Source organism: Dendrobates tinctorius, unplaced genomic scaffold, assembly GCF_039654945.1.
Source record: "Dendrobates tinctorius isolate UK_male_01 unplaced genomic scaffold, ASM3965494v1 ptg000254l, whole genome shotgun sequence".
Lineage (NCBI taxonomy): Eukaryota > Metazoa > Chordata > Amphibia > Anura > Dendrobatidae > Dendrobates > Dendrobates tinctorius.
The window spans coordinates 24422237-24981960 of NW_027361921.1; the positions used below are offsets into that span (position 1 = coordinate 24422237).

Below are 559724 nucleotides of genomic sequence, written 5' to 3' on the forward strand. Positions count from 1 at the left end.
CACCACCAGAATGCAGCTCTCCTCCTGAATCGCTGCCACCAAGCTCTGTCAGAGCTACAAGGAAATCCCCTATGACTCCTTCCACACCAGGGCTAAGACAGTGCTGCAATGAACGCTCTCCAGCTCCTTCCTCCACCAAGGATGGTTGAAATGAACACTAATATCACCAACCCTGATTGCAACACCTGTGACTCTTTTATAGCAGAGCCAGCAATCACACCAGCATTATAATTATGTGCACTTAACTAAAGAAACAAGCGTGCAATGACACTCACCACCACCGGGGCAAACTTGAACAGACGACACCACAGTGCAATAATCCTAATGGCCACCGGGGGCAAAAATCAAACTTAGGCTGGTTTCAGACTAGCGTATTTTACATGCAGCGCACGGCGCCGCTAAGCCCCGCCCCTGCCCGCCCCGTCCGGTCATTTCCTCCTACTATCGCACACGGCTGCATGCGATCTGCACACCCTATCTTTAGCATAGGGTACGCAGACCGTGCGCTGGACGTGCGCTAGTAGGATTTTTGCATGCGCTGCGCACTTTTGAAGGTGCGCCGGTGTGCCCCGAACGCACCATGTTGCATTTTTGTGCGCTCGGCGCACCATCAAAAGTGCGTAGTGAACGCAAAAATCCTACTAGCGCACGGCCAGTGCATGGTCTGCGCACCCTATGCTAAAGATAGGGTGTGCAGATCGCATGCAGCCGTGTGCGATAGTAGGAGGAAATGACCGGACGGGGCAGGGCTTAGCGGCGCCGTGCGCTGCATGTAAAATGCGCTAGTCTGAAACTAGCCTTATGCACAGCTTAAGAAAAAAAAGGTTACCTGTGTTTTTTATCAGTCCTGATCCAGCATGGATCATGACAATGTGTTGCCACATGTATCTCCAATCCTGTTATGATATGTTGCCCCTTGTGTCTTTCATCCTGCCCCCATATGTTGCCCCATGTTTATCCCACCCTGACTACATATTTTGCCCCATTTATCTCCTATCCAGCCCCTGTACGTTGCCTCATGTGTCTACCATCTTACCATCTGTCTCTCCCCATGTGTCTCCCTTCCTGGCATCATAAGTTGCCCAATGTGTCTCCCACCCTGACATAATATGTTGCCCAATGTGTCTCCCATAAAGCCCCATATGTTGTCACATGTGTATCCAATCCTGCCCGTATATCTTGCCCCATGTGTCTCCCATCTTGCCATATGTTGCCCCATGTGTGTCCTATCCTTTCCCATATGTTTCCCCATGTGTCTCTTATTCTGCCCCCCCGCATATGACCCCATGTGTCTCCCATCCTGGCCCACATGTTGCCCCATGTGTCTCCCATCCTGTCATATGTTGCCCTTTGTGTATCACATCCTGCCATAGGTTGCCCCATGTGTCTCCCATCATTCTTTCATATGTTGCTCCATGTGTCTCCAATCCTTCCCCATATGTTGACCCATTTGTCTCCAATTCTGCCCCATATGTTGCCCCATTTGTCTCCCATCCTGCCTCCATAGGTTGTCCTATATACGTATATCCCATCCAGCGCCATATGTTGCCCCTTGTGTGTCTTATCCTGCCCCATAGGTTGCCCTTTGTATTTCCCATATGTTGACTCATTTGTCTCCCACCTTGTACCCATATGTTGCCCCATGTTTCTTCCATCCTGCCCCCATATGTTGCCCTATGTAGCTCACGTTTTGCTCATATATGTTGCCCCACGTATTTCTCATTCTGCCCCCACATGTTACCCCATGTGTCTTCCATCCTGCCATCATATGTTGCCCCATGTGTCTCCCACTTTGCCCAAATTGTTGTCCCATGTATCTCCCATCCTGCCCCCATATGTTTACCAATGTGTCTCCCATCTTGCCCCATGTGTTTCTCCATGTGTATCTGATTTCTGGTGAGGGAGCTGGTTGTGCTGACAGAGGAGTTGTGAGTTCTCTTTCCGGGCTCCCTCTGGTGGTGGCAGGAGGTAGTGAAGCTGATCTAATTAACAGAGACCTGCCACCTGATAATGTGGAAGAGGATTGGACATCTGGAGTCTCAGAATGGATTTAAGACAACCGACTGCCTATTTCCATGCTGGTAATTTTTTCCTGCCTCCTGAGGTCTTAGTTTCCAGCTCAGTTCCTGACTTCTCAAGCTAAGTTGTTCTCTGCTTATGTTCTCATTTGATTTGGTTTGGTCTATTCAGTTTTTTGTGCGGTCAGCCAGCCTTGGCTGGGGCTGTGCTGAATTTCCACTCTTATGTCATTGTATGCTTTTGCTTTTTGTCCCTTATTAGATTGGCCTCTTTTTGCTCTGTTCTCAGAATATGCCAGAGTGCTGCTATAGTGGGAGAAGTCTAGTGACTTCAGGGTATTTTTTGCTATCACAAGTGTTGGACATTTTTGCAGTGTTTTTTGGCATGACTGCAGACAGTATCTTTCCTTTCCTGTCCTTTCTAGTTAGTGTGGGCCCCATCGGTTGCTCAGCCTATTTTCCTACCTGTGTTTGTGCTTTCATCTTGTCTCACTGTCAATACATGTGTGGGGGCTGCCTATTCCTTTGAGGTCTGCTCTGGGGCAGTTTAGATTTCCCCTTTTCTTGCTTTAGGCTTATTTAGTCCTCCGGCTGTGACGAGGCATCTTGAATCATCGTAGCTATGCTCCACGGCTGCTGTTAGTTGTGTGGTTAGGATCAGGGGTCTGCAATCCACATAGTTACCAACCTCTTTGGTTTTCTGTGACTTAGCTTTGTCTTGTTTTCCTCCTCGGTGACCCATTCATAACAGAATCACCAGCCATACCGCAGATTCTAGGGTACTCAAAAGCAGGAAAGAATTGTTAAAAAAAAAAAGAAAAAAAAGTGTCAGAATTTTTTTTTTTTATATGTGTTTTTTCCTCTTTTTCTCTGGGGCCGTAGGAGGATTTTTTCTCTAATGGAGATTAAGCAATCGTCTAATCGTGTGGAGCAGCTCGCTGCTGAAGTGCAGGGAATTTCCGCCTATCTCGCTCAATCACATGCTGTTGAACCAAAGATCCCTACTCCTGATGTGTTTTCTGGGGATCGGTCTAAATTTTTGAATTCTAAGAATAACTGTAAATTATTTCTTGCCTTGAAGCCTAACTTATCGGGGAGCTCTGTTCAGCAGGTTAAAATTTCCATCTCCTTGCTGTGTGGCGATCCCCACGATTGGGCATTTTCTCTGACACCTGAAAATCCTATTCTGACTAATGTGGACACATTTTTTCAAGCCTTGGGGTTTTTGTATGATGTACCTAATGCTGTTGATCAAGCTGAGAAAACCTTATTGGCATTGAACCAGGGTCAGGATTCTGCAGAGTTATACTGTCAAAAATTCTGAAAGTGGGCGGTCCTTACTACATGGAATGATGGTGCATTGGCAGCTTTCTTTCAGAAGGGTTTATCAGAGACCATAAAAGATGTTATGGTGGGATTTGCTGTTCCCTCTCGTCTTGATGATTCTATGTTATTAGCCATTCAAGTTGATCGGTGTTTATGTGAACGCAAAACTACACGAGAGGCTTTGCCACCTTTTGCACAAACGTCTGAACCTATGCAATGTGATAGGGTTTTGTCTAGGGTGCAACGTCAGGAGTTTAGAAGGCATAATAAGCTGTGTTTTTTTGTGGAGATGCCTCTCATACTATTTCTGTCTGCCCTAAATGAGAGAAATGATTTGCACAAAAATTTGCTGTGGGCAGTGTACAACCTAAGTTTGTTTTGGCAATTACTCTGATCTGCTCCTTATCCACATTTTCCGCTAAGGCTTTTGTAGATTCAGGAGCAGCTTTGAATCTGATGGATTTGGACTTTGCTAAACATTGTGGTTTTCCTATGATACCTCTGCGGATGCCTATTCCTTTGAGGGGTATTGATGCTACTCCTTTGGCGGAGAATAAACCTCAGTTTTGGAGCCAGGCGATAATGTGAGTTTCCCCAGACCACCAAGAAAATTGTACATTTTTGGTGCTGCACATTTTGCATGATACTATTGTTCTGGGTTTTCCCTGGTTGCAAACTCATAATCCAGTTTTGGATTGGAAATCTGTGTCTGTGGTGAGTTGGGGTTGTCAGTGTGTTCTTAGGGACACTCCTGTTTTCTCCACCTCTCCTCAGTCTCATGATATTCCTGATTATTTGGCTGATTTTTCTGATGTATTTAGTGAGAGTAAGTCTGCGTCTTTGTCTCCTCATAGGAGTTATGACTGTGCAATTGAGTTGATGCCTGGGTGTAAATTTCCCAAGGGTCGGCTTTTCAACTTATCACTACCCGAACAAGATGCTATGCGATCTTATATTAAAGAGTTGTTGGAAAAGGGTCATATTAGACCATCCTCTTCAACCTTAGGTGCTGTTTTTTTTGTGGCCAAGAAAGATGGTTCATTATGACCTTGTATTGACTATCGTTCCCTTAACAAGATGGCAGTTAAATATCAGTACCTGTTACCCCTGATGTCTGATTTATTCTCCAGAGTTGCTGGTTTACTAAGCTTGACCTCAGGGGGGCATATAATCTTATTCGCATCAAGCATGGGGATGAATGGAAGACAGCGTTTAATACTCAGGAGGGACATTTTGAGTACCTGGTGATGCCTTTTGGGCTCACTAATGCCCCTTCTGTCTTCCAATCCTCTATGAATGATATTTTCCAAGACTAAGTGGATAAGTTTTTGATCATCTATCTGCATGATATTTTGATCTTTTCCAGTGATTGGGATTCTCATGTGGAACATGTCCGGACTGTGTTCCGGATTTTGAGGGAGAATTCCCTGTTTGTTAAGGGATCGAAATGCCTCTTTGGTGTACAGAGGATTTCATTTTTGGGATTTATTTTGTCTCCGTCGACTATTGAAATGGACCTGGCCAAGGTACAGGCCATTTATGATTGGGTTCAGCCCACTTCTTTGAAGGCTTTCCAGAAGTTTTTGGGTTTTGCTAATTTCTATCGCAAATTTATAGGTAATTTTTCTAGTATTGTCAAACCACTGACTGATCTGACCAAGAAGGGCGCTGATGTGCTGAATTGGTCTCCAGAGGCTGTCTCGGCATTTCAGGAGCTTAAGCGGAGATTCAATTCTGCTCCGGTTTTACGGCAACCTGATGTCTCACTTCCATTTCAGGTGGAGGTAGATGCTTCTGAGATTGGTGCGGGAGCTGTTTTGTCCCAAAAAGATTCTGTGACTTCTAAAATGAATCCCTGTGCCTTCTCTACTCGAAAGTTCTCCCTATCTGAACGCAACTATGACGTGGGTAATCGGGAATTGTTGGCCATGAAATGGGCATTTGAAGAGTGGAGACATTGGTTGGAGGGAGCTAGACATCAAGTTGTGGTCCTCACCGACCACAAGAATTTGATTTATCTGGAGTTGGCCAAACGCTTGAATCCTAGACAGGTTAGGTTGGCCTTGTTTTTCACATGTTTTAATTTTGTGGTCTCTTTTCTTCCTGGTACTAAGAATGCTAAGGCAGACGCCCTTTCTAGGAGTTTCTTTGCTGATTCTTTTATTGTGACCGAGCCTACTACCATCCTAGGTGAGGGGGTAGTTCTTTCTGCCATTTCGCCCGATTTGAGATGTGCCCTGGAGGAATTTCAGGAGGATAAACCTTAGCGTTGTCCTATGGGAAAATTGTATGTTCCTGACCAGTGGAGGAAGAGAGTAATGTCTGAAGTTCATTGCTCCGCATTGGCTGGTTATACAGGTATTTTTGGTAGATTCAGAACACATGAAACATGCACAAAAACTGAACGGGTCAATAAGACGCGGCGGAGTGGCTTAGCGTACATTTTTTTGCAGAAAAACGTATCAACAAAATACCCTGGTTTTGTTAACATCTTTTACTAGCACTTGCTACTTACAGTTACATATATTTTACAGCAGAGTATTTATGCACGTTTGTCATACTGTGTTCTGTTTCTGTGTCTTAGTTCTTGGGTGGTGTGAACAGGGTCTTATTGACCCGTTCAGTTTTTGTGCATGTTTCATGTGTTCTGAATCTATTGATTTCTTGCTTATGCAAGCTTTGGGAGATCCCCGCCTCTCTCTTTTGGGACATGCATAAAAAGCCATTTCGCCCAGCGAGCCCATACCGGGCAGCGCCTTTCTGAACCCTGCTCATGAAGGTATATTCACATGTTCAGGTTTTTAAATATATTAGATAGGACTGCTCCGAGAAGGGTATGCCTTGACGCGGCGGAGTGGCTTAGCGTACATTTTTTTGCAGAAAAAAAACGTATCAACAAAATACCCTGGTTTTGTTAACATCTTTTACTAGCACTTGCTACTTACAGTTACATATATTTTACAGCAGAGTATTTATGCACGTTTGTCATACTGTGTTCTGTTTCTGTGTCTTAGTTCTTGGGTGGTGTGAACAGGGTCTTATTGACCCGTTCAGTTTTTGTGCATGTTTCATGTGTTCTGAATCTATTGATTTCTTGCTTATGCAAGCTTTGGGAGATCCCCGCCTCTCTCTTTTGGGACATGCATAAAAAGCCATTTCGCCCAGCGAGCCCATACCGGGCAGCGCCTTTCTGAACCCTGCTCATGAAGGTATATTCACATGTTCAGGTTTTTAAATATATTAGATAGGACTGTTCCGAGAAGGGTATGCCTTGACGCGGCGGAGTGGCTTAGCGTACATTTTTTTGCAGAAAAACGTATCAACAAAATACCCTGGTTTTGTTAACATCTTTTACTAGCACTTGCTACTTACAGTTACATATATTTTACAGCAGAGTATTTATGCACGTTTGTCATACTGTGTTCTGTTTCTGTGTCTTAGGTATTTTTGGTAGCAGAGATTTGGTGAGTCGGTCTTTTTGGTGGCCTGTCTTATCTAGTGATGTCAGGAATTTTGTGCAGTCCTGTGGGACTTGTTCTCGGTCTAAACCCTGTTCTCATTCTAGTGGGTTGTTGATGCCCCTGCCGGTGCCCAAGAGGCCATGGACCCATATCTCAATGGATTTTATTTCTGATCTTCCTGTCTCTCAGAGAATGACTGTTATCTGGGTGATTTGTGATAGATTTTCTAAGATGGTCTATCTTGTACCACTCCCAAAGTTGCCATCTTCCTCAGAGTTGGTGCCCTTGTTTTTACAACAGGTGGTTCGATTGCATGGGATTCCTGAGAACATTGTGTCGGACAGAGGAGTCCAGTTTGTTTCCAGATTATGGAAAGCCTTTTGTTCCAGTCTGGGAATTCAGCTATCTTTCTCCTCTGCGTTTCACCCTCAGACCAATGGGCAGACTGAGAAAACAAACCAGACTTTGGAGTCCTATTTGAGATGTTTTATATCTGCTGATCAGGATGATTGGGTTTCATTTTTGCCCTTGGCCGAATTTGCTTTAAATAATAGAGCTAGTTCTGCCACTTTGATGTCACCTTTTTATTGTAACTTTGGGTTTCATCCTCGATTCTCTTCAGGGCAGGTGGAGTCTTCTGCCTGCCCAGGTGTTGACACTGTGGTGGAGAGAATGCACCAGATCTGGGACCAAATGGTGGATAAGTTGTCACTCTCTCAGGAAAAGGCCCAGCGGTTTTCCAACCGGCATAGGACCATTGGTCCCCGGTTTAAAGTGGGTGATATGGTTTGGTTGTCATCAAATAATATCTCTATGAAGGTTGCGTCTCCAAAGTTCAAGCCAAAATTTATTGGATCTTATAAGATCTTGGAGATTCTTAATCCTGTTTCTTTTCGATTTGCTCTTCCAGTTACGTTTAAGATCCATAACGTATTTCACAAATTTCTGTTGAAGAGTGAATGTCTGGCTGTCATGCTTCAATAAAGATTACATTTTTTATGGCTATGCTTTTTTGTCTTTTTGGATATTTTTTGGATGTTTCTAAGTGCCATTTTTGGTAGACTTGATATTTTGGATATTGTTTGACTTTTTTCCTGTACTTTGTTGCAGAGGTCTATAGTCACTATGGTTGTAAGGGCCATGGATTCAAGCTGGCTCACTAGTATTGATACTGTTTTTAATGGAGATACCGGGTCCTCTAATGTTGTGGATGGTGGGCAAAAAGCTGGTCTTAAACAGAGTATGAGGACACTCATTAAAAAGAGAACAAGGTTGTGGTGGACAAAGGCCTCTTTGGAGAACTATTTAGCAAAAAGCCTCATTCCTAGAGGCCTTAGAATCAGAATCATGCCCTCATATCCAGTAGAGGACTCCAACTTTAGAACCAGATGGGAGGAGGCCTGTAACATTTGTTCGAGGTCTCTAATTGAACTCCTAATTGGAAATATTAAAAGAAATTTAGATAAATTGGAATCTGATATTGAATCAACAAGGACAAAAATTTTGGAGAATATGTCAGGATCTGAGGCGGATTCCTTCAATAAAGAGATGGAGGCCCAGATCAACATATGGGAAAAGGAGGTGAAGGATACTAAATCAAAAAAGTTTCAAAGAGACCTAAATGATTACAAGATCGGCTCGGTATATAAGTGGCAATCGGAGAGAAGGGATCAGCACAATATGGGTTGATCTTCCTCTGTGTCCTCTATGTCATCTAGAGAAGATGATAGCACTCCGGGTTATAGAGTATACAATCTCAGGAGAGATTTCAATAGGAGGAGAAATGACTATTATAAGAACAAGGATAAGAGGATTGATACCCCTACAACATCTAAATTGCAGGTAATAAACCTTTCAGATGTGGATTTGACACAGCCCCAGTTGGAGGTACTCAGCCTTGGGCTCTCGTTCTCACCCACTGCTTCATTCGACTCTTTTTCAGCGATAAGATTTACATCTGTTCGCATGAAAACTTGTTCTTAAAAAATTGCCTGACAAACATGAGAATGGAGATGAATGGAGCAAAAAGGAGCTAGAAGCCATGCCGATTTTGGAGGAATTGAGTGGGGAAAATGATGTGCCTAGCAACAGGGGTAAGTTCATGCCACCAGTGCCAAAAAAGTTCCCCCCACTAAATCTCTTTCCAAATGTGGAGCTCTTTGTTAATTTGGTCACTAAGGAATTTGAGAACATTACGGGACATGTGGAGCACGGCAACCTCACCTTTGTCCAAAGGAAGGCACTCAGGGAACTAAAAAACCTCAAAGAGGTAGTCATTAAACCTGCAGACAAAGGTTGAAATGTCATTCTATGGCCCACTGTGCTATATGAGAGGGAAGCACTCCGGCAACTGAGGGATGCTGTATGTTACGAGAAAATGACATTCAACCCAACATCTAAATTCTAGAAGGAAATTATGACCATATTGGATCAGGCATTTGAAGGTGGGGTGATAACAAAGGGTTTGAGGGACAATCTTGTTCCAATTTACCCGAGGGTAGCATCTATCTACCTCACACCTAAGATACATAAAAACCGACAGGTTCCGCCTGGACGACCCATAGTGTCGGGGAAGGGCAGTCTATGTGAGACTGTCTCGCAATATTTAGATTTCTATCTAAAACCGTTGGTCTATGACCTGCCATCTTATGTGAGGGACACAGGGGATGTCCTCAAAAAGATAGAAGGGATCCCCATGGGCACAGATATGTGGCTGGTAAGTTTTGATGTTGAGTCACTCTACGCATCAATCCAGCACAAATATGGTATACAAGCGGCTGAAATGTATCTTAGGATGACGGATTTAGATAACGAACTGGTGGACCTTTTAGTGGTTTTGCTACGTTTTACACTGGAACACAATTATTTTGTGTTCAAGGAGAACATTTACCTTCAGAAACAAGGTACGGCTCTGGGGGCGGCTTTCGCCCCTTCATATGCCAACCTTTACTTAGGTATGTGGGAGCATGCCATTTTTGCCATTTGGACAATGCAACTGTTAGGTGGATTCATAACTGGCTTAGTGATCGGACCCAAAGAGTGGTCGTAAATGGCTGCACATCCAGTTGGAAGAATGTCTCAAGTGGGGTACCACAGGGTTCTGTCCTGGGCCCTGTATTGTTCAACATCTTTATCAACGATTTAGATGAAGGAATTGACGGTAAACTGATTAAATTTGCTGATGACTCATAGCTAGGAGGGATAGCTAATACTAGAGAAGAGAGAGAGAGGATTCAAAAAGATATAAATAAACTGGAGCAGTGGGCAGCAACTAACAGAATGGTTTTTAACAGGGAAAAATGCAAAGTACTACATCTGGGCAATAAAAATGAAAAAAGCATATACAGAATGGGAGGAATAGGGCAAAGCAACAGCACATGTGAAAAAGACTTGGGTATACTAATAGATCACAGACTGAATATGAGTCAACAGTGTGATGCAGCAGCAAAAAAGGCAAATGCAATTCTAGGATGTATTAACAGAAGCATACAGTCTAGATCACGTGAAGTCATTATTGCCCTCTACTCCTCTTTGGTCAGACCTCATCTGGAATATTGTGTCCAGTTTTGGGCACCACATTTTAAAAAAGACATCAACAAATTGGAGCAAGTTCAGAAAAGAGCGACCAGAATGGTGACCGGTCTGCAAACCCTGTCTTATGAGGAAAGGTTGCAGGATTTGGGATTGTTTAGTTTGCAAAAGAGAAGACTGAGAGGAGACTTAAAAGCTGTCTACAAATATCTAAAGGGCTGTCACATTGTAGAAGGATCATCTTTATTCTCATTTGCACAAGGAAAGACTAGAAGCAATGGGATGAAACTGAATGGGAGGAGACACAGATTAGATATTAGAAAAAACTTTTTGACAGAGTGATCCATGAGTGGAACAGGCTGCCATGAGAAGTGGTGAGTTCTCCTTCAATGGAAGTCTTCAAACAGAGGCTGGACAGACATCTGACTGGGATGATTTAGCAAATCCTGCTTTGAGCAGGGGGTTGGACCAGATGGCCCAGGAGGTCCCTTCCAACTCTACGATTCTATGATTCTCACCAACCCCGTGGCTTACATTGAGGGGGTCCTGCTCTGGGTTCGATACATTGATGATGTATTCATGATCTGGCAGGGAACGGAGCAGGACCTCCTCAACTGTCGGGATATGCTGAACGATAACCATTTGAATATTAGGCTCACATGTAGATATAGCCAAACAAATTTAGACTTTCTGGACATTATGAAAGCTAAGGACACGGAAGGATTTCTGAAGACGACTGTATACCGTAAGGAGACAGCTGTCAATTCGGTATTACATGCTAGTTCATCGCATCCGGAATCTCTCATCAGGAGTATACCACTGGGTCAGTTTTTGAGAGCAAGAAGGATTTGCTCCACTGAGACAGCTTTCTCAGAACAAGCTGAGGATTTATCTCATAGATTTAAAGCTAGGGGCTATTCAAATCAGAGCATCAGAAAGGGTTTACAAAAGGCTAGGCAGGTGGAGAGAAGGGCCCTTCTTACACCCAAAAAGAAGCATCCAAATGGTGACTGTCAACAGGTTAGATTTATTGCTACATGCAATGATAGGTGGTCTGAGGTAAGATCAGCTTTAAGAAAATTTTGGCCTATACTCCTGGCGGACAGATGTCTGGAAAGACATGTGTCTAAGTGGCCATCTATTAGAAAAATAGGAGGTCAGGGAACCTTAGAAATCGACTTGTACGTAGCTATTATGGCGTCCCAGGACCTGCCAAAGCCTTTGGCTCTAAGGGCCAAAAGTGGGGCTTCTTTCAATGCAGTGACTGCATCGCATGTCCTAACATGAGGAAAGCTTCAACTTTTTCCTCGAGCGATGGCAAGAAAACCTTTCAGATTACCCAACACATAACCTGCAATACAATAGGGGAGGTATACTATGCCACGTGCCCGTGCAGTAAGATCTACATTGGGATGACCTCTAAACCCCTTAAGGTGCGAGTTAGGGAGCACTATAGAGATATCAGAAATGCCTCTGGGACTGATGAAATCACTAGTCTAAAACCTATACCCAAGCGCTTCAAATTTCATCACGAGTGCAACCCAGAATTATTTAAAGTAATAGGTATAGATAGGGTCTATATGGATCTGAGAGGCGGAAATCTGAGAAAGAGACTGGCTCAGGTTGAAGCCCAATGGATATACAAAATTGGGTCAATTCAACCTAATGGTTTGAATGAGGTCCTCAGCTTTGCCCCCTTCCTCTAATGTGGTTTTAGGCGTTTTTAAGATTTTCTTAGAGTTTTAATATGTTTCTTTGTTTGCAGTGTCGCTCATCTCTAAGTGTGATTCACTTTGGCTGACTTTTCTTTGGGATATGTGATTGGTCTTTGGGAGGACACATCAACAAGATGGTCGACATCTGACACTACAAGCAAGATGATCTGGAACTTCTGAGGATCTGGAACTTATTCTTATAGCTAAGGACTACATGCTGTTGTTCAACTAATATATTGCTCTCGAGTAGAGCGTTGTACTATATCCTGTATATAATGTATTGCGGTCCTTACGTACCTATATGGTAACCACAATATTTGTGGCTCCACTCTATTATCCCAATTGTAATGACAGGGTTTATGATGGTTATGAATATATAGAATATAATGAATATATGTAAATACTAGCTGAAGAGCCCGGCACTGCCCGGGCATAGTAACTAACTGTGGTTAGTTATAGCAAATTATAATTATCCTCCATCCCATAGTCCCGTGCCCATATACCCATCATACATATCCACGATCCCATAGGCCCGTGCCCATATACCCATCATACATATTCTCCATCCCATAGTCGAGTGCCCATATACCCATCACACATCCTCCATCCCATAGTCCCATGCCCATATACCCATCATACATATTCTCCATCCCATAGTCCCATGCCCATATACCCATCATACATATTCTCCATTCCATAGTCCCATGCCCATATACCCATCATACATATCCTCCATCCCATAGTCGCGTGCCCATATACCCATCACACATCCTCCATCCCATAGTCCCGTGCCTATATACATATCAGCCATCCTATAGTCCTGTGCCAATATACCCGTCAAACATATCCTCCATCCCATAGTCAAGTGCCCATATACCCATCACACATCCTCCATCCCATAGTCCTGTGCCCATATACATATCTGCCATCCCATAGTCCAGTGCCCATATACCCATCACACATCCTCCATCCCATGGTCAACCGTTATGACATCATAATGAGCGGCGGCAGGTCTTGCAACCTCTGATGACATCAGTGTCGCCATGGCAACCATTGTGACATGATAATGAGGGGCGGGGCTTGACGCGCACACACTTTTCCCCCAGTATGTAGATAGGGGCAAAATTGTTTGGTGAATTGGAACGTGCGGGGTTAAAATTTCACCTCACAACATAGCTTAGGACGCTCTCGGGGTCCAGACGTGTGACTGTGCCAAATTTTGTGGCTGTAGCTGCGACGGTGCAGATGCCTATCCTGGACATACACACATACACACACACACACATACATACATACATACACACATACATACACACTTTGAGCTTTATATATTAGACTAGCTTAAGAGCCCGGCGCTGCCCGGGCATAGTAACTAACTGTGGTTAGTTATAGCAAATTATAATTATCCTCCATCCCATAGTCCCGTGCCTATATACCCATCATACATATCCATGATCCCATAGGCCTGTGCCCATATACCCATCATACATATCATCCATCCCATAGTCAAGTGCCCATATACCCATCATACATCCTTCATCTCATAGTCCCGTGCCCATATACCCATCATACATATCCACGATCCCATAGGCCTGTGCCCATATACCCATCATACATATCCTCATCCCATAGTCCCGTGCCTATATACCCATCATGCATATCATCCATCCCATAGTCCCATGCCCATATACCCATCATACATATCCACCATCCCATAGTCCCGTGCCCATATACCCGTCATGCATATCCTCCATCCCATAGTCGAGTGTCCATATACCCATCATACATCCTTCATCTCATAGTCCCATGCCCATTTACCCATCATACATATCCTCCATCCCATAGTCCCGTGCCTATATACACATCATACATATTCTCTATCCCATAGTCCCGTGCCCATATACCCATCATACATATCCTCCATCCCATAGTCCCGTGCCCATATACCCATCATACATATCCTCCATCTCATAGTCCCGTGCCCATATACCCATCATACATATCCACCATCCCATAGTCCCGTGCCCATATACCCGTCATACATATCCCCCATCCCATAGCCCCTTGCCCATATACCCATCATAAATATCCGCCATCCCATAGTCGAGTGTCCATATACCCATCACACATCTTCCATCCCATAGTCCCATGCCCATATACCCATCACACATCTTCCATCCCATAGTCCCGTGCCCATATACCCATCATACATATCCTCCATCCCATAGTCCAGTGCCCATATACCCATCACACATCCTCCATCCCATAGTCCCCTGCACATATACCCGTCATACATATCCTCCATCCCATAGTCCAGTGCCCATATACCCATCACACATCCTCCATCCCATGGTCAACCATTATAACATCATAATGAGCGGCGGCAGGGCTTGCAACCTATGATGACATCAGCATCGCCATGGCAACCATTGTGACATCATAATGAGGAGCGGGGCTTGATATGCACACACTGTTTCCCCAGTATGCAAATAGGGGCATTATGACATCATAATGAGGGGCGGGGCTTGACGTGCACACACTTTTTCCCCCAGTATGTAGATAGGGGCAAAATTGTTTGGTGAATTGGAACGCGCGGGGTTAAAATTTCGCCTCACAACATAGCTTAGGAAGCTCTCGGGGTCCAGACGTGTGACTGTGCCAAATTTTGTGGCTGTAGCTGCGACGGTGCGGATGCCTATCCCGGACATACACACATACATACACACATACATACTGTACATACACACTTTGAGCTTTATACTGTATATTAGATTCCAATATTGCTGCAGTACCCCAGTTGATTTCATATTGGGGGTTCTTATGGCTATACAATTATGTATGTCCCTTTGATTGATATATTCCTATATATGTGATTTAGAAATTGATGTTTATACTGGTACATCTTTTTATAAGGTCTACAACAATGTTCAACAATGCTAATATACATGTATGTAAATATATATTTCAGTGTCCCTCTATGACCAATTTTTGTATTCACACTTTTTCATGCTTAGTATTTATGGTGTTTTTTATATATGCTCTTTAGGGTTGTGGTGTCTGTGTCCTCTCCTGGCCCTCCCACTTGTGTCCCATTTTGGTAATGCTGCTCATACTAGTGCACACTGATGTCCGCACAGCGTTTACTGTCCGCCTGTTAGCATGTGCGGCTCCCCTGCTCTGACACGCCGAGTGGGGGTGTGGCCTTGTGACGGGCGGCATGCTTTCACTGTGCGGCTGTAGGTAATGTGGCCATGTTATATTGGGTGTCCCCGGCCACTCCCCCTGCCCTGACGTGTCGGGCGGTGGAGTGATGGAGCAGGGTGGGCGTTCCAGGACATGATGTTACACGCCGCTTCCATACCGCTATTACTGTCAAGACGATTTCAGCTTTCTAAGCGGCGTTCTTGTCCCGGTTCACACCCCGTGCAATCTACTGTGCTATTTATATGGATTGATCTGGGCTATCTTTAGCATCATATGGCAGCACTCTGGATAATTTTCAGTACACAGGTGAGGCTTATGATTAGAAGGTGTGTGGCTATTTAAGGATACAGACACATGCTAACCACATATCTCACCCCCTTGGATGAAGCTGTGGCGAAACGCGCATCGGGGATAGTGGCCAACAAGGTTGTATACTTCCTATATGCACTTTGCACTTTACTCTGCATTCTGCTTCTCTTTGCCTGCCATTTATGGCACCACTATAATGTACCGGGCATGCATAGCAGTATGGGCTTGCACCTGCATTCTGTTTAATGTGCATTTAAACCTAACCCACTTATAGGTGATTTAAGCACATTTTCAGTACTCAGTGACCCTGTTAAATGTGCAACTTAGTCTCACAGGATAATCCTACAACATATTCCCTATAGGTGCCTTTCATGTGCATTATTTTGCACATTGATTATACATTCTTGTACATTTATAGGGGCGGTGGACACTGCGCATGGGATATAGCACTGTGCACACACCTAACAGATGTAGGTGCAGCAGCAATGCATTTGCAACATTTTTCATATTAATGCATGTCGGTGCAGAGAGGAGAGTGTGCATTATGATGGGAGATTTTCCTATAGCAATGTTTATAAGATATATGGGAAAAGAATTGTGATTTATCTCCCATTGATATACTTGTTTTCATACGTATATTTACCTATGTTTGGTCATGTCGACCGATATCTCTTTTTAGGTGTTTTTATGGTCTGGCTATCATGCTTCAATAAAGATGACATTTTTTATGGATATGCTTTTTTGTCTTTTTGGATATTTTTTTTTTCTGTTGAAGAGGTTTGTTGAGCCAGTAGTTCCTGTGGCGGCGCCTCCTGACCCTGTATTGGTTGAAGGCAATGTGGAATATGAGGTAGAGAAAATATTGGATTCTCGTTTGGCTAGACGGAGACTCCAGTATTTGGTCAAATGGAAGGGTTATGGCCAGGAGGATAATTCTTGGGTCTCTGCCTCTGACATTCATGCCAATAGATTGGTTCGTGCTTTTCACCGGGCCCATCCTGGTCGGCCTGATGGCGTGGATGAGGGTTCGGTGACCCCTCCTCATGGGGGGGTACTGTTGTGAACTCATTTTCTGGTCTGCCTCTGGTTTCTGGTGAGGGAGCTTGTTGTGCTGACAGAGGAGTTTTGAGTTCTCTTTCCGGGCTCCCTCTGGTGGTGGAAAGAGGTAGTGAAGCTGATCTAATTAACAAAGACCTGCCACCTGATATTGAGGAAGAGGAGTGGATATCTGGAGTCTCAGAATGGATTTAAGACAGACAACTCCCTATTCCCATGCTGGTGATTTTTTCCTGCCTCCTGAGGTCTTAGTTTCCATTTCAGTTCCTGATTTCTCAAGCTAAGTTGTTCTCTGCTTATGTTCTCATTTGATTTGGTTTGGTCTATTCAGTTTTTTGTGCGGTCAACCAGCCCTGGCTGGGGCTGTGCTGAATTTCCACTCTTATATCATTGTATGTGCTAATTTGCTTTTTGGTCTTTATTAGATTGGCCTCTATTTGCTCTGTTCTCAGAATATGCCAGAGTGCTGATATAGTGGGAGAAGTCTAGTGACTTCAGGGTATTTTTTGCTATCACAAGTGTTGGACATTTTTGCAGGGTTTTTTGGCATGATTGCAGACAGTATCTTTCCTTTCCTGTCCTTTCTAGTTAGTGTGGGCCCCATCGGTTGCTCAGCCTATTTTCCTACCTGTGTTTGTGCTTTCATCTTGTCTCACCGTCAATGCATGTGTGGGGGCGGTCTGTTCCTTTGGGGTCTGCTCTGGGGCAGTTTAGATTTCCCCTTTTCTTGCTTTAGGCTTATTTAGTCCTCCGGCTGTGACGAGGCATCTAGAATCATCGTAGCTATGCTGCACGGCTGCTGTTAGTTGTGTGGTTAGGATCAGGGGTCTGCAATCCGGTAGTTACCAACCTCTCTGGTTTTCTGTGACTTAGCTTGGTCTTGTTTTCCTCCTTGGTGACCCATTCATAACAGAATCACCAGCCATACCACAGATTCTAGGGTACTCAAAAGCAGGAAAGAATTGTAAAAAAAAAAGTGTCAGAATTTTTTTTTTATATGTAATTTTTCCTCTTTTTCTCTGGGTCCATAGGAGGATTTTTTCTCTAATGGAGATTAAGCAATTGTCTGATCGTGTGGAGCAGCTCGCTGCTGAAGTGCGGGGAATTTCCGCCTATCTCGCTCAGTCACATGCTGTTGAACCAAAGATCCCTAATCCTAATGTGTTTTCTGGGGATCGGTCTAAATTTTTGAATTTTAAAAATAATTGTAAATTATTTCTTGTCTTGAAGCCTAACTCATCGGGGAGCTCTGTGCAGCAGGTTAAAATTGTCATCTCCTTGCTGCGTGGTGATCCCCAGGATTGGGCTTTTTTCTCTGGCAGCTTAGTCTTGTTTTCCTCCTCGGTAACCCATTCATAAAAGTCTCCCATCCCACCCCATATATTTCCCCATGTGTCTCCTGTTGTGAGTTCATTCTCTGGTTCACCAGTTGAGAGTTCTCCTTCCAGACTCCCTCTGGTGGTGACAGGAGGTAGTGAGGCTGATTTGATTGGTGGAGATCTGCCACCTGAGAATGAGGATGACGATTGGACCTCAGGAATCTCAGATTGGATTTAAGACAGCCGACGCCCTATTCAGTTGCTGGTGATTCCTTCTGGCTTGTCAGCTCTTGGTTTTCAGCTCTGTTCCAGTCATCTAAAGCTAAGTTTTTCTGCTAATGTTCACACTTGATTTTGGTGGTCTATTCAGTTTTTTGTTGTGGTCAGCCAGCCCCGGCTGGGGGCTGTGCTGAATTTCCACTCTTATTTATCAGTATTTTGCCAATTTGCATTTTGTCCCTTACTAGTTTGGTCTCTTTTTGCTCTGTCTCAGAATATTTCAGAGTGCTGCTATAGTGGGAGAAGTCTAGTGACTTCAGGGTTAATTTTGCTATCAGAGGTGTGGGACATTATTTTTGTAGGGTTTTTTGCAGGTTGCAGACAGTGTCTTTCCTTTCCTCTCTAGTTAGTTTGGGCCCCATCGTTTGCTCAGCCTATTTTCCTGCCTGTGTTTGTGCCTTCATCTTGTTTCACCGTCAATACATGTGTGGGGGCTATCTATTCCTTTGGGGTCTGATCTGAGGCAGTTAGCTTTCCCTTTTCATGCGTAAGGCTTATTTAGTCCTCCGGCCGTGACGAGGCATCTAGGATCATCATAGGTACGCTCCACGGCTGCTGCTAGTTGTGTGGTAGGATCAGGGATCTGCAATCTGCATAGTTACCAACCTCTCTGGTTTTCTGTGACTTAGCTTGTTTTACTTTTTTCTCCTTGGTGACCCATTCATAACAGTCTCCCATTCTGCCATCATTTGTTGCCTTATGTTTTTCCCATCCTGCCATAGGCTTCCCTGTTATGGACGGGTAGCCGTGGAGGAAATAAAAAACAACACAAGCTAAGTCTCAGAAAACCAAAGAGGTTGGTAACTATGCAGACTGCAGACCCCTGATCCAAACATGCAACTAGCAGCAGTCGTGGTGTGTACCTACAGTGGTCCTAGATGCCTCGTCACAACCAGAGAACTAAATAGGCCTAAAGCAGGAAAAGAGGAAAACTAAATGCCCCAGAGCAGACCCCAAAGGAGAGACAGCCCCTCACATGTATTGACAGTGAAAAAAGATGAAAACACAAACAAAGGCAGGAAAATAGGCTGAGCAAACGATGGGGCCAAACTAACTAGCAAGGACAGGAAAGGAAAGACACTGTCTGTAGTCTGCCAAAAAACCCTACAAAATGTCCAACACAACTGATAGCAAAATTAACCCTGAAGTCACTAGACTTCTCCCACTATATCAGTACTCTGAAATATTCTGAGACAGAGCAAAAAGAGGCCAAACTAATAAGGGACAAAAAAAGGCAATTTGGCAAATAAGAGTGGAAATTCAGCACTGCCCAGCCGGGCTGGCTGACCACACAAAAAACTGAAAAGACCAACAAGAGCAAGTGTGAACATTAGCAAAAAACAAACTTATCTTGAGAAGACTGGAACAGAGCTGAGTCCTAGACCTGAGAAGCAGACTGAATCACCAGCACCAGGATAGGGCGTCGGCTGTCTTATATCCAGTCTGATACTCCAGAGATCCAATCGTTATCTTCCTCACCAGGTGGCAGATCACTACCACTTAAACCAACCTCACTACCTCCTGTCACCACCAGAGGGAGAACGGAAGGGGAACTATCAACTGGTGGAGCAGAAAATGAGCTCATAACACTTCCCCATGTGTCTCCCATCCTGCAATCATATGTTGCCCCATGTGTCTCCCATTTTGCCCCCATACGTTGGCCTATGTATCTCCCATCCTGTCCCATATGTTGTCCCATGTGTCTCCCATACTGCCACATATTTTGCCCCATGTGTATCACATCTTGCCCCCATATGTTCCCTTATGTATCTCCCATCCCATCCTATCTTGCCCCATGTGTCTCCCATCCTGCCCCCATATGTATCCCCATGTATTTCCCATTCTGCCATCATATATTGCCCCATGTGTCTCCCATCCTGCCTTAAATGTTGCCCCATGTGTCTCTCTTCCTGCCCCATATTTTGCCCCATGTGTCTCCCATTCTACCCATCAGTATTTCCTATATAACCAATCCTGTCCCATATGTTGACACATGCGTCTCCCATCTTGCCCAATGTGTTTCCCATACTGCCCCATTTGTTGCTCCATGTGTCTCCCATTCAGCCCCACAGGATTCCCTGTTATGAGTTCATTTTCCCCTTCACCATTGAGGTCTGATGAACTCCCTCTTCTGGTGAAGGAAGGTAGTGAGGCTGATTACCAAGCACCTGAGCTGGGAGAGGATGACTGGGCGACGGGGATCTCTGACTGGATATAAGGCAGCCGACGCCCTTCTGCCTCGCTGGTGATTTCTCTGTGGAATTCTAGGAGACCAGTCTGATTCCTGCTCCTCAAAAGCTAAGTTTTCTGCTTTGCCTTTTTGCATTTGTGTTATGGTTATAGTTTGCCTTGCTTTTCTGGATTCTGCCATTCCCTGCTGGGGTGAGCTGAATTCCTTTTTTGTCGGTTTGCTCTGTCTTCAGAAAATACCTGAGTACTGACATAGTCTTTTTGAAGCCTAGCGTCTTCAGGGCCTTTTTCCCTGTCAGTCTGTTGGCTCTTATGTTGATAGGGTTTTTTGCGGATTGCAGACAGCAGCTTTCCTATCCTGTCCTATCTAGTTTGCTTGGGCCCCATCATTTGCTCAGCCTATCTTTCTATCTGTGTTAGTGTTTTTTCTTCTTGCTTCACCGTCATTATATGTTGGGGGCTGCCTGTTGCTTTGGGGTCTGCTCTGGGGCAGTTTAGATTTCCTTTTCTGTCTTTAGGCTAGGCAGTTCTCCGGCTGTGATCGAGGGGTCTAGGGCATCGTAGGAACCCCCCACGGCTACTGCTAGTTGTTGTTGATAGGTTCAGGGGTCTGTAATCCGACAGCTGCCAACTTCTCTGGTTTTCTGGACTTAGATAGCATTTCTGTTTTTGCCTCCTATGGTGACGCATTCATAACAGAATCACCAGCCATACCGCAGATCCTAGGGTACTCAATAGCAGGAAAGAATTGGAAAAAAAAAGTGTGTATATTTTTTCCTCTATATCTCTGAGGCCGTAGGGGGAATTTTTTTTTCTCTCAATGGAGTTAAAGCAATTGTCTGATCGTGTGGAGCAGCTCGCTGTGGAAGTGCAGGGAATTTCCGCCTACCTTGCTCATTCACATGCTGCTGAACCAAAGATCCCTACTCCTGATGTGTTTTTTGGGGATCGGTCTAAATTTTTGAATTTCAAAAATAATTGTAAATTATTTTTTGCCTTGAAGCCTAACTCGTCAGGGAGCTCCGCGCAGCAGGTTAAAATTGTCATCTCTTTGCTGCGTGGCGATCCCCAGGATTGGGCGCTTTCTTTGAAACCTGATGATCCTAGTCTGACTAATGTGAACGCATTTTTTCAAGCCTTGGGGTTGTTGTATAACGAACCTAATGCTATTGATCAGGCTGAAAAGACCCTGTTGGCATTGAGCCAGGGTCGAGATTCTGCAGAATTGTACTGTCAAAAATTCCAAAAGTGGGCGGTCCTTACTGCCTGGAATGATAATGCCTTGGCAGCTCTCTTTCGGAAGGGTTTGTCAGAAGCCGTAAAAGATACTATGGTGGGATTTCCTGTTCCCCCTGGTCTGGACGATTCTATGTCATTAGCCATTCAGGTTGATCGGCGTTAACGTGAACGCAGGACTGCACGAGAGGTGTTGCCACCTGTTGAACAAGTGTCTGAACCTATGCAATGTGATAGAGTTTTGTCCAGGGAGCAACGTCAGGAGTTCAGAAAGCGTAATAAGCTGTGTTTTTTTTGTGGAGATGCCTCGCATATTATTTCTGTCTGTCCTAAAAGAGAGAAACGTTTTGCACACTCGTTTTCTGTGGGTGGTGTTCAACCTAAGTTTCTTCTGGCAATTACTCTGATCTGCTCCCTGTCCACATTTTCCGCCAAGGCTTTTGTGGATTCGGGAGCAGCCCTGAACCTAATGGACTTGGATTTTGCTAAATGTTGTGGATTTCCTATGACACCTCTGCGGACGCCTATCCCTTTGAGGGGTATTGATGCTACTCCTTTGGCGAAGAATAAACCTCAGTTTTGGACCCAGATGGTAATGCGGGTCGCCCCAGACCATCAAGAGAATTGCAGATTTTTGGTGTTGCATAATTTGCATGATACCATTGTTCTGGGGTTTCCCTGGTTGTAAATCCATAATCCAGTTTTGGATTGGAAATCTGTGTCTGTGGTGTGTTGGGGTTGTCGGTGTGCCCTTAGTGATGCTCCTGTTTTCTCCACCTCTCCCCAGTCGCATGATGTTCCTGACTATTTGGCTGATTTTTATGATGTATTTAGTGAGAATGAGTCTGCATCTTTGCCTCCTCATAGGAGTTATGACTGTGCAATTGAGCTGAGCCCTGGGTGTAAATTTCCCAAGGGTCGACTTTTCAATTTATCTGTACCCGAGCATGAGGCTATGCATTCCTATATTAAGGAGTCGTTGGAGAAGGGTCATATTAGACCATCCTCTTCACCCTTAGGTGCTGTTTTTTTTTTCGTGGCTAAGAAAGATGGGTCATTAAGGCCTTGTATTGACTATCGTTCCCTCAACAAAATTACTTGTAAATATCAGTATCCGTTACCCCTGTTTTCTGATCTATTCTCCAGAGTTAAAGGTGCTTGCTGGTTTACAAAGCTTGACCTCAGGGGGGCGTATAATCTTATTCGCATTAAGCATGGGGATGAATGGAAGACGGCGTTTAATACTCCGGAAGGACATTTTGAGTACCTGGTGATGCCTTTTGGGCTCACTAATGCCCCTTCTGTCTTCCAGTGCTTCATGAATGATATTTTCCGAGACTTGGTGAATAAATTTTTGATCATCTATCTGGATGATATTTTGATCTTTTCCAGGGATTGGGACTCTCATGTGGAACATGTTCGGACTGTGTTCCGGATTTTGAGGGATAATTCCCTGTATGTCAAGGGATCGAAATGTCTTTTTGGTGTACAGAGGATTTCATTTATGGGATTTATTTTGTCTCCGTCAACTATTGAAATGGACCCGGTCAAGGTACAGGCCATTTATGATTGGGTTCAGCCACTTCTTTGAAGGCCCTCCAGAAGTTTTTGGGTTTTGCTAATTTTTATCGTAAATTTATAGCTAATTTTTCTGGTATTGCCAAACCATTGACTGATTTGACTAAGAAGGGTGCTGATGTGCTGAATTGGTCTCCGGAGGCTGCTTCTTCCTTTCAGGAGCTGAAGCGAAGGTTCACTTCTGCTCCGGTTTTGCGGCAACCTGATTTCTCACTCCCGTTTCAGGTAGAGGTGGACGCTTCTGAGATTGGTGCAGGAGCTGTTTTGTCCCAAAAGGATCAAGTAACATCTAAAATGAATCCCTATGCTTTCTTTTCCCGAAAGTTCTCCCCATCCGAACGTAACTATGATATGGGGAATCGGGAGCTGTTAGCCATGAAATGGGTATTTGAGGAGTGGAGACATTGGTTGGAGGGAGCTAAACATCAAGTCGTGGTCCTTACTGACAACAAGAATTTGATTTACCTGGAGTCGGCCAAACGCTTGAATCCTAGACAGGCTAGGTGGGCCTTGTTTTTCACACGTTTTGATTTTGTGGTCTCTTTTCTTCTGGGCACTAAGAATGTCAAGGCAGACGCCCTCTCTAGGAGTTTCTTTGCTGATTCTCCTGTTGTGACCAAGCCTGCTACCATCTTAGGTGAGGGGGTAGTTCTTTCTGCCATCTCGCCTGATTTGAGACGTGCTCTGGAAGAGTTTCAGGAGGGCAAACGTGAGCGTTGTCCTATTGGAAAATTGTATGTTCCTGACCAGTGGAGGAAGAGACTGATGTTTGAAGTTCATTGCTCTGCATTGTCTGGTCATCCAGGTATTTTTGGTACTAGAGATTTGGTGAGTCTGTCTTTTTGGTGGCCCGCCTTGTCTCGTGATGTCAGGAATTTTGTGCAGTCCTGTGGGACTTGCTCTCGGTCTAAACCTTTTTCTCGCTCTAGTGGGTTGTTGATGCCTTTGCCGGTGCCCAGGAGGCCATGGACCCATATTTCAATGGATTTTATCTCTGATATGCCTGTCTCTCAGAGAATGACTGTTATTTGGGTGATTTGTGATAGATTCTCTAAGATGGTCCATCTTGTACCACTTCCTAAGTTGCCATCATCCTCAGAGTTGGTGCCCTTGTTTTTGCAACAGGTGGTTCACTTGCACGGGATTCCTGAGAACATTGTATCTGACAGAGGAGTTCAGTTTCTGCCTAGATTTTGGAGGACTTTCTGTTCCAAGCTGAGAATTCAGTTGTCCTTCTCCTCTGCGTTTCACCCTCAGACCAATGGGCAGACGGAGAGAACAAACCAGACTTTGGAGTCGTATTTGAGATGTTTTATTTCTGCTGATCAGGATGATTGGGTTTCATTTTTGCCCTTGACCGAATTTGCTTTAAATAATAGAGCTAGTTCTGCCACTTTGATGTCACCTTTTTTTTGTAACTTTGGGTTTCATCCTCGATTCTCTTCAGGGCAGGTGGAGCCTTCTGCCTGCCCAGGTGTTGACACTGTAGTGGAGAGAATGCACCAGATCTGGGACCAAGTGGTGGATAAGTTGTCTCTCTCCCAGGAAAAGGCCCAGCGGTATTCCAACCGGCATAGGACCATTGGTCCCCAGTTTAAGGTGGGTGATGTGGTTTGGTTGTCATCAAAGAATATCGCTATAAAGGTGGCTTCTCCAAAGTTTAAACCTAGATTTATTGGACCTTACAAGATTTTGGAGATTCTTAATCCAGTCTCTTTTCGATTGGCTCTTCCTGTTACATTTAAGATCCATAACGTGTTTCATAAGTCTCTGTTAAATAGGATTGTTGAGCCAGTAGTTCCTGTGGTGGCACCTCCTGACCCGGTATTGGTTGAAGGTAATGTGGAATATGAGGTTGAGAAGATACTGGATTCTCGCCTGGCTAGACGGAGACTCCAGTATTTGGTTAAATGGAAGTGTTATGGCCAGGAGGATAATTCTTGGGTCCCTGCATCTGATATTCATGCCGAAAGATTGGTTCGTGCCTTTCATCGGGTCCATCCTGATCGCCCTGGTGGCGTGGATGAGGGTTCGGTGACCCCTCCTCAAGGGGGAGGTACTGTTGTGAGTTCATTTTCCCCTTCACCGTCGATGTCTGATGAACTCCCTCTTCTGGTGAAGGAAGGTAGTGAGGCTGATTACCAAACACCTGATCTGGTAGATGATGACTGGGTTACAGGAACTGCTGACTGGATATAAGGCAGCCGACGCCCTTCTGAGTCGCTGGTGATTTCTCTGCTGGATTCTTGGAGACCAGTCTGATTCCTGCTTCCCAAAGATACGATTTTGCTCTGCTATTGAACTTATTAGTTTTGTTATGCTTACCTTGTTTTTTGGAGTTCAGCCATCCCCGGTCGGGGGAGTGCTGAGTTCTATTTTTGTCTCTGATCAGTTTGTCTCTTTGCTCTGTCTTCAGAATTTACCTGAGTGCTGATATAGTCATTTTTGAAGTCCTAGCGACTTCAGGGCCTGTTTTTCCTATCAGACGGCTGGCACATTTTTTGGTAGGGTTTTTTGCGGATTGCAGACAGCAGCTTTTCTATCCTGTCCTTTGTAGTTAGCTTGGGCCCCATCGTTTGCTCAACCTATCTTTCTATCTGTGTTAGTGTTTTCATCTTGCTTCACCGTCATTATATGTTGGGGGCTGCCTATTGCTTTGGGGTCTGCTCTGGGGCAGTTTAGATTTCCCCTTTCTTTCTTTAGGCCTATTTAGTTCTCCGGCTGTGATCGAGGGGTCTAGGGCATCGTAGGAACCCCCCACGGCTACTGTTAGTTGTTGTTGGATAGGATCAGGGGTCTGCAATCCGATAGCTACCAACCTCTCCGGTTTTCTGGACTTCGCTTGTATTTTTGTTTTTTCCTCCTTCGGTGACTCATTCATAACAGCTGACCAAAAATATGGCTGCACTTACCAAAACTGTGCAGTCCATGCAAGTGTCCTCAAAAGAGAAGATCCAGCTGGCCTCCAGTCCAGAGGACGTCTCGTGGCTACGGAAGAAGAGGATCCCACCATTCTGAGGGTGAGACAGCGATCGCTATGACCAGAATGGATGTCCCATCTGTCGCCGCTGCAGCAAGGCAGGCCATATTGCAAGATTCTGTTATTTAAATGAGTAACTCCTGGGGAACTGGCGAGCCAAGTCAGTTGGAGGGCGATTGGTCCTCCCAGTGGTGATTGACGGTGTAGGGTCGGTGGGCCGGACTGGGGGGGTGGTCCCTCTGGTACCGCGCAGCAATGTAAAGACACAAGATGAGGCAGGTTTCGGGTTCAACAGGTCCAAGTTTATTCTCTCACCGTTCGACTGACGGCCCTCACAGTACACCACAATATTTCCTTCGCGGCCTTCTATTTCTATAGCCGCTCTCTCAGTACCGTGTAACGGCTGTTATCACGGCCACAGTGAAGCTATCTGTGTGTCGCTCTGTAAGGATAAGTCGAGGACATGTTCCGTTCTTACAGACCTGCATCTTCTAGTTTTGTCTAGTTTTCAAACAGTTAAATATATTTGCTATTTGATCACATTCAAAACTATAGAGAGACAGCGTGTGTCAGTCTGTATACTTAAAAAACACGGAGCTTGACAATTTTACGTACACCGGACAGCCGTGTACGTGCACACTCCTCTCTCAGTACCGTGTAACGGCTGTTTTCACGGCCACAGTGAAGCTATCTGTGTGTCGCTCTGTAAGGATAAGTCGAGGACTTGTTCTGTTCTTACAGACCTACACTCTAGGGAGATATCTATTCTTCCCAATTCTATATACACCTTGTAGTTTGTCATACACTAGCCAATTTCTGCCTGTGACATAGCACTGTGATATTCACTGGGCCTCACACAATCTAAAAGTGTCCAGTGTCCACAAGTGTGTGCTGAAATTCAAAATCTCCATTATCCTCTAGTCACATTTTTCACACCTGCAACATTAAGCCTGTGACATAACGCTGTGATATTCAGTGGGCCTCACACAATCCAAAAGTGTCCAGTGTCCACAAGTGTGTGCAGAAATTCAAAATCTCCGTTATCCTCTAGTGACATTTTTCACACCTGCGACATCGAGCCTGTGACATAGAGCTGTGATATTCAGTGGGCCTCGCACAATCCAAAAGTGTCCAGTGTCCACAAGTGTGTGCAGAAATTCAAAATCTCCGTTATCCTCTAGTGACATTTTTCACACCTGCGACATCGAGCCTGTGACATAGCGCTGTGATATTCAGTGGGCCTCACACAATCCAAAAGTGTCCAGTGTCCACAAGTGTGTGCAGAAATTCAAAATCTCCGTTATCCTCTAGTGACATTTTTCACACCTGCGACATCGAGCCTGTGACATAGCGCTGTGATATTCAGTGGGCCTCACACAATCCAAAAATGTCCAGTGTCCACAAGTGTGTGCAGAAATTCAAAATCTCCCCTGTCCTATAGACACCTTGTACCTTGTTTTACATTACTATATAGTTTGTTGGATTTTGTCTACATTTCTACCAAAAATGAGGAAGGCTGGTGGAAGAGGCCGTGGAATTGGGTGGGGGTTGGCAGCTGGTAATGATGGTGTTGGTGGTGGATCTGATGGTAGTGGCAAAAGCAAAATAGGACCGAATGCTGGAGGTGTTGAGCCTGCGTCATCGTCTGGCTCCACATGGCCTCGAAGGCTTAGTTTTCTAGGAGTTGGCAAACCTCTTTTAAAGCCAGAGCTTCAGGAAAAAGTTTTGTCTTACATTGCTGACTCAGCCTCCAGCTCTATCACTTCCTCTTCTGAAGTTGTAAAAAATAAAAGCACTGAGTCATCATTGGAGGCTCATGTTCATGAACCACACCTTTCCTTGTGTCCTTCACCCCAACCAAGATTGAAGGATGACTCAGGCCATACTACTGATTACTCCATGGAGCAGTTTTCACATACCATGCCTGGATTATCAAGTGAAATGGTGAATTACCCAGGCCAAGATGAATCTGACATGGAGTGCACTGATGCACAGCCACTGATAGATGATTCTGCTGGTACATTCACTCAGAGCACTATATTGTCCTCGCAGTGTACAGAGCCAGATTCTGACCCTGATGAGACTCAGGTGCCCCTTCCCGCACACTATACCACCATACACAGTGACACAGAGGAAGGTGCACATGACATTGAAGAGGAGGTGATGGATGACCCAGTTGTTGACCCAGATTGGCATCCATTGGGGGAAGAGGGTGCTGCTTCCAATAGCTCAGATGAGGAGGAGGAGCATCCACAGCAGACATCGACATCGCAACAGCTGTTATCTGGCAGGCCTGGAGCACTCCAAAGACAGGTTCCAAAAATCAAAAGAGTTGCTGGACAGCTTGTCCAGACGGTCAAAATAGCACAGCGTGCTAGGCTGCAAAATGTCTTCCAAAGTAGGAAGAGTGCAGTGTGGCACTTTTTTGAACAAAATCTTCATGATCAGGCCAAGGTTATCTGTAAGAAGTGCGCAAAGACCTTTAGCCGAGGTAAAAATCAGAAAAACTTGAATACCAGTTGCATGCTTATACATTTAACCAGCATGCACTTGCAAGCGTGGACACAACACCAAACCTCAAGTACCACATGTGCAACTGATCACAAAGAAGGTAGTCAGCAACGCTACATTGTTTCCCCCACTGTAAGCCCACCGGTTAGCACAGCAGTAAATGTTGAGGTGTCGTTGCAAGGCCACAGCAGTCAGGGAATCCCACTGTTATATCAACGAAAGACTGAATCTAGGCCATCAGAAAGAACACCAACTCCATCACCATCATCAACCCTCTCTCAGTCCGCCCTGTCCACCGCTACTTCCACCATATGCAGCTCTCAAGTCCAGCTCACCCTCCCAGACACTATGAGTAGGTCAAGAAAGTACTCAGTCTCTCATCTGCGTACACTGGGTTTGAACGCCCACATTGCCAAACTAATCTCATTAGAGATGATGCCCTATCGGTTGGGGGAAAGCACACCTTTCCGCAAACTCATGGCCTATGCAGTACCACGCTATGACCTACCCAGTCGCCACTTCTTATTTCGCAAAGCCATCCCAGCCCTCCACCATCATGTGAAAGACCGCATTGTCCATGCACTCAAGCAGTCAGTGAGTGGAAAGGTGCACCTCACAACTGATGCATGGTCCAGTCGGCATGGCCAGGGCCATTACGTGTCCATCACTGCGCACTGGGTTAATGTGGTGGATGCAGGGTCCACAGGGGACAGCAGTGGTGGGACAGTGCTGCCTAGCCCACGGTATAGGAAACAGTTGGCTGTAGGCGTTCGACCCTCCTCCTCCTCCAGAAGCGAAATCTCGTCCACAGAGCACAGTCATACGAGCACTCCATCTGCAGCTGCCACTGTTGCACACGAGGTGTCCCCCTATCGAGCAGCTAGTGGAAAGCGTCAGCAGGCTGTGTTGCAGATGATGTGTTTGGGCGACAGACACACCGCCGAGGTGCTGGTCTAGTACTTTCAGCGACAAACTGAGTCATGGCTGAGCAGTGTACATCTTGAGGCAGGCAAGGTAGTTAGTGATAACTGCCGTAATATTGTGGCAGCCATAGCCCTTTCAAAACTCAGCCACATACCTTGCTTGGCTCAAACCTTAAACCTGGTGGTGCAGTGCTTCCTCAATAATTATCCGGAGTTAACAGCCCTGCTCCAGAAGGTGCGAAGACTGTGCGCGCACATCCGCCGGTCGCCTGTACACTCCATTCGTATGCAGAAGCTGCAGCGATTGCTCCACCTTCCCAACCACCGCCTCATTATCGACATTTCAACAAGGTGGAACTCCACCCTGCACATCGTTGAGCGGCTGTGCGAGCAGAGGCAGGCCATAATGCATTTGTGGGAGGAAACACGGCCAGGCACTTTGAGAGCAGGCATGGAGTTGACAGCTGTGCAGTGGTCGAAGCTGAAAGACCTCTGTAAAGTCCTTCAGTGTTTTGAGGAATGCACACGGCTGATAAGCGCAGATGACGCCATCCTAAGCATGAGCATCCCACTTATGCGTCTGCTCATGCAAACTTTGACGCACCTTAAGGAGCAGGCGTCTGCAGCCAATGTTGACGAGGAGGAAGAGGTTGAGGGAATCCTTGATGACATTCAGCCATTGCCTGCTCAGGGACCTCTCCTGGACGAGGTGGAGGAAGAAGAGGAGGAGGAGGATGATGATGGGGATGATTACTTAGGGGAGGAGGATGCATCTCATGGGGCAAGTGAAAATGTTGGCGTGGCAAGGTCTGGTACAGGGTTTGTGCGTGACTGGAGGGATGTGGATTTGCCAGAAAGTGCTCCTCCTGTCATGGTCACGTGTGTCTGGACGCAGATGTTTCCGCAAGGCGAACCCATAACACACGTGACCCTGGAAACACCGCCTCCAGTGGGGCGCATTTAAATAATAAAACGTGCAGGTGGATACGCCGCCTCCACCTGGCGAATTTGGGAATTACACGTTATACATAAAATCTGGAAACCCCGCCTCCAGTATGGCGAATTTAAATAATAAGGGGGACCTGGGAAACATTAACAGTGGTGGGCCCTGCAATAGGGAAAAGGGAATTGGAGACCTCCTGAGCTCCCCTGAGCCAGTGTCCCTGCACTCCTAACGTTCCCTATGCCGGTTTCGCACAGGGCGCCGCACGCGTACCTCAACGCCCTAGCTCGCCCTGAACCTAAACCCTCACTAGGGAATAGGTCGGTGCGGAAACTAATCCCACCACTGCACTAATAACACACATGAGGGAAAGAGACAATACAGGGGAAACACCACTTAGCTTTATGCCCTGTGCTTATGCTCCTGCAACAGAGCCCTCCACCTGCGTGCGTCTTCTCCTCCACCCTGATCCATCACCATAACAGGATCCTGCACCATAGTGCTGCCTAGGAGCAGAGTCCACCACCAGTTGCTGCAGCTTAATAACAGAGTCCCCAGGATAAGTTCAGCTTCTGCCACGAAGTCAAGCATGCTTGAGTCCAGCTCAGCAGCCAAGTCCCACATGGTGAGTGCCACTCTCCATAGCAGCCACTCCACCAGACCATGCAGACACTTCCCGCTGACACCATCACTGCGACTCCACCACGCCATGCCAGCCCTTCGTCCAGACACCATCGCTGACACACGTCCCCCCTGGCTAAGCTGCGCAGGACTCCTCCTCAGCTCCATCCTTTCACCAGGCTCTCACAAACTCAGAATAAATGAATCAGTGAATGTCACCAGCAGTGAGTGAACACCCTGAGACCCATTTATAGAGTCCAACACCTGAATTATAATTAAGTGCACATTAACCTAAAACTAAAGCTAAGGTGCGATACCACTCACCACCACCGGGGACAGTCAAAACACCTTTGAACTTAACCAAAGTAAAAAAAGTTCACTTTGTGCTTTTAATACTGCCAGATCCAACACTGGATCATGACAGTACCCCCTCCTTAATGAGGGACCTCTGGACCCTCAAGACCACCCCTCATTAGGGAAACACCTACAGCGGGGATGCCCAGATCCTGAGTTCACCCCACCATTCCCTGACACTTCAGGTTTATGACAAACACCGCTGGTATTGGCAATACATGTTCATTTTGGAGGCACCACTCATCTCCACAGCGCCGACCTGGGGAACGAGTTTATGTATGTGTATGTATGCTAAGAGCTGATCAGACTCCACAAGACATTTCCACAAGATGTTTTTTGGTGGCACCCATACATGCTCGTTCACACACAGGTCCGGACCTGAACGTTTATTGCATACATTCGTTTGTCTTAATTGGTGAACTCACTCTGAACTAGACAGCAGAGGCGTCCCCCTGCATCACCACACTCACACCCCCGCAAATCACCAAGGGGTCACCACCCTCCAACCCTCTTCACCATGAGGTCTGCACCTCCCAGGGTTGGTTAATGGCGAGGGTTGAGATTTGTCCCTACTCCCCCGCAGCACACCTGCTGCTCACACCAGGAGGAGAGGGACCGGATATGGAGGAAATATACACTCAGTGGTCGCCTCCACACGACCAGGAGGGGCGGCTTCTTCGGTGGTATTTGAAGATTTGGCGAAAACTCTGCGGACTCAACACCAGTCTGCTCATCACCGGGACGTACCCCTTCTCCTCGGGGAATACCAAGCAGCTCCATGGGGCACCATCCTCCCACCTGCCTAGGTACGCCCGCGTGCATGAGCAAGTCCCGCTCCCCAGCAGCGACTCTAGGGGCTTTTGCCAGACTGCAGCCGCCATTTTTTTTTTTTATTTATTTTTTTTTTATTTTCTGGTTAGCTGAGCAGAGGCCCCAGACCCTGATAACTGCTGCTGCAGCGGCTCTAACACACCATGCCGCTCCCCACTCACCTCAGTGAGGCCCGGCAGCAATTACTAACAGGTCTCCACATGGCCAAGGCTCACCAGAAAAAAAAAACTGTAAGGCTGGTGATAATGTCATGGTCACGTGTGTCAGGACGCAGATGTTTCCGCAAGGCGAACCCATAACACACGTGACCCTGGATACAGCGCCTCCAGCGGGGTGAATTTAAATAATAATACGTGCAGGTGGATACGCCGCCTCCACCTGGCGAATTTGGGAATTACACGTTATACATAAAATCTGGAAACCCCGCCTCCAGTATGGCGAATTTAAATAATAAGGGGGACCTGGGAAACATTAACAGTGGTGGGCCCTGCAATAGGGAAAAGGGAAGTGGAGACCTCCTGAGCTCCCCTGAGCCAGTGTCCCTGCACTCCTAACGTTCCCTATGCCGGTTTCGCACAGGGCGCCGCACGCGTACCTCAACGCCCTAGCTCGCCCTGAACCTAAACCCTCACTAGGGAATAGGTCGGTGCGGAAACTAATCCCACCACTGCACTAATAACACACATGAGGGAAAGAGACAATACAGGGGAAACACCACTTAGCTATATGCCCTGTGCTTATGCTCCTGCAACAGAGCCCTCCACCTGCGTGCGTCTTCTCCTCCACCCTGATCCATCACCATAACAGGATCCTGCACCATAGTGCTGCCTAGGAGCAGAGTCCACCACCAGTTGCTGCAGCTTAATAACAGAGTCCCAAGGATAAGTTCAGCTTCTGCCACGAAGTCAAGCATGCTTGAGTCCAGCTCAGCAGCCAAGTCCCACATGGTGAGTGCCACTCTCCATAGTAGCCACTCCACCAGACCATGCAGACACTTCCCGCTGACACCATCACTGCGACTCCACCACGCCATGCCAGCCCTTCGTCCAGACACCATCGCTGACACACGTCCCCCCTGGCTAAGCTGCGCAGGACTCCTCCTCAGCTCCATCCTTTCACCAGGCTCTCACAAACTCAGAATAAATGAATCAGTGAATGTCACCAGCAGTGAGTGAACACCCTGAGACCCATTTATAGAGTCCAACACCTGAATTATAATTAAGTGCACATTAACCTAAAACTAAAGCTAATGTGCGATACCACTCACCACCACCGGGGACAGTCAAAACACCTTTGAACTTAACCAAAGTAAAAAAAGTTCACTTTGTGCTTTTAATACTGCCAGATCCAACACTGGATCATGACACCTCCACCCAGCACTCGCAGTGCATCATTGACACCGGGAACATTGGCCCACATGTCAGATTATGCCTTGCAGATCCTAAAAAGGGACCCCCGCATTGCCAAAATGATGAACGATGACGATTACTGGTTGGCCAGCATCCTGGATCCACGCTTTAAAGGCAAATTACAAAACATCATGCCACAGGAGAACCTTGACCTAATATTGGCTACTAAACAAGCAACTCTGGTTAGCCGGTTGGTTGAGGCATTCCCAGCACACAGCAGCGGTGATGGTTCTCACACGAGACGTACGGGCCGGGGGCAGCATGGCAGAGGTGTTCGTGGTGCACACAGCAGAAGTGGCGTTGGAGACAGGGGTTTCATGACAATGTTGTGGACTGATTTTTCACGGACCGCTCATACAACTGGTAATACCGCATCGATGGAAAGTGACAGGAGACAGCAGTTGTCAACAACAGTTGTCAACAACAGTTGTCAACAACTGTTGTTAACAACTACTTTTCCTCCCATATCGATGTTCTCCCGCACAGGACATTCCCCTTTGACTATTGGGCCGCTAAACTGGACACCTGGCCTGAATTGGCACAATATGCCTTACAGGAGCTCGCTTGCCCAGCTGCAAGTGTGCTATCGGAAAGAGTCTTCAGTGCAGCTGGATCAATCCTGACAGAAAAAAGGACCCGTCTGTCAACCCAAAATGTGGATGATCTAACCTTCTTTAAAATGAACCATGCATGGGTTTCCAAGGATTTTGTCCCACCTTCCCTTGATGACACATAGGTTGCCAGAAAAATGGCTTGCTTTGGTCCTCCTCCTATTCCGCGAACTTGACCTATTTCGCCTTTTGCAGCAGCTGAATGACCCACATCTACATATGCCACTTTGTAAACCTCCCTAAGTGGGCGACCCCCCCCATGGCCGGGGTCACCACCTAGCGCACAAAACCGTGCGAGTGCCGTTGCCCTGGACAGGTGGGTAGGCCGACTCTTGGGCGCGGGCACTGGCATAGGGTCCCTCATAGTGCAATCAAGTGTCTCTGACAGTGGTGGTGCACACCCGCCGTCAGACACACCGCCGTACTATGAGGGGCCCAGTGCCAGTACCGACGCCCACGAGTGTGCCCCCCTTCCTTGGGCAGGGCCCCAGCATTTGCAATGTTTACCTCTCCCTGCTCCTACGCTGTGTAGTCTGGGCTGTCAAATCCTTCACTGGGACTGCCACTACAAATTGATTGAACTGAAAGATGATGGTTAAGATGTAGCTATGCCCTGTCCTGCTGGCCGGGCTCTAGCTCCAGATGATCAGTGGCTTCCATTTCTTATGGACGTCAACACACAATTACATGCAGTGGTGGTTTATCATCAGCTTTTACAGTTTTCCTACTCACAAACGTGTGACATTCCGGCGCACATTTCAAAATGTGCCCTCTCATGCCAATCAAATAGAATCGCCTACGGCCTGTGGCTTCTGTCTTTTGCACTCCAAAGTTACGTGACAGATCATGATAGCCAGTGAGCACCATTTTTACATCGCTCCCTGTGATAAAAATTGGATTGAGATGAGTAACAGTGATGGAATCAACGGAAGTGCGATACAGCAAGACTTTATTCACAAAAAAATGTTTTCACTGTCTCAACACACAAATTAATTGAGGGTCAGCATCGCCTATAAGAATTGTGACAGAAGTTTTTCCCGTGAATAATAATTCCTAGATTTCTGCAATCAATAGCCTTTATGTCACTAATTGTATGCATCTCATTTCCTATTGCGGAGAGGCTGGACTGTATTACTGAGACAGAAATATATATGAAGATTTAAAAATAGCACCAAAAGTATATAGTTGTGTGCGCCTCAAATGCATTTCCTTTTTTCCACTTTTTAGATTGCTGTGTAATCCATACTGAGAACACGGAGATTGTACATGTTTAAATTATGCTATATATACAGTGGGGAAAAAAAGTATTTAGTCAGTCAGCAATAGTGCAAGTTCCACCACTTAAAAAGATGAGAGGCGTCTGTAATTTACATCATAGGTAGACCTCAACTATGGGAGACAAACTGAGAAAAAAAAATCCAGAAAATCACATTGTCTGTTTTTTTTTCATTTTATTTGCATATTATGGTGGAAAATAAGTATTTGGTCAGAAACAAGCAATCAAGATTTCTGGCTCTCACAGACCTGTAACTTCTTCTTTAAGAGTCTCCTCTTTCCTCCACTCATTACCTGTAGTAATGGCACCTGTTTAAACTTGTTATCAGTATAAAAAGACACCTGTGCACACCCTCAAACAGTCTGACTCCAAACTCCACTATGGTGAAGACCAAAGAGCTGTCAAAGAACACCAGAAACAAAATTGTAGCCCTGCACCAGGCTGGGAAGACTGAATCTGCAATAGCCAACCAGCTTGGAGTGAAGAAATCAACTGTGGGAGCAATAATTAGAAAATGGAAGACATACAAGACCACTGATAATCTCCCTCGATCTGGTGCCCCACGCAAAATCCCACCCCGTGGGGTCAGAATGATCACAAGAACAGTGAGCAAAAGTCCCAGAACCACGCGGGGGGACCTAGTGAATGAACTGCAGAGAGCTGGGACCAATGTAACAAGGCCTACCATAAGTAACACACTACGCCACCATGGACTCAGATCCTGCAGTGCCAGACGTGTCCCACTGCTTAAGCCTGTACATGTCCGGGCCCGTCTGAAGTTTGCTAGAGAGCATTTGGATGATCCAGAGGAGTTTTGGGAGAATGTCCTATGGTCTGATGAAACCAAACTGGAACTGTTTGGTAGAAACACAACTTGTCGTGTTTGGAGGAAAAAGAATACTGAGTTGCATCCATCAAACACCATACCTACTGTAAAGCATGGTGGTGGAAACATCATGCTTTGGGGCTGTTTCTCTGCAAAGGGGCCAGGACGACTGATCCGGGTACATGAAAGAATGAATGGGGCCATGTATCGTGAGATTTTGAGTGCAAACCTCCTTCCATCAGCAAGGGCATTGAAGATGAAACGTGGCTGGGTCTTTCAACATGACAATGATCCAAAGCACACCGCCAGGGCAACGAAGGAGTGGCTTCGTAAGAAGCATTTCAAGGTCCTGGAGTGGCCTAGCCAGTCTCCAGATCTCAACCCTATAGGAAACCTTTGGAGGGAGTTGAAAGTCCGTGTTGCCAAGCGAAAAGCCAAAAACATCACTGCTCTAGAGGAGATCTGCATGGAGGAATGGGCCAGCATACCAACAACAGTGTGTGGCAACCTTGTGAAGACTTACAGAAAACGTTTGACCTCTGTCATTGCCAACAAAGGATATATCACAAAGTATTGAGATGAAATTTTGTTTCTGACCAAATACTTATTTTCCACCATAATATGCAAATAAAATGAAAAAAAAACAGACAATGTAATTTTCTGGATTTTTTTTTCTCAGTTTGTCTCCCATAGTTGAGGTCTACCTATGATGTAAATTACAGACGCCTCTCATCTTTTTAAGTGGTGGAACTTGCACTATTGCTGACTGACTAAATACTTTTTTTCCCCACTGTACCTGCTATCCAGTGATAAAGTACCCTTTCTCAACTTTGTACAATCTGGTCAAATCCATACTGGGCCTGAGAACATCTGAGTCTGCCTCCTGATCTATAGACAAATATTTTTAATGCTTAAACTAGGCTACATATATACGTGTTTTCCGGTGAAACTGTACCCTTTATCAACTTTCTACAATGTTGTTGAATCCATACTGGGCCTGAGAACGGCTGCCGAGCTGTTAAGCAAGCTACAGAACCTGTGGTTTGGACACGTAATTTTTTCAGGAATGACGGTTAGGCCTAACTCCGGAATTGCGGTTGACCTGAACTTACTGGGAAATCATCGTTCGCGGGGAATAATCTGAATCCCAGATCCCCATCACTAACGGAGTTCAGCAGGTTATCTGCACCTGTAAGCGACAAAAGCTGGTCCTTTCAGTGTAGCGTGCATGCAGCCGCGGACATGTACTGGAATGCTAGACCTGTTATTGCTCGATCTCACGTGCCACAGCCTCGCGTATCCCTCTAGTAAGCTTGACGCGTACCGCGGGGCCATGCCGGAGTCTCGGTCGTTAACGGAATAAAGCTGAGAAATCGCTAGCACAACTACAAACGGACATACCACACCACACACAGAATCGACAAAGCTTGCAATCTGTCCATCTTTTCTGTAGCTTGTATGGTAGTGGTTTCCCGGGTGCAGTCCAATTAAGCCACAGGCTCCACTCCTGGTGGTGCCCTTTTGGACATTCCTTTAAGGTTCAGCTTTGCAATCATACTGCCCCCGGAAACCAAAAACTTTGCCTTCAGGGACCCTGTTTGGAGGTTCGTGGGAATAACACCACCCGATCAGCAGTCGGCATATGGGTCGCCCTCCCAGGGCTCTGGGGTACTCGGTACCGGGCCGGTGTCAGTGGGATGTGTCACAGCAGCGGTGACCCGGACGGTGGCCCTGGGCGCCCATGTAAATGGCGTGGTATAATGGTAAAGAGTTTATATAGATAGTTTGACGCCACCTGTGGTGTTCGGCAACATAGATGTTAGGCCGACGCTGCATGCAGATCCTCTGGGACTGATAGTGTTGTGCAGCAAAGATGGTGAAGCTCCCCACAGGTGGAGCTGGAGTCCCAGGGAAGTGTAGATGTAGTGATGGGGGTGTAGGTGCTGGTACCCAGATGTAGCGGTGCTGGAATAACTGTAGGACACCAGAGTGTGCAGTTCCAAAGCTTTACTCACAGTCTGCAGGTTACACAGATGCCTGCCTCCGTGCTGTGTCCTCCGGGTCAGGACCTCTGCCAACCTCCGGGACCAGAATGGAAAGCTCCCTTCCAACACTCCGCCAACATGTACCTTCCTGAACGTCTCCTTTCTAGCGCTTGTGGGGGAAGCACTCACAGGACCGTGGTTCACTGAAACGCCCTCTGTCTAACAGATGATCCTCAGACTTTACTTGTATGGCAGACAGCTGTAGCCTTTTCCTTCTGCCTCGCACACGTCGATGCTGGGGCCTCCGAGCCTTAGTTGGGTACAGAGCATTTATAGCTGCTACTTCCCCCGGTTTCTGCTGCAGGAACGTCAGTGTCCCTACAAACTCGGAGACCGGAATCCGGACCATGCACTCCAGATAGGAGTGAGCCTTAACTCTGCTCATCCTCCAGCTCCCCTTCTCACGTCCACATTGCAGCTTCTGAATTCTCACAACAAATGCACTGTACACTTAGGATTCTCCCATACCGGTGGTAAGATGGCAAGAGTACATGGTCATGTCAGCACAAGCATGTGATTTATACACTTCTGGCCACATTCCAACTAGACGTGCCCGGCCTCGCTCTGTTCATTTTCACTGAGTGAGGCCACAGATGTCTAGTCAGCATGTGACCGCATGTATGTAAATTACCGGCATGAGAGAATCCTAACCGTGTTCAGTGAGCTCTGTGAGAATTCAGAAGTCTGCAGTCACATAGAATGACTGCAGACTCAGCACAAACCTGGACAACCCCTGTAATGCTCCTGACATAAATAAAAATATAAGAATTAGTCAGTATCACAAATAATATTTACATCCAGGTACCTTATAGATGACGTCGTCTCTGGAGTCGTTCTCCTTTTCTTCTTGTCCAGACCCCTTGATGAGTTTTCTCATCCACAGCCGTCTCTGCAGACTTCCGTATTCTCCGGTCTTCTGCAGCAAATCTCCACACGATTCCCTTAAAGATAGAAGTGTCATTATAATGCTCCTAAATAAAAATATCTGCAATACAGTGTATACTGTTTCATCACACTATTCCCCTCCCTCCTCATACTGTCTCCTCTAACATCCCACTGTTCACCATATTGTCTCCTCATATTATTACCCCCTCACTCTCTATACTGCCTGCTCATGCATACCCCCTGACTCCCCATACTGTGTCTGCACACATCCCATCACCCTCACTCCCCATATTGTGTCCACATAGATTTTTTCCATCGCTACTCATACTGTGTTCACATACATTTACCCGTTTGGCTCCCCATACTGTCTGCACCCATCCCCCACTCACCATACTGTGCCTGCACCCATCCCTCATACTGTTTCCTCATACATGCCCTCATACATACACTCTTCATTTGTGTCCTCAAATCTCCCCACACACATAAGTATCCCCCATCCCCATTCCAAATCCTCCCACACATTAAATATCCCTACTCCAAATCCCCCCACACATTATGTTCCCCCATCACCACTCAAAATCCCCCCACACATTATGTTCCTTTATCCCCACTTATCCCTATAATGTCCTCAGGTTTCTCCCATAATGTCCTCAGGTTCCCCCCCATAATATCCTCAGGTTTCCCCAATAATGTCCTCAGGGTCCCCCATAATATCCTCAGGTTTCCCCCATAATGTCCTCAGGTTTCCCCCATAATATCCTCAGGTTCCCCCATAATGTCCTCAGGTTTCCCCCATAATGTCCTCAGGTTTCCCCCCATAATATCCTCAGGTTTCCCCATAATGTCCTCAGGTTCCCCCATAATATCCTCAGGTTTCCCCCATAATATCCTTAGGTTTCCCCCATAATGTCCTCAGGTTTCCCCCCATATTGTCCTCAGGTTTCCCCCCATAATGTCCTCAGGTTTCCCCCCCTAATGTCCTCAGGTTTCCCCCCATAATGTCCTCAGGTTTCCCCCATAATGTCCTCAGGTTTCCCCCCATAAAATCCTCAGGTTTCCCCCATAATGTCCTCAGGTTCCCCCATAACATCATCAGGTTTCCCCCATAATATCCTCAGGTTCCCCCATTATATCCTCAGGTTTCCCTCATAATGTCCTCAGGTTCCCCCATAATATCCTCAGGTTTCCCCCATAATGTCCTCAGGTTCCCCCATAATGTCCTCAGGTTTCCCCCATAATGCCCTCAGGTTCCCCCATAATGTCCTCAGGTTCCCCCATAATGTCCTCAGGTTTCCCCCCATAATGTCCTCAGGTTTCCACCATAATGTCCTCAGGTTCCCCCCCATAAAATCCTCAGGTTTCCCCCATAATGTCCTCAGGTTCCCCCATAATATCATCAGGTTTCCCCCCTAATGTCCTCAGGTTCCCCCATAATATCCTCAGGTTTCCCCCATAATGTCCTCAGGTTCCCCCATAATATCCTCAGGTTTCCCCCATAATGTCCTCAGGTTCCCCCATAATGTCCTCAGGTTTCCCCCATAATGTCCTCAGGTTCCCCCATAATATCCTCAGGTTTCCCCTCATAATGTCCTCAGGTTCCCCGATAATGTCCTCAAGTTTCCTCAATAATATCCTCAGGTTTCCCCCATAATATCCTCAGGTTTCCCCCATAATGTCCTCAGGTTTCCCCCCATAATGTCCTCAGGTTTCCCCCCATAATGTCCTCAGGTTTCCCCCCATAATGTCCTCAAGTTTCCCCCATAATGTCCTCAGGATTCCCCCTCCACCCCATATATGTTCCTCAATCTTTCTCCACCAAATCACATTAATATGTCTGCACCCTGGGCCTGGCCTTGCTCCGAGTCCTCCTCACACACTGTCCTCAGTAAATTGACTCCCCCTGCTCCCTCCCTATCCATTCCATGGGACTCTGCAGGCAGGCATCCCCCTATCTTCCCTTGCACAGTCGTCGGTGGTGTCTTCAGCTCCATTACCCGTCTGGAGCACTTACCGCACCAACCGCAACGCTGCCTCAGCTCGCCTCTGAAGAGCCGGAGTGTGACGTCGCAGCGTGATCATGTGACCTGATCACGCCGCTGGCAGTGGCGGTGCACAGGCGCAGCGGCGCTTACACCTTCACAACAAGTGAGTCAGAGACAGAGTCTGTCAGACAGTGTGTATGTGTACTAGCGTCTGAAGATGCTAGTACACAAACGCGCAGCACTTTTTCTGCGCCAGCTGTCAGTTTGACAGCCGGCTCAGAGAACGGGAGAGTCTGAGTGTGGGGGAGGCAGAATGCCGCCGACGGGGAGTCTCCTCCTTGGACCACCGCATCAGGCTGCTCGATGGCGCCCCCTGTCGGCTACGCCCGGGGCAAATGCCCCGGTAGCCCCCCTGGATACTCCCCTGGGGCCATGGATCGGGTCACTGCCACTGTGACACATCCCTTTAAGACACCGGCCCACACCTGCCCTGGGGGTGATCCACCTGCACCCTGACTGTCAGTATCTTTTTATTTTACTCATGAAGGTAAACAATATTGTTGGATAGTCCTCCCACAAGGGGGAAGTGATGGCAGGGATCCTTGAGTAGTGGCAACCACCTCATCCGCAGATGTACTATTACAGCACGTGGATGACCTCTTGCTCTTCTGCCCGGACCAGTTGTCCTGCAAGGAAGATGCAGGTTTCTTGCTATTCTTTTTAGCAGGAAAGGGTTGCAAGGTCTCACGCGACAAATTACAGTATGGCAAACAAAATGTGACATTGTTGGGACATTGTATTGCCGAAGGTATAAGACACCTGACTGAAGACAGAAAACAGGCAATTCAAAATCTCCCTTTACACAGGTCACAGCAACATCTTCGCGCTTTCCTAGGCTTGGTGACCTACTGTAGGCCTTGGATAAGGTCTGCTTCACAAATGATGCATCCACTCTATGACTGCTTGTCATCAGACCCCTACGATCTCACTCAAGAAGCAATTGATTCCTTCCATTCTCTCAAACTGCTCATTGTGTCAGCCACGGCCTTAAGCATTCCAAGCTATGACCAGCCATTTTTCTTGTTTTGCACAGACCAGGGAGGACATGTTACCGCAGTACTGACACAACAACATGGAGGGAAACAGAGACCAATAGCTTACTACTCAGCACAATTCGACCCAGTGATCAGAGGGTCACCTACTGTCCGTGTGTCCGTGCAGTAGGAGCAGCTGCACTACTACTAGGAAAAGCATGGGGAGATCACGCTGACTTTTCCTTTGACAATTTATTCCCCACATGACATCCATTCCATACTCGTACAAGTTCAACCAAAACATCTGTCTATGGAGAGAGAGAGAGAGAGAGAATTTTTTTTTTTTCTCCGGCACCCAGAAAGAATTTCTGCACCAAAGACTGGTCTGTACTTCCCACAGGTGCTACAAATGCAACACGGTGCTCTGACAACTTATGTCCAGGCCTTGCAGAAAAGACTTATTGTGGTGCATAAGCATGTGTTCATCCCTTCCAGATCCTAATGTCAGTGCAGACCGTGCACCAGCTGAATCCATGTGTTTGGGTGGTCATACGCAGACATGTAAGAAGGAGTATAGACCCATGATTTGACGGCCCCTTCCAAGTCCAGCTGACCACATCCACCTAGGGCTGGATTTAAGAGGTGGGTGGCCCGGGGACCATTTTGGAGGGAGGCACATTTTTCAAGGTGTTGCAATATGTAATGCAAAAACACAAAATGAAACGAACGCCAGTTTATTTACAAAAATCATTTGCGCAGAGTAATTAAGGTAAAATCATTCATTTTTTACAATCCAGGCACTTTCCTTGATTTTTGTGCTGCAAAATCACTAATGATGTCACTAAAGTCCAATTCACCCAGTATATCTGACTCGATGCTCATGATAGCCAAATTTACAAGTCGTTCCTGCTTCATGGATGTACTTAATCGGTTTTCAACTAATTTGAGTTTTGAGAAGGAGCGCTCACCACTGCAGTTTGTTACCATCAAAATTAGATATATCCTTAGAGCTATCTCAACATTTGTGAAAGTGTCCTGCACACCCTTTTCTATGATAAGCTTGTACATGAAAAGTTCAGTGCTATCTTTTGGCTCCTCGTCTGTGAATAAATTGGCAAATGTTACAAACTGACACAGTTCATCGATAAATGTAATGTCCAAGTCATCTGAATAAGACCTGACTAGTTGCTCTGCTGTGGCCTTAAGCTCGTCTGAAGACACTTCTTTCAGATGGCTAAAAAAGCTAAAGTTGCTTGATATATCTTTATATGCTTGAAGACGTTGGTCAAGAGTAGCGATAAACTGATCAATGATAGGCAAGAAATTTTCTGCTCTGTATTTTTCAGATTGGCTGAGTTGTACTTCTTCCATATGGCCATATTCCAATGGATTAAGACACACGTTTCGATGCCTGTGTTGCGCCCCTGAGGTTCAGTCGCCACAGAGGTACTGCACCTTCTCCTTAGGTGTAGTGCCCCACCAACTAGGTAAGTTGGGAACTCCTTTCCACACTCCAACACCTGCATCCCACATACAGGATAGTTCAGTAGGTCCACCTAGCAGCTTCAGGCTGGGGGTAGCAGAGCACCCTTCGTGGAACCCTGCTTCGTAACACGAGATGTGCTGGGAGGTGGGTGGAGTTAGTATAAAAGAGGGGTAAAGTGAAGAATTGTAGGTCAGTCTGACGGGAGGTCAGGCGAGAGAAGAAGTTCAGTTCTGAAGTTAGTTTTAAGTTCAGTTTGAGTTTAGTTTAGAAAGAGTGCTGCAGCTGCCTCAGTGATCTGAGCCAGCTGGCACAGTAAAGAGAAGAGAAAGAGAAGAACCTAGACCTGCAACCTCAGCTTCCATAAGAGAGAGAAGGAACAGCACGGAACGAAGGAGTGGAGAACAGAGAGGAGTTGTGGGTTGGAAGAGGAACCCTGCCTATAGGTTCTCAGCGCAAGGCCGGGGCCCGGTCCCCGAGGTTGTATGGACACTTATGGTTCTGCAGCAGACACCGGTGGAGTAGTTGGCTGTAAATGCACTACTCCCATGAAAGACTTGGGACACAACAGCAACCGATTCGCCAGGACTGTTATGAACGAGTACTGTTATGAACGGGTAGCCGAGGAGGAAGTAAAAAACAACACAAGCTAAGTCTCAGAAAACCAAAGAGGTTGGTAACTATGCAGACTGCAGACCCCTGATCCTAACACGCAACTAGCAGCAGTCGTGGAGTGTTCCTACGGTGGTCCTAGACGCCTTGTCACAACCGGAGAAACTAAATAAGCCTAAAGCAGGAAAAGGGGAAAACTAACTGCCCCAGAGCAGACCCCAAAGGAGAGACAACCCCCCACATGTATTGACGGTGAAAAAAGATGAAAACACAAGCAAAGGCAGGAAAATAGGCAGAGCAAATGATGGGGCCAGGCTTACTAGAAAGGACAGGAAAGAAAAGACACTGTCTGCAGTCTGCCAAAAAACCCTATAAAATGTCCAACACAACTGATAGCAAAATTAACCCTGAAGTCTCTAGACTTCTCCCACTATATCAGCACTCTGAAATATTCTGAGACAGAGCAAAAAGAGGCCAATCTAATAAGGGATAAAAAAAGGCAATTTGGCAAATAAGAGTGGAAATTCAGCACAGTCCAGCCGGGCTGGCTGACCACACAAAAAACTGAAAAGACCAACAAGAGCAAGTGTGAACATAAGCAAAAAACCAACTTATCTTTAGAAGACTGGAGGCGTGCAGCAAATGTTCTTTTACAATGATGCAACTACTAATAGACTTAAATTCTAACTCTATTGTTTCCTTGGATTCTCTGATTGATTCATCCTTAGCAGAATTAAAGATTCAATGTCCCTCTGAAATATTTAAAAATTTTGAAGGTCAATTGGAAAAAGCATTAGATATAGTTGTCAAAAAGATTAATGAGACCCAAACATCAAAATTTAATCGTGACATAAGAGACTATCAGACCAATAATGTATTTTTCTGGAAAAAATCTACGTCCATGTTGGGATATCCTAAGCGTATTCCTTCTGTTACATCAGCTTCATCCATCAGTGATTTATCTGATTCAACTTCTATATCTATGACAACAAGGTCTGGTGTTAATTATAGACGGAAACGGGAAAGGAATTTTCATCCGTATAGGAGATATGGACGTAGGTCACCTGAGAATGTTAAAAATGATAAAAAGGTAACTATAAAAGATAATAACATCATTAATTTGAGTGACCATATTTTCTCTGATACAGATTTTACTCTATTAAGTAAGGGTTTATCTTTTTCACCGTCTACCAAGTTCGACACATTTTCTGTCATAAAAGACTTGCATATTTTTGCTCGTTCCCTATTATTTAAAACATTCTTTCATGATGGTAATGCGCATGCTCTATTTCCAACAGAGGAGGAACAATCCGCTCTGAGAATTCTGGAAGAACTATCCATTGAACATCAAAGACCAATTGAGGGTAATATACCCCCATCGATTCGACCACGCTCCAAGAGATTCCCCCCTCTGTCAACCTGTGCGAATATTGAGCTATTTGTTCAGGTCGTTACCAATGACCTGATGCAAATACCAAGAATGATTCCACATGATAATTTGACGAGTGGAGAACGGGAGCGCCTTAAAGCTCTTCAAAAGCTAAATGATGTCGTGCTGAAGCCGGCCGACAAGGGGGGGAATATTATTATCTGGCCTAAAAGCATGTATGAAAAAGAAGCTTTTCGTCAACTTAATGATAAAACATGCTACAAAAGGCTTTCTTTCAACCCCTTGTCGGCCTATACTTCACAACTTAATGCTATTATTGATAGGGCATTGAGTGAGGGCATCAATGAAAAAGAGCTTGCAGCAGCACTTAATGTTGTGGAACCTACGATCTCCACACTATATCTATTACCCAAATTACATAAAAATAAGGAATGTCCGCCGGGACGACCTATCATTTCAGGAGCGGGGAATTTCTTGGAGCATGTCAATCGGTGGATGGATTCTATTTTGCAACCTTTTGTTGAGAGTCTCCCTTCATTTTTGAAGGACACAGGGGCATTTCTTAGACTTACTGATGATTTACATATTGATCAAGACACCATCTTGGTTGTGGCGGATGTGGAATCCTTATATACCAGCATTAGGCATTCTGACGGCCTCAAAGCTGTTAAATATTATCTCAGTATGTCTAATTTCCCTTGTGCCTTCCAGAATTTTGTATTGGAGATTTTGGATTTTACTTTGACTCATAACTTTTATTTTTTATTTTTATAATTTTTTATTTTTAAGGGGTCCTTCTACCTGCAGCTCCAGGGAACAGCTATGGGGGCCTCCTTTGCGCCTGCATATGCCAATCTGTTCCTGGGGCTGTGGGAGAGGGGCCTCTCCCTGTCAGATCGTGGTTTGTCGATGGACCGCGTCCTTCTCTGGGTGCGGTACATCGACGACATTTTCATGATCTGGCAGGGGCCGGCGAATCTCCTCCAGGATTTCATGCAATCATTGAATATCAATGATATGAACATCCGCATTACTTATTATCATGACAGCGATAAGGTCAAATTTTTCGATGTCACTCTTAGACGTGGTGATGGGGATGTCCTACAAACGGATATATTTAGAAAACCAACCTCAACCAACTCTTTGTTGCACGCCTCCTCTGCACATCCGAGGCATGTGATTCAATCCGTACCCACAGGGCAATTTCTCCGTAGAATTTGTTCCACTGATATTGATTTTGAACTTCAAGCAGATGATCTTAAAAGAAGATTTTACGAGCGTGGTTATAGCCGCCGTATGGTGAAACGCGCCTATAATCGTGCTAAACACTCTCGGCGGCATGATTTGTTATATAAATCTGAGGTGCGACAAACCGATGACAAAGTAAGATTTGTCACGGATTACCACGCCCAATCAGCTCGGGTGAGGGATGCTCTGTTAAAATCATGGCCAATACTTAGAGCAGATCCTATTCTTATAAAATACATCTCTGAAAAACCAGCCATTTCTACCAGACGCGCAAAAAATTTGCGCGATCTTCTGGTTAGAAGCCACTATGTGAGTGATCCCAAACCAACATTTTTAGATAGTGGTGCAGGCTGTAGGGGAGGGTGTACTCCTTGTGGTCGATGTGTTGCATGTCCCAAGATAGAAAGATGTTACACCTTTCACAATGCTGATAGATCCAGGACATATGACATTAGGAAGAGGATTACGTGTAGTCCTCGTAATGTCATATATTTTGCAACGTGTCCCTGTGGATTGATCTATGTTTGTTTGACCATGCGTCCCTTCAAGGTTCGCGTGAGAGAACATGTTTTAGGTATCTTGGCTGCTGTCGACCACAAGGATGCATCCTCCTTGAAAACTATACTGAGGCACTTCTGGCTGTGTCATTCCTGTGATGCCTCCCTTCTCCGTGTTAGAGGCATTGATTGCATTGATGCCTCTCCACGGGGTGGCAGGACGTCGCAGAAGTTGGCCCAGCTAGAATACCGCTGGATCTGGACTCTTAATACACTTCACCCTCATGGGCTTAATGAACATAATAGTTTTGTTCCATTTTTGTGATTCTGTTTGTCGACTTTTGAGTCACATTCTTTTTGTGAATATTAGCTGTGTTTTTATTCTTTTCGTTCTTAATTCCCCTTTTTATTTTTAGGTGTGTTGTTCCTTATGATTCCTTATGTGTTTACCATGCGTTCTATGGAGGTCTAACATTCTGCATCATGACATTTGCGCTGACCACAATATCCTGCACGGACAATCTGGAAGATTGGCTTCAATCAAATCGTGAAATCGGAAAAATTTTTTATTTTCCTTGATTATAGGATTTGTTCAATTCATGGTTATTTTGTAGATCTCTGAAGAGCAATGGATGTCTGGGGTAGCTGGATATTTTTCTTAATAAATTTTGTAACTTATAATGCGTAGGTATTTTTGGCCATTTGATATATTTTGTGATTCTGCTATGCATATACTTTTTGTATATTTAAATAATCATTTTCTGATACAATTTATTTCAGTTTATGTAGTGTGGTAGGTTGCTGTTATTTGTCCCTTTGACATAAGAGAGGGATATATATGGTATTTACATTATATGGGTAATTGACCACTAAGATTGTTAATCAACTTATTGGTGTTAAATTAGATGTTTTCATCCACCGTTGTCTTTTTATGTAATTCTATGCCTACATATATAAAAATTCTTTGGCCATGTAGTTTTGTATCTAATATATGCCTATGTTTTGTATCTCTATAAGTACGTCACTTTCCTTATTCCTCCCCGTAATTGTTTCCCTCACCTTTGCCCTTTTTTAATATGGCCGATTATGCATCCTTTGTTCTGCGCACGCGTGCTGTCAGTCGCCTTGACGGTGCTCTCTGTCTCTTTATGACGCCGAATCACGTGAGGCCCGCGTGTTTCCGGCGTTCATTGGAGCAGTGGCGCGGTCCTGGTTAGACTGATTATAGACGCGTCTGTGGGACTTCCGGTTGGCGCGCTATATAAACTCACACAATGCGCCCTATAACCCCGCCCCCTGAGGAAGGAGCATAGCGCTCCGAAACGCGCGTCAGGGTGACGCTGGCACATTGACTGCTCTCATTTCTTCTCCCCTGCTGCCACTCTGCTAAATAGGTATGTTTACTTCAGTAACTACCCATGTATTGAGAGAAATTGAATGCCCAATTATGTTGGTGCTTACATATTACTAATGGGTTTTGTTTGTAGAATTTCACCTGATATCATGATCTATATAAAAAAGGGCATGGGGATGTTTATCTAAATGCAATATGATCCTGCTGTAATTTATTTTATATTTGAGATGTCTTGAGCATGTGTCAGCGCCTTGGCTTTTTAGCTAATTTCACATTGTGGTGTTTTGCTTTCCTCATCTGTATGCTTTTTTATAATAAAGAATTTTTGCATGGATTTTTCATAATAACTTTGGACTTGTGATCGCTTTTTCTGTTCCGTGTTTATAAAATGTCCAACACAACTGATAGCAAAATTAACCTTGAAGTCACTAGACTTCTCCCACTATATCAGCACTCTGAAATATTCTGAGACAGAGCAAAAAGAGGCCAATCTAATAAGGGACAAAAAAAAGGCAATTTGGCAAATAAGAGTGGAAATTCAGCACAGCCCAGCCGGGCTGGCTGACCACACAAAAAACTGAAAAGACCAACAAGAGCAAGTGTGAACATTAGCAAAAAACAAACTTATCTTTAGAAGACTAGAACAGAGCTGAGTCCTAGACCTGAGAAACAGACTGAATCACCAGCAACAGGATAGGGCATTGGCTGTCTTATATCCAGTCTGATACTCCAGAGATCCAATCTCTATCTTCCTCACCAGGTGGCAGATCACTACCACTCAAACCAACCTCACCACCTCCCGTCACCACCAGAGGGAGAACGGAAGGGGAACTCTCAACTGGTGTAGCAGAAAATGAGCTCATAACACAGGACTCTGAGAGGCGTCCCCGATAGAGGCTACAGCTATCTGTCATACAAGTCAGGTTCTAGGAACATCTGACAGGAGGAACTCCAGAGAACTACGGTACTGGAGTTCTTCACACTAAAAGGCGCAATAGAGGAGTCGCTCAGGAAAGGCACATGTTGGCGGAGTGTTGAAGAGGAGAACCTTGACTTGCCCGGGAGGTTGATTGAGTCTCTACTCCGGAGGACACGGCACGGAGGCAGGCACCAGTGGGTACCACGAACTGTGAGTAAAGCTTTGAAACTGCAAGCCCTGGTTTCCTCCATTCATTCGCCACTAACACCTTCAGCACCGCTACATCTGGGTACCAGCATCTATACCACTCTGCGCCTCTCCTCATCAATTGCACCTACACTGCCCTGGGACTACAGCTCCACCTGTGGGGAGCTACACCATCTTTGCTGCACTACACCATCAGTCCCAGTGGATCTGCATGCAGCGTTGGCTCAACATCTTATTTGCCAAACACCACGGGTGGCGTCACGAACTATCCATATAAACTATACTATTAACATCACTGCCATTGATATTGGGCGCCCAGGGCCACGGACCGGGTCACTGCTGCTGTAACACATCCCCCTGACACCGGCCCGGTACCGAGTACCCCGCTGCCCTGGGTGTGATGGGCGACCCAATTTTGGCGTCACGAACAGGATGACGAGACCCGATACCATCGGGTTCTGTGCGCCTGAAATTTGTGAGACTTTTTGCTTTTGAAAATGTGCAGAAGACTAAATTTAATAGACTGTGACATGAATCTCAAAAATGGCCGCTGGCACAGAGAAGAAGGGCATGAAGAGATGGGAGGTCCTAAGAAAAGACCGCGAAGAGTATTGGGCCTTCCCTGCCTGAATTACTATGTGACAGATACATGGTCCACTCCCCGAGGGGTACACATACTGGCTTGGTATGGAGGCGCTGAAAGAAGACGCCGTCCCCGGAAGGAGGGGCATAAGAAGCCAGTGGCGGGAAGGGGGCCAAGGCAGGAAGAAGAACGCCAGAACACCATTTTGGAGAGTGAGGGAAGGAGGCCTGGAGAGCGCGCGGAGGTTGAGATGGATGTCCCCGGCGCCATGGCTGAAGGCTCCGACCCGATCTCAGTGATGAACCGCCAGCAGCTGAAGGATGAGATCGCCCAGCTGACGTGCCATCTGCGACTGAGGCAGGAGGCCTTATGGAGGCTGAGCAGGCTGCACACCCAGGAGGGGCCTACACCACCGGCAGCATCCGAAGCCCCCTTGCTGCCGCCACAGGAAGACCTGTATGAGGCCCCGGAAGCCGGAGAAGAGGAAGAAGAGCTCCTGCCTGGACTGACGCGGATGCGCAGGTCCCTCCAGAGGCCCCCGCGGACCCGGAGCCACCACCCACTGCCACCGGCCTGCTTCCACCGGCACGGAGCAGAGATCACACCGCCAGGAGGCCCCAGATACGTCCGATGCCCCGACGCCTGGGAAGGCCCTGGGGTGTACCACGGTCGCAGTGGCTGGCCAGGTCTTGCTAGATCTGGTCTGGGGCCGGGATACCAGCCCCTGGAGGGGAACAGCACTAGAAACCTAAAGTAACTCTCGTTACCCAGGAGGGTTTTGTTTGCACCAGTTGTGCCTTGTTTTGCTATCATGTTTTTCCTGTAGCACTTTTGTTGCCCTGCTTTTGATTGGCAGCGTTTCTACATTTGGAACTGAGGAGATCATGAACGCTGTATGATCCAAAACTTTTATTGTAAATAGTTTGCACCTCTTTAGGTGCCCTTTCTTGGTTTTACATATAGAGACACTTTGCGAAGATAATGTTTCTGCATGGACACTTTTCGAAGATGATGTCTACCTCAAAGGACACTGCAAGAGATCCCGGCTGGGAGCGGTGTCCAGCACTTACAAGAATAATTGTTGAAAGTTTTACTGTGAAGTATTTGATAATGTGTTTTATAAGAGTATTAGTAACTGAGAAATGGCTTTTATAGAAGAATTAGGAATGTCTGATCTAGAGATGAGTGATGTGATTAAAGAATTGAAAGTAGACAGGTGACAGACCAGGTATTTGCGGTCAGCGTCTTGCGTCTAGAAGAGACAGTGAAAGTAGAAAGATAAATGTGTACTAGAGAAGGAAAATGAGAGAAAATGTGTTACAGAGAATAGCGCTTTGAATTGAGAATTGCACTTAGAATTAAAAATTTTAGATAGGATTTAAGATAGAATTGTTTGTAACGTTCAAGATGAGTACCTCCTATACTAGGAAGATTAGTATAAGAAAAGTTTGTTATGCATTACAAAATTTTTGTATGTTTCTTTGCTGTTTACTTTGCTATCTTGCAGCCCGCGGACGTGCTGTGTTTAGCGGGGGGTATGTGGCGCCCCTGAGGCTCAGTCGCCACAGAGGTACTGCACCTTCTCCTAAGGTGTAGTGCCCCACCAACTAGGTAAGTTGGGAACTCCTTTCCACACTCCAACACCTGCATCCCACACACAGGATAGTTCAGTAGGTCCGCCTAGCAGCTTCAGGCTGGGGGTAGCAGAGCACCCTTCGTGGAACCCTGCTTCGTAACCTGAGATGTGCTGGTAGGTGGGTGGAGTTAGTATAAAAGAGGGGTAAAGTGAAGAATTGTAGGTCAGTCTGACGGGAGGTCAGGCGAGAGAAGAAGTTCAGTTCTAAAGTTAGTTTTAAGTTCAGTTTGAGTTTAGTTTAGAAAGAGTGCTGCAGCTGACTCAGTGATCTGTGACAGCTGGCACGGGAAAGAGAAGAGAAAGAGAAGGACGTAGACCTGCAACCTCAGCTTCCATAAGAGAGAGAAGGAACAGCGCGGAACGAAGGAGTAGGAGAATAGAGAGGAGTTGTGGGTTGGAAGAGGAACCCTGCCAATAGGTTCTCAGCGCAAGGCCGGGGCACAGTCACCGAGGTTGTATTGACACATACGGTTCTGCAGCAGACACCGGTGGAGTAGTTGGCTGTAAATGCACTACTCCCATCAAACATTTGGGACACAACAGCAACCGATTCGCGAGCCAGGACTCTGAGAGGAGTCCCCGATAGAGGCTACAGCTGTCTGTCATACAAGTAAGGTTCTAGGAACACCTGGCAGGAGGAACTCCAGAGAACTATGGTACTGGAGTTCTTCACACTAAAAGGCGCAATAGAGGAGTCGTTCAGGAAAGGCACATGTTGGCGGAGTGTTGGAGAGGAGAACCCTGACTTGCCCGGGAGGTTGATTGAGTCTCTACCCCGGAGGACACGGCATGGAGGCAGGCACCAGTGGGTACAACACGAACTGTGAGTAAAGCTTTGAAACTGCAAGCCCTGGTGTCCTCCATTCATTCGCTGCTAACACCTTCAGCACCGCTACATCTGGGTACCAGCATCTATACCATTCTGCGCCTCTCCTCACCCATTGCACCTACACTGCCCTGGGACTACAGCTCCACCTGTGGGGAGCTACACCATCTTTGCTGCACTACACCATCAGTCCCAGTGGATCTGCATGCAGCGTTGGCTCAACATCTTATTTGCCAAACACCACGGGTGGCGTCACGAACTATACATATAAACTATACTATTAACATCACCGCCATTGATATTGGGCGCCCAGGGCCACGGACCGGGTCACCGCTGCTGTGACACATCCCCCTGACACCGGCCCGGTACCGAGTACCCCGCTGCCCTGAGTGTGAGGGGCGACCCACCTGTGTCGAGTTATCGTCTGAGCATACTCAGATGAACCAGACAGCTCTTCGTTTTGCTTCTCATACATTTTTAAGGAGTCATGCTTTGATGCAACATAGCTTTTTAAGCTAGTCAGTGACGCCACAGAGTGTTTAGATCTAGTTTTGCATGCTGTAGATTTTTACTAGTAGCATCTGTTCTTTGCAGGATATCATTCCAGAAGATGGTGTTAATACCAATTTCAAGCTGATTCATTTGTCTTAACAGTCCTTCTGCTTCACACCGTACACAGCTTTTTTCTTCAAAGTCATCAGCAATCTGTTTAAGTACATCTTTTACCTACTGATAGTCATGCTTGAGGGCCTTAGTAGTGTAAGCTCTGCAGAAGCAACGCGTTGTTGTGACACATTTGAGAGTCAATGCTGTTGCTGAGTCAATATTTTCAAAGCCTCAGTCAGGAGCTGATGCCAATGCGTTGAAACTGTGAAGAAGAGGAACAACTTTTCAAGGAAGTCAAAAATGTACAGCACTCGAGCAACTGTCTACAGCATTTTTAGCAACCAGATTTAAAGAGTGTGCCGTACATGGAATCCAGGATGCAAGATTGTTCTTCTCTCTCACTTTGGCTTGCAGGCCGTTGTATTTGCCACTCATTGCAGATGCATTGTCATAACTTTGGCCGCGGCAATTTCCCAGGTCTAGGTCATGTCTCTTCAAAAATTCCAACAAGGTGTGGTGGTGAAAGTTTATAAGTGATTCGTGACGCCACCTGTGGTGTTTGGCAATGTGGATGTAAGCTGGCGCTGCAGACAAATCCTCTGGGACAGATGGTGTGGTGCAGCAATGATGTTATAGCCCTCCACAGGCAGGGCTGTAGTCCCAGCGCAGTGTAGGTGAAGTGACACGTAGATGGTGTAGTGTCAGGCGCAGAGGATGCAGCAGTGCTGGGCAGGCTGGCGCAGGAATGAGTGGAGGACACCAGGGCATGTAGTTCCAAAGCTTTACTCACAGTCTCTTGTACAAACAGGTGCCTGCCTCCGTGCCGTGTGCTCCGGGTCAGGGACTCAGTCAACCTCCAGGCCAGATGAAGTACTCCTTTCCAACATTCCGCCAACATGTGTCTTTCTGAACGTCTCCTCTTATAGCACCTTTTAAGTGAAGTACTCCTAGTACTGAGTTACACTGGAGTGCCTCCTGTCCGATGTTCTTATGAACTCTACTTGTACGGCAGACACCTGTAGCCTGCTTCGGGGACTCCTTGCTACTAAGTCTCGGCTAACTATCCAGTTGCTGTTGTGTCCCCAAGTCTTGTGTGGGAATAAAGTGGTCACTACTTCTATTCCTCCGGGGTCTGCTGCAGGACCATTAGTATCCATACAACCTCGGGGATCGGGCCCCGGCCTTGTGCTTGGAACATCTAGGAAGGGTTCTCTCCTAACCCACGTCCTCTGTCCCCTTTTATTCCTCACGTTTCGTACTAATCTTTCCTTCTATGGAGAATCAGGCTTTCAGGCTACGTTGCTCTCTTTCTTCCTTTCCCGTGCCAGCAGACCCAGGTCACTGGGATCTGCTGCAGCACTTCCATTAATCTATCCCTCTCTCCAGGGATCTTCCTCTCTCCGACTCACTAACCAACTGACCCCTAATCCTAAACTCTTCCCGGTCCTTGTAATGTAAACTAACTCCACCCACCTCCCAGCACGTTTCGTGTTCCAAGCAGGGAGCCACCAATGGGTGCTTTGCTATACTCCAAGCAGGAAGCCGCCGAAGGTGCTTTGCTACACTACTTTGTGGTGTGGGGTGCAGGTGTTGGAGTGTAGTCAGGAGTCTCCACCTTACCTAGATGGTGGGATACCACACCTCAGGAGGAGATGCAGTACCTCTGTGGTGACTGAGCCTCAGGGGCGCCACATATGTATGTTTATATATGTATATTGTAGAAATTTGGGCTGTCTATATCAAAGACTGCCGCTGGGCTCTATATGTCAGAGGCTGCTGCTAGGCTGCATATGTATGAAAGGCTTCTGCTGGACTGTATACATATGAGGGGCTGCTGCTGGGCTGTATACATATATATATATATAAATCAAGAAAAAAGGGCAGCACTACCAAAATAATATAGTAGGTGCAAAACCTATTCAGCAGTGTCCAAACAGCCAAATTAACAAAAGGACAAAAAATAGGCAGCACTCAAATTAAATGTGAAAACAGTGGATACTTTATTGATCCTCAGGTGGCAACATTTCAACGGTGACCCGTCTTTGTCAAGCTTGACAAAGATGGGTCACCGTTGAAACGTTGCCACCTGAGGATCAGTAAAGTATCCACTGTTTTCACATTTTATTTGAGTGCTTCCTATTTTTTTTTCATTTTTTTTCCCCTTTTATATATATATATATATATATATATATATATATATATATATATATATATATATATACAGCTGTGGCCAAAAATATTGACACCCCTGAAATTCTGTCAGATAGTACTCAGTTTCTTCCTGAAAATGATTGCAAACACAAATTCTTTGGTATTATTATCTTCATTTAATTTGTCTTAAATGGAAAAACACAAAAAGAATTGTCCTAAAGCCAAATTGGATATAATTCCACACCAAACATAAAGACTGTGGACAAAAGTATTCGCACTGTTCGAAAAATCATGTGATGCTTCTCTAATTTGTGTAATTAACAGCACCTGTAACTTACCTGTGGCACCTAACAGGTGTTGGCAATAACTAAATCACATTAGCAGCCAGTTGACATGGATTAAAGTTGACTCAACCTCTGTCCTGTGTCCTTGTGTGTACCACATTGAGCATGGAGAAAAGAAAGAAGTCCAAAGAACTGTCTGAGGACTTGAGAAACCAAATTGTGAGGAAGCATGAGCAATCTCAAGGCTACAAGTCCATCTCCAAAGACCAGAATGTTCCTGTGTCTACCGTGCGCAGTGTCATCAAGAAGTTTAAAGCCCATGGTACTGTGGCTAACCTCCCTAGATGTGGACGGAAAAGAAAAATTGACAAGAGATTTCAACGCAAGATTGTGCAGATGTTGGAAAAAGAACCTCGACTAACATCCAAGCAAGTTCAAGCTGCCCTGCACTCCGAGGGTACAACAGTGTCAACCCATACTATCTGGGTACTATGTCTGAATGAAAAGGGACTGTATGGTAGGAGACCCAGGAAGACCCCACTTCTTACACCGAGACATAAAAAAGCCAGGCAGGAGTTTGCCAAAACTTACCTGAAAAAGCCTAAAACGTTTTGGAAGAATGTTCTCTGGTCAGATGAGACAAAAGTAGAGCTTTTTGGGCAAAGGCATCAACATAGAGTTTACAGGAGAAAAAAAGAGGCATTCAAAGAAAAAAACACGGTCCCTACAGTCAAACATGGCGGAGGTTCCCTGATGTTTTGGGGTTGCTTTGCTGCCTCTGGCACTGGACTGCTTGACCGTGTGCATGGCATTATGAAGTCTGAAGACTACCAACAAATTTTGCAGCATAATGTAGGGCCCAGTGTGAGAAAGCTGGGTCTCCCTCAAAGGTCATGGGTCTTCCAGCAGGACAATGACCCAAAACACACTTCAAAAAGCACTAGAAAATGGTTTGAGAGAAAGCACTGGAGACTTCTAAGGTGGCCAGCAATGTGTCCAGACCTGAATCCCATAGAATACCTGTGGTGAGATCTAAAAATGGCAGTTTGGAGAAGGCACCCTTCAAATATCCAGGACCTGGAGCAGTTTGCCAAAGAAGAATGGTCTAAAATTCCAGCAGAGCATTGTAAGAAACGCATTGATGGTTACCGGAAGCGGTTGGTCGCAGTTATTTTGGCTAAAGGTAGTGCAACCAAGTATTAGGCTGAGGGTGCCAATACTTTTGTCTGGCCCATTTTTGGAGTTTTGTGTGAAATGATCAATGTTTTGCTTTTTGCTTCATTCTCTTTTGTGTTTTTTCATTTAGCATAAATTAAATGAAGATAATAATACCAAAGAATTTGTGTTTGCAATCATTTTCAGGAAGAAACTGAGAATTATCTGACAGAATTGCAGGGGTGTCAATACTTTTGGCCACAACTGTATATGAGGGGCTGCTGCTGGGCTGTATATATTAGAAGCTGCTGCTGGGCTGTATATATATGAGGGGCTGCTGCCTGGCTGTATATATCAGAGGCTGTTTACCTGGCTGTATATATCAGAGGCTGTTGCTGTGCTGGCTGTATATAGAATAGAGGCTGAGGGGCTGTATAAAGTGTATACACAGCACTATACTGTAAGCAGGTTCACACTATATACATACAGTATACACAGACACACTGTAATGTAGGATATAGTGTGGACCTGTATATACAGTATGGTACTGTGTAGGACAGGAGCTGCAAGAAAGATACACAGATAGACACACACACACAGACAGAGATCATACTCACCCACTGTGACACTGTGAAGACTGAACCACTTCACTCTGGATATTCCGTGACTGAAGATCCAGAGTGATGTCCTGCCGCGCTCCGCGGTGGAAAAACCTCTTCTCGCGCCGATATCGTGGCTCCGCCTCCTTCCTCGAAGATAACTGAACAAACTCTCATCTGATACAATCTGAGGGAGCAATACAGTTGAATAGTAGCGCGGCGCGCCTAGAAGCTTCTGTTGGGATCAGAGAAGGCTGCCGCATGCCATAAGCTAAGCATTAGCTACAGGTACTAAGGAAGTCTGGCTAGCCAGGTCAGTGGATGCTGACGCAGGTGCCATGACTCTGCCGCTCTGCACCAGCCGCTGAGATGTACGACCGTAGCCAGGTCCCTACACTTTCAATAGTTTCTCTTTTGTTAAATGTTCCTTATCATTAGAAATGGTTCACAGCAAAGAGAGCCATGTATTTTACATGTTTTGAGATATTTATCCCTCTATTGGTGGGAGACCAGAGCTTGGTGGGTGGCCCAGGGCCCGGGCCCCTTGGGCCCCCCCTAAATCCGGGCCTGCATCCACCTTAGTAAAATTTGAGGGAAAGCCCACCTGGATCCACGCCAGTCACTGCTAGAAGGTGCTTTCACCAGCAGAATGACTGTTCTACTAATCACCTTGCTTGCAGTGACAGGATTAATGCACTCTACAGAGACACAGGATAAACTCTTAAATGTTGACTGGGACAACAAACTTATTTGACATCATGCTCTTCTTATAAGGGACTTGGAAGGACAGAAACCGAAAGACTGTTGGATCTGTGCACACAGCCCAGTATCTGCAAGGACTATGCCATACTTAGCCTTACCTCTGGAGCCATGGAAGGTATTAACCCCACACTGCATACACATTGAGACCTGGACTCAATTTAGGTTTTAGGGAAAAGATGTGCCCCGTGATATATCTGCCTCATTGGCTATAATCAGATGGGCCGCTAATCCCTGGTTTCAGTTTAATATAACGCGGCCTAAGGTACAAATGTGGTGGCAGGAGTATGTAGGTAAATGTACATTTGGTATAAACAGAAAACAAATGAATACTTGGTGTGCCCATAAGTCTATGTTGAGACTTTTGAATTCATACCAATGTATACAGACCCCTGGTCACATTTGTGTTCTCCCCGAAGGAGTATTCTTGGTTTGTGGACATCGTGCTTACAGGTGGGTGAGCCCAGTCATAAGAGGGGTCTGCACTCTTGCCAAACTGACACCAGCCACTTTCATAGTTCCTCATAGTAAAATAGACACAGCAGCAGTCCCAATTCACACCTTGTATAGAAGGGCTGCAGACAATAAGCCCCATCCAAATGGTAGGCTGCATCTAGTAGAAATGGGGATAACAAATAAAATATTCAGTAGTATGCTAATATACACAAATGTGGGATAAATTAGTGGAAGCTACCGACTACCTGGATGATGAGATTTTCCAGATTCTTGAAGTTCTTAATGAAACTAATACAATACAGAGATTATTAATCATAGTTACTAACCAACATATTATAGTACTAGATTACCTGACAGCAAAAGAAGGAGGAATGTGTCAAATAATTGGTCCCACCTGTTGCAACTATATCGACCCTGCTGGTAATCCCCAGATCAGGGCCGGTATAGACAAAATAGATGAACTTAGAGACCAATGGTTAAAACAACACAGTGCAAACAGAGACTCCTGGTGGGGTAACACATTCTCTTTTATTAAATCCAGCAAATTGGGTTAATGGCCTAGCAGGATGGATTTTTTTGGCATTGTACAGACTTGTATGCAAATTTTATTGTTTTGCTTATTGTTTTATGTAGCCGTACAAGTGCTAATATATGTATTACCTAAGCTATTGAATAATTTATGTATTGAAAAAGAGTCTAAGGCTGAACCTTCTGTAGTGTATCATAGACCCCAGATGGCCATTGCTGATGGGGAAAGTGAGTGTCTACACTGAGGGTGGATGGACGAAGCAGGTAGGAAGCCCCCTTATGGATACTAGATCCATGAGATAGTAGCTCCTTTGTGGACATCAGCTGATCCCGTGGCAAAGGTTATACCATTTACAAAAGGGGGAAATTGATATAGAAGGGTTAATGGATTGCCTTTAATTGCCTTTTGCCTCTCATTGCTACAATTTTTTTCATGACACAGCAGTCCTCAAGGAGACTATACTTCTTATCATATATGTTCTCAATAGTTAGCCACAACATGTTCTGGGTACATGGTAAATAAAGTATGACCCCAGGTAACGGTGGGGGCTACACGAGCTACATAGAGTTAAATTTGTTGTAAATGGTATAAAATATTGCCTTGTGTTTCTTTATGTCAGATAAAGTGATTTGCCTATGACCTGTGTGCAGTCTCCTTTGTCTCCAAGCGCGCTTGTAAATTAAGGGCGTAAACTCCCAATTTGGCCTCACTGGTGATCTGGCATGCCTGACTTTGGGTCAGAATGAAAACAGCTACAACACCACATACAGTACCTGCATGCCTTGTACTGATATGTATATAGCCACATATACTCCCCTGCCCACTTGGAACTGCAATCTATATACCCCGTAATTAGTTTTTAGAAGGACTGTTGGTTTAGCTGGATTTGTGGATTCTATGATGGTATACCCTCACTAACTTATAAACCCCCAAATCTGACCCTATCTCGGCAGCAACTCTCCCTACACTATCTGATTCCGGACGTGACTGTGACGAGCAGGTCAGCAGCAGGTCTCTTATAGACCTGATACTACAAGCGGATAGAATCAAGCTCAACCACTGTTAGGTGCTCAGGGGTAAAAACAATGAGACAATACAAAAGATCAAACCCTGGCATACTCCAGGAGTGTGGTGGGGTTTGATCTTATAGACCTGATGAGGCTGTGTTGCCAGCCAATCACTGTAATACCACAACAAAGATGGCTGCGGCATTACAGTGCAAGGCACACAATCCTTGCATGTTGATTGGCCCTCTAAAGAGCGCTAAACTTGCAGGGCAGAGACCCGAGCTCCCGCTGAATAATCCTGGAAATGCTCGTTGCTCGCCCAGTGCCACAAGTACAACGGTGCTCGGGCGATTAACGAGCATTACCGAGCCTCTTCGCTCATCACTAGCGTCTATATAAGGCCTAACTCTGATAATTTTATTTATTTATGTGACTACAAGTATACTGTTAATACCTAAACTGTTATGATTGGGTCACCGAGGAGGAAAGCAAGACCAAGCCAAGCCACAGAAAACCAGAGAGGTTGGTAACTAAGCGGATTGCAGACCCCTGATCCTATCCACACAACTAGCAGTAGCCATGGAGCGTACCTACGATGATCCTAGATGCCTCGACACAGCCGGAGAATTAAATAAGCCTAAAGCAAGAAAGGGGAAATCTAAACTGCCCCAGAGCAGACCCCAAAGGAATAGATAGCCCCCAAATATATATTGTCGGTGAGACAATATGAAAACACAAATGCAGGTAGGAAAATAGACAGAGCAAGCGATGGGGCCCACACTAACTAGACAGGACAGGAAAGGAAAGACTCTGTCTGCAATCACGCAAAAAACACTGCAAAAAATGCCCAACACGTCTGATAGAAAAATACTGAAGTCCCTAGACTTCGCCCACTATATCAGCACTCTGGCATATTCTGAAAGCAGAGCAAAAAGAGGCCAATCTAATAAGGGACAAAAACAACCTGGCACAAACAGTAACATAAGGATGGAAATTCAGCACAGCCCCAGCCGCGGCTAGCTGACCACACAAAACTGAAATAGACAAAACCAAATCAAATGTGAACAATAGCAAAAGAACACTTAGCTTGAACGTGCAGTGACTGAGCTGGAAACTAAGACCTCAGGAGGCAGGAAAAAATCACTAGCAGGGATAGAGGGAGTCAGCTGTCTTAAATCCAGTCAGAAACTCCAGGTCTCCAGTCATCCTCCTCATCATCAGGTGGCAGGCCTCTGTTAATTAGATCAGCTACATTACCTCCAATAACCACCAGAGGGAGCCGGAAAGAGAACCAGCTCCACTACCTTCACTAGTAACCAGAGGTAGGCCAGAAAGCGAATTCACAACACTAAACCTGTTGTTTATTTGAGGTATTAATGGATCCCTCTAAGCTGAAGAATCTGGAAATACCAAAGGGAAAACATACAAATTAGGTCAACTAGCCTAATTCCAAATATGCCTGTCTCCTGGGTGTGGTAACACTATCATTTCAAGGGCCTGTGGCTAAGTACACATTTATATGTTCAGTATTTGGTCACTACTGCACATCAGTGAATACAGTGATACCATAATTTCCCTTGGGATCTATAAAGTGTATCGTATCATATTTTATCGTATCGTATTTGTAAGTGAAAACTAGGAGAGGGTAAAAAATGCGGAAGTGGTTGTAAGAATCTGTTCAGTTTGTGACTATCCGCCATTTCCTTGTAGTGTTCTGGCTGCTGGTCTTTTTCCCCTGGTGCTGGGTTTGTCTTGGGTCTGGTGATTGTGTAGGGTTCAGACAGGTTCTCAGGATGCAGTGACGAGACACGAGACTGAGTGTGATTTGTAAAGTAAACATTTATAAATTGGTGCCGCTGGGGCTTTGCTGAACAAACCAAACAGGCAAAAACAAACTGTCCTCGCAGGGACTCAATAACATTTACAACACTTTTTCTTATATTAAATACGAATAATCCGGCTAGTCCGGGTGTTGCAGGCCACTTTTGACCGAACTAAGGGTGCTTATTTCCTACGGACAACTTATCCTTCCAGGCATCGTTCAGGATCGCAGATGCGGCCGCTTAGAGATCGTTGATGCGGCTGTCTTGACGCCTCGGTATCACGGGAAGATTTGGGCTCGACAGGCCCTGAAGAAACGATGCCGGTGGGGCGCAACAGGCCCTGAAGAAACGGTGCCGATGGGGCGCAACAGGCCCTGAAGAAACTGTGATGATGGGGCGCAACAGGCCCTGAAGAAACTGTGCTGGTGGGGTGCAACAGGCCCTGAAGAAACTGTGCCGGTGGGGCGAAACAGGCCCTGAAGAAACGGTGCCGATGGGGCGCAAAAGGCCCTGAAGAAACTGTGCCGATGGGTGCAACAGGCGTCTCCTTGCGACTCTCGTCTCACAGCGGAGTCATGACGCAGTGGGTCACCCCTCACACCCAGGGCAGCGGGGTACTCGGTACTGGGCCTGTGTCAGGGGGATGTGTCACAGCAGCAGTGACCCGGTCCGTGGCCCTGGGCGCCCAATATCAATGGCGGTGATGTTAATAGTGTTAGAATAGTTCGTGACGCCACCCGTGGTGTTTGGCAAATAAGATGTTGAGCCAACGCTGCATGCAGATCCACTGGGACTGATGGTGTAGTGCAGCAAAGATGGTGTAGCTCCCCACAGATGGAGCTGTAGTCCCAGGGCAGTGTAGGTTCAATGGATGAGGAGAGGTGCAGAGTGGTATAGATGCTGGTACCCAGATGTAGCGGTGCTGAAGGTGTTAGCAGTAGTGTTGAGCGATACCGTTCGATACCCAAAAATATCGTATCGGATGGTATCGCCCGATACGAAAAAAATATCGGGTATCGCCGATTCCGATACCGTAAGTCCCATTCAAGTCAATGGGACTTCCGGTATCGGAATTAAAAAAAGGCCTTTATTTCCTTGTTGGCTAATTCTACATAATTGAAAACAAATAAGAATCATGTAGAATGTATTGTGGGAGGTGGAGGAGACATTAAAAGCATAGTGGTTTATTCAAATCACATGGCATAGCATTAATTCCAATTTTTTTTTTCCAAGACGTTCGGAGTTAAAAAGATATTGACTATGTTAACTTTTTTATATTTAGTCAGATATGTATGTTTCACAACTTCCATGCTCTTCACCTTCTTTTGTACTTCTCCCACACTTTCTCCTTCATGATCCGCAGCAGTAGCATTTTTTTCATCAACTTTTTCTTCACCTTATTCATCTTCTTCTTCTTCACCTTCTTCCCATTAATTTTTTTTTTCCATTCTTCATATTCTTCTTATTCAGCTATTATTAATATTATTAATTTTCATATGCTATTTCTTCATCCTCTTCCTATTCTTCTTTTTCTTCATTTTCTTATGGTGACAGGCATTCCTGTAGTACTTATCTATAAAAGTTATAAGATTACACCTTACGTTCTGCCTGTCACAAAAGATTTACAACAGGATTTGTCCGCGTTCAGTTTGGCCTGCAGCAGCTGGCATTTTCCAGGGGCACCACGAGGAGGAACGGACTCACCCCCATTTACTGCTTAGTCTTCTTCTGCTTATAATTTTGATTTCTTCTATGCTGATTTTTTGTCTTATGCTTAATGTTCTTCTGCTTTCTGTTCTTCTGCTTTTGCTTCTTCTGCATCTTGTTCTTATGTCTTTTGTTCTGTATCTTGGTGGTTGTCTTCATGCGAGAACCAGCTGACAGTACTGGAACCCGTAGTGGCAGCAGAAGGAACAATAGCCAATGGCACTACTGAGGAACAGCTGACGGTGCTGGACCCCGGTTACTATGCAGGAGGTACCTGTGCTAGAAACCACTACCAAGGACCAGCTGACGGTGCTGGACCTCGGATACCGAGATGGAGGCACCTAGGCCAAAGGCTGTGGCGAGAACCAGCAGACAGTGCTGGCACCCGGATGGGTAGCAGAAGGAACAAGAGCCAATGGCACTACCGAGGACCAACTGACGGTGCTGGACAACGGTTACTAAGCAGAAGGTACCTGTGCTAAAAAGCACTACCAAGGACCAGCTGACGGTGCTGGACCTCGGATACCGAGATGGAGGCACCTAGGCCAAAGGCTGTGGCGAGAACCAGCAGACAGTGCTGGCACCCGGATGGGTAGCAGAAGGAACAAGAGCCAATGGCACTACCGAGGACCAACTGACGGTGCTGGACCACGGTTACTAAGCAGAAGGTACCTGTGCTAAAAAGCACTACCAAGGACCAGCTGACGGTGCTGGACCTCGGATACCGAGATGGAGGCACCTAGGCCAAAGACACTGCCGAGAACCAGCTGACGGTGCTGGAACCCAGATGAGTATCAAAAGCTACAAGAGCCAATGGCACTACCGAGGAACAGCTGACGGTGCTGGACCACGGTTACTAGGCAGGAGGTACCTGTGCTAGAAAGCACTACCAAGGACCAGCTGACGGTGCTGGACCTCGGATACCGAGATGGAGGCACCTAGGCCAAAGGTTCTGGCGAGAACCAGCAGACAGTGCTGGAACCCGGGTGGGTAGCAGAAGGTACCCATTGAAAGCAAAGTAGCCAGGCCGCAAGCCGGCCGCAGTTACCAAAACCCACAGTCCTACAGGGGGTCCATGTCCCATTGGCACGACGGATCCAGCCTTCAGTGCCAGTTCCCGCAGCCCACATAGGAGTCACCTAAACTGCAGGCACCGTAGAGTCGGCTAACCCGGCCGCAAGAAGACAGGACAACGGATTGGTGGCATAGTGACCTTGACACTACCCGGAAACAGCAGGCGTGCTGGAACCAGGCTGGGCAACAGGGAGTCCCCGTGCCAAAGACACTGCCGAGCACCAACTGGCGTTGTTGGAGCCCAGGGACAATCATGGTGTAGGCCGAGGCCTACTTGGTGGTAGTTTTAGATTGTTTGTAGGCTACAACAGACTGTCAACGTGCTCCAATTAGGCATCTGTCTCCACTCTGTTTCCAGGATTTCACGTGACCACCAACACCGCCAGTTTATGCGTACAGCAGCCGTCTGCCCAATCCACACGTGTTGCTGTGTTACTGGGATTCTGTAACGTCAGCAGATCCCCTGATGTGTGTCTGCCACTGTCTCCTGCTCTGTCCACCTTCCCACCGCTTGCAGTGGGAAGGTGGACAGCGCAGGAGACAGTGGCGGACACATATTGGGGGATCTGCTGATGTTACAGAACCCCAGTAACACAGGAACACGTGTGGAATGCGTGGACGGCAACTGTGAGCAGGAACTGGCGGTGTTGGAGGTCAGGGGAAATACTAGAGACGGAGTGGAGACAAAGGCCAAATCAGAGAATGTTTAAATCTGAAGTAGTTACAATTTGGAGGCAGCAGCAGTTTGCCCTCCACACAGCAGGGGATCAGCTGACGTTACTGAACCCCACTTTCACATGAACGAGTGTGTTTTTCTGTGTGGACAGCACTTCAGAGCACCAACTAGCGTTGTTGGAACCCAGGGACAATCATGGTGCAGGCCGAGGCCTACTAGGAGCGAGGTGTAAAGCAGAGGTATTTTGACTTTGGAGGGAGCAGGACACTTTGCCCTCCACACAGCAGGGGATCAGCAGACGTTACTGACCCCCACTTTCACATGAACGAGTGTGTTTTTCTGTGTGGACAGCAATTCCGAGCACCAACTAGCATTGTTGGAACCCAGGGACAATCATGGTGCAGGCCAAGGCCTACTAGGAGCGAGGTGTAAAGCAGAGGTATTTTGACTTTGGAGGGAGCAGGACACTTTGCCCTCCACACAGCAGGGGATCAGCTGACGTTACTGACCCCCACTTTCACATGAACGAGTGTGTTTTTCTGTGTGGACAGCACTTCTGAGCACCAACTAGCGTTGTTGGAGCCCAGGGAGAACCAGGGTGCAGGCCGAGGCCTACTTGGTGGCAGTTTTAGATTGTTTGTAGGCTACAACAGACTGTCAACGTGCTCCAATTAGGCATCTGTCTCCACTCTGTTTCCAGGATTTCACGTGACTACCAACACCGCCAGTTTATGCATACAGTAGCCGTCTGCCCAATCCACACGTGTTCCTGTGTTACTGGTGTTCTGTAATGTCAGCAGATCCCCTGATGTTTGTCTGCCAATGTCTCCTGCTCTGTCCACATTTCCACCACTTGCAGTGGGAAGGTGGACAGCGCAGGAGACAGTGGCGGACACACATTGGGGGATCTGCTGACGTAACAGAACTCCAGTAACACAGGAACACGTGTGGAATGCGTGGACGGCAACTGTGAGCAGGAACTGGCGGTGTTGGAGGTCAGGGGAAATACTAGAGACAGAGTGGAGACAGAGGCCAAATCAGAGAATGTTTAAATCTGAAGTAGTTACAATTTGGAGGCAGCAGCAGTTTGCCCTCCACACAGCAGGGGATCAGCTGACGTTACTGAACCCCACTTTCACATGAACGAGTGTGTTTTTCTGTGTGGACAGCACTTCAGAGCACCAACTAGTGTTGTTGGAACCCAGGGACAATCATGGTGCAGGCCGAGGCCTACTAGGAGCGAGGTGTAAAGCAGAGGTATTTTGACTTTGGAGGGAGCAGGACACTTTGCCCTCCACACAGCAGGGGATCAGCTGACCTTACTGACCCCCACTTTCACATGAACGAGTGTGTTTTTCTGTGTGGACAGCACTTCCGAGCACCAACTAGCGTTGTTGGAACCCAGGGACAATCATGGTGTAGGCCGAGGCCTACTAGGAGCGAGGTGTAAAGCAGAGGTATTTTGACTTTGGAGGGAGCAGGACACTTTGCCCTCCACACAGCAGGGGATCAACTGACGTTACTGTACCCCACTTTCACATGAACGAGTGTGTTTTTCTGTGTGGACAGCACTTCTGAGCACCAACTAGCGTTGTTGGAGCCCAGGGAGAACCAGGGTGCAGGCCGAGGCCTACTTGGTGGCAGTTTTAGATTGTTTGTAGGCTACAACAGACTGTCAACGTGCTCCAATTAGGCATCTGTCTCCACTCTGTTTCCAGGATTTTACGTGACTACCAACACCGCCAGTTTATGCGTACAGTAGCCGTCTGCCCAATCCACACGTGTTCCTGTGTTACTGGGATTCTGTAATGTCAGCAGATCCCCTGATGTGTGTCTGCCACTGTCTCCTGCTCTGTCCACATTCCCACCACTTGCAGTGGGAAGGTGGACAGCGCAGGAGACAGTGGCGGACACACATTGGGGGATCTGCTGACGTAACAGAACCCCAGTAACACAGGAACACGTGTGGAATGCGTGGACGGCAACTGTGAGCAGGAACTGGCGGTGTTGGAGGTCAGGGGAAATACTAGAGACAGAGTGGAGACAGAGGCCAAATCAGAGAATGTTTAAATCTGAAGTAGTTACAATTTGGAGGCAGCAGCAGTTTGCCCTCCACACAGCAGGGGATCAGCTGACGTTACTGAACCCCACTTTCACATGAACGAGTGTGTTTTTCTGTGTGGACAGCACTTCCGAGCACCAACTAGCATTGCTGGAGCCCAGGGAGAACCAGGGTGCAGACCGAGGCCTACTAGGAGCGAGGTGTAAAGCAGAGGTATTTTGACTTTGGAGGGAGCAGGACACTTTGCCCTCAACACAGCAGGGGATCAGCTGACGTTACTGACCCCCACTTTCACATGAACGAGTGTGTTTTTCTGTATGGACGGCACTTCCGAGCAACAACTGACGATGTTGGAGCCCAGGGATAGTCATTTTGTAGGCTGAGGCCTACTTGGAGGCAGTTTAAGATAAGACGTTGTTTGAATTTGGAGGCAGTAGCAGTTTGCCCTCCACACAGCAGGGGATCAGCTGACGTTACTGACCCCCACTTTCACATGAACGAGTGTGTTTTTCTGTGTGGACAGCACTTCTGAGCACCAACTGGCGGTGTCGGAGCCCAGGGAAAATCAGGTAGTAGGCCGAGGCCTACTTGGTGGCTGTTTGCGATTGTTTCTAGACTACTACTAACTGTCAACGTACTCCAATTAGGCCTCTGTCTTCACTCTGTTTCGAGTATTTCCGCTGGCTTCCAACCACGCCAGTTGCTGCTCTGAAATGCCGTCTGCACAACCCACACTTGTTCCTGTGCTACTGGGGTTCTGTAACAGCAGCTTCTCCCTAGAGGTGAGTCAGGCAATGTCTCCTGCTCTGTCCACATTTCCACTACAAGTAGTGGGAATGTAGACAAAGCAGGAGACATTGCCGTGCTCAACTCTGGAGATGAGCAGATGTTACAGGACCCAGGTACCACAGGAACAAGTGTGGATTGTGCAGACGGCACTTGAGAGCAGAAACAGGCGGTGTTGTAGGCCGGAGGAAATACTCAAAACAGAGTGGAGACAGAGGGCAAATCAGAGAACATATTAAATCAGAGGTAGTCAGAAGTTGTAGGCAGCAGGAGAGTTTGACGTACACACAGCAGGGGATCAGCTGACGTTACCGAACCCCACTTACACATGAGCGAGTGTTTTGTCTGTGCGGACAGCACTTCCGAGCACCAACTGGCGTTGTCGGAGCCCAGGGAAAATGAGGTAGTAGGCCGAGGCCTACTTGGAGCCAGGTGTAAATCTGAGGTTGTTTGACTGTGTAGGGAGCAGGACACTTTGCCATACACACAGCAGGGGATCAGCTGACGTTACCGAACCCCACTTACACATGAGCGAGTGTTTTGTCTGTGCGGACAGCACTTCTGAGCACCAACTGGCGGTGTCGGAGCCCAGGGAAAATCAGGTAGTAGGCCGAGGCCTACTTGGTGGCAGTTTGCGATTGTTTCTAGACTACTACTAACTGTCAACGTACTCCAATTAGGCCTCTGTCTTCACTCTGTTTCGAGTATTTCCGCTGGCTTCCAACCACGCCAGTTGCTGCTCTGAAATGCCGTCTGCACAACCCACACTTGTTCCTGTGTTACTGGGGTTCTGTAACAGCAGCTTCTCCCTAGAGGTGAGTCAGGCAATGTCTCCTGCTCTGTCCACATTTCCACTACAAGTAGTGGGAATGTAGACAAAGCAGGAGACATTGCCGTGCTCAACTCTGGAGATGAGCAGATGTTACAGGACCCAGGTACCACAGGAACAAGTGTGGATTGTGCAGACGGCACTTGAGAGCAGAAACAGGCGGTGTTGTAGGCCGGAGGAAATACTCAAAACAGAGTGGAGACAGAGGGCAAATCAGAGAACATATTAAATCAGAGGTAGTCAGAAGTTGTAGGCAGCAGGAGAGTTTGCCGTACACACAGCAGGGGATCAGCTGACGTTACCGAACCCCACTTACACATGAGCGAGTGTTTTGTCTGTGCGGACAGCACTTCTGAGCAACAACGGGCGTTGCTGTAGCCCAGGAAATAAAGTTCAGGTCATAGAAACATGAACACAACAGGAGACCTGGATCCTGTTGCCAGCCAATTATTTATTCTGGAAGAGGACTGGCAAATTCAGGTGAGATCCAGGCCTTGTTCATTTTCACAAAAGTAAGCCGGTCAACATTATCGGCGGATAGTCACGTGCGACGGTCTGTTACCACACCACCTGCAGCACTAAAGACACATTCCGATAATACACTGGCAGCAGGGCAAGCCAGCACCTCCAATGCATACTGGCTAAGCTCTGGCCATGTATCCAGCTTAGAGACCCAATACTTGAATGGGGAAGAGCCGTCTGGGAGAACACTAACAGGGCACGACAAGTAGTCTGTCACCATCTGACGGAAACGTTGCCTCCTGCTGACTGGAGCCATCTGTGATGGTGTAGCCGTTTGTGGCGGTCCCACAAAACTTTTCCACATTTGGGCCATACTGGCCTTGCCTTGTCCTGAGGCACTGCCTCTGCTACCTCTTTGTGCAGAGCTTCCTCCACTGCCTCTACCCACATGGGTGCTTTGAAAAGCACTACCAGCAACACTTGTGGGGGGAATGGAGAACATGATGGCCTGCACAAGTGTTTCTTGGTACTCCTGCATTTTTCGCTCCCGGTTCAACTGTGGTATGAGGCTTTGTAAGTTGTCCCGGTAGCGAGGATCTAGGAGGGTGTACACCCAATAATCAGCCGTGTGAAGAATGTTGGCGATGCGGCGGTCATTTAACAAGCACTGCAGCATGTAATCAACCATGTGCTGCAGACTGCCAACTGGACCGGAAACGCTGTCCCCAGCTTGAGGCAGCATCTCTGCCTGCTCAGCATCACCCCACCCTCGCTGTACACACTGACTACTAGAGCCTTGTGTACCTCCCTCCTCTGGAGAGATGTGTTCCTCCTCCTCCATTGACTCCTCGTCATCCTCCTCACTAAGTGTCCCCTGCCTGGGCCTTTGTGTGGAAGCACGTTGCGCAGACTTGCCAGAAGCAGATGGCATTTCTGACTGCTCATCCTCGACCTCTTCAAAAACCTCCTCACTTAGTGCTTGTAAGGTTTTTTGAAGCAGACAGATGAGGGGGACAGTCATGCTGATTAGTGCATCATCTGCACTGGCCATCCGCGTGGAGTCATCGAAGGCACGCAAAACTTGGCAGATGTCCCTCATAGTGGCCCACTCAGTGGTGGTGAAGTGTGTCCAGCGCACAGTGCGACTTGTTTGCGCCTGATGCAGCTGGTACTCCATTACTGCTGCCTGCTGCTCACACAACCGCTCCAACATATGTAACGTTGAATTCCACCTGGTGGGGAGGTCACATATGATGCGATGTTCTGGCAGGCGGAATCGGCGTTGCAGAGATGCAATGCGCGATCTTGCCATGCTGGAACGCCGCAAGTGAGCACACTCTAGGCGAACCTTGTGCAGCAGTGCATCAAGATCCGGATAGTCCCTCAGAAAGCTCTGCACGACCAAATTGAGCACGTGTGCCAGACATGGTATGTGAGTGAGGTTGCCTAGGCCCAGAGCTGCCACTAGATTTCGGCCATTGTCACTCACTACCAAACCTGGCTGGAGATTCGCTGGCACAAACCACACATCGCTCTCCTGCTTGATGGCATTCCAGAGCTCCTGTGCTGTGTGGCTCCGATTTCCCAAAGAAATTAATTTAAGGACGGCCTGTTGACGTTTGGCCACACCTGTGCTCATATCTGGCCTAACAGGCTCACGCAGTGCTGATTCCGAGGAACTAGAGTAGGAGGAGGACTCAATATGTACAGACTGCATTCCTGCAATCCTTGGAGTTGGCAGAATACGTACAGAGCCACTCTCCAGATCTGTACCCGGCTCCACAACATTGACCCAATGGGCAGTGAGGGAAAGGTATCGTCCCTGTCCATGGCTACTGGTCCACGCATCGGTGGTCAGGTGGACCTTGCTACTGACGGCATTTAGTAGCGCATTTTTAATTTTTCCCTCCACATGCTTTTGCAGGGCAGGGACAGCTTGCCTGCTGAAATAAAAGCGGCTGGGCACATTGTATTGTGGAACTGCCAATGACATAAAGTTCCGGAATGTGTCAGTCTCCACCAGCCTGAATGACAGCATCTCAAGGGCCAGTAGTTTGGCAATGCCGGCATTCAGAGCCAGTGCTCAGGGATGGTTTGCCGAGTATGGCCGCTTTTTCTCCCATGCCTGTGCTACCGATTGCTGGTGAGTGGCCTGGGAGGGTGCTGATGACTGCGAACGTGGTTCAGTGGGTGGAATTTCACTGGGTCTCTGGACAACAGTGGCAGTGGTTCTTCCATGGCGTTCCAGTGAGGAAGCCGAACCAGCTGTGTGTGAGCTGGAGGAAGAGGCCCCAACATGAGCTGAAGAGGTGGTAGGTGCTGCTGAAGGTTGGCCTACATCTTCAGTGTGTCTGTGTAACTCCACCTCGTGCTTGGTACGCACATGTTTCCACATATTTGTGGTATTGAGGTTGCTCACATTTTTCCCTCGTTTCACTTTCTGATGACACAGCTTGCATTTGACAAAGCAAATGTCATCTGCAACTGTGTCAAAAAAAGACCACGCACTGCAAGTCCTGGGAGCGCTCGTTTTGTGTTTTGGAAGAGGATTGCTCTTCACGGGTGCCAAAGTGGAGGCTACAGGCAACCAAGTCTGACCCCGCCCTCTCCCTCCTCTTTTGGCCGTTCGGGGAATCTCTTCCTCAGAGCTGCTCCCACCACCTTCCTGTGGCTGACGCCATGATGGGTCAAGGACCTCATCATCTCCACTCCCCTCTTCAAGCACCGGCTGGTCCTGGGTTGTCTCGCCAGCACCGTACGCACCAGAAATTGGCAATTGAGTCTCATCATCATCTGATGCATACTGAGTTGTGCTGACCATAGGCACTGGCCCACCCGCCTCTTCAGATTCAGAGGGACAAAGCAGTTGCGCATCACTGCATACTCCCTCTTCTTCACGCTCTAGAATGCTGCTTGGCTGGCCACCTCTTTCCAAGCCAACAGATTCTGAGAACAGAAGTAAAGATTGAGATGGCTCCTGTCCAGGGCTCTCAGACTGCCTGGGCAATTTGGCAGGTGGTGAAGAGACAGATGGTTGTTCTTCAGTGCTCTGGCCTTGGGAGGATGCGGAAGTCATTGAAGTGGATGCGTTAGCGGCCATCCATCTGACAACGGCTTCAATTTGTTCGTCACGCAGCAGTGGGGTACGACGAGGTCCTACAAAGCTGCGCATGAAGGACTGTTGCCTGGTAAAAGTGGGGGATGCCGGGTCACTGGTGGCCGCAGCAGATACCGAATCCCCACGTCCTCTCCCTGCTGAATCCCCCCGTCCTCTCCCTGCTGAAACTCCACGGCCACGACCACGTGCCTTACTCCCTGCCTTCTTCATCTTGGTAGATTGATAAAGATAGGCAGAAAAGTAAAAAAGGGGTGGCTTAGTGTTCTTATTCCTGAACACCTGCTAACCAGTATAAGAAACACTAATTTGGCTAAGAGTGTGTGTACTACACTTTAATATGATCTAATGTGGCCTAGACAACTGTAAAGTGGAGTGTTTGGTGAACTTTATTTCCTTTTTATTTTTTGGGTGGGGGGAAAGGAAAGGAAAGGATGTGACCAAAGTTTGAAAGCTACAGTATCACAAACTTTTTGGAGCGATTACAATGCAGGAAGCTAACCTACAATGCAATTGATGAGGCTCCAAAAAATAGGGTGATACTAGCCTGGCTGGCCCTGAAGGGCACAAGCCAGCAAAAAGGCTCCTCTATCTAATCCTATATAGTGTTTGCAACCAACCAATGACAATGGATGCAGTTGGAAGCACACTAATATAGGAGCAAAAATCTGGCTAAATTTGCTGCAAAAAAAGGACTATGTATGAGGCAGTGACGCACGCTGAGCGGACTACAGCTAGCGGTGGCTGTAGAACACACTGCAACGTGAGCTGCACTCACACACAGAGAGAACTATCAGACAGCCAAAAACAGTGCAGAGAAATGGGCTATAGCACTGAAAGGCTGCTGAAAGGCTCCGCTGTCCACTCCTTTAGTGTTTGCAACCAACGTATATGGATACGTATGGAAGCACACTATACAGGAGCTAAAAAAAGCAGCAATAAAAGAAAAATGTGTATGAGGCAGAGACACACGCTGGCCGGCCTACAAGCAGACGTGCCTGCAGGACACACTGCACAGCGTGGGTCTGCACTCACACAGCCCTTGCAGACAGCTGTGAAAACAGCGCTGCTAGGGAAAAGCAAGCTACAGTGGTGGTTTATGTAGCCTGGGTTAAGCACTATATGTTTTGTGGAATCGCTATTTCTAACTGTCCCTCACAGTCTTCAACAGCAGCCTGTCCCTAACTGAATTCACAGCAGAGTGACCAGAAATGGCGGCTGCAGCGCTTTTTATAGTGCATCATGACATCATTTCAGCAGCCAATCACAGCCATGCCAGTAGTTAACATGCCTACATGCCTAACAGGATATGCCCACACTTCTGAGGATCCCCATTGGCTGAATCAAATCGAGCGGGCTCCTAGCATTATGGGAACTTCCGATTCCGGTATTCGATATGAAAAAAGTATCGGAACTAAGTATCGGAATTCCGATACAGCTAATATCGGCCGATACCCGATACTTGCGGTATTGGAATGCTCAACACTAGTTAGCAGCGAATGAATGGAGGACACCTGGGCTTGCAGTTTCAAAGCTTTACTCACAGTTTGTGGTACCCACTGGTGCCTGCCTCCGTGCCGTGTCCTCCGGGGTAGAGACTCAATCAACCTCCCGGGTAAGTCAGGGTTCTCCTCTCCAACACTCCGCCAACATGTGCCTTTCCTGAACGACTCCTCTATTGCGCCTTTTAGTGTGAAGAACTCCAGTACCGTAGTTCTCTGGAATTCCTCCTGTCAGATGTTCCTAGAACCTTACTTGTATGACAGACAGCAGTAGCCTCTATCGGGGACTCCTCTCAGAGTCCTGGCTTGCGAATCGGTTGCTGTTGTGTCCCAAGTGTTTGATGGGAGTAGTGGATTTACAGCCAACTACTCCACCGGTGTCTGCTGCAGAACCATAAGTGTCCATACAACCTCGGTGACTGGGCCCCGGTCTTGCGCTGAGAACCTATAGGCAGGGTTCCTCTTCCAACCCACAACTCCTCTCTATTCTCCTACTCCTTCGTTCCGCGCTGTTCCTTCTCTCTCTTATGGAAGCTGAGGTTGCAGGTCTACGTCCTTCTCTTTCTCTTCTCTTTCCCGTGCCAGCTGTCACAGATCACTGAGTCAGCTGCAGCACTCTTTCTAAACTAAACTCAAACTGAACTTAAAACTAACTTCAGAACTGAACTTCTTCTCTCGCCTGACCTCCCGTCAGACTGACCTACAATTCTTCACTTTCCCCCTCTTTTATACTAACTCCACCCACCTCTCTGCACATCTCGTGTTATGAAGCAGGGTTCCACTAAGCGTGCTCTGCTACCCCCAGCCTGAAGCTGCTAGGCGGACCTACTGAACTATCCTGTGTGTGGGATGCAGGTGTTGGAGTGTGGAAAGGAGTTCCCAACTTACCTACTGTAGTTGGTGGGGCACTACACCTTAGGAGAAGGTGCAGTACCTCTGTGGCAACTGAGCCTCAGGGGCGCCACAGCAGTCTCTAAATATAACCGTTCACCAAGCTCTGCTCAGAGCCCCTCAGCAAACCGGACGGGGGCCTCTACGGCCGCCTGTAGTGAGGTGGCACCCCCTGGGGCTGGTGATGACAGGGCCGCAGCTGTGGGAGGAGGCAGGGGGGCAGTGTCCTGACCGCTGTAACCGAATGATCTGCAGTCGCAGAGGTCACTTGAGGTAGCAGACTTGTTACAACAGGGCGGGAAACAGCGGGAGTGGCTGTATGCGACCGTCTGCAGGGAGCGGCCGCCGGTGAAAGTCTCTCACGTGTCACTTGTCGGTGAGTGCGTAGCTTTCCCCTCACAGACCCCTGCCGGCCTCTCCAAAACACACCGTCCGCTCCCTCGGTCCTCTCTATCTCACACGGCTTCCTGTCTGTTGTCAGGCTCTCTGTCAACTGCCTCTTCAGCGCGCCCCCTGCTCCTTTTATCCCCGCCCCCTGTTTCCCTGACAACTTCAGTCAAGTCTCTCCCTTTACTGTCCTTCCAGTATCCGTTCCCTCAGGAACCCTGATGGCGGTCCCCTGGGTACCTGCCCGGTCACTGCCTCGAAGTCCTCCTCCCCACAATTGTATCACCCTTTATTAATCTGCCCTGACTCCCATTCCTTGCTGGACAACAGTGTTAATCTGCTTGAAGTCTGGCTTGGAGCCTTGCTTTGCCTTCTGTGTGTTTAATTAGTGCAGTGCTGGGACCTCCGGTTCTGCAAGTCTTAGTTTCTGTTTTCAGTTTCTTTCTGCAGCCCTCTGTGTTTTCTTTTAGGAGGTGACCCGTTTTTGTACCCATTCCTTATATCTTTCATGGACCCCCTTCCCCCTATCTATAGGTCTTCGCTTGAGATTAGCCTAGGATCGTCGGTGGGTCTATTCACAAGGAATGGGTCACCCACTCCATCGTAGGGCATCAGCCTAGTCGCAGTGCAGGGTCAGTTTTCCCCCTCCTACCCTAGTCCTGTGCTGCAGAACCGTAACAGTGGTGACACGTTTCTATTATACTTTCTCTCTGATTGTTCCACTCCTGGTTTTGTCTTACAAATACTGACAGCTTTAGAGTTAGCAATGGATGGGACTTGGGGTTTTGAGGTTATTTGGTGCTGTCAGGAAATGATGTTTATAGAAACAATTACTTTTTTTGCAATTATATTTAATTTAAAGAATAGAATAGTTTGTAAGTAAAAATAAAACCATTTCAGAAATCTATGCATAATTTTTAACATTAGAAAATCATTTAACTATAAACAGACAAAAAGTAAAATGTCACTGGAAAATTAGGCAAAGCTATAACTGATCGTTGAGGAGCATCTGGGTACTAAACAATGAAGATTTATATATATATTTTTTACAGAATCGTGGACTCTCTTTAGCTATTTAGCATTTACCATAACAGACAGATCACACAAAAAAGAAAATGAAAACTATATAATTAAAGAGGGATAGCATAGACTAGGCAGATAGAAATTGCTAGGAATATGTTTAGCCACAGTGGACCAACAGCAACTGCACTGTCAAGTGGCTCCAGATATTTCTCATCCATGTATTCAAACAAGGTCATCATAGCGGTCAATGTTTCTTCACAAGTAGGTTTTATCTCATCTTCTGGTAGTTCAAATCCAAATTCACCATCATCTCTTAATTCAAAGGTGTACGCAAATGAAATGTTATTGTCAGCTGCCCAGTCGGCAGAAGACCCTGAATTATAATCTGGAAGGAAGGAGGAAATAGAAATAAGAAATTTAGGAGACACAACGAAGGTCAAGGATAAGATGACAGCACTAATTCTTGTCTGTAGCTTTCTGATTATCAACAGTTAGGCTATGTGCCCACGTTAGCGTTTTTAAACGCTCAGGAAACGGGTCTCCTTTCAAAAAAAACGCGCGTTTTTTGCTGCAATTTTTGCGCAAAAGCCACTCGTTTTTGATGCGTTTTTTCCGCGCGCCTTTTGGACTATAGGAAATAGCCAAAAACGTGGCCCTAAGCGGAAATTAATGAACATGCTGCGTTTTTTACCGCTAAGCGTTTTCTTAGCAGTAAAAAACGCATCCATTGGCACAAAATGGCCAAAATACATTAAAATGAATTGGATGCTTCTGTTAAGCATTTTTGATGCGGTTTGACCCCGAAAAATGTATCAAAAACGCTTAAAAAAATGCAACGTGGGCACACAGCCTTAGGAACCATAGAATCTGTATCTTCGTCCCTTGTAAATCTCTATTTTAACATAGTGAATTAGCTACCAATTGCAGGTTATTTCCATTTAAAGGTATCTGTCACCAGGTGGCTTTCCTAATATAAAGTTAGACCACCACATTTAAGGTCTCTTTTACAGTAAGTTGTATGTAAGACCCCCAATCCCCTGTGCAAAGCACAAAAAATAGCTTTATAATGCCCTTCCTTATGGTGTAGTCCAGTTGGCATTATTTTGTCTGTTTTGCAAATTTTGAGATACGGTATCCTTTTTCCTGTGTTTTAGAGACTGTGAACAGTGAACACCACTGAGAAGAAACACAAATGTGATTGGCCCAATAAAGACATCTAAGGCTATGTTCACACTTGCGTATCGGGGCTCTGCGGATGGCAGCGTAGTTACTCCCTGAAGCTCCACTCACTTTCACACTTCCGTTTAGGTCCGCCTACTTCTACATGCATCCTGCATACCTATCTTTAACATTGGGTACGCCGTGTGCATGAGGAAATTCCTGGCCTAACCAACCCTTAAGGTCATGTGCACACATTAAGTATTTGGTGAGTTTTTTACCCCAGTATTTATAAGCCAAAACCAGGAGAGGAACGGTCAGAGGAAAAGCATAATAGAAACATTTGCACCACTTCTGCATTTTTCATCCACTCCTGGTTTTGGCTTACAAAATCCTGGGGAAAAAACTCACCAAATACTCAATGTGTGCATGTGGCCTTATAACGTTATTAAGTGAAATCAAGATGTAAAAAAGGATTTATAATGTCCCCATTTGCTATGCTAAGAAAGGCTTTGAATAGCCCATGGGGCGTTAGTTGCCCCAGACTAGTCATCCCTCTTTCTATGTTATCACAGACCCACTGTTCACTCTTGGAAAAACCAGACCATTGGAAATCGCACCGATCCGAACAATGGGGTTTTTTATCCTCTTTTTAAAATGCAGTGGCAGGTAGAATGTCTGTCTGCAGCTCCATTCATGCTCTTTGGGGCTTCCAGAAAAAGCCAAGTGTAGCCACTGAGGGAATGAATGGATCAGTGGTTGAGTCGCACATGAGCTCCATTCTAATGAGGATAAGCATCAAGCTTTTGATGCAGTGCTCAGGTTCCAAATGTAACTGCCTAGTGATACCAATGCCCTGGGGTACGGTGAGCAGAAGCAAAGTGGGGCGGCCTGGATAGGTGAGAAACACTGCTAGCATCTCACCCAGACCGGGCCCCTCCTCTTTACTTCTCCTCACCAGGACCCATACACCAGTAAGGGTAGTAATGCCCTGATGGCAGCCCTAAACATGCCCACAGGGGATCTTTTTAGTGATTTGTTGGTGTCTCAGGACTCAATCCCTCACCAACTGCGAACAATTACAGTGGCTGCAAAATATTAAAAAACTGTTGAAAGATTAGTTAAGGCTCATTCAGACATTAGTTTTTCTTGTACAGGTTCTATTCGTGATTTTCACAGATAATTAAAAATTGTATGATTATCTATGTGGCTATTCACGTGTCCGTCTATTTTTGTGGACAAAATGGTCCTGATGAGATCCATGTACCATGTGTGTGTGGTCTGTTTTTCACAAACTGTTTGATAGGTGAAGCTTAAGAACCTCAGGTTTATTTTTCATAACAGAAAAACTGGTGAAAGTGTCATGGTAAAAATCTGACACTGACCAACTTCTAATGAAAATTAGATAAAAAATACTGATGAAAATCTATTCTATTATTTCTAAATACTGTTTTTCGGTGATTTCTTTGTATCCCCATTCATACTGCACCCACAGACAAATGATACACCATTTCAAAGGTAAACTTGCTCCCTTCAGCAAGAAAATAGCCAAACAAACCACACATCCACGATTTGATCACAAAATACAGTTTAACCTCTTCCTGACATCAGACGTACTATCCCGTCCATGGGACCCGAGCCCCTATGCCCATGGACGGAATAGTACGTCTCAGCGATCAGCGGCGCCCACGTGGTGAACGCCGCTGATCGCGGCCGGGTGTCAGCTAATTATCACGGACTGCCCCGACACGTTAACCCCTTGCACACCGCGATCAAACATGATCACGGTGTACCGGGGGTTAAAGGGAAGCATCGGCAGGGAGGGGGCTCCCTCCGTGCTTCCCTGAGCCCCCCACGGCAGCGCAATGTGCAGCGCTGCTACGGGGTGTTCCTTCCCTGCAGGCCCCCGAATCCAAGATGGCGACGGGGGCCTTCGGGGGCCTGCAGGGAGCTGGCCTCCTCAGTGCCTGCAAAGCGCAGGCATGAGGAAGTCTGCAGCAGTGCCTGTGAGAAATCGCTGATCTGTCACAGTGATCTGTGATGTGACAGATCAGCGATCTGTCACAGGACAGTGATGTCCCACCTGGGACAATGTAATAAAGTTAAAAAAAAAAAAAAGTGTTAAAATAATTTAAAAAAAAAATCGCCAAATAAATTAGAAAAAAAAAAATTCCCCCAATAAATCCATTTTTTGGAAATCAAAAAAACAAAACAATAAAAGTACACATATTAGGTATCGCCGCATCCGTAACGACCTGCCCTATAAAACTGTCCCATTAGTTAACTCCTTTAGAGAACCCCTTAAAAAATAAAAATAAAAACGAAGCAAAAAATAATTATTTATTATCATACCACCAAACAAAAAGTGCAATAACGCGCGATCAAAAAGACGCATATAAATATCCATGGTACCACTGAAAACGTCATCTTGTCCCGCAAAAAACGAGCCACAGTTATAGCTCGCAGAATAAAGCGATGCAAAAATAATTATTTTTTATATAAAATAGTTTTCATTGCATAAAACCGACAAAACATAAAAAAACGACCTAAATGAGGTATCGCTGTAATCGTACTGACGTGAAGAATAAAGCCGCTTTATCAATTTTACCACACGCGGAATGGTGTAAACGCACCCCCCCAAAAGAAATTCATGAAAAGCTGGTTTTTGTTCACTCTGCGTCTCAAAAATCGTAATAAAAAGTGATCAAAAAATGTCACGTGCCCGAAAATGGTACCAATTAAAACGTCAACTCGTCCCGCAAAAAAATAAGACCTCACATGACTTGGTGGGTCAAAATGCGGAAAAATTATAGCTCTCAATATGTGGTGATGCAAAAACTATTTTTACAATAAAAAGCGTCTTTTAGCGTTTGACAGCTGCCAAATATAAAACCCGCCATAAATAGTAAATCAAACCCCCCGTTATCACCCCCTTAGTAAGGGAAAAATAATAAAATTAAAAGAAAATGCATTTATTTCCATTTTCCCATTAGGGTTAGGGTTAGGGTTAGGGCTAGGGTTAGGGCTAAGATTAGAGTTAGGGGTGTGTTGGGGTTAGGGTTGGAGTTAGAATTGGGGGTTTCCACTGTTTGGGCACATCAGGTGCTCTCCAAATGCTACATGGCATCTGATCTCAATTCCAGCCAATTCTGAGTTGAAAAAGTCAAATGGTGCTCCTTCCCTTCCAAGCTCTGCCATGCGCCCAAACGGTGTTTTACCCCCACATGTAGGGTATCAGCCTACTCAGAACAAATTGCAAAACAACTTTTGGGGTCCAATTTATCTTGTTACCGTTAGGAAAATAAAAAATTGGGGGCAAAAATATCATTTTTGTGGAAAAAAATGATTTTTTTTATTTTCACGCCCGGGCGTTATAAACTTCTGTGAAGCACTTGGGGGTTCAAAGTGCTCACCACACATCTAGATAAGTTCCGTGGGGGGTCTAGTGTCCAAAATGGGGTCACTTGTGGGGAGTTTCAATAGTTTAGGTAGATCAGGGGCTCTCCAAACGCACATGACACGCCAGACCATTCCATCAAAGTCTGCATTCCAAAACGTCACTACTTCCCTTCCGAGCCCCGATGTGTGCCCATACAATAGTTTTCTCCCACGTATGGGGTATCAGCGTACTCAGGACAAATTGGACAACAACTTTTGGGTCCAATTTCTCCTGTTACCCTTGGGAAAATAAAAAAATTGGAGACTAGTTGATCATGTTTGTGGAAAAAATACGATTTTTTTATTTTCATGCCCGGGCATTATAAACTTCTGTGAAGCCCTTGGGGGTTTAAAGTGCTCACCACACATCTAGATAAGTTCCTTAGGGGGTCTAGTTTCCAAAATGGGGTCATTTGTGGAGGGTTTCCACTGTTTAGGTACATTAGGGGCTCTCCAAAGGCAACATGACACCCGCAGACCATTCCAAAATGTCACTACTTCCCTTCCGAGCCCCGACGTGTGCCCATACAGTAGTTTTCTCCCACATATGGGGTATCAGCGTACTCAGGACAAATTGGACAACAACTTTTGGGGTCCAATTTATCCTGGTACCCTTGGGAAAATAAAAAAAATGGTGACTAAATGATCATGTTTGTGGAAAAAATACGAATTTTTTATTTTCACGCCCTGGAGGGGTCAAAGTGCTCACCACACATCTAGATAAGTTCCTTGGAGGGTCTAGTTTCCAAAATGGGGTAATTTGTGTGGGGTTTCCACTGTTTTGGTACATCAGAGGTTTTCCAATCGCAACATGGTGTCCGATCTCAATTCCAGCGAAAAACGTCAAATGGCGCTGCTTCCCTTCCGAGCTCTGCCATGTGCCAAAATAGTGGTTTACCCCCACATGTATCAGCGTACTCAGGACAATTTGCACAATAACTTTTAGAGTCCTGTTACCCTTGGGAAAATAAAAATTGGGGGTGAAAAGATCATTTTTGTGGAAAAAATATGATTTTTTAATTGTACCGCTGTACGTTATAAACTTCTGTGGAGCCCTTGTGGGTTCAAAGTTCCTTGGGGGGTCTAGTTTCCAAAATGGGGTCACTTGTGGGGGGTTTCCAGTGTTTAGGTTCATCAGGGGCTCTCCAAATGTGACATGGCGTCCGATCTGAATTCCAGCCAATTTTGCATTGAAAAAGTCAAACGGCGCTCCTTCCCCTTCTGAGCTCTGCCATGCGTCGAAACAGTGGTTCCCCCCACATATCAGGTATCAGCGTACTCAGGACAAATTGCACAATAACATTTGCAGTCAAATTTCTCCTGTTACCCTTGGTAAAATAAAAAAAATTGAACCTGAAGTATTTTTTTTGTGAAAAAAAGTTAGATGTTCATTTTTTTTTTAAATATTCAAAAAATTCCTGTGACGCACCTAAAGGGTTAATAAACTTCTTGAATGTGGTTTTGAGCACCTTAAGGGGTGCAGTTTTTAGAATGGTGTCACTTTTGGGTATTTTATATCATATAGACCCCTCAAAGTGGCTTCAAATGTGATGTGGTCCGTAAAAATAAAATGGTGTTGCAAAAATGAGAAATCGCTGGTCAATTTTTAACCCTTATAACTTCCTAACAAAAAAATTTTGGTTCCAAAATTATGCTGATGTAAACATGTGGGAAATGTTACTTATCAAGTTTTTGTGTGCGTATCTCTGTGATTTAAGGGCATAACAATTCTAAGTTGGAAAATTGCGAAATTTTCAAAATTTTCGCCAAATTTCCGTTTTTTTCACAAATAAGCGCAAGTTATTTGAATGAAATTTTACCACTATCATGAAGTACAATATGTCAGGAGAAAACAGTGTCAGAATCACCGGGATCCATGGAAGCATTTCAGAGTTATTTCCTCATAAAGGGACAGTGGTCAGAATTGTAAAAATTGGCCTGGTCATGAACGTGCAAACCACCCTTGGGGGTGAAGGGGTTAAACATTAATTTTCATAAACCTGCAGTAAGGAAAATTTTCCTGCAGGTGGCACCGCAGTACCCCAAAGCACACTGCCAACGCATTCGTAAACATTCACTGCTTTTTTGCTGATTACTTCCCCCCCCCCACACACATGATACACCATTTGAAAGGTAAACTTGCTCCCTTCAGCAAGAAAACAGCCAAACAAACCACACATTCACGATTTTATCACTGAATACAGTTTAAACATTTATTTTCATAAACCTACAGAAAAACACAATGACCTGCAGGTGGTACCTCAACCAGAAAACATTTTTTGGCCTCTAATTATCAAAGCAATTTATTGTATTACCAACCAACATATATAAAAACCTGTCTGTGTTCATCAGCTCATGAAATACATTTACATTTGACCAGTTTCCTTTTTCTGAAATTGCTTGCGCCCCCGACGACCAATGTGTGAAAATTTCGCACGGGCCAAGCTAGTAGGTAATTATCTTGTGTGTGAGAAATATCACTGAGGTCTGCATGAGTCGTCACTCTATTAAAAAAATATTCAAATTACCGACAATCTGAAACTTGATTACAAGACTGAATTGTACTTACATAAAATCACAGATGATGATCCCACTATGTAACCCTCACCATGTTTTTCTGCCATTTTGTCAGCAGCTAGATTGGCAGCGATCATCTGGTATTAAAAAATATAAACGGTTAAAGTTTTTTAGCATAACGAAAAAAAAACGTTTTAAGTACATTTCTAAGAACTAAATGTATCCAAAATGTAATGCTTAAGGCCAGAGTCACACTAGAGAGAAATACGGACGAGTGCTATGCAAAAAAAAATTGCATAGCACTTTGACCAATGTTAATCTATGGGGCATCTCCCATCATCCGTGTTTTTTCTGCCCCTATTATATGTGTGAGAGAAATCGCAGCATGCTGCGATTTGCACCGTATTAAGCCCAAGAATCGCCAATGCAAGTCTATGGGTGCGAGAAAAAAACGGATACCACATGGACCATCAGTGTGACTTGCAAGAAATATGCACCAGTGTCCTTTCGAAAAGTCAGCAATTCAGTGCGCTATACTGTAAAATCACACTGACAGGTTAAAAGAGAATAGATAGAATACATGTATACACATCGTATAGGTACATATATATACACTGTGTCATTGACACACACACACACACACACATATATGTATATATATTTCATAGAGATTTAGATAGCAGAATAGGTGATAATTCAATTGTCGGCTTGTGTAAAATCATTACAAAACCGGACAAGATATGACACATGGTTTACATACAGTAAACCATTGCATATCCGTTAGATTTATATATGTCCCTCACTAATAACGTTGGCAGTGTGTGTGTGTAAAATTTTGGAGCTGTAGGTTTTAAATTAAAGAATTGAATCACGGAAAAAACTGGCGTGGACTCCCGCACAATTTTCTCTGCCAGAGAGGGAAAGCCAGTGACTGAGGGCAGATATTAATAGCCTAGAGAGGGACCATGGTTATTTGACCCCCCTGGCTAAAAACATTTGCCCTCAGCCACCCTATAAAAGGCGCTGTGCTGACTCCCCGCCTGACCCGCGGTGAACTCGAGCATAGGAGCCCGCGCCAGTTTTTTTCCGTGATTTAATTCTTCAATTTAACATCTACAGCTCCAAAATTTTTCACACACACACACTACTAACATTATTAGTGAGGGATATGTAAATCTAAAGGATATGCAATGGTTTACTGTATGTAGACCATGTCTCATATCCTGTCGCATTATGCAATGATTTTACAGAAGCCGACAATTGAATTATCGGCTATTCTGCTATCTAGCTCTATATGAAATATAAAGATATATATACCGTATTTTTCGCTTTATAAGACGCTCCGGATTATAAGACGCACCCCAAATTTTGAGGAGAAAAATAGGAAAAAACCTTTTTTGTAATAAAATGGTGGTGCATCTTATAATGCAGGCGTCTTATTGCTTACTAGGGGTGGTGATGGAGGAGGCCGGAGTGGAACATTGCTGCTGGGATGAGGGGGTGTTTTGATGTGCAGTGTGTCGCTGCCAGTGTCTGATACTGCCGCCGCCCACTGCCCCCTGATGCTTGCCACCACCGGCACGCTCTGTCCCCCGGTGCCTGCTTGCCACCACCGCCGCACTCTGTCTCCCAGTGCTTGTCACCACTTCCGCGCTTTGTCCCCCGGTTCTTACCGCTATCGCCACGCTCTGTCCCCCGGTTCTTACCGCCACCGCTGCGCTCCTGTCCCCCGGTGTTTGCCGCCATCGCCCCGCTCTGTCCCGTTCTGAGGGTACTTGCCGTGGCACTCTGTGCCCTGATGCTGCCGCTGCGCTGTCCGCCGGTTCTTACCGCCACCGCCACGCTCCTGTTCCCCGGTGGTTTCTGCCGCCGCCGCGCTCTGTCAGCACTGAAATCTCATCTCCCGAGATTTCAGTGCCGAGATGTCCATCTGCGCATGCGCGGCGGCCATTTTCCAGGAAGAAAGCCGCAGGAAAGCAGGTATGGAGAGGCAGAGACCCCCCACGCTGAACGGGACAGAGCGCGGCGGCAGAAACCACCGGGGGACAGGAGCGTGGCGGTGGCGGTAAGAACCGGCGGACAGCGCAGCGGCAGCATTAGGGCACAGAGTGCCGCGGCAAGTACCCTCAGCGGCAGTGCAAAGGTGTATCCTCTTTGTAAGATGCACCCCCTTTTTCCCCTCAATTTTGGGGGAAAAAAAGGGCGTCTTACAAGGCGGAAAATACGGTATATATATATATATATATATATATATATATATATATATATATATATGTGTGTATGTGTGTCTCACTGATGTATATATATGTGTATATGCAGCACTATATGTATATGCAGCACTATATGTATATATATATATATATATATATATATATATATATATATATATATATATATATACACACATACACACTGCTCAAAAAAATAAAGGGAACACTAAAATACCACATCCTAGATATCTCTGAATGAAATATTCCAGTTGCAAATTTTTATTAATTTATTCATTGCATACTGGAATGTATTCAGAACTATAAAATTTTCAATGTAAATCAAAATGAATATCCTATGGAGGTCAAGATTTGGAATGATACTCAAAATCAAAGTGGAAAATCAAATTACAGGCTGATCCAACTTCAGTGGAAATGCCTCATGACAAGGAAAAGATGCTTAGTATTGTGTGTGGCCTCCACGTGCCTGTATGACCTCTCTACTGTACAACGCCTGGACATGCTCCTGATGAGGCGGCGGATGGTCTCCTGAGGGATCTCCTCCCAGACCTGGATAAAACATCCGCCAACTCCTGGACAATCTGTGGTGCAGCGTGATGTTGGCGGATGGAGCGAGACATTTATATCCCAGATGTGCTCAATCGGATTCAGGTCTGGGGAACATGCAGGCCAGTCCATAGCTTCAATGCCTTCATCTTGCAGGAACTGCTGACACACTCCAGCCACATGGGGTCTGGCATTGTCCTGCATTAGAAGGAACATAGGGATAACCGCACCAGCATATGTCTCACAAGGGGTCTGAGGATCTCATCTTGGTACCTAATGGCAGTAAGGCTACCTCTGGCGAGCAAATAGAGGGCTGTGCGGCCCTCCAAAGAAATGCCACCCTGCACCATTAATGAGTCACTGCCAAACCGGTCATGCTGAAGGATGTTGCAGGCAGCAGATCGCTCTTCACGGCGTCTCCAGACTCTGTCACGTCTGTCACATGTGCTCAGTGTCAACCTGCTTTGATTTGTGAAGAGCACAGGGTGCCAGTGGTGAATTTGCCAATCCTGGTGTTTTGTGGCAAATGCTAAGCATCCTAAACAGTGTTGGGCTGTAAGCACAATCCCAATCTGTGGATGTCAGGCCCTCAGACCATCCTCATGGAGTCGGTTTCTAACCATTTGTGCAGACACATGCACATTTGTAGCCTGCTGGACTTCATTTTACAGGGCTCTGGCAGTGCTCCTCCTGTTCCTCCTTGCACAAAGGTGGAGGTAGCGGTCCTGCTGCTGGGTTGTTGTTCTCCTACGGCCCCCTCCACATCTCCTGGTGTACTGGCTTGTCTCCTGGTAGCACCTCCAGCCTCTGGACACTAGCCTGACAGATACAGCAAACCTTCTTGCCTCAGCTCACTTTGATGTGCCATCCTGGATGAGCTGCACTACCTGAGCCACTTGTGTGGGTTGTAGAGTCTGTCTCATGCTACCACGAGTGTGAAAGCACAATCAACATTCAAAAGTGACCAAAACATCAGCCTGAAAGCATTGGTACTGAGATGTGGTCTGTGGTCCCCACCTGCAGAACCACTCCTTTATTGAGGGTGTCTTGATAATCTCTATATATAAAAGTGAATGTATGTCACTTTGACATACATTCAAACGTGACAGTCAAGGTTTTTAACTGACGTATATATACAGGAAGGAAACAGCTACAAATTCTTTGCTACATGCGCAGTCAACCCATCCTACACAGGTCATTAAATCAGTACCGACTGGACAATTTCTGAGAGTTAGACGCATCTGCTCTTCACATGAGGATTTCTGTAGAAGAGCGGCTGATTTAAAACAGAGGTTTATGGCAAGGGGTTATAGCAGGAGACAGATTAAAAAGGCACAGGATCGAGCCATGAGTCAGAGGAGACACGATTTGATCTATGCTCCAGGTGGCAATGCTAAGAATAATGATATTAACAAGGTTCGAATGATTACCACCTATCATTCTCAAAGGGAGCTAATGAGGAAAATTATGGCCAAGTATTGGCCTGTACTCCTCGCTGATAAAACACTTGGCATGTATTTATCGCCTGCTCCGAACATTACTGCACGGCGTAGTAAGAATTTGAGGGACATATTGGTTCATAGTCACTATGAGAAGAATGATCAACAACAACTTCCATTTGTCCAAACATCTAAACCTAAATGGGGATGTGCCCCATGTGGTAAATGTGTAGCATGTTCGAATATAGAACGTGCCACTACCTTTTCCTCCTCTGACAATAGTAAGCATTATAAAATAACACAATCGATCATATGCTCCACCAAGGCAGTAGTTTACTACGCTCGTTGCCCCTGCAACATGATTTATATAGGCCTCACTATGAGAGCTTTAAAAATACGGGTAAGAGAACACGTGCGTGATATTATTGCTGCCAGGGAGGAGACGTGTGGACCATCTACGCACGATACCCAGACACTTCAAATTATTTAATCAAAGTGATCCCAAGGGATTAAAGGTTAGGGGTATAGATAGAATTCTTCATGATGTTAGGGGGGGTGAAGTAAGCCGACCTCTGGCGAGACTTGAAACAAAATGGATTTGGACTCTGAGAACCATACATCCACACGGTTTGAATGAGTCTTGCAGCTTCGTTCCATTCCTCTAAACCATTCTGGTCAATTTTTATTTCACCTTGTTTGTTGTTTTTTATTGATTTTAATTCCTTTTGTCTATTTGTAGAGCGTATCTTTGTGTTCTGAGTGGACCCTTCGCTGAACTTGCTTCAGCGTAGAGCTAAACATCAAGCAACATCATGCATTTGAGATATATTGTCAATTTGCTCTAACATAGACCTGAACATCAAGCAACATTACGTATTGGGGTTACATATGTTTGGATTTGATAAGAGGGACTTCATTTCCGTAATTAATGTGTGTATTGCTATGATGTGTACATGGCGACTATCCAGTAATACCATATACTACGGCTACATAGGACTGGATTATTTGAGAAGAATTTCACTTTAGACATCAATGTTTGTATTTTTTGTGATATATATATGGTGATTATTACATTTTATTCCTTGATTTTTGTGGAATTTTGTATTTTTTTTTATATAGTACATGTTATTTATGTCATCATATATTATTGCTATTCATATATGTCATCGTGTTAATCTCTTCAGCAGGCATAATTTGCCTTTTCTGGAACTAATATACTATATTTTCAGAATGTCGTTATGCAGGATTGGGTTGCTCTTATATACATATATTATTTTCTTTGGTGATCCCTATATATATAATGTAATTCTGAGGGTCTTTTTGACTAATATCTTATAATTTTCCACCTTGTTTTTAGATCGGTGGTTTTGAGGTAGCTACGGGTGATCTTTCTCATATTTCCTTATAAGATCTCGGACTATTATTGTCGGTGCTCGTGATCACTTCCTTTATATCTAATTATACTACTAGGCTTTCATAAATATGTGCCCTCCTATATGTAGATTTATATACTTTTTTGCCTCAGGTTTTAGATGTCCCTTTAGTTGGATAGAGGTCTTTAGATTTACGTTTCTTTGATGTAAGCAGCGTATTACATGATCACTCCCTAAGCATAATTTCTAGACTGACCGGAGTGCACCCACTGCACGTGCGCCCGCCAGGTGTCTCGGGTGCATCGCTCGATGTGGCGTCTGACGCCGTGTCCCGGTCACGTGGGCCTGGTCCTCCTACGTCAGACATGGGAGGGGCCTGGCTCACGTCCCCGGGGCTCGGCGTCTTGCCGCGTCGGGCGGTTCGCCCGGGTCGCTTGTCGGTGTGACATGCGCCATTTTGGGATGGCGCTGCCGGGACACTCTAGTGATATAGGATTCTCCATTTTGGTGTAGTAGATGGGCTATCTTAGTTACATGGTGGGATGGCTTATGAGGGATGCTTTAAGCGGATTGGTGGAATTACTAAAATATGCCACCCATTCTTGTAGAATAGACATTCCCCCATTGATACCTATTGGTCCCCACATATCTGGGATTTAATATGCCCTACCCCTACTATCAGATGGCCTATGATATTTTGTGTAGGAAGATGGTGACTTGTGAGGGGATTTATGATTGGACAGGAATCAGATGGCCTATAGCATCCAGCGTGAGAAAATGGATTTTTGTGAAGGGATTCATGATTGGACAGGTTTTCACATAAAGATACACTCCTGCAGGTGTGATGTCAACCCCCGGAAGAAGGCTGAGTGCCGAAACGTACGTAGGGGCTGATATCACCACCCACAGGAGGTAAGCTTTATATCTGCACTCAGACACTGTATCTAACTTTTAGTGTGATTTAGTGCTCACCTTAATCTTGTGATCTGTGTGCTTGCCTATTAGTGCAATGTTTTGTGGCTAGATATACAGTAGCGATGTGCCTTGAATTTTTGCTTGCTTCCTAATAGAGGGTATGTGGGTGGTGGTATCTCCATTTGGGTTTGCCACCTTTTAATGTTTATGTGATGTATGTAATTTACTAAATAAAGATTTTTGTACTTTTGATTTTTTTGGGTTCATATGTGTGCTTTGTCGGTTTCTCCGTATGTTCTTGAACTCAATGATGGGTCCAATATTTAGTAAGGGGCTTAATAGTAGTATTTAATTTATGATGGGTTCGTATATGCTCCATTTTGTGACTTCAACACTTTTGTTAAAAGTGAATTTATGTATGTATGTATGTATATGTGTGTGTATCACACACACATATGGTTAATCAAGAAGATGCAGAGTGGGACACCAACCAATCACGAAGCATCAGAGTGGGACACGGATGGAGAGCGGGGCTGAGGACGGATACAGCAGCACGGTGCATGGAGAGCGAGGCTGTGGTGGAGGAAGACAGTCTTCAGGACAGGGGCCTCTTGACCAGAGAGTAAGATAGGAGAATAGTGCTGGCACCCTCCCAGCCCTGTCCCGGCTCAGTCTGTGCTCCCCGTCGCCAATCGCGCTATCCCCCCTCTCCCCTGCAGCTTCCTGGCCTAAATTTAGTCCCCGGCTTCTACTGCGGCCTACTACAGTGCTAGGCCACGCCCCCCACAGGCTGCCCAATCACGCGCGCTCTAGCTTCGCCCACTCCAGCCGAACAATCTGCGCTGCTCTCTCTTCTGGTCCCGGCATCACCGCGCTTGATGCATGGAGAGCGGGGCTGTGGAGGAAGACAGCGGGGCTGTGGAGGGAGAGAGCAGGAGAGCAGGGCTGTGAAGGAAGAGAGCGGGGCTGTGAAGGGAGAGAGCGGGAGAGCAGGCCTGTGAAGGAAGAGAGCAGGGCTGTGGAGGGAGAGAGCGGGAGAGTGGGCCTGTGGAGGAAAACAGCGGGGCTGTGGAGGGAGAGAGTGGGACAGCAAGGCAGTGGAGGAAGGCAGCGGGGCTGTGGAGGGAGAGAGCGGGAGAGCGAGGCTGTAAAGGAAGAGAGCGGGTCTGTGAAGGGAGAAAGCGGGAGAGCGGGGCTGTGAAGCAAGAGAGTGGGGCTGTGGAGGGAGAGAGTGGGAGAGCAGGGCTATGAAGGAACAGGGCGGGGCTGTGGAGGGAGAGAGCGGGACAGCAGGGCTGTGGAGGAAGACAGCGGGGCTGTGGAGGGAGAGAGCGGGGCTGTAAAGAAAGAGCGGGGCTGTTGAGGGAGAGAGCGGGAGAGCAGGGCTGTGGAGGAAGAGAGCCAGGCTGTGGAGGGAAAGCGGGACATGGATGTAGAGCACGGCTGCGGAGGGATAGAACGGGACAGCGGGTGGACAGTGGAGCTGCGGAAGGACAGAGCGTGATGGCGGGTGGAGAGCAGGGCTGTTAAGGAAGACAGCGGGACCCACAGTTAGGTACTATGCCTGGGCAACGCCGGGCTCTCCAGCTAGTTGCCAATAATTTCCATCTGTTATCTATTCCATTTGCACAACAGCATGTGAAATTGATTGTCAATCAGTGTTGCTTCCTAAATGGACAGTTTGATTTCACAGAAGTCTGATTTACTTGGAGCTATATTCTATTGTTAGGTGTTCCCTTTATTTTTTTGAGCAGTGTATATATATATATATATATATATATATATTCATATAGACTGTGTATATGTTTTCACTAATATTTGAGGCTATGGATCCATTATATGTCCATTTTGCAAGCCATACACATGTCATACGGATGTCACAGATGCATAGATGTGAGAAAATTGCATCCTCGCATTGCACACGGATGACATATGGATCACTGTTCAGGGAACATTTCAGCAATTCTCGGCCGTGTAAAACAGACCATTTTTTGCATGTTGTGTGTGACGCCGGCCTTATGATTAAGCCCTATTGTGCAAATCTGATGTACCACTTTATGAGGTAATAACTCCGGATTGCTTCTGCATATTTCAGTGATTCTGAGAATTTTTTTGTGACACATTGTACTTTATGTTACTGGTAAATTTTGGCTGATAAGTTTAGTGTTTTTTTCTGAATATATCTGAAATTTGATATCATTTTAGAAAAGTAGCAAGTTTTAGACTTTGAATACTTACATATTACCCTTGCTACAATAGAGCATACATTTATGTCCTATTGCAGCTCCCTGCTTTGATGCAGGATTACAAGCTGAACCTGCATCTTTCTTGGCTTATGATGGCTGTGATATTCGGCTATCACCTTCGTTTAACAGATGCTGGTGGAGCCATCCCACCCACAGTTGTTAACCTGTGAAATGCCACTGTTGTCATACTCTGACTGCATTTACAGAGCATTGGCAGGGAGGGCGCGCTGTTCTAATAGCATGACGCTGATGAGTTGCTATTTGTGATGAGCGATCGTGCTCGGATGTCTTATCCGAGGACACTTGGGTGTTATCCGAGCATATTGGAGTGCTCTTATATTAAGTACGAGTCCTTGCGGCTGCATGGTTTGCGGCTGTTAGACAGCCTCAACACATGTGAGAATGTCCTAAAAAACAGACAATCCCCGCATGTGTTCAGGCTGTCTAACAGCTGCAAATAATGTAGCCGGCAGGGTCTCAAACATAATATGCGAGCACTCCAATATGCTCGGCTAAGACGTTATCTGAGCATATCCGAGCATGTTCGCTCATTATGTGGCGCCCCTGAGGCTCAGTCACCACAGAGGTACTGCACCTTCTCCTAAGGTGTAGTGCCCCACCAACCAGGTAAGGTGGGAACTCCTTTCCACGCTCCAAAACTCGCACCCCACACAACAGGGGAGTTCTGCACAACCACATTGCAGCTCAGTGCTTAGAGAGTAGCAGAGCACCTCTGGTGGTTCCCTGCTTGGAACACTGGATGTGCTGGGAGGTGGGTGGAGTTGAGATATATAAAAGAGTGGGAAAGTGTAGGATTACAGGTTCAGTCTGGAAGAAGGTCAGGCGGGTAAGAAGTCACTCAGACAGGAGTGAGGATCCCTGGAAGAAGGGATGGAGGAAGGAGTGCTGCAGCTGCCTCAGTGATCTGAGCCAGCTGGCACGGGAAAGGGAAAGAAGGAGAAAGACGTAGAACTGCAACCTAAGCTTCCATAAGAGAGAGAAGGATGAGAAGGATCAGTACAGAATGAAGGAGTAGAGAGAACAGAGAGGAGACGTGGGTTGGAAGAGGAACCCTGCCGATAGATTCTCAGTGCAAGGCCGGGGCCGGTCCCCGAGGTTGAATGAACACTTTTGGTTCTGCAGCAGACACCAGTGGAGTAGTTGACTGTAAATGCACTACTCCCATCTAAGACTTGGGTCACAACAGCAACTGATTTAGAGAGCCGGGACTCAGGAGAAGGAACTCCCTGAAGCAGGCTACAGCTGTCTGCCATACGAGTAGAGTTCTTCGGAACATCTGACAGGAGGAACTCCAGAGTACTACGGTACTGGAGCTCTTCACACTTCAAGACGCAATAGAGGAGTTGTTCAGGAAAGGTACATGATGGCGGAGTGTTGGAGAGGAGCTTTCCATCTGTCCTGGAGGTTGGCTGAGTCTCAGACCCGGAGGACACGGCCCGGAGGCAGCCACCATTGTGTACCGCAGACTGGGAGTAAAGCTTTGGAACTGCAAGTCTCGGTGCCCTCCATTCATTCTTGCGCCAACCCGCTCAGCACTGCTACATCTGGGTACCATCCTTTATGCAGCCTGTGCCTTTCCACAACCATTACAACTACACTGCCCTAGGACATCAGCCCTGCCTGTCGAGGGCTATACCATCACTGCTGCACAATACCATCTGTCCCAGAGGATCTATCTGCAGCGTCGGCTTAACACCTCCCTTGCCGAGCACCACAGGTGGCGTCACAAACTATTCTATTCCACTTAAACTATAATACATTTCCCCCCATTACTTGGGCGCCCAGGGCCACGGACCGGGTCACCGCCGCTGTGACACATTCCCCTGACACCGGGCTGGTACCGAGTACCCCACGGCCCTGGGAGGGCCACCCACAACCCTTTTAATTATGCCTTTAAGGGAACCTGTCACCTCGTTTTTCAGCTATAAGCTGCGGCCACTACCTTTCTGGGCTTATCTACAGCATTCTAGACCCTGGGCCTCTCTAACCTTTCCTGGTGCCTACGCACTGCAGTACTTGGCTCTGCCCTCAACTGGGCAAATCAGTACGCCTGCGCAGGAGCCACGACATGTAGCAAGGAAGATGACAACATTGCATAAAGATGGAAGGTGCCTGACCCAGACCTGCGACGCCCATTGGATCGGACCGGCCCCAGGTGAGTATAATAAAACTTGTTTTGCTTATCTTTCAGATTAGATAAACCCCGAAAGGCAGTGGAGCTGAAAAACGAGGACAAAGGTTCCCTTTAAATAGGTCATAATAGCAAATAATACACTTCACAGTATCCAACCTGTGTGTAGATACACAGGAGGAATTTATCATATACCAGTCTTGAACCTTAATCCCACTTGAGCAAAATGTGCCAAATTTTTAAGAGTGTTTACTCTTAATAGATTTGACGAGACAATGGATTGGACTCTGTCTGTCAGAAAAGGAAATCTATGTCAGATATGATCTGGAGTACATTTCAGCAACATTGTACAGTATGTCAGTATTCTGGTGTACACTGTAGTAAGTCTAATGCATTATGGTTGGCCATGATGATTGCCCATTTTGAAAAGCCCCATCCATAAAAGTAAAAAAATAAATTTTTTTGTGTAGACGCTAGCTGTACCATACTTTGCTACTGTTTTATCCAAGAAAACTGGTGTAAAGAAAATTATAAATTTCTCTAAAGCTTTAAGAATTGTGAACTTAGATCTACTTTAACTGTTAACGGGGTGGTCCAGTACTGACAATATCCTTTCTAACCATCTATCTTTATACCCTAGCCACTTTCGTAATTGGCTTTATTATAAAATGTCCTACACTTCTCCCTATCAAATTCCTAAATATGTTTTTTCTTTTACCTCACTTACTGTTATGCTTTCTTTGAAAAGAGTCACAAACCGGCCATTACAGGAGGACAGGGTAGCACTCACTACTCTGCAGAATCTATCAACTCTCCTAGAACAGAATGTCATCAGGACTCATTTACTACAGTTTCTTGTATCACACCTCTCTGAAGATGTTCTGGTTTCACGGTGCTGATAGAAGCTGTGGGAGAGGTGAGTGGAGGAGTGGAGTGCCCGCACTCTGCTTCGATCTCTGCTTCTGTGGTTTCTAACTGTGAAAAAAGACATAGTGAGGGAGCGATGATAGAAGCAGTGAGTGACAGCAGCGTTGCCCGAAAGAAGCAGAGTGCTGGTGCTCCAGTCACCTCTCTTGCAGCTTGAAACACCATGGTTTCAAGATATCTTGAGGGAAGTGATGCAAAAACTCTAGTAAATAAATGCAGCGCTGATGATTTCCTACTCCAGGAGGGGAGATAGACAATGCAAGGAAGTGAGTACAGCCTAGCTTCCTGTGACTTCCCATTTTAGACTCCTCTCAAAGATAATTACAAAAGTGCTAAGGGTGTAAAGATAGATATTTAGAAAGGACTTTTGAAGTAATGGACCAAACTCTTTAATTTGTCTTTAAATTCATCTTGCTTTAAAGATACTTACCATTTCATTATGATTTGCAGATTGATTCTGCTGATATCCATAAGGAAGAAGAATAAGTCTTCCATAGTTGTGAACTGTAAGGTACATGAGCATGTTGGATTTCACTTTCTCAAAAAGTTTGACCACACCTTTGGTTTCAAGTTCTGAAGCAGCACTTGGACCACAAAAGACATAACTATCACAGAATTTGTCTGCTCCAACACCTAAAGATAAAAAAACAACAGCAAAAAGAATGAGGCAAAGTTGTAATAGTTTATAAACAGTAAAATCTGCAGTCTTAAAATATAATAAATGAAAATGCTAGAATCTCATAGATTTAGAAGCACATTACTCTGGATGTCAGTCCCTATCAGACCTAATCAGAAGCTAATATTTAATTCTAGATGATTATTACAGAACTAATGCAAACTACTATTAATACTTTGTTAAAAATAAGGTACAATAGATGATAACTAGAGATGAGTGGATGATTTAAAATTCAAATTTGCCTGCTTCGGAGAATATTCTGAGAGAAAAACACTTTTCAATATGATATGTACACTGAACAAAAATAGAAACGCAGCACTTTTGTTTTTGATCAAATTTTTCATGAGCTGAACTCAAAGATATAAGACTTATTCTATGTACACAAAATGCCTTTTTTTCTCCAATATTGTTCACATATTTGTCTAAATTTGTGTTAGTGAGCACTTCTCCTTTGTCGAGATAATCCATCCCCCTGACAGGTATGGCATATAAAGATGCTGATTAGACAGCATGATCATTGCACAGGTGTGCCTTAGGCTGGTGTCATGGGTGTCTCAGGTATGACAGACAGTCAACCTCGATCTGACTGTAGCAGGTCATTGCAATTAGCTTTACAAGCACCTTCTTGATTTTTGCATCTTTGTTATGGAGTGATATCCTTCTCCCTATAGGACCCAACAGTTACCTTCACATCTACTGCTAATTAACACACCTTTGCTGAAGGTTTAAATACATTCAGTGTCTTCAGCAGGATGCTGGTGTTAGCTCAATTTCCCTCTGTCTTGTTGGAAGTACTAGCAGTCGGCTAGTGTCTGCTCGGTGGTCTTCTCAAGCTAAGTGTATCCTCTCGTTTGCCCACCCTGTCTGTCTTTAGTTGTAGTGGGGGCTGACTAGTGCATACCCCATCCCCTCCTTATCCAGGGTCTATAGCTAAGGTCAGGCAGGAATTAGGTTTCTGTTCGGCGATAGGTGCGGAACCTATTTAGGGACGTGTAGGGCTGACAGGGTGTTGTTAGATCTGCCTAGGGTTCTCCACTCCTCCTGTTCCCCAGTGTTTGGGCTTCCCCCTCCCTCTCCCCATTGTTGTGCACCTTACTTCTCTCTCACCCAGTGTGACATTAACACCAGCCGTACACTTTTAAAAAATAAAAAAAAACCTGACATGTGTTTTTTGGGTGTGTGCTTTTTTTTCAGTGTGGGTTTTATTTTTCCTTTTCTGGGTTCATGGATCCCATTTGTGTGCTGGTAGAGCAGCTACAGGGTGGTCACTGGAGGTGACTGACCTTCGATCTGAGGTTTAGCAGCAACCACTGCTGCTGCAGACTCCTACTGTGGGAGACTCTGTGGGTAGGAAAGTCTAGCTAGAACCCAAAATTGCCCTCTTGGACAAGTTTTCAGGAGGTAGAGACAAGTTTTTTTGCATTTAACCCCTTCACTCCCAAGGGTGGTTTGCACGTTAATTCCCGGGCCAATTTTTACAATTCTGACCACTGTCCCTTTATGAGGTAATAACTCTGGAACGCTTCAACAGATCTAGGCGATTCTGACAAGGTTTTCTCGAAACATATTGTACTTCACTATAGTGATAAATAAACGCAAGTTATAGCGAAGAAATTTTATGAAAAAAGCTGAAATATGGCAAAAATTTAGAAAATTTTGCGATTTTCAAACTTTGAATTTTTATGCCCTTAAACCAGAGAGTTACGTGACACAAAATAGTTAATAAATAACATTTCCCACATGTCTACTTTACATCAGCACAATTTTGTAAACAAAATTTTTTTTCGTTAGGACATTATAAGGGTTAAAAGTTGACCAGCGATTTCTCATTTTTACAACAAAATTTACAAAACTGTTATGAGCTCATTTTCTCGTTCACCTTTGATGTCCGATGAACTCCCTCTGCTGGTGAAAGGAGGTGGTAAAACTGATTTGGATGGGAGAGACCTGTCACCTGAACAGGTGGATTGCGATTGGACATCCGGAATCTGAGTGGATATAAGGCAGCCGACGCCCTGTAGGGTTGCTGGTGATCTCACTGCTCTGAGCTCTGGCCTCCAGTTCAGTTCCTGTCTTCTAAAGCTAAGTTTTTGCTCTGTTATTGTTCCATGAGATTTTGTCTGATTTGCTTCGTTTTGTGTTCAGCCAGCCCCGGCTGGGGCTTTACTGAATTTCCATTTTTGTCCCTGATCGGTTAATTCTCTTTTGCTCTATCTTCAGATTATATCGGAGTGCTGATATAGGGATTTTGAAGTCTAGTGACTTCAGGGCCGTTTTTCCTATCAGACGTGTTGGGACATTTTTGGTAGGGTTTTTGCGGATTGCAGTCAGCATCTTTTCTGTCCTTTCCTATCTAGTTAGTTGGGCCCCATCATTTGCTCTGGCTGTCTTTCTGTCTGTGTTTGTGTTTTCAACTGTTTTCACCGTCAATACATGTTGGGGGCTGTCTATTGCTTTGGGGTCTGCTCTGGGGCAGTTTAGATTTCCCCTTTCTTTCTTTAGGCTTATTTAGTTCTCCGGCTGTGAAGAGGCGTCTAGGACCACCGTAGGAACGCTCCAAGGCTACTGTTAGTTGTTGTGAATAGGATCAGGGGTCTGCAATCTGCTAGCTACCAACCTCTCCGGTTTTCTGGACTTAGCTTGTATTTTTGTTTTTTCCTCCTCCGGTGACTCATTCATAATACGAAACCATTTTTTTTAGGGACCATCTCACATTTGAAGCCACTTTGAGGGGTCTATATGGCAGAAAATACCCAAAAGTGACACCATTCTAAAAACTGCACCCCTCAAGGTACTCAAAACTACATTCAAGAAGATTATTAACCATTCAGGCGCTTCACAGGAGCAGAAGCAACATGGAAGGAAAAAATTAATATTTAACTTTTTAGTCATAAAAATGATCTGTTAGCAACAATTTTTTAATTTTCCCAATGGTAACAGGAGAAATTGGACCACAAAAGTTGTTGTCAAATTTGTCCTGAGTAAGCTGATACCCTATATGTGGGGGGGACCACTGTTTGGGCACACGGCATGGCTCGGAAGGGAAGCAACGCCGTTTGACTTTTTCAACCTAATATTGGCTGGAATTGAGATTGGACGCCATGTTGCGATTGACGAGCCCCCGATGTACCCAAACAGTGGAAACCCCCCACAAGTGACCCCATTTTGGAAACTAGACCCCCTAAGGAACTTATCTAGATGTGTGATGAGCACCTTGAACCCTTTAGGGCTTCACAGGAGTTTATAACGCCCGGGCGTGAAAATAAAAAATCATATTTTTTCCACAAACATGATCGTTTAGTCCCCAATTTTTTATTCTCCCAAAGGTACCAGCAGAAATTGGACTCCAAATGTTGTTGTCCAATTTGTCCTGAGTACGCTGGTACCCCATATGTGGGAGATAACTACTGTTTGGGCACACGTCGGGGCTCAGAAGGGAAGAAGTGACGCTTTGGAATGCAGACTTTGATGGAATGGTCTGCGGGCGTCATGTTCCGTTTGCAGAGCCCCTGATGTGGTTAAACAGTAGAAACCTCCCACAAGTGACCCCATTTTGGAAACTAGACCCCCTAAGGAACTTATCTAGATATGTGGTGAGAACTTTGAACCCCCAAGTGTTTCACTAAAGTTTATACTGCCCAGGCGTGAAAATAAAAAATTCTATTTGGTGCCCACAAAAATGATCATTTAGTCCACAATTTTTAATTTTCCCAAGGGTAACAGGAGAAATTGGACTCCAAAAGTTGTTGTCCAATTTGTCCTGAGTACGCGCTGGTCCACATATGTGGGAAAAAACTGTTTAGGCACACGTCGGGGATCGGAAGGGAGTGACGTTTTGGAATGCAGACTTAGATGGAATGGTCTGCGGGCGTCATTTTCCATTTACAGAGCCCCTGATGTGCCTAAACATTTAAAAAAGCCACAAGTGACATTGTTTTGGAAACTAGACCCCCAAGGAACTTCTCTAGATGTGCCCCAACTAATCTAATGTTTACGGTAAAGTAATTTAGTAGTGCATTGAGGTGTTGTACAATTTGAAGCAATCCTTCATACATGCGTATTCCATTTTTGGAACACACTCGGCACCTTTTTTGCGATTTACCTTTTTTTCCAGTTTGCGGGACCTCCCCTGGGAAATGCTGACCTGGTACAATACGAGCACCTTCAGTTCCGGAAGTTCTGGGGCCCGCTCTTTCCAGAGTGCCAAACATCAGGGCCTTAACCACTACCTCCTGGAACTCAAGGTATGACGTATCGGTGTGGTGTGCACATTGTGACAGCAGGAATGCGTTGAGCATTGCCAATTGGACGATGTGCACGGCCAGCTTTTTGTACCACACCTTGACCTTTCTCAAAGCATTATACGGTTGGAGGAGTTGATCGCAGCGATCAACGCTCTCCATGTTTTATTGTACCCCAGCACACATTCAGGTTTGCTGACCTGTGCAGAGGTACCCCGTACAGTGCTGAGGGCGCTGCCATCACTGTGTATGGTGGTCAAGAGAAGGACATCCCTCTTGTCCTTGTACTTGACCACCAGCAGGTGGTCGCTACATTGGGCCCTGCTCTCACCTTTTTGGAGCATCTGCCCAAGTAGCGTCTTTGGGAGGCCTCTCTGATTTTTGTGGACAGTACCGAGGTGATAACCTTTATCCAGCAGCTGTGTGCATCAAATCCCACACAATTTTCCCACTCACTCCCAGGTCAGGAGGACACTCAGGGGGTTCAATCCTGGTGTCCTTTCCTTCATACACTCTAAACCTGTGGGTGTACCCTGAGGTACTCTCACACAGCTTATAGAGTTTGATTCCGTACCTGGCCCTCTTACTGGGCAGGTATTGACGGAATCCGAACCTGCCCTTAAAATGGACCAAGGACTCATCCACGCAGATGTTCCTTTGGGGCACGTACAGTTATGCAAACTTTTTGTTGAAGTGTTCGATGACCGGCCGAACTTTGAACAGACGGTCAAAGTTGTGGTCATCTCATACGGGACACTGTGCATTATCGTTATAATGCAGAAACTTGTGGATGGCCTGAAAACGTGTCTGGACCATGACCATTCGGAACACTGGAGTGTTGTATAAAATATCAACACTCCAATATTGCCAAATTTCAGGATTCTTCAGGATACCCATGTGGAGGACCAGGCCCCAAAACTGCGTCATTTCAACTGCGTCCACAGGAGACCAGTTAGTATAGGATGAACGCGGGTTTTGCTCCAAAAATTGCCGAGCGTACAAATTAGTTTGCTCCGCAATGAGATTAACAAAATCCTCAGAGAAAAAGACTTTGAAAAAGTCAATTTCTGTGAGGCCGGTAGTGTCAAACTTTATTCCTGATTCTGCCACAAAATCAGGAATCAGTGGCTCGTAATTTTCGGGGGGCGAGGTCCACACAGGGTCTGCTGAATCAGCTGCGGGCATGATGGGCGCTGCCTCATCTTCTGTCCTGGAGCGTCTGTGTGGCAGTTCCGCAGGACCCGAGGAGGAAGATGAGGAGGGGGAAGAGGAAGAGGATGAAGAATCTGAAAAATAAAGAAAAGTCGGATCGTCATCCTCGCTATCAGTGTCGGAGGCAAGTAAAGCATATGCCTCCTCCATTGAATAGCGCTGTTGGGAGGAACGTGATGGGCGGGACATTTTTTTGTGTAAATATGGTGCTTGGGTGTACTTTACCTATAACTGTGTATGTGGTGGGGGGGCTAGTGATTTGTACACACTATCCTGTACGAAAAAGCTAAAAGGAAATGGGGAGCAAAATACCTGTGAAAAAAAGTCTAAAACAGCAGGTCCTAGATATGATAAGTGACCGGCGTCACTTATCAAAATTTAGTGGCTGCTGGATGTGTGCACAGGGGTGGCTCAAGGGGGGGGTGAAAAAGAAAAATGGAAAACAGTCGGCACAAACTTTGATAAGTGAATTGCGTCACTTATCAAAATTCGGCGGTTGCTAAATGTGCACATGGAAATGGCGCAAAGGGGGGTAAAAAGAGGGGGCTGAGGGATTTGGGGTGGATGAATAGAGATCGCGCAGGGATCAACAGTTAGGGTTGTAGTTAGGTGGCACAAAAAGGGGTGAAAAAAATGAAAAACGGCAGGCACAAGCTCTGATAAGTGATGCGCGTCACTTATCAAAGTTTTGCGGCTGTGGGATGTGTAGGAGGAGGTGGCGCAAAGGGGGCTGAGTGAAAAAAAGCGAGCACGAGTGTTGATCGGTGAACTGCATCACCGATCAAGGCTCGGTGGCTGCGCACGGAGGCGGCGCAAAAGGGGGGGTGGAGGGGGGTAAAAGGGGGGTGAAGGAGGGTAAAAGGGGGGGTGGAGGGGGGATGGGGGGATGAGGATAGATTGGGGGGTGAAGATAGATTGGGCAGGGGATCAGGGATCAAGTAACACTTACAGTTGTAGTGTTCTTTCTTCTTTCTTCTGCAGGGATTGTGATGCTACAAGCTGTGGCACCACAATACCCAGCACAGGAGCTCTTGCTGCGTCCGACCTCTCTGCAGGAATCCTCAGCTAGAGTGAAGACCCCTGCAAACAGGTCAGAGGCAGGTCAGGGGCAGGTCACAGAGAGTTCACATCACTGCTGTGAACTGTCATTGGTGGGATTGAATGATTACATCGATCCCACCAATCCCTGCTCTGCCTGGTGACAATGGCAACTGCCTAGGATCGGAGCTCACAGCTCCGATTCCTAAGCAGGTCATGGCCAGGTCATCAGCAGGACACAGAGCGGTCACAGCGTGATTGCAGCTGAGCCCTGTGGCTGACGCGATCGCCGATCTAATCGATCGCGCCAACCACTTCCTGCAGGCCCTGCTGTACCTGTCCTAGGCTCCGGCCTAGGATCGGTGCTATTACAGCACCGATCCGGGCTGGTACCGGTGGACCCAGGCAACTATAGGCCGGTGAGTCTGACTTCTATACCAGGAAAGATCTTTGAACAAATTATTAAACAACATGTATGTCAGTACCTGGGTAAGAATGAAGTGATTAAACAGAGTCAGCATGGGTTTGTAACTAATAAGTCATGTCAGACTAACTTAATTTCCTTCTATGACGGAATCACTGATTGGGTGGATCAAGGAAATGCTGTAGATATAGTATATCTTGACTTCAGCAAAGCATTTGACAAAGTATCTCATACAATCCTTATTGAAAAAATGACTAAGTATGGAATGGGCAAGGCAACTGTTAGGTGGATTCATAACTGGCTTAGTGATCGGACCCAAAGAGAGGTCGTAAATGGCTGCACATCCAGTTGGAAGAATGTCTCAAGTGGGGCACCACAGGGCTCTGTCCTGGGCCATGTATTGTTCAACATCTTTATCAATGATTTAGATGAAGGAATTGCGGGTAAACTGATTAAATTTGCTGATGACACAAAGCTAGGAGGGATAGCTAATACTAGAGAAGAGAGAGAGGATTCAAAAAGATATAAATAAACTGGAGAAGTGGGCAGCAACTAACAGAATGGTTTTTAACAGGGAAAAATGCAAAGTACTACATCTGGGCAATAAAAATGAAAAAAGCATATACAGAATGGGAGGAATAGGGCTAAGCAACAGCACATGTGAAAAATACTTGGGTATACTAATAGATCACAGACTGAATATGAGTCAACAGTGTGATGCAGCAGCAAAAAAGGCAAATGCAATTCTAGGATGTATTAACAGAAGCATACAGTCTAGATCACGTGAAGTCATTATTTCCCTCTACTCCTCTTTGGTCAGACCTCATCTGGAATATTGTGTCCAGTTTTGGGCACCACATTTTAAAAAAGACATCAACAAACTGGAGCAAGTTCAGAAAAGAGCGACCAGAATGGTGACCGGTCTGCAAACCGTGTCTTATGAGGAAAGGTTGCAGGATTTGGGAATGTTTAGTTTGCAAAAGAGAAGACTGAGAGGAGACTTAATAGCTGTCTACAAATATCTAAAGGGCTGTCACATTGTAGAAGGATCAACTTTATTCTCATTTGCACAAGGAAAGACTAGAAGCAATGGGATGAAACTGAAGGGGAGGAGACACAGATTAGATATTAGAAAAAACTTTTTGACCGTTAGAGTGATCAATGAGTGGAACAAGCTGCCACGAGAAGTGGTGAGTTCTCCTTCAATGGAAGTCTTCAAACAGAGGCTGGACAGACATCTGACTGGGATGATTTAGCGAATCCTGCTTTGAGCAGGGGGTTGGACCAGATGGCCCAGGAGGTCCCTTCCAACTCTACGATTCTATGATATTGCGCCACTGTGCGCTGGGATTGGCCCGATCGATTAGATCATCGATCGCGCCAATCTGGGGGCTTTTCTCCGGTGCCTGGCGTTGCCAGGCACTGGTCCTAGGATCGAGTACATCGGTACTCGATCCTAGCCTAGGATCCTGTTGTTTCAGCCAATCTGATTGGCTGAAACAAAGAAGCGCTGTGATTGGCTGTTCTGAATTGAACAGCCAATTACAGCTCACAGAGGGGCGGGCCAGGGCGGAGACTGCCCGGGATGCCGATGCCAACTATCCTGAGGTAAGATGGCGTCGACATTTTAATGCGATCACCGCGACTTAAGTCGCGATGTCGCATTAAAGGGCATGATGTAATATTCCGTCCATGGGACTTAGGTCCCAGGTCGCATAGACGGAATATTACATCCATTGTAGGAAAGGGGTTAAAGAAGCATGAATATTGTATTTCAAACTTTGCCCTTACTCCTATGGAGATGAGGAGCAACGAGTGGAAATTGTGATTTCACTATTGAAAGGCAATCCTCAATCCTGGGCTTTTTCTTTGTCACAAGGTTCTATCTGTCTCCAGACGGTTGAGGGGTTTTTCGGGGCTTTAGCCCTTATCTGTGATGATCCTGATCACATTTCCTTGGCTGAATTCAGGCTGTGTCACCTTCAGCAGGGAATCGTTCAGTGGAGACTTATAGCTCTGAATTCCGCAGGTGGGCAACCGATACCAAATGGAATGACCCGGCTCTTAGAAGACAATATTGTTAAGACTACAGAAGGGTTAAAAGATGCTTTGGCAGTGTATGAAACCCCAGAGTCATTAGAGGCTGCCATGTCATTGGCTATACAGGTGGATAGATGCCTGAAGGATTGATGGGTAAGACCACCTTCCCTTGAGCCCTCTTTCTTAGACAATACCGCAGTGCCGCGGGAAGGTCCAGGGGTGAACTAACACTTGTGGAGATAGAGGAACCCATACAGTTAGGAAGAACTTCTGCATCATATGTCTCCGCTGATAGTTGCAATTTTTTGTGGGAATAAGGGACATTTTATTGGGGCCTGTCCTTTGATTCCTAAACAAAAATCTATTATCACTTGGGAGTCTGGAATTTGATAATGAAGGTATATATTCTGCTTCAACCTGTCATTCTCAGTTTGTCCTGACAGCAGAGGTGGTGCTAGAGAGCAGAACTGAGAGAATTTCTGTGTTTGTAGACAGTGGATCTGGAGTCAGCATGGTTGATGCTGAATTTGCTAGAACTCATGAGCTTGCTTGCTCTACCTTAGCTAAGCCCATTCCTATTTACGCCATCGACTCAGCAGCACTTGCACAGAAAGTTTTGATGCAGATTGTACATAACATAAGACTGAAGGTTGGGTCTTTGCATTATGAGGTAATTCCTTGTTACTGTATGTCCAGGAGGGTCTCCCCCCTCCAAATGTACTGGGTTTACCACAGTTGGTGAAACATAACTGATTGTGGATTGGCAATCTAGAGAAATTGTGGAGTGGGGAGATTACTGTCTTAATAACTGCCTAAATCCCTTTCTGCAGTATCTATGGGTACGTTACCTGTATTTTTGTCTGGTTTTGAGGACATATTTTCTAAGAAGTGGTGTCAGGAGATGCCCCCCCCATAGTGCATATGACAGTCCTATTAATCGGAGTCCTGGAGTTAAACTTCCCAAATCCAGACTATACAATCTGTCTGGTCCTGAGAGACAAGCCATTAATTATTTTATTGCTGAGAGTATTAAGAAGAGGCATATCAGACCTTCATCTTCGCCCGTGTTGGCAAGGTTCTTTTTTGTGAAAAAGAAAGATGACGGTCTCCGGCACTGTTTAGATTTCCGGGAATTGAATCTAATTACTATCCGAGATCAATATCCTCTTCCTCTGATTCCAGATTTACTCAACCAGGTTATGGAAGCTAAGGTTTTCTCCAAGTTGGATTTAAGGGGGCCTATAATCTGGTTAGAATCAAGGAAGGGGATGAATGGAAACCGGCATTCAATACCCCGGAGAGACATTTTGGGAGTCTGGTTATGCCTTTCGATCTGACCAAAGCACCAGCGGACCAGCGGTGTTTCAACATTCATAAATGATATTTTCCATAATTTGGTGTGCAGGTTTGTGATGGTCTATCTGGATGATATTTTGGTTTATTCACCTGATTTGGAGACACATCGGGGGCATGTTAAACAGGTGCTTCAGATATTAAGGGATAGCAAGTTTTACTCCAAACTAAAAAAATGTGTTTTTGCCATCCAGGAGGTGCAGTTTTTGGGGTACCTGTTGTCATCTTCGGGTTTTCAGATGGATCTGGAGAAGGTTTGTGCAGTACTTGATTGGGACCATCCCAAGAACCTGAAGGCACTACAGTGTTTTCTGGGTTTTACTAATTTCTCCAAAAAGTATCGCATACCCGTCCGCCTGGTCTTCTTCTTCCACTACGCATTCCTAGTAGACCGTGGCCACACCTGTCCATGAATTTTATTACTGACATACTGGTATTGGCAGGCAAGACAGTGGTTCTGGTGGTCGTAGATAGGTTTACTAAAATGGTGCATTTCATCGCTTTACCGGGACTTCCAAATGCCAGTACTCCTGCTTAGGTTTTTGTTAATGAGATTGTGAAGCTTCCTGGGGTTTCCTCCGATGTGGTGTCAGATTGGGGGACCCAATTTGTTTCTAAGTTCTAGAAAGCGTTCCATACTCAACTGGAGGTACAGCTGTCCTTTTCCTCTGCTTTCCATCCTCAGTCAAATGGACAGACCAAGCACACTAATCAGAATTTGGAGACTTACCTCAGGAATTTTGTCTCTTAAAACCAGGAGGATTGGGCATCTTTCTTACCGTTGGCTGAATTTCCTATTAATAATCATCACCATGAATCTACCGGCAGGTTACCATTCCATCCACAGTTTGGTACTTTTAGTGGGGGAGGGGCTTCAGGAGTCCCTGAGGAGGAACGTTTTGCTTCATCGTTCTCTTCAATATGGCGGGGGGGGGGGTTCAGAGTAATTTGAAGATCATGGGAGACATGTACAAACGTATGGCTGACAAAAAACGTTCGCCAGGTCCGGACCTAAGTGTGACTTTGTATGGTTGTCTATTAGAAATATCAAGTTGAAGATCCCTTCCTGAAGCTGGGACCTAGGTTAATTGGCCCTTATAAAACAACCACCGTCATTAACCCTGCATCTTTTCATCTCAATTTACCCCAGGCTCTTAAAATTTACAATGTGTTCCACTGGTCTCTGCTCAAGAAGTATGTTGAACCTCTTGAGTCTTCTCCCTTGCTTCCACCCCCAATAATTGTTGATTTGATTTTAGTCCCCCCAAATTGATGATTTGGAGTTCCAGATTTCCAGGATTGTTGATTCTCGTCTTAAGCGTCGTTCCATGCAATACTTGGTGCACTGGAAAGGTTATGGTAAGTAAGAGAGGATTTGGGTTTCAGCATCAGAGGTGAATGCCCCTAGACTGGTTCGTTAGTTCCATGCCACTCATCCTAGGAAACCCAGTCCTTGTAGAAGAGGGGTGCTGTCACGAGTGTGTCAGGTGTAATAAACAGTAATCCTGGATCTGGCTGTAGAAGGTATTTGCGATTAGCTCTACAAGAACCTTTTTTGCATCTGTTATGGAGTGATAACTTTCTCCCTGTAGGACCCGACAGTTACCTCCACTTCTACGGCTAATTAAAACACCATTGCTGAAGGTTTAAATACAGTGGGTATGGAAAGTATTCAGAACCCTTTAATTTTTTCACTCTTTGTTTCATTGTAGTCATTTGGTTAATTCAAAAAAGTTCATTTTTGTTCTCATTAATGTAAACTCTGCACCCCATCTTGACTGAAAAAAAACAAAAATGTAGAAATTTTTGCAAATGTATTAAAGAAGAAAAACTGAAATATCACATGGTCATAAGTATTCAGACCCGTTGCTCAGTATTGAGTAGAAGCACCCTTTTGAGCTAGTACAGCCATAAGCCTTCTTGGGAATCATGACACAAGTTTTTCACACCTGATTTGGGGATCCTCTGCCATTCTTCCTTGCAGATCCTCTCCAGTTTTGTCAGGTTGGATGGTGATCGTTGGTGGACAGCCATTTTCAGGTCTCTCCAGAGATGCTCAATTGGGTTTAGGTCAGGGCTCTGGCTGGGCCTGTCAAAAATGGTCACAGAGTTGTTCTGAAGCCACTGTCTTATTGGAAGGTGAACCTTTGGCAAAGTCTGTGGTCCAGAAGAGGTTTTCGTACAGGTTCTCTCTGTATTTGGCCACATTCATGTTTCCTTCAATGGCAGCCAGTTGCCTTGTCCCTGCAGGTGAAAAACACCCGCATAGCATGATGCTGCCACCACCATGTTTCACTGTTGGGATTGTATTGGGTAGGTGATGAGCCGTGCCTGGTTTTCTCCACATATACCGCTTAGAATTATCACAAAAAGGTCTATCTTCATCTCATCAGACCAGAGAATCTTATTTCTCATAGTCTGGGAGTCCTTCATGTGTTTTTTTAGAAAACTGTACGCTGGCTTTCATATGTCTTGCACTGAGGAGAGACTTCCGTCGGGCCCCTTTGCCATAAGTTTTTTATTTTGGATCTTTTTATTGCACTTTTTATCATTTTTTGCAGGATGCAGCTGGGCTCCTTTTTGATGGCTGCGTTTTCTGTGTGATGCACATATAGTGCTGAACAGCCCGCTTTCCATTATAGGCATTTTTAAATAGGTTGTCATCCAGACACTGTGCATCGCACTTTCCTGTATGACTTACAGTATGTCCTAAGCAAGTTACATCTGTGTGCTTTTTTCCACTAGGCAGCTAACACCTTCATCATCACTGTTATAGTGATAGGGTGGCTGTTTTCATCAGTGGAGGGCACCTGTGCTGCTCCAGCCTTTATCTTTGGGAGCCTGCAGCGTCCTGCTAGTGCATTAGTCATTGGACAAGGTTTGGTGAGGCAATTTTTCATGATGTGTTTTTGCTAAAATTTTACAGGATTTTTAAGTCCTTTTTTCCCTGTCTGTGAGCTCTGCCATAAAGGCCCGAATGGCGGGGGCCTGCAGTGATACATGGCTTTGTGGAACTTTCTCCCATCTCCCTACTGCATCTCTGAAGCTCAGACACAGTGATCTTTGGGATCTTCTTTACCTCTCTCACCATGGCTCTTCTTCCATGATTGCTCAGTTTGGCAGGATGGTCAGATCTAGGAAGACTTCTGGTGGTCCAAACTTCTTCCATTTACCGTATATACTCATGTATAAGCCGACCACCCTAATTTTGCCACAAAAAACTGGGAAAACTTATTGACTCGTGTATAAGCCTAGGGTGGAAAATGCAGCAGCTACTGGTAAATTTCAAAAAATAAATGCCCCCATAAAATGCTACATAGATTATGCCCCCATAAAATGCCCCATAGAATATGCCCCCGTATGCTGCTCCATAGAATAAGCCCCCATATGCTGCTCCATAGATTATGCCCCCATATGCTCCATATGCTGACCCATAGACTAAGCCCCCATATGCTGCCCCATAGACTATGCCCCCATATGCTGCCCCATAGACTATGCCCCCATATGCTGCCCCATAGACTATGCCCCCATATGCTGCCCCATAGAATATGCCCACATATGCTGCTCCATAGAATATGCCCCCATATGCTGCTCCATAGATTATGCCCCCATATGCTGTCCCATAGAATATGCCCTCATATGCTGTCCCATAGAATATGCCTCCATATGCTGCTCCATGGAATATGCCCCCATATGCTGCTCCATAGAATATGCCCCCATATGCTGCTCCATAGAATATGCCCCCATATACTGCTCCATAGAATATGCCCCCATTTGCTGCTCCATAGAATATGCCCCCATATGCTGCTCCATACAATATGCCCCCATATGCTGTTCCATAGATTATGCCCCCATATGCTTCTCCATAGACTATGCCCCCATATGCTGCTCCATAGAATATGCCCCCATATGCTGCTCCATAGAATATGCCCCCATATGCTGCTCCATAGAATATGCCCCCATATGCTGCTCCATAGAATATGCCCCCATATGCTGCTCCATAGAATATGCCCCCATATGCTGCTCCATAGTTTATGTCCCCATATGCTGCCCAATATATTATGCCCCCATATGCTGCTGCTGCAAAAAAAATGCCATACTCACCTCTCCTGCTCAGGACTCGGCACCTGTGATATTCACCTGTCCGGGATCCATCGCTGCTAACCACTGTCTGCGCGTCTTCTGTCAGTGACTGTTCAGCCAGCAGAGGGCGCGGTGCGCACTAACCACGTCACCGCGCCCCCTGCTGGCTAAACATCACGGACACAGGAAGCAGCAGATGGCGGTGAGCAGCGTGGGAATGAGGACAGGTGAATATCGCTATACTCACCGGTCCTGGAACGTCTCTGCAGCCTCGCTTCTCCACTGTCTCCCTTCCTGCCTTCAGCGGTCACGTGATACCGTTTATTACCACTCATAAATATGTGCATATTCATGAGTTTAATGAGCGGTACCATGTGACTTCTGAAGGCAGGAAGGGAGACAGTGGAGAAGCGAGGGGGCTGCAGAAAGTGCCAGGATGGGTGAGTATGATCTGTGACACCCCTGCCCCGCGCTGACCCCCAGGTATATGACTCATGTATAAGCCGAGAGGGGGACTTTCAGCCCAAAAAAATGGGCTGAAAATCTCAGCTTATACATGAGTATAGGTAATAATTATGGAGGCCACTGTGCTCTTAGGAACCTTGAGTAGTGCAGAAATTCTTTTGTAACCTTGGCCAGATCTGTGCCTTGCCACAATTCTGTCTCTGAGCTCGTTGGCTAGTTCCTTTGACCTCATGATTTTCATTTGTTCTGACATGCACTGTGAGCTGTGAGGTCTTATATAGACAGGTGTGTGCCTGTCCAAATCAAGTCCTATCAGTTTATTTAAACACAGCTGGACTCCAATCAAATGAAGGAGTAGAACCATCTCAAGGAGGATCACAAGGAAATGGACAGCATGTGACTTAAATATGAGTGTCTGAGCAAAGGGTCTGAATTAATGATGGGTGAGCACTAAAATGCTCGGGTGCTCGTTGCTCGGGTCAAGCAAATTGAAATGCTCAGGTGCTCGACCCGAGCAACGAGCCCAACGTAAATCTATCGGAAACTCGAGCACTTTTCTGGCGGCCTCCCCCGGCGGTCTGCAGAGAGACGAGAAATTGCATAAATCGATGGGAACAGTGCCCAAAGGACATGGGAACAGCATGTGGAAGACCCCTTTAAGCATTTCTGATTCCCAGGTCACTGCTGTGAACAATGCTGTCAGAGTGTTATGGCACTTTTACAGACTCACAATAAAACATACAAAAACAAAACCATCTCAAGGAGGATCACAAGGAAATGGAAAGCATGTGACTTAAATATGAGTGTCTGAGCAAAGGGTCTGAATTAATGATGGGCGGGCACTGAAATGCTCGGGTGCTCGTTGCTCAGGTCAAGCAAATTGGAATGCTCGGGTGCTCGACCCGAGCAACGAGCCCAATGTAAATCTATCGGAAACTCAAGCACTTTTATAGCGGCCTCTCCCAGCGGTCTGCAGAGAGACTAGAAATTGTGTAAATCGATGTGAACAGTGCTCAAATGACATGGGAACAGCATGTGGAAGACCCCTGGAAGCATTTCACTTTACAGACTCACAATAAAACATACAAAACCAAAATGGATTTTCCTGGGAAATATGTTAAGGCACATCCTTTCCTGGGTAATGACTTGTACACTGCTCAAAAGAATAAAGGGAACACTTAAACAACACAATATAACTCCAAGTAAATCAAACTTCTGTGAAGTCAAACTGTCCATTTAGGAAGCAACACTGACTGACAATCAATTTCACATGCTGTTGTGCAAATGGAATAGACAACAGATATAAATTATTGGCAATTATCAAGACACCCTCAATAAAGGAATGGTTCTGAAGGTGGGGATCACAGACCACATCTCAGTACAAATGCTTTCTGGCTGATGTTTTGGTCACTTTTGAATGTCGGTTGTGCTTTCACACTCGTGGTAGCATGAGATGGACTCTACAACCTACACAAGTGGCTAAGGTAGTGCAGCTCATCCAGGATGGCACATCAATGCGAGCTGTGGCAAGGTTTGCTGTGCCTGTCAGCGTAGTGTCCAGAAGCTGGAGGCGCTACCAGGAGACAGGCCAGTACACCAGGAGACGTGTAAGAGGCCGTAGGAGGGCAACAACCCAGCAGCATGACCGCTACCAATGTCTTTGTGCAAGGAGGAACAGGAGGAGCACTGCCAGAGCCCTGCAAAATGACCTCCAGCAGGCCACAAATGTGCATGTGTCTGCACAAATGGTTAGAAACCGATTCCATGAGGATGGTATGAGTGCCCGACGTCCACAGATGGGAGTTATGCTCACAGCCCAACACCGTGCGGCTCTCCAAAGAAATGCCACCCCACACCATTACTGACCCACTGCCAAACTGGTCATGCTGAAGGATGTTGCAGGCAGCAGATCGCTCTCCACGGCGTCTCTAGACTCTGTCACGTCTGTCACATGTGCTCAGTGTGAACCTGCTTTCATCTGTGAAGAGCACACTGCGCCAGTGGCGAATTTGCCAATCCTGGTGTTCTGTGGCAAATGCCAAGCATCCTTCACGGTGTTGGGGAAAGGTTTTTTACAAAGGGGCTACAGTAAAAGATGTATTAGAGGGGGCTTTCTGAGAGCTCAAAAAGCCTCTAGAGATAACTTGCTGGGGAGCAGATGTAGTGAATCAACAAGAAAAAAAGATGTGGATTTAAGATATATCTCAACTTACAATCATAGATGGGATAAGATTAGAACTATACTAAATCACCATTGGCCTATTTTGAAAACAGACCCTGTTCTGTGAAGGGCCTTCCACAATGTCCCCTTATGATGGCGCAGAGAACTAACAAACAATCTAAAAGACAAATTGGTCAAAATCCATTATGAGATTAAAACCCCGGACCCTTTTAAAGCCGGGAAACCAAAAGTAGGCTTCTATCCATGTGGTGATTGTCTGGCTTGCAAAAAATTTGCGGCGTGCCACGTCCTTCACGTCGTCGGATGGCCACAGGGAATATAAGATCAGAGATTACATCTCCTGCAGCACCACATATGTGGTTTACTATGCTGTTTGTCCCTGTGGTTTAATTTATATAGGTTTAACATCACGTGAGTTATGAATTTGTATACGTGAACATTTGAGGGACATTATGGCCACCCATGACGTGTAGGATGTGAGTACCCTTAAGCCAATTCCAAAGCATTTTCGGCTTAAACTTAATTGCAATCCAGGCAATCTACGGGCATTTGGAATTGACAGAATACGCGCTGGTTTGAGGGGAGGTGACACAAAGCGTGCATTGGCTCAAAGAGAGTGCCGTTGGATTGCGGTACTTGATACCATAGCCCCGGCAGGGCTCAATGAGCAGCTGAGTTTTGTTTCATTTCTCTGAAATTGTCTCCAGACCTAGGATCCTATGTTTTTAATGTACTGTGTTTCGTTTTTTGTTTTATGTTTACTAATTTTTTATTCTTTATTTTTACATTATCTTTAGTTTTTCTCGAATGGGAACATGTACTTGACTACCAACTTGACGGAGTGAACTGTGAAAGATCTTTGGGCCAATTTATTTAGGTTTGATAACGTCCTTTATATATGATACTTGGATCCATTTTTGATGCGAGTGAAATTATATACATTATATTTATTTTTCTTTTTGTATTGTATGTTGTATTGTCATTTTTGTTATATATTTAGAGGCACTTTCATGGGGTGGTAATTTTATGTGCTGATTGATTGTTGCAGGAAAGATGTATATCTTTGTACTGTGTTAGCCAGTAGATAGAAAAATATTCAGAATTGAGAGTCCTCAGTGGTTGATACCTTTTAATGGCTAACTGAAAAGATGGTAACGCATTGCAAGCTTTCGAGACTATTTAGGTCTCTTCATCAGGCTGAGACTAATACAAAATCTGAAGAGTCACATATTTATGCACAATACAGCACAGAAAAAATGCACTAGATGAGACAAGTGACGTGAAGCAGAAATGATTATGGGAGATTGGATCTCTGGAGTATTCGACTGGTTATAAGACAGCCGACGCTCTATCTGTTGCTGGTGATTCAGTCTTCTTCTCAGGTCTAGAACTCAGCTCTGTTCCAGTCTTCTCAAGATAAGTTTGTTTTTTGCTAATGTTCACACTTGCTCTTGTTGGTCTTTTCAGTTTTTTGTGTGGTAAGCCAGCCCGGCTGGGTTGTGCTGAATTTCCACTCTTATTTGCCAAATTGCCTTTTTTTTGTCCCTTATTAGATTGGTCTCTTTTTGCTCTGTCTCAGAATATTTCAGAGTGCTGATATAGTGGGAGAAGTCTAGTGACTTCAGGGTTAATTTTGCCATCAGTTGTGTTGGACATTTTGTAGGGTTTTTTGGCAGACTGCAGACAGTGTCTTTCCTTTCCTGTCCTTTCTAGTTAGTTTGGCCCCATCATTTGCTCAGCCTATTTTCCTGCCTTTGTTTGTGTTTTCATCTTGCTTCACCGTCAATACATGTGGGCGGCTGTCTATCCTTTGGGGTCTGCTCTGGGGCAGTTAGTTTTCCTCTTTTCCTGCTTTAGGCTTATTTAGTTCTCCTGTTGTGACAAGGCGTCTAGGGCCACCGTAGGAACGCTCCATGACTGCTGCTAGTTGCGTGTTAGGATCAGGGGTCTGCAGTCTGCATAGTTACCAACCTCTTTGGTTTTCTGAGACTTAGCTTGTTGTTTTTTATTTCCTCCTCTGCTACCCTTTCATAACAGTCCCCTCAATCCCCTTTGGGGTATGCATGGTCCCCTCACTACCCTTTAGTGGTATGCATGGTCCCCTTACCCTCCTTTTGTGGTATTCATGGTCCCCTCACCCTCCTTTTGTGATATGCATGGTCCCCTCACCCTCCTTTCGTGGTATGCATGGTCCCTTCACTCCCCTTTTGTGGTATGCATGGTCCCCTCACCCCCCTTTCGTGGTATGCATGGTCCCCTCACCCCTCTTTCATGGTATGCATGGTCCACTCACTCCCTTTTTGTGGTATGCATGGTCCCCTCACCCCCCAATACTGGTATGCATGGTCCCCTCTCCCCCCTTTCCTGGTATGTATGGTCCCCCTCACCCCTATAAAACTACACACATACAAAAAAAACATTTATACTCACCCTTCTTTCCTGTGCTCCAGCGCTGTCAAGTTCTGCTGGAGGCCGGGGGAGGAGTCTGGCTCCAGAGTACGAGCATGCCCATAGCGCTGTCCGGCGGCATATTGCTGAAGACATACTGCAAATGTGTCTTCAGTAAAATGGTGCCGGATCGCGCTATGCGCATGCGCGATTCCGGCCGCACTCCTGCCCCGGTCTCCGGCTGAAGAGAAGCGCTGCAGCAACGCTCTTCCCGGTCAGGTAAGTATGTAAGTATGGCGCCCGAGATCGCGGTATGTACGCATACCGCCATCTCCGGGCGCCACACACACTCCTCACCGCTGGATGCCTCATTCTGTCTGGAGCCAGGCTCCACTGGCGCATCGCGCTTGCACAGTCTATAAAGGCTTCAGACAGAGTGGCGCTTAGCCTGTTATATTATAGACTAGATGGTGGCCCGATTCTATCACATCAGGTATTCTAGAGTCTGTTAAAATAAAAAATAGTTATATACTCACCTTCCGATGGCCCCCGGACTCATTCTCTCCTCTCCATGCTCCTGGCATCTTCCGGTCCCAGTAATGCTTTGCGCGAAACACCGTTGATGACGTCGCGCTCACATGAGAGTGACGTCATCTCCGGCCCTTCTCGCTAAGCATTACTGGGACTGGAAGATGCCGGGAGCGTGGTGAGAGGCGGGACAGAGTCCGGGGGCCGTCGGAAGGTGAGTATATAACTATTTTTTATTTTAACAGACTCTAGAATACCCGATGCGATAGAATCGGGCCATCATTTAGTGTATTATACTCCTGTTACACCCGGAGCTGCTGTCACTGTTCTGCTGTTACCTAATGTATTGTACTCCAGTTACTCCCAGAGTTGCAGTTACTGTTCTGCTCATACCTAATGTATTGTAGTCCAGTTATACCCAGAGCTGCAGTCACCATTCTGCTCTTATCTAATGTATTATACTCCTGTTACAGCCAGAGCTGCAGTCACTGTTCAAATCTTATCAAATGTATTGTACTCAAGTTACACCCAGAGCTGCAGTCACTGTTCTGCTCTTACCTAATGTATTGTACACAAGTTACACCCAGAGCTGCAGTCACTGTTCTGCGGTTACCTAATGTACTCCTTGTCATGATCCCAGTGCAGGTTTTTGAGCTGCACATCTGGGGTTAATGTCTGGCGCTCGGTGCAGGTTTTGACCTGCACACCTGGGGTTAATAATTGTGGCCTCTTTCTGGTTCTGGGAGAGCTTCTTAAACCCCTGGGAAGCTTCAATCCCTGCCAGTTATGCTTTTGCCTTTGGCCTAGTGTGCTGACCCCTGTGTGCCTGTTTGTTGCTATAGCTTGTTTATATGGTTCTGACCCGGTTCTGTTTCCCGTTGTGAGTCTGTCTGTTGATTTTGTACTGTGTTATTATCTGTGTATGACTCATTGCCTGTGACCTGACTACTCTCTGCTCGCCCCTCTTGTACCTTTGCAGCTATCTCTGTGTGTGACTCATTGGCTACGTCTTGACTATTCTCCCTGTCTATGCCCCCTGGTAACTTTGTCTAGCTAACTAATAGCTAACTGCAGACTAAGTTCATGAAAATCTAATAGCTAACTAATAACTAATAGCTAACTGCAGACTAACTTGAGTCCGCTACTTTGTCTCGCAGTTACCCTGCTAGGAGTTATCTTGCAGCTCCTAGCTCTGTGGAGTTTAGGCCACGCCCCTAGCAGTCACGTGCTTCAGGTCCTGTGGCTCTGAAGTACGCATCTACTCGGCTGCTGCCCGCTCCACAGGTATCTTTGAGCACTGTTCGCTTTACTCAGGACACGCGCACTGGCTCAGTGAGCAAGTTCAGTGCTGTGTTCCTGACATTATAACTGGCCTACAATTTTTTTTTTTCTCTCCTCACTTCTGCAGCATGGACCCAATGTGTGCTTTATCTGAGCAGGTGAAATGCTTGACTCAGTCACTGCAGAAGCTTAGTTTGGAACACCAAGCTCTGGCCCAGTCCCAACGGCGAGTGGAGAACTCAGTTCAGGGGGTGCTTTCCGCAGGCTTCCAGCAGGTGGGGGAATAGAGATGTCATTTTAGTCCCACCCGAATCCCCGGTTAAATTGCCAGATACATTTTCTGGTAACAAGGATGATTTCAGGGCATTTAAGGAGAGCTCTCTTTGAGACCCCGCTCCTCTGGGGATGGGAAACAGAGGGTGGGGGTGCTGATGTCCCTGGTTAGGGGGTCCCCACAAGCCTGGGTATTTTCGCTTTCCTCCTCTGCCCCGGAGAGAATGTCTGTGGATGCATTTTTTGAAGCCTTAGGGCTTATTTATGATGAGCCTGATAGAGTGTGGTTGGCTGAGGACAAGGTGATGAGTGTCTGACAGGGGGAGCACTCGGCCGAATGGTTCTGTACTGAATTCAGACATTGGGCAGCTGAGATTTCCTGGAGTGATGCCGCCCTTCGGGGGCTGTTCCACAGAGGCCTGTGTGAACGTCTGAAGGATGCTTTGGCACTTCATCCTCCGCCTGACTCCCTGGAGGATGCCATGATCCAAGCGGTTCGCATGGATCGCAGGCTGTGGGCTAGAGGCATTATTCAACGGGAAACACCATTATTCTTCAGTGGAGATGAGACCCGGACTCTTCCTATGGCTATGGAGGTGAGCGCTGTCACCTGTGAGGGAAAGGAAAGAAAACGCCGCCGGGAAAAGCAGTTGTGCTTCTATTGTGGGAAATCTGGACATTGGAAGAAGGACTGCCCCTCCTGTCTGTCATCCTCCAAGATGGCGGGAAGCGACAAGGTCTGGGTAGTAGTCGAGGAGGCTACCCAGACCTTCAGGTACCATTTTCCTCATGTGGAAAAATGGTGCTGCAGGTGGAACTGGAACTTGGTTATGGTTCTGTTCAGACTACTGCTTTTATTGACTGCGGTTCTGCTGTGAACCTGATTGATACCAAGGTTATGACTCTTAATAAGATAGGGACAGTCAGGCTTCACGATCCTGCTAAACTTGTGGCAATTGACTCGTCACCTCTTACCCAAAACGGTAACTGTTGCAGGTCTGAACTCTTTTCTCTAAAAGTAGGTTCCACTCATTCAGAAAAACTAAGTTGTCTTGTGCTAGATAACTTGCCTGCAGGACTGGTACTGGGGATGCCTTGGCTTCAACGCCATAATCCTACCATTGATTGGGTTACAGGGGAAATCACTCAATGGGGATGCAATAATAAATGTGGTATCCTGGGACATCTTGTTAACGCTGTTAAATCCGTGTCTGTGTCGTCTGTCGGTCTGGAAGGTATTCCGGAGTACCTTAAGGATTTCTAAGACGTTTTTTCCGAAAGTGAGGCTGAGGCGCTGCCACCACATAGACCCTCTGATTGTGCCATTGATTTAGTACCTGGAGCCAAGTTACCTAAGGCTCGATTGTTCAATTTGTCTGGGCCTGAACGCCAAGCCATGAAGTAGTACATAGCTGAGAGTCTCTGCAAAGGGCATATCAGGCCTTCTGTGTCACCTGTGGCAGCAGGGTTCTTCTTTGTGAAGAAAAAAGATGGTGGTTTGCGGCCGTGCCTTGACTTTCGGGAACTGAACAAGATAACAGTTAGGAACTCTTACCCACTTCCCCTCATCCCAGACTTATGTAACCAGTTAGCTGGGGCCCAATGGTTCTCCAAGTTAGATCTGCGGGGGGCCTACAATCTGATAAGGGTTTGGGAAGGGGATGAGTGGAAAACTGCATTCCTCACATCAGAAGGACTCTTTGAGGACCTGATAATGCCGTTTGGGTTAACTAATGCACCCGCTATTTTCCAAAATTTCAGCAATGTTGTGTTTTCTGATCTGATAGGCCGTTTTTTTATTATTTATTTGGATGACATTTTGGTGTATTCCCCGGACAGTCAATCTCACTTGCAACATCTAAAGACAGTTCTCCATAGACTCAGGGAGAACCAGTTGTTCGCTAAATTGAAAAAATGTTCGTTTTTTGTACAGGAGCTGTCTTTTTTGGGGTTGATTGTGTCCTGTGAGGGGTTTCGTATGGATGCTAAGAAGGTTCTGGTGATCGCTGACTGGGTTCAGCCTCGAGATCTCAAGGGGCTCCAGCGCTTCTTATGATTTGCGAACTATTACCGGAGGTTCATTAATGGTTTCTCACAAGTGGTTAAACCACTCCCGGATCTTACCCAGAAGGGGGATGATGTAAAAAATTGGTCTGTACTCGCTAAGGAATCCTTCTCAGCAATTAAGAAATGTTTCATGTCTGCCCCGGTGTTGATACAACCTGACCAGTCCAAACCATTCATTGTGGAGGTGGATGCTTCTGAAGTGGGGGTGGGGGCTGTGCTGTCCCAGGGTCCGGCCACCCTTACCAATCTCAAACCCTGTGCCTTCTTCTCCTAGAAGTTCTCTTCAGCTGAGAAAAACTATGATGTAAGCAATAGGGAACTTCTTGCGGTCAAGCTGGCGTTTGAGGAATGGAGGCACTTTTTGGAAGGAGCGGCTCACCCTATCACGGTTGTCACGGATCACAAAAATTTGGCATACCTTGAATCTGCTAAGAGGCTTACTCCTAGACAAGCCTGTTGGTCACTTTTTTTTTTTTTCACGATTTCAGTTCTCCATTGCTTTTCGACCAGGGTCCAAAAATGTTAAAGCGGATGCCTTGTCCAGAAGTTTTGATCCAGTGTCTCCCCCTGAGCCGCCGTCCTCCATTCTTCCCTCAGGGGTGATAGTGGCGGGGGTCTCAACTGAGTTGGAACAAGAAATTCTAAGGGCTCCGGCCCTAGCTCCGGCAACCAGGCCAGGGGATAAACTTTTGTTCCAGATTCAATGCGGCCTAGACTTCTGCAGGAGTTTCATGAGTCTAGGCCGAGTGCTCATCCAGGTATCACGGCCACTAGAGAGGCAGTAGCCAGGGGTTTTTGGTGGCCTTCATTAAGGTCCGATGTCAAGGAACTTGTTTCTGCTTGTGACATGTGTGCCCGTTCCAATAGCTCGCATAACCGACCGGCTGGGGAACTCATACCTTTACCGGTTCCTGATAGGCCATGGACTCATCTTTCCATGGATTTTATTACTGGCCTTCCACCTTCCAGGGGCAATACCGTGATCTGGGTGGTGGTGGATAGGTTTTCTAAACAGGCCCATTTCATTCCCTTGGCAGCATTACCCTCAGCAGAACCATTGTCAAGTTTGTTTGTGCAGCATGTGGTCCGATTGCATGGGGTACCCCTGAATGTTGTGTCTGACAGAGGTGTGCAGTTTGTGGCCAAATTTTGGAGGGCGTTCTGTATGAAATTGCTCATCTCACTCTCCTTCTCGTCGGTATATCACCCGGAGAGTAATGGTCAGACAGAACGCACCAATCAATCCCTGGAACAAATTCTCAGGTGTCTGACCTCCGGCAGACAGGAGGATTGGTGTGATGCGTTACCATTGGCTGAATTCGCTTTTAACAACCGGGTGAGTCAGTCCACCAACATGTCCCCATTCCTGATTAACTATGGGTTCAATCCGCATTTTGGGGAGTTTTCTCGGGTGGATTCCGGTTGTCCAGGGGCAGAGGGGTCCGTTCAACGGTTAAAAAAACCTCTGGGCTGAAGTCCGGCATAATATCTCTCGGGCCAAGGGAGATACAAATATTTTGCTGACAAAAAGAGAGCCTCGGGAGACATGTTTCAGGTGGGAGAGAAGGTTTGGCTCTCCACACGTAGCATCAACTTAAAGGTACCATCAGCTAAGTTGGGACCAAAGTTCATTGGTACATACGAGATTATGGAGATAGTCAACCCGCCTCCTTAAAAATATCCAATGTGTTCCATAAATCTCTGTTGAAACCCGCAGGATCTGTCAAAGAGAACCCTGAGTCTGTTGTTCCTCCAGTGCTGGTGGAGGGTAAATTGGAGTATGAGGTCGGACATATTGTGGACTCTCGGCGGATGTGCCGCTCTTTGCAGTACCTGGTCCACTGGAAGGGATATGGACCAGAGGAGCGCTCATGGGTCCCTGCTCGCTCGGTACATGCAGATCGCTTGGTTCGGGCTTTCCATGCCAAGTACCCAGGGAAGCCTGGGGGTCCAGAGGCCCCCCGTTGAGAGGGGGTTACTGTCATGATCCCAGTGCAGGTTTTTGAGCTGCACACCTGGGGTTAATGTCTGGAGCTCGGTGCAGGTTTTGACCTGCACACCTGGGGTTAATGATTGTGGCCTCTTTCTGGTTCTGGGAGAGCTTCTTAAACCCCTGGGAAGCTTCAATCCATGCCAGTTATACTTTTGCCTTTGGCCAAGTGTGCTGACCCCTGTGTGCCTGTTTGTTGCTATAGCTTGTTTAAATGGTTCTGACCCGGTTCTATTTCCCGTTGTGAGTTTGCCTGTTGATTTTGTACTGCGTTATTATCTGTGTATGACTCATTGCCTGTGACCTGACTACTCTCTGCTCGCCCCTCTTGTACCTTTGCAGCTCTCTGTGTGTGACTCATTGCCTTCGTCTTGACTATTCTCCCTGTCTATGCCCCCTGGTAACTTTGTCTCGCAGTTACCCTGCTAGGAGTTATCTTGCAGCTCCTAGCTCTGTGGAGTTTAGGCCACGCCCCTAGCAGTCACGTGCTTCAGGTCCTGCGGCTCTGAAGTACGCATCTACTCGGCTGCTGCCCGCTCCACAGGTATCTTTGAGCACTGTTCGCTTTACTCAGGACACGCGCACTGGCTCAGTGAGCAAGTTCAGTGCGGTGTTCCTGACACTCCTATTACACCCAGAGCTGCAGTCACTGTTCTGCTGTTACCTTATGTATTGTACTCCAGTTACACCCAGAGCTGCTGTCACTTTTCTGCTGTTATCTAATGTATTGTACTCCTATTACACCCAGAGCTGCAGTCACTGTTCTGCTCTTACCTAATGTATTGTATGCAAGTTACACCCAGAGCTGCAGTCACTGTTCTGCTGTTACCTAATGTATTGTACTCCAGTTACACCCAGAGCTGCAGTCACTGTTCTGCTGTTACCTAATGTATTGTACTCCAGTTACTCCCAGAGCTGCAGTCACTGTTCTGCTTTTACCTAATGTATTGTAGTCCAGTTACACCCAGAGCTGCAGTCACCGTTCTGCTCTTACCAAATGTATTATACTCCAGGTACAGCCAGAGCTGCAGTCACTGTTCAGATCTTATCAAATGTATTGTACTCAAGTTAAACCCAGAGCTGCTGTCACTGTTCTGCTCTTACCTAATGTATTGTATGCAAGTTACACCCAGAGCTGCAGTCACTGTTCTGCTGTTACCTAATGTATTGTACTCCAGTTACACCCAGAGCTGCTGTCATCTAATGTATTGTACTCCAGTTACACCCAGAGCTGCAGTCACTGTTCAGATCTTACCTAATGTATTGTACGCAAGTTACACCCAGAGCTGCAGTCACTGTTCTGCTATTACCTAATGTATTGTACTCCAGAATATGTACAGGACTGTGCCTGTGTAATGAGCGACGCAGCAGTGATGCCTTTAATGGCTGTAATGTGCCTGTACAATAAGCAATGCAGCCTTGTTGCCGCGACGACTAAGCAACTGTCGCTGATTGGTCGCGGCCTAACTGCCGCGACCAATCAGCATGGCGGGATTTCCATTACGGAAAGACAGACAGACAGACAGAATTAGACAATTATATAGTAGACCAGATGGTGGCCCGATTCTATCGCATCGGGTATTCTAGAGTCTCTATTAAAATAAAAAATAGTGATATACTCACCTCCCGACGGCCCCCGGACTCTTTCTCTCCTCTCACCACGCTCCCGGCATCTTCCGGTCCCAGTAATGCTTTGCGCGAAACTCCGCTGATGACGTCACTCTCATGTGAGCTTGACGTCATCTCCGGCCCTTCTCGCTAAGCATTACTGGGACCGAAAGATGCCGGGAGCGTGGTAAGAGGCGGGACAGAGTCCAGGGGCCGTCGGAAGGTGAGAAAATAACTATTTTTTTTTTTTAGCAGAGACTCTAGAATACCCAATGCGATAGAATTGGGCCACCATCTAGTGTATTATACTCCTGTTACACCCGGAGCTGTTGTCGCTGTTTTGCTGTTACCTAATGTATTGTACTCCCGTTACACCCAGAGCTGCTGTCACTGTTCTGCTGTTATCTAATGTACTGTACTCCCGTTACACCCAGAGTTGCTGTCACTGTTCTGTTATCTGATATATTGTACTCCAGTTACACCCAGAGCTGCAGTCACTATTCAGATCTTACCTAGTGTATTGTACTCCAGTTACACCCAGAGCTGCAGTCACTTTTCTGCTGTTACCTAAAGTATTGTACGCAAGTCACACCCAGAGCTGCAGTCACAGTTCTGCTGTTACCTAATGTATTGTACTCCAGTTACACCCAGAGCTGCAGTCACTGTTCTGCTGTTGTCTAATGTGTTCCAGTTACACCCAGAGCTGCTTTCACTGTTCTGCTGTTATCTAATGTACAGTACTCTAGTTACTCCCACAGTTGCAGTCACTGTTCTGCTGTTACCTAATGTATTGTACTCCAGTTACACCCAGAGCTGCTGTCACTGTTCTGCTGTTATCTAATGTATTGTACTCCCGTTACACCCAGAGTTGCTGTCACTGTTCTGTTATCTGACATATTGTACTCCAGTTACACCCAGAGCTGCAGTCACTGTTCAGATCTTACCTAGTGTATTGTACTCCAGTTACACCCAGAGCTGCAGTCACTTTTCTGCTGTTACCTAATGTATTGTACGCAAGTTACACCCAGAGCTGCTGTCACAGTTCTGCTGTTACCTAATGTATTGTACTCCAGTTACACCCAGAGCTGCAGTCACTGTTCTGCTGTTGTCTAATGTGTTCCAGTTACACCCAGAGCTGCTGTCACTGTTCTGCTGTTATCTAATGTACTGTACTCTAGTTACTCCCACAGTTGCAGTCACTGTTCTGCTGTTACCTAATGTATTGTACTCCAGTTACACCCAGAGCTGCAGTCACTGATCTGCTGTTACCTAATGTATTCTACTCCAGTTACACCCAGAGCTGTTGTCACTGTTCTGCTCTTACCTAATATAGTGTACTCCAGTTACACCCAGATCTGCAGTCACTGTTCAGATGTTACCTAATGTATTCTACTCCAGTTACACCCAGAGCTTCTGTCACTGTTCTGCTGTTATCTAATGTATTGTACTCTATTACTCCCAGAGCTGCAGTCACTGTGCTGCTGTTACCTAATGTATTGTACTCCCGTTACACCCAGAGCTGCAGTCACGGTTCTGCTTTTACCTAATGTATTGTAGTCCAGTTACACCGAGAGTTGCAGTCACCGTTCTGCTCTTACCTAATGTATTATACTCCTGTTATAGCCAGAACTGCAGTCACTGTTCTGCTCTTACCTAATGTATTGTACGCACGTTACACCCAGAGCTGCAGTCAGGCTATGTGCCCACGTTAGCTTTTTTAAACGCTCAAGAAACTGGTCTCCTTCCCAGAAAATGCGCGTTTTCAGCCACGCGTCTTTTGGACTATAGGAAATAGCCAAAACCACGGACCTAAGCGGAAATTAATGAACAAGCTGCGTTTTTTTACCACTAAGCGTTTCCTTAGCGGTAAAAAGCGCATCCATTGGCACGAAAAGGCCAAAATGCATTAAAATCAATGGGATGCTTATTTTAAGTGTTTTGATTCGGTTTGACCCCGAAAAACGCACAAAAAATGCTTAAAAAAACGCAACGTGGGCACACAGCCTCACTGTTCTGCTGTTACCTAAAGTACTCCTGTTACACCCAGAGCTGGTCACTGTTCTGCTGTTCCCTAATGTATTGTACTCCAGTTACACCCAGAGCTGCTGTCACTGTTCTGTTATCTAATGTATTGTACTCCAGTTACTCTTAGAGCTGCAGTCACTGTTCTGCTTTTACCTAATGTATTGCAGTCCAGTTACACCCAGAGCTGCAGTCACCGTTCTGCTGTTACCTAATGTATTGTACTCCAGTTACACCTAGAGCTGCAGTCACTGTTCTGCTGTTACCTAATGTAGTGTACTCCAGTTACACCCAGATCTGCAGTCACTGTTCTGCTGTTACCTAATGTACTCCAGTTACACCCAGAGCTGCTGTCACTGTTTTGCTGTTATCTAATGTATTGTACTCTAGTTACTCCCAGAGCTGCAGTCACTGTTCTGCTGTTACATAATGTATTGTACTCCAGTTACACCCAGAGCTGCAGTCACTCTTCTGCTTTTACCTAATGTATTCTACTCCAGTTACACCCAGAGCTGCTGTCACTGTTCTGCTGTTATCTAATGTATTGTACTCCAGTTACTCGCAGAGCTGCAGTCACTGTTCTGCTGTTACCTAATATAGTGTACTCCAGTTACTCCCAGAGCTGCAGTCACTCTTCTGCTTTTACCTAATGTATTCTACTCCAGTTACACCCAGAGCTGCAGTCACTGTTCTGCTCTTACCTAATGTATTGTACTCCAGAATATGTACAGAACTGTGCCTGTGTAATGAGCGACGCAGCAGTGATGCCTTTAACAGCTGTAATGTGCCTGTACAATAAGCGATGCAGCTGTGTTGCCGCGATGACTAAGCAACTGTCGCTGATTGGTCGCGGCAGTTAGACTGCGACCAATCAGCAAGGCGGGATTTGCATTACAGATAGCCAGACAGACAGAATTAGACAATTATATAGTAGACTAGATGGTGGCCCGATTCTATTGCATCGGGTATTCTAGAGTCTCAGTTAAAATAAAAAATAGTGATATACTCACCTCCCGACGGCCCCCGGACTCTTTCCCTCCTCTCACCACGCTCCCGGCATCTTCCGGTCCCAGTAATGCTTAGTGCGAAAAACCGCTGATGACGTTGCGCTCTCGCGAGAGTGACGTCATCTCTGGCCCTTCTCATCAAGCATTACTGGGGCCGGAAGATGCCGGCAGTGTGGTGAGAGGCGGGACAGAGTCCGGGGGTCGTTGGAAGGTGAGTATATAACTATTTTTTATTTTAATAGAGACTCTAGAATACCTGATGCGATAGAATCGGGCCACCATCTAGTGTATTATACTCCTGTTACATCCGGAGCTGCAGTCACTGTTCTGCTGTTACCTAATGTATTCTACTCCAGTTACAGCCAGAGCTGCAGTCACTGTTCTGCTGTTACCTAATGTATTGTACTCCAGCTATACCCAGAGCTGCTGTCACTGTTCTGCTGTTACCTAATTTAGTGTACTCCTTTAACACCCAGAGCTGCAGTCACTGTTCTGCTCTTACTTAATGCATTATACTCCTGTTACAGCCAGAGCTGCAGTCACTGTTCAGATCTTACCAAATGTATTGTACTCAAGTTACACCCAGAGCTGCAGTTACTGTTCAGATCTTACCTAATGTATTGTACTCCAGTTACACCCAGAGCTGCATTCACTTTTCTGCTGTCACCTAATGTATTGTACGCAAGTTACACCCAGAGCTGGAGTCACTGTTCTACTGTTATCTAATTACCTAATGTATTGTACTCCAGAATATGTACAGGACTGTGCCTATGTAATGAGCAACGCAGCAGTGATGCCTTTAACAGCTGTAATGTGCCTGTGCAATAAGCAATGCGGCCGTGTTGCCTCGACGACTAAGCAACGGTCGCTGTTTGGTCGCGGCCTAACTGCCGCGACCAATCAGCGAGGTGGGATTTCCATTACAGACAGTCAGACAGAATTAGACAATTATATAGTAGACTAGATTATGGCCCGATGCTATCGCATCGGGAGGATGCGAAAGCATCACACCTCTTGCCATGTTAACCCTCAACACACACACACACTCCTCTCACCTTTCACTCCACATACGACCCCTTCTCTCACTCCGTCTCTCATACTCACGCCGTCATCGCCGCTGCTCCACGATCCCCGACATCTTCTTCCGCCGGCGCCATCCTGGATCCAGACGTCCACGCCGGCGACATGTTCTTGCGGCGACGCCATCTTGAGTATCGAGAAATCCCGCGATAGTCAAGATGGCGTCGTCGGAAGAACATGTCGCCGGTGTGGACGACGTCGGGATCCAAAATGGCGTCGGCGAAATCTTGCGAGTTTTCGCTGACGCCATTTTGGATCCCGACGTTGTCCTCGCCGGCGACATGTTCTTGCGGCGACGCCATCTTGAGTATCGCGGGATTTCGCCGATCCAAAATAGCGTCGCCGCAGGAACATGTCGCCGGCGTGGACGCCGTCGGGATCCAAAATGGCGTCGGCGAAATCTCGCGACATCTTGACTATCGCGGGATTTCGCCGATCCAAAATCGCGTCGCCGCAAGAACATGTCGCCGGCGTGGAGGACGTCTGGATCCAGGATGGCACCGGCGGAAGATGTCGGGGATCGTGGATCAGCGGCGATGACGGGTCGTATGTGGAGTGAAAGAGTGAGTGGAGATGGTGAAAGGTGAGAGGAGTGTGTGTTGAGGATTAACATGGAAAGAGGTGTGCGGTGACGTCACCGGTTACAACTGGACGGAAGTTGTTACAACCGGAAGCTGCTTAGGGCATTTATTATTATAGATAGTAATGATTTATTCTCACCTCTTTATACAGTTTATCACTTTATTTAGGTTGGATGGCTTGCCGCTATCCTTATTATATTGTTTGTGTCACATCTAGTATGTTGTTTTCTGCTATGGGTCCTTTGTGTGCATGTCCCTGGTTTACTGCGTTCTGGGGCATTGCCGATGGCACTGGTGGATGACGTATGCATGTCAGTGATGTCCAGTCTGGGTGTCCCTGGCATGCATCGCTGTTATACCTTGCTGGAAGTGATGCAAGTCCCAGGGAGTACTTCCGGATACATGCGCCATGATCATGGACATCCGTAGTTAATGGTATTTATGCTTCGGCTTGATACACAGAGCATTACCGCACCTTGATAAAGCATATACGAAATGCGTGTCGGTGCGGCACATTTATTATTTATTTTTTTTTATTTAGCGCTAACATATTCCGCAGCGCTTTACAGTTTGCACACATCATCATCACTGTCCCCGATGGGGCTCACAATCTAAATTCCCTATCAATATGTCTTTGGAATGTGGGAGGAAACCGGAGTACCCGGAGGAAACCCACGCAAACATGGGGAGAACATACAAACTCCTTGCAGATGTTGTCCTTTGTGGGATACGAACCCAGGACCCCAGCGCTGCAAGGCTGCAGCGCTAACCACTGAGCCACCGTGCCGCCCAGGCACATGTCCTGTTTGGCACTAATCATGGGTAAAAACTTATAAAAATTTTTTTATGAGTATGGGGGTTTGAGGGGATAGGAATCTTTATGTGCACATGGGCAGGGGCGTACATAAAAATTGTGGGGCCCCACAGCAAAAGTCTGAATGGGCCCCCCCCCCCCCAAAAAAAAAAAAAAAAAAAAATCAACAGGTGCTCTTAACTCCAGGCATGCATGTTATAGGTCAAACAATTAATTTTATAGCTAGTCTTTGATATTTTTCTCATTTGAGTAAAAGAAAAAGTAAAACACTTACATTCAGTTTGATATATTCCTTTTAAAAGTCAAAATGGAAGATTAAGCAGGACAACCTCGTTAAGCTGTCTACAATAAGACCAGCGATTATGGAATCTGTTGGCACAATATGACTGCTCATACCAAATATGTCCTCAGTGCACCCTTGGCAGAGCTAGATAGAAAGCAGACAGAAGGTGCCCTAGACTGGCCTCACCAAGGGTGCACTGAGCACCTGTACTTTCAGTCATTTTGTGTTCAGACTCCCTTTAAGTTTCCCCCCCCCCAGAATCAGATTGAATGACAATAGGTCACTATGTTGAGTGATACATAAAGGAATTTTAAATGGCAAGAACTACACATTGTGTCTTCCCATCACCTCCCAGGGGAGTTCTAAACAGACAAAAGGCATGATCATCATATGTAGGATGCAAGTATACGTTTTGTCAGGGAGAAGGGGTTAAAGCATTCTTGCCCACACATTAATCCTCTATATGCCTTAGTTTCTTGCAAACATCTGTAATCCTGCCCCAGGGTCATAGCGCAGCACAGTGCTTTCTCCTCTCCGGCAGCATCGCTCGTCCTCCATCCAATTAGTGTTTAATTGCCGTTGCGTTCTGCTGATTACAGCTCTTCGCTCATTACTCAGGAAAATCAGCTCATTTTCAAATTTTTTTTTCCCTTCCTGATGTTTATTTTTTCACATTTGGTCCCATATCTTGTACAGCTGGACGTACTGTAGCATTTAATGCTTAATTGCCTTCTTTATCTATGTTAGCATGTAATCTGGATCAGGATGCATCAGGATTGCTACGCATCAACGCACCGTACCAAAACACTAGTGTGAACGCAGCCCCACTCGTATAGCCCCTAACCAGGTGCCCCCATGTCATATACATGCTCCCAATACATTTTATTATCATTACCACACTGTAACACAGGGCTCAAGCTCTTCTAGTGAGGCAGGAAAGATCACTGTATGACAGAGCAGCACACAGACATAGTCTACATTATGTCTGCAGTCTGTTCCCATACAGTTTCATCACTTTCCCATAAAGCACATCCCTCGCTTCCGAGCATGCTCAGTGCCGCAAAACGGATCCGTGTTCTCCTGGATCCGTGCACCATAGAGCTCCATGTTAATTCCAGACGTGTAGCCACGGATCCGTGCGTCACCCTGTGCCTGCGTGTTTTTCAGATGACACAAAACTGTAACAAGTTGCGTTTTTGTGCATCTGAAAAAATATGCAGACACACGGATCTGTCGGAAAACTGTGACAACTGGATGACGAAAACAGATCCGTGTGCAGCCAGCTGATCTCTATATATTGACTGGAGCTGGACCTAGATCTCTTCACAGGTTTTGCCTAAAATCACTTTACATTATTTACCCTACCCTAAGGGCTCATACTCACTTGCGAGAGAGACGCGTGATTCTCGTGCGAGTCTCTCGCATGGAAACCTGGCACTGCCGCCGGCACTCGGACCGGAGGGGGCGGCTGCATAGAAGTACATGTAATCACACACTTCAGTCCCAGTTCTGGCGGCAGTGACAGGTTTCCATGCGAGAGACTCAGACGAGAAACATGCGACTCTCTCGCAAGTGAGTGTAAGCCGTTAGCAGCAACAACTGACGTCGTCTATCCTCCTCCCTGTAGTGTTGTTCTGAATCCTCCTGGCCCTGCGTTCAACGGGATCTGTTACATAGCGGCACTAATGCACCCTTTGGTCACAGTGATACTAATGCATCCAAAATCGGCATGATGCGTTACTTCATGACGCACCCTGGAACACGGTCTGCAGCATTTGGGGGTGCGCCAAGAAGTAACGCATCATGCGTTTGGATGCGTTAGTATCATTGCGGCCAATGGGTGCATTAGTGCTGCTATGTAACGATCCCGTTGAACGCAGGGCCATTAACGCAATGTGAACCTGACCTAACACTATGAGAAGATGATATACCAAACAATGTGCTGAGCCTCTCCTCCTGCACATACCATATACTGTATGTATATGCCATGGATGAGGGGACAGTGAAGTGTATCTTTATTTGGGCCTAAAGGTAACGCACAGGTCATTGCAGATGATGATGATGACAGACAATGTGCCGAGTCCCTCCTCCTACTACACATAGTCACATACCATATATGCCATGGAGGAACTGGCAGGATATATTTGGGACTGAAGGGTTAACTCACGTGCATTTATTTACAGCCCACAACTCCACATCTCCTCCTCTCCTGACCGCTCCTCCACCCAGATGAGTCAGTCAGGCTTCACTGAAGCTGTCAGGCGCCAGAAAAAAAACAAAAAACTCTGCTCTCCCTGCAGAGCCGGCTCATTTCATTCACAGCAGGGAGCCGGCTCTTTGAATAGGATCGTTCACCAACGACACATCACTACTGAAGAAGCAATGTTATGTCACAATTCACAGGGAGGAAGCCAAAGTCCTTCACACACCTCATCCACCTCCTGACAGACGGCTGGGTCTCCTCCCTCCTCCCAAGGAGCAACATCTTAACTCCTTGTGAGCTCATGTTCTGCAGGGGGAACACATAGCGATCTGCTACATCCTGACCAAGCACAGTCCACGTGCAGACAGGACCCTTCATTTTAACACATCACCTTGTACATGTAGCCCATCAGCACCAGAGACCCTTCTTCTTCCTGCAATGCAGGTGTACTGCTCCCTCTCTGGCTGCTAGTAGGCGTGGCGTTCTTATGCAAATCCAGCCAGAGACCAGCCAACTGCTGACCAGGAAACAAGGAAAGGGGTGCTTCAAGGGGCCCGGGGGCCGTCCCTTACATTTAATTAAAGGAGATAGAACTGTGTCAGCACAGCACAGCTGCCAAACCGCAGTGGCTGTCGCAGGCCCCCTCACCCATCCGGGCCCCCTCACCTCTCCGGGCCCCATAGCAGCTGCGTGGTCTGCTACTATTTACGGTACGCCACTGCACATGGGCATTTACATGGTTTATGGACTGTACTTCCCCCATTTACCCTTACCTAACAATGTCACTTTGGCACTTTATTATGAAAATGTTGTTATTTGTCAGGACACTGCAGCCTTTCTCTATCTGATCTCTAAGCTTTTTTTCTGTACTGTTACTGTACTTTGATTTACTATTCATTTTGTTTCTTATTACATTCAATAAATTTGTATTTTTATAATAATTTTATTGTTGTGAACTCTATACTCCATTTATTTTTTGTTTATTGATGTTTCAGGAGTGTCCTATGTAATGTTGCGCTATAGACCCTACCACAGGGGATTGGGTCTATTTGGCTTTTCTCCACATTTGTTCCTTGTATGGTCAATATTTGTCTCAAATAGAATGGGAACAGCATGGGGAAGACACATGTACACATCTCTGACTCCTGTTTCACTGCTAGGAACTAAATAAATTAATAATTAAAAAAAATATGTGTGGTTTCCCTTATTTTGGGCAACCAGCCAAGGTAAAGCAGACAGCTGGGGACTGATGTTATGCACAAAGGTGGTGCATGTGGTTCGTGGAGCCACTGTGCCACAGACCAGACCTGCATAGATCCAGTCAACCCCACCACTCAACATAAGAGACGCTCTCACAAATCACTTAACCATCTGCTCACTCTTTCTATCCTCCTTCTCCTAGTCACAGGAGACATTGCTCCCAACCCTGGTCCCCCATGTTATAGAAAGTCAAACCCCCCAACTGCTACACTCAGAAACCCCTCTAATCTTATTAATATTCCCTGCATGCCATCTGTCTCTCAATTGTGCACTTTGGAATTCTCGCTCAGTGTGTAACAAACTCTCCTTCACTCATCACTTTTTCCTTTCTAATTCTCTTAACCTCCTGGTTCTTACTGAAACCTGGATCCAGCAGTCAGACACTACCGCTGCTGCTGCTCTTTCATACGGGGGACTACACTTCTCTCATACCCTAGGATCAGACAATAGAGTAGGTGGAGGCGTTGGTCTGCTCCTATCACCAAAATGTACCTTTCAGGTTATCCCTCAACTACCCTCACTAGTCTTCCCTTCTTTTGAGGTCCATGCCGTCAGACTCTACACCCCCTTCTCCATGCAAGTGGCAGTGGTGTATCATCCTCCCGGCCCCTCCCATCAGTTCCTGGATCATTTTGCCACTTGGCTTCCACATTTTCTCTCCTGTGACATCCCTACCCTCATCATGGGAGATTTCAACATCCCCATAGCTCTTCCCCTCTCCCCATCTGCTACTCACCTTTTATCTCTAACCTCCTCATTTGGCCTTTCACAGCTTACTAATTCTCCAACGCATGAAGACGGAAACTCCCTCGACTTGGTCTTCTCTCGGCTTTGTACAGTGGATGATTTTGCAAACTCCCCTCTCCCGCTCTCTGACCACAATCTTCTTTCATTCTCTATCAAGAACTGCCAGGCTGCTCAGGTCACCCCCACTGTCCATATTTATAGAAACATACAGGCCATTAACACCCAGAAACTTATGAAGAACTTGCAGTCTTCATTGGCCCTATCTCCTCCCTCTCATGTCCTGATTCTGCATTGAAGCATTACAATGAAACACTTCAAAGTGCCCTGGATGAATTTGCACTCCCTATAAATAGAACACCACAACACAGACGGCGACAACCCTGGCACACCCTGCAAACACGTTTCCTGCAGCGGTGCTCCTGGTGCGCCGAACATCTGTGGAGAAAATCCAATCTACACGAAGATTTCATCCATTATAAGTTTATGCTTCGAACATATAACACTGCCCTTCACCTCTCCAAACAAACCTATTTCAACACCCTCATCATCTCACTGTCCAATAACCCGAAACGTCTCTTTGACACTTTTCATTCTCTACTCAACCCAAGAGTACAGGCTAGAGTTGAGCGAAACGGGTCGAAAAATTTCAAAAGTCGCCGACTTTTGGCAAAGTCGGGTTTCATGAAACGAAACCCGACCCTAGGATGAGGTCGGCCACGAGGTCGGCGACTTACGCACCAAAGTCGCGTTTCAAAAGTTTGTTTTGCGCCCTTTTTCAGCCAATCAGGATCCACGGACACTGTGGGCAACGTGATGACATAGACAGGGGTCACCACCATCTTTCAGAAGGGCTTGCTTTGGTGGGCGTCACAGGGGTTATAAAAGGGCGTGCACGCCGACCGCCATCTTACTTCTGCCGATCTTAGCATAGGGAGAGGTTGCTGATTCTGTAGGGAGAGCTTTAGGCAGGGAAGAAGAAAAAAAAACTGCTTCTGCTGCTAGCGATTTTGCCTGTACAACACACCAGTCACTGTGTGTGCAGTGCAAGGGGAGGCTATATTGTGGTGGATCAGCGGTGTTGGTTGTTAGGCTGCCTTCTAAGGCTTCCTGACAGCTGCATTGCTGTTTACCCACTGCTCTGCAAACTGCTTTTTTAAAAGCAATCCCAATTTTTTTTTTTTCCTGCTGAGGTACTGAGCGTGCATTTTTTCACACCATACAGCGTCAGTGGGCCTCACACAATCCAAAAGTGTCCAGTGTCCACTAGTGTCTGCAGAAATTCAAAATCTCCCTTATCCTGTAGTCACTTTTTTCACACCTGTGCCATCGAGCCTGTGACATAGCGCTCTGATATTCAGTGGGCCTCACACAATCCAAAAGTGTCCAGTGTCCACAAGTGTCTGCAGAAATTCAAAATCTCCCTTATCCTGTAGTCACTTTTTTCACACCTGTGCCATCGAGCCTGTGACATAGCGCTCTGATATACAGTGGGCCTCACACAATCCAAAAGTGTCCAGTGTCCACTAGTGTCTGCAGAAATTCAAAATCTCCCTTATCCTGTAGTCACTTTTTTCACACCTGTGCCATCGAGCCTGTGACATAGCGCTCTGATATTCAGTGGGCCTCACACAATCCAAAAGTGTCCAGTGTCCACAAGTGTCTGCAGAAGTTCAAAATCTCCCTTATTCTGTAGTCACTTTTTTCACACCTGTGCCATCGAGCCTGTGACATAGCGCTCTGATATTCAGTGGGCCTCACACAATCCAAAAGTGTCCAGTGTCCACAAGTGTCTGCAGAAATTCAAAATCTCCCTTATCCTGTAGTCACTTTTTTCACACCTGTGCCATCGAGCCTGTGACATAGCGCTCTGATATTCAGTGGGCCTCACACAATCCAAAGGTGTCCAGTGTCCACTAGTGTCTGCAGAAATTCAAAATCTACCCTGTCCGTAGGACCGAATGCAGGAGGTGTTGAGCCTGCGTCATCGTCTGGCTCCATAAGGCTTCGAAGGCTTAGTTTTCTAGGAGTTGGCAAACCGCTTTTAAAGCCAGAGCATCAGGAAAAGGTTTTGTCTTACATTGCTGACTCAGCCTCCAGCTCTATCGCCTCCTCTTCTGAAGTTGTAAAAAGTAAAAGCACTGAGTCGTCATTGGAGGCTCATGTTCATGAACCACACCTTTCCTTGTGTCCTTCACCCCAACCAAGATTGAAGGATGACGCAGGCCATACTACTGATTACTCCATGGAGCTGTTTTCACATACCATGCCTGGATTATCAAGTGAAATGGTGAATTACCCAGGCCAAGATGACTCTGACATGGAGTGCACTGATGCACAGCCGCTGATAGATGATTCTGCTGGTACATTCACTCAGAGCACTACATTGTCCTCGCAGTGTACAGAGCCAGATTCTGACCCTGATGAGACTCAGGTGCCCCTTCCCGCACACTATACCACCATACACGGTGACACAGAGGAAGGTGCACATGACATTGAAGAGGAGGTGATGGATGACCCAGTTGTTGACCCAGATTGGCATCCATTGGGGTAAGAGGGTGCTGCTTCCAATAGCTCAGATGAGGAGGAGCATCCACAGCAGACATCGACATCGCAACAGCTGTTATCTGGCAGGCCCGGAGCACTCCAAAGACAGGTTCCAAAAATCAAAAGAGTTGCTGGACAGCTTGTCCAGACGGTCAAAAGATCACAGCGTGCTAGGCCGCAAAATGTCTGCCAAAGTAGGAAGAGTGCAGTGTGGCACTTTTTTGAACAAAATCCTCATGATCAGGCCAAGGTTATCTGTAAGAAGTGCGCAAAGACCTTTAGCCGAGGGAAAAATCTGAAAAATTTGAATACCAGTTGCATGCTTAGACATTTAACCAGCATGCACTTGCAAGCGTGGACACAACACCAAACCTCAAGTGCCACATGTGCAACTGATCACAAAGAAGGTAGTCAACAATGCTACATTGTTTCCCCCACTGTAAGCCCACCGGTTAGCACAGCAGCAAATGTTGAGGTGTCGTTGCAAGGCCACAGCAGTCAGGGAATCCCACTGTTATATCAACGAAATACTGAATCTAGGCCATCAGAAAGAACACCAACTCCATCACCATCATCAACCCTCTCTCAGTCCGCCCTGTCCACTGCTACTTCCACCATATGCAGCTCTCAAGTCCAGCTCACCCTCCCAGACACTATGAGTAGGTCAAGAAAGTACTCAGTCTCTCATCCGCGTACACTGGGTTTGAACGCCCACATTGCCAAACTAATCTCGTTTGAGATGATGCCCTATCGGTTGGTGGAAAGCGCAGCTTTCCGCGAACTCATGGCCTATGCAGTACCACGCTATGACCTACCCAGTCGCCACTTCTTCTCTCGCAAAGCCATCCCAGCCCTCCACCATCATGTAAAAGACCGCATTGTCCATGCACTCAAGCAGTCAGTGAGTGGAAAGGTGCACCTCACAACTGATGCATGGTCCAGTCGGCATGGCCAGGGCCGTTACGTGTCCATCACTGCGCACTGGGTTAATGTGGTGGATGCAGGGTCCACAGGGGACAGCGGTGGTGGGATAGTGCTGCCTAGCCCACGGTATAGGAAACAGTTGGCTGTAGGCGTTCGACCCTCCTCCTCCTCCTCCAGAAGCGAAAGCTCGTCCACAGAGCGCAGTCGTACGAGCACTCCATCTGCAGCTGCCACTGTTGCACACGAGGTGTCCCCCTATCGAGCAGCTAGTGGAAAGCGTCAGCAGGCTGTGTTGCAGATGATGTGTTTGGGCAACAGACACACCGCCGAGGTGCTGGCCGAGTACTTGAAGCGACAAACTGAGTCATGGCTGGGCAGTGTACATCTTGAGGCAGGCAAGGTAGTTAGTGATAACGGCCGTAATTTTGTGGCAGCCATAGCCCTTTCAAAACTCAGCCACATACCTTGCTTGGCTCACACCTTGAACCTGGTGGTGCAGTGCTTCCTCAAAAATTATCCGGAGTTAACAGCCCTGCTCCAGAAGGTGCGAAGACTAGTACAGGGATTCCCTAGCGAGGAGACTTATTTGATTGTTTTCAATGTTGGGACAGCAATTTTTGGGGAGCACTATACTCTGGAGAATGATAGATGGGGCCCACCATACACTGGAACATTCCAAAGGTGGACATCAGACACTGGAGCAGCATTTACAGGGCCCATTATACACTAGAGCATTAGAAATGGGGCCCATTATGTTTGGAGCATTATTTGGGCCCATAAGACAGTGGAGCTTCATCCATGGGGACCAACATATACTGTAGCATTATGTGGAGCTCATCATATACTGTTTCAAACATTATATGGGACCAATGATTCTGTATGGAGAAATAGATGGGCCTCGTCATTAGATGTAAAAAGTGAAGTATTTTTCATTGTACTATACCGCTATTTCTCTGCCGTATCGGAGCATGATGAGATGTGGTATGTGTTAAAGGGGCGCTCTTTTGCCCAGGGCACATGAAAACCTGGAGCCAGCCCTACCCCCCACAACTTTAGCCAAATAACCCCCATTTTTCAGTGCGTAACTTGTATTATGAAGTTAATTAAGGTTGACAAGCTTAAGTAAGAAGAATTGATGCTTTTGGCATTCAAATGGGCACTGTAGGTGTGTTTCCTGTCCTCCTCTCACTGCCGACTTTTATTCCCCAGTGACTTACATTGGGTTTCGTGTTTCGTGACGACCCCGACTTTTCCCTATAATCGGCCGATCTTGCTCGACCCGACTTTTGGAAAAGTCGGGTTTCACGAAACGAAACTCGACCCTAAAAACCAAAAGTCGCTCAACTCTAGTACAGGCCCAACCACGGAGCTCCGAGCAGATGATCTGGGCAATTACTTCAAAGAAAAAATTGACCAGATTTGACAGAAAATTATCTCCCAAACACCTCATATCATGCACTGTCCTCCTTCCCCCACTGCATCTAGCTCACTCTCTGATTTTGAACCAGTCACAGAAGAAGAAGTAAGCAGGCTCCTTGCATCTTCTCGCCCAACCACTTGCACCAGTGACCCATTTCCATCACATCTCCTCCAGTCCCTTTCCCCTGCTGTCACCCCTCACCTAACTAAAATATTTAACCTCTCTCTCTCTTCTGGTATTTTTCCCTCCTCATTTAAGCATGCCATCATACATCCACTACTTAAAAACCATCCCTCGAGCAAAACTGTGCCGCTAACTATAGACCTGTCTCTAATCTTCCCTTCATCTCTAAACTCCTGGAACGCCTGGTCCACTCCCGTCTTATCCGCTATCTCTTTGATAACTCTCTTCTTGACCCTCTCCAATCCGGTTTCCACTCTTTACACTCTACTGACTCTGCCCTCACTAAAGTCTCTAATGATCTACTAACAGCTAAATCAAATTGTCATTACTCCATGCTAATTCTCTTGGATCTCTCTGCAGCATTCGACACTGTGGATCATCAGCTCCTCCTCACTATGCTCCATTCCATTGGCCTCAAGGACACCGTTCTCTCCTGGTTCTCCTCCTATCTCTCTGACCGCACCTTTACTGTATCTTTTGCTGGCTCCTCCTCCTCTCACCTTCCCCTTACTGTTGGGGTTCCTCAAGGATTGGTTCTAGGCCCCATCCTCTTCTCCTTGTACACTGCCCCTATTGGTCAAACAATCAGTAGATTTGGTTTCCAGTACCATCTCTATGCTGATGACACCCAATTATACGCTTCTTCTCCTGACATCATGCCAGCCTTTCTAGAAAACACCGGCGATTGTCTAAACGCTGTGTCTAACATCATTTCCTCACTATATCTGAAACTGAACCTGTCAAAGACTGAACTCCTTGTGTTTCCTCCCTCTACAAATGTACCTATACCCGACATAGCCATTTCTGTGTGTGGTTCCACTATTACTCCCCAGCAACATGCCTGCTGTCTTGGGGTCATACTTGACTCTGAGCTTTCCTTCACCCCCACATTCGATCACTGGCTCGCTCTTGTCATCTGCACCTCAAAAACATTTCTAGAATTCGACCTTTTCTTACTTTTGACTCTACAAAAACTCTTACTGTTTCTCTTATTCATTCTCGTCTCGACTATTGTAACTCTCTTCTAATCAGTCTCCCTCTTACCAAACTCTCCCCTCTCCAATCTGTCTTGAATGCTGCAGCCAGGATCATATTTCTCACCAATCGTTACACCGATGCCTCTACCTTGTGCCAGTCATTACACTGGCTACCCATCCACTCCAGAATTCAGTATAAACTTATTACCCTCACCCACAAAGCCCTCCATGGCTCAGCACCACCCTACATCTCCTCCCTTGTTTCAGTATACCACCCTACCTGTGCCCTCCGCTCTGTTGGTGACCTGAGGTTAGCATCCTCAATAATCAGAACCTCCCACTCCCGTCTCCAAGACTTTACACGTGCTGTGCCAATTCTTTGGAATGCACTTCCCAGGTCAATACGATTAGTCCCCAATCCTCACAATTTTAAGTGTGCCCTGGAAATGCATTTATTCAGACTGGCCTATCGCCTCAACACATTAACCTAATCTATCCCTGTGTGGCACAGCCAAAAGTTTTACCATAACCAGGTTCCCCGCATCATGTTCCTACATGCTTTATGCATCCATTAGCCCTCTGTGTCTGTACTGTTACACACTTAACATTATGGCTGGTCCATACAATCAGGGCAACTGTTACCACCCACCTTTCGTGTCTACCTCTTTCCTAATAGACTGTAAGGCCCTCATTCCTCTTGGTATTTGTTGTAATCTATGTGATTATTATCCTGTAATGTCTATTGTCTATACAAATCCCCTCTGAAATGTAAAGTACTGCGGAATATGTTGGCGATATAGAAATAAAATTCATTATTATTACCCTGGTTGCCACCACACCAGGGCAATCTGGAAGAGCACGGCAAAATGCTGGAATTGGTGCATCTATTGTGATGCACCAATTCAGGGGTGGCTGCGGGCTTGTATTTTTAGGATGGGAAGAGCACAATAACCAGGTACGTTCGCAGCCTGATAATATAAGTCCACAGCTGTCTTCTTAACCTTGGCTGGGGCCCCCACGTCATTTATTTTAATTATTTATTACAGTTAAACCTACACTCTCCCAACAGCAGCGGTATACATGTACTGCAAAAGCAATTAAACACTTCCTATATGCATGCTCTAATCTAACCTCTCCCTCCTAGAACAACTCTCCATGGACTGCTTCCAGAGAGCAGTGTGCCAAGCATCACAATACCGGGTCTCATATAAAACCTGATGAAGCAATGCCAATTAGAGTAATGCCAGTACCCAACATGACTACGTCATTAGCGTGTATTACAAGTAATCCCTGCATGTTAATTGTCTAACAGCCGCAAAACATGAAGGTTAGGAACTTGAGCATTTTTTTATATTGGTGCAAATGCTGCTGTTCCCCTTGAATATGGTAATGTCTTTTCTTTTTGCTGTATCTGAGACAGGGCACTCTCATCCCGCATGGCAACTGTTAACTGCCGCCAGCCAATCACAGGATGGCAGCTGACATCAGCGCTCAAGTTGCCGGTGTATGACATTGTTATGGTGTGGGAAAAGATGGAGGAACCTGGAAGTGGACCCTCTGGGTCATGGCTCCAGAGCCCCCGGGGGCGTGCTGACCAGGTGGAACCACCCCCTATACAGGGAGCGTTAGGAGCAGGCCCACGAGGGATGGAACCATAACAGCCGGAGCCAAAAGGACGACCAGGGCTAGGAATAAGAGAGTCAGTGGCGAGGAGATACAGAGCCAGATGTACGGAGGGACAGTAGGAACTAAGGAAAATAGAGGCTAGCAGGACCGGGGGCACTAGAGGCAGACAGAGGCTGGTGACTGCGAGCGAGAGAAGAAGGTGAGCATGGTACGGACAACACACAGAGCGGTCGGACAGATAGCAGAGGGTAATGGACCAGAGAGGCACAAAAGACAAGGCAGAGACGCCGGGCAAGGCAGGAGGACACCGAGCAGAGGAGCTACCGGAGGCAGCGCAGACAGGGCGGAAGGATAGCACAGAGGATATAGGGACCTGAGGGTGGCGGAAACGCTAGAGCAGGAACAGCGTCACCGCAGAAGATAATCAGGCGTCTTACCTGATAAGACAACTTGCTGAAGTAGCCGGTGGGTGCCGCCATGTTGGGGGAGGAGCCACTGCGTTACTGCTCCCAGAGGTCCAAGCGCCAAGGGGGTAGACAGGCGCAGGCGTGCAGGAACGACGACGGGGAGCCCGGACGTCTGGAGTAGGAGCGCGCCGGGAGGCGCGCAGAAGAGCAGCGGGACCGTGCTGGTAGGTATGGCAGGCAGGGGGCATGACAGTACCACCCTCTTTCTAATGCTGGAGAGAAATCTTTTCATAATACGAGGAGCATCAATATTCTCTCGGGGTTCCCAAGATCTCTCCTAGGGGACCAAAACCCCTCCAATTGACCAAAAACAAAGTTCTTCCCCTAACCGTCTTCATAGCAAGTATATCCTTCACCTCAAAAGTGTTGTCAGCACTACTTGGTAGGGGGGTGAGGGAAGGAGCTGAGTGAAAACAATTAAACACTGCTGGTTTGAGGAGTGATACAAGAAAGACGTCAGGGATACGCAGTGAGACGGGTAATTTTAATTTGTAGGCTACATTGTTGATGCGTTTTACGATTTCCAAAGGGCCAATGTAACGTGGACCTATCTTATAGGATGGGATTTTTAGCCTGATGTATCGTGAGGACAGCCAAACCTTATCTCCTGGGCGGTACGGAGGAGCGTCCAAACGTTTTTTTTCGGCATACCACTTCATTTTGCCACTGGCAGTTTCAAGAGCCTCCTTGGTCTCTCTCCAAATCTGAGAGAAGTCCGCGGACACGGAGTCCGCCGCCAGCACGCCAGAGGTGGGGGAAACTGGAAGGGGAATGCTGGGATGCTGTCCAAAGACTACGAAAAAAGGAGACTTGGAGGAGGCTTCACTGGGATGATTATTGTAGGCGAATTCGGCCCAGGGCAGCAGAGAAACCCAGTTGTCCTGGTGGGCGTTGGAAAAATGCCGGAGATAGGAAGTTAGAGTTTGGTTGACTCGTTCAACTTGCCCATTCGACTGCGAATGATAAGCCGAGGAGAAATCTAGAGTGATCATTAATCCGCAGAGAGCTCGCCAAAAGCGGGAGGTAAACTGGACTCCTCGGTCCGAGACAATATGCAGAGGAAAACCATGGAGGCGGAAGATGTGGAGCAAGAAAATCTTCGCCAACTCAGGGGCCGTAGGCAGACCAGGTAAGGGAATGAAATGGGTCATTTTGGAAAACCGATCTACGACCACCAGGATCACCGAGCACTTAGAGGAAGGAGGTAAATCGGTAATAAAGTCCATAGCAATGTGGGTCCATGGGACAGAAGGCACAGGCAACGGGTGTAGGAGACCAGAAGGACGTTGTCTAGGGACTTTGTTTCTGGAGCAGGAGGGACAGGAGGCGATGAACTCCACTATGTCTTGGTGAAGCGAGGGCCACCAATAGTGGCGGGAGATGAGTGAGAGGGTCTTCCTGGTTCCAGCATGCCCGGAAAACTTCGAGGAATGGCTCCATCATAGGACCTTCAGCCTGTCCCCACTTGGCACAAAGGTTTTACCCGGTGGTGGAGTGACTGGGCTTAGTGGGGCCACGGTAAGAATCTTGGCCGGGTTAATAATATGTGTAGGTTCATCCTCGCTGTCCATAGGCAAAAATGACCGGGATAAGGCATCAGCCTTGATGTTCTTGTCTCCCGGTCGGAAGTAGAGTTCAAAATCGAATCGCCCGAAGAACAAAGACCACCTGGCCTGCTGTAGGTTGAGTCTTTGGGCGGACTGAACATACTCCAAATTCTTGTGAGCCATGAAGATGATGAACGGATGGACTGCCCCTTTGAGGAGATGGCGCCACTCCTCGAGGGCTAGCTTAATGGCTAACAGCTCTCTATCCCCAATGGAGTAATTTCGTTCCGGAGCGGAAAAGGCTTTAGAGAAGAATCCGAAGGTGACTAAGTGGCCAGAGGAGGTTTTCTGCAGAAGAACTGCTCCTGCTCAAACTGAAGATGCGTCCACCTCGAGGACGAATGGCCTATTGGCATTAGGGCAGTGGAGCACAGGAGATTTTGCGAATTCTTGTTTCAGAGCCTCGAAGGCGACCTCAGCGTCCGCGGGCCAGTGGTTATGATTGGCCCCCTTGCGGACAAGAGCAGAAATGGGCTTAGTCAGGGTCGAGAAATGAGGGATAAATTGCCTATAATTGGCAAATCCCAAAAAACGCTGGATCGCCTTCACCCCAAGTGGACGTGGCCAATCGAGGACCGCAGAAACCTTCTCAGGATCCATCTCCAACCCGGAGCTCGAGACGATGTACCCAAGAAAGGGCAGCGAAGATTGCTCAAAAATGCATTTCTCCAATTTGGCAAAAAGGAGATTTTCCCTGAGGCGTTGGAGAACCTGGCAGACATCTCGGCGATGAGTGGACAGGTCTGGGGAGAAGATCAAGATGTCGTCTAGGTAGACTACGACACAGGAGTATAGGAGGTCTCGGAAGATATCGTTAACGAGCTCCTGGAAGACCGCTGGCGCGTTGCAGAGGCCAAAAGGCATGACTAAATATTCGTAGTGGCTGTCTCGTGTGTTGAATGCGGTCTTCCACTCATCTCCTGAACGTATGCTAACAAGGTTGTAGCCTCCTCGCAGGTCAAGCTTGGTAAAAACTCTTGCTCCCCTCAAGCGGTCAAAAAGCTCCAAGATAAGCGGCAGTTGATATTTGTTCTTCACCGTGATGCGGTTTAGGCCACGATAATCAATACACGGACGAAGAGACCAATCCTTCTTTTTCACAAAGAAGAAGCCTGCTCCAGCAGGGGACGAAGATTTCCGAATGAAGTCTCAGGCTAGGTTGTCTTGAACATATTCGGACATGGCCTGAGACTCCGCTGGAGAGAGAGAGGGTAAATCCTTCCACGAGGAGGCATGGTACCAGGAATGAGCTCAATGGGGCAATCGTAGGAACGGTGTGAAGGAAGGACTTCAGCTTCTTTCTTGTTTAAGATGTCCGAGAAGGAACTGTACGCGGACAACAGCCCGGCGAGGACAGGGAGGGGATGGGGAATACCCACTGGACGAACCAGCAGCAGGCACCGAGCCCGACAGGACTCCCCCCAGTGCAGAACATTGCCATTACGCCAATCCAAGGTGGGCTCGTGGAGCTGCAGCCAAGGAAGGCCGAAAAGGACGGGATGAGAAATACCAGCCAGAAGATAGAACGTAATTCTCTCCTTGTGCAAGGCCCCTACCTGTAACTCTACTTCCTGTGTTACCACCGTAACGGTCTCTAGCAAAGGTCTGCCATCCACAGAGGTGAGGACCTGAGGCCTCTCGAGGGTCCTAACGGGGATAGACAATTTGGTGACCTCATCGAGCCTGATAAAATTTCCAGCAGCACCCGAATCCACATAGGCCACCAAAGAAACCTGCTTACTACTGACATGCAGTAGGACAGACAAAGTAAGGGGTTGAGAGGTATCACGCCCACCTAGGGATGCCTCCCTTACCTGACCTAGGCAGAGAAGTTCTGGACGTTCCGGACAGGAGCGGAGCAAATGTGAGCCACTGCCGCAATAGAAACAGAGGCCTTGGGTACCTCTCTCCCTACGGCGCTGTTCAGAGAGCTTCACACGGACCACTTGCATCGGCTCCGGTGCGGAATTGGAGGTAGAAGCCCTGGGTCGAGAACTGGGTGGTCTGCGAGCGGTTGGCGTTGGGCGAGAAAGTCATCTCTCGCGGGACCGCTCTTGGAACCGGAGGTCAATCCGAGTGGCTAGAGAAATTAGATCCTCCAGAGCGGTAGGGTTATCGCGACCAGCGAGCTCGTCCTTTATACGACCCGAAAGTCCCCGCCAAAAGGCTCCTACCAATGCCTCATTGTTCCACCCCAAGTCGGACGACAGGGTCCGAAACTGGATGGCATACTGACCCACGGTTTGTGAACCCTGACAAAGACTGAACAGGGACTCCGTAGTGGAGGCTAGACGACCTGGTTCGTCGAACACCCGCCGAAAAGTGTCCAGAAAAAGGGCCAGCTGGGAAACTACGGGATCATCACGCTCCCAAAGGGGATTCACCCACGCCAAAGCGTCCTCCTCTAAATGAGAAATAATGAAGGCCACCTTGGCAGTGGGGTACTGTTGGGGCAACAGTTCAAAATGGAGACGACATTGGTTCAGGAAACCCCAGCATAGTTTAGCATCACCATTGTACCGGGGCGGTTTGGCCAAGCGTGGTGGAGGGTGAGAAAGCGCAACGGGAGGAGACGCTGAGGCAGCCGACTGCAAGGAGAGCAATCGAGTGTCCACAGAGGCCATGTAGCTAAGAATATCCGTTTGGGTGTCTTGCTGCTGGGCCAGCTCCTGTTGTAAACCCACCAGCTGAGAAGCATTCCCTGGATCAGCGGATTGGAGGGCAGAAAAGCGCGAGTCCATAGATTTCATTAAGGACATTATGCGTGTTTGATTCTCCTGTAAAGACACTAACTCCGTCTGAGCAGCCGCGGCTCCAGTGGGATCCATGGCCTGATTATGCTGATACGGTGTGGGAAAAGATGGAGGAACCTGGAAGTGGACCCTCTGGGTCACAGCTCCAGAGCCCCTGGGGGCGAGCTGACCAGGTGGAACCACACCCTATACAGGGAGCGTTAGGAGCAGGCCCACGAGGGATGGAACCGTAACAGCCGGAGCCAAAGGGACGACCAGGGCTAGGAATAAGAGAGTCAGTGGAGAGGAGATACAGAGCCAGATGTACGGAGGGACAGTAGGAACTAAGGAAAATAGAGGCTAGCAGGACCGGGGCACTAGAGGCAGACGGAGGCTGGTGACTGCGGGCGAGAGAGGAAGGTGAGCATGGTACGGACAACACACAGAGCGGTCGGACAGATAGCAGAGGGTAACGGACCAGAGAGGCACAAAGGACAAGGCAGGAGGACACTGAGCAGAGGAGCTACCGGAGGCAGCGCAGACAGGGCGGAAGGATAGCACAGAGAATACAGGGACCTGAGGGTGGCGGAAACGCTAGAGCAGGAACAGCGTCACCGCAGAAGATAATCAGGCGTCTTACCTGACAAGACGCCTTGCTGAAATAGCTGGTGGGCGCCGCCATGTTGGGGGCGGAGCCACTGCGTCACTGCTCCCAGAGGTCCGAGCGCCAAGGGGGTAGACAGGTGCAGGCGCGCAGGAACGACGATGGGGAGCCCGGATGTCTGGAGCGGGGACGCGACGTGGAGTAGGAGCGCGTCGGGAGGCGCGCAGAAGAGCAGCAGGACCGCGCTGGTAGGTATGGCAGGCAGGGGGCATGACAGACGTCACTATGTCTAACGTGAATCTAGCAGAGGACACATCTGGACCTCGGCCAAATACGGAGAAACATTTTTTTTGTAAAGCCTAACTATGGCATGCATTATACTACTATGGGGTGCATTATACTATGGGGGTGTATTATACTACTATGGGGTGCAACATACTGCTATGGGGGGTGCATTATACAACTATGGGGGTGCATTACACTATGGGGGTGTATTATACTACTATGGGGTGCAACATACTGCTATGGGGGTGCAATCTACTACTATGGGGGTGCATTATACTACTATGAGGGTGCATTATACTACTATGGAGGTGAAATATACTGCTATGTGGGTGCAATCTATTACTATGGTGGTGCATTATACTACTATGGGGTGCATTATACTACTATGAGGGTGCATTATACTACTATGGGGGTACATTATACTACTATGGGGGTACATTATACTATGGAGGTGCAATATACTACTATGGGGGTGTATTATACTACTATGTGGGTGCATTATACTGCTATGGGGGTGCATCATACTACTATGGGGGTGCATTATACTGCTATGGGGGTGCATCATACTGCTATGGGGGTGCATTATACTGCTATGGGGGTGCATTATACTGCTATATGAGGTGCATTATACTACTATGGGGCTGCATTATGTTGCTATGGGGGTGCATTATACTACCATGGGGATGCTTTATACTGCTATGGGGGTGCATTCTACTGCTATAGGGATGCATTACACTACTATGTGGGTGCAATATACTGCTACGGGGGTGCATTTAATACTATGGGGGTGCATTATACTACTATGGGGGTGCATTATACTACTATGGGGGTGCATTATACTACCATGGGGCTGCATTATACTACCATGGGGATGCTTTATACTGCTATGGGGGTGCAGCATACTACCATGGGGATGCATTCTACTGCTATAGGGATGCATTACACTACTATGGGGGTGCATTAAACTACTATGGGGGTGCATTATACTCCTATTGGAGTGCATTATACTGATATGGTAGTGCATTACACTGCTATGGGAGTGCATTATACTACTATGGGGGTGCATTATACTACTATGAGGGTGCAATATATTACTATGGGGTGCATTATTCTGCTATATGGTTGCATTATACTGCTATGGGAGTGCATTATACTACTATGGGAGTGCATTATACTACTATGGGAGTGCATTAGACTGCTATGGGGGTGCATTATACAACTATAGGGGGGCATTTTACTGCTATGAGAGTGCATTATACCGCTATAGGGGTGCATTATACTACTATGAGGGTGCATTACACTCCTATGGGGGTGCATTATACTGCTATATATATGACTATGGGATGCATTATACTCATTTGGGAGTATAATATATGCATCTATATATGACTATCTTTGTACCTCATATACCAGACCATACCATCAATTATGGGTGTCAGGTCCAAGCATTCCTACATGAACAGTTTCCTGGAAAGTGGATTGGTCATCGTGGGCCAGTTAAATGGCCACCAAGGTCTCCCGATTCCTGATCTGACCCCCTTAGACTTTTATCTTTGGGGTCATCTGAAGGCAATTGTCTATGCTGTGAAGATACGAGATGTGCAGCATCTGAACCAACAGATATTGGAAGCCTGTGCTAGCATTTCTTCTGCGGTGTTGCTATCAGTGTGTCAAGAGTGGGAGAGGAGGGTTGCATTGACAATCCAACACAATGGGAAGCACTTTGAATACATTTTATTAGTGGTCATAAACTTGTAAATAACTCATGAAAGAATAAAGTTATGTTAAAACCAAGCACATCATTGTTTTTCTTGTGGAATTCTCAATAAGAATGATGTGTCACATGACCCTCTCCCCATTGAAAAAAAAATAATGTTGGATCCAAAATGGCAGACTTCAAAATGGCCACCATGGTGACCACCTATCTGGAAAAGTTTCCCCTCTCCCATATACTAATGTGCCGCAAGCAGGAAGTTGATATCACCAACTATTCCAATTTTATTTAGGTGTATCCATATAAATGGCCCACCATGTACTGCTATGGGAGTGCATTACACTACTATGGGGGGTGCAATGTATGGGGTGCAATATACTGCTATGGGAGTGCATTGTACTACTATGGGGTGCATTATACAACTATGAGGGTGCATTATACTACTATGGGAGTGCACTATACTCTTATGGTGGTGCATTATACTACTATTGTGGTGCATTATACTGCTATAGGGTTTGTGATAAAACACTCCGGGATTGCCTTTGCTGGGGTCAAAGGTCACGTGCGTTCAGCATGAAACTCAGGCGCAGAGCTGGGATTCGGGTATAACTGACACTGGGTCAGGTTTATTAACGGTGAAAGCAATGCATAAAGGAAATAAAACATAAAACAAATCCTTGCCTGTCCGGCACTAACTAAACAAGGTACAACCTAACTACCAACTGGCGGGCTTCTCCCGTCCAGCCAAACCACAGTTGCAGTGGGCACTGCTTCCACTCACGTGTGTCTCTCACACAGACAGGCCCTCTGTGTCCCCAGGCTGAGACCCTCACACAACCACCTGACATCCTTTTATATCCGCCTCTCATTACACAGGTCAACGAAAAAAAATTTTTTTTCTGGTGTCCAAAATATTTTAATGAATTTGGGGTATTTTTGGGGTGCTGATTCTGAATATGTCATCAGTTTTGCCAGATTGGCTCAAGTTTTTGAGATTTTTGGTATCTTATTTATAGCACTTGTTGGTAAATGCGACGCATCATCTCATTAATTTCTTTGGATTAGTACTTGAACTGAGCAGTTCTCAATATAGTTTTGTGTTAATTAGTGTTCTAAAAGTTTGTTCATAGCTTGATTTTTGCACTAACTTTATGTTGTTGTCTGTTTTCCAGTGAAAAGCATGAACTCATCATGAAGAAGTTGTCTTAACGATCCAGACTCATTCTGTTACATTTGTGGTGAATATACACTGCCAAAACATAGAAGAAACATAACACACTTCGTAAAAAAAGTGTATTTTGCCTATTTTGGGGTTATGCTTGGGGACCAAGACAAGTTTTGGGCACCACACATAGTGTGCAAAGCATGTATCGAATTATTACGAAAATGGAGCAAAGGACAAAGAAAAAGCTTCAAATTTGGTGTTCCAATGGTGTGGAGAGAGCCAAAAAATCATCATGATGACTGTTATTTATGGTAAACACAGGTACAGGCACATCTTCACAATGAGGGACAGGCCTTCTTGCAGATTCCATGTTACTCCCATTTTCGTTTCTTATGCTTATTGAATCCTTGCACTTGCACTGCACAGAAATAACAGTCATCATGATGATTTTTTGGCTCTCTCCACACCATTGGAACACCAAATTTGAAGCTTTTTCTTTGTCCTTTGCTCCATTTTCGTAATAATTCGATACATGCTTTGCACACTATGTGTGGTGCCCAAAACTTGTCTTGGTCCCCAAGCATAACCCCAAAATAGGCAAAATACACTTTTTTTACGAAGTGTGTTATGTTTCTTCTATGTTTTGGCAGTGTATATTCACCACAAATGTAACAGAATGAGTCTGGATCGTTAAGACAACTTCTTCATGATGAGTTCATGCTTTTCACTGGAAAACAGACAACAACATAAAGTTAGTGCAAAAATCAAGCTATGAACAAACTTTTAGAACACTAATTAACACAAAACTATATTGAGAACTGCTCAGTTCAAGTACTAATCCAAAGAAATTAATGAGATGATGCGTCGCATTTACCAACAAGTGCTATAAATAAGATACCAAAAATCTCAAAAACTTGAGCCAATCTGGCAAAACTGATGACATATTCAGAATCAGCACCCCAAAAATACCCTAAATTCGATGAAATATCTTTGGCACCAAAAATGCTGTTGACCAGTGTTATTTATTAGTACCCAGGTGCGATACTGACCAGACTAGGCCACATAGGAAAGGTATCTGGGCGAGATATACCTGCCCTCATCCACTATTCCCACATGATTCTCACAGTTTACATTATACTGCTTTGGGTGTGCATTATACTATTATTGGGGTGCATTATACTGCTATGAGGGTGCATTATACTGCTATGAGGGTGCATTATGCTACCATGAGGGTGCATTATACTACTTTGAGGGTGCATTATACTACTATGGCTGTTCATTATACTGCTAAGAGGGTGCATTACACTCCTATGGGGGTGCATTATACTGCTATACATGACTATGAGATGCCTCTGGGCACTTGATAAATGGACTGCAAATGCAGGGGGCCCCCTTTGTAGGTGGGGGCCCCAGGCATCTGCTTGGTCTGCCTGGTCCAAACGCCGGCTCTGATGAAGCTACATTATACTACTATGTGAGTGCATTATACTACTATAGAGCTGCATTATACTTCTGTGTGCGTGCATTATACTACTATGGGGGTGCATTATATTGCTAAGGGGGTGCATTATACTCCTATAGGGGTGCATTATACTTCTATATATGACTATTGGGTGCATTATATTACTATGGGGGTGCATTTTACCATATATGACAATGGGTAGCTTTCTGCTACTATGAGGTTGCTTTACACTGCTATATATGACTATGGGGTGCCTTTTACTAATATATATGACTATGGGGGTGCATTATAGTTTATGTATGACTATGTGAGTGCATTATACTACTATGACTATGAGGTGCATTAATACTCCTATATACTACTATGGTGGTTGCATTATGCTAGTATGGGGGTGCTTTATACTACTATGGAGGTGCATTATACTGCTATATACAACTATGGCGTGCATTATACTACTATCAATCTGTGTTATACTGCTTTATATGACTATGGGGTGTTTTTTACTATTATATATGACTATGGGGGTGCATTATAATATTATATATAACTATAAGGGTGCATTATACTTTATATATGACTATGGGGTGCATTATACTACTATGGATGACTATAGGGTGTATTATACTGTTATATATGATAATGGGGGTGCATTATACTACTATGCATGACTATGGGATGTATTATACTATGATGCATAGGTATGCTGTGCGTTATACTACTATGGATAACTATGGGGTGCATTACGGTGTGTGCAGACACTGCGGAATCCGCTGCGGATTAATCCGCACGGATTTTGCAAAAACCGCAGATAAAACCGCAGGTCAAAAGACCTGCGGATTATCTGCGGTTTAGCCTGCGGTTTGGTCCTGCGGTTTCACCATCTCCACAATGGTGGAGATAGGAACCCGCTGCGGATTCCGCAGAAAGAATTGACATGTCAATTCTTGCTGCGGTTTCAAAACCGCAGGAAATCCGGCCGGATTATTCCGCACCGTCTACACAGCGGTTTTTGTTTACCATTCATTTGAATGGTACTGTACACCGCAGCTAAAACTGCAGCGTGTGCACATACCCTTATATTACTATGAATGACTATGGTTCCAGAATGGGAGGACACGTGGGGTCCACAATGGGAGGACACATGGGGTCCACAATGGGAGGACACGGGGGATCCAGAATTAGGGATATTATTACTGTAGGTGCTAATTAAATGATATTATTTTTGAGGATACTGTTTTCAGTGTGGGAGAAGATAGGTCCTGCGCAGGGTGACACAATTGCTTTTTTTTTTTATTCATCTGGCGTAGTGTAGAGGTTGGGGAAAAATTGGTGAATGCACTCTATATAACTGTCAGTGTTGAAATATCTATGGAAACTGTAACAAAGTTAGGATCTTATCTGAGTAAAATAGTGAGCTTTACACTCAGATTAAAGTCACCCGTTTAATCCGTAAAAACAGCATATAGTGCAAAATCAGCTGCAGCAGATCCACGGTTCAGCCAGTGACCATCAGATATCAATAGGATAGAAGGAGTTTGTGGATAGTCTTCACGCTGCTGACAGGATTTAAGACATACATCCCAGTGTATTAAAATAAGATGATGGTTTATGCTGATGCGTTTCGAAGTACAAAGTTACTTTTTCTTCAGGAAAAAACACATGTATCATGTGGTTTTTCCTGAAGAAGAAGTAACTTTGTATTTCGAAACGCGTTGAAATGAACCATCATCTTATTTTGCTAGACTGAGATATATGTTTTAAATCCTGTCGGCAGCGCGGAGACTGTCCACAAACTACGGCTGGAAGAAGTGTTGGCGGAGTGCTCTGGATGAAGATGAAAGACTTCAACTATAGACGTCACAGGTGAGTCAGAGTGTTACCTGCACACTGACACTATGCACTGTATACTATATGCAGAGGTCCTGTATATAATGTCACTGGTGATTAATGTATTATTTATACAGTCACACTATGTACAGAGCTCCTGTGTATAATGTCATTGGTGAACATTGAATTACTTGAACACTATATGCTATATACTGTATTTCTCTGGCAATTCAGATAAAACAGGTTGTCAAGCTGGCTGGGAACTATAGGGAGAGATCTGACTAGTTTGGTGTTGCCCATGGATGTTTTTTCTCCACCCCACTCCTGTTGACTAACAGGTCTCTCCCTATGTACACAGAGAAGGAAAAAAAGGGGAGAAACCAACCATGGGCTGCATGGTGTAGTCAAGGCTCTCTTTATGGTTCCCAGTCAGATTTCCAAGTGTTTTCACTTAACAGTCGCAACTTGTAGCACTGGCATCACTGCATGTGTCCCTCCTCTGGCAGGGACTCCGACGCACTCACCGTTGTGGCCCTCATCCTGCACTTCCTCCTCCTCCTGCTGCTGTCTGGGGTCTGCACACAGCTTGCAGATTCCTGGGCACTGTGCTTAGGGCACGCATGCTCCCTCTCTCTTAAAGGGACAGTGGGCACCAACCTAAAGTGTCCCCAACCAATGGCTGGGAGACACTTATGATTTAAGGCACCTCCACCTCTTAGGAGGTGCCTGAGCAATGTGTTCACTCTGCCTTGTTGCATTCTTGTGTAAGGCAGCCAGGGTGTTAGCCATGGCAATGTGCTGTACAGTTCCTTCACCCTGGCACTCCACAGAAAAATCACAAAGTCCCTTCTGCTGCACGTGCAGCATGCGCAGCAGGACACTTACGATTACTGTCAGAGTTCCTTCCAGTTCTGTCACTCCTGCTCTGTGTTTCCAAGTTCCACAAAATACTTTAGAGTCACAGTTCTTTTCCAACAGTTGAACTTTACTTATCAATGGGGCTTTTATTACATTGACAGCACAATTCACAAAAGAGCCATGTATCCTGCGCTTTCCCTGCCTTCCAGGCAGACTCTATTCTTTCTGTAATCTCTATCTCTTTCCTCCCGGCAATCTCTGCCATTTCCCTGTCAACCCCTCGTCCAGTTCCAATTGGGAAAGGTTCTGGGAAAGCCATCTCCACTGTTCCCACCCCAGTCATAGACCCCATATCCTTTCTGAGGATGATCCTATTGAGCTGGTGCCTTGCTGCACTGTTTTCCACCTGGGGCCCCTTACTCCCGTAACAGCTTTATCCCCTCGGCCGGCTGTCTGCTTCATCTGCTGCTTACTCCTTATTCTGGGCAAGCCTGCCTAGGCTCTGCTGCCTAATCAGGAAGTCTCTTCTCTAGAATCTATTGCTCTGCTCTGCACTGCTCTGACTCCTCCCCACTGAAAATCCCCTATGCTTCCTAAACTAACACTTCTATTCCCTATCTCTAATATGCCCCCTCTTTTCTAACCCCACTATTGTCCTATACTATTGCAAGTTCCTATTCTATCCCTAACCCTATACACAACGCAGAGTACATTTGCATTACAATACATAACATACATCTAATACATTCACATTAATGAACATTAGGGAACCGCACTCAATTAGTAGACCAAAGAGGGGAAAAAGCATAGGAGGGTCCCCGTGTTCTTCTTACAGTTGCATGCTTGCTAGTTTTTAGGTCTCCCATACTTGCCTGTACCTGCTAATACCTGCAAGTATCTGCCTTTTCCTTTCTGTACCTACCTCCGTTTAACTGTTGTGTGTTGCTGTATTCCCGCCATGCTTGCCAGCACCAGCCTGCCTGCATATTAGCTATGCCTGCCAGCACCTGTCTGAACTTGCCATGCCAGACTGTATACCAGCTGTACCTGCCTGTACCTGCCATGCCAGCCTATATACCAGCCGTACCTGCCATGCATGCCTATGTACCAGCCATACCTGCCTGTACCTGATGTGCCAATCTGTGTACTAGCCATACCTGTCTGCACTTGCCAAGCCTGTCTGTATACCAGCTGTACCTGACTGCACATGCCATACTGCCTGCACCTGCAGTGCCAGTCTATATTCCAGCTGCACCTGATAGTACCAGCCAAGTCTTCCCATTCCTGGCTGGTCCAACTACTTGTCCCTTTGTGGGTCAGCTGCCATGTGTCCGAGGTCTGTCCTGGAGTAGCACCTGGCATCAATCTGGAGCTAAGCCTAACCCCACCATCTGATGCTCTAGCAAAGAGTCAGGGGTTCACCTAGTCACTCCCCTCCAGGCTCTCCTTGGTCCACGGCACAGTGGTTACATCACTTCCATTACACAACTTTTCAGAGAAAAACATACTTTTTTGCAATCATGCCTAGCCCCATCTGAGGCCATAGCTTTGGGTAAATAGGTCTAATAAAGTACTTGTGACAGGAAGGAGGGCAAAATAAGGGGTGTGAACCGAATGATGGGTGGTAGAACAGGGAAGAGGTTAGATACGGTATATATTTTTTTAACCTTTTGCCTGACCCTCTGTTGTTCTTCAAAATAGTGGCCTCAGCTGATTGAATTTTACTAAAATTTGCATTCTGAAGAATACAGTTTTTTTTGCAATTTTTGCAAAGAGAATTCAATTACACTCAAATTTACTCATCACTAACTATTATCGTTTGTTTTTACCATGATATAAATAAGTTACATTTTAATATTGTTACAATTACCCTAGTCTATACTCACATTTTCAGTTAATTGCATTTGCCAGAGTGGGATTCACATCCTTTTCCTACAGTTTCAGTGGGAAGTGTGGTTTGCACTTTGAGATTGTGCATTTACACAACACACTGAGCTGAAAGCTAAATTTAAAGCTCACAAAGCCTTGAGTTGTCAAAGATGTCAAACATAATTTAATGGTTCATGCCTGTTATATTACATTTTATATATTTCTAAAAAAGAATATCAGAAAATAAAGTTTTGAAATTGAACTTACTACACCATTGTGCATCAAAATTGCGATTAAGGTCCACGCCAAAACAATCATCTGTTTGGGGTGATCTATTCTTTCTCCACAGACGTTCCTGGTTTGAAGAAGAAAAATTACTAAAAACTTCAACTTAATAACATATTTGATCCTACTCTAAAATATTACCACCCTCATATCAATTTACAAGAGATTACTCCTGCAACGTATTTTCAATATAGCAATACATACTGGATATCCTTACACTACTTACGAGATATTTTCAAATGTCAAATTTTATGTTTGGGTTAGGTAAAACCACGTCACAGTATAACACCAGGGAACAGCACTTGGTCCTCCAGTATTACATCGATGGACATCTCCAGACCTCTCATGGAGGCTGAGTCAGGTGATAAAAGTTTCCAAACCAGACTATATTCCAATTTTTCAATAGTTTGGGTGATTTTTTTTTTAGTATGCACCATACCAAACAATCATATGAAATATTTTGGGTTATTGCTGGAAAGTCATATTTCAAGCCATATTTGGATGATGTAGAACTGGGTCTTGTGGCGATAACACTACAATATAAGGATACATGGTAGTAACACAAGTGAATTTGCTCATATACTGTATCATATTATATTATATATTATTTTAGCCATGTGATGTCCAAGGTCACTCTGTGTAACTGCAAGATTGTGCGCCGGCACCAAGAATCCTCCCAGCGCACTGCACACAATGTGAGGATTCACAAGTAAGCAGTCACATAAAGTGACTGCATACTTGTACAGCAGCTTAGGACCAAACAACCTTTTGAAGCATATTCACCCCTTAGTGACCATCAATATGTGTTTTTAGTGACTTGCGTTATAACGGCTAGCATCATCCCCCAACAGGTGACAATCCTATAGCCGTCAGCTGTACAATATAGCTGACAACTTCCTGCATCATTGATGATTAATGTCATTACCGACTATAGTCTAAGGGGTAAGGTTTCTCCTTGTGGAGAGTGACATGCCAGCTCTGGCTTGTCAAGATAAGGAGGCTTATTCGCCGTGCAATGCTCCTCTTAGGCTTTTATCCTAAGTCATATTACAAGACTCGTTAAAGGGTTGATTGTGACTTTTAGGATCGCTACTACCAACAGGTGGCGCTATAGAGTTCAAGTCCTCTTTTTCTCTGAAGAGGCAATTTGCATATTACGATACCGACTGTAGTCATTTAACCCCTTAAATGCTGTTGTCAATAATGACTACAGCATCCAGATGGTTGACAGAGTGTGGGTGCTTCCTCTTTAACCCCATCGGCACACTGAAATTTGATAGTTTGATCCTGATGTTTGCCATCCCAATTCATGGACAAATAATGTCTGCCGGCTATAGTGGACTGTTCAGAAGTTATCAATATTTTGATGGTAAAAATATATTTCTTCATTCATGTCATGCCACTTTGCATTTATTCCTGGAAAACATGTGAAGGGTTAATAAACTACCTGAAAACAATTTTGAATACATTGAGGGGCGCTGTTTTTAAAATGGTATAACTTTGTGATTTTCCAGTAAATAGGACTTCTAAAGTCACTTCAAAACTTACAAGGTCCCTAGCAAAATAGGCTTTGCAAATTTCCTTGGATAAAATAAAAAAAAATTGCTACATTTTTAAACATTCTAAAATGCGAACAAAATAAAAACATTTTACAAATGGTGCTGATGTAAAGCAGACATGGGGGAAATGTTATGTATTAGTGTTTCTGTGTGGTGTGACTGTCTGGATTAAGGGGATAATCATTCAAAGTTTGAAAATTGCTATTTTATTGACAATTTTGTAAAATTTCTCATCGTTTTATAAATAAATGCAGAAAATATCAGCATAAAATAATCACATATCTGAGTTGCCCCATAGGTTAACATTTGGCTGAGTGCAATCCGATTTATCAGAGTGCACTTGTTCGATTACATCGCAAGTAGGTGCAAGCCCAAACTCTGTTTTTCAACTGTTTTTTATACACTCAGTAGCTGTCATCATTTACCATAAATCAGAATCTTACCGTTGTCCAGGTGTAAATATATCCATCAACATTTAACACAGGTATAATATAAAAATCCACTTGTTTGAGAAGTTTATTTATAAACCGGTCACTCTCTCGCTTCATTAGAATCTAAAGAAGAAAGTGAAAAAATAATGCCTTCAATGTCTGGAGCCAACATTGTTTGGTTTTACCAATGTCCTCAAAGGCTACATTCATACATCCCTCTGACTTGTCTGTGTGCTATTTTTTAAACAGACATCACACTGACCCATAATTTCATTAATCCATACACATTCATTTTAAAACTGGATGGATGTGTCTGTAAAACTCTGAGTTTGTCCTTTTCTCAATTGTTTTGCAGATCAGAAGCAATCTCTGGGGATGTGTTTGTAGAGGATGATAAATTTTACATGTAATTTTTACTTTAGTGTTCGATCTGGGTTTCAACCAATTTTCATTGATTAATTGTTAAGGATGAATGTTAATAGATAAAATTCAGACAGCTTACCTCCTTCAGTTTTAAGGGTATGTGCACATGGTGTCTTTTTTTAAGCACTTTCCGTCTGGAATGTGCCTGAAAAAGCAATCAATTAATGTAAAAATAAGGAATATATGCACAACAATGTCATAACGAATTGTTGAGCATATGTTCCATTTTTTTAACTTTTTTTTAACACTTCAGGCTTTGAAAGCTGTAAAGCAACTGAAAAAAAGGGATCCGATAAATCTTCATGTGGCTTCCATTTGGAAACAGTCACTACTTTATATGGAAAATGTACAGTATAAACAAAAAAGACATCTGCAGCAAAACCACCACAAAAACATCAAAATGGACTTCAGAGAAGACCGTATAAAACTGTGGCGCCCCTGAGGCTCAGTCGCCACAGAGGTACTGCACCTTCTCCTAAGGTGTAGTGCCCCACCATCCAGGTAAGATGGGAACTACTTAACACACTCCAACACTCGCACCCCACACAACAGGGTAGTTCTGCACAACCACATTGCGGCTCAGTGCTTAGAGAGTAGCAGAGCACCGTTGGTGGTTTCCTGCTTGGAACACTGGATGTGCTGGGAGGTGGGTGGAGTTAAGATACATAAAAGAGTGGGAAAGTGTAGGATGACAGGTCAGTCTGACAGAAGGTCAGTCGGGTAGGAAGTCACTCAGACAGGAGTGAGGATCCCTGGAAGAAGGGATGGAGGAAGGAGTGCTGCAGCTGCCTCAGTGATCTGAGCTAGCTGACACGGGAAAGGAAAAGAAGGAGAAAGACGTAGAACTGAAACCTAAGCTTCCATAAGAGAGAGAAAGACAAGTACGGAATGAAGGAGTAAGGAGAACAGAGAGGACGTGGGTTAGAAGAGGAACCCTGCCTATAGGTTCTCAGCGCAAGGCCGGGGCCCGGTCCCTGAGGTTGTATGGACACCTATGGTTCTGCAGCAGACACCAGTGGAGTAGCTGGCTGTAAATGCACTACTCCCATCTTGGGGCACAACAGCAACTGGATAGAGAGCCGGGACTCAGGAGAAGGGAATCCCCGAAGCAGGCTACAGCTGTCTGCTGTACAAGTAGAGTTCTTGGGAACATCAGTCAGGAGGAACTCCAGTGTAGCTCAGTACTAGGAGATCTTCACACTTAAAGGCGCTATAGAGGAGTCGTTCAGAAAGGTACATGTTGGCGGAGTGTTGGAGGGAAGCGTTTCATCTTGCCTGGAGGTTGACTGAGTCTCTGACCCGGAGGACACAGTCCGGAGGCAGGCACCCTTGTGTACCGCAGACTGTGAGTAAAGTTTTGGAACTACAAGCCCCGGTGTCCTCCATTCATTCTTGCGCCAACCCACTCAACACCACTACATCTGGGTGCCATCCTTTACACTGCCTGCGCCTCTCCTCATCCATTGCAACTATGTAGGGAAGGTGACAGTGTAGGGAAGGTGACCTGACGGACAGACGGACTTGTCAGAATAGAGAAAGGAAGGTTTGCACAGTTTAGACAGGTGTCATTATTACAGTGTGGGAAACAGCTAGGAAAGTGTAGTGGACTTGCAGTACCTTGGGTTGACCATTAGAGGGCAGGGAGGAGTGTGAGCATAGGACTTGATATCAGCTTAGGGCTTAAGAAACTGTTGGTCATGTGGGGTGGAGTTAGAGGGAACCGGGAACGATATAAAGACAGGAGGGTTCCAGAAAGTTCCAGTCCCCAGGGGGAGCTCAAGTGAGGAGGAGACTGTGACAGTTGTGGCACTGTGAGGAAAACCCAACCAGGGGGACTGAGGAGAGAGAAAGTCAGGGAGGTGGTCCTGACACGAAGTACCGCAGTATAGACGAGGCTCCGGGTGTAGGACACCATGTTTGGAACGACGTGCGACCAGTAACATTACTGTTGGTGTACAGGCCTACGGCAGCCACAGTGACGGAGCTGTCAGGAGCGTCACAGAGTGAAGAGGGGGACGGTACGTATATAGACGTCCCTGGAGAAAGCACGGTGTCCCCTGGTGTATTGTAACCGGAGTGCTGTGAAGGAAGTGAGGTGTACTGTGAGGCTGTCTGGCGGATGGCGAGAGAGAATAAACTTGGACCTGTTGCACCCGAAACTTGCCTCTAGCTTGTGTCTGTACATCACTGCGCGGTATACAGAGGGACCACCCCCCAGCCTGGCCCACCAACCCTACAACTACACGGCCCTGGGGCTACAGCTTCACCTGTGGGGAGCTACACCATCTATGCTGCAACACACCACCAGCCCCAGAGGATCCGCATGCAGTGTCGGCCTAACATCTCGCTTGCCGAACACCACAGGAGGCGTCACAAACTATTCCATTCCACTTAAACCACACTACAAACTCCCTTTGATTACTTGGGCGCCCAGGGCCACGGATCGGGTCACCGCTGCTGTGACACATCCTCCTGACACCGGCCCGGTACCGAGTACCCCGCAGCCCTGGGAGGGTGACCCAAAACCACCATTTTTTTTAAGTACCTTCTGTTTAAAAAATGAAGCAGGTTGGCTGGAATCCCAATGGCACATACCCTAAAAACGAATGAAAAAAATATGCATGCACAGAGACAACATGGTCGATACATGAGACAAAAATGGTCTATTTTATGGGAATGTAAAAATAGAGATGGAAGTGTAAATGTAGTCAAAGAGTGACATAAGAATCTCATGTGACTATAGTACAACATAGCAACTACATCACAGTAATGGTGCAGGTCTGGGAGGTAAGTATATATTTTTACATACAATAGCAAATTTAGCTGATGAGAAGGGGTGGTCCAAAAGCATAATACTCCTGAACAGTTGACAGGCCTTAAAGGAATATGGAGCACAGTGCAAATATAGGTTCTTAGCTCATGGCTTTTGCCTAAGCATAAAGTGCCTATCTATGGTTCTAAGCGATGTTACACTTAAAACAGAATAGGATGCAGCAAACCCATGTAGTAAAGATGGCGGCAACACAGGTGTAAAATATTGATAATAAAACTACTCACAGCCTACCAATTCTAGGATGGGGTGATTGCTTAGTATATGATTGCACATAGAGGGAGGACATAACATTATAGAAAGCGGAAAAACAGTCACTGCTATTTTGTAGTAATGCAGTGGTGATATCTGGAGACAATGTGTATAATTGGGAGTCATCAGCATAAAGATGGTACTGAAAACCAAATCTACAGATGGTTTGTCTAATAGTGACAGTATATAAGGAGAAGAGGAGGGGACCTAGAACTGAACCCTGTGTAAAGACAACAGTAAGGGTAAGAGGAGAGGAAGATGAGCCGGTCAAAGATACAGTGAAGGACTGGTCAGAGGAGTAGGAGGAAAACCAGGAGAAAGCGGTATCTTTAAGGCCAATAGAATTGATCTTAGTGTGGAAGAGTTTGCGATCCACAGTGTAGAATGCTGCAGAGAGATCCAGGAGAAACAAAAGAGAGTAGTTACCATTATATTAAGCTGTTAGTAGATCATTAGAGACATTAGTAAGGGCAGTTTCAGGCGTGTAAGGAACAGAAATCAGTTTGTAAGAAACCAAGAAGAGAGTTTTCTGAGGGACAGCTGTGGCGCCCACAGGAGGGTCGCCACAGTGGCATTGCCTTCCTCCAGGGAGGGTGATGTCAGGCTTGGAGGCAATGAAGGGTCTCTCTAACAGTTAACCATGTCATGCAACACAGTTCCCACTCCAGGCCAGCAGAGGGAGCTCTGAACCCGAATTGGGGGAGGAGTGCTCTCTGAGGGCCAGGAAGGGAAATTAGGAGTTAGTGTGAGGAGGGCAACGTGTGTAGACGTGTGGAGAGAAGCTGGAGGTTGAGCTGAGGATAGAGAGCTCCCTCCCAGTGAGAGCGAATGATCTGGAGCCTGGTCTCCACGGTTGTATGGATACTGAAGGTCCTGCAACAGAAACCAGAGGACTAGGAAGCTGTAAATACTCTATTCCCACCTAAGACTAGGAGGCACAACAGCGATGGGTGAGCCAAGAGAGATAGAAGGCTACAGCTGTCTGCCATACGAGGTAGTTCTAAGAGAAGATAAGAAGGAGGAACTTCAGTGTAACACAGCACTGGATGTACCTCGAGCCAGTGCTAGGAAGGAGACTACACAACCCATCTGATAGATCCCTGAGTTGCTTCCAGGCTAGCCTGCTCCTATGCCATTTGTAACCAGGACCCTGGACTGCGTTTGCCAAGTAAAGGTAAAGAAACTGCACTGTTATGAGCTCATTTTCTGCTCCACCAGTTGAGAGTTCCCCTTCCGTTCTCACTCTGGTGGTGACGGGAGGTGGTGAGGTTGGTTTGAGTGGTAGTGATCTGCCACCTGGTGAGGAAGATAGAGATTGGATCTCTGGAGTATCAGACAGGATATAAGACAGCCGACGCCCTATCCTGTTGCTGGTGATTCAGTCTGTTTCTCAGGTCTAGGACTCAGCTCTGTTCCAGTCTTCTAAAGATAAGTTTGTTTTTTGCTAATGTTCACACTTGCTCTTGTTGGTCTTTTCAGTTTTTTGTGTGGTCAGCCAGCCCGGCTGGGCTGTGCTGAATTTCCACTCTTATTTGCCAAATTGCCTTTTTTTGTCCCTTATTAGATTGGCCTCTTTTTGCTCTGTCTCAGAATATTTCAGAATGCTGATATAGTGGGAGAAGTCTAGTGACTTCAGGGTTAATTTTGCTATCAGTTGTTGGACATTTTGTAGGGTTTTTTGGCAGACTGCAGAAAGTGTCTTTCCTTTCCTGTCCTTTCTAGTTAGTCTGGCCCCATCGTTTGCTCAGCCTATTTTCCTGCCTTTGTTTGTGTTTTCATCTTTTTTTCACCATCAATTACATGTGGGGGGCTGTCTCTCCTTTGGGGTCTGCTCTGGGGCAGTTAGTTTTCCCCTTTTCCTGCTTTAGGCTTATTTAGTTTCTCCGGTTGTGGCGAGGCATCTAGGACCACCATAGGAACGCTCCACGACTGCTGCTAGTTGCGTGTTAGGATCAGGGGTCTGCAGTCTGCATAGTTACCAACCTCTTTGGTTTTCTGAGACTTAACTTGTGTTGTTTTTTATTTCCTCCTCGGTTACCCGTTCATAACACTGCACCCTGTTGTGTCCTTGCCTCTTTCCTGCAACATCCTCAGCACTGTTACATCTCTGTGCCAAACACTGCACCCTCTCCCTAAACATTCAGCTACACTGCCCTGGGACCAGCAGCCCTACCTGTGGAGGGCTACAACATCATTGCTGCACTACACCATCTGTCCCAGAGGATCTGTCTGCAGTGTCGGCTTAATACCTTCATTGCCGAACACCACAGGTGGCGTCACGAATCACTTATAAACTTTATTCCCAACTCAACCCCTTTTACATGGGCGCCCAGGGCCACGGACCGGGTCACCGCTGCTGTGACAATCCCCTCAGAGACCGACCCGGTACCGAGTACCCCACAGCCCTGTGAGGGCGACCCATTTTGGAGTCACGAACAGGATTACGGAGCCCGGTATCCCCGGGTCCTGTGTGCCAGAGACTGTGTTTGGTGCTGTAGACTGCGTGCGAAATTGGCACCATTGCCTCCATTATCCCATTATCCCGCTGATTGGCGCACGTGGGAAGAAAAGGGGGCAGGCCTTCATGGGCGGAGCCAGCCGAGAAGCGTGAAAGGAGAAGAGCGCGCGGGAACTGAAAAGCTGAGGCCTGCAGTTCTGCCGACCCCTGATCCCGCCAAGGAGCAGCATCCGGTAAGCCAGCGCAACCCCGCGGCCTGGTCCACGTTAACTAGGGGGGAGAGAAAATGTCTGAGGACAATGCCAATGCAGCGCCGGACGCTCCCGCTAACCTCCCAGCGCTGCCAGATGCAGGGTCCAGCGTAGCTGCGGCTCCAACCGCGCCACTGAATCCTGCAGCCAGCGCTGCCTCCAGGGCACCACAAGAAACAGCGCCCACCGCAGCAGTCCCCATAATGCCGCTGTCTATGCCTTACATACCGGGAGCAGCCTGGCTACCGCAGTACTCGGGTGAGTCACATACCCTGAGTGAATTTAAAGAGAGACTGTGCAGTTTGTTTGAGGTGTATCCTCTATCTGAAAGCCAGAAGGTCAACATCCTGATTGGGGAGCTAACAGGTGCAGCACAGAGAGAAGTAAAAGCCTGGCAGGACACTGACAAAGAAACTGTTAAAAAGATTTTGGCCAAGCTAAGAAGCACCTTTGACACCCGCACCACAGCTGAAATCAAGATGAGATTGTTTGGATGTAAGCAGAGAGCGCAGGACAGTATATGCTCTTAACCTGCAGGAGGCGCTGCGAGCCATCAAGCAGATTGACCCTGACAGTGTGAAAGATGGAGCCGGACTGTTAAAAGAGCAATTCATTGAGGGACTCCTCTCCAGTACCCACAGAGCACAGCTGCGCATTATAGCCCTGCAGAACCCTGACCTGGATTTTGCAGACTTCAAGGACAGGGCTATCTGGCCCAGATTCCTTTCCTGTGTGGCCTAGTCTGGTCAGTATCGCACCTGCTTGCTAATGAATAATGGGAGGTGGATATAAAAGGATGCCAGGTGGTTGTGTGAGTGTCTCAGCCTGGGAACACAGAGAGCCTGTCTGTGTGAGAGACACACGTGAGTGAGAGCAGTGCCCACTGCAACTGTGGTTTGGCTGGACGGGAGAAGCCCGCCAGTTGGTAGTTAGGTTATACTTTGTTTAGTTAGTGCCGGACAGGCAAGGATTTGTTTTATGTTTTATTTCTTTATGCATTGCTTTCACCATTAATAAACCTGACCCAGTGTCAGTTATACCCGAATCCCAGCTCTGCGCCTGAGTTTCATGCTGAACGCACGTGACCTTTGACCCCAGCAAAGGCGATCCCGGAGTGTTTTATCACATTGTGGTGGAGAATGCGGGCATCACGTTGCAAGCATGAGCATGGAGGACGTGGTGAAAGCGCTGGTACAGTCCACCGCCGTCCAGCAAGAAGCTAATCGGGTGATGATGGCCCAGCTGAAGGAGTTGGTGGACATGACAGCTACCGATCGTTCGCTTCTCCAGCAGGTGGCGCAGCGCCTGGCAAGCCTACATGAGGTTAACCTGGAAGTCGAGTCGAGAGTGATTCACGTGAGTCGGTACTGGCAGAAGATGATGACCGAAGATGACGTCGAGGCATACCTGACCACGTTTGAACGGACGGCGGTACGAGAAAAATGGCCGAAGGCACGATGGGCCGGCCTGATTGCCCGGTTTCTTTCCGGTGAGGCCCAAAAGGCTTATTATGACTTAGAGCCTGAAGCTGCTCAGGACTTTGACAAACTGAAAGCCGAGATCTTGGCCCGGCTGGGAGTGACGACCGCTGTCCGTGCACATAGAGTGCATCAATGGACTTATCAACCGGATAAACCACCGCGGTCACAGATGTTCGACCTGATCCACGTAACGAAGAAGTGGCTACAACCCGAGGTGCTGACAGCGCCAGAGATAATCCAGAGAGTCATCATGGACAAGTACCTGAGAGCTCTACCGCCAGCCCTGAGGAAGTGGGTAAGCCATGGAAATCCTACGACGGCAGATCAACTGGTGGATCTGGTTGAACGTTACTCCGTGGCGGAAGGACTCCGAGACGACGTTACCCCACCTCGTTCTTCATCATCTCCACGTGGAACCGGTAAGACTGTTCCAGGGAGTAGGGGAGTTGGAAAAATCCCTAAGACAGTGGGGGAGGAAAATGGGACTGCCCGCACTGCGAGGCCGAGAGTAATGAACTATGGTCTAAGCAAGGGGCCCGTTAGGTGTTTCCGCTGCCAAGAGATGGGACATAATGCTGCGAACTGTCCGGTCACTACTGAACCCATGCAGTGCGACGTCACAGACTCTAAAAACCGCATGTCTATGGTTGCACGGGTAGTGAGTGTGAATGCCGGTCAAAGGGATGTGGAAAAACACTTGTGTGATTTAACTGTTGATGGCAAAAATGTGGTGGCATTGTTAGACTCGGGAAGTGTGGTGACTCTGGTGAAGGCCAGTCTGGTGTCAGCCCCGACTGGACCATCAGACAAATTTTCTGTAACGTGTGTGCATGGAGACACCTGTTCGTACCTTACCACGGTCATATGCATTACTACTTCCTATGGGTCTGTGCAACATAAAGTGGGACTCGTCTCGGCGTTATTGCATGATGTTATCCTGGGCCGGGATTTTCCCCACTTCTGGCAATTGTGGGAGAATCAGTTGATGCCCTTGGGTAATCGTGTACATGATTCTTCTCCCAGGGCGCGTGGGGGTCCCAAACCCCTGGAAGAGGTCTCCCCGGAAGACTCGGGGGAAGAGTCTGCGGGGAATGACCTGCAGTTCCCATTTTCAGTCATGGCGGGTGATACGGAGGAGACCGGGGAAGAGGAGGAGGCCGACAGCCGTCCACCTCCCCGTTTGCCGGATTTAGAAGTTCAGAAAGATGACTTCCAAAGCGAGCAAATAAAGGATCCTACCCTTTCTCAGGCTAGGACAAATGTAAAAGTGATAAACGGGGTACCCGTAGAACCTGGCTCTAGGCTGGCATATCCTTATATGGTTCTGGAGAATGATTTACTCTATCAGATAGAGAAAAAGGGGGAAGGTACGGTGCAACTATTAGTCGTGCCAAAACCCTACCGGCGGCAGGTGCTGGACCTGGCCCACGGACATGTGATGGGAGGTCACCTGGGAGTCCAGAAAACCACCGAAAGGATATTACACTGTTTTGTTTGGCCAGGCATGCATCACGATATTCGTGTATATTGTGAGTCTTGTCCTGACTGCCAAGCCTCTGCACCTAAGCCCCGGTTCTGTAGCCCTTTGGTACCCCTACCTATTATTGAAGTCCCGTTTGAGAGGATTGGGATGGATTTAGTTGGACCCCTTCCACGGTCTGCACGTGGACACCAACATATCCTGGTCATCTTGGATTATGCCACTCATTACCCGGAGACCATCCCTTTGCGTAACACGGCCACCAAGACGATTGCCAAGGAACTGGTGCATGTGTTTAGTCGGGTCGGTATACCAAAACAGATACTCACCGACCAGGGGACCCCCTTTATGTCCAGGGTAATGAAGGAGCTCTGCCGATTGTTACAAATCGAACCGTTACGCACATCCGTGTATCATCCTCAAACAGACGGGTTGGTCGAACGGTTCAATAAAACTCTGAAGCAGATGCTGAGAAAGGTGATAGACAAGGATGGGAAGAACTGGGACTATTTACTTCCATATTTGCTTTTTGCCATCAGGGAAGTACCCCAGTCTTCCACGGGATTCTCGCCTTTCGAGTTATTGTACGCCCGACGTCCTCGCGGACTGTTAGACGTTGCAAAAGAAACCTGGGAGGGTCAGGTCACTCCGTTTAAAACGGTGATAGATCACGTCACACAAATGCAGGACCGTATTGCGGCTGTTATGCCTATAGTCAAAGAACACATGATGCAGGCTCAAGGAGCCCAAAAAAGAATCTATGATAGGGGCGCCAAGATCCGTACGTTTGCACCCGGAGATAGGGTGTTGATCCTGGTCCCCACGGTGGACAGTAAGTTCCTGGCAAAGTGGCAGGGCCCCTTTGAGATTAAGGAAAGAGTTGGTGAAGTAAACTACAAAGTATACCAGGCAGGTAAGCGGAAACCTGAACAGATTTATCATGTAAATCTGATAAAACCCTGGAAAGATCGGTCTGCCTTGTCAGCGGAGCTGGCCCGTCCCGTCTGCTCGCATACCGTACCGGCCACAACCTGTCAACAAGAAGCAGGTGCAAGCCTTCCTGGGGATCGCCGGCTATTATCGCCGGTTCATACCCAATTTTGCAGCCATCGCTACCCCCCTGACAGATCTTACAAAACGGAAAGACTCCGTCATGATTAAATGGGGTTTAGTGGCTGAAGAAGCCTTCCATAGCCTAAAACGGGCACTTTGCTCTCAGCCCGTACTGGTGACTCCGGACTTCCGCAGCGAGTTTTTGGTACAAACGGATGCCTCTGATACCGGTATCGGGGCAGTACTCTCACAAGTGAGGGACGGAGTGGAACACCCAGTCCTCTATCTCAGCAGGAAGCTGAATAAACACGAGCAAAGGTATGCAGTCGTAGAAAAAGAGTGCCTCGCCATTAAGTGGGCTATAGAGGCCCTCAAATATTACCTGGTGGGCCGAAAGTTCAGGCTGATCACGGACCATGCCCCTCTCAAGTGGATGCACTTGAACAAGGAACGGAATAGCCGGGTGACCCGGTGGTTCCTTGCCCTGCAGGCCTACACTTTTACGGTGGAGCACCGCCCAGGGGTACAGATGGGAAATGCAGATGCCCTGTCCCGAGTGCACTGTTTGGCGGGTGTCATTGCTCGACCGGAGAGGTCTGAGCAGAGGGGGGGGATATGTGAGAATCATGTGGGAATAGTGGATGAGGGCAGGTATATCTCGCCCAGATTCCTTTCCTATGTGGCCTAGTCTGGTCAGTATCACACCTGCTTGCTAATGAATAATGGGAGGTGGATATAAAAGGATGCCAGGTGGTTGTGTGAGTGTCTCAGCCTGGGAACACAGAGAGCCTGTCTGTGTGAGAGACACACGTGAGTGAGAGCAGTGCCCACTGCAACTGTGGTTTGGCTGGACGGGAGAAGCCCGCCAGTTGGTAGTTAGGTTGTACTTTGCTTAGTTAGTGCCGGACAGGCAAGGATTTGTTTTATGTTTTATTTCTTTATGCATTGCTTTCACCATTAATAAACCTGACCCAGTGTCAGTTATACCCGAATCCCAGCTCTGCGCCTGAGTTTCATGCTGAACGCACGTGACCTTTGACCCCAGCAAAGGCGATCCCGGAGTGTTTTATCACACTGCACTTACTAAAACCGTGCAGTCCCTGCTGGTGTCCTCCAAGGAGAAGATCCAGCTTGCTTCCAGTCCAGAGGATGTCCCGTGGCTCCGGAAGAGGAGAACCCCGCCACTCCGAGGGAGGAACAACGATCGCTATGACCAGAACGGACGTCCCATCTGACGTCACTGCCACAAAGCAGGCCACCTCGCAAGATTCTGTCCTTTAAATGAGTAACCCCTGGGGCAGAGGGCCAGCCCCCAGGAGTGGGACCACAAGGCCCAAGGAACTGGTGAGCCAAGTATGTTGGTGGGAGACCGATCCTTCCAGTGGTGATTGACGGCATCCCCATGAACGCTTTGCTGGACACTGGCTCCCAGGTGACCACTATGCCCTATATCCTCTACAAGCGGTATTGGGCTGACTCTGAACTCACCCGTGGCCCAAGTGATGAACTAACAGTAGTTGCCAGTAATTGTCAGTCTTTACCACAAGTGGGATGTAAAGAAATTACTGTTAAAGTGGGGAGGGTGGAGTTAAAATCTCAAGGTCTGATAGTTGTGGATATTGATCGACAAGAATGAAATCCCATGATGACTCTTGGTACAAATGTAATTGAAAATTGTCTTTCCGAGGTTATTATCTTGTTGCAACAGGTGGCTGAGACTGCTGGTTCCAGTGAACAACGAGTCCTGCAGAAGGAGATCAAGGCCCTGATGCAAAGACAGCAGGTAGAACTCTCTGGCGGAGAAATTGGCAGCGTCAGAGTGAGTGATGCTTTCCCCATTGCAATACCCCCCAGATGTGAAATGTTAATTTGGTGTCGGGCAGCCATAGGTCTCAGAGGAAAAGATTACCAGGCAATGGTAGAACCAGTATACTTTGATAGCAGGCCCACTGTCCTGACAGCCAGAGGGATAGTTGATGTACGTAAAGGGAGAGTACCTGTACGCCTTTTGAATTGTGGAGAGGAAGAGGCCACAATACCTCGGTATGCCACAGTTGCTAAGCTGCTCACTGTCAGTAATAATGCAATGCAGGCAGCAGAGCCCTTGGTCTCATCTGACCAGGTGGAGGACGATGGCTCTGCCAAGCAGCTGGAGGAGTGGTGCCAGCAACTGCAGGTGGGGACTGACTCTACACCTTCGTACCAAAAGAATGGGGTTTACAGAGTGACCCAGGAGTATGAGCGGGTATTCATCAAACACCCTCTAGATTTTGGGAAGGCAAAAGGGGTTTAACATCATATCCCCACTGGAGATCATCCACCCATAAAAGAAAGGTACCGACCTATACCCCCAACACAATACCAATGTGCTAAAGGTATGTTGAGAGAGATGAAGGAAGCTGGGGTTATCGGAGACAGTTGTAGCCCCTGGGCAGCTCCAATAGTTTTTGTAAAGAAAAAGGATGGTACCATGAGAATGTGTGTTGATTACAGGAAAATTAACAGCATTACACATAAAGATGCCTACCCATTACCCAGAATTGAGGAATCATTAGCTGCACTTAAAACTGCTAACTATTTTTCCATCTTAGATCTCACTAGTGGGTATTGGCAGGTTCCCGTGGCAGAGGCAGACAAGGAGAAAACAGCATTTACCACCCCAATGGGTCTCTGTGAGTTCAACTATATGCCATTCGGGCTCTGCACCGCCCCAGGAACATTTCAACGGCTGATTTCAACGACTGATGGAGTGCTGCCTGGGACACAAGAACTTCGAGACGGTCCTGTTGTACCTTGATGATGTCATCGTTTTCTCCAAGACTTATGAAGACCATCTGAAGCACCTGGCTGAGGTGTTTAAAGCCTTGTCCAACTTTGGCCTGAAGGTGAAGCCTTCCAAATGCCACCTCCTGAAGCCCAAGGTACAGTACATCGGTCATGTAGTGAGTGCAGAAGGTGTGGCACCAGATCTTGACAAAGTCACGGTCATCCGGGACTGGCCGAAGTCCAGCAACCTCCATGAGGTACGCCAATTCCTCGGGTTGATAGGCTACTACCGAAGGTTCATCAAGGGCTTCACTGAAATAGTCACTCCTATGCAAAATCTTCTGGTGGGGCAGTCCAAGAAAGCAAAACAGAAAAGTTCCTCATTTGAATGGACTGAGGAGTTGGAGAGGTCCTTCACCCGACTGAAGATGACTCTCACAGGAGATGAAGTTCTGGCCTACCCAGATTATGACCAACCCTTTGTGTTGTATACTGATGCCAGCAACGTGGGACTTGGAGCAGTACTGTCACAGGTACAGAATGGCAAAGAAAGAGTGATCTCCTACGCCAGCAGGAAGCTTCGTCCCACTGAAAGGAACTCTGACAACTACAGTTCCTTCAAGCTGGAGTTCCTAGCCATAGTCTGGGCTGTGACTGAAAGATTCAAGCATTACCTAGCTTCAGCCAAGTTTACCATCTTCACGGACAACAACCCGTTGAACTAGGTGCACTGGAACAGCGACGGATGGCTCGGCTGTCTAACTATGAGTTTACCATCAAGTACCGAGTAGGGCATAAGAATGCCAATGCTGATGCGCTGTCCAGAATGCCTAATCTGCCAGGTGCAGGAGAAGACCCTGAGGCTCTTGAAGAAATATAGTTACTTCCCTTCCACCGGCCAATTGTGGCCCAACGTGCTCAAGGAGTGAGAAACAGGCAGTCTGGCTTGACAGAGGTTACCCTAAATCCATTGCCCCATCACGATTTGGCAGAAACGCAGGATAGTGACCCCGCAGTCCGCATGGTGAAGGAGCTACTGTCACAAGCTGATTCACGCCCAAAGTGGGATACTCCTGAAGAAACCCAGCAGTTGTGGAAGGAGAGAGGCCGGCTATTCGTTTCTGAAGGAAAGCTGTGTCGGAGGAGTATCAATGCCCGCACTCACGAGCTGGTCTGGCAGGTGGTAGTCCCAAAGAGAGAGGCATCAATGGTCCTGGAAGCATACCACAATGGAGCTGGCCACTTAGGATGGAAGAAGTTGGAAGCCTTGCTCTGGGAGAGATTCTAGTGGGCTGGTATGAGGAAAGCCATTGAAAAGTGGTGGCGAGAGTGTGGACAATGTAACCTGCGCAGAAAGGATCGAAACAGCCAGAGAGCTCCTCTACAGCCAATAATAACCAAACAGCCACTTGAGTTGGTCGCCCTAGACCATGTGAAGTTGGTCCCAAGCCGCTCAGGCTACATCTATGCTCTTACCATCGTGGACCACTACTTAAGATTCCTGGTAGTTGTGCCTGTCAAAGATCAAACAGCCAGGACAGCAGCCAAAGCCTTTCAACAGCACTTCTGTAGGCCACACGGTTACCCTGAGAGAGTGCTTACAGATCAAGGTCCAGCTTTCGAGGCAGAAGTGTTCCAGGAATTCTGTAACTTGTACAGTTGCAAGAAGATCAGGACAACCCCGTACCATCCACAGACCAATGGCATGTATGAAAAGATGAACCAGGTAGTGATTGACCTACTGAAGACCTTGCCCCTGGAAGAGAGGAATCTGTGGCCAGAAAAGTTGCCAGATCTGGTAGACCTCTACAGCCACATTCCTGTGAATTCCACCAACTGCACTCCAGCCTACCTAATGAGAGCGAGGCCTGGTAAATTGCCTATTGATTTGGACATGGGAGTCCTGACACCTGAAGTGACATCACCAGATGCTGACTGGGATACAGAGAGGCAGCAACAGTACAGAAGAGTACAAGAGTGTGTGGAAAAGAGTCTAGCTCAGGCAAGACAAATACAAGAGAGGAACTATAATCAGCATGCACCTGCAGTCCCCTTGTCACCAGGAGAACAAGTCCTCAAGAGGAAAAGAAGACTGCATAAATTGGATGACCAATGGGAAGCTGAACCCTACACCATTCTACCCTCAAATTTTGACAATACCAAGGTGTGCCTTATTAGTAAAGATGGAGGAGAAACCTCAACAGCAATATCAAGAGATCATTTGAAATTGTGCTCTGACCAGTTAAGAAAAAGAATGGAAGAACAAAGTAACATCCAACCCATAGAAGACGAAAAGGTCAACACTATACTTGGAGAATTCCCTGCCAATTGGACTAAAGTAAATGATGCCATAGTGGTGCCAGTTTTGACATTTCCCCAACTGGTAGTACAAGAAGAAGTGACTCATGAGAACTCTGAAAATCAGGAAGTTCAGGTAGCAGATGCCATACCAGCAGTGGAGCCAGAGAACCCTCGCCCTGCCAGTGGTGAATCTGTCATACCCCTGGTGGGACTAAGAGTCCATAGGAGAATACTACCCAGTTTACCCACACCAGAGTTACGCAGGTCTACCCATACTACACAAGGTATACCTCCCATCAGATATCGTGTATAGACAAGTTTATGTGAATGTTGAAATTGTGTATATGTAACTGTTATCAAGCTTTGTGCCTACAGATAACCTGTAAGAAGCCTTTTTGAAGTACTTGTTTCATGTTTTGATGGACATTGGACCACAGGACTTGTGTGGTCAAAACCAACTTGTAAATAGTTCACCATTTGCCCAGGTATTGACCATGGACATTGATGCTTGGACTTATCATCATAGCACTATTTTTGGAGCCTTTGGTTTTTGTAAATTTTTCATTTTTCTTAAATCTTGTAACCTTCCTATTGTTTATATGTTTTTCATGCTTTTCTTTTATCAGTCCAGGAGTACTGACTTGCACTAGGGGGGAATGTGGCGCCCCCAGGAGTATGGTCACCACAGTGGCATTGCCTTCCTCCAGGGAGGGTGATGTCAGGCTTGGAGGCAATGAAGGGTCTCTCTAACAGTTAACCATGTCATGCAACACAGTTCCCACTCCAGGCCAGCAGAGGGAGCTCTGAACCAGAATTGGGGGAGAAGTGCTCTCTGAGGGCCAGGAAGGGAAATTAGGAGTTAGTGTGAGGAGGGCAACATGTGTAGACGTGTGGAGAGAAGCTGGGGGTTGAGCTGAGGATAGAGAGCTCATCCCAGTGATAGCGCATGATCTGGAGCCTGGTCTCCACGGGTGTATGGATGCTGAAGGTCCTGCAACAGAAACCAGAGGACTAGGAAGCTGTAAATGCTCTATTCTCACCTAAGACTCGGAGGCACAACAGCGACCGGTGAGCCAAGAGAGATAGAAGGCTACAGCTGTCTGCCATACGAGGTAGTTCTAAAAAGAAGATAAGAAGGAGGAACTTCAGTGTAACACAGTACTGGATGTACCTCGAGCCAGCACTAGGAAGGAGACTACACAACCCATCTGATAGAGAGATCCCCGAGTTGCTTCCAGGCTAGCCTGCTCCTGTGCCATCTGTAACCAGGACCCTGGACTGCGTTTGCCAAGTAAAGGTAAAGAAACTGCACCCTATTGTTTCCTTGCCTCCTTCCTGCAACATCCTCAGCACTGCTACATCTCTGTGCCAAACACTGCACCCTCTCCCTAAACTTTCCGCTATACTGCCCTGGGACCAAAAGCCCTACCAGTGGAGGGCTACAACATCATTGCTGCACTACACCATTTGTCCCAGAGGATCTGTCTGCAGCGTCGGCTTAACACCTTCATTGCCGAACACCACAGGTGGCGTCACGAATCACTTATAAACTTTATTCCCAACTCAACCCCTTTTACATGGGTGCCCAGGGCCACGGACCAGGTCACTGCTGCTGTGACAATCCCCTCTGAGAGACCGGCCCAGTACCGAGTACCTCACAGCCCTGGGAGGGCGACCCACAGAGGATTAGACGGGAGCTGACCAAGCATTAACTATCATCTAATCGACCAGAGCTGTGCTTTTAACTACAGACCAAGGAAGACTAGAGACTGGTCTGTAGTTAGCAGCACAGCTCTGGTCGAGGGATGTTTAGTAATAGATGTATGCTGGTGTGTTTAAATATTTTTGTCAGGTGAGTATCAAAGAAATCGTGAAGGATTGTTGTATACTGCGGTGAAAAGGATGTTGAAGTTGGTTTGTTTGGACAGGTGAAGGGCAGAGTTGAATGTTTTAACCCCTTTCCAATCTTAGATGTATCCTTATGTCCTGGTTGGGAAAGACTTCCGACCTGGGACTTATGGATACGTCCTGGCGATAATGTAAGGGTTAATCACAGTTTTCTGTATTGTTGGATATTTGTGATGTGATATTTGATCTGGCCAGTAGAGGGCAGCGGCGAGAGTTTGGACTTGGAGTGTGGGTTTTTTTTTCGGCTGTTGGTGGGTGGTTGAGAGGAGTCAAAGGAAAGTCCATGTGGAAGTGACGCTGCGTTCTTTAGAGAAAGTGTTGATAGAGTGTTGTGACTGGATATGATGTTAGTGACTCTGGGACACATTGTTTGGCTTGACATGAGCTCACCCAGTGAAGGAAACCTCGCACACAGCATCTTGGGCTATGTCACAAGAGGCCTTATCTCTAAGGACTTAGAGAAGCCCTGCGTTGGAGAGATCGGTATTCCCCAAGAGCTTCAAGATGGTGTTTCTGTCTATTCGGGACTCAGCCCAACAAGGACCCTTCTTCAGTTCAGGATATACCAGTACCTTCTTATATCTGAATATATTGTGCATACATAAATAGCCTCATAGAGAGCAAGTTAGGAGTAAAGGCCTCTTCTGTAAGAGACATTTTGAAAACTGCCACAATTAGACGATTACTAGAGTACTGGCATAATATTGTTTTATTGATTTATGCATAGAAAGAGTTAATAGTGTTGTATTGTGCTTGCATATAACTGATAATTCTGTTTAATTGTACCTGCATATTCTCTTAGTTGGTACTATTGAGAGTAACTGCTGTTATTGTATTTGTTACTTATAAACTGTTTACCTACCATGCTTTCTTTTGTTTTATAAACTAGTTAGGGCGGCACGGTGGCTCAGTGGTTAGCGCTGGCTGGGGTCCTGGGTTCGAATCCCACCAAGGACAACATCTGCAAGGAGTTTGTATGTTCTCCCCGTGTTTGCGTGGGTTTCCTCCGGGTACTCCGGTTTCCTCCCACATTCTAAAGACATACTGATAGGGAATTTAGATTGTGAGCCCCATCGGGGACAGTGATGATAATATGTGCAAATTGTAAAGCGCTGCGGAATATGTTAGCGCTATATAAAAATAAAGATTATTAAGATTATTATTATTATTATTATTAGTTAGTAAATATTATCTAATCTTCGTGCTTGTCTGCTGATTGTTGTACCCCTCGTCCTGTGGCCGTCCCTCATTAATTTGGCGCTGCAAGCAGAGTATAGCATAACAATGCAGAACACAACCAGGGTTTGTGGCAGCACCTGTTCCAGTCACTCTGCCGCCAACTCTAAATACTCTGAGCCAGAGCTTGTCAGCAGAGTCCACACTGAGAAAACTTGCAAAATTTGACGGCAAAAAGATGTCAATCGAACAATGGGCAGATTGTATGCGAAAGAACATACAAACTGTAGAGTCTAGCTGATGAGGTTCACTTTGACATCACGCTGCATGCTAGAAATAGGAGGAAACCACTATGGTAAATAGAGCTGTAAGGGGCGCAATAAGTGACAAAAAGAAAGCATCTAGAGAATTAAAGCAAGTAGGTATTGATGAGGCATTAAATAAATACAGAAGATTAACTAAATTCTGTAAAAAGCAAAGCAAGACAGCAAAGATTGAGGCAGAGAGACTCATTGCCAGAGAAAGTAAAAATAATCCCAAAATATTCTTTAACTACATAAATAGTAAGAAACAAAAAATGATAGTGTTGGTCCCCTTAAAAATAGTCTGGGTGAAATGGTGGATGAGGATTAGGAAAAAGCCAATATGCTAAAAGACTTTTTTCAACAGTATTTGCATAAGAAAATTACATGACGGATAACATGATCTGGGATAACAAAATTTCTCCATTAAATGTCACCTGCTTAACCCAGCAGGAAGCACAGTGGCGTCTAAAAATTGCTAAAATTGACAAATCCCCGGGCCCAGATGGGATACACCCCCGAGTATTGCAGGAATTAAGTACAGGCAAAGATAGACCATTATTTTTAATCTATAAAGATTCCTTAATAACAGGGTCTGTACCACAGGACTAGCGTATAGCAAATGTGATGCCAATATTCAAAAGGGGACAAAAACTGAACTTGGAAATTATAGGACAGTAAGCTCAACCTCAACTGTGGGTAAAATCCTGGAGGGTTTTCTAAGAGATACTATAGTGGAGTATCTGCAGAAGAATAACCTCATGACTAGTGTTGAGCGACTTTTGTTTTTTTAGGGTCGAGTTTTGTTTCATGAAACCCGACTTTTCCAAAAGTCGAGTAGAGCAAAATCGGCCGACTGTAGGGAAAAGTTGGGGTCGCCCGAAACCCAATGTAAGTCAATGGAGAATTAAAGTCGGCAGTGAGAGGACAGGAAACACACCAACAGTGCCCATTTGAATGCCAAAAGCATAAATTCTTGTTACTGAAGCTTGTCAACCTTAATTAACTTCATAATACTAGTTACGCACTGAAAAATGGGGGTTATTTGGCTACAGTTGTGGGGGGGGAGGGCTGGCTCCAGGTTTTCGTGGGCCCAGGGCCAAAGAGCACCCCTTTAACACATACCACAACTCATGATGCTCCGATACGGCAGAGAAATAGCAGTATAGTACAATGAAAAATACTTCACTTCTTACATCTCATGACTGATATCCATTTTAAATTCTCCAATACCTCCAAAAACGGACAGTATATAACTCCATACAATATTATGGCCAGCGCTTAGTGCGCTATACAGAGTAATGAGGCCAATATATTTCTCAATACGGAATCATTATTCCCATATAATGTTTCAAACCGTATATGATGAGCTCCACATAATGCTACAGTATATGTTGGTCCCAATGGTTGAAGCTCCACTGTCTTATGGGCCCAAATAATGCTCCATATATAATGGGCCCCATTTCTACTGCTCTAGTGTATAATGGGCCCTGTAAATGCTGCTCCAGTGTCTGATGTCCACCTTTGGAATGCTCCAGTGTATGGTGGGCCCCATATATCATTCAACAGAGTATAGTGCTCCCCAAAAATTGCTGTCCCAACATTGAAAACAATTACATAAGTCTCCTTGCTAGGGAATCCCTGCACTACTCTGAACTCCTTGTCGTCCCCATCTTCCATCTCACTGCTATTGGCTGTTTAGGCCCTCCCACCGGCAGAGAAACTTTTGCGTACTATGCGGTGCCCTGTGCCAGTGCCATCGCCCATGAGGATGCCCCCCCACCTGCTCAAGGAACCTGCACTTTCATCTGCACCTTCCTCTTTGTCACCGTGTAAGGTGGTATAGTATGCGGGAAGGGGAACCTGAGTTTCCTCTGGGTCAGATTCTGGCTGTGTAGAGTGCGAGGGGAATGTAGTGGTCTGGGTCAATGTACCAGCAGCATCATCCAGCAGTGGCTGGGCCTCAGTGCACTTGTGGCGACCCCAAGAGTACGGTCGCCACTGTGGCATTGTCTTCCTCCTAGGGAGTGTGTTGTCAAGCTTGGGAGCAACGAAGGATCTCTCTAGCAGTGAAACCAACACACAACACATTTCCCACTCCAGGCCAGCAGGGAGACCTCTGAACCTAACTGCTGAGGAGCTGCTCTCTGTGGTCGGGAGGAGGTAAGTTAGGGCACTCTGTGCAGGGAAGGGGAAGTGTGTGGACATGAGAAGGGGAGCTGGAGGATGAGCAGAGTTAAGGCTCACTCCTAGCTGGAGCGCATGGTCTGGATTCTGGTCTCCGAGTTTGTAGGGACACTGACGTTCCTGCAGCTATAAATGCTCTGTACCCAACTAAGGCTCGGAGGCCCCAGCATCGACGTGTGCGAGGCAGAAGGAAAAGGCTACAGCTATCTGCCATACAAGTAAAGTCTGAGGAACATCTGTTAGACAGGAGGCGTTTCAGTGAACCACGGTCCTGTGAGTGCTTCCCCCACAAGCGCTAGAAAGGAGACGTTCAGGAAGGTACATGTTGGCGGAGTATTGGAAGGGAGCTTTCCATTCTGGTCCCGGAGGTTGGCGGAGGTCCTGACCCGGAGGACACAGCACGGAGGCAGGCATCTGTGTAACCTGCAGATTGTGAGTAAAGCTTTGGAACTGCACGCTCTGGTGTCCTACAGTTATTCCAGCACCGCTACATCTGGGTACCAGCACCTACACCACCTGTGCCTTTCCCCCATCACTACATCTACACTTCCCTGGGACTCCAGCTCCACCTGTGGGGAGCTTCACCATCTTTGCTGCACAACACCATCAGTCCCAGAGGATCTGCATGCAGCGTCGGCCTAACATCTATGTTGCCGAACACCACAGGTGGCGTCAAACTATCTATATAAACTCTTTACCATTATACCACGCCATTTACATGGGCGCCCAGGGCCACCGTCCGGGTCACCGCTGCTGTGACACATCCCACTGACACCGGCCTGGTACCGAGTACCCCACAGCCCTGGGAGGGCGACCCATATGCCGACTGCTGATCGGGTGGCGTTATTCCCACGATCCTCCAAACAGCGTCCCTGAAGGCAAAGTTTTGGTTTCCGGGGGCAGTATGATTGCAAAGCTGAACCTTAAAGGAATGTCCAAAAGGGCACCACCAGGAGTGGAGCCTGTGGCTTAATTGGACTGCACCCGGGAAACCACTACCATACAAGCTACAGAAAAGATGGACAGATTGCAAGCTTTGTCGATTCTGTGTGTGGTGTGGTATGTCCGTTTGTAGTTGTGCTAGCGATTTCTCAGCTTTATTCCGTTAACGACCGAGACTCCGGCATGGCCCCGTGGTACGCGTCAAGCTTACTAGAGGGATACGCGAGGCTGTGGCACGTGAGATCGAGCAATAACAGGTCTAGCATTCCAGTACATGTCCGGGGCTGCATGCACGCTACACTGAAAGGACCAGCTTTTGTCGCTTACACGTGCAGATAACCTGCTGAACTCCGTTAGTGATGGGGATCTGGGATTCAGATTATTCCCCGCGAACGATGATTTCCCAGTAAGTTCAGGTCAACCGCAATTCCGGAGTTAGGCCTAACCGTCATTCCTGAAAAAATTACGTGTCCAAACCACAGGTTCTGTAGCTTGCTTAACAGCTCGGCAGCCGTTCTCAGGCCCAGTATGGATTCAACAACATTGTAGAAAGTTGATAAAGGGTACAGTTTCACCGGATAACACGTATATATGTAGCCTAGTTTACACATTAAAAATATATGTCTATAAATCAGGAGGCAGACTCAGATGTTCTCAGGCCCAGTATGGATTTGACCAGAGTGTACAAAGTTGAGAAAGGGTACTTTATCACTGGATAGCAGGTATATATAGCATAGTTTAAACATGTAAAATCTCCGTGTTCTCAGTATGGATTACACAGCAATCTAAAAAGTGGAAAAAAGGAAATGCATTTGAGGCGTACACAACTATATACTTTTGGTGCTATTTTTAAATCTTCATATATATTTCTGTCTCAGTAATACAGTCCAGCCTCTCCGCAATAGGAAATGAGATGCATACAATTAGTGACATAAAGGCTATTGATTGCAGAAATCTAGGAATTATTATTCACAGGAAAAACTTCCGAAACAATTCTCATAGGCGATGCTGACCCTCAATTCATTTGTGTGTTGAGACAGTGAAAACATTTTTTTGTGAATAAAGTCTTGCTGTATCGCACTTCCGTTGATTCCATCACTGTTACTCATCTCAATCCAATTTTTATCACAGGGAGCGATGTAAACATGGTGCTCACTGGCTATCATGATCTGTCACGTAACTTTGGAGTGCAAAAGACAGAAGCCACAGGCCGTAGGCGATTCTATTTGATTGGCATGAGAGGGCACATTTTGAAATGTGCGCCGGAATGTCACTCGTTTGTGAGTAGGAAAACTGTGAAAGCTGATGATAAACCACCACTGCATGTAATTGTGAGTCGACGTCCATAAGAAATGGAAGCCACTGATCATGTGGAGCTAGAGCCCGGCCAGCAGGACAGGGCATAGCTACATCTTAACCATCATCTTTCAGTTCAATCAATTTGTAGTGGCAGTCCCAGTGAAGGATTTGACAGCCCAGACTACACAGCGGAGGAGCAGGGAGAGGTAAACATTGCAAATGCTATGGCCCTGCCCAAGGAAGGGGGGCACACTCGTGGGCGTCGGTACTGGCACTGGGCCCCTCATAGTACGGTGGTGTGTCTGACGGCGGGTGTGCACCACCACTGTCAGAGACACTTGATTGCACTATGAGGGACCCTATGCCAGTGCCGCGCCCAAGAGCCGGCCTACCCACCTGTCCAGGGCAACGGCACTCGCACGGTTTTGTGCGCTAGGTGGTGACCCCGGCCATGGGGGGGGCCGCCCACTTAGGGAGGTTTACAAAGTGGCATATGTAGATGTGGGTCATTCAGCTGCTTCAAAAGGCGAAATAGGTCAAGTTCGTGGAATAGGAGGAGGACCAAAGCAAGCCATTTTTCTGGCAACCTATGTGTCATCAAGGGAAGGTGGGACAAAATCCTTGGAAACCCATGCATGGTTCATTTTAATGAAGGTTAGATCATCCACATTTTGGGTTGACAGACGGGTCCTTTTTTCTGTCAGGATTGATCCAGCTGCACTGAAGACTCTTTCCGATAGCACACTTGCAGCTGAGCAAGCGAGCTCCTGTAAGGCATATTGTGCCAATTCAGGCCAGGTGTCCAGTTTAGCGGCCCAATAGTCAAAGGGGAATGACCTGTGCGGGAGAACATCGATATGGGAGGAAAAGTAGTTGTTAACCATAGTTGACAACTGCTGTCTCCTGTCACTTTCCATTGATGCAGTATTACCAGTTGTGTGAGCGGTCCGTGAAAAATCAGTCCACAACATTGTCATGAAACCCCTGTCTCCAACGCCACTTCTGCTGTGTGCACCACGAACACCTCTGCCAAGCTGCCCCTGGCCCGTACGGCTCGTGTGAGAACCACCACCGCTGCTGTGTGCTGTGAATGCCTCAACCAACCGGTTAACCAGAGTTGCTTGTTTAGTAGCCAATATTAGGTCAAGGTTCTCCTGTGGCATGATGTTTTGTAATTTGCCTTTATAGCGTGGATCCAGGATGCTGGCCAACCAGTAATCGTCATCGTTCATCATTTTGGCAATGCGGGGGTCCCTTTTTAGGATTTGCAAGGCATAATATGACATGTGGGCCAATGTTCCCGGTGTCAATGATGCACTGCGAGTGCTGGGTGGAGGAGCACTTTCTGGCAAATCCACATCCCTCCAGTCACACACAAACCCTGAACCAGACCTTGCAACGCCAACATTTTCACTTGCCCCACGAGATACATCCTCCTCCCCTAAGTAATCATCCCCATCATCATCCTCCTCCTCCTCTTCTTCCTCCACCTCGTCCAGGAGAGGTCCCTGAGCAGACGATGGCTGAATGTCATCAAGGATTTCCTCCACCTCTTCCTCCTCGTCAACATTGGCTGCAGACGCCTGCTCCTTAAGGTGCGTCAAAGTTTGCATGAGCAGACGCATAAGTGGGATGTTCATGCTTAGGATGGCGTCGTCTGCGCTTACCAGCCGTGTGCATTCCTCAAAACACTGAAGGACTTTACAGAGGTCTTTCAGCTTCGACCACTGCACACCTGTCAACTCCATGTCTGCTCTCAAAGTGCCTGGCCGTGTATCCTCCCACAAATGCATTATGGCCTGCCTCTGCTCGCACAGCCGCTCAACCATGTGCAGGGTGGAGTTCCACCTTGTTGAAATGTCGATAATGAGGCGGTGGTTGGGAAGGTGGAGCAATCGCTGCAGCTTCTGCATACGAATGGAGTGTACAGGCGACCGGCGGATGTGCGCGCACAGTCTTCGCACCTTCTGGAGCAGGGCTGTTAACTCCGGATAATTATTGAGGAAGCACTGCACCACCAGGTTCAAGGTGTGAGCCAAGCAAGGTATGTGGCTGAGTTTTGAAAGGGCTATGGCTGCCACAAAATTATGGCCGTTATCACTAACTACCTTGCCTGCCTCAAGATGTACACTGCCCAGCCATGACTCAGTTTGTCACTGAAAGTACTCGGCCAGCACCTTGGCGGTGTGTCTGTCGCCCAAACACATCATCTGCAACACAGCCTGCTGACGCTTTCCACTAGCTGCTCGATAGGGGGACACCTCGTGTGCAACAGTGGCAGCTGCAGATGGAGTGCTCGTACGACTGCGCTCTGTGGACGAGCTTTCGCTTCTGGAGGAGGAGGAGGGTCGAACGCCTACAGCCAACTGTTTCCTATACCGTGGGCTAGGCAGCACTGTCCCACCACCGCTGTCCCCTGTGGACCCTGCATCCACCATATTAACCCAGTGCGCAGTGATGGACACGTAATGGCCCTGGCCATGCCGACTGGACCATGCATCAGTTGTGAGGTGCACCTTTCCACTCACTGACTGCTTGAGTGCATGGACAATGCTGTCTTTCACATGATGGTGGAGGGCTGGGATGGCTTTGCGAGAGAAGAAGTGGCGACTGGGTAGGTCATAGCGTGGTACTGCATAGGCCATGAGTTCGCAGAAAGCTGCGCTTTCCACCAACCGATAGGGCATCATCTCTAACGAGATTAGTTTGGCAATGTGGGCGTTCAAACCCAGTGTACGCGGATGAGAGACTGAGTACTTTCTTGACCTATTCATAGTGTCTGGGAGGGTGAGCTGGACTTGAGAGCTGCATATGGTGGAAGTAGCGGTGGACAGGGCGGACTGAGAGAGGGTTGATGAGATTGATGGAGTTGGTGTTCTTTCTGATGGCCTAGATTCAGTCTTTCGTTGAAATAACAGTGGGATTCCCTGACTGCTGTGGCCTTGCAACGACACCTCAACATTTGCTGCTGTGCTAAGCGGTGGGCTTACAGTGGGGGAAACAATGTAGCGTTGCTGACTACCTTCTTTGTGATCAGTTGCACATGTGGTACTTGAGGTTTGGTGTTGTGTCCACGCTTGCAAGTGCATGCTGGTTAAATGTGTAAGCATGCAACTGGTATTCAAATTTTTCTGATTTTTCCCTCGGCTAAAGGTCTTTGCGCACTTCTTACAGATAACCTTGGCCTGATCATGAGGATTTTGTTCAAAAAAGTGCCACACTGCACTCTTCCTACTTTGGCAGACATTTTGCGGCCTAGCACGCTGTGATATTTTGACCCTCTGGACAAGCTGTCCAGCAACTCTTTTGATTTTTGGAACCTGTCTTTGGAGTGCTCCGGGCCTGCCAGATAACAGCTGTTGCGATGTCGATGTCTGCTGTGGATGCTCCTCCTCCTCATCTGAGCTATTGGAAGCAGCACCCTCTTCCCACAATGGATGCCAATCTGGGTCAACAACTGGGTCATCCATCACCTCCTCTTCAATGTCATGTGCACCTTCCTCTGTGTCACCGTGTATGGTGGTATAGTGTGCGGGAAGGGGCACCTGAGTCTCATCAGGGTCAGAATCTGGCTCTGTACACTGCGAGGACAATGTAGTGCACTGAGTGAATGTACCAGCAGAATCATCTATCAGTGGCTGTGCATCAGTGCACTCCATGTCAGATTCATCTTGGCCTGGGTAATTCACCATTTCACTTGATAATCCAGGCATGGTATGTGAAAACAGCTCCATGGAGTAATCAGTAGTATGGCCTGCATCATCCTTCAATCTTGGTTGGGGTGAAGGACACAAGGAAAGGTGTGGTTCATGAACATGAGCCTCCAATGACGACTCAGTGCTTTTATTTTTTACAACTTCAGAAGAGGAGGCGATAGAGCTGGAGACTGAGTCAGCAATGTAAGACAAAATTTTTTTCTGAAGCTCTGGCTTTAAAAGCGGTTTGCCAACTCCTAGAAAACTAAGCCTTCGAGGCCTTGTGGAGCCAGACGATGACGCAGGCTCAACACCTCCTGCATTCGGTCCTATTTTGCTTTTGCCACTACCATCAGATCCACCACCAACACCATCATTACCAGCTGCCAACCCCCGCCCAATTCCACGGCCTCTTCCACCAGTCTTCCTCATTTTTTGTAGAAATGTAGACAAAATCCAACAAACTATATAGTAATGTAAAACAAGGTACAAGGTGTCTATAGGACAGGGGAGATTTTGAATTTCTGCACACACTTGTGGACACTGGACACTTTTGGATTGTGTGAGGCCCACTGAATATCACAGCGCTATGTCACAGGCTCGATGTCGCAGGTGTGAAAAATGTCACTAGAGGATAACAGAGATTTTGAATTTCTGCACACACTTGTGGACACTGGACACTTTTGGATTGTGTGAGGCCCACTGAATATCACAGCGCTATGTCACAGGCTCGATGTCGCAGGTGTGAAAAATGTCACTAGAGGATAACAGAGATTTTGAATATCTGCACACACTTGTGGACACTGGACACTTTTGGATTGTGTGAGGCCCACTGAATATCACAGCGCTATGTCACAGGCTCGATGTCGCAGGTGTGAAAAATGTCACTAGAGGATAACGGAGATTTTGAATTTCTGAACACACTTGTGAACACTGGACACTTTTGGATTGTGTGAGGCCCACTGAATAGCACAGCGCTATGTCACAGGCTCGATGTCGCAGGTGTGAAAAATGTCACTAGAGGATAGCGGAGATTTTGAATTTCTGCACAGAATTGTGGAAACTGGACACTTTTGGATTGTGTGAGGCCCAGTGAATATCACAGCGCTATGTCACAGGCAGAAATTGGCTAGTGTATGACAAACTACAAGGTGTATATTAGAATTGGGCAGAATAGGAATCTCCCTAGAGTGTAGGTCTGTAAGAACGGAACAAGTCCTCGACTTATCCTTACAGAGCGACACACAGATAGCTTCACTGTGGCCGTGATAACAGCCCTTACACGGTACTGAGAGAGGAGCGTGCACGTACACGGCTGTCCGGTGTACGTAAAATTGTCAAGCTCTGTGTTTTTTAAGTGTACGGACTGACACACGCTGTCTCTCTATAGTTTTGAATGTGATCAAACAGCAAATATATTCAACTGTTTGAAAACTAGACAAAACTAGAAGGTGCAGGTCTGTAAGAACGGAACATGTCCTCGACTTATCCTTACCGAGCGACACACAGATAGCTTCACTGTCGCCGTGATAACAGCCGTTACATGGTACTGAGAGAGGAGCGTGCACGTACACAGCTGTCCGGTGTACGTAAAATTGTCAAGCTCCGTGTTTTTTAAGTATACGGACTGACACACGCTGTCTCTCTATAGTTTTGAATGTGATCATACAGCAAATATATTTAACCGTTTGAAAGCTAGACAAAACTAGAAGGTGCAGTTCTGTAAGAACGGAACATGTCCTCGACTTATCCTTACAGAGTGACACAGAGATAGCTTCACTGTGGCTGTGATAACAGCTGTTACACGGTACTGTGTGAGGAGTGTGCACCGCTGTATGGTGTGAAAAAATGCACGCTCAGTACCTCACCAGGACAAAAAAAAAAATTGGGATTGCTTTTAAAAAAGCAGTTTGCAGAGCAGTGGGTAAACAGCAATGCAGCCGTCAGGAAGCCTTAGAAGGCAGCCTAACAACCGACACCGCTGATCCAGCAAAATATAGCCTCCACTTGCACTGCACACACAGTGACTGGTGTGTTGTACAGGCAAAATCGCTAGCAGCAGAAGCAGTTTTTGGTGTCTTCTTCCCTGCCTAACGCTCTCCCTACAAAATCAGCAGCAGCAGCAGCTCTCCCTATTCTGAGATCAGCGTGAGTAACATGGCGGTCGGCGTGCACGCCCTTTTATACCCCCTGTGACGCCCACCAAAGCAAGCAAATCACTTGCATGCCCTTCTGAAAGATGGTGGTGACCCCTGCCTATGTCATCACGTTGCCCACAGTGTCCGTGGATCCTGATTGGCTGAAAAAGAGCGCAAAACAAACTTTTGAAACGCGACTTTGGCGCTTAAGTCGCCGACCTCGTGGCCGACGTCATCCTAGGGTCGGGTTTCGTTTCATGAAACCCGACTTTGCCAAAAGTCGGCGACTTTTGAAATTTTTCGACCTGTTTCGCTCAACTCTACTCATGACCCAATATCAACATGGGTTTACAATGGACCGTTCCTGTCAGACTAATCTGATAAGCTTTTATGAAGAGGTAAGTTCCGGACTGGACCAAGGAAATGCAGTGGATGTGGTGTACATGGACTTTTCAAAAGCTTTTGATACAGTGCCACACAAAAGGTTGATACATAAAATGAGAACAATGGGGATAGGGGAAAATATGTGTAAGTGGGTTAAGAGCTGGCTCAGGGATAGGAAACAAAGGGTGGTTATTAATGGAGTACACTCGGACTGGGTCACAGTTAATAGTGGGGCAGAGGCGTATCCAGGGGGGGCGCCGGGGCAGTTGCCCCAGGCGCATCCAGCAGGGGGGCGCAGTCGGGCCGCCTAAAGCAGCGGTCCGCAGTGTCTCCCCCCAGCGGCTGCGTTCTGCCGCTCCCTGTCTTTTGAGTCAGCTGTTCTCTCTGACAGCAGAGAAGGAGGCCGCACCGGCTCCCAGGCAGCAATTGTTCTGGCGTCTACACAGACGTCATTACATTTGAAGCTCTGACCGCCGGGTCAGAGTGACGTCAGCAGCGTGATCAGGTCATGTGATCACGCTGCTGACGTCACTCCCCGGCGCCCAGAGCAAACGCTGGTGGAGGTGGTAAGCATGCTCCACTGTGGAGCTGAAGAACCACCGAAGATGGGAGATGGGGAGGGAGTTAATGAGTGGAGATGGGGGTTATTGTGGGGATGGGGGTTAATGTGTGGGGGTTAATGAGTGGAGATGGGGTTAATGAGTGGAGGGGTTAATGAGTGGAGATGGGGGTTAATGTGTGGGGGGTTAATGAGTGGGGATGGGGGTTAATGTGTGGGGGTTAATGAGTGGAGATTGGGGTTAATGTGTTGGGGTTAATGAGTGGAGATGGGGGTTAATGAGTGGAGGGGTTAATGAGTGGAAATGGGGGTTAATGTGTGGGGGTTAATGAGTGGAGATGGGGGTTAATGTGTGGGGGGTTAATGAGTGGGGATGGGGGTTAATGTGTGGGGGTTAATGAGTGGGGATGGGGTTTAATTTGTGGGGTTAATGAGTGGGGATGGGGGTTAATGTGTGGGGGGTTAATGAGTGGGGATGGGGTTTAATTTGTGGGGGTTAATGAGTGGGGATGGGGGTTAATGAGTGGGGGGGTTAATGAGTGGAGATGGGGGTTAATGTTTGGGGGGTTAATGAGTGGAGATGGGGGTTAATGTGGGGATGGGGGTTAATGAGTGGAGGGGTTAATCAGTGGAGATGAGGGTTAATGTGTGGGGGTTAATGAGTGGAGATGGGGGTTAATGTGTGGAGGTTAATGAGTGGAGATGGGGGTTAATGTGTGGGGGTTAATGAGTGGAGATGGGGGTTAATGAGTACTTTCTTTGTATCAGCATATATGTATTGAAATAACTTTATCAGAATTGCTTTAGTCTTATGAAGTTGAGCATTATATTTAATAAATTTTGTGTGCCGAGGCATGTATGAGGAAATAGTTTGTGGGATGGGTGCAGACAGTAAGGGATGCGAACGGGTAAATGTATGTGGCCACAGTATGAGTAGCGATGGGAAAAATGTATGTGGACACAGTATGGGGAGAGAGGGTGATGGGATGTGTGCAGACACATTATGGGGAGTCAGGCGAATGTGTGAGCAGGCAGTATAGAGAGTGAGGGGGTAAATATATGAGGAGACAGTATGGTGAACAAGTGGGATGTTAGAGGAGACAGTATAAGGAGGGAGGGGAATAGTGTGAGGTGACAGTATATTGCAGATATTTTTATTTAGGAGCATTATAATGACATTTCTGTCTTTAAGGCATCGTGTGGAGAATTGGTGCAGAAGACTGTAGAAGATGGAAGTCTACAGAGACGAGATGTGGTTGAGAAAACTCATCATGGGGTCTGGACAAGAAGAAGTAAAGAAGGAGAATGACTCCAGAGACGACGTCATCTATAAGGTACCTGGATGTAAATAATATTTGTGATACTGACTTATTCTCATGTTTTTATTTATGTTAGGAACATTAAAGGGGTTGTCCAGGTTTGTGCGGAGTCTGCTGTCATTCTATGTGACTGCAGACTTCTGAATTCCCACAGTGCTCACTGAACGCTGTAGGATTCTCTCGTGGCGGTAATTTACATACATGCAGTTACATGCTGACTAGACATGCGTGGCCTCACTCAATGAAAATGAACGGAGCGAGGCCGGGCACGTCTAGTCAGAATGTGGCCAGAAGTATATAAATCACATGCTTGTGCTGTGCTGACTGTACATCGGCAAGGGAGAATCCTAAAAGTGTGCAGTGCATTCGTTGCGAGAATTCAGTCATCACATGAACACATCACTCATATGCGATTTTCACAGTTATGGTCTTGTGACAGCAAGCCTCTCATCCTGCTTTCAGTTTTTTACTGAACATTGAGAGGATTAGGGAAAGCAGCTTGTGGGTACTTGCAAGTCGCATATGTACTTGGGGGTGGGGGTCGCCGAACCAAATTCTTGCCCCGGGTGCCAGAAAGCCTAGATACACCTCTGCAGTGGGGTACCACAGGGGTCGGTGTTGGGCCCGCTTCGTTTTAACATATTTATTAATGACCTTGTAGGGGGCATAGAGAGTAGAATTTCAATATTTGCAGATGACACTAAACTCTGCAGGGTAATCAATACAGAGGAGGACAATTTTATATTACAGGAGGATTTATGTAAATTAGAAGCTTGGGCTGATAAATGGCAAATGAGCTTTAATGGGGATAAATGTAAGGTCATGCACTTGGGTAGGACAAAAAAGATGTATAATTACGTGCTTAATTGTAAAACACTGGGCAAAACTGTCACTGAAAAAGACCTGGGTGTATGGGTGGACGACAAACTCACATTTAGTGGACAGTGTCAGACAGCTGCTGCAAAGGCAAATAAAATAATGGGATACATTAAAAGAGGCATAGATGCTCATGAGGAGAACATAATTTTACCTCTATATAAGTCACTAGTGCGACCACACTTAGAATACTGTGTACAGTTCTGGTCTCTGGTGTATAAGAAAGACATAACTGAACTGGAGCGGGTTCAGAGAAGAGCGACCAAGGTTATTAGAGAAGTGGGGGGTCTGCAATACCAAGACAGGTTATTACACTTGGGGTTATTTAGTTTGGAAAAACGAAGGCTTAGGGATGATCTCATTACAATGTATAAATATATGCGGGGACAGTACAAAGACCTTTCTAATGATATTTTTACTCTTAGACCTGTGACGGGGACAAGGGGGCATCCTCTACGTCTGGAGGAAAGAAGGTTTAAGCATACTCACAGACGCGGATTCTTTACTGTAAGAGCAGTGGGACTATGGAACTCTCTGCCATATGATGTTGTAATGAGTGATTCCCTACTAAAATTTAAGAAGGGACTGGATGCCTTTCTTGAAAAGTATAATATTACAGGGTATATACACTAGTTTCCTTGATATTGCGTTGATCTAGAAAGCTAGTCTGTTTGCCGTATGTTGAGTCGGGAATGAATTTTTTTCCCCAATGTGAAGCCTACTGTTTGCCACATGGTTTTTTTTGCCTTCCTCTGGATCAACATGTTAGGGCAAGTTAGGATAGGATATGGGTTGCACTAGATGGACTTAAAGTTTTCCTTCAACCTTAATAACTATGTTACTATGTGTGACGTCTGCCTGCGGGTCTGGGCTGCAGCCAGGCAACACCCCGAGAAACACTGATACCCTTTACCCCTATACAGGGATCTGGATTTATAGCAGAGCCCAGGAGGCGCTGTCTGAATAGGAGCAGTGACCAGAGCAGGACGGTCGCCAGAAAGGTGTTCCAATACAGGACACAAACGTGGAGATATGCAAGTCTAAACCAGTCGGACAGCAATGGTACAAAAACGGTAGACAGAAGCAGAGTCAGATTCAGGCCGAGAGTCATAAACCAGGAGAGTAGCAGAGGTACAGAATCGTTAGGCAGAGGCAGAGTCAGATTCAGGCCGAAAGTCATAAACCAGAAGAGTAGCAGAGGTACAGAATCGTTAGGCAGAAGGAGAGTCAGAAGTCCAGGTCAAAGTCAGAGTCAGTCAGAAAGTAATTCACACAGTAACACACGGGGGGAACCAAGAATATATCCGGCGGCTTGCAAGTCCAGTCCCAAGGTATTTCAGGGATCAGGTCACCCCTCATAGGTTCCTGAACTGATGATGTCATCAGTACCGCCCCCAGGACCAGGCCAGATGGAGATGCAGTAACCTCTTGATGACTGACAGAGTGGCGGAGCCTGCGTCCACCAGATGCCTGCGCAGGTGCCCTTACTCTGTCAGCACCATAACTCCCGGGCGAGCCATAGCGCCTCCTAGTGACCACGACAGGAGCAGCAGACCCAGAATTTAACGGCGATGTGACAGACCGGCGCCTCCTAGAGGCTAAAGGCGGGACAGTAGGCTCTGAGCCTGACGTGACAGAACCACGGCCCCTTCCAGTGGCCGAGGCAGGAACAGCCGTCCCTGAGTCTGACGATAAAGTGGCGGTACGGCGCCTCCTAGTGGCCGCGACCGGAACAGCAGGCCCTAAGTCTGGCGGAAACGTGACACTATGTTACTATGTTACATGGAGTTCCACGTCAACACAAAATACTCCAGAAGACATTTTGCCATATTTGAGGAGGTTTATGGAGAGAGAGGCTCAGCAGCTAGTTTCCGGACACGCTTCTTTAATCGCTGTCAGCAAGAAAGCATCTCCCAATATATAAATGCTTTACAGCGAATGTTATAAACCTGTCAAAGAAAATGCAAGGCTGGAGCCTCTATTTTCACTCCTGACACCATCTTGAAAGAATAGTTTATTCAGGGATTGATGGATTCATCGCTGAGACGGACATTACAGGATCAGATTCTGTTGAATGAGACAATTCAGTTTGCCCAGGTTGCTGAAGAAGCTTTAGCTGGCTAAGGTGAGGATACAGCACTGTGCAGATGTATGGCCCCAGAGGGCAGAGAGTCCAGGCTGAAAATCAGCAGTTCCATTCCTTGGCTGAGATGAGGGCTGCAATCCAGGAACTGACCCGTCAAGTGGATCAGCTAAGAAGAAAAACGCCTCATCGCCCTGTCAGGTGGGGTGGGGGAAGCTGGTAAATTCAACATATTACCCGCCGCCACGACAGATGCAGTGAGAAAAATTGAGACATCCGACAAATGTTCATTTGTATAGGTCAGCAGAAGAAACCTGGACCCAGACAGCCACAGTGCGACCAGAACCACCCCTTTGGACAACCTCGTGCAAACGAGGACCAATCCCAAGAACACTTTCTTGGCACCCAATATGCTAAAAAAGAGGGCATGTGTCCTGTGACTGCCCCTCGCTCAGACAACGGATGGTAAAAGTCCAAGCCAGAACATTTAAACAAGGATCGACTCCAGTGGAAGGGCAAAATGAAGGAAATGCCCAATGTAAGCAAGGCCTGAAATGCCCTAAGAACCTGGTGTCCCGAAATCTAGTGATGGACGTACTGACTCAAGAAAAGACCATGCGCGGCCTAGTAGATACAGGAGCCAAAGTCTCCACAATGGTGCTGGAGTACTTTCACACCCTTTTTGGTCACTTTATTAAAGCCGAGCAAGGAAAACTGATTAAGCTTACAGCCATATCCAAACGAAGATTCCATTCTATAGGATAGTGTGGATGAATGTGAAAATTGTAGACTTGAATGAGTCAAAAAGGGGTCACGCTGGTGGATGGACATTCACGGCCAGGAACCTCGTTTATATTAGGAATTAATATCATGCGTGATCTAGACCGGTTGATGTTCTACAAAGATGGCCTGGGATACTGGCAGTGAGTCCTCAAACATCGGCCTACACAGGAGGTATTCCGGAGACTGAGCCAGGTATGTGGAATTTGCTACAGTTTTCAAAGAGATGAAGTGGTGGGGATTGCAAACGGCCCACCAGAGCATCAAAATAATCTCTCGCCTCATTAGTAGATCGTACATATGCATGTGGAAAGCCACCAAAGACTCAACGGAGTAGAGGTGACTATTGAGACCCAGAAACCAACAGGAACAGGACAAGGCCTGATGATCGCACATACTATGGCGACAGTGGTGGCCATCCGGTGTGCCAATGTACAATTATTCTACTGTTGGGCTTCGTGCAGGTGAAAAAGTTTTGGATTTGTATATGTATGGAGGAGAGACAGACCCCAAAGTCCAACTGGCCCTGATTGCTGAGGAACAGGAACCAGGAATTGTAGCTGGATGGAGATAATTTGCATATTACTGGTGTAATCTGGGATGACTGAACAGTCGCCGCGAGTCTGAGGATCTTTGGGTGTCGCTGGATAGAGCTGCTTGGAGGAAATCATCAAATTAGGAAATGAAGCTTGAGGAAGATAATTTGCATATTCCTGGAGCATTCTGGGAAGGGTCAAGAATCGCCGCGAGTCTCAGGATCTTTGGGCGAATATTTACTTTAATTCCATAGAAATTTGTTTTGTTCAACATGGAGGAGATTACCCATATGGTGTGCTGCTGTGTGTGCTATATATTTACAGACTTCCTAGAGGAAAAGACAAAGTTTACGCATAGCTCCCAAGTGTCCCGATTCCCGCGGGACAGTCCCGTTTTTGACACCCCCCTCCCGCGTCCAGCCCAGCACGGTATTTTTCCCGCATTGCACTGAGCCGCCACGCCACGCCCCCCTATCCACCGATGCCATGCTCCCCCCATCCACCGACGCCATGCTCGCCGTCCCAGATAGACGCACCGCAGCCTGCAATGATGTGGCTGGGCTGTGTGTGTTCAGTCTGTGCGCAGAGGACCTGTGAGAGGGGAGGAGTCAGGGGTCACATGATCAGGGCCCTCCTGTCTATGTGGCTGGGCTGTGTGTGTTCTGTGCGCACAGGACCTGTGAGAGGGGAGGAGTCAGGGGTCAAATGATCAGGGGCTGTGTCTGCCTCCATGTCTGTCTGCACTCTGCAGGAGTCTGGTGTGCTGTGCTGGTTGCTATGCTGTATGAGGTAAAGTTCCTGTGTGGGGTCAGGAGAGGCTTACAGTGTGGCTGTAGCAGAGCCATGTGTGTACGAGGTGTACGGAGCAGAGCCACGTGTATGAGGTGTAGGAGCAGAGCCACACGTGTACAAGGTGTACGGAGTGGAGCCGAGAGTGTACGAGGTGTACGGAGCGGAGCCCCGTGTGTATGTGGTGTACAGAGCGGAGACGCGGGTGTACAAGGTGTACGGAGCACGTGTGTACAAGGTGTGGGGAGTGGCGCCGCATATGTACGAGGTGTACGGAGCAGAGCCGCATGTGTACGAGGTGTACAGAATGGAGCCTCATGTGTACAAGGTGTACAGAGCGGAACAGCGCATGTATGGGGCGTATGGAGCGGAGCCGCGTGTGTACAGGGCGTACGGAGCAGAGTTGCGTGTGTATGGAGCGGAGCCGCGCATGTACGAGGTGTATGGAGCAGAGCCAAGTGTTCAAGTGTGTACGAGGCATGCAAAGTGGGTGTTTCCCCACGGACACAGGAGTACGCGGCGGAGCCCCAAGGAGCACTTTAAAACTCACACATGACGTTCCACCGGAAGTGATGTGCTGGAAGCTGACCGGAAATGAGGTAATTTCATGAGGAGATTGTGACGGAACCAGGAATGCTTCAGATCCATCACCGTGTCCTCCTCTGACAGCGCGGACAGCAGGATCACCTTGGAATCAGGGATGCTGGCCATGTGAGCGGATCATGATATGTCCTGCACCGGGAGGCTCAGGTGGGCACTTCAATGGGAGTCGGGCTGCTATAGTATCTTTATAGAATCTTTCTTTCTTTCTTTCTCCCTGTTTCTTTATTTCTCTGTTTCTTTCTCATTCTCTGTTCTGTCTTTCCCTCTTTTTTCTTTCTCTCTCTCTGTTCTTTCTTTCTCTCTCTGATCTTTCTTTTTTTCTTCCTCTCTCTTTTCTTTTTTTCTTTCTTTCTTTCTTTCTTTCTTTCTGTCTTTCCTCTCTTTCTTTCTCTCTGTACTTTCTTTCTTTACTTCTTTCTTTCTCTCCCTCTGTTCTTTCTCACAATCTGTCAGTGTTCTTTCTTTCCCATCTTTCTTTCTTTCTTTCTTTCTCTCTGTTCATTCTTTAATTTTTTTCTGTTTCTTTCTTTCTATTTCTTTCTCTCTCTCTCTGTTCTTTGTTCTCCTCTTTCTTTCTCTACATCGCTCTGTTCTTTCTTTCCCCCTCTTTCTTTCTCTCTATTCTTTCTTTCCCCTCTTTCTTTCGCTCTCCCTCTGTTCTTTTTTTTCTGTGCCCTCTTTCTCTGTTCTTTCTTTCCCCTCTTTCTTTCTGTCTATCTGTTCTCTCTCTGTACTTTCTTTTTTTCTTTCCCCTCTTTCTTTCTCTCTGTTCTTTCTTTCTCTCTCTCTGTTCTTTTTTCTGTCCCCGCTTTTTTTTCTCTCTGCGTTCTTTCTTTGTCTCTCTTTTTCTCTGTTCTTTCTTTCTTTCTCCTTTCTTTCTCTCTCTCTGTTCTTTCTTTTGCTCTCTGTTCTTTCTTTCTCTCTGTTCTTTCTTTCCCCTCTTTCTTTCACTCTGTTCTTTCTTCTTTCTCTCTCTGTTCTTTAGTACTCTCTCGCTCTCCTTTCTTTCTCTCTATTGTCTTTTTTTTCTGTTTTCTTTCTTTCTTTTCCTTAGTACCAGTGTGCCCACAGTACCAAGCACTGTGCCCATAATGCCAGCCACTATGCCCCTAATAGCAGTCAGTGTGATCAGCAGTGCTAAATGGGTGCAACTGGGAGTCGACATGGGTGTGACTAGTCGTGAAATGGGTGTGTGGCGCCCCTGAGACTTCAGTCGCCACAGAGGTACTGTATCTTCTCCTAAGGTGTAGTGCCCCACCATCCAGGTAGGGTGGGAACTCCCTTCCACGTTCCAACACCTGCACCCCACACACAGGATAGTTCAGCAGGGACCCATCCATGCTTTAGGCTGGAAAGGTCATAGGGTGCCTTTTGTGGTCCCTGGCTTCGTAACACGAGAGGTGCTGGGGAGGCGGGTGGAGTTAGATATAAAAGATAGGGAAGGTGTAGGATTTCAAGTCAGTCCGCAGAAGAGGGCAGGCGGAGTAGGAGAGGACAGCCATTCGGTGAGGAGTGGGGATCCCTAGAAGAAGGGATGAAGGAAGGAGTGCTGCAGCTGCCCCAGTGAACTGGGCCAGCTGGCACGGGAAGGAAGAGAAGGAGAAAGAGACATAGACTTGAGACTACAGATTCTATAAGAGAGATAGAACAGATCGGAACGAAGGAGAATAGAAGGACGGTGGGAAGCAGGTTGAGAAAGAGAGAGAACCCTTCCAGTCCAGAGTGCAAAGGCCGGGGCCCGGTCCCCGAGGTTGATTGGATCTTTATGTCCGGCAACAGACACCGGAGGAGTAGTGAACCACTAACGCCTTACTCCCATCATAGACTTTGGACAGAACAGCAACTGGATAGTGAGCCGGGACGCAGAGAGGAGTCCCCGAAGCAGGCTACAGCTGTCTGTCATACAAGTAGAGACTAGGAACACCTAGAGAGAGGCATTCCAGGGTAACTAAGTACTGGAGTGCTTCGCACCTAAAGGCGCATTGGAGGAGTCGTTCAGTAAGGTACATATTGGCGTAGTGTGGAGGGGAGAATCCTATCCTGCCTGGAGGTTGGCTGGGGCCCTGACCTGAAGAACACAGTGCGGAGGCAGGTAGTTGTGTGAACCGCAAACAGTGAGTAAAGCTTTGGAACCGCATACTCTGGTGTCCTCCAGTTATTCCAGCACCGCTAAACCTGGGTACCTGCACCTACACCAACTGCGCCTCCCTGCCATTACTTCATCTACACTGCCCTGGGACTACAGCTCCGCCTGTGGGGAGCTTTACCATCTAAGCTGCGCATACCATCAGTCCCAGAGGATCTGCCCGCAGCGTCGGCCTAACCACACTTGCCGAGCACCACAGGTGGCGTCACGAACTATTCCAATAAACTTTAACACCATTAACATCACCGCCATTGATATTGGGCGCCCAGGGCCACGGACCGGGTCACCGCTGCTGTGACACATTCCCCCTGACACCGGCCCGATACAGAGTATCCCGCTGCCCTGGGTGTGAGGGCGACCCAGGTGTGGTCAGGGCATGGCCTAACATTTGCATGGGTGTGCTGCACGCGCCGTGACCTTTGTCCCTCTTTCCCTTCTTCAAAAGTTGGGAGGTATGGTTTACACGCCAGAAATGTCAACTTGTGACTTTGTTAGAGGAAAAGGTGCAAATTCTTCAGGTGAGAATATGTGGCACCCCAGAGTCCAGTGACCACTGTGACAATGCCTCCCTCTGGGGGGGGTGATGTCATGCCTGGAGGCAGGGGGGTCCCCATGTCAGGTAACAGTGTACATGACAATTCATGCTGTAGGCCAAAAAGGGGAGCTTTCTTATCAATTCTGGCCAGCAGGTGGGGTTAGTGAGTCAGTAAGAACACAGCTGAGAGAGTAAACAAAAGAGTTGTCATGGAAATGGAAGCAGTTGGAACTCATGACAAGACAGTTAGAGTTGGTCTGTGGAGAGGGAAGGGACATGAGCAGAGACAAGGGCTCTGGAGAACTGACCCCAGAGCGAAGCGCTGGTAAAAAAGGGATGCCAGAGTTCTTGGTTGGGTATGAGCTGTACGCCCTGACAGCCGAATCTGGAGTGCAGGGGACTGCAAGCTCCTTAGCCTCACTGAACACCTGAAGACACGGCAGTAGACTAAGAGCCCGGGGCTGACCATGAACAAGACAGTGCCCATGATATAGGCTCACGCTGTCAGCCATACAGGTTAGCAATCATCATGCAGTAGAGGGCCACAGCTTAGCTACAAGCAGCAGGGACCCAAAAAGAGAGTGCAGAAGGAAGGTCCCCAACCTCACCTGGCAGGGTGGATCCCCTGAATGCCTACAGGCGAGCCGGACTCAATCCATCATCTGTTTGTGGTACCCCAGATTGCATTTACTTTCAAATAAAAGGTAAAGAAAACTGCACCTCTCAGTGTCCTTGACTTACTTTATTCTCTGCACCCCAATGTTCACCACCATCTGAACAACCAAATATATTTGCCCTTGGGCCCCGCTCTACCTGTGGGGAGCTGAACCATCTTTGCTGCATCACCATCAGCCCCAGTGGAACAAAACCGCAGCGTCGGCCACCCATTGCCGAACACCACGTGTGGCATCACAATTAAACTCCACATAACTCTTCTCTATTTTTCTTACTGGCCGCCCAGAGCCACAGACCGGGTCACTGCCACCATGACACATCCCCCTTTAAAGAACCTGACCGGCCCGGTACCGAGTAACCTAAGGCCCTGTGGGGGCGCTTCAACTGGAGTCATGAACAGGATTATCGAGCCTAGTAAAGCTGGATACTAGTTCGGAGCTCGGCAAAGCTGGGTACTAGGAGCCCGGCAAAGCTGGGTACTGTGTGCCAGAGATTTTATTAAATTGTGTGCTAGAGACTTTAATGAGCATTCAAATCACCGCCATAACTGCGTCACACAGTGCGTGCGAGCAGAGAGGGGCGTGCCATCATGGGCGGAGCCAGAAAGAGAGCACGACGTGAAGCCCTGCCCTCGCTCTGACTTCAGTGGGTGAAGTGAAGCTGGAGCTGCGCTCTATTGTGAGCGATTGAAAAGCAGGAAGATCCGATTTGGAGACCAGGAGGAGCTCAATCAAGCCCGTCAGAGAGCAACTGTTGACAACGATAAAGGTAAATGGAGCTTGGCTGAGGTTCACTGAGGGAGGAAGAAAGTACCCAACTCGGGGGGAGATTCAGCGGCAGTCGCAGCCGCAGCCTCCATAATGCCGCTATCAATGCCATACATACCAGGAGCAGCCTGGTTACCGCAGTACTCAGGGGAGTCGCACACCCTGAGCGATTTTAAGGAAAGACTATGTAGTTTGTTCAAAGTGTACCCACTGTCTGAAAGTCAAAAAGTCAGTATCCTCATTGGCCAGTTAACTGGTGCGGCCCAGAGGGAAGTAAAGTCCTGGCCGGACAATGATAAAGGAACTGTCAAACAAATCTTGGCCAGACTGAAGGACACTTTTGACACCTGCACTTCAGCAGAGATAAAAATGAGATTCTTTGGGTGCAAACAAAGGGTGCAGGACAGTACACGGGACTATGCTCTTAATCTTCAGGAGGCGCTACGTGCCATAAAGCAGGTTGACCCTGAGAGCGTGCAAGATGAAGATAGATTACTTACAGAGCAGTTTATAGAGGGACTCCAGTCTAATAATCAAAGGACACAGCTGCGCATAATGGCCCTACAAAATCCTGAATTGGACTTTGCACAATTAAGGATAGAACCCTCCGGGTGCTGCGTGAACCAAGTCCTAGCGGCACAGAGCCCTCTAGGCTTCCAGCATTTACATACCAGCAGGAGGCAGCATCTTTTCCCCAGACTCCTATTGAGACCGACACGCCAGCCCAAGATGATGACTCTGCTGCCGACCTACGTCTCCAGGTCAAGGAATGGACTAAAAGTGTGGCTGCACTCACAAAAACTGTGCAGTCCATACAAATGGCTCAAAAGAAGAAAATCCAGAGGAGAATCCCACCGACCAGAGGGAGAGATAGCGATCGTTACGACGAGGAAGGACGGACCATCTGCCGCCGCTGCAACAAGGCACATAGCAAGATTCTGTTATTTAAAAAGCAACCCCTGGGGCAAAGGGCCAACCCCCAGGAGTAAAACAACCAGGCCCACCAAGTTGGAGAGACAAGTACATAGGAGGATGGCCGTTCCTGTCCGTCGTGATTGATGGCTTCCCGATGAACGCTTTACTGGACACCGGCTCCCAGGTGAAAACGATGCCATACTCTTTAAGCAGTACTGAGCTGATTCAGACATTACTCACAGCCCGGATAAAGACCTTGCCATCCTTGCCAGCAATGGTCAGCCCTTGCCTCAGATGAGATATAAAAAGGTGACCATCAAAATTGGCCGAGTAGAATTGCAGTCACAAGGTTTGATTATAGTTGATATTGACAAACGAGAATGCCATCCTATGATCACTTTAGCCACTAATATAATTGAAAATTGTATACAGGTAGCCAAGATCACCAGCTCCAGTCAGCAACGGGTCCTGCAAAAGGAGATCAGAGCCCTGACGCAGAGACAACAAGTAGAGGTGTCTGGTGGAGAAGTCGGCAGTGTCAGAGTAAGTGATCCTTTCCCCATTACAGTACCTCCCAGAAGGGAAATGTTATTTTGGTGCCGGGCAGCAATAGGCCACAGGGGTCAAGATTACCAAGCCCTGGTAGAACCCATGTACTCTGATAGTAGGCCCACTATTCTGACAGCCAGAGGGGTAGTTGATGTCCTCAAGGGGAGAGTACCAATACACATCTTAAACTGTGGGAAGAGAGAGGTCCATTTACACCGGTATGCAACCCTTGCTAAGCCGTTCACTGTTAGTAACAATGCAATAGAGGCAGCAGAACCCTTGCTTCCATCCCACAGGGTGGAAGACAATGGCTCTGAAGGGCAGCAGGAGGATTGGTGTCAGCAGCTACACGTAGGCACTGACTCCACCCCTTCGCACCTAAAGCATGGGGCTTACCAGGTGGCTCGAGAATTTGAACGGGTCTTCAGCAAACATCCTCTAGACTTTGGGCAGGCAAAAGGGGTCCAACACCATATCCCCACTGGAGATCATCCACCCATTAAAGAGAGGCACTGGCCTGTACCCCCAGCACACTATCAATGTGCCAAGGGTATGTTACGGGAGATGAAGGAGGCTGGGGTAATCAGAGATAGTTGTAGTCCTTGGGCAGCTCCATTAGTCCTTGTAAAAAGAAAGATGGTACTATGGGAATGTGTGTAGATTACAGGCGGATTAACAGCATTACACATAAGGATGCTTATCCATTACCTAGAACTGAGGAGTCACTAGCTGCACTGAGAACCGCTAACTATTTCTCTACCATAGATCTCACCAGTGGGTATTGGCAGGTTCCCGTGGCAGAGGCAGACAAAGAAAAGACAGCATTTACAACACCAATGGGCCTCTGCGAGTTTAACTACATGCCGTTCAGGCTCAGTAATGCGCCAGGAACATTTCAGCGGTTAATGGAATGCTGCCTTGGACATAAAAACTTTGAAACCGTTCTTCGGAACCTGGATGACATCATCGTCTTCTCCAAAACCTACGAAGACCATTTGAAGCACCTAGCCAAGATATTCAAAGCCCTGTCCAACTTTGGCTTGAAAGTAAAGCCATCGAAATGTCACCTTTTGAAGCCCAAGGTGCAGTACCTAGGCCACATGGTAAGTCACCTTTATCCGGGACTGGCAAAGACCCAACACTATTCATGAAGTAAGGCAGTTTCTTGGCTTAGTAGGCTACTACCAAAGATTTATAAAGGAATTAGCCAAAATAGCTGCACCCCTTCAAGATCTTCTAGTGGGTCAATCCAAGAAGGCCAAGAACAAGAGTCTTCCGTTTGAGCGAAAAAAAAGGATAGAAGAGTCCTTCATCATGTTGAAATTGGCCCTCACGGGAGATGAGATCCTTCCCTACCCTGACTATGACCAACCATTTGTACTTTACACTGATGCCAGCAACGTGGGATTGGGAGCAGTGCTGTCACAAGTGCAGAAAGGCAGAGAAAGAGTGATTGCCTACGCCAGCAGAAAACTTCGTCCCAATGAGAGGAACCCAACAACTACAATTCCTTTAAATTGGAGTTCCTCGCCATAGTCTGGGCTGTAACGGAGCGCTTCAAGCACTACTTGCCTTCAGCAAAGTTCACCATCTACATGGACAAAAATCCGCTAACCCACCTTGAAATGGCAAAGCTAGGGGCACTTGAGCAGCGATGGATGGCCCGGCTGTCCAACTATGAGTTTACCATCAAGTACCGAGTGGGACATAAGAACGCTAATGCTGATGTGCTGTCCAGGATGCCCAATTCACCTGACGGGCGAGAAGATCCAGAAGAACTTGAAGAAATCGAGTTACCAGCCTTCCACCATCCAATTGCAGCCCAACGCTCCCAAGGGGTGAGGAATAAGCACTATATTGTATGAGAAGCAACGTTGAACCCAAAACCCCATCATGAGTGGGCAGAGATAATGACCCAGCTGTTCACCAAGTAAAGGAGTTGCTGAAACAAGCTGATTCACACCCTGGTCCAGATGACCCACAGGAAGCACAGCAGTTATGGAAGGAGAAAGGCAAGCTGTTCATGTACGAGGGTAAGCTCTGTAGGAGGAACATCTACTCGCGCACTCATGAACTCGTCTGGCAGGTGGTAGTCCTGAAGCGGGATGCACCAATGGTCTTGTAGGCGTATCACGATGGAGCAGGACACTTCGGGTGGAAGAAGTTGGAGATTCTACTTCATGAAAGATTCTACTGGGTTGGCATAAGGAAAGCCATTGAGAAGTGGTGCCGAGAATGTGGCCCATGCAACCTGCACAGGAAAGACCGTAACAACCAGCGAGCCCCATTACAGCCAATCATCACGAAGCAGCCACTTGAACTGGTAGCCTTGGATCACGTGAAGTTAACTCCGAGTAGGAATGGCTACACCTACGCTCTGACCATTGTTGACCATTACTCAAGGTTCTTGGTAGTCGTGCCTGTCAAAGACCAAACAGCATTTCAGCAACACTTTTGTCGACCGCACGGATACCCTGAACAAATGCTCACCGACCAAGTTCCAGCCTTCGAGGCAGAAGTGTTCCAGGAGTTCTGTAACATGTACGGTTGCAAGAAAATGAGGATGACGCCGTACCATCCACAGACAAATGGCATGTATGAGAAGATGAACCAGGTGGTAATTAACTTATTGAAGACCTTACCTCTGGAAGAACGAAACCAGTGGCCAGAGAAGTTGCCAGATCTGGTAGATGTATATAATTATATACCGGTAAATTCCACCAATTGCACTCCGGCCTACCTGATGAGGGCAAGACCTGGTAAGTTACCCATTAATTTGGATATAGGAGTCTTACCACCTGACACGACATCACCAGATGCAGACTGGGATACAGAGTGGCAGCAACAATACGCAAAGTGCAAGAATGTGTGTAGAAAAGTTTGTCCCATGCAAGACAGAGACAAGAAAGGAATTACAATCAACAGGCCCCAGCAATTCCCTTGACACCAGGAGAATAAAGGTACTGTCACACTTAGCGATGCACCAGCGATCCCGACCAGCGATATGACACGGTCAGGATCGCTGGTGCATCGCTAAGTGGTCGCTAGTGAGCTGCCACACAGGCAGATCTCACCAGCGACATCGCTGGGGACGGGGGTCGCTACTTACCTGTCACACTAGGCGATCCTGCGTCCTCCCGCCCGGCTCCACGCTCGTCGCTCGTCTCTCCACAGGAAGCGCCGATGGAAGCTGACGACGAGAAACGGTCCTGCCTGATCTCGCGCGATCAGCGATAACTAGCGGGGGAGCGGGTCGTAGGTAAGTATCACACACAGCGATATCGCTAGCAATATCGCTATAACGTCACAAGTTATAGCGATATTGCTAGAGATATCGCTTAGTGTGACAGGTCCTTTAGTGCTCAAAAGAAAGAGACGAGTTCACAAACTAGATGACCAGTGGCAGGCACAGCCATAAACCATTGTACCTTCAGACTTTAATAACACCAAGGTATGCCTCATCAGCAAGGATGGAGGAGAAACCTCAGAGGCAGTCTCAAGAGATCATATGAAAGTGTGCCCCGATCAACTGATCAACTGAAAAACAAAGAGAAAGTCCAAAACACCCCACGGTACACAGTAGAAGTGGAAGAGAAGATCCATACAATCCTTGGAGAATTTCCTCGGTCGTGGACACAAGTAAATCAGGCTATCGTAGCACCAGTCCTAACTTTTCAACAGTCTACGGCACCGGATGAAGCAGAGACTCTTAATGAAACGACTCCAGTAACAGATGCCACATCTGCAGTGGAATGCAGAAATCTGTTCCCTGCTAGCAGTGAATCTGTCAGTCTCATGGTGAGTCTAAGAGGCAGGAGAAGGTAGTCTAGAATACCAATACTACACAGGTCCACTTATAGCGTAGTGACTAGTGCACTCGCTGCACTAGCAGTAGACACTAGAGAACAGGTCAGGTCATCAGAGATACCTGTACTGCGTAGATCCACTCGTAGATCCACTAATAGACCATACGAGTCAACAATGTGATGCAGCAGAAAAAAGGCAAACACAGTTCTAGGATGTATTAAGTAAACCGTAGAGTCTAGATGACATGAAGTAATTATCCCCCTCTCCTCCTCCTCCTCGGTTAGGCTGCATATGGAATACTGTGTCCAGTTCTGGGCACCACATTTTAAATACATGTGAAGCAATGGAATTAAACTGAAAGGGAGAAGAAACAAATTAGATATTAGAAAAAACATTTTGACAGTGAGGGTGGTCAATGAGTGGAACAGGTTTCCATGAGAGGTGGTATGTTCTCCTTCAATGGAAGCCTTCAAACAGAGGGTAGACAGACATCTGTTTGAGATGGTTTAGTGAATCCTGAGCTAAAATGAGCAGAGGGTTGTACACGATGTTCCTTGAGATTCCTTCTAACTCTAGCAATATGTGATTCTATGACTCCGAGGACAGACCTGACTCTGGAGTGGAATAACCAAATGGTCCTCAAAGTAATTCAACTGGACACTAGTCAGTTCTCCCTCAAGCAAATTCAGACCTGATAGAAGACCTGTTATGGGTTATGGGTTTCAAGCTGCTTTCTCCAGAAATGAAGATGGTTTTGCATGTACAACACGAGATTCTGACGGATGACACACCTTGGATCCATGATCAATATCAACAAATTCCCTCTAACCTTTATCAGAAAGTAAAATCAATGCTATCACAGATGTAGAGTAGTGGAGTCAGAATCCATGGGCTGCAACGATAGTGCTCATCTGAAAGAAAGACAGGAGCTTGAGATTCTGTGTTGACTATCGCAAGTTTAATAGTGTCACCGTACGAGACGCTTACTCTTTGCCTACAGTGGAAGAGTCCCTGACGGCGATTCAACAAACTACGCATTTGTAGACCCTTGATCTGGCAAGTGGCTTCTGGCAGATTCTGGTGGCTGAAAGAAACAAGCCCAAGACAGCTTTCATTTTACCAGTGGTCCTGTACGAATTCAATAAAATGTCTTTTAGACTCACCAATGCAGCTGTGATGCTTCAGAGGTTATTAGAGCACTGTTTGTGAGAGCTGAATTTTCAATCCATCTAGATATATCTAGATGAAGTCATCGTTCATACACCCACCTTCGAGCAACATCTATGAAGACTACGGCAAGTGCAGACCCATCTACAGGCCCACAGTTTGAAGTTGAAGCCCAGAAAGTGTAATTTGTTTCAGACAGAAATCAAATATCTATTGCATGTGGTGTCTTCGTGTGGAGTCAGCCCAGCTGGAAGCAAAGCGAAAAGGATTTGGCGTCTGCCATGGATTCTTCAAGAGCTGTGAGCCTTCCTGCAACAAACAGGATACTACCTCCATTTTATCTCAAACTTTGTTAAGATCGACAAAACTCTTGACAAATTTCTGAAGAGGACCACAAAAGGCCCAAATAATCAGCTCATTGCCTGGGGATCATCACAACACCAAATCTTGGATCAGTTGAAAGAAGCCTTGACCAATGCCTCAGTGTTGGAATATGCTCAATATGGTTATCCACTCATTGTATATATGGACAGAAGTCTTCACAGATTGGGAGCGATGTTGTCCCAGGAGCACAGGAGCCAGGAATGAATAATAACATTGGGTTATCGATCTTTGAGAAACTCTGAAAGAAACCCAGATAACTACAGTTTCTTTAAGCTGGAGTTCTTGGCGCTCTTCTGATCCATGATCAAGTAGTTTGCCAAATACCTTACTGGAGCACAGGTCTTGATCTAGACTGACAATAATCCATTGACTCATCAGCAAAGTGCAAAACTGGGGGCCCTGAAACCGAGGTGGCTTGCGCAAATGGTGAAATTTAATTACTCCATTAAATACCATTTCAGCAAAGAGAATGCAAATGCTGACGCTTTGCCTTGAATCACCCTTTCCATTTCCTCGAGAGAGGTGGATGAAGAAGAAGTGACACAGGTACCGGACTTAGGTGAAACCCTTGGCCTCCCTAGCCAAGACTAATGGAGTAATAGCACGAGAGATGGTGTTACTCAGCAGGACACCGGCCATATGGGTCCAGACCCAAGATGATGATTTTGCAATCCAGATGTTCAAGTGATGGCTCAGGCTGAATTGTCCTCAGATGGCTTGAAGCATTGAGTATTCCTGGCAGCTGCCCTTCAGCTCCCATGATGTCTCTGCCATGTGCTGCTTACAAGCATTAAGCAGCTGCTGGCATCGGGGCAGGGAGCACCGGGAAAGTAAGTGTAATAGTTTGCTTTTTTAATGTTTTCTGATGGAGCCATGCATACCAGGAACAGGATGGGGGCCCAGAATACCGGGATGCCATTAAAGAGAGAAGAATATATCCCCATGGGTGTGGAATGCAGGGAATATTCATTTCTCTTTAGCAGCGGGCACAGAAGTTAGCATAATAGCAGCCAGCTCCTGCCTCTATGACCCGCTGCTCCACCAAAACCGTTCCCCCACCTTCCTACCTCCCCACCACAGCCGATACATCTGGACTATAAGATGCACCTCCCATTTTCTTCCACATTTTTGAAGGAAAAAATTGCATCTTATAGTCCGAAAAATATGAAAACATTATCTAGTCCTGCTAAAAAACAAGTCGCCATGCAGCTCCATTAGCATAAAAATAAAAAAGTTATAGCTCTGAGAATACACCGATGCAAAAATAAATATTTTTTCTACTGTATAAAATAGATTTTATTGTGTAAAAGTGACAAAACATAAAAAATTATATTAATGAGCTATTGCTGTAATCATACTGTCCCGAAGAATAAAGTCGCCTTATCAATTTTACCACATGGGCTCAGATTAGAGGAAGATTCACGTATAGTAGAAAAACGAAAAGCAGCACTCACCGAATCCTTTTTACTAAATCGAAAAAGTCCTTTAATATATTAAAAGGAACATCATTGCAGTGAGCAGGTTTTCAGGGATACATGTGGGGGACAGAGTGGACAACACATTTAACACCCCTGCAAACCTGCTAACCGCAATTATGTCTCATTTAATGGATTAAAGGAAAATTTTGAGAGTTAGGATTCATTGAGTGTTGACTTTCCTTTTTCTACAATATGTGAAAAAATGTGACATGCTCAAAAATGGTACCAATGAAAATATCAATTCATCCTTCAAAAAACAAGCCCTCACATGACTCTGTTGGTAGAAATATGGAAAAATTATAGCTCTCAAAAATGGTGATGCGCAAAAAAAGCGTCTTTTAGTGTGTGACAGCAGCCAAACATAAAAAGTTATATAAATCTAAAATTGCTGTAATCGCACCAAATAAAGTCATTTAATCACTTGTACTGCATGAGGGACACCGTAAAAAAAAAATAAAACCAACTATTGATTTGTTCATTCTGTCTACCATAGATCATAGTAAGGTTCGGCTCAAATTTATCCTGCGCTCTACGCTAAGTGATTCTAAATATCAAATAAAGGGATATTTGTGGATGGTTTCATACCTGCTAGGTGAACTTGAGATGTATACTCCAGTATTATAAGTGAAAAGGTAGTGATTTATTTGACGGGTTTTGAAGTATAAAATTACTTCTTCCTCAGGATTGACCACATGCCTCATGTGGTCAATCCTGAGGAAGAAGTACGATAATTTTGTACTTCGAAACACGTCGAATAAACCACTACCTTTTCACTTATAATACTGGAGTATACATCTCAAGTTCATCTAGCAGCACAAAACCATCCACAAATATCCCTTTATTTGTTATTTAGAATGGTGTCATATTGAGGTAGTTTCTGTCATATAAGCCTGCCAAAGTCACTTTAAATATGACGTGGTCCCTAAAAAAAAGGTTTTGAAATTTTGTTGAAAAAATGAGAAATTGCTGTTCAACTTTTAACCCTGCTAACTTCCTAAGAAAAAAATTATTTTTAAAAAATGATGCAGATGGATGTAAAGTAGACATGTGGTAAATGTTATTTATTAACTATTTTCTGGTACATAACTCTCTGGTTTAAGGGCATAAGAAATAAAAGTTTGAGAATTGTAAAATTTTCTACATTTTCACCAAATTTCCAATATTTTCACAAATAAATGCAAGTCATATGAAACAAAGTTTGCCACTATCATGAAATACAATGTCACGAGAAAACAATCTCAGAATCTCTGGCATTCCTTACAGCATTCCAGAGACATTACAACATAAAATGACACTGTTTAGAATTGTAAAATTTGGCCTGGTCATGAATGTGAAAACTGGTTTGGGGTGTTTGAAGGGACTAAGCATGAACTTATAATGGAAGAAATCTCCGGCTAGATTGGGTTTTCTCCATAGATGTTTGGTGCATCTGAAGCACTACTGGGGAAAACATGTTTGCAGCATGTCCCAGGGTTGTCACTATCTGTGCCGAGTTGTTCTATGTATAGGAGGTACAGCTTCAGCCAGAGCACTTTGCAATGTTTCATTATAATTAGAGATGAGCGAATATTTCAAGGTTTGCTTTGGCTCACGAACGCCGAATCTGCAATATTCGCTGATTTAATCGTCGATTAATCGCCCAACATAGCCGAACATACATAGCACAAAAGTCGGTGTTTCACAAACTGCCTGACAGCATGGGAAACACCGTTGTAGTGCTTCTGATTGGCGGTGAAATAATCCCTGCCGGTCAGAGAGCCGCGGTTCCCATGCTGTCAAAAGACAGAGTGAGTGCTCAGCTGTGATCGGAGGTATAAAGTTTACCTCCAGTCACTGGTGCGGGCTGATGGGACTACAGCTCCCATCAGCAGACTCTTGCTGTCCCTAATAACAATGCGAGCAGGAGCGACATATGAGAGTATTCCTCAGCCGTTCCTGCACTGTAAATAAATAACTAAAAAAAAATGTCTGTGTGGGTTCCCCTGTGTTTTTGATAACCAGCCAGTTGAAACTCACAGCTCGGGGCTGCAACCCTCAGCTGTCAGCTTCAGCAAGGTTGGTTATCATGAATAGAAGGGTCCTCACGCCATATTTTTTCATTATTTAAATAAGTCATTTAAAAAAACAGAGTGGGGTCCCCCTATATTTGACAGCCAGCCTTGCTAAAGCAGACAGCTGGGGGGCCGGTATTTTCAGGCTGGTAAGGGCCATTAATATTGGGGGATCTCATGTCATTTTTTAAAATTATTTATTTAAATATTTAAAAAATAGCGCATGTGGACTCCTCTATTCTTGATAACCAGCCTTGCTGAAACTAACAGCTGAGGGTTGCAGCCCACAGCTGTGAGTTTTGCCTGGCTGGTTATCAAAAATATAGGGAAACCCACGTGCAGGTTTTATTAAATTATTTATTTACAGCGCATGAGTGGCATCATACTATCATAGAATACAGGTGAGTGCATAGCATTCTGCCCAGTGAGTAAATTCACACTGGGCGTTTTTGATGCTAATCTTCAGCTGCTTTTCACAGTACCAGAAATCTCATGCACACACATTGTTTTTTGTGTCATCAGGATTTTGTGCTTTTGCAAGGTTTTTTTTTTACATACAGCATGTCACTTCTTTTAGCTTTTTCTCGGCATTTTTGCAGCGTTTTTCACTCAGTGACTTGAATGGATGGTGAAAAAATTCTGCAAATACCCAGGTTGACTTTTCTTGCAGCATATATGCTGCAGAATAGTCAAGGACAACAGGATGTGACCTCACAGTCAGCTCTGCTGCATCCAGATGGCAGGCTGCATGATGTGTACACGCAGCCTGTCAATCAGCAGAGTGGACCCCAACCCCATTCACTTGAATGGGCGACCCCATAATATAGTGTTTGACATGCTGTCATATGCATGATCGGTGGTAAAATCATCCCTGCCGTTCGGTTCCCATGCTGTCAAAAGACAGCGTGAGCGCTCAGCTGTGATTGGACGTATACATTTATAAATTCTTACCTGTCACACTGTGATTTTACTAAACGTGGCACATGAATTGCTGGATTTTACTCTATCTTTTACCGAATGTTACCTGTTGTGAGTTCATTTTCCCTTTCACTGTTGATGTCTGATGAACTCCCTCTGCTGGTGAAGAGAGGTAGTGAAATTGATTGGGTTGAGAAGAACCTGTCATCTGAACAGGTGGAGCCTGATTGGACACCCGGAATCACTGAGCGGATATAAGGCTGCCGACGCCCAACAGGGGGGTTGGTGATCCTTTCTGCTCTGAGCTCTTGCAACCAGTTAGTCCTGTCTACTGAAAGCTAAGTTTTTGCTCTCTTATCTTTCCATGCGATTTTGTCTGTTTGCTTCGTGTTTTGTGTTCAGCCTGCCTTTGTTGGGATGGGCTGAGCTCCATTTTTGTCTCTCATCAGTTTATCTCTTTGCTCTGTTTTCAGAATATACCTGAGTGCTGATATAGTGATTTTGAAGTCCTAGCGACTTCAGGGCCTTTTTCCCTATCAGACGGTTGGGACATTTTTGGTAGGGTTTTTTGCGGATTGCAGCCAGCATCTTTTCTGTCCTTTCCTATTTAGTTAGTTGGGCCCCATCGTTTGCTCAACCTGTCTTTCTGTCTGTGTTTGTGTTTTCATCTGCTTTTCACCAACAATACATGTTGGGGGCTGTCTATTGCTTTGGGGTCTGCTCTGGGGCAGTTTAGATTTCCCCTTCCTTTCTTTAGGCTTATTTAGTTCTCCGGCTGTGAACGAGGGGTCTAGGGCATCGTAGGAACCCCCCACGGCTACTGTTAGTTGTGGTGAATAGGATCAGGGGTCTGCAATCCGATAGCTACCAACCTCTCCGGTTTTCTGGACTTAGCTTGTATTTTTGTTTTTTCCTCCTCCGGTGACTCATTCATAACAGTTACCGACTTTTCCCGAGTTTAAGTAAAATGCTTGTGTTACCTATCATGAATCTGAATGTACCATATTCGTGCCAAATTTATGTTTGGCGATCGTATTCGCTCATCTCTAATTATAATATTTCAGAGCAGAGTCAGTACATCAAAGAGAGGAGAATGGGGTCAATGATGACTGCAAATTCCTCATAAGTTTCTGAGTATTGACATGTATTTTTCTATAAGTGTGATAATTAAGACTCTCCCAAACATTAAGATAATATTTGGAAAAGTCTCAAAATAAGGCCGGGGTCACACTTGCGAGAAACTCGCATGAGTCTCGCGTCTCAATACCTGGCACTGCCGCCGGCACTCGGACTGGAGCGCTCAGCTGCATAGAAATACATACAGCCGCACACTCCAGTCCCAAGTGCCGGCGACAGTGCCGGGTATTGAGACGCGAGACTCATGTGAGTTTCTCGCAAGTGTAACCCTGGACTTAGCATCACTGTGGGACTGTGAAGATACACATATATAAAACCATATACTGCAGTATAACAGCCTCATATATTTAAAACAGAAATAGCAATGCAAATATAAAAGTATATTTATATAGGAGGATAAGTAGGGTTTTAAGGGTTCTTGCCTTTCAGCCCCTCACATAGGGAAAGAGATATTTAAAAATTTTGGGGGGGAGATTATTATGAAATGTACTGCAACATATGTTTTTATGCAGTTGGTGGGCACGCCAAAACGACACATCCGCATACATCCACATACATCCACATACATCCGCATGTCCTGTGTAGCCAATGTTAAAGATAGGTATGCAGGACGCATGCAGAAGTAGGCGGAGCTAAACAGAAGTGCAGAAATAGGCGGAGCTTAACGGAGGAAGTACGCAGCCCTCCGCAGCTCAGCCAAACGCTAATGTGAACCTAGCCTTACATAGCTGCACAGCACAGCCCTGTCAATTGCATAGTGGCAGTGGCTGAGTACTACACATCTGCCTCCTATTTCAATAAATAAGGGGGTAGAAATGCAGTACCCAGCCTTGGCCACTATGCAATTGACAGAGCTGTGCTGTGCAGCTCTGCAAGTCTCCACATCAGGCTACCACCAGTAATAAGTCATCAATAAAAACGTCCCGAACAAGCTTTTAAGTGATGAATTTTCATTGGATTGTTTTTTTAATTTACTGAGATATGCCCCTTTAACTTTTTTTTTAATAATCTATATAAGGAATGTACCTCTATCATAAACCACTGGCAATAAGCTACAGCAATCCATTCTCGAGCATGAATTCCACAGTCCATAAATATCGCTTTCTTTGTCTTTGCGGATGGCCATCCCACCTGTAAAATATAAAATGTTAGTGTGTGCAAATACATAAACACAAAGATGCCACAAAATGTACAGTTGTTGTGTGCAGAATTTCTTTTGGACTTGCTGATGATTTTACCCTTTACATTGTCAGTCCATTGCAAATCCTAATCTGAATCAGCCCGCAACACATGCAGATATTACAATGGATTAACTGCAGCCAAATCCTATAGCATACCTCTCATGATTCTCATTGTATGGACAGGGCCACATTAGTGAATCACGAGAGCAGCTAATGACACAGCTTCTGAGGAGGAGACAGGAATCACACTGCACTCTGGTGATATCTAAGTGCAGTGCAATGTTTCACATGCACCCTTAGACTTATATATGGGTGTATGTGATCCGAATTTGGTATGCAATCGCAGCAATCTGCTTTTTTTTCCTATCCGATCGTAATCTGATTGGAGCAGGAAAAAAAAGTCATTGAGAACAGAAGCATAGGATTAAATTGGTACGAATGTAAGATGTGTGTCGGCCAAAATGCAATTGGGTCCAAACCCCATTGATGGCAATGGTATAGAGTTCCAGTTTTCTTAGAGATTTAAAGGTGACTGGGCAACTGGTACTGAGGGACTGCCATCAACATTTGGAAATCGTCTGTATCCACTAGGTGTGAAATGTTGTGGAGATGTTATGGTGGATTGAGAAAGATGTGTTGTGCTAGGTGACACAAAAACAGCAGGCAAGTCCACTTCCATAACAGCTGGCAGGCTCTCACTCACACTAACTGTAGGGGGTAAATAAGTGGAGTTTCTGCGGATGGAGACCTGTGTGAGAATACTTGGCACGGTGACAGAGGAGGAAGAAGCAGCAGATGTGGTTGATGGGATGGTTGGCGAGGTCTGCTGGTCAGCATTTTAGCGCAGTGAGATTCCCACACTAAGGCATGTTGATGGCGCATGTACCGGTTCATGCATGAAGTCGTGCAATTGTTGCAATTTTTGCCTTTACTAAGCTCTATTTTTTTGCAAATTTGGCAGATAATGTGAGTTGGGTCATCTTTTGTGGTCTTAATAAACACCCAGGCTAGGCAACCCTTGCTGCTGCTGTGAACTGCTCACTTGTGAATGGTGCTGTCACAGTCAGAGTTGGGGCTGCAGTGCTTGTAGTGGTTGCATCACATTCTGTATGTGAGGGAAGCCGCAACATAACTTCCTCATCTTCCTCCTCCTCCACCTCCTCAGCTGAGCTACTCAGCTGCATAGCTCTGAGTTCACACCAAGTCGGATCTACAACCTCATCGTCATCCTCTCTGTTTTCACACTCCTCATCCTGAGATTCACCCTCATCCTCTTCCTGCCCTAACACCACAGTACAGTCCACGTGCGCCTCTGGTATCTGAGTCACATCAGGATCAACTCCACCCCCCAATGGTTAATGTCTGGTGACAAGGGTCTGGATTCTGCTTGGACCCTCCTTTGTTTGGTCCTGGATCCAACATGAAAAAATTTTAGACATCGGTGCAAATCCTTTCCTCTTCTGGATTCTGTGAATCTTTAGAGCAGACCTCTGATTCCACCATCACCTCGCTTTTTTCACTCATGTTCTATGTAGCCTTTCCACCTTCAACTCTTTTAACCTGCTGTTTTACAAACTTTGGCATACAGATTTCAGTCACCTGTCACTTTATGAACATTCACTATTTTTCTTCTTAGATAGTGTGCTTGAACAACACTGTTATACCTAATGATTTTTAGTGGAAATCTGATTTAACACTGAAACACAGTTTTATCACAAATGATTTGGATTAGCTAATTGGGCCTTGTGGCTGCACCCCAATATTAGGCCTAATGATTTTTAAGTGGGAATCTGTCCTTCTGATTTGTATCTGAAACACAGTTTTATCACAAACGATTTGGATTAGCTAATTGGGCCTCGTGACTGCACCCCAATATTAGGCCTAATGATTTTTAAGTGGGAATCTATCCTTCTGATTCGTATCTGAACACAGTTTTATCACAAAGGATTTGGAGTAGCAAATGGGGCTTCCGGAGACTGCCACACAGTTTTTGCACAATCTAGTTAGGTGCTGTAAGATTGATGTCACACAGGACAGGATCCTATCTAGCTAACTGACAAGTTCACTTGTAGCACTATCAGCAGCGTCTTATCTTCTCTGCGCCACTGAGAAAATGGCACCAGCAAAGCAAGATGTCCACATTTTATATGGTCTGGGACATATGACTTCAGCATCCAATGACAGAAGACCTTCTGTCATGATGTTGTGGATGGTTTCAGTGCCCTGATTCAACACACATAAAGTTAAGGGGAAAAAAAGCGTGCCACTCCTCTAATCTCTACACACACCCTCCCTTCATAAAACACATCCTCCCGCCCATCTCACTCATCATACAGCAAAACTATCCTAGCCAAAGTAATAATAAAAGCATTAGTGAAATTGCGATGATTTACTGAATTTTACCGACTTTGAGTAAAAATGCTCGTGAAATCGAACATGAATCTGAATGTCCTATGTCCATGCCAAATGTGAGATAGGTGAACTTTTTCTCAACAAGCTTGCTCATCTTCAGTCTCTTTTACAATGTAAGCAAATGGAGCTCGTTCTGACATTTCACAATTTTACATTGTAAAAGTCACTTCTGGATTGCAAAGAGCACAGTGTGATGCAGAAAGTCTGAATCACTGCCATGTGACTCAAAAGAGGAGTGGAACAGCATTGGGTACCGGTAAAGATTGCAATAAGCTAGTATGCAAATATGGTTTATTAGTAATTGTGGCGCCCTGCGTCTTTATCGCCACAAAAGGGGTTAAATATGTACTGTTTTGTATGTGTTTTATGAGCAATGGGAGTTATGCTTTCTCTGCTAGAGACCACAACACACACCCACAAATCACCTCACTCCCTCACTTGTCTGAAGTTTAGAGCTTTGCAAGCACACCCTAACTGGGAGGGGGAGGGGCCGAGTTGTTGTTTTCAGGGTGAAGAAGAACTGACAGCCTGAGGCCACGGACCGGGTCACTGCCACTGTGACATTTCCCATTGAAGTTAACGGGCCCGATGCCGAGTATCCCACGGCCTCTGGGGCGCGTCATAATATTTACAAGCTTTCTACTGTTTGCAATAAACCAATCAAACAAAAACATGTCAAATACCTCAACACAACTATTATAATAAGTATTTTCTCCAAATTCAACACAAAATGCCACTACTAATAACTACCGTTCTCTCTGAATTATTCATTTCCTTCATAAGAAGCATCTTTAGTGCTTAGTAAAGCATTCTTTGACAGATCATCTCTAAACATAATGCACAACTAGCCACTAGATTCTTTCAATCTTCTTGTAGTATAGAAATCTGTAGGCAATGGCCTTAAGTTCCCTAACATTGTCAATGCTGCAGTGCCAGTGTCTCCAGTGATGTCTGTGCCTTATTGTTTGTGATTACCGATGCCAAAGTGGTAAAAGGTTTTGGCTTATATTTGTGTTTTTCCATAAGGTTCACAGCTATATATAATACACCTCTCACCCAAGGTGTGTTGAAGTATAGCACTAAAGCGTTGTCTCTGCTTGTCTGGACATTGCACTTTGGGTTCATTTCATTTTCTTTTCTTGAATCTCAAGACCAGCAATTTTCATCTGCCGTTTTAGTATTGTTCGTGGGTATATCTTGGTTGGATATATTGTACAATGGAACCCTGAGCGTTACAACAAATGCATGTCTATAAATATGAACTCGTTAACTATGGATTGTGTATTATACTTTATGGAGGATTATGGGCTGTGCATTATATTATATGAATGATATGGGCTGTGCATTATAATAATAATAATCTTTATTTTTATAATAATAATCTTTATTTTTATATAGCGCTAACATATTCCGCAGCGCTTTACAGTTTGCACACATTTTCATCACTGTCCCCGATGGGGCTCACAATCTAAATTCCCTATCAGTATGTCTTTGGAGTGTGGGAGGAAACCGGAGTGCCCGGAGGAAACCCACGCAAACACGGGGAGAACATACAAACTCCTTGCAGATGTTGTCCTAGGTGGGATTCGAACCCAGGACTCGCTAACCACTGAGCCACCGTGCTGCCATATTTGCATTATACAAATATGGAGGTGCATTATACTATATGGAGGACTATGTAGAGTGCCTTATATTATATGGAGGACTATGAGATCCATATTTCTATATGGAGGACCATGGGTGGTGCATTATACAAAAGGAAGGACTATGGACTGTGTATTATATTATATGATGGATATGGGCAGTGCATTATACTAATATAGAGAACTATGGGCTGTGCATTATATATGGAGGTACATTATACTATATGGAGGAATATGGGGGTGCATTATAAATGGAGGATTATGAAGGATGCATTACACTATATGGAGGATTATGGGCTCCATTATATATCGAGGACTATGAAGGGTGCATTGTATTATATGGAAGACTATGTGGTGCATTATACTATATGGAGGATTATGGACTATGCATTATACTAATGGAGGACTATGGGCTGTGGATTATATATGAAGAACTATGGAGGGTGCATTAAATTATATGGAGGGCACATTATACTATATTGAGGACCATGAAAGGTGCATTATATTATATGGATGACTATGAGGGGTGGATTATACTATATGCTGGACTATGGTGGTGCATTATACTGTATGGAGAACTATGTGGGTGAAATATACTATTTAAAGCACTATGGGAGGTGCATTATACTATACGGCAGATTATGCCCTGTGCATTATACTATATGGAGGACTATGGGGAGTGCATTATACTACTGCTATGGGACCCCATGACTTCTATGTACGCCCTTGGTGAGTACAATGGTTTATTTATTTTATACATTAAAAAACTGTGGAAAATGGGGGACATACACAGGGATGAGGGGTACATATATCAAGACGGGACCCAGGATAAGGGACATATACACCAGGATAGGGGATATATATCAGGATGAGAACCAGGATAAAGAATGCTGTAGATAAGCCCCTGATGGCAGTGCCGGCAGCTGATACTCAAAAAATGGGGTGACAGATTCCCTTCAAGCTGGCGCCGGAGGTGGGAGATCCCTTTTGGCGTTGATGTCATGGCCGGATGCGCCGACATCTCCAGTGCATTTACATACATGCGCCGTGATTAGTAGGTGTAATAAAACACCAAGCACAGTGTCACTTTGGGGGTCACGTGGGGCATCAGGTACAGGTGTTTTGATTGGTTCACAGTAGTTATTAGGAGGAGGAAGTAATACTTTTGAGTGCTGCGGTATCATTGGAGGTCACGTGGGGCATATGGCTCAAGCCTTTTTATTGGTCAATAGGTACTTAAATAGACATCTAGTCTCTCCCATGATATACACCCCCGAAAGAAGATTGCTCAAAACGTGCGTTGGGGTGGGAGACATGGCACTTCCCTGCTTGCCACTAAGGAAAAAATGGTGTTTACTTTTTCTGGTTCTTTTACCGCTACCTCAGACTGCTGATTTTTGTCATTAGCACACTAAGAGCACTTTGAGATTTACTCATGTGTGTGTTAGTAAAGTTTCATGTTCATTCCGCCTATCTTAGGCTGGTTTCACATTTGCACTTTATAGCGCTGTGACGGCCTGTGCACCGCCGCCGCTAAGCCCCGCCCCCTGCTGGCTCCCTGCCCGTCCCATCCGGTCATCGGCGCCTACTAGCGCACATGGACGCTTGCGATCTGCGCACCCTATCTTTAGCATAGGGTGCGCAGATCGTGCGCTGGCCGTGCGCTAGAAGGATTTTAGTGTGCGCTGCGCACTTTTGAAGGTGCGCCGTGCGCGCCAAAATGCAACATGCTGCGTTCGGCGCACATCGGCGCACCTTCAAAAGTGCGCAGCGCACGCTAAAATCCTACTAGCGCATGGCCAGCGCACGGTCTGCGCACCCTATGCTAAAGATAGGGTGCGCAGATCGCAAGGGTCCATGTGTGCTAGTAGGCGCCGATGACCGGATGGGGCGGGCAGGGAGCCGGGAGGGGGCGGGGCTTAGTGGTGCCATGCGCTGCAGGAAATAAACGCTAGTGTGAAACTAGCCTTAGACTGTTGGCTCAGGATATTAGCGCACTGAGAGCACTTTGATATTTATTTATATGCGCTGCTAAAGTATTTTGCTAACTTGGTCCTGGTTAGGCACAAAGGATCATAAGTTATTTACTAGGTCCCAACCCCATTTATAAGGCAAGAAATCCCACTTATTAAACCTGACAGGGCACACCTGTGAAGTGAAAACCATTTCCGGTGACTACCTCTTGAAGCTCATCAAGAGAATGCCAAGAGTGTGCAAAGCAGTAATCAAAGCAAAAGGTGGCTACTTTGAGGAACTTAGAATATAAGACATATTTTCAGTTGTTTCACACTTTTTTGGTTAATTATATAAAGTAATTCCACATGTGTTAATTCATAGTTTTGATGCCTTCAGAGTGAATCTACAATTTTCATAGTCAAGAAAATAAAGAAAACTCTTTGAATGAGGTGTTCCCAAACTTTTGGTTTGTACTGTATATATACATACTGTATATATATATATATATGTATTATTTATAATATATATATACTGTATATAGTGACAGGGTCACTGGCACAGTGTACGAGGGGAGATATGTGTCACTGCGCATGTTGGTGATGGATCGCCCTCACCCAGGGCAGCGGGGTACTCGGAGCCGGGCCCAGTGGATTTCAATGGGAGATGTCACGGCAGCTGTGACCCGGTCCGTGGCTCTGGGCGTCCATTGTAAAAGGGGGTTAAGTGATGTTGGAATAAAGTTTATGAGTGAATGATTCGTGACGCCACCTGTGGTGTTCGGCAATGAAGATGTTAAGCCGACGCTGCAGACAGATTCTCTGGGACAGATGGTGTGGTGCAGAAATGATGGTGTAGCCCTCCACAGGTAGGGCTGTAGTCCCAGGGCAGAGTAGATGGAGAAGATAGGTGTTAAGGGAGAGAGTGTAGTGTCCGGCACCAAGATGTAGCAGGGCTGAGTGGGTTGGCGCAGTAATAAATGGAGGACACCAGGGCATGTAGTTCCAAAGCTTTACTCACAGTCTGTTGAGCATACAGGTGCCCGCCTCGGTGCCGTGTCCTCCGGGTCAGGGGCTCAGCCAACTTCCAGGAAAGATGAAGTACTCCCTTCCAACACTCCGCCAACATATGTGCCTTTTCTGAACGTCTCCCTTTTGCGCCTATAGTGAAGTACTCACAGTACTGAGTTACACTGGAGTTCCTCCTGTCAGATGTTCCTATGAACTCTACTTGTACGGCAGACAGCTGTAGCCAGCTTCGGGGAATCATAGAATCATAGAATCGTAGAGTTGGGAGGGACCTCCTGGGCCATCTGGTCCAACCCCCTGCTCAAAGCAGGAGTCGCTAAATCATCCCAGTCATCTGACTGGGATGATTTAGCGACTCCTGCTTTGAGCAGGGGGTTGGACCAGATGGCCCAGGAGGTCCCTCCCAACTCTACGATTCTATGATTCCCCGAAGCAGGCTACAGCTGTCTGCCGTACAAGTAGAGTGGAAGTCTGTCCTGCCTCTGTTTGAAGACTTCCATTGAAGGAGAACTCACCACTTCTCGTGACAGCTTGTTCCACTCATTGATCACTCTAACTGTCAAAAAGTTTTTTCTAATATCTAATCTGTGTCTCCTCCCATTCAGTTTCATCCCATTGCTTCTAGTCTTTCCTTGTGCAAATGAGAATAAGTCCCGGCTCCCTATCATTGCTGTTGTGCCCCCAAGTCTTGTGTGGGAATAAAGTGGTGACAACTTCTATTCCTCCGATGTCTGCTGCAGGACCATTAGAATCCATACAACCTCGGGGACCGGACCCCGGCCTTGCGCTGTGAACTTGGGAAGGGTTCTCCTCTAACCCTAATCCTTAGTCCTCCTCTCCATACATTCCGTACTAATCCTTCCTTCTTATGGAGAGAGTCAGGCTTTCCATCAATGTCTCTTTCCTGTGCCAGCGAACCCAGGTCACTGAGGTCGGCTGCAGCACTTCCTTCATCCATCCCACTCAGGGGATCTTCACTCTTCCACTGACTCTGTCAGACTGACTAAATCCTAAACTCTTCCCGCTCTTTTGGTGCCAACTAACTCCACCCGCCTCCCAGCACGCTTCGTGTTCCAAGCAGGGAGCCACCAAAGGGTGCTTTGCTACACTACTATGTTGTGTGGGATGCAGGTGTTGGAGTGTGGACAGGAGTCTCCACCTAACCTGAATGGTGGAGTACCACACCTCAGGAGGAGGTGCAGTACCTCTGTGGCGACTGAACCCTCAGGGGTGCCACATACCCCCCGTTAAACACAGCACGTCCGCGGGCTGCAAGTGAAACAAAGTTAGACAAACAAAGGAACATACAAAAATTTTTGAATGCTGATAAACAATTCTTATCTAAACTTCCCAATGTGGGAGGCACACACTCTTGAACGTTGCAAACAATTTAGTTAGCTATCTATACTTAATATATATTAAAAGCTATATTACCTAATTTAAAGTGCTATGGTACCAGTTCAAGGCAAGTATCATCATTAACACATTTTCTATTACTTCTAAACTTCTAAACCCTAGGTGACAACCGCTGATGCCTGGTTCGTCACCTGCATTTTCAATCTTCATTCAAATTTTCATCTTTATTCAAATCCTTCATCTCTTTATTAAAACGTTCCAAATTGTTATTACTATCATTTAGATTCTATATAAAAGCTGTTCTATAACTATTAATACTTTCATAAGGCACATTATAAAATACTTCACATCAAAACTTCAATAATTCTTGTAAGTGCTGGACACCGCTCCCAGCCGGGATTTCTTGCAGTGTCGTTGGGTTGGAGCAATGCTCCAGGTGAGGTAGTCCTTATCCATAAAAGACTTACGTAAAACCAAGAAAGGCCACCTAAAGAGGTGGAACTATGTACAGGTCAGTTCTGGATCATTCATTGTCCATGATCTCATAGTTCAAGTATAAAAGGCTGCCAAGGAAACTAGGCAAACTAGAGGAACATGATAAACCAAAACCAAAAAAAAATGAACAAGTAAAAAAGGCATAACAGAGCCTATACCCTCCTGGGTAACAGTTTAGTTAGTTGTTATTAATGCTGGTCCCCTCCTGGGGTGGTGGAAGCGGGTCGCTTGGGCTGCTTCTAGGGGAGAACTGCAGGGCATCCTCTTCTTGCGGATTGTCCACAAATTGCATGTATTCCCTCTCCCAGGAAGTGAGGTTGGTATCTGCCTGTGTAGATGGAATGGCAATGGGAGTAACTGCTGCCTGTGAGGGTAGCATTTCAGCTGCTGCTGGTGGTATCTCTGCAGCCAATGATTCTGCAGGAGTTGCAGCTGGTACCAGTGGATGTTGTTCCCCAGTTTCAGGTGGTACCACAGTTAGCAGTGCCGTTGCTGTGGTTTCTGGTCTAACGTCTGGTGGCACCAATATCTGTGGCCGCTCGTAAGGTGAAAGGCGTGGGTTCAGAATCTGCGGCAAAGGGAACCCGTGATGCATATTAATACCCGTCTGCTGTTCAGACTCTTCCACCAAACCCACAAGATGCCGAATGGGATGTGCCTGCTCCAGCCTCACTCTTCTCAGCAGGGATTTCTTCCACTTCCCCATCGCAGTCAGCTTAGTGCCTCTAAATTGAGAGCATAGCTCTTCCATTTGTCCCATGTGGAATTTGAGCATGCCGGCCGCAGTGCATGAAAACTTAAGGGGTAACCCGTTGGCAGGGTTGGCGGTCATACCTGGAGCTTCCCGGCGGTGCACGATGCTCACTAGAGTTGCCCGTCCCAAGATTGGAGTCGATGGTGGGGCAGATGGCGGCTCTGGGTCTGCAGGGGTCTTCGGTGGGACCTGCGCAGCCGCATCAGGTCCAGGCACGAGTTTAACTTCCTCCGCTTCAGCCTCCAGGCCCCCAGGGAACTCCTCCTGACAGGCCGTGCTCTGCGGTGGTTGCAGCGTGGAGACAGAGACAGGCGTCGCCGGTGATAGGTCAGCGGCCGTGGGTTCCACAGGTGCTGCCTGGGGGAAATCTTGTGTAGCAGCGACGGGTACCGCGGGTGAAGGTACCGGCGAAAGAGCAGCAGCGGCGGGTACCGATGGTGAGGGTACCGGTAATGGAGGTACCGATGGTTTAGGCCCCTCCCGGGTGTGCTGCCAGTTCATAATCCAGAGCGCCTCCTGTCTCAACTGCAGAGACAGCTGAGCTATCTCATCCTCCAACTGCTGGCGGTTCATGGTGGAAGTCGGATCGGAGCCTTCAGCCGATGTGCCAGGGAGGTTCAGCTCAACCCAGGGCAGCGGGGTACTCGGAGCCGGGCCCAGTGGATTTCAATGGGAGATGTCACTGCAGCTGTGACCCGGTCCGTGGCCCTGGGCGTCCATTGTAAGAGGGGGTTAAGTGATGTTGGAATAAAGTTTATGAGTGAATGATTCGTGACGCCACCTGTGGTGTTCGGCAATGAAGATGTTAAGTCGACGCTGCAGACAGATACTCTGGGACAGATGGTGTGGTGCAGCAATGATGGTGTAGCCCTCCATAGCTAGGGCTGTAGTCCCAGGGCAGAGTAGATGGAGAAGATAGGTGTTAAGGGAGAGAGCGTAGTGTCCGGCACCAAGATGTAGCAAGGCTGAGTGGGTTGGCGCAGTAATAAACGGAGGATACCAGGGCATGTAGTTCCAAAGCTTTACTCACAGTCTGTTGAGCATACAGGTGCCCGCCTTGGTACCGTGTCCTCCGGGTCAGGGGCTCAGCCAACTTCCAGGCAAGGTGACGTACTCCCTTCCAGCACTCCGCCAACATATGTGCCTTTTCTGAACGTCTCCTTTTTGTGCCTATAGTGAAGTACTCACAGTACTGAGTTACACTGGAGTTCCTCCTGTCAGATGTTCCTATGAACTCTAATTGTACGGCAGACAGCTGTAGCCTGCTTCGGGGACTCCTTGCTACCAAGTCCCAGCTCCCTATCGTTGCTGTTGTTGCCCCCAAGTCTTGTGTGGGAATAAAGTGGTGACAACTTCTATTCCTCCGGTGTCTGCTGCAGGACCATTAGTATCCATACAACCTCGGGGATGGGACCCCGGCCTTGCGCTGTGAACTTGGGAAGGGTTCTGCTCTAACCCTAATCCTTAGTCCTCCTCTCCATACGTTCCGTACTACTCCTTCCTTCTTATGGAGAGAGTCAGGCTTTCCATCAATGTCTCTTTCCTGTGCCAGCGGACCCAGGTCACTGAGGTCGGCTGCAGCACTTCCTTCATCCATCCCACTCAGGGGATCTTCACTCTTCCACTGACTCTGTCAGACTGACTAAATCCTAAACTCTTCCCACTCTTTTGGTGCCAACTAACTCCACCCGCCTCCCAGCACGCTTCGTGTTCCAAGCAGGGAGCCACCAAAGGGAGCTTTGCTACACTACTATGTTGTGTGGGATGCAGGTGTTGGAGTGTGGTCAGGAGTCTCCACCTTACCTGAATGGTGGGGTACCACACCTCAGGAGGAGGTGCAGTACCTCTGTGGCGACTGAACCCTCAGGGGTGCCACATAGGCATCAGTGGTATGAAACCAGGATATTTTTCCTCCAGCACACTAAGTGTTGTGAGGGATAAAGAAAGATATAGACATGGGCTGGTTTTATGTGAGCACTCAGAGTGGGAGGGAGAGTACTCACCATATCTCTTCCTCCAGCCGACACTGGCATGTGTACTAGCAGGACCTGAGGTGATGTCACAATCATGTGATCATCACATGTTCCAGGTTCAATACCTGGACATGTGAGATAGTCGGAGTGTCTTGGGAGAGGAAGTACACCCACGTAGCTCCTTAGAGGAGCGGAGGACATTGCCTGGTGCCTGCAGGTTGAGACCTGCATAGGAAAGGACTCAGATTCCCTTCATTTGTTTTGTTTTCCATTAAGCCAGAAAGGCTCTATTTTGTGAACCCTGCCTTGGTGTATTCTGACTCCAATACACCAGCAGGTGCTTCACCACCAAAGTGTTCCTGTGTCTACCTGAGGAAGCAGCTAAGCATGTCAACCCCTCACTATATATATAGTGGCAGGGATTGGTGCACTGGGTGAAAGGCTAGGTGAGTGGGTGGATGCACATCTTCAACCACTAGTTTCACTGACTCCCAGCTACATATGTGACACGAAAGCAGTGGTTACCATGATGCAAGCTTTCAAATGGGAGGCTAATTTCACATTGTTTTCATGTGATGTAATTGGTCTGTATCCATCTATTCCCCATAATATAGCTCTTAAATGTTTATCTTTCTATTTCAGGAAATATAGCAACTATTCGGAGGTTCTATGTAATGTTTTACTTGAAGCAACGAAATTTCTCTTGAGACATAATTATTGCATGTTTGACAATAGGTATTTTTTGCAGATCAAGCAGTGTGAGTATGGAATCACAATTTTCCCCTTCACTCGCTAATATTGTAATGGCAACCAGGGAAGAGAACTTTATATATACATCTTCAAACCCATTCGGAGTGAATCTGGTGTGGTTGGGAAGATATACTGATGATCTGGTCTTTGTTTTGAAAGATATGGAGGATGATGCCCAGTTTTTCTTTGAATATTAAACAAAAATGATTATAATCTCCAATTTACTGGCTTTTCTGAGAAGTCACACATTGATTTTTTAGATGTATCATTTATTGCTAATATTGAGGAAAATAGGGTATTGGTACTTCCTTACCGAAAATCAACTGCTTCAAACAGTATAGTGGCAGCTACATCTTGCCATCCCCCACAAGTCATCAGAAACTTACCTGTTGGTGAGCTCATCAGGATTAAACACAATAGTTCTGATGACTCTACATATATAAGTGAGAGTAAAAATGTTTGTAGCAAATTACAAAACTATGGTTACCCCAAGTGGTGTTTGGAAAGAGCCCAATCTATTGCTGGTAACATCAGCAGAGATTCTTTACTTCAACATAAATGTAAGGAAAATAAAACCAAAAATAACATTACGCTCACCATGGGGTATAGTTCACAATTCAATCAGATCACTAATATCATACAGAAATATTTACCTATATTACAACAAGATACAATTCTCATAAAGATCTTGGACAATCAACAGTCCGATTTGTGCCAAAAAGAGCGACTACACTAAAAAACCTTTTGTCTCCTAGCTTATTTGTAGACTTAGAACGAGACCAAAAGAAAAACTGGCTCACTACTTTTGGTTTCCACAGATGTGGAGCTAATGTGTGCAAATGTTGCCAATATGTCACAAAAGATAAAAAAATTTGTCTCCTTTAAAAAGAAAAGAGTTTCCAATGCGCAGTTTTATAAATTGTAATACGGATAATGTCATTTATCTAATTCAATGTAATATTTGTCAACTTCAGTATGTAGGTTGTACTATGAACCCTCTGAAAAAAACGTATCCGTAAACGCTTGTCCGATGCGGTTAACTTACCGCTGGCAGGTTACTCTGCAGTTTCACGGCATTTTGCTAACAAACATAATGGAGATCTAAAATCTTTCTCCTTCAAAGGAATAGAGAAAGTGTCCAAGCCCACTGGGGGGGCAATTTACATTAAAAAATCCTGGCAAGGGAAAGTAAGTGGATTTTTTTTACTGGAAACTCGAATGCCGTGCAGTTTGAATAGCGGCATGGACATGATAACGCAATATTAACCCCTTTATCCCCAAGGGCGGTTTGCACATTCATGACCGGGCCAATTTTTACTATTCTGACCACTGTCCCTTTATGAGGTAATATGAGGTAATAACTCTGGAACGCTTCCATGTATCCTGGTGATTCTGACATTGTTTTCTTGTGACATATTGTACTTCATGTTAGTGGTAAAATTTAATTCATATAACTTGCATGTAATTGTGAGAAAAATGGAAATTTGGAGAAAATTTAGAAAATTTCACAATTTTCCAAATTTGAATTTTTATGCCCTAAAATCACAGAGATATGGCACACAAAATTCTTAATAAATAACAATTCCCACATGTTTACTTTACATCAGCACAATTTGGGAACCAAAATTTTTTTTTGTTAGGAAGTTATAAGGGTTAAAAGTTGACCAGCGATTTCTCATTTTTGCAACACCATTTTATTTTTAGGGACCACATCACATTTGAAGTCACTTAGAGGGATCTATATGATAGAAAGTACCCAAAAGTGACAACATTATAAAAACTGCACCCCTCAAGGTGCTCAAAGCCACATTCATGAAGTTTATTAACCCTTCAGGTGCTTCACTGGAGTTTTTTGAATGTTTAAAAAAAAATGAACATTTAACTTTTTTTCACAAAAAATTTACTTCAGGTCCAATTTTTTTTATTTTACCAAGGGTAACAGGAGAAATTGGACTGCAAAAATTATTGTGCAAATACCTGATATGTGGGGGGGAACCACTGTTTCGGCGCATGGTAGAGCTCAGAAAGGAAGGAGCGTCGTTTGACTTTTTCAATGTAAAATTAGCTGGAATTCAGATTGGACGCCATGTCACGTTTGAAGAGCCCCTAAACCAGTGTTTCTCAACTCCAGTCCTCAAGACCCACCAACAGGTCAAGTTTTCAGGATATCCTTAGCATTGCACAGGTGATTTCATTACCTGCTCAAGCATTAATTCCATCACCTGTGCAATACTAAGGAAATCCTGAAAACATGACCTGTTGGTGGGTCTTGAGGACTGTAGTTGAGAAACACTGCCCTAAACAGTGGAAACCCCAATTCACAGAAGTTTATAGCGTACAGCCGAACAATTAAAAAATCACATTTTTTCCACAAAAATGATCTTTTCACCCCCAACTTTTATTTTCCCAAGGGTAAAAGGACCCCAAAAGTTATTGTGCAATTTGTCCTGAGTACGCTGAAACCCTATAAGTGGGGGTAAATGACTATTTGGGCGCATGGCAGAGCTCGGAAGTGAAGCAGCACCATTTGACTTTTTTAGCTGGAATTGAGATCAGATGCCATGTTGCGTTTGGAAAGCCCCTAATGTGCCTAAACAGTGGAAACCCCCACAAATGACACCATTTTGGAAACTAGACCCCCCAAGGAACTTATCTAGATGTGTGGTGAGAACTTTGAACCCCCAAGGGCTTCACAGAAGTTTATAACGCACAGTCGTGAAATTAAAAAATCATATTTTTTCCACAAAAATGATCTTTTCACCCCCAACTGTAATTTTTCCAAGGGTAACAGGACCACAAAAGTTATTGTGCAATTTGTCCTGAGTACGCTAAAACCCAAAATGTGGGGGTAAACCACTATTTGGGAGCATGGCAGAGCTCGGAAGGAAAGCGGCGCCATTTGACTTTTTTGGCTAGAATTGAGATCTGACGCCATGCCGCTTTTGGAAAGCATCACCAAACACACAATAACAAAACCACCTCAAATCAATCAGGGGCTTGTTTGAGGAAGCCGGTTAGGCGAAACAGTGCTGTCGGGGTACGTCCGGGTGGTCTGGTTAACCAGGAACTTTTCACTGTGAGTAGTACATTTGGATCAGTTTGGGATATATAATGATTGTGGGATCATACATTTTTTGGCTTGTAGCTTTCAGGAGCAGTGCACGGTGCACCTTATTTTTTATCTTGCCATATTCAGTATGATGCATTTTGGTCAGAAAATACTAGGAATGGTATACTATACACTGCATTTCATTAACTGGCCCTCGTGTAGCGCATTTGCATGGTGAACTTTATACTATATATTTTGATTGTATAAATTTATGTACATTTTTTTATATTTTTTGTATTGATTATTATGTGGCACAACTGCACGGCACACTTTGATTGCTCTGTTAGTTACATAATATATTTTTCTGTATATTTTTCTGTACACTTCTTATTTGCTATGTGTGCAACTACCGTATTTTCCGCTTTGTAAGACGCACTTTTTTCCCCCAAATTTGAGGGGAAAATGGGGGTGCGTCTTACAAAGAGGATATACCTTTCTGTGCTGCCGCTGAGAGCGTCCAGTACTTGCCGCGGCGCTGTCCCCCGGTTCCTACCACCACCGCCGCGCTCTGTCCCCCGGTGGTTGCCGCCGCCGCCACCACCGCGCTCTGTCCCGTTCAGCATGGGGGGTCTCTGCCGCTCCATGCCTGCTTTCCTGTGGATTTCTTCCTGGAAAATGGCCGCCATGCATGCGCAGATGGAGATCTCGGCACGGAAATCTCGGGCAAGCACCAGGGACAGAGCACCGCGGCAGCAAGCACTGGGGGACAGAGAACGGCGGTGGTGGCAGGCACCGTGGGACAGAGCGCGGCGGTGGTGGCAAGCACCGAGGGACAGCGCCGGGGCAGCAAGCATCAGGGGACAGAGGGCGGCGGCAGTATCAGACACCGGCAGCGGCACGCTGCACATCAAAACACCCCTTCATCCCCGCACCAATGTTCCACTCCAGCCTCCTCCATCACCATCCCTGGTTAGCAATAAGACGCATGGATTATAAGATGCACCACCATTTTATTAAAAAAAAGGTTTTTTTCCTATTTTTCTCCTCAAAATTTGGGGTGCGTCTTATAATCCGGAGCGTCTTATAAAGCGAAAAATACGGTATGTATCTCATGACATTATAGTATTCCAGGTTTTTCTATACCTCTGGTTTTTTTTTACCTATGAGGATTCCTTGTTTGGGAGTCATTATTTTAACATGCTTGAATAAAATTATTTTAATAAATACTGTGTCAATGCCTCTATATCCCTGTTCATGTGTGGGGATGTTGTTTAAATAGCTTTTGGAAAGCCCCTGATGTGCCTAAACAGTGGAAACCCCCGACAAATGACCCCATTTTGGAAACTAGATCCCCCATGGAACTTATGTAGATGTGTGGTGAGCACTTTGAACCCCCAAGTGCTTCACAGAAGTTCATAACGCCCGGGCGTGAAAATAAAAAAATCATATTTTTTCCACAAACATGATCTTTTAGTCCTCAATTTTTTTTATTTTCCCAAGGGTAAGAGGAGAAATTGGACCCCAAAAGTTGTTGTCCAATTTGTCCTGAGTACGCTGATATCCCTTATGTGGGAGAAAACTACTGTATGGGTACACGTCGGGGTTCGGAAGGGAAGTAGTGACGTTTTGGAATGCAGACTTTGATGGAATGGTCTGCGGGTGTCATGTTGCCTTTGGAGAGCCCCTGAACAGTGGAAACTTAGTGGAAACAGAGGAACTTATCAAGATGTGTGGTGAGCACTTTTAACCCCCAAGTGCTTCACGGAAGTTTATAACTCCCTGGCGTGAAAATAAAAAAAATCATATTTTTTCCACAAACATGATCTATTAGTCCCAAATTTGTTTGATCGCAGTGTGCCAGGGGTTAACGTGCCGGGGGCGATCCTTGACCACCCCTGACACATAGTGCCTGGTGTCAGCTGTGATAATCAGATCGCTTAGACGTACTATCCCGTCCCCGGTGATACGGGCCCGGGTACCGTGGACGGGATAGTACGTCTGATGTCAGAAAGGGGTTAACCATAAATGGTGATACTACAATAATGGTTTCACGGTTACAGTAATTGAACCAGTATTAAATAATTCCAATATTATCTATTCTTGTGCTGTGGAATATCTGAATGTTTCATATAAATTTCTGCATCTTATAGGTATCGTTTGATTTTATTTGTTTTTAATATTGATTTTAATCATTTGTTTTTTTCATTTTGGTGAAGTCATTGGGGATTGAACAACATTGCAAAGGGTTACTGCTGGTTATAGAGTTAACTTGGCTGAACTGAATCGACTTGGAATCTTCTATACACACCAGCTAGTTTCAAGAAAGGGTGACACCCAGAAATTCACTGGTGTTTTTCCTGGCTTCATACTATATATGCGGCTTTGATTCATTCCTCACTTGGACCTGGAGGAAGACACATGTAGTGTTGAAACATGTCGTCCAAAAGGGATTGACTATATGCAAAATTGTTATTGAAGAAACATGGAACCTTTTTAACGAAAAAATAAAAGTTATATTTAACCCTACCATTTGACTGATCGCTGGAGAAACAATACTATTTCCTTTACATGTAAGGATGTATGCCAATCTGATTTCTGTGTGAACTGCAACCACAGGCTGGACTTAGTCTTGGTTTTCTTCAAAGCGGTGAGCTGGCTATGCCAAAAAATCTCTTTTTTTCCATATATATATAGATATATACATATATTGCTCAAAAAATAAAGAGAACCCTAGGCACTCTTACTGAGCAGACACATGGATGTTAGTGACCCTCCTATCATTTCTACCTGTTGTTTAATCCATTTGCACAAGAGCAGGAGAAATTGAATCACAATCAGTGCTGATTTCACAGAAGTGTGACTGACTTGGAGTTACATTTTGGTGTTTAAGTGTTCCCTTTATTTTTTTGAGCAGTATATACTGTATACAGCTCTGGAAAAAAATAAGAGACCACCACATCAAAACCCTGTTATGGGCAGCCCATTCTCCAGACCTAAACTCTATTGAAAACCTCTGGAATGTAATCAAGATGATAATGGATAGTCACAAGTCATCAAACAAAGAACTGCTTAAATTTTTGCGCCAGAAGCAGTGTGAAAGACTGGTGGAAAGCATGCCAAGACACATGAAAGCTGTTTTTAAAAATCATGGTGATTCCACAAAATATTGATTTCTGAACTCTTCCTGAGTTAAAACATTAGTATTATTGTTTCTAAATGATTATGATCTTGTTTTATTTGCATTATTTGAGGTCTGAAAGCACTGGGGTTTTTTTCTTAAATTTTGACCATTTCTCCTTTTCAGAAAAAAGACGCATGAAAGCTGTGATTAAAAATCATAGCTATGCAATAAAATATTGATTCCTGAACTCTTCCTGAGTTAAAACATTAAAAGAAAGAAAAATTCAGTCTGATGCCAGCGCTCCCAAAAAAAGTGAAATATGAGAATTTGGTTTACTTGAAAATTTTTTTTAAAAGATTTCTATTCTGAAGTGTAGCAGTAAAAGCAACAATGTGTTTCGGCTTTAAAAAAGCCTTCATCAGGTAAAATATACTTATACATACTTAAATACACTTCATCAGGTAATATATATTTAACCTGGTGAAGCCTTTTTTTAAGCCGAAACGCGTTGTTTTTTTTTTACTGTTACACTTCAGAATAAAAATCTTTTACTTTTTTTTCCAGTAAACCGATCTCTCACATTTCATTTTTTTTCCAGCATCAGACTGGATTTTTTTTCTTTTATCTTGTACCTGTGGACGACTGAGGATCACCCCGTTGACCAGGAGCCATGCTTTAAGCCGATTAACTAGGACCTTGGTTTGGGACATTCCCCCGGGGCCAGTATGCTGTTCCTTCCACCTCAATTTGATCCTACGCGGTGCTGTCCATTTTATATTCCCTATCCTCAGGGTACTATATGAAATGAGTAGAGATGAACGACTTTGCCTTTTTTCGGGTCGAGTCGGGATTCATGAAACCCGACTTTCGCAAAAGTCGGGTCGAACGAAATCGGCCGACTATAGGGAAAAGTCGGAGGCCGACTGAAACACAAAACCCAATGCAAGTCAATGGGGAAGCAAAGTCGGCAGGAAGTGGAAGACAGTAAACACACCTACAGTGCCCATTTCAATGCCAAAACATCAATTCTTATAACTGAAGCTTGCCAACCTTAATTTACTTCCTAATAATAGTTACGCATTGAAAACTGGGGGTTATTTGGCTAAAGTTGTGGGGGGGGTTGGGCTGGCTCCAGGTTTTCGTGTGCCCTTGGCCAAAGAGTGTCAGTGCGCCCCTTTAACACATACCACAACTCATGATGCTCCGATACGCCACAGAAATAGAGGTATAGTACAATGACACATACTTCACTGTTTACATGACATGACTGATCTATTTTAAATTGTACAATAGCTCAAAAACAGGACAGTATATTACTCCATACAGTGTTATGGCCACCACATTGTGCGCCATACAGAATAATGAGCCCCATATATTTCTCCATACCAAATAATTAGTCACATATAATGTTCCATACAGTATATGATGAGCTCCACATAATGCTCCATATATAATGGGCCCCAATTGTAATGCTCCAGTGTATAATGGGCCCCTTAGATGCTGCTCCAGTGTCTGATCTGCCCCATTTACAATGCTCCAGTACATGATGGGCCTCATGGATGATGCTCCATTGTATGATGGGCCCTAATAATGCTCCATATATAATGGGCCCCATTTGTAATGCTCCTTAGATGCTGCTTCAGTGTCTGATCTGCCCCATTTACATTGCTCCAGTACATGATGGGCCCTATTTTTAATTAACCCAGGCATGGTATATGAAAAGAGCTCCATGGAGTAATCTGAGGTGTGTGCTTCCACATCCTTCACTTTTGGTGTGGGTGAAGGACACAAGGAAAGGGGTTGCTCCTGACCAGAAGCCTGCAGTTACGACTCAGTGCTTGCATTTTTTACAACTTCAGAAGAGGAGGCGATAGAGCTGGAGGCTGTTTCAGCAATGTAAGCCACAAACAGTTCCTTATACTCTGGCTTTAAAAGCAGTCTACCTACTCCCAGAAAAGGGAGCCTTACAGGCCTCCCAGAGCTACACCATAACGTTGGCTCAACACCTCCTGCCTTAGCTGCTATTGTGTTTTTGGCACTACCAGCAGATGCACCACCACCATCATTAGTACCAGGTGGCCCTCCACGCCCACATCTGCGTCCTCTTCCACCATACTTCCTCATGTTTTGGAAAATGGACCCAAAATACTAGCAGATTATATGGTACTGTATCAGAAGCGTACTGCTCTATACAGTCTATGGATAATAGTAAATCTCCGTATATATTTCATGAGTCATACACAGATGCTCACAGGCTCATTATGGATTACCCAATAAAATAACAAGTTGAAAAAGGGTACAGTATCACCAGATACAAGGTATATATAGTATAGTGTAAACATTCTGATTCTCCGTGTACATTTCAGGAAGCAGACACAAATGCTCTCAGGCCCAGTATGGATTACACAAGAATATGAAAAGCTGTGAATGGGTTATGTAACACAAGTGTACAGCTGTATACAGTGTTGGGGTAATCTTAAAGTTCCAAATATATTGCCGGAGTAACAGACAGACGTTTACAGGCTCATTATGGATTACACCAGAATCTAAATAGCTAAAAGGGTTACTGTATCAGAAACATTCTGCTGTATACAGTGTTGGCCAAATTGAAAATATATTTCCGTAGTCACCCTCAGACGCTCACTCAGTTTGGTTTTGACCATAATAAAAAGTGTTGTAAAAAAGGTCCTGGATAACAAGATAGCAAGTATATATTTTTTAGGGTACAAATGAAATCTCCGTATAAATAGTCCCATAGTCACTCTCAGACACTTACACAGTATGGATTTGACCGTAATGCTAAATGTCGAACAAAGGTACTGTATAACAAGATACAAGCTGTATTGAGTATAGTGTAAAAATTTGTTTCTCCGGTTCACCGTATATATAGAAGGCATAACCCACACATGCTCACTCACTATGGATGATGTAGGGAAGGTGGACTGATAGACAAACCAGCCTGTAGTGAGAAGCAGAGGTGTAGCGAAGTGTAGGTGTGAAACCGCTAAGATAAAGAGAAAGGGTGCAGTGTTTTAACTTTCCCATTGGAGGGCAGTGGAGAGTGTAGGAGTGGGACTGAATAACTGCCATTGGTCAGAGAAACTGTTAGGTGATAATGGGCGGAGTTACCAGAACTGGAAGTATAAAAGGCTGAGGGAAGATTTTGGGAGAGTCAGTCAGCGAAGGGAGCACATTAAAGAGGAAGTTCTGCTGAGGAAATAGAGACAGTGGAAAGGCTCCAGAGAGGACTGACAGTTGAGGCAGTCACGGGGGGGTGGCCCAGAGGACGGTAGCCGCAGATGAAGACGGCCTGGGGCTATCATACGAACAGTGTGCTCAGACTGGTGCAGCACTGTGGTGGTTGGGCCTAGGCCAGCCACAGTGGAAGAGCCACAGAGGACGCCATGATTATAGTTACAAAGGAAGTGAGGGTACCGGGTCCTGTGTACAGAGAAATGTGAAACGGCTGTGGTGAATTGCTGTTGTCGACAGAAGGATGGGCACTAAAAACGGACCTCTTCAATACAAACTCTGTCTCAGTCTCGTGTTTGTCTGAGGCAAGAAGAGGGTCCCCCCTCAGTTGGTTTTCCTACAGATGATACCTTAATACAAAATTTTGAAACAAGGTACTGTATCAGCACATACCAGGTGTGTCCAGTCTAGGGTTAAATTTCCATCTATACTTCCAGAGTAAGACACAGACACTCACAGGCTCACTATGTATTACACCAGAATTAAAAAAGTATAAAAAGGGAAAGGTATTCATAGCGTACACCAGTATACAGTGTTGTGGTACTTTTAAATCTTCGTATATATTTCAATCTCAGTAAGCCAGTCCAGAATCTCCGCTACTGGAAACTACATGGATACAAGTATAGACGCAAAGTCGAGTGTTAGCAGAAATTTTGGAATTACTCATGGCGGGAAAACCTCCCGGTAGATGTTGCAGAGGCGATGCAGACCCTCAATTACTGTGTCTGTGGAGAAAGCTAAAAAGGTTCTTTGTGAAGAAAGGATTGCTTTATCGCAGTAGCGTGGATCACATCACTGTTACTCGCCTCCATCAAATTGTGATCACAGTGAGAGATGCACCCATGGTCCTCACTGCCTATCATGATGTGTCTGGTCATTTTGGAGTGCAAAAGACAGAAGCCATAGGCCGTAGGTGATTCTATTGGATTGGCATGAGAGGAGACATTGAAAAATGATGGCAGGAATGTCACACATCTGAGACTATCACAACTGTGAAAGGTGATCATAAACCACCACTGCATCCGCTTGTAAGTTGACATCCTTTTCAAATGGTAGCCATTGATGATCTGAAGGTAGAGGCCAGCAGGACAGGCCAGAGCTACATCTTAACCATCATTGATCAATACACCAAATTTCTAGTGGCCGTCCCTGTGAAGGATTTAACTGCCCAGACTACACAGTGGTGGTGCAGGGAGAGGTAAGTATTGCAACTTGCAAGTGCTGTGGCCATGACCAAGCAGGGGGGAGCACAATCGTGGTCATTGGTACTGGCACAGGGCTCCTCATAGTAGTGGTGTGTCTGATGGCGAGTGGGCCCTCCCATCGTCTGAGACAATGTACTGTACTATGAGGGGCCCTGTGCCATTGCTGTCGGCCATCAGTGGGCCCATCCACCTGTTCAGAGCAATGGCACTTGCCCGGGTGCGCCAGCTCTTGACCCCAGCCATTGGGGGAGGGGTGGGCAGCCCAATTAGGGAGGTTTAAAAATTGGCATATGTTGATGTGTTGGCTGGACATTCAGCTGCTGGAAAGGGCGTAATTGGGCAAGTCCGAGGAAGAGGAGGAAAAAACCGAGGCACTTTTCTGGTAACCTATGTGTCATCATGGGAAGGTGGGACAAAATCCTTTGAAACCCATGCATGGTTCATTTTAATGACGGTTAGATCATCAACATTTTGGGTTGACAGATGGGTCCTTTTTTCTGTCAGGATTGATCCAGCAGCACTGAAGACTCTTTCAGATAACACACTAGCAGCAGGGCAAGCGAGCTCCTGTAAGGCATATTGTGCCAATTCAGGCCAGGCGTCCAGTTTAGAGGCCCAATAGTCAAAGGGGAATGACCTGTGAGGGAGAACATCGATATGCGAAGAAAAGTAGTTTGTAACCATAGTTGACAGCTGCTGCCTCCTGTCACTTTTAATCGATGCAGTATTAGCAGTCGTGTGAGCGGTACTTGAGAAATCATTCCACAACATGGTCATTAAACCCCTGTCTCTAACGCCACTTCTGCTGTGTGCGCCACGAACACCTCTTCCATTGTGCCCACTACAGCTCGTGGGAGAACCAGCACCGCTGCTGTGTGCTGGGAAAGCCTCAAACAAACGCTTTACCAGAGTTGCTTGTTTGTTTGCCAATATTATCTCTAGGTTCTCCTGTGGCATGATGTTGTGTAATTTGCCTTTGTAGCGTGGATCGAGGATGCTTGCCAGCCAGTTGTCATCATCCCTCATCATTTTGGCAATGCGGGGGTCCCTTTTTAGGATCCGCAAGGCATAATCGCACATGTGGGCCAATGTTCCAGGTGTCAATGATGCACTGCCTGTGGTGGGTGGAGGAGCAGTTTCTGGCAAATCCACATCCCTACAGTCACGCACAAACACTGTACCTGACCTTGGAATGCCAACATTTTCTCTTGTCACCTGAGAGACATCCTCCTGCCCAAAATAATTATCCCCCTCATCCTCATCCTCTTCCTCTTCTTCCTCCACCTCGTCCAGGACAGTTCAATGACCAGACAATGGCTGACAGTCATCAAGGCTTCCCTCCTCCTCCTCCGCTGCAGACACCTGATCCTTAATGTGCGTCAAACTTTGCATGGGCAGACGCATAAGTGGGATGCTCATGCTTATGATGGCGTCGTCTGCGCTTACCAGCCGTGTGCATTCCTCACACACTGAAGGACTTTACAGAGGTCTTTCGGCATTGACCACTGCACACCCGACAATTCCATGTCTTCCCTCAAACTGCCTGCCCGTGTATCCTCCCACAAATGCATTACAACCTGCCTCTGTTCGCACAGCCTCTCAACCATGTGCAGGGTGGAGTTCCACCTTGTTGCAACGTCTATGATTAGGCGGTGCTTGGGGAGGTGGAGCAATCGCTGCAGTTTCTGCATACGACTGGAGTGTACGGCGGAGCGACGGATGTGCGACCACAGTCTTTGCACCTTATGGAGCAGGGATGTTAACTCTGGATAATTATTAAGGAAGAACTGCACCAGCAGGTTCAAAGTGTGAGCCAGGCAAGGTATGTGTGTGAGTTTTGCACGGGCTATGGCTGCCACAAAATTACGGCCGTTATCACTGACTAACTTGTCTGCCTCAAGATGTAGACTGCCCAGCCATGATGTTTGTCGCTGCAAGTAGTCGGCCAGTACCTCCGCGGTGTGTCTGTTGTCACCCAAAGACATCATCTTTAACACAGCCTGCTGATGCTTACCACAAGCTGTTCGATAGTGGGTCACCTCATGTGCAACACTGCCAGCTGCGGATGTAGTGCTTGTGCAACTGCACTCTGGATGAGCTTTCACTAATAGACGAGGAGTAGGAGGAGCGAAAGCCTACAGCCAACTGTTTCCTATACCGTGGGCTAGGCAGCACTGTTCCACTGCCGCTGTCCCCAGTGGAGCCTGCATCCACCACATTAACCCAGTGCGCAGTGATGGACACGTAATGGCCCTGGCCATGCCTACTGGTCCATGCATCTGTTGTGAGGTGCACCTTTCCACTCACTCACTGTTTTAGTGCATGGACAATGCGGTCTTTCACATGCCGGTGGAGGGCAGGGATGGTTTTTCGAGGAAAGAAGTGCCGACTGGGTAGGTCATAGCGTGGGACAGCGTAGGCCATGAGTTCGCGGAAAGCTTCGCTATCAACCAAACGGTAGGGCATCATCTCTAATGAGATTAGTTTGGCAATGTAGGCGTTCAAAAACAGTGTACGCGGATGAGAGGATGAGTACTTTCTTGTCCTACTCAGAGTGTCTGGCAGGGTGAGCTGGACTGCAGAGCTGCATATGGGGGAAGTAGCGGTGGACCGGATGGAGTGAGAGGGGGTTGGTGATGGTATTGGTGGCGATGGCATAGATTCAGTGTTGTGTTGCAAAACCATTGTGATTCCTTGAGTGCTTTGGCCTTACGACGACACCTCCACATTTAGTGCTGGTGGTGTGCTTAATGGTGGCGGTGGTCTTACAATGGGGGTAGTGATGGAGCGTTGTTGGCTACCTTCAGTCGGAGCAGGTGCACATGTGCTACCTGAGGTTTTGTAGTCCGTCCACGCTTGCAAGTGCATGTTGATTAAATGTCTAAGCATGCAACTGGTATTCAAATTTCTGAGTTGTTTACCTCAGCTAAAGGTCCTTCCACACTTCTTACAGGTAACCTTTGCCTCATCAGTAGGATTTTGGACAAAGAAGTGCCACACTGCACTCTTCCTACTATGGTAAACATTTTCTGGCCTTGCACGCTGTGCTAAGTTGACCGTCTGGCCAAGCTGTCCTGCAACTATTTTAGTTTTTGTTCCATGTTTTAGGACAGCTACGGGCCTGCTAGATAACCGCTGCTGCGATGTCAATGCCTGCTGCGGATCCTTCTCCTTATCTTAACTATTGCCAGCGCCACCCTCCTCCCCCAATGGATGCCAATCCGGGTCCAGAACTGGGTCATCCATCACCCTCTCTTCAAAGTCATCTGCACCTTCCTCTTTACCTTCCTCTGTGTCACCGTGTAAGGTGGTATAGCATGCGGGAAGGGGCACCTGGGTTTCATCAGGGTCAGATTCTGGCTCAATAGACTGCGAGGGCAATGTAGTGCTGTGCGTCAATGTACCAGCAGAATCATCTAGCAGTGGCTGTGCATCAGTGCACTCCATGTAAGAGTCATCTTGGACAGGGGAATTCAGGATTTGAGTGGATAACCCAGGCATGGTATGTGAAAAGTATCCCACTCTCCAGGTAAGATGGTAACACCTGACCTGCTTCCAACACCTGCATCCCACACAACATAGTAGTGTAGCAAAGCACCTTTGGTGGCTCCCTGCTTGGAACACGAAGAGTGCTTGGAGGTGGGTGGAGCTTAGACTACACAAGAGAGCGGGAGAATATTAGGACAAGGTCAGTCTGTGAGAGAAGATCCCCTGAGAGGGATGGAGTGAAGGAGGTGCTGCAGCAGACTTCAGGGGTGTCCTGAAGCTGCTGGCATGGGAAAGAGAAAAAGAAAGCCTGATTCTCCAGAAGGAAGAAAGATTAGTGCGGAACATAAGGAGAAGAAGAGAACTAAGGGCTAGAGTCGGAGTGGAGCCCTTCGTCAAGTTCTAAGCGCATGGTCAGGGTCCGGTCCCCGAGGTTGTATGGATACTGATGGTCCTGCAGTAGACACCGGAGGAATAGAAGTTGTCACCTCTTTATTCCCACCTAAGACTTGGGGGTACAACAGCAACGTAAGTGAGCCGGGACTTGATAGTAAGGAGTCCCCGAAGCAGGCTACAGCTGTCTGCTGTACAAGTAGAGTTCTAAGGTATATCTAAGAGGAGGAACTTCAGTGTAACTCAGTACTGTGAGTACCTCAAATAAGCGCTAGGGTGGAGACGTTCAGAACAGGCACACGAAAGGGAGAGCTGGAAAGGTTAATTCCATCTGCCTAGGAGTTGGCTGGGCCCGTTATCTGCAGACCGCAGTATTGAAGCGGGCACCTATCTGCCAAGAACGTGAGTAAAAGAACTGGAACTGCATTCATCTGTCTCATTGCCTTCTTCCTGCGCCAACTCACTCCGCACTGCTACATCTCTGTGCCAGACACTGCACCATCTACTTCTCCTCACTATCTCCTCATTTGCCAACCTCATCTACTCTGCACTTGGACTACAGCCCTACCTGTGGAGGGCTACAGCATCATTGCTGCACCACACCATCTGTCCCAGAGAAGCAACACTGCAGCGCTGGTCAAATTGACCAGAAACCACAGGTGGCGTCACGAATCATCTCTATGACTTTATCCCCCTCACTCTACCCCTGTTACATGGACGCCCAGGGCCATTGACTGGGTCACCGCTACTGTGACACTTCCCTCTGAAATACCGGCCCGGTACCGAGTACCCCACTGCCCTGGCGGGCGATCCATTAGTCACAGACGCTCTCACAGTATGTATTGGACCGTAATTCAACAATCAGATATACGGAACTGTATCAGAAGTGTACAGCTGTGTACGATTTTTGTGCAACTAACAATCTCCGTATAGGTATTTACGGAGTGTCACACACATACGCTGACTAGGTATAAAAGTGACTGTAATGCGAATGACAGATATACAATACTGTTGGAGAATCGGACAGCTCTATACGATGTGTATATGTAAACTTGTCAAGCTCCGTGTATTTGTATACGGACTGACACACGCTGTCTTTGTCTAGTTTTGACCATCATCAAACAGCAGATATACGAAACTGTTTGAAAAATGGACAGGACTCTAAGGTGTAGGTCTGGAAAAATGGAAAAACTCCTCGGCTTTTTTTTTCCAGAGTCACACACAGGTACAGTAGCTTCTATTTGTCCATGCTAGAAGGCGGTTCACGGTAGTGTGTGAGGAGCGTACAACGCTGTACGGTGTGTGTATGTAAAATTGTCAAGCTCCGTGTATTTGTATACGGACTGACACACGCTGTCTCTGTCTAGTTTTGACCATCATCAAGCAGCAGATGTATGAAACTGTTTGAAAACGGACACGACTCTAAGGTGTTGGTCTGGAAAAAAGGAAAAACTCCTCGGCTTTTTTTTCCCAGAGTCACACACAGGTAGCTTCTATTTGTCCGTGCTAGAAGGCGGTTCATGGTAGTGTGTGAGGAGCGTACAACGCTGTACGGTGTGTATGTAAAATTGTCAAGCTCCGTGTATTTGTGTACGGACTGGCACACGCTGTCTCTGTCTAGTTTTGACCGTCATCAAACAGCAGATGTATGAAACTGTTTGAAAACGGACACGACTCTAAGGTGTTGGTCTGGAAAAACGGACAAACTCCTCAGCTTTTTCTTCCAGAGTCACACCCAGATAGCTTCTATTTGTCCATTGTACCAGCGGGTACACGGTAGTGTGTGAGGAGCGTACACCGCTAGATGGTGTGTGAAAAAATGAATGCTCAGTAACTCACCAGGACAAAATAATAAAATTTGGAGTGCTTTGAAAAAAGCAGTTTGAACAGCAGTGTGCACACAGCAATGCAGGTAGCCTTAAAAGGCAGCCTGATCACCACCAGCGCTGCTGCACACAACAAAAATCCTCCCCTTTCACTGCACACTAACTGTACAGTGAAAAGCGCTATCAGCAGAAGCTATTTTTTTTTCTTCTTCCCTGCCTAATGCTCTCCCTGTTCAGAATCAGCAACAGCACCTCTCCCTATTGTAAGATCGGCAGAAGTAAGATGGCAGTCGGCGTTCACAGCCTTTTATACCCACTGTGACGCTACACAAAGCCAGTCAATCACTTCAATGCCCTTCTATAAGATGGTGGTGGTCGCTAAGCATGTCATCGCGTTGCCCACAGTGTGCGTCCTCCATCATTGGGTGAGAAAAGGCGCTGAAAGCATCTTTTGAAACGCGACTTTGGCGTGCTGATCGGCGACCTCATGGCCGACCTCACGCTAGAGTTGGTGCTGTGAACTCATTTTCTGGTTTACCTCTGGCTTCAGGTGAGGGTGGTGGAGCTGGCTGTGTTGACAGAGGAGTCGTGAGTTCTCCATCCAGGCTCCCTCTAGTGGTGACAGTAGGTAATGAAGCTGATCTAAATGACAGAGACCTACCACCTGAGGAGGAGGACTGTGAGTGGACATCAGGAGTCTCTGACTGGATTTAAGACAGCCGACTCCCTAATTTTGTGCTGGTGATTATCCTGCCCTTAGGTTCTGGTTTCCAGTTCTGTTCCTGCCTTCTCAAGCTAAGTGTGCTCTGCTATTTTTTCACATGAGATTTGGTCTGGTTTACTCAGTTTTTGTGGTCAGCCAGCCCCTGCTGGGGCTGTGCTGAATTTCCATTCTTATGTCTCTGTTTATGCCAGTTTGCTTTTTGTCCCTGATCAGATTGGTCTCTTTTTGCTCTGTCTTCAGAATATACCAGAGAGCTGATATAGGGAATTGAAGTCTAGCGACTTCAGGGTTTTTGTTATCAGAAAGTGTTGGCCATTTTTTGGCAGGGTTTTTGTGCGTGATTGCAGACAGCATCTTTCCTTTCCTGTCCTTTCTAGTTAGTGTGGGCCCCATCGATTGCTCAGCCTATTTTTCTATCTGTGTTTGTATTTTCATCTTGTCTCACTGTCAATACATGTTTTGGGGCTGTCTATTGCTTTGGGGTCTGCTCTGGGGCAGTTTGTTTAGATTTCACCTTTTCTTGCTTTAGGCTTATTTGGTTCTCTGGCTGTGACAAAGCGTCTAGGATCATCGTAGGTATGCTCCACGGCTACTGCTAGTTGTGTGGATAGGATCAGGGGTCTGCAATCCGCTTAGTTACCAACCTTTCTGTTTTTCTGTGGCTTAGCTTGTTTTTGTTTTTCCTCCTCGGTGACTCATTCATAACAGAATCACCAGCCATACCGCAGATTCTAGGGTGCTCAAAAGCAGGAAAAAAAATTGTAAAAAAAAGTGTCAGAATTTTTTTTTTTTTCATATATGTATTTTTTTCTCTTTTTCTCTGGGGCCATAGGAGGATTTTTTCCTTAATGGAGATTAAGCAATTGTCTGATCGTGTGGAGCAGCTCGCTGCTGAAGTGCGGGGAATTTCCACCTATCTCGTTCAATCACATGCTGTTGAACCAAAAATCCCTACTGCTGATGTGTTTTCTGGGGATCAGTCTAAATTTTTGAATCTTAAGAATAATTGTAAATTATTTCTTGCCTTGAAGCCTAACTCATAGAATCATAGAATCGTAGAGTTGGAAGGGACCTCCTGGGCCATCTGGTCCAACCCCCTGCTCAAAGCAGGATTCGCTAATTCATCCCAGTCAGATGTCTGTCCAGCCTCTGTTTGAAGACTTCCATTGAAGGAGAACTCATCACTTCTTGTGGCAGCTTGTTCCACTCATTGATCAATCTAACTGTCAAAAAGTTTTTTCTAATATTTAATCTGTCTCCTCCCAGTCAGTTTCATCCCATTGCTTCTAGTCTTTCCTTGTGCCAATGAGAATAAAGTTGATCCTTCTACAATGTGACAGCCCTTTAGATATTTGTAGACAGCTATTAAGTCTCCTCTCAGTCTTCTCTTTTGCAAACTAAACAATCCCAAATCCTGCAACCTTTCCTCATAAGACAGGGTTTGCAGACCGGTCACCATTCTGGTTGCTCTTTTCTGAACTTGCTCCAGTTTGTTGATGTCTTTTTTAAAATGTGGTGCCCAAAACTGGACACAATATTCCAGATGAGGGCTGACCAAAGAGGAGTAGAGGGCAATAATGACTTCACGCGATCTAGACTGTATGCTTCTGTTAATACATCCTAGAATTGCATTTGCCTTTTTTGCTGCTGCATCACACTGTTGACTCATATTCAGTCTGTGATCTATTAGTATACCCAAGTCTTTTTCACATGTGCTGTTGCTTACGCCTATTCCTCCCATTCTGTATATGCTTTTTTCATTTTTATTGCCCAGATGTAGCACTTTGCATTTTTCCCTGTTAAAAACCATTCTGTTAGTTGCTGCCCACTTCTCCAGTTTATTTATATCTTTTTGAATCCTCTCTCTCTCTTCTCTAGTATTAGCTATCCCTCCTAGCTTTGTGTCATCAGCAAATTTAATCGGTTTACCCTCAATTCCTTCATCTAAATCATTGATACAGATGTTGAACAATACAGGGCCCAGAACAGAGCCCTGTGGTACCCCACTTGAGACATTCTTCCAACTGGATGTGCAGCCATTTACGACCACTCTTTGGGTCCGATCACTAAGCCAGTTATGAACCCACCTAACAGTTGCCTTGTCCATTCCATACTTATTCATTTTCTCAATAAGGATTGTATGAGATACTTTGTCAAATGCTTTGCTGAAGTCAAGATATACTATATCTACAGCATTTCCTTGATCCACCCAATCAGTGATTCCGTCATAGAAGGAAATTAAGTTAGTCTGACATGACTTATTAGTTACAAACCCATGCTGACTCTGTTTAATCACTTCATTCTTATCCAGGTACTGACATACATGTTGTTTAATAATTTGTTCAAAGATCTTTCCTGGTAGAGAAGTCAGACTCACCGGCCTATAGTTGCCTGGGTCCACCTTCTTCCCCTTTTTGAAGATAGGAGCAACATTTGCTCTTCTCCAGTCTTCTGGGACTTCTCCTGTTCACCAAGAATTTTCAAAGATTATGGAGAGGGGTTCAAAAATTTCTTCTGCTATCTCCTTCAGTACTCTGGGGTGTAATTCATCTGGACCTGGAGACTTGAATTCATTTAGGTTAGCTAAGTGTTTCCTCACTATCTTTCTGTTTATAGATATCCTGGATTCTTCTATTCCCTTAATAGGACAATGAAGAACAGTTGATGTTACATTTCCTTTCTGAGAAAAAGCAGATGCAAAATAGGAATTTAAAAGTTCGGCCTTCTCAACATGCTGTCTTACCATTTCATAATTTTCATCCTGTAAAAATCCTATAGCATCTTTGACTTTTCTTTTACTTTTGAAATATCCCCAAAATCCTTTATTATTGCTTTTGACATCTCTTGCAAGCCTCAATTCATTGTCAGCTTTAGATAATCTGATTTGTGCCCTGCAGGTTCTGCAGACAGCATTATATTCTTCTTTAGATATGCCTCCCTCTTTCCATTTTATAAACATTTTTTTCTTCCTTTTTAGCATGTGCTTAAGTTCTGTGCTCATCCATCCTGGCTTCCTTAAATGCTTCCTATTATTCCCTCTTTTCGGAATTGTTAACAATTGTGCTTTGAGAATTTCATTTTTCAAGATTTCCCATCCTTCCTGGACATTTTTGTCTTTAAGGATATCATCAGGGAGCTCTGCGCAGCAGGTTAAAATTGTCATCTCCTTGTTGCACGGCGATCCCCTGGATTGGGCGTTTTCTTTGACACCTGAAAATCCTATTCTGACTAATGTGGATGCATTTTTTCAAGCCTTGGGGTTGTTGTATGATGAACCTAATGCTACTGATCAAGCTGAGAAAGCCCTATTGGCATTGAACCAGGGTCAGGATTCTGCAGAGTTATACTGTCAAAAATTCCGAAAGTGGGTGGTCGTTACTACATGGAATGATGGTGCCTTGGCAACTCTCTTTCGCAAGGGTTTATCAGAAACCGTAAAAGATATTATGGTGGGATTTCCTGTTCCCTCTGGTCTTGACGATTCTATGTCATTCGCCATTCAAGTTGATCGGCGTTTACGTGAACGTTAAACTACACGAGAGGTGTTGCCACCTTTTCAACAAATGTCTTAACCTATGCAATGTGATAGAGTTTTGTCTAGGGAGCAACGTCAGGAGTATAGAAGGCGTAATAAGCTGTGTTTTTTCTGTGGAGATTCCTCTCATATTATTTCTGTCTGCCCTAAACATGAGAAACGTTTTGCACACACATTTGCTGTGGGTGGCGTACAACCTAAGTTTCTTTTGGCAATTACTCTGATCTGCTCCTTATCCACATTTTCCACCAAGGCTTTTGTGGATTCAGGAGCGGCTTTGAATCTGATGGATTTGGATTTTGCTAAACGTTGTGGTTTTCCCATGATACCTCTGCGGACGCCTATTCCTTTGAGGGGTATTGATGCTACTCCTTTGGCGGAGAATAAACCTCAGTTTTGGACCCAGGTGATAATGCAGGTCGCCCCAGACCACCAAGAAAATTGTAGATTTGTGGTACTGCATAATTTGCATGATACTATTGTTCTGGATTTCCCCTGGTTGCAAATCCATAATCCAGTTTTGGATTGGAAATCTGTGTCTGTAGTGAGTTGGGGCTGTCGGTGTGCTCCTGGTGACACTCCTGTTTTCTCCGCCTCTCCCCAGTCTCATGATGTTCCTGACTATTTGGCTGATTTTTATGATGTATTTAGTGAGAGTAAGTCTGCATCCCTTCCTCCTCATAGGAGTTATGACTGTGCAATTGAGTTGAGGCCTGGGTGTAAATTTCCCAAGGGTCGGCTTTTCAACTTATCTGTACCTGAACATGAGGCTATGCGATGTTATATTAAGGAGTCGTTGGAGAAGGGTCATATTAGACCATCCTCTTCACCCTTAGGTGCTGTTTTTTTTTCGTGGCTAAGAAAGATGGTTCATTAAGGCCTTGTATTGACTATCGTTCCCTTAACAAGATTATGGTTAAATATCAGTATCCGTTACCCCTGATTTCTGATTTATTCTCCAGAGTTAAAGGTGCCTGCTGGTTTACTGAGCTTGACCTCAGGGGGCGTATAATCTTATTCGCATCAAGCATGGGGATGAATGGAAGACGGCGTTTAATACTCCAGAGGGACATTTTGAGTACCTGGTGATGCCTTTTGGGCTCACTAATGCCCCTTCTGTCTTCCAATCCTTCATGAATGATATTTTCCGGGACTTTGTGGATAAGTTTTTGATCATCTATTTGGATGATATTCTGATCTTTTCCAGTGATTGGGATTCTCATGTGGAACATGTTCGGACTGTGTTCCGGATTTTGAGGGAGAATTTTCTGTATGTTAAGGGATCGAAATGCCTTTTTGGTGTACAGAGGATTTCATTTTTGGGATTTATTTTGTCTCCGTCATCTATTGAAATGGACCCATCCAAGGTACAGGCCATTTATGATTGGGTTCAGCCCACTTCTTTGAAGGCTCTCCAGAAGTTTTTGGGTTTTGCTAATTTTTATTGTAAATTTATAGCTAATTTTTCTGGTATTGCCAAACCACTGACTGATCTGACCAAGAAGGGCGCTGATGTGCTGAATTGGTCTCCAGAGGCTGTTTTGGCATTTCAGCAGCTAAAGCGGAGGTTCACTTCTGCTCCAGTTTTACGGCAACCTGATGTCTCACTTCCATTTCAGGTAGAGGTAGATGTTTCGGAGATTGGTGCAGGAGCTATTTTGTCCCCAAAAGATCCAGTGACTTCTAAAATGAATCCCTGTGCCTTCTTTTCCCGAAAGTTCAGAGCGCAACTATGATGTGGGGAATCAGGAATTGTTGGCCATGAAGTGGGCATTCGAGGAGTGGAGACATTGGTTGGAGGGAGCTAGACATCAAGTTGTGGTCCTCACTGACCACAAGAATTTGATTTACCTGGAGTTGGCCAAATGCTTGAATCCTAGACAGGCTAGGTGGGCCTTGTTTTTCATGCGTTTTGATCTTGTGGTCTCCTTTCTTCCGGGCACTAAGAATGTTAAGGCAGACGCCCTTTCTAGGAGTTTCTTTGCTGATTCTCCTATTGTGACCAAACCTACTACCATCCTAGGTGAGGGGTAGTTCTTTCTGCCATCTCGCCCGATTTGAGACGTGCCCTGGAAGAATTTCAGGAGGACAAACCTGAGCGTTGTCCTATGGGAAAATTGTATGTTCCTGTCCAGTGGAGGAAGAGAGTGATGTCTGAAGTTCATTGCTCCACGTTGGCTGGTCATCCAGGTATTTTTGGTGCCAGAGATTTGGTGAGTCAGTCTTTTTGGTGGCCCGCCTTATCTCGTGATGTCAGGAATTTTGTGCAGTCTTGTGGGACTTGCTCCTGGTCTAAACCCTGTTCTCGTTCTAGTGGGTTGTTGATGCCCTTTCCTTTGCCCAAGAGGCCATGGACCCATATCTCAATGGATTTTATTTCTTATCTACCTGTCTCTCAGAGAATGACTGCTATCTGGGTGATTTGTAATAGATTTTCTAAGATGGTCCATCTTGTACCACTCCCAAAGCTGCCATCTTCCTCAGAGTTGGTGCCCTTGTTTTTACAACAGTTGGTTCGGTTGCATGGGATTCCTGAGAACATTGTGTCAGACAGAGGAGTCCAGTTTGTCTCCAGATTTTGGAAAGCTTTTTGTTCCAAGCTGGGAATTCAGTTATCCTTCTCTGCGTTTCACCCACAGACCAATGGGCAGACTGAGAGAACAAACCAGACTTTGTAGTCCTTTTTGAGATGTTTTATATCTGCTGATCAGGATGATTGGGTCTCATTTTTGCCCTTGGCCGAATTCGCCCTAAATAATAGAGCTAGTTCTGCCACATTGATGTCCCCCTTTTTCTGTAACTTTGGGTTTCATCCTCGATTTTCTTCAGGGCAGGTGGAATCTTCAGCCTGCCCAGGTGTTGACACTGTGGTAGAGAGAATGCAGCAGATTTGGGACCAAGTGGTGGATAAGTTGTCCCTCTCTCAAGAAAAGGCCCAGCGGTTTTCCAACCGGCATAGGACCATTTGTTCCCGGGTTAAAGTGGGTGATATGGTTTGGTTGTCGTCAAAAAATATCTCTATGAAGGTTGCATCTCCAAAGTTCAAGCCAAGATTTATTGGACCTTATAGGATTTTGGAGATTCTTAACCCGGTCTCTTTTCGATTGGCTCTTCCAGTTACGTTTAAGATCCATAACGTGTTTCATAAGTCTCTGTTGAAGAGGTTTGTTGAGCCAGTGGTTCCTATGGCGGCACCTCCTGACCCTGTGTTGGTTGAAGGTAATGTGGAATATGAGGTAGAGAAAATACTGGATTCTCATCTGGCTAGATGGAGACTCCAGTATTTGGTCAAGTGGAAGGGTTATGGCCAGGAGGACAATTCTTGGGTCTCTGCCTCTGATATTCATGCCGATAGATTGGTTCGTGCTTTTCACCGGGCCCATCCTGATTGGCCTGGTGGCGTGGATGTGGGTTTGGTGACCTCTCCTCAAGGGGGGAGTACTGTTGTGAACTCATTTTCTGGTTTACCTCTGGCTTCTGGTGAGGGTGGTGGAGCTGGCTGTGTTGACAGAAGAGTCGTGAGTTCTCCATCCGGGCTCCCTCTAGTGGTGACAGTAGGTAATGAAGCTGATCTAAATGGCAGTGACCTGCCACCTGAGGAGGAGGACTGTGAGTGGACATCAGGAGCCTCTGACTGGATTTAAGACAGCCGACTCCCTAATTTTGTGCTGGTGATTTTCCTGCCCTGAGGTTCTGGTTTCCAGTTCTGCTCCTGCCTTCTCAAGCTAAGTGTGGTCTGCTACTTTTTCACATGAGATTTGGTCTGGTTTACTCAGTTTTTGTGGTCAGCCAGGGGAAGAGTCTTGAGGAGATCATTTGCATATTCCCAGTGCCTTCTGGGATAAGTGAAGAGTCTCCGCGAGCTCAACGATCACTGGGTTTTGGCCGTTGCAGCTGAAAAAAGGAAATCGGAAAACCATTCTTATGTCTCTGTTTATGCCAGTTTGCTTTTTGTCCCTGATCAGATTGGTCTCTTTTTGCTCTGTCTTCAGAATATACCAGAGTGCAGACATAGGGAATTAAAGTCTAGCGACTTCAGGGTTTTTGTTATCAGAAAGTGTTGGCCATTTTTGGCAGGGTTTTTATGCATGATTGCAGACAGCATCTTTCCTTTCCTGTCCTTTCTAGTTAGTGTGGGCCCCATTGTTTGCTCAGCCTATTTTTCTATCTGTGTTTGTGTTTTCATCTTGTATCACCATCAATACATGTTTGGGGGCTGTCTATTGCTTTGGGGTCTGCTCTGGGGCAGTTTAGATTTCCCCTTTTCTTGCTTTTATTCTTATTTAGTTCTCTGGCTGTGACGAGGCGTCTAGGCTCATCGTAGGTACGCTCCACGGCTACTGCTAGTTGTGTGGATAGGATCAGGGGTCTGCAATCCACTTAGTTTCCAACCTCTCTGGTTTTCTGTGGCTTAGCTTGTTTTTGTTTTTCCTCCTCGGTGACTCATTCATAACATGTTGGGTTTCGATCGGCGAAACCCGACTTTGGCGAAAGTCGGCGATTTTTTAATCTGACCGACCTGTTTCGCTCAACTCTAGAATTGAGTTAAAACATTAGTATTGTTATTTCTAAATGATTATGAACTTGTTTTCTTAGCATTATTTGAGGTCTGAAAGCACAGTTTTTTTATTCTGCATTATACTAGTTTTATTCTGCATTTTCTAAATAAATGATTATATTTGGTATTCACAAGAATCTTGTGACGGAAGCGCCGACAATCTTCTGGATGTTTCTTTGATTACACTGACTTGGCAGCGCATTCATGTCACACAGAACACTTTCCGTTAGATAGTCTATGTGGTTTATTGAACGGCATAAACCATATAAGGCAGCACAAATAAAACAGTCTTGTATCAGATAGATTAGTGTTCACATTAGAGCTCCGCTCTCTCAGTTCTGTGGCCACACAGATTGTGCCATGTCCAGTAACAGGCTCTATAGCCTCAACACAATTATTTCCCCCCGGTCTGGGGTTACCCCTGAGGAGCTCCTGCTCCAGACGCCGACTCTTGGTTGGTCCTTTCTTTTGGGGATGCGGCCACACTGGGCTCACTGATCCGGACAGTGCCTTATTCACTAGGCCGCCCCACGGTTCCAGAACCACAGCCGGGCAGTGGCTTCCCCAAATACAGGCCGTCACAGACTCTGCTCACACACGTGGCCTGTCCGGGTGCTATTCAGGGATCCGACCCTACTCCCTGGTTCTCCCAACACACCAGCCTCACCAGGTCCAGGGCCTCAGCGGGTGCTATTCAGGATGTCTGTACCCTCCTGAGACCATCCAACAGTCACACTTCACAGGGTGCTATTCAGGGATCCGTCCCTACTCCCAGGGACTCCCAACACACCGGCCTCACCAGGTTCAAGGTCGCAGCAGGTGCTATTCAGGAAGGCAGCACACCTTCCAACACCTAGACCTTCCAGGACTTTCCATCCTGAACCATTCAGGTACACACTCTCTTCCCATGTGACCAGACCTCAGGCACATTATATGGTCCATAACCACACCCACCGATGAGGTATGGATCACATGGTATGACCTCACTAAAGGTCCTATTTCACACAGCCACACCCACACACACAGTCTTTATCCTGGGTGTTCAGACACACACCCCTGGGTGGCTTTGTAGGTGACTGGTCCCACCCATCTCACCAAGTCATCTAGAAGCTTTCCCAATACACAGCAACAAACCCTCAGCAGTATTATCTGCTGATCAACACACATTCAAGCTTCCACCACAAGGCACCCACCCTTGTGATACGTATCGGCCATTCACAACCCTGACGCCCATCATTTCCCCATCACAATAAAGGAAACACCTGCATGCATGTCCTGGGAAGGCCATAAAGCGCCCCCTAGCTGTCACAGGGGTCACTGCATAAATATATATATATGTATATATATATATTTGAATGTGTGTGTGTCACCAACCAATCATGAAGCATCTTTCATTTCACCAGCGCTGCTTAAAAGAAGCTGAGCTGTATTTGGTTGCTATGAACAACAGTTTTCCCAACTCGACAACACCTCAGCAGACACTGACATGGTGGGAAAAATCTAGCATCCCTGGAAACATAAGCTCCCAGCCATTGTCTGCCCCCCAGAAAGCAGCAGAGAGCACACACCCCCTCCTGTGCCCATATCCCATCACACATCCTCCATCCCCATAGGTACATCTTCTCTCTTAAAGGGATCATTGCTATGGAAATCAGGGCAAATCCATCCAGCACTTTGGTTTGACCCCAGGCCTCTCTCTTAAAGGGATCCCCGGTATGGAACTAGGACCGTTCCACTCAGAGCTATGGTTCTGACCCCAGGGTCTCTTAAAGGGATCATTGGTATGGAAGTTAGGGCAATTCCACTAAGCACTCTGGTTCTGACCCCAGGCCCCTCTTAAAGGGATCCCCGGTATGGAACTTAGGGCAGTTCCACTCAGCGCTGTGGTTCTGACCCCAGGCCCCTCTTAAAGGGATCCCCGGTATGGAAGTGAGGGCAAATCCACTCTGCACTTTGGTACTGACCACAGGCCTCTCTTAAAGGGATCTCCGATATGGAAGTTAGGGCCATTCCACTCAGCGCTCTGGTTCTGACCCCAGGTTGACAGGATGATGTGGGTTATTAGGGGTAGTAGTCCGGTGGCTCTGGCTGACGGGATGATGTGGGATATTAGGGGGAGTAGTCTGGTGGCTCTGGATGATGGGATGATGTGGGATATTAGGGGTAGTAGTCCGGTGGCTCTGGCTGACAGGATGATGTGGGATATTAGTGGTAGTTGTCTGGTGGCTATGGCTAACGGGATGATGTGGGATATTAGTGGGTGTAGTCCAGTGGCTCTGGCTGATGTAATGATGTGGGATATTAGGAGTAGCAGTCCGATGGCTCTGGCTGACGGGATGATGTGGGATATTAGGGGTAGTAGTCCGGTGGCTCTGGCTGATGGGATGATGTGGGATACTAGGGGTAGTAGTCCGGTGGCTGTGACGGGATGATGTGGGATATTAGTGGTAGTTGTCTGGTGGCTCTGGCTGATGGGATGATGTGGGATATTAGAGGTAGTAGTCTGGTGGCTTTGACGGGATGATGTTGGATATTAGTAGTCCAGTGGCTTTGGCTGATGTGACGATGTGGGATATTAGGGGTAGATATTCGAGGTAGTAGTCCAGTGTCTCTGGCTGATGGGATAATCTGGGATATTAGGAGTAGTAGTCCGGTGGCTCTGGATGACGGGATGATGTGGGATATTATAGTGAATGTCGCTATGCAGAGTGGGCGGGGCTATACACTCAGCTTTGTATATATAGATATAATCATTATAATTTGTTATAACTAACCGTAGTTAGTTACTATGCCCGGGCAGTGCCGGGCTCTTCAGCTAGTATTATATACAGTGGGGCAAAAAAGTATTTAGTCAGTCAGCAATAGTGCAAGTTCCACCACTTAAAAAGATGAGAGGCGTCTGTAATTTACATCATAGGTAGACCTCAACTATGGGAGACAAACTGAGAAGAAAAAATCCCGAAAATCACATTGTCTGTTTTTTTTTCATTTTATTTGCATATTATGGTGGAAAATAAGTATTTGGTCAGAAACAAGCAATCAAGATTTCTGGCTCTCACAGACCTGTAACTTCTTCTTTAAGAGTCTCCTCTTTCCTCCACTCATTACCTGTAGTAATGGCACCTGTTTAAACTTGTTATCAGTATAAAAAGACACCTGTGCACACCCTCAAACAGTCTGACTCCAAACTCCACTATGGTGAAGACCAAAGAGCTGTCAAAGGACACCAGAAACAAAATTGTAGCCCTGCACCAGGCTGGGAAGACTGAATCTGCAATAGCCAACCAGCTTGGAGTGAAGAAATCAACTGTGGGAGCAATAATTAGAAAATGGAAGACATACAAGACCACTGATAATCTCCCTCGATCTGGTGCTCCACGCAAAATCCCACCCCGTGGGGTCAGAATGATCACAAGAACGGTGAGCAAAAATCCCAGAACCACGCGGGGGGACCTAGTGAATGAACTGCAGAGAGCTGGGACCAATGTAACAAGGCCTACCATAAGTAACACACTACGCCACCATGGACTCAGATCCTGCAGTGCCAGACGTGTCCCACTGCTTAAGCCTGTACATGTCCGGGCCCGTCTGAAGTTTGCTAGAGAGCATTTGGATGATCCAGAGGAGTTTTGGGAGAATGTCCTATGGTCTGATGAAACCAAACTGGAACTGTTTGGTAGAAACACAACTTGTCGTGTTTGGAGGAAAAAGAATACTGAGTTGCATCCATCAAACACCATACCTACTGTAAAGCATGGTGGTGGAAACATCATGCTTTGGGGCTGTTTCTCTGCAAAGGGGCCAGGACGACTGATCCGGGTACATGAAAGAATGAATGGGGCCATGTATCATGAGATTTTGAGTGCAAACCTCCTTCCATCAGCAAGGGCATTGATGAAGAAACATGGCTGGGTCTTTCAACATGACAATGATCCAAAGCACACCGCCAGGGCAACGAAGGAGTGGCTTCGTAAGAAGCATTTCAAGGTCCTGGAGTGGCCTAGCCAGTCTCCAGATCTCAACCCTATAGAAAACCTTTGGAGGGAGTTGAAAGTCCGTGTTGCCAAGCGAAAAGCCAAAATCATCACTGCTCTAGAGGAGATCTGCATGGAGGAATGGGCCAACATACCAACAACAGTGTGTGGCAACCTTGTGAAGACTTACAGAAAACGTTTGACCTCTGTCATTGCCAACAAAGGATATATCACAAAGTATTGAGATGAAATTTTGTTTCTGACCAAATACTTATTTTCCACCATAATATGCAAATAAAAGGAAAAAAAAACAGACAATGTGATTTTCTGGATTTTTTTTTCTCAGTTTGTCTCCCATAGTTGAGGTCTACCTATGATGTAAATTACAGACGCCTCTCATCTTTTTAAGTGGTGGAACTTGCACTATTGCTGACTGACTAAATACTTTTTTGCCCCACTGTATATATATATATATATATATATATATATATATATATATATATATATATCAGTGCCTACAAGTAGTATTCAACCCCCTGCAGATTTAGCAGGTTTGATAAGATGCAAATAAGTTAGAGCCTTCAAACTTCACACAAGAGCAGGATTTATTAACAGATGCATAAATCTTACAAACCAAAAAGTTATGTTGCTCAGTTAAATTTTAATAAATTTTAAACATAAAAGTGTGGGTCAATTATTATTCAACCCCTAGGTTTAATATTTTGTGGAATAACCCTTGTTTGCAATTACAGCTAATAATCGTGTTTTATAAGACCTGATCAGGCCGGCACAGGTCTCTGGAGTTATCTTGGCCCACTCCTCCATGCAGATCTTCTCCAAGTTATCTAGGTTCTTTGGGTGTCTCATGTGGACTTTAATCTTGAGCTCCTTCCACAAGTTTTCAATTGGGTTAAGGTCAGGAGACTGACTAGGCCACTCCAACACCTTGATTTTTTGCCTCTTGAACCAGGCTTTGGTTTTGTTGGCTGTGTGCTTTGGGTCGTTGTCTTGTTGGAAGATGAAATGACGACCCATCTTAAGATCCTCGATGGAGGAGCGGAGGTTCTTGGCCAAAATCTCCAGGTAGGCCGTGCTATCCATCTTCCCATGGATGCGGACCAGATGGCCAGGCCCCTTGGCTGAGAAACAGCCCCACAGCATGATGCTGCCACCACCATGCTTGACTGTAGGGATGGTATTCTTGGGGTTGTATGCAGTGCCATCCAGTCTCCAAACGTCACGTGTGTGGTTGGCACCAAAGATCTCGATCTTGGTCTCATCAGACCAGAGAACCTTGAACCAGTCTGTCTCAGAGTCCTCCAAGTGATCATGAGCAAACTGTAGACGAGCCTTGACATGACGCTTTGAAAGTAAAGGTACCTTACGGGCTCGTCTGGAACGGAGACCATTGCGGTGGAGTACGTTACTTATGGTATTGACTGAAACCAATGTCCCCACTGCCATGAGATCTTCCCGGAGCTCCTTCCTTGTTGTCCTTGGGTTAGCCTTGACTCTTCGGACAAGCCTGGCCTCGGCACGGGAGGAAACTTTCAAAGGCTGTCCAGGCCGTGGAAGACTAACAGTAGTTCCATAAGCCTTCCACTTCCGGATGATGCTCCCAACAGTGGAGACAGGTAGGCCCAACTCCTTGGAAAGGGTTTTGTACCCCTTGCCAGCCTTGTGACCCTCCACGATCTTGTCTCTGATGGCCTTGGAATGCTCCTTTGTCTTTCCCATGTTGACCATGTATGAGTGCTGTTCACAAGTTTGGGGAGGGTCTTAAATAGTCAGAAAAGGCTGGAAAAAGAGATAATTAATCCAAACATGTGAAGCTCATTGTTCTTTGTGCCTGAAATACTTCTTAATACTTTAGGGGAACCAAACAGAATTCTGGTGGTTTGAGGGGTTGAATAATAAATGACCCTCTGAATAAACTTTTCACAATTTAAAAAAAAATTAAACAAAGAAATAACATTCTTTTTTGCTGCAGTGCATTTCACACTTCCAGGCTGATCTACAGTCCAAATGTCACAATGCCAAGTTAATTCCGAATGTGTAAACCTGCTAAATCTGCAGGGGGTTGAATACTACTTGTAGGCACTGTATATATATCAAAAGTTTACATACCCCGGCAGAATTTTTGCTTTCTCGGCCTTTTTTCAGAGAATATGAATGATATCACCGAAACTTTTTCTCCACTCACGGTTAGTGGTAGGGTGAAGCCATTTATTGTCAAACTGCTGTGTTTTCTCTTTCTAAATCATAAAGACAACCCAAAACATCCAAATGACCTTGGTCGAAAGTTCACATACCCCATTTCTTAATACTGTGTATTGCACCCTCTAACATCAATGACAGCTTGAAGTTTATTTTGGTAGTTGTGGATGATGTTCTATATTTTCTCAGATGGTAAAGCTGTCCATTCTTCTTGGCAAAAAGGCTCCAGTTCCTGTAAATTCCTGGGCTGTCTAGCATGAACTGCATGTTTGAGATCTCCTCAGAGTGGCTCAATGATATTGAGGTCAGGAGACTGAGATGGCCACTCCAGAACCTTCACTTTGTTCTGCTGTAGCCAATGACAGGTTGACTTGGCCTTGTGCTTTGGATCATTGTCATGTTGGAATGTCCAAGTACGTCCCATGCGCAGCTTACGGGCTGATGTTTGCAAATTTGCCTCCAGTATTTGCTGATAATTTGCTGCATTCATCTTTCCTTCAACTTTGACCAAATTTCCTGTGCCTTTGTAGCTCACACATCCCCAAAACATCAGCGATCCACCTCCATGCTTTACAGTAGGAATGGTGTTCCTTTCATCATAGGCCTTGTTGACCTCTCTCCAAATGTAACATTTTTCTTCAAGTGCCTCCTTATTGTGCATTTTGAAACAGCCACACTGCTAGTTTTCAGAGAATCCAGTATTTCAGCTGATGTTATTTGTGGGTTTTTCTTTGCATCCTGAACAATTTTCCTGGCAGTTGTGGACACAATTTTCGTTGGTCTACATGACCATGGTTTTTTTTTACAGAGCCCCTGATTTTCCATTTGTTAATCCCAGTTTGAACACTGCTAAATGGCATTATCAATTCCTTGGATATCTTTTTTGTATCCCTTTCCTGTTTTATACAGTTCAACTACCTTTTCCCATAGATCCATTGACAATTCTTTTGCTTTCCCCATGACTCACCATCCAGAAATGCCAGTGGCTGGATGAAAGATGCAACAGTCTGCCTGGATCCCAGAAACTCACTCAGCTTTTATGCACACACACTGATTAGACCTGTTTCATACTTCAGTTTTTTGACGTCAGCCAAAATCCGCCTTTTTTTAAAAAAAAAGTGGCTCTGCCTTTTTTTGCGGATCCGCCTTTTTTTTCCCCATAGACTTACATTGTGGTGGATTGTGGCGGATGGTCGTCCATTACATCTGCCATTCGGCGGATCCGCCATATTTTTGGTGGATCTTGTCTGAGGTGGACAGACTTTGTAATGTTTTTTGTCTGCGCCAAAATGGCGGATCATGGCGGATCCCTCAGTCCGCCATCTGCTAGAATGGCTGCCTATGGGCGGCGGATCCGCATTGATCCGCCATTTTGTGGAATCCACTGGCGGAATCCGCTTTTTCGAACTGAGCATGCTCAAAAGAATTGATACTTTTCCAGACAGCCCCAACTCTATATATAAACCTACAAGGTGGGCTTCATTCCCCATTGTGCCAGCCATCAAGCTGGGCTTCATTCCTCATTGTGCCAGCCATCAAGCAACAATAGACAGCATTCCAGCACCAAGCCAGCACCAAGAGGCCTGCCAGCGCCAAGACAGCAACAAGAGACCTGCCAGCACCAAGAGACCTGCCAGCACCAAGTCAGCACCAAGAGGCCTTGCAGCACCAAGACAGCACCAAGAGGCCTGCCAGTACCAGCACAAAGAAACAGCCTGCCAGCATTAAGAGGCCTGCAAGTGTGAGTATTGCCTGTGTGTGTGTGGCCTGCCTACCTGTGTGTGTGTGGCCTGCCTGTGTGTATGTGTGTCAGTGTTTGTGTGACCTGCTAGTGTGAGTATTGGCTGTGTATGTGTGGTCTGCCTGTGTGTGTGTTGCCTGCCTGTGTGTATGTGTGCCAGCCTGTGTGTGTGTGGCCTGCCAGTGTGACTTGCATGTGTGTGTGTGTGTGTTTGTATTCTGCCTTTTTTTTCATACTTGTTTTTCCAACTGTGGTGTGGTGTGTGTCCTGCATTTTTTTTTTCATACTACTGTACTTGTATTTCAATATTTCCATCTGTGCTGTGACTGTGTGGTGTGTATGTGATTGTATGTGTGTATTGCATTTCTTTTTTTCATCATACTGTACTTATATTTCCAACTGTATGTGGTGTGTGTATGACTGTAGCATGTGTTCAGCCACTTTTTTTGTTTTTCATTTACTGTACTTGTATTTAAAATAAAGAGCAGAGTAGCTCCTACTTGTCAAAAAAAGTAAAAACCAAAAAAAAATAAAGAAATAAAAACTGTCTCCAAAAACTGTCCGTAGTATCATTTAAAAATAAGGTCACTTTTAAAAGTGTGGGTATACATGCAATACAAAGGTGTCTGAGTTTTTTTTTTTTAAAGCTTATACAAATAGGGAAAGCAGAACTTTGGTATTTTATCTTGGTATTTCAAAAATTGACTATAGAGTAAATGGAGTTCTAAGTGGGGGTTTAGGTATTTAACATTGGGAGAAAGGTGGGTTTTTTTAAGGTGTGTGTTATATACAGTATATATATATATATATATATATATATATATTTTATTTTTTTCATTTGGGGGTTTAATACAGGTGGTGTGGAGGGTTTGCAAAGTTGTGCATAGCGCATATCACATCAAGTTGGGAGGTGTTTTCAAGGTGTTTTTTTTGGAGGGGAACAGGAGGTGTAGGGTTGGGAAGGTTGCGCATTGTGCATATCAACATTGAATGATATTAACAGTTAAATTAAAGCGGAGGGGAACCATTCTAGTGCTTAGAATTTTTTTGTTATTTTTGTGGTTGTTTGGAAATCCAAATATGTCTTAACATACCTTTTGCTTTTCCTAACAGTGGATAACACATAAATAATCATTTATACTTTCATATCCTTACAGTGACCCAGACAGACTGCAGCAAACACCACCAGGCCCATCAAACACCGCCAAGCCGCATTAGTCACCGCCAGGCTACTAGTTCAAGTTTTGCTGTAAGTATAAAGACCTGAAAGTTTCTTATAATCCTTTGTATAGTAACTTACAAGTGTTTTTATACTTGCAGATCCTTTGAGGAACCCCGCCAGGCCACAGCAGACACCGCCAGGTCGCAGCAGACACCGCCAGGCTACTAGTTCAAGTTTTGCTGTAAGTATAAAGACCTGAAAGCTTTTTATGATCCTTTGTATAGTAGCTTACAAGTGTTTTTATACTTGCAGATTCTTTGAGGAATCCCGACAGGCCGCATCAGATACCGCCAGGCCGCATCAGACACCGCCAGGCCGCATCAGACACCCCCAGGCTACTAGTTTTGCTGTAAGTATAAAGGCCTGAAAGCTTTTTATGATCCTTTGTATAGTAGCTTGCAAGTGTCTTTATACTTGCAGATCCTTCGGGGAACCCCGCCACAGTTCGGTACAAATGTCTTCTTCTGGGAGCCCCCCCTCACAGCATCAGCGAACTGAGGTAATAAATTTTTTTTCTTTTTTCTCATATTTATAACAGTTTTTTTAACCCTATATGCATGTATTCTGTTTTCACAGGAAGCTGAATCAGAGGTGCTTCCAGAAGGGGACATGCAGGGTGGAAAAATGCAAGGAGAGGGCGTGCAGAGTGTAAGTTTTGCAGATACAGATACTCGCAAACATCACACTACACCCAACACAAACATTCATCACAGCACACACAATAACTATGTCTCCATCCAAGCACATAATCATGTTTTTATTTTTTATAGTCTTCACAATCCGGTGCCCGCACTAGAGCAACTCCCAGGACATCCCAGAAACACGTCGAGGTGATGCTCGCGGCGGTTAGCGAAGAGTGAGTAAAAATTTATTTGGGTGTTTGATTAATGAACTGCATGTGCATGAATTTATTATTAATGTTTTTTTATTTTTCACAGGTTTCACAGCGTGCTCCTGACACAGAGTCTGACGAGGGCATTATTGATGTGCACACCCTCATCAATGAGGTGCGAGAGCGGGAGCCGCTGTGGAACATGGCAGACCGCCGCCATGCTGACCATCCAACCACCCGACGGCATTGGGATGAAGTCTGCTTCGTCGTTCTAGAGAACTGGGAGGATCTCGATGAGAGGGCCCAGGATAAAGCACGTAAGTATTCAGATTTCAGTAAGTTATGTTACAGTTAGTGTTGAGCATTCCGATACCGCAAGTATCGGGTATCGGCCGATACTTGCTGTATCGGAATTCCGATACCGACTTCCGATATTTTTTCAATATCGGAAGTCGGCATCGGAATCGGAAGTTCAAAGTTGATTGACAGCCTGACGTCATCATGATGCGCGGTGTGTGCGCATCATGATGCGCCGTCATTTCGGGCCTTCCGGGGGTCTCTGCCGGCCTGCTGGGGGGCTGTGCCGGCCTGCCGGGGGGCTGTGTGGACTGCCCGGGGTCTGTACCGGCCTGCCGGGGGGCTGTGCCGGCCTGCCGGTGGTCTGTGCACCCTGTGGGGGTCTGTACCGGCCTGCCGGGGGGCTGTGCCGGCCTGCCGGTGGTCTGTGCACCCTGTGGGGGTCTGTACCGGCCTGCCGGGGGGCTGTGCCGGCCTGCCGGGGGGCTGTGCCGGCCTGCCGGGGGGCTGTGCTGATGTCCGGGGGTCTGTGCAAGCATCGTCCGATGGGACTATAAGTCCCATCTGGCGATGCCTGCTACCATGACAGTGATTGACACATTAGCCAATGATGGGACAGTAGTAGTCCCATCATCCGGCTAATGTGTTAAATGTTAAAAAAAAAAAAAAAAAAAATACTGCATACATACTACATACATGCTACATACATACTACATGCTACATACATACTACATACATACTACATGCATGCTACATACATACTACATACATACTACATACATACATACTACATACATACTACATACATACCACATATATACTACATGCATGCTACATGCATGCTACATACATAACACATATATACTACATGCATGCTACATACATACTACATACATACTACATATATACTACATACATACTACATGCATGCTACATACATACTACATGCTACATACATACTACATATATACTACATGCATGCTACATACATACTACATGCTACATACATACTACATATATACTACATACATACTACATGCATGCTACATACATACCACATACATACCACATACATACTACATACATACTACATACATACTACATGCATGCTACATACATAACACATATATACTACATGCATGCTACATACATACTACATGCTACATACATACCACATACATACTACATACATACTACATGCTACATACATACTGCCGGGGGGCTGTGCCGGCCTGCCGGTGGTCTGTGCACCCTGTGGGGGTCTGTACCGGCCTGCCGGGGGGCTGTGCCGGCCTGCCGGTGGTCTGTGCACCCTGTGGGGGTCTGTATCGGCCTGCCGGGGGGCTGTGCCGGCCTGCCGGGGGGCTGTGCTGATGTCCGGGGGTCTGTGCAAGCATCGTCCGATGGGACTACAAGTCCTATCTGGCGATGCCTGCTACCATGACAGTGATTGACACATTAGCCAATGATGGGACAGTAGTAGTCCCATCATCCGGCTAATGTGTTAAATGTTAAAAAAAAAAAAAAAAATACTACATACATACTACATACATACTACATGCTACATACATACTACATACATACTACATGCTACATACATACTACATACATACTACATGCATGCTACATACATACTACATACATACTACATACATACTACATACATACATACCACATATATACTACATACATACTACATGCATGCTACATGCATGCTACATACATAACACATATATACTACATGCATGCTACATACATACTACATGCTACATACATACTACATATATACTACATACATACTACATACTACATACATAACACATATATACTACATGCATGCTACATACATACTACATGCTACATACATACTACATATATACTACATGCATGCTACATACATACTACATGCTACATACATACTACATACATACTACATACTTACCAATACTTGTCACATTGTTCCCCGAAGTCATTGTCTTTTATGGAATAAATATTAACATAACAAACCACAAAAATACTCACCCACGATCCGAAGCAGTCCACGAGTGTGTCCCACGACGATCTTGGGTAGAGAACTGCAGCATCAGCTGTTGCTGCCGTTCTCTACGGGCTGCAGGAATCCAATGACGGAAGGTAGGTATCCTTCCGCACTGTATTCCTCCGCCACTTAAAAAAAAAAAAAAGTCCCTAGTCTCACTTTATGCCATTGCTGCGTGGGAAATTCCCACACAGCAATGGCATAAAGTGAGACTAGGGACTTTTTTTTTTTTTATATGTACTGTATGTCTATGTATGTATTGTATGAATGTATTGTATGTAGTATGTATGTAGTATATATGTGGTATGTATGTAGCATGTAGTATGTATGTAGTATGTATGTAGCATGCATGTAGCATGCAGTATGTATGTAGCATGCATGTAGTATATATGTAGTATGTATGTGGTATGTATGTAGCATGTAGTATGTATGTAGCATGCATGTAGTATGTATGTAGTATGTATGTAGCATGCATGTAGTATATATGTAGTATGTATGTAGCATGTAGTATGTATGTAGCATGTATGTAGTATATATGTAGTATGTATGTAGCATGTAGTATGTATGTAGCATGCATGTAGTATATATGTAGTATGTATGTAGCATATATGTAGTATGTATGTAGCATGTAGTATGTATGTAGCATGTAGTATGTATGTAGCATGCATGTAGTATATATGTAGTATGTATGTAGTATATATGTGGTATGTATGTAGCATGTAGTATATATGTAGTATGTATGTTGCATGTAGTATATATGTAGTATGAATGTAGCATGTATGTAGTATGCATGTTGTATGTATGTAGCATGTAATTTTTTTCTTCTTTTTTTTTTTACATTTAACACATTAGCCGGATGATGGGACTACTACTGTCCCATCATTGGCTAATGTGTCAATCACTGTCATGGTAGCAGGCATCGCCCGATGGGACTTGTAGTCCCATCGGACGATGCCTGCACAGACCCCCGGAGCCTGCACAGACCACCGGCAGGCCGGCACAGCCCCCCGGCAGGCCGGCACAGCCCACCGGAGCCTGCACAGACCACCGGCAGGCCGGCACAGCCCCCCGGCAGGCCGGCACAGCCCACCGGAGCCGGCACAGCCCACCGGCAGGCCGGCACAGCCCCCCGGCAGGCCGGCACAGCCCCCCGGCAGGCCGGCACAGCCCCCCGGCAGGCCGGCACAGCCCCCCGGCGCCTGCACAGCCCCACCGGCAGGCCGGCACAGCCCCCGGCAGGCCGGCACAGACCACCGGAGCCTGCACAGACCCCCTGGCAGGCCGGCACAGCCCCCCAAAAGGCCCGTACAGACCCCAGAGAGGCTGTACAAGGCAAAAACAGGGTTTTTCTTATTCCGATACCGGAAGTCCCATAGACTTGAATGGGACTTCCGGTATCGGAATCGGCGATACCGATACTTTTTTTTAAGATCGGCCGATCCATTCCGATCCGATACTTTGAAATATCGGACGGTATCGCTCAACTCTAGTTACAGCATGTAAAGTGTTGAATACTAACCATTTTGTGTTTTCGCTTTACAGGTGACAGGGTTATCACGTGGTGGTGTTCACTCAGGGATCGCTTCAAGAGGGAGTTCAACAAGGAAATGCAGGCCCCAAGTGGATCGGGAGGACGCAGGAGCAGTCGGTATAAACACTACAGAGCCCTGTCGTTCCTCCGGTCGACGATGGTCGAGCAGAAGGTAAATATTCCACACACCATTTCTGAAGTACAAATATTAACATGTTTAACCTTATTTTTTTTCTTTCAGCAAGGGCAATGTACTATCAATATATTAATATATATTTTTTCTCCCTCACCCATGACAGCACCACGGAGAGAGGGGGTCCGCACATCAAGGACAGGAACCTACAGACAAAAGAGCGGCACCTCTCCTCCGCCCCCAGTTGGGTTCCTGTCCTTGACGGGTGAACCACGGCAGCAGGAGCGCAGCACTTACCGGGGTGAAGAACCGGGACCGTCCCGTCCGCGGTCAGATAGCGGGGAGGCCCCTGTCGTGGCGGGGTCGGTTGCCAAAGCCGCCACCGCTGCAGCTGAGGGGCTGTCCAGGGTGAGCGGGCGGGGAGGACCGGGCCGCCTCTCCGGGAGGAGTAGGGGCCGGGGGACGCCGGTATAGGGGCAGCGCCGGGTACAGAGGTGTACCAAGATGGCGCTGCCCCGGAAATACAAGGAGGAACTTCCGGGTCCCGGTGGTCGGCGCATGCGCAGTGCGCACTCCCCGGGGAGGCAGCGGTGCAGGCCGGGAAAACAGGTGACGCCAGGGCGGCCCATTCAAATTTGCAACGCTGAAGCAGCCTCAGGGCTGGAAGCGTTCAGGCGTGATGGATAGCGACCAGCATGAGGAGCTACAGCAGCCTAAGCAGCAGCAGCAGCAACATAGGCAGCATCACCAGCACCGCCAAAAGGATAAAGACGGACGGGAGAGCCGGTCCAGTAGTCACTCCACGCAGCAATCAACTGCAAGGAGCAAGTCACCTGCCGTGGATCGCCCAGTGAGGGATTTGGATCCACTTCCAGAACCGGTACCTGCAACCGCGCATGGGGGGTAAGTGGATCTTCGTGAATGTTCCCCATTGTAATAGACTTCTTTCCCTTATCAGGGAAAGAAGAGAGAAAAAACCAAGAACAGGGAATGCCCCACCTGTAGGAAGCCATTACCAACGCCCTGGGAGAAAAAAATTATGTGACTCGTGTATACAGGAGGTCCTCGGCGGTGAAACCCTGGATCATGCCGCAGACCTAAGGGCGGTAATCCACGCAGAAATTCAGAGTGCCCTTTCATCCAAAAAACGGGAAAGGAAAGGAAGGAAGGGGGACGTGGTAATAGAGTCCCAATCAGAGAGCTTATCGTCAGGGGAAGTCACCTCCCATACTGTAAACACCGACTCGTCATCCTCCGAAGAGGAGATGGAAGGTCGTCATTGTTTCCACCTGGACGAAGTGGATGCCTTAGTAAAAGCGGTAAGATCCACTATGGGGGTGGAAGACCCCCGGACTGATAGATCAGTCCAGGACATTATGTTCGGAGGACTGGGTCAAAAGAAACGGAGGGTATTTCCGTTAAATAAGAACGTCCAAGGCCTCATAGATAAAGAATGGGAAAAACCGGATAGGAAAAACTCTACGGTTCCTTCCATCAAAAGAAAGTACCCATTTGATGAGGAGGCATCCACATCGTGGGATAAAGCCCCCAAACTAGACGTGGCAGTAGCCAAAGCTTCAAGAAGGTTTGCGCTCCCCTTTGAAGATATGGGTACCCTGAAAGACCCATTAGATAAAAAAGCGGATACCCTACTTAAGGGCACCTGGGAATCAGCAGGGGGAAACATCAGGCCGGCGGTAGCGGCAACCTGTACCTCCAGAGCTCTTATGGTATGGATAGACCAATTGGAGAGACAGATAAGGGAAGGGGTTCCCAGAGATAAAATCCTGGAATCCATGCCAATGATAAGAGGGGCGACAGCCTTCTTGGCCGACTCTTCGGCTGATTCGATAAGATTGTCATCCAAAACGGCAGCCTTGTCGAATGCAGCTAGAAGAGCTTTGTGGTTAAAATGTTGGCCTGGGGATCTCCAGACAAAAATGAAGTTATGCGCAATTCCCTGTGAAGGAAAATTCCTCTTCGGGGAAACTGGATGACATCCTCGAAAAGGCAGGCGACAAAAAGAAAGGCTTCCCAAACCTAGGACCAGTGAGCGCCACGGGCTTTAAACGGTCCTTTCGGAACAAAAAGTTCTTTCAGAGGAGACCCCCGAGAGACCATAAATGGGAAGACAAAAGAAGGGACAGGGGGTTCATCTTCGGTAACTCGTCCCGGGATAAGAAACCCGCCAAGTGACTGTGGGCCCAGGGTGGGAGGGAGACTAAGTTTTTTCCTCCCAGCCTGGGAGAAAATATCCAACAATCCCTGGCTGATAAATCTTATAAGATCAGGATTAAGGATAAGCTTTTATTCTCTCCCGCTGCAAAAATATATAATTACCCCGATAAGGTCGTCAAAAAACGAACAAGACACCCTCGAAAAGGAGGTCCTGAGTATGTTGGACAAAAAAGTCCTACAGGAGGTTCCCCCACAGGAGAGAGGCAGGGGGTTCTACTCGTCTCTCTTCCTAGTAACCAAACCAGACGGCACCTTCCGCACCATCATAAATTTAAAAAGACCGAATTGCTATATCAAGAACGAAAAATTCAAGATGGAGTCGATCAAATCGACCATCAAAATTCTCTTTCCACAATGCTTTATGGTGGTCTTAGACCTCAGCGATGCCTACTACCATGTCCCCATTCACAAAGAATCCAGGCAATACCTCAGGCTAGCGGTCTCGATAGCAGGAGAAATAAGAGAATTCCAATACAGGGCCCTGCCATTTGGGATCTCAGTGGCTCCACGGGTCTTTACGAAATTGGTGGCAGAGATGATGGCTCACATAAGAGAACAGGATGTTCTGATAGTGCCATATTTGGACGACTTTTTAATAGCGAGCAACTCAGGCCAGAAATGCACAGAACAGAGGGACAGAGTGATGAGCACTCTAAAAAACCTCGGGTGGCTTCTGAACCTGAAAAAGTCAAGGCTGGAACCAAGGAGAGTCCAGGAGTTCCTAGGCCTGACACTGGATTCAAACATCCCAGTGTGTTACTTGCCAAATCACAAAAGGGACAGAATCATTCATATGGTACAAAAAGCGAGGCAAAACCCTTCTATGACACTAAGACGAGCAATGTCTCTGTTAGGGTCCCTCTCTGCATGCTTGCTGGCGGTCCAGTGGGCACAAATACACATGAGGGATCTGCAGTGGGATGTCCTGACCAACCAGTGGGCTTTAGGAGACCACTTGGAACATCATATTACGCTAGATTCAAAACCTATTCATTCCCTAGCCTGGTGGGAGGACAAAAACAACTTGTCCAAAGGGATTCCCTGGGAGGCCAAGATCACACATGTAATTACCACCGATGCCAGTCCTGTGGGATGGGGAGCACACATGGGCATCAGTGTGGCTCAAGGAGGATGGAGAGGTCAAGAACTAAAAGCCTCCTCGAATCAAAAAGAACTGCTAGCAGTAAATTATGCCTTGAGTCACTTTTTTCCAGCATTAAAGGGCCATCATGTCCGGATATTCTCGGACAACCGAGTAACAGTGGCCTATATAAACCACCAGGGGGGAACCAGGTCCAGAACGCTAATGGAGGCATCCTCCGAGATATTCAGGTTAGCCGAGGAAAACTTACTGTCCCTATCGGCGCTACACATACGGGGAGTAGAGAACCAGACAGCAGACTTTCTGAGCCGTACCCAACTACATCAAGGGGAGTGGGCTCTAAATCAGTCCGCTTTTCAGAAGATTGGGGAAATGTGGGGAACCCCAGACATAGACTTATTTGCAGACCACAAAAACAAAAAAGTGGAAGCATTCTGTTCTCTAAATCCCAAAGGGAATCCTCGGACCCTGGATGCATTTATGCTCCCATGGACACGGGGACTACTGTATGCCTTCCCACCGACCATTCTCCTCCCGGCGGTGATAAGGAAAGTCAGGGAAGAGGGGGCTTGGGTAATACTTATAGCCGCTTTCTGGCCAAAAAGAACATGGTTTTCATGGCTCAGAATAATGTCAGTAACCGACCCCTGGGTTCTACCAGATCTCCCCGACCTTCTATCGCAGGGTCCTGTGCTACACCCCCAAGCAGTGAACCTCCATTTAACAGCATGGAATTTGAAAGGTCACTGCTGAGGGGGAAAGGATTTTCAGAAAATCTAATTTCCACATTGCAAAAAAGTAGAAAACCAATTACAACCAGAGCCTATGGTAGAACCTGGAGGAAATTCCTATCCAGTTCGGGGGCAAAGGTTCAGGATGGAATACAAATGAATAAAATCCTGGAATTCCTCCAAAGGGGGTTAGAACAGGGACTAGCGACTAACACACTGAGGGTACAGGTAGCGGCCCTAGGCGCGCTCTATAATCAGGAGGTGGCGAGCGACCCTTGGGTATCACGGTTTATGAGGGCCGCAGCCAGGTCTAGACCAATAACTACCCAGAAAGTACCATCATGGGATCTGAACTTAGTGTTGTCAGCCCTAACAGGACCCCCATTCGAGCCTATCCAGTCAGCTCCACTAAAGACCCTATCATTAAAAACGATACTGCTAGTGGCCCTAACATCTGCTCGCAGAGTGAGTGACATTCAAGCCTTATCGGCAATACCCCCATTCATTAAAATTATGGGAGGATAGAATTATATTGAAACCTGACCCTGCATATTTGCCTAAGGTAGCAACACACTTCCATAGATCACAGGAGGTAGTCCTTCCTTCTGCCCAAACCCTACGAATAGAGGAGAGGAGAAATTTCACACATTAGATGTGAGGAGGTGCTTAGTGCACTACCTAGAGGCCACCAAGGGATGTAGGAAGGAAGGATCTCTCTTTGTGTGTTTCCAGGGACCTCGGAAGGGGCTTGGGGAGTCCAAAAGTACCCTGGCAAGATGGATAAGGGATGCGATTGCCCTGGCATACTCATGCAGTGGGAATACCATCCCGGAGGGTCTAAAAGCCCACTCTACGAGAGCAATGGCGACCTCATGGGCAGAAAGATCAGAGGTATCAATAGAGCAGATCTGTAAGGCGGCCACCTGGTCAACACCTTCTACCTTTTTCAAACACTATCGCCTAGATCTAGCCTCTGCGTCTGACCTGACCTTCGGGAGAAGGGTCCTTCAGGCGGTGGTCCCTCCCTAAGCTACCAATCTCTGAAATTCTCTCCGTGGTGCTGTCATGGGTGAGGGAGAATAGCTTAGTTACTCACCGATAACGGTGTTTCTCAGAACCCATGACAGCACCCGCTTAATTCCCCCCCTTTTTCACGTTTGCGGTGAGCACGATTTAATGTGTGTAGAGTGTGTTCTTAGACACGAGGCTTCTCTATAAGTATACAAATTATAATGTTATGTATATACTTTTGTTGTTAACTAACCGGGAGACCCTCTGATGCTCTGTAACCAACTGGGGGCGGAGGAGAGGTGCCGCTCTTTTGTCTGTAGGTTCCTGTCCTTGATGGGCGGACCCCCTCTCTCCGTGGTGCTGTCATGGGTTCCGAGAAACACCGTTATCGGTGAGTAACTAAGCTATTTCTCTTTTACAGCACCATCTGCAGCACTCGAGAGCCTGCTTCTGAGTTGGCTCCCTCTGGAGGGATCCCTTCGGAGACTACCACCAGGGACCATGTCGAGGTACCCGACCCCTCTGTACCTTCCCTCTTGTCTGGTCCCTCTCTACCATCCACCAGCATTGGAGCAGCAGGGCAGTCTTCATCACATGAAGCTGCAGGTGACGATTTCGAGTACCCTTTACCCCACCCCTCTGACACTGCCGCAACATCTATACCAACTTTTGGTTCTGGACGGTAACATCTGAGAGGTCAGGAAAGGCTGTTATTTTCTGAGTTTTTGTATCTGAATGCGTCCTTCCAGAATGCCATCAAACTTTTAGGGAAACAAATAAGTTCTGGGTTGAACATGATAAATTAAAATATCATGGAACTCGGAAGTTATATGGAAAGGATGCATTCAGAGGCAAACCAGATGCCGAGACATATTTTTTTTCAATCAGTAGTCCAGCACATGGTAAATCTAAATCCTCACCTACAGATGCTTGTGATGGAAGGCTGTCACAATGATCTAGTGCAATATCACAGGCCTCCCAACCTACCCATCACCTACCTATTCCATCACCTTCTCATTCCACTGCCCATCCTCCTAGTGTCCATCCACCTAGCGTCCATCCTCCTACCACTCCTTCTCCCTTACAGGTTTCCCCATTCCATTCTTCCCAGTACCTTCCTTCCCCATTGCATTTTACACCAATGACTTCACTGTATCCTAACCCACACACACCTTCAATGTTCCCACAAACCACCTCTGTCCATCAACTCCCGTCCCAACCTCTTGTTTTCCACCCCCTCTTCTACTTCTGATCCTCACCAACCTTGTTCCCAGTCCACGCCCCCCTCGACGTGGTCATCCCTGTTAACCCCTCCGATGATATCTCCACCCAACAGTATCGTCAGTTGTAACACATTGTACAAAATTGTTAATAAAAGTTTTTTTGTTCAAAAGAACTTTATTGTCTTTCCTTTTTTGTATTGTTAAGATAAAAAACTTTTAAAAGTTAAAAACATACACAACTTTTTGGTAAAGGTCCACAAGGGGACAAAGTACACATGTGGTGTACAGGTAACAAACAACTCTTTGGTAAAGGTACAAAAAGGTTCAAAGTACACAGGAGGTGTACAGGTAACAAACAACTTTTTGGTAAAGGTATAAAAAGGTTCATAGTACACAGGAGGTGTACAGGTCACATACACAACTTTTTGCTTTAGGTACAAAAAGGTTCAAAGTACACATGTAGTGTACAGGTAACAAACAACTTTTTGGTAAAGGAACAAAAAGGTTCAAAGTACACAGGTGGTGTACAGGTCACATACACAACTTTTGGCAAAGGTACAAACATGCTCAAGGTACACAGTGTTGTACATGGAAAAAACACACAACTTTTGGTAAACAAAATTGGTGTAAAGGTACCAAAAATAAGAAACAAAAAGGGAAAAATTCCAAAGTTTTTAAAAATGGAACCTTGGTATAATCTTAAAAAAATGTCTATGCTTGCTTATTGGTGTTTCATAAACCAGGCACAAGGAAAGGAAAAACAAATGGTCTTTCAGTGCAGGCAAAAAAAATAAACATTTCTGGGCAAAGTCTCTTTAGAGCCAGTACTGGTCACACAGGTTGCATATCATCCAGTATATGCCATGTGGCTGCATGGTGGCTCAGTGGTTAGTATTGCAGCACTGAGGTCCATAGTTCAAATCCCACCAAGGACAACATTTGCAAGGAGTTTGTATGTTCTCCCCGTGTTTGCATGGGTTTCCTCTGGGTTCTCCGGTTTCCTCCCGTATAATGATAGGGAATTTAGATTTTGTGAGCCCCGTTTGGGACAGTGATAATAATGTATGTAAAGCTCTGCAGAATATGATAGCGCTAAACGTATAAGCAAAGCATAGTAATAAGTATACCAGTTCAGTCTGAAGAAAACACACAGGAGGCCTTCTTCCTCCACACAGACCATGTGTCATTCTCCATTTTAACATGTGAACCACACCCAGAGGATGGGTATGTGGGCAGCCAGACCCACCCATCTCTCAGGCTGCACATAAAACAAGCCTTTTTTTTAACTATGTGCACTAGAAAAATACTGCATGTTAACATCCCAGACAAGAACCATCTCTGTGATACATACCTCCCAATCAACTATGTGTCCGGTAGCCACCTTATACTCTTCACCTATGCAGTCTTTTTTCCATTTTTTCGTTTTAGTTTTTTCCTACTCTTTTTCCAAGAGAAATATTTTTTTTTATTTTCCCATCAATATAACCATATGAGGACATGTTTTTTTATGGGACAAGTTGTACTTTTGAATGACACCATTGATTTTACCACATAGTGTTCAGGAAAACAGGAATTAATTCCAAGTTCACTGAAATTGCAATATGGTAAAACTGACTTGACATTATGATTCTTCAAGTCAGTGCGAATACGCAGATACCAAAATCTGCATGAGAGAAAGTTTTTCCGAGACATGGAGCGTTTCCATTTTTTGGGATCCGGGCCTGGGTGATGGCTTATTTTTTGCAGCTTGAATTGATGCTTTTTTATACCATTTTGAGGTATATACAATGCTTTGATCACATCTTATTGGATTTATTGCAGTATTTTGGCCACCAATAAAATGTAATTCTGGCATTCTAATTTTTTTTCCTCGTTACACTGTTTACAGATGAGATTAATTTTCTTTATATTTTAATAGAGAGCACTTAACAGGGACGCCCATGGATGGACTTGTGATGTACTTCCAGTGATTGACAGAGGCATTTAACTGGTTAACAGCCACGATGCAATGTTATAAAATTCTGTGAAACACATGGGGGTTCAAGGTGCTCACCACACATCTAGATACATTCCCTGAGGGGTTTAGTTTCCAAAATGGTGTCACTTGTGGGGTGTTTCCACTGTTTAGGCACATCAGTAGCTCTCCAAACGCGACATGGTGTCCTCTAATTATTCCAGCAAATTTTGGATTCAAAAAGTCAAATGGCACTCCTTCCCATCCAAGCCCTGCAGTGCGCTGAAACAATAGTTTTACTCCATATATTGGGCATCAGCATACTCTGGAGAACTTGCACAACAAATTGTAAGGTGCAATTTCTCCTGTTACCCTTGTGAAAATGCTAAATCTGGGGTGATAAAAAAACTTTTTTTGTGGGAAAAATGTGATTTTTTTAATTTTCATGCCTCAATGTTATAAAATTCTGTAAAGCACCTGGGGGTTCAAGGTGCTCACCACACATGTAGATAAGTTCCCTGAGGGGTTTAGTTTGAAAAATTGTGTCATTTGTGGGCAGTTTCCACTATTTAGGCACATCAGGGGCTCTTCAAATGCAACATGGCATACGCTAATTATTGCAGCAAATTTTGCATTCAAAAAGTCAAATGATGCTCCTTCCATTCTGAGCCCTGCCATGCGCCCAAACAGTGTTTTTTTTCCCTCATATGGGACATCAGCGTACTCTGGATGAATTTAAGAACAAATTTTGTGGTCCATTTTTTCCTGTTACCCCTGTGAAAATCAAAAAAACTTGTACCAAGATTAAAATTTTTATGAAAAAAGTTAAATATTAATTTCTTTCCTTCCACCAATAGCCCGACACACCGTGTCTGCAAATTGAGATTCTGATTTGACTTTAATCCTAAGTCATATTGCAAGACTCGTTAAAGGGTTGATTGTGACTTGTAGGATCGCTACTTTCAACAGGTGGCGCTATAGAGTTCAAGTCCTCTTTCTCTGAAGAAGTAATTTGCATATTAAACCTCCACATTCCAAAAATTCTTGTAACGTCCCTAAAGGGTTAATAAACTTCTTCAATGTGGTTTTGAGCACCTCCAGTGGTGCAGTTTTTAGAATGGTGTCATTTTGGGGTATTTTCTGTCATATCAACCCCTCAAAGTCTGTTCAAATGTGAGGTGGTCCCTAAAAAAAATTGTAAATTTTCTAGAAAAAATGAGAAATCGCTGGTCAACTTTTAACCCTTCTAACGTCCTAGCAAAAATAAATTATGTTTCAAAAATTGTGTTGATGTAAAGTAGAAATGTGGAAATTTTAATTATCTTATTTTGTGTGAGAATTCTGATTTGAGGGCATACAAATTAAGAGCTTGAAAATTGCAAAATTTTCAAAATTTTCGCCAAATTTCCAAATTTTACCACTATCATGAAGTACAATATGTCTCAAAAAAACATTCTCAGAATCAGTGTGATCCATTGAAGCATTTCAGAGTTATTACCACATAAAGTGACAGTGGTCAGAATTGTAAAATTGTAAAATTTGGAATGGGCATTAAGATCAAAATTGGCTCGGTCACTAAGGGGTAAAACAACAGAAAATTACTAAATATTTACTGAATGACCATTGTTTAGTGCTGGGAGTTGGGCTGTGTAAATGAACCATTAGCCAATCATATTCATATTTTGTGGAGCTGACTCCCATTTCTTTATACCATCTTATCAGGGAAATACCATCCATATCAGCACCTCATGCGGTCACAGTGGGACCTCTGAGTCAAAGGGGCATTGGGCCTCCTCTCTTTACCCTGTCATCACAATTTCAACGGTATCCTATATCCCCAGAGGCTCCCTGATCCACCATTCAGCCTATGTCGGGTAGCCTGAGACTCTGTAAACAGCTGGAGCGATAATGTCACTACTTTGCACATGCTGTGCTGAAACCTCAGTACTCACACTACACAGACCAGAACAGCATACAGGGGGAACGGGGTGAGATAAGGTTTTTTTTAATGTAATTAATTATGGGGGCCATGAAACTAAATGCAATGGGGTGGGGATTGTGGGGGTCAATCATACTGCATGAGGGGCGTATGGGTGCCAATTATATTGCATGGGGGATGATGGGGCAATTAAACTCATTTGGGAGCTGGTGGGTTAAATTATACTGAGTAGGAGCTGCTGGGGGCCATAATATTAAGTAGGTTGGCTCTGCACAGCTGTTAATGATACTGAGTGGCTGAGTCAGCATCGCTATATTTTTCCTCCTTCATGTACCTTTCAAGAATAGGAATAAAAGAAGTACACATGAAAGAGTAGGTGGAAAGCAGCATAGCGGCAGTTCATGGTATTGCACCAGTCCGGCCCTGGTGCAATACCGTGCGATGTGAAACCTATAAAGCATTATGGGGATGCCTGGCTGTACCCGAGATCATTTGATCCTGGCTAATGAAATGCTCTGCAATAACTAAAATGATTTAGACAATTCATGTGAAGTATATCGCAGCTTATTGAAATTTGCCAGCTTCAGGGAATTATTAATGATTAGACTCAATTTTAATTAAATTAGAATTGATTCACTCATGTGCAAACCGCCCCATTACTGTGCTCCAATAAACATAATACACAAAAATGGAGCCATGTGTTGCATCTGAAAGTCTTGCACTTACTTTGAAGTAGTAGATTGTCTTGTTTTCATATGTGTTTTCCAGAGTGTGTTGTGATACTAAATCCTTATACTCATCTTTAATCAGTGTCATCCAGGTGTAAATCTAATAAAGATATTTACAAGAATTGTAATTATCACCCATATAGTCAAGAAACTGCAACACAGCAAACATTCTGAATGCAAAATTGTTTTAGTTTTTTAGATTTATCCCTAATACTTATACACTCTCTGCATCATTTACAGTATGCGTGATTTTAGATCTTAATGAGTTACATATAAATCCGCAGACACAGAACTAGAAACGGTACTGTGCAAGACACCTTGTACATTTGTTTAATGCAAAAAATGCTAAGACATGTATATTTGAAGAACTCTGTTGTTTTCTGTGGTCTTTCCTTGAACTTGGTTAAACATATTTTTCCCCATACAAATTAAATTTTGCGTTATGCTTGAAGAACTTCTGTGCAAGTCACAACCATTAGGTAGCCACACAGGAACATACAGCATAAGCATCTTGTGATGTGAAACCATGTTTTTTCCAAACTGGACATCTTGGAATAAGTTAAAGGATACCCGTCATATCAAAAACCCTTCTAATCTGTAGATATGGGGTTGATCTGCAGGTTAATGCCATTCTAAAGACATGTGACTGCTGCACTAGAATCCCGGCTAAGGGAAGAAATTAACTTTATTCCCCTCAGCAGCATCTGACTCTCAGTTACAGAGGTGATGGACGTTGCAGCTTCAGTCACCACTCTGTAGATAGCAGGCCTGGACTGCTAATCTGCCCTTCCGGGCACTTGCATGCTGGGCCATGGTGTGGCACTGTTTGGGGGCTGCCAGCCCATTTTTACAGCTGCCAGCCCCTTTAATATTCCATGCGCCTATATCATGGGGGGCGGGGCGTGCGCACTCAGAGTTCATTAGCTGAATGCTGCAACGCACATGTGGCTGGAGCCAGGAATGCACTAACACTGTCATATGTCAGCGCGTTCTGTGGGTAGAGCACTGCACTCCTGCAGCCGCGGCTCGGCTGGAGTGGCAAGAAATAAAGATAAGTGAGTATTTTTATTTGTTTTTGTTGTTTTTCTTTTAATTAATCAGTACTTTGGGTTATATATGTGGGGCATCACACTATATGGGGGTATATATGTGAGGCTATCATACTGTATGGGGTATATATGTGTTGCCATCATAGTATATTATGGAGGTATATACACTCACTGGCCACTTTATTAGGTACACCATGCTAGTAACGGGTTGGACCCCCTTTTGCCTTCAGAACTGCCTCAATTCTTCGTGGCAGAGATTCAACAAGGTGCTGGAAGCATTCCTCAGAGATTTTGGACCATATTGACATGATGGCATCACACAGTTGGCGCAGATTTGTCGGCTGCACATCCCTGATGCGAATCTCCCGTTCCACCACATCCCAAAGATGCTCTATTGGATTGAGATCTGGTGACTGAGGAGGCCATTTGAGTACAGTGAACTCATTGTCATGTTCAAGAAACCAATCTGAGATGAATCGAGCTTTATGACATGGCGCATTATCCTGCTGAAAGTAGCCATCAGATGCTTGTTCTTAGCTGAGAGGAGTGGTACCCAGTGTGGTCTTCTGCTGCTGTAGCCCATCTGCCTCAAAGTTCGACGCACTGTGCGTTCAGAGATGCTCTTCTGCCTACCTTGGTTGTAACGGGTGGCAATTTGAGTCACTGTTGCCTTTCTATCAGCTCGAACCAGTATGCCCATTCTCCTCTGACCTCTGGCATCAACAAGGCATTTCCGGCCACAGAACTGCCGCTCACTGGATTTTTTTTCTTTTTCGGACCATTCTCTGTAAACCCTAGAGATGGTTGTGCGTGAAAATCCCAGTAGATCAGCAGTTTCTGAAATACTCAGACCAGCCCTTCTGGCACCAACAATCATGCCACGTTCAAAGGCACTCAAATCACCTTTCTTCCCCATACTGATGCTCGGTTTGAACTGCAGGAGATTGTCTTGACCATGTCTACATGCCTAAATGCACTGAGTTGCCGCCATGTGATTGGCTGATTAGAAATTAAGTCTTAACACACAGTTGGACAGGTGTACCTAATAAAGTGGCCAGTGAGTGTATGTGGGGCCATCATACTATATGGGGTATATACAGCTCTGGCAAAAATTAAGAGACCACTGTACAGTTTTTAAAAAATTAGCTTCTCTACATGTCTGACTGCCATTCCATTCCAGTGTTAGTTGAATTCCAACCTGAGTACACCTCATTCTACTTAATGTGCTTCTGATTAGGTGATCTCCTGAACCAATTCTTATTTAATGAAGGAAAGTTCAGCCTATTTTTAGTGCAGCTGTTCTGCATTGTTGATCCTGGGGAGGCAAAAAACCCACAGAGTAGCAGCCAATTTTCTCCATAGGGAAAAAAGTTCCTTCCCCTAAGCTGGGTCAACCATCTACCTATAATATTATGTTATGCGTAACCTTCTATACTGTTACTCACAAGAAAAGCATCCATTCCTTTCTTAAATTCATTCAGTGAGTTGGTCATTGCCACTTCCTCAGGAAGAGAATTCCAGAGTCTCACTGCTCTTACCGTGAAGAACCCTCTTCTATTCTGGTGCAGAAATTGCCTTTCCTCCAAACGAAGAGAATGCCATCTTGTTCTTGTCACAGTCCTTGGTACAAACAGTTCATTGGAGAGATCTCTGTATTGCCCTCGGATATACTTGTACATATATATTAGGTCTCTGTGCATGACCCCTTGGCTACGTCCTGACAACCCTCTGTCTGCCCCATCTGTACTGCGCTGCCATCTCTGTGTATAACCCCTTGGCTACGTCCTGACAATGCTCCACCTGCCCCTTCTGTACTGTGCCGCTCTCCCCATATACGACCCTCTGCTTTGTCCGACCTGAGCTTGCCCTCCTGAGCCACTGCTGCATATCCCTGGGATAGCCGTCTCCCAGCAGCTCCCCGCGGTAACCCCGCCCCCTCCTGTGACGCTCAGTCATATGATCGCAGGTCCTGCTGCTAGCAGAACATGCAAAACAGAAGCCGCGGAGACACCATCACATGGATGTTGATCTCCATGAGGTCAATCATCCTCATTTTTCACACTGCTGCTAGCAGAGACCTCAGCATCCCGGCTCACCAGGTCTCGTCTGCCTGAGCTCCTACGCTGTGCCAGACCTCAGGCTCCATCGTAGCGGCGGGTGAGTTACCCTGTTCAGCCATGGCAAGTCGCCGGCGCTGACAGGGTTGTGACATTATAAGCGACCGTTTCAGTTTTTTCTCTTTCTCTGAAGATAAAAAAAGAAAAGGATGTTATCCTCATGGATCCCATGCAAGCTTTGGCCGATCAGGTCAAACACCTCACACAAATGTTCCAGAAGCTCAATGTGGAACATCACACGATGGCCCATACCCAACAACAGTTGGTGGATATGGTGCAGGGGGCTGTCGCCGTAAAGGCTCCTAGTTCTGGGGGTAGGGATGTGTCTCTGGTGTCACCTGAATCCCAGGTCAAATTACCAGACCCCATTTCAGGGGATAAAAAGGAGTTTATGTCCTTCAGGGAAGGATGCAAGCTTTTTTTTTCTTTAAGGCCCCGTTCCTCCAGGGACGAGTTCCAGAGGGTGGGGGTCGCTATTTCGCTACATCGGGGTGCCCCGCAAGCATGAGTTTTTTCTCTGTCTCCTTCTGCCCCTGAGAGAATGACATTCAAAGCATTTTTGGGGCCCTGGGCAGCATATATGATGAACCGGAAAGTGTTTGTATGGCTGAAGATATGGTTATGAGTGTGCGCCAGGGTAAACGCTCGTCCAAGTGGTTTTATGCGGAGTTCCGATGCTGGGCAACGGGGGTCTCATGGGATGATGCCGCCCTTAGGGGCTTATTCTGCAAAGGCCTATCCAAACACCTCCAGGACGCTCTAGCCCTTCACCCTCCACCTGACACTTTGGAGGAGGCCATAACACAGTAATTACAGTACGTATGGACCGCTGGCTATGGGCTAGGGGTGTCATGCAGACCGAAACATCCCTATTCTCTGGCAGCAAAGAGACCGGTGTCACTCCTGAACCCAAGGAGATTGGCATCACCTCTGTCAAAGAAAAAGAGAGGAAACGCCGCTGGGAAAAACAGCTCTGTTTTTACTGTGGAGAGTCCGGTCATAGGAGAAAGGATTGCCCCTCGTGCTCGTCATCCTCCAAGGTGACGGGAAACGACTAGGTCTGGGTAGTGGTCGAGGAGGCTGCCCAGACCTTCAGGTACTTTCTTCCTCATGTCCTAAGGTTTTGCTTAAGGTTGAACTGTTGGTAGACAATATTCCTTTTTTTTCTACAGCACTGGTGGACAGTGGTTCATCACTCAACCTGGTCAGCTCTGATGTAATTTCCCAACACCAGAGAGATACAGTCAGGCTTCATACCCCACTTAAAGTTGTGGCCATCGACTCATCTCTTCTCACCTGAACGGGGATTCTTTCTGTTTCCAAAAAATTTATGTTGAAAATTGGTTCTTCCCACATGGATGAAATTGAATATTTTGTCATGGACAAATTGCCCACTTGCCTGGTTCTGGGCATGCCGTGGATTCAACACCACAATCGGGTGATCGACTGGGAATTTGGGGAGATTGTCAAGTGGGGAGTCTAAATGTGTTCACTGTTACCATAAATCTGTTGGTTGTGTGAAAATTGCAAAACCTGTCTCTGTGTCTTCTATCAGTCTGGAGGGTATTCTGGAGTACCTGAGAGACTTTGAGGACGTGTTTTCTGAAAGTGAGGTTGAGGCAATACCCCCTCATAGGCCATTTGACTGTGCCATCAATCTGATTCCTGTAGCCAAATTACCCAAAGCTCATTTGTTCAATCAGTCGGGCCCTGAGCGCCTGGCTATGAAACAATATATTGCTGAGAGTCTCCGTAAGGGGCACATAAGACCTTCAGTTTCTCTGGTAGCAGCGGGGTTATTCTTTGTTAAGAAAAAAGATGGCTGCCTACGTCCTTGCCTTGACTTTCGATAACTAAATAAAATTACGATCAGGAACACATATCCCCTGCCGTTGATTCCTGATCTCTGTAATCAGTTCTCTGGGTCCAGATGGTTTTCAAAACTGGACCTGAGGGGGGCCTATAACTTGATAAGAATACGTGAGGGGGATGAGTGGAAAACTGCTTTCCTTACTTCTGAGGGGTTATTTGAGAATCTAGTGATGCCGTTTGGTCTCATCAACGCACCTGAAGTTTTCCAAAATGTTATCAATGTTGTGTTTTCAGACCTTATTGGCCGCTTTGTGGTAGTATACCTAGATGATATCCTGATATATTCTGCCGACAGACATTCCCATTTGTTACATGTTAAAATGGTACTCCAAAGGCTTAGAGAAAACCAATTACTCATCAAATTCGAGAAATGTTCATTTTTTGTTCAGGAATTGTCATTTCTAGGGCTGATAATCCCTTAGGGATTTCGCATGGATCCCAAGAAAGTGCAAGCTATTGTGGAGTGGGTCCAGCCTCGGCACCTTAAGGGACTCCAGCGCTTCTTGGGATTATTACTGCAAGTTTAATAAAGGTTTTTCTCAGTTAACTAAGCCACTCATGGATCTCACTTGTAAAGGTGCAGATGTCAGGAACTGGTCCCCGTTAGCTAAACAGTCCTTTTTAATGTTAAAAAACTGTTTCAGATCTGCTCATATCCTGGTTCGAGGTTGATGCTTCTGAGGTGGGGGTGGGGGTGGTTTTGTCACAAGGATCAGCTTCTCTGACAAACCTCAGGCCCTGTGCTTATTTTTCTAAGAAATTTTCTCCTGCTGAAAAAAATTATGACGTAGGCAACAGGGAGCTCTTGGCTATTAAAATTGGCATTCGAAGAATGGAGGCACTTTTTGGAAGGGGCGGCTGACCCTATTACAGTTATCACGGACCACATATATTTATAGTACATCAAATCTGCTAAAAGATTGACTTCTAGGCAAGCCCACTGGTCACTTTTTTTTTCCGGATTTCAGTTTTATATTACTTTCAGCAGAGACTCTCTCTAGACATTTCCTGTCCCATGTGGTACGTTTACACGGGATGCCCATGAATATTGTGCCTGATAGAGGTACCCAATTTGTATCTAACTTTTGGCGGGCATTTTGCTGCAAAAATTGGGGATATCTTTATCTTTTTCCTCAGCGCATCACCCAGAAAGCAACGGACAAACAGAGCGCACCAACCAGTCACTTGAACAAATTCTTCGGTGCCTGACTTCTACCCTGCAAAGCGACTGGTCTGTTGCCTTACCGTTAGCGGAGTTCACCTTCAATAAGAGGCAGAGGACGGGGCCAATCGTCTCAAGGATCTGTGGTCAAAGGTTTGATTAAATATTTCCAGGGCTCAGGAGAAATATAAACATTTTGCGGATAGAAAAAGGGACTCTGTTCAGATGCTGCTATGTGGAGATAAGGTGTGGCTCTCCACATGAAACATAAGTCTTCGATTGCCCTCCGCCAAAATAGGACCTAAATTTATCGGCCCCTATGGGGTCATCGAAGTGGCAAACTCGGTAGCATAGGCTACTTTCACATTAGCGTTTTTTAGCGCAGCGCTTCGTGCGCACTAGAAACGCATGCAAAAAATGCATCATGTGTTTTGCATGTGTTTGCATTTTAACCAGTTTCTAGCCGTGTTATCTCTTAAAACACATGTGTTTTCAAACGCAGGCGTACGCATGTCCATGCGCTCGCCTGTGTTCCCATAGACTGTAATGTGTTATTTTGTCGCATTCCGTGCGAACGCGTGCGCTTGCGTTTTTTTTTTCTCCATTGGACGGACCCAAAAATGCAACAGGTTGCGTCTGGCGTGCCTAGGCGTACACCTTAAAAAACGCATGCGCACAAAAACGCATATGAACGCATGCCAACACTAGACCATGCGCACATCATGTTAACATAGGTGCGCATGACGCATGTGCATCGATGCACACGATGCGCTGCGCAAAAAAATGCTAAGGTGAAACCAGCCTAACCGCCTCCATCTTCCACCCTCTTTAAAGCTCCATAATGTGAGGGAAGATATGGACACCACTCCTTCTCCAGTCTTGGTTGAGGGACATATGGAGTTCGAGGTAAAATATATTGTGGACTCCAGGCGGGTTTGGGGGGGTCTCTGCAGTACTTGGTGCATTGGAAGGGGTATGGTCCGGAGGATCGGTCTTGGGTACCAGCCAGGACATGCTGACTGTCTGGTTCATGCATTCCATGCCTGGCATCATGAGAAACCTGGGGGGTCCAAAGGCCCCCGTTAAGAGGGGGTGTACTGTCATGGTTTACTGAGCTTGCAGGATTGGGTAATTTGGGGGTTAATCTGGATGGCCTCACACTGGGATTCTGGGAGGCTTTTTATAGCTTCATTGTGCTAGCAGAGACCTCAGCATCCCGGCTCTCTACAGCTCTCAGGTCTCGTCTGCCTGAGCTCCTACGCTGCACCAAACCTTGGGCTCCCTTGTAGCGGCAGGTAAGTTACCCTGTTCAGCCGTGGCAAGTCGCCGGCGCTGACAGGGTTGTGACAAGGACAAGCTGAATGGCAAAACAAGTGCTAGTAATGTCCCAAAAGTAATAGGAATAAAAAAATAGCTTTTAACCATGCCAAAGGAGTTGAAAAGAAAAGTCTTGAGTGAGTAAAAGAAGGGATCAATTCTTGATTTACTGGCAGAGGGATACAGTAAGCATCAAGTTGCCTCCATCCTTAAAATTTCTAAGACGGCAGTCCATTACAACAAGGTCCAGCAGCAGACATTGGGGACAACAAAGCTACAGACCGGCAGAGGTGGAAAACGACTCTCCACTGACTGGGATGACTGTCATCTTATTTGAATGTTACTCAGCAACCGCAGGATGACATCAAGTGACGTACAAAAGGAATAGCAAATGTCAGCTGGGGTGAAGTGCATGGCAAGAACAGTTTATAACAGGCTCCTAGAGGCAGGGCTCAAGTCATGTAAAGCTAGAAAAATGCCTTTCATCAATGAGAAGTGTTATGAATGAGTCATGGTAGGAGGCAAAAACAGAAATACTAGCTAAGTCCAGAAAACCAGAGAAGTTGGCAGCTATCGCATTGCAGACCCCTGAACCTAACAACAACTAGCAGTAGCCGTGGCGGGTTCGTATGGTGCCCTAGACCCCTCGATCACAGCCGGAGAACTACATACCCTAAAGACAGAAAGGGAAATCTAAACTGCCCCAGAGCAGACCCCAAAGCAATAGGCAGCCTCCAACATATAATGACGGTGAAGCAAGATGAAAAAACACTCACACAGATAGAAAGATAGGCTGAGCAAATGATGGGGCCCAAGCTAACTAAATAGGAGAGAATAGAAAAGCTGCTGTCTGCAATCCGCCAAAACCCTCTCAAAAACAAGAGCCAACAGACTGATAGGGAAAAAAGCCCTGAAGACACTAGGCTTCAAAAAGACTATATCAGTACTCAGGTATTTTCTGAAGACAGAGCAAAAAGGAATTCAGCTCACCCAGCAGGGAAAGGCAGAAATCCAGAAAAACAAGGCAAAACAAAACCAAAACACAAATGCAAAAAGTAGAGCAGAAAACTTAGCTTTTGAGGAGCAGGAATCAGACTGGTCTCCAAGAATCCCTCAGAGTAATCACCCGCAATGCAGAAGGGCGTCGGCTGCCTTATATCCAGTCAGCAATTCCAGTCACCCAGTCATCATCATTCTGCTCAGGTGCTTTGTAATCAGCCTCACTACCTTCCTTCACCAGAAGAGGGAGTTCATCAGACCTCAATGGTGAAGGGGAAAATGAACTCACAACAGAGAAGCATAGGAGAGCTAGGTTGAAGCTTGCCAAAGACCATAAGGATTGCACCATAGAGGACTGGAGTAAGGTAATCTTCTCTGATGAGTCTAATTTTTAGCTTAACCCAACACCTGGTCATCTAATGGTTAGACGGAGACCTGCAGAGGTGTATAAGCCATAGTGTCTTGCACCCACTGTGAAATTTTGTGGAGGATCAGTAATGATCTGGGGATGTTTCAGCAAGGCTGGAATTGGGCAGGTTAGTCTTTGCTAAGGACATATGAATCAAGCCGCATACAAAGTTATCCTGGAAAAACAGTTGATTCCTTCTGCTCAGGCAGTGTTCCCCAACTCTGAGGACTGTTTTTTTCCAGCAGGACAATGCGTCATGCCACACAGCTAGGTCAATCAATGTGTGGATGAAGGACCACCACATCAAAACCCTGTCATGGCCAGCCCAATCTCCAGACCTGAACCCCACAGAAAAACTCTAGAATGTATTCAAGAAGAAGATGGATAGTCACAAGCCATCAAACAAAGAAGAACTGCTTAAATGTTTGTACGAGGAGTGGCATAAGGTCACCCAAAGGCAGTGTGAAAGACTCGTGTAAAGCATGCCAAGATGCATGAAAGCTGTGATTAAAAATCATGGTTATTCTACAAAATATTGATTTCTGAACTCTACCTGAGTTAAAACATTAGTATTATTGTTTCTAAATTATTATGAACTTGTTTTCTCAGCATTATTTGAGGTCTGCAAGCATTGCACTTTTTTGCTATTTTGACCACTTCTCATTTTCTGAAAATATATACAAAATTTAGTGCTTGGAAATTCGAAGACGTCAGCAGTTTATAGAATAAAAGAGCAATTTACATTTTACTCAAAAATATACCTATAAGGAGAAAAATGAGACAAACTGAAAATTTTGTAGTGGTCTCTTAATTTTTGCCAGAGCTGTATGTGTGGCCATCATACTATATGGAGGTATATATGTGGGGCCATCATACTATATGGGGATATACTGTATATGTGGGGCCATCATACTATATGTGGGACCATTCTATTATGTGCAGGATTATATGTGGGGCCATTATATTATATGTGCAGGACTATATGTAGGGTCATTATATTATGTGCAGGACTATATGTGTTTCCATTATAATTTGTGCAGGACTATATTTGGGGCCATTATGTTATGTGCAGGACTATACAGTATGTGTTCCCATTATATTATGTGCGGGACTGTATGGGTCATTATATTATGCGGAGGACTATATGTGTGCCATTTTATTATGTGCTGGACTATATGTGGAGCCATTATATTATGTGCAGGACTATGTTATGGGGATCATATAGTTGTCAAGTATGTTGGTAATATCTAGGATTAACTAACTGCATTTTTTCTTTCTGTATTGAAAGATTTTTTTTTTAAAAAATGTATTTTCTTTTTCACAGATGAATCACTTCTATAAGAATGTCACGCTGAGGAAATCTACTCATCCGGGCAACTGCAAGTGATGAGGTCACTGTGACAGAGCTTGAACTGCCGTGACCTCATCACTTGCATTTTCCCACAGTCCTGAGGTCACAGGATTTCAGGCCGGCAGCGAGCACAGACTCAGTGACGTCACCGCTAGTCACTGAGCCTGCAGCTTCTTATTCATTCACCAGTAGTTTACAGCTTGGACGGTCGCATTTAGCACCGCTCCAGTTGCAAACTGATTATTCCACAGATATGGATTACGGTGTGGAACAGAGTGACAGACAGGTATGGTATATTGTTGGTTTATTATTTTATCTTTATTACAGGAGATCGAAGGTGCTGCTTATATTAGAAGGACAATAAAGATGGCAGAACTGTGTGGTGTATGATTTCATTAACCCCTTTACCAGGCAAATTTTTATAATTCTGACCACTGTCCCTTTATGAGGTAATAACTCTGGAATGCTTCCATGGATCCTGGTGATTCTAACACTGTTTTCTCGTGACATATTGTACTTCATGGTAGTGGTAAAATTTCATTGCTATAACTTGTGTTTATTTGTGGGAAAAAACGGAAATTTGGCGAAAATTTTGAAAATTTTGCAATTTTCCAAATTTGAATTTTTATGCCCTTAAATCACAGAGATATGGTACACAAAAAACTTAATAAATAACATTTCTCACATGTTTACTTTACATCATCACAATTTTGGAACCAAATTTTTTTTGTTAGGAAGTTATAAGGGTTAAAAGTTGACCAGCGATTTCTCATTTTTGCAACACCATTTTATTTTTGTGGACCACATCACATTTCAAGTCACTTTGAGGGGTCTATATGATAGAAAATACCTAAAAGTGACACCATTCTAAAAGCTGCACCCCTCAAGAAGTTTATTAACGCTTCAGATGCTTCACAGTAATTTTTTGAATGTTTAAAAAAATTTTGAACATTTAACTTTTTTTCACAAAAAAATTACTTCAGGTACAATTTTTTTATTTTACCAAGGGTAACAGGAGAAATTGGACTGCAAAAGTTATTGTGCAATTTTGTCCTGAGTACGCTGATACCTGATATGTGGGGGGAACAAATGTTTCGGCGCATGGCAGAGCTCAGAAGGGAGGGAGCGCCGTTTGACTTTTTCAATGCAAAATTGGCTGGAATTCCGATCGGACGCCATGTCACGTTTGGAGAGCCCCTGATGTGCCTAAACAGTGGAAACCCCCCACAAGTGACCCCATTTTGGAAACTAGACCCCCCAAGGAACTTATCTAGATATCTGGTGAGAACTTTGAACCCCAAAGGGCTTCACAGAAGTTTATAATGTACAGCTGTACAATTAAAAAATCATATTTTTTCCACAAAAATGATGTTTTCACCCCCAATTTTTATTTTCCCAAGGGTAACAGGACCCAGAAAAGTTATTGTGCAATTTGTCTTGAGTACGCTAATACCCCACATGTGGGTGTAAACAACTATTTAAGTGCTTCACAGAAGTTCATAAAGCCCGGGCGTGAAAATAAAATATCATATTTTTTCCACAAACATGATCTTTTAGTCCCCAATTTTTATATTTTTCCATGGGTAAAAGGAGAAATTGAACCCCAAAAGTTGTTGTCCAATTTGTCTTGAGTACGCTGATACCCCATATGTGGGAGAAAACTACTGTATGGGCACACGTCGGGGCTTGAAAGGGAAGTAGTGACGTTTTGGAATGCAGACTTTGATGGAATGGTCTGCGCCTGTCATGTCGCATTTGGAGAGCTTGTGATGCGCCTAAACTGTTGAAACCCCCCACAAATGTGGTGAGCACTTTGAACCCCCGCAAGTGCTTCACAGAATATTATAACGACCGGGCGTGAATATAAAAAAATCATATTTTTTTAAACAAAAAAAATCATATTTTTGCCTCCAATTTTTTATTTTCCTAAGGGTAACAGGAGAAATTGGACCCCAAAAATTGTTTTGCAATTTGTCCTGAGTAGGCTGACACCCCATATGTGGGGGTAAAACACTGTTTGGTGGCATGGCAGAGCTTAGAAGGGAAGGAGCATCGTTTGACTTTTTCAACGCAGGAATTAAGATCAGACGCCATGTTGCGTTTGGAGAGCACCTGATGTCCCTAAACAGTGGAAATCCCCCAATTCTAACTCCAACCCTAACCCCAAGACACCCCTAACCCTAATCTCAGCCCTAACCCTAGCCCTAACCCTAACCCTAACTCTAGCCCTAATGGGAAAATGGAAATAAATACATTTTTTTTTTATTTTATTATTTTTCCATAACTAAGGGGGTGATAAAGGGGGGTTTGATTTACTATTTATGGCGGGTTTTTATGTTTGGCAGCTGTCACACGCTGAAAGACGCTTTTTACTGTAAAAATAGTTTTTGCATCACCACATTTTGAGAGCTGTAATTTTTCCATATTTTGACCCACCGAGTCATTTGCTGTCTTAATTTTTGCGGGACAAGTTGATGTTTTTTTTGGTAACATTTTCGGGCACGTGACATTGTTTGATCGCTTTTTATTCCGATTTTTGGGACGTGGAAAGAACAAAAACCAGCATTTCATGAACTTCTTTTGGGGGTTGCATTTACACCGTTCCGCGTATGGTAAAATTGATGAAGCGGTTTTATTTTTTGGGTCAGTACGATTACAGCGATACCTCATTTATGTTGTTTTTTTGTTTTGGCGCTTTTATACAATGAAAACAATTTTATATAAAAAATAATTATTTTTGCATCGCTTTATTCTGCGAGCTATAACTTTTTTATTTTTTCACTGATGATGCTGTATGGCAGCTCCTTTTTTGCGGGACAAGATGACGTTTTCAGCAGTACCATGGTTATTTATAGCTGTCTTTTTGATTGCGCCTTATTGCTCTTTTTGTTCAGCGGTATGATGAAAAAGCATTGTTTTTGCTTTGTTTTTTATTTTTATTTTTTAAGGGGTTCGCTAAAGGGGTTAACTAATGGGACAGTTTTATAGGGCGGGTTGTTACGGACGTGGCAATACTAAATATGTGCACTTTTATTGTTTTTTTATTTACAAAAAATGAATTTATCAGGGAATATTTTTTTTTAATTTACCGTAGTTAGCGATTTTTAATAAATTATTTTTACACTTTTATTTTACTTTTTTACATTGTTCCAGGGGGGACATCACTGTTGTGTGTCAGATCGCTGATTTGACACTTCACACAGCACTGTGTCAGATCAGCGATCTGACAGGCGCTGATACAGGCTTTCTCGTCCTGCTCTCTACAGGCACTGAGGAAACCGCCTCCCTGTAGGCCCCTGAAGGCCCCCGTGGCCATATTGGATCTGGGGACCTGCAGGGAAGAAGGCTCCCAGAGCAGCGCAGCACATCGCGCTGCTGTGGGGGTCTCAGGGAAGCACAGAGGGAGCCCCCTCCCTGCCAATGCTTCTCTAAACCCCCGGTACACTGCGATCATGTTTGATCGCAGTGTGCCAGGGGTTAATGGGCCAGGGGCGGTCTGTGACCACCCCTGACACATAGTGCCGGGTGCCAGCTGTGATAATCAGCTGGCACCCGGCCGTGTTCAGCGGCGCTCCCCCCAGGATCGCCGCTGATTGCGTTGATGTACTATCCCGCCCCCGGTCATAGGGTCCCAGGTACTGTGGACGGGATAGTATGTCAGATGTCAGAAAGGGGTTAAAATACTTTATTCTGGCTGTGTGTTTATTTAACCCATTAACAACTATAAGATTATTAATGTATTGGTGTCTTATTGACACCTCTCCATTACTAAGCCATGGGCTTGATGTCACCTTACAATAGAAAGGTGACATTAACCCCACAAACATTAACCTCACATGCCACCGCTACAGGGCAAGTGGGAAGACCCAGGCAAAGCTTCAGAATTGGCGCATCCAATAGATGCACCTTTTCTGGGCAGCTGCGAGCAGCTGTTTTTAGCCTGGGGGGCCCATATCCATGGCCCCTTACCAGCCTGAGAATAGCAACCTGCACCTGTGAGTTTTGCCAGGTTTGTTCAAAAACATAGATGGAACCCACGTCGGGGTTTTCATTCATTAATTCTCATCTGCTCGCGCCGATCCCTGGCAGAGCAGTGGAGAATGAGAGCCACGTTCAGTACCTGCCACCGGGGAACAGCGCTTACAGTAGCATTTCTTTCTCTGTGGTTGTCCGTGTGGTACCGATGTAGGACACGGTTGCCACATGTGTGCCGCACGTATTACACACACGGACACTGATATCTCTGGTACCGGTTTTTCCAGTACCGGAAATATCAGGAAATGTGAAAGGGGCTCTATAAAAATATGGCACTTAAATGGTAGCACAATATGTTTTATAAAAACCTTTTCTCTAAATGAGCATTTATTTCCTTATATTTTGAGTGCCTCCGTATTAACATTGCCAGATGCTATGGTAACAAAGTCCCAGCTATGCATAAATGCGCATCAGATGCTATAGTAATGAACTTCAAGCTATGCATAAACACGCAGCAGATGCTACAGTAACGAAGTCTCAGCTATGCATGAACGCAGTAGCGGGACGCTACGCATGCGCAATAATATTAATGGAATATGCCATACTAAACATGGTGCCGATTGAGCACCGGACCTTCTTTAGTACGCATGCCTGGGGAATATCCCGCTGTTAGATCTTTTTGATTGGCTTAGCAGCTAGTGACAGGAAGATTATGCGCAGTACATGCGCAGATACATCTCAAACATGGTATGTTAGCAAAGAAAATAGCGATTATGGTATTGCACTCCTGAGGTGTTCCATCTTACCTGGGGAGTGGGATACTACATCTCAGGAGGAGGTGCAGTACCTCTGTGGCGACTGAACCCTCAGGGGCGCCACACCTGTATATCTGGCAAGTATATGGATTAGTTGCTGGGAGGACCGTGCACCCACTTGATTGCATGTGCTGTTCCATTTTTTCTATCTATCTATCTATCTATCTATCTATCTACCTAGATATGGCAGTTGCTACTGATGAGAGTCTGTCTACGAGGAGGAGAGAAGAGGGAAGGGCTAGAAGAAGAGCTCCTCATTTCTCCTCCACACTTACCCTCTTCCAACTACATACAATCTCAACAGTGGCAGCCGTCATCTCCTATCTCCATAATGTAAAAATCTGCCTTCACTGAAAATAAATTTTACCCAAGAATTGAGAGTTTTAAGAATAAATGCTTGGAGAGAAAGAAGCAGATTTCTCTGGTAGCATACTGTATATTACAAAGTAGCTTATTTTCAGGTGTGCTATTGATTTATGAAATAAAGATTAAAACGACGGACATAACTTGGTGTACCGATATGTCATTTTGTGTCCAGTGTAATACATCCAGGATACCATTTTAGCAAATATTTTAATAATAATTACTTTAATTGCAATATATATATAGCTTTTTTACACTTTAGCATATGCAAATAATTCTTAGAATTTAGCAAGGTCGTTACCATTTGAATACAACCCTCTATTAATAAAGAACTTGCTAAGGGAAAGTCTATTTTTTATCAAATGTTCGCCAATATAGCCTATATGTTTGCATATGCTACAAATTGGGATCACTTCTGCCATTAGGCGAAGGGTGTTATTGTCCGGCCGCTGTGTGTAGGACTTTGAAGTGAATGGGGCTGTAGTGTAGTTTCCTGCACAGCTGCTTGGCCAGGAGCTGAAAAAAATGTATAAGGGAATGTAGCCCCTTTATTCTTGGAATTAATGGGGACTCAGAAATCAGACTTTCACCAATCAGAAAGAGATGGCATAGCCTACTACTATGCTAGTTTTTCATAACATGAATATGTCCTTATAAGATTATATATAATAGCCTGACATTTCACGTTACAGGAAGCAAAGTGGAGTTTACATTTACTGCAGATCTATAGATCTATAGATGAAGAGGCAATTTGCATATTATTTTCCCAGAGGAGCATAGCACGGCGAATAAGTCTCCTTACCTTGACAAGCCACAGCTGGCATGTCACTCTCCGCAAGGAGAAACCTTACTTCTTAGACCCTAGTCCAGAGCCTCTCACCTTGCCAAATCAGATCTCATACTTTGCACTGACGAGAGCCAACAGCTCGAAACACCGTGTCTGCAAATTGAGATTCTGATTTGGCTTGTATCCTAAGTCATACTACAAGACTCGTTAAAGGGTTGATTGTGACTTGTAGGATCGCTACTACCAATAGGTGGCGCTGTAGAGTAAAAGTCCTCTTTCTTTCTGAAGAGGCAATTTGCAGATCTATAGGTTTTTTATTATTGTATTTCGTTACCAAGAAGTAGCCCTTTACTCAGAAATTCTTACGTAGATCTCAGTCCCATACTTGCCTCATCCATTGGGTGATATATTGTATAACTATAGTTCTCCAGAGTTATTGGCGCACTCCTTTTCGGTCTCACACTTGAGCGATCTATTTGCTTCTGCACATCTTCAATCATGATCCTGCAAGCATTTTACAGCATTAAACAAAAATATATTTTCTATTTATTTATTTCAGCCAAACACAATAATCAGCTCTTCATATTTCTGCTTGTAGAACAACTTTTCATAAACATAGTGTGTTCAACATTTAGGAGCAGTCATTTTTATTAATTAGTGATTGTTGTGATTCTGGTAAAATGTTAAGTGACCATTGATAAAGATTCCTGTATGGTCTGTTTATTTTTCATATTGAGTCTGGATATTGCATTTCTTCGAAGTTACACATCACTATGCTCTGTGTGAGCTGGAAGTCGCTTTTATAATGTAAGTCTATGGAGCCTGTGAAGAATATGGGGGCTATAGTTTCTTGCCAATCAACTATGATAACCTGTTAAAAATTATAGTCCTCTTACAAAGTCTGAAGCTAAGAAAGCAAACCATTCTCAGTAGGCGGCCAAGCGAAATTCAATCCTATAGCAGATAGACTGTAAGGCCACATGCACACATCCAGTATTTGGTGAGTTTTCTACCCCAGTATTTGTAAGCCAAAACCAGGAGTGGGTAATAAATGCAGAAGTGGTGCAAATGTTTCTATTATGCTTTTCCTCTGAATGTTTCACTCTTGGTTTTGGCTTACAAATACTGGGGTAAAAAACTCACCAAATACTCAATGTGAGCACATGGCTTAAGGGCTCATATCCATATGCAAGGAAAAAAAGGTCTGATTTCCGGACCAAAAAGGGACGGCTGCCATATGAGTGTCATGCCAGTGTCATGCGAATGTCATGCACTTTCTTTGCCATTTTTAAACAAAATATTCAAAATATTTTTCAAAACACACATATATATATAATATATAAATATATATATATATAATATATATATATACATAATCAATAATAAATCAATGCAGGAGCCAACACGATAGAAGACATGGATTACATACACTAAATAGTTGCAGAATAGTTAGAGATGTAGATGTCAGTGACCAATACAATTAGTAGTGTGTGTGTGCAAATTGGGGACATGTATTTAATAAATGATTATTTCACAGAAAAAAAATGGCGTGAGGTCCCCTTATAATTAATAGCCAGCAATGGCTATGCAGACAGCTGAGGGCTAATGTTAATAGCCTAGCAATGGGCCATGGATAGTGGCCCCCCAGCTAAAAACATCAGCTCTCAGCAGCCCCAGAAAAGGCGCATCTCACATACACTCAGCTTGAATTAGCGTGACCTCATCACAGACATTTTCCTACGGTCCTGAGGTCACAGCAGTTCATGCTGGCTGCGAGAACAGCTTCTGTGAATAGCAGTGATGTCACTTATGCTGCGCTCCTTGACAGTCTGACCTGTGGCGAACTCTGGAGCGTGGGAAAATCAACTGGCATTTTCCCACGCTCAAGAGGTCATCGCAGTTCAGACTGTGAGGGAGCTCAGACTTAGTGACGTCAGCGCTAGTCACTGAGTATGTGCTGGCAGCATCTCATTCATTTACCAGTAGTTTGCAGCCAGGGCGGTGGCATCTTAGCACCTTCCTGGTTGCAAACTGAATATATCCCCCAGATATGGATTACGTCGTGGGACAAAACAACGGACAGGTATGGTATATTTTTGCTTATTATTTTATATTTATTACAGGAGAACGAGGTCTTCGGGGAATTAGCAGAGGTTGTAAGTATAGTTTAACTAAGAACAATAAAGGAGTCTGTGTGTTTATTTCAAATAAAGGATTTTTCAATAGGTGTCTGTATTTTCTTTACAATTTGACTATATGGGGTTAGTAATAGGGGTGTCTTATTGACGCCTCTCCATTACTAACCTTGGGGCTTGATGTCACCTGAAAGGTGACATCAACCCTCCAACTATAACCCCATATGCCACCGCTACAGGGCAGTTGGATGAGCAAGGCTATGTGCCAGAATTGGCGCATCTTATCTTTTCTGGGGCTTCTGAGAGCTGATGTTTTTAGCAAGGGGGGCCACTATCCATGGTCCCTTCTTTGGCTATTAACAGCAGCCCTCAGCTGTCTGCATAGCCATTGCTGGCTATTAATCATAGAGGGACCCCACACCATTTTTTGTCCGTGAAATAATAATTTATTAATTAAATACATGTCCTCTAATTTGCACACACACACAACTAATTGTATTGGTCGTTGACGTCTATATATCTAACTATTCTACATCTATCTAGTGTATGTAATCCATGTCTTCTATCCTGTCGACTCCTGCATTGATTTTACAGAAGCTGACAATTGAATTACCGGCTAATCTTCTATCTATCTCTCTATGAAATAGAAATACATATATATATATATATATATATATATATATATATATATATATATATATATATATATATATATATGTGTATGTGACACTGACATGTGTGTGTATATATATATACAGTCATATGTAAAAGTTTGGGCACCCCTATTAATGTGAACCTTTTTTCTTTATAACAATTTTGGTTTTTGCAACAGGTATTTCAGTTTCATATATCTAATAACTGATGGACTCAGTTATATTTCTGGATTCAAATGAGGTTTATTGTGCTAACAGAAAATGTGCAATCTGCATTTAAACAAAATTTGACTGCTGCAAAAGTATGGGCACCCTTATCATTTTCTTGATTTGAACACTCCTAACTACTTTTTACTGACTTCCTGAAGAACTAAATTGGTTTTGTAACCTCATTGAGCTTTGAACTTCATAGCCAGGTGTATCAAATCATGAGAAAAGGTTTTTAAAGTGGCCACTTGCAAGTAGTTCTCCTATTTGATTCTCCTATGAAGAGTGGCATCATGGGCTCCTCAAAACAACTCTCAAATGATCTGAAAACAAAGATTATTCAACATAGCTTTTCAGGGGAAGGATACAAAAAGTTGTCTCAGAGATTTAACCTGTCAGTTTCCACTGTGAGGAACATAGTAAGGAAATGGAAGAACACAGGTACAGTTCTTGTTAAGCCCAGAAGTGGCAGGCCAAGAAAAATATCCGAAAGGCAGAGAAGAAGAATGGTGAGAACAGTCAAGGACAATCCACAGACCACCTCCAAAGACCTGCTGCATCATCTTGCTGCAGATGGTGTCACTGTGCATCGGTCAACAATACAGCGCATGCATAACGCCTTTTTGTATGACCAAACAACTCAATCTTTGTTTCATCAGTCCACAGGACCTTCTTCCAAAATGTAACTGGCTTGTCCCAATGTGCTTTTGCATACCTCAGGCGGCTCTGTTTGTGGCGTGCTTGCAGAAACGGCTTCTTTCGCATCACTCTCCCATACAGCTTCTCCTTGTGCAAAGTGTGCTGTATTGTTGACCGATGCACAGTGACACCATCTGCAGCAAGATGATGCTGCAGGTCTTTGGAGGTGGTCTGTGGATTGTCCTTGACTGTTCTCACTATTCTTCTTCTCTGCCTTTCTGATATTTTTCTTGGTCTGCCACTTCTGGGCTTAACAAGAACTGTACCTGTGTTCTTCCATTTCCTTACTATGTTCTTCACAGTGGAAACTGACAGGTTAAATCTCTGAGACAACTTTTTGTATCCTTCCCCTGAAAAGCTATGTTGAATAATCTTTGTTTTCAGATCATTTGAGAGTTGTTTTGAGGAGCCCATGATGCCACTCTTCATAGGAGAATCAAATAGGAGAACTACTTGCAAGTGGCCACCTTAAATACCTTTTCTCATGATTTGATACACCTGGCTATGAAGTTCAAAGCTCAATGAGGTTACAAAACCAATTTAGTGCTTCAGGAAGTCAGTAAAAAGTAGTTAGGAGTGTTCAAATCAAGAAAATGATAAGGGTGCCCATACTTTTGCACCGGTCAAATTTTGTTTAAATGCAGATTGCACATTTTCTGTTAGTACAATAAACCTCATTTGAATCCAGAAATATAACTGAGTCCATCAGTTATTAGATATATGAAACTGAAATAGCTGTTGCAAAAACCAAAATTGTTATAAAGAAAAAAGGTTAACATTAATAGGGGTGCCCAAACTTTTACATATGACTGTATATATATATATATATATATATATATATATATATATATACACACCTATTCTATGTGTATATATGTATTCTATCTTTTCTATTCTAACCTGTCAGTGTGATTTTACAGTAGCCGCAGATGAATTGCTGGCTTTTCAAAGGACACCGGTGTGTAAATATCGGACAACATGCAAGCATGGTACGAGTGCTGTGCAATTTTTTTCTCGCACCCATTGACTTACATTGGCGAGTCTCGTCCGAGATACAAAGCAATATGCAGCATGCTGAGATTTTTTTTCTCAGACCGATTTCAGCTGTGAAAAAAAATCGCAGATGAAATGTCACCCAGTGAATAACATTTCTGACATCGTCCTATGACCTTCCATAGAGAAGCTATGATCCATCATAGGTTATAGAGTTTCAACTGACAGAGCTAGTGAGAGGAAGACTAGGACCATCCCAGGGGGCGGGGAAGAGAGTGACTGATCAAAGGGTTAAGTGCATGTACGGCAATGTGGACTTTCTACCAAGGGAGGTCACACCATGCAGTGTTGGAAGAAGCCGGAAATAGCTGGCTCACACACCTCTGATGTTTTTGCCAGCGTTCAACAGCTGAACATCTAGCCGGTAACTGATTTTTGTATCATCTGTGTAACGTGCTGCTGCAGTGTAGTACAGCGCAACCTCCACCAGGGGTGATGGTGAGGGAAGAGAGGTTGCACACCCACACACACAGCGTAGTAACACAGAGCAACAACACAGGTGTCACAGGTAATGAAAGAGTGGTCAGGCTAGCCGAAGTCAGCAACTGTCAGGAGCAGAAGTACCAAGGGAGACAGCAAGTGTATAGTCAGGGACGAGCGAGAAGTCAGGACCTACGAGGAACGTGGTATCAGAAACATAAGACAAAAGCTGTTGTCAGGGTACAAGCAAGAGGGTCAGAAGCCAATCGGAAAGCGTGGTATCAGAAACGGAAAAACCAGAAGCAGAGTCCAGAGATGAAGCTGAGTCATACACAGGTCCAAGTAATCAGAGTCAGAAGGAACACTAAAGGAATACAGGTCAGAGGCACTAGCTTGGAAGCTTGCAGTATAGCTGATGCTGGCCCGCAGGCTGCAGAGGACTGAAATAGCCCAGCTAGCTCTAGAACTAGGCAGAGAGGATTAACCCCTGCATGACCAGTCCAAAGAGAAGGCAGCAGAAAACAAACTCTGGACTGGATTATGACAATCTGCTTATACATTTGTACTACCATCTGCATTTGCATATCTGAGCATTGTATATGTATAACCATTGTGTCACGATTAGTGATGAGCAGTACTCACCTGAGCATCTCACTGCTCGAGATGCTCGGAGCTCGCCGCATATTAAAGGGGTTGCTCGACTGGAGATCAGGTCCCTGCCCTGCATGTTTGGAGCTCTTTCAAGACCCAATAACCATGCAGGGATTGTCTGCCACACACTGTAATGCTGCAGTCATGTTGGTTGTGGCATTACAACAATTGGCTGGCTGCACAGCGTCATCAGGTTTATATCGGACCTGGCGCGGCGCCACCATGCTCGTCACATGCTGTGTGTGTGTTTGCAGCTTGTGCGGGTGTCTGCGTGTGTGTGCAGCTGTGTATGGGTGTCTGAGTGTGCTTGTGTCTGCGGGTGTGTGAGGGAGTATGTGTGTGCGGCTGTGTGCGGTAATGCTAACGCCGGTGCCGCCGAGATGACCTGCGGTAAAACAGCATGCTTGGCCCGATGACACTACTGCTCCCATCAGGCTATGTCTGGTGTCACTGATAACAGTGACAGCAGTGCCGCTGATGGGAGAGTTGTATTATCTGTGCTCACAGTTAAAAAAAGTAAAATTACATACATATTCGCATTAATATAAAAAATACTTTACACTCACCACACACCAAATCCCTGATGCCCTCGCCTCCCAGAAATAACGTAAAATAATAAATCAACATAAACTCCCTGTCCCCCGCAGTCCAAGGTAATCCAGATTGTCCCACGGCGATCTCATGTGTAGAACAGTCACATTGGGAGATGCGACCGCTCTACCTGGCCACCGGTGATACAATGACAGGAGATTATCGCTTCCACAGTGTATCAACTGATCTGCTCTGGTGCTGTCACTTACGGCACTGCTGCGGGGGAAAGTTCTTACACAGCGGTACTGCCGTAAGTGAGAGCTCATGAACTCCAATGAACTCTCACGACAGTGCAGTGATACTTTCCGTATCCACTGTATGTGACACAACTAATCTCCTTAGGAGACTAGAAGTTCATTTGACTATACTGTTAACAAGTATTGATGATGAGACTCTGTACTAATCTATTCCTCATACCAGGGTCATGGATACTGTGAAGTATTTCCTGGGTGCAGGGGCTGTCAATAACATGTTCACAATTAATTTCTTTTCAAAATGTTGCTGCTTTACATCACTCAGGAATACTTTCTTATTTAATGGTAAGTTCTAACACCGATTCAAATGCACCTCAATAAGGTGTTCTTGTTCCCCTACTTATGCCGAACTGCTCCTTTGCTGATGGGAGGAAATAGTGTTTTTTTCGGGCTGATCATAAACCGACCATAAGACTGACCAGGAGACTTCTCTCCCTTCCCTGAGGAGTCATCACTTTCCCGCATGAGCAGGCCCTTCATCGAGCTGGGTAGAAAAGGCAAAACTGTTTTAAATGATCAAAACAAAAATTAATAGAAATCCTTAAGTGATATTTTCTTAAAAATATTTTAGGGTAGGTGAACTGGCATATTAAGAGAATAATATGTGTTACCATCTTAGTGAAGCATTTGCACAGTGCATAGTTGCCAACCGTATGTCTGACCAGGAGACCATTATTCACTCCCTTCACAAATACTGTATTTGCTACTTTGTGTTGGTATATTACATAAAATCTTAAAAAAATACATTTATTTTTGAGACTATAACATTGAAAAATGTGGAAATACTTTTTCAAGGCACTGTGTTTAATATTTCCTTTTTTCAAGCCTATGAAGGTCTTTAGGGTAATCTTTTTAGTCCATCATATTTATTCCTATTCTTATCAGTATTCCACCTTTCCTCCCCTCACCCTTTTTCCCTACCTTCCCTTATAATACTGCTACTAATAATAATAATTTTATTTATACAGTGCCTGCATATTCTGCAGCCCCTAACAATTAAGCGGGGACATGTACAAACTATAAACATCACAAAGAAACACATACTGTAGTTTAACAATTACAGGAGGAGTGAAGACCCTGCTTGCAAAACCTTTCCCTTTTGTCCTCCCCCATCTTCCTTCCTTTATAGATAATATTTGATAAAACTCATATCAATTATTTTTTATAATAACTAGTCATATAAGACATATATAAAGTGTGACAAAGTCACTGGCAAAGTGCTAGACGGGAGATATGTTTTAATGAGGCTATTTGCTTCAGTGATTTGAAACCCAAATGTTTGCTCCAGAACACTGTTTGTTGAGAGGGGTTAATTGGCCATTTTAAGGGCTGGGTTATTGTGGTCAACCATAGGTGGGAGGTTTTTAACCTTATCTCCACCACAGGGTGTGGTCTGTGATTTAAATAGTCTACAAATGAACAGTATCCTGGAGAGGTTCAACAAGACCTTGAAATTCATGATGAAGAAGGTCATGGAGAAGGATGGTAGAGACTGTGATTTCCAACTACTGTACCCACTGTTCTACATAAGGGAAGTCCCACAGGCTTCTATAGGGGTCTCACCATTCAATCTGATATACGAAGGGCACCCTTGGGGACGTTTGGACATTGCAAAGGAGACCTGGGAAGCAGAGGTAACACCCCACCAAATCAATAATGAACATGTGGCCCAGATTTAGGACAGGATCGCGAAGGTGATGACAATTGTGAGGGAGAATCTCCTTCAAGCACAAGAGGCCCAGGCAAGGGTCTACAATTGGTTGGTGAAACTGAGACATTTCACCCTGGAGACTGGGTGTTGGTGTTGATCCCCAAGGTAGAAAGTAAATTCCTGGTCAAATGGAAAGAGCCATACGAGGAGGTCAAAAAGTTAAGAGGTGTAAACTACAAGGTCCACCAGCCACGGTGAAGAAAGATGTACCAAGTGTACCACATTAACCTGCTCAAACTATGGTGGGACAGGGAACCAGTGGAAGCAATGTGCCTGGGGATCAATCTTGAAGCTATGGCTGAGGATGTCACAGTGGCAGAGACACTGTCATTGTCCCAGAAGCAACAGTGCTGAGAGTTGCTTGAGTGGAACCGAGACCTGTTTTCAGAGTTGCCAGGATGTGCGCAGGTTGTGGAGCATGAAAACCTAAAGTAATGGCATGTGAGGGTGAACCACAAGCTGTATCAGTATCCAGAAACCCGCCACAAGATGATCTTTAAGGAGGTGAGGAGAATGTTGAGACTGGGCGCAATTGAGGAATCAAAGTGCGGCTTCTCCAGCCCCGTTGTCATGGTACCAAAGCCTGATGGAGAATGGTGTTTTTTCAATGATTACAGGAAGCTAAATGAGGTTTCCAAATTTGACACGTAATTCTCCTGTCCCCAAGTGCCAAGGAGAAGGCGGCTTTCTCTACACCTGATGGTTGCTTTCAATACACCAGGATGCTGTTCAGTCTGCAGGGAGCCCCAGCTACCTTCCAGAGGGCCACTGACCAGATCCTAGCCTCTCAAAAAAAATATGCAGCAGTTTATCTGGACGACATCATGATCTGCAGCCTGGATTGAGGAAGTCACCTACAGAAGGTCCAGGCAGTACTGGATACACTGAGGAAAGCATTGATGGAAGGAGCGAAATAAAGCTGCAATAAACAAGGAGGAGGCAATCCAAAATAAACCATCATCGGTCTCCAAGAAACAAGTTTAGGTGTTTCTGGGAATTATGGGATACTATTAGAGATTTATTAGTGACACTCCTGTGCTATGTGTCCTGACAAGGAAACTGAACTAGTGCATGTTGTCAGTGATGAGGTCACCACAGTTCAGCTCAGTGAGCTCACAGAAGATCAGAGTGAGAATTTCTCACGGTGATCTGCGGTTAACTCACTGAGCTGAACTGTGGTGAACTTAGTGACTTTTCCCACAATGCTGAGGTCACCGCAGTTCAGCCTGGCTGGGAGCACAGCCTTACTGACCGGCGGTACCCTCGAAGAAGTCACCGCCGGTTACTTATGCTGCGCTTGCAGCAGCTCATTCACCAGTGTTTCTCAGCCTGGACAGTCGCATCTTGGCACCGTCCAGGTTGAAAATTATTTATCCCACAGACATAGATTACAGCGTGGGAAAGAATGACAGACAGGTGAGGGATAGTGTTGTTTTTTTTATTTTTGCTTTATTACAGAAGATGAGGGATTCAGTGGAATTAGGTATTAGGTGAGTATAACAGTGTTTATTATTTATAAATAAAAATGAAAAAGTATGTTTTGTTTTATTTCAAATAAAAGACATTATACTGTCTGAGTCTTTATTTACCATGTAACTATAGGATTAATAATGGATAGGTATCTCTCCCGAACCTGTAATGGCACTCCTGCTAAATTTTTGGGAGAGAATGACCAGTTTAGGGTATTCATGATGAGCTGTAGGTTATTTTTTTACACTTCACCTATGGTTGTCATGGGTGGAGTTCCAGCGGTTGGGAATAATCATGTCCCTATTGTGAGGGGTCCTCAGACCTGGGCATTTTCTTGGTCCCCATAAGCCCCAGAACGGTTTTCTGTTAAAGCCATTCATGACAGTTTAGGTCTGATATATGAAAAACCTGACAGGATAGAAGTCGCTGAGACTAAGCTCATGATCCTGTCACAGGGGGGTCGCACAACTGAGGGCTACTGTACTAAGTTCCGCCAGGGGTCCACTGAAGTCCTGTGGAATGATGCAGCTCTCAGGTGACAGTTCCACAAATGTCTTTCCAAAACCCTTAAGGATGCTCTGGTCCTTTATAACGCCCTTTGTTCTCTAGCAGATGCCATGACCCAGAAAGTATGAATAGACCGCAGAATTCCTGAGAGACACGATGAACAGCAGGCTGCCCATTATTCTTCCATGGGGCATATCCATTTGTAAGGGGGTGAAGCACAGGAAGAGACGAAGGTGCGTTGCCTCCTCTGCTCCGTGTCCGGAACCATTGAGCTGTACAGCAGGTTCCCCGGTGAGGGGAGACTTTCGGTGCGGGACAGGAAACAGTACGGACTGAGCGCGGGAAAGATGTTCGTGCAGAGGACAGAGCAGGACGCAGCTGCACGTCGGAGAGGAGAGACAGCTCACGGCCAGAGATTTTAGACAGGAGGACTGGACATGGATATTGCCATCCGTGAGTACGTGGAAGTGGAGTCCTCAGTGAGTAGCGAAGTGCATACTACAGACCGTGCAAAGACAGTTACCCACCCGCGCAGCCCCCAGTACCCGTGGTGGTAGCACAGAGCCCCTGATTCCTGCTGAGAGACGTATAGAGACACAGAGCACCATACCTAAGGAGAGACTGATAGTTTTGAAGCATAGACTCAGAGTAAGGCTGGTTTCACATTTGCGTTTTTTTGCGCTGGAAAAAAACGCATACGTGCGCATGCGTTTTTCCCCTATATTTAACATGGGTGCGCATACCTGCGCGCTGGCATGCACACGTATGCGATTTTCATGCGCTGCGTTTTTTTGGGGTGTGCGTTGGTATTTTCCAGACGCAGCATGTTGCATTTTTTGGCCCTGCAAAAAAGCGCATGCGCACGTATGCGCACGTTTTGCGCTAAAAATGGCCATTAAAGCCTATGGGTGCGCATATGTGCGCATTGGCATGCTTATGTATGCGTTTTTTTGCACATGCGTTTTTTTTTGTTAACCATGGAATTTAGGGGTTTGGGTTAGAGTTAGGGTTAGTTAAAGGGGTTTAGGGTTAGGGTTAGGGTCAGGGTTAGGGTTGGGGTTAGGGTCAGGGTTAGGGTTAAGTATGGTTTGGTTAAGGGTTAGGGTCAGGGTTAGGGTTAGGGTTAGAATTAGGGTCAGGGTTAGGGTTAAGTATGGTTTGGTTAAGGGTTAGGGTCAGGGTTAGGGTTAGGGTTAGTTAGGGTTTAGGGTTTGGGTTAGGGTTAAGTATGGTTTGGTTAAGGGTTAGGGTCAGGGTTAGGGTTAGGGTTAAGTATGGTTTGGTTAAGGGTTAGGGTCAGGGTTAGGGTTAGGGTTAGGGTCAGGGTTAGGGTCAGGGTTAGGGTTAGTTAGGGTTTAGGGTTTGGGCTAGGGTTAAGTATGGTTTGGTTAAGGGTTAGGGTCAGGGTTAGGGTTAGGGTTAGGGTCAGGGTTAGGGTTAGGGTCAGGGTTAGGGTTAGTAAAGTCATGGTTTGGGTTAGTGTGAGGGGCTAAAAATGGCCATTATAGCCTATGGGTGCGCATATGTGCGCATTGGCATGCTTATGTATGCGTTTTTTTGCACATGCGTTTTTTTTTGTTAACCATGGAATTTAGGGGTTTGGATTAGAGTTAGGGTTAGTTAAAGGGGTTTAGGTTTAGGGTTAGGGTCAGGGTCAGGGTTAGGGTTGGGGTTAGGGTCAGGGTTAGGGTTAAGTATGGTTTGGTTAAGGGTTAGGGTCAGGGTTAGGGTTAGGGTTAGAATTAGGGTCAGGGTTAGGGTTAAGTATGGTTTGGTTAAGGGTTAGGGTCAGGGTTAGGGTTAGGGTTAGGGTTAGTTAGGGTTTAGGGTTTGGGTTAGGGTTAAGTATGGTTTGGTTAAGGGTTAGGGTCAGGGTTAGGGTTAAGTATGGTTTGGTTAAGGGTTAGGGTCAGGGTTAGGGTTAGGGTTAGGGTTAGTTAGGGTTTAGGCTAGGGTTAAGTATGGTTTGGTTAAGGGTTAGGGTCAGGGTTAGGGTTAGGGTCAGGGTTAGGGTCAGGGTTAGGGTTAGTAAAGTCATGGTTTGGGTTAGTGTGAGGGGCCACCTAATGTTGGAAAAAAACGCAAACGCGGTAAAAACGCACTAAAAACGCATACAAACGCATAAAAACGCTGCGTTTTTTTCATGCATGCTCATAAAAATGCTTGAAAAAAACGCAGCAGTTGTATGCTTTTGTATGCGTTTTTTCAATGCGTTTTTTTGCGGGAAAAACGCGCTGCAAAAAAAAGCAAGTGTGAAACTAGCCTAAGGGAGACCCGGAATGCCTTGTATTCCCCCTGCCTTTTCTCATTAACTCCCGAGACCCCTGTTGTAGGTCCATAGAGACTGCAGAGCCTACAGCGACTAGAGAGATGAAAAGTGCCGCTGCTGACGGCGCCGACACTGGAGAAGACGACCCCACAAGAAAGTTCTCATCAGACTGATAAGTTCCAAGAACCCTTTTTCCTAACTGTTATTCTTTTTGACTGTTTGATATACTGCTTTAAAACCAGTTTAACCCCAACTGCTTTCTCCCTGCGAGGAGTATTATATCCCTGTAAATAAAACCCTTTAACTTTTGATCTGTCTCGGTTCCGTCGTGACATACTCAGTACCTGCACATTTATTACACTTGGCGCAGTCGGCAGGAAGCCACATGGCAGCGTGGACTGGGCAGACCAAGAAGTTGGGGGAGGCCCCAGGTCACACATTTCCCTGGGAGCCATGTTGAATAATCTGCCAAAGTTTACTGGGAGTAATGTGATGTTGTGGAGTTGGACGGAGCATATACGGGGACTGATGCAGAAGCATCCCATGATACCGGCCCTGGAGGCAGAGATTGCATTAATGGCCCTGGAAGGGGAGGCATGGGATTCTGTTATGCTTTGTCCCCCCCGAGAAAAAGATACCCTGGACAAAGTGCTGCACACACTTGAGGAGACGCATGGGGATCCCACTGACGTAGGAGAACTGCGCATGCGACCGTTTCACTGGGTTCAAAGAGAGGGGGAGACTGTGACACAATTTATGAACGCCCTGCAAGAGCTCCATATTGCCATCAAACGGAAGGATGGCTTAGGTGTAGGGTCAGTTGACGTTGTGCTCTGGTGATGGGTTTGTGCGACATAATGATGAAACAGGCCCTGCAAGAGCGCATGCAGGCAAAGCCAGAAATAGCTTTCTCTGAAATTGGCAGTGAGGCACATGCGCAAGAGCAAGAGTAGGGAGTGACAGGGCCCGTGGGGAAGGTACGGAGCGGAGAGGTAACAACTCCACGGACACTATGCCTCAATGGGTGGAAGACCTGAAGACAGAGATTAGACAGGTCCGTGAACAAATGGCGGCCTCAAGAAGAACTCGGGAGATAGAGCCCGTCCCTATGGAACGGGACAGAGAAGCTGCCCCTGATGTGAGATTGATACTACCCAGAGGAGAATCCCTCTTACGTGTTATACCTGTGGAGAGTCCGGCCACATCGCTCGGTGGTGTCCTCGGTGGAGCCGACCATCCCCGTGCCATCCGTTAAACTAGGTGGCTCCGAGCCCAAGGGACGCCGCCCGGAGCGTGAAAATTGGAGGACGAGTAGCAGAAGTCCCACCAGCCTTGTTTCCACATGCCCCCTGGTCTGGGCAGAAATCAATGGAAAAGCAGTGCGGTGCCTGGTATATACTGGTTCACAAGTGACTACCATGCCTGAAAGATATTTCATTTCCGCCGTCACTTCACGGAGGCACTACGGCCAGAATGGGGCCCAGTGATCAAACTTATGACGGCTAACCACTTACCAATCCCAGTCGCAGGGGTGGTATGGATGAACATAGGAGTCTGCGGTAAAGATGTAAGGAAGAAGAGGCATAGTACTGGTGGATGGAGAAGCAGCTAAGGACCATACCGTGACCCTGGGCATGAATGTACTTAAAGATCTCAGGAGCCTTCTGTTTAACAAGTCCCCAGAGCAGTTCCTGCAGCAATGGAATGATCAAACCCCTCAGTGGAGGGTCTTTCAGCAATTGATACAGACAGCTCAGCGCCGGGAAGCATATGGTGACGGGAAGGAACTCGGCAAAGTCATCGCACCCACCTCCGTTAATCGTGTGTTGCCTCCTGGACAGACTGTACTGTCCATACCTGTCCAAGCTGGTATTCCCCTGGAGGGGGTGGAGGTTTAAATTGAACCCAGCGGAGTCGACCAGTTGCCGTTGGGAGTAATGGTCGCATGGACCCTGGCTACCATTCGGGATGGCACTGTCCTCGAACGATATTTAAATTTGGGGGAAACTCATGTAACTTTACCCCCCAAGAGTGAAGTAACCCACATCCTGGGTCCCCCAGATGAGCTGATACTGACTGAGGCAGCACAGCTGACTGCAAGGTCAGAAGATCTGTGGCTAGTGACCGTCAAGGCGTAGGCAGCCCCAGACCCCAGATTGCTGCAGGAGGGGCGACAGATACTGGAACACATGAGGGCAGAGCTCACAGAACTGACCCCAGCAGGTGCCCCAGGTGGAAGCCTTTTTGGGAAAATACCAGGAAGTGTTCACGAAGAATGAAGATGACTTTGGGCGTACCACGGCCATCACCCATGAGATACCCACCAGGGATGCGGCACCAATCCGGGAGCGGTACTGCCAGAAACCTCTACAGATGTACCAAGAAGTAAAGGGGATGCTGTCGCAGATGTTGAAGAAGGGGGTTATACGTGAGAATCAGAGCCCATGGGCTGCCTCCATAGTCTTGGTGAGGAAGAAGGACGGGTCCCTACGCTTCTGTGTGGACTACCGCCAGCTCAATGCTTGCACAGTGCGAGACTCATATCCACTGCCGAGGATAGAGGAGTCCCTGTCTGCGCTAGGAAATGCCAGGTACTTTTCCACATTAGATCTGGCCAGCGGTTACTGGCAAGTACCAATATCCGAACGAGATTGAGCCAAGACAGCTTTCATCCTTCTGATGGGATTGTATGAGTTCGACCGCATGCCCTTTGGCCTAGCCAATGCCCCAGGAACGTTTCAACGCCTCATAGCGAGATGTCTGAGAGACCTGAACTTTGAAGCCACTTTGATTTACTTGGACAATATCATCATCTTTGCCCCCACCTTTTAAGAACATCTGCAGAGGCTGGAGCAGGTTCTGAGTCGGCTACAGAGGTACGGGTTGAAAGTGAAACCTCAGAAGTGTCATCTCTTCTGGACTGAGATTTAATACTTGGGGCACGTTGTTTCCACTGAGGGAGTGAGGCCTTCTCATGAGAAGATTGCTGCGGTACAAGAGTGGCCAATCCCCAAAACTGTGAAAGATGTGAATGCATTCTTGGGACTCACCGGATACTTTCGACGCTTCGTAAAAGACTTTACCCGCATTGCAAATCCCCTTCTGGAGCTGTTGAGGGGAGTACCCTCGTGTGCCAAAAACAGGAACATACAGTGGGGAAAGCATCAGGAAGAAGCATTCCTATCCCTGAAGAAGGCTTTGATGGAGGCCTGTTGTGAGTTCATTTTCCCCTTCACCGTTGATGTCTGATGAACTACCTCTGCTGGTGAAGAGAGTTAGTGAAATTGATTGGGTTGAGAAGAACATGTCATCTGAACAGGTGGAGCCTGATTGGACACCCAGAATCACTGAGTGGATATAAGGCAGCCGACACCCTACAGGGGTGCTGGTGATCCTTTCTGCTCTGAGCTCTTGCAACCGGTTAGTCCTGTCTACTGAAAGCTAAGTTTTTGCCCTCTTATTTTTCCATGAGATTTTGTCTGTTTGCTTCGTGTTTTGTGTTCAGTCTGCCTTTGTTGGGACGGGCTGAGCTCCATTTTTGTCTCTGATCAGTTTATCGCTTTGCTCTGTTTTCAGAATATACCCGAGTGCTGATATAGTGATTTTGAAGTCCTAGCGACTTCAGGGCCTTTTTCCCTATCAGACGGTTGGGACATTTTTGGTAGGGTTTTTTGCGGATTGCAGCCAGCATCTTTTCTGTCCTTTCTGTTATGATTGAGTCACCGTAGGAGGCAAAAACAGAAATGCTAGCTAAGTCCAGAAAACCAGAGAAGTTGGCAGCTATCGGATTGCAGACCCCTGAACCTATCAACACAACTAGCAGTAGCCGTGGGGGGTTCCTACGATGCCCTAGACCCCTCGATCACAGCCGGAGAATTAAATAGGCCTAAAGAAAGAAAAGGGAAATCTAAACTGCCCCAGAGCAGACCCCCAAAGCAATAGGCAGCCCCCAACATATAATGACGGTGAAGCAAGATGAAAACACTAACACAGACAGAAAGATAGACTGAGCAAAGACGGGGCCCAAGCTAACTAGATAGAAAAGGACAGGAAGGCTGCTGTCTGCAATCCGAGAAAAACCCTATGAAAATAAGAGCCAACAAACTGACAGTGGAAAAAGCCCTGAAGACGCTAGGCTTCAAAAAAGCTATGTCAGTACTCAGGAATATTCTGAAGACAGAGCTACAGGCAAAAGGAGATTCAGCTCACCCCAGCAGGGAATGGCAGAATACAGAAAAGCAAGGAAAACAACAACCAAACACAAATGCTAACAGGCAAAGCAGAAAACTTAGCTTTAGGGGAGCAGGAATCAGACTGGTGTCCTAGAGGTCCACAGAGAAATCACCCACAGGGCAGAAGGGCGTCGGCAGCCTTATATCCAGTCCGTGACTCCACTCAGCCAGTCATCCTCATTAGGCTCAGGTGCCTGATAATCAGGCTCATTACCTTCCTTTACCAGAATAGGGAGTTCACCAGACCTCAGTGACGAAGGGGAAAATGAACTCACAACACCTTTCCTATTTAGTTAGTTGGGCCCCATCGTTTGCTCAACCTGTCTTTCTGTCTGTGTTTGTGTTTTCATCTGCTTTTCACCGACAATACATGTTGGGAGCTGTCTATTGCTTTGGGGTCTGCTCTGGGGCAGTTTAGATTTCCCCTTTCTTTCTTTAGGCTTATTTAGTTCTCCGGCTGTGAACGAGGGGTCTAGGGCACCGTAGGAACCCCCCACGGCTACTGTTAGTTGTGGTGAATAGGATCAGGGGTCTGCAATCCGATAGCTACCAACCTCTCCGGTTTTCTTGACTTAGCTTGTATTTTTGTTTTTTCCTCTTTCGGTGACTCATTCATAACAGAGGCCCCTGTGCTGGCTTATGCTAACTTCTCGCAGCCGTTCATCTTACACACTGATGGGAGTTTACAGGGGCTCAGAGCAGTGCTATCCCAGATGAAGGACAGAAAAGAGCGTGTCATAGCCTACACCAGTCGGGCTTTACATGACTCGGAGAAAAATCCAGAAAATTACAGTTCATTCAAGCTGGAGCTGTTGGCGCTGGTGTGGGCAATGACTGAGAAGTTTGTGGAGTATCTGGCTGGCTCAGAAGGTCATGTACTTACGGATAACAATCCGTTGGCTCATCTAGAGACCGCCAAGTTAGGGGCTCTAGAACAACGTTGTGTAGCCCGGATGGCCAAGTTCCAATACAGAATCTCCTACAAGGGAGGATCAGAGAATGTTCATGCTGATGCCCTTTAACGAGTGAATTATCGCCAACCAGCACTGTTATGATTGAGTCACCGTAGGAGGCAAAAACAGAAATGCTAGCTAAGTCCAGAAAACCAGAGAAGTTGGCAGCTATCGGATTGCAGACCCCTGAACCTATCAACATAACTAGCAGTAGCCGTGGGGGGTTCCTACGATGCCCTAGACCCCTCAATCACAGCCGGAGAATTAAATAGGCCTAAAGAAAGAAAGGGGAAATCTAAACTGCCCCAGAGCAGACCCCAAAGCAATAGGCAGCCCCCAACATATAATGACGGTGAAGCAAGATGAAAATACTAACACAGACAGAAAGATAGACTGAGCAAAGAGGGGCCCAAGCTAACTAGATAGAAAAGGACAGGAAGGCTGCTGTCTGCAATCCGTGAAAAACCCTATGAAAATAAGAGCCAACAGACTGACAGTGAAAAAGGCCCTGAAGACGCTAGGCTTCAAAAAAGCTATGTCAGTACTCAGGAATATACTGAAGACAGAGCTACAGGCAAAAGGAGATTCAGCTCACCCCAGCAGGGAATGGCAGAATACTGAAAAGCAAGGAAAACAAAAAACAAAACAAAAAGCTAACAGGCAAAACAGAAAACTTAGCTTTAGGGGAGCAGGAATCAGACTGGTGTCCTAGAGGTCCACAGAGAAATCACCCACAGGGCAGAAGGGCGTCGGCAGCCTTATATCCAGTCCGTGACTCCACTCAGCCAGTCATCCTCATTAGGCTCAGGTGCCTGATAATCAGGCTCATTACCTTCCTTTACCAGAATAGGGAGTTCACCAGACCTCAGTGACGAAGGGGAAAATGAACTCACAACAGTACCTCCCCCTTGAGGACGGGTCACCGAACCCTCAACCACGCCACCAGGGCGATCAGGGTGAGCCCGATGAAATGCACGCACCAATCTTTTGGCATGAATATCAGAGGCAGAGACCCAGGAATTATCCTCCTGACCATAACCCTTCCACTTAACCAAATACTGGAGTCTCCGTCTAGCCAGACGGGAATCCAGTATTTTCTCTACCTCATATTCCATGTTATCTTAAACCAATACAGGGTCTGGAGGTGCCACCCCAGGAACAACTGGTTCAACAAACCTCTTCAACAAAGATTTATGGAACACATTATGGATTTTAAATGTGACAGGAAGAGCCAAACGAAAAGAGACTGGATTAATAATCTCCAACATCTTGTAAGGTCCAATAAATCTAGGCTTAAACTTAGGAGAAGCCACCTTCATAGCAATATTTTTTTATGATAACCACACCATATCACCAACCTTAAATTGGGGACCAATGGTCCTATGTCGGTTGGAAAACCGCTGGGCCTTTTCCTGGGAGAGAGATAACTTATCCACCACTTGGTCCCAGATATGGTGCATTCTCTCCACCACAGTGTCAACCCCTGGGCAGGCAGAAGGCTCCACCTGCCCTGAAGAAAATCGAGGATGAAACCCAAAGTTACAAAAAAAAGGAGACATCAAAGTGGCAGAACTAGCTCTATTATTTAAAGCAAATTCGGCCAAGGGCAAAAATGAAACCCAATCATCCTGATCAGCAGAAATAAAACATTTCAAATATGACTCCAAGGTCTGGTTTGTTCTCTCTGTCTGCCCATTGGTCTGAGGGTGAAAAGCAGAGGAGAAGGACAACTGAATTCCCAGCTTGGAACAGAAAGTTCTCCAAAATCTAGACACACACTGGACTCCTCTGTCAGATACAATGTTCTCAGGAATCCCGTGCAAGCGAACCACCTGTTGTAAAAACAGGGGCACCAATTCAGAGGAAGACGGCAACTTAGGGAGTGGTACAAGATGAACCATCTTAGAGAACCTATCACAAATCAATCACCCAAATAACAGTCATCCTTTGAGAGACAGGCATATCAGAGATGAAATCCATTGAAATATGGGTCCATGGCCTCTTGGGGACAGGCAAAGGCATCAACAACCCACTAGAGCGAGAACACGATTTAGACCGGGAGCACGTCCCACAGGACTGTACAAAATTCCTGACATCACGAGACAAGGAGGGCCACCAAAAAGACCGACTCACCCGATCTCTAGTACCAAAAATACCTGGATGACCAGCCAAAGCAGAGCAATGAACTTCAGACATCACTCTCTTCTTCCACTGGTCAGGAACATACAACTTTCCACTGGGACAACGCTCAGGTTTGTCCTCCTGGAATTCTTCCAGAGCACATCTCAAATCGGGCGAGATGGCAGAAAGAACTACCCCTTCACCTAAGATGGTAGCAGGCTTGGTCACCACAGGAGAATCAGCAAAGAAGCTCCTAGAGAGGGCGTCAGCCTTGACATTCTTAGTTCCAGGAAGAAAAGAAACCACAAAATCAAAACGTGTAAAAAACAAGGCCCACCTAGCCTGTCTAGGGTTCAAGCGCTTAGCCGACTCTAGGTAAATCAAATTCTTGTGGTCAGTGAGGACCACGACTTGATGCTTAGCTCCCTCCAACCAATGTCTCCACTCCTCAAATGCCCATTTCATGGCTAACAGTTCCTGATTCCCCACATCATAGTTACGTTCAGATGGAGAGAACTTTCAGGAAAAGAAAGCACAGGGATTCATTTTAGATGTTACAGGATCCTTTTGGGACAAAACAGCTCCTGCACCAATCTCAGAAGCATCCACCTCTACCTGGAATGGAAGTGAGACATCAGGTTGCCGCAAAACCGGGGCGGAGGTGAATCTTCGCTTCAGCTCCTGAAAGGAAGAAACAGCCTCCGGAGACCAATTTAACACATCAGCACCCTTCTTAGTCAAATCAGTCAATGGTTTGGCAATACTAGAAAATTTTGCTATAAATTTCCGATAAAAATTAGCAAAACCCAAAAACTTCTGGAGGGCCTTCAAAGAAGTGGGCTGAACCCAATCGTAAATGGCCTGTACCTTGGCCGGGTCCATTTCAATAGTTGACGGGGACAAAATAAATCCCAAAAAAGAAATCCTCTGTACTCCAAAAAGGCATTTAGATCCTTTGACATACAGGGAATTCTCCCTCAAGATCCGGAACACAGTCCGAATATGTTCCACATGAGAATCCCAATCCTTGGAGAAGATCAAAATATCATCCAGATAGATAAACAAAAATTTATCGACAAAATCTCGGAAAATATCGTTCATGAAGCACTGGAAGACAGAAGGGGCATTAGTGAGCCCAAAAGGCATCACCAGGTACTCAAAATGTCCCTCCGGAGTATTAAACGCCGTCTTCCATTCATCCCCATGCTTAATGCGAATAAGATTATACGCCCCCCTGAGGTCAAGCTTGGTAAACCAGCAAGCACCTTTAACTCCGGAGAATAGATCAGAAATCAGGGGTAACGGATACTGATATTTAACAGTAATTTTGTTGAGAGCACGATAATCAATACAAGGTCTTAATGATCCATCCTTTTTGGCTACAAAAAAAAAACGGCACCTAAGGGTGACGAGGATGGTCTAATATGACCCTTCTCCAATGCCTCCTTAATATAGGACCGCATAGCCTCGTGCTCGGGTACAGATAAATTGAAGAGCCGACCCTTGGGAAATTTACACCCCGGGCTTAGTTCAATTGCACAGTCATAACTCCTATGAGGAGGCAAGGACGCAGACTCATTCTCACTAAATACATCATAAAAGTCCGCCAAATAGTCAGGAACATCATGCGACTGAGGAGAGGTGGAAAAAACCGGAGCCTCACTAAAGGCACACCGACAACCCCAACTCACCACAGACACAGATTTCCAATCCAAAACTGGATTATGAATTTGTAACCAGGGAAACCCCAGAACAATAGTATCATGCAGATTATGTAACACCAAAAACCTGCAATTTTCTTGATAGTCTGGGGCGACCCGCATGACCACCTGGGTCCAAAACTGAGGTTTATTTTTAGCCAAAGGAGTAGCATCAATCCCCCTCAAAGGGATAGGCGTCTGCAGAGGTGTCATCGGAAATCCACAACGTTTAGCAAAATCCAAGTCCATTAGGTTTAGCGCTGCACCCGAATCCACAAAAGCCTTGGCGGAAAATGTGGACAGGGAGCAGATCAGAGTAATTGCCAGAAGAAACTTAGGTTGAACACCACCAACAGAAAACGTGTGTGCAAAGCGTTTCTCTCGTTTAGGACAAACAGAAATAATATGCGAGGCATCTCCACAGAAAAAACACACCTTATTACGCCTTCTGAACTCCTGACGTTGCGCCTTAGACAAAACTCTATCACATTGCATAGGTTCAGACGTCTGTTCAACCGGTGGCAACTCCTCTCGTGCAAACCTGCGTTCACGTAAACGCCGATCAACCTGAATGGCTAATGACATAGAATCGTCCAGACCAGAGGGAACAGGAAATCCCACCATAGTATCTTTTACGGCTTCTGACAAACCCTTCCGAAAGAGAGCAGCCAAGGCATTATCATTCCAGGTAGTAAGGACCGCCCACTTTCGGAACTTTTGACAGTATAACTCTGCAGAATCTCGACCTTGGTTCAATGCCAACAGGGTCTTTTCAGCCTGATCAATAGCATTAGGTTCGTCATACAACAACCCCAAAGCTTGAAAGAATGCATTCACATTAGTCAGAATAGGATCATCTGGTTTCAAAGAAAACGCCCAATCCTGGGGATCGCCACGCGACAAAGAGATGACAATTTTAACCTGCTGCGCGGAGCTCCCTGACGAGTTAGGCTTCAAGGCAAAAAATAATTTACAATTATTTTTGAAACTCAAAAATTTAGATCGATTCCCAAGAAATACATCAGGTGTAGGGATCTTTGGTTCAACAGCATGCGAACGAGCAAGGTAGGCGGAAATTCCCCGCACTTCCGCAGCGAGCTGCTCCACACGATCAGACAATTGCTTTATCTCCATTGAGAGAAAAAAAAATTCCCCCTATGGCCTCAGAGATATAGAGGAAGGAATATACACACACCTTTTTTTTTTTTTTTAAACACAATTCTTTCCTGGTATTGAGTATCCTAGGATCTGCGGTATGCCGGGTGATTCTGTTATGATTGAGTCACCGTAGGAGGCAAAAATAGAAATGCTAGCTAAGTCCAGAAAACCAGAGAAGTTGGCAGCTATCGGATTGCAGACCCTTGAACCTATCAACACAACTAGCAGTAGCCGTGGGGGGCTCCTACGATGCCCTAGGCCCCTCGATCACAGCCGGAGGACTACATAGCCTAAAGACAGAAAGGGAAATCTAAACTGCCCCAGAGCAGACCCCAAAGCAAAAGGCAGCCCCCCACATATAATGACGGTGAAGCAAGATGAAAATACTAACACAGACAAAAAGATAGACTGAGCAAAGAGGGGCCCAAGCTAACTAGATAGAAAAGGACAGGAAGGCTGCTGTCTGCAATCCGTGAAAAACCCTATGAAAATAAGAGCCAACAGAGTGACAGTGAAAAAGGCCCTGAAGACGCTAGGCTTCAAAAAAGCTATGTCAGTACTCAGGAATATACTGAAGACAGAGCTACAGGCAAAAAGGAGATTCAGCTCACCCCAGCAGGGAATGGCAGAATACTGAAAAGCAAGGAAAACAAAAAACAAAACAAAAAGCTAACAGGCAAAACAGAAAACTTAGCTTTAGGGGAGCAGGAATCAGACTGGTTTCCTAGAAGTCTACAGAAAAATCACCCGCAGGCCAGAAGGGCGTCGGCAGCCTTATATCCAGTCATTAACTCCACTCAGCCAGTCATCATCATCAGCCCCAGGTGTTTGACAATCAGGCTCACTACCTTTCTTCACCAGAAGAGGGAGTTCCTCGGGCCTCAGTAGTGAAGGGGAAAATGAACTCACAACACTAGACACAAACTGAACTCCTCTGTCAGATACAATGTTCTCAGGAATCCCGTGCAAGTGAACCACCTGTTGTAAAAACAGGGGCACCAATTCAGAGGAAGACGGCAACTTAGGGAGTGGTACAAGATGAACCATCTTAGAGAACCTATCACAAATCACCCAAATAACAGTCATCCTTTGAGAGACAGGCATATCAGAGATGAAATCCATTGAAATATGGGTCCATGGCCTCTTGGGGACAGGCAAAGGCATCAACAACCCACTAGAGCGAGAACACGATTTAGACCGGGAGCACGTCCCACAGGACTGTACAAAATTCCTGACATCACGAGACAAGGAGGGCCACCAAAAAGACCGACTCACCCGATCTCTAGTACCAAAAATACCTGGATGACCAGCCAAAGCAGAGCAATGAACTTCAGACATCACTCTCTTCTTCCACTGGTCAGGAACATACAACTTTCCACTGGGATAACGCTCAGGTTTGTCCTCCTGGAATTCTTCCAGAGCACATCTCAAATCGGGCGAGATGGCAGAAAGAACTACCCCTTCGCCTAAGATGGTAGCAGGCTTGGCCACCACAGGAGAATCAGCAAAGAAGCTCCTAGAGAGGGCGTCAGCCTTGACATTCTTAGTTCCAGGAAGAAAAGAAACCACAAAATCAAAACGTGTAAAAAAACAAGGCCCACCTAGCCTGTCTAGGGTTCAAGCGCTTAGCCGACTCTAGGTAAATCAAATTCTTGTTGTCAGTGAGGACCACGACTTGATGCTTAGCTCCCTCCAACCAATGTCTCCACTCCTCAAATGCCCATTTCATGGCTAACAGTTCCCGATTCCCCACATCATAGTTACGTTCAGATGGAGAGAACTTTCGGGAAAAGAAAGCACAGGGATTCATTTTAGATGTTACAGGATCCTTTTGGGACAAAACAGCTCCTGCACCAATCTCAGAAGCACCCACCTCTACCTGGAACGGAAGTGAGACATCAGGTTGCCGCAAAACCGGGGCGGAGGTGAATCTTCGCTTCAGCTCCTGAAAGGAAGAAACAGCCTCCGAAGACCAATTTAACACATCAGCACCCTTCTTAGTCAAATCAGTCAATGGTTTGGCAATACTAGAAAATTTTGCTATAAATTTCCGATAAAAATTAGCAAAACCCAAAAACTTCTGGAGGGCCTTCAAAGAAGTGGGCTGAACCCAATCGTAAATGGCCTGTACCTTGGCCGGGTCCATTTCAATAGTTGACGGAGACAAAATAAATCCCAAAAATGAAATCCTCTGTACTCCAAAAATATTGCAAAAAAAGGGGGAGACAAAAAAGCGCAATAGGGTCTTATCCACGTTACAAAAGACAGTATATCATGAAATATGCTCACCTGGTTAGGATGAGATAAGAGCGTGTAGGTAGCGGCTGCTGCAGATCCACAGGTCTTCAGTGACCAAAGAAATGATGAATCCAAAGGGAGTTTGTAGCTATATTCCGCGCTGCCGCTTTAGACAAATTCCAGGAGAATGCTGTATGATTGCAGTGGTTTTATTCTACGCGTTTCAGGGGTCTCATGCCCCCTTCATCAGGTATTTCCAAAGCAACAGGCAAAAGGAGATTCAGCTCACCCCAGCAGGGAATGGCAGAATCCAGAAAAGCAAGGAAAACAAAACACTAATGCAAAAAGGCAAAGCAGAAATCTTAGCTTTAGATGAGCAGGAATCAGACTGGTTTCCTAGAAGTCCACAGAGAAATCACCCGCAGGGCAGAAGGGCGTCGGCAGCCTTATATCCAGTCCGTGACTCCACTCAGCCAGTCATCCTCATTAGACTCAGGTGCCTGATAATCAGGCTCATTACCTTCCTTTACCAGAATAGGGAGTTCACCAGACCCCAGTGACGAAGGGGAAAATGAACTCACAACACAGCACCCAGTGAAGAGCTGGAGGCTGTGGAAGTCCAGGATTTTGGAGAGACTGCCAAGACGGTGGCACGGGAGACAGGTCAGGAAGAGGCCCATGTGAATTTGCAGGAACAGCTCCACGATGAGTGTGTCCGAATATAGCAGGAGGAACAGGAGATAGCCCAGTTGAGACGGTGGGTTGTGTCTAGACAGGGGCCTAGCCAAAGTGAAGGGAGGTCTGCCTCACCTGAGATGCTGAAGATGCTGCATCAGTGGGAAAGAGTACGGTTGCGGGATGATATCCTGTATAGAAAAATGTTCCTCCAATCAGAACTCGGCCTTGCCTGACAGACAATTATTCCCTCGTCCCTGGTAGACCATGTGGCTACAGAAGCGCATGAAAAAGGAGCGCACTTTGGGCCCGAAAAAACCTTCCAGTGGTTGCAGCGCCTGTTTTATCATCCCAATCTGAGGAACGCTGTAGAAAGGGTCTGCCAACAATGGCGGAGTTGTGAACTGGTCAAACCACCAGAACAACGGGCCCCCTCTGGCCCTGTGGACCTGTTGGCCATAGATTACCTGACAATTGGACCTGCGCACCAAGGCTATGAGCACTGTTTAGTGATGATAGACCATTTTACCAAGTTTGCAGTAGTGACAACTACACGCGACCAGACCGCCAAGTCTGCTGCTCACGCAATCTGAAACCCAAAAGGGAGACCAAAAATAAATTGTCAAACTTCCAAAAGGAAATATAGAAACCCAAAAAAGGGAAGTATCAGACAAGATAAAATGTAGAAAATTTTATTAAACATATTAAAATTAATGAATCATGTTTACTAAATTACATAGAACAAGGCAGAGTGTAATCCATGCAACCAAAAAGGGGGGTTAGATCAAGTGAAAAGGTACACAATGTAGCAAGAACGCACAAATGATGCTAATAGGTAGGACCCAAGCTATTATTTTCACAAAAATAAATCCATGTGGAAATATAAATACATAGGTAGAAGCAGTGTGAGACAATTCATGTACATAAAGTTACAATATATCATATAAAGTGCATAGTGCCAAAATATAAAGTACCAAAAAATAAAAAATACATACATCCCTACAAAATTTGTAGAAAGTGCATCAAGCTACAAGGTAGTAATTATAATACCTCTAGTGTTAACACATAAGCACAAGGAATTTCCTTATTTCAATAATCCCAGTTATACTCAGCAGCAGTGCTATAAGGTGCATGCATAAAAGCAATCATTTAAAGGCTAGTTGTGCCAAGCAACAATGCTGTAAAGTGCTTTAATAAGGGTACTTAAATATAAGCTAGACAGAGGGCTTAAATTATGAATATTATGTATACCTGTCAAATGGTGGCAAGGAGATGAAACCCCTATAGGTCGTACCTATTAGCATCATTTGTGCATTCCTGCTACATTGTGTACCTTTACACTTGATCTAACCCCCTTTTTGGTTGCATGGAGTACACTCTGCCTTGTTCTATGTAATTTAGAAAACATGATTCATTAATTTTAAGATGTTTAATAAAATTTTCTAAATTTTATCTTGTCTGATACTTCCCTTTTTTGGGTTTCTGCTCGCGCAATCTGCAAAAACTTCATTCAGGTGTACGGGTGCACCAAACGCATCCACTCTGAGGGGGCCTGCTTTCTCGGAAAGGTGATGGAGGAGTTGCACCAGCTGTACAAGATCAATACGTCCCGGACAACTCCTTATCATCCACAGGGAAACTTAGCTTGTGAGAGATTTAACTGCACCCTGATCCAAATGCTGAGGACTCTGGAAGAGAAACAGAAGGCCCGTTGGACTGAGTACGTCCCTGGTGTGGGTATATAACAATCGGAAACACAGCACCACTGGCTTCACACCCTACTCTCTGTTCTTTGGGCGGTCCGGGAAGGAGTTGGCAGCGTTGGAGTTGGAGCCCGAGGAGGAATACCCAAGGACGGGGGTATACTCCTGGGTTCAAGAACACCGTCGTCAGCTACGAACTATCCATCGGCTAGTGCAGAATCGGCTGCGGGAGTTGAAACATTCTCAAGTCACTACTCAAAGAAGGACAGCTCTGCGGCCTGGAGATTGAGTCCTGGTGAGGGAAAAGCGCCCACACAACAAATTGGAGTGCCGGTGGGAGAAAAGACGGTACAAGGTGAGGCGGCGACTTGGCAACAAGGGTCCCGTCTACGAGGTCCGGCCGGAAACAGATGAAGAGGCCCCCATTCGCACGCTGCATCGGAATATGCTGCATCCTTGTTTTTCTCGAGATCCTGAACCAGTTTCATTGGCCCCAGTGCCTCCACCAGCCATACCAGTGGTTAATGTCGATGTTAAAGGCGAGGAAGATATCTAATTTCCCCAGGGAACCAGGAAACAGAGCTGGTGCCTGAAACTACCAATGTGCCGAGAGTGGTCCCGGCTCCCGTTCCTCTCACAGCAGCTGACACCACGGCCCCTGCTGAACTGAGACGCTCTGAATGTTCAATGGCTGGTGTACCCCCCATTCAATACAATCAGGATGAGTCAGGATTGTCAACAGGAACTTCAGAAATTCTCGCCCGTGGAATGGCGAGCGAAAAGAGAGGAGGAATGTAAGGGGGTGAAGCACAGGAAGAGTCGGAGGGGGGTTGCCTCCTCTGCTCCGCATCCGGAACCATTGAGCTGTACAGAAGGATCCCCAGGGGGGAGACTTTCGGTGTGGGACAGGAAACAGTATGGGCTGAGGGCGGAAAAGATGGAAGCACAGGGCTCAGATCAGGATGTGCAGGGGAAAGAGCAGGACGCAACTGCACGCCAGAGAGGAGAGAGAGCTCACTGCCAGAGATCTAAGACAGGAGGATGGGACATAGATATTGCCATCTGTGAGTACATGGAAGCGAAGTCCTCAGTGAGTAATGAAGTGCGCACTACAGACCGTGCAGAGACACTTACCTGCCTGCTCAGCCCCAGTACCCGCGGGGGTAGCACAGAGCCCCTGATTCCTGCTGAGAGACTTATAGAGACACAGGGCACCATACCTGAGGAGAGACTGTTAGTTTTGAAGCATAGACTCAGAGCAGGGGAGACCCAGAATGTCTTGTGTTCCCCTTGCCTTTCCGCATTAACCACCGAGACCCCTGTTGTGGGTCCATAGAGACTGCAGAGCCTACAGCGACTAGAGAGACGACAAGTACCGATCGTGTTGAGCAGCTCACTGCTGAAGTGCGGGGAATTTCTGCCTATCTCGCTCAATCATCTGTTGTAGAACCAAAGATCGCTACACCTGATGTGTTTTCTGGGGATCGGTCAAAATATTTGAATTTTAAGAATAATTGTAAACTATTTCTTGCTTGAAACCTAACTAATCGGGGAGCTCTGTGCAGCAGGTTAAAATTGTCATCTCCCTGCTGCGCGTCGATCCCCAGGACTGGGCTTTTTCTCTGACCTCTAGAGATCCTATTATGGCTAATGTGGATGCATTTTTTCAAGCCCTGGGGTTGTTGTATGATGAACCTAATGCTATTGATCAAGCTGAGAAAACCTTATTGGCATTGAACCAGGGTCAGGATTCTGCAGAGTTATATTGTCAAAAATTCCAAAACTAACATAGTAACATAGTTTTGAAGGCTGAAGGAAGACCTTATGTCCATCTAGTTCAGCCTATTGTTAGTGCAATTAAGACACTAAAGTGTCCTTTCAAAATATACTATATTGGCACTTCTATCACAATAATACACACTTAAGGGCAATAAGATGTATCTAATAGCCCAAGAAAATGAAGCGATCCAATCAACATTATGTAATAAAATCACACAATTTTTATTTAATAAGACAAAAATTAAAAAGACTACATATCATTTTACATAATATACCCCAAGGGGGAATTGCACAGCCCAAGATACTATAATCCAAATAATAAGTGTACATATAAGACAATCAATAACCATCAAATACCTCATACAATTGCTATAATCCTCATTACCCATGCTATAAAGACCTATCAAGGGTTAACATTACTGAATACAATTATATCAGTGCCAAAAATGACCCAAAAGGTCTATACAAAGCATCTATAATATCAGTTGCTGGCCCAAAGATAATAGCAACATATCCAAAAAAATGATCATAGCTAAAACGCATGATCATTCTGCCCCCGGAAGAAGCAAGAAGGCGAAACGCACGTCAGGGTGCGGGGGATTTTTGCATAATACCACGATTACCGGGAGGAGGACTGCCAGACAGCTAAAACACATGAAATAATATAAATGTATATAAATAGCTTGCTACCAGGTCTTCATAGCTGAGCAACCGTTACCACATAAAAATAATGTCGGTATAAATCCTAGTTACCTTAGCTGAGGTATGACGGTGTAGGGTTCTAGCAGGTTCGCAGGATGCAGTGACGAGACACGAGATTGAGAGTGGTTTGTGGAATAAACTTTTATAAAACTGTAGCCGCTGGGGCTATATTGAGCAAACCAAAGGTGTAAACAATAACCAGCCCACGCAGGGACTCAACAATCCTAACAACACTCTCTTATATAAATGCAAATAACCCAGTTTGGCCGGGTGCTAAAGGCCACGTATGACCAAACTACGGGTCCTTATCTCCTATAATAAACTTATCCTTCCAGGGGTCTGTTAGAATCACAAGCGTGGCCGTGTAGGGGTCGCTGATGCGGCTGCCTTGATGCCTCGATATTCTGGGGAGGAACTGGGCTCGGCAGGCCCTGAAGAGATGATGCCGATGGGGCGCAACAGGCCCTGAAGGAACGATGCCAGTGGGGCGCAACAGGCCCTGAAGAAATTATGCAGGTGGGGCGCAACAGGCCCTGAAGAAACGGTGCCGGTGGGGCGCAACAGGCCCTGAAGAAATGATGACGGTGGGGCGCAACAGGCGTCTCCTTGCGGCTCTTGTCTCACCGCGGAGTTATGACGCAGTCTCTAAATATAACCGTTCACCAAACTCTGCTCAGGGTCCCTTAGCAAACCGGACGGGGGCCTCTACTGCCGCCTGTAACGAGGTGGCGCTCCCTGGGGCCGGTGATGACCAGGCCGCAGCTGTGGGAGAAGGCAGGGGAGCAGTGTCCTGACCGCTGTAAAGGAATGGTCTGTTGTCGCAGCCGTCAGTGAAGGTCGTGGACTTGTCACAACAGAGCGGGGAACAGCGGGGGCAGCTGTATGCGACCGTATGAGGGAAGCGGCCGCCGGTGACAAACTCTCACGTGTCACTTGTCGGTGAGTCCCCAGCTTTCCTTTCACAGGCCCCTGTCGGTCTCTCCACAACATGTCGTCAGCTCCCTCGGTCCTCTCTGTCTCACACGGCTTCCTGTCTGTTGTCCTGCTCTCTGTCAACTGCCACTTCAGCGCGCCCCCTGCTCCTTTTAAGCTTGCCAAGCCCTCTGTTTCTCTGACAACTTCAGTCAAGTCTTTTCTTTTACTGTCTTCCCAGTATCGTTCCCTCAGGAACCCTGATGGCGATCCCCTGGGTACCTGTCCCTTCACTGTCTGGGAGTCCTCCTCCCCACACTCCTCCACCCTGTAAGCTCGCCAGTCCTTGGGCGAGGGCCTTAGTCTATTGAGATCGGTCTGTAGAGGTTTCAATGTTCGTTGCCATATGAATTGATCTTGGTCATATCGATCAGGGGGTTTGCCGGCTGTTGACCGCTCGGAGCGTCTAAGTTCAACTGAGGTAGAGTTGTCTGGGGTGGTGGACATCGGTGGGCTGGTTGGTGCGGACGGGATAATTGTGTCAGATGATTCATTACTGAGTGAAGGGCCTCCGGGTCCTGGGAGACAATCCTTGTCATTGTCCGGGTCCCAACATACGGAAGACTGTTCAGATGTCGACGGGATAGGCTCAGGTTGCTTCGGGTCGGAGGAAGTACATGGGCGTAACATATTACGATGCACAACACGAGTGGGCAGTGTTTCATCCTCCTCGGGTCGTATTTCATACACCGGTCCGTCCGGATGGATACGGCGTAAGACCCGATAAGGACTTTTTTCCCAACGCGGCTCCAGTTTGTTCTGGGGCGTTGATCTAGTACAAGCACCCGGTCCCCGCTTTGGAGGTGAGGAGGCGGGGTTGCATTCTTCCCTGGGTGCTCCCAGTCTTGGAGCTTGGTGTGTACAATTCGGTGAATAGTTTGCAGCCGATGGCGATGATTTCGGACCCAAGATGATACTCCAGTCCAGGGCTGAGGCTCTTCAGGGTCTAACTCCACCTCCGTGATCCCTTTACCTTCTCGCCCAAACAACAGGGAATAGGGGGTATAGCCAGTCACTCGATGTACCCTATTGTTATAGACCCAAACTAATTCGGAAACATATTCGGGCCAACGGGCCTTCTTGTCACTCTCCAGAGTGCGCAACATCTGAATCAATGTCCGATTAAATCGTTCACAAGCCCCATTCCCTTGCGGGTGATACGGTGTGGTCCTGGATTTGTCAATTCCATAGAGGTGATGTAGTTCTTCCATGACTTTCCCCAAAAAACATGCTCCCTGATCAGAATGTATTCGTTGAGGACAGCCATATACTTGTATAAAGTTTCTACAAATGGCGGAGGCAGCTGACTCTGCGGTCTGATCCCGAGTGGGGGTGACCACAGCGAACTTGGTGAAATGATCTACCATAACGAGACAGTGTTCGTATCCCTGAAATGCAGGCCCAATGGTCAGATAATCCACCGTCAGGAGCTCAAGGGGCGATGAGGTCACAATAGTCTGTGTTGCGGCTCGTTGAGCGGGTGGTTTGGCTAGTTCACACAAGCGGCACATCCGGCAAATTTCGTCCACAACAGCCGACAAGCGCGGGTGGTAAGCTTTCTGTCGCAGCCATTGCAAAGTTTTTTTTGTTCCGAAATCGGCCCCTTTTTCGTGAGCCTCCCGAGCCAGTACGTGAAGTTGGGCTCCTGGCATAACCACCTGCCAAACCGTCATTGAGGTTGTTTGTGATGTTATTTTATGATACAATAATCCCTTTCGGATAACCAACCTCTCCCGTTGTCGCAGCATAAGCAACAGGTCTTGAGTAAAATTTTGCCGTTGAGAGTCAGGGGGTAATTGCCCAGCGGCATCCCATGTCCTGAGAAGGCCAACCTCTTCGTCTTCTTGTTGCTGTTGTATCCACTTATCCCGGGATTGTTCTAATATGCCCCTTGGGGTCTCAGAGGAAGATATTTTTTTATTGTCAGTTGTGAGTACGGCAGCAGTGAGAGCGAACGGTATTTCCTCTCCTTCTAATTCTTCGTCTCGATTCCATCCTGGAGTTCTAAGCCGAATCCTGGAGAGGGCGTCTGCATGGACATTCTCGGCCCCTCTTTTGTAGATAATCTTATAATTGAACTTCGCCATCCAGGCCACCCATCGCTGTTCCAGAGCCCCCAATTTGGCATTTTCCAAATGATCCAGCGGGTTGTTGTCAGTTCGCACTACCACCTCGGAGCCCGCTAGGTACTCTGCGAATCTCTCCGTCATAGCCCACACCACTGCGAGGAGCTTGAGCTTAAATGAACTGTAATTGTCAAAGTTACGCTCGGAGTCATGGAGTGAGCGACTTCCATATGCGATCACTCGCTCCCGGCCATCCTGAACCTGTGACAACACAGCCCCCAGCCCGTGAAGACTCCCGTCAGTGTGCAGAATGAACGGTTGGGAGAAATCCGCATAAGCCAACACTGGGGCATCCGTGAGTGCAGCTTTGAGGTCTCGGAAGGCCTCTTCCTGAGGGTGTTGCCACTGGATTTTTCGCCCATTGGCCCCAGCGGGAGCCCCCTCCAGCAGGTCGTGCAGGGCTCGAGCTCGACATGCAAAATTCTTTACGAAGAGACGGTAATATCCGGCTAACCCCAGAAAAGCCCGCACATCTTTCACCGTCTCGGGGGTAGGCCATTCCTGGATAGCAGCAACCTTCTCCCGGGATGGCCTCACACCCTCTGCCGAAACGACATGACCCAGATACTCAATCTGAGAGCGAAATAGGTGGCATTTCTGAGGCTTCACCTTCAACCCATACTTTTGCAACCGACTGAGTAACTGTCCCAACCGCTTCAGGTGGTCCTCAAAGGTGGCGGCATAGACGATGATGTCTTCCAGATAGATCAACGTAGCCTCAAAATTGTGATTTCCCAGACACCGCTCCATCAATCGCTGAAAGGTCCCGGGGGCGTTGGCCAGCCCAAACGGCATCCGATTAAACTCAAACAGTCCCATGGGCAATATGAATGCCGTCTTGGCTCTATCTTCTTCTGACATGGGCACCTGCCAGTACCCACTGGCCAAGTCCAGGGTTGAAAAATATGTAGCTTTCCCCAAGGCGGACAGGGATTCTTCTATGCGGGGCAGTGGATATGAGTCTTTAATAGCGCAAGCATTCAGTTTACGATAATCCACACAAAATCGTAGTGTACCATCTTTCTTCCGGACCAACATGATTGGGGCTGCCCAGGGGCTTTGACTTTCCCATATCACCCCTTTTCGCAGCATTTGGGCCAGCAAAGTTTTCACCTCTTGATAGAGTTGTGGCGGAATCTGTCGATATCGTTCCCGGATAGAGGCCGCTCCTGCTGTGGGGATTTCATGAGTGATGGCGGTGGTACACCCAAAATCGTCCTCATGACTAGCAAATACTTCATGGTACTGTCCCAGCAATGATTGTATCTGTGAGAGTTGGGCTGCAGTTAATCCAGAAAGCTTGGCCCACATCTGCTCCAAAATCTTTCGGCCCTTCTCTTGTGCCAAGACTTTGTGGGCCTGTAAGGTTTGTATTGTTACTTCCCAAGGATCCTCGGGGTGTACTTGTAATTGAACCACAGGAGCTGGCAGCACTTCTTCTAAAGGCCTTACTAATTTGGCCAGCACAGTCCGTGCTTTCAGAACGGTGTCTTGGTCTTCAAGGTTAACGCAGCACACCAGGACGGCTCCTTTTTGCATGGTAGCCAGGGAACGGGCCACCAGTATGCCAGGATGTAAGTGCTCCAAGTGACATGGAGCTCCACGCCCTCCAAGGGTATCGAGGCTCGAATGGGCAGGGCCACCACAGTCTGTCCAGGAGGTAACACAAGCAGGGGAGTCGCTGGTGTGATGACCTTACCCAGAGCCTCACCTTTCTGGCGGTCCTGACGTACCCATGCTCCCCACACCAGCTGCTGAAATACCTGTCCCTGGGCTGTGCGAGAACCCCTCTGCTTCAGAATCCTCTGTGTAGGGTCATTGAGCAGTAGGTTGCCGAACTCTCGTAGAACATTCATGCCTAGGGTGACGGGGTGTTGCTTATCAGCTTCTCCTTGAGTCAGTACCACCCCTCTGCGACCAAGGGATTTGCCGCACAGCGTCACCTGCACCCACACCACCCCGGCAACTGGGACCGGCAGTTGGTTCGCAGCTACTAGTCTGATCATGGGCCCCCACTGAGGCCTTGCTGCTTCCGGGAAGTTCTGTTGAAAATACATTGCGGGCATAGTGGTTACTTGTGACCCCGTGTCCACCAGGCAATGGACGGCCCGGCCCTCCACTTCTGCCCAAACCCCCGGGCATTTTGCTACCAAATCTTCGGGACTTTCACCACCCCTAGTTGTGGTTTTCGGCTCCGAGCGGCGTCCCCCCAGCCCGGAGCCCTTTAGTTTAATGGCGGCCGGGGTGGGTATCTCCCACGCCGCAGACACTCTCGGGCAAAGTGGCCTGGTTCTCCACACTCAAAACACTGGGCCTGTGTAGGCTGACCACCCCGTGGGGAGCGTGATCCCCAGAAGCCGGGGTTAAAGCCAGGTCGTCCAGTCCCGGTCTCGGTTCTTCTCTTTACTTCGGCCAACTCGCCCTTAATACTTTTCAGCTCTTGCTTCATCTCTTCCACCCTCTGAGGCTCCTTGACTACATTCGCGGCGGCCTCCACACCTCGGACTTTCCCCACGGGGACCGCCATCCCCTGCTCCTGCTCTCGAGCACGTGCCTGACTTCCCACCTCTGAAAAATCTATTCGGGGATTCATCCTGATCTGTTCCCGCAGTGCCTGTTTGACTAATGGATCTCGCAAACCAGTCACAAGTAGGTCACGTAGGGTAATGTCAACAGGTCCTGCCCCTATCCCGTCCTTTCTTTCTATAGCCGTATGCAATTCTTGGAGGACATTCATATACTCTGTGATCGTCTCCCCCTCTACTTGCATCTGACTAAACAAATGGGTTCTTAACTCTCCCACATCAGTAGGGTCCCCATGGGTCTGTTCTACTATTTGTAACACTTTTTCAAAAGTGTTGCAGTGACCCGGAGGTTTCAACATCACTGACCTCTGCGCCTTCCCGTCCAGTGCCATGAGTGCCACCTCAGCCTCCAGATCAGGGGTCATTGGGTGCATCCAAAAGAGCCCCCGCATTCACTCTGTCCAGCTCCATAACATAGTATTGGAGCCGGAAAATCTAGGCAGGTTGCTCAGCATGGCCCCCAATGATATGCTGGTACGGGGACCCTCATCATTTGTAGAGTTTACAGCTCTACCCTGATCTGGGGCACCACTGTCTGTGCTCAGAGACTGCATCCTGCCGACTACGCCAAGTGTAGGGTTCTAGCAGGTTCGCAGGATGCAGTGACGAGACACGAGACTGAGAGTGGTTTGTGGAATAAACTTTTATAAAACTGTAGCCGCTGGGGCCATATTGAGCAAACCAAAAGAGTAAACAATAACCAGCCTGCGCAGGGACTCAACAATCCTAACAACACTCTCTTATATAAATGCAAATAACCCGGTTTGGCCGGGTCCTAAAGGCCACGTATGACCAAACTATGGGTCCTTATCTCCTATAATAAACTTATCCTTCCAGGGGTCTGTTAGGATCACAAGCGTGGCCGCGTAGAGGTCGCTGATGCGGCTGCCTTGACGCCTCGATATTCCGGGGAGGAACTGGGATCGACAGGCTCTGAAGAGATGATGCCGGTGGGGCGCAACAGGCCCTGAAGAAACGGTGCCGGTGGGGCACAATGGGCCCTGAAGAAATGATTCTGGTGGGGTGCAACAGGCCCTGACGAAATTATGCCGGTGGGGCACAACAGGCCCTGAAGAACCGGTGCCGGTGGGGCGCAACAGGCCTTGAAGTAATGATGTCGGTGGGGCGCAACAGGCGCTGAAGAAATGATGCCGGTGGGGCGCAACAGGCCCTGAAGAAATGATGCCGGTGGGGCGCAACAGGCGTCTCCTTGCGGCTCTCGTCTCACCGCGGAGTTATGACGCAGTCTCTAAATATAACCATTCACCAACCTCTGCTCAGGGTCCCTTAGCAAACCGGAGGGGGAGCCTCTACTGCAGCCTGTAACGAGGTGGCGCCCCCTGGTTCCGGTGATGACCAGGCCGCAGCTGTGGGAGAAGGCAGGGGGGCAGTGTCCTGACCGCTGTAAAGGAATAGTCTGTCGTTGCAGCCATCAGTGGAGGTCGTGGACTTGTCACAACAGAGCGGGGAACAGCGGGGGCGGCTGTATGCGACCGAATGAGGGAAGCGGCCGTCGGTGACAAACTCTCACGTGTCACTTGTCGGTGAGTCCCCAGCTTTCCTTTCACAGGCCCCTGTCGGTCTCTCCACAACACAATATATGGTACTGTATCAGAAGCGTACAGCTCTATACAGTCTATGGATAACAGTAAATCTCTGTATATATTTCATGAGGCATACACAAATGCTCACAGGCTCAGTATGGATTACCCAATAAAATAACAAGTTGAAAAAGGGTACAGTATCACCAGATACAAGGTATATATAGTATAGTGTAAACATTCTGATTCTCCGTATACATTTCAGGAGGCAGACACAAACGCTCTCAGGCCCAGTATGGATTATACAAGAATATGAAAAGCTGTAAATGGGTTATGTAACACAAGCGTACAGCTGTATACAGTGTTGGGGTAATCTTAAAGTTCCAAATATATTGCCAGAGTAACAGACAGACGTTTACAGGCTCATTATGGATTACACCAGAATCTAAATAGCTCAAAAGGTTACTGTATCAGAAGCATTCTGCTGTATACAGTGTTGGCCAAACTGAAAATATCGGTATATATTTCTGTATTCACCCTCAGACGCTCACTCAGTTTGGTTTTGACCATAATACAAAATGTTGTAAAAAAGGTCCTGGATAACAAGATAGCAAGTATATATTTTTTAGGGTACAATTGAAATCTCTGTATAAATAGTCCTGTAGTCATTCTCAGATGCTTACACAGTATGGATTTGACCGTAATGCTAAATGTCGAACAAAGGTACCGTATAACAAGATACAAGCTGTATCGAGTATAGTGTAAAAATTTGTTTCTCCGATTCACCGTATATATAGAAGGCGTAACCCACACATGCTCACTCACTATGGATGATGTAGGGAAGGTGGACTGACAGACAAACCACCCTGTAGTGAGAAGCAGAGGTGTTGAGCAGTGTAGGTGTGAAACCGCTAAGATAAAGATAAAAGGTGCAGTGTTTTAGCTTGCCAATTGGAGAGCAGTGGACAGTGTAGGAGTGGGACTGAATAACTGCCATTGGTCAGAGAAACTGTTAGGTGATGGTGGGCGGAGTTACCAGAACTGGAAGTATAAAAGGCTGAGGGAAGGTTCTGGAAGAGTCAGTCAGCAAAGGGAGCACAGTAAGGAGAAAGTTCTGCTGATGAAATAGAGACAGTGGAAAGGCTCCAGAGAGGACTGACAGTTGAGGCGGTCATGGGGGAGCGACCCAGAGGATGGTATCCGCAGAGGAAGACGGCCTGGGGCTATCATATGGACGGTGTGCTCAGACTGGTGCAGCGTTGTGGTGGTTGGGCCTAGGCCAGCCACAGTGGAAGAGCCACAGAGGACGCAACGATTATAGTTACAAAGGAAGTGAGGGTACCGGGGCCTGTGTACAGAGAAATGTGAAATGGCTGTGGTGAATTGCTGTTGTCGACAGAAGGATGGGCACTAAAAACGGACCTGTTCAATACAAACTCTGTCTCAGTCTCATGTTTGTCTGCGGCAAGAAGAGGGTCCCCCCCCCCACAGTTGGTTATCCTACAGATGATACCTTAATACAAAATTTTGAAACAAGGTACTGTATCAGCACATACCAGGTGTGTCCAGTTAAGGGTTAAATTTCCGTCTATACTTCCGGAGTCAGACACAGACACTCACAGGCTCACTATGTATTACACTAGAATTAAAAAAGTAGAAAAAGAAAAGTTATTCATAGCGTACACCAGTGTACAGTGTTGTGGTACTTTTAAATCTTCGTATATATTTCAATCTCAGTAAGCCAGTCCAGAATCTCCCCTACTGGAAACTACATGGATACAAGTATAGACGCAAAGTCGAGTGTTAGCAGAAATTTTGGAATTACTCATCGCGGGGAAACCTCCCAGTAGATGTTGCAGAGGCAATGCAGACCCTCAATTACTGTGTCTGTGGAGGAAGCAAAAAAGGTTGTTTGTGAAAAAAGGATTGCTTTTCGCAGTAGCGTGGATCACATCACCGTTACTTGTATCCATCAAATTGTGATCACAGGGAGAGATGTACCCATGGTCCTCACAGCCACAGGCCGTAGGCGATTCTATTGGATTGGCATGAGAGGAGACATTGAAAAATGGTGGCAGGAAAGTCACACATCTGTGACTATCACAACTGTGAAAGGTGATCATAAACCACCACTGCATCCGCATGACCCCAGCCGTTGGGGGAGGGGTGGGCAGCCCAGTTGGGGAGGTTTAAAAATTGGCATATGTTGATGTGTTGGCTGGCCATTCAGCTGCTGGAAAGGGCGTAATTGGGCAAGTCCGAGGAAGAGGAGGAAAAATCCGAGGCACTTTTCTGGTAAGCTATGTGTCATCAGGGACAAAATCCTTTGAAACCCATGCATGGTTCATTTTAATGAAGGTTAGATCATCAACATTTTGGGTCGACAGACGGGTCCTTTTTTCTGTCACGATTGATCCAGCAGCACTGAAGACTCTTTCAGATAACACACTAGCAGCAGAGCAAGCGAGCTCTTGTAAGGCATATTGTGCCAATTCAGGCCAGGCGTCCAGTTTAGAGGCCCAATAGTCAAAGGGGAATGACCTGTGATGGAGAACATCGATATGGGAGGAAAAGTAGTTTGTAACCATAGTTGACAACTGCTGCCTCCTGTCACTTTTAATCGATGCAGTATTAGCAGTTGTGTGAGCGGTAGTGATGGGCGAGTCCTAAATTACTCGGAATCGCTTGACTCTAGCGAGTCCGAGCCCGGGACTCGCTACTCGTTGCGAGTCTAGCGAGTCCAATGTTAATGAATGGGGAAGCGAGTCTTAGCGAGTAATGTGCGATTTACAAATTACAAAGGAACATAACAGATTCTATATTTGCGAGTCCCGAATCCAGTATACAGGACTCGGGATTCGTAGACTCGCTCAGACTCGCTCACAATCGCTGTGTGTTGACATAGGCTGTCTTGGAAACTTGTAGGAACATAACAGATTCTGTATAAGCGAGTCCCGAATCCAGTATACAGGACTCGGAATCGTAGACTCGCTCAGACTCGCTGTTGACAGCGATGTGATATAGCGAGTCTAGCGAGTGAGAAAAAAAAACTCTGACAAAACTAGGATTGCCATTGACTTACATTGGACTCGTTACTGTGCAAGTAATCACTGGGAGACTCGCCGAGAGTAACGAGTCCAGCGAGTCCCTTACTATTCGCCGAGTAACGAGTCCTAGCGAGTAGACTCGCCCATCCCTAGTGAGCTGTATTTGAGAAATCATTCCACAACATGGTCATTAAACCCGTCTCCAATGCCACTTCTGCTGTGTGCACCACAAACACCTCTTCCATTGTGCCCACTACAGCTCGTGGGAGAACCAGCACCGCTGCTGTGTGCTGGGAAAGCCTCAAACAAACGCTTTACCAGAGTTGCTTGTTTGTTTGACAATATTATCTCTAGGTTCTCCTGTGGCATGAAGTTGTGTAATTTGCCTTTGTAGCGTGGATCGAGGATGCTGGCCAGCCAGTAGTCGTCATCCCTCATCATTTTGGCAATGTGGGGTCCCTTTTAAGGATCCACAAGGCATAATCGCACATGTGGGCCAATGTTCCAGGTGTCAATGATTCACTGCCCGTGGTGGGTGGAGGAGCAGTTTCTGGCAAATCCACATCCCTACAGTCATGCACAAACACTGAACCTGATCGGCGACCTCATGGCCGACCTCACGCTAGGGTTGGGTTTCGATCGGCGAACCACGACTTTGGCGAAAGTCAGCGATTTTTGGAATCTGACCGACCTTTTTCGCTCAACTCTAGTAGTGGTATCTCCCTTTCAGCTCATATCTGTGTGCACTCAAAGTTTGGCCAGTTTACGGTGGTTTTCTTTTTTTGGCCTGGCTGTCACTATACTTACAGCAGTATTTAGCAAAAAAAAATTAAAAAATACAGGCCACACATTTTTTGGTGTGGTATCTCCGTGGCAGTTCCTATCTGTGTGTGCTCAAAGTTTGGCCAGTTTAAGGTGTTTTTCTTTTTTTGTCCTGGGTGAAACTGTACTTATATACAGCACTGTGTTGCATTATTTTAAAAAACTGGCCACATTTTACAGTCTCTGACACACCTCATACATCCGTGTGCCAAAAATTGAGTCATTTTAGGCCTAAATTCCCTTTTTTGGCCAGTCTGTCACTCTCGTTATATCCAGCACTCTTTTGCATCCACCAAAAAAAAACAAAAACATATTTTACAGTGTGGTATATCTGTGACACGCCTCATACATCCGTGTGATAAAAATTTGTGGATTTTAGGCCGGTACTCCAGTGTTTTCCTGTCTGGTACTCAAATTATATATAGCACTATGTTGAATTATTTTAAGAAACAGGCCACATTTTACAGTGCGGTCTATCCCTGACATGCCTCATACATCCGTGTGCCAAAAATTGAGGCATTCTGTCACTCTCGTTACATCCAGCACTCTTTTTTAGTCAAAAAAATTATTTTCCACCAAAAATTTTAAGTATGAGACTAGTGTCATCTTGTAGAATGTTATGAGCCACAAAGTCCTTCAAATTGAAACTGTACAATTTTCTCTAGAAAATTGGAAGTACATGCCTTCTATGCTGCTTGCATTAAAGAACTGATTTGTCAGATATGTAAGGAGTCAGGATGACCGGGCTGCGGGTACCTGTGCTGCGTTGTTTCCGGAACTGTCAAGACTGTGTCCCATGTTTCCCAGCGGAAGGAATAGGGTAACTGACAGGCCCCATTATACAGAAAGAAGGTTCATGTTTAGACAGGGAACCTGGCCGGAAGCTGAGGGAAAAAATAAGCAAAGCAGGAGTGTCTCCAGCTGTGACCATGTGAGCATCAAGGGGGGCAGTGCACTATGCACCCAAAGCGCTGACCCTGCGGCAAAATGCAGCAGACAGACCTGGTGACCTAGAGGCATGGGGCCAGCTTAAGAGAAATAGGGCAAGACATCAAAGATTTTTGGCATGGACAAGCAGTGCATAGGAGGCTGAGTAGCTTGCTCTGTCCTTAGAGCAGTGGCCCTGCAAAGGACAGTTCCCATTGTCTCCCACCACTAAAAGCGGTACTGCCATTTACCAAGGCGCCAATTAACCAGTAACCACCAGAGAGCGAGGCATCCGTGCACTCCTTGACCATGAGTACAGCGCACATGCATAGTAGAGAGAGCCAGTTCATGCCACTTGTTCAGTGTGGATAACCAATAATTAGAAGGCACAGAGGAATGACAGAGGTCATTGGTACGGTCAGCAAGGGACTCCCTCAGCATTTTCAAAAGCTTGCACTCAATCTGAGAGTCCCCTGTGCCTCAGGGACAGGGCGATGGGAGGGTCTGAGAAAACTCTCTCCAAACTTTGCCAGTGTTCCACTGCCTTTGCTGGCTTGGACTTGTGTCTCTCTCAAGGGGAGAGAAGGGGAGAAGGGGTATCGTATTCACCATTCATGGGGTTGGAAGCATACCTGATTAGAATCCCGCAATTTGGTGAGACCGTTCTTTTTGCATACATGCTATGAGATTTTTGTGTCATGGAAAATATCTCAAATAGAAAGATGAGGTGTGCAATGATATAATGAGGTTTTATGCATATATTTGTAAAAAAACAACTCCTCAAACTGAGGTGATATGCTCTGATATGTTAAATGTAATACCTCAAATGTGACACGAATGAAGCATCATGAGGTCATGAACACACGTGCATTTATGTGTATAAGTAAAGCCTGCAGTGAATACATAACTGAGGTCTATAAAGCTGGTTTGTGGTAATATTCCACTAATATATGTCAGTGGGCTAGCAGGGGTTTGTTAAAATGGGATGTGGTTATACCCTATATGCCTGAAAAAAATTCAATGAGATGAGTATATTTGGATATGCCAGATGTGAGCCTGATTTAGTAGGCATTTTGTTTGTTCATTAGACACTCATTCTCATTGGATATCACTGACTGATGGCCTGGTGGGGAAACTGCAATAGTTATTAATAGGGTATTATTTTTTTGGGCTACGCCCGTCTACTATGCCCAATGATTTGAGGCAGCTATTTTACACAGGGCCATATATATAGTGTCCGTTTGCATATAGGATTGAAGGACACTTTCAATCAAGGAATTGTTGATTGATGTTGTATATACCAGTTTTTCTTGTTGCATGTTGTCTATTTGAGCACCTTGCACTTTTTTAGATTTTATAAATTTTGAAATAAAAGTTATATTTTATTCCTATCCAATTGCTGATGTACTATTAAGAGGAGTGGATATACCAGTGCTATTTGTTTTGGTAGTAAGGCTGGTAGTTTTACTACCCCTGCTGATGCAGCCATGGCTGGTGTTGCAAATGTCCTTTTGGGGTTATGAGCAGAGTCTTTAAAAAAAACAACACTGGTAGGGGGACATTAATTGTCTCCCTCTCCCACACCACCTCCTCACCTCAACAACTTTCCTTTGGTGTTCCTCAAGGCTCTGTTCTAGGACCCCTACTCATCTCTATCTACACCTTCGGCCTGGGACAGCTGATGTAATGGTACGGTTTGCAATATTATCACTACACCAATGACATGTTGATCTACCTATCTGTACCTGACATCACCTCCTTACTGACCAAAATCACACGTCTTCCCGCTATAGCATCCTTCTTTTCTGCTTTCAAAAAGTGGACATGGACAAATCAGAATACTTCATCTTTCAAGCATCTCACAATGAGTACACCTGAGAGCTGTGTATGCCTCATTCTGCACCACTTTATTAAGAGGTAAACTTTGCCCTAGAGAACATTATTTTCCAGACATTCACTGCCTTTTTTGCACATTTTTTGCAGCTGTGATCTTCATCTTATTGGTGTGGATGAGGTAAATTTTAAAGTCGTCATCAATACCATCATCGTCCATATATTGTAAAGAGGAAATCAGGTGTTTCCAAGGCTCATGGTTATGTACGTTTTGTGCCATTCCTTTAACAGTGTTCATTACACTAGGACTATTAATTTTAGACTGGAACATTAGGATATTATTGGTTATATGTATGGGTGAAGATGAAGAAGCCTGTGCCACGGGTATGTGTTTATAGTTATGGACGGTGCACTCCTCTTTAAACTTAGTTTTTCTCGAGCATCCATTAGTTTGTTTGGTTTTCCTCCAACACTGATCTGCTTTCTCTATATCAGCATCTCACGAACATGTTGCACTTTGACTTTTATACAGGCACGTGCATTTGGCAACATATTTTGGATGGGCATTTATTAGGCTGATTCTCACACGCGCATCTGTTACACAGATCTTCAAACGGGCATGAAACCGATTCTGGTAATTTTTGGTGGCTAAACGACGAATCATTGTTGGCTGTATCCTGGATCTCATACCTACCATAGCCACTGCTGTTATTAATCATATACTTTCCTATTCCTGTCATCACCATGCCCCTTTTCCAGACAACTTCATCCAACGATTCGTCCGCCATATTGTTACTAAAAACATGCACCTTCTCAGCAGCAACTGTGTAGGAAACCACGTTACAGTTTTGCAAGGTGTTTATAATGCCCCTAAAAAAATGTACACACTATGTTGATATCTACACCCCAAGGTTGAGGTGTATCCCACAGGGGAAAATGTTTGCCAGCCAACACACTTAGTGTATGGGCATTCCAAGAGTAGGAGACCCGCTCCTTTAAATTGGGCATAATTTTTAATCAGGCCTTCCTCCACGTCTCATGATCCTCTGCCACTAGATCACCAGCGTTATTGTGTTCCTTGCTGCTACAGCCATTGTCAAAATCCTAACATGGGTGGGTGTTTTTGGTGGGCGTTAAATACTTGTTACGGAAAAGGTTGAGGTGTACCCCACAGGGGAAAATGTTTGCCAGCCAACACACTTAATGTATTGCATTACAAGTCTAGGAGACATGCTCATTTTTAATAGGACATTTTTTGTTAAGAGGCCCTCTTCCATGTTTCTTTCAAGGGCGATTGGGGTTATTGGGGTGCATATGACTTGGTAGCAGGGCAGGCCTTGCAGTCAATGCATAAGAAAACAAAAAGGGAGTACAAAATGAATAATGTGAAGTGGATTTTCCTGTGCCCATCCAGTATGTGGGTTCAAAAGCTTATTGGGGTGCATATGACTTGGTAGCAGGGCAGGCCTTGCATTCAATTCAACATTTTTTCTGGAAGCCCTCCTGTACCTCTCGAGAAAGGGGTATTGGGGTGTGTCATAATTCTTGGCAGCCCATCCACTCACTGCATAGGCTATAACAGTTTAGGGGACCCACTGTTTAATAATGGCCCTTTAAGCAGATTAATGCTGCCTGATGCCCCTGTAAAAATATGCACTGTGATTTAAGAGTCCCTCCTTCAAAAATGAAACAAGATACAGTTGTGGCCAAAAGTATTGACACCCTTGCAATTCTGTCAGATAATACTCAGTTTCTTCCTGAAAATGATTGCAATCACAAATTCTTTGGTATTATTATCTTCATTTAATTTGTCTTAAATGAAAAAGCACAAAAGAGAATGAAGCAAAAAGCAAAACATTGATCATTTCACACAAAACTCCAAAAATGGGCCAGACAAAAGTATTGGTACCCTCAGCCTAATACTTGGTTGCACAACCTTTAGCCAAAATAACTGCGACCAACCGCTTCTGGTAACCATCAAGGAGTTTCTTACAATGCTCTGCTGGAATTTTACACCATTCTTCTTTGGCAAACTGCTCCAGGTCCCTGATATTTGAAGGGTGCCTTCTCCAAACTGCCATTTTTAGATCTCTCCACAGATGTTCTATGGGATTCAGGTCTGGACTCATTGCTGGCCACCTTAGAAGTCTCCAGTGCTTTCTCTCAAACCATTTTCTAGTGCTTTTTGAAGTGTGTTTTGGGTCATTGTCCTGCTGGCAGACCTATGACCTCTGAGGGAGACCCAGCTTTCTCACACTGGGCCCTACATTATGCTGCAAAATTTGTTGGTAGTCTTCAGACTTCATAATGCCATGCACACGGTCAAGCAGTCCAATGCCAGAGGCAGCAAAGCAACCCCAAAACATCAGGGAACCTCCACCATGTTTGACTGTAGGGACCGTGTTTTTTTCTTTGAATGCCTCTTTTTTTCTCCTGTAAACTCCATGTTGAAGCCTTTGCCCAAAAAGCTCTACTTTTGCCTCATCTGACCAGAGAACATTCTTCCAAAACATTTTAGGCTTTTTCAGGTAAGTTTTGGCAAACTCCAGCCTGGCTTTTTTATGTCTCGGGGTAAGAAGTGGGGTCTTCCTGGGTCTCCTACCATACAGTCCCTTTTCATTCAGACACCGACAGATAGTACGGGTTGACACTGTTGTACCCTCGAAGTGCAGGGCAGCTTGAACTTGTTTGGATGTTAGTCGAGGTTCTTTATCCAACATCCGCACAATCTTGCGTTGAAATCTCTTGTCAATTTTTCTTTTCCGTCCACATCTAGGGAGGTTAGCCTCAGTGACATGGGCTTTAAACTTCTTGATGACACTGCGCACGGTAGACACAGGAACATTCAGGTCTTTGGAGATGGACTTGTAGCCTTGAGATTGCTCATGCTTCCTCACAATTTGGTTTCTCAAGTCCTCAGACAGTTCTTTGGTCTTCTTTCTTTTCTCCATGCTCAATGTGGTACACACAAGGACACAGGACAGAGGTTGAGTCAACTTTAATCCATGTCAACTGGCTGCAAGTGTGATTTAGTTATTGCCAACACCTGTTAGGTGCCACAGGTAAGTTACAGGTGCTGTTAATTACACAAATTAGAGAAGCATCACATGATTTTTTGAACAGTGCCAATACTTTTGTCCACCCTCTTTTTTTATGTTTGGTGTGGAATTATATCCAATTTGGCTTTAGGACAATTCTTTTTGTGTTTTTTCATTTAACACAAATTAAATGAAGATAATAATAACAAAGAATTTGTGTTTGTAATCATTTTCAGGAAGAAACTGAGTATTATCTGACAGAATTGCAGGGGTGTCAATACTTTTGGCCACAACTGTATGTCTGCTTATGTGTACACACCACATGGCCAGCTAGGGTTGGTAAATGTTACAATGACATTTCCCAGTGAATGCATTTGTTTTCGTTGAAAGCAATGTTAAAGTTGAAAAATGCTTCAAAAATGCTGTGTCTGAACATAGACCAAGTGCTGGAGGAACATTTCGGTCTGGGGTTAATTATTTTGCCTTATATACAAGTCATTAACCTGGAAAGGATGTACCTTAACATATTTCCCAGCAAAATCTGTTTTGGTTTTGTTTTGGTATGTTTTTTGATGCACCGGTAAAAGTGGCATGACAATATTGTTTAAAGCTGTGAACTAGGAGTCAGGAATGCTTCCTGGGGCAATCACCATGATGTTTCTGTGATATTTGAGCAGTGTTTCCATCATTTTCTGACGTTTTTAGACCTTAAAAGGACCCCCGGGGGTTCGCGGTAAAAATGCTCGGGTCTCCCATAGACTTACATTGGGCTCGTTGTTCTGTCCGAGTACCCGAGTATTCCAATTTGCTCGACCCGAGCAACGAGCACCAGAGCTCTTTAGTGCTCGCCCATCACTAAAGTCTTCATATTTTGGAGAAAAGACGTAGACAATTTCTCAGACTCTGTCTGTACTCTTATCTGTGGTTTCTCTGGGCATTTTCTCAAGAATTTCCCAACTCGTCCTCAGGCTAGCAAACCATAGGGAAAAAGTCTGAGTCGGGTTGATGACCGAGAAGGTCACCCAGACTCTCAGGCACCTTATTCTTACTCTGATAAAGTGCTGATAATTACAGTGTGATCCTTCAAGAACCAGTTGTTATCAACATTGTAGTTCATTAACAGTAGGTCTGCTGCTAACAAGAGATGAGCGAACTTGTTCGGAAAACAGTCACCAATCTCAAATTCAGTCCAAAAGTAGCACATTCGAATTCACGTTCGATTTCCCCAGCATTTTTCCTCAAAGTTGGCAAAATTCAATCACAGATCGGTAAATGATTGCATTTCCTCTAATGCTTTTGGTTTGTCTTTGTCTAGGATAGTGGTCCTGTATGATGAGTGGGGGGACGTGTTTTATGAGGGTAGGGTTTGTGTATATAATTTTGTTTTCCTTTAATAACTTAATGCGTGCACATTCTGACAGCCAATCAGGGCCCAGAAACCATACTCAATGTTATGACACAAGGGCTTCTGTGATTGGCTGCCAAAGTCACATGACCCTCTCCATATTAAAAGGGACATGTTGTTTTGCTGGCACCATTTACTCAGTGTAATAGCGCAGAGAGGCCGCTCGTGCTGCTGGAAGTAAACTTGTCATTTAGTTAGATTGGATCCTGTCCTGTGTGAAATCTATCTTCTAGCATCTAACTAGTTTGTGCTAGTAGTGCTGTGAAGGTAGGAGTATACATTTCCTACTCAAAATAATTTGGGCTAAAACTGTGTTGCAGTCAGGAATCAGGAGACTGCAGCAGTTTCCACACTTAAAATAACCACAGGGTTTTCTATACAGCCAGCTACCAGATTTGGTTAGCTTCTGGTATAAACTATTTATCAGCAGATTCACAATTGATGTACCCATTCTGTATATAATTCTGGGCATAGGGGATATAAGCCCATTTAGATTTGGATCTGCTAGTAAGATGTTCCAATATTTTTTGAAAATTTGATGTAACCTCTCAGCCTGGTTGTCTAAAGTGATGATCATTCTAGATATTTTCAGATCCTGCTTGGCTTTGTGGCTGGTTTAGAGGGATCGTCTATATCTTCTCAGAGAGATAGAATATGGCTTATCTAATAACTGGCACTGATAGCCCCTGTCTTGAAACCACTGATAAAGATACTTGCTTTGTTTTTTGAAAATACCCTTTTTTTTAGGGGGATGAGATGGTGGCTATCCCATTTTAATAAGCTATTCATGGTTGTGAATTTTTGGTAAGTACATATCCCAATGCTCCCATCTCTCTCCTTTGTAATTGCCAAGTCCAAAAAGTTTATACTCTAGCTATGAAACTTGGACGTGAACCTTATAACAATTGTATTCATCTTTAGATCCTCCACAAAGTGAAAAAATTCCATCCCTGGGCGAGACCAAAGAATGAGAATGTCATCAATGTATAGGGGTACCAACACCTGTCATCCTCCTCAAAGACAATATTTTTCTCCCACCAGCCCTGGAACATATTGGCATACGTGGGGGGCACAGGAGCTCCCCATTGCCATGCCCCTGAGCTGGTGGAAGTATCTCCCGTCAAAGATTAAGTAATTTTGAATTTTGTGTTAAAGGGAACCTGTCACCAGGTTTGGCCGATACGAGTTACGGCCACTGCCTTTCTGGGCTCATATACAGCATTCTATAATGCTGTAGATAAGCCCCCAAACCAACCTGTAAGAGATGAAAAATAACTTTCATTATACTCACCTGCGGGGCGATCCGGTTTGAGGGGTGTCATTGTTCTTGGTCCGGCGCCTCCCATTTTCTTATGATTGCCTCCCATCTTCTCATGAACCTTCTTGGATCATGTGGATGACGCGTCCCTGCATCATCCACACAATCTACTTGGCATTGCGCTCCTGCTCAGGCACACTTAACTGCCATGTGAGGGCAGAGCAAAGTCCTGCAGTGAGCAGACGCTGGGCCTCTCTGACCTAACAGGGCAGATAAGTACGCCTGCGCAGGATCGCAATACCCAAGCAGACTGTGTGGATGATGCAGGGATGTGTCATCCACATGAAGCAAGCAGGAGGATGGCAATCATAAGAAAATGGGTTGGCGCCGGACCAAGAAGAGCGACACCTCTCGGACCAGACTGCCCCTCAGGTGAGTATACTCAAAGTTATTTTTCAGTCCTTCCAGGTCAGGTTGGGGGCAGATATACAGCATGTTAGAATGCTGCATATAAGCCCTGAAAGGCGGTGGCCGCATCTCATATCAGCCTAACTGGTGACAGCTTCCCTTTAAGTTAAAATGGAGAAGCTCCTTAATAAACTTGTGTTCTCCAGATTCCACTGCCCTTGTCTTCAGAAAGTGTCTTATTGCAAAAAGGCCAGAGTCATGTGAAAAACTGCTGTAGAGTGCCTGCACATCAATTGAGGCCGAGATGTTATCATTCTCTACTGTGATGCCCTCAAGTAGGGTGAGGACTGGAGATAAGATTTATCATGGACATATGAAGGAAGTGATGTAACAAAGGAACGCAGCACCTTATCAATGTAAATACCAACATTCTGTGATAGAGTCTATGCCTGCCACTATCGGATAGCCCTTGAAAGGTATTAAACTCTTATGGCTCTTAGGTAGGACGTAGAACGTGCATACAGTTGGTGTTTATGGTGTCATAAAACTCCATTCATTGTTAGAAATAAGGCTTTTCTCTTTTGCTGGGTCCAAAATATTCATAAGCTCTTTTTTATACGTGGTGGTAGGATCACCCGGCAAAAACTTATAAGTCCCAGTAAGGAATGGCATATCCCAAGATACCTAGGATCATCCATAATCACAATGTTGCCACCATTGTGTGATGATTTAACTACAATTGACTTATTTTTCTCCAATCTCATTAATGTCGCCGATTCATATGCTGACAAATTGGCACTACAATGTGGATTTTTATCTGAGACTTTACAGACGTCCCCTTCCACAAGTTTGACCCCTTTCCTACATTAGACATACTATTCCATCTATGTGACCTGGGACCTAAGTCCCAAGGACGGAATAGTACGTCTAACAAAATCAGCGGCACTCACGGTGGGAGCGCCGCTGATCGCGGCTGTATGTCAGCTGATTATCACATCTGACACACGGCACTATGTGTCAGGGGCGGTCATGGACCTTCGCCGGCACATTAACCCCTGGCACACTGCGATCAAACCTGATCGCAGTGTACTAGGGGCATAAGAGATAAGCGCGCAGGGAGGGGGATCCCTTCGTGCTTCCCTGAGACCCCCGGAGCGACACGATGTGCTGCATCGCTTCAAGGGTCCTTCTCCCTGCAGGCCCCCGGATCCAATATGACCGCTGGGGCCTTCGGGGTCCTGCAGGGAGGCGGCTTCCTCTGTGCCTGCAGAGTGCAGGCACGGAGGAAGCCTGCAGCAGTGCCTGTCAGATCGCTGTACAACCTGTCATATCAGTGATCTGACATATGAGAGTGATGTCCCCACCTAGGACAATGTAATAAAGTAAAAAAAAAGTGTAAAAATAATTTATAAAAAAATCGATAAATTAAAAAAAAAAATTCCCTAATAAATTCATTTTTTGTAAATAAAAAAACAAACAATAAAAGTACACATATTTAGTATCGCTTCGTAACGACCCGCCCTATAAAACTGTCCCCTTTAGTAAACCCCTTAAAAAAAAAAACCAAAGTAAACACCAATGCTTTATCATCATACCGCCGAACAAAAAGTGCAATAACGCGCGATCAAAAAGACAGATATAAATAACCATGGTACCACTGAAAATGTCATCTTTTCCCACAAAAAAGAGCTGCCAAACAGCGTCATCAGTGAAAGAATAAAAAAGTTATAGCTCGCAGAATAAAGCAATGTAAAAATAATTATTTTTTATATAAAATTGGTTTTATTTTATAAAAGCACCAAAACATAAAAAAACTACATAAATGAGGTATCGCTGTAATTGTACTGACCAGAAGAATAAAACCGCTTTATCAATTTTGCCACACGTGGAACGGTGTAAACGTACCCCCCAAAAGAAATTCATGAATTGCTGGTTTTTGTTCATTCTGCATCCCAAAAATTGGAATAAAAAGCGATAAAAAAGTCACGTGCCCGAACATAGTACCAATAAAAACGTCAACTCGTCCTGCAAAAAATAAGACCTCACATGACTCTGTGGGTTAAAATATGCAATAATTATAGCTTTCAAAATGTGGTGATGCACAAACTATTTTTACAATAAAAAGCATCTTTTAGCGTTTAACAGCTGCCAAACATAAAAACCCGCTATAAATAGTTAATCAAATCCCCCCTTTATCACCCCATTAGTTGCAGAAAACTAATAAAATTAAAAAAATGTACTTATTTCCATTTTCCCATTAGGGTTAGTGCGAGGGTTAGGGCTAGGGCTGAGATTAGGGTTAGGGGTGTGTTGGGGTTAGGGTTGGAGTTAGAATTGGGGGGTTTCCACTGTTTAGGCACATCAGGGACTCTCCAAATGCGACCTGACAAACTTCTGTGAAGCACTTGGCCGTTCAAAGTGCTCACCACACATCTAGATAAGTTCCTTGGGGGGTCTAGTTTCCAAAATGTGGTCACTTGTGGGGGGTTTCTACAGTTTATGCAAATCAGGAACTCTTCAAATGCGACAAGAGACCCGCAGACCATTCCATCAAAGTCTGTATTCCAAAACATCACTACTTCACTTCCAAGCCCCAACATGTGCCCATACAGTAGTTTTCTCCCACATATGGGGTATCAGCGTACTCAGGACAAATGACTTTTGGGGTCCAATTTATCCTGTTACTGTTGGGAAAATAAAAAAATTGGGGACTACAAGGTCATGTTTGTGGAAAAAATATGTTTTTTTATTTTCACGCCTGGGCGTTATAAACTTCTGTGAAGCACTTGGTGGTTCAAAGTGCTCACCACACATATAGATATGTGACATGGCGCCCGATCCCATTTCCAGCCAATTTTGCGTTGAAAATGTCAAAAGGCGCTCGTTCCCTTCCAAGCTCTGCCATGCACCGAAACAGTGGTTCCGCCCCACATATCAGGTATCAGCGTACTCAGGACACATTGCACAATAACTTTTGCAGTCCAATTTCTCCTGTTTCCCTTGGTAAAATAAAAAAAATTGGACCTGAAGTAATTTTTTTTGTGAAAAAAAGTCAAATGTTCATTTTTTTTTTAAACATTCAAAAAATTCCTGTGAAGCACCTGAAGGGTTAATAAACTTCTTGAATGTGGTTTTGAACACCTTGAAAGGTGAGGTTTTTAGAATGGTGTCACTTTTGGGTATTTTCTATCATATAGACCCCTCAAAGTGACTTCAAATGTGATGTGCTCCCTAAAAATAAAATGGTGTTGTAAAAATGAGAAATCGCTCGTCAACTTTTAACCCTTATAACTTCCTAACAAAAAAAAATGTTGGTTCCAAAATTGTGCTGATGTAAAGTAAACCTGTGGGAAATGTTAAATAAGTTTTTTGTGTACCATAACTCTGTGATTTAAGGGCATAAAAATTCAAGTTGGAAAATTGCAAAATTTTCTCATTTTTTGCCAAATTTCCGTTTTTTCGTAAATAAATGCAAGTTATATGAATGAAATTTTACCACTAACATGAAGTACAATATGTCACGAGAAAACATTGTCAGAATCACCGGGATCTATGGAAGCGTTCCAGAGTTAATACCTTATAAATGTACAGTGGTCAGAATTGTAAAAATTTGCCTGGGCATTAACATGCAAACCACCCTTGGGAGTAAAGGGGTTCATGAAAATATCAATGCTCGTGAGCTCATTAATTGGTGGCATCCTAGTATTTTTTTTTTTTTAAGATTTATAAATGGATCCAGGCCTCTATCCTTCTTGTTCTCCTATAACAGCCTGACCAAAACTTGATAGTTTCTATCTCATCCTCTGTCAATCCTAGCTATTGGCACTGCTATCAAGGTGTTGAAAAAAGAGTTTCCGCTTAAGATTGCGTCTAAATAAATTTACTTCTTTTACCCAATTGAAACAGTTAAATGAGTTTTTGGGTACAAAATGTAAACCCTTCTGAATCACAGAATATCCTTCCCTTGAATGTGCATATGATGTCAGTGTCCTTGATCTGTTATGGCCTTTTCCTTAGATTGTACCCCATCATCGGACTTTTGTCTAAAAAAGACAAGTGTGATGTTGAGGATAAGATGGATGTAGTAGTCCTTTGATTTCTCGATGTCTCCCTTCCTGTGCCCCTTTGTCTGAATTGATTCCTTGATGTCCGCCATCTGTTTTTTTAATCGTCTACCCCATCCCCAATAATTACGAAAGCTACTCTCTGTACATTCAGTATCTGTGGTATCAATGTCAGTTGATGATGCTTCTACTGTGCTTTTAACCTGAAAGTCATACACTTCATTCTCTTTAAATTCACCCAAATCCAATGTCATTTGTGTATGCTTCCTTTCTTACAATGTTGTTTGAAATTTTTCAACCGATGTCTGCAATATATTTTTTGCATCTATTGAAATTCGGGTCAGATTTGTATTTATGGGCTCTTTATATTAGGCTATTATGTTTTTTGGTTGACTCCTCAAAAAGTCTCTGTTCCTCAGTTAATAACATTTACATAAACCTGACTGAGGACTTGATTGACTTCCTGGTCAAAACTGCAAACAATTTGGGGCTTGCAGTTCGGGGTGATGGTTGGATTGTGATTCAAAGGTCTCTGGGTACAATTTTATTTTTTTATATAATTTTCGAGTCCTTTCATCTTCCACCAGGCTTTTATGTTCTCTTAAAAGCCAGGTATATGTCCTTAAAGAGGGTTTTTAAAGATGGATTTTCTGCACTTTCAAGGGGGCTCCACTAGTTGGAAATACTTGATTAGCATACACCTACCCATAGTTAAGTGTTAATGGAGCCTGATAGAAAACTTGTCAAACATCGGCTATTATGCCTATATTTCACACGCTATGAACACGTTCTACGCCCAGGTGGTGAACAATTATATTGTGATTATATCTGCCGTAATCCTGCGCCTCAACCCACCATCACCTGACAACATTGCGAGACCCCACATCAATACCAGATCATGACGTTGTTGGGCGGTGATTTCTGAGAGGGCGCGTTGTGGTGCCGAACTCGGCGCTTGTGCAGTTCTCGCTGTCTGCCGCCATTTTCTGGAAGACACACTGCACATGGGCTGATTCCGGTGCTATAACCTGGCCTGTCCAGACATCACCTGAAGACGCAAGACCCCGCCAGCAACAGCAACACCGGATTCGTTAAGGTGTTGCGGAGATCGCAGTATGCGTTCAGTGCTTACGCATACCACGATCTCCTGGGGGATGTATATTTGGGGTCTTCTGACATGTGTTAACCATTATAGGTTTGCTTTATCTACCTATTTCACCTGACCTCCCATTAATTATTACTGCCTATGGCTAAAAGGCAAAGACAGGGAGAGCTGTTGATGAGTGGGGGCACCACATCTTGTAACCTAATAGGGTGACAACCTCCGCTGTCAGGCAGTATCAGCTTTAGGTTAAGAAAAAGAGACATATAGCTATCTGAAGGTCCATTATCAAATTATTTAATTATCTACATAACCGGTATAGCAAATACCTACAAGAGATGGAATATATATTGGTATTATCATCTCCCTGATCATCTAGTATTCCTTTTTTGTTAGGCTATCATGCCTTTACTTAGGTCCCAAAAAAAATGAGAAAGCTATTCAAGGAGTGATACCTTTATTGGCTAACCAGAAATATTATATTTGCAAGCTTTCAGGGCTCAGAAGGCCCCTTCATCAGGCTAGTTTACAAGTGAATTACTGAGAAGAGATGGCAACATTTAAATAGGAATTACAACAGGACATGAGGTGATACAGGCCAAGGAAATCAAATTAAGGTTTTTGTTACATATGCAGATGAGGTCCAAGTGTTCTATTAGAGATCTGAAGACCTTCTTGCAGAGGTGTGAACTGTGTCCATGTAATGAGTCGTGAATCTGTGGCGCCCTGCATCTTTACCACCACAAAAGGGGTAAATGTGTACTGTTTTGTATGTGTTTTGTGAGCAATGGGAGTTATGCTTTCTCTGCTAGAGACCACAACACACACACACAATTTACCTCACTCTCTTACTTGTCTGAAGGTTAGAGCTTTGCAAACATACCCTAACTGGGAGGGGTTGGAGTCGAGAGTTGTTGCTTCAGTGAAGAAGAAGGAGGAAAAGAACGCTCCTGGCAGCCATGATGACATGAGCTCCATTCAGGAGTAAAGCTAAGAAGCATCAGGGATTCAGCCCCTAGGCCATCCATGCTTTCAGAGTAGGGTGGTAGGCTGAGAGGCTGTGTGAGTTTATACAATCAGCAGCAGAGTGTTTTCCCCGGGAAGACTGCAGTGAATTAGGATCAGTGAAGGATTGTGCAAGAAGGAACTTGAACTTTCACACAGGATTCAAGCCGCCGCAAGTTGCTGAGGAGGAAAACACAGTGAGTAGTGGCTATACTGGAAAGTTCCAAACTCTGGGAAGCCTTGGTCCCTGATGGGATTGGAATGGCAGGAAGCTTACACTGAGTCACAGCAGAGGGAAGGATAACTCCCATTTTGCAAAGCAGACTGTAACCTGGTGAGAGTTGCAATATCTCCTCTGAACTGCACCCGAACTACAGTAAATGATAAAGTGACTTTCCTTGTCTCCTGCCTTATTACTCCGTGCCTTCTACTTGCATCACAATCTCTGGGGGTCAGAAGAGATGGCAACATTAAAATAGGAATTACCACAGGACATGAAGTGATACAGGCCAAGGAAATCAAATTAAGGTTTTTGATACATATGCAGATGAGGTTCAAGTGTTCTATTAGAGATCTGAAGACCTTCTTGTGGAGCTTTGAACTGTGTCCATGTAATGAGTCATGAATCTGTGGCACCCTGCGTCTTTACTGCCACAAAAGGGTTAAATATGTACTGTTTTGTATGTGTTTTGTGAGCAATGGGAGTTATGCTTTCTCTGCTAGAGACCACAACACACACACACAATTTACCTCACTCCCTTACTTGTCTGAAGCTTAGAGCTTTGCAGACATACCCTAACCGGGAGGGGGAGGAGTCAAGAGTTGTTGTTTCAGTGAAGAAGAAGGAGGTAAAGAACATTCCTGGCAGCCATGATTACATGAGCTCCATTCAGGAGTAAAGCTAAGAAGCATCAGGGAATCAGCCCCTAGGCCATCCATGCTTTCAGAGCAGGTTGGTAAGCTGAGAGGCTGTGTGTGTTTATACAACCAACAGCAGAGTGTTTTCCCCGGGAAGACTGCAGTGAACTAGGATCAGTGAAGGATTGTGCAAGAAGGAACTTGAACTTTCACACAGGATCCAAGCTGCAAGTTGCTGAGGAGGAAAACACAGTGAGTAGTGGCTATACTGTGGAAAGTTCCAAACTCTGGGAAGCCTTTGACCCTGAAGGGATTAGAATAGCAGGAAGCTTACACTGTGTCACAGCAAAGGGAAGGATAACTCACATTTTGTAAAGCAGACTGTAACCTGGTGAGAGTTGTAATATCTCCTCTGAACTGCACCTGAACTAGAGTAAATGATAAAGTGGCTTTCCTTGTCTCCTGCTTTATTACTCCGTGCCTCCATCACAATCTCTGGGGGTCAGCCCTGGTTGGAGAGAGTTAAATATCTGCACTGCCATCACCATCTACTCCCCCCAGGGATCATCTGCAGTGCCGGCTATACTACAGTGGAACACTCCAACTGGCGTCACAAATCACTACATAAACTTTATTCCTATTCAATTCTACCCCTTTTACATAACCGCCTGGGGCCACGGACCGGGTCACTGCCACTGTGACACATCCCTTTAAGACGACTGGCCCTGTACCGAGTATTCCACGGCCTCTGGGGCACATCATTTTGGCGTCGCAAACAGGATTTGAACAGGATACTGTGCGTGCCTAAAGTCCTACAGGAGCAATGACCTGCAGCAACTGAAGAGGTGAGTCGCACCCCTGCAAGGATTAACTGGGGGGAAGATGTCTAATTCCGGCAACGCTCAGGGTGCAGCAGCTACAGCTCCCATATTGCCTCTCACCATGCTTTATATACCGGATGCGAAATGGCTGCCACAGTACACTACTTACAAGTCACCTCAGTGGTGCTGCTCACAGAGAAGTTAAATCTTGGCCAGCGACTGATAAAAAGACTGTAAAACACATTTTTGCTAATCTAAGGGATACTTTTGACACCCGTACTTCTTCAGAAGTAAAGATGCAATTTTTCAGCTGCCGACAGAAACCACAGGATACTGTCAGAGACTATGCCCTTATCCTGCAGGAAGCACTGTGGGCCATTAAACAAATTGATCCAGACAGTGTAAGAGATGAGAACAAAATGCTGAAAGAGCAATTCATTGAAGGTCTTTTGTCTGATTCCAGTAAGGCACAACTGCGCATGATGTCATTGCAGAACCCTGACATGGACTTTTTTCAGTTTAAGGACAGATCCATCCATATCTTAAGAGAATCTACCTAGGTCTGCACTGAGCCAGATAAACATCCAGCAGTTACAAACCACCAGGCGGCAGTATCCTCACCCCAGGTGCCTGCAGTACAGCATGTGCAGATTCCAGTTGATAACTCTAATGCAGATTTACGGCTGCAAGTACAGGAACTGAGTAAAAATATGGCTGCTCTATGTAAAACTCTCCAGACTTGTTCCCCAGAGGATCCAGCTAGCATCAAGCCCGGATGATCTCCCATGGCGACGGCCAAAGAGGATGCCACAACATCAGCGACGACTGACTCGCACTGGCAGGAGAACAACAGACCAATTTGACTCTTCTTGGAGACCCATCTGCAGATGGTGCCATAAGGTTGATCATATTGAAAGGGAGTGTCCTTTAAATGTGCGACTCCTGGGGCCGAGGACCATCCCCCAGGAGTAAGACAATCTGGTCCAACTAACTGGAGAAACAGGTATGTTGGAGGACGTCCACTTATACCCGTGGTAGTGGATGATATCCCCTTTACCGCCCTCATGGACACTGGATCACAAGTAATCACAATGCCTCACACACTGTACCAGAGATATTGGACTGATGCTGATTTCACCCAACTTTTTGATGGTAACTTGTCATTAATAGCAAGTAATGGTCAACCTCTGACACAGGTGGGGTACAAAGAGTTTGTCATCAAAGTGGGGAAAGTGGAGCTCAAAGCTCAAGGTCTTGTGGTGGTAGAGGTGGACAGAGCAGAGTGTCAACCTATCATAACATTGGGCACAAATGCAATTGAAAATTGTTTAAGTGAGGTCATCACCATTTTGAAAGACATAGCCGAGTCGACCCCATACAAAGAACAGCATGCCCTCAATAAAGAAATCAAGGCCCTTGTGCAGCAACAGGAGGTGGTGGTAACTGGTGGAGAGATTGGTATCTTAAGGGTGAGTCATCCCCACTCCATTTTGCTTTCCCCTAGGAGTGAGACCCTCATCTGGTGCAGAGCAGACATAGGTATCAGAGGACGGGACTACCAAGCTCTCCTTGAACCAGTCTACTCAGATAGCAGACCTATTGTGCTGATGGCAAGGGGAATTGTTGATGTTAAAAGGGGTAGGGTTCCGGTACGTGTTCTGAACTGTGGAGAGGAGGAAACTTGCTTGCCCCGTTATGCAAACGTAGCCAAACTATTCACAGTCAGCAACGACATTCAGGCTGTAGGACCCTTGGATCCGTCAGAAGCGACGGATGCAATGGCTCTTCTGTTAAGATGGAGGAATGGTTCCAAAAGATACATGCTGGCACCAACTCCACTCCTGTATGTCATGGTTTGAACAGGGTTCTTGCCCTGCACTCACAGGGTTAAGTGTTTGTGGCCTCTTTCTGTATCTGGGAGGGGTATTTATACTCACTCTTTACCAGGGTTCTCTGTCAGCTATACTGTTGTTCTGGTGTGTCTGACCCCTGGTGTGCATGTATTCTGCGTTGCTTGTTTGCTTCCCATGTATGACCCGGTCCGTTTCCTCACTCTGTACTCCGTCTCTCATTTTGGTACCACTGTCTTTTCTGATTCTGACCTCCTGGCTTGGCTATCGTTACTCTGTTACAGTTTGTCCCTATTGTAACGTCTATTGCCCGTTCTGGTTTTCTGATCTATTGCTACGTCCTGACTATCCATTCTGTCTAACCCTTTGGTACTGTATTGCTATCTCGTGCTTTGACCCGGCTTGATCTGGTTTCTGTCTCTGTCTATGCCCCTTGGTAACATTGCCCTGTAGTTACCTTTCTAGGAGTTTCCCTGCAGCTCCTGGCTCTGTGGAGCTGAGGCCACGCCCCCAGCAGTCACGTGCTCCAGGTCCTGTGAGCTTGGAGCATGCATCGTCACCACTGAGACCCCGCTCCGCAGGTATCTTTATGCGCAGTCTTTGTACTCAGGACACACGCACTGGCTCAGTGAGCAAGTGCAGTGCGGTGTTCCTGACATTATACCTGACCATTTCAGTTTTTTTTCAGAGAAAAAAAAAAAAGTGTGTTATCCTCATGGATCCCATACAAGCTTTGGCTGATCAGGTCAAGCACCTGACCCAAATGTTCCACAAACTTAATGTGGAACAGCGCACGATGGCCCATAACCAGCAACAGTTGGTGGATACTGTGCAGGGGGCTGTCGCTGCAGGGGCTCCTAGTGCTGGGGATAGAGATGTGTCATTGGCAACCCCTGAATCTCCGGTCAAATTGCCAGACCCTTTCTCAGGGGATAAAAGGGAGTTCAGGTCATTCAGAGAAGGATGCAAGCTTTTTTTTTCTCTAAGGCTCCGCTCCTCTGGGGATGAGTTCCAGAGGGTGGGGGTCGTCATTTCCCTACTTCGGGGGGCTCCACAGGCATGGGCTTTCTATATCTCTTCCTCTGCTCCTGAACATATGTGAATTTGTTCTTTGAGGCTCTGGGGCACATTTATGATGAGCCTGATAGAGTGCGTCTGGCAGAGGATATGTTGATGAGTGTGACACAGAGGAGGCACTCTGCTGAATGGTTCTGCTCTGAGTTAAGACGCTGGGCAGCGGAGGTCTCTTGGGATGATGCTGCCCTCCAGGGTTTGTTCTATAGAGGCCTGTCCGAACGTTTGAAAGATGCCCTAGCACTTCATCCTCCACCGGATTCTTTGGAGGACGCTATGATCCAGGCTGTCCACATGGACCATAGGCTGCGGGCAAGAGGGGTCATGCTGCAGGAGACCCCTTTATTATCCAATCTGAGAGACGCTGCATCTAGTCCTGAGCCCATGGAGGTTGGTGCCACGTCATTGGAGGAAAAAGAGAGGAGACGCCGTAGAAACAGCCAATTGTGCTTTTACTGTGGATCCGCTGGACATTGGAGAAGGAACTGTCCTTCTTGCCCTTCTTCAGTGAAGCCGTCAGGAAAACGACTGAGTCTGGGTAACAATCGAGGAGGTTGCCCAGACTCCCAGGTACCTTTTTCCTCACTTACTAAAATTCTGCTTCCGGTGGAACTAGAACTTACAGGCGGTCCAGTAGGGACTACCGCCTTTGTTGACTGTGGTTCTTCTATTAATCTGATCGATGCCAAAGTTGTGACTTTTCATAAGATAGGGACAGTCAGGTTAAAAGATTCTGTTAAAATTGTGGCAATTGATTCTTCTCCTATCACCCAGGAGGGAATTTGTTTCATGACTGATAATTTTTCCACGTGAGTGGAACCCACTTTCAGCGAAAAGGTAAGGTGTTTTGTTCTAAATAATCTGCCGGCTGGACTGGTACTGGGTATGCCTTGGCTTCAATGTCACAATCCTACTATTGACTGGGTCACGGGGGAGATCATTCAGTGGGGTTGTATGGCTAACGGTCTATGTTGTAACTTGACAACTCTTGTCACGCCAGTAAAATCCGTGTCAGTGTCATCTGTCAATCTGGAAGGTATTCTGGAGTACCTGAAAGATTTTGAAGACGTATTTTCTAAAAATGAGGCTGAGGCGCTATCACCACATAGACCCTTTGATTGTGCCATTAATCTAGTCCCTGGAGCCAAGTTACCCAAGGCTCACCTGTTCAATTTGTCCGGGCCCGAACATCTAGCCATGAAGGAGTACATTACCGAGAGTCTCCGCGAAGGGCATATTAGGCCTTCTGTTTCTCATGTGGCAGTGGGCTTCTTTTTTGTTAAGAAAAAGATGATGGTTTGCGGCCGTGCCTTGACTTTCGGGAATTAAACAAAATTACTGTGAAAAATACATACCCTCTCCCCTCAATTCCTGATCTATGTAACCAACTCACAGGGGCCAAGTGGTTCTCTAAACTGGATTTATGTGGGGCATACAACCTTATAAGAGTCCGGGAAGGGAACGAATGGAAAACAGCATTCCTGACGACTGAAGGGCTGTTCGAAAACTTGGTTATGCCCTTTGGTCTCACCAACGCTCCTGCTGTTTTTCAGAATTTTATTAATGTAATTTTCTGTGATTTAATTGGTCTTTTTGTGGTCATCTATTTGGATGACATTCTGGTGTACTCGGTGGACAGTCAATCTCACTTGCACCATTTGCGGATGGTTCTCCTGAGACTGAGGGAGAATCATTTGTATGCCAAGTTGGAAAAATGCTCATTTTTCATGCAAGGAATATCCTTTCTGGGGTTGATTGTGTCAGGGGAGGGGTTCCGCATGGATCCTAAGAAGGTCCAGACTGTTACAGATTGGGTGCAGCCACATGACTTGAAAGTGTTGCAGCGATTTTTAGGCTTTGCTAACTTTTATAGGAAATTTATTAAGGGCTTCTTGCAGGTGGTAAAGCCTCTAACGGACCTCACTCTCAAGGGAGCTGATGTAAAAAATTGGTCTGTAGTTGCAAAAAATTATTTCATGACATTAAAAAAGTGCTTTTCTTTAGCCCCTGTATTGGTACAACCCGACCCGTCAAGACCTTTTATCGTGGAGGTTGACGCCTCGGAAGTAGGGGTGGGGGCAGTTTTGTCTCAGGGCCCTCCTACCCTTACTAATCTGAGGTCTTGCGCCTTCTTCTCTAAAAAATTTTCCTCTGCCGAGAGAAATTACAATGTCAGCAATAGAGAGTTGTTGGCGGTAAAGTTGGCTTTTGAAGAATGGAGGCATTTGCTGGAGGGGGCTATTCATCCCATTACTGTCATTACTGATCACAAAAATTTGGCCTATATCGAGTCCGCCAAGAGATTGACCCCCAGACAGGCTCTGTGGGCGCTTTTTTTTTCTCGATTTCAGTTTACCATCACATTCCGCCCGGGATCTAAAAACATCAAGCCTGATGTCTTATCCCGAAGCTTTGATTCGGTGTCCCCTCCAGAACCTCCCTCCTCCATTCTTCAGCCAGGAGTATTGGTGGCCGAAATCTCATCTGAGTTACAGAGAGAGATTTTGGAGGCCCAGGCTCGGGCTCCGGGTGGTAAACCCACGGATAAATTGTTTGTACCGGAACGTTTCCGTCTCAGACATATGCAGGAATTTCACGATTCTGTGTTGAGTGCTCACCCTGGGATTGCAGCTACCCGGTAACAGATATTAAAAAGTTTGTGACTGCATGTGGGGTGTGCGCTCATTCTAAAAGTTCTCAGGTCCGGCCGGCCGGGGAGTTGGTGCCTTTGCCAATTCCGGATAGAAATGGACACATTTGTCCATGGATTTTATCACAAATCTTCCTCCTTCCACGGGCAACTCAGTGATATGGGTGGTGGTGGATAGGTCTTCAAAACAAGCCCAGTTTGTACCTCTCCCCACGATACCATCTGCTGAAACCCTGGCCCGCTTATTTAAGCAGCATATAATTCGGTTGCATGGAGTGCCTATGAATGAGGTGTCAGACAGAGGGGTACAGTTTGTAGCCAGGTTCTGGAGGGCTTTTCGCAAAAAGCTGGGGATCTCGTTGTCCTTCTCCTCTGCCTACCACCCAGAGTCGAATGGACAGACTGAGCGCATGAACCAATCGTTGGAGCAGATTCTGAGATGCTTGGCCTCTTCCAGGCAGGAGGACCGGTGTGAGGTATTGCCCATGGCAGAGTTTGCATTCAACGGTCGTGTGAATCAATCTACTGGGAAGTCTCACTTTCAGATCAACTAAGGGTTTAACCCACATTTTGGAGAGTTTTCCCGCATGGATTCAGGTTGTCTTGGAGCTGAGAGTGCGACACAGCGTCTTAGAATTCTTTGGAGGGAGGTTCAGAGGAATATTTTCAAGGCCCAGGAAAACTATAAGCGGTTTGCTGACAGAAGGAGGGGGTCAGGTCCAGCATTTGCAGTAGGGGAGAAGGTGTGGCTATCCACCTGCAATATCAAGCTTAAGATGCCATCTATAAAGCTGGGCCCCAAGTTTATTGGCCCATACAAAGTTGTGGAGGTTGTTAACCCAGTAGCCTACCGACTGCAGCTGCCCACCTCCTTTAAAATTTCTGATGTCTTCCACAGGTCCCTGTTAAAGCCTGTGGGGACAGTGAGAAGGATCCCTCATCAAATGCTCCGCCAGTGCTGATAGAGGGGCAGCTGGAGTATGAAGTAGGGAGCATTGTCGACTCCCGGTGGGTGCGCCGGAGACTCCAGTATCTGATACACTGGAAGGGGTACTCTCTGGAGGATCGGTCATGGGTTCCGGCCAGTTCAGTGCATGCTGATCGTCTGGTGCGAGCTTTCCACGCCAGATACCCAGACAAGCCTGGGGGTCCAGTGGCCCCCCGTTAAGAGGGGGGTACTGTCATAGTTTGAACAAGGTTCTTGCCCTACACTCACAGGGTTAAGTGTTCATGGCCTCTTTCTGGATCTGGGAGGGGTATTTATACTCACTCTTTACCAGGGTTCTCTGTCAGCTAGACTGTTGTTCTGGTGTGTCTGACCCCTGGTGTGCATGTATTCTGCGTTGCTTGTTTGCTTCCCGTGTATGACCTGGTCCGATCCTTCACTCTGTACTCCGTCTCTCGTTTTGGTACTATTGTCTTTTCTGGTTCTGACCTCCTGGCTTGGCTATCGTTACTCTGTTACAGTTTGTCCCTATTGTACCGTCTATTGCACGTTCTGGTTTTCTGATCTATTGCTACGTCCTGACTATCCATTCTGTCTAACCCTTTGGTACTGTATTGCTATCTCGTGCTTTGACCCGGCTTGATCTGGTTTCTGTCTCTGTCTATGCCCCTTGGTAACATTGCCCTGTAGTTACCTTTCTAGGAGTTTCCCTGCAGCTCCTGACTCAGTGGAGCTGAGGCCACGCCCCCAGCAGTCTCATGCTCCAGGTCCTGTGAGCTTGGAGCATGCATCGTCACCACTGAGACCCCGCTCCGCAGGTATCTTTGTGCACAGTCTTTGTACTCAGGACACGCGAACTGGCTCAGTGAGCAAGTGCTGTGCGGTGTTCCTGACACTGTACATCAGAAAAATGAGTGCAGCGGGTGGTACAAGAATATGAGAGGGTTTTCAGTAAGCATCCCTTGGATTTTGGGCAGGTAAAAGGGATTCAACATAACATCTCCACAGGAGATCACTCACCTATCAATGAGAGGTATCATCCCGTGCCTACTGCTCATTATCAGTTTGCAAAAGGTATGCTAAGAGAAATGAAACAAGCAGGGGTAATCAGGGATAGCTACAGTCCTTGGGAAGCTGCTCTGGTGTTAGTCAAAAAGAAAGATGGTACAATGCGCAGGTGTGCAGATTACAGACACCTTAACAAAATTACTCACAAAGATGCATACAACTTACCGCGCATAGAGGAGTCTTTAGCAGTGTTAAAATCAGCTAGGTACTTCTCCACTTTGGACTTAACCAGCAAGTACTGGCAGGTTCCTGTTGCTGAGGCAGACAAAGAAAAAACTGCGTTCACTACTCCTATGGGGCTATGTGAGTTTAATTACATGCCATTCAGATTGAGCAGTGCTCTTGGGACCTTGCAGAGAATTGTGGAATGTTGCCTGGGCCATATGGACTTTGAGACTGTGCTATTGTACTTAGATGATGTGATTGTATATTCCAGGACCTATGAGGAACACCTGCAACACCTGGCAGAGGTCTTTTAGGCATTGTCCAACTTCAGCTTAAAGGTAAAACCATCTAAATGTCATCTCCTAAAACCCAAAGTGCAGTATTTATGCCATGTCGTGAGTTCAGAAGGAGTAGCACCCGACCCAGACAAAGTGACTGTCATCAGAGACTGGTACCCACCAACATCCAAGAGGTCAGACAATTCCTAGGCCTAGTGGGATACTACAGACGCTTTATCAAAGACTTTGCTAAATTGGCAGCCCCCCCTTCAACATCTCCTAGTTGGCCAACCCAAAAAGGCCAGAGGCGAGAGCCCCCTGATTGAGTGGAATGCTAGGTTGGATGAGTCATTCAACAGCCTTAAGCAAGCACTTACTGGAGAAGAGATCTTAGGGTACCCAGACTATGATCAGCCGTTTATCCTGCACACCGATGCCAGCAATGTTGGGTTAGGAGCTGTCCTATCTCAAGTGCAGCAGGGTAAGGAGAAAGTCATTGCTTATACCAATCGGAAGCTTCATCCTACTGAGAGAAACGCTACCAATTATAGCTCCTTCAAGCTAGAATTCTTGACTATCGTTTGGGCAGTGACCAAGAGGTTCAAACACTATTTGGCCTCATCCAAATTTACCATCTATACCGATAACAATCCGTTAACCCATCTGGAGACCACCAGGCTCAGCACCTTGGAACAAAGATGGATGGCTGAGTTGTCCAATTATGAGTTTGTCATTAAATACCGAGCTGGCACTAAAAATGCCAATACTGATGATTTGTCCCGTATTACAAATGCTCCTGATCCAGCAGAAGCTCTAGAGGACATGGAAGAAATAGAGATGCCGGCATTCCACCACCACGGTGCCTCCCAAGACTCTAGCCACGTGACAGGGAGAAGTCTTGCCATTCATGAAGTTTCCCTTAATCCACTACCTCACCATGGTTGGGCAGAGACGCAGAGCAGTGACCCGGCAATATGTATGGTCAAAGAGCTCCTTGGTGAAGTAGATTCATCTCCAGCTCCTGATGCGCCTGCAGAAGTCCAACAGTTGCGGAAAGAGAGAAAGAAGCTGTTCCTTTTTGAAGGCAAGTTGATCTGAAGAGCTATTAACCCACGTACGCATGAACTGGTCTGGCAGATCGTGGTCCCCAAAAAGGACATGACCATGGTCTTGGAAACTTACCACAATCAAGCAGGACACTTTGGTTGGAAAAAGCTGGAAGTAGTCATCTACGACCGCTTCTTCTGGACAGGTATGAGACGGTCTATTGAACAGTGGTGTAGGCAATGCGGCCCATGTAATTTCAGAAGAAAGAATTCTGCCAATCAAAGGGCCCCCTTGAAGCCCATCATCACTAAACAACCTTTGGAACTGGTTGCCCTAGACCACGTGCAACTAACCCCAAGCTGATCAGGGCATACCTATGCCTTAGCAATAGTGGATCACTATTCCCGTTTCCTAGTGGTCATTCCGGTGAAAGACCAAACAGCAAGAACAGCTGAAAAGGCATTCCAGGAATATTTCTGCAGACCCCATGGCTACCCAGATCAAGTGCTGACAGACAGAGGTCCAGCCTTCCAAGCAGAAGTCTTTCAAGAATTTTGCTCCCTCTATGGATGTAAAAAGATCAGAACTACACCATACCATCTGCAAGGCAATGGTCTTTGCGAAAAACTAAATCATCTTGTAATCAATTTATTGCAGATCCTACCACTGGAAGAAAGGAATCAATGGCTTGAGAAATTACCTGATTTGATTGAAATGTACAACCATATCCCAACCAGCGCCACAGGATATGCCCCAGCTTACATGATACGTGCACATCCAGGTAAACTCCCCATCGACCTGGAAATGGGAGTCCTAACTCCTGAAACCATATCCAGCCAATTGGACACTGATTGGAATACTGAAAGACAACTGCAGTTCAGCAATGTGTAGAGTAAAGTCTTGCTCAAGCTAGGCAAAAACAAGAAAGGAACTTTAATAGACATGCTGTGGCAACCCCCTTACCAACAGATGAACAAGTGTTGAAGAAAAAGAGAAGAAACCACAAGTTAGATGACCAATGGGAGGCTCAGCCTTACACTATTCATCCATCTAGCTATGACAACAGCAAAGTGTGTACCATCTCCAAAAACGGCGGAAAAACGTGTACTATCGTATCCAGAGACAGTTGATAATAAAGAAGATCCTCAGCTAAAAGAAAAGACTGATACAAAGATTTGCACTGTTCTAGGTGAATTCCCTAGTTCTTGGCTACAAGTTAGCAAAGCAGTGGTAGTTCCAGTGATGGTGTTCCCACAAAGGTCTTTACCAGAGACACCAAGTTGTTCTGGAAGCGACGAGTCGCTAATGCCAGCCACTAACACTGTTCTCGTGGAAGAATCAGAAAACTTGCCGACAGTCAGCAGTAAACCTATTGTACCCATGGTAGGTTCAAAGATTCGTAGGAAGTCATCTAGTATGCATTCCTATCTTGCGCAGATCACAGCGTAGCACACAGAGCCAAACCCCTTCTCGCTATAGAAATGATTTGTAAAATAGTCTAAGATTAATAATTTAGTTTTGACTTGTACTTACATTGAACTTTGCCTTAGGTAACATTATTAAAAATGTTAAAGAAATTGTACCCATATGGACTGTGAGATTTCAGTAGTTGCTATGCCTTTTTCTACTACAAGAACTCTTGTAAGGACTCATAAACTTGAGAAGAAAAACCGCTCATCATGCCTTGGCAGGAAGCCATCTAAAATAGCCAGTGCAGTGAATTTCATATTATGGTCTGTGTGCCCTGCAGCTGCACTCAGGGACAATCCAACCAATCAGAAGTGGTTTTGGGCTGTAATCCACGACTCAACTTAGGCTAAGTGTTGTCATTTTGTTATATGCTTATGTTCTATGTGTAGCCTGAGGATGTGCTGCCTTTAGCTAGGGGGGAATGTGGCACCCTGCACCTTTACCGCCACATTAGGGTTAAATATGTACTGTTTTGTATGTGTTTTGTGAGCAATGGGAGATATGCTTTCTCTGCTAGAGACCACAACACACACAATTTACCTCACTCCCTTACTTGTCTGAAGCTTAGAGCTTTGCAGACATACCCTAACTGGGAGGGGGAGGAGTCAAGAGTTGTTGTTTCAGTGAAGAAGAAGGAGGAAAAGAACACTCCTGGCAGCCATGATGACTTGAGTTCCATTCAGGAGTAAAGCTAAGAAGCATCAGGGAATCAGCCCCTAGGTCATCCATGCTTTCATAGCAGGGTGGTAAGCTGAGAGACTGTGTGGGTTTATACAACCAACAGCAGAGTGTTTTCCCCAGGAAGACTGCAGTGAACTAGGGTCAGTGAAGGATTGTGCAAGAAGGAACTTGAACTTTCACACAGGATCCAAGCTGCCACAAGTTGCCGAGGAGGAAAACACAGTGAGTAGTGGCTATACTGGAAAGTTCCAAACTCTGGGAAGCCTTTGTCCCTGAAGGGATTAGAATAGCAGGAAGCTTACACTGAGTCACAGCAGAGGGAAGGATAACTCCCATTTTGGAAAGCAGACTGTAACCTGGTGAGAGTTGTAATATCTCCTCTGAACTGCACCTGAACTACAGTAAATGATAAAGTGACTTTCCCTGTCTCCTGCCTTATTACTCCGTGCCTTCTATTTCCATCACAATCTCTGGGGGTCAGCCCTGGTTGGAGAGGGTTAAATATCTGCACTGCCATCACCATCTACTCCCCCAGGGATTATCTGCAGTGCCGGCTATACTACAGTCGAACACTCCAACTGGCATCACGAATCACTACATAAACTTTATTCCCATTCAATTCTACCCCTTTTACATGACTGCCTGGGGCCACAGACCGGGTCACTGCCATTGTGACACATCCCTTTAAGACAACCAGCCCGGTTCTGAGTATCCCACGGCCTCTGGGGCGCATCAAATCCAGGTGTCAGATTGAGTCCTATTGTTAGAGATTGCAACATATTTATAAATTTGAACTCCCAGATTTTTCTTTCTCTGTCACTATTAAAGTGACCTTTCAATATTAGGACTTTTAGATCTGCCAAGCTGTGTCCAGGTCTAGAGAAGTGTATCCCTACAGGTGTGTCAAGCTCATTTTTAAGTGTGTCTATGCAGATTCATCTTTGTTTATAGTTTTTGCTTAGTTTCCACCATGTATGTCCCTGCATTGCACCTTGTACACTGTATCATGTACACTACATTGGAGGATGTACATGAAAAAAAGTCCATGATCTTATAGTCCTGATTTGTGTTGGGTATGGGGACTTTATCTGTTGCTGATATGTGGTTGCAGGTTTTGCATTTCTTACTGTTACAGGGGACTGTGACTGTCTCTGATGGTGATGCAAGGGCACCTCTGACAAAAATATTCCTTAGGTTGGGAGGCTGTTTGAAAGCAATATTCCCAGAACTGCCACTGCTCTACTACAGTCTGTGATCTCTGTCGAATATGGGTTGGAGGTCAGCACCAATTTTCCTTAAAATGCTCATGTGAGGGTTGTAAGTGACCACAAGGGGCCCCCTGATGTTGTCCTCCTTCTGTTTGTAATCCAGGAGGTTGCTTCTTGGTATCCTTGTAGCTCTGTGGATATGTTCATCAATTATAAGTGGATGATGCCCTTGTTGTAGGAATGTTTTCCTAAGTGATAGTAGGTGTAGTTTTCTATCCTCATTGTCTGAACAGATCCGAATGTACCTTAGAGCTTGACTGTAGATTATTGATTTTTTTTGTGTGTCTTACCTTAATTTGATTTCCTTGGCCTGCATCATCTCATGTCCTGTTGTAATTCCTGTTTAAATGTTGCCGTCTCTTCACAGTAATTCAGTTGTAATGTAGCCTGATGAAGGGGCCTTCTGAGCCCTGAAAGCTTGCAAATATAATTTTTCTCGTTAGCAAATAAAGGTATCACTCCTTGAATACCTTTCTCATTTTTTTGGGACCTAAGTATTTACATCGCTTTTTCTGGCTAACACGATACCTCAATATTATTTTGTATTGTACATCGTAATGCCTTTACCATATACTCATTTTGGACAAAGTCTACTACATTCAATACATTTATTTTCATCTCTAATTACAGACTGGTCTTTTCTCGTCTGCTTATAACAGGGACATCTAGATAAGACAGGAGCAGCCACTGACAAGTGGGGGCACCACATCTTGTATCTTTTAGGGTGCCAATCTCCGCAGTTAGGTAGAATCAGCTTAGGACATAAGTAAGGGTGGTTTCACATTAGCGTTTAAGGCCGCAGCGTCAGCCTGCGCACGGCCGCCGCTAAGCCCCGCCCCCTGCCGCACCTCTGCCGGTAGCTCCGCCTATGGGCGCATGACGCTGCATGCGTCCTGCATCCCCTATCTTTAGCATTGGGGACACAGGCCGTGCGCAGGTATGCATTTGGTGGCGCATGCATCCTTTTGACGGTTGCGTTTGGCGCTGGTCGGCGCACCGTTGCAATTTGGTGCGCCGCATACCTGGAAACTATAGTCATTTTGCTATCAGGTCAGATTAATATTGAGGATCTGAGAGGCCAGTAGTACCTTTTTAACAACCACCTTTTCTGTTCATTGGTTATAGGGCACTTCCTTCACTGTATTACCCCTTTGTTTTTGTTGTTTGACTAATTTGGCTTTTAACAATTTTACCTAAAAAAGGTTAAATTTTAATATCCACCTTGCTCCACAGATAATTCCTTAATTATCCCCTAAGGTATATCCTGGCCCCCGTGTGTCAAATTCCTGGCTCCAGCCATATGTTCTCCCATCCTGCCCTCATGGATATCCATTCTGGCCCCATGTGATGTCCCATGATCCTGCCCTATCTGTCTCCATCATATCCAACCTGCCCCATGATCCTGCCCCATCGGGCTCCAATCCTGCCCCATCTGTCTCCATCCTGCCATCTGCTCTAATCTGCCCCCCGTGCTCCATTCTGCCCCTCTGTGTGCCATTGTGCCCCCTCCATGCTCCATTCTGCCCCCTCCATGCTCCATTCTGCCCCCGTGCTCCATTCTGCTGCCCCATGCTCCATTCTGGCCCTCGTGCTCCATTTAGCATTTAGCACTGCTGATCACACTGACTGGTACTGAGGGCATAGTAGCTGGTACTATGGGCACACTGACTGGTACTGAGGAAAAGAAAGAAAGAAATAACAGAGAGAGAGAAAAAAGAAAGAACAGAGAGAGAAAGAAAGAAAGAGAGAAAGAAAGGAAGAACAGAGAGAGAAAGAAAGAAAGAGGGGAAAGAAAGAACAGAGAGAGAAAGAACACAGAGAGAGAAAGGAAGAACAGAGAGAGAAAAAAAGAGAGGAAACAAAGAACAGAGAGCAAAATAAAGAACAGAGAGAGAAAGAAAGAACAGATAGAGATAAAGGAGGAACAGAGAGAGAAAAAGAAAGAGAGGAAAGAAAGAACAGAGAGAAAGAAAGAGGGCAAAGAAAGAAAGAACAGAGAGAAAGAAAGAGAACAGAGAGGGAGAAAGAGAACAGAGAGGGAGAAAGAGGGGAAAAAGAAAGAACAGTGAGAAACAAAGAACAGAGAGAAAGAAAGAAAAAGGGGAAAGAAAGAACAGAGAGAAAGAAAGAAACAGAGAGAGAGAAAGAAACAGAGAGAGAAAGAAAGAACAGAAAGAGAAAGAGATTCTATAAAGATACTATAGCAGCCTGGCTCCCATTGTAATGCCCACTTAAGCCTCTCAATGCCGGACATAACATGATTCGCTCACATGGCCAGCATCCTCAATTCCAGGGAGATCCCGCTGTCCGCTCTGTCAGAGGACACGGTGATGGATCTGAAGCATTCCCTGAAGTGCCTCCAAGGTTCCGTCACAATCTTCTCCTGAAATTACCTTATTTCCGGTCAGCTTCCAGCACGTCACTTCTGGTGGAGCGTCACGTGCGAGTTTTAAAGTGCTCCTCGGGGCTTCGCCGTGTACTCCTGTGTCCGCGGGAAAGGTAAACTTCCAGACGGGACAGCGGAGCAGACTCTCAAATTCGGGACTGTCCCACTGGATCTGGTATGGTTAGGAGGTATGAATGCTCCCAACCATACACCGACCTAGTACACGCACGGCTCCGCACACCTCATACACACACGGTTCCACTTTGTATGCCTCATACACACACAGCTCCGCACACACTTGGCTTCACTCTGTAAACCTTGTACACATGCAGATCTGCTCTGTACACCCCGTACACACACGGCTCAGCTCCGTACACATCGCACACACATGGCTCCGCTCCGTACATTTCATACACATGGGGCTCTTCTCCGCTCTGTACACACACGGTTCAGCTCTGCACACCTCGCATACATGTGGCTCCGCTCCACACACCTCGTACACATGTGGCTCCGCTCACCTCGTACTCATGCGGCTCTGCTCCGTACACCCCGTACACACGTAGCTTTGCTCTGCTCCGTACAAACACGGCTCAGCTCTGTACACCTCGTACACACATGGCTCCGCTCCGTACACTTCATACACGCATGGCTCTGCTCCACTCCGTACACACATGGCTCAGCTCCACCTCGTACACACGTGGCTCTGCTGCACTCACTTCGTACACATGCGGCTCCGCTCCGCACACCTCGTACTCAAGCGGCTCTGCTCCGTACACCCTGTACACACACGGCTCAGCTCCGCACACCTCGTACACACACGGCTCAGCTCCACACACCTCGTACACGCACGGCTCAGCTCCGCACACCTTGTACACGCATGGCTCAGCTCCGCACACCTCTTACACACACGGCTCCACTCCGCACACCTCGCACACACAGGGCTCCGCTCTGTACACCTCGTACACACACAGCTCTGCTGCATCTACTCTGTAAACCCCTCCTGACCCCACACATAAACTTCCCCTCATCCAGCACCTTGACAACCAGCACAGCAGAGTCCTGCAGACACCGAGGCCCGTGATCATGTGACCCCTGACACCTCCCCTCCTGTGACCTCATCACAGGTCCTGTGCACACAGAGCAGCCATATATGTGGTGTGCGGCTCTGCAGGTTGTGGTGGGTCTCTCTGGATGGGCTAGGATGGGGTGCATTTGGGGGGTGTGGCGGTGTATCAGTGCAGTGCAGGAAAGGCAGGTATAGCTCCCGAACCCGCAAGGCAATAGAGTAGGAACTGAACCTGCGTCTCCGAAGCAAGTTCAGTTCCTATATCGGCAGAATCTGCCACCCCCTATCTTCTGGGATGCACGCCGCCTGAGGCAGAGTGCTCAACTTGCCTCATGGCAGGTGTGCCCCTGGGTGCAGTCCATATCTGTGTGACTGGCCCCTAATACAAGCCTCCTCTGTATTTAAAATATTAAGCATCCACCCCTACTCATGGATGGTGGGTGTGCAAGTGGTTGTCCATCAGCATTTTACCCCTTTGCTACTTCCATTCTATACCATTAGGGCCTGCAGTAAACTGGCATTTTCGGCTGGTTTCACATTTGCGTTTTTTAGCGCTGAAAAAAACGCATATGTGCGCATGCGTTTTTTCCCCTATATTTAACATGGGTGCGCATACCTGCGCGCTTGTAAGCGCATGTATGCGATTTTCATGCGCTGCGTTTTTTTGGGGTGTGCGTTTGTATTTTCCAGACGCAGCATGTTGCATTTTTTGGCCCTGCAAAAAAGCGCATGCGCACATATGCGCACGTTTTGCGCTAAAAATGGCCATTATAGCCTATGGATGCGCATATGTGCGCACTGGCATGCTCATGTATGCGTTTTTTTGCATATGCGTTTTTTTTTTTTAACCATGGAATTTAGGGGTTTGGGTTAGTTAAGGGGGTTTAGGGTTAGGGTTAGGGTCAGGGTCAGGGTTAGGGTTGGGGTTTGGGTCAGGGTTAGGGTTAAGTATGGTTTGGTTAAGGGTTAGGGTCAGGGTTAGGGTTAGGGTTAGGGTCAGGGTTAGGGTTAAGTATGGTTTTGTTAAGGGTTAGGGTCAGGGTTAGGGTCAGGATTAGGGTTAAGTATGGTTTGGTTAAGGGTTAGGGTCAGGGTTAGGGTTAGGGTTAGGGTTATGGTCAGGGTTAGGGTTAGGGTCAGGGTCAAGTATGGTTTTGTTAAGGGTTAGGGTCAGGGTTAGGGTTAGGGTTAGGGTCAGGGTTAGGGTTAGGGTTAGGGTTAGGGTCAGGGTCAGGGTCAGGGTTAGTTAGGGTTTAGGGTTTGGGTTAGGGTTAAGTATGATTTGGTTAAGGGTTAGGGTCAGGGTCAGGGTTAGGGTTAGGGTCAGGGTTAGGGTTAGGGTTAGGGTTAGTAAAGTCATGGTTTGGGTTAGTGTGAGGGGCCACCTAATGTTGGAAAAAAACGCAAACGCGGTAAAAACGCACTAAAAACGCATACAAACGCATAAAAACGCTGCGTTTTTTTCATGCATGCTCATAAAAATGCTTGAAAAAAACGCAGCAGTTGTATGCTTTTGTATGCGTTTTTTCAATGCGTTTTTTTGCGGGAAAAACTCGCTGCAAAAAAAAGCAAGTGTGAAACTAGCCTTCGACATGTATTGGTAAGGCCTTCTTCACATGTTTGTTTTTTGTGTCTGTATGTAGTCCACACACACACCCATTGTAATCAATAGTGGTCAGGTTTTTCCTGTACAGGAATCACCATGATGTGTGAAGGAGGCTTAAGTATGTTTCTTTTCAGCAATGTGTCCATTTTCCAAACTGAGACTTAACAGTCAGTTCCCAAGATGGTCCACAACACAGGAAACTTTGCATAACTGCTAATCAACTTTCAGCATCTCCTTTACCAGGTAAGTGCATCATTCTTCCATTATCTTGAAAACACTATTCTAGGGAAAGAGGGTTTTGTTTTTTCATGCCCCATCCAACAGGTGTTTAATATTGCAAAGCTGATGTGGCAAATGGAAATGTTTCTAGTGAGCAAAATACATTTTTTATACCATGAAATTATGAAGAGAAAGAATCCTCTCTTCATAACTGACATGACAATCTGTTATGTCATTAGTACTTTGTCATCATGAGTTCAAGTTGAAAATCGCAGTAAAAATACACAGTAATTTAAGAAACTTACTTAAATGGTATGTCTTGTTGCACAAGGTTTTCTTTCATCTGCTGCAAATAGGAACTTTTGACATGAACATGTACTTCTCTTCCAGGATATATCTCTTCTACAATGTCTGGTTTCCACAAGTCCAGCTATGTAAAAGGAGCATTTGGAAATAAATAACACTTTTTTTGTTAATGTATTTATTCTGTCTAAATTATGTATAGACATTTAATACAGTATACAGGACTTGAAGTATTACATGAGGCATGTGTACGACACCTTGTGTAAGCTATTTCAGTAACATTAAAGAAGAACTCCCATGTATATTTTTTATTAAATGAGTGTATATGTGTATGTAATGTAGTGTGTGTATTAATATAGTCCTCTGCTGCCGCTTTCTCCAGTGTCCGATGCTGCTCTGCTCCTCTTCCCAATGACGCCACCGCAATTGCGACTAGCTGGGTCATGCTATGCTCTATTTGTGAGTCAAAAGTCTCTTTGAGGGCTCATGCACATGACCATATTTTTAGTTCTAGTGCTATCTGATAAACAAAGAGATAACATGCGGACCAATGTTATTCAGTGGGTCAGTACAGATGAGCAAGTTTTTTTCCACTGACAATCTGCATGTGAAAAAAAAATTGCATAATGCATGATTTTCTTCCAAAAATCAGATGAGACTCAATCATTCAAGTCTATGGGTATGAGAAAAAAATTGAATGAAATATGAAGCCTGAAAAAAGAAGTGTGGCTCCAGCTGCATGGAATTCTTCTTTATTAACTGAAGTAAAATTGACACATCATAAGACTTTCCATATAACCACACCAGAACAGGACAAGAGGCTACGCGTTTCGACCTACATGGTCTTTATCAAAGCCATACTCAACAAACATCACAAATCGGAGATATATATATATATATATATATATATATATATATATGCGACCAACCAATGAAATTACTTGTATAAATCACATGACATTTCCGACAGGTCCTTTGCATGAACAAAACATGACATATGAAAAATACATCCGACAACACATATGCTAAAACATTTAACAATAGTGCAACATTAAATCATGTCTTTTATTTAAGCCATTTGGATATCTGGTATTTAAATGGTAAATCCAAAATGCCTCTCGGGTGAGAAGGCATCGTCTGATGTTTCCCCCCTAGATGACAGGTTCACACGCTCAATTCTGTGTACCCTAAAATGTAATGTACTTCTAGCATGACAATCAATGAAATGCTTTGAAGCTGCTGAAATATTTCTTTCAAAATTATTTGTATTGACTATGTCATGCAAGTGCTCCCTAATCCGTATTTTTAGTTGTCTGGATGTACATCAGACATAAGCTACATTGCACTGATCACAATTAATTTTATATACTATATTGTATGAGTTGCAATTAATGTAATTTTTAATTTTAAAAACTGAAGTGTGATCACAATTGCTGAATTCTTTGGATACCTGCGCATGTTTGCACGTTTTACATATATTTGCGCCACATTTGTAAAAACCTTTAATAGTGAGCCAATTTTCTTTACATTTTTTGCGATCCAATGAAAACATGCTTGGAGATAATTTGTTCCCCAATGAAGGAGCTCTCCTGGACACCACATTTACACCGGATGCCAAAATCTGCACTAATTTCTCATCCTCATATAAACCAGGTAAAAATTTATGGACTATTTTTTTAATGCACAAAAATTGTGGACTAAATTGAAAACAGATGTATGGTTTGTTTCCTATATCCTTATTTTTATTCCTCATTAAAGATGGCATAATTAATTCCTCTCGTGTCTTTTTTTGCACTATTTGTTGCACTCTATTTAGAGTCCAATTCGGATACCTGCAGTTCTTCAATTTGTTAGTGACATGTCTGAACTCTTCCTTCAAAACCTCATCAGAACTGCAATTTCGTTTAACCCAGGTATACTCTCCTACTGGGATTGATTTTATTGTATGTTTATTGTGACTACTTGTTGCATGTAAAACAGTGTTCCCACTAAAGGGTTCGTGGTGCATTTTTGTGTGAATAATGGCACCTGCCTCACCCATCAAATCCAAATTCAGGAATTAAATTTTCTTGGAATCACATTTATACGTAAATTGGATATTATATTTATTAGAATTCAAATATGTCACAAAATCTGGTATGGCAGATACATTCCCCCCAGATAATTAGGGTATCATCGATGTATCTGCCATACCAGACTAATTGCTCCAGAAAAGGATTTGAAACAGAGTATATGAACTCCATTTCTCAAAAGGACATTACCAGGTTAGCAAGGGAAGGTGAGAATTTACCCCACATTGCCACTCCTTTTAATTGCAGAAAAAACTCTCCATTGAACATGAAAAAATTATGTGACATTAGAAACGAAACAACTTGTAAAATATAATTTTGCAGATTGACCGAAAAATTGCTATACTTGGAAAAATGAAACTGCAAAGCTCGTATTGCCACATCATGAAAAATACAGGTATATAAAGAAATTACATCACAGGTTAGCCACGTATATTTTGATGACCAAATTTTTTTTGAAAAAATGCCCAAAACCTGTTTAGAATCCTTGATGTATCCAGGGGTTCGTTGAACCAAGGGTTGGAGCAATGAATCAACCCATTGGCACAAGTGATCATTATTTGACCCAATCTCTGATACTATTGGTCGCATTGGTGGAATGCCAACAGATTTATGCATTTTAGGAACCCAGTGTATAATCGGGAGAACAGGGTTTTTTATTTCCAAAAAAATCAGCCTGATTGGTTGTCAGTACTCCCAGACTGAGACCCTCCTTAATTAAAGCACTGCTTTTTTCTTTAAATTCCTGAGCAGGGTTGTGTCTTAAATTTTATGTAGGTGGTGTTATCAGACAGTAATTCCATCATTTTTTCATGATAATCTATGGAATCTAACACCACTACCACTCCACCTTTGTCGGACATCTTTATGACCAAGCTAGAATTATCCTTTAATTCCTTTAATATCATATGTTGATGAATAGATAAATTTCTATTTGGTTTATTTAAAGACCTAGTTTGGTTATAAAGAATGAGCAAATCCCTCTCAACCATCTCTTGAAATCACTCCATACAGTTAGGTCTTGCCTGTACTGGGTAAAAATAAAGATTCTTAGTGACAAAAGAAAAAGACTGATCGCATTCTCCCTTTTTAGGTGGGGACTGCGATTCCAAGTCTTGTAAATTAATGAGCGCTAATTGCTCTTTGAAATTCATATCAGTATATTCATTACAAATACCATGAGAATAATTATGTTGTATTTGAGAAGAATGCTCATCTGAATTAATGTCACTAAAAAAATCCTTTTTAACCGTTAAGTTGCGCATAAATTTATTCACATCCAAGATGGTGGAAAAGAGATCAAAGTCCTGGTCTGGGACAAAATTGAGACCTAACGAAAGGATTTGGATTTGTTTTTCTGTAAGGCTACTTTCACACATCAGTTTTTTGCCGTCAGGCAGGATCCGGCTTTTTTTAGAAAAAACGGATCCGGCATAAATTTTGGAGAACTGTAGAAACGGATCCGTTTTTTTGCTGGATCCGTCTCTGTTCCTGGCGGCTGGCCAATTGGATCTGAGCATGCGCAGACTTAAAAAAACCGGATCCGGTTGCTGGATCCGTCTTTTTCTGGATCCGGCGCATTCCAGCGCCCATAGACTTTCATTGTAGCAAAAAGCTGGAAGCGCCGGATCCGGCGCTTCCGGCTTTTTCGCCGGAGACAAAAAACGTTACAGTAGACGTTTTTTCAAGACGCCGGAATGAGACAAGTTGCCGGATCCGGCAAAAAACGGATGAAACGCAATGCCATCCGGCGCGATCTGGCGCTAATGCAAGTCAATGGGGAAAAAACGGATCCGGCATTGCATTTTGCCGGATCCGTTTTTTCCAAAAAAAGCCGGATCGCGCCTGAAGGCAAAAAACTGATGTGTGAAAGAGGCCTAAGATTGACTGAGGATAAATTAAGAACTTTATTATAGTCCTGTGTTAATACTGGTACTTCTTCCTTCGGGTAATTACCCCTTGACCTCCTGCGATGCTTTCTGCCCCCTCGCCTTTGGCGTTTTTTGAGCGCCGATAATCTTGTTTCGATGGACCTGGAGTGTTCTCATTAATAGAAACATCTGAGGCACTTAGAGGATTATCCGAAGAATCCAAATCCGATGAGGTGAATGACACATGTGATTTAAATGTCCTTTTGAGATTTCTGCGTTTACTGTGAGTCTGGCTATATTTCAAGATGGATTTGGGAGTTTTATTAGTATTATCCCAATTGCCCCATTCATAAACCTTATTTGTGGAGTGGTCATTTAAGTCTCTGGCAAGCTTCCTTTTCTTTCGATCCATAATCTCTTCCTCCAACATGGAAACCTTATGATTCATGGAAGCTGCAAGAGAGTCAAATTGTGTCAATGATTTACACTCCACCATTGAGGCATTTAATTTCATGTTGAACTTCCTTGAGTTTCAAGTCCTCATGTTTAATTATTAATTTCATCAGGTTTAATGAACAATTGCTTAAGGCCATATTCCATTCATTTTTAAATTCTTCTGAGTAGAGAGTGGTCGGCAATTTTTTTATACGTAGACCTCTTGGTATCATATCTTTAGCCACATAGTTGTTTAAAGTGGCATGGTCCCACCATATTTTGGTCTCTTGTATTAATAGCTTTTCCAGCTTACTGAGACGCTCATCAAAATCCACCGCACCTCGATCAGGCTGATATCATGATCTCAGTGCGGGTTTGACTCGCACATGTGGGGTTAATGTCTGGAACCAGTGCTGGTGACTGGCATTTCTGGGGTTAAAGGTTTTGATCCCAGTGCAGGCTTACCTGCACACCTGGGGCTTATGATTGTGGCCTCTCCCTGGTTCTGGGATAGCTTCTTATAGCCTCAGGACGCTCCCATTCCCGTCAGTTATACTTTCGCCCTTGGCATAGTGTGGTGACCCCTGAGTGTGTTTGTGCTGTATTCTTGTTTATCTGATACTCTGTGTATGACTCGGTCTGTTCTCTGGATACTGCTTGTTGGATTCTGCTTGGTACCTTCTATGTCTGTTTGGTTTTGATCTCTGCTTGGCCCCGACTCTCCGTTCTGTCTCATCCCTGGTACTTAACTCTGTGTATGACCCGGTTTGTCTGACTTTGAGAATTCCTGTATTAGTGTTCTGCCTATCTCTGATAGCAGGACGCTAAGCCCCGCCCTCTTGTGGTCACATGACCGTAGGTCCTTCACTGCTCACTGACTCCAGATTCTCCAGGTCCTGTTTCCTTGAACTATCTGGCCATGTCTGACCCCGGGCCCCTCTGCAGTGTGGGTAAGTCCTTGCTCAGTGGTGGCTGCACGCCGACATTAACAGGACCGTGACATTATAACTGACCGTTAAGTTTTTTTTTTTTTTCTCTGTTGAGAAATATGGATCCCATACAATCTTTGGCTGAACAAATGAAAAATCTTAGTCAGATGTTTCAGGGTTTATCTCTGGAGCAGCAAGCTCTGGCTCATTCTCAGCAGCAGGTTTCTGAGACAGTGCGAGGGGCTTTAGCTGCTGGGTCTCAGGAGGCTGGGGCGAGTGATGTTGTTTTGGTGTCCCTGGTACCACCTGTTAAACTGCCTGATTTCTGGGAACAAAAAGGAGTTCAGGGTCTTCATGGAGGGTTGCAAACTCTTCTTTAGTTTGAGGCCACGTTCCTCTGGGGATGAAAGTCAGAAGGTTGGGGTCATTATGTCTTTATTAAGAGGGTCCCCACAAGCTTGGGCTTTCTCCCTTCCTCCCACTGCCCCTGGGAGAGTGTCTGTGAATGCGTTTTTTGAGGCCCTTGGGCACATATACAATGAGCCGGACCGAGTGCGATTGGCAGAGGACATGGTGATGAGTGTCTGTCAGGGGAAACACTCGGCTGAGTGGTTTTGCACAGAATTCTGCCGCTGGGCCGCAGAGGTCTCTTGGGACGACGCCGCATTTCGAGAACTCTTTCACAGAGACTTGTCAGAGCGGTTACAGGATGCATTGGCATTACATCCCCCACCTAACTCACTCGAGGACGCCATGACCCAGGCCGTCCGGATGGACCGCAGGCTGCGAGCCAAGGGGGTGATGCAGGCAGAGACTCCATTGATCCCTAGTGGAAAAGAGACTGTGTTTCTGTGCCCATGGATGTAGGGGCTCTCTCCCTGAAGGAAAAGGAGAGACAATGCCGGAGAGAAAAGCAGTTATGCTTCTACTTTGGTAAAACGGGACATTGGAAAAGGGAGTGTCCTGATTGTCCATCCTCAACCCGGTCGACGGGAAGCGACTAGGTCTGGGTAGTCAGCGGGGAGACTACTCAGACCCTCAGGTACCCTTTTTCTCATTTTCTAAGGTGTTGCTTCATGTAGAACTGTTAGTGGACGGTTGTTTTTTTCCCTCTACAGCTTTCGTGGACTGCGGATCATCCATCAATCTTATTGACTCCCAATTGGTCACATGCTGTAAGATAGGGACAGTTAGACTTAAGGTTCCAATCAAAGTGGTGGCCATTGACTCCTCCCCCTCACTAAAGAGGGAATTCTCTTTATGTCTGACTTGCTTTCGCTCAAAGTGGGCGCTACCCATGTGGAAAACTTAAGTTGCTTGGTTCTGGACAATCTACCTGCAGGATTGGTGTTGGGCATGCCCTGGTTACAACGCCATAACCCAGTCATTAATTGGAAAATGGGGGAGATTGTTCAGTGGGGGTTTAATGATTCGATGTTATGTGATAAGTCTGCACTATTGGTTGAACCTGTTAAATCTGTATCTGTGTCATCTGTCGAGCTGGAAGGTATTCCGGAGTACCTGAAAGAATTCGAAGATGTCTTCTCTGAAAGCGAGGCCGAGACGTTGCCGCCACATCGACCCTTTGACTGTGCTATCGAGTTAGTCCCGGGGGCTAAATTGCCTAAAGCCCATCTGTTTAATTTGTCTGGCCCTGAGTGCTTGGCCATGAAAGATTACATTGCTGAGAGTCTTCACAAAGGACACATATGTCCCTCAGTCTCACCTGTGGCGGCAGGGGTTTTTTTTGTAAAGAAAAAAGATGGCGGTTTACGTCCCTGCCTCGATTTTCGTGAGCTCACCAAGATTACTGTACAAAATACATACCCCCTTCCGTTGATTCCCGATTTGTGCAACCAACTTTCAGGGGCAAAATGGTTCTCCAAACTGGATCTTCGAGGGGCATATAATTTGATAAGGGTCCAGGAGGGGGATGAATGGAAAACCGCGCTCCTCACGACCAAGGGACTGTTTGAAAATTTAGTCATGCTGTTTGGTCTTACCAATGCCCCAGCCATATTTCAGAATTTCATCAAAGTGGTATTCTCGGATCTCATTGGTCGTTTTGTTCTCATTTACTTAGACGATATTCTGATTTACTCTCCCGACAGCCAATCTCATCTGAATCATGTACGAACCGTTCTCCAAAGACTGAGGGAAAATCATCTGTATGCCAAATTAGAGAAATGTGTGTTTTTTGTTCAAGAATTGTTTTTTTTGGGATTAATTGTGTCCTGTGAGGGTTTTTGCATGGACCCTAAGAAGGTGCAGGCCATTACTGATTGGGTGCAACCCCGAAACCTTAAGGGCCTTCAGCGCTTCTTGGGGTTCTCCAATTATTACCGCAAATTTATTCGAGGGTTTTCACAGGTGGTCAAACCACTCACAGATCTTACATGTAAAGGTGCGGAGGTGAGAAACTGGTTCTCGTTCGCGAAAGAGGCCTTTGTGACCCTGAAAAGAAGCTTTATGCCTGCTCCCGTGTTAGTACAGCCAGATCCATCCAAACCATTCGTCGTGGAAGTGGACACCTGTGAGGTGGGGGAGGGCGGTAATGTCCCAAGGGCCTGCCACTCTAACCAACCTCAGGCCATGTGCTTTCTTTTCCAAGAAGTTCTCTGCTGTGGAAAGAAATTACGACGTAGGCAATAGAGAGCTTCTTGCAGTCAAATTGGCGTTTGAAAAAATGGAGGCACTTTTTGGAGGGGGCCAGTCACCTGGTTACGGTGATCACGGATCACAAAAATTTGTCATACATTGAGTCTGCTGAAAGACAGGCCCGTTAGTCACTTTTTTCCCCCGCATTCAGTTTACGATTACATTTCGTCCAGGGTCTAAGAATGTCAAGGCTGATGCCTTATCGCGCTGTTTTCAGCCGGTGTCTCCCCCTGAGCCACCATCCTCCATTCTTCACCTTGGGGTTGTGATAGCAGAGGTCTCGTCTGAATTGGAACGGGAGATTCAGGGGGCCCAGTCGCGGGCCCCGGTGGCCAAGCCGGAGGGGAAGTTGTTTGTCCCAGAGCAACTTCGCCTGAAACTCTTGCAGGAGTTCCATGAATCCAAGCTGAGTGCTCACCCTGGTATTTCAGCCACGCGTCTGGCGGTGGCTAGGATCTTTTGGTGGCCTACCCTTGGTTCGGACATAAAAAAATTCATTGCTGGTTGTGGGGTCTGTGCTCGTTCTAAAAGCTCTCATAGCTGGCCGGCAGGGGAGCTGATGCCCTTGGCAGTGCCTGAAAGACCATGGACTCACTTATCCATGGATTTTGTTACCAATCTCCCTCCATCTAAGGGTAATACAGTGGTATGGGTAGTGGTGGACAGGTTTTCTAAGCAGGCTCATTTTGTACCCCTGTCCGCACTACCGTCAGCTGAGACGTTGTCCAGGTTGTTTGTGCAGCATGTGATCCGGTTGCATGGGGTACCCCTGAATGTGGTGTCTAATCGTGGTGTGCAGTTTGTGGCTAAGTTTTGGCATGCTTTCTGCAAAAAATTAGGGATGTCTCTGCCCTTTTCGTCTGCGTCTTCGTCTGAGAGCAATGGTCAGACGGAGCGCACTAACCAGTCTCTGGAACAGATCCTCAGGTGTCTAACCTCTGCTAGACAGAATGACTGGTGCGATGCACTGCCATTGGCTGAATGTGCCTTCAATAGTCGGGTGAGTCAATCCACGGGTATGACTCCTTTTTTGATCAATTATGGGTTCAGTCCTCATTTTGGTTTGTTTTCTTGTCTGGACTCGGGGTGTCTCGGGGCTGAGGGCTCTGTTCAGCGATTACAGAATACGTGGGCAGAAGTTCAGCAGATTATATCTAGGTCTCAGGGCAGGTATAAGTTTTTCGCGGACAGGAAACAAACACCAGGGCCCACGTTTCAGGTTGGAGACCAGGTTTGGCTCTCCACGTGAAAAATTTAAAGTTGAAGGTTATTTCAGCCAAGTTGGGGCCCAAATTCATTGGCCCATACAAGATTGTGAAAAAAATCTCAATCCAGTGGCGTATAGGCTGTGCCTTCCACCCTCTTTCAAGATCCCTAACGTCTTCCACAAATCTCTACTGAAACCTTTTGAAGCAGTCCGGGGAGACTCCGAGTTCGTTGCTCCTCCTGTTTTGGTCGAGGGGCAGGTGGAGTACGAGGTTGGTCATATCGTAGATTCCAGGTTGGTACGGTGGTCGGTACAGTACCTGGTTCATTGGAAGGGGTATGGACTGGAAGACAGGTCCTGGGTACCGGCCCGGTTGATGCATGCTGATCGCCTGGTGCGGGCTTTCCATGCTAAATACCCAGGCAAGCCTAGGGGGTCCAGAGGCCCCCCGTTGAGAGGGGGGTACTGTCATGATCTCAGTGCGGGTTTGACTTGCACACGTGGGTTTAATGTCTGGAACCAGTGCTGATGACTGGCATTTCTGGGGTTAAAGGTTGTGATCCCAGTGCAGGCTTACCTGCACACCTGGGGCTTATGAATGTGGCCTCTCCCTGGTTCTGGAATAGCTTCTTATAGCCTCAGGATGCTCCCATCCCCATCAGTTATACTTTCGCCCTTGGCATAGTGTGGTGACCCCTGAGTGTGTTTGTGAGGTGTTCTTGTTTATCTGATACTCTGTGTATGACTCGGTCTGTTCTCTGGATACTGCTTGTTGGATTCTGCTTGGTACCTTCTATGTCTGTTTGGTTTGGATCTCTGCTTGGCCCCGACTCTCCGTTCTGTCTCATCCCTGGTACTTTACTGTTATCTCTGTGTATGAACCGGTTTGTCTGACTTTGAGAATTCCTGTATTAGTGTTCTGCCTATCTCTGATAGCAGGACGCTAAGCCCCGCCCACTTGTGGTCACATGACCGTAGGTCCTTCACTGCTCACTGACTCTAGCTTCTCCAGGTCCTGTTTCCTTGAACTATCCGGCCATGTCTGACCCCGGGCCCCTCTGCAGTGTGGGTCAGTCCTTGCTCAGTGGTGGCTGCACGCCGACCTTAACAGGACCGTGACAGCTGACTTGAGAACACCTGTGCGGCTTTTTTGGATCGATCTTTCATGATATCCGTGGCCATGTTGCACCTTTTAATACATAACAAAGTTCCAAGACTGGTGGGTTGTGCAATGCAATAATACTCATTTTGGATGGAGAGAAAAACTGGGGGCACGGCAATCAGACTGTGCAATGGTAGAAAATAACGGAAGAAGTCAGCTCACCAGTAAGCAGAAGCAGTATCACAGAGCTCCGTATAGACCAACGTCAGGAAATCAGAAAAAAGAAGTGTGGCTCCAGCTGCATGGAATTCTTCTTTATTAAATGAAGTAAAATTGACACATCATATGGAGCGTCTTATGATGTGTCCATTTTACTTCATTTAATAAAGAAAAATTCCATGCAGCTGGAGCCACACTTCTTTTTTCTGATTTCCTGACGTTGGTCTGTACGGAACTCCGTGATACTGCTTCTGCTTACTGGTGAGCTGGCTTCTTCTGTTTTTTTCTACCATGACATATGAAGCCACATCTAATTTTTACATATACATTACATTTCTGTAACATAGGAAACTGTGAATGATCTTGTATATGATTAATAGCTGCTACATAGGCTTGCATTGTACAAGTCACTTTCGAGATATGAAGAGCATTGTGTGACCATCAGATTTTGTAGAAAGACGATGTCACACAGAAGAGAAGAACGCATTGGACACTAGAGAAAGCAGCTGTAGATTAGATACACTCACACTACATCACATGCAAATACAGTATACAGACACATTTTATTAAAAGAAAATACATGGGAGATCTTCTATCTTACTGCATGGTTTATGATTAGAGAGGAGCAGATCGTTTGAAATTCCAACTTGACATCTTTGCTGAATTTTCCCCAAAAATTCAATTTGCAGCAAATAAATTTGTGCAATACTCAAAGAGACTGAAATTTCAATATTGTATGCATATGTCATCTACCCATGGTAACATGGAGATGGAAACCAAATCCCAGTCTCGCACCCGACTGGGACCCACTGATCTGTGAGGGCCGAGATACTGACCACCAATGTACTAGGTATGATAATCTGCTAGATATCACAGCTGCATGTTATTTTATTGGGAAGCCAGCATTACCATGCAAAACATCATTAGTCTGCTCTCTGATGCTTTAGCAGTGTGGAGAATGGTATCGGCAAGTAATTTTTAATGTTTGCAAATTGCAAATTGAATCGCTAAATTTTTGAAGTTGTGTGGAACCATGAAATTTAGGAAATGTGACTCAAACTCAGTTCTCTGCAAATCAATATTCTTATTGATACTCAAAATACATTTTTATGTATAAAATAATTTTTTTAAATATGGAAAATTTAGGAAATTAAGATTCACAAATAGACACAATGGGCCCAATTCACGCCAGTCTTAATGATGGGTCATGCTAAAGTCAGAATCTCCTGATTCATGCCTCTTCATATATTTGGAGTGTCTGACAAGTGAGGTGCACCACCGTGCCCTACACCTGAAATCTCCCTTCAGCTTGAAACTGGAGTGAGATTTGTAGCATAGCATTGCCACAGCTTGTCATGAATTGGATGAGATGTGGCATCACTCCCCCCACCATGCCCCCATCCAAACCCAGTTCTGCCTCTGTCAGAAAAGGGAGAAACTGATGAGAACATGCCAAATATTGCAAAAACTCTGAGTTATGCCTAAATTTTGAGACTTTTCAAAGCTTTTACGCTAGAATTCTGGAGTAAAAGCTTTGGTGAATTGGGCCCAATATGTATATTATGAAGTTACCCATTATTTCTGCACCAATTAAGTAATATAGGTTGCATTTTATCAAAATTGTGCACCATAAAAAAAATTGCCAAAAACCCATGAGAATGTAGCTTTAGATGACAGAAAAATAATTTTCTGCAACAAATCTGGTTGCTGTGAATCTACCATTATTTCTGTGTAACTGCAGGAAATACAAATATAATATATTCTTACCCGCCATTGTATTAATACATCCTGTAGATGCTGCACTTGCTGGTCTGTCCGAGGTGTTACTTTTAGCACTTGATCACTAAAATAATCAAAATTTGCCATAATCATGAGTATGTCATTCTATCTCTAGTTACTTTTATTATACAGCTAGGTTTGACTATAAGACTACCTTGATGAATTCCTGTGTCCCTTCCCCCCCAAAAAAATTCTAGCTACTTTATTTATAAGATCTAACACGTTTAAAAGGTTTATTTTCAAATAACATATTTTGTACATTGAACACATTGAAAATATCTAGATAATATTAACCCCTTCAACCCCAAGGGTGGTTTGCACGTTCATGACCGGGCCAATTTTTACAATTCTGACCACTGTCCCTTTATGAGGTCATAACTCTGGAACGCTTCCATGGATCCCGGTGATTCTGACATTGTTTTCTCGTGACATATTGTAATTCATGATAGAGGTAAAATGTCATTCAAATAACTTGTGTTTATTGTGAAAAAAATGGAAATTTGGTGAAAATTTCGCAATTTTCCAACTTTGAATTTTTATGCCCTTAAATCACAGAGATACGGCACACAAAAAACTTGATAAGTAACACTTCCCACATGTTTACTTTACATCAGCACAATTTTGGAACCAAAAGTTTTTTTTGTTAGGAAGTTATAAAGGTTAAAAATTGACCAGCGATTTCTCATTTTTGCAACACCATTTTATTTTTACGGACCACATCACATTTGAAGCCACTTATAGGGGTCTATATGATAGAAAATACCCAAAAGTGACACCATTCTAAAAACTTCACCCCTCAAGGTGTTCAAAACTACATTTAAGAAGTTTATTAACCCTTTAGGTGCGTCACAGGAATTTTGTGAATATTTAAAAAAAATGAACATCTAACTTTTTTTCACAAAAAAAAAATATTTCAGGTTCAATTTTTTTATTTTACCAAGGGTAACAGGAGAAATTGGACTGCAAAAGTTATTGTGCTATTTGTTCTGAGTACGCTGATACCTGATATGTGGGGGGGAACCACTGTTTCGGTGCATGGCAGAGCTCAGAAGGGAAGGAGCGCCGTTTGACTTTTTCAATGCAAAATTGGCTGGAATTCAGATCGGACGCCATGTCACGTTTGGAGAGCCCCTGATGTACCTAAACAGTGGAAACCCCCTACAAGTGACCCCATTTTGGAAACTAGACCCCCCAAGGAACTTATCTAGATATGTGGTGAGAACTTTGAACCCACAAGGGCTTTACAGAAGTTTATAACGTACAGAGGTACAATTAAAAAAATCATATTTTTTCCACAAAAATGATCTTTTCACCCCCAATTTTTATTTTCCCAAGGGTAACAGGACCCTAAGAGTTATTGTGCAATTTGTCCTGAGTATGCTGATACCCCACATGTGGGGGTAAACCACTATTTGGGCGCATGGCAGAGCTCGGAAGGGAAGCAGCGCCATTTGACGTTTTTGGCTGGAATTGAGATCGGACACCATGTCGCGATTGGAAAACCCCTGATGTACCAAAACAGTGGAAACCCCCACAAATGACACCATTTTGGAAACTAGACCCCCCAAGGAACTTATCTAGATGTGTGGTGAGCTCTTTGAACCCCCCAGTGCTTCACAGAAGCTTATAACGCCCGGGTGTGAAAATAAAAAACATGATCTTTTAGTCACCAATTTTCTTTATTTTCCCAAGGGTACCAGGAGAAATTGGACCCCAAAAGTTGTCCAATTTGTCCTGAGTACGCTGATATCCCATATGTGGGAGAAAACTACTGTATGTGCACACGTCGGGGCTCGGAAGGGAAGTAGTGACGTTTTGGAATGCAGACTTAGATGGAATGGTCTGCGGGTGTCATGTTGTCTTTGGAGAGTCTCTAATGTACTTAAACAGTGGAAACCCCCCACAAATGACCCCATTTTGGAAAATAGACCCCCTAAGGAACTTATCTAAATGTGTGGTGAGCATTTTGAACCCCTAAGGGCTTCACAGAAGTTTATAATGCCCGGGCATGAAAATAAAAAAAATCGTATTTTTTCCACAAACGTGATCAATTAGTCCCCAATTTTTTTATTTTCCCAAGGGTAACAGGAGAAATTGGACCCCAAAAGTTGTTGTCCAATTTGTCCTGAGTACGCTGATACCCCATATGTGGGAGAAAACTATTGTGTTGGCACACGTCGGGGCTCGGAAGGGAAGTAGTGACGTTTTGGAATGCAGACTTTGATGGAATGGTCTGCGGGTGTCGTGCGTTTGGAGAGCCCCTGATGTACCTAAGGCCGGTTTCACATTTGCGCTTTATAGCGCAGCGACGGCCTGCGCACGGCGGCCGCTAAGCCCCACCCCCTGCCAGCTCCCTGCCCACCCCTTCCGGTCATCGCCGCTTACTAGTGCACATGGACGCTTGCGAACTGCGCACCCTATCTTTAGCATAGGGTGCGCAGATCGTGCGCTGGCCGTGTGCTAGCAGGATTTTGCCATGCGCTGCGCACTTTTGAAGGTGCGCCGTGTGCACCGAAATGCAACATGCTGCGTTTGGTGCATACGGGCGCACCTTCAAAAGTGTGCAGCGCACGGCAAAATCCTGCTAGCGCACGGCCAGCCCACGATCTGCGCACCCTATGCTAACGATAGGGTGTGCAGATTGCAAGCGTCCATGTGCGCTAGTAGGCGGCGATGACCGTAAGGGGCGGGCAGGGAGCCAGCAGGGGGCGGGGCTTAGCGGCGGCCATGCGCAGGCCGTCGCTGCGCTATAAAGTGCAAATGTGAAACCAGCCTAAACTATTGAAACTCCCCACAAATGACCCCATTTTGGACACTAGACCCCCCACGGAACTTATCTAGATGTGTGGTGAGCACTTTGAACCCCCAAGGGCTTCACAGAAGTTTATAATGCCCGGGCATGAAAATAAAAAAAATTGTATTTTTTCCACAAACATGATCAATTAGTCCCCAATTTTTTTATTTTCCCAAGGGTAACAGGAGAAATTGAACCCCAAAAGTTGTTGTCCAATTTGTCCTGAGTACGCTGACACCCCATATGTGGGAGAAAACTACTGTATGGACACACGTCGGGGCTCGAAAGGGAAGTAGTGACGTTTTGGAATGCAGACTTTGATGGAATGGTCTGCGGGTGTCATGTGTGTTTGGAGAGCCCCTGATGTACCTAAACTATTGAAACTCCCCACAAGTGTCCCCATTTTGGACACTAGACCCCCCATGGAACTTATCTAGATGGTGGTGAGCACTTTGAACCCCCAAGTGCTTCACAGAAGTTTATAACGCCCGGGCGTGAAAATAAAAAAATCATTTTTTTCCACAAAAATGATATTTTTGCCCCCAATTTTTTATTTTCCTAAGGGTAACAGGAGAAATTGGACAACAAAAGTTGTTTTGCAATTTGTCCTGAGTAGGCTGATACCCTACATGTGGGGGTAAAACACTGTTTGGGCGCATGGCAGAGCTTGAAAGGGAAGGAGCACCATTTGACTTTTTCAACTCAGAATTGGCTGGAATTGAGATCAGACGCCATGTTGCATTTGGAGAGCACCTGATGTGCCCAAACAGTGGAAACCCCCAATTCTAACGCCAACCCGAACCCCAACACACCCCTAACCCTAATCTCAGCCCTAACCCTAATGGGAAAATGGAAATAAATACAATTTTCTTTTAATTTTATTATTTTTCCCTAACTAAGGGCGTGATAACGGGGGTTTGATTTACTATTAATGGTGGGTTTTTATGTTTGGCGGCTGTCACATGCTAAAAGACGCTTTTTATTGTAAAAATAGTTTTTGCATCACCACATATTGAGAGCTATAATTTTTCCGTATCTTGACCCACCAAGTCATTTGAAGTCTTATTTTTTGCGGGACGAGTTGATGTTTTTATTGCTACTATTTTCAGGCACATGACATTTTTTGATCGCTTTTTATTCTGATTTTTGGTACGCAGAATGAACAAAAACCAGCATTTCATGAATTTCTTTTGGGGGTGCGTTTACACCGTTCCGCGTGCGGTAAAATTGATAAAGCGGTTTTATTCTTCGGGTCAGTACGGTTACAGCGATACCTCATTTAGGTTTTTTTTATGTTTTGGCGCTTTTATGCAATGAAAACTATTTTATATAAAAAATAATTATTTTTGCATCGCTTTATTCTGCAAGCTATAACTTTTTTATTTTTTTGCTGATGATGCTGTGTGGTGGCTCATTTTTTGTGGGACAAGATGACATTTTCAGCGGTACCATGGATATTTATATGCGTCTTTTTGATCGCGTGTTATTGCACTTTTTGTTTGGTATGATAACAAATCATTATTTTTTGCTTCGTTTTTTATTTTTATTTTTTAAGGGGTTCGATAAAGGGGTTAACTAATGGGACAGTTTTATAGAGCAGGTCGTTACGGACACAGCGATACCTAATATGTGTACTTTTATTGTTTTGTTTTTTTTTATTTCCAAAAAATGGATTTATTGGGGGAATATTTTTTTTTCTAATTTATTTGGATATTTTTTTTTAAATTATTTTAACACTTTTTTTTTAACTTTATTACATAGTCCCAGGTGGGACATCACTGTCCTGTGACAGATCAGCGATCTGTCACAGGCACTGCTGCAGACTTCCTCATGCCTGCGCTTTGCAGGCACTGAGGAAGTCGGATTCGGGGGCCTGCAGGATAGGAGCCCCCCGCAGCAGCGCTGCACATTGCGCTGCTGTGGGGGGGCTCAGGGAAGCACGAAGGGAGCCCCCTCCCTGCCGATGCTTCCCTTTAACCCCCGGTACACTGCGATCATGTTTGATCACGGTGTGCAAGGGGTTAACATGTCAGAGGCGGTCCGTGACCACCCCTGACACATTATGCCGGGTGTCAGCTGTGATAATCAGCTGACACCCGGCCGCGATCAGCGGCGCTCACCACGTGGGCGCCGCTGATTGCGCTTGACGTACTATCCCGTCCATGGGCATAGGGGCCCGGGTCCCATGGACGGGATAGTACGTCTGATGTCAGAAAGGGGTTAAAGCTTTACAATCACTGCAATCTGAATGAAGATTTCACACACTTCTGCATTTTGTGTTCTCTCACACACCTCTGTATCTTTTTAGCACTTGAAAAATGACATGAAGTTTAAGAAAATTTTAATGTGTTTTTTTACATGCATTTTTTGCTTCATTTGTAACTAGGATGTTTGCCATTTTTGAAGTCCTATAAAGAAACTGATGGGGACAAAACACCAGAAAAACTGTACACAGAGCATGCTGATTTTGAAAAAGGAATACTGACTTATAATGGCAACAAAATGGCGCAAAGCATTATGTCCTTGTAGTGCATTTCATTTTACAGTATAAACAATGTAAAATTATAAAACAGCTAACCTCTTCCACCATTAAAACACTATGCCCCCCAAAAAAACGTTTTATTCTCAGAAGAGTCCCTGTGTGTGAAACTAGTCTTAGGAATAATTCAATTTCGTTTCAAAAAACGTATTAAAATGCACAAATAGCTTGTGCGCTCTCCACAGGTGCCATAACAGACAGAGGCTACGCGTTTCGACCTTGTCGGTCTTTAACCAAGCCATACTAGTACATATACAGCTTATCTCTATATAGAAAATTGTAACCAATCACAACACAATAGTATATCACATTACAGATAAGCAGGTCCTATACAAAATTTAAAAGCATTAACCATGATATTTATGGTATAAAACAAACAGAAAAATGAATGAATAAAAAAAATGGAAAAATAAACAAAAACAAAAAAAATTAATTAAAAAATGATGAATGAATGAGAAAAAAACAAAAAAAAAACCATGGTAAATTAACAATAATGTAGCATTAAATAATTTCTTTTGTTGAGACGACCAGGGATTCTAGTGTTTAAGTGGTAGATCTAATAAGCTTCTTTGGTAAGGAGATGCCGTCTGGCATCCCCTCCCCGAAAAGGTATGGTGACTAGTGTTGAGCATTCCGATACCGCAAGTATCGGGTATCGGCCGATATTAGCTGTATCGGAATTCCGATACTGACTTCCGATACTTTTTTCATATCGGATACCGGAATCGGAAGTTTCCATAATGCTATGAACTCCGGTCGCTTTGATTCAGCCAATGGGAATCCTGAGAAGTGTGGGCACATCCTGTTAGGCATGTAGGCATGTTAACTATTGGCATGGCTGTGATTGGCTGCTGAAATTATGTCATGATGCACTATAAAAGCCGCCGCCGCAGCCATTTCTGGTCACTCTGCTGTGAATTCAGTTAGGGACAGGCTGCTGTTGAAGACTGTGAGGGACAGTTAGAAATAGCGATACTACAAAACATATTGTGCTTTAACCAGGCTACATAAACCACCACTGTAGCTTTCTTTTCCCTAGCAGCAGTGTTCACAGCTGTCTGCAAGGGCTGTGTGAGTGCAGCTCGCGCTGTGGAGTGGGTCCTGCAGCCACGTCTGGTTGTAGGCCGCCCAGCGTGCATCACTGCTGCCTCATACATATTTTTCTTTTTGAGCTGCTTATTTTTCAAAAATTCTATCTAGTGTGCTTCCATCCGTATCCATATACGTTGGTTGCAAACACTAGTAGTAGACAGCGGAGCCTTTCTGCAGCCTTTCAGTGCTAGTGCCCACTTAGCTGCACTGTTCACGGCTGTCTGAGAGGTCTCTGACTGTGTGTGAGTGCAGCTCATGCTGAGTACTGTGTCCTGCAGCTACGTCTGGATGTAGGCCGCTCAGCGTGCGTCACTGCCTCACACATTTTTCTTTTATTGCAGCTCATTTTTTCTTCTCCTATTAGTGTGCATCCATCCGTATCCATATACGGTGGTTGCAAACACTCTAGGAGTAGACAGCGGAGCCTTTCTGCAGCCTTTCAGTGCTAGTGCCCACTTAGCTGCACTGTTCACGGCTGTCTGAGAGGTCTCTGACTGTGTGTGAGTGCAGCTCACGCTGAGTAGTGTGTCCTGCAGCTACGGCTGGTTGTAGGCCGCTCAGCGTGCGTCACTGCCTCACACATATTTTTCTTTAATTGCAGCTCATTTTTTCTTCTATTAGTGTGCATCCATCTGTATCCATCTACATTGGTTGGTTGCAAACACTATATAGGAGTAGATAGAGGAATCTTTTTTTCTGGCTTGTGCCCTTCATCTGCAGCCAGATTAGTATTACCCAATTTTTTTGGAGCCTCATCTTTTGCATTATAGGTTACCTGCCTGCATTGTAATAGCTCCAAAAAGTTGGTGATACTATCACTTTCAAATCTTTGGTCACATCCTTTTAGTTATTTTTCACAAAAAAAAAACAATAAAGTTCACAAAACACTACATTTGAAAGTTGTGTAGGCCACATTAGCTCCTATTAAAGTGTAGTCAACACACACACTTCATAAAATTAGTGTTTCTTCTACCTGTAACCAGCTGTTCAGGAATAAGCACACTAAGCCCCCCTTTGTACTTTTCTGCCTATCTTTATTAGTCTAGCAAGATGAAGAAGGCAGGGAGTAAGGCACGTGGGCATAGGCGTGGAGTTTCAGCAGGGAGAGGACGTGGGGATTCTGCAGGGAGAGGACGTGGGGATTCTGCAGGGAGAGGACGTGGGGATTCTGCAGGGAGAGGACGTGGGGATTCTGCAGGGAGAAGACGTGGGGATTCTGTGCCTGCTGCGGGCACCAGTGAGTCTGCATTCCTCAGTTTTAGCAGGCAACAGTCCTTTATGCGCAGCTTTGTAGGACCTCACCGTACCCCACTGCTGCGGGAGGAACAAATTGAAGCCGTTGTCAGATGGATGGCAGCTAACGCATTGACTTCAATTACTTCCACATCCTCTCAGGGCCAGAGCACCGAAGAACAACCATCTGTCTCTTCACCACCTTCCAAAGTGCCCAGGCAGTCAGAGAGCCCTGGACAGGAGCCATCACAGTCTCTACTTCTGTTCTCTGAATCTGTTGGCTTGGAATGAGGGGGCCAGCTAAGCAGCATTCCAGAATGTGAAGAAGAGGGAGTATGCAGTGATGCGCAACTTCTTTTTCCCTCTGAATCTGAAGAGGCGGGTGGGCCAGTGCCTATGGTCAGCACACCTCAGTACGCATCAGATGATGACGAGACTCAGTTACCACTTTCTGGTGCGTACGGTGCTGGTGAGACAACCCAGGAGAAGCAGGTGTTTGAGGAGGGGAGTGTAGATGATGAGGTCCTTGACCCATCATGGCGTGAGGAACAGGAAGGTGGTGGGAGCAGCTCTGAAGAAGAGATTCCCCGAATGTCCAAAACAGGAGGGAGAGGGAGGGGGCAGACTTGGTTGCCTGTAGCCTCCACTTCGGCACCCGGTAGGAGCAATCCTCTTTCAAAAGGCAAAACGGGCGCTCCCAAGACTTGCAGTGTGTGGTCCTTTTATGACACAGTTGCAGATGACATTTGCTTTGTCAAATGCAAGCTGTGTCATCAGAAAGTCAAAAGAGGGGAAAATGTCAGCAACCTCAATATCACAAATATGTGGAAACATGTGCGGACCAAGCACGTGGTGGAGTTACAGAGACACACTGAAGACGTAGGCCAACCTACAGCACCTCCTACCACCTCTTCAGCTCGTGTTGTAGCTTCTTCCTCCAGCTCACACACAGCTGGTTTGGCTTCCTCACAGGATTGCCATGGAAGAACCTCTGGCACTGTTGTCCAGAGACCCAGTGAACTTCCACCCACAGAACCACATTCCCAGTCCTCCTCACACTCCCAGGCCACTCTACAGCCATCGGTAGCACAGGCATGGGATAAAAGGGAGCCATACTCGGCAAACCATCCCCGAGCACAAGCTCTGAATGCTGGCATTGCCAAGCTACTGGCACTTGAAATGCTGTCATTCAGGCTGGTGGAGACAGACACCTTCCGGGACTTGATGGCATTGGCAGTCCCACAATACACTGTGCCGAGCCGCTTTTATTTCAGCAGGCGAGCTGTCCCTGCCCTGCAAAAACATGTGGAGGGAAAAATACAACATGCGCTACTAAATGCCGTCAGTAGCAAGGTCCACCTGACCACTGATGCGTGGACCAGTAACCATGGACAGGGACGATACCTTTCCCTCACTGCCCATTGGGTCAATGTTGTGGAGCCGGGTACAGATCTGGAGAGTGGCGCTGTACGTGTTCTGCCAACTCCTCGGATTGCAGGAATCCAGTCTGTACACATTGACTCCTCCTCCTACTCAAGTTCCTCAGAAACAGCGCAGCAGGAGCCTGTTACGACCAATATGAGCACAGCCATGGCCAAACGTCAACAGGCCGTACTCAAATTAATTTCTTTGGGTAATCAAAGCCACACAGCGCAGGAGCTCTGGAATGCCATCAAGCAGGACAGCGACGTGTGGTTTCTGCCAGCGAATCTCCAGCCGGGCTTGGTAGTGTGTGACAATGGCCGAAATCTGGTGGCAGCTCTTGGCCTAGGCAACCTCACTCACATCCCATGTCTGGCACATGTGCTGAACTTCGTCGTGCAGAGCTTTCTGAGGGACTATCCGGATCTTGATGCACTGCTGCACAAGGTCCGCATAGAGTGCACTCACTTGCAGCATTCCAGCACGGCAAGATCACGCCTTGCTGCTCTGCAGCGCCGATTACGCCTTCCGGAACATCGCATCATATGTGACCTACCCACCAGGTGGAATTCAATGTTACATATGTTGGAGCGGTTGTGTGAGCAGCAGGCAGCAGTCATGGAGTACCAGCTGCATCAGGCGCAAACAAGTCGCACTGTGCGCCGGTCACACTTCAGCACCACTGAGTGGGCCTCTATGAAGGACATCTGCCTCGTTTTGCGTGCCTTCGATGATTCCACGCTGATGGCGAGTGCAGATGATGCACTAGTCAGCATAACTGTCCCCCTTATCTGCCTGCTTCCAAAAACACTGCAAGCACTAAGGGAGGAGGTTTTGGAAGAGGTGGAGGATGAGGAGTCCTAAATGCCATCTGCTTCTGGACAGTCTGAGCTACGGGGTTCCTCACAAAGGCCTAGGCAGGGGACACTTTGTGAGGAGGATGAGGAGGAGTCGATGGAGGAGGAAGACATCTCTCCAGAGGAGGGAGGTACACAATCCTCTAGTCAGTATGTACAGCAAGGGTGGGGTGATGCAGAGCAGGCAGAAATGACGCCTCAAGCAGGGGACAGTGTTTATTTGGCAGTTGGGAGTCTGCAGCACATGGTTGATTTCATGCTGCAATGCCTGAGAAATGACCGCCGCATCGCCCACATTCTCAACACGACTGATTATTGGGTGTACACCCTCCTAGATCCTCGCTACCGGGACAACTTACAAAGCCTCATACCACCATTGAACCGGGGGCGTAAACTGCGGGAGTACCAAGACACACTGGTGCAGTCCATCATGTTTTCCATTCCACCCGACAGCAGTGGTGCTAGTGCTTTACAAAGCAGCTCTGTGTGTCGAGGCAGTGGAGGAAACTCAGCACAAAGAGGGAGCAGAGGCAGCGCCTCACCACAAGGCAAGACCACTATGGCCCAAATGTGGCAAAGTTTTGTGTGTCCGCCACAATTGTCTACACCATCACAGACGGCTCCAGTCAGCAGGAGGCAACGTTTTTGTCAGATGGTGACAGACTACATGTCTTGCCCTGTTAGTGTACTCCCAGATGGCTCTCCCCCCTTCAAGTTTTGGGTCACTAAGCTGGATACATGGCCAGAGCTTAGCCAGCATGCATTGGAGGTGCTGGCTTGCCCTGCTGCCAGTGTATTATCGGAATGCGTCTTTAGTGCCGCAGGTGGTGTACTAACAGACCGTCGCACACGACTATCTTCCGATAACGTTGACCGGCTTACTTTTCTGAAAATGAACAAGGCCTGGATCTCACCAGATTTTGCCAATCCTCTTCCCGAATAAATTATTGGTTGGCAACAGTATCCAGGTCTCCTGTTGTGTTCATGTTTCTACCACCTGACCTATAATCCCTGGGCTTCAACACAGCCAGTTGTAGCTCAGAAGTGTCGTCTGCACAGAGATAAACACTAGCTCCTGTGTTACTGGGGTTCAGTAATGCCAGCTGCTCCCCTGCTGTGTGGACGGCAAAGTCTCCTGCTCCATCCACATTCAAACTACTACTGATTTTTAACCGTGCTCCACTTAGACCTGTGGCTCCACTATCTCTAGTTTTCGCCTGGCCTCCAACCCCGCCAGTTGCTGCTCAGAAGTGGTGTCTGCACAATCCACACTTGTTCTTGTGTTACTGGGGCTCAGTCACGTCAGTTGATCCCTTGATGTGTGTCCGGCAAGGTCTCCTGCTCTGTCCACATTCCCATTACTAGTACTGTGAATGAGGACAGAGCAGGAGACCTTGCCGGACACACATCAGGGGATCAACTGATGTGACTGAGCCCCAGTTACACAGGAACAAGTGTGGATTGTGTAGACGCCACTTCTGAGCTGTAACTGGCGGGGTTGGAGGCCTGGGGAAATACTAGAGACAGTGGAGCCAGATGCCATAGTGGAGCACGGTTACAATCAGTAGTAGTCTACAACCTATATAAAACCTGCTGCAAGTTCGCCTCCGCCTGCTGCATGATTGAACCTGTGCTCCAACAACGCCTGTTGGTGTTCAGAAGTGCCGTCCTCACAGAGAAATACACACTAGCTCCTGTGTTAGTGGGGTTCAGTAACATCAGCTGTTCCCCTGCTGTGTAGACGGCAATGTCTCCTGCTGCCTCCACATGCCAAAAACATCAGGCGTCAGCCTGCTCCATGGTTGATCCTGGGCTCCAACGCCAGTTGGTGTTCAGAAGTGCCGTCTTCACAGAAAAAAACACACTAGCTCCTGTGTTAGTGGGGTTCAGTAACGTCATCTGTTCCCCTGCTGTGTAGACGGCAAAGTCTCCTGCTGCCTCCACATGCCAACAACATCAGGCCTCAGCCTGCTCCATGCCTCATCCTGGGCTCCAACAATGCCAGTTGGTGTTCAGAAGTGCCGTCTTCACAGAGAAAAACACACTAGCTCCTGTGTTAGTGGGGTTCAGTAATGCCAGCTGTTCCCCTGCTGTGTAGACGGCAAAGTCTCCTGCTGCCTCCACATACCAACAACATCAGCCCTCAGCCTGCTCCATGCCTCATCCTGGGCTCCAACAACGCCAGTTGGTGTTCAGAAGTGCCGTCTTCACAGAGAAAAACACACTAGCTGCTGTGTTAGTGGGGTTCAGTAATGCCAGGTGTTCCCCTGCTGTGTAGATGGCAAAGTCTCCTGCTGCCTCCACATGCCAACATCAGCCCTCAGCCTGCTCCATGCCTCAACCTGGGCTCTAACAACACCAGTTGGTGTTCAGAAGTGTCGTCTTCCCAGAGAAAAACACACTAGCTCCTGTGTTAGTGGGGTTCAGAAACGCCAGCTGTTCCCCTGCTGTGTAGACGGCAAAGTCTCCTGCTCCATCCACATTCAAACTACTACTGATATTTAACCGTGCTCCACTTATGCCTCTGGCTCTACTGTCTCCAGTATTTCCCCTGGCCTCCAACCCCACCAGTTGCTGCTCTGAAGTGGTGTCTGCACAATCCACACTTGTTCCTGGGTTACAGGGGCTCTGTCACTTCAGTGGATTCCCTGGGGTGTGTCCGGCAAGATCTCCTGCTCTGTCCAGTGGGAATGTGGACAGAGCAGGAGACCTTGCCGGACACACATCAGGGAATCCACTGATGTGACAGAGCCCCTGTAACCCAGGAAAAAGTGTGGATTGTGCAGATGCCACTTCAGAGCAGCAACTGGCGGGGTTGGAGGCCAGGGGAAATACTGGAGACAGTAGAGCCAGAGGCATAAGTGGAGCATGGTTACAATCAGTAGTGGTGTACAACCGATATAAAACTTGCCTCAAGTAGGCCTCAGCCTGCTCCATGATTGATCCTGGGCTTCAACACAGCCAACTGTTGCTTGGAAGTGCCATCCGCACAGATAGAAACACTCGCTCCTGTGTCAGTGGGGTTCAGTAGCTGTCATGGTATGCCTAGGTTACTTTAGGCTAAAACCCCGGGAGCCCTGCGGTGTCCCTCAGACTAGGGAAAACCCTGTCTGTCCCTCAACCCAGGGTTTACACTGAAGGTGTGCCTGCCTGGGCCTCCACCCTGTCCCTGTCTCCTGTCCAGCCCTAAGCTGAACCCACCACCCTCCACCCAGTGAGGGGACCAGACACCAGACCCCACAAATACGTATGGACAGGGGTAAAAGAAACACCACACCGTTAATACACAAGGGAATACAATAATGTGCAAGGGCAACCAAATATATATATATAACAGATAGGAGAAAGAACAACTGAGAGATATACTGCACCAGATATCAGACGCTCCTAAACCACCACTGCTGACCGGTATTGCTAGCACTAGGCAAAAGCTATAGTCGGCGACGCCCATAGTCAGGACGGACTATTTAAAGACCAAGGGCGTGGGCCAGCCCTCAGCCAGCATGACAACCTGGTTAACCCTATCCCGACTGGATCAGAATACCCAACAAAGTCCCTGAGCATACTGTAGTGGAATAGGGTATTACCGCTGTCTGCCGGACACCCTGGTGTGAACAGTGTCCGACATGACAGTACCCCGCCTTCTATGAGGGACCTCCAGAACCTCACCATGTCGAGGACCTGGCTTGTCCGGATCGACGATGGAACATAGTAACCAGTTGATCAGCATGAATGTCTGAGGCCGGCACCCATGTCCTCTCCTCAGGACCATAGCCACGCCAGTGGACCAGGTACTGAAGAGTGCGACGCACAACCCTAGAGTCCACCACTTTGGACACCTCAAATTCCAACGCGCCATCCACCAAGACGGGAGGTGGTGGCCCGGGAGAACCATTCGCCAAACCCACGACCTTTTTTAGCAATGCTTTGTGAAACACATTATGAATCTTATACACAGCCGGCAACTCCAAACGAAATGCCACGGGGTTGATCACTGCGGAGATCCTAAATGGGCCAATGAACCTGGGACCCAACTTAAGTGACGGTATTTTGAGCTTGATGTTCCTTGTAGATAACCATACCCAATCACCCACACACAGGTCCGGACCTGGCACATGTCTGCAGTCAGCCACCCGTTTGTACCTGGAACCCACCTTCAACAAGCGCTGCTTAACTCTCCTCCAAACAGATGACAATTGAGCTCCCAACTGGTCCTCCTCAGGGACACCAACCGAGCACCCCTGACGCAAGGTACAAAATTGAGGATGTTGACCATACACAAAAAAAGGAGATTCCCCAGACGATTCCTGGCAATGGTTGTTTATTGCGAATTCTGCCAGAGGAAGAAACGCTGACCACTCTTCCTGATTGTCGGAAAAAAAGCAGCGCAAGTATTGCTCCAGGTCTTGGTTCATCCGCTCAGTCTGCCCATTCGACTGAGGGTGGAAAGCCGATGAATGACATAATTTGATCCCAAGGCGAGAACAAAAAGCTCTCCAAAACTTTGCCACAAACTGCGTACCTCGATCAGACACAATGTCAGACGGGACACCATGAAGTGTGACCACCTCGCGAATAAATATCTGAGCAAGAGTCTTAGCATTGGGCAAAGATGGTAAAGCAACGAAATGTGACATTTTGGAGAACCTATCAACAATTACCAAAATGACCGAGTTCCCCGCCGAGGCGGGCAAGTCTGTAATAAAATCCATGGAAATCTCAGTCCATGGCTTACTGGGCACCCCGAGAGGCTGCAACCTACCAGCGGGAAGGGAACGAGGAGTCTTGGCCCGTGTGCACGTGGTACAGGCAGACACATATGAGGCCACATCCTGCCGGATTTTAGGCCACCAAAAACGACGCGATACCAGTTCCAGAGTGCTCTTAACCCCTGGATGACCTGCCAGTACCGTGTCGTGATGTTCGCCTAACACTCTAGAGCGTAGATGTAGTGGCACAAAAGATTTATTAGCAGGCAAACCCGGCGGTACCTCCTCCTGAGACTCCACAATCTCTGCCTCAATTTCTGTCATGATGGCAGATACCACCACACCCTTTTGGAGAATAGGCACCGGCTCTTCACATAACTCTCCACCAGGAAAACACCTGGATAAAGCGTCTGCCTTAATATTCTTCGAACCAGGTCGATAGGTAACAATGAAGTTGAACCGGGTGAAGAATAATGCCCAGCGAGCCTGTCTGGAGGACAGGCGCTTAGCAGATTCTAAATAAAGCAAATTCTTATGGTCGGTTATCACAGTAATCTGATGAACAGCCCCCTCCAAGAAGTGTCGCCACTCCTCAAATGCCAATTTGATGGCAAACAATTCCCTGTTGCCAATATCATAATTACGCTCCGCAGGCGACAGCTTCTTGGAGAAGTAGGCACACGGATGCAACTTGGCCCAAGATGGGCCCTGAGACAGTACAGCCCCCACTCCAACCTCCGACGCATCCACCTCCACGACAAACGCTAAGGAGACATCGGGCTGCACCAGAATGGGTGCTGAGGCAAAACTATTCTTGAGAAATTCAAACGCCTGTACCGCAGGCTCAGACCAGTCAGAAAAGTCGGTACCCTTTTCAGTCATGTCAGTAAGTGGTTTGGCAATCATAGAGAAATTCTTAATAAATTTCCTATAGTAATTGGAGAAGCCAAGAAATCGCTGAAGCGCCTTAAGATTATCAGGCCGATCCCAATGTAGTACCGCCTGCACCTTTGCGGTGTCCATCTTAAACCCTGAGGCGGAGATTATATAACCCAAGAACGGTAGCTCCTGTACGACAAACACACATTTTTCAAGCTTGACATAGAGCCTGTTCTCTCTGAGCAACTGCAGGACCTGTCTAACATGCTCTATATGTGTATCATGGTCGCGAGAGAAAATGAGGATGTCATCTAGATAAATTATAACAAATCTCCCCAACAAATGAGAGAAGACATCATTTATGAAATGTTGAAAGACCGCCGGTGCCATAGTCAACCCAAACAGCATTACCAAACTCTCAAAGTGACCCTCAGGGGTATTGAATGCCGTCTTCCACTCATCCCCCTGACGGACTCTTATAAGATTGTATGCCCCCCTGAGGTCCAGTTTGGAGAACCACTTGGCACCAACCACTTGGTTGAACAAATCGGGTATAAGTGGCATAGGGTAAGGATCACGAACCGTAATCTGGTTGAGTTCTCTGAAATCCAGACACGGGCGTAAACCGCCATCCTTCTTTTTAACAAAGAAGAAGCCAGCAGCCAGAGGAGAAGAGGAAGGTCTAATATGACCCTTGCTCAGACTATCCGCAATGTACTCCTTGAGAGCTAGCCTCTCGGGACCTGAGATATTAAACATTCTAGCTTTAGGTAACTTGGCCCCTGGTTTCAACCTAATAGCACAGTCATAGGGGCGATGTGGTGGTAGTTCTGAACAACCCTTCTCAGAAAATACATCCGCATAGTCCAGCAACGGCTCCGGGATACTGGGAGTCAAAGCGTAAATACATGTAGCCAGGCACCTCTCCTGACACTCCTTGCTCCACTGAATTATGTCCTGGGTCTTCCAATCAATAACAGGATTATGCATTGACAACCATGGAAAGCCCAGAACCATCTGAGCCGGTAAGTTACTAAGCACCTTACAAGTTACCCGCTCTGAGTGTAATACTCCAATGTGGAGTTGTATATCCAACACACACTCTGTGATCTCCCCTTGAGACAACGGGGAAGCATTGATGGTAACCACCCGGATTGGGTTCGGCAATTTCTCCACCGGAAATCCCGCTGTATGCACGAACCTCTCATCAATGAGATTGGCAGCTGAGCCACTATCAACAAACACTGTAATAGAGAGCATTTGCCCCCCAAGTGCTACCCTAGCAGGGAGCATACACTGGGAAACCATGACGGAGGATACACAAAGGCTCAGACTAGACTCCTCCAAACCCTCTGAGCCTATCAGTTTTCCGCCGGCGCGCCCTTCTTAGGTACCAGGGGGCAAGCGTTAATAAAATGTCCTCCTTTGCCACAAAAAAACAAACCCCCTGCCTTCTGTGCCAAGGACGTTTAGGCTTGTTACTCGGTGACTGTGCTATACCAGCGATCTGCATGGGTTCCACGGATTCACCCGAGGCAACCTCACCTACAACTCCCCCACCTCCCGAAGGCAACGAAACCAGCGCCCCCTGACGGAGACGGCAGTCTATGCGTACTACAAGTGCCATCGCAGCCTCCAGAGAGGCGGGAGTCTCGTACATTAGGAGAGTCTGTTTAACCCTTCCAGAAACCCCATGCAAAAATTGACTTCTAAGCGCAGGGTCATTCCACTGCGTGTCCACCGCCCAGCGCCGGAATTCCGTGCAGTAATCCTCAGCTGGTCGCTCACCCTGTAGTAGTGAGCGTATCTTAGACTCTGCTAAGTTTAATCTATCCGGATCGTCATAGATCGAACCCAGAGCAGAGAAAAAAAAATCTACAGACTCAAATGCCGGTGAGTCAGACGGGAGTGAAAAGGCCCAAGCCTGTGGATCACCACTCAGCAAAGAAATCACCAAGCCCACGCGTTGAGCCTCATTACCTGAGGAATGTGGACGCATACGGAAATACAATTTGCATGATTCACGAAAAACCGTGAACTTACCACGATCACCAGCAAATCGTTCAGGAAGGGGAAACTTGGGTTCAGCTGCCCTGGCTGCAGCCTCAGCAGGTACTGCAGGAGCTGACAGGCCTTGTTGCTGGACCGCCCCCCTAAGTTCAGTGACCTGTATGGATAGAGCCTCCAGCTGCTTGGTTAGGGAAAGTATAGGATCCATAGTAAGTAACCCCTATATCCCCTATCTTATACTTTTTTTTTTTTTTTTTTTTTCTTACTTTAGTATTTGGGCCGACTATAATGTCATGGTATGCCTAGGTTACTTTAGGCTAAAACCCCGGGAGCCCTGCGGTGTCCCTCAGACTAGTACTAGTAGTGGGAATGTGGACAGAGCAGGAGACCTTGCCGGACACACATCAGGGGATCCACTGACGTGATAGAGCCCCTGTAACCCAGGAAAAAGTGTGGATTGTGCAGATGCCACTTCAGAGCAGCAACTGGCGGGGTTGGAGGCCAGGGGAAATACTGGAGACAGTAGAGCCAGAGGCATAAGTGGAGCATGGTTACAATCAGTAGTGGTGTACAACCGATATAAAACTTGCCTCAAGTAGGCCTCAGCCTGCTCCATGATTGATCCTGGGCTTCAACACAGCCAATTGTTGCTTGGAAGTGCCGTCCGCACAGATAGAAACACTCGCTCCTGTGTCAGTGGGGTTCAGTAGCTGTCATGGTATGCCTAGGTTACTTTAGGCTAAAACCCCGGGAGCCCTGCGGTGTCCCTCAGACTAGGGAAAACCCTGTCTGTCCCTCAACCCAGGGTTTACACTGAAGGTGTGCCTGCCTGGGCCTCCACCCTGTCCCTGTCTCCTGTCCAGCCCTAAGCTGAACCCACCACCCTCCACCCAGTGAGGGGACCAGACACCAGACCCCACAAATACGTATGGACAGGGGTAAAAGAAACACCACACCGTTAATACACAAGGGAATACAATAATGTGCAAGGGCAACCAAATATATATATATAACAGATAGGAGAAAGAACAACTGAGAGATATACTGCACCAGATATCAGACGCTCCAAAACCACCACTGCTGACCGGTATTGCTAGCACTAGGCAAAAGCTATAGTCGGCGACGCCTATAGTCAGGACGGACTATTTAAAGACCAAGGGCGTGGGCCAGCCCTCAGCCAGCATGACAACCTGGTTAACCCTATCCCGACTGGAACAGAATACCCAACAAAGTCCCTGAGCATACTGTAGTGGAATAGGGTATTACCGCTGTCTGCCGGACACCCTGGTTTGAACAGTGTCCGACATGACAATACTGTAGTGGAACAGGGTATTACCGCTGTCTGCCGGACACCCTGGTGTGAACAGTGTCTGACATGACAGTAGCGCCAGCTGCTCCCCTGCTGTGTGGACGGCAACGTCTCCTGCTGACTCCACATGCCCAAAACATCAGGCCTCAGCCTGCTCCATGGCTCAACCTGGGCTACAACAATGCTAGTTGGTGTTTAGAAGTGTCGTCTGAGAAAAACACACAAGCTCCTGTGTTAGTGGGGTTCAGTAACGCCAGCTGTTCCCCTGCTGTGTAGACGGCAATGTCTCCTGCTACCTCCACATGCCAACATCAGGCCTCAGCCTGCTCCATGCCTCATCCTGGGCTCCAACAACGCCAGTTGGTGTTCAGAAGTGCCGTCTTCCCAGAGAAAAACACACAAGCTCCTGTGTTAGTGGGGTTCAGTAACACCAGCTGTTCCCCTGCTGTGTAGACGGCAAAGTCTCCTGCTGCCTCCACATTCCAACAACATCAGCCCTCAGCCTGCTCCATGCCTCAACCTGGGCTCCAACAACGCCAGTTGGTGTTCAGAAGTGTCGTCTTCCCAGAGAAAAACACGCTAGCTCCTGTGTTAGTGGGGTTCAGAAACGCCAGCTGTTCCCCTGCTGTGTAGACGGCAAAGTCTCCTGCTCCATCCTCATTCAAACTACTACTGATTTTTAACTGTGCTCCACTTAGGCCTCTGGCTCCACTGTCTCTAGTTTTTCCCCTGGCCTCCAACCCCGCCAGTTGCTGCTCTGAAGTGGCGTCTGCACAATCCACACTTGTTCCTGAGTTACTTGGGCTCAGTCACGTCAGTTGATCCCCTGATGTGTGTCTGGCAATGTCTCCTGCTCTGTCCACATTCCCATTACTAGTAGTGTGAATGAGGACTGAGCAGGAGACCTTGCCAGACACACATCTGGGGATCAACTGACGTGACTGAGCCACAGTAACACAGGAACAAGTGTGGATTGTGCAGACGCCACTTCAGAGCTGTAACTGGCGGAGTTGGAGGCCAGGGGAAATACTAGAGACAGTGGAGCCGGAGGCCATAGTGGAGCAAGGTTACAATCAGTAGTAGTCTACAACCTCTATAAAACCAGCTGCAAGTTGGCCTCCGCCTGTTGCATGCTTCATCCTGGGCTCCAACACAGCCAGTTGTAGCTTGGAAGTGCCGTCCGCACAGATAGAAACACTCGCTCCTGTGTCTGTGGGGTTCAGTAACGCCAGCTGTTCCCCTGCTGTGCGGATGGCAAAGTCTCCTGCTGCCTCCAAAATCACGCAACATCTTATTTTCTACTTGCTCCAAGTAGGCCTCAGCCTGCTCGGAGCATTGATCCTGAGCTCCAACACAGCCAGTTGTAGCTTGGAAGTGCCGTCCGCACAGATAGAAACACTCGCTCCTGTGTCTGTGGGGTTCAGTAACGCCAACTGCTCCCCTGATGTGTGAATGGCAAAGTCTCCTGCTGCCTACATCGTCACACTACTACTGATTTTTAACCGTTGTCCACTTCGGCCTCTGGCTCTACTGTCTCTAGAATTTCCCCTGGCCTCCAACCCCGCCAGTCGCTGCTCTGAAGTGTCGTCTGCACAATCCACACTTGTTCCTGTGTTACTGGGGCTCAGTCATGTCAGATTATCCCCTGATGTGTGTCCGGCAATGTCTCCTGCTCTGTCCCCATTCCCATTACTAGTAGTGGGAATGTGGACAGAGCAGGAGACCTTACCGGACACACATCATGGGATCAACTGACGTGACTGAACCCCTGTAACCCAAGAACAAGTGTGGATTGTGCAGACGACACTTCAGAGCAGCAACTGGCGGGGTTGGAGGACAGGGTAAATACTAGAGACAGTGGAGCCAGAGGCCTAATTGGAGCACGGTTAAAATCAGTAGTAGTCTACAACAGATATAAAACTTGATGAAATTAGGCCTCAGCCTACACCCAGATTGACCCTGGGCTCCAACATCACCAGTTGCTGCTCAGAAGTGTCTTTGGCACGGGTACTCCCTCCTGCCCAGCCTGGTTCCAGCACGCCTGCTGTTTCTGGGTAGTGTCAACGTCACTTTGCCACCGATACGTTGTCCTTTCGTGTTGCGGTCGAGTTAGCCGAGTCTATCATGCCTGCAGTTTCGGTGCTTATTATGTGGGCTGCGGGTTCTGGTACTAAAGGCTGGTTCCGTAGTGCCTAGAGTTGAGCGACTTTTGGTTTTTTAGGGTCGCGTTTCGTTTCGTGAAACCCGACTTTTCCAAAAGTCAGGTCGAGCAAGATCGTCCGATTATAGGGAAAAGTCGGGGTCGTCCGAAACACGAAACCCAATGTAAGTCAATGGGGAATAAAAGTCGGCAGTGAGAGGAGGACAGGAAACACACCTACAGTGCCCATTTGAATGCCAAAAGCATCAATTCTTCTTACTTAAGCTTGTCAACCTTAATTAACTTCATAATACAAGTTACGCACTGAAAAATGGGGGTTATTTGGCTAAAGTTGTGGGGGGGGAGGGCTGGCTGCAGGTTTTCATGTGCCCTGGGCGAAAGAGCGCCCCTTTAACACATACCACAACTCATCAATGATCATGCTCCGATACGGCAGAGAAATAGCGGTATAGTACAATGAAAAATACTTCACTTTTTACATCTCATGACGAGGCCCATCTATTTCTCCATACAGAATCATTGGTCCCATATAATGTTTGAAACAGTATATGATGAGCTCCACATAATGCTACAGTATATGTTGGTCCCCATGGATGAAGCTCCACTGTCTTATGGGCCCAAATAATGCTCCAAACATAATGGGCCCCATTTCTAATGCTCTAGTGTATAATGGGCCCTGTAAATGCTGCTCCAGTGTCTGATGTCCACCTTTGGAATGTTCCAGTGTATGGTGGGCCCCATCTATCATTCTCAGACGGTGTTAGGCCCAGTATGGATTGCACGTGATTGCACAAAGGTTAGAAAGGGTACCGTATCCCCGGATAACATGTATGGATAGCGTACATATTCAAAATATATGTCTCAGGAGGCAGGCTCAGACGGTGTCAGGCCCAGTATGGATTGCACGTGATTGCACAAAGGTTAGAAAGGGTACCGTATCCCCGGATAACATGTATGGATAGCGTACACATTCAAAATATATGTCTCAGGAGGCAGGCTCAGACGGTGTTAGGCCCAGTATGGATTGCACAAAGGTTAGAAAGGGTACCGTATCCCCGGATAACATGTATGGATAGCGTACACATTCAAAATATATGTCTCAGGAGGCAGGCTCAGACGGTGTTAGGCCCAGTATGGATTGCACGTGATTGCACAAAGGATAGAAAGGGTACCGTATCCCCGGATAACATGTATGGATAGCGTACACATTCAAAATATATGTCTCAGGAGGCAGGCTCAGACGGTGTTAGGCCCAGTATGGATTGCACGTGATTGCACAAAGGTTAGAAAGGGTACCGTATCCCCGGATAACATGTATGGATAGCGTACACATTCAAAATATATGTCTCAGGAGGCAGGCTCAGACGGTGTCAGGCCCAGTATGGATTGCACGTGATTGCACAAAGGTTAGAAAGGGTACCGTATCCCCGGATAACATGTATGGATAGCGTACACATTCAAAATATATGTCTCAGGAGGCAGGCTCAGACGGTGTCAGGCACAGTATGGATTTGACGGCCCAGATTACACAGCGGAGGAGCAGGGAGAAGTAAAGATTGCAAATGCTGGGGCCCTGCCCAAGCAAGGGGGGCCCACTCGTGGGCGTCGGTACTGGCACTGGGCCCCTCATAGTACAGCGTGTCATCAGGGGAAGGTGGGACAAAATCCTTGGAAACCCATGCGTGGTTCATTTTAATGAAGGTTAGATCATCCACATTTTGGGTTGACAGACGGGTCCTTTTTTCTGTCAGGATTGATCCAGCTGCACTGAAGACTCTTTCCGATAGCACACTTGCAGCTGGGCAAGCGAGCTCCTGTAAGGCATATTGTGCCAATTCAGGCCAGGTGTCCAGTTTAGCGGCCCAATAGTCAAAGGGGAATGACCTGTGTGGGAGAACATCGATATGGGAGGAAAAGTAGTTTGTAACCATGGTTGACAACTGCTGTCTCCTGTCACTTTCCATCGATGCAGTATTACCAGTTGTGTGAGCGGTATTTGAAAAATCAGTCCACAACATTGTCATGAAACCCCTGTCTCCAACGCCACTTCTGCTGTGTGCACCACGAACACCTCTGCCAAGCTGCCCCCGGCCCGTACGGCTCGTGTGAGAACCATCACCGCTGCTGTGTGCTGGGAATGCCTCAAGCAACCGATTTACCAGAGTTGCTTGTTTATTAGCCAATATTAGGTCAAGGTTCTCCTGTGGCATGATGTTTTGTAATTTGCCTTTATAGCGTGGATCCAGGATGCTGGCCAACCATTAGTCGTCATCGTTCATCATTTTGGCAATGCGGGGGTCCCTTTTTAGGATCCGCAAGGCATAATCTGACATGTGGGCCAATGTTCCCGGTGTCAATGATGCACTGCGAGTGCTGGTTGGAGGAGCACTTTCTGGCAAATCCACATCCCTCCAGTCACGCACAAACCCTGTACCAGACCTTGCCACGCCAACATTTTCACTTGCCCCACGAGATGCATCCTCCTCCCCTAAGTAATCATCCCCATCATCATCCTCCTCCTCCTCTTCTTCCTCCACCTCGTCCAGGAGAGGTCCCTGAGCAGACAATGGCTGAATGTCATCAAGGATTCCCTCCTCCTCTTCCTCCTCATCAACATTGGCTGCAGACGCCTGCTCCTTAAGGTGCGTCAAAGTTTGCATGAGCAGACGCATAAGTGGGATGCTCATGCTTAGGATGGCGTCGTCTGCGCTTACCAGCCGTGTGCATTCCTCAAAACACTGAAGGACTTTACAGAGGTCTTTCAGCTTCAACCACTGCACACCTGTCAACTCCATGTCTGCTCTCAAAGTGCCTGGCCGTGTATCCTCCCACAAATGCATTATGGCCTGCCTCTGCTCGCACAGCCGCTCCACCATGTGCAGGGTGGAGTTCCACCTTGTTGCAATGTCGATAATGAGGCGGTGGTTGGGAAGGTGGAGCAATCGCTGCAGCTTCTGCATACGAACGGAGTGTACAGGCGACCGGCGGATGTGCGCGCACAGTCTTCGCACCTTCTGGAGCAGGGCTGTTAACTCCGGATAATTTTTGAGGAAGCACTGCACCACCAGGTTCAAGGTGTGAGCCAAGCAAGGTATGTGGCTGAGTTTTGAAAGGGCTATGGCTGCCACAAAATTACGGCCGTTATCACTAACTACCTTGCCTGCCTCAAGATGTACACTGCCCAGCCATGACTCAGTTTGTCGCTTCAAGTACTCGGCCAGCACCTCGGCGGTATGTCTGTCGCCCAAACACATCATCTGCAACACAGCCTGCTGACGCTTTCCACTAGCTGCTCGATAGGGGGACACATCGTGTGCAACAGTGGCAGCTGCAGATGGAGTGCTCGTACGACTGCGCTCTGTGGACGAGCTTTCGCTTCTGGAGGAGGAGGAGGAGGAGGAGGAGGAGGGTGGAATGCCTACAGCCAACTGTTTCCTATACCGTGGGCTAGGCAGCACTGTCCCACCACCGCTGTCCCCTGTGGACCCTGCATCCACCACATTAACCCAGTGCGCAGTGATGGACACGTAACGGCCCTGGCCATGCCGACTGGACCATGCATCAGTTGTGAGGTGCACCTTTCCGCTCACTGACTGCTTGAGTGCATGGACAATGCGGTCTTTCACATGATGGTGGAGGGCTGGGATGGCTCTGCGAGAGAAGTAGTGGCGACTGGGTAGGTCATAGCGTGGTACTGCATAGGCCATGAGTTCGCGGAAAGCTGTGCTTTCCACCAACCGAAAGGGCATCATCTCAAACGAGATTAGTTTGGCAATGTGGGCGTTCAAACCCAGTGTAGGCGGATGAGAGACTGAGTACTTTCTTGACCTACTCATAGTGTCTGGGAGGGTGAGCTGGACTTGAGAGCTGCATATGGTGGAAGTAGCGGTGGACAGGGCGGACTGAGAGGGTTGATGATGGTGATGGAGTTGGTGTTCTTTCTGAAGGCCTAGAATCAGTCTTTCGTTGATTTAACAGTGGGATTCCCTGACTGCTGTGGCCTTGCAACGACACCTCAACATTTGCTGCTGTGCTAACCGATGGGCTTACAGTGGGGGAAACAATGTAGCGTTGATGACTACCTTCGTTGTGATCAGTTGCACATGTGGCACTTGAGGTTTGGTGTTGTGTCCACGCTTGCAAGTGCATGCTGGTTAAATGTCTAAGCATGCAACTGGTATTCAAATTTTTCAGATTTTTCCCTCGGCTAAAGGTCTTTGCGCACTTCTTACAGATAACCTTGGCCTGATCATGAGGATTTTGTTCAAAAAAGTGCCACACCGCACTCTTCCTACTTTGGCAGACATTTTGCGGCCTAGCACGCTGTGATCTTTTGACCCTCTGGACAAGCTGTCCAGCAACTCTTTTGATGTTTGGAACCTGTCTTTGGAGTGCTCCGGGCCTGCCAGATAACAGCTGTTGCGATGTCGATGTCTGCTGTGGATGCTCCTCATCTGAGCTATTGGAAGCAGCACCCTCTTCCCCCAATGGATGCCAATCTGGGTCAACAACTGGGTCATCCATCACCTCCTCTTCTATGTCATGTGCACCTTCCTCTGTGTCACCGTGTATGGTGGTATAGTGTGCGGGAAGGGGCACCTGAGTCTCATCAGGGTCAGAATCTGGCTCTGTACACTGCGAGGACAATGTAGTGCTCTGAGTGAATGTACCAGCAGAATCATCCATCAGCGGCTGTGCATCAGTGCACTCCATGTCAGATTCATCTTGGCCTGGGTAATTCACCATTTCACTTGATAATCCAGGCATGGTATGTGAAAACAGCTCCATGGAGTAATCAGTAGTATGGCCTGCGTCATCCTTCAATCTTGGTTGGGGTGAAAGACACAAGGAAAGGTGTGGTTCATGAACATGAGCCTCCAATGACGACTCAGTGCTTTTACTTTTTACAACTGAAGAAGAGGAGGCGATAGAGCTGGAGGCTGAGTCAGCAATGTAAGACAAAACTTTTTCCTGATGCTCTGCCTTTAAAAGCGGTTTGCCAACTCCTAGAAAACTAAGCGTTCGAGGCCTTATGTAGCCAGACGATGACGCAGGCTCAACACCTCCTGCATTCGGTCCTATTTTGCTCTTGCCACTACCATCAGATCCACCACCAACACCATCATTACCAGCTGCCAACCCCCGCCCAATTCCACGGCCTCTTCCACCAGCCTTCCTCATTTTTGGTAGAAATGTAGACAAAATCCAACAAACTATATAGTATGTAAAACAAGGTGTCTATAGGACAGGGGAGATTTTGAATTTCTGCACACACTTTTGGACACTGGACACTTTTGGATTGTGTGAGGCCCAATGAATATCTGAGCGCTATGTGACAGGCTCGATGGCACAGCTGTGACCTAAGTGACTAGAGGATAAGTGAGAGTTTAAATCTCTGCACACACTTTTGGACACTGGACACTTTTGAATTGTGTGAGGCCCAATGAATAACTGAGCGCTATGTGACAGGCTCGATGGCACAGCTGTGACCTAAGTGACTAGAGGATAAGTGAGAGTTTGAATCTCTGCACACACTTTTGGACACTGGACACTTTTGGATTGTGTGAGGTCCAATGAATATCTGAGCGCTATGTGACAGGCTCGATGGCACAGCTGTGACCTAAGTGACTAGAGGATAAGTGAGAGTTTGAATCTCTGCACACACTTTTGGACACTGGACACTTTTGGATTGTGTGAGGCCCAATGAATATCTGAGCGCTATGTGACAGGCTCGATGGCACAGCTGTGACCTAAGTGACTAGAGGATAAGGGAGATTGGATTGCTTTTAAAAAAGCAGTTTGCGGAGCAGTGGGTAAACAGCAATGCAGGAATGTCAGGAAGCCTTAGAAGGCAGCCCAACAACCAACACCACTGATACACCACTATATAGCCTCCCCTTTGTCTGCACACACAGTGACTGGTGTGTTGTGCAGGCCAAATCGCTAGCAGCAGAAGCAGTTTTTTGGTCTTCTTCCCTGCCTAACGCTCTCCCTACAGAATCAGCAGCAACCTCTCCCTATGCTAAGATCGGCAGAAGTAAGATGGCGGTCGGCGTGCACGCCCTTTTATACCCCCTGTGACGCCCACCAAAGCAAGCCAATCACTTGCATGCCCTTCTGAAAGATGGTGGTGACCCGTGCCTATGTCATCACGTTGCCCACAGTGTCCGTGGATCCTGATTGGCTGAAGAGCGCAAAACAAACTTTTGAAACGCGACTTTGGCGCGTAAGTCGCCGACCTCGTGGCCGACCTCATCCTAGGGTCGGGTTTCGTTTCATGAAACCCGACTTTGCCAAAAGTCGGTGACTTTTGAATTTTTTCGACCCGTTTCGCTCAACTCTAGTAGTGCCAATAGGACAAGCACCCCCTGTTGGACTGTGGGATTCGGTAACTGCGTCCTGCTCGCGGCCTTGCAACTTTGTTGATTATGGGTACCTTCTGCTACCCATCCGGGTTCCAGCACCGTCAGCTGGTTCTCGGCAGTGTCTTTGGCACGGGTACTCCCTCCTGCCCAGCCGGGTTCCAGCACCGTCAGCTGGTTCTCGGCAGTGTCTTTGGCACGGGCACTCCCTCTTGCCCAGCCTGGTTCCAGCACGCCTGCTGTTTCCGGGTAGTGTCAACGTCACTTTGCCACCAATACGTTGTCCTGTCGTGTTGCGGTCGTGTTAGCCGAGTCTATGGTGCCTGCAGTTTCGGTGCTTCCTATGTGGGCTGCGGGTTCTGGTAATAAAGGCTGGTTCCGTAGTGCCAATAGGACAAGCACCCCCTGTTGGACGGTGGGTTTCGGTAACTGCGTCCTGCTCGCGGCCTTGCAACTTTGTTGATTATGGGTACCTTGTGCTACCCATCCGGGTTCCAGCACTGTCAGCTGGTTCTCGGCAGAGCCTTTGGCCTAGTTGCCTCCTTCTCGGTATCCAAGTTCCAGCAACGTCTGCTTGTCCTTGGTAGTGCTTTGTAGCACAGGTACCTCCTGCTTAGTAACCGTGTTCCAGCACCGTCAACTGGTCCACGGTTGTGTCATTGGCTCTTGTTCCTTCTGCTGCCCCTCCGAGTTCCAGCACTGTCAGCAGGTCCTCGCTACTTTCATTTGCTCTTGCAGCTTCTGCTACCCATCCGGGTTCCAGCACCGTCAGCTGGTTCTCGGCAGTGCCTTTGGCCTAGGTGCCTCCTTCTTGGTATCAGAGTTCCAGCAACGTCTGCTGGTCCTTGGTAGTGCGTTGGAGCACAGGTACCTCCTGCTTAGTAACCGTGTTCCAGCACCGTCAGCTGGTCCACGGTTGTGCCATTGGCTCTTGTTCCTTCTGCTGCCATTCTGGCCAGGTTCCAGCACCGTCAGCTGTTTCTCGTTAGTTCCATTGACTCTTGTAGCTTCTGCTACCCATCCGGGTTCCAGCACCGTCAGTTGGTTCTCGGCAGTGTCTTTGGCATGGGCACTTCTTCCTGCCCAGCCTGGTTCCAGCACACCTGCTATTTCCAGGTAGTGTCAACGTCACTTTGCCACCAATACATTGTCCTGTCGTGTTGCAGTCGGGTTAGCCGAGTCTATGGTGCCTGCAGTTTCAGTGCTTCTTATGTAGGCTGCGGCTTCTAGTACTAAAGGCTGGTTCCATAGTGCCAATAGGACAAGCACCCCCTGTTGGACTGTGGGATTCGGTAACTGCGTCCTGCTCGTGGCCTTGCAACTTTGTTGATTTTGGGTACCTTCTGCTACCCATCCGGGTTCCAGCACCGTCAGCTTGTTCTCAGCAGAGCCTTGGGCCTAGGTGCCTCCTTCTCGGTATCCAAGTTCCAGCAACATCTGCTGGTCCTTGGTAGTGCTTTGTAGCACCGGTACCTCCTGCTTAGTAACCGTGTTCCAGCACCGTCAGCTGGTCCACGGTTGTCCCATTGGCTAATCTTCCTTCTGCTGCCCCTCCGGGTTCCAGCACCGTCAGGTGGTCCTTGCTAGTTTCATTTGCTCTTGCAGCTTCTGCTACCCATCCAGGTTCCAGCACCGTCAGCTGGTTCTCGGCAGAGCCTTTGGCCTAGGTGCCTCCTTCTTGGTATCCAAGTGCAAGCAACGTCTGCTGGTCCTTGGTAGTGCTTTGGAGCACAGGTACCTCCTGCTTAGTAACCGTGTTCCAGCACCGTCAGCTGGTCCACGGTTGTGCCATTGGCTCTTGTTCCTTCTGCTGCCCCTCCGGGTTCCAGCACCGTCAGCTGGTCCTCGCTAGTTTCATTTGCTATTGTTCCTTCTGCTACCCATCTGGATTCCAGTACCGTCAGCTGGTTCTCGGCAGTTCCTCAGCCTTCTTGTACCTTCTGCTACTTTTCCAAGTTCAAGCTTGTGGAAATGGTTTTTGATTCTCATTCTGGATCTCCCTGACAATGACCCTGAAGACGACGACCACACAGAAGAACACCTAAAAGATGACCCTGAAGAAGATGACCAAGAGGACAAAGAACATGAAGACAACCACCAAGTTGCCAAACAACAAGAGACAGAAGAACAAGAAGCATAAAAACCAAAAGCAGAAGAACATTAAGCATAAGACTAAAAATCTGAGCAAATGATATTATCTAATTTATAAGCAGAAGAAGACTAAGCAGTGTATGGGGGTGAGTCCGTTCCTCCTCGTGGTGCCCCTGGAAAAGGCCTGCTACTGCAGGCCAAACTGAACGCGGACAATTCCTGTTGTAAATCTTTTGTGACAGGCTGAACGGAATGTGTAATCTTCAAACTTTTATAGATTACAACTACAGGAATGCCTGACACAAATAAGAATATGATGAAGAAGAGTAGGAAGAAGATGAAGAAGTAGAATATGAAGAAGAATAATAGTTGAATAAGAAGAATGAAAAAAAAAAAAAAAAGAAGAAGAAGAAGAAGAAGAAGAAGAAGAAGAAGAAGAAGAAGAAGAAGAAGAAGAAGAAGAAGAAGAAGAAGAAGAAGAAGAAGAAGAAGAAGAAGAAGAAGAAGAAGAAGAAGAAGAAGAAGAAGAAGAAGAAGAAGAAGAAGAAGAAGAAGAAGAAGAAGAAGAAGAAGAAGAAGAAGAAGAAGAAGAAGAAGAAGCTGTTGAGGATGATGAAGGAGAAAGTGTGGGAGAAGTAAAAAAAAAGGTGAAGAGCATGGAAGTAGTGAAACATACATATCTGACAAAATATTAAAGACTTTAACATAGTCAATATCTTTGTAACTACGAACGTCTTTAAAAAAAAAAAAAAATTACTGCTATTCCATTTGATTGGGCTAAACCTCTATGGCTTTAATGTCTCCTACACCTCCCACAATACATTCTACATTATTATTAGTTGTTTTTCTTCATGTAGAATTAACCTACAGGGAAAAAAAGGTTTTTTTTAATTCCGATATTTCTGTTCCATTGACTTGAATGGGACTTCCGGGATCGGAATCGGCGATACCCGATACTTTTTTTAGATCGGCCGATCCATTCCAATCCGATATTTTTCAGTATCGGGTGGTATCGCTCAACACTAATGGTGACACGTTCTATTCCCTGTACCCGAAAATGTGCTGTATTGCGAGCATGCTGTGGTATGAAATGGTAAAATGCTGCTGATACATTACGATCTGTATTGTTGGTATTATTAATATCACTAAGATGTTCTCTAATTTGTGTTTTTAGTGTCCTAGAAGTACAACCTATATATGATAAATTACAAGCTTTGCAGTTTATTTTGTATACAACATTGGTCGAATTGCAATTAATATAATTTTTTATTTTAAAATTGACCGTGTTGTCCGTATTTGAGAAATTTTTTTAAAACGTCTTACAATTATTAGACCCGCATTTAAAAAATCCAGTGCAGTTCAACCAATTTTTTTGGGATTTTTTATCCAGAAAGAATAAACTTGGAGATAATTTGTTCCCCAATGTAGGAGCCCTTCTTGATACCACATTAATACCAGGGGTTAAAATACTGGCTAATTTGTCGTCTTCAAATAGAATTGGGAGATATTTATCTACAATTTTTCTGATCTGTGTGAACTGAGGACTATATTGAAAACACATATATGGTTTGTTTCTAAAAGTTTCATCTTGTTTTTTGGTTGATGATTTGATTAGATCAGTGAGTTTTTTTGCTGCACAATCCTTTGTGCTCTGTTTAGTGCTCAGCATGGATAGTTGCGATTTTTTAATTTTTCTGTAACAAAATCAAGTTCCTTCTTTAGATCCCCATCCACATTACAATTACGTTTTACTCTGGTGAGTTCTCCCACCGGAAATAGATTTAATTGTGTGGAAAGAAGAAAAGGATTTTATACGCAGCTGGAACCAATTCTTCCTTTGCCTTGTTCGTTTCCACGTTTGTCTGTACGAGGTTCCGAGGATCTGCGCAGGTGGCTGGTGAGCTGGCTTACTTTTCATTTTGTCTTTTACAACTTATGTGCCCAACTGGGAATTTCTTTTTAATTACCCTTGATGTACCATTTACATGTGAAGCCAATAGTCATGGATGACTTTACAAACTTTGCACACGTCTTTATGGGGTCATAGAGGAAAAAAATATTTAAGCACAATATTTGAAGATTGACTTAAATATGGCCATAAAAGTATCATTTGATTACGGAAGAATATTTATTAGACAGACATCAGTTACTTCTGACATAGGCTCCTCCTTTTTTATGAGTGTCTATTAGCCTGAAAATGTCACAAGGTTCATGCAAGAGCAAATTTATTTCCTTGAATTTGAGAGGTTGATCTTGGCCTTGTTTGTCAGAAGGACTTGTTTCAAGGGAATAAACATTTATATATCCTTTAATCTAGTTATTCTATAAAAGATTAGAATACATAAGACAGTGTGTCATGTACTCAAAGCTTTATTCACTGAGATCCAAAATAAAGAATTAAAGTTTTTTTTTAAGCCAAAGTAAACTTTTATACCATTTTTAGTACATGTATTGATATCTCTTTATAGCATTTTTTGGGAGAAAGGCAGCATTTGAAAAGACGCAAATCTGATGTTTTGATTTTTTTTTCTTTTTGGTGCCCGCACCTCTCCCAATACTTTAACCTGCTAAATGCTGTAATTTATATCCTTCATCAAATGGTCACCCAAGCTAGCAAAGTTGCTACACCATGCTCAGATCATGGTGTAGCAAGTTTGTCTGTCAGTGCATCACTGACAGTTTACAAAGCATTGACATGCTGCTGCTTTGCTATGCTTTATAAGCGATCAGACTATAAAAAGTGAAAGCCCCATAGTGGGACAAAATTGAAAAGTAAAAAAAGTGAAAAAAAAAATATGTAATATATGAAAAAATAGCAACACCATAAAAAAAATTAAATTGTACCCATGAAAAAATATTTTTATGAAAAAAGCAAAAAAAAAAAAAAAAAAAAGTTATATTTGGTATCACTCCGTCCAGAATGACCAACCTATAAAACTGTCCTACTATTTATCCCCTTTAGTGAACACAGTAAAAATAAATAAATAAAAAACTAGGCAAGAAACAATGCTTTATCATCATACCGCCAAACAATAAGAGGAATAAAATGTGATAAAAATTACGAATATAAACAAATATGGTATTTCTGAAAACATCATCTTGTCCCTCTAAAAGCAAGCCGCCAAACAGCTCCATCAGCGGAAAAATAAAAGAGTTATGGCTCTCAGAATAAAGCAATGCAAAAATAATTATTTTTTCTATAAAACACAACTTGCCCTGCAAAAAGCAAGTCTTCTAAACATTGCAGATAGGTTTGGCTCACATTTATCCTGCGCTTACACCATCGTTTCTGTGCAAATCTCTGAAATACTTGATTTAGACGAAACCCCCGGCAGAAGATTCCCTATCATTGGACAGATGAAGGCACTGTGGATGCCATCTGACCTGTGATCCGGCAGTGTCCATCTATTTAGTGCCATCAGCCACAGTTTTATGCACCTCTGAAAAAAAGGATGATGCTGAACAGAGGCCAGAATGAGTGCAGAGTAACTCTGCAGCCTCGTTATAGTGATTGGATCCCTCTGCAGTTTCATCTGAATCATGTAACTCGGGGATTTAGATGGAAACCCCAATGTAGGTGCTGTTAGGAATCTGTGTCCTGCCATACTAATGCAGAGATCCAGATCCTCACATTCATCTCCAGAGGCTAAGTCCTTTCTGCCAGCTTGTGAGCATGCTCCTGGAATGAGCTCCCATTGGAGTTCAGGAGTCAGGTGCTCAGGTCCTGCTCCTGATTCCATTGGTTCAGCTCAGGTCTCTGGAGATTTCTGGAAGGTCCCGGTCACTATAAAAAGTGCGCATGGCCGTTATGCCATGCGCTAGTATTTTCTGATACTTGCTGCTGTATGTTTGTTGATGGATGCTTGGTCTGGTGTCTGGACTTATTATGAAACCCCTTCCCTCGATTATTACGAGTGTGTGAGTGATTGGGTCAGCCAGTAGCAGCGCTAGCGCCAGCGTGCTCAAGTTTCGGCCATCACAGCAGCAAAACGTCCTGCATCACGCTTGCGTTATTTCGGTTGCAGACTTCTGTGGCGTTCGCAGTTGCGACAATGTGCACACGCTCATTCATGGTAAGTCCGTTTGGTTGTAGTGCTACTTTAACTACTCCTGTGCTCGGCTACCGTACGTGTGCCGCCGTGTCCGTGTGCGTTTAACAGGCTCAGCATTATCTTTTCTTTATTATTTTTCTGTGCAGCTCTGTGTCCCATAACAGAGACTGCCTCTTTTGCACTTGGGTGATTTAGAACCCTGTGCACACTACCGCTGTAGTGCACTGCCTCTCTTAGCAGCGGTTTTGCCATTTGCCGCATGGTGGACCCCGAGTGGCGAAGGCACTTTAATTATTTTTTTAGTGCCTTCCGCCACTCATAACAGGTGCTCAGCATAGAGTGCAGGATAAATGTGATCCCAAAAGTTATATAAAATGTTCCCAACAAAATCTTCAACTCAATCCACAAAAAAGCAAGCCCCCACTCAGGTAGTCATCTGTTAATGGCAATATAGGTGTCTGCCATGTTACTAGTAGTTCAAAGGCTCTGGAAAAACAAAATGGTTCCTCGCCTTACCAAACAAATTCTATAAATTCTGCGCTCCCTAGTCCACATGCCCCACTCCATTCTGAATACCACAGTGTGCCTAAGCAGCAGCTAGCATTTCACATGTTTGGCATTTCTGCAGTGATCAGAGCCTGCCTAATTTACAGGTGCATGACCTGGGCACAATGTACAGGCACTACAACATGCTAGTCACCACAACTTACTGGTCACCACAATGGCAGTTTGTAATTTTAAGTCATTAACATCCACTGCTGCTTGTTTCTGGAAAACACTCATGGAGTCAAAGTCATCACTACACCTGTAGATAAATTCCCAGAGGTATAATTTTCAAAATGGGGTCATTTGGGGGGGGAGATTCGGCTCTTCTAGCACATAGGGGCTCTGTAAATGGAGTCTGCATACTATTCCAGGAAAATTTGTGTTCCAGGAGGCAAGTAACGCTCTGTCCCTCCTGAGTCTTCCTGCGTTGTTAAGCAGTACTGCACAGCTACATATGGGGTATTTCTACATTCAGCAGAGGGACAAATTTTGGAGCCATTTTTACCCATTTCTCAGTGTGAAAGTGTAAAATCTGGGGCTAAAAGAAAGTTTTGATGGTAAAAATGTAATTATTTATGTCTTCACTGTCCAATGGTATAAAATTCTGTGACACATCTGTTGCGACAATATGATCACTGCACCTTTAGATGAATTGATTGAGTGTTGTAATTTACAAATGGGGTCTTTTAGGGGGTTTCTGCCGTCCTGGCTCCTCAGGGGCTCTGTCAATGTAACATGGCACCCTCAAACCATTCTAGCAAAATCTGCATTGTAATATGGCGATTCTTCCCTTCTGTGCTGTGCACTGTGCTTCAAAAGTACTTTTCGACCTCTTATGAGGTATTGGCGTATTCAGGAGAAATTGCACAATAAATTTTAGTGTCCATTTTCTCATGTTACCCTTGTGAAAATAAAACATTTTTTGTCTAAAATAATTTTTTTGTGAAAAAAAGTTAAATGTTCTTTTTTTCCTTCCACATTCCATTAATTTCTGTGAAGCATCTGAAATGTTAATAAACTTCTTGAATGTGGTTTAAAGCCCCATGAGGGGTGACATTTTTAGAATAGTGTCACTTTGGGGTATTTTATGTCATATAGACCCCTCAAAGTCACTTCAAATGGGATGTGGTCCCTAAAAAAATGGTTTTGTAAATTTTGTGGGAAAAATGAGAAATCACTACTCAAATTTTAACCTCTATAATTCCCCCCCCCCCCAAAAAAAAAAAAATTATGCTTCAAAAATTGTGCTGATGTAAAGTAGACATGTGGGAAATGTTATGTATTAACTATGTTGTGTGATATAACTCTCTGATTTAAGGACATAAAAATTAAAAGTTTGAAAATTGCAAAATTTTTTAAATTTTCAACATATTTTCATTTTTTTCACAAATAAATGCAATTCATATCACACCAATGTTACCGCTCTCATGAAGTACAATATCTCAATGAAAAACATTCTCAGAATCAGTGGGATACGTTGAAGCATTCCAGAGTTATTACTTTATTAAGTGACACAGATCAGAATTGTAAAATTTAACCTGGTCATGAAAGTGAAAACAGACTAGGGGGTGAAAGGGGTTAAATAATAGGTGCAGCAATAGTACAGAAATTATGCAATGTCAAAAAAATCACCAAAAACTTATTGTGGGCACACAGACCTGCCATCTAAAGTGTTTATTGCCTCTAAAATCTCCCCCATTATACATGGAAAGATAGATCAGGCAGTTTAAAATTAAATATTAAAAAATTTTGTTCTTCCCAAAATATAAGCCGCCTCTTAGGGTAGGTTTACATTGCGTTAGGGCATCCGTTTAACAGATCCATTAAACGGATGCGCTAACGCTGATGTCATTTTTGACATCTTAAATGACCTAGTGCTAACGGTATGCGTTAATGCTAGGTAGCGCTCAGGTACCATGCGCTACCTAGCGTTAGTTCATATAGTTCTATGCACAGCGAATGGGTCCGTTCGCTGTGCATTACTGCCAACGCAACCAAAAACGCTGCAAGCAGCGTTCGAGGGTGCGTCATGAATTAACGCATCCTTGCTAACGCATGCCGATTTTGGCATGTGTTAGTAAGCGCTACATTCATTGCAGGCAATGGCGGCGTTAACTGATCCGTTACATAGCGTTAGTGCTGCTATGTAACGGATCCGTCAGCACATTGCCCCCTAACGCAATGTGAATCCAGCCTTAGAATTGTTGTTAGTATTATTATGATTTGTTAATGGAATAGTTTCTATGTCTATTTTTATGTGCTGTTCTGCATAATTGCTCCGAAATTCTATGGGGACATTATTTCTGTGCACTATGATTTTTAATAGAGTTGTTATCATGCTCACAGTAAGGCTATGTCCACACAGTCAGTAACCGGCAGCGCTTTGAATGCAGCACATGTCCGCTGCGTCCAAAGCACTGACGACTATTGAATGCAGGTGATTCTGCGTGTGTTCACTGAACCATGCAGAATCACCGCGTCCTATACATTGGACTGGTAAAATTTTTCTTGTGGAGACTCGCATCTCTGCAAGATAAATAGACATGCTGTGGTCTGGAAAGATGCGCCACATGTATATCTCCGCAGGAAAGCCGCGGGTGTCGGAGCACGCATAGTGGATTTGGGGGTTCTTGAAATCACATCCACTATGCTGTAACATCAGGACGCTGTGGGTTGGACGCTGCAGATGTATGTAGCATCAAACCAGCAGCGTTTACTGACCGTGGAAACATATCCTAAATCCTGATAATAATCATGAGCCTCAGATGGATAATAGCATTTTGTACTTTAGGCTGAAAGCACTACAAATGCCTAGAATCATATAGTGCTCCCAAATACAGTAAATTGGCCATTCCTATTATAAGCTACAACCTACTACCAGCTGACAATACAAACAGTAAATCTACACAAAGTTCAATTTGAGCAATTTGCGCCCTACTGATAAAATAAACCGCAGTGGGTACATTTTGGTTGCTTAGGTTAGTGATTACATGCATGTGATGGCTTTCTGAAGAGGGTGCAGCTCCACCACAAGTGCGTTATTTTAGTAGGTATGACCAGGTACTCCAAGTAAGTATAAAGGCTCAAACAAACACATTATCTTGGGGAAACAAAGGCGCAGACATATTCAAGTTTAATCTGATGTTCATTGCTTTTTTGCTTAAGTGATGTTAAAAAAGGGAATTAATGACGAGAAAAGCAGTGCAATGGTCACATATAAAAAGATACAGCGATACATTTTCACTCCTGTGTTAAAGGTTTTAGCTGGAGCCTTTGTTACAGAATTTGCTCACAATACTAGAAAAAGCTATGACAAAATTATTTCCTTATTAAGTACATTATAGTAAGGAATGTACTGAACCCTGGCCAGTGTAGTTTTGATTATCTATGCAATTAACATTTCAATGTAATTAAATAAATTAAATTGACCTAATAATAATATTTTACTTACAGTTTAAAAATCTGCAAAATAATAATAGTAACATAATATATTTCCATACTTACCCATCATACCGAACCTTAACACATGTCCCTTTATTTAGAAGAAATCCCAGCAAACATATGGTCCAGGAAAAGTGTCTCATCCTTCCTCTTCAGGACTTGGCACCGAATCTGCTTGTTATGTGCCCTGAATTCAGGTATAAATGTGTAACCTGGTTGACCCATGCCATAAAGATATTATCCGCACAATCTGCACTATCTCTGTGCCAATTAGTTTTATGAGAGTGTCGTAAAACCTCTGCATTCCATCTTATAGGAGTTATCTTCAGTATCTATATCTATATCTGTAGATCTGTCACTTACTGCCTGTTATATCTACACAATAATAGATAACACATTTTAAGTTTTCACTATTAATAAACTATCATTCTTTGGTTTTAGACATTGTTAGATTTGAACTGTTTCTAAATTTCACAGTAACACAGTCCACAAACATGATAATATGACTCTAAGGCCTGTTTCACACTTCAGTCTTTTTGCCATCAGTCAAAATCTGTCAAAGTGTCAAATAACCGATCCGTTTTTTTCTGCTAACTACGGATTTTGACTGATGCCAGAAAACAGAAGTGTGAAACAGGCCTAAACTACAGCCGTATAGAAAGCTCACATGCAAACTCCCTAATATTGACAGCTGCATTATATAGTCACCACTGATTTAGATATTCAATACAGTAGCTCAAACTTATAATCCAAAATTCTGCCCACAGCATTATCATTAAGGTCCAAATTGCAGGTAGTCAAAGATATAGTCTAGATCTTGGCATAAGATAGTTCAAGGTTCGCAGTGTCGCCTTAGGAGGAAGGCAAATAGTCAGTGATCAAAGCATTGTCCTGGCACCAAATCGTCACAGAGTCCAGGGATTCCACATTACTTGCTTTACTATGTGTACACAGTAACTAAAACCAGTTAATAGTGTAAAGCTTACAGTTAATATTCCAACCAAGTGTAATGGTAGTAGATACAGGAAAGATGTATATCTTTGTACCGTGTTAGCCTACTAGCCTACTATTTTTCTATCTACTGATAGAAAAATATTCAGAATTGAGAGTCCTCAGTGGTTGATACCTTTTAATGGCTAACTGAAAAGATGGTAACACATTGCAAGCTTTCGAGACTACTCAGGTCTCTTCTTCAGGCTAGACTAATACAAAATCTGAAGAGTCACATATTTATGCACAATACAACACAGAAAAAATGCAATGGATAAGACAAGTGACGTGAAGCAGAACTATCAATATGGGAGAGGGAGAAACATAAATATTGGACCAGTACATAGATAAGGAGTCCGGATGTTTTATAGTCCTCTGATTGGGGTCTCATAATGTGTTGTGATGCCCCATCACAACACTTTATGAGACCCCAGTCAGAGGACTATAAAACATCCGGACTCCTTATCTATGTACTGGTCCAATATTTATGTTTCTCCCTCTCCCATATTGATAGTTCTGCTTCACGTCACTTGTCTTAGCCATTGCATTTTTTCTGTGTTGTATTGTGCATAAATATGTGACTCTTCAGATTTTGTATTAGTCTAGCCTGAAGAAGAGACCTGAGTAGTCTCGAAAGCTTGCAATGTGTTACCATCTTTTCAGTTAGCCATTAAAAGGTATCAACCACTGAGGACTCTCAATTCTGAATATTTTGGTAGTAGATAGGATTTTTCACAAGTTTTAGCATGCTAAACTGACACTATGATGGAATAGTGTCTGCAAAGCTGAGTACAATGTAGTTTCTACTTTTTAATTTCTATCCCTATCAGCAGTGATATTAGCATATACATTTTAGGTTATCATTTATGATTAGCCCAAGTGGGAATTACCAGAAATTCTTTTATGTAGGCATGAACGTTGTCTCCTGTATAATGTTGACCAATCATAAGCAGACCACAACATACAGAGTAAAAAACAGACTCCCACAATAGGTTAGAATTGTTTTTTTCCTGGGAGAGATATGTAAAGACAAACAATCTGCCATCTCACTGATCTTACTGCAGAGCTGTGTGTGATTGCAAAGTGCTTGGAGTTTAACATGGATGGGTGTGATAACAAAAACCTTTTAGCTTTCACTGCAGTCAGTGTGAGAGGAGGTGGACATATCAGATATGTGTTACACCGCTCCGTCATACTCACCCGGCCTCTGCTCCCTCGCCGCAGCCGGTCTCCGCTCCCACGCCGCAGCCTCTTCCCGCCTGACGGCCGCGACGTTCACCTCTGACGGGCTCGCGCCTCCCTTCTGCTTCTTGTGCTCCGGCTGTGCCCTGACCTGGAAGCACCTTTGGACCAATGGAAGACCAGACAGGGACATATCAGGCCGCTTCCCCCTGAGGGAGGTGCCTGATCGTTGTGTTACCTTGCACACTGGGCCCTGTTTCCTCCTGTGCTCTCTGCAGTCTCTCGGCTCCGTCCGTGGTGTTTCCTGCAGCAGCCTCACAGCCCTGTCTCCTGTGTTCCAGTTCCATTATACTCCGGTCCTGCTCCAGTGTTCCTGTTCCTTCCTACTTCGGTCCTGTTCCTGTGTTCCATTCCATCCTACTCCAGTCCTGCTCCAGCGTTCCTCTTCCATCCTACTCCAGTCCGGTTCCTGTGTTCCTGTTCCATCCTACTCCAGTCCTGTTCCTGTGTTCCAGTTCCATCCTACTCCAATCCTGCACCAGCATTCCTGTTCCTTCCTATTCCAGTCCTGCCTCCAGTGTTCCTGCTCCATCCAGTTATCCATACTCCTACAGTTATACTTCAGTCCTGTCTCCTATGTTCCGCTCCAGCCATCTATCCATATTCCAGCCTTACAGTCTACGCTTCAGTTCCGCACTCCTACTCCAGTCCATTCTGAGCCGCCCCTCTCGGTACCAGCTACCATGGTACTTGAACCCCTGGGCCTGCTCCTAACGGTCCCTGTATAGGGGTTGGTTCCACCTGGCAGCTCGACCGGGGCCCATCGGTGCCACGGTCCAGAGGGTCCACTCCTGGAGATTCCGGCTCCTGACCACCCATGCTAACAATATGACAGCACTGTTAGAGGACAGCTGCAGCTATAAATGAGTTTACAATGAGGCAAAGCTCAATTCTACTGTCCTGCCCCACTTGCCACAATAACTTCTGTGAGATAACAGCTGAAAGATGACTGTAATCACACTCATCTCTTCTGTTCTTCCCTTTGTAATCAAAATTGAAAGGAAAAATACAGGGCGCATCCACTGTGTGAAATCCGTATCAAAAAACACATTAACAGAGATAAAAGGAAGGTGCTCACCTATTGGGGTTGTGAAGAAGTCACAACGCCCATAAACGCATGAGAAGCAGCAGCAAGTCTGCACAGGGTCCTAGGACAAATTTGCAAAAAGCGGCGTGAAAGTGCAATGAGGACTGCGCTTGCTTCTGGTGGAGTACAAAGTTCTTTATTTAGCCAACGCGTTTCCTGAGCCTACTGGCTCACTTCATCAGGGCAGATTACATTGAAAGATAGTGAGACATTCTTATAGGAGGAAAGGAAAAAAAAAATTGGCGCCAAAACAAGGTTAAATGACATCAGCAAAGGTCAAAGGAAAAAAAAAAAAAAACAAACTCAAAAACAATGAAATTTTATTACAAACATAAAAACACTACAATAAAAGTGTATTAAAATGAGAAAAAATATATAAAATTATGCAAAAATAAAAATAGAACAGAGTGCCATGGATCACGGGGTAAAAAGTGGCTAAGGTTAATGAAAAAAAAAAAAAAGGGGGGGAGGGGTGAGACCTCAAGGAGTATTAGAACCTGGCTCATGAAGTGCAGATGTATGCTATAAAGTGCAAGTACCAGGTATTAGTCCACTAAACCATTAGATTTAGCTGAAGTGTTTTAAGAAAAATTTTTTAGAAATTATTTGTTTTATAGAAATCGAAATTCAGCAAAATAACTTCAAGTGTTATTAGAACCTGACTAATAAAGTGCAAGTGCAGATTGAAAAGTAAGAGGTATTAGTCCACTGAACCATTTAGAATAAACAGAAGTGGTTTGAAGAATATTAGAGGAACTGTTTGTCAATTTATTATATAGAAATCAAAATTAAAAAAAAAAAAAAAAAAAAAAAAAAAAAAAAACTTCAAATGGTATTAGAACCTGGCTTATAGCAGGCTATAAGGTGCAATTACAAGGTATTAGTCCACTCGACTATAAGACTGTAATGATGTTTTTTGTATGTATTAGTCCATTATACCATTAGACTTTAATGATGTTTTTTTGTGAAAAAAAAAAAAAAAGGAGGGGCATGAAATTGGGTAAAATGTAATAAAAATGTATGAAAATCACAATAAGGAAAAAATCAAATAAAAGCATCATTAATAATATTGAGGCCATAGGAACCAATTGTCTTCAATTTATAAATCCAATAGACCTCTTTTCTGTTTAATGCTTGGGTTCTATTGGAAACGTGTTCAGGGATGTGTTCTATAGGAAAAATGATGGCTTTAGAGAAATCTCTTTGGTGAAATGAATCAAAGTGGCGTGACAGACCATGTTGTTGATATCCAATTTTAGTGTTGTGTCTATGTGAGTTCATTCTACAATGAAGGGGTTGTGTGGTTCTCCCAACATACAATTTAGGACAAGGACACAGGATAACATAGATCACAAAGGCAGACACACAGGACAGGTGATTAGTGATGGTGAATTTTTCTGAAGTGAATGGATGTGAAAAGATGAAAGTATTATGGGCAATATTACTGCAAAGGCTACACCTGGGCCTCTGGCATCTAAAAATGCCTGGTGTCAAGCCGGTATGATTGTCGGGAGTGTATTGGCTCAATCTGCTAGGGGCCAGATGATTTTTTAGTGATCTGGCCTTCCTAAATGTAACCGTAGGTTTGTCAGGAAGAACTTTATTAAGTACAGGATCTTTTTGGATAATGTACCATAGGTCCCCTAGTATATTTTTAATCTCCTTATGTTGGGAGTTGTAGGTAGTGATAAAATTGGCCTGATAGTTAGCATGTGTATCTTTTTCTTTAGATCTCCCACTTAAAAGAATTTGCTGGTTAAAATTTTTTGAAACATTATTAAAAGTAGAATGAACCAATTGGGAAGGGTATTTTTGAGCCAGGAATCTTCCCTTGAGGACCTCAGCCTGATTATTAAAATCCTCATCTTCTGTACAGTTCTTTCGGATTCTCTGAAATTGATTATGAGGAATGTTAAAAAGCCATTTAGAATAATGGCTACTCTTAAAATGGACATAACTATTGGAGTCTACCTTCTTAAAAAAGGTTTTGGTATAGATTTTGGAGTTTTTTATATAGAAGGTGATATCAAGGAAGTCCATCTGGGTATTACTAATGTGGGGGGTGAACTCCAAACCCCATGTGGTGTTCTGTATAGAAGAAGTAAAGACATCAACTGGAATAAAACTGGTATCAAGGATTAAGAATAAATCATAAATGTATCTTTTATATAAAACCACGCCCTCTAAAAATGAATCAATGGTAATAAAAGTATTCTCAAAGACCCCCATAAAAAGATTAGCATAAGTTGGCGCGATCCTCAAAAGGATTTTATTTTTAATGGGATGGATTTTATTTTACATAATAACTTTTTTACTTTTCTGGGGGATTTTTATCATCAGATCAGAGGCACCGCTATGGGATCACGGGTCGTGCCAACTTATGTTAATCTTTTTATGGGGGTCTTTGAGAATACTTTTATTACCATTGATTCATTTTTAGAGGGCGTGGTTTTATATAAAAGATACATTGATGATTTATTCTTAATCCTTGATACCAGTTTTATTCCAGTTGATGTCTTTACTTCTTCTATACAGAACAACACATGGGGTTTGGAGTTCACCCCCCACATTAGTAATACCCAGATGGACTTCCTTGATATCACCTTCTATATAAAAAACTCCAAAATCTATACCAAAACCTTTTTTAAGAAGGTAGACTCCAATAGTTATGTCCATTTTAAGAGCAGCCATTATTCTAAATTATGCTTTTTAACATTCCTCATAATCAATTTCAGAGAATCCGAAAGAACTGTACAGAAGATGAGGATTTTAATAATCAGGCTGAGGTCCTCAAGGGAAGATTCCTGGCTCAAAAATACCCTTCCCAATTGGTTCATTCTACTTTTAATAATGTTTCAAAAAATTTTAACCAGCAAATTCTTTTAAGTGGGAGATCTAAAGAAAAAGATACACATGCTAACTATCAGGCCAATTTTATCACTACCTACAACTCCCAACATAAGGAGATTAAAAATATACTAGGGGACCTATGGTACATTATCCAAAAAGATCCTGTACTTAATAAAGTTCTTCCTGACAAACCTATGGTTACCTTTAGGAAGGCCAGATCACTAAAAAAATCATCTGGCCCCTAGCAGATTGAGCCAATACACTCCCGACAATCATACCGGCTTGACATCAGGCATTTTTAGATGCCAGAGGCCCAGGTGTAGCCTTTGCAGTAATATTGCCCATAATACTTTCATCTTTTCACATCCATTCACTTCAGAAAAATTCACCATCACTAATCACCTGTCCTGTATGTCTGCCTTTGTGATCTATGTTATCCTGTGTCCTTGTCCTAAATTGTATGTTGGGAGAACCACACAACCCCTTCATTGTAGAATGAACTCACATAGACACAACACTAAAATTGGATATCAACAACATGGTCTGTCACGCCACTTTGATTCATTTCACCAAAGAGATTTCTCTAAAGCCATCATTTTTCCTATAGAACACATCCCTGAACACGTTTCCAATAGAACCCAAGCATTAAACAGAAAAGAGGTCTATTGGATTTATAAATTGAAGATAATTGGCTCCTATGGCCTCAATATTATTAATGATGCTTTTATTTGATTTTTTCCTTATTGTGATTTTCATACATTTTTATTACATTTTACCCAATTTCATGCCCCTCCTTTTTTTTTTTTTTTTTTTTTTACAAAAAACATCATTAAAGTCTAATGGTATAATGGACTAATACATACAAAAAACATCATTACAGTCTTATAGTCGAATGGACAAATACATTGTAATTGCACCTTATAGCCTGCTATAAGCCAGGTTCTAATACCATTTGAAGTTGTTGTTTTTTTTTTTTGTTTTTTTTTTATTTTGATTTCTATATAATAAATTGACAAACAGTTCCTCTAATATTCTTCAAACCACTTCTGTTTATTCTAAATGGTTCAGTGGACTAATACCTCGTACTTTTCAATCTGCACTTGCACTTTATTAGTCAGGTTCTAATACCACTTCAAGTTATTTTGCTGAATTTCGATTTCTATAAAACAAATAATTTCTAAAAAAAATTTCTTAAAACACTTCAGCTAAATCTAATGGTTTAGTGGACTAATACCTGGTACTTGCACTTTATAGCATACATCTGCACTTCATGAGCCAGGTTCTAATACTCCTTGAGGTTTCGCCCCTTCCCCTTCCCCCCCCCCCTTTTTTTTTCATTAACCTTAGCCACTTTTTACCCCGTGATCCATGGCACTCTGTTCTATTTTAATTTTTGCATAATTTTATATATTTTTTCTCATTTTAATACACTTTTATTGTAGTGTTTTTATGTTTGTAATAAAATTTCATTGTTTTTGATTTTTTTTTTTTTTTCTTTGACCTTTGCTGATGTCATTTAACCTTGTTTTGGCGCCAATTTTTTTTTCCTTTCCTCTATAAGAATGTCTCACTATCTTTCAATGTAATCTGCCCTGATGAAGTGAGCCAGTAGGCTCAGGAAACGCGTTGGCTAAATAAAGAACTTTGTACTCCACCAGAAGCAAGCGCAGTCCTCATTGCACTTTCACGCCGCTTTTTGTCCCTTTGTAATCAAGCACAGCTCAGCAGTGAGACCATTGAGGAGCAGGGTCTGCGTTTTGGGCAGGCAGACTAGGCAGCTGCCTGGGGCCCCCGCTTCCCTAGCAGCCCCAGCCAGGGGCGGACATCCCGCCGGTGCCACTGCTCTGGGTCCCAGAGGTGGAGGGGGGCCCCTGCAAGCAGGCCCGGTATCGTGCAGCACCAGGCCCCTCTCACTCCCTCTTGAAATCATGCCAACACTCAGACCCAAGGAGAGAGTAGCACGGAGTGCAGGAGTTCAAAAGGGGGGAGTGTCATGCAGAGAGAGATGCTGGTCAATGAACGCTTTCCTCACCAGACTGAGGAGAGTGCTCACTGGTTGCTATCTCTGTTCTCCTGCATGGTGCATCCTAATGGTGAGTGCTCACCTGTAGTCAGGGGCAGCAGTGGAGGAAGAGCAGGACTTACAGGGGGTCTTCTGCTCCCTCCAATTTTCTGTTTCCAGCAGACTGCAGCATCTCCTCACAGAGAAGAGATGGGGAGGAGGCTGACTGCATGGGACAGCATGGCAGCACCAGGGGCTAATATCAGTCCTATCTCCTCTGTATCCCCATCCCCCACAGTGGGTTCTGCAGTCCTCTCCAGCTGAACTATGCGGCCGACCTCCTCCAAGGCTCATCTGATCACCTGATATCACAGTTTAGTATGTGTGTATGTATGTGCTTGTATATGTATGTATGCATCTGTGTATGTACAGTATGTGCATGCATCTATGGGTATACTTCTATCTCTGTGTGTATCTGTGTATGTATGTATGGTATATGTGTGTGTATGTATGGTATATTTGAATGTGTGTATGCATGTACAGTATATGTATATTTCTATGTGTGTATCATATATGTGTGTATCTATGTATGTGCGATATACAGTATTTGTATGTAGAAGTAGTATACATGTATATGTGCATGCATGTACAGTATGTGTATATGTGTGTAGGGTATGTGTATTCTGTATGTGTATATAACTATGTGTGTATGCATGTACGGTATATGTATGTGTATCTGTGTGTATTTACATGTATGTATGTGTATTTGTGTGTATCTATGGTATATTGGTGTGTTTGCATATACGATATACAGTATGTATGTGTATCTATGTGTCTGTACAGTGTATGTTTGTATGGTATGTGTATGTATGACGGTATATGTATGTGTGTCTGTGTGTATGTATAGTATATGTGTGTGCATATACGTTATATGTATGTGTATCTGTGTGTATGTATGGTATATGTGTGTGCTTGCATATACTGTATATGTATGTGTATTTGTGTGTATGTAGGATATATGTATGTACGGTATTTGTTTGTATGTATGGTATATGCCTGTTTGTATGTACGGTATGTGTATGTATGATGGTATATGAATGTGTATCTATGTGGATGTATGGTATATGTGTGTGTTTGCATATATAGTATATGCATGTGCATCTGTGTATATGTATGGTGTATGTATGTACGGTATATGTATGACGGTATATGTATGTGTATCTGTGTGTGTATGGTATATGGGTGTGTTTGCATATACGGTATATGTATGAGCATCTATGTGTAAGTATGGTGTATGTATGTATGGTATGTGTGCATGTATGTACATCTGTCTGTGTATGTACAGTATATATATGTACGGTATATGTGTGTATGTATGTATGGTATATAGAGAGCAGATACCAGATGATACAGCTACCTGACATATAATGTAATATAATACATACATGGTCAGGCTCTGCCGGTTCCAGCAGATAACCACGAGGAGGCACTCTGCACATTTGCTGTCATGTGCCAACTAGAGTGTCAGCCATATCTGTAGTGTTCTATTCACTGACATAGCGGACACTAGTTGTCACTTGACTGCAAGTTTGACTGCTCTGGAGCCAGCAGAACCGAATGCTAATGGATATATCTATTATATAAGGCTCAAAGTGTGTATGTATGTGTGTATGTATATGTGTGTGTGTGTGTATGTCCGGGATAGGCATCCGCACAGTCGCAGCTACAGCCACAAAATTTGGCACAGTCACACGTCTGGACCCCGAGAGCGTCCTAAGCTATGTTGTGAGGCGAAATTTTAACCCCGCGCGTTCCAATTCACCAAACAATTTTGCCCCTATCTACATACTGGGGGAAAAAGTGTGTGCGTGTCAAGCCCCGCCCCTCATTAGGATGTCATAATGCCCCTATTTGTATAATGGGGAAACAGTGTGTGCGAATCAAGCCCCACCCCTCATTATGATGTCACAATGGTTGCCATGGCAACGCTGATTCATCATAGGTTGCAAGCCCCGCCGCTCATTATGATGTCATAATGGTTGACTATGGAATGGAGGATGTGTGATGGGTATATGGACACGGGACTATGGGATGGAGGATGTGTGATGGGTAGTGTTGAGCATTCCGATACCGCAAGTATCGGGTATCGGCCGATACTTGCTGTATCGGAATTCCGATACCGACTTCCGATATTTTTTCAATATCGGAATTCGGCATCGGAATCGGAAGTTCAGTTGATTGACGGCCTGACGTCATCATGATGCGCGGTGTGTGCGCATCATGATGCGCCGTCATTTCGGGCCTTCTGGGGGTCTCTGCCGGCCTGCCGGGGGGCTGTGCCGGCCTGCCGGGGGGCTGTGTGGACTGCCCGGGGTCTGTACCGGCCTGCCGGGGGGCTGTGCCGGCCTGCCGGGGTCTGTACCGGCCTGCCGGGGGGCTGTGCCGGCCTGCCGGGGGGCTGTGCTGATGTCCGGGGGTCTGTGCAAGCATCGTCCGATGGGACTACAAGTGAATTTCCCACACAGCAATGGCATAAAGTGAGACTAGGGACTTTTTTTTTTTTTTAAGTGGCGGAGGAATACAGTGCGGAAGGATACCTACCTTCCGTCATTGGATTCCTGCAGCCCGTAGAGAACGGCAGCAACAGCTGATGCTGCAGTTCTCTACCCAAGATCGTCGTGGGACACACTCGTGGACTGCTTCGGATCGTGGGTGAGTATTTTTGTGGTTTGTTATGTTAATATTTATTCCGGAAAAGACAATGGCTTCGGGGAACAATGTGACAAGTATTGGTAAGTATGTTACTCTATGTTATATGTACTGTATGTCTATGTATGTATTGTATGAATGTATTGTATGTATGTAGTATATATGTGGTATGTATCTGGCATGTAGTATGTATGTAGTATGTATGTAGCATGCATGTAGCATGCAGTATGTATGTAGCATGCATGTAGTATATATGTAGTATGTATGTGGTATGTATGTAGCATGTAGTATGTATGTAGCATGCATGTAGTATGTATGTAGCATGCATGTAGTATATGTAGTATGTATGTAGCATGTAGTATGTAGCATGCATGTAGTATATATGTAGTATGTATGTAGCATGTAGTATGTATGTAGCATGCATGTAGTATATATGTAGTATGTATGTAGCATGTAGTATGTATGTAGCATGCATGTAGTATGTATGTAGTATGTATGTAGCATGTAGTATGTATGTAGCATGCATGTAGTATGTATATGGTATGTATGTAGCATGTAGTATGTATGTAGCATGCATGTAGTATATATGTGTTATGTATGTGGTATGTATGTAGCATGCATGTAGCATGCATGTAGTATGTATGTAGTATGTATGTAGTATATATGTAGTATGTATGTAGCATGTATGTAGCATGCATGTAGCATGCAGTATGTATGTAGCATGCATGTAGTATATATGTAGTATGTATGTAGCATGTAGTATGTAGCATGCATGTAGTATATATGTAGTATGTAGCATGTAGTATGTATGTAGCATGCATGTAGTATATATGTGTTATGTATGTAGCATGTATGTAGCATGCATGTAGTATATATGTGGTATGTATGTAGCATGCATGTAGTATATATGTAGTATGTATGTTGCATGTAGTATTTATGTAGTATGAATGTAGCATGTATGTAGTATGCATGTTGTATGTATGTAGCATGTAATTTTTTTTTTTTTTACATTTAACACATTAGCCGGATGATGGGACTACTACTGTCCCATCATTGGCTAATGTGTCAATCACTGTCATGGTAGCAGGCATCGCCCGATGGGACTTGTAGTCCCATCGGACGATGCCTGCACAGACCCCCGGAGCCTGCACAGACCACCGGCAGGCCGGCAGAGCCCCCCGGCAGGCCGGCACAGCCCCCCGGCAGGCCGGCACAGCCCCCCGGAGCCTGCACAGCCCCCCGGCAGGCCGGCACAGCCCCCCGGCAGGCCGGCACAGCCCCCCGGAGCCTGCACAGACCACCGGCAGGCCGGCACAGCCCCCCGGAGCCTGCACAGACCCCCTGGCAGGCCGGCACAGCCCCCCGAAAGGCCCGTACAGACCCCAGAGAGGCTGTACAAGGGCAGGAAAGGGTTTTTCTTATTCCGATACCGGAAGTCCCATAGACTTGAATGGGACTTCCGGTATCGGAATCGGCGATACCGATACTTTTTTTAAAGATCGGCCGATACCATCCGATACGATACTTTGAAGTATCGGACGGTATCGCTCAACTCTAGTGATGGGTATATGGGCACACCACTATGGGATGGAGGATATGTATGACGGGTATATGGGCACGGGACTATGGGATGGTGGATATGTATGATGGGTATATGGGCACGGGACTATGGGATGGCGGATATGTATGATGGGTATATGGGCACGGGACTATGGGATGGAGGATATGTATGATGGGTATATAGGCACGGGACTATGGGATGGAGGATATGTATGATGGGTATATGGGCACGGGACTAGGGGATGGCGGATATGTATGATGGGTGTATGGGCATGGGACTATGAGATGAAGGATGTTTGATGAGTATATGGACACTTGACTATGGGATGGTGGATAGGTATGATGGGTATATGGGCACGGGACTATGGGATGGAGGATAATTATAATTTGTTATAGCTAACCACGGTTAGTTACTATGCCCGGGCAGCGCCGGGCTCTTCAGCTAATATATATATATATACTAGCTATGAACTCGTTCTATGCCCGGGTGGCGAGCATTTTTATTGGTACATGGTCTCCTATCCTGGTATGTGCTGCCCCCTCCTATCTTGGCATGCATGGTCCCCTCACCCCCAATCCTGGTATGTATGGTCCCCTCACCCCCCAATCCTGGTATGTATGGTCCCCTCACCACCCTATTCTGGTATGCATGGTCCTCTCACCCCCATCCTGGTATGCATGGTCCCCTCACCACCCTATCCTGGTATGCATGGTCCCCTCACCCCCCTATCCTGGTATGCATGTTCCTCTCACCACGGCATCCTGGTATGCATGGTTCCCGTACCCCCCTATCTTGGTATGCATGGTCCTCTCACCCCCCTTTCCTGGTATGCATGGTCCTCTCCCCCCCATCCTGGTATGCATGGTCCTCTCACCCCCCATCCTGCTATGCATGGTCCTCTCGCCCCCCTATCCTGGTATGCATGGTCCTCTGGCCCCCCTATCCTGGTATGCATGGTCCTCTGGCCCCCCTATCCTGGTATGCATGGTCCCCTGACCCCCTATCCTGGTATGCATGGTCCACTCACCCCCCTATCCTGGTATGCATGGTTCCCGAACCCCCTATTCTGGAATGCATGGTCCCCTCACCCCCCTATCCTGATAGAATCATAGAGTTGGAAGAGACCTCCTGGGCCATCTGGTCCAACCCCCTGCTCAAAGCAGGATTCGCTAACTCATCCCACACAGATGTCTGTCCAGCCTTTGTTTGAAGACTTCTATTGAAGTCTATTTTTAAAATGTGGCACCCACAACTGGACACAGTATTCCAGATGAAGTCTGACCAAAGAGGAGTAGAGGGCAATATTGACTTCACGTGATCTAGACTGTATACTTCTGTTAATTCATCCTAGAATTGCATTTGCCTTTTTTGCTGCTGCATCACACTGTTGACTCATATTCAGTCTGTGATCTATTAGTATACCCGTCTTTTTCACATGTGCTGTTGCTTAGCCCTACTCCTCCCATTCTGTATATGCTTTTTTCATTTTTAATGTCCATATGTAGTACTTTGCATTTTTCCTGTTAAAAACCATTCTGTTAGTTGCTGCCCACTGCTCCAGTTTATTTATACCTTTTAGAATCCTCTCTCTCTTCTATAATATTAGCTATCCCTCCTAGCTTTGTGTCATCAGCAAATTTAATCAGCTTACCCTCAAATCCTTCATCTAAATCATTGATAAAGATGTTGAACAATACAGGGCCCAGGACAGAGCCCTGTGGTACCCCACTTGAGACATTCTTCCAACTGGATGTGCAGCCATTTACGACCACTCTTGGGTCCGATCACTAAGCCAGTTATGAATCCACCTAACAGTTGCCTTGTCCATTTCACACTTATCCATTTTTTCAATAAGGATTGTATGAGATACTTTGTCAAATGCTTTGCTGAAGTCAAGATATACTATATTTACAGCATTTCCCTGATCCACCCAATCAGTGATTCTGTCATAGAAGGAAATTAAGATAGCCTGACATGACTTATTAGTTACAAACCCATGCGGACTCTGTTTAATCACTTCATTCTTATCCAGGTACTTACATACATGTTGTTTAATAATTTGTTCAAAGATCTTTCCTGGTATAGAAGTCAGATTCACCGTCCTATAGCTGCCTGGGTCCACCGTCTTCCCCTTTTTGAAGATAGGAACAACATTTGCTCTTCTCCAGTCTTCTGGGACTTCTCCGGTTCTCCAAGAATTTTCAAAGATTATGGAGAGGGGTTCAAAAATTTCTCCTGCTATCTCCTTCAGTACTCTGGGGTGTAATTCATCTGGACCTGGTGACTTGAATTCATTTAGGTTAGCTAAGTGTTTCCTAACTATCTTTCTGTTTATAGATATCCTGGATTCTTCTATTCCCTTAATAGGGCAGAGAAGAACAGTTGATGTTACATTTCCTTTCTGAGAGAAAACAGATGCAAAATAGGAATTTAAAAGTTCAGCCTTTTCAACATCCTATCTTACCATTTCATCATTTTCATCCTGTAAAAATCCTATAGCATCTTTGACTTTTCTTTTACTTTTGACATATCCCCAAAATCCTATACTATTGCTTTTGACGTCTCTTGCAAGCCTCAATTCATTGTCAGCTTTAGTAATCTGATTTGTGCCCTGAAAGTTCTGCAGACTGCATTATATTCTTCTTTAGATATGCCTCCCTCTTTCCATTTTATAAACATTTCTTTCTTCCTTTTTAGCATGTGCTTAAGTTCTGTGTTTATCCATCCTAGTTTCCTTAGGCCTCTTTCACACTTCAGTTTTTTGCATCAGTCAAAATCCGCCAAAAGGACGGATGGCGGATCCGTTTTATTACTGATGAAAAGTCTGGAAAAGGAGAGAGCGAGAGAGAGCGAGAATTTTTTTTTTTTTGTCCGGCACCCAGAAAGAATTTCTCTGGAGGATCCGCCAGAGAAAAAAACGTTGCAAGCTCTGTTTTGAAATCTTTGAGGATGGTGACGGACAGCAACTTTTGGCGGATCCGCAAAAAAACGGATGCAACGGACGGCAATCCGTCACAATCTGCCAATAATGCAAGTCAATGGGGAAAAAAAACGGATCCTCAAAAGAAAATTGAGGATCAGTTTTTTTCAAAACCTGGCAGATTGTGACTGATTGTAAAAAACTGAAGTGTGAAAGCGGCCTTAAATGCTTCCTATTCTAACCTCTTTACAGAATTAACAATTGTGCTTTGAGAATTTCATTTTTCAAGATTTCCCATCCTTCCTGGACATTTTTGTCCTAAAGGATATCCAGCCATTTGATCCCTCCAATTCTCTTTCTGAATCCCATAAAGTCTGCCTTTCTGAAATCTAACGTTGACATCTGAGTCTTCACATGTCTTCCTCCTCTAGTTATCCAAAATGCTAAAATAGCATGGTCGCTACCTCCTAGGGTCCCAGCCACTTTTACCTCCTCAACCTCCCTGTTTATAAGGATTAGATCTAAGGTAGCAGATCCCCTTGTTTTCTCTCCTACCTTTTGGAAGATAAAGTTGTCAGCAAGAGAGGATAAGAATATCCTTGACCTGTTAGTTTTGCCTGAGAGAAATTCCCAACAAATGTCAGGATAGTTGAAATCTCCCATGACAACTATGTCATATTTTTTGGAGTACTTGGCCATTTGATGCATAAAGAGTTCATCCATATCTTCAGCTTGCACAGGCGGCCTGTAGTAAATGCCCACAATGGTGTCCTTTCCATTGTTCTGTCCTTTATTCTTACCCAAACAGTTTCCACAGAACTCCCAGTCTCTGAAGCTTCAATCTCTGTGCAGATATATGCGTTTCTAACATACAATGCGACACCTCCTCCTCGTTTATCAAGTCTGTTTCTAGCAAATAAGTTGTATCCTTCTAGCCTTGTATTCCAATTATGTGTATTGTCCCACTAAGTTTCAGTGATTCCAATAGGAAAAAACACCGTGTGCACAATTACTGGAACACAGCATCCAGGAGGACCAGGCTTGCACTTTCCCTGCCAGACAGATAAGACTTAACTGCGCTACAGCGGCACACTGACATTTGGCTTTACAGGGACATACAAAAAGCGCCCTCCAATCTAAGTACAGACAATCTTTGAGCACGTAACTGATGAAGGTCTGCACTGACCGAAACGTTTTGTTTGGTACTACAAATAAACTGTTCCATTTAAGCATTTAAGTTGAGTGCCAGGTTTTCATGATACTCAGTGATTCCAATGACATCATATTCCTTTTCCTGCATTAGTAGCTCCAATTCTCCTTGTTTGTTGCCCATGCTTTGTGCATTAGTATAGAAACATTTTAGTTTGTGATTGCTTTCTCTTTCTCAAATATTTTTATTATTTAGATTCTTTTGTCTTTGTTCTTCCTTTCCACTTCTAATAGCAGAGTTCTCAATAGCATTTGTCAGGTGTGTGGCTTTTTCTCACCTTTTGCTTCCCTTCCCACATTGTTCTAGTTTAAAGCTCTCCTGATGAGTGTAGCAAGGCAACTTCCAAATACATGTTTTCCAGTCTTCGTAAGATGCACCCCATCTCTAGCAAGTAGTCCATCGTATAGGTAATTCACTCCATGATCCAGAAGTCCAAATCCTTGCTGACGGCACCATCATCGTAGCCAGTTGTTCACCTGCAGAATCTTATTCCACCTCCTTGTTCCATGGCCATCCACTGGGAGGATGGAAGAGAAGACCACCTGCGCTCCCAGTTCTTTCACTTTCTTACCTGTTTTCAAAGTCACTGCAGATGTTTTCCAGGTCGTTTCTTGCTGTGTCATTTGTTCCCACATGTATTAGCAGGAATGGGTAGTCATCTGTAGGTCTGAAGAGTCCTGACATCCTGTCAGACACATCTTTAATTTTAGCACCTGGAAGACAGCACATTTCTCTTGAGGTTATATCCGGTCTGCAGATAGCGGCCTCTGTTCCTCTCAACAGGGAATCCCCCATGACCAACACTCTCCGTTTCTTCTTCACAACAAATGTCTTTCTCCATCCAGGAGGATTCTGAAGGCGTACAAGGTTGCAGTTTGTGGGCAAAGTCTGATCCTGATGTATTTCTTCATCGTTCTCCTGTGTAAGAGCCTGGTACTGGTTCTTTAGCAGTATGGGTGCTGACTGCCTCCCGATCCTCCTGCTTCTCTGGGTCACATGTTTCCATTCCTCTGTTTCTTCAGGTGCACTTTGAATTTCTTCTCTTTCTGTAACATGAAGAGATAATTCTGCTCTGTCTAAGAACTCTTCACCTTCCTTAATGATCTTCAATGTAGCTAACCTCTCTTTGAGATTTTGCAACTTTTCCTCCAACAGGGACACAAGCTTGCATTTGTGGCATGTGAAGTTTGGCTTTTCCACTGGTACTTCTGTGAACATGTAGCAAGAAATGCAGCTCAACAAATGGCTTGTGGCCTCTTCCATATTGTTATTGTTAAAGAAAATTCTAAAGCGATGAAAAATGAGCCAAAATTCGGCGTGCGGTTTACCGATTTCCTCTTTTCAGCTGCAATGGCCAAAATCCAGTGATCGTTGAGCTCGCGGAGACTTTTCACTTATCCCAGAAGGCACTGGGAATATGCAAATTCTCTCCTCAGGACTCTTCCCCTGGTGATATGCATGGTTTTCTCACCCCCCTGTCCTGGTATGCATGGCCCCAGAACCCCCCTATCCTTGTATGCATGGTCCCCTCACCCCCTATCCTGGTATGCATGGTCTCCTCACCCCCCTATCCTGGAATGCATGGTCCCCTCACCCCCTATCCTGGTATGCATGGTCCTCTCACGCCGCCATCCTGGTATGCATTGTCCCCATACCCCCCTATCCTGACATGCATGGTCCTCTCCCCCCCCATCCTGGGTATGCATGGTCCTCTCGCCCCCCATCCTGGTATGCATGGTCCTCTCGCCCCCCATCCTGGTATGCCTGGTCCTCTCACCCCCCCTTTCCTGGTATGCATGGTCCCCTCGCCCCCCTCGCCCCTATTAAACAGCACACATACAAAAAAAATTATACTCACCTTTCCTCCCTGTGTTCCAGTGCTGTCACATTCTGCTGGAGGCCAGGGGAGGGGTGCGGCGCCGAAGTACGCGCATGCCCATACAGCGCGATCTGCGCCATACTGCTGAAGACACACTGCAAATATGTCTTCAGTAAAATGGCGCCGGATAGCGCTATGCGCATTCGCAATACTCACGTGCACTCCGGCCCCGTTCTCCGGCCAAAGAGAAACGCCACGGCAACGCTCCTCCCGGTCAGGTAAGTATGCAAGTATGGCGCTGGAAATCGCGGTATGCAGGGTGTACGGTACCGCCATCTCCGGCGCCATACACACTCCTCACTGCTGGATGCCTCATTATGTCTGGAGCCAGACTGCGCAGGCGCGCCGTGCTTGTGCAGTCTATAAAGGCTTCAGACACAGTGACGCTCCCACGGTTAAATTATAGATTTATTACACACAGTATATATATATCCATCTCAGTGAAAAAATATAAATATATATATTTTGAGAGGTGTGGGGGCCCAAATAGAACTTTTGCTATGGGGCTCTGTGACTGCTATGTACGTCCCTGCTTGCAGGGCAGTAATAATGAGGGCAATCTGCCTTGTTCCTTGGATCCCGAGGCTCCAGGGTCCCATTTCCAGATTGCCTTCATCATAAGCAGCGCACCGAGCAGGGAGGGGAGCCCAGAAACATTTTTGGAACAGAGGCCTCAATCTTATTATTGTCTGTCCCTGCCCTCAGCCAGTGGTGTGTGACTACATAAATAAGCAATAATAATAGCTGCACACCATGCAGCTGCTATGGGGCTCATGAGTCAGGGGGGCCCACCTGGTGCCGGCAGAGCAGCGGGTGACAGGAGGCAGGAGCCGGCTGCTGAGGCTAAAGCCTTTGCCCGCTGCTAAAGAGAAATTCAAATTCACTGCTACCCATGCTCATAGTCGCTCCCACTGCTATACACTGAAGTCGGTGCCGAGAGATTAGTGGGACTATAGGAGTGGAGAGTGGTGAATATTCATTTCACTTTAATAGTGGGCACAGTAGCCACAGCTGCAGGCTTTCCTGCTGCTAGGCGATCACATGTGTCCGCTATTAAAGGGAATGAAATTCACTGCTCTCCACGCCCATAAATACGGTTTATATCGGTGAGCAAGTGAGTACGTGGTGGCCATAATACTGTATGACTGCATTATATTCTATGGGGGACTGCATTATATTCTATGGGGGGGCTGCATTATATTCTATGTGGAGATTGGATTATACTCTATGATGTTAGAATTATATTCTATATGGGGACTGCATTATACTCCATGGAGGACTATGGGGAGTGTACTATACTCCAAGGAAGACTATGAGAAGTCTATTATACTATATAGAGGACTATGGGGAGTGTATTATACTATATGGAGGACTAGGGGGAGTACATTATCATATATGGAGGACTGTTGTGAATTCCCTGACTCGGATTTATGAGCCGAAGCTCCCTCTGCTCCCTCTGGTGGTTACTTGGAGTAGTGGAGCTGGCCATGTTGATGGAAGTTTCCCACCTGTTGATGATAATTGGGAACCTGGGATTACTGGCTGGGATCATATAACTGAGCTGGCTGCTCTTGGTAGTTGCTGGTGATTTCCTCCTTGTGCATTTGGAGTTCTTTTGTCTCGTGCCTGATCTGCATGGTTCAGTTAAGTCATTCTTTTGCTAATCCTTTGCATCTAATCTGGCTGTGCCTTTTTTTGCTTTCTGCTTTGTTGCTAGGGTTCAGCGTACTCCCTGCTGGGGCAACGCTGGATCCCGCTCCATATGTTACAGATTGTTCAGTCCCCTGTTTTAGTATCTTTTGCTTTGCTTCCAGTCCATACCAGAGTGCTGATCTAGCGGGGGTGAGGTCGTGTGGCCTCAGGTTTTTTGTATATCAGATGTGTTGGATTTTTTTAAGGGTTTTGGCAATGATTGCAGAATGTATCTTTTCTATCCTGTCCTGTCTAGACAGCTTGGGCCCCACCATTTTTTCTGCCTGTGTTTGTGTCTCATCTTGTCTCACCAACAATATATGTTTGGGGGCTGCTTATTCCTTTGGGGATCTGCTCCAGGGCAGTTTAGATTTCACCTTTCTCACTTTAGGCTCAGTTAGTTCTCCGGCTGTGCCAAAGCGTATAGTGCATCGTAGGCATGCTCCACGGCTACTGCTAGTTGCGTTGATAGGACCAGGGGTCTGCAATCCACGTAGTTACCAATCTCTCTGGTTTTCTGTTGGCTTAGCCTGTTCCTGCCATCCTCCTTGGTGACCCATTCATAGCAGAGGACTACGGGGAGTCTATAAAACTATGTAAAGGACCATGGGGAGTGTATTATACTATATGGAGGACTAGGGGGAGTACATTATCCTACATGGAGGACTATGGGGAGTCTATTGTACTATATGAAGGACTATGGGGAGTGTACTATACTATATGGAAGACTAGACCTAACGGTAAGCTGATAATTTACCTATATATGGGTTAAGGGGGATACCATTATTTAATGGACATGTTTAGGTATTGTCACGATGACCCGTCCTGTCTGACGTGACCCACAGGCCGGTAACTAAAACAACAAGACACGGGGAAAGGGGAAAAAGTTACAACGGTGGGCCCTACGATAGGGAAAGGGGATGTGGAGACCTCCTGCACTCCCCTGAGTAAGTGTCCCTAACGCTCTTAACATTCCCTATGCTGGTTCCGCATCGGGCGCCGATCAGGAACCTGTCGCCCTAGCACACCCTACACCTATCCCTTGCTAGGGAGCTGGGTGGCGCAGGCACTGGCCCCACCGCTGTACTAATACACACTAAGGAAAAACACAAACAGGGAAACACCACTTAGCTTTACTCCACCACCAGAATGCAGCTCTCCTGAATTGCTGCCACCAAGCTCTGCCAGAGCTACAAGGAAATCCCCTATGACTCCTTCCACACCAGAACTAAGACAGTGCTGCAAGGAACGCTCTCCAGCTCCTTCCTCCACCAAGGATGGTTGAAATGAACACTATCACCAACCCTGATTGCAACACCTGTGACTCTTTTATAGCCGAGCCAGAGCAATCACACCTTCATTATAATCATGTGCATTTAACTAAAGAAACCAGAGTGCAATGATGCTCACCACCACCGAGGGCAAACTTAGAACAAACGACACCACAGTGCAATAATCCTAATTGCCACCAGGGGCAAAAACCAAACTTAAGCACAGCTTAAGAAAAAAAAAGGTTATCTGTGCTTTTTATCAGTCCTGATCTAGCATGGATCATGACAGTACCCTCCCCTTAATGAGGGGCCTCTGGACCCTCAAAGCCGCTCCTCATCAGGGAACCACCTACAGCGGGGACCCCCAGACCCAGAGTTCACCCCAGCAACTACCTGCACATCAGGTTGATGACCAACGAGCCCGCTGGTATTGGCAACGTTTCTGGAGGCACCACACATCTCCGAAGTGCTGACCTGGGGAATGAGTTGTGTATGTGTATGTTTGGTATGAGCTGGTAACACTCCACAACACACTTCCACTGGATGTTTTTTGGTGGCCACCCATACTCGCTTGTTCACACACAGGTCCGGACCTGAACATTTATTGCCACTCGTTCGTTTGTCACCATTTGGAGATCTTTTTCTGGGATTGACAACAGAGGCGTCCCCCTGTGTCACCACACTCACACCCCCGCACTTCACCAAGGGGTACACCACCCTCCAACCCCTTCCACCACGAGGTCTGCACCTCCCATGGCTGGCCAATGATGAGGTTTGAGCCTTGCCCCTACTCTCCTGCTGCAGCACATCTGCTGCTCTCACCAGAGAGGAAGGGGTCCGTTGAAGAGAGATGGCAGAGACAGTAGTTCCTAGGCAGCAGCCCTCACACGAGTGCCCCCAGCTGACCACTTCCCTTGCCCGCCAATCTATTACCGGGTTGTGTCTTTTCGGCCAAGGGAGGCCTAAAACAATAGGTACTGGCATTCTCTCCAAGACGTAGCATGACAAGGACTCCTCATGATGTCCCATACGCAGATGGATATTCTCTACGACTTGAGTCAAGCTCCCCTGGCTCAGTGGAACAGAATTTATGGCCTGGAAGCTAGTAGGTTGGGCTAGCGTCCTACACCTCAGACCATTAGTCTGGACAAAGCGAGCATCCCCCCAGACTGACTCCTGCTCCGCTGTCCACAAGCACCGGTATCACCTCCGGTACCCCGTCAGCCAAGACCTCTGTTGACATGGTACCTTGGGAGGGCAAAATGGAGGAAATGTATACTCCCTGGTCGCCTCCCTCCAAGCGACCAGGGGAATGCGGCTTCTCACATGGCACAGATAATTTGGCGCGCAATGGGCAAGCCTTCAGGACATGACCAGGCTGCCCACAGTACAAACATGCCGACACCACTCCCCGAACCGTAGGCAGCTCTGAATACAAACTAGCTCCTCCTACTTGCATAGGTTCGCCAGGAGACTTGGCATGAACTGGGCAGGCTCTCATAAATTGGCCACGCTTCCCACAGGAAAAGCATACCCCCCACCACAACGAGCCGCAGACACCCCCTTTTTTTTTTTATCAACAACAACGGGCTGTCTGGGTTCCTCCGTCCGCACAGGTGGGTCCTCCTCCCTAGCGAGGACATCAGGGGGCACTTTTTGTATATGTCTTTCCCTGAGGCGTCTATCCACCCGGATGGCAAGGGACATGGCGGACTCCAGCGACCTGGGGGCGGCGTACTGCACCAGAGTATCCTGCAACTTTGGAGACAAACCCTGTACAAATTGACTCCTAAGTGCAGGGTCATTCCACTGAGTGTTAGTGGCCCATCTCCTAAACTCTGAGCAGTACTCCTCAGCAACCCGGGCTCCCTGTTTACACCTACAGATTCAGGATTCCACCAGGGTGACGCCATAGGATCCCCATACACAAGCGCCAAAGCCGCAAAAAACTCGTCCACGGACACCAATGATGGAGAATCGTCCAGTAGGAAGAAGGCCCAGGATTGGGGATCCCCTTTAAGAAGGGACATAATGATTCCCACCTGTTGCTCTTCACTCCCTGATGAACGAGGGCGCAGCCTGAAATATAATTTGCAGGCTTGTTGAAACACCAAGAATTGATCTCTTCCTCCAGAAAATCTGTCAGGGAGGGATATCTTGGGTTCTGGCTGAGCCTGTTCCTGAACCAAGCCCCCAGAGCCCACCAACAGCTGCAGCTGCCGCACCAACCCTCCGCGCAGCCCCCTAATCTCATTAGTAAGGATCTGCAGCATTTGGGCAAAGGGCTGAACTGGGTCCATGGCTCAGCAGAGAAAAAAAGTTATTGGTTGGTGATAATGTCACGATGACCCGTCCTGTGTGACGTGACCCGCAGGCCAGTAACTAAAACAACAAGACACGGGGGAAAGGGGAAACAGTTACAATGGTGGGCCCTGCGATAGGGAAAGGGGACGTGGAGACCTCCTGCACTCCCCTGAGTCAGGGTCCCTAACGCTCTTAACGTTCCCTATGCCGGTTCCGCACCGGGCGCTGATCAGGAACCTGTCGCCCTAGTCCACCCTACACCTATCCCTTGCTAGGGAGCTGTGTGGCGCAGGCACTGGCCCCACCGCTGTACTAATACACACCAAGGAAAAACACAAACAGGGAAACACCACTTAGCTTTACTCTGTTGCACTTGCTCCTGGCAACAGAGTCCACCACCAGAATGCAGCTCTCCTCCTGAATCGCTGCCACCAAGCTCTGTCAGAGCTACAAGGAAATCCCCTTTGACTCCTTCCACACCAGGGCTAAGACAGTGCTGCAAGGAACGCTCTCCAGCTCCTTCCTCCCCAAGGATGGTTGAAATGAACACTATCACCAACCCTGATTGTAACACCTGTGACTCTTTTATAGCCGAGTCAGAGCAATCACACTTGCATTATAATCATGTGCATTTAACGAAAGAAACCAGAATGCAATGACGCTCACCACCACCGGGGGAAAACTTAGAACAAACGACACCACAGTGCAATAATCCAAATGGCCATCGGGGGCAAAAACCAAACTTAAGCACAGCTTAAGAAAAAAAAAGGTTATCTGTGCTTTTTATCAGTCCTGATCCAGCATGGATCATGACAGATATGTTACCAAGGGAAATATACTTTTGATCTATGCATAGATACTATGTTTTTGTTGACCTAATTATAGGCAGCAAATCTACATTTGGAGGGTTACATATTGGCTGCCCATTATTTATGTGGTATTGGTAGGTATATAGGTGTTTTTGCCTCACATATCGAAGTACAATCACTATGGTGGCTATTATATTATATAATACATATAAGTGATAGATATACACTGATTGCGGTGGTCTATCGGTCAGTACTAGAGATGAGAGACTTTGCCTTTTTTAGGGTCAAGTCGGGTTTCATGAAACCCGACTTTCTCAAAAGTCGAGTAGAACGAAATCGGCCGACTATAGGGAAAAGTCGTGAAACACGAAACCCAATGCATGTCAATGGGGAGAAAAGTCAGCAGTGAGTGGAGGACTGTAAACACACCTGGCATGAAATTTAACCCTAGAGGCGGCAAAATCTCTCTTCTCTCTCTCCTTCTCCCTCTCTCTCTCTCTCTCCCACTCCCGCTCCGCTTCTCTCATTGGCTGAAAAAAGTCACGTGCAAGCATTGGGCGAAAACCGACTTTGGCGCTTGGGTTGCCGACCACATGGCCGACTTCACACTGTGGTCGGGCTTCGTTTCATGAAACCCGACTTTGGCGAAAGTTGGCGAGTTTTGAATCTGACCGACCTGTTTCGCTCAACTCTAGTCAGTACATCTCTTTGCACTGTTGCACCTTTTGCTTGTTTTGCACATGTTCTCCATGAACCCTGTTCTTTGTCCAAATTTTTTAATAAATAACTTTTTCTTGACTTTTTGGATCTCTGGTCGTATATGTGGTTTCCACACCCCCGTTGTCTTTCATTTTTTGAGCGACTTATCCACATGAATGTCCATGATTGATAGCTAGCATGATTTGAGTAACTGTGTTTTGCTGACTCTTTAGATACATGTGATGTTGCTGATTACGATTCTTATTGCTCTATATGGAGGATTAGGGGGAGTATATTATACTATATGGAGGACTATTGGGGTGCATTGTACGATATGGAAGACTAGGGGGAGTGAAAAATGCAGGATATTCATCAAGTGATTGGATTGGTTATGCCAGAACAAAAATCATTGTTCTCATCAGCACATCGCTCGGTGAAAACTGCAGATATGCTGATAAGATGATACTGTATGTGGACAGATTGATCTACTTGTGATCATTCTGTCCCCATCATTATTCCTCAGCTGGTGTAAAGAGGCTGGGAAACAAATGGCAAATTACTTCAATATTATCGATCACACTCGTTTAGTGGCCTGAAATCAGCGCAAGTAAATTCAACCGAAATGTTTCTGTGTGATGGTGCAATTTGTTAGCATTTGGGGCCCCATTTTAAACTTTTGCCTAGGGCCCCACTTTGCCTAAAATCGGCCCTGTTGAGATCAGTGAGGAGATCAGATTGCCTATCATTACACTCTATTTTTTAATGTGACTGCTTTTAGGCTACATAGTCCCCATTCAAACTACCAACCAACTTTACGTTGTCCAGGTTCAATTAATTTTTGGTAACTCGGCCCCACCTTTAACTAATTATTGCATTGTTATCATAGCTACAAATGTTGTGTTAGTATATTTTTCTCCTGTAATTCTACTTATTCCTTGTCTTCCTCCTGAACAGTGCTAAAGATTTTAAGCTCTCAAGAGAACAATGTACACATTTGATATGGGATAGCCGGCCGACAGCAATCTAATGTGTATGGCAGACATTAGTGTTCAGAGAGATTGAAGTATTACTTCAGGTCCCTACAGCATAACACATTTAGGCTACATTTCCACAATGAGCTTTTGGTGCATTTTTGACTCTGCTTATTTTTGCTGTGTCGAAAATTCAACATCTTGTTGTTCAAGCAAAGTGGATGGATTTTGTAGAAATCTCATGCTCACTGCGCTGCTTTTTTTACTCAGCGAAAACTGACCTGCGTTCCATGTTTCAAATTCACAGAATGTCAATTTCTTTTGTGGGTACGCTGAGTTTTCTGTGTGGATTTTCTACATAGACTTGCACATGCGTTTTTAGTGCGTTTCTGCAGTGGAAACGCATCAAAGACTCATGCATTCTGCACCTAAGCATATCAAAAAAGTTTTGTCAAAGCCAAATACCAAGAAGTATTAAAAACAAAACAGCTTTATTTAAAGCATTACACACCAAAAGTGTACATAAACTGCAGCATCAAAAATGCAATAAAATACATGTGTTAGAGATAGGGTTAGTTTGGTGAAAAATCTGAGAGTGGACCCTCTGGGTCGTGGCTCCAGAGCCCCCAAGGGCGAGCAGACTAGGTGAGGGCCACCCCCTATACAGGGAGTGTTAGGAACAGGCCCAAGGGAGGTAGAACCACAACAGCCGGAGCCAAAGGGCGACTCAGGGCAGGGCTGAGTGAGAACGGGAAAGAAAGACCGGAGGCAGTACGCTGGAACGGTAGGCACAGGGGGTCAACGGTACCAGAGAGACCAGGACAGGCGGGGGCTTTGAACTGAAAGGGAAAAAGAGGGACAAAATAAGGAGGAAGCTATAGGACGGTGCTGGAAATGTGGACCCACCACAAGAGATACAGGAGTGTGTATGAACACGGCTGAGACACAAGGCAGGCAGGACAGGGACACCGGACAGACAGGCACGGGCAGGCACGGCTGAGACACAGAGCCGAGAGGCATGGCTGAGACACAGGGCTGACAGGCACAGCTGAGACACAGGGTTGACAGGCACGGCTGAGACACAGAGCTGACAGGCACGGCTGAGGCACGGAGCAGACAGGCAGAAGGTTAGGGACCTGAGTTGCGGGTAGGCGCCAGGCGCAAAGACGCTAGCGCTAATCCGCTAAGATAATCAGGCGTCTTACCTTAGCAGATGCCATGAAGAAATACCCGGAGGGCGCCGCCATGTTGGGGACGGGGGCGCCGCCATGTTGGGGATGGAGCCACCGGGTCAGAGCTGCAAGGTACCCTTGGGGAGGAGAGAGTGCAAGCGTGCATGCGCCGAGCACCGACGCACTGAGACCCGAAGAGAGCAGCAGCTGCAGGGACGCGCCGAGAAGCGGGGATGTGCCGGTGAGTACCTGCGGTGTCCGTGACAACATCTTAAAACCGCACACAAAAACACAATGAAAAATCATAAGTAACATAATTTAAATAATAGGTGCCAAAATGGTGATGTAATTTAGCAGCATCAAAAAGGCGTCAAAAGCTCATTGTTGGAAAGTAGCCTTAAGAAACTAATTTCCTAGCAAAAAATTCAGCACAAATGTAGCACATTCGGATTCCTTGTTCGCTTTCACGAGCAAGTTGGCAAAATTTAGTCACAATTTGGTAAATCATCGCGTTTCCACTATTGCTTTTGTTATTACTTTGGCTATGATAGTGGTGCTGAATGATGTGTGGCGGGTACAGGGGGGTTTGTGTTTGATGAGGGGACGGGGTGTGGAGAGGTTAGAAGAGCATGTGAAGAGATTACAGGAGTAGCGCAAGCTTTTTTTTTCCCCTTTACTTTATGTGTGTTGATTCCGGCATCCAATCAGGGCGCAGAAACCATCCACAACGTCAGGAAACAAGGTCTTCTGTGATTATCTGCTGAAGTCACATGTCCCTGGTCATATAAAAAGCTTACATCTTGTTTTACTGGCACAACTGTCTTGGTGTCACAGTGCAGAGAGGTCACTCATGCACTAGTACTGGTGAGGAAAGTTAACTTGTCAATTTAAATAGATAGGATCCTGTCCTGCGTGAAATCGATCTTCCGCGTCAAACTAGATTGTGCAAAAACTGTGTGGCAGTCTCCTGAAGCTCAATTTGCTACTCCAAATCATTTGTGCTAAAACTGTGTTTAAGTGGCAAATCAGAAGGCCAGATTTCCACTTGAAAATCGTTAGGCTTAATATAGTTATGCAGCCTGGAGGCCAATTAGCAACTCCAAATCGTTTGTGACAAAACTGTGTTGCAATGACAAATTAGAAGTCCGCATTTTAAAATATAATTTTTTTGTGCTAATATCGTTGTCCTTTAACAATGCCACATTTTGGCAGAATAATATGCTGTGCTGGTAATATTTTGACCTAGGCAGGAGTCCACATTTCAAAATATAAATTCTTTGTGTTAAAGCTGTGGTCTAGAAGTAAGGCTACATTTCTCCAGAAAAATATTTTGTGCTGGTAATATATTTTGCCATGCATAAGTCCACATTTGAAAATACAAATTGTTTGTGCTAATAGTATGTTCCTGAAACAAGGCCACATTTAGCTATATAAATATTTAGTGCTACTAGTTTTTCTCCAGCCAGGAGTCCACATTTCTGAATCTAAATTGTTTAGACTAATAGCGTGCTACAGAAAGCAGGCTACATTTAAGTAAGCAAATTCTTTGTGCTAAATGTGTGGTCCAGCCAGAAGGCCACATTTCAGTATTGTACATGGCCTGGGACAGAGCTTGGACCAGCATTTCTAGCTTAATCGTTGATTAGTAAAAGGTGGATGAGTGACAGGTATACGCATGGTGGTCTGAGAGCCATGCCAGATTCAAGCAAGACACATGAAGCAGACCCAACTTGGAGTCCAAATGTTTAAAAAAATTAGGGGCAGACACCAATAAAGTGGCATCAATTTATTTTATTTATTTTTCTCAGTTATATAGCATCATTAATTCCACAGCACTTTACAGACATTATCAATTTCCCCAGAGTAGAAATAGTATAATGGGGGCTCTGACACCCAATTTGCTAAATGCAGCCCACCAGATTGAGACCCAACTTGAAGTCTCCAAATTTCATTAAATTGTTTGTAACATCAGCAGCAATAGCAACTACAGGTACATAAGCCACAACAAAAGTGTCACAGACTACAATAACATGAGATGAATGCAGCACACTAAAAAAGACACAATCGCCTAGTTTGACAAGTCTGCAACTGGGGTTCCAAAGTAACTGGAGATCCATGACTCATTCATCATGATGAAGGTTAAGTGGTCTACACTTTCAGGGGACAAGCGGATGCGCTTATCCGTCACCACCAGCAGTGCCGAAGACACGTTCTGAGCGAACGCTGTCTGCCGGGCATGACAAAACCTCCAAGGCATGACAGGCAAGCTCAGGCCACTATTCAATTTTTAAAGACAAAAATGCAAAGGGTCCAAACCCTCTCCTGAAGGCATTGATACGGAGCTCAAAATACTCCTGCACTATCTTCTCCAGTCGTTCATTACGTGTCAGACTTGTATTTTATTCTGTTGGCGCACTGGCTGGTCTAAATAATGTGTGAAATGACTCACAGAAATTGTTTTAAATTTTTTTAGTTTTTTTTCTCACTTATATAGCACCATTAATAACACGGCGCTTCACAGACATTTTCAGCATTGTCCCAATTTTGACTCACAATCTAAATTTACTATATTGTAGTGTGGGAGAACTTCAGAGTAACCAAAGGAAACCCAGGCAAACATGGAGAGAACAAATAAACTCTTTTCAGATATTGTTGTTTGGGGGATTTTAACCCAGGACTCGAGTGCTGCAACACTGCAGTGCTAAACACGAAGCCATCGTGCTGCCTTTGCCATTTACACTACTGCTGCTAATGTTTTTGCATTGACAACTCAACGTTACCTTGGTTGGAACTATATAACTGCGATGCACACTGTGTGCCTCACTGCTGTCTTGTGAAAAATCACTCTTATGATTGTCTACTAGCATGTTTTCATACTCCAGCATGCGCGTGTCCCTTTCGAGTGTTGAAGGATCTTGCAAAATTTACTCTTGCATCTCATATCTAACAAAGTGGCAACCCAGTAATCAGCACTAATTCTAATCCTAACAATGCGGCCAAATATCATGTTGCAGATAGTGCAGCAAGAGGGTGCTCATGTGTTGACCGCTTCCATGAGGTACAAGTACATGGTGTGTTGGTGGTAGGGAAAGACTTAGGGTCCCGTCACACATAGCGACGCACCAGCGATCCCGACAACGATATGACCTTGTCAGGATCGCTGGTGTGTCGCTACATGATCGCTGGTGAGCTGCCAAACAGGCAGCTTCACCAGCGATCAGCACCAGCGACAGGAGGGTAACAAGCGATGCACGTTGCTTAGTTACCCACTGTGTACCTTAGTTACTAGCGCGCTGGTGCAGGCAGCTGGTAACCAAGGTACACATCGGATTTCTAAGCAGCGCGCGGCACTTAGAAACCCGATGTGTACCTTGGTTACCAGCTCCCTGCACCAGCGCGCTGGTAACTAAGGTACACATCGGGTTTCTAAGTGCTGCGCGCCGCGTAGAAACCCGACTTTTACCTTAGTTACCAAATACTGCTCGCTGGTCTCCCGCCTGTCACACGCAGCGATGCGTGCTGGCCAGCGGGAGACCAACGATCAAAGAAATGTCCAGGCTACTTGAGCATGATCAGCGATACCCGGCAGGGGGGCTGGTAAGTGTCACACACAGCGATCTCGCTGGTAAAATCGCTGTTGCGTCACAAAACTTTTGACTCAGCAGCGATCTCGCCAGCGAGATCGCTATCTGTGACGGGGGCTTTAAGCTTGCTCCATCCTCTCCCGCCAGCCATGGACAACAGAGAGTTTATCATTATACTCTTCAACTCCTGACTGTGGCATGCCCATCACTTCTTTCTCCTCATCCTCCTCCATTTATTTCTTGTCTCCCGCACCTTTACTAACAGTTTGTCTGGCACCTTGAGCACCCCATTGATAGCTATAATCCACCTGTTACATCCGTCTGCAAGTCTGGGCTGCAGAAAGACAGCGCCCCGAGTAGCACCGACACCCTTTACCCCTATACAGGGATCTGGATTTACTGCAGAGCCCAGGAAGCGCTGTCTGAACAGGAGCAGAGTACCAGAGCAGAACAGTCGCAATAGAAAAGCAGTGAGGAAGCCAAAAATGAAGTCGGAAACCAGGCGAGCAGTGGAGGTACAGAAACGGCAGGCAGAGGCAGAGTCGAGAGTCCAGGCATAGGTCACAAACCGGGATTGTAGCGGAGGTACAAAATCGTCAGGCAGTAGATGAGGGTCAGGAATCCAGGCCAAGGTCAGCGTCAGTAATCGGGAGAAATGCAAGGTACAAAAACGGCAGGCAATAGAGTAGTCAGAAATTCAGGCTGGGGTCAGAGTTAACGATAGGCAATCACAAAGTAACACGTAGGGGAACCAAGAATATATCCGGCGGCTTGCAAGACCAGTCCCAAAGTATTTGAGGGATCAGGTCATCCCTCACAGGCTCCCGGACTGCTGATGTCATCAGAACCGCCCCAGGACCAGACCCGATGATGATGCACAAACCCCTTCATGACAGACAGCGGAGCGGAGTCTGCGTCTTCTAGACGCCTGCGCAGGAACCCTTTCACTGTTGCTGCCATCCCTCGGGCGCGAACCACGGCGCCTCCCAATGGCCGAGGCGGGAACAGCAGGCCCTGAGCTCGACGGCGATGTGTCAGTCCGACGCCTCCTGGTGGTCGAGGCCCGGACCGCAGCCCCCGAGCCCACGGGCAGCGTGACCGTCCGTCGCCTCCTCGTGGCTGAGGGTGGAACAGCAGGCCCCGAGTCTGATGGCGACGTGACAGTACCCCCTTCTCCAAGAGGGGCCTCCGGACCCTCAAAACCCGGTTTATCAGGATGAAGGAGATGAAATTTCCTAATTAATGCCTTGGCATGGACGTTCCTCGCAGGAACCCAGGATCTCTCCTCCGGGCCATAGCCCCTCCAGTGTACCAGATACTGTACTGAGCCCCTCACAAGGCAGGAGTCAAGGATACCCTGGACTTCATACTCCAAGGTACCCCCGACCGAAACAGGAGGAGGAGGGGACTGAACAGGGTGAACTGGTGAGCGATACAGTTTGAGAAGGGATTTGTGGAACACGTTAGGTAATTTAAATGACTGCGGAAGTTTCAAACGGAAGGCTACCGGGTTAACCACTTCTATAATTTCGTATGGGCCGATAAATCTGGGACCCAGTTTGGCAGATGGTACTTTAAGTTTGATGTTTTTAGTAGAAAGCCAAACCTTGTCCCCAACCCCCAAGTGTGACCCCTTGGATCGTCGTTTGTTTGCAGCTGAAGCCTGTCTAACCTGAGCCCCTTTCAAATTCGCATTTACTTCAGACCATATTGTTTTCAAGCGATGTATGTTTTTCTCCACCCCAGGGAGCTCTGACATCCTAGCCGAGAATGACCCAAATCGCAGATGCAATCCAAGGTTACAAAAAAAGGGGTAGTTTTAATGGAGTCCTGGTAGCGATTATTTAAGGCAAACTCAGCAGATGTTCCACCCAATCAGACTGGTGTCCTGACACGTAACAACGGAGGTATTGCTCCAGAGCTTGATTAGTACGTTCGGTTTGCCCATTGGTTTCGGGGTGGTAGGCCGAGGAGAAGGATAACTCAACACCGATGCGTTTACAGAACGCCCTCCAGAATTTCGAGACGAACTGGGTACCTCTGTCAGACACAATATTTGATGGAACACCATGAAGACGTATAATGTGCACAAGGAACAATTTGCTCAAGGTTTCGGAGTTAGGTAACCCAGACAGGGGAATAAAATGGCACTGTTTGCTGAACCTGTCTACCACCACCCAGATACATGTTTTCCCATCTGAGGGCAGCAGGTCTGTAATGAAGTCCATGGAGATGTGGGTCCATGGACTCTCAGGGGTGGGCAAGGACTGAAGCCAGCCAGCAGGGCGATTATGGGGGGGATTTGGCGCGGGTACAGACTTCACATGCTGAAACATAGTTCTTACAGTCCTTGACCACCGTCGGCCACCAAAAGTTCCTAGTTACCAACCTGGTGGTATTATTGAGCCCAGGATGGCCTGCCAGAACAGAGTCATGTGACTCCATAAGAACTTGAAGGCGAAAGGAATTCGGAACGAACAATTTTTGGGGGGGGTGTAGTGTCCGGAGCTCGTTCTGGAGACCTACGGATCTCCTCCAGAAGGTCTAAGGAAACTGCTGACACGATGATCCCATTGGCTAATATCGGAACGGGTTCACAGTCTTCGGTTTGTGTGGGGCAAAAGCTGCGAGAGAGGGCATCGGCCCTCACATTTTTCGTACCAGGGCGAAAGGTGATTAAAAAATCAAACCTTGAAAAGAACAAGGCCCACCTGGCCTGCCTGGAATTCAGTCTTTTAGCTGACTCCAGGTAGGTCAGGTTTTTGTGGTCAGTAATGACGGTGACCTTGTGTTTGGCGCCTTCGAGAAAGTGATGCCATTCCTCGAAGGCCCATTTTATTGCTAGTAATTCCCGATTACCAATATCGTAGTTCTTCTCTGTGGCAGAGAACTTTCAGGAAAAAAAAAGCACATGGGCGCAGCTGAGTGAGGGCTGCAGTGCCTTGCGATAGCACTGCTCCCACTCTGACTTCGGAGGCATCCACCTCAACGATAAATGGGCGGTCTAAGTCAGGTTGTACTAAAACTGGGTTGGCCACAAAGCACTCCTTTAACGTAGAAAATGCTTGAATTGTCTCAGGATTCCAAATGGCCACGTCTGCCCCTTTCCGGGTTAGATCTGTGAGTGGCTTGGCGATCTCTGAGAAACCCCTGATAAACTTACGGCAGTAATTGGCAAATCCCAAAAATCGCTGCAGTGCTTTCAGCGATTTGGGTTGCACCCAAGCCTTAATAGGTTGGATCTTGGCAGGATCCATGCGGAACCCTCTGCCTGAGACCATGTACCCCAAAAATTGTACCTCCTCAGCAAAAAAGACACATTTCTCCAATTTAGCAAACAAGGAGTTCTCTCGCAGTCTCTGCAGTACCGAACGGACGTGTTGAGCATGTGTCACAGGGTCAGTAGAGTAAATTAAAATGTCATCCAAGTACACAACAACATACACACCACAGATGTCCCTGAAAATATTGTTGACAAAGTGCTGAAACACTGCAGGAGCATTACTGAGTCCGAACGGCATTACCAGGTACTCAAAGTGACCAAGAGGTGTATTAAACGCTGTCTTCCACTCATCACCGTCTCTTATGCGGATTAGATTGTATGCCCCCGGAGGTCAAGTTTAGTAAACCAAAGGGCTCCCATTAGCTGATTAAAAAGATCAGGGATGAGTGGAAGCGGGTACTGGTTCTTTATAGTGATTGCATTTAATTCTCGGTAGTCAATGCAGGGTCTGAGACCACCATCTTTCTTCTCTACAAAGAAGAACCCAGCTCCAACTGGTGAAATAGATGGTCTAATGAACCCCTTTTTTAAGCTATCCGCTATGTACTCATTCATGGCCTGACGCTCTGGACCAGAGAGATTAAATATTCTCCCTTTTGGAAGACGGGCATCTGGAATTAGGTCTATAGGACAATCATACTCTGTGGGGTGGTAGCTTCTCAGATTCTATAACGGAAAAGACATCTCCATAATCCCTGAGAGCAAACGGAATGAAGGGGTTTTTTTTTTAGCTTGGCTTGATTTACTGCTACAGATATGCAATTGCGAGCTCCAGCGCACCACATCACCCAGGTGCCAGTCAATGACAGGGTTGTGTTTACGTAGCCACGGCATCCCCAAAATGACTGCAGAAAATAGATTGTCCAACACAAAAAAGGAAATAAGCTCAGTATGTAGTGCTTCTACTGACATAGCAATCTTAGCAGTAACAAATCTAACCCCCTCCTGAATAATGGACGTGCCATTAATAGCCGTGGTTTTAATTGGAATGTTAAGTTTCAGTAGTGGGACACCAAGTTTTTTAGCAGCAAAAGAGTCCATAAAATTCCCTTCAGACCCTCTATCGACATAGGCTTTTAAACACAGAGAATCCTGACCAAAATACAAAGAAATAGGTAGTAAAACTTTGGCCGCATCTGCGGGCGGTACCTGAGCCTCTGCGCAACCATAGCCAGAGCTGCTCAGAGGCTGATGTTCCCGGGGTACGGATCTCTGACGTTCAGCTTTGTCCCTGGAGTCTCCTAACTTCAGCATGCTCGAGCAGGAAGGTGAGACTGATCCTCCAGGCTGTATACTGGGGCTTAGTAACAGGTGTTTTAGGCCAACAATCAGCTCTGGCAAGAGAGGAAAGAAAAAAAAATTCAGAGAAACTGTCTTTATATATATATATAATATATACACATACACACAAGAGACAGTTTTATTTTTTATGGCCGGATATAATGTTACATCCATCTGCAAGTCTGGGCTGCAGAAAGACCGCCCAGAGTAGCACCGACACCCTTTACCCCTATACAGGGATCTGGATTTACTGCAGAGCCCAGGAAGCGCTGTCTGAACAGGAGCAGAGTGCCAGAGCAGAACAGTCGCAATAGAAAAGCAGTGAGGGAGCCAAAAATGAAGTCGGAAACCAGGCGAGCAGTGGAGGTACAGAAACGGCAGGCAGAGGCAGAGTCGAGAGTCCAGGCATAGGTCACAAACCGGGAGAGTAGCGGAGGTACAAAATCGTCAGGCAGTAGAGGAGGGTCAGGAATCCAGGCCAAGGTCAGCGTCAGTAATCGGGAGAAATGCAAGGTACAAAAACGGCAGGCAATAGAGTAGTCAGAAATTCAGGCTGGGGTCAAAGTTAACGATAGGCAATCACAAAGTAACACGTAGGGGAACCAAGAATATATCCGGCGGCTTGCAAGACCAGTCCCAAAGTATTTGAGGGATCAGGTCATCCCTCACAGGCTCCCGGACTGCTGATGTCATCAGAACCGCCCCCAGGACCAGACCCGATGATGATGCACAAACCCCTTCATGACAGACAGCGGAGCGGAGTCTGCGTCCACTAGACGCCTGCGCAGGAACCCTTTCACTGTTGCTGCCATCCCTCGGGCGCGAACCACGGCGCCTCCCAATGGCCGAGGCGGGAACAGCAGGCCCTGAGCTCGACGGCGATGTGTCAGTCCGGCGCCTCCTGGTGGTCGAGGCCCAGACCGCAGCCCCCGAGCCCACGGGCAGCGTGACCGTCTGTCGCCTCCTCGTGGCTGAGGGCGGAACAGCAGGCCCCGAGTCTGATGGCGACGTGACACCATCCTCCCATGGCACCCACCTGTGCGCTGACAGTCCAAAAGTTAGAGATATTATTATCAATTCCGCATCCTCCTCTGCTTCCTCTTCTTCATCTGTGACCACCACCTTCTCCTGCAGACTATTCAATGTATGCTTCAGCATGTAGGTGACCATCTTAGTAGCCATTTCAGAACTGTGCTATAGGATGCAGAAGTCCTTCATCTGTGCCTACTCAGCAAGCGTGATTTGTTATGCGTTCGTACTGCGTTGGACCAGACTATGCAAAATGTCATACTTTACCAGGTGTCATCACTGCTGCCACAGTAGCTCCAACATGTGCAGAGTGTAATTCCATGGTATCGGCACAGTATATATAAACCGGTTAACCGGTAGCTCGAAAGACCTCTGTAGCAATGTAAGTCAATGACCACGAGTGGTGTAGACGACAGGAATAAGCACACAATAGCTTTGCTTTCTGCAAAAGCGCACCCAGGCTGGGATAGTCTAGTAGAAATTGCTGCACCACCAGGTTGAGGATGTGAGCCATGCAAGGCACATGTGTGATGATATCAATCCCATATGTTACACCAGATTCTCAACTGCATGAGAGGGGTGAACAGAAAAAGCACACAATAGAAATGTTTTCAAAATGAAATAATGTTTTTATCCTCTCATTTTTATTGTTTTGATTATGTTGTATATTTAATAAAAATTGCAATTTATTTCATTTTGAAAACATTTCTATTGGTTGCTTTTTCTGTTCATCCCTCTCATGCAGTTGAGAATCTGGTGTAACAGATGGGATTGATAAATTCAATGTCTAACACATGGCACTTTGTGGATCACAATTTTGATATAAAATACCTGTGTGATGTTGCCTGGCGTAGGTCCGCCACCAGGTTTGCACTGTTATTGCACACAGCCTTTACTGACTCCAGATTCAGTTTAGACAGCCATTGCTCAAACTCGGCCTAGATAGCTGTCCACAACGCTTGAGCTGTGTGACTCTGTATGTGTATATAACTGTATGTGTGTATGTATGCATGTACGGTATATGTATGTGTATCTGTGTGTATTTACATGTATGTATGTGTATTTGTGTGTATCTATGGTATATTGGTGTGTTTGCATATACGGTATATGTATGTGTATCTATGTGTCTGTACAGTGTATGTTTGTATGGTATGTGTATGTATGACGGTATATGTATGGGTATCTGTGTGTATGTATAGTATATGTGTGTGCATATACGTTATATGTATGTGTATCTGTGTGTATGTATGGTATATGTGTGTGCTTGCATATACTGTATATGTATGTGTATTTGTGTGTATGTAGGATATATGTATGTACGGTATTTGTTTGTATGTACGGTATATGCCTGTTTGTATGTACGGTATGTGTATGTATGATGGTAAATGTATGTGTATCTATGTGGATGTATGGTATATGTGTGTTTGCATATGTAGTATATGCATGTGCATCTGTGTATATGTATGGTGTATGTATGTACGGTATATGTATGATGGTATATGTACGTGTATCTGTGTGTGTATGGTATATGGGTGTGTTTGCATATACGGTATATGTATGTGCATCTATGTGTAAGTATGGTGTATGTATGTACGGTATGTGTGCATGTATGTACGGTATATGTATGTGTATCTGTCTGTGTATGTACAGTATATATATATATGTACGGTATATGTGTGTATGTATGGTATATAGAGAGCAGATACCAGATGATACAGCTACCTGACATATAATGTAATAAAATACATACATGGTCGGGCTCTGCCGGTTCCAGCAGATAACCACGAGGAGGCACTCTGCACATTTGCTGTCATGTGCCAACTAGAGTGTCAGCCATATCTGTAGTGTTCTATTCACTGACATAGCGGACACTAGTTGTCACTTGACTGCAAGTTTGACTGCTCTGGAGCCAGCAGAACCGAATGCTAATGGATAGGTCTAATATATAAGGCTCAAAGTGTGTATGTATGTATATATGTGTGTGTGTATGTGTGTATGTCCGGGATAGACAGTCGCAGCTACAGCCACAAAATTTGGCACAGTCACACGTCTGGACCCCGAGAGCGTCCTAAGCTATGTTGTGAGGCGAAATTTTAACCCCGCGCATTCCAATTCACCAAACAATTTTGCCCCTATCTACATACTGGGGGAAAAAGTGTGTGCGCGTTAAGCCCCGCCCCTCATTATGATGTCATAATGCCCCTATTTGTATAATGGGGAAACAGTGTGTGCGAATCAAGCCCCACCCCTCATTATGATGTCACAATGGTTGCCATGGCAACGCTGATTCATCATAGGTTGCAAGCCCCGCCGCTCATTATGATGTCATAATGGTTGACTATGGAATGGAGGATGTGTGATGGGTATATGGACACGGGACTATGGGATGGAGGATGTGTGATGGGTATATGGGCACAGGACTATGGGATGGAGGATATGTATGACGGGTATATGGGCACGGGACTATGGGACGGCGGATATGCATGATGGGTATATGGGCACGGGACTACGGGATGGCGGATATGTACGATGGGCACATGGGCATGGGACTATGGGATGGAGGATATGCATGATGGGTATATGGGCACGGGACTACGGGATGGCGGATATGTACGATGGGCACATGGGCACGGGACTATGGGATGGAGGATATGCATGATGGGTATACAGGCACGGGACTATGGGATGGAGGATACTGTATGTATGATGGGTATATGGGCATGGGACTATGAGATGAAGGATGTATGATGGGTATATGGGCACGGGACTATGGGATGGAGGATGTGCATGATGGGTATACAGGCACGGGACTATGGGATGGAGGATATGTATGATGGGTATATGGGTATGGGACTATGAGATGAAGGATGTATGATGAGTATATGGACACTCGACTATGGGATGGAGGATGTGTGATGGGTATATGGGCACAGGACTATGGGATGGAGGATATGTATGACGGGTATATGGACACGGGACTATGGGACGGCGGATATACATGATGGGTATATGGGCACGGGACTATGGGATGGAGGATATGCATGATGGGTATATCGGCACGGGACTACGGGATGGCGGATATGTACGATGGGCACATGGGCACGGGACTATGGGATGGAGGATATGCATGATGGGTATACAGGCACGGGACTATGGGATGGAGGATATGTATGATGGGTATATGGGCATGGGACTATGAGATGAAGGATGTATGATGGGTATATGGGCACGGGACTATGGGATGGTGGGTATATGGGCACGGGACTATGGGATGGAGGATAATTATAATTTGTTATAGCTAACCACAGTTAGTTACTATGCCCGGGCAGCGCCAGGCTCTTCAGCTAGTATATATATATATATACTAGCTATGAACTCGTTCTATGCCCGGGTGGCGAGCATTTTTATTGGTACATGGTCTCCTATCCTGGTATGTGCTGCCCCCCCTCCTATCTTGGTATGCATGGTCCCCTCACCCCCCAATCCTGGTATGTATGGTCCCCTCACCCCCCAATCCTGGTATGTATGGTCCCCTCACCACCCTATTCTGGTATGCATGGTCCTCTCACCCCCATCCTGGTATGCATGGTCCCCTCACCACCCTATCCTGGCATGCATGGTCCCCTCACCCCCCTATCCTGGTATGCATGGTCCCCTCACCCCCCTATCCTGGTATGCATGGTCCTCTCACCACGCCATCCTGGTATGCATGGTTCCCGTACCCCCCTATCTTGGTATGCATGGTCCCCTCACCCCCCTTTCCTGGTATGCATGCTCCTCTCCCCCCCATCCTGGTATGCATGGTCCTCTCACCCCCCCATCCTGGTATGCATGGTCCTCTCACCCCCCCATCCTGCTATGCATGGTCCTCTCGCCCCCTTATCCTGGTATGCATGGTCCTCTCACCCCCCTATCCTGGTATGCATGGTCCCCCCGCCTATCCTAGTGTGCATGGTCCCCTCACCACCCTATCCTGGTATGCATGGTCCCCTCACCCCCTATCCTGGAATGCATGGTCCCCTCACCCCCCTTTCCTGGTATGCATGGTCCACTCACCCCCCCCTATCCTGGTATGCATGGTTCCCGAACCCCCTATCCTGGAATGCATGGTCCCCTCACCCCCCTATCCTGATAGAATCATAGAGTTGGAAGAGACCTCCTGGGCCATCTGGTCCAACCCCCTGCTCAAAGCAGGATTCGCTAACTCATCCCACACAGATGTCTGTCCAGCCTTTGTTTGAAGACTTCTATTGAAGTCTATTTTTAAAATGTGGCACCCACAACTGGACACAGTATTCCAGATGAAGTCTGACCAAAGAGGAGTAGAGGGCAATATTGACTTCACGTGATCTAGACTGTATACTTCTGTTAATTCATCCTAGAATTGCATTTGCCTTTTTTGCTGCTGCATCACACTGTTGACTCATATTCAGTCTGTGATCTATTAGTATACCCAAGTCTTTTTCACATGTGCTGTTGCTTAGCCCTACTCCTCCCATTCTGTATATGCTTTTTTCATTTTTATTTTCCATATGTAGTACTTTGGTTTTTAACAGGGAAAAATGCATTCTGTTAGTTGCTGCCCACTGCTCCAGTTTATTTATACCTTTTAGAATCCTCTCTCTCTTCTATAATATTAGCTATCCCTCCTAGCTTTGTGTCATCAGCAAATTTAATCAGCTTACCCTCAAATCCTTCATCTAAATCATTGATAAAGATGTTGAACAATACAGGGCCCAGGACAGAGCCCTGTGGTACCCCACTTGAGACATTCTTCCAACTGGATGTGCAGCCATTTACGACCACTCTTGGGTCCGATCACTAAGCCAGTTATGAATCCACCTAACAGTTGCCTTGTCCATTTCACACTTATCCATTTTTTCAATAAGGATTGTATGAGATACTTTGTCAAATGCTTTGCTGAAGTCAAGATATACTATAGGATATCTACAGCATTTCCCTGATCCACCCAATCAGTGATTCTGTCATAGAAGGAAATTAAGATAGCCTGACATGACTTATTAGTTACAAACCTATGCTGACTCTGTTTAATCACTTCATTCTTATCCAGGTACTTACATACATGTTGTTTAATAATTTGTTCAAAGATCTTTCCTGGTATAGAAGTCAGACTCACCGTCCTATAGTTGCCTGGGTCCACCTTCTTCCCCTTTTTGAAGATAGGAACAACATTTGCTCTTCTCCAGTCTTCTGGGACTTCTCCGGTTCTCCAAGAATTTTCAAAGATTATGGAGAGGGGTTCAAAAATTTCTCCTGCTATCTCCTTCAGTACTCTGGGGTGTAATTCATCTGGACCTGGTGACTTGAATTCATTTAGGTTAGCTAAGTGTTTCCTCACTATCTTTCTGTTTATAGATATCCTGGATTCTTCTATTCCCTTAATAGGGCAGTGAAGAACAGTTGATGTTACATTTCCTTTCTGAGAGAAAACAGATGCAAAATATTAATTTAAAAGTTCAGCCTTTTCAACATCCTATCTTACCATTTCATCATTTTCATCCTGTAAAAATCCTATAGCATCTTTGACTTTTCTTTTACTTTTGACATATCCCCAAAATCCTATATAATTGCTTTTGACATCTCTTGCAAGCCTCAATTCATTGTCAGCTATAGTAATCTGATTTGTGCCCTGAAAGTTCTGCAGACTGCATTATATTCTTCTTTAGATATGCCTCCCTCTTTCCATTTTATAAACATTTCTTTCTTCCTTTTCAGCATGTGCTTAAGTTCTGTGTTCATCCATCCTGGTTTCCTTAAATGCTTCCTATTCTAACCTCTTTTCGGAATTAACAATTGTGATTTGAGAATTTCATTTTTCAAGATTTCCCATCCTTCCTGGACATTTTTGTCCTAAAGGATATCCAGCCATTTGATCCCTCCAATTCTCTTTCTGAATCCCTTAAAGTCTGCCTTTCTGAAATCTAACCTTGACATCTGAGTCTTCACATGTCTTCCTCCTCTAGTTATCCAAAATGCTAAAATAGCATGGTCGCTACCTCCTAGGGTCCCAGCCACTTTTACCTCCTCAACCTCCCTGTTTATAAGGATTAGATCTAAGGTAGCAGATCCCCTTGTTTTCTCTCCTACCTTTTGGAAGATAAAGTTGTCAGCAAGAGAGGATAAGAATATCCTTGACCTGCTAGTTTTGCCTGAGAGAAATTCCCAACAAATGTCAGGAGAGTTGAAATCTCCCATGACAACTATGTCATATTTTTTGGAGAACTTGGCCATTTGATGCATAAAGAGTTCATCCATATCTTCAGCTTGCACAGGCGGCCTGTAGTAAATGCCTACAATCAGGGGTGGATTAAGGGTAGCCAGGGCCCGGGGCAGTTCAGACTCTGTGGGCCCCCCTCGTCACGTGACAGGGGTCACGAATCGTAGAGCCACACTCTACATAGAGAATAATGGGGCCTCCAGCACTGACCTCCACCCGCAGAGCCACACTCTACATAGAGAATAATGGGGCCTTCAGCACCGACCTCCACCCGCAAAGCCGCACTCCACACAGAGAATAATGGAGCCTCTAGCACCGACCTCCACCCGCACTCCACATAGAGAATAATGGAGCCTCCGGCATCTACCTCCACCCGCAGAGCCGCACTCCACATAGAGAATAATGGAGCCTCCAGCACCGACCTCCACCCGCAGAGCCGCACTCCACACAGAGAATAATGGAGCATCCAGCACCGACCTCCACCCGCACTCCACATAGAGAATAATGGAGCCTCCAGCACCGACCTCCACCCAAAGAGCCACACTCCACATAGAGAATAATGGAGCCTCCAGCACCGACCTCCACCCGCACTCCACATAGAGAATAATGGAGCATCCAGCACCAACCTCCACCCGCACTCCACATAGAGAATAATGGAGCCTCCGGCATCTACCTCCACCCGCAGAGCCGCACTCCACATAGAGAATAATGGAGCCTCCAGCACCGACCTCCACCCGCAGAGCCGCACTCCACATAGAGAATAATGGGGCCTCCAGCACCGACCTCCACCCGCAGAGCCGCACTCCACATAGAGAATAATGGAGCCTCCAGCACCGACCTCCACCCGCAGAGCCACACTCCACATAGAGAATAATGGGGCCTCCAGCACCGACCTCCACCCGCACTCCACATAGAGAATAATGGGGCCTCCAGCACCGACCTCCACCCGCAGAGCCGCACTCCACATAGAGAATAATGGAGCCTCCAGCACCGACCTCCACCCGCAGAGCCGCACTCCACATAGAGAATAATGGAGCCTCCAGCACCGACCTCCACCCGCAGAGCCGCACTCCACATAGAGAATAATGGAGCCTCCAGCACCGACCTCCACCCGCAGAGCCGCACTCCACATAGAGAATAATGAAGCCTTCAGCACCTACCTCAACCCGCAGAGCCACACTCCACATAGAGAATAATGGCGCCTCCAGCACCGACTTCCACCCGCAGAGCCGCACTCCACATAGAGAATAATGGAGCCTCCAGCACCGACCTCCACCCGCAGAGCTGCACTCCACATAGAGAATAATGGAGCCTCCAGCACCGACCTCCACCCGCAGAGCCGCACTCCACACAGAGAATAATGGAGCATCCAGCACCGACCTCCACCCGCACTCCACATAGAGAATAATGGAGCCTCCAGCACCGACCTCCACCCGCAGAGCCACACTCCACATAGAGAATAATGGAGCCTCCAGCACCGACCTCCACCCGCACTCCACATAGAGAATAATGGAGCCTCCAGCACCGACCTCCACCCGCAGAGCCGCACTCCACACAGAGAATAATGGAGCATCCAGCACCGACCTCCACCCGCACTCCACATAGAGAATAAAGGAGCCTCCGGCATCTACCTCCACCTGCAGAGCCGCACTCCACATAGAGAATAATGGGGCCTCCAGCACCGACCTCCACCCGCAGAGCCGCACTCCACATAGAGAATAATGGAGCCTCCAGCACCGACCTCCACCCGCAGAGCCGCACTCCACATAGAGAATAATGGAGCCTCCAGCACCGACCTCCACCCGCAGAGCCGCACTCCACATAGAGAATAATGGAGCCTCCAGCACCGACCTCCACCCGCAGAGCCGCACTCCACATAGAGAATAATGGAGCCTCCAGCACCGACCTCCACCCGCAGAGCCACACTCCACATAGAGAATAATGGAGCCTCCAGCACCGACCTCCACCCGCACTCCACATAGAGAATAATGGAGCCTCCAGCACCGACCTCCACCCGCAGAGCCGCACTCCACACAGAGAATAATGGAGCCTCCAGCACCGACCTCCACCCGCACTCCACATAGAGAATAATGGAGCCTCCGGCATCTACCTCCACCCGCAGAGCCGCACTCCACATAGAGAATAATGGAGCCTCCAGCACCGACCTCCACCCGCAGAGCCGCACTCCACATAGAGAATAATGGGGCCTCCAGCACCGACCTCCACCCGCAGAGCCGCACTCCACATAGAGAATAATGGAGCCTCCAGCACCGACCTCCACCCGCAGAGCCACACTCCACATAGAGAATAATGGGGCCTCCAGCACCGACCTCCATCCGCACTCCACATAGAGAATAATGGGGCCTCCAGCACCGACCTCCACCCGCAGAGCCGCACTCCACATAGAGAATAATGGAGCCTCCAGCACCGACCTCCACCCGCAGAGCCGCACTCCACATAGAGAATAATGGAGCCTCCAGCACCGACCTCCACCCGCAGAGCCGCACTCCACATAGAGAATAATGGAGCCTCCAGCACCGACCTCCACCCGCAGAGCCGCACTCCACATAGAGAATAATGGAGCCTCCAGCACCGACCTCCACCCGCAGAGCCGCACTCCACACAGAGAATAATGGAGCATCCAGCACCGACCTCCACCCGCACTCCACATAGAGAATAATGGAGCCTCCAGCACCGACCTCCACCCGCAGAGCCACACTCCACATAGAGAATAATGGAGCCTCCAGCACCGACCTCCACCCGCACTCCACATAGAGAATAATGGAGCATCCAGCACCAACCTCCACCCGCACTCCACATAGAGAATAATGGAGCCTCCGGCATCTACCTCCACCCGCAGAGCCGCACTCCACATAGAGAATAATGGAGCCTCCAGCACCGACCTCCACCCGCAGAGCCGCACTCCACATAGAGAATAATGGGGCCTCCAGCACCGACCTCCACCCGCAGAGCCGCACTCCACATAGAGAATAATGGAGCCTCCAGCACCGACCTCCACCCGCAGAGCCACACTCCACATAGAGAATAATGGGGCCTCCAGCACCGACCTCCACCCGCACTCCACATAGAGAATAATGGGGCCTCCAGCACCGACCTCCACCCGCAGAGCCGCACTCCACATAGAGAATAATGGAGCCTCCAGCACCGACCTCCACCCGCAGAGCCGCACTCCACATAGAGAATAATGGAGCCTCCAGCACCGACCTCCACCCGCAGAGCCACACTCCACATAGAGAATAATGGAGCCTCCAGCACCGACCTCCACCCGCAGAGCCGCACTCCACATAGAGAATAATGAAGCCTTCAGCACCTACCTCAACCCGCAGAGCCACACTCCACATAGAGAATAATGGCGCCTCCAGCACCGACTTCCACCCGCAGAGCCGCACTCCACATAGAGAATAATGGAGCCTCCAGCACCGACCTCCACCCGCAGAGCTGCACTCCACATAGGGAATAATGGAGCCTCCAGCACCGACCTCCACCCGCAGAGCCGCACTCCACACAGAGAATAATGGAGCATCCAGCACCGACCTCCACCCGCACTCCACATAGAGAATAATGGAGCCTCCAGCACCGACCTCCACCCGCAGAGCCACACTCCACATAGAGAATAATGGAGCCTCCAGCACCGACCTCCACCCGCACTCCACATAGAGAATAATGGAGCCTCCAGCACCGACCTCCACCCGCAGAGCCGCACTCCACACAGAGAATAATGGAGCATCCAGCACCGACCTCCACCCGCACTCCACATAGAGAATAAAGGAGCCTCCGGCATCTACCTCCACCTGCAGAGCCGCACTCCACATAGAGAATAATGGTGCCTCCAGCACCGACCTCCACCCGCAGAGCCGCACTCCACATAGAGAATAATGGAGCCTCCAGCACCGACCTCCACCCGCAGAGCCGCACTCCACATAGAGAATAATGGAGCCTCCAGCACCGACCTCCACCCGCAGAGCCGCACTCCACATAGAGAATAATGGAGCCTCCAGCACCGACCTCCACCCGCAGAGCCGCACTCCACACAGAGAATAATGGAGCATCCAGCACCGACCTCCACCCGCACTCCACATAGAGAATAATGGAGCCTCCAGCACCGACCTCCACCCGCAGAGCCACACTCCACATAGAGAATAATGGAGCCTCCAGCACCGACCTCCACCCGCACTCCACATAGAGAATAATGGAGCCTCCAGCACCGACCTCCACCCGCAGAGCCGCACTCCACACAGAGAATAATGGAGCCTCCAGCACCGACCTCCACCCGCACTCCACATAGAGAATAATGGAGCCTCCGGCATCTACCTCCACCCGCAGAGCCGCACTCCACATAGAGAATAATGGAGCCTCCAGCACCGACCTCCACCCGCAGAGCCGCACTCCACATAGAGAATAATGGAGCCTCCAGCACCGACCTCCACCCGCAGAGCCACACTCCACATAGAGAATAATGGGGCCTCCAGCACCGACCTCCATCCGCACTCCACATAGAGAATAATGGGGCCTCCAGCACCGACCTCCACCCGCAGAGCCGCACTCCACATAGAGAATAATGGAGCCTCCAGCACCGACCTCCACCCGCAGAGCCGCACTCCACATAGAGAATAATGGAGCCTCCAGCACCGACCTCCACCCGCAGAGCCGCACTCCACATAGAGAATAATGGAGCCTCCAGCACCGACCTCCACCCGCAGAGCCGCACTCCACATAGAGAATAATGGAGCCTCCAGCACCTACCTCCACCCGCAGAGCCGCACTCCACATAGAGAATAATGAAGCCTCCAGCACCTACCGCAACCCGCAGAGCCACACTCCACAAAGAGAATAATGGCGCCTCCAGCACCGACCTCCACCCGCAGATCCGCAATCCACATAGAGAATAATGGAGCCTCCAGCACCGACCTCCACCCGCAGAGCCGCACTCCACATAGAGAATAATGGAGCCTCCAGCACCGACCTCCACCCGCAGAGCCGCACTCCACATAGAGAATAATGGAGCCTCCAGCACCGACCTCCACCCGCAGAGCCGCACTCCACATAGAGAATAATGAAGCCTCCAGCACCTACCGCAACCCGCAGAGCCACACTCCACAAAGAGAATAATGGCGCCTCCAGCACCGACCTCCACCCGCACTCCACATAGAGAATAATGGAGCCTCCAGCACCGACCTCCACCCGCAGAGCCGCACTCCACACAGAGAATAATGGAGCCTCCAGCACCGACCTCCACCCGCACGCCACATAGAGAATAATGGAGCCTCCGGCATCTACCTCCACCCGCAGAGCCGCACTCCACATAGAGAATAATGGAGCCTCCAGCACCGACCTCCACCCGCAGAGCCGCACTCCACATAGAGAATAATGGGGCCTCCAGCACCGACCTCCACCCGCAGAGCCGCACTCCACATAGAGAATAATGGAGCCTCCAGCACCGACCTCCACCCGCAGAGCCACACTCCACATAGAGAATAATGGGGCCTCCAGCACCGACCTCCATCCGCACTCCACATAGAGAATAATGGGGCCTCCAGCACCGACCTCCACCCGCAGAGCCGCACTCCACATAGAGAATAATGGAGCCTCCAGCACCGACCTCCACCCGCAGAGCCGCACTCCACATAGAGAATAATGGAGCCTCCAGCACCGACCTCCACCCGCAGAGCCGCACTCCACATAGAGAATAATGGAGCCTCCAGCACCGACCTCCACCCGCAGAGCCGCACTCCACATAGAGAATAATGGAGCCTCCAGCACCTACCTCCACCCGCAGAGCCGCACTCCACATAGAGAATAATGAAGCCTCCAGCACCTACCGCAACCCGCAGAGCCACACTCCACAAAGAGAATAATGGCGCCTCCAGCACCGACCTCCACCCGCAGATCCGCAATCCACATAGAGAATAATGGAGCCTCCAGCACCGACCTCCACCCGCAGAGCCGCACTCCACATAGAGAATAATGGAGCCTCCAGCACCGACCTCCACCCGCAGAGCCGCACTCCACATAGAGAATAATGGAGCCTCCAGCACCGACCTCCACCCGCAGAGCCGCACTCCACATAGAGAATAATGGGGCCTCCAGCACCGACCTCCACCCGCAGAGCCCCACTCCACATAGAGAATAATGGGGCCTCCAGCACCGACTTCCACCCGCACTCCACAAAGAGAATAATGGAGCCTCCAGCACCGACCTCCACCCGCAGAGCCGCACTCCACATAGAGAATAATGGGGCCTCCAGCACCGACCTCCACCCGCAGAGCCGCACTCCACATAGAGAATAATGGAGCCTCCAGCACCGACCTCCACCCGCAGAGCCGCACTCCACATAGAGAATAATGGAGCCTCCAGCACCGACCTCCACCCGCAGAGCCGCACTCCACATAGAGAATAATGGGGCCTCCAGCACCGACCTCCACCCGCAGAGCCCCACTCCACATAGAGAATAATGGGGCCTCCAGCACCGACCTCCACATAGAGAATAATGGAGCCTCCAGCACCGACCTCCACCCGCAGAGCCGCACTCCACATAGAGAATAATGGGGCCTCCAGCACCGACCTCCACCCGCAGAGCCGCACTCCACAAAGAGAATAATGGAGCCTCCAGCACCGACCTCCACCCGCAGAGCCGCACTCCACATACATGGCTGCTCTCAGTGCTCTGTGCTGTGCGCACAGGACCTGTGATGAGGTCACAGGAGGGGAGGAGACAGGGGTCACATGATCGGGGGCCCTGACACCTTACCTCCTGTGATCTCATCACAAGCCTTTGCACGCTACCAGCAGCATCAGCGTTCACGCTACTTGTAGATGCTGCTGGTAGCAGAGCACATAATGCCGCCCCCACGGTCACTCACTTTTAGGTGGGGAGAAGATGGAGTGCCATTGCAGTAGCCAGCAGGAATGTGGTGGTGGCCCCCTTAGAAGCTCTTGTGGTGGGGGCCCCGGGGCTGAAGCCCCGCCTGCCCTGCCTATAATCCGGCCCTGCGCGGTGGCGGATTATAATGGGGCAATTTACTGGCCTGGGCTGTGGGCCCCTTAACCCCACTGGGCCCGGGGCAACTGCCCAAATTGACCACATTATAATCCACCACTGCCTACAATGGTGTCCTTTCCATTGTTCTGTCCTTGTATTCTTACCCAAACAGTTTCCACAGAACTCCCAGTCTCTGAAGCTTCAATCTCTGTGCAGATATATGCGTTTCTAACATACAATGCGACACCTCCTCCTCGTTTATCAAGTCTGTTTCTAGCAAATAAGTTGTATCCTTCTAGCCTTGTATTCCAATTATGTGTATTGTCCCACTAAGTTTCAGTGATTCCAATAGGAAAAAACACCGTGTGCACAACTGCTGGAACACAGCATCCAGGAGGGCCAGGCTTGCACTTTCCCTGCCAGACAGATAAGACTTAACTGCGCTACAGCGGCACACTGACATTTGGCTTTACAGGGACATACAAAAAGCGCCCTCCAATCTAAGTACAGACAATCTTTGAGCACGTAACTGATAAAGGTCTGCACTTACCGAAACATTTTGTTTGGTACTACAAATAAACTGTTCCATTTAAGCATTTAAGTTGAGTGCCAGGTTTTCATGATACTCAGTGATTCCAATGACATCATATTCCTTTTCCTGCATTAGTAGCTCCAATTCTCCTTGTTTGTTGCCCATGCTTTGTGCATTAGTATAGAAACATTTTAGTTTGTGATTGCTTTCTCTTTCTCAAATATTTTTATTATTTAGATTCTTTTGTCTTTGTTCTTCCTTTCCACTTCTAATAGCAGAGTTCTCAATAGCATTTTTCAGGTGTGTGGCTTTTTCTCGCCTTTTGCTTCCCTTCCCACATTGTTCTAGTTTAAAGCTCTCCTGATGAGTGTAGCAAGGCAACTTCCAGATACATGTTTTCCAGTCTTCGTAAGGTGCACCCCATCTCTAGCATGTAGTCCATTGTATAGGTAATTCACTCCATGATCCAGAAATCCAAATCCTTGCTGACGGCACCATCATCGTAGCCAGTTGTTCACCTGCAGAATTTTATTCCACCTCCTTGTTCCATGGCCATCCACTGGGAGGATGGAAGAGAAGAGCACTTGCGCTCCCAGTTCTTTCACTTTCTTACCTGTTTTCAAAGTCACTGCAGATCCAGGTCGTTTCTTGCTGTGTCATTTGTTCCCACATGTATTAGCAGGAATGGGTAGTTATCTGTAGGTCTGAAGAGTCCTGACATCCTGTCAGACACATCTTTAATTTTTGCACCTGGAAGACAGCACATTTCTCTTGAGGTTATATCCGGTCTGCAGATAGCGGCCTCTGTTCCTCTCAACAGGGAATCCCCCATGACCACCACTCTCCGTTTCTTCTTCACAACAATTTTCTTTCTCCATCCAGGAGGATTCTGAAGGCGTACAAGGTTGCAGTTTGTGGGCAAAGTCTGATCCTGATGTATTTCTTTATCGTTCTCCTGTGTAAGAGCCTGGTACTGGTTCTTTAGCAGTATGGGTGCTGACTGCTTCCTGATCCTCCTGCTTCTCTGGGTCACATGTTTCCATTCCTCTGTTTCTTCAGGTGCACTTTGAATTTCTTCTCTTTCTGTAACATGAAGAGATTATTTTCACTAAAGGGTTGAAACAAAAGCGCAATAGGGTCTTATCCGGGTAAAATGTACAAATACTGAAAGTATTAAACTCACCTTCTCAAAGAGAAAATAAAGCCTGTATAGTAAGTCAGCCTGCTGCACGTCCAACGGTCCACAGCGGAACCGTACCACAGTTCAATAAGGAATAAATTCTTGGACTTTGAGTGCGCTGCCAGACAGATTCAATAACCACACAAGGTTAAAAAAGTTAACCCTTTAATCCCTACGCGTTTCGAAGCATAACGCTTCTTCTTCAGGGATTGATACATCAATGATGTATCAACCCCTGAAGAAGAAGCGTTATACTTCGAAACGCGTAGGGATTAAAGGGTTAACTTTTTTAACCTTGTGTGGTTATTGAATCTGTCTGGCAGCGCACTCAAAGTCCAAGAATTTATTCCTTATTGAACTGTAACATGAAGAGATAATTCTGCTCTGTCTAAGAACTCTTCACCTTCCTTAATGATCTTCAATGTAGCTAACCTCTCTTTGAGATATTGCAACTTTTCCTCCAACAGGGACACAAGCTTGCATTTGTGGCATGTGAAGTTTGGCTTTTCCACTGGTACTTCTATGAACATGTAGCAAGAAATGCAGCTCAACAAATGGCTTGTGGCCTCTTCCATATTGTTATTGTTAAAGAAAATTCTAAAGCGATGAAAAATGAGCCAAAATTCGGCGTGCGGTTTACCGATTTCCTCTTTTCAGCTGCAATGGCCAAAATCCAGTGATCGTTGAGTTCGCGAAGACTTTTCACTTATCCCAGAAGGCACTGGGAATATGCAAATTCTCTCCTCAGGACTCTTCCCCTGGAGATATGCATGGTCTTCTCACCTCCCTGTCCTGGTATGCATGGCTCCCGAACCCCCCTATCCTTGTATGTATGGTCCCCTCACCCCCTATCCTGGTATGCATGGTCTCCTCACCCCCCTATCCTGGAATGCATGGTCCCCTCACCCCCTATCCTGGTATGCATGGTTCTCTCACGCCGCCATCCTGGTATGCATGTTCCCCATACCCCCCTATCCTGGTATGCATGGTCCCCTCACCCCCCTTTCCTGACATGCATGGTCCTTTCCCCCCCATCCTGGTATGCATGGTCCTCTCGCCCCCCATCCTGGTATGCATGGTCCTCTAGCCCCCCTATCTTGGTATGCATGGTCCCCTAACCCCCTATCCTGGAATGCATGGTCCCCTCACCCCCCTATCCTGGTATGCATGGTACTCTCACCCCCCTATCCTGGTATGCATGGCTTCCGAACCCCCCTATCCTGGTATGCATGGTCCCCTCACCCCCTATCCTGGTATGCATGGTCTCCTCACCCCCCTATCCTGGAATGCATGGTCCCATCACCCCCAATCCTGGTATGCATGGTCCCCTCGCCCCCCAATCCTGGTATGCATGGTCCCCTCACCCCCTATCCTGGTATGCATGGTACCCTTGCCCCTCTTTCCTGGTATGCATGGCTCCCTCACTCCCAATCCTGGAATGCATGGTTCCCTCACACCCTATCTTAGTATGCATGGTCCTCTCACCCCCCCTTTCCTGGTATGCATGGTCCTCTCATCCCCCTTTCCTGGTATGCATGGTCCTCTCACCCCCATTTTCCTGGTATGCATGGTCCCCTCACCCCCCTTTCCTGGTATGCATGGTCCTCTCACCCCCCCTTTCCTGGTATGCATGGTCCCCTCGCCCCCCTTTCCAGGTATGCATGGTCCCCCTCGCCCCTATTAAAGAGCACACATACAAAAAAAATTATTCTCACCTTTCTTCCCTGTGTTACAGTGCTGTCACACTCTGCTGGAGGCCAGGGTAGGAGTGCGGCACCGGAGTACGCGCATGCCCATACAGCGCGATCAGGCGCCATACTGCTGAAGACACACTGCAAATATGTCTTCAGTAAAATGGCGCCGGATAGCGCTATGCGCATGTGCAATACTCACGTGCACTCCGACCCCGTTCTGCGGCCGAAGAGAAGCGCCGCGGCAACGCTCCTCCCGGTCAGGTAAGTATGCAAGTATGGCGCCGGAAATCAAGGTATGCAGGGCGTACGGTACCACCATCTCCGGCGCCATACACACGCCTCACTGCTGGATGCCTCATTATGTCTGGAGCCAGACTGCGCAGGCGCGTCACGCTTCTGCAGTCTATAAAGGCTTCAGACACAGTGACGCTCCCACGGTTAAATTATAGATTTATTGCACACAGTATATATATATCCATCTCAGTGAAAAAATATAAATATATATATTTTGAGAGGTGTGGGGGCCCAAATAGAACTTTTGCTATGGGGCTCTGTGACTGCTATGTACGTCCCTGCTTGCAGGGCAGTAATAATGAGGGCAATCTGCCTTGTTCCTTGGATCCTGAGGCTCCAGGGTCCCATTTCCAGATTGCCTTCATCATAAGCAGCGCACCGAGCAGGGAGGGGAGCCCAGAAACATTTTTGGAACAGAGGCCTCAATCTTATTATTGTCTGCCCCTGCCCTCAGCCAGTGGTGTGTGACTACATAAATAAACAATAATAATAATAATAATAGCTGCACACCATGCAGCTTCTATGGGGCTCACCTGGTGCCGGCAGAGCAGCGGGTGACAGGAGGCAGGAGCCGGCTGCTGAGGCTAAAGCCTTTGCCCGCTGCTAAAGAGAATTTCAAATTCACTGCTACCCATGCTCATAGTCGCTCCCACTGCTATACACTGAAGCCGGTGCCGAGAGATTAGAGGGACTATAGGAGTGGAGAGTGGTGAATATTCATTTCACTTTAATAGTGGGCACAGTAGCCACAGCTGCAGGCGTTCCTGCTGCTAGGCGATCACATGTGTCCGCTATTAAAGGGAATGAAATTCACTGCTCTCCACGCCCATAAATACGGTTTATATCGGTGAGCGAGTGAGTACGTGGTGGCCATAATACTGTATGACTGCATTATATTCTATGGGGGACTGCATTATATTCAATGGGGGGCTGCATTATATTCTATGTGGAGATTGCATTATACTCTATGATGTTAGAATTATATTCTATAGGGGGACTGCATTATACTCCATGGAGGACTATGGGGAGTGTACTATACTCCAAGGGAGACTATGAGAAGTCTATTATACTATATAGAGGACTATGGGGAGTGTATTATACTATATGGAGGACTAGGGGGAGTACATTATCATATATGGAGGACTGTTGTGAATTCCCTGACTCGGATTTATGAGCCGAAGCTCCCTCTGCTCCCTCTGGTGGTTACTTGGAGTAGTGGAGCTGGCCATGTTGATGGAAGTTTCCCACCTGTTGATGATAATTGGGAACCTGGGATTACTGGCTGGGATCATATAACTGAGCTGGCTGCTCTTGGTAGTTGCTGGTGATTTCCTCCTTGTGCATTTGGAGTTCTTTTGTCTCCTGCCTGATCTGCATGGTTCAGTTAAGTCATTCTTTTGCTAATCCTTTGCATCTAATCTGGCTGTGCCTTTTTTTGCTTTCTGCTTTGTTGCTAGGGTTCAGCGTACTCCCTGCTGGGGCAACGCTGGATCCCGCTCCATATGTTACAGATTGTTCAGTCCCCTGTTTTAGTATCTTTTGCTTTGCTTCCAGTCCATACCAGAGTGCTGATCTAGCGGGGGTGAGGTCGTGTGGCCTCAGGTTTTTTGTATATCAGATGTGTTGGATTTTTTTAGGGTTTTGGCAATGATTGCAGAGAGTATCTTTTCTATCCTGTCCTGTCTAGACAGCTTGGGCCCCACCATTTGCTCAGCCTTTTTTCTGCCTGTGTTTGTGTCTCGTCTTGTCTCACCAACAATATATGTTTGGGGGCTGCTTATTCCTTTGGGGATCTGCTCCAGGGCAGTTTAGATTTCACCTTTCTCACTTTAGTCTCAGTTAGTTCTCCGGCTGTGCCGAAGCGTATAGTGCATCGTAGGCAAGCTCCACGGCTACTGCTGGTTGCGTTGATAGGAACAGGGGTCTGCAATCCACGTAGTTACCAATCTCTCTGGTTTTCTGTTGGCTTAGCCTGTTCCTGCAATCCTCCTTGATGACCCATTCATAGCAGAGGACTACGGGGAGTCTATTATACTATATAAATGACCATGGGGAGTGTATTATACTATATGGAGGACTAGGGGGAGTACATTATCCTACATGGAGGACTATGGGGAGTCTATTGTACTATATGGAGGACTATGGGAAGTGTACTATACTACTGTATATGGAAGACTAGACCTAACGGTAAGCTGATAATTTGCCTATATATGGGTTAAGGGGATACCATTATCTAATGGACATGTTTAGGTATTGTCACGATGACCCGTCCTGTGTGACGCTACCCACAGGCCGGTAACTAAAACAACAAGACACGGGGAAAGGGGAAAAAGTTACAACGGTGGGCCCTATGATAGGGAAAGGGGATGTGGAGACCTCCTGCACTCCCCTGAGTAAGTGTCCCTAACGCTCTTAACATTCCCTATGCTGGTTCCGCATCGGGCGCCGATCAGGAACCTGTCGCCCTAGCACACCCTACACCTATCCCTTGCTAGGGAGCTGGGTGGCGCAGGCACTGGCCCCACCACTGTACTAATACACAATAAGGCAAAACACAAACATGGAAACACCACTTAGCTTTACTCCACCACCAGAATGCAGCTCTCCTCCTGAATTGCTGCCACCAAGCTCTGCCAGAGCTACAAGGAAATCCCCTATGACTCCTTTCACACCAGGGCTAAGACAGTGCTGCAAGGAACGCTCTCCAGCTCCTTCCTCCACCAAGGATGGTTGAAATGAACACTATCACCAACCCTGATTGCAACACCTGTGACTCTTTTATAGCCGAGCCAGAGCAATCACACCTGCATTATAATCATGTACATTTAACTAAAGAAATCAGAGTGCAATGACGCTCACCACCACCGAGGGCAAACTTAGAACAAACGACACCACAGTGCAATAATCCTAATGGCCACCAGGGGCAAAAACCAAACTTAAGCACAGCTTAAGAAAAAAAAAGGTTACCTGTGCTTTTTATCAGTCCTGATCTAGCATGGATCATGACAGTACCCTCCCCTTAATGAGGGGCCTCTGGACCCTCAAAACCGCTCCTCATCAGGGAACCACCTACAGACCCAGAGTTCACCCCAGCAACTACCTGCACATCAGGTTGATGACAAACGAGCCCGCTGGTATTGGCAACGTTTCTGGAGGCACCCCACATCTCCGAAGTGCTGACCTGGGGAATGAGTTGTGTATGTGTATGTTTCGTATGAGCTGGTAACACTCCACAATACACTTCCACTGGATGTTTTTTGGTGGCCACCCATACTCGCTAGTTCACACACAGGTCCGAACCTGAACATTTATTGCCACTCGTTCGTTTGTCACCATTTGGAGATCTTTTTCTGGGATTGACAACAGAGGCGTCCCCCTGTGTCACCACACTCACACCCCCGCACTTCACCAAGGGGTACACCACCCTCCAACCCCTTCCACCACGAGGTCTGCACCTCCCAGGGCTGGCCAATGACAAGGGTTGAGCCTTGCCCCTACTCTCCTGCTGCAGCACATCTGCTGCTCTCACCAGAGAGGAAGGGGTCCGTTGAAGAGAGATGGCAGAGACAGTAGTTCCTAGGCAGCAGCCCTCACACGAGTGCCCCCAGCTGACCACTTCCCTTGCCCGCCAATCTATTACCGGGTTGTGTCTTTTCGGCCAAGGGAGGCCTAAAACAATAGGTACTGGCATTCCCTACATGACGTAGCATGACAAGGACTCCTCATGATGTCCCATACGCAGATGGATATTCTCTACGACTTGGGTCAAGCTCCCCTGGCTCAGTGGAACAGAATTTATGGCCTGGAAGCTAGTAGGTTGGGCTAGCGTCCTACACCTCAGACCATGAGTCTGGACAAAGCGAGCATCCACCAGACTGACTCCTGCTCCGCTGTCCACAAGCACCGGTATCACCTCCGGTACCCCGCCAGCCAAGACCTCTGCTGACATGGTACCTTGGGAGGGCAAAATGGAGGAAATGTATACTCCCTGGTCGCCTCCCTCCAAGCGACCAGGGGAATGCGGCTTCTCACATGGCACAGATAATTTGGCGTGCAATGGGCAAGCCTTCAGGACATGACCAGGCTGCCCACAGTACAAACATGCCGACACCACTCCCCGAACCGTAGGCAGCTCCGAATACAAAGTAGCTCCTCCTACTTGCATAGGTTCGCCAGGAGACTTGGCATGAACTGGGCAGGCTCTCATAAATTGGCCACGCTTCCCACAGGAAAAGCATACCCCCCACCACAACGAGCCGCAGACACCCCCTTTTTTGTATCAACAACAATGGGCTGTCTGGGATCCTCCGTCCGCACAGGTGGGTCCTCCTCCCTAGCGAGGACATCAGGAGGCACTTTTTGTATATGTCTTTCCCTAAGGCGTCTATCCATCCGGATGGCAAGGGACATGGCGGACTCCAGCGACCTGGGGGCGGCGTACTGCACCAGAGTATCCTGCAACTTTGGAGACAAACCCTGTACAAATTGACTCCTAAGTGCAGGGTCATTCCACTGAGTGTTAGTGGCCCATTTCCTAAACTCTGAGCAGTACTCCTCAGCAACCCGGGCTCCCTGTTTACACCTATAGATTCAGGATTCCGCCAGGGTGACGCCATCAGGATCCCCATACACAAGCGCCAAAGCCGCAAAAAACTCGTCCACGGACACCAATGATGGAGAATCGTCCAGTAGGAAGAAGGCCCAGGATTGGGGATCCCCTTTAAGAAGGGACATAATGATTCCCACCCGTTGCTATTCACTCCCTGATGAACGAGGGCGCAGCCTGAAATATAATTTGCAGGCTTGTTGAAACACCAAGAATTGATCTCTTCCTCCAGAATATCTGTCAGGGAGGGATATCTTGGGTTCTGGCTGAGCCTGTTCCTGAACCAAGCCCCCAGAGCCCACCAACAGCTGCAGCTGTCGCACCAACCCTCCGCGCAGCCCACTAATCTCATTAGTAAGGATCTGCAGCATTTGGGCAAAGGGCTGAACTGGGTCCATGGCTCAGCAGAGAAAAACAGTTATTGGTTGGTGATAATGTCACGATTAGAGTTGAGCGGCTTTTGGTTTTTTAGGGTCGAGTTTCGTTTCGTGAAACCCGACTTTTCCAAAAGTCGGGTCGAGCAAGATCGGCCGATTATAGGGAAAAGTCGGGGTCGTCCCGAAACACGAAACCCAATGTAAGTCAATGGGGAATAAAAGTCGGCAGTGAGAGGAGGACAGGAAACACACCTACAGTGCCCATTTGAATGCCAAAAGCATCAATTCTTCTTAAGCTTGTCAACCTTAATTAACTTCATAATACAAGTTACGCACTGAAAAATGGGGGTTATTTGGCTAAAGTTGTGGGGGGGTAGGGCTGGCTCCAGGTTTTCATGTGCCCTGGGCGAAAGAGCGCCCCTTTAACACATACCACAACTCATCATGCTCCGATATGGCAGAGAAATAGCGGTATAGTACAATGAAAAATACTTCACTTTTTACATCTCATGACGAGGCCCATCTATTTCTCCATACAGAATCATTGGTCCCATATAATGTTTGAAACAGTATATGATGAGCTCCACATAATGCTACAGTATATGTTCGTCCCCATGGATGAAGCTCCACTGTCTTATGGGCCCAAATAATGCTCCAAACATAATGGGCCCCATTTCTAATGCTCTAGTGTATAATGGGCCGTGTAAATGCTGCTCCAGTGTCTGATGTCCACCTTTGGAATGTTCCAGTGTATGGTGGGCCCCATCTATCATTCTCCAGAGTATAGTGCTCCCCAAAAATTGCTGTCCCAACATTGAAAACAATCAAATAAGTCTCCTCGCTAGGGAATCCCTGTACTATCAGTATTTCAACCTTGCAAGTGCTGTGATCCTGAGCAAGCAGGGGGGGCCCACTCGTTGGCGACGGCACTGGCACAGGGCCCCTGATAGTACGGTGGTGTGTCTGATGGCGGGTGGGCCAAATCTGCACTTTCATCTGCAGCTTCCTCTTTGTCACCGTGTAAGATGGAACTGTATATGGGAAGGGTAACCTGAGTTTCATCAGGGTCAGATTCAGGCCGTGTAGCGTGCGAGGGGAATGTAGTGGTCTGGGTCAATGTACCAGCAGATTCATCGAGCAGTGGCTGGGCATCAGTGCACTTGTGTCGCCCCCAGGAGTACGGTCGCCACAGTGGCATTACCTTCTTCCTAGGGAGTGTGATGTCATGCTTGGGAGCAACGAAGGATCTCTCTAGCAGGTTAACTGATTGGGCGGCGTTATTCCCACGAGTCATGACCCTCCAAACAGCGTTCATGAAGGCAAAGTGTTTGTTTTACCTGGGCAGTATGGTTGCAAAGCTGAACCTTAAAGGAATGTCCAGAAGGGCACCACCAGGAGTGGAGCCTACGGTTAAATTCGACTCCACCTGGGAAACCTCAACCATGCCAGCTACAGAAAAGATGCACACATTGCAAGCTTAATTCCGTTAACGAACGAGACTCCGTCATGCCCTGCGGTCCGAGTCCGGCTTACTAGAGGGACACGTGAGGCTCTGGCACATGAGATTGGCCAATAACTGGTGTGTCATGCCCTTACATGTCCGTGGCTGCATGTGCGCTACACTGAAAAGGCCAGCGTTTGTCGCTTACAGGTGCAGATAACCCGCTGAACAACGTTAGTGATGGGGATCACTGATTACAATTATTACCCGCGAACGATGATTTCCCAGTAAGTGCAGGTCAACCGCAGTTCCGGAATTAGGCCTAACCGTCATTCCTGAAAAAATGAAAAACTTGCGTGTGCAAACCACAGGTGCTGTAGCTTGCTTAACAGCTCGCCAGCCGTTCTCATGCCCAGTATGGATTACACGTGATTGCACAAAGGTGAGAAAGGGTACCGTATCCCCGGATAACATGTATGAATAGCGTACACATTCAAAATATATGTCAATACATCAGGAGGCAGGCTCAGACGGTGTTAGGCCCAATATGGCTTGCACGTGATTGCACAAAGGTGAGAAAGGGTACCGTATCCCCGGATAACATGTATGGATAGCGTACACATTCAAAATATATGTCTATACATCAGGAGGCAGGCTCAGACGGTGTTAGGCCCAGTATGGTTTGCACGTGATTGCACAAAGGTGAGAAAGGGTACCGTATCCCCGGATAACATGTATGGATAGCGTACACATTCAAAATATATGTCTATACATCAGGAGGCAGGCTCAGACGGTGTTAGGCCCAGTATGGCTTGCACGTGATTGCACAAAGGTGAGAAAGGGTACCGTATCCCCGGATAACATGTATGGATAGCGTACACATTCAAAATATATGTCTATACATCAGGAGGCAGGCTCAGACGGTGTTAGGCCCAGTATGGATTGCACGTGATTGCACAAAGGTGAGAAAGGGTACCGTATCCCCGGATAACATGTATGGATAGCGTACACATTCAAAATATATGTCTATACATCAGGAGGCAGGCTCAGACGGTGTTAGGCCGAGTATGGATTGCACGTGATTGCACAAAGGTGAGAAAGGGTACCGTATCCCCGGATAACATGTATGGATAGCGAACACATTCAAAATATATGTCTATACATCAGGAGGCAGGCTCAGACGGTGTCAGGCACAGTATGGATTTGACGGCCTAGACTACACAGCGGAGGAGCAGGGAGAGGTAAAGATTGCAAATGCTGGGGCCCTGCCCACGCAAGGGGGGCCCACTCGTGGGTGTCGGTACTGGCACTGGGCCCCTCATAGTACGGCGGTGTGTCTGACGGCGGGTGTGCACCACCACCATCAGAGACACTTGATTGCACTATGAGGGACCCTGTGCCAGTGCCCGCACCCAAGAGTCGGCCTACCCTCCTGTCCAGGGCAACGGCACTCGCACGGTGTCGTGCGCTAGGTGGTGACCCCGGCCATGGGGGGGAGGCAGCACAGTTAGGGAGTTTTAGAAAGTGGCATATGTTGATGTTGGACATTCAGCTGATGCAAAAGGCGAAATAGGTCAAGTCCCAGGAAGAGGTGGACCAAAGCAAGCCATTTTTCTGTCACCCTATGTGTCATCAGGGGAAGGTGGGACAAAATCCTTGGAAACCCATGCATGGTTCATTTTAATGAAGGTTAGATTATCCACATTTTGGGTTGACAGACGGGTCCTTTTTTCTGTCAGGATTGATCCAGCTGCACTGAAGACTCTTTCCGATAGCACACTTGCAGCTGGGCAAGCGAGCTCCTGTAAGGCATATTGTGCCAATTCAGGCCAGGTGTCCAGTTTAGCGGCCCAATAGTCAAAGGGGAATGACCTGTGTGGGAGAACATCGATATGGGAGGAAAAGTAGTTTGTAACCAAAGTTGACAACTGCTGTCTCCTGTCACTTTCCATCGATGCAGTATTACCAGTTGTGTGAGCGGTACTTGAAAAATCAGTCCACAACATTGTCATGAAACCCCTGTCTCCAACGCCACTTCTGCTGTGTGCACCATGAACACCTCTGCCAAGCTGCCCCCGGCCCGTATGGCTCGTGTGAGAACCATCACCGCTGCTGTGTGCTGGGAATGCCTCAAGCAACCGATTTACCAGAGTTGCTTGTTTATTAGCCAATATTAGGTCAAGGTTCTTCTGTGGCATGATGTTTTGTAATTTGCCTTTATAGCGTGGATCCAGGATGCTGGCCAACCAGTAGTCGTCATCGTTCATCATTTTGGCAATGCGGGGGTCCCTTTGTAGGATCTGCAAAGCATAATCTGACATGTGGGCCAATGTTCCCAGTGTCAATGATGCACTGCGAGTGCTGGTTGGAGGAGCACTTTCTGGCAAATCCACATCCCTCTAGTCACGCACAAACCCTGTACCAGACCTTGCCACGCCAACATTTTCACTTGCCCCACGAGATGCATCCTCCTCCCCTAAGTAATCATCCCCATCATCATCCTCCTCCTCTTCTTCTTCCTCCACCTCGTCCAGGAGAGGTCCCTGAGCAGACAATGGCTGAATGTCATCAAGGATTCCCTCCTCCTCTTCCTGCTCATCACCATTGGCTGCAGACGCCTGCTCCTTAAGGTGCGTCAAAGTTTGCATGAGCAGACGCATAAGTGGGATGCTCATGCTTAGGATGGCATCGTCTGCGCTTACCAGCCGTGTGCATTCCTCAAAACACTGAAGGACTTTACAGAGGTCTTTCAGCTTCAACCACTGCACACCTGTCAACTCCATGTCTGCTCTCAAAGTGCCTGGCCGTGTATCCTCCCACAAATGCATTATGGCCTGCCTCTGCTCGCACAGCCGCTCCACCATGTGCAGGGTGGAGTTCCACCTTGTTGCAATGTCGATAATGAGGCGCTGGTTGGGAAGGTGGAGCAATCGCTGCAGCATCTGCATACGAACGGAGTGTACAGGCGACCGGTGGATGTGCGCGCACAGTCTTCGCACCTTCTGGAGCAGGGCTGTTAACTCCGGATAATTTTTGAGGAAGCACTGCACCACCAGGTTCAAGGTGTGAGCCAAGCAAGGTATGTGGCTGAGTTTTGAAAGGGCTATGGCTGCCACAAAATTACAGCCGTTATCACTAACTACCTTGCCTGCCTCAAGATGTACACTGCCCAGCCATGACTCAGTTTGTCGCTTCAAGTACTCGGCCAGCACCTCGGCGGTGTGTCTGTCGCCCAAACACATCATCTGCAACACAGCCTGCTGACGCTTTCCACTAGCTGCTCGATAGGGGGACACCTTGTGTGCAACAGTGGCAGCTGCAGATGGAGTGCTCGTACGACTGCGCTCTGTGGACGAGCTTTCGCTTCTGGAGGAGGAGGAGGAGGAGGAGGGTCGAACGCCTACAGCCAACTGTTTCCTATACCGTGGGATAGGCAGCACTGTCCCACCACCGCTGTCCCCTGTGGACCCTGCATCCACCACATTAACCCAGTGTGCAGTGATGGACACGTAACGGCCCTGGCAATGCCGACTGGACCATGCATCAGTTGTGAGGTGCACCTTTCCACTCACTGACTGCTTGAGTGCATGGACAATGCGGTCTTTTACATGATGGTGGAGGGCTGGGATGGCTTTGCGAGAGAAGAAGTGGCGACTGGGTAGGTCAAAGCGTGGTACTGCATTGGCCATGAGTTCGCGGAAAGCTGCGCTTTCCACCAACCGATAGGGCATCATCTCAAACGAGATTAGTTTGGCAATGTGGGCGTTCAAACCCAGTGTACGCGGATGAGAGACTGAGTACTTTCTTGACCTACTCATAGTGTCTGGGAGGGTGAGCTGGACTTGAGAGCTGCATATGGTGGAAGTAGCGGTGGACAGGGCGGATTGAGAGAGGGTTGATGATGGTGATGGAGTTGGTGTTCTTTCTGATGGCCTAGATTCAGTATTTCGTTGATATAACAGTGGGATTCCCTGACTGCTGTGGCCTTGCAACGACACCTCAACATTTGCTGCTGTGCTAACCGGTGGGCTTACAGTGGGGGAAACAATGTAGCGTTGCTGACTGCCTTCTTTGTGATCAGTTGCACATGTGGCACTTGAGGTTTGGTGTTGTGTCCACACTTGCAAGTGCATGGTGGTTAAATGTCTAAGCATGCAACTGGTATTCAAATTTTTCAGATTTTTCCCTCGGCTAAAGGTCTTTGCGCACTTCTTACAGATAACCTTGGCCTGATCATGAGGATTTTGTTCAAAAAAGTGCCACACTGCACTCTTCCTACTTTGGCAGACATTTTGCGGCCTAGCACGCTGTGATCTTTTGACCCTCTGGACAAGCTGTCCAGCAACTCTTTTGATTTTTGGAACCTGTCTTTGGAGTGCTCCGGGCCTGCCAGATAACAGCTGTTGCGATGTCGATGTCTGCTGTGGATGCTCCTCATCTGAGCTATTGGAATCAGCACCCTCTTCCCCCAATGGATGCCAATCTGGGTCAACAACTGGGTCATCCATCACCTCCTCTTCAATGTCATGTGCACCTTCCTCTGTGTCACCGTGTATGGTGGTATAGTGTGCGGGAAGGGGCACCTGAGTCTCATCAGGGTCAGAATCTGGCTCTGTACACTGCGAGGACAATGTAGTGCTCTGAGTGAATGTACCAGCAGAATCATCTATCAGTGGCTGTGCATCAGTGCACTCCATGTCAGATTCATCTTGGCCTGGGTAATTCACCATTTCACTTGATAATCCAGGCATAGTATGTGAAAACAGTTCCATGGAGTAATCAGTAGTATGGCCTGCGTCATCCTTCAATCTTGGTTGGCGTGAAGGACACAAGGAAAGGTGTGGTTCATGAACATGAGCCTCCAATGACGACTCAGTGCTTTTACATTTTACAACTTCAGAAGAGGAGGCGATAGAGCTGGAGGCTGAGTCAGCAATGTAAGACAAAACTTTTTCCTGATGCTCTGGCTTTAAAAGCGGTTTGCCAACTCCTAGAAAACTAAGCCTTCGAAGCCTTATGGAGCCAGATGATGATGCAGGCTCAACATCTCCTGCATTCGGTCTTATTTTGCTCTTGCCACTACCATCAGATCCACCACCAACACCATCATTACCAGCTGCCAACCCCCGCCCAATTCCACGGCCTCTTCCACCAGCCTTCCTCATTTTTTGCAGAAATGTAGACAAAATCCAACAAACTATATAGTAATGTAAAACAAGGTACAAGGTGTCTATAGGACAGGGGAGATTTTGAATTTCTGCACACACTTGTGGACACTGGACACTTATGGATTGTGTGAGGCCCACTGAATATCACAGCGCTATGTCACAGGCTCGATGGCACAGGTGTGAAAAAAGTGACTACAGGATAAGGGAGATTTTGAATTTTTGCACACACTAGTGGACACTGGACACTTTTGGATTGTGTGAGGCCCACTGAATATCAGAGCGCTATGTCACAGGCTCGATGGCACAGGTGTGAAAAAAGTGATTACAGGATAAGGGAGATTTTGAATTTCTGCACACACTAGTGGACACTGGACACTTTTGGATTGTGTGAGGCCCACTGAATATCAGAGCGCTATGTCACAGGCTCGATGGCACAGGTGTGAAAAAAGTGACTACAGGATAAGGGAGATTTTGAATTTTTGCACACACTAGTGGACACTGGACACTTTTGGATTGTGTGAGGCCCACTGAATATCAGAGCGCTATGTCACAGGCTCGATGGCACAGGTGTGAAAAAAGTGATTACAGGATAAGGGAGATTTTGAATTTCTGCACACACTAGTGGACACTGGACACTTTTGGATTGTGTGAGGCCCACTGAATATCAGAGCGCTATGTCACAGGCTCGATGGCACAGGTGTGAAAAAAGTGACTACAGGATAAGGGAGATTTTGAATTTCTGCACACACTAGTGGACACTGGACACTTTTGGATTGTGTGAGGCCCACTGAATATCAGAGCGTTATGTCACAGGCTCGATGGCACAGGTGTGAAAAAAGTGACTACAGGATCACAGAGATTTTGAATTTCTGCACACACTAGTGGACACTGGACACTTTTGGATTGTGTGAGGCCCACTGAATATCAGAGCGCTATGTCACAGGCTCGATGGCACAGGTGTGAAAAAAGTGACTACAGGATAAGGGAGATTTTGAATTTCTGCACACACTAGTGGACACTGGACACTTTTGGATTGTGTGAGGCCCACTGAATATCAGAGCGCTATGTCACAGGCTCGATGGCACAGGTGTGAAAAAAGTGACTACAGGATAAGGGAGATTTTGAATTTCTGCACACACTAGTGGACACTGGACACTTTTGGATTGTGTGAGGCCCACTGAATATCAGAGCGCTATGTCACAGGCTCGATGGCACAGGTGTGAAAAAAGTGACTACAGGATAAGGGAGATTTTGAATTTCTGCACACACAAGTGGACACTGGACACTTTTGGATTGTGTGAGGCCCACTGAATATCACAGCGCTATGTCACAGGTTCGATGGCACAGGTGTGAAAAAAGTGACTACAGGATAAGGGAGATTTTGAATTTCTGCACACACTAGTGGACACTGGACACTTTTGGATTGTGTGAGGCCCACTGAATATCAGAGCGCTATGTTACAGGCTCGATGGCACAGGTGTGAAAAAAGTGACTACAGGATAAGGGAGATTTTGAATTTCTGCACACACTAGTGGACACTGGACACTTTTGGATTGTGTGAGGCCCACTGAATATCAGAGCGCTATGTCACAGGCTCGATGGCACAGGTGTGAAAAAAGTGACTACAGGATCACAGAGATTTTGAATTTCTGCACACACTTGTGGACACTGGACACTTATGGATTGTGTGAGGCCCACTGAATATCAGAGCGCTATGTCACAGGCTCGATGGCACAGGTGTGAAAAAAGTGACTACAGGATAAGGGAGATTTTGAATTTCTGCACACACTAGTGGACACTGGACACTTTTGGATTGTGTGAGGCCCACTGAATATCAGAGCGCTATGTCACAGGCTCGATGGCACAGGTGTGAAAAAAGTGACTACAGGATCACAGAGATTTTGAATTTCTGCACACACTAGTGGACACTGGACACTTTTGGATTGTGTGAGGCCCACTGAATATCAGAGTGCTATTTCACAGGTTCGATGGCACAGGTGTGAAAAAAGTGACTACAGGATAAGGGAGATTTTGAATTTCTGCACACACTAGAGGACACTGGACACTTTTGGATTGTGTGAGGCCCACTGAATATCAGAGCGCTATGTCACAGGCTCGATGGCACAAGTGTGAAAAAAGTGACTACAGGATAAGGGAGATTTTGAATTTCTGCACACACTAGTGGACACTGGACACTTTTGGATTGTGTGAGGCCCACTGAATATCAGAGCGCTATGTCACAGGCTCGATGGCACAGGTGTGAAAAAAGTGACTACAGGATCACAGAGATTTTGAATTTCTGCACACACTTGTGGACACTGGACACTTATGGATTGTGTGAGGCCCACTGAATATCAGAGCGCTGTCACAGGCTCGATGGCACAGGTGTGAAAAAAGTGACTACAGGATAAGGGAGATTTTGAATTTCTGCACACACTAGTGGACACTGGACACTTTTGGATTGTGTGAGGCCCACTGAATATCAGAGCACTATGTCACAGGCAGAAAGTGTGAGGCCCACTGAATATCAGAGCGCTGTCACAGGCAGAAATTGGCTAGTGTATCACAAATTACAAGGTGTATGTAGAATTGGGCAGAATAGGAATCTCCCTAGAGTGTAGGTCTGTAAGAACGGAACAAGTCCTCCACTTATCCTTCCACAGTGACACACAGATAGCTTCACTGTGGCCGTGATAACAGCCGTTACACGGTACTGAGAGGAGCGTGCACGTACACGGCTGTCCGGTGTACGTAAAATTGTCAAGCTCCGTGTTTTTTAAGTATACGGACTGACACACGCTGTCTCTCTATAGTTTTGAATGTGATCAAACAGCAAATATATTTAACTGTTTGAAAGCTAGACAAAACTAGTAGGTGCAGGTCTGTAAGAACGGAACATGTCCTCGACTTATTTTCACAGAGTGACACACAGATAGCTTCACTGTGGCTGTGATAACAGCCATTACACGGTACTGTGTGAGGAGCGTACACCGCTGTATGGTGTGAAAAAATGCACGCTCAGTACCTCAGCAGGACAAAAAAAAAAATTGGGATTGCTTTTAAAAAAGCAGTTTGCAGAGCAGTGAGTATACAGCAATGCAGCTGTCATGAAGCATTAGAAGGCAGCCTAACAACCAACACCGCTGATCCACCACAATATAGCCTCCCCTTGCACTGCACACACAGTGACTGGTGTGTTGTACAGGCAAAATCGCTAGCAGCAGAAGCAGTTTTTTTTTCTTCTTCTTCCCTGCCTAACGCTCTCCCTACAGAATCAGCAGCAGTAACCTCTCCCTATGCTAAGATTGGCAGAAGTAAGATGGCGGTCGGCGTGCACGCCCTTTTATAACCCCTGTGATGCCCCCCAAAGCAAGCCAATCACTTGCATGCCCTTCTGAAAGATGGTGGTGACCCCTGCCTATGTCATCACGTTGCCCACAGTGTCCGTGGATCCTGATTGGCTGAAAAAGAGCGTAAAACAAACTTTTGAAACTCGACTTTGGCGCGTAAGTCGCCGACCTCGTGGCCGACCTCATCCTAGGGTTGGGTTTCGTTTCATGAAACCCGACTTTGCCAAAAGTCGGCGACTTTTGAAATTTTTTGACCCGTTTCGCTCAACTCTAGTCACGATGACCCGTCCTGTGTGACGCGACCCGCAGGCCGGTAACTAAAACAACAAGACACGGCACGTGATACTGTCCAGTGTGACACGGCCCACAGGCCGGTAACTAAAACAACAAGACATGGGGGAAAGGGGAAACAGTTACAATGGTGGGCCCTGCGATAGGGAAAGGGAACGTGGAGACCTCCTGCACTCCCCTGAGTCAGGGTCCCTAACGCTCTTAACGTTCCCTATGCCGGTTCCGCACCGGGCGCTGATCAGGAACCTGTCGCCCTAGTCCACCCTACACCTATCCCTTGCTAGGGAGCTGTGTGGCGCAGGCACTGGCCCCACCGCTGTACTAATACACACTAAGGAAAAACACAAACAGGGAAACACCACTTAGCTTTACTCTGTTGCAATTGCTCCTGGCAACAGAGTCTACCACCAGAATGCAGCTCTCCTCCTGAATCGCTGCCACCAAGCTCTGTTAGAGCTACAAGGAAATCCCCTTTGACTCCTTCCACACCAGGGCTAAGACAGTGCTGCAAGGAACGCTCTCCAGCTCCTTCCTCCCCAAGGATGGTTGAAATGAACACTATCACCAACCCTGATTGTAACACATGTGACTCTTTTATAGCCGAGCCAGAGCAATCACACCTGCATTATAATCATGTGCATTTAACGAAAGAAACCAGAATGCAATGACGCTCACCACCACCGGGGGAAAACTTAGAACAAACGACACCACAGTGCAATAATCCAAATGGCCATCGGGGGCAAAAACCAAACTTAAGCACAGCTTAAGAAAAAAAAAGGTTACCTGTGCTTTTTATCAGTCCTGATCCAGCATGGATCATGACAGATATGTTACCAAGGGAAATATACTTTTGATCTATGCATAGATACTATGTTTTTGTTGACCTAATTATAGGCAGCAAATCTACATTTTGGATGGTTACATATTGGCTGCCCATTATTTATGTGGTATTGGTAGGTATATAGGTGTTTTTGCCTCACATATCGAAGTACAATCACTATGGTGGCTATTATATTATATAATACATATAAGTGATAGATATACACTGATTGCGGTGGTCTATCGGTCAGTACTAGAGATGAGAGACTTTGCCTTTTTTAGGGTCAAGTCGGGTTTCATGAAACCCGACTTTCTCAAAAGTCGAGTCGAACGAAATCGGCCGACTATAGGGAAAAGTCGTGAAACACGAAACCCAATGCAAGGCAATGGGGAGAAAAGTCAGCAGTGAGTGGAGGACTGTAAACACACCTGGCATGAAATTTAACCCTAGAGGCAGCAAAATCTCTCTTCTCTCTCTTCTCTCTCTCCTCCCTCTCTCTCTCTCTCTCACTCCCGCTCCCGCTCCGCTTCTCTCATTGGCTGAAAAAAGTCACGTGCAAGCATTCGGCGAAAACCGACTTTGGCGCTTGGGTTGCCGACCACATGGCCGACTTCACACTGTGGTCGGGCTTCGTTTCATGAAACCCGACTTTGGCAAAAGTCGGCGACTTTTGAATCTGACCGACCTGTTTCGCTCAACTCTAGTCAGTACATCTCTTTGCACTGTTGCACCTTTTGCTTGTTTTGCACATGTTCTCCATGAACCCTATTCTTTATCCAAATTTTTTAATAAATAACTTTTTCTTGACTTTTTGGATCTCTGGTCGTATATGTGGTTTCCACACCCCCGTTGTATTTCATTTTTTGAGCGACTTATCCACATGAATGTCCATGATTGATAGCTAGCATGATTTGAGTAACTGTGTTTTGCTGACCCTTTAGATACATGTGATGTTGCTGTTTACGATTCTTATTGCTCTATATGGAGGATTAGGGGGAGTATATTATACTATATGGAGGATTATGGGGGTGCATTGTACGATATGGAAGACTAGGGGGAGTGAAAAATGCAGGATATTCATCAAGTGATTGGATTGGTTATGCCAGAACAAATATCATTGTTCTCATCAGCACATCGCTCGGTGAAAACTGCAGATATGCTGATAAGATGATACTGTATGTGGACAGATTGATCTACTTGTGATCATTCTGTCCCCATCATTATTCCTCAGCTGGTGTAAAGAGGCTGGGAAACAAATGGCAAATTACTTCAATATTATCGATCACACTCGTTTAGTGGCCTGAAATCAGCGCATTTAAATTCAAACGAAATGTTTCTGTGTGATGGTGCAATTTGTTAACATTTGGGGCCCCATTTTAAACTTTTGCCTAGGGCCTCACTTTGCCTAAAATCGGCCCTGTTGAGATCAGCGAGGAGATCAGATTGCCTATCATTACACTCTATTTTTTAATGTGACTGCTTTTAGGCTACATAGTCCCCATTCAAACTACCAACCAACTTTATGTTGTCCAGGTTCAATTAATTTTTGGTAACTCGGCTCCACCTTTAACTGATTATTGCATTGTTATCATAGCTACAAATGTTGTGTTAGTATATTTTTCTCCTGTAATTCTGCTTATTCCTTGTCTTCCTCCTGAACAGTGCTAAAGATTTTAAGCTCTCAAGAGAACAATGTACACATTTGATATGGGAGAGCCGGCCGACAGCAATCTAATGTGTATGGCAGACATTAGTGTTCAGAGAGATTGAAGTATTACTTCAGATCCCTACAGCATAACACATTTAGGCTACATTTCCACAATGAGCTTTCGATGCATTTTTGACTCTGCTTATTTTTGCTGTGTCGAAAATTCAACGTCTTGTTGTTTCAGCAAAGTGGATGGATTTTGTAGAAATCTCATGCTCACTGCGCTGCTTTTTTTACTCAGCGAAAACTGACCTGCGGTGCATGTTTCAAATTCACAGAATGTCAATTTATTTTGTGGGTACGCTGAGTTTTCTGTGTGGATTTTCTACATAGACTTGCACATGCATTTTTAGTGCGTTTCTGCAGTGGAAACACATCAAAGACTCATGCATTCTGCACCTAAGCATATCAAAAAAGTTTTGTCAAAGCCAAATACCAAGAAGTATTAAAAACAAAACAGCTTTATTTAAAGCATTACACACCAAAAGTTTACATAAACTGCAGCATCAAAAATGCAATAAAATACATGTGTTAGAGATAGGGTTAGTTTGGTAAAAAATCTGAGAGTGGACCCTCTGGGTCATGGCTCCAGAGCCCCCAAGGGCGAACAGACTAGGTGAGGGCCACCCCCTATACAGGGAGTGTTAGGAACAGGCCCAAGGGAGGTAGAACCACAACAGCCGGAGTCAAAGGGCGACTCAGGGCAGGGCTGAGTGAGAACGGGAAAGAAAGACCGGAGGCAGTACGCTGGAACGGTAGGCACAGGGGGTCAACGGAACCAGAGAGACCAGGACAGGCGGGGGCTTTGAACTGAAAAGGAAAAAGAGGGACAAAATAAGGAGGAAGCTATAGGACGGTGCTGGATATGTGGACCCACCACAAGAGATACAGGAGTGTGTATGAACACGGCTGAGACACAAGGCAGGCAGGACAGGGACACCGGACAGACAGGCACGGGCAGGCACGGCTGAGACACAGAGCCAAGAGGCATGGCTGAGACACAGGGCTGAAAGGCACAGCTGAGACACAGAGCTGACAGGCACGGCAGAGACACAGGGCTGACAGGCACAGCTGAGGCACGGAGCAGACAGGCAGAAGGTTAGGGACCTGAGTTGCGGGTAGGCGCCAGGCGCAAAGACGCTAGCGCTAATCCGCTAAGATAATCAGGCGTCTTACCTTAGCAGATGCCATGAAGAAATACCCGGTGGGCGCCGCCATGTTGGGGACGGGGGCGCCGCCATGTTGGGGATGGAGCCACCGGGTCAGAGCTCCCAGGGACCCTTGCGGAGGAGAGAGTGCAAGCGTGCATGCGCCGAGCACCGACACACTGAGACCCGAAGAGAGCAGCAGCTGCAGGGACGCGCCGAGAAGCGGGGACATGCCGGTGAGTACCGGGGGTGTCCGTGACAACATCTTAAAACCGCACACAAAAACACAATGAAAAATCATAAGTAACATAATTTAAATAATAGGTGCCAAAATGGTGATGTAATTTAGCAGCATCAAAAAGGCATCAAAAACTCATTGTTGGAAAGTAGCCTTAAGAAACTAATTTCCTAGCAAAAAATTCAGCACAAATGTAGCACATTCGGATTCCTTGTTCGCTTTCACGAGCAAGTTGGCATAATTTAGTCACAATTCGGTAAATCATCGCGTTTCCACTATTACTTTTGTTATTACTTTGGCTATGATAGTGGTGCTGAATGATGTGTGGCGGGTACAGGGGGGATGTGTTTGATGAGGGGACGGGATGTGGAGAGGTTAGAAGAGCATGTGAAGAGATTACAGGAGTAGCGCAAGCTTTTTTTTCCCCTTTACTTTATGTGTGTTGATTCCGGCATCCAATCAGGGCGCAGAAACCATCCACAACGTCAGGAAACAAGGTCTTCTGTGATTGTCTGCTGAAGTCACATGTCCCTGGTCATATAAAAAGCTTACATCTTGTTTTACTGGCACAATTGTCTTGGTGTCACAGTGCAGAGAGGTCACTCATGCACTAGTACTGGTGAGGAAAGTTAACTTGTCAATTTAAATAGATAGGATCCTGTCCTGCGTGAAATCGATCTTCCGCGTCAAACTAGATTGTGCAAAAACTGTGTGGCAGTCTCCTGAAGCTCAATTTGCTACTCCAAATCATTTGTGCTAAAACTGTGTTTAAGTGGCAAATCAGAAGGCCAGATTTCCACTTGAAAATCGTTAGGCTTAATATAGTTATGCAGCCTGGAGGCCAATTAGCAACTCCAAATCGTTTGTGACAAAACTGTGTTGCAATGACAAATTAGAAGTCCGCATTTTAAAATATAATTTTTTTGTGCTAATATCGTTGTCCTTTAACAATGCCACATTTTGGCAGAATAATATGCTGTGCTGGTAATATTTTGACCTAGGCAGGAGTCCACATTTCAAAATATAAATTCTTTGTGTTAAAGCTGTGGTCTAGAAGTAAGGCTACATTTCTCCAGAAAAATATTTTGTGCTGGTAATATATTTTGCCATGCATAAGTCCACATTTGAAAATACAAATTGTTTGTGCTAATAGTATGTTCCTGAAACAAGGCCACATTTAGCTATATAAATATTTAGTGCTACTAGTTTTTCTCCAGCCAGGAGTCCACATTTCTGAATCTAAATTGTTTAGACTAATAGCGTGCTACAGAAAGCAGGCTACATTTAAGTAAGCAAATTCTTTGTGCTAATTGTGTGGTCCAGCCAGAAGGCCACATTTCACATTTCAGTATTGTACATGGCCTGGGACAGAGCTTGGACCAGCATTTCTAGCTTAATCGTTGATTAGTAACAGGTGGATGAGTGACAGGTATACGCATGGTGGTCTGAGAGCCATGCCAGATTCAAGCAAGACACATGAAGCAGACCCAACTTGGAGTCCAAACGTTTAAAAAAATTAGGGGCAGACACCAATAAAGTGGCATCAATTTATTTTATTTATTTTTCTCAGTTATATAGCAACATTAATTCCACAGCACTTTACAGACATTATCAATTTCCCCAGAGTAGAAATAGTATAATGGGGCTCTGACACCCAATTTACTACATGCAGCCCACCAGATTGAGACCCAACTTGAAGTCTCCAAATTTTATTAAATTGTTTGTAACATCAGCAGCAATAGCAACTACTTGTACATAAGCCACAACAAAAGTGTCACAGACTACAATAACGTGAGATGAATGCAGCACACTAAAAAAGACACAATCGCCTAGACTGACAAGTCTGCAACTGGGGTTCCAAAGTAACTGGAGATCCATGACTCATTCATCATGATGAAGGTTAAGTGGTCTACACTTTCAGGGGACAAGCGGATGCGCTTATCCGTCACCACCAGCAGTGCTGAAGATACGTTCTGAGCGAACGCTGTCTGCCGGGCATGACAAAACCTCCAAGGCATGACAGGCAAGCTCAGGCCACTATTCAATTTTTAAAGACAAAAATGCAAAGGGTCCAAACCCTCTCCTGAAGGCTTTGATACGGAGCTCAAAATACTCCTGCACTATCTTCTCCAGTCGTTCATTACGTGTCAGACTTGTACTTTATTCTGTTGATGCACTGGCTGGTCTAAATAATGTGTGAAATGACTCATAGAAATTGTTTTTTTTAATTTTTTGGGTTTTTTTCTCACTTATATAGCACCATTAATAACACGGCGCTTCACAGACATTTTCAGCATTGTCCCAATTTTGACTCACAATCTAAATTTCCTATATTGTAGTGTGGGAGAACTCCAGAGTAACCAAAGGAAACCCAGGCAAACACGGAGAGAACAAATAAACTCGTTTCAGATATTGTTGTTTGGGGGATTTTAACCTGCAGCACTGCAGTGCTAAACACGAAGCCATCGTGCTGCCTCTGCCATTTACACTACTGCTGCTAATGTTTTTGCATTGACAACTCAACGTTACCTTGGTTGGAACTATATAACTGCGATGCACACTGTGTGCCTCACTGCTGTCTTGTGAAAAATCACTCTTATGATTGTCTACTAGCATGTTTTCATACTCCAGCATGCGCGTGTCCCTTTCGAGTGTTGAAGGATCTTGCAAAATTTACTCTTGCATCTCATATCTAACAAAGTGGCAACCCAGTAATCAGCACTAATTCTAATCCTAACAATGCGGCCAAATATCATGTTGCAGATAGTGCAGCAAGAGGGTACTCATGTGTTGACAGCTTCCATGAGGTACAAGTACATGGTGTGTTGGTGGTAGGGAAAGACTTAGGGCCCCGTCACACATAGCGACGCACCAGCGATCCCGACAACGATATGACCTTGTCAGGATCGCTGGTGTGTCGCTACATGATCGCTGGTGAGCTGCCAAACAGGCAGCTTCACCAGCGATCAGCACCAGCGACAGGAGGGTAACAAGCGATGCACGTTGCTTAGTTACCCACTGTGTACCTTAGTTACCAGCGCGCTGGTGCAGGCAGCTGGTAACCAAGGTACACATCGGATTTCTAAGCAGCGCGCGGCACTTAGAAACCCGATGTGTACCTTGGTTACCAGCTCCCTGCACCAGCACGCTGGTAACTAAGGTACACATCGGGTTTCTAAGTGCTGCGCGCCGCGTAGAAACCCGACTTTTACCTTAGTTACTAAATACTGCTCGCTGGTCTCCCGCCTGTCACACGCAGCGATGCGTGCTGGCCAGCGGGAGACCAACGATCAAAGAAATGTCCAGGCCACTTGAGCATGATCAGCTATACCTGGCAGGTGGGCTGGTAAGTGTCACACACAGCGATCTCGCTGGTAAAATCGCTGTTGCGTCACAAAACTTGTGACTCAGCAGAGATCTCGCCAGCGAGATCGCTATCTGTGACGGGGGCTTTAAGCTGGCTCCATCCTCTCCCGCCAGCCATGGACAACAGAGAGTTTATCATTATACTCTTCAACTCCTGACTGTGGCATGCCCATCACTTCTTTCTCCTCATCCTCCTCCATTTATTTCTTGTCTCCCGCACCTTTACTAACAGTTTGTCTGGCACCTTGAGCCCCCCATTGATAGCTATAATCCACCCTCCCATGGCACCCACCTGTGCGATGACAGTCCAAAAGTTAGAGATATTATTATCAATTCCGCATCCTCCTCTGCTTCCTCTTCTTCATCTGTGACCACCACCTCCTCCTGCAGACTATTCAATGTATGCTTCAGCATGTAGGTGACCAGAATTGTGATGCTGATGATGGCAACATCAGCATTAACCATCTTAGTAGCCATTTCAGAACTGTGCCATAGGATGCAGAAGTCCTTCATCTGTGCTTACTCAGCAAGCGTGATTTGTTATGCGTTCGTACTGCGTTGGACCAGACTATGCAAAATGTCATACTTTACCAGGTGTCATCACTGCTGCCACAGTAGCTCCAACATGTGCAGAGTGTAATTCCATGGTATCGGCACAGTATATATAAACCGGTTAACCGGTAGCTCGAAAGACCTCTGTAGCAATGTAAGTCAATGACCACGAGTGGTGTAGACGACAGGAATAAGCACACAGTAGCTTTGCTTTCTGCAAAAGCGCACCCAAGCTGGGATAGTGGAGTACAAATTGCTGCACCACCAGGTTGAGGATGTGAGCCATGCAAGGCACATGTGTGATGATATCAATCCCATATGTTACACCAGATTCTCAACTGCATGAGAGGGGTGAACAGAAAAAGCACACAATAGAAATGTTTTCAAAATGAAATAATGTTTTTATCCTCTCATTATTATTGTTTTGATTATGTTGTATATCTAATAAAAATTGCAATTTATTTCATTTTGAAAACAATTCTATTGGTTGCTTTTTCTGTTCATCCCTCTCATGCAGTTGAGAATCTGGTGTAACAGATGGGATTGATAAATTCAATGTCTAGCACATGGCACTTTGTGGATCACAATTTTGATATAAAATACCTGTGTGATGTTGCCTGGCGTAGGTCCGCCACCAGGTTTGCACTGTTATTGCACACAGCCTTTACTGACTCCAGATTCAGTTTAGACAGCCATTGCTCAAACTCGGCCTGGATAGCTGTCCACAACGCTTGAGCTGTGTGACTGCATTCTCCAAGGCATAGTAATTTAAATACTGCCTCATTGCAGTTTTCCCTCGCTGAGCAGTACGGAGGTGGGGGTATATTCTTTGCACTGTTGGAAATGTGTCTCATTAAAGCCCCTGTTACACACTGCGATATCGCTAGCAATATCGCTGTAAAGTCACCAATTTTGTGACGTTGCAGCGATATTGCTAGCGATATCGCTGCATGTGATACTTACCTCCGATCGGCTCCCCCCGCTGATTATCGTTGGTCGCGCAAGAACGTCCTGGATCATTTCTCGTCGGCCACTTCCTGCTGCGCTTCCTGTGGCGCCGACGAGCGAGGCGTGGACGCGGGCGGGAGGACGCCAGGATCGCCGCGTCTGACAGGTAAGTAGCGATCCCGGACCCCCGCTATGTCACTGGTGAGATCTGCCTGTGTGGCAGCTCACTAGCGACCACTTAGCGATGTACCAGCGATCCTGACTGCGTCATATCGTTGTCGGGATCGCTGGTGCATCGCTAAGTGTAACGGTACCCTAAGGGAGATGTTGAGAGCACAGGTGGAAGCCCTACACGAGGTGGAGGAGGCAGAAGTAGTGGAAGAAGGGTTACATACAGTGGTTTGTCCCTCAAGCCTTGGGGATTCCAAGATTTTTTTTCTAGTGACACCTTAGTGTCTATGTTTTGGTTCACTATGCCTTGATGTGTAGTGGTTTAGTTCTCCAAAACTAGGTGCTTAGTAGTTTTTTTTTCCCCAAGCCCTGTTGTCTAGTAGTTTAGTTCTCTTTCTTATTGTATGTAGTGGTTTAGTTCTCCATCCCCAAGTGCCCTGCGAGCCTTGCAGATTCCAAGACTTGTGGAGCAGCCCATTCTCTGCCTGCCCCCAAAGCCACCCAGTGCACAGTCAGTGAACTGTAACACCCCTGTCCATGCTTGCTCGTCCAGATGTCAGTGTTGAAATGCACTCTGTCAGACATAGATATTTTTCAAGGAATGGGTAAGGTTGTCTGTGACATGCTGGTGTAGAACAGGCACATCTTTCTTTGAGAAATCATGGTGACTCCACAACTGGTACTGGGGGAGTGCAACAGCCATCACATTTTGGAAACCATCTGTATCCATAAGGCGGAAAGGCTGCACTTCTGTGGCCAACAGATTGGAATGGCCATGCAATAATCACAGACATCACAAGCCATGAGTCATACAGAAACAAGCGCTGTGATTTTTGTAGAGAATAGCTCTCAGCTGGCCCCTATTGTCTAGACAATGACACGACTGGGCGACGAATCATCTGAGGATAATAGTTCTCAGAAAAGTAATAGTGAGCGTACGGCTTATCCACATCCAGATTAGAACACATGGAGTATGTGTATATCCCGCTGTACGATCACTGCTAACTCCTCCACAATAACCCTACACTCCTCACTGCCAACACAATCCTGTTTTTAACCAAATAAATACAGGCCGATTTGACGCCATTCTTCTCTTGAGGTTTACTCCATCAGGGTGTTCCATCCCATCTCCCTCAGAGTAGCAGTCATATATTGGCCCCCAGGCTCAGCCACCCACTTCTTTGGCCACTTTTATGCATTGCTTCCACTCTTCATGTCCTCAGAATTAACAACCCTTATCCTGGGAGGCTTCAACAGCCCAACGTCCCCAACTGCATCCTAGGTTCTATCGCGACACACCTCTCGTGGCCTCTCACAACTTTCAACCTCTGAGACACATAAAGACGGTAATACCCCTGATCTAGTCTTTGGCTCAGTTTAATTTCCTAGCAAGAAAACTCACCTCTTCCCCTTGCAACCCCATCAAATTAGGACTAACCACAACTTACACATTTTTAGATACTCCCTAAAAACATCTTTTTAGGGTGGCCTATCACATTCCCTAATCAAAGTCATTTTTATATATACCCTATTGTCTACTTCTCTGAACATAATTCGCCATCAAACATAACCACACCCAAAAGCACTGCCACTATTGGCTAGTGACTACCTCATGCAGCCTTTATCTACCCCATATTTCCTCATGATGGCTGAGCCACCATTGTTAATAAGCACCTGTACTTTGTGCCACAAGTCCAGCTTGGATACCCAATAATTAAAAGGCACAGAGGAATCATGAAGGACATTGGTACGGTCAGCAAGGTACTCCCTCAGCATCTTCCAAAACTTTGCACTTGTGAAAGTACCCCGCGCCTGGAAGAAGTGATTGAAAGTTCTTCTTGTAGCGATGGTCTAGAAGTGTCACCAACCAGTAATGACTGTCACCCAAAATTTGGAGAATAAGAGGGTCACGGGAAAGGCAGTGCAACATAAAGAAAGCCAGACTGCTAACAGGCAAAACTTCCATGTCCTCACCAAGAGGACGATTGATCATGCTCTCCTCCTTGTCCTCAGTCCATCTATGCTGAACAGACATTATGACAGTTGTGCCTGTAGTACCGTCTATAGTGCATGAAACTAGTTCCTTTTGTTCCTCCTCCTCTTCCTCATTGTCCACCAATCCACGTTGTTATGACATGAGACTGGGCTGTGTGTAATCACCCTGTATGGTTCCTTGCTCCATCTCATCTCATCGTGCTTCACCTGCAAAGCATTCTCTTTCATTGTGAGCAAGAGAGCTTTTCAGAATACAGAGGATAGTGACACTAATCACCATCGCTGCTCACCATCTTGGATCCAGATCCAGCAGCTCTGGGTAGCTTTTGAGAAACCGCTGAACAACGAGCTTAAGCATATGGGCCAGGCATAGTACATGTATGAGCTCACCTCACCTCAGAGCCACCACCAGGTTCTGGCCATTGTCACACACAACCATGCACTTGTCCACGTGTCCGTGGTTAGGCGGACTTTCCCAGTAACAGCATTGTTGAGGGCATGGGTAATGTGGAACACATGCTTGTGTAATGCCAGGACGGCACACCGGGAGAAATAGTGGTGACTGGGGAACGAGTACCATGGGACTGCTGCCGCCATCAGGTTGTGGAAAGCTTCCATCTCAATGAGCCTAAAAGGCAACATTTCGAGAAATGTGGGAATTAATTACTGTAGTCTGTGGGGCACTGGCTGGGTATTTCTGCTTGCGTTCCAATGACTGGGGTATAGACAACTGAAGGCTGGGCTGGGACAAGGACGTGGATGGTCTTGATGATGGTGCTGGTTGACTGTGGGCAACAACAGGTGCAGGGCCCGAGGCATCTTCACAGGCATGGTAAACTGGGGCTTGGCTTGGATGCAAAACAGTGGAAGAAGCAGTGTTGTCACCTGCAGGCAGTGTTCCTAGAGCCTGGGGTTCAGCCCACAAATTCGGGTGCTTTGCTACCATGTGCCTAATCATGCTGGTGGAGATCAGGCTGGTAGTTTTGCTACCCCTTCTGATGCGGGCATAGCAAGTGCTGCAAATGGCCTGTTTGGGGTTATCGGCAGAGTCTTTAAAAAATAACCAGACTCAGGAAGATAACAGTTGGAATGTCAACTTCCGTCCTGTTGGTGTTATGGGGAATGGATGCACGCCTTCTGTCTGTGGCCACCACACTGATTCTTCCTGCCTGTTTGGGTGATATGCCTCTGTGGTGCCCCTGAGGCTCAGTCACCACAGAAGTACTGCACCTTCTCCTAAGGTGTAGTGCCCCACCATCCGGGTAAGGTGGCAACTCCTTTCCACCCTCCAATGGTCGCACCCCACACAACAGGGTAGTTCTGCATAACCACATTGCGGCTCCTTGCTCAGAGGGTAGCAGAGCACCTTTGGTGGTTCCCTGCTTGGAACACTGGACGTGCTGGGAGGTGGGTGGAGTTAAGATGCATAAAAAAGTGGGAAAGTGTAGGAGGACAGGTCAGTCGGGTAGGAAGTCACTCAGGCAGCAGTGAGGATCCCTGGAAGAAGGGATGGAGGAAGGAGTGCTGCAGCTGCCTCAGTGATCTGAGCCAGCTGGCACGGGAAAGGAAAAGAAGGAGAAAGACGTAGAACTGAAATCTAAGCTTCCATAAGAAAGAAAGACAAGTACGGAACGAAGGAGTAGAGAGAACAGAGAGGACGTGGGTTAGATGAGGAACCCTGCCTATAGGTTCTCAGCGCAAGGCCGGGGTCCAGTCCCCGAGGTTGTATGGACACTTATGGTTCTGCAGCAGACACCGGTGGAGTAGTTGGATGTAAATGCACTACTCCCATCTAAGACTTGGGGCACAACAGCAATTGGATAGAGAGCCGGGACTCAGGAGAAGGGAGTCCCCGAAGCAGGCTACAGCTGTCTGCCGTACAAGTAGAGTTCTTGGGAACATCTGACAGGAGGAACTCCAGTGTAACTCAGTACTAGGAGATCTTCACACTTTAAGGCGCTATAGAGGAGTCGTTCAGAAAGGTACATGTTGGCGGAGTGTTGGAGGGGAGAATCCTAACTTTCCTGGAGGTTGATTGAGTCTCTGACCTGGAGGACACGGCCCAGAGGCAGGCACCTGAGTGTGTGTGCAACGGACTGTGAGTAAAGCTTTGGAACTACAAGCCCCGGTGTCCTCCCTTCATTTGTGCACTAACAGATTCAGCACCGCTATAGCTGGGTACCATTCTCCACACCGCCTGCACCTCTCCTCTTCCATTGCATCCACGCTGCCCTGGGGCTACAGCTTCACCTGTGGGGAGCTACACCATCTAGGCTGCAACACACCACCAGCCCCAGAGGATCTGCTTGCAGCGTCGGCCTAACATCCTACTTGCCGAACACCACAGGTGGTGGCTTCATGAACTATTCCATTAACTACACCCCCCCATTACTTGGGTGCCCAGGGCCACGGACCGGGTCACCGCTGCTGTGACACATTCCCCTGACACCGTACCGGTACCGAGTACCCCACAGCCCTGGGAGGGCGACCCACCTCCTTTCCCATGTGTCACTATGTCATCCACCATCTCGTCTTCCACATCTGCACCCTGCTCCTCTTCCTGACGTTCCGACAATTGTGTCTCATCATAGTTCACCTCTTGTGACCGTGGCTGCTCAAAGATTTGTGCATCGCTACATGGAATGTCATCTTGCCCGCTTCAAGTGGAGCAGGCGAGAGGCACGAATCTCCAAATGGAAAACTGAACAGCTCTTCGGAGTGTCCGAGTGTGGGATCAGTTGTCTTAGGGCACTTGGCATTGTGGGAGGAAGGAGGATCAGAGTGAGTAATATCAGGTCCACACGCACAGCTACTCAGACTTGACCGTGTGGAAGACATAGTGGTGGTGGTGGTGGTTAAGTGACTGGAAGCATTATCCGTTATCCAACTAACAATCATTTCACACTGCTCTGGCTTCAATAGTGGTGTGGTGCGGTCCCCTAGAAACTGGGACAGAAAGGTCGAGCACGAAAATGTTGGTCTTTGCTGTAGCCCACTTTCAGCTTGGCCACCGCCTTGTCCTCTGCATGCACCATCAGCATCACGTTCACTTCCCCGTCCCTTGCCCCTTGCTTTGCCCATTTTAAATGGACTACTGAAATATTTGAAAAGCTCAATGCAAATGGTTTTATTTGGAGAAAAAATTATATGTGATCAGTATGCCTGCAAAGTGAAGATTTTTCCAACACAGATACACCAGGCTACAGCCTGAGATAACAGACTGTATTAATTTTTTTTTAGGTTTTGTGTTAATTTTTGAAAACACAAAATAATGAGTAAAACAAGGCTAGCAGACAGAACTATGCAACGTATGCCTGCGAAGCAAAGATTTTTACACCACAGATACACCAGGCCTCAGCCTGAGATAACAGACTGTATTATTATTATTTTTTTTTTTTATAAAAAAGACTGCTGGATATAATGAAAGAGACAGACTGCCCAAAAAAGTGAAGTTAGGTCTAAAATGCCTCAATTTTTGGCACACAGATGTATGAGGTGTGTCACAGATAGACCCCACTGTAAACTGTAGCCTGTTTTTTAAAATAATGCAACATAGTGCTGTATATAAGCACTGTGACACCTAGGACAAAAAAAGTAAACTGCTGTAAACTGGCCAAACTTGGAGCATGCACAGGCTGCAGTTTGTAAGGGTGGGGGAGGTGGTATCTGGCAGTGTACGGAGCAGTGTGGGAGCCCCTCAGGGTACAGTGCTGTCACCCTTCCTCTTCACATTATATACAACTGACTTTCAGTATAAATCCGATCTCTGTCACCTCCAAAAATTCTCAGATGACTCAGTGATCGTAGGGGAAATTGTGGGGGATCGGGGTGAGGAGGAATGTAGAAGGGTGGTTTCTGACTTTGTAGACTGGTGCCAGACTAACTGTCTAGAACTAAATGTAACGAAAACCAAGGAGATGGTGGTGAGTTATAGAAGGAAAAAGGATGAGTACTTACCGATCATTATTGCTGGCCAGGATGTGGAGGTGGTTGAGTGCTACAAATATTTGGGGGTTCACCTTGACAGCAAACTTGATTGGAGGTGTCATACAGAGAAGGTTCACAAGAAGGGAATGAGCAGACTGTACTTTCTGCGGAAGCTCAGCTCATTCAATGTGTGCAGTAAAATGCTGGAAATGTTCTACCAGTCCGTTGTAGGAAGCACCATCTTGTTTGCTATCATTTGCTGGGGCAGCAGTGAGAGAGTAGCTGACGCTAATAAGCTCAACAAACTTATCAAGAAGGCAAGTGCGGCTGTTGGCCTCCATCTTGACTCTTTTGAGGAGGTAGTGGAGGATAGGATTCAAAAGAAGTGCAGGGCTATAATGAACAATAATACACACACTATACGAGCTGTTCTTGAATCAGAAGAGCACATTCAGCAGCTGTCTAATCCTATTAAGGTGCAAGAAAGAGAAATTCAGGAAATCGTTTGTGCCTACTGCTATGGGGAAGTATAACAATTCACTAAGGGTGAAAGATGGCTACGACCTAGGGCTGGCACACTAAGGGAAATGGTCAGAGATTTGTGTACCTTTGTTTGTTACGTATTGTGGTTAGTCATGTGCAAGATCTGTGTCTAGTAATGCTGTTTGTAATGTAGTAATGCTGTTCATAATGTTTTGCTTGTAATGCTGTTGTAACGCTGCTGTGATACCATAATTTCCCTCCGGATCAATAAAGTGTATCGTATCGTATCGTATATGACCTCCACGGAGATACCACTATGACAAATATGTGCCCTGTTTTTTTTTTTTTGTTTTTTTTTTTAATTTTTGGGCTAACTAGTGCTGTATACAAGTACAGTTTCACCCAAGAAAAAAAAAGAAAACCACCATAAACTGGCAAAATTTTGAGCATGCACAGATATGAGCTGCCAAAGACTGAGGTAGGGGTCCTGCTGCTGGGTTGTTGCCCTCCTACGGCCCCCTCCATGTCTCCTGGTGTACTGGTGTCATGCCCATCTTGTCTGTTGTGCTGCACGATCCCCGGAGCAGTGTGCACGCGCACCTCATGACTGTTATGCTGCATGACCCCTGGAGTAGTGTGCACGTGCACCTCATGACTGCTATGCTGCATGACCCCTGGAGTAGTGTGCACGTGCACTACATGACTGTTATGCTGCATGACTCCTGGAGCAGTGTGCACGTGCACCTCACTGTTATACTTGTCATGTATGTTATGCTGCAAGACCCCTGGAGCAGTGTGCACATGCACCTCATGACTGCTATGCTGCATGACCCCTGGAGCAGTGTGCATGTGCACCTCATGGCTATACGCCATTGCTTGTGCGCACATGTGCTACCTCTCATGGCTGTGCGCCATCGCTAGTGTGCACGCGTACCTCACTATGGATGCATGCCGTTGCTGTGTGCACGCCCATCTCTGCTCTGCCTGCTGTGGTCCTCTCTATGGTCCTGGAGGACCGAATCCAGCAATCCTCTCTATGGTCCTGGAGGACTCTACCATGTTGTCCTCTCTAGGGTCCTGGAGGACCCGACCATGTGATCCTCTCTCGACCTGGAAGTCCTTCCCTGGTCCTGACCCGGAAGTTCAGGTACTAGTGCCCTATATCAGATTGCCCCTTCCTATGGTCGGGGCCTGAGTATCATGTTGCTTCCCTGCTAGGCTGTTTGGTTCTGCTTGGTCGCTCTCTGTATTCTGTGCCCCTGCACTCTGCCCTGTTGTGCTTCTCTGCACACGATCTGTGCTTGTACTCTGTCTATTGTCCTGTGCCATGTCTTGTGTTGTCTTTTGTGCCATGTCTTGTCTTTGCTATTCTTAGCCTTGTACTACTTTCTATATCATCTGTCTTATTGTGCACCTTTTGCACAAGCTCTGCTTCCTTCCTTTGCTCTGCCCTATTGTGCTCTCTTGCACAAGCCTGTTTCTGTACCGTGCCTCGCCATGCGGTCTGTACGCGCTTTGGCCATGTACTCTGCTTTAAGCCTTATCTTTGTATTCTGCCTTCCCGTGCTCCTTTAGCACAAGTCTTGTCTTATACTCTGTGCTCTGGCATACGCTCCGCTTTTCCCTTGTACCCGGCTCTGTGCCTCAGCATACATTCCGCTACCTGTCTGTAGGGCTCTAGCATATGCTCTGCTTCTCTTTCTTGTACCTGGCTCTGTGCTTCTGCCAATGTTCTGCTCCTTGTTCTGTACTTTGCCTAGCCTTGCCTTTTTTCTCCGCGTGCCCTTTGCATGTGCCTGGCTTTCCCTCGCCCGCCTGTTTGTGCTTCAGCCGTGCCTGCCTGCTTGTGCCTCAGCCATGCTTGTCGGCCAGTGACTTAGCGGTGTCTGCCTGTTGTGCCTCAGCCGTGCTCTCCGTAGTCTTGCCCGCCTGTCTGAGCCTCAGCCCAACCAGCTAGCCAGTGCCCCAGCCGTGCTCTGTGCTTCCTTGCACTCACGCTGTCCATCCACTGTGCATTGCATGCCCTCTTGGCATGCGCAGGCCCTAGCCTGCTTCTTGGCATACCTCCCCGTGTTTCTCTAAAGCACATGCAGGTCCTGCCATGAACCCTGATGTGACTCCAGCATGCACAGGCCCTAGCCTGTACCCTGGCGTGCCCTATAGCACACACAGGCCCTAGCCTGTACCCTGGTGTGCCCTCTAGCACGCACAGGCCCTAGCCTGTACCTTGGTGTGCCCTCTAGCATGCACAGGCCCTAGCCTGAACCCTGGCGTGCCTCCTAGCGCGCTCAGGCCCTTGCCCTAGCCTGAACCCTGGCGTGTCCCTTAGCACGCACCCTGCCTTGAACATGGAACTCTGCCTTGGACCTTGGCGTGTCTCTTAACAAACACCATGTCTTGAACTCTGGAGTGCCTCCTTGCCTGAACCCTGGCTTGCCTACCGGATGCCCGGAGCCTGCCAATCGCTGCCAGAGGTCCGGAGCCTGATGACTGCGGCCTGATGTCCGGAGCTGACCCCCGCAACCTGATGTCCGGACCCTGTTGATTGTTGCCAGATGTCCGGAGTCTGATGCCATCCAGCCCTTGCCGGAACCCTGGCGTGCCACCTGGCACGTACTATGCCTTGGACCTTGGCGTGCCCTCGCACGCACCTTGCTGTGTATCACCTTGTCCTCGTAATTATGTCTTGCACCTGATGTTACCCTGAGACCACGCTTTAATGAAGATACCCTGAGACTACACATTGTCTTATCTTGTTTCCTGCATGCTCCCTGTTGTCAGACACTCACACATTGTGTCTTCCTTGAGCTGGCCGTCTGGTTCCAGCAGTCGTGGTGGCTCACCCCCTTGGTCTTGCCTCTGACACTCCCTGTATAGGAGGTGGTTCCCCACAAGGTCAGCTTGCCCTAGGTGGGTGGGTGCCATGACCTAGATGGTCCACTCTAAAACTCGACTCAGCTGAGGCTGTCTCCATCACAACTGGCCTATCTCCTGGTAGCGCCTCCAGCCTCTGGACACTACGCTGACAGACACAGCAAACCTTCTTGCCACAGCTCGCATTGATGTGCCATCCTGGATGAGCTGCACTACCTGAGCCACTTGTGTGGCTTGTAGAGTCCGTCTCATGCTACCACGAGTGTGAAGGCACAACCAACATTCAAAAGTGACCAAAACATCAGCCATAAAGCATTGGTACTGAGATGTGGACAGTTTGATTTCACAGAAGTTTGATTTATTTACTTGGAGTTATATTCTATTATTTAAGAGTTACCTTTATTTTTTTGAGCAGTATATATATATATATATATATATATATATATATATTCACATATATATACACACATTATATATAATTTGGTTTTTAAACGATGTGTAAGATTTTTTTTACAATGCTATTTTAACATGAGTTTTTACAGAGAGAACTGCTGTATGTAAAAGCTTATGTTAAAATCGCATACGGATTGCATGAGCATGTCATACGCACGTCATGTGGATGTTCCGTGGAAAAATCGCACGGAAATCGCTTTACACTCCCATGACACTCGCATGACACTCGCAAAGTACTCGTCGTTTTTTCGATCCCGAAATCGGACCGTTTTTTTATCTTGCAAATGGGTATGAGTCCTAAAAATAATAATGGTAAATAGTACCTCTTAACTAACTCTCAAGTGAGGTGATGTAACCTAGCATAGTAAACTCCAGAGGCACCTAGAAACCCTGGCTGAGGATGCTGGCCAGTTTCTGCGGAGGAACTTACTGGTTGTTTGAGCAGTAGTAATGAGCGTGCACTAAAATGCTTTGGTGCTCACTACTCAAATCGAGCAGGTCAGACTTTTGGAAGGTATAATGGAAGTCAATGGGAAACTCAAGCATTTTTCTGGAAGACCCTAACAGAAGGGCTAGGGTGAAGGAAAATCGCTGAAATGGATTGAAACAGCGCTCAAATGGAATGCAAACAGCATGGGGAAGACGCCTGGATGCATCTCTGATTCCCAGGAAGCTACTAGGAACAATGTTGTCAGAGTATTACTCCACTTTTATGGACTGATAATAAAACATACAAAACATAACATAACATGGATTTTACAGGAAAAAAATGTTAGCAAACATTCTTTTTGTCATCCATTACATATACTGTATCTAGTGATGATCAAACCCGATATGGAAAGTTCAGGGTTCGTATCGAACATTGCCTGCTCGTGTTCAACCACACCGACCCCAAACAGGCAATGTTCGGAGTCTGCTCATCAGAAAATAAATTTCGCTTCTCTCCACTTTGCTGAGGTCCCGACCTGTGTGGAGAGTCTTCTTGACCAAGGGAATCCCTAGCTATAAATCCTGAAAGGGATTCCCTTGGGTACAATGACATATTCAAACAATGTGGAAGTGCATGGAAAAGGACTGAAGAAGACCCTCCGTGTCTGCTGGTACCTCAGCAAAGGGGTAAGTAGCAATATATATTTTCTTTTTACTATCTAGTCAGTGATGAGGGTGTGGTGGACAGATCCTCCACTTCTCTGAGTCTCCATACCCATTGAGTTCAATGGAGATGATAGTTTGGGGGTGCTGAACCCGAACCTGGATTTTCTTGTGTGTTTGGGACGAAACTGCCCAAACTGAACTTTGGCAGGTTCACTTCTCACTAATCATATTTTGGGTCTAAGATGTATAAATGTGATCAAGTTACGTTTTTTTTTAATTCCAAAACTTTGAGTTTTCTAGATAAGCATCTTTACAAACAGATAGAAAAATATTAACAACTAGCTGAAGAGCCCGGTGCTGCCCGGGCATAGTAACTAACTACAGTTAGTTATAACAAATTATAATGATTATATCTCTATATATAAAGCTGAGTGTATAGCCCCGCCCACTCCACATAGCCACATTCACTATAATATCCCACATAGTCCCGTCAGCCAGAGCCACCGGAATAATATCCCACATCATCCCGTCAAAGCCACCGGACTACTACCCCTAATATCCCACATCATCCCATCAGCCAGAGCCACCAGACAACTACCACTAATATCCCACATCATCCCATCACAGCCGCCGGAATACTACCCCTAATATCCCACATCATCCCGTCAGCCAGAGCCACCGGACAACTACCACTAATATCACACATCATCCCGTCACAGCCGCCGGACTACTACCCCTAATATCCCACATCATCCTGTCAGCCAGAGCAACCGGACTACTACCTCTAATATTCCACATCATCCCATCAGCCTGGGGTCAGAACCAGAGCGCTGAGTGGAACGGTCCTAACTTCCATACCGGTGATCCCTTTAAGAGAGACCTGGGGTCAGTACCAAAACGCAGAGTGGATTTGCCCTGACTTCCATACCGGAGAACCCTTTAAGAGAGCCTGGGATCAGAACCATTGTGCTGAGTGGATTTGCCCTGCCTTGCATACAGGAGATCCCTTTAAGAGAGCCTGGGATCAGTACCAGAGCATTTGAAGGCAATTGCCCTCACTTCCATACCGAGGATCCCTTTAAGAGAGGTCTGGGGTCAGAACCAAAGCGCTGGATGGATTTGCCCTGACTTCCATACTGGAGATCCCTTTAAGAAAGTCCTGGGGTCAGCGCCAAAGCGCAGAGTGGATTTGCCCTAACTTCTATACCAATGATCCCTTTAAGAGACCCTGGGGTCAGAACCACAGAGCTGAGTGGAACGGTTTTAACTTCTAAACCGGGGATCCCTTTAAGAGAGGCCTGGGGTCAAAACCAAAGTGCTCTGTGCTCCTTTCTGTGGGGGGCAGACAATGGCTGGGAGCTTATGTTCCCAGGGATGCCAGATTTCTCCCACTCAGTCAGTGTCTGCTGAGGTGTTGTCAAGTGGGAAAACTTGCTCATGGCAACCAATCACAGCTCAACTTCTTTTAACCAGCTCTGGCGAAATGAGAGATACTTAGTGATTGGTTGCAAAGAAAACTGTCGTTCATTGCAACCAATCACGGCTCAGCTTCTTTTGAACAGCTCTGGTGAAATGAAAGATGCTTCGTGATTGGTTGGTAATACACTCATACATACATTCAGTTTTATATATATATATAACCCACAATGCAGAACAATATATTTAAAGCGTAACTCTAAAAAAAAAACAAAAAAAAAACTTTTGATATGTTATAGTACCTGTGGCACTGATTGACATCTATTGATGTGGGTTTGATGCAACAACCTTGTCCTCTGGCTGTGATTGACAATGGCTGGATACCTGCAAATCATGGTTGGTGGACAAGGTTACCATTCTGCTTAGGAACATGGCAGACCACTGTATCGAAAAGGCACGACTTCTACTTTGCAGTTGAGCAGAGAATCAGGCTGCAACTAAACAAGTGAGGTACAGTGGGGAAAAAAAGTATTTAGTCAGTCAGCAATAGTGCAAGTTCCACCACTTAAAAAGATGAGAGGCGTCTGTAATTTACATCATAGGTAGACCTCAACTATGGGAGACAAACTGAGAAAAAAAAATCCAGAAAATCACATTGTCTGTTTTTTTTTCCTTTTATTTGCATATTATGGTGGAAAATAAGTATTTGGTCAGAAACAAAATTTCATCTCGATACTTTGTGATATATCCTTTGTTGGCAATGACAGAGGTCAAACGTTTTCTGTAAGTCTTCACAAGGTTGCCACACACTGTTGTTGGTATGTTGGCCCATTCCTCCATGCAGATCTCCTCTAGAGCAGTGATGTTTTTGGCTTTTTGCTTGGCAACACGGACTTTCAACTCCCTCCAAAGGTTTTCTATAGGGTTGAGATCTGGAGACTGGCTAGGCCACTCCAGGACCTTGAAATGCTTCTTACGAAGCCACTCCTTCGTTGCCCTGGCGGTGTGCTTTGGATCATTGTCATGTTGAAAGACCCAGCCACATTTCATCTTCAATGCCCTTGCTGATGGAAGGAGGTTTGCACTCAAAATCTCACGATACATGGCCCCATTCATTCTTTCATGTACCCGGATCAGTCGTCCTGGCCCCTTTGCAGAGAAACAGCCCCAAAGCATGATGTTTCCACCACCATGCTTTACAGTAGGTATGGTGTTTGATGGATGCAACTCAGTATTCTTTTTCCTCCAAACACGACAAGTTGTGTTTCTACCAAACACTTCCAGTTTGGTTTCATCAGACCATAGGACATTCTCCCAAAACTCCTCTGGATCATCCAAATGCTCTCTAGCAAACTTCAGACGGGCCCGGACATGTACAGGCTTAAGCAGTGGGACACGTCTGGCACTGCAGGATCTGAGTCCATGGTGGCGTAGTGTGTTACTTATGGTAGGCCTTGTTACATTGGTCCCAGCTTTCTGCAGTTCATTCACTAGGTCCCCCCCGCGTGGTTCTGGGATTTTTGCTCACCGTTCTTGTGATTATTCTGACCCCACGGGGTGGGATTTTGCTTGGAGCACCAGATCGAGGGAGATTATCAGTGGTCTTGTATGTCTTCCATTTTCTAATTATTGCTCCCACAGTTGATTTCTTCACTCCAAGCTGGTTGGCTATTGCAGATTCAGTCTTCCCAGCCTGGTGCAGGGCTACAATTTTGTTTCTGGTGTCCTTTGACAGCTCTTTGGTCTTCACCATAGTGGCGTTTGGAGTCAGACTGTTTGAGGGTGTACACAGGTGTCTTTTTATACTGATAACAAGTTTAAACAGGTGCCATTACTACAGGTAATGAGTGGAGGAAAGAGGAGACTCTTAAAGAAGAAGTTACAGGTCTGTGAGAGCCAGAAATCTTGATTGCTTGTTTCTGACCAAATACTTATTTTCCACCATAATATGCAAATAAAATGAAAAAAAAACAGACAATGTGATTTTCTGGATTTTTTTTCCTCAGTTTGTCTCCCATAGTTGAGGTCTACCTATGATGTAAATTACAGACGCCTCTCATCTTTTTAAGTGGTGGAACTTGCACTATTGCTGACTGACTAAATACTTTTTTTCCCCACTGTATAGTTGGAATCAGTAGGCCACATCCTACATCATACTATCCTCAAAGTTTCCCTTTAAGGCCCCCGTCACACATAGTGATGCACCAGCGATCCCGACAATGATATGACCTTGTCAGGATCGCTGGTGTGTCGCTACATGATCGCTGGTGAGATGCCAAACAGGCAGATCTCAGTAGCGATCAGGACAGCGACGACGCGGGTAAAAAGTGCCTGCATCGCTTAGTTACCCCCTGTATATCTTAGATACCAGCGCGCTGTTGCAGGGAGCTGGTATCCAAGGTTAACAGCGGGTTTCTAAGCACCATGCGGTGCTTAGAAGCCTGCTGTTTACCTTAGATACCAACTCCCTGCACCAGCACGCTGGGATCTAAGGTACACAGCGGGTTTCTAAGCGCCGCGCGGTGCTTAGAAACACACGGTTTACCTTGGATACCAGCTCCAGCTTGCTGATCGCTGGTCTCCCGCCTGCCACATGCAGAGATGCATGCTGGCCAGCAGGAGACCAACGCTCAAAAAAATGTCCAGGGCTTTCCGGAACGATCAGCGATATCCTGCAGGGGGGCCGGTCACTGATACCTGTCACACACAGCAAGATCGCTGGTGAGATCGCTGTTGCATCACAAACCTTGTGACTCAGCAGCGATCTCGCTAGCGATCTCGCTGTGTGTGACGGGGGCTTAAGGCAAAAAAATCACATAGTATTCTATATCAGCACTTTGTAATATATAATTTTTCACATTTGTGCAACATAAACTTTGCAATAATTCTGCATAATGGAAATGTTAAATGCTTACCAGAGTCATGCAGAAGGAACTGCTGCTGGATACCATCAATATTGATCTCCTGGAACTCCTGCGGAATAACAAGTTGATCAAGGGTTTGGGGCAACCTTGGAATATTGCCAAGTTGCCTTGATAATCGTATTATTCTGTTCAGTGATGCTTTCCTTGGGAAAAGTGCCACAATATTAGAATGGGCTCCTGAAATGACTTCTGTGAGAATCTGTTGTGGTGTCTCATGTCTTGTCTCTGCCCTGGTGACCGCCTCATTGACAAGTCGGGTTGCTTCAGGTCTTGCTGCTTGTGCTGCGTGGTTGTGGAGATTGGTTACTTTCACCACTTGACTAGATGCTTCATTGGTACAAACACATCCCTTGCAAGTCGACCGTTTTTCACACACCCAGATGGAATGGACATCGTCAGCCGTTCGTTTGGAAAATACGTAAATGTGATTCTCTCCCCACGTTTGAATAGAACTGAATTCATACTTGTAGAAAGTTAATTGCTGTGGAAGCTGGCTGATTTTTTTGTGCTAGTACACCTCTCTCTTTGTAGAGATTTTAGACACAGCTATATTCTGATGTAAAGATGGAATAAAAAGCTAGTCTAATGTAACTTGCAGGACACCTGACATGAAAATTGTTACATCTGCAACAAAACTTGCAGAAAAGTAGGTTAATGCTGGGTCAGGTAAAAGTTCACAAAATGTTTTGATTTTAGAGTGGTATACATTCCCCACCTAAGGCCTCGTTCACACGTACCTTTTTTTCGCGTTTCCGCGGCGGTATTTTCCGCGCGTTTTTACCGTGAAAATGTGAAAAATAAGCATCCCATGCATTCCTATGGGATTCCGCAATTCTGTGCTAATGCTGCGGTTTTTACCGCGGCGGAATCGCTTCGCGGTAAAAAACGCAGCATGCTGATTAATTTTGCGGAATCGCGGCGATCCCGCACCCATAGGAATGCATTGTTCTGCTTACTTTCCGCATGTGGCTGTGCACACCATGCGAAAAGTAAGCAGAACATTTGCAGATGGTACCCACGGTCTGGAGGAGAGGAGACTGTCCTCCGGGCTTTGGGTACCATATCCCTGTAAAAAATAGAATTTAAAATAAAAAATATTGTTATTCTCACCTTCCGACATCCCGTGCTGCCTTCCCGCCTCTCTCCACGCTCCCGATCCCAGTAAGCCTTTGCGAGTGATGACGTCCGTCTCGCGAAGTCTCACGGTCATTCGCGCGACGTCATCGCGAATGACCGCGAGACGTCACGATCCCGCGAGAACTGACGTCATTGAGGTAATTGTCGCAAATGATTACTTGGACCGTGAGCGTGGAGAGAGGCGGGAAGGCTGCGCGGGACGTCAGAAGGTGAGAATAACAATATATTTTTTTTTATTATTATTTTTTACATTCTATCTTTTACTATTGAGGCCGCATAGTAAAAAGTTGGTCACACTCGTCAAACACTATGTTTGACGAGTGTGACCAAACTGTCAATCAGTTCTCCAAGCGATGCTACAGATCGCTTGGAAAACTCTAGCAATTCTGCAAGCTAATTACGCTTGCAAAATGCTAGTTTTTCCATGGGAAAATCGCGGGAATTTAAAATGCAATTTTCCTGCGGAATGGAATTCCGGAATTCTCACGGTAATTTCCGCGAGAGTTCCGCTACGTGTGAACCCAGCCTAAATCAGGCTTCATTCACTCTACATTTTTTGAATCGGTTTATTTTTTTCGTGTTATGTTTTTGTAACACAAAAACGTTTTAGAAACGTTTTGGAAAATGTCTTGTTAAAATTGCGAGCAAAATGCTCTGACACTATAATGCAATCAGTTGTGAGGTTTACAGATGGAAACAGTTGATTTAACATGTCACAAAAGTGCAGCACTCTGTACAGTACTTTCGCAACATGTGGATTGATGACGGACGGGAATTCATGAACCACAAGGTCAAACTGGCGAAACATCCAGACACAAAATTCTGGGGGCAAAACAGGGTACAAACATCCGGGTGCGAACTACCGGGGGCGAACTGCTGGGGACTGCTGGGGGCGATATGTGCGGGGCGAAACATCCTGAGGGTCAAATGCAGGGGACGAAATGTGCGGGGGTGAAATGTACCCAGGGACGAACTGCTGGGGGGAACTGCTGGGGGCGAAACATCCAAATCCCATTTAATTTATGAAGGAGGGACTATAAAAAGTCACACAGCCTATGCAGACAATGCTAGAATTGACAAAAATTAGAAGGAAAAGAAACTCTGATACACCCTGTATTAGAGATAAACAAGGGCCTCATAAGCATTCCATTAAAATAGGTATGTAGTGGGACTCCTAGACTCATAAAGCTATGCCCTAAGAGCAAGAGTTGTCAAAAATTTTAAGGAGGGACTGCAATACACCCTGGAAGACATGCAGAGTAGGGCCTCAGAAAACATATTTTTCCCACTTTTAGGGAGTGAGACACCTAGACTGGTAAAACCTATGCACTAAGTGCAAGGACTGAAAAACATTTACCCCTGGGGGTTTTATATATATATATATATATATATATATATATATATATATATATATTGTAGAGGTAGGTGTCATATATATCTTGTACAAATTATGAAGGGGAACAAAATACACACCGTGGAAAAATTAAGAGCGAAGGTCTTATTATGACCCTGTTATGAGTGAGGGCCACCTGTTCACCCCCTAAAAATTATGAGTGAGGGCCGCCTGATCACTCTCTAAAAATTATGAGCGAGGGCCCTCTGTTTACTCTCTAAAAATTACGAGGGTATTAATTCATTTTTGAAGACCAAAATGTGAATGGGTCCAAACCCTCCCTGATGGTATTGATATTGAGTTCTAGATACTCCTGCACCATACTCTTCATTCGTTCACCTCAGATCAGACTTTGACTCTGTTGCTCTGGTGCATGAACTGGTCTAAAAAACGTGTCAAAGGACTCACAGAAATTGCTTTTGCCACTTACACTACTATTGCTGCAGCTAATGTTTTGGTGTTTATGAATTGTCGTGCCAGATGTTGGAACTCTAGAGCTGCAATCTAAACTGTGTGCCTCACTCCTGTCTTGGGGAAAACCTCTCCTAAGGTTGTGTAAAAGCGTGTTTTGATCCTCCAGCATTCACGGGTCCCTTTCCAGGGTTGGAAGCATCTGGCAAAATTTACTCCTATAATGTGGATCTAACAGAGTGGCAACCTAGAGTTAGCACTATTTTGAATCAACAGAAAAAATGCAGGAAAAAATGGAATGCCTCACCGTGTAAATGTGCTTGGTAGCCTTGAATTTGCCTGCAGCAATCCAAAAAATTCCGTCTGATCATCGGATCACAATGAGAGGAAAAAAAAAAAAGGTTTGTCGGATCACACAGCTGAGTAGTAAAAAACAATTCTTCTTTATTTCACACCATCATAAAAACGTGTAGATATATCCACAAATGGATAAAAACAGAGTCACATTCTTACGCGTTTCTGGCTATCAGCCCTTAGTCATAGGGCTGATAGCCAGAAACGCGTAAGAATGTGACTCTGTTTTTATCTACTTGTGGATATATCTGCACGTTTTTATAATCCGACAACCACTTTTTATTTTTTCTCTCACTATTTTGAATCATAACTGTATGGGGATCAGATGGTGCAGAAAGAAGGCACTCATATGTTACACACCAGTCTGCAATGTCTAGTCTACTCCTGCCTTACCCATTACCTTTCCAATCACTCCCTCCTAGACCCTTCACAGTCCGGCTTCCGCCCCCTACATTCGACTGAAACTGCACTCATCAAAGTTAGCAATAACCTTCTGACAGCAAAATGTAACTGTGTCCACTCTCTGCTTATTCTTCTCGACCTTTCTGCAGCTTTCGACACTGTTGACCACTGTCTCCTACTCTCTAGGCTCCGGTCACTAGGCATTAAGGACACCGCTCTCTCCTGGTTCTCTTTCTATTTTTCTGACTGGTCCTGCAGTGGCTCCACATCATCTCTTTTTCCTCTCGCTGTTGGGGTACCTCAGGGCTCAGTCCTTGGCCCCCTTCTCTTCTCTCTCTACACGGCCCCAATTTGACAGACCATCAGCAGATTTGGCTTTCAATACCATCTTTATGCTGATGACACACAACTATACACGTCATCACCCGACCTTACCCCCCGCGGTACTAGAGAACGCCAGTGACTGTCTGTCTGCAGTCTCCAACATCATGTCCACTCTCTATCTGAAACTTAACCTTTCAAAAACTGAACTTCTTCTGCTCCCGCTGTCTACTAACCTCCCTAAATCTGACATTTCCCTCTCCGTGGGTTGCACCATAATAGCACCCCAGCAGCAGGCGCGCTGTCTAGGTATTATGTTTGACACCAACCTCTCCTTCACATCCCATATACAATCTTTTGCCCGCTCTTGCTGCTTATGTAGGGAAGGTGACCTGACGGATGGACTGACTGGTCAGATTTAAAAAGGGAAAACAGCTAGGTAAGTGTAGGTGACGTGCAGTACCTTGAACTGACATTAGAGGGCAGGGAGGAGTGTGAGCATAGGACTTGACATCAGCTTAGGGCTAAGAAACCGTTGGTCATGGGGGGCAGAATTATAGGGACCCGGGAAAGTTATAAATTTGACAGGAGGGTTCTAGAAAGTTCCAGTCCCCAGGGGGAGCTCAAGTGACGAAGAGACTGTGACAGTTGCTGCACTGTGAGGAAAACCGAACCAGGGGGACTGAGGAGAAAGGAAATCAGGGGGGTGGTCCTAACATAGAGTACCGCAGCATAGACGAGGCTCCGGGTGTAGGGCACCGTATTTGGAACGACGGTTGACCAGTAAAATTACTGTTGGTGCACAGACCTACGGCGGCCACAGTGACGGAGCTGTCAGAAGTGTCACAGAGTGTAATAGGGGGAAGGTACGTACATATACGTCCCTGGAGAAAGTACGGTGTCGTAAGGTGTTCTGTAACCGGAGAGCTGTAAAGAGAAGTGCGGTGTGCTGTGAGGCCGTCTGGCGGACGGCAAGAGAGAGAATAAACTTAGACCTGATGCACCCGAAACTTCCCTTCAGCTTGTGTCTGTATGTCACTGCGCGGTATACAGAGGGACCACCCCCCAGCCTGACCCAGCAACCCTACACTTACACCTAAAGAACATCTCCAGAATCCGGCCTTTTCTCACCATGGAAACAACAAAAACCCTCACTGTCGCATTAATCCACTCCCGCCTGCACTACTGCAATGCTCTATTAATTGGCCTCCCCATTACTCAACTTTCCCCTCTACAGTCCATACTTAATGCAACAGCCAGGGTCATCCATCTGGCTAATCGGTACTCGGACGCGTCCGCTCTTCGCCAATCATTACACTGGCTGCCCATTCATTATAGGATCCAATTCAAAGTACTTGTTCTCACCCATATAGCTCTCCACATTGCGGCACCCCCCTGCATCTCCTCCCTCATTTCTGTCTATCAGCCTAACTGACCGCTACGCTCTGCAAACGATTTTCGACTAACCTCTGCACTAATCCGCACCTCCCACTCCCGACTCCAAGACTTCTCCCACGCTGTGCCAATCCTCTGGAATGCTCTACTCCAAGAAATTAAGACTATCCACAATTTGCACAGTTTTAGGCGCTCCCTCGAAACGCATCTGTTCAGAGCGGCTTATCATGTTCACTAATCAAAGTCATTTTATGTGTAAGTGTGCGTGTGTAGCCCATTCACTATCTCCATCTATCCCTCACTCCTTCAAGATGGCTGGACCATCATTGTAAATACATTATTGTAAATACACACCTGTACTTTGTATCTCCCCCACCTCATTGTAGCTTGTAAGCTCTCACGAGCATGGTCATCTTAGTTTGCTTTCATTATTGTATTGTTAACGTTGTTACTTATGACTTGTGTTTTGAAACTGTTAAACTGTAAAGCGCTGCGGAATATGTTGGCGCTATATAAATAATGATTATTATTATTATTATTATTATTATTATTATTATTATTATTATTATTATGTTGGGCTCTCCCATAAGGTCCAAGCCCATGCTGTGTTGGTGGCTGGGTTACACTGATGATTGTTTCCTCTGTCCTTTCCCGCCAACCATGAACAACAGATATGTGACACTAGTCATGTCTCACTGCCAAGCCGTGAGTAAGAATGGTCAAGGAGTTCAAAGTCAGAACCCAGGAGGGTATGTCATAAACAGAAGGTGGAAACAAAAGCGTAGTCTGGTAACGTTCTAAGGTCAGAGTACCGGGAGGATAACGGATCAGAGCTGAAGGGGCTAAAGAGGCAGATTGTCTGAACAACATCCAAGGTCAGGTAACAGATCAAGCATAAAGAACTCAAAGCAAAGGAGAGCACAAAGCACAAACCTCACATGAATGTGTCATGATCTCAGTGCGGGATTGACTCGCACACGTGGGGTTAATGTCTGGAACCAGTGCTGATGACTGGCATTTCTGGGGTTAAAGGTTGTGATCCCAGTGCAGGCTTACCTGCACACCTGGGGCTATGATTGTGGCCTCTCCCTGGTTCTGGGAGAGGCTTCTTATAGCCTCAGGATGCTCCCATCCCCGTCAGTTATACTTTCGCCCTTGGCATTGTGTGGTGACCCCTGAGTGTGCTTGTGCTGTATTCTGGTTGCTTGATTCTCTGTGTACGACTCAGTCTGTTCTCTGGATATTGCTTTGGATTCTGCTTGGTACCTTCTATGTCTGTTTGGTTTTGACTTCTGCTTGGCCCTGACTATCCGTTCTGTCTCATCCCTGGTACTTTACTGATATCTCTGTGTATGACCTCCGTTTTGCCTGACTCTGAGTATTTCTGTATAGTGTCCTGCCATCTCTGAAAGCAGGACGCTAAGCCCCGCCCCCTTACAGAGTGTCTGTCAGGGGAAACACTCGGCTGAGTGGTTTTGCACAGAATTCTGCCACTGGGCCGCAGAGGTCTCTTGGGATGCCGCTGCACTCCGAGGACTCTTTCGCAGAGGCTTGTCCGAGCGGTTACAGGATGTCTTGGCATTACATCCCCCACCTAACTCACTCGAGGACGCCATTACCCAGTCCGTCCGGATGGACTGCAGTCTGCGGGCCAGGGGAGTGATGCAGGCGGAGACTCCATTGTTCCCTAGTGGAAAAGAGACTGTTTCTGTGCCCATGGACGTAGGGGCTCTCTCCCTGAAGGAAAAGGAGAGACAACGCCGGAGAGAAAAGCAGTTATGCTTCTACTGTGGTAAAACGGGACATTGGAAAAGGGAGTGTCCTGATTGTCCATCCTCAACCCGGTCGACGGGAAATTACTAGGTCTGGGTAGTCAGTGGGGAGACTACTTAGACCCTCAGGTACCCTTTTCCTCGTTTTCTAAGGTGTTGCTTCATGTGGAACTGTTAGTGGACGATTGTTGTTTTCCCTCTACAGCTTTCGTGGACTGCGGATCATCCATCAATCTCATTGACTCCCAATTGGTCGCACGCTGTAAGATAGGGACAGTTAGTCTTAAGGTTCCGATCAAAGTGGTGGCCATTGACTCCTCCCCCCGCACTAAAGAGGGAATTCTCTGTATGTTTGACTTGTTTTCGCTCAAAGTGGGCGCTACCCATGTGGAAAAATTAAGTTGTTTGGTTCTGGACAATCTACCAGCAGGATTGGTGTTGGGCATGCCCTGGTTACAACGCCATAACCCAGTCATTAACTGGAAAGTGGGGGATATTGTTCAGTGGGGGTTTAATGATTCGATGTTATGTGATAAGTCTGCACTATTGGTTGAACCTGTTAAATCTGTATCTGTGTCATCTGTCGAGCTGGAAGGTATTCTGGAGTACCTGAAAGAATTCGAAGATGTGTTCTCTGAAAGCGAGGCCGAGACGTTGCCGCCACATAGACCCTATGACAGCGCTATCGAGTTAGTCCTGGGGGCTAAATTGCCTAAAGCCCGTCTGTTTAATTTACCTGGCCCTGAGCGCTTGGCCATGAAAGATTACATTTCTGAGAGTCTTCGCAAAGGACACATATGTCCCTCAGTCTCACCTGTTGCGGCAGGGTTTTTTTTGTAAAGAAAAAAGATGGTGGTTTACGTCCCTGCCTCGATTTTCGTGAGTTCAACAAGATTACTGTACGAAATACGTAACCCCTTCCATTGATTCCCGATTTGTGTAACTAACTTTCAGGGGCAAAATGGTTCTCCAAACTGGATCTTCGGGGGGCATATAATTTGATAAGGGTCCAGGAGGGGGATGAATGGAAAACCACGTTCCTCACGACCGAGGGACTGTTTGAAAATTTAGTCTTGCCGTTTGGTCTTACCAATGCCCCAGCCATATTTCAGAATTTCATCAACGTGGTATTCTCGGATCTCATTGGTCGTTTTGTTGTCATTTACTTAGACGATATTCTGATATACTCTCCCGACTGTCAATCTCATCTGAATCATGTACGAACCGTTCTCCAAAGACGGAGGGAAAATCATCTGTATGCCAAATTGGAGAAATGTGTGTTTTTTGTTCAAGAATTGTCTTTTTTGAGATTAATTGTGTCCTGTGAGGGTTTTCTCATGGACCCCAAGAAGGTGCAGGCCATTGCGGATTGGGTGCAACCCAGAGGCCTTAAGGGTCTTCAGTGCTTCTTGGGATTCGCCAATTATTACCGCAAATTTATTTGAGGGTTTTCACAGGTGGTCAAACCACTCACAGATGTTACTTGTAAAGGTGCGGATGTGAGAAACTGGTCCTCGCTCGCAAAAGAGGTCTTTGCAACCCTGAAAAGAAGCTTTATGTCTGTTCCCGTGTTAGTACAGCCAGATCCGTCCAAACCATTTGTCGTGGAAGTGGATGCCTCTGAGGTGGGGGTGGGGGCGGTGTTGTCCCAAGGGCCTGCCACTCTAACCAACCTCAGGCTATGTGCTTTCTTTTCCAAGAAGTTCTCTGCTGTGGAAAGAAATTACAACGTAGGCAATAGAGAGCTTCTTGCGGTCAAATTGGCGTTTGAAGAATGGAGGCACTTTTTGGAGGGGGTCAGTCACCCGGGTACGGTGATCACGGATCACAAAAACTTGTCATACATTGAGTCTGCTAGAAGACTAACGCCCAGACAGGCCAGTTGGTCACTTTTTTTCCCGTTTTCAGTTTACGATTACATTTCGTCCAGGGTCTAAGAATGTCAAGGCTGATGCCTTATCGCACAGTTTTCAGCCGGTGTCGCCCACTGAGCCACCATCCTCCATTCTTCACCGTGGGGTTGTGATAGCTGAGGTCTCGTCTGAATTGGAACGGGAGATTCAGGGGGCCCAGTCGCGGGCCCCGGCGACCAAGCCAGAGGGGAAGTTATTTGTCCCAGAGAGAAACTTCGCCTGAAACTCTTGCAGGAGTTCCATGAATCCAAGCTGAGTGCTCACCCTGGTATTTCAGCCACGCGTCTGGCGGTGGCTAGGATCTTTTGGTGGCCTACCCTTGGTTCGGACATAAAAAAATTCATTGCTGGTTGTGGGGTCTGCGCTCGTTCTAAAAGCTCTCATAGCCGGCCGGCAGGGGAGCTGATGCCCTTGGCAGTGCCTGAAAGACCATGGACTCACTTATCCATGGATTTTGTTACCAATCTCCCTCCATCTAAGGGTAATACAGTGGTATGGGTAGTGGTGGACAGGTTTTCTAAGCAGGCTCATTTTGTACCCCTGTCCGCACTACCGTCATCTGAGACGTTGTCCAGGTTGTTTGCAGCATGTGATCCGGTTGCATGGGGTACCCCTGAATGTGGTGTCTGATTGTGGTGTGCAGTTTGTGGCTAAGTTTTGGCGTGCTTTCTGCAAAAAATTAGGGATGTCTCTGTCCTTTTCGTCTGCATACCATCCTGAGAGCAATGGTCAGGCGGAGCGCACTAACCAGTCCCTGGAACAGATCCTCAGGTGTCTAACCTCTGCTAGACAGAATGACTGGTGCGATGCACTGCCGTTGGCTGAATTTGCCTTCAATAGTCGGGTTAGTCAATCCACGTGTATGACTCCTTTTTTGATCAATTATGAGTTCAGTCCTCATTTTGGTGAGTTTTCTCGTCTGGACTCGGGGTGTCCTGGGGCTGAGGGCTCTGTTCAGCGATTACAGAATACGTGGGCAGAAGTTCAGCAGAGTATATCTAGGTCTCAGGGCAGGTATAAGTTTTTCGCGGACAGGAAACGAATACCAGGGCCCACATTTTAGGTTAGAGACAAGGTTTGGCTCTCTACACGAAACATTAAGTTGAAGGTTACTTCAGCCAAGTTGGGGCCCAAATTCATTGACCCATACAAGATTGTGGAAAAAAATCAATCCAGTGGCGTATAGGCTGTACCTTCCACCCTCTTTCAAGATCCCTAACGTCTTCCACAAATCTCTACTGAAACCTTTTGAAGCAGTCCGGGGAGACTCCGAGTCCGCTGATCCTCCTGTTTTGGTCGAGGGGCAGGTGGAGTACGAGGTTGGTCATATCGTAGATTCCAGGTTGGTACGGCAGTCGGTACAGTACCTGGTTCATTGGAAGGGGTATGGACCAGAAGACAGGCCCTGGGTACCGGCTCGGTTGATGCATGCTGATTGCCTGGTGCGGGCTTTCCATGCTAAGTACCCAGGCAAGCCTGGGGGTCCAGAGGCCCCCCGTTGAGAGGGGGGTACTGTCATGATCTCAGTGTTGGTTTGACTCGCACACCTGGGTTTAATGTCTGGAACCAGTGCTGATGACTGGCATTTCTGGGGTTAAAGGTTGTGATCCCAGTGCAGGCTTACCTGCACATCTGGGGCTATGATTGTGGCCTCTCCCTGGTTCTGGGAGAGGCTTCTTATAGCTTCAGGACGCTCCCATACCCGTCAGTTATACTTTCGCCCTTGGCATTGTGTGGTAACCCCTGAGTGTGTTTGTGCTGTATTCTGGTTGCTTGATTCTCTGTGTACGACTCGGTCTGTTCTCTGGATATTGCTTTGGAGTCTGCTTGGTACCTTCTATGTCTGTTTGGTTTTGACTTCTGCTTGGCCCTGACTATCCGTTCTGTCTCATCCCTGGTACTTTACTGATATCTCTGTGTATGACCTCCATTTTGCCTGACTCTGAGTATTTCTGTATAGTGTCCTGCCATCTCTGAAAGCAGGACGCTATGCCCCGCCCCCTTGCAGTCACAGGACCGTAGGTCCTGTGACTGCTTGCTAAACTTCAGTATCCACAGGTTCTGTGTATCTGTACTCTCTGGCTGTACCTGACCCCGGGCCCCTCTATAGTGCAGGTGAGTCCCTGCTCAGCGGAGGCTGCACGCCGGCGCTGACAGGATCCTGACAGAATTTACGTCTGGCAAATGTCTGGGAGAACCTGCTCAGTTAAGTAGGCATGGCATTTACCCTTGATAGTGAACACCTAGAGACTGCCAACATCTCCCAGTCCCAGATTGACAGATCGACTAGCCAATCAACACACTGACAGCTCAACACACCCCTGAACCAGATTGGATGTCCATGCTGTCAATCAAAGCACCAGATTGGATGGCCGAGCTGTCAGTAACTACATCCCAAACACCCTGAGGGGTGGAACCGTGACAGGATGATTATCCTCTTCATCTCCTGACAGTTGCTTGCCCATCACCTCTTCCTCCATTTGTTCCTCAGTTTTTGCACCTTCACTAACAGTTTGCCTGATATCACCAGCCTCCATCGATCGCAGTAATCCACCCTCCTTTGGCTCCAGTCTGTGTGACAACAGTCTGGAACTTTGAGACAATGTTATCCCTTCCGTATCCTCCTCTGCTTACTCCTCTTACTCTGTTGCCACCACCTCATCCCGTTGGCTATTCAAAGTCTGCTCCAGCATGCACAAGATGCATTGTCAGCGCTAACCATCTTAGCAGCCATTTCTAAACTGTAGAGAAGGGTGCAGAGGTCCTTAATCTGTGCCATCTCCGTAAACGTGATATGCCCTAAGTCCCATTGGCCCAGGCTGTACGAGATGACATAGGGATAGTTGCTGCTGCCACAGTCGCTGCAACATATGCACAGTAGTATTCCACCATGTTGGCACATTGCATTTCAACCTGTTAACTATATATAAAGTGCTCTCAGTGAGAGAAACAAAATAGGAATCTTGTGGGTATGATACCTTTTAATGGCTAACAAATAATAGTGAATGTTGTTACAAAGCAAGCTTTCGGGACTGCTTATGTCCCTTCATCAGGCTGATAAAGGGACATAAGCAGTCCCGAAAGCTTGCTTTGTAACAACATTCACTATTATTTGTTAGCCATTAAAAGGTATCATACCCACAAGATTCCTATTTTGTTTCTCTCACTGAGAGCACTTTATATATTTTTTTCTACAGGCTAACACGGTACCAAACCACTTTTTTTGTTTTACTAACCTGTTAACTGGCATGGACAAAGACCTCTGCATCAATGCAAGTCGATGACCTGAGGGGTGCGAATGCAGAAGTAAGCACACAGTGACAGCGTTTCCTGCAGCAGCTCACCAGGATAGTGGTGGAGAAAATACTGTACAACCAGGTTGAGGACGTAAGCCATGCAAGGCTCATGTGAAAGCTTGCCTCGGTGTAGGGCCACCACCAGGTTCACACCATTATCGGACACGGCCTTCCCTGGATCCAAGCTCAGCAGAGACAGCCATTATTCAAACTTGGCATAGAGAGCTCTCCACAACTCTTCATCTGTATGACTGCAAGGCATCTCTATATATAAAAATGAATGTGTGTGTGTGTATCACCAACCAATCACAAATATAGCATCCCTGGGAACATAAGCTCCCAGCCATTGTCTGCCCCCCTGAAAGGAGCAGAGAGCACATGACAGAAATGAATCCCCCCTCCCGTGCCCATATACCCATCACACATCCTCCATCCCGTAGGCACATCTTCCCTCCTAAAGGGATCATTGGTATGGAAGTCAGAGCAAATCCATCCAGCGTTTTGGTTTTGACCCCAGGCCTCTCTTAAAGGGATCCCCGGTATGGAAGTTAGGACAGTTCCACTCAGCTCTGTGGTTCTGACCCCAGGGTCTCTTAAAGGGATCATTGGTATGGAATTTAGGGCAAATCCACTCTGCGCTTTGGTACTGACCCCAGGCCTCTCTTAAAGGGATCCCCGGTATGGAAGTCAGGGCAATTGCCTTCAAATGCTCTGGTACTGACCCCAGGCTCTCTTAAAGGGATCTCCTGTATGCAAGTCAGGGCAAATCCACTCAGCGCTCTGGTTCTGATCCCAGGCTCTCTTAAAGGGATCCCCAGTATGGACATTAAGGCAAATCCACTCAGCACTCTGGTTCTGTCCCAAGTCCCCTCTTAAAGGGTTCCTCAGTACGGAAGTGAGGAAAAATCCACTCTGCACTTTGGTACTGACCCCAAGCCTCTCTTAAAGGGATCTCCGGTATGGAAGTTAGGGTAAATCCCTCAGCGCTCTGATTCTCACCCCAGGCTTCTATTAAAGGGATCATTGGTATGGAAGTCAGGGCAAATCCACTCAGCGCTCTGGTCCTGACGCCAGGCCTCTCTTAAATGAATCCCCAGTATGGAAGTTAGGACCATTCCACTCAGCGCTCTGGTTCTGACTCCAGGCTGACGGGATGATGTGGGATATTAGTGGTAGTAGTCCGGTGGCTCTGACTGATGGGATGATGTGAGATATTATGGGTAGTAGTTTGGTAGCTCTGGCTAACGGGATGATGTGGGATATTAGTGGTAGTTTTCCGGTGGCTCTGGCTGATGGGATGATGTGGGATATTAGGGGTAGTAGTCCAGGGGCTCTGGCTGATGGGATGATGTGGGATATTAGGGGTAGTAGTCCGGCGGCTGTGACAGGATGATGTGGGATATTAGTGGTAGTTGTCCAGTGGCTCTGGCTGATGGGATGATGTGGGATATTAGGGTAGTAGTCCGGCAGCTGTGACAGGATGATGTGGGATATTAGTGGTAGCAGTACAGTGGCTCTGGCTGATGGGATGATGTGGGATATTAGGGGTAGTAGTCTGGTAGCTCTGGCTGACGGGATGATGTGGGATATTATAGTGAATGTGGCTATGCAGAGTGGGTGGGGCTCTACACTGAGCTTTATATATATATATATATATATATATAGAAATAATCATTATAATTTGTTATAACTAACCGTAGTTAGTTATTATGCTCGTGCAGTGCCTGGCTCTTCTGCTAGTGTCAATATAAATATCAATATGATATGCCTATGGTATATTTTATAATTAATATGACTGCTAGTCATATCAATATCTCCAAAGCATATCAATTTTAACACTGCCTGATTGCGGTGAGACCTGCCTGCGCAGTACTGAAGAGGTGGGGAGTCGCTCTGCACTGTTGGAATACGTGTCTCATTAAGGTAGAGGTTGAGGACAAAGGTGGAGGCCGTAAAGAAGATAGAGGAGAAGGCAGAAGCAGTGGAGCAAGTGTGAAATACAGAGGTTTGTCTTGCCCCTTCCCCACCTGCCCCCCACGGCCACCAAAGTCACCAAGTGCCCAGTCAGTGAGATGTAACGCCTTTGGCCATGCTTACTCGTGCAAGTGTCTTTAGTGAAATGCACACTGGCAGACAAGTCAAGGAACAGATGATGTTCTCTGCAACATGCTGGTATAGCGCAGACAGCTTTCTTAGAGAATTAATGGTGGCTGAGCAACTGGTACTAGGGGACTGCGACGGCCATCAGCTTTGGGAAAACGTCTGTATCCCAAAAAGGCACTATTTTTGTGGCCATCAGATTGCAGATGGTAGAGTTCAACCTCCCAACTTTGTCATATGTAGGAGGAAACAATCTTTTACGTGTTCCAAAGAAAGAAAAGTCCAGCTCCAAGAGGTAAAATTTGAAAAATGTATTTAATACCATTAAAAAATGAATACATTGCCGCTTGTGATAAAAAAAATCAGTATACCCAAGGGGATTACCTCATGGGGATAGTCCAGAGAGGCTCTGTACGCTTTTTGAGCATGATCTGCTCTTAGACTCAGAGTAAAGAAAGTACTTAATAATCCTGCTAGATATTCCACCAGAAGAGCACCTAGTCTGGGAAATCTCAACAAACAGATAGATATGAATAAAACTTGGCTACACATGGTGAGTTCATATACAGTAAGTGTGGACATAGAATATATACATGCTGCAATCATGGAAAATACTAAGAAATTTTATTCTACAGTTACAAATAAATGATACAAAATTAATACATTTATAAATTGTAACACTAAGTACGTTATATACTGTATGTAATAATTTGTACATCTTGTAATTTACAATATGTTGGTTGTGCAACAAATCAACTTAAAGTGAGAATAAGACAGCACTTATCAGATGCCACAAACCAAATAGTTTTTAAATGTTCAGCGGCTTCTAAGCACTTTTCAGCATTCTACTGTACAATGGGGATACTACAAATTGCAGGGTTATAGGTATAGAAAAAGTTTTAAAACTACTAAGAGGAGGGTTCACCATAGAAAACTCCTCAATAGGGAATCTTGTTGGATATATATTCTACAGAGAGGGTGTGGTTTGCAGGGGACAGGAGCAGACCTGTTTTGCTGAGCTCCTGTAAGTCCCCTAAAAAAGCTACAATGGCATACTAAATAAGTGGACTTTTTGGAGTTAACTGCGGGAGAAGTCCTTCAAGAACATGCCTCGAATGAAAAATTAGAAAGATACCATGGATTCAGCAAGAAAGAAGCCTTCTGTGAGGCAGACTAATGGGCCTGTGAAGATTGCTGAGTCATCCCCTTCATCTGCCGGTAAGAAGATGGCAACTGCTGAGAGGCCCGGGACAAAAGACCCCTTTACATTTAGGGATGCACCAGCGATCCGACTCGGTCAGGATCGCTGGTGCATCGCTAAATGATCGCTAGTGAGCTGTCACACAGGCAGACCTCACAGCGATGCAGCAGCGACGCAGCGCACGATACTCACCTTTCACACACAGCGATCCTGACGTCCTCCCGCCTGTCTCCACGCGTTGCTCATCGTCACAGCAGGAAGCCCAGCAGGAAGCTGACGACGAGAAATGGAGCCGGACATTCTCGCGCAATCAGCGATGGACAGCGGGGGAGCCGGTTGGAGGTAAGTATCACACATAGCGATATCGCTAGCGATATCGCTAGCAAAATCGCTATAACGTCACAAAATCGTTGACGTTATAGTGATATCGCTAGCGATATCGCTATGTGTAAAACCCCCTTAAGAAGAGGAGTGATTGCACAATGGCGGGGAAGCTTGTCGGGACCTCCTTGACCAATCATAACGTGGTGTCATGACCAAGGAAGGATGCGGTAGTACCTGCACAGACAGCCGGCTGGGGGAGGAAAATCCACGAAGATACAGCGGCGGTGAAGCGGAGGAGCGTGGCGAGGGAGCCTGTAGGGGCTTCCGAGAGTGGACAGAGTGAGCGGGGAGAGCTGAAGAAGATCATGTCTGCGTGTCAAGATGAGGACTGTAGCGGCTCTCAGGCAAAGAGTGGCTGCCGGGGTCTAGGGATGGCGTGCCAGGCTCCTGTTGGGAAAGTTCCTGCTCCTGCCGTGGCCCCGGCAAGAAGCAGTTGTCAAGAAGCGCCGGGTGACCATGGGGATCTCTGGTGCCGGGATGTCGCAGAGAAGAGTGGATGAAGAGCCTGGCTTGGATATGGGTCGCCCTTGCTCGCCCAGGGCAGCGGAGTACTCGGTACCGGGCCGGTGCCAGGGGGGAAAGTCTCACGGCAGCTGTGACCCGGTCCGTGGCCCTGGGCGCCCAATATCAATGGCGGTGAGGTTAATGGTGTTAAAGTCTATATGGATAGTTCGTGATGCCACCCGTGATGTTTGGCAAGGGAGATGGTAAGCCAACGCTGCATACAGATCCGCTGGGACTGATGGTGTGGTGCAGCAGAGATAGTATAGCTCCCCACAGGTGGAGCTGTAGTCCCAGGGTAGTGTAGGTGCAATGGATAAGGAGAGGCGCAGAATGGTATGGATGCTGGTACCCAGGTGTAGTGGTGCGGGAATAACTGGAAGACACCAGAGTATGCGGTTCCAAAGCTTTACTCACTGTTTGCAGTTCACACAACTGCCTGCCTCTGTACTGTGTTCTCCAGGTCAGGGCTCCAGCCAACCTCCAGGCAGGACAGGATTCTCCCTTCCACACTCCGCCAACATGTACCTTACTGAACAACTCCTCCAATGCGCCTTTAGGTGCGAAGCACTCCAGTACTTAGTTACCCTGGAATGCCTCTCTCTAGGTGTTCCTAGTCTTTACTTGTATGACAGACAGCTGTAGTCTGCTTCGGGGACTCCTCTCTGCGTCCCGGCTCTCTCTTCAGTTGCTGTTGTGTCCCAAGTCTATGAGGGGAGCAAGGCGTTAGTGGCTCACTACTCCTCCGGTGTCTGTTGCCGGACATAAAGATCCAATCAACCTCGGGGACCGGGCCCCGGCCTTTGCGCTCTCTGGACTGGAAGGGTTCTCTATCTTTCTTCAACCAGCTTCCCACCGTCCTTCAATTCTCCTTCATTCCGATCTGTTCTATCTCTCTCTTATGGAAGGTTAGGTTATCAATCTTATCAGTCTCTTTCTCTGTCTTTCTCGTGCCAGCAGCCCAGATCACTGGGACCTGCTGCAGCACGTCCTTTAGACATCCATCTCTCGTCTCTCTCCTCTAACCAACTAACTAACTACTCTCACTCTTCCCATGCTTTTGTATCATCTCACTCCACCCGCCTCCCAGCACATCTCGTGCTATGAAGTGGGGTTCCATGAGGGGTGCTCTGCTAACCCCCAGCCTAAAGCTGTTAGGTGGCCCCACTGAACTATCCTGTTTGTGGAATGCAGGTGTGGAGTGTGGTCAGGAGTCCCCACCTTACCTGGATGGTGGGGCACTACACCTTAGGAGAAGGTGCAGTACCTCTGTGGCGACTGAAGCCTCAGGGGCGCCACATACCCCCCGTTAAACACAGCACGTCCGCGGGCTGCAAGACAACAAAAGTACAATATAGGAACACACAAAAATTTTTAAATGCTGTTTAACAATACTTATCTAATCTTCCTAATGTAGGAGGCACATTTCTTAAACGTTACAAACAGGCTAACTTCCTATCTTAATATCAAAAATTTACTTAAGTGCAATTCTCAATTCAAAGTGCTATACTTAATACATTTTCTTTATTACATTTTCTATCAATTATTCTCTTTTTCTTTTTCTCTCTCTACTGGACGCAAGACACTGACCATCTACGCTTGGCCTGTCACCTGTCACTTTCAATTCTTCAGTCTTTAATCAATTCTCACATTCTATCTCAAAATTTTTCTAATCCTCTGTATCAAACATTCTATAAAAGACATTTACTTTTCATAAGACACAACATTAACAAATACGTTATCATAAAACATTCAAAATTCTTGCAAAGTGCTGAACACTGCTCCCAGCCGTGATTTCTTGCAGTGTCCCTTGAGGAAGACGTCATTCTTCGAAAAGTGTCCATTCAAAAACATCATCTTCGCAAAGAGTCTTTACATGTAAAACCAAGAGAGCACCCAAAGGGGTGCAAACTATTTACAAGAAAGTTTTGGATCACACAGCGTTCATGATCTCCACAGTTCCATTTGTAGTAAAAAACACTGCCAATCAAAAGCAGGCAACAAAAGTGCTACCAGAAAAAACATGATAGCAAAACAAGGCACAACTGGTGCAAACAAAACCCTCCTGGGTAACGAGATTTTGTAAATTATTTTAACGGCTACCAGATTCCAAGTAGCCATTAGCAATCCGCAGGTACTCCTCTTCCCACGGTGTCAAGCCAGGGATCTTTGGTTTGGGCTGTCGAACTGGAGGTGATGCAATAGCAGCCTGGTTCTTGGAAACAGGTACCTGAGCAGTCTGTGGATGGAGCATTGACTGGTTTTGATGGCAGATACCTCTCGATGAACTCTGCAGGGATACGTCGTACATTCAGGGCGCACCATCCCCTGAGTCCCTCATGCCGGGTAAAGGTCACATATTCCCCAGACTGCAGGTCTCTTTTAGGGTGTTCTTTGGGCAAGTGGGATTCAACGTCCCTCCGGTTAAAGAATAAGTCACTTATCCTCTTGGGGTCTGCAATAAATCCGAACCCCCATTCTTGATTGACGTTAAGCACCTGTCCCCATCCTACGGCATCCTGGTAACTGTAATGTTAGCACGGGCCCTCTCTTTCCTGCTCAAATCCGGGCCCAGCACAGCCATTCTCCTCTGCTCCCTCTCCCGGTACTCAGCTGTTTAATGGTGGCTCGGCAATAGGCCTCATTCTGCTCCTCCTTCCGGGACCTGCTTTGGCCTACTTGGGCCTGCGGTACTACCGTTGGGGGTTCCGGTATCTCCCCCTGGGGACTGGCTTCCCGGTCCCAGACCAGGTCTAGCACAACCTGGCCGGCCGCTGCAACGGTGGGGCAACCCCGGGTCTTCTCGGGTGAAGGGGCGCCGGACATACCTGAGGTCTCCCGGCGGTGCGGCCTCAGCTCCGGTGCAGATGATGAAGGAGCAGTTGCGGGTTCTGGATCCGCAGGGGTCTCTGTGGGGACTGGCGCAGCCAAGCCTGGTCCAGGCGGGAGCTCTGCTTCTGCTCCCGGGTCCTCCGGTTACTTCTCCGGGCCAGTGGTGCTCAACCGCACTGTCAAAGTAGATGTGTAGGTCAGCGCTGCCCGGGAACAGTCCAATGCGGAAGCGGTGGGTACCGATGGAGAGGGTGGTACCGCTGGTGTAGGCCCCGCCAGAGCGCGCTGCCATCTCAGCCTCTCTAAGGCTTCCTTCCTCAGCTGCAGACTGGCTGTCAATTCAGCGATCTCAGCTTCTAGTCGCTGGCGGTTCATTCCGGAGTTCGGGTTGGAGCCATCAGCCATGGCGTCAGGGAGATCCATTTCCCAGCGCTCCGCAGGCCTCCTTCCCTCACTCTCCAAAATGGCATTCTGGCGTTCTTCTTCTTGGTCCGCCCTTCTGCTCGCTACTGGCTTCCTCTGCCCCTCCTTCCGGGGGCGACGTCTTATTCCAGCACCTCCATACCAAGACAGTATACAAACCCCTCAGGGGGTGGGCCATGCATCGGTCACATAGTAATTCAGGCAGGGACGGCCCAATACTCTTCGCGGTCTTTTCTTAGGACCTCCCATCTCTTCACGCCCTTCTTCTCCGCGCCAGCGGCCATTTCTAATGTCCATTTTACAGTCTATTAAACTTGGTCTTTTGCAGATTTTCAAAAGTTGTAAATCCAAGGCACACAGAACCCGATGGCATCGGGTCTCGTCATCCTGTTCGTGACGCCAAAATTGGGTCGCCCTCGCTCGCCCAGGGCAGTGGGGTACTCGGTACCGGGCCGGTGTCAGGGGGGAAAGTCTCACGGCAGCTGTGACCCGGTCCGTGGCCCTGGGCGCCCAATATCAATGGCGGTGATGTTAATGGTGTTAAAGTCTATATGGATAGTTCGTGACGCCACTCGTGGTGTTTGGCAACGGAGATGGTAAGCCAACGCTGCATACAGATCCGCTGGGACTGATGGTGTGGTGCAGCAGAGATGGTATAGCTCCCCACAGGTGGAGCTGTAGTCCCAGGGTAGTGTAGGTGCAATGGATGAGGAGAGGCGCAGAATGGTATGGATGCTGGTACCCAGGTGTAGTGGTGCGGGAATAACTAGAGGACACCAGAGTATGCGGTTCCAAAGCTTTACTCACTGTTTGCAGTTCACACAACTGCCTGCCTCCGTACTGTGTTCTCCAGGTCAGGGCTCCAGCCAACCTCCAGGCAGGACAGGATTCTCCCTTCCACACTCCGCCAACATGTACCTTACTGAACGACTCCTCCAATGCGCCTTTAGGTGCGAAGCACTCCAGTACTTAGTTACCCTGGAATGCCTCTCTCTAGGTGTTCCTAGTCTTTACTTGTATGACAGACAGCTGTAGTCTGCTTCGGGGACTCCTCTCTGCGTCCAGGCTCTCTCTTCAGTTTCTGTTGTGCCCCAAGTCTATGAGGGGAGCAAGGCGTTAGTGGCTCACTACTCCTCCGGTGTCTGTTGCCGGACATATAGATCCAATCAACCTCGGGGACCAGGCCCCGGCCTTTGCGCTCTCTGGACTGGAAGGGTTCTCTGTCTTTCATCAACCAGTTTCCCTCCGTCCTTCTATTCTCCTTCATTCTGATCTGTTCTATCTCTCTCTTATGGAAGGTTAGGTTATCAATCTTATCAGTCTCTTTCTCTGTCTTTCTCGTGTCAGCAGCCCAGATCACTGGGACCTGCTGCAGCATGTCCTTCAGACATCCATCTTCTCTTGTCTCTCTCCTCTAACCAAGTAACTACTCTCACTCTTCCCACTCTTTTGTATCATCTCACTCCACCCGCCTCCCAGCACATCTCGTGTTACGAAGCGGGTTTCCACGAGGGGTGCTCTGCTAACCCCAAGCCTAAAGCTGTTAGGTGGCCCCACTGAACTATCCTGTTTGTGGAATGCAGGTGTGGAATGTGGTCAGGAGTTCCCACCTTACCTGGATGGTGGGGCACTACAACTTAGGAGAAGGAGCAGTACCTCTGTGGCGACTGAAGCCTCAGGGGCGCCACAGATACACCACGGGGACCTCAGGCTATGATGACAGCATGTCGGCTTCCTGCCAGGGAAATTCCTGCTCCTGCCGTGGCCCCAGCTTCAGATGATGAAGCTGTGAAGAAGCGCCGGGTGACCGTGGGGATCTCTGGCACTGGGATGCTGTGGAGAAGAATGGGTGGGCATCCTGAAGTAGCGCTTACACTGTGGGGACATCAGGCGGCTTCTCCTGTCCGTCAGGTGTGTGCAGGGGGACTCCGGTGGGATGCCCCGGAGTTCTTGCCAGTGGCAGCCTTGGACGGGGGAGGCCACATTTCAGCAGCGGCGGGGAAGCAGGAGGAAGCGGAGATGCAGTGGAGAAGCTCAGTGGGATTCCCCTCTATTCAGCTGGGGGAGAGAGGCACCAGAGCTTGACCGGACTTATATGATGTGCAGCTGGAGTGGAGATATCCACAACATGAAGGGGACATAATAGAAGAAAATCTAGACAGAAGGAATGGCCCTACATATCTGCCATCTGAGGCAGTAAGCAAAATACCAATTAAAAGCGATGAGAAATGAGGACAAAAAGAGGGGATCTCGATATCTAAGGGTAACAATACCCTAAAAATATTAGTCTGACTATGGATGCAATCTTTCCAAGGCTCATACTAATGCATATGGAAATAAGGGAGAGGTGCTCCAGGGAATTAACAGTGATAAAGATTTGCAATCTAGTGGGTCAGCTTCTCTTGCAAGCGAGTCGCTACTGAATAGTTCCACATATCTGAATGAAGGGAAGTATGGGGAGTCATATATGGGAAATATAACTGGGAGAGTCATATATAATAATTCCTCGGATCCTGGTACAGGAATTATAGTTAGTATTCCCAAAGGTTCTAATCCTTCTATATGTAAAGCTAAGGACTATAAATTTGGGAAGATAAAAAAGATGTCATCTATTGCGCCTGGGAGCCTCTTTAGATCCTTCAGCGAATTGGAAGATTTATTGGATCAGTCAGACAACTCTCTTAATTCGGTGGAGGGGTTGGAGAGTATTTATTCTGAGGAATTTTCTGAGGTGACGGATTCACCTAAATATATGGGAAGCGACATTTCCAATAATGATCCTGATGAGACTTCATTCACTCATTCCACTTCTGGAAATGTGATCATACTTGAGAATTCTAAGCTTATAGAGAATCATATACGACAATCGAACGCAGATGAATTGGTTTAGGAAGAAGCCTGTGTGAATTATGCGAGATCCTCTCCTACTTTACTATTGATAGACAAGATCCCTGCATCTGATGATTACCCAATAGAAGGTTTTATGGTAAAAATGTTTAAAGCCCTTTTAACATCTGTGGAAATTCTGGGAAAGGAAGTTAACGGAAAAAATGACAGTGAAATATTGTATGATCATAAAGTTCAAGCGTCTGATTCTAAGCAAGAAGATAAACCTAAAGCCTCTGAGACCTTTATTAAAGAGCATTTTAAATATGCAATAGCAATATTGGCCGATGACATTCGCTCAATCTTGTCTAGACCTTCCATTGTGATCAGTTGGAGAGTTGCAAGGGAAATTGGGGTGCCACCTCTGTGGCCTGTAGTGGGTGTGATGTTAAGGTGGAGGAAGTGGAGGAGAATCCACTTGAAGCTGCGCTTGCCATCCACTCGAGCACATGCTCTTTTTGGGGGTTATAGGACGTTTCGCCCCCAGCAATTTGCTCCAGGTACATTTCGCCCCCGCACATTTCGCCCCTAACATTTCGCCCCGAGGAAGATTCGCCTCCGCACATTTCGCCCCTGGACATTTTGCCCCCTGAATTTCGCCCCTGGATGTTTTGCCTCCAGCAGTTTGCCCCTGGATGTTTCACCCCCAGCAGTTCGCCCACAGATGTTTCGCTCCCGGAAGTTTCTCCCCCGGCAGTTCGCCCCCGGATGTTTGTACCCTGTTTTGTCCCCAGAATTTTGTGTTTGGATGTTTCGCCAGTTTGTCCTAGTGGTTCATGAATTCCCGTCCGTCATCAATCCACATGTCACAAAAGTATTGTACAGAGTGCTGCACTTTTGTGACATGTTAAATCACCTGTTTCCTTCTGTAAACCTCACAACTGATTGCATTGTAGTGTCAGAGCCCACAATTTTAACAAGACATTTTCCAAAACGTTTCTAAAACGTTTTTGTGTTACAAAAACATAACACAAAAAAAATAAACGGATTCAAAAAATGTAGTGTGAATGAGGCCTGATTTAGGTGGGGAATGTAAACCACTCTAAAATCACAACATTTTGTGAACTTTTACCTGATCCTGCACTGACCTGCTTTCTTGCAAGTTTTGTTGCAGATGTAACAATTTTCATGTCAGGTGTCCTGCAAGCTACATTAGACTAGCTTTTATTCCATCTTTACATCAGAATATAGCTGTGTCTAAAATCTCTACAAAGAGAGAGGTGTACTAGCACAAAAAATCATCTCAGCTTCCACAGCAATTCCCTTTCTACAGGTATGAATTCAGTTCTATCCAAACATGGGAAGAAGTTGGTCTACGAGAATCACATTTACGTATTTTCCAAACGAATGGCTGACGATGTCCATTCCATCTGGGAGTGTGAAAAACGGTCGACTTGCAAGGGATGTGTTTGGACCAATGAAGAATCTGGTGAAGTGGTGAAAGTAACCAATCCCCACAACCATGCGGCACAAGCAGCAAGACCTGAAGTAACCCGACTTGTCAATGAGACGGTCACCAGGGCAAGGACAACACAGGAAACACCACAACAGATTCTCACAGAAGTTATTTCAGGAGCCCATTCTAATATTGTAGCACTTCTCCCAAGGAAAGCATCACTGAAGATAACAATACAATTATCAAGGCAACTTGGCAATATTCCAAGGTTGCCCAAAACCCTTGATCAACTTGTTATTCCGCAGGAGTTCCAGGAGATCAATATTGATGGTATCCAGCAGCAGTTCCTTCTGCATGACTCTGGTAAGCATTTAACATTTCCATAAAGCAGAATTATTGCAAAGTATATGTATCTTCTTTGCATATTGGCAGTATACTTTCACATTCAGGGACATAAGTATCCTGGCCCTGGCCCCATAGCAAAGTTTTGAAGGGGCCTGGGCCCTGCTTCCTCTGTGATGCTCTGCCCCTTTAGCCATGCCCCCTGCCAACAGCCTGAAATGAAGTTCCAATGCTGAATTAGTGCTGGGAAGAGGGTACGCCATGCTCCGGTAGGTGCCGGTCACCTACCGGAGCATGGCAGGGTGTTAATATTCACCACCTGCTGCCACACGCTGCATTCCTCTGCTTTGATACAGGACCTGGAATGACGTATGCAATCATGTGATTGCTCACGTCTCAGGATCTGCTTCAAAGCAGAGTGAGGAAAGAAGCGCAGGCAGCAGGCGGTATTAATTTATCCTTGCCATGCTCCAGTAGGTGACAGGCACCTACCAGAGCATGGTAGATCCAGGGAGCCCGCTGTTCATGGGTGCATTACACCCCTTGGCGATAGGCCCCCCTGACGGCCCAGGGGCAGTGGCATCCCCTGCCTACATGGTAGGTACGCCACTGCTGCACTGCATGTCATTTTTTTAACTGTGCATTTCTTCATCAGCATGTGGATGGGATTTAGACATGTACGCTGCATATGACCCTGACCTAATGAACCATTGAGTTAGTATGCTTTTTTTCACAAATACTTCTTACATGTTTGCTTGCTTTTCCTGATGTAAACCTTTTATTATCATGGAATTCTGCATTTTGCTAGTTTCTGCTGCTGTTAATCCTTTCACAACTTTGAAAATGTGACATTTTTCAAGCTTGGAAGCTTTTTTAAACAGGAATATTTAATTTTCCACTGGGACAATACATGTCGTAAAAAAAACTATTGTTTAGCTCCTTCATGCCAGATTTTGCTTCATTTTAACATTTCTGTCATAAAATCAGAAAATCTGAAGCAAAATGTGAGTTTTTAATGTGAGAACTGAAAAACGGATGCTTCTGATTAGGAAAATTTATTGTGAATTCATCCCGAAATTCTCTGTCTGCTACTTGTTACTTTTTCTTTTGTCTCTCATTATTTCCTGTACTAATACTTTCACTTTTAATAGGAAGTGGTCACAGCCATATCTTCATATTTGGAGCAAGAGACAATCTCCATCTACTGGTCTAAAGTAAAGAGTGGTTTGCTGATGGCATGTTTTTCACTACACCATCCCTGTTCAAGCAACTTTATACAATCCATGTGCCAAATAATAAAATTGCTACTTTTTATTGTATACATATAAAAGAATAACACTATAAAACATGTACAAAATAGGGACAACAATGTGCAAAAAAAGCCACATCATTAAGGTAAGCAAAAAGTTATCAAAAAAATCCCATAACAGTACATGGAAAAAGAGTGAAAAAAATCTTATTACATATGGCAGCAATCAAATCTCAGGACAATAGAAAAAAGCACCCATGTTTTGTAGAATCAATATAAGTCCTAAATGGTACTAAGGGGCCAAGTATAAGAAGAAGCTCAAATAATTGTCTAAGTGTCCTTGAAACTCCAGGTAGAGAAAAGTTAATCCATGTGGAAGAAATGACCAGAGTACATATTAGAGATTTGAAATCTAAGGTATAAGGAAGATATATAAAAGAAAAAGTGTTGTTACATTACCTTAAGTAGTGTCGGTACTCCAATGCATGTTTAGCGTTTGCTTTTTCAAGGGGAGTGTGTTTTTGAATATAATCAGGTAAAATTACCTTTGGGTATCTTTAGTACAGGGTGCCGCTACCTCCTGGACTAGCGCGTCCGCCCCGACACACGTTTCTGACTCCTTTCTCAAGGGGCCTGCTACCAACCATGTGTCTCCATTATTTACATCTCCCAGCCGCAGCGTGGTATACCGCGTGACCGGAAGTGACGCTCACCACCCGGATGTAACACGTCAAACCCGGGTGGTGAGCATCACTTCCGGTCGTGCGGACCAGAAGTGACCGTGGTTACCTGATTATATTTGCGGAGTATTATTGTAATTATGGGTATGAGGTTATTGTCAGGCAAGCAGCGTTGTTTTATGGTGGACATTTAGATCATAATCTGTGTTGTGGCCTATACACCTGGCCATAAAATTATGGCTCTATTAATATTTGTAGTAGTTTATGATTAGGGCTTTTTCAGTTCTGCCCCTTGTATCTTTCCAGATCGGGTTTGCTCATCACTAGATACAGTATGATATGTAACGGATGACAAAAAGAAGCCATTAAGTGTAAGGCTGGTTTCACACTAGCGTTTTATCGCGCAGCGCATCTTGCGCTATCAGGCGAATGCGCAATGTTCCCATATCTCTAACATGGCGTGCGCAGTGTTTAGCGATTGCATGCGCTCATCAGCGTTTGTGTGCGCTGCGCATTTTCCAAGTGTGTGCCCAGAAGCACCGTATGCTACATAGAAAAAACACAAAAATTGAGCTTGGTTTGAGATGATACACATGCAGCGTATAAATGCATGTTGACATTGGCCATAAAACATAAAACGCGCAAAAGACAAAGTGAGCAAAAACCCTGCTGTAACTAAATAAGTATGATGAATGAGTTTTTAGTAATACTGTTTTTGATCAAAAGTAGCATGAAAGCCATCCCACCACGACAAGGTAACTCTGTTCGGGATAGTCCTACACTGTCTAATATTAAAAACCTTGCTTTGTGTCAAAGTTGACCTCAATGTGTGAACAAGGGCAGACAAAAGGACTGGGTCCCAAACAGTAGACACCAGTCTGGGGAAGCCTTATATACAATTTCCAGCTCAGGAGAGGGAGGCCACACCCCAGCTTGCACAGAATGCAAAAAATACAAAGAAAAAACACAAAAATTGAGCTTGGTTTGAGATGATACACATGCAGCGTATAAATGCATGTTGACATTGGCCATAAAACATAAAACCCGCAAAAGACAAAGTGAGCAAAAACCCTGCTGTAACTAAATAAGTAAAAGCAAAAGTGCATCTAAATAATACAGAGTTTTTAGTAATACTGTTTTTGATCAAAAGTAGCATAAAAGCCATCCCACCACGACAAGGTAACTGTATGCTACATGTTGCATTTTTTGTTCCGCCCAGCATCGCCAAAAAATAGCATTGCAGTCTATGGGGTTGCTGGCGTGCGCTTGGATGTGCGCACGCCAGCGCTTGTTGCGCGCACGCAATTTCAGTAAACAATGTCTAGACACTTGTTTAAACCTCCCCCTAAACAAGCAACATTGTTTGGGAGGAGTGTAGATAAAACAAGGTGTCTTCAGGGCCACACCACTACAGCCTTGAAGATATGACCAGCTACAGACAGCAAGAGAAGAGCAGCCAGAGAAAGCCTTGAATAGAAGACCAGACAAGAGCCTTGGATTCAAGCATCAGCAGCCAAAATGTGAGTATTCTTCAATATAATGTGTGTGTGTGTCCTGTACAATTTATTATGTACTAATGTTTTATTTTTCTTTACATTTCAGCATGTCTTCCTCTGAATCGGTTTATTCGCCATCCTAGGAAGAACTGGCCCAAGCTGATCGTGAAGTGAGGATATTGCTGCCTTTGGGTAAGTATAGCTGTTGCATCTAGGAATGTGTAATAATTTTTTTTTCTTTACAGACATCGGACACGGCCAGTGAAGGTGAAGAGCGGGAGCAGTCTGAGTGGGAGCAGCCTGAGCGGGAGCAGCCTAGCCAAGTTGCGGCGAGGAGACGTAATGTAAGTATATAGTCTTTCATTGTTCCTTTGTTGTTTTTTTTTTCTGTCTTTATTTTCATCTTCTATCTTGCTTCTTCTCTGTTTCTTTTTCTATCTTTTCAATTCTACCAAATTTCCAAGATTATAATTTTTTTGGTTTGTTCTAGGTTCTACAACGTGATGAAGAAGACGTGTACATTGATAGCGGTGCCCTGATCCGCCTTGCTGAGGAGCGTATTCCGTTGTGGGATAGCCATGACCAGAAGTACAAAGACACAGTGGTGACCCGGCAGCTCTGGAATGTGGTGGCCGCAGCGCTGATGGATGGCTGGGACAGCGCCTCTGCAACTTCCAAAAAGGCGTTCAGTAAGTATAAACCTGCTCTGTGAGGCCGCATTGACTCTTGGTCATGATGGTACAGGTGTGTTTGTTGCAAGATATATTCTTGCATGAAACACACTTGTGCCCTCTTGATCAACAGTGATTGCTTTGTGTATTGGACTGCTGTCTTGATTCTGTTTGCACTCTTGGTCTTGAAGGTGCTGGTGTGTTTGTTGCAAGATATATTCTTGTGTGGCGCCCCTGAGGCTCAGTTGCCACAGAGGTACTGCACCTCCTCCTGAGGTGTGGTGCCCCACAATCCAGGTAAGTTGGAGGCTCCTGACCACGCTCCAACACTCGCACCCCACACAACAGAGTAGTTCAGCAAAGTCACATTGTGGCTCCTTGCTTAGAGAGTAGCAGAGCACCTTTGGTGGCTCCCTGCTTGGAACACGAAACGTGCTGGGAGGCGGGTGGAGTCGAGAATACATAAAAGAGCGGGAAGGTTTAGAATTACAGGTCAGTCTAGGAGAGGAAGCCACTCAGAGAGGAGTGAGGAAAGAAGATCCCTGAGAGAGGGATGGAGGGAGGTGCTGCAGCAGACTTGAGTGACCTGGGTCTGCTGGCACGGGAAAGGAAAGAAGGAGAAAGAAATTGAACCGAAACCTGATCTTCCATAAGAGAGACAGATTAGAATGGAACGAAGGAGTAAAAGGGAACAGAGAGGACGTGGGTTAGAGGAGGAAACCTGCCAAGAAGTTCTAAGCGCAAGGCCGGGGCTCGGTCCCCGAGGTTGCATGGACACTAATGGTTCTGCAGCAGACACCAGTGGAGTAGTCTCTCCTCACCCCCCAAGTATCCTAATCTTCCCGCAAACGTGATTCATAATTATTTATTTATTTTTTTTGCAAAAATAAATGTGCAATTCTGCTTTCAAAAAATATGGTTTGATTAATGTGTCTTTTGCCAACTACACACAATGCGCCGTACACACACTGCGGCGTACACTTAGCGTTTTTGACACCAGATATCTCCATTACTGAGACATGTTTCTTGTGTCAGTCTTGGAGATATGTGGTGTGAAAAAAACAAATCTAGATGACTTGTACTTTCACCACCAGTCTCTTCAGTCTTCTATTGCACAGACAGAATGTAGTTGAGTTCCCAAAGTCAAGTCCTCAAGACCCACCAACAGATCATGTTTTAACCCCTTCCTGACATGAGACGTACTATCCCGTCCATGGGACCCGGGCCACTATGCCCATGGAAGGGATAGTACGTCTACCGCGATCAGCGGCGCCCACGTGGTGAGCGCCGCTGATCGCGGCCGGGTGTCAGATGATTATCACAGCTGACACCCGGCACAATGTGTCAGGGGTGGTCACGGACCGCCCCCGACACGTTAACCCCTTGCACACCGCGATCAAACATGATCGCGGTGTACCGGGGGTTAAAGGGAAGCATCGGCAGGGAGTGGGCTCCCTCCTTGCTTCCCTGAGCCCCCCACGGCAGCGCAATGTGCAGCGCTGCTGCCGGGGGCTCCTTTCCTGCAGGCCCCCGAATCCAAGATGGCGACGGGGGCCTTCGGGGGCCTGCAGGAAGCTGGCTTCCTCAGTGCCTGCAAAGCGCAGGCATGAGGAAGCCTTCTGCAGTGCCTGTGACAGATTGCTGATCTGTCACAGTGATCTGTGATGTGACAGATCAGCGATCTGTCACAGGACAGTGATGTCCCACCTGGGACTATTTAATAAAGTAAAAAAAAATAAAAAAAAGTGTTAAAATAAATTAAAAAAAAATCGCCAAATAAATTAGAAAAAAAAAAAATATTCCCCCAAATAAATCCATTTTTTAGAAATAAAAAAAAAAAAACAATAAAAGTACACATATTAGGTATCGCCGCGTCCGTAACGACCCGCCCTATAAAACTGTCCCATTAGTTAACCCCTTTAGCGAACCCCTTAAAAAATAAAAATAAAAAACGAAGCAAAAAATAATGATTTATTATCATACCGCCAAACAAAAAGTGTAATAACACGCGATCAAAAAGACGCATATAAATATCCATGGTACCGCTGAAAACATCATCTTGTCCCGCAAAAAATGAGCCACCACACAGCATCATCAGCGAAAAAATTAAAAAGTTATAGCTCGCAGAATAAAGCGATGCAAAAATAATTATTTTTTATATAAAATAGTTTTCATTGCATAAAACCGACAAAACATAAAAAAGACCTAAATAAGGTATCTCTTTAAGCGTACTGACCCAAAGAATAATACCGCTTTATCAATTTTATCGCACGCGGAACGGTGTAAACGCACCCCCCCAAAAGAAATTCATGAAACGCTGGTTTTTGTTCATTCTGCGTCCCAAATATCGGAATAAAAAGTGATCAAAAAATGTCATGTGCCCGAAAATGGTACCAATAAAAACGTCAACTCGTCCCGCAAAAAATAAGACCTCACATGACTCGGTGGGTCAAAATACGGAAAAATTAGAGCTCTCAATATGTGGTGATGCAAAAACTATTTTTACAATAAAAAGCGTCTTTTAGCGTGTGACAGCTGCCAAACATAAAAACCGCCATAAATAGTAAATCAAACCCCCGTTATCACCCCCTTAGTTAGGGAAAAATAATAAAATAAAAAAAATGTATTTATTTCCATTTTTCCATTAGGGTTAGGGTTAGGGTTAGGGTTAGGGTTAGGGCTAGGGTTAGGGTTAGGGCTAGGGTTAGGGTTAGGGCTAGGGTTAGGGTTAGGGCTGAGATTAGGGTTAGGGGTGTGTTGGGGTTCGGGTTGGAGTTAGAATTGGGGGTTTCCACTGTTTGGGCACATCAGGGCTCTCCAAATGCAACATGGCGTCTGATCTCAATTCCAGCCAATTCTGAGTTGAAAAAGTCAAATGGTGCGCCTTCCCTTCCAAGCTCTGCCATGCGCCCAAACAGTGTTTTACCCCCACATGTAGGGTATCAGCCTACTCAGGACAAATTGCAAAACAATTTTTGGGGTCCAATTTCTCCTGTTACCCTTAGGAAAATAAAAAATTGGGGGCAAAAATATCATTTTTGTGGAAAAAAAATGATTTTTTTATTTTCACGTCCGAGCGTTATAAACTTCTGTGAAGCACTTGGGGGTTCAAAGTGCTCACCACCATCTAGATAAGTTCCGTGGGGGGCCTAGTGTCCAAAATGGGGACACTTGTGGGGAGTTTCAATAGTTTAGGTACATCAGGGGCTCTCCAAATGCACATGACACCCGCAGACCATTCCATCAAAGTCTGCATTCCAAAATGTCACTGCTTCCCTTCCGAGCCCCGACGTGTGTCCATACAGTAGTTTTCTCCCACATATGGGGTGTCAGCGTACTCATGACAAATTGGACAACAACTTTTGGGGTCGAATTTCTTCTGTTACCCTTGGGAAAATAAAAAAAATTGGGGACTAATTGATCATGTTTGTGGAAAAAATACGATTTTTTTATTTTCATGCCCGGGCATTATAAACTTCTGTGAAGCCCTTGTGGGTTCAAAGTGCTCACCACACATCTAGATAAGTTCCTTAGGGGGTCTTGTTTCCAAAATGGGGTCATTTGTGGGGGGTTTCCACTGTTTAGGTACATCAGGGGTTTTCCAATCGCGACATGATGTCCGATCTCAATTCCAGCCAAAAACGTCAAATGGCGCTGCTTCCCTTCCGAGCTCTGCCATGCGCACAAATAGTGGCTTACCACCACATGTGGGGTATCAGCGTACTCAGGACAAATTGCACAATAACTCTTAGGGTCCTGTTACCCTTGGGAAAATAAAAATTGGGGTGAAAAGATCATTTTTGTGTACCGCTGTACGTTATAAACTTCTGTAAAGCCCTTGTGGGTTCAAAGTTCTCACCACATATCTAGATAAGATCATTGGGGGGTCTAGTTTCCAAAATGGGGTCACTTGTAGGGGGTTTCCACTGTTTAGGTACATCAGGGACTTTCCAAACGTGACATTGTGTCCGATCTGAATTCCAGCCAATTTTGCATTGAAAAAGTCAAACGGCGCTCCTTCCATTCTGAGCTCTGCCATGCGCCGAAACAGTCCTGTGATGCACCTAAAGGGTTAATAAACTTCTTGTATGTGGTTTTGAGCACCTTAAGGAGTGCAGTTTTTAGAATGGTGTCACTTTTGGGTATTTTCTATCATATAGACCCCTCAAAGTGACCTCAAATGTGATGTGGTCCTAAAAATAAAATGGTGTTGTACAAATGAGAAATCGCTGGTCAAATTTAACCTTTATAACTTCCTAACAAAAAAAAAATGTTGGTTCCAAAATTGTGCTGATGTAAAGTAAACATGTGGGAAATGTTAGTTATCAAGTTTTTTGTGTGCTGTATCTCTGTGATTTAAGGGCATAAAAATTCAAAGTTGGAAAATTGCAAAATTTTCACAATTTTCACCAAATTTCTGTTTTTCCCACAAATAAACACAAGTTATTTGAATGAAATTTTACCACTAACATGAAGTACAATATGTCACGAGAAAACAATGTCAGAATCACCGGGATCCATGGAAGCGTTCCAGAGTTATGACCTCATAAAGGTACAGTGGTCAGAATTGTAAAAATTGGCCCGGTCATGAATGTGCAAACCACACTTGGGGGTGAAGGGGTTAAGGATTTACTTTTTTATTGCTCAGGTGAAACAGTTATCAGCGGAGCTATGTAATTCCTTAAAACATGATCTGTTGGTGGGCCTTGAGGACTGGAGTTGGGAAACACTGCTCGATTCAGTCTGTGCAATATTAGAAGAATGTAGAGACCGGTGTGGAAAATACAACTCATGTAGCTGAGTGTTTTTGACACCTGATATCACCATTACTGAGAAATGTTTCTTGTGTCAGTCTTGGAGATATGTGGTGTCAAAACAACAAATCTATATGACTTGTATTTTCACCACCAGTCTCTTCAGTCTTCCATTGCACAGACAGAATGGAGTCGGGTTCCCAAAGTCCTGTCCTCAAGGCAAACCAACAGATCATGTTTAAAGGAATTCCATTGCTCCGGTGATCACTGCTTCACCTGAGCCAAAAAAAAGGAAATCCTTAAACCCTTAAAACATGATCTGTTGGTGGGCCTTGAGAACTAGAGTTTGGGAACCCTGAAATATAATATGGTGTTGAGTGCAAGGCATATCTATTGTTACCTTGACAATTATTTTTTATTACCATCATTATTTTACTATTTTAGAGACAAGGCAAGGTACTCTAGATATACCTTGTAATTATCCACATACTCTATTACATGTGTACTGAATAAACTGATGACATGATAGTGAAAATAAATGTTATATTTACTTCACCAATACCCTGGCCTTGTATCATAACGATTACACCTGGGCAGGTGAATACACATGAGTTTTAACCTGCAGTGTTGCTTCAGTGTCAATATATTTGAAGCAGACTGTAGCAATGCTGCAGTTTAATGTGTATTCTCCTGCCCATGTGTGATAACTTTGTGAATTCGTCCTCACTTCAGCATGACACCAGGCCTGGGTATTGCAGAAGTTGTATAAACTTTATTATGTCATCAGTGTGCTTTCAAAATCAACCCACAGTGGTGATCCTACAAATAATATTTATAGTCAGTCACATGTTTAGGTGTCATAAAAAGTGAAGGATGCCAGTGCATCCACAAATCACTATTTGCAAAATCGGCCCATGTGACACAAATATTTGTTGTATTATCTCCACCGTCGCTGTTAATTGAACACACAGTAGAGATGACAAAGGTCATACAACTTGTGTGTGTATGTATAGTAACCTGGTCAGGAGTACTAGTAAATTCATGATGCACACAACACAGCATCAAAAATTTACTGGTACACCTTGCTACTTGATAATAGTATTGGGAGTGTAAAAACACAGAGTGCACTCAGTACAGGTATCCAAACTGTGTTTTTATTAACATACCAACAAGAAATTTTTTTTACACCATTTGCTCTTGCCATTCCACCCGTCCTACATCTGAGTTGAAGTAGGCCACAAATTGGTCCCTCATTTGGCCAACTTCAACTGATGACCTGAGAAGGTGCTGAGTAAATTCCGGCAATGGGTTAGGAGCAACATCATCAAGATCTAAGTTCGGGTGCTCTCTAGCAATTACAAAATTATGTAGAACGACACAGGCCTTCACCACCTCATCCACTGTTTCCAGTTTCAGATTAATGGCTGTGCCAAGAATGTGTCATCTGGATACAAGTATACCAAAGGCACACTCTACAGTTCTTCTGGCCCTGGTCAGCCTGTAATTAAAAATTCTTTTGGTGTGGTCCAAGTCCCGGCTGGAGTAGGGCTTGAGCAAGTTTTGGCACATCTGGAATGCCTCATCCCCAAACATTACAAAGGGCTGTGGGGGACCTTTGGTGTTGGGAAGAGGCCGTGGCATGGGGAAATTGAAATGGTTGCCATACAACCTCCTGCCCATGTCCGAGTTCTTAAAGGCCTGGGAGTCATTCCCACGCCCAAATGCACCAATGTCCACTGCAATAAACATACAGTCTGCATCCGCAATGGCCATGAGTACAGTAGAAAAGTACTTTTTATAGTTGTAGTACTCAGATCCAGTTCTTTTTGGCTTGATAATCCGGATGTGTTTCCCATCAACCGCTCCCAAACAGTTGGGGAAATTACAGACTGTCCAGAATCTTTCGGCGATTTCCAACCACTTTTCTGCGGTGGGCAGGGGCATGAATTCTGGACAGATAACGTTCCACTAAGCTCGGCAGGTGTCCGCTACAATTCCAGACAACGTGGATATTCCAATACGGTACTGAAAGTGGAGTGAAGAGAGGGTCTCTCCAGTAGCCAGGAATCTGGGAAACCGAGAAAGAACAAAAATTAATATTTGCGTACATGGATTTTTAAAACACCTAAAATTCAATAAAAAAAATAAAATAATCAAAATACATCTGCATCCTTTTGTTCAATACATGCCATAAAAAAGATATCGCAGCCTTTTGTTAACTACATGGCAGAACTATAATTCTGCCAGATTTGGAAGCGTACATGTCACAACAAAGAAAATTATGCAGGCATTGATTTTGCAATACTTCGTACCGTAATGTAATAAGGAGATGTTCCTCAGGAGGAATCGCACGACAGAGCTGCGTGTCCTGTCTCCGGATGGCTTCTTGGACACGACAAAGCAAATCATTAAAGATTTCTTGGGACATCCGGGTATAATCTGTAAATTTCTCTGGGTTTGCCTATAGCTCCCTGTAGAGGGTGTGGTACGCTCCACAGCTCTCCCGGAGTTCAACAATCGGATGTATCCACAAACGTCGCCGCTGCCGTCTTCGCTGCCTCTCTCTCTCCCTCTGTTCATGGCAAGCAACTGCATAAACCTGAGCAATCCTGATTTCCAGATCCAAGTCAAAGTAAAAACTCTTCCAGCGCAGATCCATGTTTGACAAAGGAAAATGCAAGCAAATGTGAAGAATTCTGTTGTAAACAGGGTCTACTGTATATAAAGAATTCCCATAACACACGCCCACTGCTGTCCCATTGGTGGAGTCTGTTGCAAGAATTTTTCAAGGATTTTTCTCCTGTGAAATGTGACACCAAGACTACCATTGCGCATAAAAAATGCAAACACATGAAAAAACGCATACAAACGCATAAAAACGCTGCAATTTTTTTCGTAATGCGTACAATAATGCTAAAACCACAGCGTCTACAAGCGTTTGCACGCGTTTTTGACATGCGTTTCATGTGCGCTCGATACGCTGCACAAAAAGGCGCAAATGTGAAACTAGCCTAACAACACTGGTACATGACAGTAAAATGATGGTCACTTGTCTTAGATCAGGGGTGTCAAACTCACACAGCATTCACCAAGGGCCACACCAATTTAATGGTTGTCCCCAAAGGGCCGTTTGTTACTGAAAGACCGGATGCACTCAACCGAGTCCCGTCCAGAACATGCAATTCTCTGCACAGAGCAGTGCATGCCCCTGTATAAGGCTTGCCACGGTGGATCAGCTCTTTACCAGGCGCTGTCACATCTTCCCTGGATCGCACTGAAATCATGGAGAGCTATGGCTGCAGCTTCCAGTCACTTGTCCTTGTCATTGGTGCTGAAAGCTGCTGATAAACAGCTGGTTTAAAGCAGAATACAATTGGACCCTATTCTTGGCCTAATCTGAGGAATGAGCATCAATAGAAAAAGGGATCCTGAAGTGAGAATATTGTGGCGCCCCCAGGAGTATGGTCGCCACAGTGGCATTACCGCCCTCCTAGGGAGTGTGATGTCATGCTTGGAAGCAATGAAAGGGTCTCTCTGTCAGGTAGTTCCAGCACACAGCACAGTTCCTACTCCAGGCCAGCAGAGGGAGCTCTGAACCTAACTGCTGAGGAGCTGCTCTCTGTGGTCGGGAAGAAGGAAGTTAGTAGTTGGTGTAGAGAGAGGGAAGAGTGTGGATGTGTGGAGACGAGCTGGGGACTGAGCTGGAGTCAAGCTCACCCCTAAGCTAAAGCGCATTGACCGGACCCCGGCATCCGAGGCTGTGGATACTAAAGGTCCCACAGCAGAAACTGGAGGAACAAGAGGCTGTAAATTCTCTGTTCCCACCTAAGATTCGAAGACACAGCAGCAAGGTGTGTGAGCCAGAGAGAGAGGGCTACAGCTGCCTGCCATGCAAGTGGAGTTCTAAGTAACAGCAAGAAAGAGGAACTTGAGTGTAATTCATAACTACAAGTACTTCAGATTAGCGCTAGAAAGGAGACTACACAACCCATGTGTATAGAGAGATTCCCAAGTTGCTTCCAGGCTGACCAACTCCTGTACCATCTGTGAGCTGAACCCTGGACTGTACCTACAAAGCACAGTAAAAGGTAAAAGATCCTTCCTGCAACCCCTTCAGCACTGCTACATCTCTGTCTAAACACTACATCATCTACCTTAACATCTACTACTACTGCCCTGGGACTACAGCTCTGCCTGTGAAGAGCTTTACTAACTCTGCTGCATCATACCATCTGTCCCAGAGGATATGCACTGCAGTGCTGGCCCCTTCTGACCTGATACCACAGGTGGTGTCAAGAACTATCTACCCATAAACTTTATTCAATCCACCTATTTTACATGGACACCCAGGGCCACGGACCGGGTCACTGCCACCGCGACCGATCCCTTTAAGAAACCAGCCCGGTACCGAGTAATTCCACAGCAATAGGGGTGCTCCAATATCACATTTACCTGCTGCTCCATTCTTTGGTATACTTGCAGAGTGTTCTGTGAGGGCTACTCACAAAACCCCCCTTCTGAAGACCTGATAAAGAGGTTCTGTAGAAGCTGGTTAACCACCACTTTAGTTCAGCAAAGCCAATATCTCAGTTCTGCGATGGTTGGTGGGATTAACCCTGTAGTCAGTCAACAGTCCCCCTGCTTCCATACATAGCCTGCATTAAAGGGGCATTCTCATGCCAAACAGCAAAATAAGGCAGCATGCTTTCAGCAATCATGTTGCGGTAAGCATGCTGCCTATCTTTCCGTCCTGGTACTTACCTAGAGGTCTTCTGCTCATCTTTGCCTGGTCTTCTCCTGGCTGTGTGGGCTGGCGATCGCCATGCTGGATCTGGAGGCCATCAGTAGTCCTCTCCTTCTTCCCAGCATCCTCTTCTTCTGCCTGATCTCATCACAGCACTGCGCATGCACTGTAGTGTCTTGGTGACAGGAGAGGCATCCTGCCCCCTGGATTGACTGATGAATGTGGCAGGAGTGACGTCATGTCAGTGAGCGGCCAGGAGACATTCGGCCTCACTGCCACAGCATTCATCATGCTTCATGGATCAGTGATCCAGGCAAGATGAAAAGACAGCCGGAAACAGGAGAAGACGTCACGGGGAACCGCTAGACTGCACTCTGTGACCCAAGGAGCTGCAGCTCCGACAGGTAAGCATGTCAGATTTTTTGTGTTCTAGGGTGATAATACTCTTTTAAAATCAGCCAGAAGAGCTGCTTAAAAGGCAGCAACAAGAATCCCCAGCAATTGGGGTCCTGTATATTTTACCCCCAGGTATGATCACCCCTAGATGTTTTGTTCCATGCATGTTGACCCTAAAAGCTGAGGGTGAAAAATCTGGGGTCAAAATGCTAAGAGCAAAATATCATATGGCGACACATCCAGGAACAAAATGCTGTAGGTGAAAGATCCGGGGGCAAACTGCTGGGGGCAAAACATCCGGGGGCGAAACATCCAGGGGCGAACTGCCGGTGGCGAAAAATCCAGGGGTGAATTGCTGGGGGCGAAACATCCGGGGGTGAAACATCCGGGGGCAAAACATCCAGGGGCGAAAAATCCGGGGGTGAAACATCCAGGGGTGAATTGCTGGGGGCGAAACATCCGGGGGCAAAAAATCCGGGGGTGAAACATCCGGGGGCGAACTGCTGGGGGTGAACTGCTGGGGGCGATATGTGCGGGGGTGAAATATGCGGGGGCGAAACATCCTGGGGGCGAAATGCTGGGGATCAAATGTGCGGGGGCGAAATGTACCCGGGGGCGAACTGCTGGGGGCGAACTGCTGGGGACGGAACATCCAAATCCCCTTTTTGGGTCTCATCAACAAGGTGTACCGCTGTGCATCTGCCAAAGAAAGGTAGTGGAGTAACCCATACAGTAATAGAAGTCAGTTGTGTTTGTATAGGACGTGTCGTTGTTGGTTTACTAGTGATTTCACTAACATTACCACCTACCCCACATACACCTCGAACAACAAGCTTTATCCCCTTTCCACCAAGACCTCGCTTTTTCCCAGTCTTGTTGCTCAGATAGTGTGGTAGGAGCACAATATTAGCAACAAAAAATTAGTTTTTTTACTCTCCACCAGCTCTGCACACTGCTGAATTTCAGTATGGATGTGGCCTGTATGACAAAGAAGAGATGTGCCAAACAATTTCAAACTGAGATCTTCCCTACTGTATCACGTTAGACACTGAAGAAAGAATTGTTTCAGTGTGGATGAGGACTGTATAACAAAGAAGATATGCTCCAAACAATTATAAAAATTGGATCTCCCCTACTGAATCATGTTAGTAACAGAAGAAAGAATTGTTTCAGTGTGGATGAGGCCTGCATGACAAAGAAGATACGCTCCAAACAATTTCCAACTGAGATCTTGCCTACTGTATGACGTTAGTAACAGAAGAAAGTATTTTTTCAGTGTGGATGAGTGCTTTATAACCTAGAAGATATGCCTCAAACAATTTCAAACTCTGATTTAGCCTGCTATATGTTTGTCACAGAATTTTTTTTTTTTTACTGTGCAACAGCTCTGCACACAGATCAGTTTTACCGACACTAAATGACAAGGTGGGATGTGGTGTGCTGTTGTAAGGTGGCCAAGGTGGTAGTCATGTCGAGAGGCTGCTGTTCCAGCACACCCTAGCACTTTGCAAAGAAAATGTAACGTCCCATCTGTTGTGTGGTGTGGGAGTATTGCACAAAATGCACTTTTGTGTTTGAAGATCCTGCTGATTCCATAGTCCTCTCTCCGGACTATATCACAAACTCAGGAACAGACACCATATTCTGCTCTAACACTGCAGCTTTACTTGACAACAAAGAATCCATATCAGTTTCAGCACAGCACAATTTTATATTCTTAGGCTGAGCTTTCCCTCCCTCACAATGCTGGCTCATCTAGCCTCTGAGATGTTCGTCCTGGCTCTGCGGTCTCATTTTCAGCCTGAGCTGAAAATTCGAGCCATAGGCCCCGGATGTTCTAAGTGATACCAATGCACCAAGCGGCGGCCAACCACATTCTCCCTTTCCCAAGCATTCTGTGCATTTCAGTACTGTGTGGCCCTCTGGCCTTTTCTGCCTTCTCTTAACTTACTCTCCAGCACTTTCTTGACGTTACAACTGTAGTACACTACTTTACACTGCACCCATTGACCGAGAATCAGAAAGTCTCCCCTAGAAAAACTCATTCACTCTTACCCCTCCCAACTTGGAAATCCCATACTTTATTCTTATACTGGCACCTTATGTTCCTCATTCTATTATGCCCCACTATACTAAACCCAATCCTATCCTAATTTATAACTACCCTCTTATCTTATCCTTTACATCTTTCCTAAATCTTGCAACTACAACTCTGGCAAAAATTAAGAGGCCACTGCATAGTTTTATAAAAAATCAGCTTCTCTACATGTCTGACAGCCATTCCATTCCAGTGTCATTTGAATTCCAACCAAAGTACACCTCATTCTACTTAAAATGCTTCTGATTAGGTGATCACCTGGATCAAATCTTATTTAACGAAGGAAAGTATAAAAAAAACCTGCTGTGGTGTTCACAATCTTCTTGCAATGGGATAAGCTGGATGGTAAAACAAGTGCTAGTAATATCCCAAAAGTAACAGAAAAGAAAAAATAACTTTTAACCATGCCAAATGAGTTGAAAAGAAAAGTCTTAAGTGAGGAAAAGAAGGGCTCACTTCTGGCTTTTACTAGCAGAGGGATACAATGAGCATCATGCTTCCTCCATCCTTAAAATTTCTAAAGGCCCTGTCACACTAAACGATGCACCAGCGATCCCGACAATGATACGACATTGTCAGGATCGCTGGTGCCTCGCTACATGATCGCTGGTGACCTGTCAAACAGGCAGACTCACCAGCGATTAGGACCAGCGAGGACGCTGATATCCAAGGTAAATATCGGGTAGCTAAGCGAGCGCGTCGCTTAGCTACCTGCTGTGTACTTTAGATACCTGCATGCTGGCGCTGGGAGCTGGTATCTAAGGTACACAGTGGGTAACTAAGCGCGTGCATCACTTAGTTACCCGCTGTGTACCTTGGTTACCAGCTCCCTGCGCGAGCACACAGGTATCTAAGGTACACAGCAGGTAACTAAGTGACGGCACGCTCTTAGTTACCTGATATTTACCTTAGATACCAGCTCCCAGTGTCTGCGTACAGCGCTGGGAGCTCGCTGATCGTTGCTCTCCTGCTGCCACACGCAGTGATGTGTGCTGGTCAGCGGGAGACTAATGATCAAAAAACAGCCCAGGACATTCGTGCATGATCAGCAATACCCGGCGGGGGGGCCGGTTGCTGATGTGTGTCACACACAGCAAGATCGCTGGCGAGATCGCTGATGCATCACAAAATCAGCGATCTCGCTAGCGATCTTGTTGTGTGTGATGGGGCCTTTAGACGGCAGTCCATTACAACAAGGTCCAGCAGCTGACATTGGAGATAACAAAGCTACAGACCGTTTGAGGGCAAAATTGACTCTTCACTGACCGGGATGGCCATCATTTTATTCGAATTTCACTCAGCAACTGCAGGATGACATCAAGTGACCTACAAAAGGAATGGCAAATGGCAGCTGGGGTGAAGTGCACAGCAAGAACAGTTTGTAACAGGCTTCTAGAGGTAGGGCTCAAGTCATGTATGTGACGACCAAGGAAGGCAACGTCCGAGAGTGGACCCTCTGGATCGCGGAACTGGAGCTCCCGAGGGCGAGCGCGCCAAGTGGAGCCGACACCTATACAGGGACCGTTAGGGGCAGACCCTCAGAAGACAGAAACCGCGACAGCTAGAACCAGGAGGGGCAGCTCAAGGGACCAGCCACTGGGGGAACCAGAGCACAAGATGAACCGGAGACACAGGATGGGTCAGGAACATAGGGCAGAGTATGGAGTACAGGACTGAGTGAGGAGTACAGGACAGAGGACGGAGTACAGGACTGAGTACGGCGTACAGGACGGAGTACGGAGTACAGGACTGAGTATGGAGTACAGGACTGAGTATGGAGTACAGGACTGAGTATGGAGTACAGGACGGAGTACGGAGTACAGGACTGAGTGAGGAGTACAGGACTGAGACGAGGCACAGAACGAAGTAAGCCACGGGGTACAGAAGGTAGTTGTAGGGAATCCCCCTACAACTCAGCCAGAAATACCACAAGGAACAGCACACGATAATCAGGCGTCTCCACCATCTTGCAGACACCTGATATATCATACGCTGCTGGAAGATTGGGCGGTCAGGGCCTCTGGGTGGGCACTGCAGGGTTAAGAAACCTGCAGAGCACGCGCCCGCGGCCTAGGGCACCTGCGCGGGACAACCACGTGCAGGGAGGACGGGAGCAAGGAGGAGGAGGTGGGCACAGCGCGGCGAGACATGGGCTGGTGAGTAGAGGCGGCGGCGGACCTCGCCGCTGCTGGAATGGCGACAGTCACCGCCGCTGACGTGACAGTACCCCCCCTTTACATCTCCCCTTCCTGAGATTGGACAAAAACTTCCTTAAAATAAGTGGAGCATTAACATTCTCTCTAGGTTCCCAGGACCTCTCCTCACGACCAAAACCCTTCCAATCGATAAGGAAGAAGGCTTGCCCCCGAACTCTTTTCATGGCTAGAATATCTCTTACTTCAAAGATGTTATCGGCCCCTACTGGCTGAGGGGAAGGAGGTGGTACAGGGCGATACCGATTGAGAACAACAGGTTTAAGGAGCGAGACATGGAAAGCGTTAGGGACCCGGAGTGAAGCCGGCAACCTCAATTTATAAGCCACGTTGTTAATGCGTCCAAGAGCCTCAAACGGACCGATGTACCAGGGACCCAGTTTGTAAGAAGGCATCTTGAGACGGATATGCTTGGTCGAAAGCCAGACTTTGTTGCCAGGTTGGTATGGTGGAAGGTCCCTGTGTCTCTTGTCTGCATGTCTTTTAATCCGGATACTGAATTTTTCAAGTGCCTCTCTGGTCTCCCTCCAGACCAGAGAAAACTCAGAAGAGAGGGCATCCACTGCGGGAACACCAGAAGGCATGGGGAGAGGTAGCGGAACACCAGGGTTCTGGCCAGAAACCACAAAGAACGGCATCTTAGTGGTGGACTCATTGGGATGTTTGTAATGGGCGAACTCTGCCCATGGCAGGAGGGACACCCAGTTGTCTTGATGGGCGTTAGAAAATTGACGCAGGTAGGCTGCCAATACCTGATTGATCCATTCCACTTGCCCATTGGACTGAGGATGATAGGCGGAGGAGAAATCCAGAGATATATCCATGAGTTTGCTGAGTGCTCTCCAGAATCAGGAGGTAAACTGGACCCCTCAATCAGAGACAATTCGTTGAGGGAGTCCATGAAGTCTGAAGATCTGGTGGATGAAGACCTTGGCCAACTCAGGTGCTGTAGGTAATCCGGGCAATGGGATAAAATGGGCCATCTTGGAGAAGTGATCGACCACTATTAGGATAGTAGTACACCCGGAAGAGCGAGGTAAATCAGTAATGAAGTCCATACCGATCTGTCGCCAAGGGGCCTCAGGGGGAGGCAGAGGGTGAAGCAGACCGGGCGGCAGGCTCCTTGGTAGTTTGTTCTGAGCATAAGTCGTGCAGGAGGCTACGAAATCTGTCACATCTTGACGAAGAGAAGGCCACCAATAATAGCGAGAGAGAAGGCTGAGGGTTTTCTTGACTCCGACATGACCCGCAATCTTGGAGGAGTGCCCCAGTCTAGCACTTCGACCTCTTATTCTGTGGGACGAAAGTCTTGCCTGGCGGAATGGGAGAGGGTCACGGGTGCCACGGTGATAACTTTGGCAGGCTCAATGATATATGAAGGAACCTCCTCAGTCTCAGGTGATTTCAAGGACCTGGATAGGGCGTCAGTCTTGGTATTCCTATCCCCAGGCCGAAAACGGAGTTTGAAGTCAAAGCAGGAAAAATACAGCAACCACCTGGTTTGCCTGGAGTTGAGCCTTTGCGCAGACTGAAGATACACCAAATTCTTGTGGTCCGTGAAGATTATGAATGGATGGACTGCCCCTCCAGGAGATACTGCCACTCCTCCAGAGCCATCTTAATGGCCAGTATTTCCCGATCTCCAATTGAATAGTTGCATTCTGCGGGAGAGAATGATTTAGAGAAGAACCCACAAGGCACCAAGTGGCCCGAAGACGTCCGCTGGGAAAGGACCACCCCTGCTCCGGTGAAAGACGCATCCACCTCTAGGATGAAGGGCGTACTAACTATCGGCCGGTGTAAAATCGGGGCTGTAGCAAAGGACCGTTTCAGGGCAAGAAAGGCCTCTTCGACCTCTGAAGGCCAAACATTTGCTTTTGTCCCTTTTCGGGTCAGAGCGGAGATGGGCTTGGTCACTGAAGAGAAGTGAGGGATGAACTGCCTGTAATAATTTGCAAAACCCAGGAACCATTGGATGGCTTTTACTTCGACTGGACGTGGCCATTTGAGTACAGCAGATATTTTCTCGGGGTCCATCTTCACCCCAGAGTCCGTGATAATATGCCATAAGAAGGGCAATGAAGTTTGCTCAAACAGGCATTTCTCTAATTTAGCATAGAGTCGGTTCTCCCGTAGGCGATGCAGGACGAGTCGAACACCCCTCCTATGGGAGGATAAGTCAGGTGAAAAGACGAGGATGTCATCTAGATATACAACAACACATGAGTACAGCAGGTCTCGGAAGACCTCATTAACGAACTCCTGGAACACCGCCGTGGCATTGCAGAGACCAAAAGGCATGACCAAATACTCGTAATAGCCATCCTGAGTATTGAAGGCTGTCTTCCACTCGTCCCCGGCACAGATTCGAATAAAGTTATAGGCTCCCCGCAGATCCAATGTGGTAAGGATCCGGGCCCCTCTCAAACGGTCAAAGAGTTCAGGGATTAGCGGGAGAGGATACCTATTTTTGACTGTGATACTGTTCAAGCCTCAGTAGTCAATACACGGCCGAAGGGATCCATCTTTCTTCCGGACGAAGAAAAACCCTGCTCCAGCAGGAGAAGATGACTTCCGAATAAAACCCCGGGCCAAATTTTCCCGGATGTACTCAGACATGGCCGAGGTCTCCGCTGGAGATAGTGGATAGGTTCTCCCCCTGGGGGGAGTAGCTCCCAGAATCAACTCTATTGGGCAATCGTAGGACCGATGCGGCGGCAGGGTCTCTGCCTCTTTCTGGCTGAAGACATCGGCGTACAAATGATAAGTCGTGGGAAGCCCAGGAAGATTGGCAGGAGCTTGCAGTGATCCAGGACGAGGTACCGACAACAAACAGTGTTCATGGCAGCAGTGTCCCCAGCGTAGGATCTCCCCAGAGCACCAGTCCAGACGGGCTCATGTAAGCGTAGCTATGGTAGGCCGAGGAGCACGGCGTGGGACAATTTAGGCAGAACGTAAAAGGCAATCTTCTCACTGTGAAGTGCTCCAACTTGTAACTCCACCTCGACAGTGACCATAGTGATGGGTTCAGGTAGCAGTTTGCCATCCCCAGAGGCAATTGTGTGTGGATTTTCTAGAGTAACCACAGGAATCCGCAACTGGTCCACTTCCTTGAGCCGGATGAAGTTACCAGCCGCACCCGAGTCCACATACCCCTCCACAGATCTACGCTCCCGACCTAAAACAATTAGAGCCGAAATGGTAAGGGGCAGAGAGGAATCAATATCACCTAGGGAGGCCTCTCTTACCTGGCCTAGGTGGAGGCGTTTCCCGGCCTCTCTGGGCAAGTATGCACAAAATGATTGGCCCCGCTGCAGTAAAGGCATAACCCCTGCATCATTCTCTCCCTGCGTCGTTGCTCGGACAACTTTACTCGATCCACCTTCATGGACTCAGGAGCGGAATTACTAGGAGACGCTGGGGAGCGGGGAATGGGCCCTTGATATAGCCTAAAGGGTCTCCTCTCCCTAACTGACTCTCGGGAGCATTCTTGAAACCGTAAATCTATGCGGGTGGCTAGGGATATGAGATCCTCCAGGGTGGTCGGAGTGTCTCGGCCGGCAAGCTCATCTTTTATTTTGCCCGAGAGTCCCCTCCAAAAGGCCCCAACCAAGGGCTCTTTATTCCACCCTAGCTCAGAGGATAGTGTCCGGAAGCGGATGGCATACTGTCCTACAGTGAGAGATCCCTGACGGAGGTTAAAAAGAGCCTCAGTGGTAGAGGCCACGCATCCAGGCTCGTCAAATACCCTGCGGAAAGTATCCAGGAAGTTCTGTATGCTAGATATCACCGGGTCATCTCTCTCCCACAGGGGATTCACCCAAGCTAAGGCCTCCCCCTCAAGATGGGACACAATAAACGCTACTTTGGCTCAATCAGAGGGGTATTGCTGGGGCAGGAGCTCAAATTATAACCGGCACTGATTTAAAAACCCCCGACATAACTTGGGGTCACTGCTATACCTGGGAGGCTTTCCTAAGCGTGGTGGCGGGTGAGATGCGGGGTCCCGAGGTAGAGCCGAAGCGGCAGCAGAGGACTGAAGAGACAGAAGTCAGTCATCTACGGACGCCATGTAACTCAGAATGTGGGACTGGCCATCACGCTGCTGTGCAAGCTCCTGCTGGAGCCCCGCTAGCAACGGGATGTTCCCTGGGTCAGCAGTTTGTAAGGCAGAAAGCCGGGTGTCCATGGATTTCATGAAGGACATTATTCTAGTCTGGTTCTCCCGCAAAAAGAGCAATTCTTTCTGCGTAGCCGCGGAGGCACTAGCGGGGTCCATGGCCTGATTATGCTGTGATGACCAAGGAAGGCAACATCCGAGAGTGGACCCTCTGGATCGCGGAACTGGAGCTCCCGAGGGTGAGCGCGCCAGGTGGAGCCGACCCCTATACAGGGACCGTTAGGGGCAGACCCTCGGAAGACAGATACCGTGAGAGCTAGAACCAAGAGGGGCGACTCAAGGGACCAGAGAGCAACTGGGGGAACCAGAGCACAAGATGAAACGGAGATACAGGACGGGTCAGGAACATAGGGCAGAGTTCGGAGTACAGGACTGAGTGAGGAGTACAGGACAGAGGACGGAGTACAGGACTGAGTACGGAGTACAGGACTGAGTGAGGAGTAGAGGACGGAGAACGGAGTGCAGGACTCAGTACGGAGTACAGGATGGAGTACGGAGTACAGGACTGAGTACGGAGTACAGGATGGAATACGGAGTACAGGATTGAGTGAGGAGTACAGGACTGAGACGAGGCACAGAACGAAGTGAGGCACAGGGTACAGAAGGAGGTTGTCGGGAAGCCCCCTACAACTCGGCCAGAACTACCGCAAGGAACAGCACACGATAATCAGGCGTCTCCACCATCTTGGAGACGCCTGACATACCATACGCTGCTGGATGATTGGGCGGTCAGTGCCTCTGGGCGGGCGCTGCAGGGTTAAGAAACCTGCAGAGCGCGCGCCCACGGCCTAGGACGGGAGCAAGGAGGAGGAGGCGGGCACAGCGCGGCGAGACATGGGCTGGTGAGTAGAGGCGGCGGCGGACCCCGCCACTGCTGGAATGGCAGCAGTCACCGCCGCCGATGTGACAATGTAAAGGTAGAAAAAAGCTTTTCATCAATGAGAAGCAAAGGAGAGCCAGGCAGAAGTTTGCCAAAAAACATAAGGATTGGACTATAGAGGACTGGAGAAAGGTAATATTCTCTGATGGGGGTCTAGTTTTCAGCATTCCCCAACACCTGGTCGTTTAAAGGTTAGACGGAGACCTGCAGAAGCGTACAAGCCACAGTGTCTTGCATCCACTGTGAAATTTGGTGGAGGATCGGTGATGATCTTGGGATGCTTCAGCAAGGCTGGAATTCGGCAGGTTAATCTTTGTGAAGGACGTATGAATCAAGCCGCATATAAGGTTATCCTGGAAAATCAGTTGATTTCTTCTGCTCAGTCAATATTCCCCAACTCTGAGGACTGGTTTTCCAGCAGGGCAATGCACCATGCCAAACATCTAGGTCAATTAATGTGTGGATGAAGGACCACCACATCAAATCCCTGCCTTGTCCAGCCCAATCTCCAGACCTCAAACCCATTGAAAATCTCTGGAATGTAATTAAGAGGAAGATGGATAGTCACAAGCAATCAAACAAAGAAGAACTTCTTAAATGTTTGTACCAGGAGTGGTATAAGGTCACCCAAAAGCAGTGTGAAAGACTGGTGGAAAGCATGCCAGGACACATGAAAGCTGTGATTAAAAATCATGGTTATTCCACAAAATACTGATTTCTGAACTTTTCCTGAGCTAAAACATTAGTATTGTTATTTCTAAATGATTATGATTATGAACTTGTTTTCTTCGCATAATTTGAGGTCTGCAAGCACTGGATTATTTGTCATTTTGACCATTTCTCATTTTCTGAAAATAAATACAAAATCTAATACTTGGAAATTCTGAGACATGTTGTGTCAGTAGTTTATAGAATAAAAGAGCAATTTAACTGTTACTCAAAAATATACCTATAAAGAGAAAAATCAGACAGACTGAAAATTTTGCATTGGTCTCTTAATTTTTTGCCAAAGCTGTATATCAAAACTCATAAAATTAGATGTAAAACCCTCATACAATATAACAACCACATTATTAGTAAGGTACACATAAGCATCATTTACATTACCACACATAAATTGCATGCACATGAACACTAGGGGGAGCTCTCACTGTGTCACGCTAGCAACTGCAAAAATATTTTTCTTACTGTAAAACAGCTCTGCACAAAGCTGAATTTCACAGCCAATAAATGACAAGGTGAGATATGGTGGGCTGAATCATGCTAGCAACTGCTAACTTTTTTAACTGTGCAACAGCTTTGCACACAGAACAATTTCATCGCCACAAAATGACAAGGTGGGATATGGTGGGCTGTATCACGTTTAGTAATAGAATTTTTATTTTACTGTGCAACTGCTGTGCAGAAAGATGAATTTCACCATCACTAAATGACAAGGTGGGATATGGTGGGCTATATCACGTTTAGTAATAGAATTTTTATTTTACTGTGCAACTGCTGTGCAGAAAGATGAATTTCACCATCACTAAATGACAAGGTGGGATATGGTGGACTGTATCACGTTTAGCTAGTGAAAAAATTAGATTTAGAAAGGTCTACTCATGCAGACCTAGAAGCAATTCACAATACACTTCTATGAAATGTGCCCTGATGTCTTTGTGGACATCAGTAATGGCACAAAAAACTGCTGGAAGGTTGATTTCACAGCCACACAGGACACTAGCTGTCTAAACTATATGACTCAGAAACAATCGCCTAGCTAACTATACTTATATTAACAAAATGACGCTAAAACAAGATGTCTGCTCTTTGTATAAAGAGGGACATGTGATTTCAGCAGCCAATGACACAAGTTGTTGTGTCTGGAAATTGTGGATGTTTCCTGCGCTCTGGTTGGT

General features: G+C 46.2%; 1 protein-coding gene across 1 annotated transcript; it reads right to left on the reverse strand.

Moving 5' to 3' along the window:
• Nucleotides 1-76908: 76908 nt before the first annotated feature.
• On the reverse strand, nucleotides 76909-417690 carry LOC141067757 (carboxypeptidase O-like). Its single transcript, XM_073558228.1, has 11 exons — nucleotides 417236-417690; nucleotides 379664-379739; nucleotides 367409-367533; nucleotides 292026-292140; nucleotides 275419-275520; nucleotides 212842-212946; nucleotides 158428-158538; nucleotides 156408-156495; nucleotides 96461-96663; nucleotides 84257-84341; nucleotides 76909-77476 (listed from the first exon to the last, which is right to left on the reverse strand). Exons 1-11 carry the CDS (start codon nucleotides 417313-417315, stop codon nucleotides 77199-77201), a joined length of 1368 nt encoding a protein of 455 aa, XP_073414329.1. The 5' UTR covers nucleotides 417316-417690; the 3' UTR covers nucleotides 76909-77198.
• Between the last annotated feature and the right edge of the window lie 142034 nt (nucleotides 417691-559724).

Excerpts from the sequence above, each read along its gene's own strand:
- LOC141067757 (XM_073558228.1), bottom strand. The coding sequence starts at position 417,315 with ATGAGACACTTTTCCTGGACCATATGTTTGCTGGGATTTCTTCTAAAT. Across the intron at positions 212,947-275,418 it reads AGACAATCTACTACTTCAAA|GTGGGATGGCCATCCGCAAA; the intron begins GTAAGTGCAAGA and ends TATATTTTACAG. Across the intron at positions 84,342-96,460 it reads CTGCAAATCATAATGAAATG|ATGATCGCTGCCAATCTAGC; the intron begins GTAAGTATCTTT and ends TTTTAATACCAG.